General features: G+C 42.3%; 11 protein-coding genes and 3 long non-coding RNA genes across 46 annotated transcripts; 8 read left to right on the top strand and 6 right to left on the bottom strand.

Moving 5' to 3' along the window:
• Window positions 1–15263: 15263 nt before the first annotated feature.
• Window positions 15264–21594, top strand: LOC125332517. Of its 2 annotated transcripts, XR_007206536.1 has the most exons (4): window positions 15264–15579; window positions 15831–15990; window positions 16490–17897; window positions 19076–21594. It is a non-coding gene; the product is annotated as an uncharacterized LOC125332517 (long non-coding RNA). The 2 variants fall into 2 exon arrangements; XR_007206535.1 differs by having other exon boundaries at window positions 15264–15990.
• On the bottom strand, window positions 16812–25384 carry LOC125332518. The gene is made up of 4 exons (XR_007206537.1): window positions 25184–25384; window positions 24411–24514; window positions 17770–17868; window positions 16812–16894 (listed from the first exon to the last, which is right to left on the bottom strand). It is a non-coding gene; the product is annotated as an uncharacterized LOC125332518 (long non-coding RNA).
• MNS1 (meiosis specific nuclear structural 1) lies at window positions 24645–32220 on the top strand. Of its 2 annotated transcripts, XM_048317446.1 has the most exons (10): window positions 24645–24805; window positions 24979–25068; window positions 25270–25397; window positions 25878–25980; window positions 26792–27021; window positions 27746–27962; window positions 28041–28148; window positions 29005–29262; window positions 30161–30286; window positions 31907–32220. In XM_048317446.1, the coding sequence occupies exons 1-10, from the start codon at window positions 24803–24805 to the stop codon at window positions 32003–32005; spliced, it is 1362 nt and encodes a 453-aa protein (XP_048173403.1). In that variant the 5' UTR covers window positions 24645–24802; the 3' UTR covers window positions 32006–32220. The 2 variants fall into 2 exon arrangements, with proteins under 2 accessions (XP_048173403.1, XP_048173402.1); XM_048317445.1 differs by lacking the exon at window positions 24645–24805 and having other exon boundaries at window positions 24984–25068; window positions 25274–25397.
• On the bottom strand, window positions 30138–54976 carry TEX9 (testis expressed 9). 2 transcript variants are annotated; one of them, XM_048317443.1, is made up of 12 exons: window positions 54896–54976; window positions 54723–54808; window positions 53842–53905; window positions 52596–52666; window positions 48784–48832; window positions 47770–47855; window positions 46100–46278; window positions 42253–42335; window positions 39779–39952; window positions 35815–35949; window positions 35192–35326; window positions 30138–33548 (listed from the first exon to the last, which is right to left on the bottom strand). In XM_048317443.1, exons 1-12 carry the CDS (start codon window positions 54938–54940, stop codon window positions 33471–33473), a joined length of 1185 nt encoding a protein of 394 aa, XP_048173400.1. In that variant the 5' UTR covers window positions 54941–54976; the 3' UTR covers window positions 30138–33470. The 2 variants fall into 2 exon arrangements, with proteins under 2 accessions (XP_048173400.1, XP_048173401.1); XM_048317444.1 differs by lacking the exons at window positions 46100–46278; window positions 47770–47855; window positions 48784–48832; window positions 54723–54808; window positions 54896–54976.
• A 13290-nt stretch (window positions 54977–68266) lies between these two features.
• Window positions 68267–81523, bottom strand: LOC125332519. Of its 2 annotated transcripts, none has more exons than XR_007206538.1 (3): window positions 80884–81523; window positions 78300–78435; window positions 68267–68419 (listed from the first exon to the last, which is right to left on the bottom strand). It is a non-coding gene; the product is annotated as an uncharacterized LOC125332519 (long non-coding RNA). The 2 variants fall into 2 exon arrangements; XR_007206539.1 differs by lacking the exon at window positions 68267–68419 and adding an exon at window positions 74263–75748.
• A 257-nt stretch (window positions 81524–81780) lies between these two features.
• On the top strand, window positions 81781–131889 carry RFX7 (regulatory factor X7). Its single transcript, XM_048317727.1, has 9 exons — window positions 81781–82080; window positions 103981–104014; window positions 111149–111231; window positions 112060–112182; window positions 118218–118334; window positions 120135–120219; window positions 120895–121102; window positions 123353–123648; window positions 124556–131889. The coding sequence occupies exons 1-9, from the start codon at window positions 81932–81934 to the stop codon at window positions 127865–127867; spliced, it is 4407 nt and encodes a 1468-aa protein (XP_048173684.1). The 5' UTR covers window positions 81781–81931; the 3' UTR covers window positions 127868–131889.
• A 9564-nt stretch (window positions 131890–141453) lies between these two features.
• Window positions 141454–194958, top strand: NEDD4 (NEDD4 E3 ubiquitin protein ligase). 9 transcript variants are annotated; one of them, XM_048317548.1, is made up of 29 exons: window positions 141454–141528; window positions 151224–151297; window positions 152777–152855; window positions 154001–154039; window positions 154500–154553; window positions 175041–175091; window positions 175899–175960; window positions 176301–176403; window positions 177082–177251; window positions 177808–177925; window positions 178039–178206; window positions 180020–180085; window positions 180676–180795; window positions 181231–181437; window positions 182563–182640; window positions 182826–182880; window positions 182970–183028; window positions 183863–183928; window positions 185197–185426; window positions 185995–186116; window positions 186215–186285; window positions 187821–187916; window positions 188927–189000; window positions 189152–189212; window positions 189791–189850; window positions 189946–190053; window positions 190666–190762; window positions 192991–193063; window positions 193141–194958. In XM_048317548.1, exons 1-29 carry the CDS (start codon window positions 141484–141486, stop codon window positions 193241–193243), a joined length of 2709 nt encoding a protein of 902 aa, XP_048173505.1. In that variant the 5' UTR covers window positions 141454–141483; the 3' UTR covers window positions 193244–194958. The 9 variants fall into 9 exon arrangements, 8 of the variants coding, with proteins under 8 accessions (XP_048173505.1, XP_048173509.1, XP_048173503.1 ...); XM_048317546.1 differs by lacking the exon at window positions 141454–141528 and adding an exon at window positions 141795–141946; XM_048317550.1 differs by lacking the exon at window positions 141454–141528 and adding an exon at window positions 141876–141972.
• A 14095-nt stretch (window positions 194959–209053) lies between these two features.
• On the top strand, window positions 209054–291800 carry PRTG (protogenin). The gene is made up of 20 exons (XM_048317985.1): window positions 209054–209120; window positions 209787–210089; window positions 238785–238929; window positions 239927–240060; window positions 240356–240493; window positions 241601–241759; window positions 242345–242504; window positions 243115–243362; window positions 247270–247434; window positions 248446–248751; window positions 249623–249811; window positions 274371–274466; window positions 274997–275183; window positions 276847–276974; window positions 277730–277900; window positions 281522–281704; window positions 282283–282403; window positions 283369–283534; window positions 284506–284610; window positions 285702–291800. The coding sequence occupies exons 1-20, from the start codon at window positions 209054–209056 to the stop codon at window positions 286089–286091; spliced, it is 3561 nt and encodes a 1186-aa protein (XP_048173942.1). The 3' UTR covers window positions 286092–291800.
• A 3168-nt stretch (window positions 291801–294968) lies between these two features.
• IQGAP1 (IQ motif containing GTPase activating protein 1) lies at window positions 294969–350705 on the bottom strand. 2 transcript variants are annotated; one of them, XM_048317489.1, is made up of 38 exons: window positions 350483–350705; window positions 345780–345879; window positions 333669–333825; window positions 333223–333300; window positions 331555–331631; window positions 330112–330179; window positions 328953–329066; window positions 328380–328558; window positions 327639–327729; window positions 326968–327131; window positions 325811–325895; window positions 324616–324779; window positions 324085–324245; window positions 323445–323569; window positions 320177–320340; window positions 317421–317511; window positions 316329–316490; window positions 315819–315961; window positions 315300–315470; window positions 314115–314198; window positions 313945–314016; window positions 313783–313852; window positions 312871–313079; window positions 311702–311857; window positions 311324–311487; window positions 310330–310554; window positions 308948–309088; window positions 308773–308857; window positions 306359–306591; window positions 305466–305598; window positions 305023–305125; window positions 303454–303589; window positions 302071–302158; window positions 301430–301642; window positions 300182–300348; window positions 298668–298790; window positions 297695–297803; window positions 294969–296149 (listed from the first exon to the last, which is right to left on the bottom strand). In XM_048317489.1, exons 2-38 carry the CDS (start codon window positions 345842–345844, stop codon window positions 296036–296038), a joined length of 4884 nt encoding a protein of 1627 aa, XP_048173446.1. In that variant the 5' UTR covers window positions 345845–345879; window positions 350483–350705; the 3' UTR covers window positions 294969–296035. The 2 variants fall into 2 exon arrangements, with proteins under 2 accessions (XP_048173446.1, XP_048173445.1); XM_048317488.1 differs by lacking the exon at window positions 350483–350705 and adding an exon at window positions 347664–347771.
• A 308-nt stretch (window positions 350706–351013) lies between these two features.
• Window positions 351014–364259, top strand: TUBGCP4 (tubulin gamma complex associated protein 4). Of its 2 annotated transcripts, XM_048317931.1 has the most exons (18): window positions 351014–351124; window positions 351231–351359; window positions 351948–352070; window positions 352459–352512; window positions 352957–353013; window positions 353566–353645; window positions 354316–354517; window positions 356440–356605; window positions 357714–357838; window positions 358464–358514; window positions 358889–358994; window positions 359324–359431; window positions 359663–359801; window positions 360284–360461; window positions 361249–361383; window positions 362426–362542; window positions 362967–363106; window positions 363397–364259. In XM_048317931.1, the coding sequence occupies exons 1-18, from the start codon at window positions 351047–351049 to the stop codon at window positions 363407–363409; spliced, it is 2001 nt and encodes a 666-aa protein (XP_048173888.1). In that variant the 5' UTR covers window positions 351014–351046; the 3' UTR covers window positions 363410–364259. The 2 variants fall into 2 exon arrangements, with proteins under 2 accessions (XP_048173888.1, XP_048173889.1); XM_048317932.1 differs by lacking the exon at window positions 362967–363106.
• Window positions 364260–365465: 1206 nt separating this feature from the next.
• On the bottom strand, window positions 365466–392272 carry TP53BP1 (tumor protein p53 binding protein 1). 5 transcript variants are annotated; one of them, XM_048317697.1, is made up of 28 exons: window positions 392035–392272; window positions 391886–391955; window positions 391729–391816; window positions 391392–391462; window positions 390599–390757; window positions 390049–390130; window positions 389019–389170; window positions 388092–388221; window positions 387668–387759; window positions 386452–386654; window positions 384278–385469; window positions 380319–380438; window positions 379459–379695; window positions 378361–378418; window positions 377058–377150; window positions 375690–375925; window positions 375424–375581; window positions 374298–374450; window positions 372288–372577; window positions 371794–371970; window positions 371119–371540; window positions 370796–370987; window positions 370133–370336; window positions 369373–369585; window positions 368685–368779; window positions 367504–367703; window positions 366546–366691; window positions 365466–365805 (listed from the first exon to the last, which is right to left on the bottom strand). In XM_048317697.1, the coding sequence occupies exons 1-28, from the start codon at window positions 392203–392205 to the stop codon at window positions 365618–365620; spliced, it is 5592 nt and encodes a 1863-aa protein (XP_048173654.1). In that variant the 5' UTR covers window positions 392206–392272; the 3' UTR covers window positions 365466–365617. The 5 variants fall into 5 exon arrangements, with proteins under 5 accessions (XP_048173654.1, XP_048173651.1, XP_048173652.1 ...); XM_048317694.1 differs by having other exon boundaries at window positions 375424–375925; XM_048317695.1 differs by having other exon boundaries at window positions 375424–375925; window positions 386452–386624.
• An 8266-nt stretch (window positions 392273–400538) lies between these two features.
• On the top strand, window positions 400539–457042 carry MAP1A (microtubule associated protein 1A). Of its 3 annotated transcripts, none has more exons than XM_048317494.1 (7): window positions 400539–400689; window positions 405191–405292; window positions 440727–440809; window positions 441197–441337; window positions 443049–451857; window positions 452493–452725; window positions 453636–457042. In XM_048317494.1, exons 1-7 carry the CDS (start codon window positions 400554–400556, stop codon window positions 453789–453791), a joined length of 9660 nt encoding a protein of 3219 aa, XP_048173451.1. In that variant the 5' UTR covers window positions 400539–400553; the 3' UTR covers window positions 453792–457042. The 3 variants fall into 3 exon arrangements, with proteins under 3 accessions (XP_048173451.1, XP_048173452.1, XP_048173453.1); XM_048317495.1 differs by lacking the exon at window positions 400539–400689 and adding an exon at window positions 404951–404996; XM_048317496.1 differs by lacking the exons at window positions 400539–400689; window positions 405191–405292 and adding an exon at window positions 424753–424840.
• Window positions 457043–458973: 1931 nt separating this feature from the next.
• On the bottom strand, window positions 458974–503945 carry PPIP5K1 (diphosphoinositol pentakisphosphate kinase 1). 13 transcript variants are annotated; one of them, XM_048317497.1, is made up of 32 exons: window positions 503845–503945; window positions 502319–502462; window positions 498337–498511; window positions 497640–497835; window positions 497457–497547; window positions 496376–496461; window positions 495988–496142; window positions 494895–494996; window positions 494446–494607; window positions 493282–493403; window positions 492736–492837; window positions 491926–492012; window positions 491417–491492; window positions 490829–490938; window positions 489795–489880; window positions 489274–489402; window positions 487243–487364; window positions 486307–486489; window positions 485290–485431; window positions 484421–484644; window positions 483390–483517; window positions 482791–482905; window positions 481332–481439; window positions 479996–480112; window positions 479553–479717; window positions 478346–478436; window positions 473207–473329; window positions 469384–469446; window positions 466744–466923; window positions 461908–462045; window positions 461380–461493; window positions 458974–460764 (listed from the first exon to the last, which is right to left on the bottom strand). In XM_048317497.1, the coding sequence occupies exons 2-32, from the start codon at window positions 502336–502338 to the stop codon at window positions 460070–460072; spliced, it is 4407 nt and encodes a 1468-aa protein (XP_048173454.1). In that variant the 5' UTR covers window positions 502339–502462; window positions 503845–503945; the 3' UTR covers window positions 458974–460069. The 13 variants fall into 13 exon arrangements, with proteins under 13 accessions (XP_048173454.1, XP_048173456.1, XP_048173457.1 ...); XM_048317499.1 differs by lacking the exon at window positions 502319–502462 and adding an exon at window positions 498781–498948 and having other exon boundaries at window positions 503845–503909; XM_048317500.1 differs by lacking the exon at window positions 503845–503945 and adding an exon at window positions 498781–498948 and having other exon boundaries at window positions 502319–503162.
• Window positions 503946–504565: 620 nt separating this feature from the next.
• Window positions 504566–513700, top strand: CKMT1A (creatine kinase, mitochondrial 1A). The gene is made up of 9 exons (XM_048317511.1): window positions 504566–504806; window positions 509948–510146; window positions 510478–510573; window positions 510665–510886; window positions 511377–511462; window positions 512386–512509; window positions 512657–512791; window positions 513123–513248; window positions 513450–513700. Exons 1-9 carry the CDS (start codon window positions 504658–504660, stop codon window positions 513564–513566), a joined length of 1254 nt encoding a protein of 417 aa, XP_048173468.1. The 5' UTR covers window positions 504566–504657; the 3' UTR covers window positions 513567–513700.
• Window positions 513701–517610: the final 3910 nt, after the last annotated feature.

Below are 517610 nucleotides of genomic sequence, written 5' to 3'. Positions count from 1 at the left end.
GCTCCCTAAATGCTGTAGGAAACTGCACAAGTACAAGGATTAATTTCCATCATGTTATTTGGGAGGTTTCCCTGAGATAAGTTAAATTCACACTTTTGGTAGAAGCTGCTCTGGAGGATCAAGTTTCATTAATGCATTTTCAGTTAATTCAACATAACTTCACATGATTCATTTTGGTGTTTCTGAGTTATTTAAAAGTTGTTTTTCCATCCAGCCATCAGTAGTTCTTACACTCTGTCACCTCTGTTTTGTACTGGGGAAGACATTTCAGTTCCAGTTTTCATTGCCTTACCAAAAAACAGTCACTTAATTCTTGGTGTCCTTAGTAGAATCACCCTTTCCCCTCATCTCAAGAGCTTTATCATACTTGCTTGAATAATCATTGCAGATTCTTTATATAGTGCTTATTTTTAGGGAAGTCGTGTGCCATGTGCATGCTGTCTACATTATTGACATTTAATGGAGAACAGCAGTCATGATCAGTGAATGCTCAGTCACTTGGATCTTCCTCAAGTGCAACCAGTGTCTGTTTACCTTGTGCAGCTTGGGAGAGAAGCTTTGGTTGACCTGTGGTTCAGATTTTGCTAAATGGAATGGCTGAGTAAACACAGGGGAAAAAAAAAAATCCAGTTGTAGCACATACTGAATTCTAAGTATTGAATGATGTATTTTAAACAAGAAAGTTTATAACAATATATGTCTATTTTTCTTTTCCTGGGGCAGAGTGAGAGAGAGAAGAACCCTGCACAATACATGTTAAATCTCATTTCTGTGGTGCTTTACTTCTAGAAGGAATCAGAAACTAAAGGTCAGGGTAAAGAATCTTGAGTAATGCTTGTATTCTGCAAAACCTTAAATAAAAGATCTTAAAGCTTTTCTGCAGGCATTAAGCATTGTTATTTATATGCTGGCATGCAGAAAGCAGTTATTTTTTTATGTTGTTGGGTATACAAATATTCAACTAAAGACTATGACCATAGACTATCACAGCAGAATTTTGTTACAGACCACTTAGAAATTTTTGTGTAGGGCAAATTTATACATAATTGTTCTCTTTTTGTTTTCATTAGTGTTGATTTTTGCAGCTTATGAACTTACTTTGTCTAGTTGCATTCTGTATATTTTGATGTATGCTTCATATGCCCTTAATAAAAAAAGGTAAGTATGTTACAAGATTACATTGAATGATTTTTGCTTTTAATAAAATGTTAATTCCAGTTTCAATGTAGTTCAAAAGGACAGTTCTCAGTTCCTTAATGAAGGCTGGCATGTTATCTCCTTTGAACGTTATGTTTTTATGCAGGATTTTGACTCTAATCTTCCTTATTAATTCCGTGCTGAAAGGGAAAGTATGTTGACTGGTATTTCATACTAGTTTACAGATACTATGCAGAGAGTTCCTTTGAATTTTGGATCACTGTTGTAGCTCTAAGACAACTAATTAAAACTTTATTCAGTCATTTCATTGACCCAAATTAACCTTGTGAAGCTGATATTTCCTTTTTGCACCAGATTAAAGAAAACAAAGTGGAAAATGTTTATCTGTGAAACACTTACTTTGAGGGAGGTGAATGTAGTTGTGCCTTCAAGGTGTTATAAAGCTAATGTGTTTATTGACATAAAAATATGCTGGGTTTGTTGAGGGGCTTTTTACTGTTGAAACCATTATATCAGAGGCGCTGAGTTTTTTCTGACAAACAGAAAGATAACTGTGATGTTACACCTATATCTGCATTTATGTTTGGACAAATTTATCTTCATATTAAGAAAACTGAATGCTCAAATTACATGTGTGGGCTGTAATCTGGCCAAAATAAGATCAAGTCCATGATCAAAGCCAGTAACTTTTCAGGAAGCAATTCTCCATTTTTAAGCAGCATTACTAAGTTGCTTATGTTATGAATCTAATGTAAAGAAACTGCATTTCATACATTAGTTCACTAGAGTCTTAGTGTTAGGCATTTAAGTCAAAAGAGCTGTTTTCCACAAAAACTTTTGTGAATATACTGGTTTCTTTATGAAGGAAGTTGTCTCATACTGACAGTGTGGTAGCCTGGAAAATATAACCTTCATATGTTCTGCTCATAAATAGTGTAATTAAGAATTAATCCTTTTGACTAAAGGAAAAACACATGTGGGTCTGTTCTTACAGCCTCTTGTGAGTTTTTCATATGGATCCGTCATGATATTCTAGCAACAAATTGAAGCCCTTGTTTTCCTCTCTTTTAGTGCTGTAGAATTGGAACATGAATGCTTAATAGTTTTTAAATTGAATGTATTTAAATTACCTGTGTGTTTACTGCCTGAAATGAGGATTGAATTTTGTGTACCAGTTTCTCAGGTTTTCAGATGACACTTGTCTTTCCACCTAATCTTCTTGGAAAGACTTCACTACTTCTTGGGGCTAGCAAGTCGATGGCACATAATATAATTTCCCAGGTTGTTCAATGAAATCCAGTGTATTTGTTAGATATCATTTAAGTGGGACAGACTAGAGGGCGTCAAAATGAATCCCCAGTACTGTGAGTAATTAGGAAGAATTCAGCCTTAAAGGAAAACTTCAGAAACACTGAACTTGATAGAGAAATGGTGGCAGTATAGGAAGTCAGGAGAAGTCTTAGCTACATTGGTCTGTTCCTGCATTGCCGTTACTTTTCTTTGTGTACACACACACAGAGTTGTTTATGTGCAACTATAATGAAAATATAACTTGGTTTTATTTTCCCTGATGTACCTGAACAGAGTAATAAAACACAAAAGCGATCTTGCTTTTTATCACGTTAAAAATGAGGAGAATTCAGCAGCAATCCTGAGGCTGTTTTGAGTATAAAGTTGTCTAAACAGATTGTTCTAAAATTGCCATTATACTTGAATTAGAGCATCTTGCTAATCCAAGCACGCTTCTGACTAGGTGACATACCCAGTGAAGGGAAATGGGATTTCATCTCCACTCTCCACAAAAGCAGGTGAGATGTGCAGTAAGGAAGCAGGGCTCCCTGAGGGCTCTGGGAAGCACTGTTCCTGTCCAGGACCACTGTGCCTCTCAGACTGTTGCTAGGTTTGTGCACTTCCACCAGGATAAAGCTGGCCCTTCGTAGTACAGTTGATTCATGAGTACTGGTATATATGTGAAGGTTTATTCATTGTTGAAATGAAATAAAATTAAAAATAATTCTGCATAGAAGTGGACCCCTTCCTGACTCTCAGCTATCACTGAGTGATTTAAGTGCACTGGGGAACTGGTGTTCAGCAGTGCTATCTTGGAAGCTTTTAACATATTACTGCCTCTTTATTGCCATTTGTATTTTGCTAGTAATAAAAATATATCTGTTGTCCTCTCACATAATTAGTGGCTTATATTAATGTATTCTTTATTTAATGTGTTTACACAGTCCTTACAAATGTGTTGGTTCTTTCCATCAAAAAAAAGTATTGTTTGAGAGAGCTTACAATCTGCTTGCACTGTTACAAGAATTTCTTGGTCACATCTGTTTTATATGTATGTTACCCTGCAAAACATACATGGAACAAGGAGAGGAAACTATGAAAAAAATGTTTAGAAGGTCAGTCTTTTGCTTATCCGTAATTAGAGTGGGTAAAATATATCCACTCTGAACTGACTCCATGCAATAACAGCCACATTCTCTTCCTTATAGGCGATGGTAAAGCTGATAGGAATTCTGAACAGAATCTCCAGAGAAAATGCAAAGCACCTAACAAAGAGTGTCATTGGATTATCAAGATGTCTCATTGCAATAAAAGATCAATAAGAAGCAGCAGCAAATGGGAACTTTACTGTGAGTGGAATATAGAACATGTACAAGCAAAATGCTTCTACTTTTAGTCTTTTATTTAGTGAGAGTTTGGTTAATGAGAGTAGACATATCTATCAAGAAGCATGAGATTCTGAGCAGCATCTGACAAAACTGTTACCAGCCACTTCACAGCACAAAGATTTGACCTGACTGTAAACTGATAGTCTTGAGTATAATGTACACCAATTAGTTAAAGATCAGTAATTGACAAAGGTCACTTGGTCCAAACATAGTTCCTGTCCATCAAGTGAAGTATATATCATTGCAGTGTCTGGCTCAGGGGAGGTGAAAAGCACTTTCTGCACCTCACCTGTGTTATCCACTAGTGTCTCTTATGTTTCATTTACCCTGCTGAACATGCAGAGCAGGAAATGTTCATGCTTGCTGGAAATCCAGAGAAAACCCAACAAATACTTGGGTATAAACGTAAAAAAATTGACTTCCCTACTGTGCCAACAGACAGAATGCTGTGATTGTAGAGGTCATGTCACAGAACCATTGATCAGGCTCTTCCACACAGTGTCTAGTGGAGCTCTAGAGGAAGTTACTGAAGCTGAAAACAGCTACAAAAAAAAGCAGATTCATCTGTTTAGGTTTCACAAGAGTGCCCTTTAAAATTCCAGTGGGTTCTGCGTCAGATGCTTATATTTTTGTTATTCCCATCCATCAGCAAGTTCTGTGTTGCAAATTGTGCATGACTAGAAAAGTCAAAAGGTAAAAGTTGATTTAAAAGAAGTTCACAGTAGAATTCTTTGTTCCACACGTAGTTGTGTGAGTAAACTGAATTGACTGGGAACATGCATACGAAAAGGTTCTCCATACAGGTGCTGAGCTGGAGCAAAGGTATGAGGCAGCCCTTCTACTGCCTGGGAAAGGCTCTGCCTGCAGCTGCTGTGAAGGTGAAGCAGACAAGCTTCTGTGTGTAGAGAGATGGCTGCAGTAGGTGCCTATGAAGCCACAGCTCACTGGTATTTTCACCCTTTTATGGACTGTTGCAGTATGTGGTGGGGTAAATGAATTGCAGGGTTAACCAGTGACAGTTGTGAAATGGAGACATGCTTGACTAGATGTGATATGAGAGATCAGAACTGGAGTCCCTACAGGCAATCCAGACAACAACTTCTATTACTACAGAAGCAAGAGGGTTGTTTAGGGGTTTTTTTTATTGTTTATTTTTTGTTTGTTTTAACAATACAATATAATTTGCAAATTATTAGTGAAAATTTGGGTGAAACTCTCTGAGCTTCAACAAACTCAGTAATGGGCTAAGATAGCTTGGTTTGCAGTAGCTGTAGTGGTGATGGAGTCTGTAACCATTACAAGAGGATATTAGTGAAACTGAAAATAGGAGTAATTGGACCATCATCAGATGTTAAAAAGCTCTTTGCAAAAGGGCAAAGAAAACAACTGTAAAATATTCTGGTCTTCCTAAAATGGAATTTGAGAGTCTTCTTTTCAATGAAACATGATAGGTTTATTAAATATGCTGTAGAATGTATGAGAAAGTTGGTTTTATCTGCTACAGTTTTTCTCCTTAATTTCAGCTGTATGTATGCTACTGCAGCTTCAAAACATCTGGGTACAGTGATTTTTTTCTTTTCTGCACCTGCAAGTGTAAGTACACACATAAACAAAAAAGAAATTAAATCTTTCACAAAGCCAAAGAGAAAGAAAAAACCCAACCAGGCATGAAGCTCAGGGGAGCAGTATGACAAGTGCTGAGCTGTAAACAAGCTTGAGAGGGATTTAATTCTTCTGACAAGTGCCAGTGGTAGCATCTCACATGGACTCAGCATATGCACACATTTCAGAGGGGGAATCACAGAGGACTTAATGCAAATATAAAAAAGCTCAGAGCACATCAGCCTATACCGTCCTAAAAATAGCCTCAAAAATCAGGATGAGCAAGGGTTGTAATTATCTTGATTTTTCGGAATTTTGCCACTTGTAGGAGGGTTTGTGGTTTATGCTCACACTATAATTAGGCTTTGTAACATACAAACTCTTTAGGGCAGGGATTGGTTCATATATTTGTAGGGCAGGTACAGTAAGACTTCATTGGGTGGTATTTTCAGGGTGATAGTACAATACAGCCACTGAGTAATAGCTGCTGTTCTAGGTTTTAAAGAAGCTTATTTTAGGTCATAAGATTTTTGTTGCTGTTTGTTAAGGAAAGAGAAATAAGATGTAATTTGGTATCCAAATTAAATTTTAAAAGCCTCTAGTGCACACTTCTTCCCTAATTACAGTCAGGTCCTTTCTTTTTCAAATAAGCTTGTAATTCCCTCATTTCTCTAGCAACATTCTGAAAAGGACACACTACAAACCATCCCCAGCAGTCTACTTAAGCAGATTTCCCCATGGCAGTTGATGAGTTAGTGCTGCAAGATGTAGCCTGTTTTCACTTAACCTTCAGAAAGCTTTGGGATGAGTAGCACATGCTTCCTGTGCTCCAGCCACCGGATAGGTTTGGCTCATTTAAGAAATTAGACCAGTGCTCTATTCACCTTAGATCTTCAATCCGATGTTTTCTTTTCTGCTTTCCTCAGTCTGCAAAAAATTAATTTAAAGGTTACATTTACTAGCAAAGGGTTAATAATCCCTGGAGATCTGTAGGCTTAGCCAAATACTACTGTGTTGTATTGTAGTTAGCTAAAAACCTGGTTTTAACCATAGTTTAGATTTCATCGCAGAAGGTAGACTCTAGGAAGAGAGCCTCTCTTGGACCCAATCTTTCATGCTCACTTAGACGGCTGACAATTAGAAAAACATGTTCTTTTACGAAAGTTCTATTATGTTTTCAAAATGCTGAACTTTAAATTCCAGATATTTCTGGATTCAAATGTGAGATTTTGTGTGTGTGCAAATTACCTTTCATTTGTATGATGTTTCTTAACCCATTTCTGGATATGTGTTTTGGACATCCCTTTTATTGCAAGTGATTGAAAATGGCCCCGCATTTGCAATAGTTGTGAATAACCTTCAAAATAACAATTAACAGGCTTGACTTTACCAGTGGAGTAGTTTATCACCTTTGGCATGGAAAGTGAAAGCTACTCTTTCCTTCTCTCACAAACACATTAACATCAACTGCTTTAAAATATTTTTTTATTATTATTTTTATTTCTATAATTTTTCTTTTAAGGACAAGTGAGCATAGGAGGGTCTCGTTTTGTTCTGCAGTGAGTATTCTAATGGATTGCAAAACTGTAAATAAGAATTATGTCTTCTTGGACCTGTAATTATTTACTAATTGAAAATTACCTGGGTAGATTAATGAAGAGAAGAAGAACACAATATCAGAATCTTTTTTAGCAAGTGACTAGAAAGAAAATTGTTTGTTACTAGAGCAGACAGAAACTCTGTCTGAACCATCCATTATTTACAGAAGTTTTGAGAATCATGTGTATAGTTTCAAATACTGAATTAAAATCCAAGCATCTATGAATCTTGAAAGCCAAATCCTGCTGTAGTTTGGATCCTGTAGCATTTATTTTCTGTTTGAATATTGAGTATAGTGCTTCATATTGCAGAAAGCCACACAGTAGTTCTTGGCACAAAATGCTGGAACTTTGGAGAGCACTTGTGTGAAGGTAAGAAACGATGTTTCATAGCAGTGGGGATAAACATAAGGCAAATCTTTCTGTAACCAAGACAAATATCTCTTCTTAAGGAGAGTCTCTGGTTGTTTGGGTTTTTTTTGTAATTAACAGAAATTGAGTTCATTGAACATTATTGTATGCTCTATTATTGAAGCTTGCTCACACTTCTAGGGGGGTAACTAAAGCAAGTGAATAGCAAGCTACCAGTAGCTTACAACTTAAATCTTGCTACACTTAAGAGCAAGACAGTACTTTTAGTCCTCTGGTTGCATATATTGGTCTGAGCATTCAGAAGGTTGAAAATGCTAGATTTAGTGGATTTCTCTTGGTAAAAGACAGACATTCATTCTGGGTGGTGAAGATGAGTTTTACCAGAATACAAAATTATCCTAAACCACCGACTGTGTTTAAACCTTGCTCCATTAATTTCAACCCTCTGTGGGTGCATAGGCCAAACATCAGTAACCTGGAAGATTTGTTAAAGGCTTTACTCTTCTAATTCCCACTGGGGTATTTTAATGTTGACAGCTGTTAAAATTCTCAAACTGGAGCTTCACATCACATCAGTATTCTCTTCCTCACAGACACCTGTAATGGGATTCATCTCTTTTCTTTGTTATTCCCTTTGCTCATTTAAATGTAATGTGCATTTCTCATCACACCACTGGATTAGTTCTATATAAATTACTAAAATACACACATACATGAACACACATACGTTTGTCCCAGAAGAACAGAGGATGGTATTTTGGTTTTGATTAAAAAGATGGACAAAGATAAATACAGCACTATAATTCTTGTGCATTTCTTTAAAACAAAAGACTTTTTTTATTATGTGGCCAGTAGGGTGTGGCCTCTTGAGGCTCTTCCTGAGATTTTCATCTTCCCTATCCCTTCATCACTGAGCTATGTTCTAGGAGTGGAGAAATTAATTCCATTTATACTTCTGGTGCTTTACTACCACTCACAGGCTCCTCCCCTGCCCCTTCAGTTTATATTCATTGGAATTGCAGCTTTGCTAGTTTTACTTTCCTGGAGGGTTTAGGCAGATATTGGGCAAGTATTGTATTGCTTTAGGGATTACTAATTCCAGGGCCTTTGTTCTGCAAATTACGTGTAAATGGATGTGCTGATGGGTGTTTTCACCTGATGTCTGATTGAGATTCCTATTGAACCAGTCTTGTCTGCCTTCGTTCATCCACAGAGCAGGCAGCTCAGGATGCCAGCCTTGTATTTGCACGAGTGAACGCAAAATAACTCGGGTCCAGTGACTGGTAAAGCTGAGGGAGGGGTGGCTGAACTGTCTGAGACACAGCTGTGAAGCCATGCAGCATTGTCTATTGCCACAGGCTGGGTTGGCTGGGGCTTTGGGCAGCCTGGGCTAATGGAAGGTGTTCCTGCCCATGTAGGGGGGTTGGAGTGAGATGATCCCTAAGGTTCCTTCCTACCCAAACTATTCTATGATTCCATGATAATATTGGATTTTACAGCCTATATGAGGTTGGCTGCCTTCTCATCAGTCAAGGCTCACTTTTTGTGATAAAGTGGTACTTAATCACTTAGATGTTGACAAAGATGGGGATAGATTTTGGTAGTTTAGTAATTGATTTATGGTCTTGTGAGAAAGTAATGCAAGGAAAAGATGTAAAATACTTCATCTGTACAAAATCACTTCTAGTCTGTCCTGGCTTTTTATTTTAGCTACTGGTAATTACACACTGCTATTTTAACTGTGCAACTTCAGCCTTTTAATCCCAACCCTTACTGTCATTTTTCACTTCACAGCTGCATGCAGAAGCCCAACCCAGTATACATGGTATAAATATGGTATACTTTTCTTATCTAGTTAACAAAAAATCCTGTAAAAAGTTGACAGTGAGAGGTTGGAGAAAAGAAAGGATTTTAATGGATCCAAGTCTGAAATATGGAGAATAAGCAACTTTCTAAAATTAGCCCTCAATGAAAATCAGATTAAGCAGAGAATATATAGTACTTTTTGTAGAAACAAAGTATTTCCTTAATTTCCATTCCAGTGTTTTCATTTACAAGGATGTTCCTGAGCAAATGACCAAGGTGTAATTCTCCAAATACAGGGAGAAGCATCAGTCATATAGAACAGAAGATTTACTTTGGAACAGTACAGACAACTTCAGAGGTATAAAAAAAAAAAATCCCTACAACATATTTTGCATGAATAAAGAAGGTAGGTTTTGAATCTTGTTATTATTTTCGATGGTGTAAAACTCATTTACATATTTGAATAGCAAGATTTTGACATCTCATCTAAAACCTTTTCCTGACATAAAAGCAGAGAGTGCACAGTTTCTAATAATAAAAATCTTTACTCCCTTTTAACATAGGCACATAGTAGTATAAAGATACTACCTGTGCATTAAGCATAAAGAATATGTTGTCTTGTTATAATGTGTCAAAATATTCTTTAATGAAGGAAGGTATCTAAAATGTACAAAGCAGGATAAACCAGCTACTAATACCTTCGTTACTGTCTATCAACAAATGACAGTCCTATCAGTAAATGAATGAGCTAGAAGGGATAAATGGACAGGTTATAGAAATTGCTTTCACGGTGATCTCTGAACACAGAAGATGCAGTTTTAAGCTTTCAAATTTCAATGCAGTCATTTTGGCAATAGGAACATATGAACGTATCAGGTGTCAAAAAATGTCTTACTCTTTATATTCCATAATTAAGCTTTGTAGTATTTTTTAAATTTTAAATACCCATTGTGAAATATCAGTGAGTTCTACCCTTTCAAACTGTGTGGCCGCTAGCATTATTATGGACTGTAGAATTCAACCTGCTAATTAGACTTCTAACAAGTATAGTTGACGGGGAGGGGTTGGCCTTCCAGAATTAATGGACCTCTTTGTCTTGCTTGAGGCATATCAGAGCTTAATGCCATGAACAAAATGCTGATCTGACCTTTGGTTCCAGGATGTGATGCTGGGTCATAATATTTTTGAGGTTCATTCCAATAATAAATTACAGTTTTAATGATGGCTCTGCAAACATATGGCAAACAGAAGACACTTTTCATAGATTAAAACAACATAGCTTCCATTAAACCTCTGGAATAACTAAACCCAGTAACTTGTTAAGCACTGAAGTGTTTGTTTGTTGTACTTTGTTTAGTTATTTAACACCTGCCTCCTTCCTGCTTTTAGGTATAATCAGCATTAGAAATACTATTGCTAATCAGGTTGTCCAATCTTAAAGCATATATACAGTTCCTGCTACTTTGAAACTGTGCTGCTGCTGCTTCTTTAAAGCTCCATGTGATGTTTACCTGCGAAGCAGTGAGACTGTATTTCTCATAAATTAATTTATGAATATTTATATACCAGATGGTTTTTCAAGTGCTAGCCAAAACTGATGGTGTTTAAACCAGAGTAATTGAGAAAGATTGAAGAAACTCATGGAAATATCCATGATGGGGTAGTACATTTGTGACTTCTAACAGCCAAATTATTTATGCATTTGGAAGTACAATCCTTGAGCTTCTCATTCTTGATTGTACATTTGATCCTGTAGTTAGCCTGTGCTTTTAAGAGCATTCTTATTGCTGTATATAGCATAAGATTAGCAAAGGCTGAAGGTATGATGACGCCATTGATATGAGTATCTGTCCACAGTGTCCCTCAGAAGTCAGACCCTGACTGTGCACACTTTGAAAGACAAAGTCCTTGAGATGTGGGCAAAGAGGGAGCAGGGGAAGAGTGATGGTTTACTGTAAAAGGTGCATTCCATCCTCCCTTAAGTTGTGTCTATTTTATGCAGTTTAAATTAGCTACATGTCAGTACATATATTTTGATGTATTTGCCCAAACATTTTGTCAATTCCCAAGTAGCATTTGCTAACAGACTGAATTTTAGTGCCATCATCTGTTGGCCATGTACAATTGCAGCATGGGCAGGTGGGGATCCTGCAATACTTCTTCTATTGCTTGTTTCACATCCAGTTTCATTTCTTGTGCTCACACCTTATGTATTGTGCTTTGAAAAAACAAACACATACAGAAGTCTATACAGTGGAGCAGCCATTGTCTGTTGGGCTGGATGTCATATGTGAATATTGGCACAGACAAAACAGGCTTTTTACAGGGAAATAAACTAGACAGTGTGGACTCTAGAACTGCATCTATAAAGCTGATTTACATAGCCACTTTATGTCAAAAACTTTAGGTGGTCCTGATATTTGGCAGCAACAGTATGTATTGTAGTTTTCTGTTTGGAAACTTTTGCTTTATTTCAGTAAAAAGTTTGACCTGCATGAGCAAAACTGTTTGAAAGTAGTTAATAGGGACTTAATTCTGCTCTAGAAACTAGAGCTAAAACTCCATTTTTTGGGGGGAGTAATGTATCTTGCCAGTATTGTGTGCTCTCTTCAAGACTAGCTTCTGCAGAAAGATGATTAGTTTCTTTGCTTTATCAAAGTGGTGTCTTTACATCCAGCAGCTCATCCACAGACAAGATTTAACATGATTCTTACTTGCTGGTAGTAGATATGTACACTGTAATCGGGCTTTTCTAGCTGTGAGGTGGTGTAGTAGTAATAATCCCTGTCACATTTGAAGCTTGTTATCACTAGGTGAAAAACTCTCTATTTGTAGCTTCAGCCTCCATTTATGAATTTCTATCCAAGTCCAACAAAAGAAAGAAGTTTGAAGATGCTGGAGAGATGTCTGGCGTAAGAGTCACAGTTGTCACAATGAAGAATGAGCCTTGGCTACACCTCAGGGCTAAGAGCCTGATGTTTGTGAATGCAAGTCATTGTCCGAAGGCGTCTGTGTCTGAGTTGATCTTTTTCCATTAACAGCCAGTACAGAGAGCTGACATGACCTCACCCTGAGGTAGATGTTTCTAACTGGCTGGCACACCTGCCTTCTATCCATCTTCAGTAGCAGGATTTCGGGAGATGCTATGGTCTGAACTTTGCTAAGATGGATCCCATACAATACAGCCATGCTGTCACTACATTTCTGTCACAGAGAAAGAAACTCCATCATAAGTATTTACAAAGGATTGTCAACTGAAAATTAATTACTTGGAAAATCCCCAAGCAACGTACTGTAAACTGGCCCAGCTCTGAGCAGAGGGTCAGACCAGAACACTGCCAGAGTCCAGTCCACCCTCAGCTTGTGTTTCTGGGTTTAAAGCAGGTACCCTTTCTCAAGGGTGAGACTCGAGGGGAAAGTTTTCTGTTGTAATGTGTGTGGGATTGCTGTGTTTGATCCTTAGCAACCAAACAGATATATAACATTTATAACTCAGTGACAGATCTGTGCTGCACAGTAAGCTGCCCAGGTGGACTCAAAACTTGTCACTGATTTTTGCACTCTCTTAATCTTCCTGTTTATTCTGTGCTTCATTAAAGTCAATCTCTGCTGGACAGACTGTCACTCAGGCTAGGCCAGTCCTGCTGTCTGCACTCTCTGGGGATCACCCTTCATCCTGATAAATGGTCTATTAGGAGAGCACGTGTCAGAGAGAAACCCTTCGTGAAGCTAAATAGATTAGAGCCTCTTCCCTCTGAAAGGTCTCAGTGGAATGGGGTAGGCGTGATCGTTAAAGCGGATTTAGAATGAGAAGACACTATTCCTCAGGATAGAAATTACTCTGAGTTTACAAAGGTATGGAGTAGTTCTAGTAAATATATAGAATGAAAACCCTCAACGTTAGCACTTGCCACCAGAACAGATGCAGTGTGATGATCTGGAAGTTGCTGAACTTTCTCATGGTACCCCACTGGGAATTGAATAGATCCAGCCTTTCTCTGTGCTTTTGTAATACCTTTCTTACCTAGTGCAATTGCCAGCATGAAGCAGCTATACAAATTTAATATTCTTGCAATGCAGTTTAGCAGCTGCAGGTACATTAGGACTGGTATAATGACCAGCAAAGGGAGGGGATTTCTGGTTCTTACAGACATCTTATCCCCCAGCTATGCCATTGTGTGAGTCATTGCTGCTCTGTCCTTGACCCTCTAAACACATCATGGTAACAGCAAGGCCAAAAAATCCCTTGCAAAAGCAAAACCTGCCTTTGAAATAATCTGTTTACGAGCGTGACTTATGTGGCATCACACACCCAAATGCCTCTGGTCCATCTTCTGGTGCTGCCTTTACCTGGTACAGGTTTCCTCAGGGTGGGACATGGGGAGAGGAGAAAGGGGCTCAGGTTGCTCCTCTTTGTTTCTCTGTGGAGTTTGGGTAGTGGTAGGGGCAGGAGGATGAGCTCAGTTAATGCTCTGAGATTAGTAGATGTTTAGCAGAGGTTGCATCTGTTTTGCCGACCCTCAGAAGCAGCTTCAAGCTCTCAAAGCTGCTCTTGTTTTAAATTGCTTTTTAAATAATTTTTTTCTCCCCCACTTTCATCTTCCCTTTTTCTGCATTACTGAGTGAGGGTGAAGGGAAAATGGATTCAGAGCTTTTCCACACAGCTTTCTGTGTCCTGAGCAGCCATTTCCATTGGCAGCACAAGTCTCCATATCTCTGGTCTTGAGCTTATTCACTGCTCTGTAGATGTTTGGTGTTGCAGGGATGCCTGTGGGAAAGGAAAAGCTTGTGCAAAGAGTAGGCAGGTGAGATCTTGATGCTTCTTTTTTGTTGCTTGAAGGAACATGCAGAAGCTCTGATTTTCACCCTTGTTGGAGCCAGTCCAACAGAAACGTCTCAGTTCTCTTGGCACCAAAGAGAGTGGCAGGTCCTCACCGGTGGCATTTGCACCAAAAATGGGGAGGGAGTGCTGCCAGAAGACTCTCTTGTGTGAAGAGTGGCTATCACTCAGGAAGAGGATAGAAAAATATTATGCTGAGGAAGTTAATTTTAAATGAATTAAAGGAAGATAAGTTCACATTTTCCAGATGAGCATCTTTCAGGAAAAAGAAATCAAGTAAAATAACAAAAAAGTTATAAACGGCAAATTCAACATTAGTTTCAATGAAAGATTAAGCAAATATTGTAGACATTTTAATAATAGCAATAAAAACCTAACCTAAGTATCATAACAATATGCATGTTGTAAACTCATGTAATCACATGCAGTTATTGTTCCTAAATTGCATCTTGCTTTTTGCAACAGTAAATACAGAATATATTCTCTGTCTGCCTGGGAAGATTTGGTAGACAATGGCTGCAATGATGGTACAAAAGTTGAAGGAGGTAATGTGGGGGAGTTCTGGAAGGCTCTTTTCAGCTCTCTCTTTTGTTGTCATTTATTTAAATGCAAATCTTTCAGGGAAAAAAAAGTCCAAAATCTGATAAATATTCAATAGCCTTGGTGCATTCATGAATGTGAGGCTGAATTTATGGAAATGGTGAGTCATACAGAAACTTGTCCAGGGAAACAAGGCATTTCTGTTAAAGGAAGAGCAGGGTACGGCAAAACTCTTAAATTAAGCCAAGGCCTAGAGTGTATTTTCATGTCTTCTAATTGGGAATTTTAAAGATATACTATGTAGGAAAACTGTCACTTTGGTCATCTTCAGGCAGACATAGGCAACACTGCATTCAGACAGCTGTAATCAGTGCAGCTTCTGCTCTCAGGTCCAAGAAGGACAAGTGCCTGTGATAGCCCATGATGTTACTGTGAGAAAAGCAGGTGGTTACAAAGCCTGGGACCAGGTCATCACACACAACTGGAGTCACAATTGAGGGTGTAGAGGGTGGTGTCCAGGAATGTGGTTCTGCTGTGCTGTTTCAGGTTCTGGTTTGTGCCAATAGAAGAGCCTTCCCCTGTGGAGATACAGCTAGAAAGCAGAAGTGAGAGCACTGCTAAACTCATGTCAGAAGTGGACGCGCTAACGCTGCTGGGCCGCAAACCATGGCAGGCAGTACGGCCTACCAGGAAATAGCTAGTATAAGGGAATGGCATGCTTGGTATGTACCTGTGCCGGTTAGTGCTAGCTTGTCGTTTTGCAATGTTATTAAGAAACATAGATATGGTTGTTATAGTGATTGCTGCGTATAGAAGAATCTATTTTTAGCTACTGCTCAAAAGGTATAAATACTTAGCTCTGTATCAATAAAATCGGCTTCTTGCATCCAAGCAATCTGCCCCGTCTCTTCCATTGCCGACCGTCACACGACACTCCCCAGGCCAGGATCCTCTCCCAGGGCTGGACACAGTCTGATGCAAATAGGTGCCAAAGCTCATTTTCCCTTTCTTTTCCTTGCTAAATCAGTGTTTGTACTGTGACTTTCACTCCCTGGGCAATATGCACCAAAAATGTGGCCTGAGGAGACCTTCTTTTCCTCTGTCAGTCCTGAAGAGGAATATGAGAGACAGCTCCTCCACCTGAAGAACGTTATGGAATGCTATAAATATGTTAATTCTCTAATTTATTAAGGTTAAAACTTACTTGACCCATTTAAAAAATGTCACTGTTTCCAGGGTATCAACAAATAAAAGGATACCTGAAAGAGACCTACAGAAAAGCTTGGGTGTATGTCATGAATGTCATGTTATTTCATGGCTTTACATTTAAGCATCTCAGTTACTGCATCTCCTTACTCTTAGAAGATTACCAACTAGAACAGGTTCAAAACTTTGTGTAAGTGAAATCTGCAGAGCGTAAAAAGAATTCACAGTAAACATCTTTTCCTTGTAGGTAGACATGACACAAAAATGTGGGGTTTGGTATTTGTTCTGTACTGATATTGTTATTCTTGTCTATTCGTTATGTTTCTGCCATAGTTCATTTTGAGTTCATTACAGAGCTTTGCCTTACAGTATGACATGACTAAGCTTATGCTTAGCATTATTATTATATCATTTGCTTGTAAGCTCTGCCTGTTTTATTGCTGAATTATCCATTTTTAGCAATATTATTTAGAAAATAACTGTCCGCAAATGTCTAGGATTTTTTTCAGGTTTTACTCAGATCAGTTTAAACTGTTCAAATCTTAGATAAAATAAAATACAGCTTAGTAGAGCCTATAGATATAACCTTAACATTTGTTTATCACTGACTAGGACTGGCCAGAAAATTACTATTTAGGGAGAGTTTCCATACATTTTGGGATGAAAATCATCTTAATTTTTTTTCACAGCTTCTTGAGGAAAATGGGACAAATTCTCTATCTGATGCAGTTGAGGGCATGGAAGATGGATCTTCTACATCCAAAACTACTGGCTATTTAGTATTATCTATTATTTAAGATACGTCTCACTTTATAGTCTACATTTCCACATACCACTTTGAAGGCACAATTTGATTATTATTGGTTGGTTGTTTTCTTGCTTTCAGTTGAGGACAAGCTGCTACAAGGACTCAGGCTTCTGTCCTCAAGCTCAAGGTGTCCAGAGAAGGATTTGTGCAGGGGGACTTCCTTCTACACCTTAGGTCTAGTCTGGCTGGACACCTTTCCCATCCTAGGTTGTGTGCAGAGTAACAGGATGCTTTGCCATGACTTGCTAAGCCACCTTGGGAGCCAGGCAAGGTGGGTATTTGCTGCCTGGAAGGCAAAGAGAGTAAGTTTTTCAAATACTGAATAGCAAAATATTGAACTTCAGAAGAAGAAAGCCCCCCCCCCCCCACTGGAAATAAAATAAAAACATATAGTCCTTCAGGAAACTAGCCCATTGCATAACAAGCAGATAAGAATGAATTGTTCCTTTCAAGTCAGTTTTTAAAAGAGGAAAATATTTAGAAAGTAAATCTTGCAGTCTAGGTAAAAGCAATTTTGTTTTATGCAGCTGCCAGTGAAGAGTCCTGGTGCAGTGGTACTTGTAAGTCGTAATCAATAAACATGAATTATTTAGAAGACACAAGATAAAAATGAATGAGTATTAAACCAGAATTAATCCACCATATAAACACTAAGCAATATGTATGTGTTCCTAGCAAATTGGTAGTGACATCCATTTGGAATCTCAGTTTACATGCATGAAAAAGGTATAAGTGAATGTTTCATCATCTAATTGTAAATAAATTTTAGCTAAAATGCATGAACTAACTGTTAAGGATCAAGTATCTTAAATTAGAATGTCTACAGTATATAAAAGCAGACATTCTGGCCAGATGGTGTGAGACTAAGAAGTGACTGCACTTCAAATAAATAACCAGAAATCATGTGCAATGGGGTTCACTTGAGCACCACACATTAAAACAACCTGCAAAGAAGAGATGAGGCAGTTTAGGAGAAAAGTTTTTGTGTTGGAGGGGCAATGAAAAATCTCATTTAACATAGATACTGTGTTAGTCCCACTTTTTGCTTCTTCTGTCTGCAGAAATGAGGTCTCAACAGAGCTTTTGGATCCTGAAGAAACATGATGAGAGATATCATTCCCAACCCACTGACAGAGAAGGAAGAGGAGTAATAGTACTCACATGTAAATGAAGTGAGGCAAGGCCTGAAAAATGCTTCATGACAAGAGGAAAAATTGAGGAATTAGGAGTGTCCAAAAGAGTACTTTGTAGTACAAAGACCTGTGGGATGGGAAGAAAATATTAAACAGGTAATGGAGATGACAGAGGGTAGAGATAATTCCTCCAAAAATACTAAAATGATGTACTTGAACTACAGTTGTATCTCTCTAATATACATCTGAATAGATATGGAGTCAGGAAATGGTTATTTATAAGCTAAAGCAAAAAGTCCATTGGTATTGCTTTCAAACATAGATACTATCTAGAAGGCAAGCCCATGTAAAATGTTTTCCAAATGAACTTGGTTAAAATTTCAGAAGTATGGGTGGTTGGGAATGAGAATTTCCAGCATATCTGATAGCAGAGGAAAAGTAGAAACTGCTCATCTTAACATATCCTGTAAAATTCTGTAGGTCACCCAGGTTCAGGTTGTGTGCCCTTATTAAAGCTCCAAGAATGTTTCTGGACTAATTACAGTAAAAGTGAAGTTGTTCAACAGTGGTGTTTATCTGTTACGACAGCATAGTGATCACTGATTCTTGCATGAGTGACAGAAAGGTTAAGTTAGAGATCTTCTGAAGGAGGACTTTTTTAGCCATAGGGGACAAAAGCAGAGGAAAAAAGGACTGACAAAGGTTGTATACAAAGAAGCCTTTAATGCAGATTTGCCATAAGGCAAGATAATAGTGCTTGAGTGTTATGAACTGCAAAAACTGCATGAGCACATTATATTTTAAACACTTAATCTGTTTTACAAACTATGTACATTCTTCTGCTAAATAAGATGAATTGGGATTCAAGAAGCAGCACATCCTGACAAATCTCCTAAAGGCATCCATTAATATAAATCAACAGTAGCAATTTTGTTTGATCATTTATTTGCAAGAATCATTAAGGTTTATTAGCATAATTATTCCCTGTGGGACTTCATGTCACATAAATGAAAAATGGCATTATCAATATTTAAAAGATAAGTACGTAATGTTCAGAGTACTTAAACAGTACTCTGCAGGTGGTGTCCAGCTGTAGCAAATTAGATTAGGTTTGATTTTTAAATTCTAGAGATATAACTTGAGACAAAACTAGGTTCCTTATTGTGCAAGGCATAAGCACAACACTGAACTCTGTAGTTACTCATTACTCATGTGTGTAACACTGTTATCTAATTTCAAGGAAGCAACTTGTCCTAGGATACCAAAGGGGAAGAGAATATTGCTTACTGGTGGAAATCCTTCTATAATATCACTGCTTTTCTTACTTTTAACAGTTCTATATGATGACCTGAAATTTTCCCAGTGAAACGAGACAACTTTTTCCCTCATCTCAGTGGAGACATGGAGAAGGGCCTTGCTTTCCTGCAGGAGCTCTGAAACCAAAATCAGCTGGTTTCTCTGTAGTAACACTGTGATCATCTCAGTACTACCCATGAGGCTTGGCTTACAGGAGCACTTTTTGAAACAGACACAGGGACTGATGCATAGCAAAGCCTGTGGGTAACACTGTGGCGGGGACATTTCATGGACAGAGATCTGTGGGCTTTGTCTGGCCCACAGCAATGCAGAGCCAATTCACCGCTTCCATGAGGAATTTTTGTTGGAGCACAAAATTGCTGTTTTGTCAGCAGCAAAATGTATCGGTAACCACTGTGTACTCTTCTCCTCTCTAAAAGCTCTTGAATAAAACATCAATGATTTTACTAAACATGCCCCAGGACTCCTCCAGACATATCCCTGTGTGGAGCAGGGAAGCAGAGCCTGCACCAGCCTGGGGCTCATCACAAGGCTCTGCCAAGGCTGCTGGGCAGGAGGAAGAGCCAGTGTAAGAGATGGATGCAGGCAGCAGAATGACTTTCACCTTGCTCTCTGACCTTTTGGGACTGATGTTTGTTTTCTGTTACTGCCCTTCAGTTGCCCTCTCCATTGGTTGGCTTGAGGTTATGGCTACGGATTAGTTTGTTTAATACTCTGTTGTTTGCAAATGACATCTTTTTTCTTAGTATTCTGCTCTTTGCTAAGCTCCCCTTTGGAGCTCCTCAGTTTTTTAATTATTCACAAAAGCGAACTGAACTCTTTGGAATTAATTGTGTTTGGTGGTATCTTGCAGGAATGAAAGGGGTTCTGCTTTCTTCTAAGTACATTTCTTGGTGCTTTCAAGTCTGCACTCAAGTTAGAACACATGCCAACACCTGGACTTGGTGCTTCCCAGGAAATAGGCAGTCCCCAGGAAGAATATGCCATCTCACCCTTTTGCTTGGTGTGTACTTTTTTATGGGTGCTGCTATAGGAAGAGTAGTAAAGCTTAGTACTTAACAGTTTATTTCTCAATATGTCATTCACCTTTGGAAATTATAAATCTTCCTTCCAGAGGTGTATGTTCTGATGGCATTGCATACAAAATACTGAAAAGGAAACTGTGATCTGCTCAGTGCTTAATGACAGCCAAAATCTGCTGGGGGGATGATGATCACTGCGTGGAGGCCATGTCTGGTTTTAGTTTTCCCCCTGCCCATTCAGTTGGGCACTTTAGCAGACAAGCTTGCAGGCTGGTTACTCAAATGCCTCCTCTGCACCCCGCACAGAAAAGAAGGATAGACTAGAATAGAAAAAAATCTAATCTTTCTTTCAAACTAAAAGCTACAAATGAAGCTTGTTGTCTTGAAGGACACTTCTGACAAACACTTGTATCAGAGGTCCCACGTCAAAGTCTCAGTAAATATATACCTTTTAAAAACCTTTTACAAACAGTACTTTCATGCTCATAAACATCCAGGTTCTCTACTAAAAATCTTCTCCATTCACTTTCCTAAGTAAGGACTCAGTCCTGTTGCTTGAATTTACGATCTCTGTTCTCTTTCATTGGTTATGATAGGTAAGTGGATAAAGGTCTTGCTGCAAAAAACCAGAAGTGTCATTATAGCAATGTTTTACAACATTCTTTATAGAAGAACTATATTGCTGTACCTAGACCAGGTGTTTAAAAAAAATTCGTAGAGGTGAAGCAGAAAGCCTGGTATTCTCAGCAGAAAGCACTTGCGTGCTCCCCAGTGTTTGCTAGTTGAATTAAAAGAAGCACGGTAGATATGGCTCTCTAATTGGGTTCAAATCACTGAATGCTGGCAAAGTGGTGCCAAACTCACAGGAAAAGAAAACTGAGTTCTACAACTAAATACTTACTAAACCCACATTTGTCACATCAGAAACAGATGTATTTTTGTTGAACACATTAGAAGCACTGAGTATTTTTGTTCCTTGTAATATTTTTGTTTATTGTCCTTAATGTCATGAGTAAAAGATTGCTTCTGCCTACTGCTGCTATGGGACGTGTTTTCCCTACTACTGCAGTATAATTAAAAAAAAAAAAAAATTAGTACTAAGACTTTGTTGACAGTGATAGCCCCTTAGCTCCTAAATCTGCTATCCCATCCATCACTAATCTCAAACAATGCAAGCATTAGTTTCTCTGTGACTTATCTGGGTCCTTAGTAGATCAATAGCACAGCTCAGATGTTTCAGACTCTTCCCTGTTAATTTGCATTTATCTTTTCATCCAAAGAAGGTAAACTACCTCACAGAGAAGCTGTGTTATCCCCAATAGTGGTTTATAATGTTGCCAAGTCAGCATGACCCACATATCTCAGCTGGAATGCATTTGTCACTGTCTCATGTTATGATTATCTGGTAAAATGCCCTAGAAAAGAGGTAAACTTGCAAAATGGCTTCACCGTTTTCATTTAATGACCTTTTCTGCTGTGTGTTCCTCCATCACCTTCAACTGAAACTGCTAAATAAAGGGAACTTACTTTTTCCCTTTAATGCTCCATTTCATCATTTTTGCCATTAGCTTTCCTCAGCAGTCTTCACTTCTGCTGTCAGGAGTTCATCAGTGGGTGCTGATACTGAATTTAAGAACTGACTCATTTATTAAGATGCTGTGTCAACCCTGAGATAGGACTGCTGAGTTTAACTCTACATTTGTACAATTGGCTGCTGATTACCTAAAGCTTTTCAGGCTCTAGGAGGTTTTAATGCTCTTAGGACAAAGGAATGAGAATCAGGTCACTGACCTGTAGCTGTAACCAGGCTGCTGCAAGAAGAAATGCTCTATGGAACAAGAGTTTGATTGCAATTATGCAGCAGGGACTCATTCCTTTCCATATTATAGGAAGGTAGATATTTCATTTATCTGGTTTTCTAAAAACTTCATAAGCTATGTAATGAAAGAAAACTGAAATATAAACACACTGGATTTCTAAGAAGTCTGACCCAGCTGGTTGCTAAAACAGTGCGTTTTTATTCTTCTTCAGAAGAGCAGAGCAACTCTGCCTGGACTGAACTCTGCTCTGTATGTGTGAAATTTGTAGGTCTTTAACTGAGAAATTAATCAGTGCTATCAAGGAGCTCTGCTTTTGACATGAGGAGAAGGTAGGTCTGTTTTCACCACAGTGCTTGATTTCTTCCCAAATAGGAAGGTACGAGGGAGGCCCCTCCAGGGAGGGGGGTCACTTGCTGTGACTGCACAGCTGGGAAGAGGAGCAGCAAAAACAGGTGCTTGCCTCTCAGGTGGAGGAGGAGCACCCAACTGAGATGACCTTGATGAGGAGAACGGGATGTGCTAAGAGGGCCTGGCACAGAAATGCTTGGCCAGGTGCAGGTGTGTGGAGAGCCAACAGGGAGATGCAGCCAGTGCCGGAGAGCAGCAATGGTTGCAAACTGAAAAAGGGGAACTTCTGGTTGGATGTAAGGGAGGGAACAAAAAAAAAAAAAATTAAGATGCCCAAGCTTTAGGACCAGGAGTCTGCAGTTCCTGGGGGTGCTCTCAAGAAGAGATGAAACGAGTAGTTGCATCTAAATTGAGGGAAACAATTGTTTTCCATCTCTTATGTATTCCATTTAATGGAAGAACAAGACAAGGGCGTATTGGGTATTTCTGTGGAGTTTATGGGTTATTTCCCCCTCCTGGTTCTCTATGTGGGGTGACTGTGTGCTGAAAGGTTACTTACCTTCTTTTGGAAATCTGCAGGCACAGAACGTTTACTGAGCTGTCCCTGTGGCTTAACTTATGTTGGGGAAAACAATCAGGGCATTAAAGGTAAGAGTTTCTGAGCACAAACTGCCATAAGGTATTGAGGATAAAGGAATTCTCTGGTTGCATTTTTTTTCTTCTTTGTATTTTAAGCACACTTTAGCAGATGTGAAATGTATAGGAAATAAAAGAATAGTGAGGTTCCAAGGACTGGAAACCTCAAAATATTTTCCCATTGGGAATCTTTCAGGATATTAGTCCTGTGGTCTGTCTCTTCTGTGAAAGATACGCTGCTAGCAAATAGTTTACATGCAAATATAAGCCACCTCTTAATTTTAAAAATAACTTTGTGAACTGACTCGTTGGTCTCTGATATGTATTTTGTTCAAGCATTTTTACTCCCACTTTTCTGAGTACCTTGCTGTCCTGGAGACTGACTCAAGGTGCTCTCCTTTTAGAGGGTTGCTGTTCCAAAATGAGGGTGTCATGTGAGCAAAGATGACATTTTACATCTCAAGGTTATTTGCTCTTATTTCCTAAAATGAAGGGCAGGGACTTGATTTTGTTCTTTTGTTTGGTAAGAAAGAAAATTCCATTTATTTCCAGTGAGGCTCATATCTGTTTACTGAGGAGAAGGAGCAGCAAAAGTACCTTTTGCACCTTTATCCCCCCCAGCCCTGCCACCTCCAAACCTTGAGCACTAAAAGTCACTGCTGTGCCAGAGTAGTTAAAAGATTCCTTCTTTCTAAGTCAATGCTTTAGAATCATTGGACGACTGGGGAATGGGGGGTGGGGTGGGGGTGGTGTTGACATTTATTTGTTTCCTTGCCTAATGGTGAAGAAAGTGATTTTTTTAATGTTTGGGGTGTTTCGGTTTTTTGTTTTTTGTTTTGTTTTTGTTTTTTGGTTTTGGTTTTTTTTTTTTGGTTTTTTTGTTTTTTTGGTTTTTTGTAAGAGAAGTATAGTGGTAGCACCACTTGCAAAGAACTAGGAAAAGTTTATGATCTTTTTCTGTCTCATCTCTTTCTGCTTGTATCCTTTTAAAGACATGGTCTCCTGTAGTTTATTCCTCCCTTCCCCAAGCATTGTGGGAAAACACTTTTCTTATTAAGAGGACAGAGAATAACCAAAGCTCCAGAAAGAATTCCACCATTGTGAGAAAATTTCTAAAAGATTTAAAATAGTGTTTTCATCCCAAAAATATATAGATATAGACACATCTAGCACTGCATCAGTAGAAACAAGCAGACTTCTAACCTAATTCTTTACCTTCTCTTAAGCTTTATTAATTTTAATTAATTTTATAAAGTAGGCGACATTAATGAGTTTGAAATACTGCTTTAAATAAGCTTAAATGTCTTTAGTTTTACTTAACTGTGTCGGAAGGAACATAAAGGTGAGGAAAGTGGGTAGGCTTGAGTTTGGGGAGTTGGGTGCCCCAAGGTTGATTTCCTTCCTGGAGCAGAGTCAATCCGGCCAAACTCTGGAGGGAGCAGTTGTGGTCTGTGTAAGGTCTCTTTCTGGAATATTAAAGGCTGGGTTTTCTTGAATAAAGCATACTCTGTACCAAGTACCCTTACCAGAATCATGTAGAGTCATCTGTTTTGGTGATGTTCATGTTCTGTCTGTTGTGTTCTGCCCTGTGCCTGTATCTCCCACACCTGTGGGGGATCCATCGTCATAGCTATGAAGGAGAGAAATTCTTAATTAAACGCTGCCACCTGGGGTTTGTGTTTAGAGGTGAATCAAGTGCATTAATTCAAAGTCACTACTCAAGAAATGCTTTTAAATAGCAACTTTCAAAGGTGCCCCTCGCCATGACGTCACGCGGCCCTGGCCCCGCCTGCTCCGGGGGTCACGTGCCAGGGTCGGGTCGCCATCTCGGCCAATCAGCGGGGGCAATTCCCCCGGAAGCGAAATCGCGCCCTGCAGGCCGGCGGCGCCACGCGTTGCCACGGCAACGGCCGGCAGGATGGTGAGGGGGAGCGGGATCGGGGGCGGCATGGGGAGCGGGACCGTGAGGGGAGCGGGATCGGGGGCGGCATGGGGAGCGGGACCGTGAGGGGAGCGGGATCGGGGACGGCATGGGGAGCGGGGGCGGGTCCCTGCGGCTGTCCTGCGCCACCGCTTTTCCCTTGTCGCCCGCAGGCGTCCGAGGAGCGGGACTGGGGCAGACGGGCGGCCCGGCTGCGGGCCGAACTGGAGCGGGAGCGGCGGCTGGATGAGGCGCTGCGGGCGGTAAGAGCTGCTGGGGCGGCCGCGCTCGAGGGGGGTGGGAAGGCCAAGGAGAGGTGTTCGCCTGGCTTTACCTTTGCCCGTCAAAACCTTTCCCCAGTAACAATCATTTACTAACTTGTATAGTCTTGCTGACTGCACAGTCTCCTTGCCTTCTTCCAAATGTGCGTGTGCGAGAGTTGGTAAGGAAATTGTTCTGATCAGGCAGAAGAGAACAGAAAGCAGAGAGCACTGCAGCTGGAGCGAGAGCAAAAGCTGGCGGCTGAGCTGGCGAGGCGGGACCTCGAGAAAATGAAAGATGAGAAGATAAGGCAACAAGTCAGAGCAAACAGGTAATTCAGACATTTCCCAGCTATATCAAATTGGCTGCTTGTTATCATGATTTGGGAAAGTTGTAGAAGGAGTGGAGAGGACTCAGACCTGGAAGGAAAAGTTAGTTTGAGGTCCAGGTATAATAAAAAGTTAGTTTTAAGCAAATTTTGTCTATAAAAGATGTTGATCCACAAAATTTTCATTTTGAGGATATGTATATGTACATTTAGGCATATCCATGAGCATACATGTGTATGTATGTGTACCTGTGCTTATATAGTTAGAAGTCAAGGATGCAGAACTGTTGATAGCACATGTAGGAATATAGGAAACTCTTGGTTTTAAGTGGATTTTTTTTCTTTTTTTGCCCTTTAGCTAGAGCAGTACTTTTCATCAGGGTTGCCCCGATGAAAATATTCTGTTTAAATAGTGATGGAAACTTAATTTTTTCCCCTAGATACCTACCCCCTTGTAATAGGATAATTTTTTTCCCCCTCCAGTCTTGAACTTCGAGAGTTAGAAAGAAAGCTGAAATCTGCTTATATGAATAAAGAACGAGCTGCACAGATTGCTGAAAAAAAAGCTATATACGATGAGAAAATGGTAATTAGTGCTTCCCAGCTCCTGAGTCCTGTAACTCTTTGTGTGGATTGTGCAGAAGATTTTTCCTTTGACATTTTTCATCTAAAATATTGTTCAGGCATTCGGTGTTATTGAAAATATATTTTGTGTTATGAAGGATTAATTAACCAGTAATAACTAGATGTAGAAAAAGGTTTACTTTGCCATTGCAATTGAAGGAGTAATGAATTAGCTGTATGACTGGTTATAGTTGTTATTTTACTGGTTTTGTAACATTTATCTGAGTAAAAACTATGATACCCTTCGTACAGTAAGTTTTTACAGTGGTGAATCCGTACCTCAGAGTCTGGTTGTTGAAAACAATGTTACTATTGTTAAACAGTGATCTGGATAACTTCAGAAAGACTTGCAAATTTGTATTTATGTATAGAATAATATTGGTGATCAGGCAGATGCTTCTGATTATGTTAATGCTCTATACAGAGTTCAATGCAGGCAGCTCATTGAGGTTCAATGCAATGTGCTCATTGAGCGTGTTCTCTGTAGCCCAGCTTCATTCCAGTCACTGTGCTGATGTAAGTCCCACCTGTGCTCAATGCTTTGTCCCTTAAGTACTTTTAGTGCTCCTCAAGTTGGTTAAAAGTGCCCTTCAAGGGTTCTACTGACTAGATTAAGCTATTAAGCGTGTTAAGGCTCTATATTTATAGACTGAGGTGGAAGACATTCCTTTCTGGTAATGCAGCATAATTCCTTTTCATACTGTGCATTTTTTCATTACAAGTTGTAGTACAGGGAATGAAAAGAAATCTTGTGTTGCCTTTTTCCCCCCTAGAAATGGGAGGATGAAGTAGCCCAAGAGATGAAGGAAGAGTACAACAGGTTTCTGAAAGAAGAAGTGTCTGCAGAACTGAGGCGAAACCAGGAGAAGAAAATGTACCATCAAGAACTGGACAAGCAGGTTGAGGAACAGGAGAAGAAGAAGCAAGAGGCTTATGAAGAGTTTCTAAGAGAGAAACTCATGATTGATGAAATTGTAAAAAAGATCTATGAAGAAGACCAAATGTTAGTTACTTTGAATTTTTATTATTTATTAATTTAAAACATAACAACTCATACAATTCTGCACAGAAAGCTGATTTGTATGCACCTATTCCATATAGAGTAAGGCCCATTTTAGTTCTCCTTGGTCACATTTTACTAATAAGAGACTGACTTGCATGAATTTTCCTGTTGAAACATCAGAATGTCCCAGTCAGTCTTGTGTCCTTGTTCCTCAAATATGAAATCCAGCTTTATTTGCAGGAGGGCTTCCAGTGGGCCCATCATGCTGGACACGACAGCATATTACATATTTCTGCCTTGCCTTGTGTCCCTGCCTTGCCACCAGATGCTGTGTTTGCATGTCTTAGGAACAGGGAAGGAGGTTTCTCAGGGCAGGGTATTGGCGGGGGGGGGGAGAGTTTTGTGTAAATAAAAAGTTTAGGAGTTGTGGTGCCATTTGGCTTTCTTTTCTTCTCTTTGATGGGGCATAAAATGCAGCAGCAGCGAGTAATTTTGTGTACAGTCTGTCCTCTGGAAAGGTGTTAGATATGAGATTCCCTTCTTCAGGCAATTCATTACTAACTATTTTCAATTTAGCTATCTAGTTTTTAGCCAAATGGTTAAGGAAAGTAATTTAAATGTTAGTTTCTGGAATATATTGTTAATGGCGAGCATCTGGTTGATTTAACGTTACTCTGCAGTATGTTAAATGACTATTTGAACTCTTTTTTTCCATCTTCTACAGGGAAAAACAACGGAAGTTAGATAAAATAAAAGAAACTCAGACATATATTGAAGAGTTTATAAAAGAACAAGCTATCTGGAGGAAAAGGAAACAGGAAGAGATGGAAGAAGAAAATAGGAAAATTATGGAGTTTGCCAACATGCAACAACAAAGAGAAGATGATTGGATGGCTAAAGTTCGAGACACTGAGGAGAAAAAACAGAGAGTTCAAAACATGGTATCAAAAATTGAAATTGTAGAAAAAATTGTTGTATGTTTTTGTCTTTCATTTAGAAACCTTTCCTTTTTGTTATAGGTTGCCAAGACTATGGAAAGAGAAGAACAGAGGCGTAAAGAACAGGAACAAATCCGCCAAGATCTGTATCTGGAAAAACAAGAAGAGATTGAAAGGAAGAAGGAGATGGTAAGTGCTGGCAGGTACATGAAGGGTTTTTTTTACACCCTTTGGATATCTAAGTCTGCAGTGTTTTTTGTGACTTTGGGATGTGTTTGAGGGACGCCTTGAGCCCTTTTTGGACTGTGAGCTATCTCAAAGCAAAAGGCTTAATTCTGATACGGTTTTAAGAGTCTTAAATGAATTTGAATTGTTCCCAATTCTATTCTAGCACAAAGTATTTATTTTCAACTCTACTTCCTGAATGTTCTCAGTCAGACAGGCAGTTTGTACATTAGCTTAGGTTTTGGAGGGAAAAATTTGTACTTTGAGTTTCCTTTTCCATTCCTAATGTATTTGTTTTAATTTCAACCAGGAAGACAAGTGAAGGTTTTGAATACCCTTATGGCCCCATTTATACATTTACTTATCGTGTGAAGGAGAATACCAGTAACTTGGAAGTTTAGGTTTTAGCAAAGTAGTATAATTATCTGCTTTTCTTCTGCATTTCCATTTCCTATGTGCCTGGCCACACTCTGTCTTACCTTGCTGTGGGTGAAAAACAAAACGTAACATAGGTTGAGATACCAAACACTGCTATTTTTAGAGTGTTGTTCAGGATGACTGTCTTGTTGATTCCCTTCATCATAGCGGGGGAAAAAAAATCTCCTTTTGTTTTGGACTTAATTTTCAGAATCATGTGATATTTGCCAAGCTGATTAATACTGGAGAGCACTGTCAGATATGGAATGTTTGCTCCAGTTAGTTATGCTAGAAGTTAAGAACTACAGTAAATTTATTCCAAGATAAATGGAGTAGATTGGCTGCTGCTGCTCAGAATTTTTCAATGTTCAGTAATACTGCATTTTACTAAATTCCTTTATAGGCAGAAATTGAAAAGAGAATAAGGCAGCGCCTAGACTTAAGGCAAACATATGAAGAGCAAGTTGCTCTGAAGGCAGCAGCACAACAAGCTATGAGAGAAGAGGAGGAAGCCCTCCGGCAGCAGATTTTGGCCAAGTTTGCCGAGGACGATCGCATTGAGCAGCTGAACGCGCAGAAACAGAGAATGAAACAGCTTGAACACAAAATGGCCGTGGAGAAAATTCTCGAGGACCGTCGCAAACAGCATATAGCAGAAAAAGTAAGAGTTTCGTATGCACCTTTGGTTTGAGCAGAGTGTTTAATATGGGAATACTTGTGCTATCCTAAGGGACAATGCTGGTGTTGCTAGGGAAAGGTGATGGGAATTGCAGGGGGGGAAGCAGGACTTTGTTTTGGTTTCTGACAAGAGAAAAGTATTTTTAGAGCTAATTGTTTCTTGTTGCTCAAGAGGCTGGGGTCAACACCATCCCTGGCCCACCGTGTAGCTGATGTGCTGTGCAAATACCTCTTCAGGAGCCATGAGATCAGCAACACAACTGCTGTCCAGTTCCACATCCCTGGTCAGCTGCACTGATAATGATGTCTGAGGAGTCTTTAGGTTAAGTCTCTTGAATTGAGATCTGAGGAAGAAAAGGTGTAAGCTGAAAGCAAGACACAGAATCCCATACTGCTGTTTTCATAACTGTTTATAGGGTATAAATCACCTGTGTAATGTGAATTACAATTTCCAGTCATCAATGTGAGAATTCATACCTACTGCACCTTTTCCTGGATTAGAGCAGTAGGACAGGAACAGACTAACTTGTCTGAGAGCCAAAAAGCCACCAGAACTGAACATTGCCTGCCTTCAAAATGGCTTCTGACACCAAACACTTGGACAGCAGACTCATCCCATGACTTGCCATTCAGTTTTCTGATTTATCTAGATGAGATTGTTTTCCAGTTGCCAAACAGGTATTGTTTAAACAGTGCTTTGTGGGGTTTTTTTACATACACTTTCCATTCTTTTCAAGAGAATTTCCTGTGACCAGGAATTAGTAAGTGGAAGTTCAAAATTTACTCCACTAAAATTTTTGTCTTTATGCTGTGGTGGATAGTGGTGGAAACAAATGTTCACAAGAGCTGAAACAGAACTTGGGAAAACTTGTTTATTGTAGGAGCGTGAACTTGAAGAAAGAGAGTTAGAGAAGAGGAGACAAGCAAGTATCCGTGCAATTATTGAAGAAGAGAGACAGAAACTCTTGAAAGAGCATGCATGGAAACTGCTGGGTTATCTTCCTCGAGTAAGTGAATTGTATTTTAAACACCTTTAATATCTGTCCTGTAAATTGATATTCTCTTGGATAGTTCAAGGTGAAGTTGCAAAACTGTGCAAGTTCCTGGAGTCAGTGGATGTCCTTATTGTGTTAGCTCACTTGCACTCACCTCTTCCTTTTTCTTTTGAGGTGGGACGCATTTACAGTACTGCTCTTTCTGCTGAGGGGCGTTGGGCTCTCTGGCACTATTGATGCCTTGTACAGAACTTGCTGAAAGCTTCCACAGCATTTTGCACATCCAGTGTTTGAAATATGGAATGTGAGTTCTACAGCAGGGCTTCTCTAGCCAGAAAGGGGTCCACCACATCTTAAAACCTGTTTCCACCAAATTTCTCAGCTGGGGTTTTGGCAGCAATTTCTTGCAACTCTGGCTTGTCTGCCAAATATTCCATAACTATGGATTCTGCAGTAGTGCAACGAACTGCAGCATTTACAGAAGCATTTCCAAGCTTGCTCTGTTTGTCCCTGTATTTTTAAAAGTTAAAAAGATGGAAGCAGTTATTGCAATAGGAATAAACTACAATTTCTTTCGTATTGTGCTTCATAATTGGGAAGATCTCCTAATAGTACACAAATAAACAGAGAGCTGCCTTAGGGATGTAAAAAGGCATTTACAGTAGGGAGGGAGCTATCCAGCTGGTTAAAGAAATTCTGCAATCTGGAAAACATTAAGTAGAGCAGAGTTTCATTTTTATTCAAATATTAATACAATTATTGGTGCAGGAATTTGTAACACTTGGAGTGAGTTGTTATCTAATATAGATTTCATTAAAGGATAACTCAGAGTGACAACATTTTGTATACTTCTCTGGTTTGAATTTGCTGCTGTAGGAAGCCTTGGCAATTTCAATGTCCAAGGCTCACATATGTGCCATGTATGATGTTCTACTTTTCTGTTCTCTGCTTCAACACTGTGTCTGAGTTGGGTGCTCCTACATCACATTACTTCACTGAAAATGGTTAAATAGCAAAGTGCTACCAAATCCAAAACTTTCCAATATAAATGCAGTTTGTAACTTTTTCCTCTTTTTTAAATGCTGCAAGGTATGTTCTGTGGGTCATACATATTTTTAGCTGTAAAATTACTTTAGAAATTTAGATTTCCAGGTGCCCCACTTCTCTTCTCAAAAACATAGTTTTTGATTAAGTTGTCCTGCATTACTTGATTTCCCAAGTTATTTCTTTGTATGAGCTAATACCAACACAGGTAAAGGTGGAGACAGAACCCCAGCCCAGCCAGGGCCTCTTTTCACTGCAGTTGCGTGATTTTACTAAACCTGCTCCTGTGCTGTACTGACTGCAGTCACTCAGTGAGCAGTCACTCCTGTGAGCAAGAGAACGCAGCTAAATGTTGTCTTTTGGCAAAACAAAAAGGGTCTCTGGGTTAGCACCAATTTGTAACTCATCTGCTCAGGTTTTGTGATGGTTTTCAGGCTTGATTTTCAGGTTTGTTTTGAAGGTAACATAACAGTATTATGGATACCATTATGGATGCAGTATTTGCTTCCATGGAAGATTTCAGAGATCCATAGTAATCTCTCTACTTTGTTTTACCTTCTGATGTGTGTTTCTTTCCTATTAATGCAGGGAATACTCAAAGACGAAAATGACATTAACATGCTTGGAGAAGATTTCAGGTTGGCGTACCAACAGAGAAGAGGTAATGAACTTCCAGAAGAGAGCTGAACCTTCCCCCAGCTCAGCTCCTGCTTTTACCACTAGGTGTCAGCTGCTTCCCAGTGAAAACTTCTATTTGCTGTTAACAGTGAGGAATTCCTCTTTAGCAGCATTAAAAGCCTTGCTTTTAAAACCGAAGTTCTAAACTGTGATGAGCAGTTAGTTTTACATAAGTGTGTGCTCCACTTGCATTTTTCACAAATAAACTGTTCTGGAGTTCTCAATTATTCTCAGTTAGCCATGTAGCAATGTTAGAAATGTTTTCTTCAGCAACACAGCAGAAACCTAAGCTCGCGTGTGTATTCCAGTCTGGACTAAAGGATTCTCCTAACGCACGACTTCTGGGAACATGTGGCTGTCCTGACATTACACTACTACAATCCTCATCCAAATGTAGTGTCTTATCTCCATGAGGTAGGTCTGAGGTCCTTCACTGGAAGGTTCTAAGCAGAGATGTTGTTCCATTCTGAGGTCAGAACCACTGTTTATACCTTTCTTTCAGTGCATAAACTGACTAATTTTTATCCCATGTTCTTTTTCACTTACTCTGAGGCAGGACTCCATTGCAATAGCTGAGGTCTGGCAGAAGTTCCTGCAAGCAGCACAGGCTTGTATTGCTCCTGTTCATTAATGTATGCACAACAGGCTCAGCTCATCTACCCTGAATCTGTTTTCTAGTTATTGATTACAATGATGACTAATGAAGTTGTTAAGGATGTAATGCTTGTAGAGCACCTGTGAATGTGGAGTCATCGCTCCTGCCTGTATCCCAAAGCAGCAGCTGATGGCCAGGGAAAGGTTTAATATTTTCACCTTGACTGAAGGAACACTTTTACACAATACAGCTCTATGGGACTGTGGAGGCAAGTCTCATGTATAGTTATGCCAGCCAGGGGCTAAGATGTAATGGCTAAAACAAGTTATGGTCGTTTCTATAAAAGAGCTCTTGGTGCTTAAATTAGATGCCAGACCAGCTAGCTTTGAGGGGAGATCTGTTACAGAGAACAGACAAGGCCAATTTTCCAACCATGTGTTTTAAAAAGGACATGACATTTTCTTCTCAACTGGATCACTGGTTAATTTATTTCTGTTGCAACAAGGAATTTTCTGAGACTAAATCCTGACTTCCTTGGATTGAATATTACCATAGGTAAGGTACAGTTTTAAATGCTAAAACAGAGCAAACTGATAACCAAGTTCACTTGTTGGACTATTCCTTGCATGGTCTGAGCTTCTCTGCTCCTTACAGAATGGGCAGTTTGGCCTGGCAATGAAGTAGAAATTTGTATTTCATATGACATTACAACACAAGCTGTCAGGCTTACAAAAGTTAAACAATTTAAACGTAAGTAAAATCAACAAAATCAATTCAGTGGGATATACAGTTATTAACTATTAACAAGGACTCATATACAATCTCAAAATAATGTACTGTCTGACTCCTCTTTCGAACAGGAGTTGCTATTTAATGGGATCAATAATTTCCCCATTCAAGAGCTTTCATGAATTCCTCTTCGGTAAAAGAAAGCATCTTGGCAGCTTCAATGTGCATCTGGAAAAAAAAAAAGAGCAGAAGGTAAAATAGTGTGAATGACCAATACAAAATCCTGGATAACTGGGATATTTTATGTGTTTTAATGAAGCACAGAAATTCCTGAAAATCTGACAACTCTTGTCACTTCTAAAGAACACGTGTAAGAAAACTGGTCGACGTTCTTTCAAGCTGATCAATATACAATTTAACATTAAAGCTATTACAAAGCAAATCATCCTACTCCTGATATTTAATGTCTTTAGGGAATTTTTTCCCTCTATCATTCTTCAGGCTCTGTCTGCTCTGTGCATCTGAACCTGCCACACAAATACTACACAAATAGCCAAATAAGGTTTTTCTAATTCATTCAACAAAAGGCCTGTCTGAAGCAGACTTGAAGTCCTTCCACTGATTGTGAGTATCGATCACATGTGAGCTTCAGCTGCCCTTCCCCAGCGCCTTTGGCCAGAAGCTGCAAGGCACAGGGTTAGCCCCAGTCTCATCCACGTTCCTCCAGTCAGTCTCTTCAGAAAGGACAATTCACAGCATCCTTCATCTGTGAGTAACACTTTTTGTAAGAAAAGTTAAGTGGCTTTCTTTCCTATCTGCAGTTCTGATACAGCATTTGTAATTGTTTAAAAATGTATTTAATGCAGTTTGTGACACTTGTCTGAGACGATGGGTTTGGTTCCCAGTCAGAACAGAACAGAAATGCTGCTCTGTGACACCCATTTCAGTGAATTCACGTTCCAGAGGACAATGAGCTACCTCATCTATAAGAACGTATTTTGAGTGAATGCTGTGTAGCTTTAATTCTCAAAATAAACTTGCAGAGCTAGAAGGGCCAGCCAAAGGCTGAGCTAGTACTGCTGCTGTTAGATGAATCCCCAGGATCTACTCTGCATCCTGTTACTGCCAGAAAAATTCTCTTGCACTGGAAATGCACAAGCAGCCCTGGTTCTTTTTATTCCATGTACCTGTCCTCCTTTGCCCTGTGTTGGGGAAGTATTCTAGATTCAAGGGTGTAGTTTCATATTGCAATTCCCAGTTCTTAGGATAAATGTGTGTATTTCGCTCCCTGAAGTTGCCACTTCATACAGAACTATTCTTCCTCTAGGGGCTCAACAGCTTCGAAAGTGTTTACTAAATGTCTGGTGATCACTGAGTACTCAAAGGGTAAATAAAATGTTCTACTTTCTTATCTCCAAGGCTGGCCTTTCTTAAAGGGGGTTCTGTTTAACAAGCCACCATACATTGCTTGCTTTAGCTGTCTTACAGCTTTGGTTTGAGAGTGTAAGAAATGCACTGACTCCATCACAAAATGAATCCCATGAGATTCAGCAGAGTAAGAAATTGGAGGTGACCCAGTCTGTTAAGGTCCTGTCCAGACAGCTATGCAGCCCATAGCTCTCCATGTCTCATGCAGCCTCAGAATGAAAACTGATAGAAATGGCTGCACACATCCCAAGTTTTTAAGTGAAAGCTGTGATGGAACTAGTAAGTGGAAAATTGTTCAATTTGGGCAACATCTCTTAGTATACTTTCCTCTCATTTTAATTTCCTTCCATGTAAACTCACAGTTTTCAATATTACTTTATTGGACAACAGACACATTTAGCTAGAGGTTGTTAACTGAAATACACCCCTACTCTGCTCCTTACCTTTTGTCTCTTCAAAATATCAATTAACTTTAACTGCTTTTTAAAACCTGTAATTAGCTCTCCTTTTTGTTTCTGCAGTTTCTTGTTTTCTGATTTTAAGTCTTCAATCGTTTTGAGTTCTTGGTTAACTACATCCTACCAAGGGAAGAAAAGGAGAAATGTATTAATTATGAAAGTGGTGCTTTAATCAATGAAACCTGGCATTACATAAGAAAATGACAAACAGTAGCCACACATGACACTTCTGAAAAGAAATGGGATTAATCAAAATACTCCCACATCAAAGCTTAAAAAAGAAAAGAAAATCTTGGCAGTAAGAGCTGTGGTTTGCCTTTGTATGTATTAGGTATGTATGTGTACTTCTCTTTCTAAACGTGTCTCATTTTCACACAAATGAGGAAAATCAGAAAGGCTTTAACTTCATTCTGTACATTTCCTCCTCCTGCAGAGGTTGCAGTAGTGTCAGCTAAGATAACTTATTGGGCCTTTTGTGATTTGTTCCGAGTTAATTTTGGGGCTGCCTATAAGAGATATGATGCTTCCAAAGCCCATCAAGCTTTTTGTCTCATTCTAGCATTACTGAGTGATTACAGACTGGAATTTCTTTTCCTAAGCCACAGTACCTTGTTGCTTTGCTTCAGTTTATTAAGCTCCACTTTATACTTCTCCACTTCTTCCAAGGCCCTGTTTAAACGAACCTCTGTTGCACTCTGAGTGGCTGCAGCCTGCTTTTGGGCACGCTTTAGATTCTCCAATTCCTATTTAAGAAAGGACAAACCCAATAAAAACATCATGATATTAATGGTGTTTTAATGAATCCTGTATCAACAACACACTTACAAAAAGGCTCACCCTTGAAAGCTGAAGTATGTGAACTTCTTTGGCCTGCAGATAGAATCTGTCTCAAAGACAATTCTACTGTTAAAACATCCCCTTCTCCTTTGAAATCTTGAAAAAGGACCTTTCTCATCTTTTTTTTTTTTAAGCTTCTCTTGGAATAATTGTGAAGCTGATCATGTAAGACCACAGGACTGACTGAAAAACCTTGTATGATCAGTCAGAAAAAGAGAAAAAAAATCACTGTGTCCACTCTGGGGCAGATTTTGGAATGGTGGCTCATGTTCCCAGCTGCTTCTTCCCACCTGTTCCTTTAACCTCTTTGCCCCAGAGATTACTACATGCAATTACCACCAAGAAGTTAAAGCAGCCTACTGAAGATGGCTGAGGGTAGTAACTATTTCATCTGGCAGAAAATAGTTCATCAAGTCTTATGGCACCCATCAAAACAGTTGTCTCTTGACTCTGCTGACAGTATTTCATAGTGCTGTAAGTGGGGAAATGAGAGAAAGAGACCAAGTTGAGGAACAGAATAATGAGACTAAAGATCAGGGAATATAGATAACAGACAAAGTAAAAGAAATAAACAATTCTGGCAGAAAGAGCACATCCTGTGTTTTATGAAAAAGAAATAAGACTTTCTCTTTAAACTATCAAACTTATAGTAATGGGCACAGAAAGCTTCTTTTAACCAACTCAAGGTAGAGAGGGGGCTTCCTGATAATGAGGCAGCCCTCAGACTGCCTCATTTCTGAGTAATTCTTCTATTTTCTCAATTCTATACCTGCTCTGTGGTGGTTACTTAAGACTTCGACATCATTTATCCAAGAAATACATACTAATTGACCTCTTTGTCTTGTATCAAGATGATGGAGCTGTGAATTAAGTCAACTGAATCTTTTGTGCTATGTATTTTATTCTGCATTAATATGAAAAGCTTTGGAATATAGTCTTTAAAGCATTAAATGACCAAAAAAAAATAGTCTATATGCAATGCAAATTACTTATCCACTAATCAGATCATTTAATGAAAGAATTCTAAGAATTCTTTTAGGGATTTTTGTCATTTACTGTCATACGTAACACCTTATCAAGGACTTTTCTGCAGGTCATCCAGTGAAGGTATCTTGTTAAATATAGTCAACTCCAAGTTTTTAATCTTAAAAATGCCTGAAATAAGTGTCTTATTTTGTAACTAGGCAAGGTTTCTGCCTAAGTCAAAGCTGGATTAGTTTTCTCACATAATGTTTCTCTAAGAGGGGAGAGAATAAACTACTTTGTTTTAAATTTGTATCCCATTTCAGTTGCTGGATTTTCCCCACTGTTCTGACAGGGCTGAGGCACATCATGGGACATCAGCAGGGGCTGTGATAGCCTATGAGTAACCCTCACCAGGCCATCCATCCTCCCAGCAGCAGTGCAGGCAGCACTGCTACCTTTAGGAAGTTCTCCAACACCTCCCCAAAAAACAGTTGAGAGAGAACATGTACTTAACATCAAGCCTTTCTTCAAGGCAAGTGATAAACCCCTGCACAAAGGCCTAAAAAGAGTAAGAGAACAACTTTGGTGTTCCCCTGACTGCTATCTAATGTTAGAGCTGAGCTGAACACACAAAGGAAGGAATGTTCTTGTAGACCAGTGGTGAAAAAGAGATGGGAGAGGTGATAGCATTTATTAGATCAACTAGATAGAAAAAAATTTGAATGCTGGAAAGAAATGGATGAAAGTTTCTGGGAGCATCAGAATTCAGCTGCTGCCTTAGGTGAGTGCTGCAGCAGAAATGTTTACAGAGACCAAACACCAAAAAAATGAGATGTAAAAATAACAAAGTAGTTACCATGTTTCAGGTAAATTGTGAAAAGCAGGTGAGAATCTTTGCTTAGGCACATACAAAAAGTACCTGGGGCATTAATGAAGTTACAAAAACTTGATAATCTAGGGAGTATGGGGACGTATGTATCACAATGTAGGTCTACTATCATCTACATTGCAACAACAGAAAAAGCAATAAAAGCCCCAAAATCAGAGGTTACATTTGTGCTCTCTCAGCTATACAGAAAACTTTCTTTAGACCGCAAGTAAGATTTGTGAGAGTTTAGCAGCACAGTAGCACCATTTCAAGCCTGTGTTCACAGGAAATTGCTTTTAAATGTCTAGAATTGAACTACACTACATTAATTAAGTAGGGTTGAATAATACTTCATATCTAAAAAATAGAGCAGTTTTCAGACTCCTAAGTCCACAAGAGATAAAAGCAGTTACTGCAAAATTATTTTTACATGCATGGTCTTTGCAGTTAGGTAATTTATTATAGCAGAAAAACTATGTAAAATAACTTCTGAATTAGAGAACCTTTCATTACATCCATTTGCTTTTTTTGCTGTCTTAGTATTTTAAAGAATTACCACTATTTTTCATGATCATGACTGATGGGTAACTTTGGTGAATTCTAGAAAACACAACCTATGAGGAATAATTGAAGCAACTGAGGATGGTAAATCCAAAGCAAAGACCAGTGAGGGAAGTGACCATATTCTGGATATGGTACCAGTACACTGGAAGTGAATAAACTTTTCATCCCATTTCCTAAATACTTTGTGACTGTGTGCAAGGAAATGGTTGAAATTGCCATTCCAGAAGGCTTTAAGTACAGGTTAAACAATCTTATGTCCAGGATGGTTTGAATATAATTTGTTCTGTCTTGCTTTAAGATAAGGGACTAAATGACTGTAAATCTCTAGGCCCTATTTGCTGTGAGCTGATGAGTAGGATAAATACTGGTACTGAATATTTTTTCTGACAGAATCACAATCAGTGTAAGGGAACTTAAAATCTCCAAGTATCTGCACAAAAAGAACACGAAGACCATGTTAGTGTTAAAATGCCAGAACTAAGGAACAGTAAGATACAAGCATACCCACACAAATCCATAATATGATTTAATGGAAGTATGAGACTTTGATGGGCTGAGTTGAGTTCTATTTCCCCCAAATTTTTAACTGAAACATTCTCCTGGTTCTATTACATGTACTACACAACATTATGTATATTACGTGGTTTTGAAGTCAACCCGTCTAGCTCTGAGGAATTAAAGAAAAATATGTGCTGCCCTTAAGATTAAGTTCCAAACAAACAAAGCTGTGTATGCAGCCATCTGCTGTGCCAGGCACGGGCACCACTGTGCGTGTGTGGGACAGCAGCAGCCACGCTCACTTGGCCTCAGCCACTCTGGAGTGTCTGCTTGTCCAACAGTCCATTTGCAACAACAAAGACATCCCTTCCTTTACCTGCAGAAGATACTATTATAAGCTGCAGGTGCTTTTTAAGAAAATGTTCATTAGGTTCTACAGCTTACAATGGAACTTACAGAAGCAATTTTTAAAAAATTATAATTAAAACCCGAAAAATGGAATATCCTTGCACTTTTCAGGATTCCTTTTTATATTTGACAGCAGTTTCTGAAAAGGTAGTTTTGTCTCTTGTGGGTCTTTTACACAGGAATTTAATTTTAAAACAAAGAAATATATGATGGTAGAAGCAGAAGATGAGCAGTTAGCAAAATATATTATTTCTTCCTTTTAAAAAAAATTATTAGGCCATTTAAAAATACAATTTATAAAGCTATTAACAGACATTGAGACGCTAATCAGGTCATTGGATACAGCTCTTACCAATCCATCAGGGAACAGAGGGTAATTTGATGTGGGTTTTTCCCTTATTTGAGATAAATGAGACTAATATCTACAATACCTTTTCTAGTGCAGTGACCTCTTGTTGTAACCCTTCATTTTTTTTGTTTGCTTCTTGTGACAACATTTTGTACTTCTCAGTCTGAGACTGCTGCAGGCTGATTGTTCGTTGCAGTCTTGTGTTTTCTTCTTCAGTATCTTTAAGCCGAGTTTCTAAATTCTGATTTTCATCATCCTGTATGGCAGTAATTAGCAAAAAAACCCAGCTAAATTATTGCAAGGAAGCAGAAGGGTAATGCAGTAATAATGTCTTGTAAATAAAAGGTAGTAAGAATATATATGCTGTAGATCTAGAAATAGCAACAAGTAAGACTAAGGAAACAAAACACTGTTGTACCAAGCTAATACTTTAAAAACCAGTAACACTTGTCTCATTTAATTTTCTGCAGTCTTTTACTTGAAAGTGTCTTGTAGCACTATGTAAAACATTTCTCATAGGCCCAAAGGTTTTGCAAATAATCAAAATGTTATAGAGTAATATGAATAACAGTGGCACATAGGTATTTTGTGGCAATTTCATGAGAATAGCTAAATGCACACATTAGGAAAAATTATGGGAAAAGGAAGAGAATGTAATTACTGATAAACCAATCCATTATGTTTTAGGATATTATCTGGTTTTGACTTAAAAGCAAGCTAATGATCCAGGCTACATCAAGTATTCAAATTTAAGATTCTCTTAACATGAAGTGAATCCCGTACTAGATTCATGACCTACTGGCAATTACATCCCACATTAAGCATTATAATTCAAGGCATTTTTCTTTTATAACTTTTCAAACTTTATAAGTGAATACTAATTTAGATTATTTCAGAGACACATTATGCCCTGCTTTTCTTTAAGAAAAAGAAACCAGGCACGTACAGAAATGGAACTTATGTGAAAAAAGTCTCTGCTGTTCTCTCAGCCCCTTGGAATACAAGCTTCCCACCTGGGAAATCTGTGCTTTATCCTAAGCTTCTCATGACTTCATGCACCTCAGAAACTCCCACCTCTTTATATTTAAACAGAATTACTGCTTCCTTATAACAACTGGACTGTGAATTGGAACCAAACTCAGAATCTATCTCAAGGCTTTGTCAAAATGAAGTTTTTGGGACCTTCTATGTAATAAAGTTACTTTCACACCAGAGAAACTAGAACCCAAAATGATACATTTACATACAAAGTGCTAAGGGAGCAGGACAAGAATAAGTACAAGGTTGTCTGTCATCTGCTACAGTAACTGAATTCTGTAGTGGTTTTGGCATGGAATGATGAAGTTCAATAGCTACTGACAAAATTATACTTGATTTGAAAATGAAGATGTCTTTAAAATCTAATGTAACAACTTTCTTCCGATCACAGCATAAAAGTATTGAAATGCAGAAGCACCTGTGTTGATAAAAATAAAGTACAGATATAAAATATCAAAATCTAATTACTTCTGAAGATCTTCTTCATGTACTTATCTCAAAAAACTCATTTAATATCATCCTGCTCCTTAATGCTAAATTAAAAGCTTGTAAGAAAACATATAGGTGTTTTGCCATATGTTCTTAATGTCATAATCACATTTGGGCCTGGGGAATAGGTGGAAAAAAACATTCTGAAGTTAAGAGACCACAACTAAAAATAATCCAGTTATGTAAAATGGAAAGTTTGTTCAAAAACCTTGCTTGATTACAAATACATGAATAAGAAGTGATCTCTCTGGCAGACACATATGAACTACTTAAGGTTTTACAGCTCAAGAGCTGTTTGAGCATCACTTTAAAATATATTGCCAGACAGTGCAGATCATAAAACTCACTTGTACATTCTAACTGTGAAATATCAGTGTAGCTTCACAATGCCTTAAGTTCAGTCTAATCTGCCCAAATATGTAATTCCAAATATTGTCCTCTGCATCAACTGTACTACTCTTGAGAACAGAGACTCATCTCTTGATTACAATACTCCACTTAAAATGGAAGCTCTTTCCACGCTTGATCCACTGAATACACTGAAAGCACCCAACTGTATTTTTCAAGCTTTTGTATTTCTCAAGCTGTTCTATTTCTCATTCTACCCTAAACATCCATCTCATCCCAGCGGCTGGCTCTGGGCACCACTCTCTTTCTCTCTGCATACCACACTCTGCATTTCACTGCTACTGTTTCTTCCTTCTTTTTCTCAGGCTCTGCTCTCCTTCCCAGCAGTGATGGTTTAGGACTTTGCAGCACCATACTGGCCCTACAGCTGGGGCATATCTTCATTCCCAGTGGTTCTTTCTGGCCCCAAATTATTTTCCATTAAGTGCCTTTTGCAAGCTTTTAGCCCAAGATCACATACAGAAACTACCACCCCTGACCCTAAATTCATAGGGTATTTAAAAAAAAATAGAACTTTTAACTCTTAATATTTGAAAAGGAAAGGTTGAGAGAATTCTGTTTTGTGTTTATTTGTTAAAGAGGAACCTATTCCATTTCTACATTAAAAAATTCATCTCTTACCTTTTTTCTGCATTCAAACACTACACTTGCCAGGTCTTCCTGTGTCACACGTAACTTTGCCTTAAGAAATCTGATTTGGGCTTCTGTGAACATAAAAAGTTACATTTAATATATTTATACAAGTACTCATTATTCAATGCAGAAAAGAACCAAAACTGATGCAAGAACTCACTTTCATCTTGTATTTAAAAACACAATACATTGTTTATAATTATTGAAGAGAAATAGACAAAAACTCAGATTTCTAAAAAGGTGTTGTGGGTTTCTCACTCTTAGGCAGAGCTTTGTACAGATTTTTTTCTTTTAATGACTGAATTTGACATCTTTAAAAGACTCATAATTCTCAAAATTGAAACTTGCATCGTACCATGCTGTACATGACAGAACTTACTGAGTTTGAAGTCAACAAAACTATATTGTAGGGCATGCCTACCTTGCAATCCAGCTGGAGCTGCAACTTCTGTAGTTACAACCAAAGTAATTTTAAACTCTGCACAACAAGGAACTCGATGTAGACTGCAAACCCCTCTTAACAGGTAAAGATCCCTCCCACACAGTAGTCTATGCTTTTTTAAAGTACACTGCTAACATTCTTCAACTAATAGTTTAAAATTAAATCCATTTAATCAGATGGCTTTTTCAAATGAAATACTTTCTTGCTCCTGGACAGCTAAGAAATGGACTGGCATGATGAAACAAGCTGTATGTGAACAGTCTGTTCTCATACTTCCTATTCCCCAGATCATTCACAAGGAACTTCCACAGGCATAAAGCATGGAAACAGTCTGAGGATCAAGTTGACTAACACAGGAATAACCATTATTCACAGTAGCTACAAGGGGAAAAGAATAAAGTGGAGGAGGAATATCTGGATCTAAGAGTGGAGAAATGGATGGGTACATGTGTTCATTTGCTGTAACAGGAATTCATTTACTTTCCCTCACCTTCCCTCATCAATTGCAGCTTAAGCTCTAACTCTGCAGAGGCCAGTAGTAAGTACAATTTAGGAAAACACCATGAAAAAATACGATACAGACTGACTTTTGTTCCTCCCATTGTATCCTTGCTAGCTTCTGGTAACTAGTGGCTATCAAGATGGAGACTATAATGAAGCCTTCATGTTCCCACAATCTCCTTTCACGAACTTCTATACAATTGTTTGATTTACTTCATAAAACATACTGTAGTTTGGCATTTACCATATCCTTTGGCAATGAGCTGGCTAATTTAATTATGCATTATGTGAAACACTTAGTATAGCTCCCTTTAAATCCAATTTAATGTGGCATTTACTAGTGTTTGCACTAGAGAAAGACAGCTTTCCCTTTACCATTACTGTTTTCGTTACAGATCTTTCATATTGCCTTTAATTGTTTTGTTTTCAAACTAAAGATTCAAATTCAAGCTGTTCTACACTTCTAATTGCACTGTACACTCTGAACTGTATCTTTGCTAGTTCTACATCCTGGATTTGAGATGGGGTGTGCAGAACTCTGTGCCATTCTCAAGATGGGGTAGCATCAATTATATAATAGCATAATGGTAACAGTACAATATTGTTTTCTGTTATCTTCTGAAGGACTTCTAAAACTTAATTTGCCTTTTCCACTGGGAACAGGCAATAAGTTTATGCTTTTGGAGATTGTTTAGTTATCACTAATTAAGGTAAATCCACTCAGTAGTAGGTGTAACTGGAGCTGTGTAGTAGGTGGGATTGGATAGCTGTGTTTTCTGTCAGTGTTACTCAGCACTCTTTAATACAGAATACAAACTTGTACTCCACCACCTCACTCAGTACCATGAGATTCTTTTGCAATACTTCAGCATCAGTTTTAACTACCCTAAAATCATTGTTTCACAGACAAATTTCTTTACCAGCTCTCAATGTAAGCTCCATGACAGATTCCTCTAGGGCTATACCACTACCTGTAAAAACTGGTTGTTTTTCACCATTTTGTTTCCTCTTTTACTCAGCTATTAGTCCACAGAAAACTTCTGTCTTATCCAGCTGTGTGTCATTAAGAGCACTTCGTAGTAAAACTTGTGAAAATTCAAGGGCACAACTAGAACCAGATCACTCTTGGGAGGTGCCTATAATCCAGATAATTTGAATTCTGACAAGGGGTAAAGATAATTAAACAATTAGCTTCCTAACTGGTCAATTTTAATCACCTATGAGGCTGATAAGGGGGAGTATCACTTCATAGGATGGTCTTAGGTTATAAAGTAACCAATGATTTAGGGACTGGTAAAGAAGAAAAGGACATCTGAGAGACTCTGATACCCTACAAAAAAGAATCGCTGTCTTGAATTCTTGAGATAAGCTGAAGATTAACATGAAGTGCAACAATTCAGATAGTTATTCATATGTGTTTTATCATTAGATAAAAATAGACTTTCATGTTTCAGCCTTCTTTATGTCTGTGTGCTTCTATCATTGCTGGTTACTGCAGACTTGAATTATAACCCACAAAAACAGTCCCAGACTAAAATGATGTCTGAGCTACTGTGTTGGCAGAAAAATGGCTGCACTGTGCTAACCTGTGATCATGAAATACAGGGAACCCAATTCTAGGAGGAGTGCTGCAAGAAACTCAGGGAAAGGACAGTGCTATGAAATCTTATCAGCACGTTGGGCTAAATAGATGGGCACAGGCACACAGGCCTAAGGAATCCATTATGGATTATCCCTCTCTGTAACAGGGCCTGGTTAATACCTGTGTCTGCTTCCTTGTGAACACTCTAACTGTTCGAGGAGTCTGGCACTGCTGGAATGCTCTGTAATAGCTTATTCATCACATTAAGGAGGCATTCAGAGTGTTCTAAACAGTCAATATCAAATTCAAAATGCAAAAATTAATCCAGAGGATTTTTATTTAATCATTAAAGTTACAGAAACAATCCTCAATACTCCAATACATACCCTTGGTCCCTGATTACAAGGCACTAGCAATAACTCTTCTTGAGTTGCCTTGAATTAATTTGGTTTAAGTTTCCAATGCAAGACAAAACGATTGTTTTTTGGTTCAGGAAGAGAACGATAAAAAAGTTATCTGAGGGTATGGTTAGGGAGACTTGGTAACAGAAGATATACACAGAATTATATGAGGTTAGAAACCAAGCTACCTCTGTGTTGGCATGCTTGTTGACATCAAGCTGTTAGATTAAAAGGAGAGGGCTCGGGCACTTCGTGCTACTGCAGTGAGTCTCTGACTTCATGCTCACTTTAGCATTGTAAGGAACTACACAAACTCACTTTTATCACACCGGAGCCACAAAGACAGATGTGTGTCATGCCTTCAGCCTTGCTGGCAAATGCTGCAATCCCTTCCCTGCTCTGTTTCTAGGACAGACATTAACACACCATTGGGAGTGAGAAAATATCTGGAGGATTCGAATTCAAGCACTGTAGCTGAAACATTACCTCGTTTCAGCCACTTGCTAAGATCCACAGCACTGGTCTGAGGAAAGGCTTTTGCCTCTAAAGGCAGTCTGTGCAGAGACTGAAGCTCATCTTTTTGGAAATACAAGCTTAGCATCATGTACTTCTGTTTCCCCAGTGAAACGAATCAAATGCTATGCATTTATTCAACATACATAACCATCCAAACACCCCCCTACAAAGGTGAAAAGGAAGATAATAATTCACTTTTCTACATAATCATTCATATGTGACCTGATCTTCCTCTAGGACTATGTAAAGAGGAAAAACCTTCTTTCCCTTTAAGTTAAGGGCTTTAGAATTTCTGTAATTTTTACAGAAACTCCTTTTGTCTCTCCCCAGGAAAACCCATTTCTAACAGTCACGAAGCAAGAATAAAGGTAGTAACCATGGAAGGAAACTTACCCATTCCCATTTCATTTCCAACCCTTGGAATAATATCATCATCTTGACAGTCTGGTAAGACTCCTTTCTTTAGTTTTTCTTCAACTTTGCTTATTGTTTTTGTTAAAGAAAAACCTATGCAGTCTTCCAGTACTGCAACACCATCAGCACTTTGTACTTCCATGTTTCTTATTTTTGAACTAAAAAATGAAAAATCTAGATTTTAAATTTATAATACATTATATTTTTGTAATTTTTTTTGTATTTGCTATTTTTAAGAGTGTAAAGTTATTTACATAGTGCAATTTCATTACCTGCATTCATATGAAAGATGCATCAATGGCAATTTCTCATTTTCTTTCTGTAAGATACCTTTACCATATTCCACATAAATAATTATAGGATTCTTACATACTGTAATGTAGAAGACACAGAAACCACTACCATTTTCAACTGAGAAGATTGTGGCATGGTCTTCTCATCTCAACAAATCTGTAACTAAATCACAGTAAAGCAAAGAAACAGAGGAATGTTCTATTGGCTTTGGATACTATCCTCTGTTTTAATTTCTGCTCTTTCCACCCCCCACCACATAATCTTGTAGAACTCTGTTGCCCCTGGATGTACTCCTACCCTACCACAATTTCTGCATCATTATGCCCAGCCTAGGAAACTTCACTGATCCTAGAGGTTGCATATCAATATTTTCATAAAACCAGAACACAGGGTAACACATCACCTACACAGGGTATCTCCTCTGCTTTCTCCTATAGAAAGGTAATCTTAGTTCTCACAGGATCTGAAGCTCCTAACTTCTTATTCCAACATATGCTCATTCCAGTGCAGCCTCCAAACTCCTTCTAGCTCCTAACTTTCTCCCACAAATTTGGGGTTGCCCCACAGGCTCTTCATCTGCACAATTCCACTTCTAAATCTCATGATGGGGGGTGCCAGCATGACAGCCTCCCCTGAACTGCCCAAAGGAGGTCTGAAGGGCCTCCAGGGATTTCCAACTCCTGTAAGACAGTCTCGGCCTCTGTCAATTCCATGTCCTGCCACCTTGAAGACAATTTTCATCCTATTTTGGTATTATGCCATATCCCATGGGAGTTTTAATTTGCTCCCAGGATCTTATGGATTTTGACTCTTCTCTCTTTGTCCAGATCTCCATTTTTTGGTTTTACAACCTTGAATTTGCTACCTACAGAGCTGAAGCTTCTCAGCTTGGAGCCCCTGACAGCTGTGTTGTATTACTGAGCCTCTTGTCCTGTGAGCCCAAGATTCACTACAATAGAGGAGGCCCTTCAAGGCCTCATGTTTCCCAGCACCAGTCTGATCACAAATCAGGCTGTAGCACCCAAGTGTGCTCTCCCAGGTTGCCTCAGGTGCTCTATTTTTGCTCGTTGGACTTCCTTTCATTGAAGGAGTTTACAGAATTTAGCTGTCAGCCTTGAGAAGTGCTAAAGCAGAAAGCAACAGTTTCATTGGTGTATTATTAATCACATACGTTCACTGATAATTTTTGGTGCAAGTAAACAAAGATAGCCACATGGTGGAGCTGACTGAGGAGGACCAAAAGTTTGATACATTTATTTGTATAAATATAAAAGCATACATGTATAAAATAACTTGATAGACAAAAATAGCAACTACAAGATTTCATGACAAACCAAATGAGATGTTTGGTATACCTTGAAGTTGTTCTTTTTCCCTTACTTGCAGACCATGGTCTGTTCTGAGCTGTGGGCGCAGAAGGAAATTTCTTCTTGTTTTCTACCTAAAAGTTTTTTCAGAAATGAGTGGGGCATTATTATTACTGAAATACTTTTTTCTAGGGTTTTTTTTCCTTCTTCATATATCCATACTCAAGAATAGTTTTCCAAGTATGCTTTTCAAACTTTCAAAATGACGTCTCAGTTTTATTTGCACTCATCTTTAGCTTGCAACTTCTATGTCTCTATGCCCTAAATGTAGTATACCCAATAGTCATTGGCTTGTGAGAGTTTTTCCACACATACTCATAATAAATCTATGCACAAGCAAGGCTCTGAGCTTTTATCAAGGTATTAATTACTGGACGTCATTATACCTTCAAAAATATGGTATTTTATGAATTATTTTAATCTTATAATGTCCCCATTGAAGGAAGACTTAACAATATTTCTGTTACTTTCACCCAAATATTCTTAAGAAATAAAAGGGTTTTCTACTGTATTCTGATAAATAACTGCAGACGGTATTTTAGAAGCTTCAGCTCACCTCATGAAAGCTTCAATATAGTTGTAGTTAGAGACTATTGAGATTGTTCCTAATCTCATTTTTCCATTATATTTTCTAAATTCAGTTACTCTGACTGTTTATTATTACATCTAGAAGACACTGGTACTGCCGTTAGTAGTATACAAGTGAGGGAGGAAAGAAAGCAAGAAATTAATTATATTCGAATATTTTGCACTTGGAATTCTTAATCTGATGTTCAAAACACAGTATTTCTCTCTCAGCTGAAGAGACAACAAAATATAAACATTAAGCATGATGTAAGTTCCCTTGACCACCAGTGGCAGTGAGGAGCCCTGGTAACATTGTCCCTGCATCACTTCCCTTTGTCTTGCCACCCACATAAGCCCCAGTGTAGCCTCAAAATCACTAGTTATTATATATTGAAATTATGCTAGAAAATAAATTAACCAGGATAGTTTTGGTACCTTGGCAAGTGAGTGTGTAAGAGATGAAACTGTGGGACAGAGTGGATCTCTGCATTAAAAAAAAAAATAAATTAATTCACTGAACATCTATAATACTGTAAAAACACTTTGCAGTTAAAATACAACCCCCCCTCTCAGAATCAGGAGAATAACATTTTATATGTCTAGAATAAACAATATAGCTAAGGTAGGAACATACTGAGGTCAAGCATAAATTCAGTCTCATTCGCTGTCTGCCCAGTCTACCTCATCTGCGACCCAAGTCACCTGGTGAGTCTATGGTATCTAATACAACAGTACTTATGTACCAGAATCCTGATCTTGTCTCTTGGAATTCAGGCTACTGGCTTGTTAGATCAATGATTCCCTGTACCAGGGAGTACTCAGCCAGGAAGCAGAGAGTTACAGCTTCCCCAGGACAATCCAGTACCAAAAATTGCCAGCAGCTCACTGAGTAACACCTACCTGACACACAAACCCCTAAACTCATACAAACGAAGTGAAGATAAACCAGCATCCTCTACATCCTGTGAGCAGGTAGCTCCACCTGTCCTAGCAGGGTCAGACTGACTGTTGTCAGGTCAATTGACAGGGACTGTCAAAGGAATATGAGGTGGAGCAATTTATAAATAAAGCCTCACAGAATTTTCTCTGAAATAAGTATTATAAATATGGTATGCATTTTACAGGCATGGAATAAAACCAGGAATAAAAAAAGCAGCTTTCTTATCTGCTTATTTGGCTGAAAACTGTGCTTCTTAGTAACTGAATTTCAGGTTAAATTATTATTTTTCAAGTCTATTGAAATTAAGTAGAAAGATTGAGCATGCTGTCTACTAGTCAGGTCAAATACCTTGTCAGATATAGATATAGATATATATATATATATATATGTAGATAAATACATTAAATTTTGCTTTCAAAATGAGTTACGTGAATGTATATTATTGCAATGAAAGGCTATTTTTTAACTACCCTTTATAAATTTTTTACTTCAATGAAAATGCTGGCTTATAAAAGATTTTGAATAAAATTTTAATTTCTGGCTCATCAAATCACCTAATTTTTTTGCCAGGCTGATTTGAGCAAATGTTTAGATCTTGCCTTTAAAAATTTCACAGACATTCATCAACAAGAATTATCTGCACAAAGCTCCATATTTTATTAATCCAAAAAAAAAAAAAAAATCCCCAAAAACCAACCCCTCTCCCCCCGAAAAAAAAAAACCTGGAGAAATCATCTGTGTGTAGCTGGCAACAGACTTCAAGAATAGGATGATTAGTTTTTCTCTATTTACCCTATTTTCCTCATGCTTCCTCCCTATTGGTTAGCTCTAGGAGCATGCAGAAGGTGAGGATTTGCTGCCACAGAAATAGCAGTTATATGTTATTCTGAAAAAACCTGAAAATACAACATGCTCTATACTCAAGAAAACAAGTATGTTCTTTCCCCCAATAGACTAATTTTTTCATACTGTATCTGTTGTCTTAGGGTCGCCTCAAAAAATACAAAATAGAAAAAACCCAAACACGAACAAAGCAAAACAAAAAACCCAGCCTCACTGTATCTCTCAAATCCTCTAGCTTGTTTAACCCTAATGGTTTCTTTCCTGTTCCTCATTCCTGACAGCCCATTTTGAAAGCCTGCTTTCCAGCTGTGTGGCTGTACGGTCGGTGAAATGACTGTGTAAATCCCACAGAGGCACACAGACAAGCAGCCCGGGCTGTGTAAATCCCGCAGAAGCGCACAGATGAGCAGCCCGAGGCCGTGGCAGCCGGGGTCACGCACGGCTGCTGCCGCTCCATCCCGATCCAGCCCTTTCCGCCGCCTGCTCCCGGCCCGCCCCAGCCCCCAGCCCGGGCCGTGGCTGCCCATGCGCGGCCCGGCCCAGCGCCCGCCGGGCGATGGCTGGAGAGGGAAAGTGTAAACAAAAGCTCGTTGTAGTGCGCTCTCACCGGCGCTGCTGTGTTGCTACGTAAATCAAATTTCCCTGCAAAAAATATCCTGTAAGAACTCCAGAACAACTTCATTTAAAATACATGCTGACTTGGAGAGTGACTCAAGTATTTGTTGTCTTTTTTTCTACTTCGCTTACTCATTTGTTTTTTCCTTTCAACCTGTCATTTTTTTCCCCTCGATACCACCTCTTTCTTTGCTTCAGTTCCTCCCTTTCTTTCCAGTTGCTTTAGTGTTCATTCTCCTTAAAGGAATCAATAGAAATTTCAAGGAGATATTTCAAAAATACCTCAAGTGCTTCCTTTAGATTTAAGGCCCATCTGCTTGCACACTTTAGAAAGAAAAGAATTTTTAATTAAATATTAAATGCTTGGAACTAATCTAATTGAATGGCCTCAGTGTTCACTCATGGATAATCAGTGTGCCTAATTCCTAGCACACATTTCCAGTTTTTTTCACAACAGCATGCGATTTCCAATCTTCTCTCATGTAAATGTTTACCAGAACACTATGTTTACCAGACTGTGGTTGTTTTAAGGTGTTTTAATTTAAGTTCGTAATTGGTAGGCCAGTTGATACTCTGACATGCTAATTGCCCTTCTTGTTTCTTTTTTTAAATTCTTCCAACACTTTAATTTCTAATGTGTACCATCAAAGCTAGTAATTCCCTTTGTGCGGCTGAATCTTCCAATCACATTACTTAATAAAGCAGCCCTAAAACTCAACTCCAGTTTGAAGTTCTTAAAAATTCTCCGTCTAATGTTCAAAATCTATCTAACAGAACATAAAGTGAGATCCAGAATTTGTTTAAAGAGCATGATTATACTGATGGATAACACATTAAGTTTCTTGCCCATCACTCCCTCAGCTATGGCTTTAAAATAGGTCAGGAATAATTTTAATTGTAGTAACAAACTTTTGCTGGTAGTCAGGCTTCTATCATAGAAGCTGACTTGCTGTCACACCTTTTTGTGTACGGAAAACTCCTTTTACTTTCAGAAAAAATGTCTTTGCTTTTATTCTACACAAAAGTAACTATTTGATCATCTTTATCAGACTTTCAGATACACTATTTGAAAAGTTTCCCAACTGCAGCTTAACATTTGAAGCATTTTGTAGTCTGTTCCTGTATCCTTCTTATCCCGATTAGTGGCATCATAAATTTAGGAACCTACAGATCAGATCCTTGATAAACTGTGTATTAATCTATCTTAAGTTCACCCATTTCCCACACTACCAATATACAAACCCTTGAACAACTAAGAAATAATAATGCCCCTGAATGACTAAGAGAATACAGCCATGTCCCCACTCCTGAGCTGAGGGGTTTGAACACTCAGGTTGTGATGATCCAGGCCAAAGGCATGCGGGCCCCAGCACTGTAATGGTATCCACATTCCAGAGGGTGGCAGCTCAATGTTTTCGGGTCTTAGGGTTTTGTGTTTGTATTCATCAGGCATTTCCTGTCCCAGGAACACTTAGGCCAAGTTAAATGTGAACCAGGATCTATTCCTTCACTTTGTCAGCTGAATTGTTAAAAACCATCCACTGCCAAGTGCCTACTGTTTGGTACTGCAGTGAAACCTGTTACCTTACCTTGCTCTTTTACAAGTAGTAAGTATCTTAGTATCTTAGATAGAACATTCCAGCAAAATTAAGCCTTCCATGAAATAACAAGGAACAACACTTGCTTAGGATCACTTTTTTTTAAATAATAGGAAAAAATTTAAGACTTCACCAATGCAGTATGCAGCAAAGACAGATAAAACAGGAGCATGATTAGGACACAATTTAGGGTGTGCAGAATCAGTGTGAGGTTCCTCACCAATTATGCACAGCAGTTGTAAAGCACATACCTTTGTCTGTCATCTTCAGGTGACTTACTCTGTACTGAAACTGGCTGGGATAGTATCTTCTGTTGGCCTTTCTTCATTAAGAAAAGAAAAAAATCTGGTTGATTTTGGGGGAATATAATCTATTAAAGATGAATTACCTATTTGTAAATCACAAATCACAGTAACTACAGTCTACTATGGAAAAGAATGGAAGCTATAGTCTACTGTGGAAAAGAACTTTTGAAACACAGGAAAAGATGTCTAAAAATGAAAATGTTGTTGCTATTTTGTTGTTAAATGTATATATGTGCAATCTGGCAGTGCCATGTGGTATATTAAGTGTCCTAAGAATATTTCATCTTCTGCTATATTTAGAGAAGAAAAAACCAGTGGTTTTGTTGTTGCTGTTTTCTAAAGGAAAGAGACTAGATGCTATTTTGGCTGTTTCATCCGCTCCTGTACAAATGCCAAGCATTTAGGCTCAGCTTGTCACTGCTCAAGAGAAGAATATGTTTTCACAGGCCATAAAATTGAAGTTTCAACAGTAGGAGAAGTACATACAAGTACAGCTTTCCAGAATACTTACTAATTTGCTTTTTAAGCCTTGTTTATTTGAATGAATGTACTTACAATGAATATTTCTAATATGCAGAACACCTTCTCCAAACTGTTTTGGGTATAAACCGTAACTTCCCCGTTCCCTTTTTATTCATTTTTCCAACTTTCATATAAAGTCTTGACTCTCTCTGGTACACAGCCACACCAATGTTAAACGATAATACTGATAATAAACAGGAACTTTTTCTGTTTTGAGAAAGTTTCCTTCTTACAAAGTTCATGTTACCTATTTATGTTGCTTATTCTTTGTATCTCTTTCAGCTTGAACAATGTAGATCCTATTTCACTAGGAGGTTACTGTAACAGTATCTGGTTTTCAAATACTAATTTTTAGTATTTAAGGCATAAAACCACCTACAGATACTTTTCTTAAGCAACTAAACAAGTTTTTTATGAGGTTTTATGTATGTATCTGCACAAATGCTGTAGGCAGCTGTGTGAATACCTACCTGATGAAATTATATAGAAACTATTTTTGAATGTGTTTTCAATAGAAGTTTACAACTTTGAAAAGAAATAAAGTAAAGCTTACCTTGCATTTGAAAGCAACATGCTTTTAGTAGTCATGGTCTAAATTTCTTTTGAAGCTCAGCCCTGTGTGCATGCGAATCCAGACTAAATTATGTAACAGTCTGCATAATCTACTCACCATTAGTTCTTCAGCCTGACGCACCAGTTTTTCTGTTTTGGCTTCTAATTCTGCATTCAGTCGCCTGAAAGAGTAAGAATGTTTGTCACTAAGTTTTTGAAAGATTTAAAAGGAATAAATATGAGCATGACCGTATTTTTGCCTGAACTAAGTGAAATTTTAATGATTCCTACAAAGGAATGCCGAAATACACTTCAGGGTATTAGCGAAGTTATGTTTCAACAATTTCCTGTGTTTCAGCCAAATCAGTAGTAATAAAACATATACCCATTAAACAGCAAGGTTTAGACTATAATTGTGGGGGGTGAAGGATGTCTTTGGTTTTGGACATGCCATTTCTTAATACACATTGTATGTCTTTATTTCCTAAAGGTTTTCCGCGTTTAACACAATCCTTCCCTTCAGTATACCCAGCAGCAGGGGTTGGGGAAGGATTCATGTATGACATTGCTTATCATGTAATTAAAGAGGTGTTGCTATATGGATGTACAGATTACAGTAGTGTGGTGTTCCTGCATGTTCACACACAGCCCCTGGTGCTGTGACTGCCAGAGTTTGAGACGTAGCTCTCTGTACACCCTCACCATTCACAGGGGCTGAGCACTAACAGGTAACAGGGCCAGAGCCTCCATGCTTTTAAGCTGTTTTTAACAGGCTTAAGCTTTTATATAGTCATAATTTAGAACTCAAGTCAGTGTTCAAAGTGCAGAAGAACCTCATGTCCAGGCCTAGAGCCTGCCTGGGGCGGCGGTGTCCAGCGGCGCTGGGCGCTGTGCCGCGGCCCCGGGCAGTGCCATCCGCCCTCTGCGGGACCCGAGCCGCGGCACCCGGGTACAGGGGACCGACTGTGCGCTGGTCCCAGCGGGGCAGGGCCTCCTTACTTGTACTGCTCCTCCTTGGCCAGCCATGCTCCGCTCAGCGCGCCGGGCCCCGCGAACGCCGGGGGGCTGCCGGCCGCTCTCCGCACCTGCGGGGAGGATGCGATAGTGAGCGGGGCGGGCTGGGCACGGCGCCGCTGCCCCGAGTCCGAGCCCAGCCCGAGCTGCCGCCTTACCCCGGGGAAGTCCCCGCCCCGCCGGGCCGCGCCGACCGCCGACATTTTGTCCGCGCTGAAGCCGCTATGGCGTCGCCTTCTCCCGGGCAACCGGCGGCCGCCCTCCCCCGCTCCTTCCCTCCTTCTTTCACTCTCTCCTCCCTTCCCTCCGTATCAGGGTCCCAGCGACAGCCGCGGGGACAGGATCGTGCGCAGGGACCGGCTGGCACCCGGCATGGTGCTGGGCTGCCACGGATTCAGGTGAGGGGCAGGTGAAAAGGGCTGAGGGGCCATTACAATTGTTAGTGTAATAAATATTTATTACAGCCCTTCTGGACTTGCTAGACGTTGTCCTGCCAGCGTCCCCTCATTTCAGTGCATTAAACTCCTGTTTGCGGCATGACGGCAACTGTGCCACCCTCTCTATAGCTCTACGGTGCTGTCATGCCTCTGCATTTCCTGTACCCACTTTTCTGTGATTGTCGCCTGGTTTTAGTCTCGTCCTCCACCACTGGTTTGAATCCCTCCATTATTTTTGTCCCTCACCCCCACAGAGCTTGATTGTGCTACATTTCTCCTCCAATCACCCATGAGCCTGTTTCCACTCTGGTCTGTCACAAAGTCTGAGAGACACAGAACAGGTCAGGTTGGAAGGGACCACAGTGGGGTCATCCCTGAGCGCGTGGCACAGGATTGAGTCCAGATGGTTCTGGAATATCTCCAGTGAGGGAGACTCCACGCCCTCTGTGGGCAGCCTGTTCCAGTGCTCTCTCACTGCGCAGCGGAGAAGTTCTTCCTCAGTTCAGCTGGAACTTTCTGTGTGTCAGTTTCTGCCCGTTGCCTCGTGTCCCATTGCTCAGCACCACGAAGGAGGTTGCAGGTTACTTGCCCACTCATCTGCTCATTCACTCCCATGTCCTTTCCCAAGTTCCTAGCGGATTGTGCTACTCCATGTGACAGCAGGCCAACTGTCCTGCACGAGATATCTATAGAGCAAGAATAACATAGTTCAATACTGAGTTACGTGGGCTGTATATGATTTTAATTAAGAGATTTGCACAAGGGAAATCAGAAGGGCTTAGCTGGCTGGAAATAAAAGGTCTGTGCTGAAGGATTTCTGCAGAAGTATTACTTGCGAGACAGAAGAAATACTTGGAGATTTTGAGCATTGAGACAGGCAATGTTATGGGATAAATAAGGTGAAATGAAAGGACAAATGTGATTAGTGGAAGGCAAAAAATAGAAATACCAATATAGAAAATGAAAGTGTTTAACACTAATGTTGAATCAAAAGTATTGACACATGGGGAAAACAGTGAGCCTATGAAAAATGTTATGGGGATTTTGAAAAAAGTGATCTATCAAGAAGTCAGTCCATTTCCATAATTTTTGTGTTTTTACTAAAAAGAATAGCAAGAGGTTAATGGTGGCATTTAAAAAAAAAAAAAACAAAACAAAAAACCAAAAAAACCAAACCAGAATTAAACTCCATAATTTGTGCTTTTGGTTTGGAAAAACAAAAAGGATGAGGTCAATAGTAGAGATTTAACCTCCACAGGGAAAAGACAGATTTTGTTAAGAAATAAATTGTAGATTCTATGAGACATTAACACATCATAACCAAAGCCACATTTTAGAAACCTCTCTAGTGACATCCTGGGGGATTTTAAGAGAAACAGGGGAACTAGAGAAGGAAACAAAGGTTGGCAGGATGAAAGCTAAGAGGAGAAATATGCTCTTTCCAAACAGGAACTTTTTTTCCCCAAAAGTACTATTTCTTTTTGCAGAACTAAAATATTGTCTTATTAATGTCTTTACTGGTTTTAAAGTTCTTGTACAAAATAGCTACAAAAGCATGACACCTTAAAATGCCAAAAGTATTAGCTAGAAGATCTCTGCTAGTTAGATACTGAGGAAACAAAATCACTGGTTGAGATTAGAGAGATTAGAGCAACAGGTTTTCTAGCCAGCTTTTAGCTAAGTCTTAATAAACAAAAGAGGGGTAATTTATTATATCATAAATTATTAAATATGTTAACAAACACAGCAAACAAGGTTCTTCTTGTTTAAAACCCCCTGGGATTAATAACATATGTACATTTTAGGATTGCAGATTTGCACAATATTTCTAAGATCCACAGCATTATTTATTTAATATGATTTATTTTTGGAAATATTACATCAATTGGATTTAAAATTCAACTACCTATATTTGAAATAATATTATAAGATCAGTATATTTGGATATGTATTTCTTAGTGAACTTTGAAGCATTTCTCCAGAGATGTAGAAAACAAAATTAGAAAAAATAAGAGATTTCGTTACATTCTTGATCCCTTACTCCATTAAGGTTTTATCACTTTAAAGTTGACCTGATGTGACCTTAACAGTTGTGGTTAATTCTCTAATACATAGTTGGTAACTGGGTAGAGAATAGGCTTATATTAGAGACCCCAACCAATAGGAAGATACATACGGAGATAGGAAAATTTATCTCAGTATTTATTTGGAGGGAAAAAAAAAAGGCATTTGAAAGCATAGCATTGGTAAATGGTATTAGATTTAGCCAACAATATTTGTTAGCAAATTCCCATTTTCCATTTAATCATTTTTAAGGGTTGACTCAAACATAGTGACTGTAAAATGAAAATGTTTTTGTCATTTTGAGGTGAAGTGTACAGCAGGTTAGAGACAGGTTTTGACCAGAGTGATATTTGTGATCATAACGAGCTGTACTTGGGACCTCTTTCTAGGGACCTCGTGATTACAGTAGTGATTAGAGTAGTACATCATAGAGTAGTACATCATCATTCCGTATTTTTCAAGTGTTTCAATTTTTATTTTCTGAGGATTATAAAATCCCAGAATTAAATTACTCCAACAGAAACGTTAGATTCAAAATGAAGTTGTTCACTATGTTGCCTTTGTTTTTCTTCCAGCAAAGGAAGAGATAGGATAGAGAACAGAAGAAAAGTAAAGCTGCTAGGAGTGGTTTGGGACAGAAGGGTATGTGTAGCTGCTGGGATGTTAGAATAGTTTACTGCAGAGGACTGCTGAGGATCAATATACAGTGTTTACTTTTGATTAAACCACAGCACATGCATTATTTAGTTGTTACCCATGGCCCTCTTCCTTCCACAGGCACACTTTTTGTGATCTCTCTTTCCTCCTTCAACAAAAATACAAAGGCATGAAATTTTTATATGAGCCTATTATCTTCATGCTTTTAGACACAATTTTTCTTCATAATATCTTCTTATTGGCTTAGAGATTCATTACACAGAATTTTCCTTTCTTTTCATAAAAGTTGTGATACTTAGTAGAGACCTAGAAAACTATCAATGGGGAGGGACAATGACAGGATTTCACTGTATATCACCTTACTTGTCAGAAACAGAGGAACAGCAGTGGTTTGGCACAGTGTTTTCTTCCATAAAAATCGTTGCAAATGTATCAGGCCAAAGAGATAACAGCTGATACCCTGGCGCAAGCTCTTTGGTTTTGTGGTTTTTTTTTCATTTTAAGGCCTGTTGTAAACAAATAAATAGCACATATAGATAGATGCTACAAATGCATACTATTTTTAGACCACGAATCACATTAAGGGCTATATATTGTCTTTGGTATGTGGTAGAGCTAAATTTGATTAACCTTCTGTTACTACAGGCCTCTCTCATTTGTACAACTGTTGATTCCACTTCTAGAAGAAAAAGTCTTTCATAGGACTTGCTGCTGCCTGCTGTACCTCCATCCTAGGGAAGAGGGATGCTTCACCGAGGCAGTATGACTCAAAATGTTCCATGCTTCCTTGTCAGCAAGTTTGTTTGCCCAGGACCGTTTTTACTGCTTAGATTACCCTGCTCCGGGCCAGGCAGCCCCAGAAGGACTGTTTCCCACACCATATTTCCTCTCTCAGGCCCGAGCACTGGTGCTTCCCTCAGTGAGCAGCCCTGTTTCCAGGCACGGGGCTCCAGAGCAGAGCGCTGAGCCCTCGCAGAGGTGTGTGTTGCCACGGGGCTGCTCCATTGCATCGCTGCCACGTCTCTGGTCGGCGTGACGTGAGCTGCTCTTCACAGCATCCTCCTCCAAGAAGGGCATGCACAGGGAGCTTCACACTGCACAAACCCCACAGCCTGTGCAGGCTCAGCCCAGCCACAAGGAAGGAAACCAGAGACAGGCTGACTACAGCGCTCGCACATGAAGGCAAATAATGTCAAGCTAGCAGGCAGTTGTTTGTTTACTTATTTATTCTGAATGTGCAACAGAGGATGTCAAATCCAAAGCATATCACTGTAACCTAAGCAACTGTAACCATTACAGCCACTTTACCCTTGAATAGTTTCCCTACCTTAAATTTCTCCTTCATTTTTCTAGTTCCAATTTCCGGGAGGGGAGAGAGGGAAGAGCAGAATTTTGGAATGAATTGTAAGTGGAATTTAATACTTAGCAGATTTCTGGAAACCTGGATGGGTTTTGGTTGGTTTGGTTTGGTTTGCGGTTGGTTTTTTGTTTGTTTGTTTTGCTTTTTGATTTTTTTTTTCTTGTTAGCTTTAAATACTTATCTTGGTTTTTACTTTAAAAGATAAAATTGCTATTTCATATTTCTGTTGTGTGGAGTGTATAATAACTAATCTCGAATTCACCTAAAAATCAGACTAAAATACATTATTATTGTGCAATCATAGGGGAAAAAACCCAAAAACTTGTGTACAGTATTTTCAAGCATTAGTGGAATGGTAGGATCTAGACAATATATAGCTATTAAATCAATAATCCAGATGTCGAGGGAATTCCCCAGACAGCTGTTGGATATTTCCCCCTAATCAGTAATAATAATCCAATGGTGTTTGAAATGGCGTGATTATATATTGGAACATATTTTTGTGCTGATATTTTCTCATGCGTCTCTAATGGCTCCCTAAAATATGAAGAAGACCAAGTATTATTCATAGCCATGGATCTCCTGTAAAAAAGCTGCTGTTTGAATACATGAAGTCCGTGCAAGTTTTTTAGCCCTTACTTACAGACACTAAGCTGGTTTAGCACCACTATACCCTGGTATCTTTTGTTTCCTGGCAGGATAACCCTGACGGATGTCAGTCGTGTATGCCAAGTTTTGTGTGGCAGAAGTCAGGGAGGTATGTGGGAACCAGGTACACAGATTTTGAGGGACAACAGAGCTGGGGGATGGGCAGGCTGACCTATTAAGTCTCTTCCATCTCCAGTGTCTCCAGTTTTGCTTTCATATAGATTTCAGTGCCATGGAAATGTTTGGGGTTTTTTTTTCTATTTCTAGTACTTGTGTAGACATATACAATACCTAGTTTCTAGGCTGGTCTAATGTTTTGGTTTTTTTTTTATATAACTATAACCAGCATACTTGTGCTATCCAGATTCCTATTTAAAAATATAAACATTTTTCTTTGTTCTTCTCTGCTTCACTGCACTATGGGGGCTTACTTATTTCAGTGTCATCCTTCCTAACCTAATCCAAACAATAACCTTGGCTCAACAATTTAAACATATTGAATCCCCAACCAGAGTAGTTTTCCCTAGTAATACTCTGATTACAGCAGCTTTTATGTCTGAACAGGAAAGGACCTTAAACACTAAATCTCATCAGTACTGTAAAAAATAAGTGGTGAGCATCAGTCACATTTTCTTGAAATACCACAAGTCTTTCTTGAGGCCTAATCCTTTAATCTCTGGATTTTGGGCACTTCTGTTCTGATTACTAGGGATCAAAAGGTTTGGCAAATACTCTTCAGACCACTCTTCAAAGTGGCCACTGTAATATTATCAGGTTGTTGTGACAATTGTATGATTTTTTTGTTGTTGTGGTAGCTGGTATTTTTGGAAAAAAAAAAAGTTAGTTTATCAATGCGATGGTCTGCCACGTGGAAAATTTTTAAAAAAGCAGATGGTCCTCCAGTATAGAGGTTCAGAGGATTTGAGAACATGGCAATGTCAAAGTAAAGGAGAAATACCTTTTACTGATGATGGAAATTCCTCCTACTGTGTAAGAGGCAACCTTTCTAATGGAGGGTACCCTTAGAGGGCTGCTGCAACATATGCTAAGGCTTTTCCAAGCTTGTTCCCAAAGCTACAGAGTGACCTTTCATTTCACTGCAAATGGAAATCTTATGCCATTTCCTGCCTGAAACACTGTCATGTGTGAAGTTACATAGAAAAAAGGAAAGAATTTTGTATGTCACTCATGGACCAAAATCTACTTCTTAGACCCTTCTACTAGATAGTTTTGTTAGATGTTCATTGGTCTGCTCTGGAAGTATACAGTTTTTCCCTAAATGAGATCATTTCCTCATCCTGTTTTAAACAAAGGCAACATGAGTTGAAACAGATCAGTGACTCCTCCACAAATTTAATTTTACTTATTGCAAACTAGAAACAAACTGAATTTTTCCCACTATATTTGATCACTGAAATTCCAAAAGACTGTCACTTTACATCTTAGATCTCTGTCTAAGGAAGACAACCCCTCCTGACTTAAAGAGAGCTACCAAGGTGCTTTTAAGAAATCACTGATTTTCAACAGAGAGGCTTTCAATTAACAGGGTAGATTTGGAAAAAGAAACAATCTTGTCACCTAGATGCAGGGCCCTGCAGTTATAACAGTAGCAAGTGCAAATCTCTCCATGCTATTCCTGTTCATTACAGCGTTCATTGCTGGGCTGCATTTATTGTTTCTGTCCCTGCTGTTGTCAGTAAGAAACCCAACTGAGTATTTAGAACCAAAACCCCAGAGACTGAAAGAGCCAAATACTCTTGTGCTCATTATGAATATTTTATCTGCATAGGTGTGTCATCACCTGCATCCAGTTCCTCTCCACTTGGAAGATTATGTTCTGCTACACAGCGTAAATTCATTTGGAAAAAGCATTTTATACTGTTGCTTTCATGGGATTTGCCACGTTATATATTTGAGTATGTATATCAAGGGTGAATGCAGGTGAGGGCTTTCAAAGTTACTTTGCTGTGTTGACAACACCACAACAGATCTGGCCTTTACTATCAAATTGCATGTTTTTATTAATTTTTCGTTCAGTGAAATATTCTGAAATATTCAGTGACTATAGTGGGCTATGGCCAAGCAAATTAATATTATGTATCAAGTACAAACAAGTTCTAACATTTTCAATGTGCCAATGTTAGCATCCAATGTTAGCCTTAAACTAGAATCACACATGTTTTTGTGCATACTGTGTTGCTTGATAAAAGAAGTGCTCGTTGAGTCTGTAGTGCCAGTTCAGGCCTTGGCGTCCCTGATAATGCCTGCTCTCTGTGAGAAAACTTGTGCCAGTATAAGAAAAGGAATTAAAAGTCAAGCACTGTGCCCCTGTGTAAACCCCCAGTATGCATACACATGACTTGTTTGTGTATTAAACTGCACTGAAAAGTTTTTTGGCTTATGGGAGGTAGGAACTTTTTTGCTAGCTGGAGGAAAAGATGTGCAGCTCCCTGTCAGCTTGGGGGAGAAGGCTGGTTTGTTATCTTTTGCCTGTTTTCATAAACAAATGCCGACAGCAATTGTTGTTTTTGCAGAGCCAGCAGAAATTCATAGGAGGTTTCTTTTTGTTGTACTGCCACACTAAAAAGAGATGTTATTTTAACAACAGAATGTTTGATAGCTTTTAAAAATACAAGGCCTAGTTTTTAGGCATGCTGAGCCCCATAATTTCTATTGAAGTCAGCTCTTGCTGCAGATGCCCCAGAGCACTCTAAGAAGTCCCTCAGATTCAAGATCCAAGTACAGCATTAGGGAACATCTGTGATGTGAGCACAGTCACCAGGAAAAGCACAGAGGCTTTGTTTTCTATACATGAACACAAATTGGACTGAGTCTTTTGGGAGATGCATATATTGAATGTGTTCATTAAACTTGCCGGGTTATCATCTCAGCAGTCAGCCTTAGTAGTAAGGTGCAAGTTAGCTTACACTAGAGCAGAATTTCTCTAATGGGAATTGCTTTGTGGGATGGAATGCAGAGGTAAGATTGCAGTATAACCACTATGGGACACTCAGGCACAAGGAAACATCTGTCCTATGAAGAAACTATCTATGGCAAAAATAACCCCAGACTGAACATTGAGCTCAATTCCGAGGCTAGACCTATCTGACAGAGCTTTAAAGATTTCTGTTGTGTGGTCAAAATGGTTTTTTTCCCTTATTGCAACTCAGGTTTTCCCAGGATTTGTGCCTCATGAGGTAACAGTTGGTGGAGAAAGTCTTCTGTGAAAAAAAACCAAACAAAACCAAAGTATTTAAGATTTCAAATCTGTAACAAAAACAAGTACATAAATACAAAATGTATTAGTTGCATATGCAAATAAAATGGGAAAATTCCCTTGCTTCCATCCCATCACTCCTTACTGTTTTCTTTCTCAAACAAAGATTAATCCCTGCTTAATTTAGGTGTTGTATATTCATTGAGTGTTTTAGGACAGATATACAAACATTGTAGTAACAGATAAATGACTCTTCAATCCTTTAAAATTTGTTGTCAAGTGGTTTATTAGCATTATTAAGTGAATGTCTGTGTTCAAGTGTTCTGAACCTTTAGATAAGAAGGTAGGAGAGAATAAAACACTGGCTGAAGTTAATTTTGAATGAATTCAACTCTTACACCTTTTGCTGTCCTGACTAAAAAGAGCACTCCAAAGGTGTTGAAGTTCAAAGACTAGGTGGTGGGTTCTTTTCCCTAAAACCTGATGAAAATAAAAAGATCCATTGGAACAGCTATTTTGTTTACTTAGATTTGGACATTCTTCTTCAGTGTTGGCAGCTCAGATTTTGCAAGATCATGCCATTGCATAAGAAGCAGCAAGGGGAATGTAGAGATAAAAGCAAATGTTTGCAATAAAAGAAAAGTTGAATTCTTACTGTAAAGAGATAGCTTGAAGAGTGAAAATATTAATTGCAAAATTATTGCTGGTATCAATAAATTGAAAATTTGACACTTGGCATTAAGTGTAAAGTTGCATTTAATAATTTTTAATGCTTATTGAACAGCTCTGGTTATAAGCATAATTCTGTAGTACATATTTTCATTGTAAAATGAATCTTAAAAGATACTTAAGTAGAATTAAAACTTAAAATTATAAATTCTGGACTGAGATTGTCATAAACTGATACCTCCAGAATGACGATTTCACTTCTGTGAGGATCACCTGCCTATCATTTCTTAACCAGGCTGAACTAACAGCTGTATAGCAGAAGATAGCCTTAATGCAAAATTAGTCCAAAAGTGCACTAAAAACCCCCACAGCTGATACTGTGAAGCATGAAAAGCTACTGTACTCACTGTAAATGCACTGTTTATAGAGGAAGTCATTATCTCTGACATGAATTTTAATGCATTCAGTGGCAACAAACATCAAGACTTTTCCTAGGAACTATCTAGTTAAAAGTAATGTGTTAAAAGTGTGATGCTGGTCATGGAAAGTTGCTGAAGTCTATTAATTAGTCTTTCTCCTCTTTTTAAATATTAGAAGATTAGTAGTTCAAGTAGAAGTGGAGTAGTTTTAAACTAAAATCAGGTTAAGGAGATACTGAATACAATAAAATCATCGTATTATTTTGTACAACCCAGTCTAGCAGAGGAGTTTCTGAGACAGTATCAGACTCTCAGGGGCTTGCTCACAGTGTGCCTGGTTTCTGTTCTCTTGCTGTCTAACAACTCTGCAGCAGGCCTGAGTTACTCCTGTGTTCTTCTGCTCCATTCACTGGCCTGAGGCACCGTACAATACTGTCTGTCCCATGTGCAGAGGAAATCAGAGAACGAACTTTCTCTGGCTGATTTGGGAGATGATGCTAGAGATCACACGAACTGAGCAAAAGGAAAACAGATCCCCAGAAAGGGTTGTCAGAGCTCATTTAGCCTTGGTGAATGATCTAAAGAAAGGGTCTCCAAAGCCAGGCTGGGACAGCAAAGAGAGAGCTGTTAAGAGTTGAGCACCCAAGTTGTGAGTAGCAATGAGCAGAGTTAGTGGAAGTTTGCTTGATGACTCTTTCAAATCAAGCACATGAAGAGAAGAAATCACTTAACCAGCACACAGTGGAAAATTAAGGCCTTCAAAAATCTTTGTAACGTATTGCTTGTGAAAGAAGAAAAAAGCAGGTAATGGCAGTAAAAAATAAGTTCATTTTTCCTTTTTATTTTTGAAGTCAGTACAGCATTAACAGCAATCATGCATCCTTTCTCTGTGCTCCTCTAGCACCATGAGCAAGTGCTGGCCTGTAGGAGAGAAACCACCTCCACTAAGGCTGTAGTTTAATTTCCAGCCTTTCCGACTGTGTTGACATTAACCATGAAGCTGCATGTAATGTTATTCCATGCTATGTATAATTATGTTTTTCTTTATGTGGTCAGCTGTCCAACAGGAAATGAAAATTAACTTCCTCTTTTCTGGGCTGTGTTGAACAACTTTTTGATAAGTGCCGGCCGCTTGTGTGTCTGAGCATTCAGTGTTTCACAGAGCAGCGCCCAGGTTTATGTCAGCAGAGTTTTACAAAGCTACCCGAGTGACAAGGGCATTTGTCCACCTGAAGGGGCTATGCTGAAGAAAGAAATACTTGTGTAAACCTGAAAATATAGTTTTCCCAACTTGCATAATATTTTTTAGATTTCATCTAACAAAGATTTGAGTTTTGTTGGAGATTCATTCTAATGTTGGAACTCTGTTTCAGGAAAGTGGTTAAGCTCCTATATAGTAATAAGCATGTGAGCTGTTACCTAACTAGGTTGCTGAATCAGATTTGTTTCATTTCTTTTTGACTGGAAATTGATCCATCTTCTGAAATACTGCTCACGCTAATCAAAATATATTTATTTTTCCAGAAAGCCATGCTAGTTGAGTTAATATTTGCCTTTAAAGTTTGGTTTCTCCTGGCAGAGGGAATAGTTTAAATTGTGTCTGGGCTACAGTAGAACAAATTTCGTAATGAATATGTAAGAGATCTGAGAAGCATATCTAGTTCCTGCAAGTAATATGAGGCACCCTATTTTATTGTTTTAACTACGGCTATGCTGTACTGTTTGAAATTAAAAAATATTTCTTATTTTGCTTTAAATCTGTTTGTAATGTTTCAGTTTGTCAAATTATTTATCCTTTGAGTTAGTAACATGGTATGAAACAGTACTGTCTCTTTCCAAGTTCTTTTAGAATTTACTTTTTTACATGAGTTTAGCTCAATTTGTAAAAAAGTGTTTATGTTAACTGTTTTCTACCTGCATTCCTTCACTTTCCTTATCTATTTGTCAAGTTTTTCTATTCTGTATGTAATTTTTGTGGCGGAGGCTAAGATGCAGAGACCCACTTTGGGACTGGTGCTGTGTGATCTGGAGTCTTTGCAATGCATATTGCAGTCATTGAGACAGGGTAGACCTGAGCTCATTAACTCAGCTTTGCAGTCATGCTGTGATATTTGTGTCTAGGTGACTTTAAGCTTTTACTCTTAAAATATCTCATTGTTGCCACCGCTGGTTCAGCTTCATGAGAGCTTTAGTCCACAGACAGTTCATGTAACAACCAAACTTTTGTGTTGTAGGTCAGCTGGTTTTCAGACATTCATCACTAAAGCAGACAAAATAGTGGCAGAAATAGTGAGAAATTGCTCCTTTGGTAGAGGGAGAAAAACTGAAGAATGGAACAGGCGTTTCATTATCTCAAACACCAGAGTGCTGACACTGCGATGTGTTGGCACATGCGCATGGTTTGACAATAACAGCTATCATGCCCAAATTTCCATGGCATTTATTCATAATAATCCCTCTTTCTCAGTAAAAAAGCGAGGTTTTGGTGACTTAACAGAATTTGTTTTCTGCCAAAAACTATGTATCTTAAAATCTGGATTCAACTGAACTCCCTGGCTAAGACTGATCTGTTTGTTTGTTCGTACTTTGACCAAAGGATTATATTGATGGTTTCCCAGGATCCAAAATTACATTTAATCTGTTTACAGAGCTACAAATATTATTTGAATGAGAAAGAGGGAAATGAAAGTGGCCATATCTACATCAGCTGGTAGCTGTTCACAGGAAGCAGCAATTACTGTCTAGCCTTCTTCCCCAGGAAAGGCCTCCTGACTGCTTCCCGTACCACGGAGCTGCACCGTGCATTGGCACACAGCATGGCCACACAAAATAGCAAATAAAGCACCACAGAGCAAGAAAAACTACTACATTGGGATAGATTAATAAGGATGACAATAATTCCCGCATGAACAGGACTGAAGCTAATTTCACTTGCAGTTGTCAAACCGAGCTAAACTGGCAAGGGAAGGAATGTGTGTTTGTAATCAGTAGCTGTGCGCTTGCAGTGGAGGAGGGAATTGGGCATGGCACACTTGGACAGTCTCACCTCTTCCAAATTTGCTCAGCCTGTACAGTACCCTGCCTTTTTCCTCTTTGCTTTTTTTGGTCCCAGCTCACATATGTGTGAATCATCCGGGGGAAAGTTTGAGAGATGCTGTGTGTCAGGTCAGTCCAGGTTCATTCACCGTTTATCCTTAGAAAGCCAGAAACACTGGTGTGTAAACAAGGGGGGAGGGGAAAGGAAGGTTTAATAAGACAATCAGGGTTAATCTTTTCTTTCAATATTGCATATAATTTGGTTTTCTGATTATACACTAAACAGCCGTTGTATTTTCTTTAATTCAGTTATACAAACACAGCCAATTAATATTCTTGCTCTCTCTATGTTGTGAAGGGTGCACAGAGAAAACCTTTGTTATTTTTCTAGTGCTAAAGCTGTTCCTGTTAAACCATATTCCTCTACACAGCAACAGCAAAGTAAATGACAGCGTTAATTCAATCCAGAATGCTTGATAAATTGAGAGGAGTTGTTTACCTAGTGTATTAAAAAGTCCCGTGGGGATGGGTTTTATTGCGATCTGCATAGTCATCCATATTCCTATACTGTCTGTGCTCATGTTTGTGAGTTAAACATATACAGTAATTTAGCATTCAGATAATCCCATGGCTATAATCCAGACAGATTTAGCTCAAATTTCTCTGGGATTTCTATTATCTAGATTTAGCAGTGTGGTGTTGACTGGATATTTTAAATTGCTGCAAATGCTTTTTTTCTGCAATAAACAACATATTTTGATGTTCTCATAATTGAAGCTGTAGATTCTTTCTGGCATTAACCACACGTAAAAAATGCATCTTTTTGAGGACAGTGATTGCACAGCTGGAGCATGCTTTTAATGGATTCCAGCTATTTGACTACATACTACATAAGATCATACAGTGTTTATATGAAAACCAGTATAGTGTATGTGAAAATAGTAATGAGAATAATCTGAAGAACGTTTATCTCCACACATTATCCATTTGAAAATGAACTCAACTGTTTCAGTTTTAATGATGTTTTATTACAATATATTGGACAGTATAATAATATAGAGCCTGGCTCTCTTACAGCACTTTTCCTAAGTAGACCATAGCTTTTATTGTTTTCAGTTTCCTCAGACAGAACTTCCAGTCTTTCTCGCTCAGCAGTTTTGAGGAAAAGAGAGAATCTGGGGGGAAGAAAGAGCATCATTATCCACATGAAATGAGGGGATATTAAGTCCAAGTGCACTGGGTACCTTTCACAGCAGACCACCCTTTGTCATACGTTGCTCTGATTACGTGCAAATGTATTCAAGGGAGCAGAGCAGACACTATAGAGGGTCCAAATGTTCATGTACCAAAAGTGCCAGCCCTCCCACAGGCACCAGCATTGATGGGGCTGCAGGAGTAAGAATGCTTGTGTGGGAGATTTTTAGGAGGGAAGTGTACTGTGGGAAAAATTGTAAAGCTGCTTCTTCTACCCGAGTAGCTCAAGTTGAGAGTGTCTGAATTGAGGCAAACTGCAGAGCAGGGCAATGCGTGCTCTGTCCTCTGCCTTGTAATTGTGTTGCAAATGCACCAAACACATTATTCACCCCCGGGCCAGATCTTCTGGGAAGAGGCTTGTGCGCACTTGGCAATAATTTGATGCTAAGATTGTGTCATCCATAAGTGTCTCAGAAATTCAAAATAAGCAAACCACTTGGAAATATTTGGAAAACAAACTATTTGGAACCATTTATGGGATCTTTGAAGCTGTGTGTCATATTTTTGTTCCCTGAACTGGAGGATTCAGACACCAGTTCAGTAAGTGAATTCAGGTATGCTGTCCCTGAAAGCACCCCCATCATGCTGTGTTCCAGAGCCTTCTCTGACTGTGAATTATTGCCAGCCCCAGTAACTGTAAAAATCTTTAGAAGTATTTTCAATGTGAAGAAAGAAAGAGGATGTTCATTTAATCAGTTGTGATAAAACTGTTCCATGTATAAAATTTATTTGCTTAGTCTCCAAGCAGCAGGTTTGCAAGAATGATGGAAAAAAAAACCCCAACCAAAACCAAAAAGCATGAATGAGAAAGACTTTTATAGCTAACAACCATACTTCTGGGTAAAAACCTTCTGAAAGAAATATGCCGTGTCTGTGTGGCAGTACTTTTGGTTTCATACTTGCTCTGAGTTATTCTTTGCAATACTACAGCAGCTGGGTTTCAGAAGCAGCAGCAGCACTCAGGTACTTGCCACGAAAAAGAGTCTGAGCGTTCACTCGCCTTGCTTCAGTGCCCTGCTAAAGCAGTGGGCCCGCTCCTATCACACTGAAAGCCCCCACTTCTGGTCTGAGAAGTCATATTTATGCTCAAATAGCTATCAATATCTGTGTTTGATCCCTAATAAGTCAGAACTATGAAGCTGTAATGCCGGTGAGATGGAAAAGCCATCTGATAGCTCTTAAACTGCTCTTCTTCCAGACAATGCCTGTGGCACCAGCTGTTGTAGCTGGGAGTTTTCAAGGTCCAATCCTTTTCTTTCTCAGGAGAATTTCTTTAGGCCCCTAAAGAGTGATACCAAAACCCCAGATGAGCAGAGGAGTTTTAAATGGACCTGACATAGCTATGTATTAGCTGCATCTTTTTTGAAAAGAAGTATAAATCAATTTAAAGTTTTACAGTCAGTATCTGAGGAAGTTGCCAGTGCACCCACAGACCTTCTCATTGTTGCACATAGCAGCTCAACTCACCAGACTCACCAGTTGGATTCTGGCTGCCTGCTTTATTTTCCTTTGCATTTTTTTTTCATCCTATTATATCCTGACCTCTCATTCAGCAATTATTTTGAATCATGCTGAGGACACTTCTCCTTACTCCCTTTGGATTTTCTCTTGCTGATGCAAATGCATCTCAAAATACCATCTTCCCAAGTTATTAGATCCAGGGCTTGGTGATGCATGCTGGGCTTAGCTGAAGTATCAAACCAGCAAAGAAAGACCAAGAAATGAAAGAGCACCATGTAAATATTGACAGATTGTTTTTATGACTAAGCTATGATTATCCTTCATTAATTTGTCTATGCTTTCAGAAAGAGAGGAGATTGCTGAAAAGCAGAATAATATTTTTTTGCAACAGACAACTGTGTGCTGTGATTGTTGAAATTTCTATTCAAGAAATCCCTCAAAATGAACACAAAATCAGAAAAAAAACCTACTCTCTTACAGAGATGCAGGTCTGCAATGTTTAAAAGTAACACCAGTGTGTTCTATATCTACATCTATAATTTGAGATTAAATACACTGTGGATAAGGTTAAAACCACAATCTTTTCTAACCACCTACCAGGCATTTATGCAGTATATTGTTTCCTTTTTGACAGTTAAATTACTAGTAATAAAGCTCTGTAACTGTGCCATGACAGTGTTTGTCCTCTAACATGGCTGTGCAACTGCATCACCTCCTCTAAGCTGCACCAGCGGTGAGGGCAGAATCTAGGCCTGTAACGTTTAGTTAATCAAACTATGTGCCATTAGGAGAGCTGATACCTTTCTACCCCCTCCCTTACCTTGGTGCTGGAGGAATAAAGCAACTCAAACTAGTCAATTGTGCAAATCTGAAAACAGATTTTCTGTGCACAAACTTGCCATCTGCACAATCATCCTTTTCCTCTTCAAGCAGCAAACAGCCAGAAGGTATCAAGCCGTCTCTCTGTGTTGCAGAGGGAAGAATCCCAGACATGGCTTTGGTAGCTGAGACCTGCTGGTTTTTTTAACCCATTGAAGTATTTTCTAAAGATCTTCTTTCCATGTGCTTGGCTGGTGTTATGGTGACCATGAGTGAACGTATCAAGTTACTGGTATGGGAGTAGCCCTGCCAGGAAGCCAGAGGGCACGGTTAGTGCAAACTGTTTTTAGACGCCTGAACAGGCACAGCTCTAAGTTGGGTGCCTGCTAAGTTAATAAAAGGACTAAACAGTATTTTTCCTACATCCTGCATGTGGACAGAACACAGCCTGTATCTGAGACAAGCCTTACTTCTGGGCTGATGTCACACTTGGCTAATTGGCCCTTACAACATTGTGTAAATAGCAATATTCTAAAACTGTGGTTGAAATTTTTGAGCTTGGGTTCTGCTAGAATTTGAGGAGAGGACTTTTGAAAAACTGAAAGGGGAAAATATAAGAAAAGAAGTGAACAAAGAAATGCCCCAACATGAGAAATTTTTATGAACAAAATGTGATCAATTCATTCTCAAAGTTAAAGCAAGTGAGCAGAGGGAAAGCTGCCCCTACATCCTTTCTTCTTAATGCTGAAAGAGATTTGTTCCTTGCTTCATGAAGGAAAGAAAATTATTTGTGTCAGGAAAATCAAGTTAAAGGTGACCTACCAATTTATTTATTTTACTCTTTGCATGGTGGTATAAAAGATCCAGCTGCAAAGTGTACTGGTTTGTAAACTGGGCCACTCCACTAGAAATTGTTCAGATTAGAAATGCTGAAGAACCCGGAGCACCATCCCAAATAGTAAAGTCCAGTATTTTATTAATTATAAGCTACACACTTTCCTCCTATCCCCAGATCATATAAGTTGTAAAGTGGCAGCTTTTTATGTAAATTTCCATAATTTCACACATATTTCTTAAAAAGTTATTTAAATACATGAGTCATCCCTTAGGTTCACTTAAAAACAGCAGAGGACATGAAGTGCTTCTTGTATTGAAATTTATACCTTTTTTTCTTTCTTCTTTTGAATTGTTAGGGCAATGTTAGAAACCTGATAGTGTGGGAGCAGCTTCTTTCTTGGCTGTATGCGGTATTGATTTGTAAGAGTAGTGATACAGAACTGTTCCACTAATTAAGACATTGATAAAGCATCTTGATAAAGGATGCCATTCTCTTACCTGAACTGATTTGATACTGGGTTTCTTGCTGGGTTGAGCATCCAACCCAAACACAGTTAAGACCACAGGTACTGAGAAGACCATAACCACCACTGCTGACTCATTCACTGCCATGCTCATCTGACATGGGAGCTGCTCCCCAGCCTTTTCCTGTCACCCTGTTCACATGTTCTTATCTGCCCAGGGACCGGGTTCTCTCAACAGCTTTCTGGCTTCATCCCCATCTGACTGGTACCTCTCTTGATAGTCTAATTTTGGCTCTGAACTACATCTAGTGCTTAGATAGGATAAGATTTCAGCCAGATGGATTATGAACAACATTTTCTTTTCAACGTTCTTGGCTCCAACCCCACAGATGATTGCTTTAGCCCAACAGAATAAAGTCCCATCCTTCAGAGAGCTGAGCCAGTTCCCTCACTTTAGCATGCAGTGTAATTATTCTGCATGTTCCACAGAACAGGCATTCCACTCACAGCTTCTGTTTTGCACCTGGAATCTGAATGTGCCGCTGACATCAGGACCCCACAGTGCTTTATGAGGGCAGATGAAGGCATGAAAAATCTGGACCTTTGTACAGTATCCTAAATAAACCATCTTTCATTTCTTATATTTCACCCTGATAAGAGAGTATAATGTCTCTGCTCCACTGAGCTCTATGCTGGTGAGTAAAACTCTGTGTGAAGCTTATAAATTCATGCAAATAAATAATATGACTTTTCCCCACCTTGATCCAGATTATAAATTAATGAGATTTAGTCCACCACTCCTTACTGAGTAATTCTGCTGTCACATATTCATGCTGAGGAAAACTTTTCAGTGAGATTCTTTTCAAGATAAGTCTTTGCCAGCTATTGGAAGTGCAATCATTGCAGAGCCACTAACATTTTCCTGCTCTATATCAAGTGCATCACAAATCTGCCCAGCATCTTTGTCAATCATTTAAAGTGTAGCAGACAAAAATAATATTCTTAGAATTATTATTGGAAGAATTTATGCTTTCTTATGAAGTGAAAGTGATTTTGATATATGAACAGCATTGGGAGGAACTGCCAGTGTGAAAACTCAAACCAAACCTGTGTGTGTAATATTCTTGTCTCACAGGAAGTAGTGGGAGTAGTATGTGAAAAAAAGTTGTTCACAAGTCAGAATCCTTAGGAGCTCTCTAGATGACTTTTCCTGCATTTTGTGATATTCTGCTAAGAGAAAGTTCCTCTTTCTCCTTCTTGAGCCTTTTTATGTCACAAACTGTGCACACAAAGGCATGTGTGTAACAGCTCATACTGGTTGCTCAGCAAAGGATGTAGAGTAGGATCAGGTACAAAACAAAGGTTCCACTCATGATGGTGGTTACAACTACAAATCTCTGTGCAAAATAATGATAATCATTAAAAGAAAGGTATTCTTAAAACTGTCTCCATTATTAAAGGTTGATTTATCTTTCCACACTATAGTGAGATGAATACCAGAGAAGCCTTTGCATTGCCTTCACTCACAGCTTAACTGGAATCGCAAACAGTTTTCATAATGAAGTATACAGCCTGCAAAAATTTTGTATTCCAAGTGTGTGCACAGGCCCTGTTGTTCCAGACTGTACTTCTTTCCCAAAGTGTGCATTGACAAGCTCTTCAGTGTGTTTATTACTGTACAACACTGTAAGCCAACTGATGTTTACTATTGGCTGTGCAGTAGGTCAATCCAGAGTTTCACCACAACAAGGTACATTCTAAATGGCTGTGCCTGAACGGCACTATCCCTTATGGATCAGCTTAGTGGGGAGAAAAATGTGCATCTTAGTAGGGATGTACTGAGCACCCGTCTCAGCCTCAGGGGAGAGCAGGTAAAGTGACAAGTCCTGTCCTTGTAGTCTCCAAACACAACCACTCTTGATTTGTATCTGGCCTTTTTTCAGGTCTCTGTGGTGGAGGAGATCCTCCTCATGTCCTGCCTCACTCCATATAGCTGCACTAAGGCCACCTGCAATTACTGGTATGTGTATTATGTGGAATAATTAAGTCTATGTAACATAATAAATACATATGTATTATACCTGTTATGTTCATAGAGCAAAGACGCAGCCATTAAAATACACACCAGACTGCTCTGTACAAAGAAGACAGATGGTATTTATTCCATATTAATTAATATTGCTTGCAGAATTTCCTCCCTCTTTAAATATCTTGAACATCCTTTTTCAGAATTTAAATGTACACATACAGATTCTTTTTGTTTTGACAGCTGACTGTTGTATTTTATCTCCATTCAACATAGGTGGCCTTGGTTTGTTCTTACAAGTGCTATCTTGTGTATCTTCAGTCTGCCTGTCATTATTATAGTTCTCCGTTCTGCTTAAATCAAGTTAATCAATTGATTTAATCAATTTAAAGATGGAAAGCAAACAACAGTGCAAACCCTCCTGAAATTTGGAGGGTTAATAGATTAGGTTTGACAGGATTTGTGTCTGCAGGTTTTGGCTTCACTGGCCATGATCTTATTTAACAGTTTGTTTTTTCTCAGTCGCTTGTTTCAGAATAACATTACCCATAAGGATGAAATGCAGCCACTGCTGAGATTTTATTGTTCAGTGTAACTTGTTCACAAATACTCCTGGAGATATGTGGTCTTTGCCGTCAGAGTTTTACACTGGAACATTTCTGTGTTACAACTAGACCCACACACAGACATGGCTAAAAACAAAAAAAGCAATGGCACTGTCATGGATATTCCAACCCCATTGCTTTAAGGGATGCTCTAAAGGAAACTAGGCCAAAAACTTGACCTATTTTAAAAGACATGGCAATCTGTTCTTTTAAAAAATCTTTCACACTTCATTGAGTCCTCCTCTCTCTCCTATACCATGAAAAATATTGTACAGTAGCAAGATTCAGAACTCTTCTCTCTGTACTGTTACCCATACAAATATTTCAAGCTGAAATCTCCAGTTTAACAAATTTATTTTTCTCCATCGCTGATCTTGAGAAAGAAATCATCTTAAAAATTACCAAATGCATAAATTGAACTAATTAGGTGTAACTAACTAAAATTGCTACATCACTGCACTTTCTCCGTAGTGTTAGCTGCAATGGATCCATTTGGCAACCAGGAGGTCTTAGGATCCATAAAGGATTTTTGCTTCTAGGGACTTCAGTGTTTTGAATTTGAAAACCAGAAGCAGTGAGCCATATTTCTCAGTTATTTTGCTGTTTGAAATCTGGCTGTGAAACTCTGTTTACTTTGTGTTGGACTCCCGCCAGAGGAGGCCGGGTTTTAGCAGATGGTCGTGGAGAGGAGGCCAGACGTTTCCTGCTGAGTCCTGACGAGGCACTGATAGCACCGCTCCCAGGCACAGCACTGATGCCTTCAGCAGCCATCGAGGCTGGAGAGCAGTCGCTGCTGACAGAAAAGTTGTGAAGAGTCCATGAAGCAGCCCCTGGGGCAAAAGCATTTGTGGAAAAGAGGGTCCTGAAGTGGTGCTCAGAAGTGGTGGAGCTGTCAGCCAGAAGATGAGCAGGGGAAGGACTGGACTTTTGACCAAGAGGAACTGAAGTGTTAAAACGAGATGGGCATAAACCAGTAGTGAAGAGATGTGATTGCTTTGATCTTTGACAGGGCACGCCACTGTCTTGTCAGGGAGAGAGCTGAAAGAAGAAGGTCCGAATGGAAGGCTTTACTGTGGTGTGGGTTTACCCGTCTGCTCTGTAGTCACAATATGCAGGGAGCATTTTCCTTTCCCCCATTTCTGGGGGCAACTTCTCTCAGAACAAATATCCTTAATATGTCCTCAGGCTGGGTTTGATCTTTCAAGATGCTACCTGCTCTCAGGATGGGGAATCAAAGGGCAACGCCATAATCGCAAGCACTTGAGTATTGCTGGATTGCTGCCTTGGCAATTTGCATACAGGAGAAAATGCAAACAAGTTTCTCAGGAGGCTGTATAACTTGGAAATCTTCCAGAAATCCTTCAGGCGTCTAAGATTGAGGACATCCATAGTTTATCTGGGGATTCAAATACTGAACCAATGTAGCTAAAATTCATGGTTCCCATGCCATGTGGCTCTGTGTTTGGGGATTTGGTGCTCTCCCATTTCCTGCCATCAGATACCTGGAGCCACTGCTTTACTGTGTCAGGCTAATTTGGGTGATGATTTTGTGCAGGTGGCAAGGCCCCTGTGAACTGTAGCTGACCCCTTCCTTGCACTCCAGCTGTTCTGCAGGTAGGCAATGTTGGATTTTTTTTTTTTTTTTTTTTGCTTGTACCTCTCCAGTTTACTACTGGATCTCAAAAGGAAAGAAATCCCAGGAAGACTGAAGTGTTGGTTGCTTTGTTACATGTCACTTGCATATATTTCTCCCTCCTTGGCCATTATTCAGTCAAAATCTCCCCAGAACTGAGTCTCTGGGTCAGCACAAGAGACAACTTACAAGATCAGGCATCTACATAGGGGTCTGACTGAAAATATTTTTCCCTGAGCTTCTACCTGCAGAACATTAACATTCAACAACCCCAAAAATGGGGGGAAAAAAAAAAAAAAGTTTAAAACCTCATTCAGCCTAGTACCAAACTTCGGTATTTCTTTCTGTGACAGCCCTTCCTTTCTACTTAACAGTCTTGTACAGGACAGTCTGAATCACCACTTTCCTGACCCACTGCCCTCTTTGATGTAGTTTTCTTAGGCTATAGTAGTTGGTGCCTTTTTCTACCTTACTGACTTCCAGCTTGAAGACAAGAATGCAGTGTCTAGGAACACCACACTCCATTTTTAACAGCTCGGCAGCTGAGCCCATTTGACATTACACTGACACAAAGATTTATTGTACTGTACAGAGAAGACAGTCTACAGAAATGAAATTTCAAACTATCTGTATCACCAAAGAACATGGATAGACCTTGAGAATTTAATCTGGTCATCATAACTTACGGAATGCAAGTGATCTGTGTCTTACCCCAGCAAAATGCCACACCCTCATCTGACCAGCCATGGCAAGCCATAGCCAGGCTGGGAGCCTGGGCCTCGCTGTCTTGCGCCTTGTGATCGTCCACATCCGCACAGAGGAAGTGCTCTTTTAGGCACTAGTGAAAGGGATATAATGAATATCCCTTTCACTAGTGCCCTAAAGTTGCCCTGCAGAGGTCTAAAGCCCATTTCCATCACTAGGCAGAGGGGTGGTCAATGCTCATCCTTTGCTGGAGATGGACTCATGATCACGGGGCCTATCTCAGACTTCCCTGGCACATTTTTAACATTTCTGTTTGCCAAGTGGCCATACTGTGCACCACACAACTCTCCTTCCCACTCCAAACAGATGCTGCAAGACCCAGCAAAGCTTAGAAAATTTCTGGTCAAGCAGGCTTTCATTGTAATTAAAGGAGCCCTCTTTTCACTGCCCAGTTTGAACACAGACCAGTTTCTTCTGTCAGCTGGGATGATGTGAGTTTGAAGCTGGGAAAACTGGCTTTTTTTTTTTTTTTTTTATAATTGAAACCATAAAAGCTAGAGTTTTCGTTAAAATTTGTTAGGTGAATTACTAGTTATTGCACTTTGATTTTACAGATACTACACATGAATGGAGGTAACAAAACAAACAGAACCAGAGCTAAATGTCTTGGGCATAGCTCAGGATACACAGAGACAGATCCCTAGGGAAGGAGAGTTGCAAAAAGGCATCAAAATGGAGTTCACTGAACTGGTGTTTAAAGCTTTTGGGAAGTGTCTCTTTTTCGCAAGCCTTTAAAGTCAATTATCCTCACAGAATGTGCTTCATGTTTGTCTTGAGGATAAAGATAGTGAGATTTCATAATTTATCTGGCTCATACCTCAGGTTAGCCTCTGAGCATGCAGGTCCCTGGCTCTGTGCTAGACAAGAGGCGGCAGATCCCTCTCTACTGACAGGGAAAAGCGCCTTCCCCTCTGTGCTGGCTGTGAGCTGGAGAAAGGGCAGCGAGGCATTCCTCCCTGAAAGTGAGAGATGCTGTATTCCCCAACTGTCAGACACAATTCATAATGGAAAAAAAACAAAACAAAGCCACGCTAAAGTGCAGTAGAGAAAATCCTGGGAAATCGCGTAGACAATACTTAAGCACAACTTTTCTCCACAGAGAGGGCTTGTGTTAGATCCCAAGCTCCAGAAATGGAAGGGAAATAAACAGAGCTTTTGGAATTAACCTGGCAAAATGGAGTTGGTTCTCACCTGTCACAGGACTGCACAGTGGAGATTGTCCTCATGCAGACAGCCAGCTCTTTCTTTCTCCGAAATGGCTCTTTCATTTTCTTTTGAAGATCATCCTTGAATGAATATGTCTGTCCCGCACAGGACACTTCCAGTGCTTTTGAGTTAGAAAAGACAGGAATTTTTAGTACTAGTACAGCAACAACAGTTTCTAGACAAGTAAAATCTGTCTGCAGAAGGAGAGAGGAAGCCCCCACCTACTCAACAGTTCAGCTGCTGTGCTCTTCAGTAAGGGCAGATATTTGGAAAATGGGAAAGAACAGGAAAGATCCTGGTCGTGCCAACACTAGTCTGATTTCTGACATGCTTAAACTTTCACACATGTCTTTCTTTACAGTAATGGGTCTTTAAATTAACTCTTTCGTATTACTTTTGGTGTGTTTCTTATACAGTGCTGACCAGGAGCTAAATCTCTGCATCAATGAAGATTTTCAGAGCCATTAGGTACAAGAACTCCAGCAGGTGGTTTTAGTGGTCCTTGGTGGATAATCCCTGGAGATGTCCAGTCAGTCTGCATCATAGCTGTTTATCTCATAGCTGTTAAATAATTCCCTTCAGTATCTTCAAGTTAACTCTGTCAGCATGAGCTCTTTGTCGCCACAGTAATTTGGGATCTATTTGTTCTTTGCTGCAGTTATGGCCATGTAAACTGTGTATGAGTTACCACCATTTTTGCCCATTTTGCACAGGTGCAGGGACGGTACCAAACACAAGGCAAGTTGAGCTGGTTGTGTGGGAGGCAGCCAGAATGGCCCCCATTTATGAGCCCACTGCTGTGTAAAGGGCAAGACTCTCTGCTCAGTGTGGAAACAGGCGTGTAACAAACCTGTGCCAATGCCAGGAAAACACTGAGGGAGAATTACTCCTAACAGGAAAAGGCTCGTGGAAAGCAGAGTGTGAGCTTCTCTGCTGTACTTATACACAACACAGCCCCATTTCTTCCAAGTATCACACTGTGAAAAAATGTTGAATTCTTTTTTATTGCTAGGACTACACAAAATAGTACCTCGATCTCATTTTGGGCCTTTGTGGAGTCTTATTTTGGGCCTGATGCTCAAACCCAGCAATAACAGGCTTACAGCTGAAAGGCTTCACACCAAAGGGCACAGAAAAAAAAGAGGTTTTCTTTATAGAACAGTTGATTGATGGTGAGATATGGGAGCATAAACATAGCTATTGAAGCCCATGGACCATTTTGACCACAGAAATGCAACCTGGGAATCTGGCTCACTTGTTTAATCTCTCTGCCAGTTTAATCCCGGTCTCCCCTAAAACACCTGGTGTGATTTCAGGGTGGCACTGGTGGCCCTTGGGTGCCAGCCTGGCATGGCATTGCAGATTTTGCAGAAGAGAAGTGACTCATTAATATTCTTTTTGTCATATGATGCCCATACAGCTGTAAATAAACATGCTTACAAGGACGTATCTGGGAACTAAATTCATGAGGAACTAAATAATAAACTTGTCTTCAAGCTGCTGGTTTAGACTGAAAGCAACACTGAAATAATGTGTATTTTTTACAATTTATTGTAATAGTCTCTGATCCTACAAACATTATGCACATCCGTCGAACTTTATTCTGAGATGTAGGACCATCAATTTCAATCTGGGGCTAATAGATAGGCATTGGCCAGAATGATTTTATGGCTTGGATCCCTGTGGCTTAAGTTCTGACCAGGCAGATGTGACAGAGTCCAACAAAAGATCTCAACAGAAGCAACCCTGGCTGTGTTGATACAGTTGCTATTAAGTGGAAATTGCCACAAAACTAGAAAATATCACCAAGGACATTCACCCTTGTCTTCCTGTGCCAGTTTACCTGCACAGTGATGCAGTTTTCTTGCAAAAAGCCTAGCAGTTAGGGATTTAAAATTGATTACTTTTCTGTTTACTTCTGATTACAATTTTACTTGTATTTTTTTTTTCTTCTTTATTTTTTGGATGACCTTCAGAAATTTTCAATTAACATTAAAAAATGTTTTTAATAAGAGGCAAGAACAAGAGAGCTTAGGTTTTTTTCTGATGAGAGGTTTTGTAAGGGTAAGATCATCATTGTCATAGCCATCAATGTTCTGATTTTGGAGCAGTGGAGACGTAAGCAAATATTTATTTTTGAAAGGCCTTTGCTTTGGTTGATGACAAAATACTCATCTCCTAAATTTAGCAATGCTGTGTCTCCATGTGTATATTTATATTATTAGTCACCTTTAAGCCCACATTTTCTGTGATCTGCACAGGCTGGGGAGTCACTCCATCCTTGTGTCAGAGGGGGGTACCTGCATGTCCATGCCCCTGCCAAATGGGCTGAGTGTCCAGGTTGTGAATTCCAGTGGGAACAGACCAGAACTGGAGTGGCTGGGAAAATAGGGGCAACAGGGGGGGCAGCTTGAGCAGTCTTTGTTTCCATAACCCTAGTAGGAAGAGAAACAATAACCATGGAATACCCAGAGTTGGAAGGGACCCATATGGGTCAGCGAGTCCAACTCCTAATAATTACTTTAATAATGGTCACCTTGTATCAGAGTCCCTGAATTTAGGTATTTACCTGTCCACTATCCCAGGCTGTGCAGTTCCTCTGGCTTTTTACATGGAAAGCCACGATCCCGAGGAGCAGAAATATGGTTTGTGCCCGTCGTTCAGAGAAAGCAGTTGTGCTAGCTGCACAACTTACATTTTGGGAAAACGTTGTTAACAAAAAGGTTGTGAGTAAAGGCAGCCCAGCCCCACTTATGTTTAGGGGACACACAGGGAGCCCGAGGACAAGCGATGGCCCGGCCTACCGCCGCCCGTGCCGGTGTCTGGCTTCCTCAGGGCCATGTGAGCACGGAGCCACTTGTTATTTTGTTACGAGCCGCGGCGGAGGGGTGGGCCGGGCGCGGGGGCTGCGGGGCGCACCCGGCCACGGTGCCGCAGCTGATGTAATGCTGCTGCCGCCGCAGCGCCTTCACGTGTCTGCGGCGCGCCCGGACAGCGGGGCAGCGGCGTGTGCCGCACGGCTGTGTGCGCTGTGACACACGGGGACACGCACACACACACACACACACACACACAGGCAGGCAGGCAGGCAGGCACGCACACACGCACACACACACACACGTGTGTTATTTGCGCCGCTCCGGGCGCAGTCCACCCCCTCCCCACCGCGGCCGGGGTCCCGGGGCTGGCGGAGGGGCCGCCCCCCCGCTCTGGCTGCACTCGCCGCCCCCGACTCCAGTCGTGGTCCCGGACCCGGCCCCAGCCCCCTCCCCAGCGGCAGCGGCGGCGGCGCGGGGCGGCCCGAGTGTCGGGCACGCCGAGCCTGCGCACTCGGCGGCCGGGCGGGCACGGCGTTCCGCGGGGCGAGGAGCAGCGCGGGGCGGGCCGGGGCGGGCCGGGCCAGGCCAGGTGCTGCTGCGGGGCGGGGGAGCGCGGAGCGACCCTGCGCGGGGGCGGCGGGGGCCGGGCGCCATGCGCCGAGCCGCGGGCCGGGCTCGCCATCCTGCGGCGTAGCGGCGGGACGGGTTCCGCCCGTGATGTCCCCCGGGCAGCGGGGGAAGGCGACTCACTCGAGCGCTGCGGCAGAGGCCTAGTGCGGCCAGCGCCGCTTACGTCCCATGGCCGAGGAGCAGCAGCCGGAGGGAGGGCAGCCGCCGCGGCGGCTCGCCGGCACCCCCGCCCCCGGCGGGGCCCTGCCGGCCCTGGTGCCGGGGCTGCAGGGTGGCGAGGCCAGCGCGCTGCAGCACAAGATCCGCAGCTCCATCTGGTAAGGGCCGGGCCGGGGGAGCGGGGCAAGGGCCGGGGGGCTGCGTGGGTGCGGGTGGGGGGGGGCGCGGCCCCTTTGTGCGGGCAGCGCGGAGCACACGCGTGTTCGCGGGCGGGGGTCGCGGCCGAGCCGTGCCCGCGGGTGATGCCACCCGGGCAGGACCAGCCCCGTGTGCGGGCGGTCGGCGGCGCTGCCCGGCTGTGGTGGGGCGGTGGGCACGGGTCACCTGCCGCGGGCGCTGGAGCCGGGCGCATCTTCCGCGGCCCTCCCGGCCGTGTTTGTAGCGCGCACATGAGCCCCCACCGCGGCGCTGGTGCAGCGGGGGTTGCGGAGCCGGGCAGGAAGGGTGCGATTGTCCAGCCTTCTGTAAACCTCTGCTCTTCTGAAGTCCCAGTCAGGCAGTTCAAATGCAGTTTCGGCTGGAGCTTACGATGGTTTTCAAGTTTCTGCATAGGAAGCCAGGTTATTTTTTGTTGATTTTTTCCCCTAAAATTTCAAATTCCTAGTAAAATCAGCATTTTAATTAAGAATTTTATTTTACGTATATTGAGGGAACGAGGTGAATCGAGTTTAGCTTGCTGCACATAAAGCACTTTATCGTTTTTTGTTGTTTTTTTCTTAAATACCTGTAAGAGGCTGTCACCTGCAGCATTTGTATTTTATGTATGTTTTTAAAAGCTGCTTTTGGCTGAGGGCACTGATAAAGAGTAGTGAAAGTTAGGAGTTGTGAATACAGGTTACTCATATAATGTTTTCCTTTATATACACACACACCATGTGTATTTTATACATATACTCATCCCAAGAAAAACATACTGATCTGTCTTGCATATTACGTCATATTACAGTTAGATTGTATGGTTTGAAGGGATGTCACTAGCAAATAAAGAGAATCTAAATATAATTTTACCTTCAGATTCTTTTATTGTATGGCATACTGAAATTGCATTTATTATTGGGATGGTAGTTGTTTTATTTTTATTTATTTAAACGGTAAATAATAGTTCATTCTCCTTAATCCACACTTGCTACCTTTTGTTTTGGTTTTCTCTGCAATGTGACCTAGAGAAGGAATATGAACTGCAGAATTTTCTGTCTTTCTAGATCATGAAATCTTCACACCCTCCTAATATATTATGGTATTTAATGGTGGCCTTTTCATGTTTTCTTCTCTTTGCATGAACATGCTGTTTGGAAATGAGCCTCGGAGAGCATGTTTACATTGCATTCAGATTAGGTATCATGTCCAAGTTGAAGACAAAATGGCTACTAAGTAAAACCTCTGCTTTTATTGTGGGTTTTCTTTTCAAGGAAAAAGAGCACATATGTTAGCTTCTGAAATGAAAGCTGCTTGTTTGATTCAGGTGAACTTGTTGAATAGCCCAAGCCCACATTTGCTACGAAGGAATGTAGCGTTTTTCCCGGGGTGAGTGGCTTGCCTGGTGCCAAGTGCCTGTGACCAGCAGAGGTTTTGCCAGCACCTTGCAGCCCTGTCTCCTGGTACTTTCACAGGCGTTCCTCACCTTCACAGAGTGTTCCTCCTGGCTACCTGCTTCCTGCACCGGGCTTCAACTTCCCTGCTGCTCTCAGGCAGCATCCATTCCCTGCAGGCTGTGCTGTTGAAATGCAGTATTTGAAGATAAGGTTATTTTTTTATAAGAAAAGCTTTTCTTTTGATGTCTTCAAATCTTATGTTTCTCTGTTGTGATTAAGCAGTCTTCATTTGAGGTTGGAGTTTAACGTTAATTTGCGTCTTCCTGGAGATGCGGTGGTTGTTCTGGAGCACCCAGGATGAAGAGCACTGCTGGAGCCGTTGTGCACACTGCGCCCCAGTAAACAGTGAAAAGTCTCCTGTTCTGGCAGTCTGGGGTCTGCTCTCTGTTCAGTGGGTGCTGGTGATGGATAAACAGCGGGAGGGATTGTGGAAGGCTGGTTGTGAAAATGGCAATACGCTGCTGTTAACAGAACGAGCTGTAATGTGTGGAGCAGAGCTGCCTCTTTTCTCCTTCCCTCCTCTTCCTCCCCTCTTCCCTTGCCGTGCCGGTTTCATATGCTGGCAGGTTGGTGCATTCAGTTTCCCCTTTGCTTTCCAGTGGGTTTAACACATCCAGATCAGTACTCTGTTTTCCCCCAACCTCCTTTTTTCCTACACGTGTTTGTGCATAGTGGATGGAGGGTTTTAGTTGGTTGTTGTTTGTTACAGGGTTGTTTTGTTTGGTTGGTTTTTTAAAAGGATTCAGTTTTCAAATTGTATTGTCAATGAAAATAGTAGTATAGCAAAATATAGCAGCTACTGAAATACTGGACTTGAGGATCACAAACAAGTCTGTGCTTGTCCCTCTACTTTACAGACAAATGTAAATATAGAGAGTGATGCAGGCCGCGAGTGGGACAATGAGCTATTCATTATCTCAACTCATACTTAGTTTATTCTGTTTATTAAATTAAAATGTAGGTTGACAAAAACATATTAAGTAATTGTGTACATCTGGAGTGCCTTGTATGAAACAACAGGTTATGTCCTGCTGGTTGCATTTGCAGACGTGGTGAGTGAAGACTTAAAAATGTGCAATTTAGGTGTCCAGTCTGTTGGGTTTGGTGGTTTGTTTTTTGGGTTTTTTTGGTTTTTTTTTTTTTTTGGTCGGGGTGTTTTTTAGCATATAAAGTGACCACTAGTTTGAGCTAAGGAGGGGAAGATAAAGGAGTGACCTAGCTGTGCTTAAGAACAAATCAGGAAGTATTTATTTGCATTGCAGCATCCCATACAGGTATTTAACTGCTATTTGGTTACAGTAATTGAAGCTCATCACTGTCTATCTGTATTTGTGTCCTGCCTGCCCCACTGGAACACATGCAGCAAAGTGGTGTCTGGTTTTGTTTTGTGCTGTGCATGTGAGTTGCTGAGGCGGTTGGATGTGTTCTTACGGTGTGGGTGAAGCAGGCAGAAATAATACTGGATGTCTTTTCCCATTGACGGATTAGAAGTCTAGACAGAGAGAACACGTCTTTGGGAGCCCAGCCTGGCTGATTAGTGTCGGCATAGGTGGGTTTGTAAATTGCCCTGGTCCTCGCTGGACACTGGGCCTTAATCTGTCTGTTTTTATTTCTCTTTAGATTCATTAAACCTTTCATATTTATTAATAGCTTTTTGTCCAGACGTTAGAGCCCGAGGCAGGAAAACCTCCCTAGTCAGCTGTCTGAGCATATAGACTAATGGGGTTTCAATTATTTCTTCGGGTGAGGGTGCTGTATTACCAAATGTGTGTTATTTGTATATGATGTTTCTGTACCCAAACATATGGTGGTGAAGACACAGTCTACTCAGTATCACATTGACTTGCCAAGGAATATCTTACAGCTGAAGACAGCCAGCAAAGTATGGATGTAAAAGCAGCGTGGCATGAGGATTGAAATGCAGAGATGGCCCAGGGAGGGTGGTGTCAGCTGAGGGTCTGTCATCACTGGCATAAAAGAAAAAGACCAACAGTTTTAGGCAATTTAATCCCTCCACTCACCGTATTAATCCAAAATCCAGTAGCTGTGAACATTGAAGGAACAGACAGGTTTGTTTTCTTGTTCACTGTTGCGAATAACTGGTGATGATTCTGCAATGAGCACTTGTTTACTGTTGTAAATAGTAATCTGGTGCTTGCATCTGTGCATGGATTGGCCCCAGCTTCTTTCACCTTGCCTGCATCTCAGCTCTTTTTGTCCTAAAAGCATCTGTTAGGATTTGAATATAGCAATTCTGCTTGAGAGATTAATTTCTGTCCTTCCCCGCCCCAGTGTCTCATGTGTAAACCAAGCTGAGGACCAGGCAGTGTGGAGTGGCAAACACAAAGCATTGCATTTGCAGCCATTTCAGCTGGACGTGGGTGTGGGTTTCTGACCAATAATTTTTGTCCTCAAATCACTCTTCTAGCTAGAAGTTGTATTGGAAAACCACGAGCGAGTCCAGGCAGTGCCGAAATTATGTGTCCTAAGGCCCAGTTTGTCTCATGTTGAAGAAGGAGTAGGAGGTGAATTGTGCCCTTGTTAGTTTTGGGCTCTTGGTATTGTGCTAGAAAACCAGATTAGCTGGTTGTAACACCAGTGTTTTCTAATCTTTGGAAGGCTCCATTCTTTCTTATGACTTAAAACATTCCTGCTCCCTCCTGCAGTTGCATCCATCACTCCTCATTAGGCATTGTCAGCAAACGTGGATTGTCACTTAGCTGTTGGCAGAGCAAATGTTCTGCAACTTGGGAAATGCAGTCAAGGTTTTTCATAATAAGAATTGCTACTTATTTGTATAGTTAGGTCAGCAGAAAAAATTGATATCAGTCTTGATATTTTTGATAAAATGCCTGGCAATGAAGAGGGAAGCTTGAGGGGTATGTGTTTCAGGCTTTTAGCAAATGCAGGTGGATATACCTTTCTGGTAGTTTTTTTCTGCAGTTGAAATTTCTGTATGTATTTTTTTAAAACAAGTATTTCTTGAGTCAAGTTGGATTAACAGGTAAACCAATCCATCTGCATTTTTTCTCGTAGCTTGGGAGTGGGAGACAGGAAATAAAGGGAAAAAACCCCAACGTAACCTTCAGTATTTTGTTAAGTAGCCTGTCAAAATTGAGAGAACTCAAAATTTCCTCTGATTACAGAGTAATTGTGGTTATTCTGTGTCCTCAGCCCAAAATGCAATGGCCGTCATTCCCTTCTTCATCCTGGTTAATTCATTGTTGGAGGTGAGAAACACAGGTTATAATTCTTCAATTACAGATTACTGATTTCTGTGAGGAAAATCAAATCATTATCATTGACTGGTGTACAGGCTGCACTCATTTCACTAAATCTATGCGACATCAGAAGTGTGTTTATCTCCTTTGAAAAAGGACCTTGAGCTCCTCAGCTGAGAGATGATGTGTAAAACTGCAAAGATTTCTTGTCACTAACTCAGTTTTCCCTGGCTTTTTGGTTCCACTGTTTCCAGGTGATGGGGAGGTTTGCCTGTCCTGAATGTATTGCCTGCTATGGTGTATAAGCAGTCAAATACATAGGAAAAAATTGAACTCTGGACCATATTTTAGAGTAGTTCATGGTAATTTCAGGGAAGGACACCCCTCCTTGGGCAAAGCATTTAGGAGCTTGTCGTTCTCCTTCACACTCTGCTTCCCCAAATGGATAGGAACAGAAAGTGGAATTTGTTTCATTTCACTCCACCTTGTTCTGTACAAGTTCCCATGTAGTTATTGTGGAGGAAAAAAAATGCATTTCTGAGGTGAGGGCCAGCTCTTAGGAAAGATGTTTTCATAAAACAATCCATCCCATCACTTCATGTGCCTAATTCTCTGACTGCAAACAAATTTTAAACCAGCGTGTAGCCATCTGTGGTGCAGAACTCATGAATTGGACAGAATAAATCCTACACCATTTGTCACTTTCTCAGCTCGACGACTTCTCCTGAAGATGGCCTCCGTGGGTTGTTTGGAGACCTTCCACTCCTCTGAACAAGGGCCAGGTGCACCCGTTACCTGTTACTACACATTCCTGTGTACAGGAAACTCTTCTTTTAGGGGGAAGCCTTCCAGAAGAATTCCTTCTCAGCAAAGCAGCATTCAGATGCTTTTGCTGTTCCCTGCTGCAGTGCATCCCTGTGCTGTTGGGAAAGCCTCCGAGTGCCAGGAGCGGGCAGGTCAGCGGTGCAGCAGTCGGTGCCAGGGCGGCGTGGGAGGAGAAGCAACTTTCCAAAACGGGGCACGGCCGCCACAGTGGTGGAGTTTCTAGGTCAGCAGGTGTGGAAGCCAATTTGGTCTGCAGGCGTTTTTACAAGGTTAGAAAATAAACCTGAGTAAAATGAATGGTGACCTTTATGTAACCTTTGGAGAATGGAGCTGAGGTTTTATTGAATATCCTGGCTCCAAGTTGGAGGGAATAGCTTTGCAGAAAAAAGGTCTTTATAAACCTGCTTTTAGGAAGAGTGGATTTTTCACTCTTGTTTGTGGGTTTTGTTTGTCTTTGTTTCTTGAAACAATAGAATCTAAAAACTATACGGGGGAAAGCACTATTCAAGTAATAAAAGATTTGGAGAAGTTTTACTGCTGTTCATTTGGAATGCATTGGAGTGCATGGAATTGTTGACTTCACAGCATCAAACATACGCAATTCCTTGTTTCATAAACATTTTACTTTCCACTGCAGGAGTTTCTTCATTGAAGCAAGTTAGATGGTGTGACTTTGTGATTCAGAGCAGCAGTTCTAATGAGTTCTTAATAAGCACAGAATTGCAGGATTGTCATCCCAGGCCTCTGTAACTGGGTTGCTTGCCACTTGGGAGAGTTCTGTGTGATTTACATGTGTCTGTATGCCCTTGCCAAGTAGGAATCCAAATCTCTACCTGAGAAGAACACTTGGAAACCCTCCCTAAAAGTTTCTGGGTACTGTATAAATTAATCAGAAAAAAATTGTATAATTGGGTGAGATGACAGTACTGCTCAGGTTGGGGTAATCAGACTTACACTGAAGCACTGATTAATCTTTTAATTAATTGGAGCTTGGGGTGGTTTTGTTAGTCTTTTTCTCTGTGTGTGTGTGTGTAGTTTTGAGAGCAGGGGTTGAGCTTAATGTTTTTATACAGATCCCATAACTTATGTATGTTGCCTTCTCTTGTTACTCTCCTCAGCCGCTTGCCAAACAGAAGTATTTGGAGAAGGGCCAGAGCTGCAAAATTCAGATCGGAATCCAAATTTGGATTTTTGGTTCAAGCCTTTCTAATATCTAATATTACAAAGCCTCTTATATAAATAAGGAACTCTTTATTTTTAAACTGGCAACGGGGATAGGGAGGAAGCTTCCTGGCTTCCCTCTGGAGCAGTCCAGGTGGAATGCTGGACTGTGTGTTACAAAGCTATCAGCAGGTGATTCAAAAGGTAAATTGAATAGGTGAAAAAGCAGTGAGTGCACTGTCACCCAGAAAGAGCCTGAGCAAAAGGCCAGCACAAATTGGTGCTTTCAAGCCAGCAAGAAGAATCCCCTAAATCTAAAAATTCTGGAAGTGGCGGGATGTTTTATGGTGTTCCATTAGATCTTTGGGAATTTTGAGGGTTTGTTTTGTTTTGTTCCGAATGGAGTTAGCCATATCTCAATTTTAATGCTTTCTTGATTTAATGGAAAAAGGATTATCTTTCATCAAGTAGGATGCTTGTTATCGGCTGCTGTGCCATCAAGAGGCTTTCAGTAAGCTGCCAAGTGTTTTGTGTTGTTGAATGTTTAATCATTAAGACAGTGGAAAAAACTATTCAAAACTTTCCAAATATTTTCCTTGTTGCTTCTTTTTAATTGCTTGTGGTTGCTGTGGTGACACTGTACCTGTCAAAGGGAGGGGAGGCCGGGTGTTGCTGCAGGGCTGAGGATGGGGTGGCTCTAGCTGGTGGGACCTGCACTCAGTGAGGGGCATTGTCTTTATTGTATTTATTGTCTTTATTGCTTGTGTGACGTGAGCTGTTGTCCCTCCCCAGCTGTAACCCACAGACACCCTGCATGGGCAGCACTGGCTGTTCCAGGGCAGGGGGTGTGTCCGTGGGTTTCTGGAGGTGTACCTGTGTTTCTCCGCAGCAATGAGTCCTGCTTAGCTTTTCCCTGGAGCTGGCTGGGACTGCTATCACTTGCCCATTGTCAGGTACTTCAAGTTTGGGAAGAAAATCTTGTTCCTGGGGAGAACTTGTTTATTAAATGAGGCATGTTTGTATCTCCCCCTGAGAGGAAGTTTGTGGTTAAATGTCAGGGTCCATGATCGATGGCTGTCCTTTCTGATGGATGGTCTCACAGGCATGCAGGCAATCTGTATTTCTTTGTCAGAAATTCCTAAGTGCCATTATAAGGTTGTTGGAACACCTGTGCATAAAAAAGTTGGATTGCACTGGACAGTAGGAATTACAGTTCATGACTTTGCCTATAAAGCAGTGAATTATAACCGTTTTTAAAGTGGTCAGCAATACAAACTGTTGGAACTTTTTCTTAGTATGAACGAGGTTGCCTTGTAAGTATCTACCACAAGCATCCTTTGGACAAACAAGAATTAGTTTGTGAGCAAAGTGTGCCCTGTAATAGGATGGGGAGTTTGTTCTCCTGTGTTTGCCTTACTGCCTTCTTGAAAATACCTGGAGTAGTCTTTCTGACTTCCTCTTCAGAGACACTGCTACAGTAGAATACAGACTGGAAAGGCACTTACTCAGTACCACTAGTGGTAACTCTTTCAAGGCCTCTAAACTGAAAAGCTTTAACATTTATTTAATATTTTTTGTGGATGGAATTTTAGTCTTGTTTTTTAATCTGCTCTGAAAAATGGTGACAACTCCTTTTTCCAGAACCACATGTTAGTTTTATTGCTAATTCATTGGAGGAAAGTACTCAAGAGGCTTGGCTGCTTATTAAACCAGGGGGAGAATTCTGGAAGGGGATTCTGGATCCTGTGTGAATTCGGTGTCTGGAGGCAATCTGAAATTGAGACTCAAAGCTTCTACTTCTGGGCTGGACATCCTCTGGCAGAACCAGTTTGTTGCCTGTGCTGAGGGTGTGAAGGCAGTAGTTTCCTGGGAAGAGCACACAGGATGCTCTGCCAAAGAGAGCTGTGCTTGTTGGTGCTTGGCACCATCCACTCAGGGCTCCCATCTCCCACACCCTGCTTGGTTCAGATGCTTTGTGCTTCAGTGCAAGGTCAGTGATTGCTCTGTGGTCCATGCGCTGCTTCTGTGGAAGTTGGTTGCTGTGGGTGAGGCATCTGTGAGGCCAGCCAGCCCTTGGTGAAAGCTGCAGCTCCTTCTGCTGTGATGGGACTGTCTGAAGAAAAGGCCAAAAATAATTTTGAACTAATCTTGTGGGAGTCAGACTGGGCCACAAAAACCTTTTATCCAAGCTCTGACAAAGTGTGACAAAATTCCTTTCATTAAGGGCGTATAAAAAATTGGTCTATTTTCTTTATGGTTTGACTTTTTTAATGTATTAGCATGATAAACGATGAGGGCCTACAGTTGCTGTTAGTGGTCATATAAACTAAATGAATTAGTTGATATTTAAAAGACAGTCGGGTTACTCACTGGCAGTAATTGGAAGCTGCACACCTGGAACCACTGTTTGCTGAAGAGCTAAGCCAGCTTTTGGCTCCAGGAGCCTGCTCTGCATTACCTTCATTATGCTTGATTCCAGTGGTATAGTTCAATCACTGACTCCTAAAAAGTTGAGAAATGAAGTGGCAGCTGAGGGAAAAGTGTATTTTCCTCTTCCATTCAACAAGTGAGCGAAATTGGAATGATAGATATAGTTTTAAAATGCTAGAAATATCCCTGGAAAAGGATATTTTGAACATAATCTATCAAATTTTGGGAGATAGCTTGCTGAATCAAATAAAATATTTGGAAATGCTGGTGGTTTGTGTGTGTTTAATTACACTGGACAAAGGTTTGTCTAAATGCAGTTTATAGTGAATTTTCAGTTAAAAATTAATCTTGAACATCATTTTATCATTCAAAAAAATGCCAAAATGCTGACCCTTAAGATTTGGTAACCTATATAATTAAGTCTGTGTTCCACAAAGATATCCACACACCTATCTCTTATTGATTACTTCTGAGTAGAAGCCAGCTGTCTGATTACCCTGTAGATCCATGCCTGAATGTACTGAGTAGTCAGTTTTCAGTTAATAGCAGCTAAAAAAATGGTAATAGTCCTGAGCTCTAAGGCTAAGAATAAAAATGAAACACAAAATACTTTGTTGTGTTTAGTACCAGTGAGTTTAAGCAGTCCCCATTTAGCTCTCATGGAACATATCTGCATGGACTGCTGCTTTTTCTTGCTAGCTTGGTTCTCTTGGAGGAGTTAGGAATGTGGGTTCATATATCACCATGGTTTGTACAATAAAGTTGGTGAGACTTGTAACTTAATTGAAAACCAAAGTTTAGGTCATGCGTACCATGGTTCACATGTGTGGAAGCCCTTCTGTGAACGCTTAAATCACCCATGTATGCACTGGGGTGCTGTTGGTGAGTAGCTCCAGCTGTTCAGGGTGAAAATACTTGCAGTGGGTAAGTGTTTGCAGTGCAAAACTAATAATTGTTATTTGTCACTTTACAGTGATTCTTGTCACTTTAGTGAAGTTCTTAGTTACTGCTGAGTACTTTAAATAGCAGTAGCTTTGTGGTGAGGTCCAGTGTAGGATCAGGAGATAGCTTGAGTGTGTTGTATTCTGCTGGAATTTGTCAAACTCAGGTGAGCTGCAGTTTTGTCTTGATTAGTTCAGCTGCTGAGCAAAGGAGTGGCAAAGCAGCATATAGTTCACCTTGAAAATTGAAATCAAACTGTGTTAATAATCAGGAAAGGACATTTTCATTCTCTTAATGCGGACATCTGCTCTCCCACTGGAATGTTTACACATGATGTGATTCACAGGAATGAAAATCCAGACTGATTAATTCTGTTGTGCTCTTAAGCAATGTCTCCTTCTGGAAGGACCCCTCAGACAAGTAATTGTGGGTGACATTAGCATGAAACTTTTACAGAAACATAATTCAGTGTATTGTTAGATGCTGAAAACGTGCTGCGGCCTACAGGTGAATGTCAACAGTGTGGCGACCTCAGTTAGTATTGCTTTAGAACTGTCTACATATATCTTAAATATAATTCTCTGGCGTTACGATTTTTGGAAAGTCAGAAGTTTAGTACAGCTTTTCTGAAATCTGATCTAGATTTAATCAAGGACAGCCTTTTCTGGTTTTGACTCTTTTACTAAGTAAGTTGTGGTGTAATTGTGCAGTTCCCTGGGATGTTTGGAGTATAAATGCTATGAATAATGAATCTATGCAAGTGTTCTGTAAGTTGTCTGAATAGGGTGCTAAACTCAGTGGCCTGTGTGGCTGTGGCTTCAGTACTTTGTTCTAGAATGGGTCACATGCCCTCTGCTGCATTTTCAAAAGAAAACCATGACAATATGAAAACTTCTGAAATATATATCAAAATGCTTATGGATGAGGCTGTGCCTGCAAAGCAGGTATGTTACTTGAGAAGAAAATGGCTAAGTTCTGAGGGTTTTGGGTCCTGTCCCCCTGGTTGCCTGTAGAGGCAGCAAACTGGCTGCATGCATTGTTCCCTGTTCTGAGGACTCAGAGAACTGAACGCTAAAGTTGTGGGTATTAAATACTCGTCAGATGCTTGCTGTTTGTAATTTCCATTCGTTAACAGGTTTTAGATGAAGTATTCTGATAGACTCACTTGTTCATTCATCATGGCTGCAGAGGCAGCCTGGCAGGAAAGGAGGCAGTGGGTGGAGTGGATGGTGTTGGCCTGCCCCACGCTGCAGGTTCTGCAGTGCTGCCCTGGAGCTCTGTGCTGCTGCTGTGGAGCTGGGCTGGCCTGATGGTTGCAGCCCCAGAGCTGACAAACATGATCCAGGTGGGAGCAGCCAGTCCTACCTTGCAGGGCTGTGTAAGGTACCTGTTGGACAGTTAATTTGCCACCTAGGAGTGAGTGCAGTTGTGTTTAAACTCAGCTTTGTAGGTGCAAACTGATATGGATGCATGCACATATGAGCTTACAAGGCTTTAGGCTAATTAAATTTTGTGCAGCTTTAATTTTAAGCAAGTGCAGCTTACAGGTTTAGGCAACCTTTAAGTCTGCAAGGAAACTAAAGTTTACCTGGTTTGTAGGCTAGGGGAACTCAAATGTTTCAAAATAAATCCATGAGAATTGGAGTAGCATGTGTTTGTAACTCTTCTGAAGGTACTAGTTTAGGGTTTAAAACCATTTAAAAAGCTGCCACGTGGATTATTTTTTCTATCCCCCAGAAGTAGAGGATGGAAAGCTGATGAGTTACATTGCTTTAGCATTCAGTGAACTGACCTTTGAGATAGGCAAGAGTCTTCTGGCTACAAGCAGAGGTGAGTGAGAAGTGCCTCGGTGCAGGTGCAAGGCTGAAGGATGGATGCCTGTAAGAACCTGTGGGAGGTCGTATGGTCACCATCAGGCAGCAGTGCCATGTTCATCCTGCATATGTTCAGCTTTAAATTTTCAGCTGACGATAAAAGTCAAGGACAGGAGAGGGTTCTGCAATGTACCAGTGAGCAACATGGCACAGGTTGGAGAGGGAAGTTGCCTTTCCTATGGCAGTGAAGCCATGTCCATCTAGCAGGAAAGAAGTGAGTGACCCTTTTAGTAGGCAGGTGCTTGGAGAGTGCATGTAGATACTCAGAGCATTACTCAGCACAGGGAAACCTAAGAGGTTGCAAGAATTGCATTCCGTGGGAGTCAGCAATCGGGTACAGGTTCCTCAAGTGGAAAAAAGGGTGCAGAGGAGCTGTGTGGTGGGCAGCTATGAGAGAAAAGGGAGCAAGGAGAAAGACGAATGCATGTGTCCAGAAATCAGGGCAGAAGCAGGGATAATAGGATGTTGCAAGCAGCATTGGGAGGAGAGGGCTAGATAAAAGCTGGATTTGCTTGCAGAAAGACAGGCTGATGCCTATGGGGGAGCCGTTCAGTGTGGAGGGGAGAGATGGATCTCTGTGGCATGGAGGAGGGACAAAGAGTGTGCCAGGGAAACCCTGTGGGTTAAGCTGGGCCTCCTCAGTGCAGTGTCTGTGAAAGGCCTGGGCAGCCCCGGATTGCTTCTCTGCTTCCCCGTGCGTGCCAGGCCCAGGGAGCATCGAGATGGCAGTGCCTTGTGGAGGCTGGGGCTCCTTTCCAGCCTGACAGTGGGACACCTGCAGCTGCTGACCCTGCAGGTGTTGGAGAGGGGATGGCTGTGTGCGGTGTTTGAGTGCTGGCTTGTCGTGACTTGAGCGGTGTGTGGGCTCGGCGGGGCAGGGGGGTCTTGTCTGCTCCCTCAGGATAAAGCCACAGAAGGGCTTGGAGGGGACTGGGTTGTGGCACTGCAAAACAGATGACACCCCCCTGGGTATCAAATGAATAGGGGAAATAAAAAGGTACAACCAGTAGCAGCAAATCTCTCTGTTAATAGAACATAACTAGGATAGCTGTGGGTCATGAAAATGTTGAAGGAAATAATGTGAAATAAAGAAGAAACACAGTTTTTATCAGCAGGCTTAAATCTGCCATCTGGGCACCTGTGCCAGCATTGGAAAACGTGTGGTAGGAAAGCCTTGCTGCTGCAGAGCTGCTGACACTGGGAGCTGTTCTGCTGTTCTGTTGGATTCCACTGAGCTCTGAGCTATGTACAACAAACACAGCCCTATGCAGACTTGTACATTCATGGGTGTGTATTACGTGTAAACAGTGTAGAACTCTTCCTGTTTTCTCGCATGAGTGTTGTTTTGCTTTGCCATCAGCTGTCTGTAGCCACCATTTCCCAAGGGAAAGGCAGCAGAGGACCAGGTCTGTGCCCCATGGCTGGCTGTGATGCACAGCAAGGTGCTGCCTTCCTCTTCAGCTTGTTGGCTCTGCAGGCATGGAAGGGAAACAATTTTGTGCATGTGTTTTATAGGTACACTTAATTTCCTGTTTGGTTTTCAAGTGCTGCTGAGGAGTGTCACTAGGTTTCACTAGGCATCCTTTTTGGAGCCATGTGGGACAAAGGCTGGAGAAGAATGCCAGTGTCTCATAGTTGGCTTTACAGCACCTCGAGTTCAGACCCTTCAGTAATAATGTGATGGGGCTTCTGCTGACCATGGCTGAAAATAGCACAGCAGATCTCTTAGCTATCTATAGACTGGATTCTGAAGCAACCAAAGGTTGATTTGTTTTTTCATAATTAGTTTTAAACCCAACAGTTTTCATTGTGGAATACGTGAGTTGTTGGAATGGATTATTTGCTGCTTAGCCACAAACCTGCATGTCTAGTGACTGTTTCTGTCTTTCTGCTTTCAGTGGGACATTCCTGAGATAAAATTTCTACTGAAACAATCTTTTTTCATACTGCTTTGTTGAGATCGTAGATTGTTAGTAATAAATATAGGCTGCGGCTCCTCTGAAGTCATATTATCTTCCCACATCCTGTACAGAGGGCACCGCATCCTTGGAACAGAATCTACTGCCTGAATGTAACAATATGTACTGATTTTAATTCAGAGCAGTGCTGAAAGAACCAGGGTGAGAGCGGTGTAAAAGCATTTTCTTTGTCTCTTCTCAGAGTTCATTACAGTAACTTGTGGCTTTTACATTTAAATAAATGTAAAAAAAAACCCCAACTCCAGGAACTTAAATGACTGTCTTGTTGGAATAGAGCACCTGGCAGTGTGTGGTTGTTGCAAGTTCTTCCCAGTTATTTTAAGAACAGTGGAACAAGCCTTTAGCATTGAATACAACTAGATTTCTTCAGAGAGCTGAAAGAGATGTTTATAGACCTACATTTCAGACGCAGGTATTCTGATGTCTGCTGGCTAATTATTTCTTGGCAGTTCATTACAATGGGCTACATTTGAGATTTGGGCATTTCATTAGCAGCCTTATCTTCCTTCTTTGATCAGCTGTTTGTATAGTTGGCATTATTTATAAAATGATCATAGTGTCAGAAATGGTGAAGGGATTAAATTTTTATCCTCTATGAACTATTTTAATTGCATTTATTTTAGTAACAAGTATTGAAGTCACGTGTTTGACACATTTTAACCTGCATTAACTTCAAGGCATGCCTAACCACTACATTTTTCAGCACTGTGATATAGCATTGCTCCTTCCTGTGTCTGATGGAAAACTGGTCTGGCTTATTCTCTCTGGCAAGTGGAAGGAGGTGGATTAGGTTACAGGGAGGATGAAGTAATTGCAGCTCACCCTTCTCGTTGCACTCTTCTATTGGCTTGCTGAGCTTTTGCTTCCTGATTTTGCTGAGGAAGGTGGTTTGCCTGGGATTGAGTAGGAATCTGCCTTCAAACTGAAAGAGACAATATTTACCAGTTGGTGAATACCTGCTTTGTTTATTTTTTGAGGCCTGCGAGTTGGACACTTTTCTACATTTCCAGTGGACACTGCTCTATTTTTATACTTCAGGGAATTAACGATACTTCATCATGATTCTAGGATGCAATTATGGTCCCTGTGGCTTTTATATGGAATAAAAGTATATCTGCATTTGAATCCTGAAAGATCTAATTTGTCCTGTATTAAATGTTTTGCCGCTATTTGCCTGTGCTTGTGCTAGGCTCAAGTGCCTGGTGTCTGGGGCATGACACTGGATTTTCCCGGGGGAGGGAGCAGTGCAGGCAGGGACAGAGCCCCTAGGTGGCATCAGAAGCCACCTGATTTTTGGCTGCTGCACGCCCGAGGGTGAGAGATGTGGATGGGAGGGGAGTCCTGGCCCTGGGGTGCAGGGCCTTGCCTGGCTGGGGTGTGCTTTCCTTTCTCAGTGCCCTGTGCTAAAGCTCTTACACCATTAGCTGAGCAGTATGGATAGTCGTCATTTTGCTAATTCAAACATGTTTCAACCTTGTGCAGCTCTGCTTTCTAAATATTTAATTGAAATGCTTTTACAGCCATTTTACTTCTTTATCACCGTGAGCCAAGCCAGACAATGTAACATGGCATATGTTAAGATGTTAATTGAGTAGCAGCACACATAGGCGGCTGTTTCATAATTTTCTCCTTAGATGATCCTTGGCTCCAGTTTAACATTTCTTTGTGCTTCTGAGTGGAAGGTTATATAAAGATATATTTAGAGCTGTTAGTCTAAGAAAGAGAAGCATTAATTCAGTAAGATTAAGAATTAAGAGCTGATTCCTGCAGGCGCTGCTGGGACACAGTGCTTGTCGTGGTAAGGATGTGATAATAGTACCTTTCTGATAGTACCACTTACTGTAATGGGGTTGGTAATCCTTTTATTGAGTGGTTTCTCACAGCGTGCAGAGTAAATAGAGAGATTTTTTTTTTTTTTTAATGTCACCTGATGTCATCAGAGTTGTGGAATTCAGATTGAATCTTTCCAAAAGGATACGTGGTCAGTTTAATAATGACCCACCCTATTTTAACATGGCTTTTAGAAACATGACTTTGCCGAAACTGTCACTGTTGGTACTTTGTAGTGCAGTCTGACTTGCTTTCCTTGGGGACTTAAGTGGGTTTTTGCAAGAGGCAAGGAGGCAGCAGGACACTGCACAGGAGAAAGAGTTCCCGGGTGTTGTCAACACCCAAATGCCTCCTGTGCCTTGGAGACACGTGCCTGGCAGTGCTGCTCAGGTGCTACTGCTCCCGACAGGAGCAGCCCTTCCAGACTACCTGCAGGCCCTGTTGCTAAGAGGTTTGACAAACAGCCTGTGGGGATGGTTTGGGGGAACAACTGATACAGTGGGAAATGGAGGCTTTTTAGAGGCTTTCCTCAGTAATTTTTGAAAGGCCATGTGGCCAAGACAATCCTCCTTGGCAGACAGCTCTAACTGCTGTCTTGGGTATCCTTTTGTTGTGGAAGGCTTGTTTTCAGGTGTGAGAAAAATACCAGGGCAGCAGTGTCACCATGCACTGTCAGGGTTATGTGCGCTGCATGTGAGCCACTCAGAGGTTTTCTGTGGCCTGAACAGATCCTGGTGGGTTTTTGATTTTGTTTTGGTTTTTCCATTTTTCCAAAGAAAGTTTATTTTATAACTTTGTAAACATTTTCTCTCTCAGATGGCTGAAAGGGTGGTTTGCAGTCTAACGATAACTAGGTAACTGTGCCCACAGTAAGTAACTGCACACTAGGCTTTTCCATTAGTTGCAACTTTTTGCTATAAGTCCTGCATGTTGGGTAATAATGTAACTTAATACACCAGTACTGGAAACTGGAACCCTGCAGAGGGGGAACCCTTGCTGTCTGGTCAGGAGTTATGCCCTGCCTTCCTGATGTATGGCTCAGCTCTCAGCAGTGATGGAAAGTAGTTCCTTTTCATCAATTGTGTTATGGTTTGGCAGAAATAATATTTTCTCTGGGCTGTCCAATGAGTGCCAAGCACATGAAGCACAGCTATCTGGAGGCTGGTTTTGGGAGGATTTTTCAGTTCATGCAAATATTTTCAGTCTTGGGCTGAATGGGATACAGAGTATCTCCGGCAATTTCACTGAATGCACCAAACTTCTAATGATAATATCACTCCAGGCTTCCAACATTTGACCACCCACTCAAACCATTACTAAATTTTGCACAATAAATTGTAGCTCCACTGCTCTTCTGAGTTTGGTTGAACTGGATCTGTTGTTGACATATTCCTCCATTTGAGGAATGAGTCCACTGCCAGTGCCTGAATGGTGAGAGCCAGGTCTTGTGTGACTTTTGGGGTTGGGAGATCTCTCCTGACTGAACAGAACAGTGGTGTCCTGGAGGTGCTGCTGTCCTTCATCAGCCTGTGAGCCCCTTTGGCAGCATCCTGCTCTGCACACGTGTCCCAGGAGAGGAGCTGTGCTGCGGGGTGGGTGTTGAGAGGTGTGTTCACTGTGCTTCCACAGTGTTGGTTATGCTGCTGCCTATCATAGGGGCTGAATGCTCCCAACTAGAAAGCTGCTAAGGGTTACTTTCAGTGCTGTGCAGGCTTTGGGAAGGCTCAGGGTTAGCTAGGCAGTAGCTAATAAACTTGAGGGCTTTCTTTTACTTCTTCCAATGACCTCCCTTCTGCTCTTACAGACATAAGGCTTCTCTTATCCCTTGTGGTTATATGACTTCTAGTATTTGCAACATTAAGGAGGTACTTGGTGTGCTCAGAGGAACTGAATTCTGCCACTTCTGGTAATACAATAGTCCCAAATTGCTCAGTGCAATTCAGCTGCCTATTCCTGAAAGTAAAGTATTGCTTAATTAGAGGAAGGTTGGCAGCATCTGGTTTACGCCGCTTGAAAAAAGAGTTGCATCTCCTTGCCTTATCTTCCTGCTTTTTTCCCCTCTCTCTCCATCAGTTCAAGGTAAACTCAGCAGCTCACCTGGGAAGAGAACACACTCCTCATTCTGCCCATGCCAAGTTAGGGCTGTTCTGAGCAGAAATACATAAATAGGTCAGGGAAAACAGAAATGCATACTTTGGCAGAAGATAGAAGAGGAGTTTGAGGAAATACTTTCATCTGATTTCTCCCCGTCTCATTCTCCCAAAGATAATTTCAGGAGTTTGTCTTCAGCATTTAGAAACTTCAATTGCTACAGCCTTCAAAAGTTACCTTCAAGAATCCTTCAAAGGTCTTGGTCCTAAAAGTCAAAAGCTGAGGCTTTTAAGGTGGGCTGGAGCCTTTCCTGTAAGGCTTTTTCTGCAGACCCAAAGCAGCCAACACATGTTCCCTGGGAAGTTGTAGGTCTGGGGTTCTCCATAAAACTCCGCAGCTTTTGCAGGGAGCTGCCCTGCGTGGCTTTTTCGAGCACAGCCTAAGAAACCTCCTTTCTCTGCTGTTTTACTAATTAGTAGAAGTGGGGTGCATGTTTTTGAGTGGCTGATGGGTCGGTGACTAGAGGTGACCAAAGGTGACCAGATTGATTCACACTGGTGGTGTTTGGAGCAGAATTGACATTTTTTGAGGACCGTTGCTGTAGACAGTACAACAAGGCACACTCAGTGTGCCTTGACTTTGAAACAGTCAATAGGATGGTACCCACTGAAAAAATGTATCATTGTTGTGATAGCATCTCTAATTTTTGGTTGGAGAGGGGCACATACAAGGTTTTGATATAAAATTCTATGCTCCAAGGTTCTTGTGTTGCGTCATTGGGCACAAGTTGGTAAATCCAAGGCAGCTGTAAAAGCAGCCACCTTTGTTACTACTCACAAGAGACAGCTACCCCCAGAATCATAAATCTTGTCCTGGATAAAACTGCATGAGGTAGCCTGAATTAAGTTTTGTATCAAGTAAGTGAACTAGTTTAACTGGAGGGAGACTGTCATCATGAAGAGCTACATAAGAGAGAGTAACACCAGCTGCACTTCTAGATGGGGGTGAATCTCAGTGAGCCCCCAGGAGCAGCTTCAGGAGGAGCAATGCTGGCTGTGGGCTTAAGGTGCAGTTTGTGAGTTTCCAATGGGCTCAGGTTCTGAATAGATTCAAATGGTTATTTTCATTAGAAAAGAACATCATTCCTGCTACTCTCCTGCAGCTACTCCTAGGCTTACAGCAAAGCATGTGGGTAATGGCCTCTAGATGTTAGAAATGGCTCTGTGTAGGGCCTGATTCAGCCTGGTTGTTAGGATTGCTGGTTGCAGGCACTGTAATTGCAGTAGTAATTAGGTAAGGGATGCACTTGACAGAGACAGAAGCAGACTTACTTGTAAATGAAACTTCAGCTTTCAAAGCATGTATGTCCTATTAGTGAAGAAGAAGCAGGGCAAAATAAACAAAGGTGGCAGGTATAATCTGGGATGGCTGTCCCCTTCCCACCTTTATCACTTGTCCTTTTATCTCCTGATGTGATGTCCTGCAGTGTCACCAAATGGAGTGTTTCTGTACAGTGCTCAGGACCATGAGAAGGTCACTGTCCCAGTACCATCCCAGTCAAAGGGCTCATTCCTCAGAGTTGCCACTGCTTGATTTTGATGTGGATCACCTCCGCTGGAAGGGAAATAACAAGCATTTTAATCGTTAGGCACAAGCTTAATAAAATGAAACAATGTTAACCTGTGCTCTGGTTAGGAAGCAAGAAACCTCAGTTTACCACTAATAGATTTTAATTATGTCCTCCCAGTATACTCGAGAGCATGGAGCAGGAGATGAAAAAAATTGCTTTTTAAATAGAGATCACACTTATCCCTGCTGAAGCAGTGGGACCTTTCCCTTTTAAAATGTCACAATATCTGCTTGCAGATTGGAGGACATGAACTTGACTGTCCTTTTCGTGCCACCAGTTGACGAAAAGGAAACATAGCGAAGCTGTACTTACTGGCCCTATTATTGCTCCTCTGCTGCAGCTTCTCAACACTGTTGATCAGTGCTGTAGGAGCAGAGATCACAGCTGGAAGAGCCTGAACTAAATTTGAGAGTTTATATTTCCTGACTCAGACTGATATTTGGAGATAAAAGGACAGCTCTAGGGATCTCCTGTCCAGCTGCCTTCTGGCAACTTGCCTCTTTCTCTTTGCAAGAAGAAAATGTTAATGCAAATAGGCATGCTGATGCTCAGTTTGGCAGAAGGGAAGCTGTGCTGGCTGGAGTGTGCTCTCCTGAAAAGCCCAGTGCATGGTGTTGTCTGCAAGTCTGTAGAGGCTGTATTTGGGCTAAGTTTGCTATGTCTTTACCCTGCATCCCCTTGTCCTTTATGCACTCTTTCTGCATAAGCTGTCATGTGAAGCTGTAGAAGAATGAGTACACAGGCCTGATTCTTGTTGCCTGCTGCTTTGTAGGAGAGGCTGTTGATCTGTAGCAGCATGGGGACTGTGGGACCGTGCTAGGGGTTGGAGGCAGTGAATAGGTGGAGTCTGGGGTGAAGAAGTGCTGCTGGAGCAGCTGTGTCCCCATGAATTTGGTCAGCTTTGGGTCAGACACACCCTGGCAAAGTTCAGCAGCAGCAGGTTTCTGTGCTTGGTGTCCTTTGACTTTTCTGGTAAAACGGTGGTTTTTGATGAGTGAAATGACATTTAGGTTCCCTTCTTCAGTTGCTACAGTATATGTGAGCATCTTTTCCAAGGCAAGGCAAAGCTTCCATTTTACCATCCTTAGTATTCCCTGTTCTTAAAAATCCCCAGCAGCTCTGCTTTACTGTCTCTTTGGTGTTCTGAGTGTCTACCCACCTGATGGCTTCTCCTACACAAAGTCAGCTGGAGGGGATGTCTGCTGACGTATCTACTTCAGTGAACTTGTAAAATATTTTTACCTGTTGAAATATTTTACTGTATTCTGTCACTCTAACATGAGCAGTTCTTGTATGGGAAGGGGCATCACTATTAGCAGCCTCTACAAACCAGATTTTTAGACTGTCTTGTTCCAAAATGGAAGTCATGTAACAAGCAGGACAACCAAACTCCTGCCTCTGAGCATTTAATGCAACAGTAGCTGCTGGTTCCTATCACCACCAGACACTAGAGGCGTTTGTTTTGCTTGTTTCTTACAGTTTTAGTAGATGCATCAGCTGCCTTAGTCTAGCTTTGTATGTGATAGCATCCATACAGAAGTAAAATAACTTCCATGAGATGTTTTGTTGTGTGAGGAGATTGAATTATGTTTTATTTCACTAGGAAACGAATTGCTCTCTGAACTCAAAAAGATGGTTGGTTGATGCTTGTTCAGTGTTCAGGTGTTCAGACTGGGGTTTTCTGTATGGGAAACCTCCTGCTCCCCTTCAGAGCAGTGATAAAATGCCTTCAACTAATGCTGTCAGACCAAGCATGTGAAGTACAGCACCCTTAAGAAGCACAAAAGCTGCTCATGGGTGTGGATATAGGAAGTATAATAAGTTCCATACTGATTGCCCACCTTGGCACATGCACTGAGGTCATTCATGGCACAATTCAATTCAGTCCCCACCCAGTGTCATCTTAAAAAGCCAACTGGGAGGTAGAGAGATTAACTTGGAAAACTCCAAAGTTAACAGTGGAATAATAGTTGTGTGCCTTGTAGCAGCTCTTTGGAAAGCTAGAAATAAATGCCTTGAAGTGGTGGGATTTACTGTAATATGGGGAGAGGGGGATGTTAATTGTGTTTACGGATAAACAAGTCAAATGCATTTGAATTGTGTAAGAGCTACAATAAAAATAGTGATATCCATCCTGGATGCATTGCAACTTGGGATAATAGCTCCCAGTTGCAATGGTATTTCATTAAAAAAATACAGTTCTTATGTAAAAGAACAGAACAGCAAGAATTCTAATAGTTATGTTTGGGTGACATTATATGTAAAAATAGCTGACTGAGTATTATTCTGTAGACTAGCAGGATATTTCAGAGCAAGATATAAAGCCTGTAGTGCAGTGATAGAAATTCTAATATGTAATGGTTTTGTCATTGATTTTAGACTAATTCATTATTTCTTTTCTCTCTTTCTTCCCTCACATCTAGCAAAACTGTACAATCTAAAGTGGACTGCATTTTGGTAAGTACAACTCCAGAATGCTTTTCAATATTTAATGAGCTGCAGGACCAAAATAGATGACTCTGGAGACTGACAGCTATTATGAAATCTTTCCTTAACAGTACTTCAAGGTACTACCACTAAATGTGATCAAAATTAGTTACCATCTCAGGTACCTTCCCAGAAATGTGCAACACTACAGGTCCTGTTAACTCTGCTGTGCTGCTTAGGGCAGAGAGATCGTTTTTTGAAGAGGGGAAAGGCCCTTGGATTGCAAAAACATCATCTTCATTTGTGCATTAAAATAACAGGATCTAGGCAGTGATAAGAGATTATTTTTGGGAAGCACTAGTTCACAAAGAGGTTTTATTTGGTTTTAATAGTGAGCAGGTTGCGAGTTTCTTTAAATCAGAGTCTGGAGTTCATAAATCTTAGGACTGGAAGGGACTGTTTATCCTGACTTTCTGCCTTCAGCACTTCATCCAGAAGTACCAGTGGATAAGATAAAAAAGTGTGATAGACAACCACCTGGATACTATCAAATAGTATGGCTGAGTTAACTAAGAGTACTCCTCAAAGTCACATTATCAAAGGCTAATTCAGACAGTACTGAATTCTCTTGCCTTAAAATGTCTTAATTTATTGTTGTATAAGATTTAAAGCTGTATTGTGTTGCAAACAAACTTTGGACCCCATTTAACCTCTGTTTAAAAGTTCTTGGATGCACCCAATGTAAATAGGGATGCAGAATGTAATTTTTTTCAACTTCATTCCTCATTGACATTTGTGAACACCAAGCAGGTGCCTTAAGATCTTAACTGTTTTGTATGTGAGTCTTCAGTGCATTTGTAAAACTTTTTAACACCAGGTATTTCTGTAGAAAAAAGATGGGAGTTGGTGTAGGTGTTGGAGCATTGGAGAGGCATTGGAGAGGGAGTAAGTAAATAGGAGATTAACCAGTCATCTGCTTTTGTCAGTCTGTTTTAAGAAAATGGAATTACACTAGGACTATTTTTGCATTAAATTATGCAGATTTATGGACTTTATGTACTGAGGTAGGGATTATCAGTTTGTGTGAGGGTACTGGGTAGGTCTCATCCATTGGATTGACAGAGAAGTCTTGGACACAAAGCCATCTCCATGGCTTGACTTGGAACAGAGCAGCAGTGTCCTGATGATCTAATTTTCTGTTCCAGATGCCTCCTTGTCTGTCCTGCTGATGAGTTCAGAGGAGTCGTGTCAACAGTGGAAAAGCCACTCTAGGTTAGCAAAGGTAGATCTAATGCTGTTCAGGTAGTTTAAAAAAGAAAAATCCAAGATCAGAATAGTTTGACGAAATCAAAATTTAGCTGAATTCTAGCAAAATGGTTTCTGTGTTTTTAGGTGCTTTGGAAAGCTGCGAGCTGCAAGACAGAATCTAAAAGCACGTTGAACTGAAAAGCTGTGGCTGTGTAGCTCTGAATCCCTCTTTTGGTAGCACCAGTCACAGCCCCCATGTGCAGAGCCACACACAAATGTTTGTAGGCTGCCAAGTTCAACACAGTTCAGCAAGGAGAGAACTAGGAAGAAACAGAGGTTGGTGGCAACAGTCTGTTGTGGAGGTCGCCCATAGCAGAGGGCTGTGGAAAGCAGCCAGTGCAAGGGCACTGGGACTGCAACTGCTCATACAAGAGTCTAGAGTTACCTGCCTTTCACTTGTTACACTGCACCACTCACATTCCGACATACTGTCAGTTTCTAGGAGATCATAAGAAAATCATTGTATACTGTGCAATCCAAAAAAGATAATTAGCAAGAATTGTGGTGTAAACAGTCATTAAAAATTCATTATAACATCTTTTTAACTGTAGTAAACATGTCTAGCAGTAGATTCTCTTAAGACTTTGCTTGTTATATTTGTAGCCACATACTAAGTGAACTTTTGAACCCGATTTTTAGACTGGGCTGCTCCATATAATCACTCAGCAAGAAGGCCAAGGTTTCTTTCCTTAGTCCTCTGGAAAGAGGTCAGTGCTGGTGTGAGAGTGCTGGATCGATGGCCATGGAAACCAGAGCTGCTGGTGGTGCAGGGTGTGTTGGGTCAGCGTCCATCGGTCCTGTGGCAGCAAAGGTGCCACTTGTCTGTTGGGCCCTACAGGAGACAGGCAGAAGCTCTATGAAGCCTTGGCAGCTATGCTTGGGCACTGTCAGAAGAAAGCTGCCATGTGTTTTTAGGGCTTGTTTGGAATGTTTAGCACCTGAAATATGTTCCTGCTTCTGCTCAGATAAAGCATATCAAATGTATTTGTTATATGCTTTCTAGAATAAAAGGGTGTTTACAGTATTAGTTATTTTCTGTCTTGGTAATATTTCAGACAAGCCATCTGACCTAGAGTAACTTATTTAACCTTTGCTTTTTGTTTCTCTATTCATAGAGTGGGGAGATGATTGCTTGACTACTTCGCTATTTTTAGTTCTAGTTGTTAAATAATAGATGTTTGTTCTGCTGAAGTATGACAAATTTTAGGGCCTTTCCGCCCATAGGTGCAGGTTACATTGCCATTGGCACAGCCTTTTTTACTTTGATTAGAGTGTAACTATAAATACTCAAAATGTGGAAAGAAATAGAGCAGTCCATGCTCTCTAAAACAGTAGTCTTGTGTAAAGCTTGCAGAGTCCCCCTGGCCTTCAGCTCTCCTTACCCAAACTCGAGGACAGAAATAACCTGTAATTCTGCTTTCATTATGGACATTTGAAATAGTTCAAATTTGAATGACATTTGCACTGTGTACATTACAGAAGTTGCAGGTCTTCTGACTGTTCCTTAGTATATTCTTCCTCTATCTTATTTAAAGTTTGGCCTGACTAGGTAAACAATCCAGAAAAAGCACATGCTTATTTTCTTGTCACCATAGGAGTTGTCCTATGGTAATCCCTTTTGACAACTTTAAAATGAAGCTTGACTAATGTTTGTGACCTGACAGTAGATGAGCAGTCAGAGAAAACAAGGAGAGAACCAATCCACCAAGGTCAGGAAACCTGAAAGATATTAGTTGATTTTGGGGACTCATGTTCAAATCTCTAGGTTCTCTGGTTCAAGCAGAAACATGAATAAATTCTGTTTCCTGAAACACAGATGAAGTCCTTAACCTCATTCTACGCTGAATAGGTCTTTGTCTCTTTGTGCTGCGGAAACCTGCAGTGGCAAGTTAGTGTCTCCCAGAATGGAAACAGATATCAAAACCTGGTATTTTCATTAAAAAAACCCCTACCCCACAACATTTTGGTCATCCTGGTTTATTTCACAGGTGTTTATTTAGCTCAATCAAAATGCCTGTTAGAAGGAAAAAGAAAGTTGCATCTGTTTCTATGAAAATCTTGTTCTATGTCAGTCTTAGGCAGCAAAAGGACATTCATTTGGAGCAGATCTGTGTGGCCACTGATTTGTGGTTTAATTTGTTTGCTGCTTATTTTAAGCATTTCTGTAGTTACCTATCTATATTTGGTAACTGTCAAAACAGAAATAGTAGATATTTCTGTTCCTTTATATGTTACTGAAAGTCTTTGCTTAGCTATGACTTGAGGTTTCTAATTCCTTGTTCTTAGTTTTTCTGTCTCAGAATATAAGATCACTGAGATATTTTGAGTACTTGATAGATTTTTGGCTACATTGAAGCCAAGTTGGGAAAATCAGTATGAGCACTGCCTTCTCCCCATCTTCATTGAATCTTCCTTTGTTTTATATGGTTGCAGTTGCAGGAGATAAAGGTAACATGTGAAGAGCAAGAGTACCAGAGGCGATGCTTTGTGCTGGCTTTATACCTCAGTCCTGCAAGCAGTTTAGCATGCTTGTGCATTTTTCTAATGCAACTTCAAGAAATATGATTTATAAGTAGCCTTTGGAGAATTAGACCGTCTTCATCTGATGTGATAGAACCTGTCAATTAAGGTCAGGATACTTCAAGCAGGATTTTTACTTAGATCCTTTTAAGTAGCAGAAAAGGTTTCCCCAGACGTTGCACCGGCTCTGTGGTTTTTAGAACAGTAGCATAAACTTCAACGGGCTGAACAAAGGGGAGTTTGTCCAAGATGGTGCCAGCATCACGTTCTTCCTTTTGATGCTGTGACCCTCTTCCACTCTAATGACCTATTTTTTCCACTCTATTGACCTATTTGGAGATTGGAGAGGGAATTTATAGTATATTTTGTGTTGTTGTTTCTTTTTATTTATTTCCACATGCGTGCAACCTAGCACAAAGAAAAGCTCAGAATGAATGAACCTTTTTCTTGGTCAGTTAGTAGGCCAGCTGAAGTGTTCCTCCAATTTCCCAAATTCTGTGATTCTGATTACATTAAAAAATTGGAAAGTTTTGATGCTTTGAACAATTGCAGTAACAGTAACTGCAGTTACTACTGAATTCACCAGACATTTAGCATTGAGAATTGGTGGATGTCAGCTGAGATTGAAGAAGAAACTGTACTTAACAAGACTAACCAAGTTTTGAGGGTTTCAGAAATGTGTAGAGAAAACAGCCTAAACAAAACAACGTTTAACAAATTTTAACTAAACAAAATGCAGTGTTTCCTGAATGTACTTGCACTGACTGTCACACTCCATCTCCTTGCTGCCACTTCTTCAGTTTTAAGATGATTTTCTCTAAATAGATTCAGTCTCATCTAATAAGCTTAGGTTTATCTAATTATCACCCAGGTAGGATTACCTCTGTGAACTGCCTGTGACTTCTCTTAACTCTCCTGTTCTGAGGAGGTCCTGCCTTCCCAGGGCTTCTCTGCTACTGTTACTGAAAGCTGAAGGACTTGTGCAGAAAGTGCTGCCTAGGGCCAGGCATGGAAAGGAGTGGGGTGTGAGTGCAAACAGTGAGATACCATCACTCTCCAGCTGCCTCTGCTAAAGATGTGAGGAAGCCATAATCCTCAGCCACCTCATCTGTAGGGATGCAGTTTTGCTCATGGGAGAATCACCAGCTCACTCACATCCTTTGAAAAAGGTTCTGCTAACATAATCCCAGTCAAATCTTTCCCTTTTTGTTGGGGGTTTTTGAAGTTTTGTTTTTCTTTAATTAGGGGGGTTGACAGGTGGGACCTGTGTAGTAGAGTGGCTCAGACAGGGCCCTTCACGCAGCCCCTTCCTCCTGCCATGACACAGAAATGGCTTCAACTGCGGTGGGCACTGAGACTACTGCAGTGTATTTTGATAAAAGGTTTAATGTTTCTTCTAAACCCTTGCCTTCTGTGTTGTGCTCGGGCACATTAGATTTGGAAGGGAGAACTTGTCTTCCACTTCAGTGTTGGAGTCATGGGGCGGGGGTGGGGGGGGGAGGGGGGCAGGATTTATTTTGCCTGGGATGCTTTTGTCTCATGGATTAGTGCTTACCATGCAAGGTAATCCTACCCAGAGAGTGCCCTTTGGTGTGCTGCTTGGGCTTTTGCCATTTAAAACAAAAAGAGCCAAGTTCCTTGGACAAGAGAATGTCTAATAATGAAGTAAAAATTTTCTTGTTAAATTTCTGTCTTCTCAAAAATTACTAATTTTCTGTAAATTCTTTCTTTGGAGAACATTGACTTTGCAGTAATGGGCTTGCTAAAGTAACACCCACCAGTTTAAATGCTGTGATTCATACAGGAAAGGAAGAACAGAGAATTTGACAAAATGCACCCATTATTAAGAAATACCTCTCTGGATACTTGGTGGTCTGAGTACCACTGCGGTGTAAGCTGCTGCAGAGCCACACAGAAATTGGTGTCAGCAAATTTCAGGAGTTTGAGGAAAAAACCCCCAACCAAATGGTGTGGTTTGATGCAGCTTATAAAAGCAGCACATCCAGTGTCTGTTACCTGTGTGCTGCTGGAAGTGTTTCTCTTGGCTCTGGGAAGGTCTGTTGCATCGCTGGTGGCCCCATTCTGTGCAGCAGTTCTGCAGTGTGGTTTGCTCGCCGGGATTATTGAGGCCCTGCGCTCTCCCAGCATCCTTCCCTGGATACTGTGTCCCACCAGTCCTTTCCCAGGGTCTGGGGTTAGGGAGGAGGAAGTGGGACCTCCTCTTTCTGGTACTGTTGTCAGTTTTGTCCCAGTAAGGTTGGTCTGGACATGACTGGGTCTGGTAGGGAGCCCCAGTTTAAAGTGAAGTTTATGTTTTTAGTTTCCCCACTCCATTCTGCTGAAGTGAGCCACTACATGTTGGTCCCTCCTCTTTTCTCTTCCTTCTGGAAAATGTTACATTGGCAGTAAGACACCAGTAAAGACAAAGAGAATTAGCAGTAATCCAGAAGCTGCATTCTGACTTAAAAAAGGATCATGTGAGTCTCCAACTCTACTGATGGTGCACCGCCTTGGGCACTGCTTCTGTAGCATCTTCCCGAAGGAAACCCCCTGTGCTCCCTGCTGCATGGCTTTCCTTGCACTGCTGCCAAGCAAGCCCTGAGCATCTTACCTCAACTGATTTTCCTTCTATTTCTAAGTCCATGTAGCTGGTTTCAAATGACCAAAAGCTGGTCTCTGTGTAGCAATCACTGGCTGCGTACACTGGGTAAAACTGCCCCTCATGTCTGATCCTCAGCTGGTGTCCTCTGGAGGACTCTGGCATCACTGAGATGGATGTTAACTGAAGGGCTTGTGTGCACTAACAGTTTCAAATAACTGATTTCCAGAGGAAACAAAGAAATACATGTGTATATAGATAGGTTTTAAAATGACTTCATTAAAGCCTGTGACACTTAACTATTAGTAAATATAGTGGATCACTGTGTCAGGTCTGGTATTCCATGTTGTTACATCATAGCTGGATTCTCAGAGGTGCTTCATGTGTGCTCTGACAAGACCAAGTTTTCATGTTACATGTCTGGTTACAGAAGTGATCCGTTGTTGACATTTTTTCAGATTCTACTTTTATTGCATGTGAATTTTGTAATTGTAACAAGTGCTTTCTGGTGTGTGATGATGTGTAAATAAAATAGGAAATCACATTTCTAGTCACATAGTGCTCACAGTCATGTTCTTTCATGTAAGTAAATATATTCTTGTTTGAAATTACATTATTTAGGAATACACTTGTCAGATAACAGTTTTTAGCTGTCAAGCTCAACTATTCTTATTTGCTTTTTTCTCCCCTGCCTCTCTCCACCTTTTGTTTTTTCCAAACCAAAACACCTTATCTAGCAAGAAGTTGAGAAGTTTACAGATCTAGAGAAACTCTACCTCTACCTTCAGCTGCCTTCGGGTCCCAACAATGGAGACAAAAGGTATGTGTGTGAGTGGAAGGGTGAGCAGCTAGTACTGAAGAGTTGCTTTACTTCCTGTGGCACTTAACTGCTGAGGAGTCATTCACATGACGTTGGTAGCAGAAGCAACCTTTATTAAACATTAAGTACTCTTGTTTTCCTGAAGATCAGGTGTTGGGGTTTTTTTAAAACTTTAGGTTATTTTATTGCATGAAAAGGTGTAATTATAAATCTCCTAAAATGCAAGAGTCATCAGAGAAAGTGTTTCACAGTGTAAGTGTAATTGTTCCTTCACTGTTTATGTATGAAGTCATAAAATAGCAACATAAATGTGATGGTGGGTGAAAGAAAAAACTGATGGTATTTCTGGTAATGCTTGTTTGACTAAAGGAAGTTCTAGAAAACCAACCTGCAGATCAGTGCCACAAAATAAACGTGTTCCTGGTAGGATGGTTATAGGCAGGCAGGTGCCTATAGGAAGCACATTGAATATCTCCTGGGAAAACTGGGTGATTCCAGAGGACAGCTGGCAAACTAAGTGGGCAGAAGCTTAGAGGTGGCCAGTAAGGAATAATAAATTTAAGAGGGGAGGTAGAACTCTTACCTGTCACTGTGTACTGGGAGCTGTGTATCAGTCAAGAAGTGGAGCATGGAGTCTCTTTGTTAAACTGTGGATGAAAGAGGGAGAAGCTGCTGCCCATGGCTCAAGGAATAGGTAAATGCAGGAGGTGCAGGCCCTCTTTGTCTCTGGTGTCTCTCCATCTGTGTGGGCAGACAGTTATTAAGTCTTGTAAGTGAGGAGGAGCTGTAGAGCCATGTCTTCATCAGCACTTCTCGTTCTCTCCCCAGTGATCAGATCTCCATGTCGTCCAGCCGTGCCCAGCAGATGCATGCCTTCTCGTGGATACGCAACACCCTGGAAGAGCACCCTGAGACATCCCTTCCCAAGCAGGAGGTTTATGATGAATACAAGTGAGTGCCATACATAGGACTTTAGCCAGTGCAGCATTGTGTGACGCTGACTCTGCAGGTACCCCACTGGTGTGCGTGGACGCAGCCTGATGGGCCATGCTGCTGTACCTGAGAATACGGTAGCTGCTCTGTGGCAAACTATATTCATTACTACTGCCTCTGGAGATAAGACTGTGGTGTTTAAATTGTGCATTACATGTACAATTGCTGAAGGAAGTACTTCTTAACAAGTAAATACCTGTATGAATATTGGTTTTGTGGGCAGAGTGTCACAGTTAAAAAGCATCGGTTACTATCTTACAATATGTGTTGGTCTGCTTGTTTGCATACGTATATGACTGCCTTAACAAGGGTGAGGGGTTGAATTGTTCCCTATAGATGCAGCTATTTTGCACGTACAATCTTGCCCATCACACCTTTCTTTCCAGAATAATGCATAAATATTGGGCCTTCCTGCAGCAAGCCTGATTTCTACAGAGGCACAATGTATCTGAATATGTATGAAACCAGTAACCAAGGCCACTGTGAGTCTATGTGAGTCTATGTCAAGTCTCAAAGCTACCGTGTAATGAGAAAGCAATTAGAAGCAAGGGAGAGGGAGCTGTCTGATGAAAGCTGGATTTGAATTCATTTACAGAATGTACCCTGTGGGGGAGGGGGAAAGAAATAATCATCCTCAGCCCAGTTGCCTGAAGATGAGTAACAGATTTATGATCTAGTATGAGTATTTCCATAATCTGAACTATTACAGTAATTTGCAGGGAGCTGAATCCCTTCACCTCCTAAGTGCCTACAGGATTCACCCCATAGTAATTGTTATTGCAGGGTTGCCTTCTGCAAATATCTCGTTTTAATTAACTCTCTCTGCTGAAGTGTTTTACTCTGATTGAGCTGAAGCATGATGGCATTGGCTTGCCTGGGGTTGATAAACATGCACACACCTATTTCTGAGCTCCTGCCACGGCCGGGAGCGGTGACGCAGCCTGGCAGTGCAGCCAATGGCACAGACGTGCCGGGGTGGCCAATCCCTGAGCAGCAGCCGCTCGCACAGACACAGCAACAGCGGCAGCTGCTGTGCGGGAGAGAGATGGGAGCCTTATTCTTAAATACATTTCTTATTAAATAATTTATGGCCTGCTTCAGCAACAAATCTGCTTGGCTTCCATGCTGTGCCAAGCTGCAGATGCCCGGAAATATCATCATCTACAGATTGCGGAGTGTGAAATTTGGATGGCTTTGTATGTAGCTGCATCAAGTATTTGTGTATTGTATTTTTTTCCCTAACAAAATAAGGGTGGTAAGCAAATATTCAGGAAAATACCAAATGTTTGGAATCTGTTCTCCTTTGAAAGCTTCTGTTCTGTTTTTAAAACATTCAGTTTCTTTGAATATTTTCATGAGCTATTCTTACACACCAAAGGAGAAGTAGTCTTGGAGTGGGATGTGGGGAACAGGCATATAAATATGTGAGTTAGTTTTGATAAGTCCTTTTTCTTTACCTAAGGGTGCTAAGACCTCTCAAAATTCATTTCTGTTATATTAACCAGTTACCATTTCTCTCTTCTGTGTGCAGAGGTGGATGTTGCATGAGCTCACAGTGAGTAAGCTTATGCACTCTGCATGTGTAAATCAAAAGTGCAAGGCTTCAGAAGAGTGCTGCATCATACCAGCATCTTCATTCCTGCTGTATATTTTGGTCGAAATAAATTTTGCAAAACTACTGGCCTTCTGCATCACCTTTCATATGGTTTGGTTTTTTTTATGAAGAGGGAAAGACAGAAGCTTGCACTCCACACAGGTTCACCTTTGGCAAGTGTTGATAGTATTTTCAGCTCCTCCACATTTCAGTAGCCTCTTCTCACTGGGCTTATTCCGTACAGCAACTCTTCTTTCTGTTTTGTTGCTCTTCAATTTAAGTGTGAATTCATCTCTCTAACTGGATAAAAGTGAGTGGATTCATCTTTCTTTTGAAAGGGATAAAATAACTTAAAAATGCATCACAATATAAGGCAGTAGCACTTGGGAAGGCTGAGAGCTTGCAGCTGAATTTTAGAAAGGGGGTAGATGAGAGCTGGTTCACCTCTTGTTGGTGCTGTGATGCTGCTTGTACTGACAGAATACATTGAGCTGTAAGAAGCTGGGTTTCTGTTGGGTGCTCACAGTTCTGTCAGTTTCCTCTGGGAGTTATGTGGGAATACAGGCTGGAAAGTGTGGGAGCTTAAGGGGAAGTGCCCAGCATGTTATCCAGTCTGCAGTGAATGGGTGCTGCTTCCCATCAGATCCTTTCAATGTTTTCTTGTAAGTCAATTTTACTTGGATATCTTGTCCCTGTTAAAAAACATTCTTCTGCACACAGCCATGTATAGATTTAGCTGAGTTTAGAGAATTATTATTTCAAGTCTAAATGCAGTCCTGCAGTACTTACGCAGCCAAAATCCCCATTTGCCCACAAAACAGTTTGTTGAGCCTTCAGTAAACACTTGAGTCCTCTTATCTTACTTTACTGCCATGACGCAAGGGAAGAAAGTCATTCATATTTAAGTGTGGTGTCCTGAAGATTCACTTGATACGCTTAATATGGATTAGGAGGTCTTTGAGTCATCCTGTATCTCTTTCCTTTAGTCTGTAAATCATTAATCCTTGCTTTACTGGCTGCTGGGCCACTTGGTGCCACCTGATGCATAGATTACATGTACTAAGTGTTAAGAATATTAACCAACAAGTTAGAAGAACATTCAGAAGCTAACACAGAAAAGGGCAGTAGGTATAGGTATACCATGTCTGTTGAACACATAAAGGACACAAGGTACATACTAATCTTGTTGGTTAGTGCTTATCCAGTATTTTTATATAAAATTCCCAGATAGGAATAGGATGGGACCTCTTGTGTTGCAAAGTCTAGTCCCATGTCATAAGCAACTATCCATATATTCCTTTGAAAGCTAATCAAACTCCATCTAAAGCAGTTGTTTCTCACCTCTGCTGCTGTTCTTGGGAGTCCACCTGCAATTTCATTTCTCTTATGGTTTTCAGACATCTGGTTTTCATCCTACCTGATTATTTGGACTGATTTATGTGCCAGCATTGTTTGTCAGTTTAATGAGAGCCTACCTCTTTCTAAGGTTCTTGGCTCTAACCCATTTTTGGAGACCAGTTGTTTTGGGGATTGGATAAACCAAGAACTCTGTTTTGTTTCATTTAATAGGTTCTTAATCATTTGCTATTCATGCTGGTTTTTTCTGCCCAGGAAGCTGTGTAAGCTGGGCTGCATAGCCTGTCTTTATCAGCTTTTTGGTTAATTTTTTTTTTCTTGTGGTTTAATTGAGGTGCATTGCCAGAGTATTTAATGTCTGGAGTACATTCAATTCAAATATCTTACCAAAAATAAAAAAAAAATCATTCTTATCATGTAGGGGAGCTCTATACAAAGGAACAAAGTGTCTGCGTGTCTGTTGTCATTCCTGTCTCTGCTTAGACCTTCCCTCCACCCACCCACCCCCCCCCCCCCCCCCCCCCGCCCCGGTCTGTTTCCCTCCCACCCACCCTTCAAAGAGCAAAACAGCTCCTGGGCTCAGCGATGTGCCAAGAGTGCAAGTAACAGAGAGAAGAGCTTCAGGGGAGAGACTCCTGGTATGTGTTGTCAAGTCAATGAGAGACCACAGATGGACATGGAGGTCCTCGGCTAAGCCAGGAGGGGGAGGGGTGATGTGGGATGATCTGTCTGAAAACTGAAATTCCATTATAATACTGATGGCTCAGAAATTACAAGCTCGCAGGAGCTGCCACTATGGATACAAGGGGACCGTGTAGACTGTATGTTTTTGCTGCTGGCAAGTGATTGTCTTAAACCAGATGTGCTAGACTTGAGGAATGGATAATTTTATTCCCTTTTTATTTATTTATTTTCTCCTAGGGAGGGAATAATTTTAACTTTGAAGTTAATAGATTGGTAGGTCCCTAATCCTGGTGTTTCACTAGCTTGTTCTTTTGGGTTTTTTATTTTGCTGACATTGTTGAGTTTCAAAGATACTGCTGACTGTGGCAGAGAAATTTGGAGAGTCCTCCTTTGAATGGTATTTGAGACTTAAAGTTTTGTAATCAGCATCAGTAAGCAACAGAGACCCACCTTCCAGGAATTTTCAGACCAAAGTTTGAATCCATGGAGGCCTGGCAAGATGCAAGGGACAAAAACCACACAGAGATCTATTTGCATATCTTTACACAGAAAGCAGTGTGATTCCTGTGAGGATACAGTGAAGCAGGAAGAGAATTCCTTTGTAATAACTTCAGAGGGACATATCTAGAATCCAGCTTCTGAGTGACATTCATTGAAATGTGTAGGTATATAAATTGGATATAGAGCTTCTTGATGTTCCACATAAAAACTAGACTGATGCCTGACTAGTGTACCAGGTTGTAGGAAACGTGTCCTGGTTTGGACAGAGTGGCCCCAAGACATGGGGGGAGGCTCTACAGGGGAGTGTCAGAACCAAAGAGCGTTGGTCATCATCAAAATCATTACATCTGTGGTGGCGCTTTCTGAGCGGAGGATACCAACCTACAGCCAGGGTAAAAGCAGCAGATACTTGCTCTGTAGTAACTAGTGTTTTTACTGAGAAAGTAAAGGCAATGGAAGTATCTCAAGAAATATGTACAGCTTTCTACAGAGCTACAGATTGAAGAGAAAACATTTTGACTGGCCTCCTTGGATGCAGGTTGTGACTAGGTGATGCTGGGGATGAAGTATCTGTTTCAGACTGCTGCTTTTTCTTTGCATCTGCCTGAGTTTCCAGGGGTTTGTTTGTGTGTATGTACCTGATTAGAGCAGCAGGCAACTCTGGGGTGTGAAGTCATTGTTTTTCTGCTCTCCTGCTGATAACCACACTGGATCATGTACAGTCACCTTTTCAGAGGCAGGTTGTTTTTGTATATTGCTGGTAGGATTTCTCACAGGAAAGGAGGTCATTGCTATCTGGTGCTGATGCTGTGGCTGTTGGAAATCTCACTGAGAAGGTTTTACTGGTACGTTTTAGGCCACAGCACATCAACGTGAAACAGTGCAGGGAGTTGCTGTCTTTGTGCAGCCTTAAGCACTTCCAGTTCATGTCCTGGTTTTCTCCTTTGCTTTATGTTTCTGATTTTCCAGAACATTCACCTTCTGCAGCAAAATCAACAGTTCTTGTTCTCTGCCTCAAGTATTTTTTAAATGTCTCAGATGCTGAAACAAAATTCTTCCTGCTGCTTTTGAGAACTGAAGACAGAAAACAGTGCCCATTTGACTAGAATAAGTAAAGTTGGCAAAATAATTACTTTTTGTTTCTTTATTCCCCTATATCTTCGGGTTGTATACTGAGTCGCATGATGACGTTCATTTGCAGCAGCAGTTGGAATCTCTGTTAATTTAGGACTGTTAAATAGGGTCCTGTAATCAAGCAGCTCTCATGGTTCAGTAGGGTCACAGTGGTAGGAGGACTGGGTCCTCAGTATGTGCTTATGTTACACCTATAAAGCTGGTTCCCTGGGAAGGCATCTTTTAAGTTTAGTTCTGTTAAGGTCTATTAAATTGAAGTTGTATATGCAAAATCTTTCTCTGGACACTGACACATCTCTTACCTACTGCTTTTCAAATATTCCTGCAGGACTTCAGGCCTTACCACACTCAAGTTGTGCTTCTGGCTAGAACAGGGTCTCTACTTTATCATGTCCTGAAATAAGTGAATTGAAACATATGCTTCAAACTGAATTGTGGAAGTAAATCTTAACTGTGCTCTAGATAATGCCACTACTTGTTATTTCTTCACATGACTTGTCTTTGAACTCAGTAGAGAACAAGGCAAAAACTATGGTATAAATAGCTCTGTTTATACATTTTTAATGCATTCAATTCGTTGTGGATAGCTTCATTAATGTTAAATGTGGTTCTAAATATGGACGGGGATAAGTGTTTTCTTTTGAAAACCTTTGGAGTCTAGCATGTAGACTGGCCTCTTGTATTAACTTCGATTCCATTCACGCTTTCTTTCTCTTTGTTGCAGGAGCTATTGTGACAATCTTGGCTACCACCCATTAAGTGCTGCTGACTTTGGAAAGATCATGAAAAATGTCTTTCCAAATATGAAGGCCCGTCGTCTAGGCACAAGAGGCAAATCAAAATATCCTTTGCTAGAACGCTTCTCAGTAACTTGTTCTGCACTTGCTTGGAGAACATCTGTCGTTATGGCTTAACTACCAGCTAAATGTAGAAGTAATGTTGAATAAAAAATGCCGACACTTTTCCAACGTTCTTTAAAAATTATTAATTGCAGTAGTGTTAGGTTGCAAGATACAACTTTGGAAACGAGTACTTATATTTAGATTCTGACACTCAGTTGTCACAGCAGCGAGGCATCCAGAAAGTTTTATAATTTAGTACAAAGAGATACTGGAATAAAGGAACCAAAATTGTTAGTGATTTTCAAACCATTTTTTTCATTGGCAGCAATTTTTTCTTTTCCAAGCTGAGAATTACACCTTCCCATGAAAACCCTTAGAAGCTGTGGTGAAGTAATGTACTACCTTCTGCATTCCCCAGGACTGGCTCTTGCTGCGTCCTGACATGCTGGGTAGGCAAAGCCACTGCAGTAAGCAGAGAAGGGAGAGCGTGAAGAGGCTAAAAGGCACTGAGGTGTTCGTAGGTTCTAATTAAAAACCACTCAAAAGAAGTAACAGCAATGATACGGGTGTGCTGTAATACTGGTCTTTGCCAGGTCTCACTTGAAGCATGCACTTAAAAAGAGAATTAAATTCTAGCAGGCAGCCCAGAATTGCTTGTCTTCCATTGAGGGGAAAAAAAACCTTCCATGTCATAGTAAATGGAAAAGTTACGTGTCAGTTAAACTGTTTCATAAAATACAGTGTTGGATTATCTAGTAGTGAAATTCAAAACTCAGTACTCATGTTCTGGATAGAGCTAGAGAAATGTTAAGGAAGAAATCATATGATGTAATTGTAGCTTGACCCAGGGGATCTCTTTAAGTTCTATTTCCACTGTTTCTAATTCAGAATGATTGAAGTGTGACCTTGTCTCACACCTACCGTAATTCCCAGGCTCCTTAGATTTCTTTTACTGTAATTATGCTCCATCCAGATTAATGCAAGCAATGTCAAGCTCCATGGCCTAGGACAGAATACAGACATGTTTACAGAATGTGAAAAATTAGTGATCCTGGAAGGGATTTGTGTGTCATGGCAAAAAGACACTGTGTGTCAACTCCCAGAGTAATGTTGTGGAGAGGAAAAAAAAGGCTGATTTGATTTCTAGACCTATAAACAAGTGAGTACGAGTAATAAAGGGAGTATATTTTTGTGTACCAATTTGATTAGATCAGTGTAAGAAAAAGTCTGGGTCTTTATGTCTGTGTTTTTACAGAAAAATTATCATGAGTGAGGAGAGAGTGCCTCAAAAATTGTGTGAAATTGGAGGAAGAAATGTACTCATCAGGCACTTTGTCTTGTCCTGGGAAACTCCAGTTTGAGGAAGTCCTTCAGGAGAAGGAAATAAAGTAGAACCTAAATTCGAGAATGCATTTTTTAGTAGTGATTAACTTTTGGAAATTTTTTCTCCCATTTTGTTTTAGAAAGAGAGTTTAGTCCAAATTTATGTTAATGATTTGAATATTGAGTAGCTAATCGAAATTGCCTGGCATGGTTTAGTGCTTGTTCTAAGTCATCCCATGAAATTCATCATACCTGGCATCTTTGCATAGATGGAGAAGCCCAATGACCTGGCCAAGAATGCAGCCATTGATAGGCTTTTGATTCTGGCTGGCTGTGAGATCATGCTAATGACAGGAATTCTTAGTTCTGTGTTGAGTTTGCTTTTAAAGCTTATGAGGATTATCAGAATAATTACTGCTCTTCTCTCCTATCCCCCAACTAACAAGCAGACAATTTAGACCTTAATTGTTGTTCACATATTGCTACAGTGGACTGAGGAAGAAGGCTTTTGTGCATATGCCAACACTGCCCAACCTTGACTTTCATAAAACTGGAGATGGGGTATGATATATATTTGCTTATTTATATATCTTTCTGCAAGTTAACATTTATTATGCTGTTTTTCTGTCAGAACTTTTCAAAACAAAGTGAAGATCTCTGCAGCTTTTAAGATTTTTCTTTATGATTCTTATATTCTGAATCATTGTTTGATTTTTTTTTTTTCTGTAAAGTTCACAATGAATTGCAATACTCTTGAACTAATTTAGGAAGTGAAGTAGACTTCCACAGTGTTCCCATCCACCATATACATGTTTTTAACTCTGACTCTCTTTTGCTTTTACTGTATTTTTTTAAGTCAATGCTAGGGAAGAGATACCCCAGTGAAAGTAGCAGTTCCTGGGTAACAGTGATTACTGATTTGATAAGACTCTGGATACAGGGAAAATCAATTGTTGGTGGTCCAAATATTAGGATTCTGTCTGTGATTTTCTTCCAGAAATGTCAGTTCCATATAATGCCTTTGGAAACAACCTGTAGATTATTGTCAAGACATTTAATTTTGAAGGATATTGATGTTGTGATCTCATTCTCATAACTTCATGTAAAAAAAACTGTGAACATACTATTCAACCTTTTGTGTGATTCTGATAATAATTTGCTTTCTATTTTTGTTTTCATGCCTTAATGACCCTTATTAATTAAAGTAACCTTTCCTCCTTTGTTTGTTTGGTTTAGTTGGATGGAGCAGAGCCATCTGGGCAGCTGCAAAGTGCTGATGAGGAAGTCGTCTCTGCAGCCTGTCGGCTTGTTTGTGAATGGGCCCAGAAAGTGCTGAGCCAGCCTTTTGATACAGTCTTGGAATTGGCTCGTTTTCTTGTCAAAAGTCACTATATTGGTACCAAGTCAATGGCAGCTTTAACAGTAATGGCAGGGGCACCAGCAGGTAATGAGATAATGCTGGATGTTGAAATGGGGGATCTTCCTACTGAGAGTAGTAACAGCTTGCTTTGAGGAAGCACTTCTCTTCAGGGCAAACTTTAACACTGACTCTGAGCATTGAGCATTCATTTACCTGATTTTAGTCACATTGCTGCAAATTACTGTTCGTGCTGGTAGTCTGGATAAAGATCTGAAAATCAACACTGGTCTCAGGTTTAGTTGATGATCCTCCCATTCCTCTGGTGAGGACCCTGGTCTTCAGGGCATGTGAGTACTTTTGCTGAATTTATATACTTGGCTAGAACAGGAGTTTGGTGCTGCTACAATGCTGGTTTGTAGACAGACTGCTCATGTAGCTGTGTTTCTGTCTGATAACTTGCCCTAATTTGGAAAACATTTTCTGTCAAGAGCAGATTTTTTCTGTGGTTTGTTTCCTTCTGCATGCTCGAAATCAGTCGCTTAATCATTTAAAGTGTGTTTTGGTGACTGTGGATACAAAAACGAAGGATGAGAAGGGAAATGCAGGTGCACAACATGCCCCCAGACTTGCCTCTGAGAAGTTCTGCTTAGGCCTATCAAGCAAAACGAGTTCAGATCAAGGCCAGCCTCTTGAGACTGGCAATTTTAAATGGAGGAGTGGTGTTCAGATGATCCCCTTCTGGATCACATCCTTTCTCCTTCCGGCTCTCTTTCCTTTATTCCAACTTGGACCTGACAGGTGGCAGTGCTGGGTGGTTTTTTTGCTGCCTGTGTGCTCTATTGTGACCTATTGCTTGGCTACACTGGTTCTGCTTGCTGTGCTGCTAGAAGGGACACTCAGTGTATTCACGTAGCTTCTCTCCCTCACTTCCTTCAAGACAAGATGATTTCCTTCAAGGAAAAGGGCACTTACTTCCAGTGCATGCCTCTATGGCTTGGATAGTCATTTTAGAAGACGTTCTTCCTGGCATGGCAAACAAAATATTTCCATTCCTCTTGCAGGGAACTGCAGTGTCTCTGTGCATTAACTGAGGAAAAAGCAAACTTTTACCCTCAAAGAAAAGTTTGAGGTTTTTTTCTTATCAGTATTGCTTGCCCATATAGAAGAATTGTGTGCCAGTAATTGCAATATATTTGGGCATTTCACTGCTCTGTGAAGAAGAAATTGTGAAAGTGGAGATGTGTTGTGACATTCAACCCCTCGTGGTACATGCAGACTGCTCCTGAGAAAGTGGGGTCCCAGACCACAGTTGCTAAGCATGTGCTGGGCATCTAAAACCAAACAATTTGGTTTAGTATTGTAAAATTAGTATTAGTAAAACTAGTAAAGTAGTAAAATGGTGTTGATTCATTTATAATTAGGAGTTACTTTAAAGCTGTGTAACCTCAAAGTGTAAATGAAACAATATTGGAGCATTTCTAAAGGGGTATTTCAGCAAGGTTATTTGGTCTCTAAAGAGCACGCTAATCCTCTTGACTGTTAATAAACAAAAGATCATAAATGTGATGTGATTTTGTAAGGGAAATTATTACTAGCTGCACAGAGGACACTAATTCTGTTTTCTCCCTGAAAGCAGCACTTGCTTGCTATGTGATCAGCGAAGTAATTTCTCAAAAAAAAAATGTTCTTCTGTTCTAATTTGCATTGTTTTTTCAACTTTTTCTTCTTATCTTTTTTCTTTTTTTTTCCTGAACACTTCTCTTACTGCCCTTTTTTCACCATTATCCCTGATAACACAGAGGCTTTGATCCATTCTGATATTAGATGCACCGTATTTAATGCCTTGGCCATTAGATAATGTCATCTGCTCAGAGCTGCTCCTCTGTGACACAGGCCCACAGCTTTCTGGAAACATTTTTCATTTAAAGCTGCCTTAGAAGAGGTAACAAAACAAAACCACGGCAGATGATGGATTTTAAAGGCTCATCTGAAACGTGCCCGCCGCCCTCTGCTGCCAGTTCAGTGAAGTGCACCGGGCTCAGATTGTGCTGACACACGTTGCCATTTGACAGTACTAGAAACAAGAGGCCCATAAAAAGTATTTTAGCAGCTAATGCCCAGCTTGTCTAACAGACAGAGATTTTGCCACAAATGTGGAAATAAACTGAAGCTGAATAGAATTAAGCATGAAGTGGATGGGAGCACCTCATGGAGGAGGTGTTCTCAGAATGGTTTTGGAGATGCCTGCTATGTATTCTCTGTTAGAGACAGAAGTGACACCACAGCGGACAGGGCATGTTTGGTCGTAATTCATTCTCCTTCTTTTGTTTTCAGGAATAAAAGGGATCCCCCAGCCCTCAGCTTTTATACCTACTGCTGAAAGTAATTCCTTTCAACCACAAGTGAAAACTCTGCCATCTCCTGTTGATGCTAAGCAGCAGCTGCAGCGTAAGATCCAGAAGAAGCAGCAAGAACAGAAACTGCAGTCTCCTTTGCCAGGAGAGTCTCCAGTAAAGAAAACAGAAGGCGCTGCAACCAACGGTGTGACCAGTATATCTAATGGAAGTCCTGCCATTCTGTCCCCTCCACCTATTGGCATTGTTGTGGCTGCTGTCCCCAGCCCCATACCGGTAATGCTCTCCAGCAGTTCTCTAGAGAATCCACCCTATGAAATTGCTGTACATTGCCAGTACCTAAGCAGTGATGTCAGTGGGATAGAAGAACAATTTCCATTCAAAGGCTTGGGTGCCTTGACGCTTCTCTGTCTGGGCTGTGTTGTACCACATTAGTTACAGGGTTGATACAGAGGCAGCAGAATTCTGATCACATAACATAGGCCAAGTTCATCTCTGAAGGCATTAAAGTGAGCCTTGAGATGAAGTTTAACCTGATGAGAGAGCTGACACCAGTTGTGTGGGTTACTGAGACCCTAATATGGAATCTAAATTACCTTTTATTGGTCCAGTGCATTTAGTGACAGGTGCAATTTTATTTTGAATGAATTTCTGTAGTACAGAACATTTTTGTCTTTCAGTCATACAAAATTGGGCTGGGGAGCCCAGCAAGGTTATTTGGTTTTAAGATGTTCACTGTGCTGTTCATTTCGATAGGTAAGCCAGTTCTTCTGCCTGATAGTGAGTTTGTATTTAAATCACTTTTGAAACCTTAACAATGAGCAGTATTTTGAACACATCCTCCCCTCTTTAGCCTTCGTATGTCTGTCTTTTTGTCCCAGGTGGTGAAGGATTGTATGAGAACGACCCTTTCATTAGCAGAAGAGCAGACTAGTGTGTAGACCAGTGCCTCACACCTTAAAAATAGGAGGCATGTGTCTGACTGCCAATCCTTAGGCAGAGAAATAGAAATCGTCTTGGACAAGAAGAGGAGCTTATTTTGTTTCAAACTGACATGCACTAGCTTTGGTGTATTGAGCTGTGTTGTCTTTCTCACCTTTGAAATGCTTAGGGCTGAGGTGGTGTGTGGGCTTTGGGGAATTCCTGCTTCATTGCCACACCTTTTCTTTTTCTCTCTCTACAGGTGCCAAGGACCAGGCAATTGGTGACATCTCCAAGTCCTATGGGATCATCTGATAGCAAGGTCCTGCCGCTCAATGTTCAGGTGGTCACTCAGCACATGCAATCAGTCAAGCAGCCACCAAAGACTCCCCAGAACGTTCCTGCCAGCCCTGTTGGTGACCGCTCTGCCCGGCATCGCTACCAGCAGATCTTACCGAAGCCAGCAAACACCAGTGCTCTCACCATCCGCTCTCCCACAACGGTGCTATTTGCCAGTAGCCCAATCAAGACTGTTGTGCCAGCTCCACATGTGAATTCCTTAAATGTGGTGAAAATGACAGCAATATCTCTTGCCCCGAGCAGCAGTAGTGTGCCCGTTAAACAGTCGCCTTCAGTTAGCACTAGTGCAGGAGCAGTGGAAGAAGGGAGGACTGGTCCACAGATCAAAAATGGATCTGTTGTTTCACTTCAGTCTCCAGGATCCAAGCCTAGTACTGTTGTAGCCACACCTGCAGTCAAGATCAAAACGGAACCGGAAGCATTGCTGGATGAGAACTCGGTGCAGGGCCAAGAGAGCTCTGACGTGTCTAAATCCATAAAGGCAACCCCTGACCTGCCTCCTGCACAGCTAATTAATTTTGAGGTTGCAGCCTTGAAGGTTTCAACAGATGATGTCATGGACCTAAAACCAGGTAAGGGCTGTGATCAGGAAGCTGAAGAAGCAGGGACCAAATATAAGACACAGTCTAATGAAATCACGCCAGTTTCTTCAGCAGGCAATAATCAAAGCACTCATAAACTCTCAGTTGCCAGTCAAAACTTGTCCAGCACCAGCATCAGTTCACCTCCTACTGGTGAGTCTATGATTAAAGACAAAACATGCACTAAAAGTCCAAGAAAGCGACAACCTTCCACACTTCAGGATTCCCAGTTACCACCTGTAAAGAAACCACTAGTGGAGCAGTTTTCAACTGGTAATGCTGTGGAGGGTCAAAAAGCTAACAATGTTAAGAAGGCTCTGAAGGTTGGATCATTAGCTAACAGTGACAATACAGCAACACTTGCTCAAATTCCCGGTAAGGTACCTGTGACAGTATCTGTACCTTCTGCAGCTGCTGCAAACTTAGCAACAGACCTTTCTCTGAGCACCAATTTAAATACCTGTGATCCTGCTTTAGAACAGCAGCTTGCATCAGCATCATCTCCAGATATAAAAGTAAAATTGGAAGGAAACTTGTTTATCATAGAAAATGATTCAAAATCTGATGGCAGCTTTAATCCAAATACGTGGCACCATATCACCAAAACCTCTGACTTTGCATCTGTGAATTGTGATCAGCAGCAAGATATCAGTGTTATGGCTATTGCTGGGCACTCTGGCTCTAGTGACTTACAGGAATCGGCATGGGAGCCGGTGCACTGCGAAGGTATACAGCAGGATGTGTACAGCCAGCAGTTACAGAGCCAGATCCAGGACTCCTTGGATCAAATACAAGCACAGTCTTCAAATCAGTTACCTCTGCAGTCTGAGCTGAAAGAGTTTGAGCATACAGTCCCTCAGTCAAATGAAAACTTCTTTTCATTTGATGATGACCTTACCCAGGACAGCATTGTGGAGGAGCTGGTGCTCATGGAGGAGCAAATGTCCATGAATAATTCCAATCCTTATGGTGGTTGTCTAGGAATGGCACTTCAGAGTCAGGCCACAGCTCAAGGAGCTCCTGTGTCATCTCATCCAAGCAGCACGCACTTTTACCATTCGATCCATAACAACAGCACTCCAATTCACACTCCCACCCCCACCCCCACCCCAACTCCCACCCCCACCCCGACTCCAACACCCACCTCCGAAATGATTGCTGGATCTCAGACCATGTCTCGAGAGAGCCCTTGTTCAAGACTGGCTCAGACGACTCCTGTAGACAGTGCCCTAGGAAGCAGCCGGCACACACCCATTGGCACGCCCCATTCCAACTGCAGCAGTAGTGTCCCTCCAAGTCCTGTGGAATGCCGAAACCCATTTGCATTTACTCCCATCAGCTCCAGTATGGCTTACCATGATGCCAGCATCATATCAAGTAGCCCTGTGAAGCCAATGCAGCGGCCTATGGCTACCCATCCCGACAAAACCAAGCTCGAGTGGATGAATAACGGCTACAGTGGGGTTAGTAATTCATCAGTTGCAAACCATGGCATCCTTACGAGCTACCAGGAGCTGGTGGAAGATCGCTTCAGGAAACCTCACGCTTTTGCAGTTCCCGGCCAGTCATACCAGTCTCAGCCGCGCCACCACGACACTCACTTCGGTCGCGTGACTCCTGTTTCACCTGTGCAGCACCAGGCAGCCCCTGTCAGTAGCACTACCAAGCAGGAGGGCTTTGCTGTTCCTGCTCCTTTGGACAGCAAAGGAACTGGTTCATCTCTCAACAACAGTCTGAGATGCCGAAGTGTGAGCCCTGCTGTCCATCGCCAGCGTAATCTCAGTGGAAGCACTGTTTACCCTGTGTCAAATATACCACGCTCTAATCTGACACCTTTTGGAAGTCCAGTGACTCCTGAAGTTCACAATGTATTTGCTAATATCCATGCAGACACCAGTGCCAATAATATAGCACAGAGAAGCCAGTCAGTCCCGTTGACTGTGATGATGCAGACGGCCTTCCCGTCTCTTCAGAAACAAACAAACACTAAAAAAATAACCAATGTGTTGTTAAACAAACTTGATTCTGATAGCGATGATGCAGTGAGAGGTTTGGGAATGAACAACATGCCCTCAAATTACACAGCCAGGATGAATCTCACTCAGATTTTGGAGACATCCACTGCTTTTCCTAGTGCCAACCCACAAAGTATGATCAATTCCAGCACTTCAGTTTATGAATTCCAAACACCAAATTACCTCACAAAAAATAGCAGTACCGATCAGATCAGTTTTTCTTCTGGAGATAACCAAGCACAATCAGACATCGGAGAGCAGCAATTAGATTTTAGCAGCACTGTAAAAGACCTTTTAGGGGAGGACAGTCTGCCAACAAACCAGCAGCTGGTGAATCAGGTGGCATCAGATCTCAATAACGTTGCATCTGTCTTTCCCAGCGACATCAGGTTGTCTTCCGAGCTCTCAGGCAGCATTAACGATCTGAACACTTTAGACACAAATCTACTGTTTGATCCAGGTCGTCAGCAGGGACAAGATGATGATGCTACACTGGAGGAATTAAAAAATGACCCCTTGTTTCAACAAATCTGCAATGAATCCATTAACTCAATGACTGCTTCAGGTTTTGAGTGGATGGAGAGTAAGGATCATCCTGCTGTTGAAATGTTGGGTTAATCTTGTTTTATAATATGTATGTAGCACACTGTATCTAAAAGACAGACGTATTGTATTTGTCTTAATGGAAGTGCCTCCCGCAGCAGAAACACTTGCTATGTATTGTGGCATTTTTGAAAAAAGTTTGCTGTACCTGTTTGCTCATTCTTCAGTAAGGAGAAGGCAGTCTTACCAATTTTAAACAAATCTGAAGCTGATAGGCTATCAAAGAGCCAGTATTAAAATTTGAATTTTGGAGTGTTTCCCATTCAACATTTCTTGTTTTAGCAAATAAAGAAGTGGTTAATGGCAGCCAGTGATTACAGCTCTGGTTGATGCTTTGGGAGGGTTTTAATTCAAGCTCCTTAGTAGGCTTTCCATACTTTGTATTGGTAGTTACTTCTTAGTAGGTGATCTTTACTGACCTTTGTCATCCAGGTTTGCAATGCAGGGTGCCTGCAGGTAGGTAGGTGGTGGGGAGCGGGTACAAGTGGACCAGGTGACGTGCAGATGCCTGATCATTGTGTAGCTGTCTGGAGCACTGCTTCATGGTGAACTTCGGGAAATCTCTGTAGCACTGGTGCCACTGGCATCTCCAGTAAAACACAGAGATGGGAAAAGCTAACAGGAATGATCAAGGAAAAAGATGCACTAAATTTTTTTATTTAAGATAAATAAATCTATGTAGTTATTCATTAATATTCATGACATACTTGATATTTTAGTTCTCATGTCAATGTTTTTATATTAGGTAAAATTAATGCAAAAATATTTTGAGCACTGAGATTTAATCTAGGCATAACACCCTGTTTTAAAGTGATAGGTACTGTTTATCAATGCTAGAGAAGGAACATGATATTTTCCCTCTTTTTTTTTTTTCCTTTTTTTTAATAGAGAGCTGCTGGAGCTCATTAAAATACTGTTTCTAAAGGTTTATTTTTTTTTTAAGTTTGCTCTTTCCTAACCTAGTGGAGGGTGTAGGAAGATGTTATTTTCTCTCTCTTTCAGTAGGTTGAGCCTTTCTGTCTTTCTTGCTAACTCTCTCTCAAACAAAAGATTATTAAAATATTAGAAAATACGGTTAATCTAAAAATATTTCATGTAGAGCCATAATACTGCCAGGCACTTTACAGATACACAGTAAGACGTGTTCTTTCTTTTGGTAAAACTTCTTTTAAAAGAAGTACTTACTGTTTTAGAAGCCTGAATTCCATTTTCAAAAGTGATTTGACAGGGTTGATGAGTCTAATTTTTATTTTTTTAAGATAAAAAACCTGCTGCCCCTCTAGAAAATGAGAATTAGACTTCTGCCTCACTAGTTCACTCAAACCAAAAAGACCTTTTATTTTATCAGCATAGCACACATGGATCTCTCTAATGGTCAAAAAAGAGAGGTATTTAACCAGCCATGGCCCTGATGCTACAAGGAGGACTTGCAAAGGCAGGTTTTTACAAAAGAAGTGGTGCACTGAGTATGCTACAATATCGTCCCTTAAGCCTAGTATAAAATGGATTACTTTTCCTGTAATCAAAGTAGAAAATAGAGCAGGAAAAATTTTCTTCTTTTACATTTCTTTGAATGAGTGGTCATCAGTTTATGAAGGGGGAGATGCAGTGAGCCCCCCCTAGATTTCTTTAAGGGGAAGATGCTCAGATTTTTCATGTGATTGGTGTTTTTAAGTGTCTCAGTGGTCTTCTGTTTCTTCAGTTTTGGCAAATGACTCAAGATCCCAGTACTAGTCAATTTTTTTTGTCAGTGCTGATTCAATTTGTGCTGCTGCATTGGCACTGGAGGTGCTGGTATATCATGGCTTCTCTTGCCCTTGCCCCAATTCATCACCAGTTCATGGCCTCTTCTGCAGGGACAAACAGTTGTGCCAAGCTATAGCACCTTATGGGGGCCTGATTTCACTGTGCTTGCATGAGAAGTTTTGCCACTTCATCAGGAACAAACTTGGAGAGTTCTGATCCCTCCTTGAAGCACAAGGATGTTGCGATAACGTGGTTTGCTTTAAGACCAAGTGACTCTTCCAAGGCAATGGGGAGGAGACTAAAAGCTGCATAGTAACCTTCTGCTTGTTGTCCTGCCAGGTGTCTGTCAGTAAGACTTGAACCATTTTTCTTGTAGACTAAAGTTGCTGAAGGCAGGGCTTGAATCCTGTACTTGCCCATGGCCTTTTGACAGAGATGTGCTGAACATACTCTCACCCTGGTGGGAGGATGGGTCTGAGAGACACTCAGCACCTTTTTGTTTCTGTTTCCCGACCCTGTGTGAAGTGCCAGCACTACTGTGAATAGGTGAAACCTGCTTCGATGAAGGGGGGAGGGTCCCGTCCAACTCGGCTATTGTGTGACTCTGTGACTCAGTGGCAGCGCTGCGGGAGGAGCTGCCCGGGTGCTTCAGCAGCCCGTGTTCCATGGCGGGCTGGCCTCACCTCGGGTCGCTGACACTGACACTGAGGGGGGCTTGGGGGAAGGAAGGTTTAGCCTAACTACTAGTTTTTTTAAGAAGATTTCTCACAAAAGCAAGAGTAGGTTTAATGTTGATGCATTCTAAATTATGCAGCCATCACCAAAGGATTTTAAAAGTGCATTTCAAAGTATCTTTAAATGCAAGCATTACATTGGGCCTAACATGTGACTTAATTAGCAGAAATATTCTATAATCAGTGAGTTTAAAGCAAATATATGTTTAATTTTAAAAGTATTAAATTCGTTAAGAATTGTTTCAAGTAAAATCCAAGGCACAGGCACAGCTTTGTACATTGGTATGTATCATTTTAGAGATGTTTGTGTGTTGGTGTTATAATTAATGTTAGGTCCCTGTACTTAGTGCTAGTTAGTTCTTTATGATACATTGAGACAGAGCACTACTGCACACCAAAGTATGCAATACCCAAAGGAAAATTCTGTGATCCTAACAAATGGAAGCCTGTCTTTGTCAGATACTCCAAAACTATAAATTTGAGACAGTTCTGACCCCTTGTTTACATTATTGGCTTCCTACTAACATAAGAAATAAATTATTTTGATAGCAGTTTTTGAAGTATACAAACTAGTGAATTTGTACCCTGTGTACAGTATTGCAGCAAACACTTTAAATTTGATTGCTTGGTTAGTCCAGCAAACTTTCTGGGTTCATATATTGCACTAAAATTCTGTTGAACCTGTGGCAGGCACATTCCTTAGGATAAATGCAACAAATACGGCCCACAGATTTAAAAAAAAAAAAAAAAAAGGCAAAACAACAAAAAAAACTTTTTAATGTGTTTCATTATTAAAAGGCAAAATGTCATTAAAAGTGACAGGTGAAATTGTCTTATGTAGCAATGTGCATTGATCTCAATGAGATATTTCTATTTTTGATTCTCTTACATGAGAATATTGCAGCAGGAAAAATTAAGTTTAGTTTGCTTCACCATGTTAATACATGATCACAAAACGTGCATGAGTGTTAATGACTTAATCTTGTACAGTACTAGATATATTCCTGTAACCACTTTTATTTTTTTTATTCTTTTGCTGTATTGAAGCTGGTTCAGTGTTAACCAGGTGAGCATAGTTATTCACAAGTTATTTACTTTTTTTATGTTAGCTAATTCAGCTTAGTTATTGTTGAATATGTTCCTTTCTTGGATTATTTTTTATTGTTCTGGTGTTGAAAAACATTTTTGCATCATTTTATCATGATAAGAATTCATGAAGTAAATAATTTGCAAATAATTGCAATAAGCACTGACTTCCGAACTGAAAAGAAGGAAAGCGTTTCTTGTGCAGTGCATCTGAGGATCATATAATAGTCTTGTACTATACTGTGCTTTATTTACTGCACCGTAAGGAAAGAAAAATCCCTGTTCCACATTTTCATTTAGTGCAGGAAATCCAGTTTCTCCCCTCTTCCCCAGTGTTTTGTTGTCTGTTGTACTGCTGAAACTACAGTAGTTGAATATTGCAGTAGCATTTCAGTTATTTTTTTTATTGAAAGTGCTCAAAAATTGTTTTTTAAATGTTTTCAAAAACAATAAAAACATTTTATATTAAAATTATTTCTGGAGTTTTTTCTTTATGTGGAAAATGTGCTTTAGGGCTGACCTAAAATACAAAACTTTCTAGTTTGTGCGATGACAGATGACAGCTGCCCAGTTGAACCGTTCTGCATTTGCTGAGCCCAGTAAAGCTGAGCATGAAGGTAAATCTTCCTCGCTGGGGTGCCTTGGTCAGTCTGTCTTAGCCTAAGTGTTGGTTTCATGCCTGGGTGCTGGCTCTTGCTGTTGTGACATACAACATCCCATTGCTGGTGTTGCCATCCACTGTGTTGGTGCTTGCATGCTTACTCTGCTGGTAAGGCACTCTTACAAGATGGTGTTAGGGTGGCTTGACTTGCTAACATAAAGAGGAGAATGTGTGCTTTGATCTATGGAGTCCTGTATTTGGATTGTAAAATTGCATGTAAACCCATCAGTGTACCCAGCACAGTCTGTGTGAACAGGATGGAAAGGCATTGCCACAGAGCAGGAACTGGCTACAAAATAATGAGGATAAATATTCAGGTTTTCATGCCAAAGAGATGCCACTGGTTGACAGACTACATCCCACACTATAGAGGTGCTGAGATGAGCTGGTGGGCAACAAGATTTGATGGTGGCATAGAATCACTTAGGCTCATCAACAAAGAAAAAGAATTACCAGGGAGACATGAGACAACATACATGAAAGAGAATCAGAAGGAGATGAATTTTAACATGTCATTGGAGGAAATACTGTTAATATATCTCACTGGATTCTAAACATGCTTTACAAAGAGTTCTCAATGAACAATTGACAGACACTCTTTATGTTCCACAGTCATAAAAAATGCAAATTAAAAACCCCCAAAGTGTGAGATGAAATATAATGTAGGAGATAATAGAAGAATACTTTAGAAATGTATAGTTCATCTGAAGTGATAATGGGTTTTAATTGGCACCTCTCAGCTGTAAATTTGAAAGAATATGGCTTAATGGTTAATAAAAAGATCAAAATAACAAACAAATCTGTGAAGGGAAATGTCCTAACAGGAAAGATTTAAGAAGGTAGAAATGTTGGAACTGAAATAATGAGCTTTGTAGGTTTCAAATTATTAGATGCTTACATGCTTAACAAAGATATCCAGAGTAAGTCCTAAACAATTGCTTTGAAATATTTTTACATCTCCAGAAATACAAATCTGTATGTATGAATGCAACTGGTATTCCAGTAAACAGAATTCCACCTCTGGGATTAAGGATTGCTGTGTCACATGAGGCAGTGGTTCGTGTAGTCCATACAGTGTCTCTGCAAATGATACCACCATGTTCTCTAGAGAAGAAGACCTGCATTATTAGGTGGTCACAGAGTAAGTGGCCTCTGTGGAAACTGTTCTAGACTCAAGAGACAGAAGCTCCATCTGAAGACAGTGCATTAGAGCTGGCATTAGGGTGGGGGAATGGGTTAGGAGACCTCTGGAGCTCCCTTACAACCTCACTTTAGCAGCATGTGCATCTAGGCAGGAGGGTTGAGTAAACCTAACTGGATCTGACTGTGCAGCATGGCTGCTCTCAGGTAAAGTTTAAGCATAATATTTGATGACTATCAAATTCATTTGACAGAAAACTTGTAAATATCTGGGCCTCCTCTGATGCATTAAGTCAGAGTTAACCAAGGCTTGGATCTTGCTGCCCTTCTCCCTCTCTTAAAAATGGTACCAGTTAAGCTTGAAAAGAGACAAAATTGAAGAAAGATATATAGTGAGGCTTACAAATTGGAGCAGTACTGGGAAGTTATTCCAAACTTAAGGAAGGAGCAGTGACCTGACTGTATGCTTAAGCTGCTTCTGAGCTGGGGATCCACATAATAGTTAACAATTAACCCGAATGTGCCCAGGCCTGGGCTATGCTGTCCCTGTACTGTGCTGTGTTTGTCCTCTGGCTGCAGGGAAACCTCGCCTAGGTAGCCATAGCAGCAGAGCCTGCAGGCAGCTCCCACTCAGTGCCAGCAGTGATGCCACTTGTGTGTTCTTGCCTCTTATCTTAAAGTGCAGCTAGAAGTTCTCATGTGAATATCCTTTCTGCTTGACCTTTGAAGTAATGAGCAGAGTTGTTTTCTGGTAGCAAAGTCCTGTAAAAGCTCAAATAAGACAGCCCTTCCATGGACAAGATGTGTGTGTGGACTGGAGGCCCATTCCGTGCTGCACAGTTGGGGGATATGAAGGGGTGTAAGGCTGTTTCTACTGTCCTCTCTTTCTTTGTAGTGCTCACCCCAGCAAATGGCATTTTAAGCATTACTTCACAGGATCTGAGCGCCTTTGTTACTGCTGCTGTAACAAACCAACACCTCCTAGTGCATAATTAACATTACCTGATGAAATCACAAATCTTTCAGTCTCTTTTGCTTTTCCTACCCAACTTGTTAAAAAAAAAAAAAAAGAGTGAAATATAAACTCAGGAAAGCCAGATCAATTAAGTTGGAAGTGAACTGAGGACATGGAAAAAATTGTTTAGAAAGCATTTAGTGCTAAAAAGACAGCTGTTTCTTGCAGATTACAGTGTTTAAATACCCCAAATAAAAGACCACCTTGATATAATGCAGAATACATAACTGAATGATTATAGTTCGTGATAGGTCATAACATTTCTGCTATGTGCTTTGGATATGTAGGAAATATCCTACTAGTGATGTAAATACATTAAATGTGTTCGAACATTTGCATATCTATTCTCCAATGGCTTTGTCGTGCCTCCTCCTGAATCTGTTCTTCCTGGGCCTGCCTACCCATTTTCTATATCTGGTAATACCTCAGCTCTGAAATCATTAAAAGGGTCCATTTTTGTCCCTGTGGCTCATCTTTTCTCTGCTGTCAGCTTCCTTTTAAATAAACTGCTTTTATATGGATTATAATAAATTATGTATCATTGGAACTTTGCCTACCCACACTACCTAATTAGATGAGGCCTATTAGAATAAAATTATCAGTGGATCTCAAGCTGCTGGTTCAAGCAATGTTAGCAGTATGCTACTGATCCAAAGCATACGCTGCTGTGTAGGGGGGTTTTGAGTCAAATGTTAAAATTGTACTTGAAAAATTGGCCCAAGGACAGAAATGAGCCTCAGCAGCTTGTTTCATTTTAGCGTACCTAGGCATACAAGGGGCCACTTTTTGATGGAATTATTTTTAAAGTTGTGTATATATTATACCTAATAAGCTGAATGTGCTTTTAAAACATTCATATGTGATAAAGGTAGGAAGAAGAAGGTGCATAGGAAACTGAAAATGCATTTTTATTTCTTCAGGGGTTGATAGCCTTATGTCCACTTATTAACTTGTTGGTAGTGGATTTTTGCGATGACTAAACAGAACAGGGCATACCTGACTGGTGCTGGGGCTGAGTCCATCTGTAGCCTCAAGTTTTCGAAGCACTTTGTGGAGGAGGTGGCTAGTGGGAATCAAGAGAATCTGTCCCTGCAGCCTTCCTCAGGTAGCCAACCTACCTGTTGCTTCAAATCTGTACTTCTCAACATACTTACTTTAGAGAGCTGTTGAGCTCTCTTTTTGACAATATTCTCCTTTTGTTTCTAGTATAGAGGGGAAAACACAGCCCTGTAACTTATACTACATTATAAACTAACTGATAAGGACTTGGTCATTTCCTTTCCCTATCAAGAATACCCTTGAGTGTTCTATTTGCCTGCAGTGTATCAGTACTTCAAAGCAACACTTGTTCCAAGGGCTACGATAATTTCCCAGAGAGATCAAGCCAAATCACTCCTTGCTCAGAGACAAGAAGAGGCATATTGAAATGTGTTGTTTAAAAAGCTGTGTATAAGCAATGATTATTTCTGACTGGAAAAAAATTTTTCCTTGATTCTATTTCAAATTGCTTTGAAAAATTAAAACCATCTCTCCTGCTACATATATAGAGATGAGAAGGATGATGAAGTGCCTGTGTCCAAGAGGCCCTGCTCAAAGATTCTTGGTTCTTGCACCAATGGCATAACTAAAATCTACTCTGACAAGGATTAGTTGTGGACAGCAAAACTAATGCTGGGGCCTAAAATGGCTGTCTCTGCAAAAGCAAAATAGGAGATCTCAGTGCTTACTAATAAGGAATTGCTGGAGACCTGTTATGGTGCACGTAACTTTAAATTACTTTAGTGTTTTAAGAATTATCTGAGGTTACCTTTTTATCAAAAACAGTGGCTGTATAATAACAGGAGGATATTTGCATTTCCCTTTGCTTTTGGCAGAGGTAATACTCTAATAATTAATAAATATCATTTTACAGCATGCACAAAACCCTACATTCTTCTCAGTCATCCTGGTTTTTAGGAGTACCTTCTTGTGGGATTACTTTCTATGCCAGCCAGACCTGAAGATATGTGGACATTTCTTGGATAGTGGGCTATTAAGTGTCGTTTGGCATTATTGGTAATTAATTCCCAGTGACAAAACTTTCAAGGTCGTTGGAAGTCAGTCAGTGGACCAAAGATAACACATTGAAAATCTGTGTAGTCAAAAGTATTTGAACATAAAAAACACCTCAGAACTAATTCTAACCAACTAAAACCAGCCCATTTTCCTAATGAAATAAGAGAGAAACACTGTAAGAAGTGTGAAAATTATGTGAAAATGGGTTGTAGAAAGATGGGAGTGCATTAATGATGCTCAGTCACACACCACATCAGAACATAGCTTCTCCTGGTCTTAGCAATGTTTTAGGCACTGGCAAAGAGCATATAGCACATGTTACTTCATACACATATGGAGAAGGATAATTTCAAGGTATTTAAAGAAGAAAAGCCCAAATATATGATGCCCGGAAAGTTCTTACTTTTCTAACATTGCAATGGGTTGAGCTGTTAGCAAAAATATCCACAATTACTGTGTTAAACATGGGATCACTGGTGGATAATTAATCTGGGAACAGTGTGACAGCAGTTGACTGGAGCTCAGCACCTCCGGGTTTCTGTTCTGGCAGCTCTCCTCCCCCTCAAGCTGAAAATAGGGAGAGAAAGATGACATCTGAGTGGTGGTGATTCAGACAAGTGTTTACCATTTCATTCAAATGCATATGCACAAAATGAGTGTGACTTTCCACCTCCACTACAGTTGCTCTTCTTACTATGCAAGTTTGCTCATCAAGACAGATATTTCCAAAAGAAATTGCTTGTAAACTGTTATACTAGTCACAGAAATTAGGAAAAACATTTTTTATATCTTTCTCTTCTACCCTGTGGGAGGTGGAGATCTCAGCATCTTTCCTGGGAGACAGGGAAGAAGGGAGCTGGCCCAGGGCAGGTGTTGGTGCCTTGGGAACACAGGCCCACGCTTGGAGAGCAGTGTTAAATTTTGTCTGCAGGTTGCCCTGGAAAGGAGCTGTTTGAGCAGAGAATTTCTGGTTCACATCTGGTCTGTCCCTGGGTGATGGTCACACTTTGCTGTCAACCTGCAGGAGCAAGTAGAGCTGCAGGACTTGAGATAGCTGAAGGCAGTGACCTGGCTTCAGGCAACACAGAAAGCAAGGATATCCAAACAAGGATATTTTGCTTTTAAGGGAAAGAAGAAAAGCTAAGGAAAACAGAACCCGTGACTTTGGAGAACTGAGAGTGAAAAGGAGCAGGAAGGGGCTGGTGAAAACCTGAGAATGAGCTAACACCAGCCCAGTTGCAATGCAATGCAGAGACAGCTGCCAGCCTGGAGTGACTATCAGACTGAAGTTCTTGCTAACAAAATTTAAGCCTTCATGTTTGTATCAGTTTTGCATCTTGTTGTCATGGTGTTTGAAATCTAGTACTAATTGCCAGGATCTAGCCCATATTTAACAGTAGAGCCAACAAGAGTGTTAAGTCTTGGGCTCTTAACTACATCTCTACATTAGTCTCTTTACTGAGACATTGCCTTGATAACAAAGAAATTTAGATTAGGATACCAATAGCTGTTTACTTCTCTTAGTCATAGCAATGACTCATGGCCAATACAAATTTTTTCTATTAATTCCCTGTTGTACACAGTTTTCAGTTTACCTGTCACTGTGACATTGTGAGTGGTTCATAACATTTTCTATGGTATGACTCAGTAGAACAAAAGACAATAGGACAAAAATCTGTTTCTGCCATTTGTATCTTTTTTGTTTAGTTGCAGTTAAAATGACTTCTATTCCTTTGGTTTAAAGGAAGACCAGTGAAGATAATATATCCAGTTTGATTTAAAACCCTCTGTAGCAAAAGTGTATCCTATATTTAATAAGTTAAAACATACTTTGATGTTACTTGATGTCCTAGCTTTTGTCACTTAACCATCACTGTAGTTAACATATATTCTTAAATGAAAGACTATTGTGATAATCCTTTGGAATTCTGAAACAAATCTCCTTTATCCACATAATTTTCTCCTTTAAAAAGAAACACTGTTGGATTTTTTTCAAAGTAGTTCAGTATTATGGTGTACAGGTTCTCTTTGGCCTAGAAAAGCACTTGTGATAAGGAAAGACACAAACCATATATCATAAGTGTCTATAAAATTCAAACCACAAACTGGGTCTATCAGGATGAATGCCATCAGCTTAGAAATGGATTTTTTTTTAAACTTTGTAAATTTTTGATCTTTCATGGGACTGAAGATTAATTTAGACGGGAAGAGAAGTCAAATTTGTTACCAGATAAGAAGTCACTATCGGGATGGAGTAATGAGATAAAATATTAACAGATTTTTAATGGTGCGGACATGCAAAGTGCTCCATTGCACTCAGATGATCCAAATTCAGTTTATTCTCTGCAACTGCAAATCAATTATTTGCTTTCAGCAGAGCTCTTTTCCACTAGTAGTTTGTAATAGCATAAGACCATAAAATATTAAATGCTGGAGATATATATCTAACATAAGAACTGAATGTTTGTTAACGAACATATTGTGGTTTATGTTCCCCTGTTTTTAAGTAAAAGAATAATTTGGGTGAAGTGATAGATGTCTTGCTGGAATATTGGAGATAACTATTGATCCCACTGAAAATGCACATAGGCCTTACCTTAATATATGGATGCCTCCGGGTAACAAACCCAGAAACACAAGTTCTGTTTTTCAGAAATGTTCATAGCAGGTCATCTGCTTATGGATTTGGGCATTGACAGTGTTCTAACTCCTATTCTGGACAATCAGTGGTCTTTCCACACAAAAAATTAGTCAGTGCTGTGTTACTCTGCTACTTTAAAAAAGTAATATAACAAAATGACTGTTAATGTCCTGTTGTGAATTTCAAAAGGACATTATTTTAAATTTCAAAGTTATTGAAAAGAGACATTACTTAAAATTAAGTGTTTGAATTTTGATGTCCTACAGAAAAGCCCAGTAAGTAATGTGCTAATAAAATATTCATAATGAAAACCTTTATTAAACAAGAATTTAGGATGATTCTTGTTATAGTCTTTACTGTACAGAAAAGCTGAGACTGCAGAAAGCCAGACAGAGTTCTGGCTAGTGACAGTAATGTGTAGTAAGATATTTATAGGGAGAAATAAAAGAGCATCTTTTGTTATACTAACCAATACAATTCTGAAAAAAAAATTAACAAAAAACCTCAGCTGTGAGCTTTTGGGGCTCTGATGCTCTCTCTCTGACATGGTTTGTACACTCTAGCAGAGTATAAGAGGCAGCACTGCAAAACCCAGTGTTCATGTTTGACAGCCACAAACCCACATGCTTTTTCAAGCAAGCTGTAACAACAGTTTACTAATCATCGTTATACTCAATCCCAAAAAAACTGGACCTGGAAATCATGCCTGCTGTAACTTAGGCAGGTTTTCCTTCCTTGGCTGTCACCCAGAAACTTAAATTTGGACAAACCTCTAAACTTGTGCTGGAAGACTCACGTAGGCAAAGCTGAGAGAAAGGAATTGGAAACTTTGGGTGTCCAGAGGGTCAATCCAGAAACAGAAGAGGGCTGTTTATTTTGAAATACCCAAAAGCTTTTCTGGGTCTTTTTTCCAAACTTTTTTGGTTGGTCTTATAACAGACACTGTTTCCCCAAGTAAATCTACCAATTCATATGAAGCCACTTGCCTGAATGCCACTCTGTCTGTCAGATACTCACCTGAATTTTCGTGGGTAATACACTACATTGATTTTGGGACGTGCACAAACTGATGTTGCTATTGAGATTGCCTTTCCTTGGAGCATCTGGTTCGCTTCTGGAAGGAGAATGTGAGTGTGTGTGATAATGGGCACAGGTTTGCCTGAGCCTTTCTGAGGAGGAGTTACCTGAGAGTTTCTGTGATCTGCTTGCGGCATGGTCCAAAGAGCGGAGCCTGGGTCTGTGTTTGTTTTGGAAAGGGAAGAGTTTCTCATCAGATGATGATGGCAGAAGTAGGGCCATCAGGGCGTGAGGGGCCAGGTTGGATGAGTTGAAAGGCGGCGCAAGACCCTGGTTCCTTGCCAGTACAGGTGCTGCTGTATTTGTTTGTTGTTAGTGACCCGTGATTTTCAACATGTTCATCCTGAGAGGGAGGTATGCTCTTTGCACTCCTAGACTGTGCAGTGCCTGGAGGAGTTTGGCTTAGGCTTGCAGAAAGGCTCATGACTACAAAGCTCAGACTAAATCACTCTACTTTATTTACAGCTTTTTTTTTGCACAGCTCTTGCTGTTGTCCTCTGCCTGCTGGAAAGGCAGGTGGGCATGGAGGGATTCCTGAGGGATTGATTCAAAGGCTTGAATGGGGTGTGGGGGGCAAGCAGATTTTTTTCTCAAGAAAAGTCTTGATAACGTTGTTGTTTTGATTTCAGACACGGCTTTTACAGTTTATTTTTTTCTGTCCCCTGGCATTCTCCCTGCTTGGGTGTTATGTCAGGTCAGCTCCTCACACAGCTGGGACTTCCTTCCTCCTCAGAGCACCCTGAAGGCAGCACTGCCTCATCCTAGTGGGCAAAGTCCTTTTTTCCTCTCGGTTTTCCCCAAATTTTTGCAATTCCAGGTTCCCTGAGTACGAGGGGTTAGGCAAGAGCTCCATAACTTGGGCCTGGCTCTCAGAGGTCCAAAAATAATCTTAAGATGCGGCAGGGGAGGTTTAGGTTGAACATTCCGAAGAATTTGTTCACACAAAGGGTGATTAGATATGGGAACGGGTTGCCCAGGGAGGTGGTAGAGTCACCATCCCTGGAGGTGTTACAAGAAAAAACTGGACACTTGGTGCCATAGTCTAGTTGACACGATGGTATTGTCGTAGGTTGTACCCGATGATCCTAGGGGGTCTTTCTCAACATAATCGACTCGGTGATTCTGTAAAGAAAGACCTCGACAGTGTAAACCACCGGGGAAAATTTTAGAAAGGCGACGTTAGCCCGCCGAGGCCCTGGGTAAGGCTGCCGAGAAGGGGAGGGCGGAGGGGCGGTGGGGCTGAGGGCGGCGGCCGCGCGCCCCCTCAGGCTGCCCGCGCGGCGCGTGTCTCCAGGCGGGGCGTGGAGCAACAGCCAATCGAAAGGCGCCGCCGACACCCGGGTGGGCGGGGTCGAAGCCCGCCGCACCAATCAGACGAGGTGGATGGGAGCGGGGCGGAGCCTGGGGCGGGCGCGGGGCGGGGCCCGGGGCGGGGCGGCGGTAAACACGGCTGCGGGGGGCGCGCGCCGCGCGGCCATGGCGGCGTCTCCTGTGGAGGTGCTCGGGCTGCCGGGCGAGGAGGTGAGCGAGGCCCCGCGCCTCCCGCTGCCCTCTTTGCGGAGGCTGGGCGGCGGCTTCTCCGCGAGACTGAACCCCCTTAGGGAGGGTGTTCCCTGCGGACCCGCTGCGGTGTGGCGCGGGGTGGGGGAGCGGGGTGAGGTGATGAGGGGGGTCGTGGCGGGACCGGCGCCCCAGTGCCGGCTCCTCTGTGCCCCGGCCCGCCGTAAGGTGGCGGCTGCCGTGCCGTCTAGCACCGGCGTTCCTGTCTCCTCCCGTTGGAAGCTGTGGAGCCTCCTCTATGGACGGAGGGATCCGCGTGCGTTCCCAACTTCCTCGTGACGGAGTGAAGCGGGATTGCTTCTCTCCCCCCGCTCTCTCCCCGGTACCGAAGAATCGCGTCTTTGTTCCGGGCTTTGTCACTGGCGGTGTGACAGAAGCGGTGCGTGGATTAGAGCGGTACAAAAGGTAGTGCGGTGCCTGAGCGATGGGGCTCATCCCAGCCTTGCCATTAGCGGGAGTGTGAAATCCTGTCTGCGGTTCAGTGTTTTTTGTAATAAACCCGTGGATGACTGAAAGTGACTCCTGCTGTGGCCTCTGTCCTGAGGTCGTAGTTCCAGAGCACGTGGATCTTTGGAAGGTGGCTTAGACCTGGTGTACCTATTACTGGGTGTAAGTGGTAGACAGGTGGGGTGTCTTTTGCATTGTAACCGAGGCTTGTGCATGGGGCAGAATATTACGGAGTAGTTAACTTTATCAAGAAGAAGGAAAGTCAGGGTTTTTTTAAATTGCAGATAGAGGAAGACTAAAAGCAGTATCTCTCTGAAAGCTGTTTGGTGACCTGTGTGAAATGTCAGTAATGTTGTCTTTGGGCCAACAGGATATTTTACCAAGATTGTCTTTAACCAGCTCTTTTTTGTGTTCAGGCAGCGATGATCTCTGTGTCAGTGCATACTTGTTGCATCCATAATAGGAATTCAGTTTGTTAAAGCTCTAAAATACTATTCATTGTCTGTTAGCATGACTCTCTTTCTCAAGTTGTGCTTTACTTTTGGAGAAGTAACTAAAAAGCTCTTAAATGACTTTTTGCCTTCATCTTAGTATTTGAATCACATAGGATTTCTAATAGAAGATTAGCACTGCATACTGCAAGGGTTGCATAACACTTCCTATTGCAAGATCCTGTTTTCAGTTGCTAGTAACTTTCTGAGGCTATGAAGTTGGACTAAAAGATTCCATGCCTTAGGCTCTCTATTTTAACTTTGTTAAGCTTTGTTCAGTTTAGCTGCTTTGTAGCCTCCATTGCTACAGGGAAAATATTTTGAAATCTGCTTAAAATTGAACAATTCCAATCTTCCCTCTATACTTTTGAGCATAAATATGTTCCTTTGGAACAGCTGGGGGAAGGAGGAGAAAGCATGTAAAAAATCTATTCAGTCCAACTTTTTCTGTAATTCAAAAGCTTAGCCAAACTTTTTGAAGTGACATATGTGAAAAATGCAGTTTGTTTATGCTTAGAGACTTTAATATTCAGTGAGTACATACTGATTCGCATGTGAAGAACTTGCTCAGCTATCTTAATAGTTTTCATGTGAGACTCTGCGTGCACAAGTGACAAAACAAATGATCTTAGGGTTACAGGAAAACTGCTCTGCTAGCTGCTTTTGCCTAGGATACTAGAATGGAAAATAGAGTTCTCCTTCCTTGGCCTTTTACTGTCTTCACAGAGTTTAAGTCGGGAAGATTGTATATGCAGATGAAAAGCATGGTCAGAAACCCAGGTCGTATTGAAAGTGTCATCGAGGACTTTTCTGTCATCCCCCCACGTTGTTTTGCAGTCTTGTCGTAGTTTATCTGCACACTGCTGCTTCCCCAGGACTGCTCTGTGGCCTCTTGTGCAAGATGGATCTGCACAATCTCTTGTTGTAGCTTTTGGATATAATCATATGGTAAATATAATAGTTATAAATAAATTGTTAATAAGGAAGGCAGGTGAGGAGAAGTTGGTGTAATTGTTGAGGCAGCTAAATGCAGTATTAGAGTGTGGATTCTAGCACCACGGCTCAGGTTAGGCATTTATGACAGATTTCTTTGTTAATTGTGTATTAATCACTTGGACTTAATAAAGGATTGCTAATATGATGTTACTGACACAAAAAGAAGCTGGGATAAAAAATGTGTAATTGAGGTTATTGTGTATACAGTGGGTTCTTGTATATGCTGTATGTAGGTGTCTGAGTTGGAGTGCCTGAATCTAGCAGATGCAGTTGTCCTTAATTTCTCTGGTTTCGTTTTCCTTCTGTAAAAGTATCCTGTCACCCACAGGACTTATGGCTTACTTGAGTATTGAAATAATGAGCACTAGTAAAGTCAATGGAGAAAAAACAATAGTTCTATATTCAGAGCAGGGTCTTAGCGGTAGAAAAGTAGGTCTCAAATGGTATGGAAATAAGAAGAACATGTTGTATTTTGTCCTCCTAGTAACTTTTTTTGAAGGGGAAGGGAATGCCATAAAATGTTCTTCCCTCTTCCCAGCCGGTTAGACTCCTCTCAGAACGCTCTTTGCCACAGGCTCTTGGAGCCTTCAGTGGGGAGCATTCCCCACTGCAGACTTTGGCCTGAGCCATGGTGTGGGAGCCCTGCCTTCTCTTGCCGTGGTCAGGATACATCTTCCTTTGGATGTAGGGGCAGGTGTTGGTTCAGGCCCATAGGAGCAGACTGACGCAACTACTGTTGCCTTTGTTTGTCGTTCTTTCTTTCAAAGACTGAAGGAAGAATTGTTGATATCTTAGCTAATGCAGTGTTATTTCTTTGGTTGCAGAAGGAGTAACATTTTTTTCAGTGGTTTGCTGTGTTAAAAATACAATTGCTAGAGACTTGTCTGGTATCTGTTTCTGCTTTCTATTATAATACCTGCTTGCACTGTAGGGCTTTGGAATGGCATTTGATAAAATGACACTGCTTGTCTATATACATGTTTTTCATAGCCACTTTAATTTTAAAATGTCTGTGTGTCGGAGTTCTTACACTCCCAGCCTGAATTAAAGACTTCTTATTTCATTTAGCTGTTTTTATGTTGCCTAAATAACATTCTAAGTTAGATAGATTTTTAGGTCTTTTGTATCTATTATGTTTGGTTGGTTTCAGGGATGAAACTAGAAATAGGAAGTTCTCACAGGCAAAAATACACTTCCTACTTGCATGCATGTGCCATTTCACCTTTCTCAGTCACTTGAGAGCTGTCCTGTGTAGAACAAGTGTTCTTGTTTACTGCAGGTCGCCTAAGATTTCTCATAGGCATATGGTATTTCATTCTGAAAACCTTTAGATATATTGTTATATTCCTTTGGGACCTACTGCTGGAGTAGGTTGTTAAATGGTTATTTAGCTTGTAGTTGGTGAAACTGAATGTCTGGGATACGTGGTTTGTCCTCTCTACTTCTGCACACCTTACCCCACAACCCTTCTGATATTGATGTCTTTTGGAGTGATAGTGATGAGAAATGTTTCAGACATGACTTCAGAGACTGGCATGGGCTAATCTTCCTTTGCCTTGCTTCTGACAAAACCAGTAATGTTGTTTGACTCCTTTGTGCCTGAACTTGAGGCAGCCCAGTGCTTCAGTTCCTGTTCAAAACCAATGGTCTCCCCAGTGCCTCTGTATGAGATGTGTGCTCTGTCTTACTCTGTTCTTATACAGGCACTCAAACAGAAAATATAGATGTTCATGTCTCTGTGCTTCAGAAAGAATCTCAATTTTTTCTAGGCTGTGAAGGACTTTACCATTGCAAGGCATGTCCTAGAATCCCATGTATCTGGATTAGTTGAGACACTTGTAGAAATAGTGATGCTTATGGGCTTGTAGTCTTGAGAGGTTTCCTGATTTTGTTTGGTGTTACTTGGGTTTTTTGAACAGCAGTGTAATTTGTGTAGATCTGGTGGTTTCCAGAAGCTATTTTATGTACCTCTGTTTGTTTTGTGTTGTTTTTTTAAAGCCTTTCTTTTGCACTGAACTAATAAACACTGAATGGGACTGTTAAGGATACTGGGTTGCACATAGTGAAAAATTGTTTGGTGGTTTGGTGGTTTTGGGTTTTTTTTAAATTCTGTTGACAAATTGGTAACTTCATCAGTGGACTTTTGTTGTCTTGAATCTTTTCCTTAATTTGTAGTCAAATGCAGCTGTTAAATACAATCTGTAGCATTTCTTGATGGATGAGACTTTTGTATTTTGTGTGCACAAAATGCTCACATGGTACAATTAAGCTCTTCTAGTGAGTTAGTAAGACTGATATGTAACTGGCAGGAGGAAGTTAATGACTTTGATTATGTTTAAAAGATCAATTAATGTAGTTCTATAATAGGAATCTTTCTGAATCTAAAACTTTGCTTGCTTTGAAATAATTTCTTCAAAGAAAAATGGTTCAGCTCTGTTGGCCACTGTAGAGGGGACAGTGTTCTCTGGGTTGTGAAGCAGTGGTCAAATGGCAAAGTCTTCTTCCCATTTTCCATCTCCTGGTGAGATGAAGTGATGATGCTAAAAAAGACTTGCAATCATTTAGACGTCACCTAACATGTATGGCTGCCTCACTTGCAAGGTCTGATTATTGCAGGAAGTACTTTTCTCCACCTAAGGCTCCCCATTTTGTGGGAAATGCTTTCTTTCAAATGAGAACTTTATGCAGACATGGTATGACTCTTTAAAAAGCCTTAATATATAGTTCCTGATATTGCCAGAATCTTTAAAGTTGATGCTGCTGTACTGTTTTATTGTTGTAACAAGCCTTGGTGCTCTTTTCTTGGCTTTAGTGGTTGTTGATTCTTGACCTATCTAACTGGAACAAAAGAATAACAGGATGTTATTGCCTAGAGGAATTGTTTACTACCAAGTGTTCTCTGTTAGACTATTCAGTCATTTTTATATTGGCTTCCTCAAAAAAAGCTGTCTAGTGGTCCAGTAGATACTACCATTTTATGTTTTACATTAAATTAACCATCCTGGCTTTGGCTATGGTCATCAACATGTCACCATTTCCCAATCTGTGCCTTTTTTCTCACCCTTTCTTCCTGCTTATATTTTTCTTCTGTCTTCTGCTCTCTCTTGGACTTCTATCACTAAGGCAGGACTCATTCTCCCAGTTGTCTTTAGTGTTATTTTCCTACCATGTGAATTTGGAAAGGATAGGGGTGAGAATGAACAGTTTGTTAATACCTGTCCTTTGTAATTATTGACTGCAAACAACTGTAAGCCAGGCAAGACCATTCCATTCTCAAGGTTGTGAACAAGTTTTGAACTCCTTATAAGGTTGAAATTTCTTTCCAAGTGCTGTTTTCTTGTCCTGAATGAACAGTTCAAGAACATCTCATCTCTATATATGTTCGTTGAACACAGGTAGTTTCATAGTGACTATTGTGGAAATGAAACTGTCTTCTTCTGCAAGTGCCACTTTATTAGTTTGACACTAGCTTTGCTGCTATGAGAACACATTTTAAAACTCTTTTATGGCATACATAAAAAGGATTTCTGTTTTATGATCAGTTCTAAGAATCACAAGCTGGAAAGTATTGCCTTTAAAGCTTTAAGTTATTGATTGTCAACATACTAGCTCAGAAACCTTCTATTTCATTCCTTGTTGCACAGTATCTGTTAGTAAATAGATTAATTATTAGAGATTGTGAAAATGGCATGGTTTAGTAGTCCCAGCGATTTTGACTAGCATCTTGAACATGTGTTTTAGAATATACTAATATGATTAACAATAGAATAATGATAAAACCTGGAAGTTGATAATAAGATAACTATCTTGCTGACTCAGCTCTGAAAAGGATGTTTTGTCTGACTTAATCAGACCAAGAAGTTGGATAGTTCAGTCTGTAATATGTCGTAGCCTTACTCCCCTACCCTATAGCTTTAAAATACTATATGACCCCTAAAAACAATTGAAGCTTGAATTTGTTGGGAGCAGACTAACTGATATAAACACTATGTGCAGCCACTCCCTGGCAGATCCAGTAGGTTTAACAATATTTCTTCTTTTTCCATGTGCTGTTTTTACCTGATTCGTATTGGGTTGCTTACATTCTCAGAGGAAACAGCTTAACAGTTCAGTTGTAACATTATTGTATTCTTTTTTTGTTTTGTTTTGCCTCCAGCCTCTGGAATGGCTGGCAGTCAGAAGTTGTCAAAAGAAGCTGAATGTCCTTGTTCCAGCTGTACAAACAGTCCCTGTACAAGTCTGTGCCCAGAGCTGCTGCCTTTGATGGGCTGTTGTGTGCATGTATGTTTTAGAGAGCAGCTGGGTCTGAGGGCACTAAACCTGTAAGACTCCCTGTGTGTGCAGAGCAGCAGAGAATGCTCAGTTTCTTCATCTGGACAGACAGAATAAATTCAGATTGACCCGTTCAAGTTAATGTCAGGACAGCAGAAGCATGGGTAGATGTTTATATCCAGGAAGAGACTCTTGAGATAAATTGGGCTGAGGGAGCAGTCTCTTAGATAAACTGCAGTGCTGCTAGGCATAGCTGGTGTGTTCCTGTTTAGTGGCTAGGTGCCTGTCCCCTCCTCTGCCAGCAGAACCACTGGAAGCACGGCAGTGATGTAAAAAAGTAGCAAGGCAAGCTCGAGAGTGTCTACAGTCAATATGGAAGAGTAAAAGAGGTACAGGCTACAGCCTGTGCAATTTTTGGACCACAAAAACACTCCTGTTGCAGCTGCCTGTGGATCTGCTGGAGTTACTGATCCACAATTTCTTGTATGTGGCTATGAAGGAGGTGAATAAGGATCTCCTGATCAAGGTGAATGAAGAGGATGAGGTTCAAAATTGCCTTTCAAACCATAACATTTTGATTTTGAATCTATTCCCTGTGGGTGCCAGAATCAAGTATCTGTTGCTTTGTCTCCATGCAGAGCTTGCATGGCCTAATTTTTGACTGCATGAAATGAGCTTCAAGTGGTCTCGGAGCTCTTTGGCTGTCCACCGCTTTCTGTGATCAGTGTGTTTGTGGCAGCTTTTTCAAGCTATGGCAGCAGTTCCTCAGCAATTCTGCCTGTCATCAGTGAGTGGGGAGGAAAGGTCGTATGGTCATGGCACAGCCCGGTATCCTGTGGGCAGGCTCTGCCTCTTCAGGATGTGTGGGGTCACAGCATAATGGGTCCTTCCAGTGTCAGGCCCTTCTGACTGTGTTTGGATCGAGCCGTCTGAATTTCCCCTGATGTTCCTTGCAAACCGGTGTGACCAGAGAATGGGGAACCTCATCTGTTGTGATTGTGCATTGCCCTTGCATGTTAGCATGGGTTTTTTCCTAAAGTTTCTAATCTCTATGGCTTGGAAAAGGAAGGAGTGGACCCTTAAGTGTCACCTATCAATTCAAAAAAACCAAAAAGGGATGTGGTGGCTTTTGGCAGTGAGAGTGGTTTGTCGAAAAAGTGAAAGTGAAAAAGGAGATCTGTGGGGAAGATTGTTTTGAACAATTCAGGAATTTTTAAAAACTGTTTCTGTTAATCTAGAAAGGTATTTCTAGGGGCAGTTCATCCGTTCATGGCAGTTTGGTTAGTTGTACTGCTGGGCTAACTAAAATGCTGTAGCTGTCCTAGTTTGGCACTGACCCCAAATAAATAATAACCTTTCTTTCAGCAAGGCATGTTTAAATCAACCTTCAGCATGCCAACGCTGGGTTTGTGGCTTCTAGTTTCCTGAGGCTATGTGCAATGCAATTTGTTTTTCTGTGAAATAGCTTTCATATCTCTATTATGATACAAGTAAACAAACCATGTGATTAAGCCAACTTTAAAATCTCAGGAGCTTGGATCCTGTTTTTGGGATCTCCCCTGTGTGGACTACCTTGATGCACTATTAAGCCTGATTCTGGGATGCCTGTGCCCAAAAGCATCTAATTGTCTTTGCTTTTCTCATGCTTGAATAATGGAGCAAATCTCATGGTCTAAGCAGCTAAATGCAGATACAAGAAAACCTATTTGTCTTTTAGAGCTCTGTGTCCTACATCAGCATCTGCTCTCGGTCTTTTTCTGAGAAGGAAAAGGTGGGGTTGTTTGACGAGCTGATTTCTGTCAGTTGGGTCCCATGGGCTGTGACTGAGGACCATCCTCCTGTCGGGAGGGGGTTGAGGTGCTCTGGATGCAGTGGTGCTCAGGGAGAGGGGAAATGCACACATGGGGACTCTTCAGTTTGAATCATTGCTGGAACTTGCTGATGTTGAATGTCACTGAAGGCAAGTAATTCACAGAAGATAAATTGGACATTGCTTTAGAATGTAAGACAGGTAGATATGTTAGGATATTTATGATATATAAAAACGTTAACAAATAGCTCTTCTTAATTAGATGCCAGTTTTTTACTTATGTTTTCTTAAATCTGCTCAGTTCTGTTGTTGTCATAAAACACATGATAATGTTATGTACCTTAAAAGTCTGATCATGACTAAGAATTTTGAAAGTTTGGGCCACTTACTAGTGGTCAGTGCTGGGAGGGGTTGTTTGTTGGGCTTCCTTTTCTGAACTCTTAGAGTTTCTAGTAGACAATTTTCTTTGAGGTGAAGGCTGAAGATAGACTTGTAACTTGGCAGGAATTGACTTGGACAATTGATTGTTTTGTCAGTGAGTGGACATGGTAGATGTTCATCTCAGTTCCCAGGTAATCACCTCTAACTGTAGAGGGTGGGAGAAACTTGCTTATGTTTTTATTATTATGTTTTTTATTTAGTGGTCTGTTCTCAGTTTTACATTTTTAGCCAGTAGTTCCTGCCTCAGGATTAGCATGCAGTTCTCTCCATTAGCTTTAAGAACCATTCCAGTTGGGATTGGATAGGGAGTTTAGCCCTGTAGAGACCACAAAGACCCATAGGAGGCCAATGACAAAGCATTCTTAGTGCTTCCTAAGAGTCTCCTTTAGAAAGTGCTTCCAATAGTATGTGGAATTCAGGAAGGCGACAGGGAGAGCATCTACTGCTTCACCCACTGCTCTCATATCTGTTTAACTCCTTAATCACCACTGATTTAGATCAGTTTCCCTCACAAGTGTCTCTGGCCTACCATCTCCTACAAACAGCCCTTCATCTGGAAAACTTTTTGCTTTCTGGAGAAGCAATGCTCATTTGTCTTCCTTCTCTGATATGCTCACAGCTGTTGGGATTTTTTTTCCCTCTTCAGTTCAGTACCTTATCAGATGAGCCATGTAGGACTCTGCAGCTGTATTAGTTAACAGGGGAAGTGCAATTACTTACGGCACTCCTGTGAAGCTAATTTGTATAATGTGTAATTGAAATATTTTTTGCTTTCTTAGAAAACTCCTACCCTGCTGGCAGGTCACATCAGAAATCCCGGTATTTTGAGTGTGACTTCTCTGTGCTGCTAACTAAAAATAGATGCAAGAATTCTTTATTCTTGCATTTCTTTTCAGAGTTTTTTACTGCTTTATTTATCTATTTTGAAAAATTTGATACCCTTTTCATTCTGCCCAGGAAATAAGTATTGTCAGAGTCTATTTCCCTCCCTCTGATGAATGCCAAGATACCATTAGGTGAAAACTTGTGTGGTCCATGCACATTTGTCTGAGTGTTACTGATAGAGCTATTTCTGTTAGACAGAGCAACTGCATCGTTTAGTCTATAGTTTTCAGTGTGAATTCAAATTTATGCCCATAATTTCTTTTAGCTTTATTAATTGAAAATAGACCTGAAAAATATGTTACTTTGTTTTTAAGGAGGACACACGAATTGTCAGAGTGAAGGTTATAGCTGGAATTGGCCTGGCCAAGAAGGATATCTTAGGAGCCAGGTAAGAATATGTTGTTAATGTATTAAGGGACAGGTGCTTCTTTATTTTCCTTCTACAGGTTTTAGTTCTTGGTAAATTCTTCTGTGCCTCTTATGAAAAAAAAAAATCAGAACTCTTTCAACTGGTAACTTTAAAAAATTATTAGAGCCTATATAAACATGAAGACATCTGCTTTCTTGTCCAAGAGTCACTTGGACAGATCTTATGTATTGGCAAAACAAAGTATAGGAATGTTTTATTCTCGGTATGGTAAAATAGCTCTTGCCATGGAGGATAGATCCATGTCTGTATTTTACTTCAGGTAGGCTACAGCTAAAATAATTAGAGTTTAGTTTTAGTCAAAATTCTCATCTGTGCTTGAAAGACTTGGAATGAACACAGTACTAAACACTGGTAGCTATAAGACTGTTTCAGCTCAAATTATGTGCAGAGGAACAGCGGCTTAACATTTAGCAAAGGAATGGTCAGACTTGTGAGTTGGTAATTGAAATGCTTTTAGGATCTTGTAGAGTTGGCAAGTGTTGTGCTAAAGCCACTTTTGCTTCTAGCCTTTGTACAGAGGGTCTAGAAAAGTATTGATGGGTTTAGTACAAGTTCTGCTGTCAGCTGCTTTGGCATATGTGCAGGAATGTTGTTATTTTAACAGTACCGAAATTGCTGTGTGTGACATCAGTTTAGCAACAGAAAAATTTCTGTTGTGAAATTCATATTTTCCCTAAAGCCAGACAATCTCTCTTAAATTTTTTGTTCATGTGCAATTTTTTTTACTCCAAGCAAAAATAGATCAGCTTTTCTCATTATAGCTTAAATATGTGAAAACCGTATGCTCTTTTGCTCTATGGCAGACAGTCTTGGTCACCTTTTGTTACTACTCTGAGCAATTGAGTGCTTTGATTGTTCATGAAAAGTAGATATTCATATAATATATTGGGTTTTAATACCATAGAAAGGGAAAAGGCAGTAGGACATTTTAAGCAACAATATTAGGACATCTTCATTAACAGAAAAATTCAGGTTAAACTCAAACTCTGTCAAAATGATAGAACATATAGTAAAACTGTTGTATGTTCAAGGAAGTACCTCAAATTCCAGGTGTTCTAAAGCGTTAAGATACTGAATACTTCAATATTTTTCAGTCGCAACTGATTTTTTTTCATGCATGTCTTGTTGAAATATGAGAGAATTTATTAAATCTGTTCTCCTGAAATAACTGTGAAAGAGGACAGAGAAATCGTACTGATACATAGAATGGCATAGCTAATATGGTCATAATCACTACTAGCGTTTATATTAGCTTTATCTCTAAAACTGTGTAGGAAATGATTGTAATTACAAATGTCTATGTATTCGTAAAGTAATTGTAACCACTAGTTACATAACTGCTATTGATTTAAGCCTTTTAAAATTTGGCTGCTAATAACAGTGACCAAAAAGGGCATAGACCAGCATACTACTTGTTTGCTTGCTTTCCCCTCCCAGTGACCCGTATGTGAAAGTGACATTGTATGATCCAGTGAATGGAGTCCTTACCAGTATTCAGACAAAAACTATTAGAAAGGTCAGTCATCTTATCTGTGTGGGTGTGGTGGGGTTTGTTTGGGGTTTGTGGTATTGTGTTGAGGTTTTTTTAAATCAGACTCCAGAGGAAAAAGTAAAACTGTAGGAAATATGAGAATTCATATATCTTTTGAGTGAATGGACATGTGGAAAGGAATGTTCCATGGTCTGCTCAGCTTCTCTGTTCAGAGCATTATTGTAGTATTTTCTCTTCAAAAATTTTATTGAAAGGTAGAGGAAAAGCTAAGGAATATAAGGTGAGTACTGATTCAAAATGATGTCATTAATGGAAGTACTGGATTGTTGTGATTTTTCTGAGATCTTTAATGATACAAGAATCTTGCTGTACAACTTTTATCTTTTTTTATGTTAAAAACACAAACACAATTTGTTCTGTTTAAACATCAAATTGCACCATCCACTTGAATCATGACACGACTTGTTTTTCTAGAGTACATGCAGGAAAAAGTCAGTACTGCTGACTTAGTTTAACTAAAAATGAAGAACTTTAGTTTAACTAAAAATGAAGAGAGGGAAAGCACTCTTCCAAATTGTTGTTCTCTGATAGTGGCTGTGATTTATGTTATGAGATCACTCATGCATTTTTCCTTCCAGGTTCATAATTGTTACTGTAAACTCTCTTTGTAGCTAAATTATTTCTAGTATTTTTAAAAATAATCACAGTTCAAAGATGAGTTCAGTTGAGTGAGTTATGCTGTGTTTGGTCCATCTGTGCCTGGTCTGTGTAGATTACGTTGCTTAGAGATTTGGCATTTGTTAAGAGTTGTTTGCATGTAAGTAATGCGGGTGTTGAACTGAGAAGAAGGCAGTGATTATTACTGAAGGGACATACCCTAAATTCAGTTTTCAAGTGTCTAATGCACCTTCTCTGCATCCATGGCACAGCCGAAATCTGAGAATACCTGCGTAAGTTGCCTCCATTCTGCACTGCATTAAATAGTACAAGACTCCTTTGATTTCTACCAGCAATATCAAGGTTAAAGTTTTTATAGTTTTTTCCTAAGTGGATTGTTACATGGAATAAAACAAGTAATACATCAAAAATTACATACACTAGTACAGAATTGTCAGTATAAGTAATGCTTTCTTCTTTCTTTTTTTTTTTTTTCCTTCCTCCACACATAGTCCTTAAACCCAAAATGGAATGAAGAACTCTTATTTAGAGTAAGTGATTTTGTTTATAGCCTTATTACCTGTTGGATATTATGCTGACACATTGGGAAAAACTACTCACTACTCTTCCTGCTTCAGAACTCTTCCTAATTCAGAAATAACTCTACAATTAATGTTCTAAAAGGCTGACAAACTGCTTGCCTTAGAAATATGTTCGTTGACCCTGGCACAAAAAAAAAGTTACATTTTCAGTCTTGACGTTGCCTTCTTTTTTCTGTGAATGTTTAAAAGCATGTGCATGGATTTAGAAACAGTTTGGGAGAGTAACAGTTGTGGCTTATTGGTTCTAATAGAAATGCATTGCATCATAGAATGGCAGCAAGGTATAGATTTGCTGTTTAATAGAGACCTTAGGTATTTCTTTCCTCCTGCATAAACATAGAGATTTTGCTGAAGACAAGTGCTGGAATTCAGTATATATGTTAATTATCACTGTACTTCTTTTTCATAGGTTAATCCTCAGAAACACAGACTCCTTTTTGAAGTATTTGATGAAAACCGTTTGGTAGGTCTTTTAATGTTAATTTTGCAGTGTATTAAAGACTTGAAGGAATGCAAGTCCATCAGGATTCAATGTGGTAAAAAACTCACACCAAACAACCTTAACTTCTATAGTAAAACCTAAAGCTAAAGGCAGACCTGATTGATTTATTTATCTGATATTACCACACTCCTGAAGCTCTGAAGCAGTTACATTATTACTCTAAACTTCTAATGTGCTTTAACTCATGAAAGCATCATTCTTTTATAGTGCTATTCACATGATAGGGCCACATTCTTTGGTGATACTGAAAGCTCTGCATTGGATGTTTATTTTTTCCTACAAACAAAGCAGTATTGATATGTGGTGTGAGAAGCTTCATCAGTGTGTGAGGAGTATCATGAAACAAAGCGTGTATGGATTTTCTTTGGAAAGCTCAAGAAATGAACGGTGGATTGTGATCTTGTAGATAGGTGTCACTCTGAATGGCAGGTCATTGGTGAGACAGGGCTAGCTTGTGCTTTTGTTATCTCAGTGAAATCAAAAGTCAAGTCTTCCTCTGACCCAAGCTCTCATTTTGTGTGAAGATGTCTAATTACCTGTATTTCTGTTTGTATGTTTCATTGTGAGTAAGCTTGTAGCAGTACAATCATGACACTTGCATCCATTTCACTGACATTCCTTGTCACTGGAATATATACCTTTCCCTTCTGCAGGAGTTTGGAGCTAATAGGAGGGATTGAGCCCTCTTGCACTCCAAACAGAGTTTCATTCCAATTACAGGATCTCTTTGTGCTCTGTACTTGAGTAGTGTGTTGGCCATGAAAAACATTTTTTCCTTAAGCTTTCTCCATATGTTCAGTAATCCATTGTATCTTTTATTGAGGTGCTTCCCTAAAGTTAGGAAGAGTGAAAATGTGTGTAAATATAAGTCCAAATGGTGTAGAATAAAGAGATTTAAGAAGGAAGAGGCTTGTTTCTTGGTTATGGGCATTATACAGTCCCCAAACCATTTACTACTTAACTGGTGGTATTACCTGTCCCGAGTATTTCAGATATGGTGTCTCTCTGATTTATTTAAGAGCAATGTTAGAGGGAATCACCAGCACTTGTAGCCTACACAGGAGGCTAAATGTTGTTTTCCAGGATGCTCAAATTTTCACCTGGACATAATATTATGGGCTGAGATCAAAGTATTCTGTCCATTGCATGTCTCTTTAGAGCATTGCTGCCACCACCTGGAAGCCATGAGGCATGATTAGAAAGTAGGATTCTTGATTTTTTGAGGGGAGAAAGCCAGTGTTTTTTTTCTTTGTGTTTTCCACCAAGAGAACTCCTTCACATTCTTTCTGTAATCTAGAGTATATAAGTTTTTTGATCTGTTTGCTTATTGGAGAGGAACCAATTAAACATTTTATTGGTATCAACAAGGAAATGTGCTTTGTTTCCCATGTATGATTATATTAGAGATCAAAGTATCATGACCTCATCAGTCACTCTATAGTTCTACAATAAAATCTGTATATTTTTCATTGTTTCCATCTCACTTGGTGAATGGAACAGGCCATCTCCCTATTTCTCTTTAGCTTGCTCTCAGAAAGTGTTTTTATCCCACATATCTTGAGTTGTTTTAAGTAAGACAAATTGTTGCCTTAGCTATGATTGTTGTTTAGCATTGACAAACTCCCCCACTTCTATTAATTCATCCTCACATGTCAAAAATCATAGGTGCCTTGCTAAGTAGCTATGATCAAAAGGTGTTTCATCTTCTGTTATTTTAGTATTTTATTCTGTTATTTTCAGTGTTCTTTCATCTACCTATTGGATGACTGTTTAAAGTCTAAATGTGAGCAAGCTGATAAAACTGAAATATTCTTATATTTGTGAGACTGTCCTCCCAATGGTTCATTTCCTCTTTATAAAGTTTGATCCCAAATACTTTTATTCCCTTTAACTTTTAGGGATAAATGGAAGCAGAAATACCTGCTTGTTTTTAAGAAATGTTGTGTTCTTGAATACCAGCCTCAAAACCTTTCTTTGGGTTCTTGCTGCATTGGTTATATCACCAATAGTCAGAGTTTTGAAATCTTCCCATAATAGCTTTAAAACTTTTCAAAAATCACTTGTTTTGGATTTTGTAAAGGATTGCTAAATCTAGTTTGTTCTTTTGACTTGCAAACCCTTAGTAGAATAAAGGGCAACCATAATTATGGTTGTCTTTAAAAACACACTAGAAAAATATGTCGAGAAGGACATTGAGATCACTTAGGAGATGAATCAGTGAAGGGATCACACCTTTTGCTATCTTTCTATCTTACACAATTTAGCCTACCTTGTCACAATTTAAGTATATTGCAAACGAAGTGCCTAAACCTGTTACTGATACCGAAGAAATCAATAACATTAAGCTTTGAATGGAACTATTGGTATTTTTAAAAAATACTAATTTTTAGTTTATTTTTATGCCAACTCTAATTCAGCAACATCGAATTTAACAATTTGAAAGCCATTTTACGTTGCCTAAGAAAGCTGTAGTTGGCTGGCAATATCTATACAAGTATAGCTAAGCAAGAGAGATGTTGAAAAATTTTGCTGGAGTCTTAAGCCTTGAGTTACCAAATCATGTCAGTTTATTGTTTTCCTAGGATTTTTAGTAAAATTTAAAAAACATTTCAGATCATCTACTGGGGGATGAAAGTAATGCTTTTACTAAAAGAAAGCAGGACCTCCAGTGGTTGCACTTCATGTCACACTAACATGTTACAAACTGTACCACTAATACATTTGTTCTTGGGGAGAGAAGAAGCCTTAAGAAATGCATTTTTTACTTTTCAGTCACGTATCTTACGGTCACTTACTGGTGTTTATTGGTTGGTGTTTGGTTTGCTTGGTTTTATGGGGTTTTTTTTACTGTATTGCTTGAAGTTCAAACGTAACTTTTGGAAACTGACCAGAAGAATCTTTTATGGTATTTTCCTTTCGTCTTCTCTCCCCATCCCAGTTCCCCGCCAACATATAACTTTAGAAGAAGTCCTGTTGGTTAAGCATAATGAAATAAATGAAGTGCTGTATTTGTTGGCTTTTTATGAATAAGCCAGTATTCATTTATTGCTGCATTCTAATAATGGAATTCAGGTAATGGAGGTTAAGTAAGCCCTGGAGTATAATTAGAAAACAAATTTGTTGCTTGCAAACAAGGTACTGTGAATTTGATTCTTGGCTCTTTTTTGGGAAGGAGGTATAAATGTTAATTTTACTGCCTTCTACCTTAAAATACAGTAAAGGTTAAATAAATAGGAAGCAGAAAAAACTCCTAGTAGCATGACCTATAAAAGTATAAATGGCCTAGTGTTCTCTTCTGTTTGTACTCTTTCAGCAGCACTAAGTAATTTCATGTTAGTGCAGTAGTATTCAGTACTGCATCATATATGGCTTATGTATTCAAAAGTACATTCACAGCCAAATGTTGGTGTTTTTCAAAACAAAACCCACAACAAAAAAAGTCCTACTTAATAGCAAGATTCAAGATTGTCTTTTATCAAAAGTCCCACTAGGTGCCAGCAAAGGACCTCTTCAGATTATATGAGCCAGTGAAACATTTTGTAGGAATTCTCAATCCCATTACTCTTGGAAGAATTGACAGTATATTAACTTCTTGACATGCTGATCATTTTATTTTAAAAAATGAAAATTTAAAAAATACTAATTAGTTATGAATGTATGAAGCAGTTTGTATATAATTATACAGAATAGCTTTCTTCTGTGATTGTGTTTGGTAATGCTGTTTATCTCTGTGCATACTTAGTTCAGTGTTCTAAAGTTTTGTGTAGCTGGTCATATACCTGCAAATCACATTGAACTGTAATGAATGTCTCCTTACTCTGGGCTTCCAGCAAACAAAATGAGGTAGTTTAATTTGTAAGAATAATTTTGCTTCTTTCTACCTTTAACAGCTGTAGTTAGAAAAGGTCAAACTAGAAATAAAAATAAATGCCAAATTATTAACCAGAAGAACTTTTTTTGGCTCCTATTCAGTTGCACCTCATGTAAAATTATGAATTAATAAACAGGAGAGGGTTCTACTTTGTGCAAATCTTTAGAGAGTGTGATTACTTAGCAGCGTGTGGATTGCAAGATAATGTCAGATTTCTTTCAAGTTTTATTTAAATAGTGCAGAAAAACATTTTCTTAAGGGAGAGGAGGCTTATTTCACTAGTTTGTGGTTAATTCAGACCTCAGCAGTTTGCTAGCACGGTTACTATTTGGAAATTCAATCCTGGACTTGATACTCAATTATATGGGACTTCATTCCTACCAACTTCCTGTAATTCTAAACCTATGGGTAAAAATATTAGTAGTCATACGCTGCTGGGGAAAGTACGGACACATTGACTCAGCTCGTGCAGCCGCAGCAGGCATTGCTGTTTGAAACTTGGAAGTTCTGGAAGCCTATTATTGTATTCATTTATGCAAATTCCAGAAGGTATAATTGAAACAAGGTCAGTAGTGTTTGTCAGTGTGTCACAGCTGAGGTCCTTGGAACACAAGTGCTTTTTAAATGAAGGCTTTCTGACTGCAAGCAATCAACGACGGTCCAGAAACTACAGTTCAAGGAATGGCTGACTTATTTCAAGAGGTACTTTTTTTTTAAATGCTAGTATCTTGTAGAAGTTAGGACAAAGACTGCAACTTTTATGGGCTTTTACTGTTGTGATGTACCAGCTCTGGGTTCTGTGCAGCTGCCTGTAGCCTTTCTGCTGAAGGATCTTTGTGGGTTTCATTTGCTAACATTCATGGAAATGAGAACAAATGGCACGACGGTTAAGATTGCATTTTGCTACCCCAAGAAGCAATATAGATCCATTATCAGAAACCTCTGAAGATGTTTTGGATAGTAATAATTGTATGTACTTCCAAAAATCGCAGAATTCTGCACCTAGTGTTACACAAGTGAAACTAACTCCTAGACAAGCTGCTTATGCACCTGTAGTGCAGCAAGTAATCAATCAAGAGAAAAGCACAACTATTTCTTCACTGCAAATAAAAAAGAGCAGTTCACTGCACATTTCCCTGCAGTCTAGGAAGCAGAGTGGATGTTCTGGGTTTGGTGATGCTGTGGCTGCCGGTGAAGACACTTCATTCATTGGTATTGGTAGCGAAGGCAGTTGTGGTGCTGGAACTGTGGCTGATCATCGATCTAATGATAGCCTTCTGAGCAATGCTGCTCTGGGCAGAGGCAGCCTCAGCAGCATTGCAGCAAGTGACAGTGGCTCATTCAGCAGTGCTGGCAGTGACTATGGATCATGTGCAAGTACCACAAGTGATGGAGGTTCATATAGTAACAGTGTCATCAGTGACAGTGGCAGTGGCACTCTTTGGACAAATGACAGTACTTTCTGTAGTAGTGTTGCATATGGTGACTCTTCATCTAGAAGCACGGCAAACAAATGTAATCCCTCCAGGAGCAACTCATCTCAGGAAATGCTTTATAGAAGTAATACTACTTTTGACCAAGATGCTTTGTCAGTGAGGAAGAAAACTAAAATTCCATTGCGACGTTGTTCATCACTGGTTATTTTCCCTAGGAGTCCTTCCAGTACTCCTCCAGCTTCTCCAGTAAGCTCAGGTCAACTACCACATAGAGGCACCTATCAAACATCTCATAAATTAATTATTTCTCCTAGTGAGCTGGCACAAAAAGAAGATCAAACCATTTCCAAGGGATTCCTTTCAACAGCAGTCAATGGACTTAGACTGTCTAAAACAGTTTGCTCTTCTGGCGAAGTCAGAGACATACGACCACTTTATTTGAATGCATCATTACAGGACAAAAGTCAAATTTTGAATGGTCCTCAGCAGGCAACTTGTGAAGAAGTACCTGATGGCTTCTCATGTGTTTCAGTTCATCTTACACAAAGATCATTTGCATCAAGCAGTGAAATGGTTAATGGCTCTTGCAGTCCAGAGTTAAATCTGAACTCTGGTGCAAAATACCCTCATTTAAAACTGGAACGTAGCACATCTGCATGTCTGCCCTCAAAAACAGATTCAGAATATCAGATTAATATAAATGAGCTAGGAAGACCGAATGCACAGATGAGCAAAACTCACCATATTTTACAAAGAAGTGTTTCCTTGGAAGGATCACGTCAAAAAGTTTCTTGCTGCTTATCCAGCCTTAAATACAAGTGTCATAGTGCAAGGACGTCTCAGTTGCACATACAGTTCAAAGCTGGGAATGAAGGAAAAACAACTGGTGTTAGGAAAAGAAATGGAACCTCTAAAAGGGAAATGTCTGGCACTTTGTGGAGGCCCCATAAGGTGAGTGTTGTGGTTTATAGAAAAATGCGATGGTATTTTACAGTTGAAATTTAGCTGGAAAATAGTAAAAGTTTGCAACCAAGACTTCAACGCAGTGATTTCAAAGTTTCCTAATGGTGTCAAATTGTCACCATTAGGAAGTTAATTCTTTAATTATCTGTAACATTTGGGTTTTAGATTAGTTTCTTAGAATATGGTACATACAGTAGCATAGGTGAATAGATGTTACAGTGAAATACCTGTATTTAATATATTTTAAACAATAGTTTGCTGTTTACACAAACTCAGAGGGATTTTCTTGTCTAGTTATCTAGACATGGGAGTCATTTAAACTTTAGATTAAATTTTGTAGTTATAAACACTTAACTTTTCAGTAAATTAATAGTAATTACTGAAGTTGTTTGCATATAAAGTGGGTAGAAATGAGTGGTCTTTTAGTTTTATTTCAGATAGGCTTTATTTTACAGAACACTTTGCTGCATGTAGAATTAAAGATAAGTAGTATTTGAGCAGAGAAGCTGTGAATATCATTTGTTTCTGTATACACCCTGAACCACAGGAATTTTCAGAGTTTCCTCTCACTCTTTTTTTCCCTCCTTCCAACTACTGTTTCAGCCGGAGCGGTACAGAGTAACTTAATACCTCTCCCAACAACACTGCTGTTCAAATTATAGTACTTGGGTCTAGAAGGCTTATATTAAATATATATTTTTTTGTAATGAGATTCATGTCCAGCTAAACTGCAGAAGTGTCTACCCTTACTAACTCTTAAGGCAGTTAGTAAAGCATAGGTCACATGAAAGGTGGATTTTAAGACTTGTTTAAATAACATTGTGAGGACTTAAATTATCTGAATATTTTTAGTTATGAGTGCTGATAAAAGCGCAACAATTGAAGGTTACTAAAATTGTTTTTAAGAGCTCATTCTCATTGATTTGGCACTACTACCATGTAACTAACATGCTTGTTTAAGCAAAGGGTGTTTTGCCAAAGATCTTATAATTATGACAGTCCCTTTTTAAACTAGTAAGACAGTTACCTTGGAGGTGTTAGCCTGGAATTTTCAGTCTTTTGTTGCCCTTAGAGTAGTGCCTGATGATTCTACACTTTCTGACTTCTTTAGAGCTGTTTAGATAGAGTGTGAAGAAAAATGCTCTTTCCTTCTTGGGAAACTGTGATTTATGCTTAAACTTCTTTATAAAACTCAGAGTGGATCACAGGTAATCACTATATATATATACATGTATATGTTGTTGTGATTCTTCTTCCCAAAATCACACTGTAAAGTGAGGGGTAAGATCCACAATCAGCACAAACAGATTAGAGCCAGACTACTTAAAATGTGTCAGTTATTTTGAAAGTATATTGTGAAAAATATGTTGAGTCATGCACTTCAAGTACATTTCTCATCAACTTACACTGTTGGCCTTTGTGTTTAATGGCAGCTGATATTCTATATTTTAATCCAAATTTGGGATTAGACTGTTAGATAACATTTCCAGAAAACCTCCTAGGACACTGGACTGGCAATAGTTTGTTTCAGTTCCCAGGAGCAGTGTTTACAATGGATTGACACAAACACCAGGTACAGGAACCTTTCAGTCCTCAAATGGCTCATTTCGGTTTTAATGTAGAACCAGTTAATACTCTATAAAACATGTTATCAAAAAATGTAAAAGCTTCCACCACCAAACCAAGTAAACCCATAGTTGACTTCACAGCAGTTCAGCAATTCACTGGAATAAAATAGATAAATACCATTGTATTTGTTATTAGTCTTTGTGACCAATATCACAGATTCTATGGCAATCATTTAATTACATAGTCCTGTTAATTATTGTGGTATATTGTGACTCATTTAAAAATAAACAACTCCCAAAATATTTCTCTTGACTCCAGTTAGTCTGGCCTAGTATATCGATATGCTGAGTCTGGGTTCAAATTTAACAAGTTGATACTGGAGTAGCATTTAGTAATGTCAGCTATCTGTACAGAGCAGCCATGAAATCAAATCAGTGCTGTGGTCAGAGACTCCAGAGGCTGAAGCAGCAAAAGGTCTATGCATTCTTTTCTTCTGTGCCTTGCTACCAGCCTTCAGCCGCCTCGGATCACATTTCCTGCTTTCCATAATCAACAGCTTGTTAAAGGCTGGCTTTTAAAAAAAAAAAAAAAAAAATCAACACCATTTCTATGACAACTGGCCTTGGATCATTTTTAATTAAGTTACAAAATGGGGAGTGGTGGTGGCCGGTATACCACTGCTGGTCTTTACTGGAAACTTATTAGATAAGTTCTGTAGTAGATATTGGTATTTCATTTATGTGAAGCAGGAGGAAGAGATGGTCCATGGTTACAGCATTGAAGTTTGTCCTTGACTATGTATTTCTGCTTTAATGTTTGGGGGTTTTTTGTTGGTTTTTTGTTTGTTTGTGGTTTTTTTAGTGCATCTGTCTCTGCTTAGGGTAGAAATAAATATGCAACTAAAGCATTTTGACATCCCAGGTGTGGATTGGGAGGGGAGGAGTGAGTAAGGGAACAGGTTACTTGTCATCATACATACATAAACTCCAAGAGGTACAGAGGAAGGCAGAAACAGTGAATACAGTTCCAGTTCTTGTAGAACATAAACAGACTTCTAAAAAAAAAGTTCTGTTAATCTCTTCCACGAGTATGATACCATGTTGATATCCCTGTTGACATTAGCTATGCCTTCCCCATCAGTATCACTCTCTACTGGATAATGTGAATATTGTAAATGTACTTGCAAATCTGTTTCAGCAGCTGTATACCTCTAAAGTAATTTTTATACAATTAAGAGAATCAATTGTGTTATAGTCCTTTTGTTTACAAGTAATTTTGCTCGAGTTTTGTCTCTAGTTGTTGAAATGACATGTTTTGAAGCAAAAAAACCCCCAAACTTCAGAGATGGTGTAAAATAACCACACTGTTTTTCTCCTGTCAGATTCATGTAAGGGAAACCTTTCAGTTGGAACTCTCAAGCTTTTTTCACCAAACTCCGGAACTTTGCCTTCATAAAAGGAGATACTATTTGAATCTTGCTATACTAAATTTAAATTTAGTAAAACAGTAATTTGAGGGGGCTGCGTGTGAGGATTTCTCTCTTGAATAACTTCCCAGCTGATCTGAACATGCTGAGGGGATCAGAACCTGTGTCTGGAAGATTGTGATTCCCTTGATAAGTGCTGCACCACAAGTTAGTGCTGAATAGTCTGAGGTTGTCTTCCCTCTTGCATTTTCCTTAGGCGTAGAGTTTCTGTCACAGCAAAACTCCCTCTCAGAAAGTAGTGATCCAGCCAGGGAGAAGTGCCAAGAGAAGGGAAGGACAGCTGTGGCTTAGCTACAACTTTGCACATGGAGAAAAGGGGCTGCGTGTGTATCAGTGTCCCAAATCTGTGCAAGGAAGTGAGGTGGAAAAAGGGCAGCAAAAGCAGAAGATTATGGGGCCAATACAAGGCAAAGCACAAATTGGCATCACTTTATGTTGCCATGCTATGGTAACCTCATAATCTAATAACTTTTTGTATTGTTCAGTATTGTATATCTTGAAGGATCACGTTACAGGACTGTGTCTGGTGTATTGCTGTGTCATGGTCAGTCAGTTCAGTCTGGGAGAGTTGGAGCTGAAAGGAAGGTGGTGTCTTTCTGAAGAATTGTGGGGATGACTACATTAGACTTAAATCACATAAGAGTGTATGTGTTGTGTCTCAGACAAATTTTGGAAGTTGAAATATACATCAATACATTAAAGGGAAGATAGTGGAAACTGTGTTAATCACAATAATGAACAACTTACAATTAATTGTAGGTAATTTCCTGTTTCTCTCCTTTAAGTGGGAATGATCTGTAGTGCTTTAATAGTTGGTACTAATTTCTTCTATTTATCATGCTTAAATGCAGAGTTTAGTTACACCTTCTTCTCTACCTTTCTTCATGCTTTCACTTTTGATTAGCAATCCTTCTTCAGGGGAAGAAAGAGATGGCACACAAAGGATGGCATAAATCTTACAGCCTGGCTATGAATGGTTGCTATGTGGGTGCATTAGCAAAGGAAGCGATCAAATAATATTATTTGGTAATAGCTCGATCCCTGAAGTTTTTCATTGTCAGGTTTAGCAGGTTGCATTTGGCAGCTATGAACCATATGTAACTTTCAGAATATCATCATACTGTAAGGAAGCAAATACTTGAATATATCAGTATATTAAAGCTCTAGCACTTTGTAGTCCTCAGCAAACATTACATGTACATATTAAGGAGAAGTTTTATTTGATTGTGCTTTGCAGAGATTATGATTAGCCTAATTCTGTTTACAGTCTGCAGCTGAACTGCAGAACTGAAGTGAGTTTGGGCAGGTTTCTCATGCCAGAAAAAAATGGGGAAACTGAAACTGCAAAACCATGCAGAGCAGGCCTCATGTAACAGCTTATGTAAATATGTAATTATCCAGCCTTCAGGGTGATTCATGTCCTTTTAATCTGCCATGAGAGAGTGGGAAGCGTTGGTGCTGTGGCTTCTTTAATGTTGCCACAAGCTATAGTTATTCTGTTTTTTAAGATGTGGTATACCTACAAGAATGTGTTAAAGTAAAACTTGTGCACAGGGCAAGCTAGAGACATAGTTCTTTTACTTCTCAATAGCCAAAGAACTTGCAGGCTTTCAGATATGAGCTCATGATCATTGCTTTAATTTCAATTTTTTTTTTCCAAATAGACAATTTGGAAATCGTTGTTGAAAAATGCCAAGTATTGCACACATGAAAGGCAGCTAATGATGCATGCTTGGTGATAGCCTCCTATACTGGTCAGGAAATGGTTTGTGTCATGGGGAAAGACTCGCTGAAAATGTCAGCTCAGATCTTGTTGACAGTTAAAAGGCAAATAAAAGCTTAGGATTTATTAGGGAAGGAATAAACTAACAAAACTAAAACCACCGTTATGGAATTATACAAATCCACATAGGTGCATGGCATGCATATTTCTGGTCATGCTTTTTCAGGAAGTGTGGATAACAGAACTAAAAAAGAAAGGTTGCAAGATTGGGGTAAGTTTTATGTGAGGAGAAACACCAAGTAGAGCAGAGGGTTTTCAGCTTTGGGTAAAAAAAAAAAAGTAGTATAGAGGGAGTTTTTAAAGCTGTGGTTTAGGGGAGGTGAATATTCCCATTCCACTTTTTAAAAAAAATGTTCTTTTATGTGTTACTGAGCAGATTATCTCAAGATCTGCATATCAAAAGTAGAAATGGATTTTAAGAAGTTACGTAAGTTGAAGAAAGGTCCATCAAAGGGTATTACATTCTCAATATGTATTTTAAGGTCAGGATCAAGAGGTCCATGACTACTTATTCATTAGAAACTGGGGGTTTATATCAAAGGAAGTACCAGTCTTAATTGCCACTATTACTATTCCTTAAGCATCTGCTCTTGGCCATTACATGGAAAGGATACAAGGGTAGGCAGAGTGTTAATCTGACCCCCAGGCTCTCTGGTGCCTGTTCAGCCCTTGCAGCCACAGAGGATCAAGTGGTAGAAATGCTTTCCCCTCACCCTTGGCAGAGGGTGTTCTTCTGTGTTCTAACATGTGTTTTCTCATCTTCCAGAAGTGGATGAATTTCACGGATTGAGCAAGTAAGCAAAACTGAGTGGCCTTTTCAGTCAAGTAATTTGCTTATTACTGACTTTCACCCTTGTCTGAAGGGGACTGCCCTGCATTTCTGTTAAGTGTCTCTGTTTCAAGTGAACTTTTTTCTTACTCCCTGTGACAAACAGAACATGCTGATTTTGGAATGCAGCCAGCAAAATGTTTGTTGCTCATTGCAGTGTTAGTTTATGGATCTATAATAATCTCTGTTTCAGGAGAGTGCATCATTTTTTTTTCTGTCGTGATAGTTTACAATAAACTGAAAAGTCTACAGATAGATGCAGTTATTGAGACCTTGCGCTGCTTTCGGCTGTATCAACTGTAACATAAGCAAACAGAATTTAGGAAGGACATCAGCAAGTTCCTGGCTGAAATTATGTACAAATTTGAATTGGAGTGATTGACGTTAGGGTGTATTAAAATGCAAATGAGACACTCCAGTACAAGGAGTGTGGGAAGAAACAGAATTCTTTCAGACCTCGATGATTTCTCTGGCAATCAGTGACTTTCCTAGCATAAGGGAGATGGCCTGTTCGGTAACGTGAAAGCACAAGGGCTTTTTGAAGGAAAAGGAATTCCAGAATTTATTATAACATTACTTATTTTACAATAGAATTTTTACATTAGCCAGTTATTGTAATAATCATTGTTTCTATTAAGTTTGTTTTGGGACAAATATATAACTTATTAATGAGAAACTTTAAGGGGTTAACATCTGGAAAATGATAGGCTAATAAAGCCATGTCTGAGGTGGGAAGTATAATGTAACTTTAGTAGTGTCATTGAGCTTGTCTGAAATAAATTGTAATACTGTTTTGTTGGAAAAGTAATTGTGGTTGGATTATTTGTGTTGCAGTCACCTTTTGTCGTTAGAGGTTGAGGCATCCAAGGTCAGTTCATACAGACTGGTTTTACACAGATGGGATTTATAGCTTGAGCATAGCAGAGCTTAAGACAAACCAAACCATTGAGTTCTGCTCTAGCCAGGTCATGCTTCTACATTTACACCTGGCAGCAGGAGGTTCAGGTGTGGGGCTGGGAGAGGTCGATAGGTGGGGCTTGAGACTCCTGTTCACCAGTGGTTGAGTGTTGCAGTGGGGATCCTGCAACACGCATATATCAAACCAGGAGTCCCGTGGAAAGGAAATATATATACGGACAGACAGATTCTTGCTAGCTGTTTCAGAGATGTTTATTTCTCCAGCCGCATGGCCGGAGCTCTGCCCAGGAACTCTTCCAGTCACGGGACCAAGGGTCCTTCTCTGCCCGCGCAGGGAACACAAACCAACCAATGGGAACGAGGCTGAGCAGGGGCAGGAAACCCCGTGTCTGTGCCCTCAGGGCCCCTCTCCCAGGGCTACACGGCAGGGGAGGGACCCCAACACCTCACCCGTTTTATTTTAATAAAAGGAGAATGAAAACAACTGGATAAACATAACAAGAACAGTTTCAAAACAAAACAAGCCACCCTCCTGAGTCTTTAAATGTCCAAACAGATTCTGTGGAACATCTTAGGGCTGACAGAAGGGAGACAGAATTCTCTGAGCATGCTTTGTGGGGAAACTGAGGCAGGAGAGGGTTTAACTTCTTCCCTCCCCCTTTTCATCCCCCACTCGGCATTGGAAAGGGATTTTTGGGGAAACAATTGGCAAAAGCATGGTTTTGTGAGGGAAACCATGGATGAAAAAACGGATTGGGAATACACTGGGGGTAATAGGACATAGGGTAAAAGGGAAAGGTGGGATTAGGAAAGGGAAACTGTAGGGGGGGCTTACAATGGAGATACTGTCTAACATGACTACGATTTTTTGCATATATACTGCCTTTTACAGGAACACCATCAGGCCCAGTGACCTGCGATGCTTGTAACCCTTTTCTCCCTAGTACAGTATTAAATTCCACCACCTCTCCATCTCCCAAGCTTGGGATCCATTTTTCAGGGTTATTCTTTTTAATAGCAGTTCTATGCACAAATATGTCTTGCTGGTTGTCACACCTTGTTATAAAACCATAATTTTGCTTAACATTATACCATTTTACTATCCCTAAGGTCTTAGTTGCTATGATCTTTTCCTTTTTCCGAGTGGCTGCTGTTTTCTGTCTCGCTGCGTCTTTGCTCTCTCCTTCGGTCGCTCCCGTGTTGGAATTGTCGGGGCTGCTGGTGCCTGCGCGCTCTTCCCGGGGTCGCGTTCGGGGCCGTGCGGGCCGGGCCGGGCCACGCCGCTCAGTTCTCCGTGCGTCGCCTCCTCTGGTCGCAGCTTCGCTGCCGCTGCCGGGCGCTGCACCCACGTCTCGGCCGGGCCCCCGAGCGACGACTCCCCCGCGCCCTGCTCCAGCGCGCGTCTCGGCTGGGCGCGGCTCCGTTCCACCGCCACCGCCGCCAGCCGCTGCCCGCGTGCCGCCCCTCTCGGTCGGGCGTTCACGGGGCTCGCTCCACCACGCGCTGTGCTGCGCCGTGCGGGTCCCGCCGGGTCCCGCTGCTCCCGCCACGCCTCGCTCCGCCACCGACACTGCGGCTCGCGTGGCTCCGCCCGCACGCGGGAACTGCCTCGCTGCTGCTCTCAGAGCGCTCGGTGCACGTGGCCTGGGCCGCACGGTCCCTGCGCCACGCTTCCCTTCACCAGGACACAGCTGACATTGCTCAACAGTCTCGGTAACTAAATAATATTCACGAAAATATTCTTCCATCGGCATATATTTTGACTCCAATATTAACTGTGTCCAAACGGTTTTCCAAAAGCCCTTGGTAAGAATTAAATCCCAAGAAACATAGAAAAAGTTCTTAAACAACCATGCCAGGAAGTGTTTCAGTTCTTTTTGAGCTTGAATCAAGCTAAAATTCACAAATCGTTGTTCAAGAATCATTTTAAGTTTAAGATAAATGTCCATATGCGGCTCTGAGAGCCAAGAGTCTTCCCACGGTTCCTCCATAGTTTAGATATGGAATAGCAAAGCAAAACCAAGAAGAGGAATCCAAAGTTTCCAGGGTTTACTCACACAAATCAGTCGCTTAGGGATCGGGGATCGTTCTGCTCACAAATCTCCACCATTTGTTGCAGTGGGGATCCTGCAACACGCATATATCAAACCAGGAGTCCCGTGGAAAGGAAATATATATGGACAGACAGATTCTTGATAGCTGTTTCAGAGAGATGTTTATTTCTCCAGCCGCATGGCCGGAGCTCTGCCGAGGAACCGTTCCAGTCACGGGACCAAGGGTCCTTCTGCCCGCGCAGGGGACACAAACCAACCAATGGGCACGAGGCTGAGCAGGGACAGGGTAGCCCCGTGTCTGTGCCCTCAGGGCCCCTCTCCCAGGGCTACACGGCAGGGGAGGGACTCCAACAGTTGAGGACTAATGCTGGGTGTGTAAGAGCATGGAAAACTGTGGTATGGCTGGCAGTGGCCACTAGCTGTGTGCTGGTGCAAAGGCACAGGGAAGGCCTGAGTTAGTGTTGATGCTGCATTTGGATCAACAGTAGACTTAAGAGTGCTTTTGAAAGCTGATGGACTGACTTTGGAGTGGGGTGAGGCCATGCAGTGTGCATTCAGCCCTGCTCTAGGCTCATTCTCTTAGAAGTGGCCAGGTACCTGTACAGCCCTGACCAACTGATTCAATTTAGGGCTGAAGAGCAGCTTCCAGGTGCAACCTGACTTTGTGCCTCTGTGTGATCCTCTCCTGGATGAAGTGAACTTCACAGGAGTGAGACCATGATGCAGACATGCTCCAATTGTCTGTCTCCCTTTTGGAGTAAAGTAGTTTGTCTCTTTTTAAAAATTCTGTTTCTTTGCTCTTGCTCTGAAAAGCAAAAAGCTCACCAGCTGTATCAAGTCCTTCACTGAATGTGTTAATTACCCAGTGTGGTGAACACCTGCAATATCTGGTTTATCTGTCGTTATTTCTGGGAGCAAATTACACATGCAGTTTTAACATTTGATAGAGTTTAATATTTTTGTGTTTTAAGCTTTGTAGTGTTAAATGGTGAAGGTAAAAGTGCACCTGGAATTATTACTACAAGTTTGTGTTTCAAACTTTATTTGAAGTCTTAAGATTTGGCAAAAAAGCTTTCACAAATAGATGCAGAAGTTTTATGTTTTTATACTATTATGAAGATAACTGACTTGATGCCAGGAATGACTTGTTGAAATAATACCTAATTAAACATTTGGTACTGTTTTCTACTTTTTTTGTGGTGAGTATTGGCAGATTTAACACAGGAAGACAAGTCTGGATTGGCTTTTGACTTTTCATAAAATGTAATATCTCTGCTTTTTATATGGTAGCTTGTTTGGCCCATCTGTACATCAAACCAAAGGAACTCAAAGTCCCGATGAATAAAATCAATGCGTTAATAACTTCTGACATATTCTCTGTTCATGTTGTGCTGAAGTATGCTTTGGTTATATTAGACAACTTGCCTTCCTGTGGCCTGTGTAAAAAAAAAAAAAAAAAAAAAAGGCTAACCTAAATTGCATTGTTAATGAACTTTTAAGGACAAGTTCTCAAAGTAGCACACATTGAGTGGACTAATATATGAATGTTGTTGTAGAAGTACTGTAAACTAAGTACGAACTTTTAAGGAAGCTGTAAGATTTTGGTACCATATAAAATGTGTAAGCTATAAATGGAGAAACAGACAATGCTTTTGCTCTCATCTTTAGATAAGCAGTTGCCTGAAAATATCTTTGGAAGTGAGAGAGAATTAGTGAAAATAACCTCGGTGTCATTTCTAAATGCTGTCTCTTAAGCAGATGGTAAAACTGCTGAGGCATGTTGTGCTGACACCTTGCTGTTGAAACAGCCAGCAGGGCTGAAGGTCCTGCAGAAACACATGCTGTGTAATAACCCTTGATCTAACAGTATGTATTCTCCCTATTTTGAAAATGCTGATAGAGTCTTATATCTCTTTATCATAGATGCCAACTCTGAAGAAATGCCTACATGTCATTTAAAAAAAAAAAAATCTCCTCACTATCTACTGGTCCCCCTTAAAAATACAGGAGGCTGGGACTGTAATGAATTCCATGCAACCAAGTATTTATTGCATTGCAAGATAGAGAAAACATTACTTGTGGAATCTGTGAATTTGGTACAATCTTAATGTGATAATTGAATCTTGTTTTTTTGAAACTGTTACTTTCCCATGATGAATAGCATATGCTGGCAGTATTTTATGGAAGAAAGAAAAAAAGCTCACTTTTTTCAATTTAGAGTTTAAGAGAACCAAATAATACACTCAGCACAGCAGGAAAAGAAAAATACTTGAAGTTGCTAGTGTAGCTCAGGAAAGCTTTTTTCATTCTCATCAAGCTTGTAACTAATGTTGATGTTTGGGTGTTTAAGCAAGAAGTATGTTGGTTTTATAATGCATGTATTGAGCTCTTGTTTTCTTAAGCAGCGATAGTCCAGATCACTGTTTGTTTTTTCAATTTGAATTGATACTTATGTTCCCTCCAATAAAAGCTGTATGCTTTCTTGTTTTGCCATACAGCTGTAGATTTCTGTGCAAAGACCAACCTGTGCACAACTAGCTGCCTGTTCAGTTAGAAGAAGACTGGGAATATGCTTGGATTTTAATTCATGCACTAATACCACCAAATTGGTAGAGAAAATACTTGTTATTGCAACACCCTAGTCTTATACAAGAACTGTTTCAAAAGGCTCTGTAGTGAATCCAGCAATTAAGAAAGGCATTAAATAAAGTGACCCATTTTCAAACCTGATAAATTTTGGGTTATGTTCTCAGTACTGCTCTTAAACGTGTGACTCAGATAAGTGTGTCTGTTTAAGATCTACTTCAGTTTCTGATGGGAATTGCAGAAAAAAGTCCAAAGTCTTCACTGTTAGAACTTATTAAGCATATATTCATAAAATAGATGAAAATTAGTTTTGAACAGAATTACTTTCTTTTGGTGCTTTTCTTTGAGTGCTTTGGCATTGCACTGGAGTTCTTTAAATGGATTGTGTACAGGAGCTGTCTGTCCTCACCTGCTTTTAATAACTTTCTATAGACTAAACCAGTGAATCCGTAAAACACAAGGCCTCTCTGTTAGTGCAGTATATCATTAATTGAGGTTTATGCACTTACGGTTTGGCAAGCAGAAAGTTTGAGTTCTCTGGCTGTTAAGAAATTAGAAGTTGACAAGAACAACTGACCCACTTGTGTGTGTTGCCTGCTCTCATGAAACAGAGATCCAAACAGTTTCAGCTCCACTGGCATTTAGTTGTTCATGTGTGCGACGTCTGTTGCGAAGCTGCTTTGGCACCTCTTCGCAGGCAGTTAGTCAGCTTGTCATAGTGGGGCACACTGCTGAAGATCATTCCTGCTATCTGATTTATGTGTTAGTTGTTTGGAGGTCAACAAAAATCTCCACTCAGGGTTTTGCTGTCTATCTGGAGGAGAAAGTACTGTTGAAGAGTTGGTTATCGAGGCTAACTCTGCTAAAAATAGCAGGAGAAACAGCAGAATAATAAAGTGAATAACAGGAGCCCATACTCAAATTATGCTGGTAACAAACACAATGTTCTGAGGGATTCTAAAATAGAGCAAACTTTTGTCCCACATTCCAATAATTTATTTGGAAGGCATGTTCCACTTGAGGATTGCCAAGAACTTTACAAATACTAAGCCTTTTAACATGTCTAAGGTATGTGCTGTGCCATTTTAAAAAAACCTCATAGGCAAAAATGGTAGCTATTTTTTTCCAGAAACCTGTGGTCTATAATAGCACAGAAAGTTTTCCTTCAGCAGTTCAGGGAAGCCTCTGACTCCTCAGGTATGCAACCTGTTGTAGCTTTCTACCTCAAATGAGTTTATGGACTAAAAAGATCAGTGGTTTGTATATATTTTCACTTTTGTCCCCTTCAGATCTGAACATGACATCCACGCTGCGAATGGAATTCGAAGTGACATATCTTAAAATTTCTAGCATTTTTTCACCTATGACAATCTAGTTGTGCTTTTTCCAGGTGTAAAAATTAAAGGCACATGTGAGACACTGATTCTCCAAATATATGTGTGACTTAAAGATTAAATGGATGAACTTAGGACAACAGAGCTAAGGAAAAAGGTACCAGAATTACTAAGGCAAAAAGAACTGCTTCAAGGAATACCTATACTTTAATGTCAGAGGGACCAAAACATGGATAGAATTGGACAGGAGTTTTAATACTGTAAAACATTTGAATTGAAAATTAAAATAAGTTTTTCAGAGGAAAGTTGAAACACATGGTTTTGCCCTGAGGTGAAGGAAATAGATGTCAACAAGCTGCAGAGCTTTGTGGTGAAAAGTTTTATGGACAAACGTTAAAGTTTTGCAGTGATTAGTTTGAATATATGCTTGTGGTGCACCAACAGATTTAGGAAAGAATAAGCACCAAATCTTTTGTTAGCTGGAAAAATCAGGAAGCCTAGAATTTCAGAGGCTGCATGAGCCGCACAGTTGAAAACTTTTACGGCTCCTTACTCAGTCTGTGCAAAAAAGTGTAGTCTTGCTACAGTGTAGAGTTTTTTAAAAAAAGCCGTAAGCTTATACATACTTCCAAAAAATTCCATGTCGACCTGAGTGTATTACACAGGCACTGATACGTCTTCATGTTAAATGACCCTTATAATACATTTTCCTGCTTCTGTGGAGGTTTGCAAAGGTTTTCAAATCACAAATTAATTTGAAGCAACTTAGCACATGCTCCAGTAATCCATCAGGAAGTCAAGTAAATTACTGCTGGTGGTGATTATTGGTGAATACTGAAATTACCTATGAGGATTACTGCAATTGTAATTTATTTGGCGAGCAAAAATCCATGATCAAAAGTAAAGTGTGCAGTGATACTGTGTATTGTCACTCCGTGCCCTGGTCTGACAGCTGCTGTGTTCATAATCTGGTCCTAGTTGGACAGTCCAGATGTCCAAGTCAGGGCAAAATCTTTCAGATAATAGTTGTTAAAACTAAGTTCTGTGGTGCGTGTAGACAGAAGGTATTTTTTCGTAGTTCTAACAGATTTTCATGCCAAGCTTGGGACCACTGGAATTGCTGGAACTTCCAAAGCACTCACCACAGATTAAACTTACTTTTGCTTCATGTTATCTTTGACAGTAGCTGTATTATTTGGAAAAGAAAAAAATGTTTATACATGCCTGTTTTAAACAGCTCCCTAGGTTTATGGAAATTGTTGGGTGCTCCTAGGAGGAGGGTCCTTTAGGACAGTGTTTCTACTGGAGTGCTGACAATCTCAGTCCTGATGCTGAACAACTCTCCTGCTTGATTAACATTAGTCTATATAATTTAGTAAACAGTCTAAATCTCCACCCCCAGCTCCCTCAAATTTTGTTTTGAGGAAGGCAGAACTGTCCAAGGCTCTGAGTGTTGGGTCAATCAGAACTTGTTTTGTATAGAACAAGTTACTGCCTATAATTTAAAATGCCTTCAGGTTCTAAGAAAGCACTGCTGTGCTATCAGGGCATGGGAACAATGTTTTTAAAACACTTTGCAGCTTTCAACTTTCTGTGGTGTTTGTTTTTGTTTTCTGTAGACTCGAGATGATTTTCTTGGACAAGTGGATATTCCTCTTTATCAGTTACCGGTTTGTATTTTTTAAGACTATGAAAGGGAAAAAATATTTCTATATGCACTCCATTAGTTATCTAAGGAAATTAACAATACTGATAATAAAGTGATTACATTTTCCTGCTCTGTGGTTCTTTGTTTTATTTTGTAGATCTGTTAAGGATTTTTTAGTGCTGATATTTAAAAGACAGTGTAGGTTACCGTGTTTTTCAGTACTGGAGTGCTTTTAGCTTTTTCATAGATTTACAGTCTTAGAGATAAGAAGAGATTGTACTTATTGTCATGTCTTAAAATATTTTCTTTCGAGTCTGTAAATTTATTTTTAATGTTCCTTATCTACATAAACAGATACAAAAGAGAGTAAGTGGGAAATAGAGCTAGTGTTGCTTTGGTCAATTTTTTTCTGTTTCTTATATTCCTTTTGCAAAACACATAATTAATTTTGAAGAAATATCATCAAGAATATTGAAATAAATAAGCTTTTTCATTTTCTTTTGAAGTCTCAAAACATTAGGAGATACTAACAGATGTATTAGAAACTGTCTTAAAGACAGGATAGCAACCCTGGCAAGCCCTTTCCAAGAGCAGGTGTTTCATTCTGTAATATACATAGACACTGAAAGGTAATGCTTTTTTCTTGAACAGGATTATTGGTCCTATTGCTAAGATTAAAGCTGGTAGTGCTGTTACTCTACCTGAACCTGTAATTTAAGTTTTAAAGTGTTATAAGGCCTTTAAAGGAATTAATTGTAAATGTCTGATAGTTTTCTTTAATTTCAAGTGCTTGATAAAGATATTTCTTTAAAAAAAATTCTTATTCCAGACAGAAAATCCAAGTATGGAGAGACCATATACATTTAAGGATTTTGTTCTTCATCCAAGAAGGTTAGTAAATAACACGTGGAAATTCTAACTTTCATATCTAAACAATGGTCTTATGTAATTAGTTGCAAATACATAAACATTGTCTAAGTTTTTCTGTTTCCATCAAGAAATTAGAGTAGCCATTTGTAAGATATTGATGTTCCGCTAAAAAGCCAGTATTACTTTAAATACTTATTGTATTCAGAAGTCTGAAGCCTCAATGCCATTACAGAACTTAATTATTGTAGATTATAAGAAGTCAAGTTTGCGTTGAAACCTTAAGAATAATCCTCTAGCTGTGCTTTTTCAGCTATTTTGTTTTACAAGTGCATGGTAAGATAATTTATTTTCTCTTCTGCAGCCATAAATCAAGAGTTAAAGGCCACCTTAGATTAAAAATGACTTACTTACCTAAAACCAGTGGATCCGAAGAAGAAACCACAGAACAGGCTGAAGAATTAGAGGTGGGAAAAAATGTGTTTATTGCTGAAGAATGAATGTTATGAATCACTAAGCTGTAAATAGTGTTTTAGAAACAAACCACTTAAACGTGATTGCTCGTATCTTGCAGACAATTTAAAATGTTTTAAGTTTCTGTTGTTTGTACTGTTCAATGTTGTTTGACCCCAGACAGACACTAACATCTCTCTGGTTTTAGAATTTCAACTCCCTCCAATCCATAGGGATTTTTTGATCTTACCTACCATATATATGTAATCTTTGTAAGCACATCCAATGTAGATTAATGGATTTCTTTTCCAGACTTAACTCTATTCAGCATTACCACCTTTGCTGTAATTAAACTTTGTTACAGAAGGGTGTGTTCATCTACCTCATACATTCGCAGCATATGTGTGAAATGACAATATTTAAACTTTTAATGTATTCTGTGAATGCTGTTTATTTTCCTGCAATTAACAACTTCTGATACTAATATGTTTAAGGAACTTGAGGTAAAAATAAGATTTCTGCATGCGTAATATGCCCTGTCATTTTTTAGAAATAAACACACTAAAACCAGAGTCAAATTTACTGGCTTAAGATGTAATGGAACTGCACCTTAAAAGGGGGAGTAGCTTGATAAATTGAGATGTGTTTTTTCAACTTCTGTAATATTAAGGTAATTATATTATGTCTCTCAGCCTGGGTGGATTATATTGGACCAACCAGAGGCTGCTAGCCAGCCACAACAGCAGCAGCAGGAATCTCCTCCACTGCCTGCAGGCTGGGAAGAAAGACAAGACATCCTTGGCAGGACCTACTATGTCAATCATGAATTCAGAAGAACACAGTGGAAAAGACCAACTGCACAGTATGTCTTTTAGACTGAAAATTCAAGTCTTATATTAGCTAGTGTAGTTCACCCTAGTTACACTGAAAGCAAGGAGAAATAAAAAGTGAACAGCTTGAAAATTAGTAGAGAGCTTTCCTTAGCTTAACTTTGAAGCCCACATGCAGTGGTTACTGGCTGGTGGTCATTTTGACTGTCCTGTGCTCTGGAAGTATGTGTTCAAATAGAAACTGGTTGCAGTTGGAGAGATAACAACTATAGTAATGGAAAGTAAATAATTTTTCAGTTTTCAACCTGGTTTTTCCTTCCCATCAGGGACTTTGTTGAATTGTTTGCCTTATTTTATTCAGTTGGGGTTTTTTTGTCCTGGAATGCTACCTGATTCTTCAGCTTACACTTCACATTGAGATGGATGCTTATTCATTTTAAACAGTTTACATTAATTTATATAGTCCAGACTGTTTCTTTTTTTTCTGCCAAAATGACTGTGATGTATGTTTTTGCTGTTAGCCTGGCTTACAGTTGAAAGATAAACTATGGCTGCTGTTTGCTGACTTGTCTCACCCTGCCCCACCAGGGACAGTGTGGCGGTCGCAGATCTTGGCAGTGTGCAGCTGGAGGCCCAGCACGTGTTCGCTCACCGGCGACAGATATCAGAGGATACAGAAAACGCAGACAACAGGGATTCCCCCGAGGTAAAAAAATAAATCTCAAAATGTTTCTGAAATGCAAGTGATTTTTTAATCTGGCCTGCTCAAAAAGCTTAACTACTTTTTAAAAATGTTTTCCCTTTATTTTCCTTTTAAAGAGCTGGGAAATTATAACTGAAGACGAGGCAACAATGTACAGCAGTCAGAACATTCAAATACCTCTCTCGCAAAGTAGTTGTGATATACAGACTCATCTTGCAGAAGAATTGAGTAACAGACTTACTACCTCTGGAAGTTCAGCTACTGGCCAGTCAACAGCCTACACTGTAAATTATTTTTCTCATTGTTCTAATGTAGAAATATCTACAATATTTTGCACAAAAGTCTTACTACTGATAGAATTAGATCCATAAATACTTTATTTAGGAATTGTATTTTTAATTTCATCTCAAATGCACAGATTTTAAGAATAGTCTTTTTGCTGTAGAATCCCATCTAAGCAAACATTTTATTCCTCTCTGCTTTGCTTATATGGATTTCTGCCTGAGGTTAAAACAGATTTGTGTGAGCTATTTTTCAGTCTGTAAATCTACCTCTTAATCTAGTGTCGTAGAGTGTTGAAAACTACGAATGAAAAAAGCTGTATCCTGAAAGCTTATTTCTAAGGGAGTTGTACTATGTGAGTTACTTCTCCCACTAGAACATGTTTTAAGATAGACCATTTTTCATTGTGAATATTGGAATAAGGTTTTGTGATTGGGTTGAGTAAACCTGCTGCTTCCATAGCAGCAAAAAATGGAGCTTGCTCACCCAGTTCCACAGCCCTTGTGCCAGTTGTGAAACTTGCCTGACCTCTGGGTGAGTCTGTTCAGCTTGCTAACCCAGCACAAAACTACTCTCTTTTCCCCAACTGTGCTTTTTTGCAGTTTGAGCAACTGAAACAGCATGCTAGGTTGTCTGACAAATGATACAGTGGCAAAGGGAAAACAGCAGGAGTATGTAGCCAGGGTGAAACTTGTCTTTTTGGTGCTAGCAAGCAATTAAATGAGCTCAGCTGTCCTGTGAAACCCGAGCTCCACAAACAGCCTTGTAACCTGAGATGTGACATGAGAAATCCACTGTCCATTGAGGAAAGCCTATAGAGGTGACCCAGGCCATCTAGTCTGTTAGATTTTGGTATTGAAATAATAATTAGTTTTTGTGATGTTAAGAATACCCTTCCAAATGTAAATTTGGAATTGAAACAATTAGATAAACAATGTTTATCTAAGTTTGTACAAATGTATCACTAGTGTTGCTGGAAACAGGCAAGTGAGAGTAACAAGACTAAACTTGAGCTCTGCTATTCAGCATCCTGTGGATAGCAAGAAAACTGTTATTTCAGCTTGCTTGGGTGGCCTGAAAGAGGCAGATGTTCAAATTATTTACAAGAGTCAACTAGAATGGCAGTCTTGCCTTCCTTCACCTGCATTGTACCTCTCAGCCCCCCCCCCCCCCAAAAAAAAATTTAAAAGTTAATCATGCTTTCTCTTTGAGGTACTCCAAAAGTATGTGGATAGGGAAAAATCCTTCAAATAGTCCTGGAAATTCTGGAGCAAAATGAAGTACAGTTGCCTAATTGTAGGAAATGAGATCTAAATGTGGCTTTAGGCAGGAAGGTGGATACTTATGCAAAGTCCAGGGATTGAATTGCTCTTCTCAAACTGGATGTCTCAGACTCTCATATCTTTTCATTGTTGACTTAATCTACTCTCTGGAAAGTTGTGTTAGCTCTGTGTTAGTTAGTCTATCACAGACTTTACTGACCACACAAAAAGTTCTGTACTGTAAACTCAATTGTACTGTAACTATTTGTAATTAATGTTTTACATGCCAAAACATCTATTGCTAGAGTTTTCTGAACTTTCAAAAGCCTCTGTCGTCCTAAGATTATAATAGACTCTGTGAACTTGATGTTTCTAGCTGTTAAAACAGGGGTTTGAAAAATACGGTATTAAATCATGTTTCAGAACAAGTACAGCACTTTGTTCAGGATGGAAACTGTAACAGCTTGAAGTATGATAACCATTGTTGACCGTTTGCTGTCATCCTTAAAGCTTCAGTAATAGCTAATGTGTCATTCCTCTCTACTTCTTCAAGAGCCATTCCAGCAGAAGAGGTAGTCTGCAAACATACAGACTTGAAGAGCAGCCTGCACATCCAGTGGTAAGTAATTTTTCAAAATACACAGGCTTTTAGCCGTGCTAGGTGCTGACATTTCAGATGAGATTTGGCCTTCCTTGCCCAGCAGCTGTCCTGACAAAATGGCAATTATGGGTCTAGTTCAGCTGTAAAGCTTTCACGTTTCAGCTTTGTTTAGCATTAGCTTGATGCATAGCCTGTAGAAGGAAGTAGTCTTACCCTGATGATATGAGTTTTGTTTTTCAAATGGTTTGCCTTATAAGTGTTTACTTCTAATTAAAAACTATACCACATTCCGTTATGGTTTCATGGTGACACTGCAAGCTGTGATCTCATAGCCAGAAGTACTAGGCTGCATCAGCCATGCCTAAACTAGATATATAAGTAAATCCTTTAACATGAGGAGTTTGAATTTTGTATAAACAAACAAAAATCTGTTACTTCATACTATTCAGTAAGTACTTACATATTTCTTATCTATTTTATCCAGTTCATAAAAGTCATGAACCTTCTGGGATATAGTTTTGTTGTTTTAATTTGACAGAGGAAAGCCTTTTCACAGTAAGTTTCATAGTTACCTTAATTGTTTTTCATCTGTTATCACTAATATTTAGTTACTGCCTACTTCATCTGGATTACCCCCAGGCTGGGAAGAACGACAAGATGAAAAAGGAAGGTCATATTATATAGATCACAATTCTAGAACCACTACCTGGATAAAACCAGTTGTACAGGTACTATCTGTCTTCAATTTACTGATGTTTGTATTCATTGAACCTTTTAAATATCTCGTGTAATAGAAGTGGAGAGATGGCTTTGAAACAGAACACACAAAAGGCGTAAACTGGTAAAGTACCGCATAAAATAACTGAGAGACTGCACAGAGAGTTAGGAACAGTAACATTTATGGCAAGTCACTCTACTGTGAATGTACCAAGAAAACCTTCTGGAGAGTAGTAACTGACTGGGAAGGCTGGAAGGCTTCTGTAAACCTTTAGCATAATCAGTGATTGTTAGTCAATGTTGTTTTGATATTATGAAATCTGTGTACTGTCAGGCACTTGCTTTATGAAACTGCTTTCGTGAGTCAAAAATATAGGTTAATAGAAAAAACACATTGCTTTACAGGGCTTTGATTTGATAGGATGTTTTTTGGTCGTTTACCATAGACTGCTGTGGAAACAAGTCAGGTGTCAGCTGCACAAAGTATTTCTATGGGAAGACAGCCACAAGCAACATCAAGTGATTCATCACAACAGTCTTCTCATCAGCAGCCTGAAATGGAGCAAGGATTTCTCCCTAAGGGCTGGGAAGTCCGACATGCACCCAATGGGAGACCATTCTTTATTGACCACAATACCAAAACCACAACATGGGTAATGGAAAACTGCTCTCATGAACTGAAATTCTAGTTCCTCTTGAGTCAAAACTTTGCTGCTTTCAGCAAGCTTCTTTATGTTTCTTTAGTGCCAAGATAGCTGTGTCTGTCTGTTCAGGAGCATGGTCAGAGCATGGTGCTAATAAAGCCAAGGTGGGGCGTTCAATCCCTGTACAGGCCATGCTCTTAAGAGTTGGACTCCATGATCCTTGTGGGTCCCTTCCAACCCAAAATATTCTCTGTGAGTCTGAGTGATATGTAGTAAAAATGCCTGTCATAATACCTGTCATGAGTAGAAGATCATCAATTATACTTATTGTATTGGTACTTGAAAGTTTAGCTTGGAAGAAGGAAAACGGGAATCTGCTTTGCAGATGTGAAGCACCTCCTAAATGACATTGCGGCACTGTGATAGCTTATAGGAGCTGTTAATAGAAATGAGTTTTGTAAACATACCTTCAACAGGAAGTCCATTGCCTTGAAGTTATCACAGGGCACAACACAAATTTCTGTAAATGCTTAGAAAAGCAGACCAGGTGCAAGTACCGTATGGATGAGGGAGCTGTACAGCTGCAGTTCCACAGAGGGGCACTGCACACCACTTGGCAGTGCTATTAGATGGGTTTAAGCATCTCAAGAGTAAGTCAGTGTTACTGTCAGATGAAAGAGAAGGAGAAATGCATTAAGTTGATTCAAAAGGGGTATTCTTTTTTCCAGGTATATGAAAAGAACTCATTTAACACAAACACCTTCATCCTATCTCCCACAAAAAACCCCAACCTATCAACCAAGCAACAAAAAACCCCACCAAACCCAAAAAGCATAAGGTGTGTCAGAAACTGTGTGGAAAGAGTAATTTGACTCAAATACACACAAAGTGAGTTGAATGAGGGATTTATATTTATATATATGTAAATAAAATAAAGTGAGATGTCACAAGATGATGATTGTAAATTACTGGAGGACTGAGAATCCACAAGGATTCCTCTGGCTGCAGAATATGCAACCATTACTAAGTTGGTACTAGGCATATTCTTTACAAAATCATTAATAACAAAAAAAAATTAAAAGCAAAACAAAACAGCAAAAGCATTTTAACATGCTGCTTGTTTCCTTTTCAAAGGAAGATCCAAGACTGAAAGTTTCTGCTCATCCGAAGAGAAAGACTTCCCTAGACCCAGTAGACCTGGGCCCATTACCAGTAAGTAAACCATTCTGTACTTGTTTTGCAGGTGAAACAATTTAACTATTTAAATTGGCATTATTGAAATTTGCACATGAGAAAATGCAGCCTGCTTTTTTCCTACAAAAAATACTCTGTTTTGAATTTCACACTGTATGATCAGAAATTTATAATAAAAATTTAATTTAAATGTCTTTTTACAGCCAGGGTGGGAAGAGAGAACTCATACAGACGGAAGAATATTCTTCATAAACCACAGTATGTACAATGTAGTATTTTCCCCTACTCATCATTTTATTTGTGAACATTATTTACATGAATGGAACTAATTAAGAAATGTCTTGCAGATACAAAGAGAACACAGTGGGAGGATCCTCGACTGCAGAATGTGGCAATAACTGGTCCAGTAAGCTCTCCTGATGTAGTTCTTTGTATTTTTCAGAAATGTTATATGTTAATAGAATCCAAACAAAATCTTGTTATTTATCAGTTAGTTGGTCTAGAAAGTGAAACTTCCCAGGTATTTAAACAAAGCAGTTTTATTTCTTTTTAAAGACCGTTTCTGGGGAAATGGTCTTTAAATGCCAGAGAGAAAAACCAGTTCCCATGGTAGTAAGAAAGTTTCCTTATAGACTGGGGAGAGGGCTTTGAAGTGGGTAAGAGAGTCTATTTCTTTTTTGTCCACACTAGCTCAATTCATGAAGTAAACTTGAGGAAAAAGAAAAAGGGTTAAAAAGGAATTAAATTAATTTTCAACTGAAAAATAATTATCCTGCCTTGGTACTTAATCTAAAGTGCAAAATTACCAGAACTAATTGCAAAGATGGTTTGCATTATAATTATAGATGGGTTTTAGTGTTCAGCTGATATTTGTGTTTATTAATAGCCTGCATATGTAAACAACCTTCCCTGTCCGTGGAAAATAGAGGTGTTTGTAGCCCGGTCTCGCATGATACAGCAGGGAAAGGCTACGCATTATGGACGTCACCAAAGGCATTTTGGTCACTTTGATCTGGGCCACTCGGGGATCTCAGGCAGTTACATCAGCTAGTGGTGAAGTACAGGATGAATTCTGTGGATCCAATCTGAACAGAGAAGTGCTTTTTGTTCCAGGGGTTTATAAACTGGAAGTCTGCCCTGGCACTCAGTAAAACATTTATTCCTGTTATCTCCGAATTTAAATGGGTTATCTGTGTTTCACAAGACACACCAAGCTTTTTTCCTTTTTTCCTCCCCAAAGGCTGTGCCTTACTCCAGGGACTATAAGCGGAAGTATGAATTCTTCAGAAAGAAATTGAAGAAACAGGTTAGTAATCAGTAGGAATCCAGCAGGAGGTTATGAAATTTAGGCCCCTAAACAAGGGAAAGCTTAGGTTACAGGGAAGGTAGACTTACTGTCTGATCACAAATACATTTGTGAAGCAGCAACTTGGTAACAATTAGCAATAACAGTTCAATCTAACAGCAGGGTTTGTGACTTTATGCACTGATGAGACTGCAGGCAATCTAATTGAAAAAGTAGAAATGCTCAAAGATTAAACAGTTGTGAACCTGAAAGTAAGACTGGCAACAGAAAAGTTTGGAAATCACTGATCAAGCATAAAATAGTTTTTGAAACTCAGAATATGGAAAGTTCTCAGAACAGATTTTAGTCTATGTAGAAATCTCTACTGTTACCATGGTCAGGCTGGATGACTACAATGAATTGTTACAGCCTTAAAATCTGAAGTTTATGACTCTTGTTTCCATACTCTAGTTTGAAGTGGCAGTGCCAGGTATATTTATAACACGTAGCATAAAAGACTGTAAATAGCATCTGGACAGCCAGATAACAATGAGTCTCTGCACTGCTTCAATCAAATTGTACATCCTTGGGAGGTATTTTACATATATAATAATAACCTTTGAGTTTAGATCCATGCTTCACCTTTTACCTGCCAAGTCTGCCTATGTATTTTGAGCTGACATGTAAATTGCACACAGTTATATGCACCTCATTTTTTGTGTTCCTAATCAAACAAGATTGGCATTCATTCAAATGTCAGTATCTTAATATGAGAAGTGATAGAGAGCTCAGCCACACAATACAGTTGTGGTAGTTTAAGAATTAAATACAACTGTAGATTTTGTCTTAAGTAAGAGAATGGGACACCTAGGCTCATAGAATATTGAACTAGAAGGTGAAATAAGTCAGGTAAAATGGTTCTAGATAATTTTATGTGTCAACTAATCAAGTGTGTAATATGATAAATGTTCAGTGTGAGAAGAGACTCCATGCCTTGCTGCATGCAGAACAACTGCCCATATGCTGTTACTAGTAAGAACTTACTTTAGCTGTATTTTTGTAGCATGAAACAGAAGTTAGTATCTGAAATTCTCTCTATTTTGGTATATTTTGTTAGTTGAATTGTAGGCAAATAGAGAGCCTCTTTTCAATCATATTGTGTTATGTTTTTATGTAAGGAAAGGATTTCTATGCCCTCTTTGTCTATTTTCAGAATTTGCATATTCTGCAAAACTTTAAGATGCTGGGTTTTGTTTTATTATTCTGTGTTTTCATATTCTCTCTTTTAGAGTGATATTCCAAATAGGTTTGAAATGAAAATTCATCGCACAACTATCCTTGAAGATTCTTATAGAAGAATTATAGCTGTAAAGAGAGCAGATTTCCTTAAAGCAAGACTTTGGATTGAATTTGATGGTGAAAAAGGTTTAGACTATGGAGGAGTGGCCAGGGAATGGTTCTTCCTTCTCTCCAAAGAAATGTTTAATCCTTATTATGGATTGTTTGAATATTCAGCTACGTAAGTAATACTAGTCTGGAAGATGTGAAAACTTAGGAAAAGCAGATCAGTTGTATTTCTCATACCTTCTCTAAAAATGGGATTCCTGCCCCCCCTGCAGTCTATGGGAGGGTTTAGTTGATAATAACTGTAATAATCTGCACCTAGTTGTTTGACAGAAGAGTAATGTGGAGACAGTACTTGTGGGGTTTTTTTACAGCAGTCTAACGTAAGCCATGTCATTTTTGCATGGACAAACCTGCTTGTAACCATCTCCTGCATACAGAAGAGGCAGTATTTAACCAATAATGCAGAGAATGTTATTCTGACTACTTCAAAATTAATGGGAGTTAATCCCTTTTCTTTGGTATATCTCTAATTTACTAAAGTAGTTCATGGTAGTTGTTTCTGATATACTAGTAGTCTTCTATTGAATATTGTAGCATATTCAATAGAAGATAGCTATCATCATGAAAAGCAGTAACTGATTTAACTAGTGATGTCTTTCAGATCTTCAAATGTGAGACTGTTCCAATAGTACAACATTTTGTTTTTCTTTCTCTTCCCTGCTCCCTTCCTTCAACTTCAGAGATAACTATACTCTGCAGATCAATCCAAACTCTGGACTTTGCAATGAGGATCATCTCTCTTATTTCAAGTTTATAGGTCGTGTGGCTGGAATGGCTGTTTACCATGGCAAACTTTTGGATGGTTAGTATTTTTCTTATGTAATGTGATATTCAGATTAATATTGTGCCTGTTTTGAATCCTAAGTTCCATCTGTTCAATTTGTTTCTTCTTCTTTAAAGCCTTTTTTATTCGTCCTTTTTACAAGATGATGCTCCAAAAACCAATAACACTACATGATATGGAGTCTGTGGTATGTAATTTGCTTTATCATGTTGATAAATTTCATGTTAAATTATAATTTTTATGTATAAGAACTATAATATTAACTATTTTATATATATAATGATATATAATATTATTAATATTATATATTGTGTATATATCTTCAATGGCATTTTGAAGGTTGAAAATGCATGATTCAAAGATATTTTATGCCACATCTGTAAGTTGCGTAGGAATTAAAACTTCCAATGAAAATCGAAGACCTAGACTCAGATTTAAGTCAGTTAAGCTGTATTGGAAACTTGAATCTAAACTTTCTGTGATTTTTCTTTAAATGTTTTAGACACTGAGGTTAAAATTGAATATAAATACCTTTAGGATCCTATCTTAACCTGCTTTTTTAATTAGTTTGTCTTTGATTATTAAAATTAATAATTTCAGGAGTGAAAATATTTGAGTGATACAATGTAACATTTTTTAGAGGAAAACATGTCCCTTAGACTTTTCTTGTTTGGTTGGTTCCCTGATAATGACTCTTACCTAGAATACTCATGGACAAAGTGATTTTTATTCTATCTTTTTAATCTGTTACTGGTTTTGCTGCTCATCAAGATTACAGAATATAGGTCCTATCTGTTTCTGAGTAATAGATTTATAGATGTGTCCTGATTTTTTTTTTTTTTGGTTTGGTTTGGTTTTTGTTCTGTACTCTAGAATGATGGAATGGTTTGGGTCGCAAGGCAGGGACACCTTTCACTATCCCAGGTTGCTCCAAGCCCTGTCTAACCTGGCCTTGAACACTTCCAGGGATGGGGCAGCCTCAGCTTCTCTGGGCAACTTGTGCCAGTGTCTCACCATACTCATAGTGAAGAATTTCTTAATATCCAAGCTAAATCTACCCTCCTTCAGTTTAAAATCATTATCCCTCATCCTGTCACTACACTTCCTGATAAAAGGTCCCTCACCATCTGTTCTGTAGGCGCTGTATTGGTACTGGAAGGTGCTGTAAGGTCTCCCTGGAGCCTTCTCCAGGCTGAACACGCTCAGCTCTCCCAGCCTGTCTCCAGAGCAGAGGTGCTCCAGCCCTTGTAGCACCTTGGTGGCCTCCTCTGGAGATGCTGTAGCAGCTCTGTATTCTTATGCTGGGTGCCCCAGAGCTGGGCACAGCTGACTAGGGAGACAAAATCACTTCCCTCAACCTTCCGGTCACACTGCTTTGGATGGAGCCCAGGATGTGGTTGGCTTTATCTTAATTTTCATTTCCTAAGGCTCTTTGTAGTAATGTCTGACAATAAAAGGAAAATAAATACAGGATGAGAGACAAGAGAAGAGTCCAAAAGATGTTACTTATATCTTACCACCATTTTGGTATGTGAGACATTTACATAGATTGCTGAGCCTTTGGGTTTCAAAGGTCTTCAGAGCTTTGTACAACTGCAGTGTCTCTGTATCCAGTACAGGATTACCCTAGGTAGCAGTGTTCACTGGGCTGTCATGGAACCTCTTGCAGTTTGTAAGGTGGCTACTCTATTTTGTGTTTACTGTTTTGTAATTCTTTCTTAGGATAGTGAATATTACAATTCTCTGAGATGGATTCTTGAAAATGATCCAACAGAACTGGACCTCAGATTCATTGTTGATGAAGAACTTTTTGGTCAGGTTAGTAGGTTCATGTCAAGTAGTATAGACAAAACATGAACAAAAATGTTTGACCTGTGAAATTAGGGGATTTTATTTGTATGGTGTTAAGAAAACCCCTTCGCTCTCTCAACTGCTTTTCAGTCATGCAGTGCTTTCAGCCTGGCTGTGATAAAGGACTTGGAAATAAGCAGAGCTTTAAAAAATTGCTTGTGCTTTTTTGTTAAATACTACTTGCATTGAAATGTAGCTGTTGCTGTGAAGGCAACCAAGACTAAGACATCCATAGTCCCATTACTTGATCTGGAGTAGAGGCTGGGTTTATATGATTGGCTGGAAAGGATGAGCTCTTTCGAAAATTGCTGGAATCGCTGGGAGATTTCTCTTAAGATGTACTAGAAACCTATAGAATAAACAAGTTTGTTATTGCTTACAAAGCTATTTAAGGTAAGTCATGTTAGAAATACCACAGGTCTTGAATAAAACTTCAAAATTACAGGTGCCAGCTAGATGTAAGGATAATAACCTTTGTGGTCTTGTGTAACACCAGTGATCCTAAGAAGCAGCAATGAAACTGTATATCCATGATAACTGAAAATGAGATATTTGTCTCCTGAGGTTCTAGTAATATAAGTCACTTTGTAAGAGAGATGCACATTGATTCACTTACTGGGATCATTGCTGAAATAGTTTCTGTAATTGTTTTTCCTTGATATTTGGAAGGGAGGCTGGGTCATATGCAGTTAGTGAAGTCTGCCTGACTCTGAACTTGTGTGCAGTCTTGGGTGGTGTGTTGTAGCAGGTCAGAAAAAATTGAGGTTTCCCATTGCAGTCTAGCACCCTTCAACATTACATCTTTTTAAAAAAAATGTACCACATTCTATTTGTTAGGTGACCTGTGGGACTTGATCTGTTTCTCGTAGTTCTCAGATGCTGCAGTCTTCAAGAGTTGCGTGAATTACCTAATATTAACATATGAATTCTGTTACATACTCACCTTGTTTAAGACCTATTCTGTGCATTGCATTTAGACCCATCAACATGAACTGAAAAGTGGTGGATCAGAAATAGTTGTCACCAACAAGAACAAGAGAGACTACATTCAGTGAGTAGTGGCTGCTGTGTGCAATGTATCTCACTAGACTGGCCTCTAGTGCAGGCACTCTATTAGCTTTATTTACAAAAAGTAGTTGTTGCTTTATATATAAATCACTTTTATTTTAAATGTGGTTTTGTTTGGTTTTTCTTTTTTACAGTCTTGTAATTCAGTGGAGATTTGTGAGCAGAGTACAGAAACAAATGACAGCCTTTAAAGAGGTATAATTTTAATTACATAATAAGTTCTTCTAAGCGTTTTTTGCATCTGATACTAATTTTCTTTTGACATCCTGAAGATGCACAGATAATTTTGTTAAAGATATAAAAAAAGGCAGTGATACTGTTTGTAGTGTCATCTTTGAATTATTTCACAGTTAAAAATATTTTGGTATATTTTTACTGAGGTGTTCAATTCATATTGAAAAATTTGCTTATTTCTCAATTCTGACTGGCAGCTTTAGCTGTGGAGCAAACTATTTAATGACCTCTGGAGAAATTAAACTTAATTAAATTATATTAGTTTGATTTAAGCTAGGTCATTTACCCTTACTTGTATAAATTGTATTACGTATATGATATTCAGACTTCCATACTCATCACTCAGTGTTGCACAATAAAGATGTGAGTAGTCAGTTAAAAGCAGTGTAAGGAAACTGGGGACTACTGGTGTCCAAACATCTGTATTTGATATATGGCTTTGGCTCTCTTTACCAAAGCCTCTAAATATTCTTCTCCATGACTAAAAATGCTTAAATAATGTTGACTTGATTTTTACAAACTTTCCTCATCTTTTATAGGGCTTTTTTGAACTAATACCACAGGATCTGATTAAAATTTTTGATGAAAATGAGCTAGAGGTAAGTGTATCATGGAAAAGAAAACAAATTGTGTTGAAACTTAAGTTTACTGACTTAAACTTTGGTGTTGTTTGTTTGTTTGTTTATCTGTGTAGTTATTAATGTGTGGATTGGGAGATGTGGACGTGGCTGATTGGAAACTACACACAAAATACAAAAACGGCTACAACATAAACCACCAAGTAATACAATGGTTCTGGAAGGTATAATGAAGTTCTAATATTTTCTTATTGAAAACGTTTTTCAAAAGCTGCTGCCTTTCTGCTATACTAGTTTATAGTTTGATTCATTAAAAGGTTAGGTAAATATTATTTGACCATTAAAATTCCTGAGAAAGTAAGAAAGCTAAAGGTGAGTTGCATGGTAAGAATGTATATTCAATACTGAGGCTTGCTTTTTCAAAAACGTCCATGTCTGACTGGGGTTAAAAATATTTGTGTAGGTTTTCCTGGCATGGTTGCACTAAAGAGGTGTTAAACTCTTCTGTTTAATAAATTACAGGAATTTGGCTTCTAGTTCATAACATCAAGAAACTTCAAAGAAAGTGGGGGGCCAGGTCTTCAAGGGAGGCACTTTAACAGCCTGCTAGGCTGTAACCATACTCCTGTTACAGTGCCATTAAAAATTGTTGACTTCATAGCTTTAAGCAATAGGCAGAGAAGTAGACTGTGTGTCACTAAAAAAATGCATATGTATATCAAAGATAATGATTTAGAGGTAGATACTGTGTTGCTTACTATGTGGCTATGTTGTCTACTAGCTTAAAACCTTAATTTTAAAATAAATCTTTAATTGTAATCATTATCATACCATAGGCAGTCTTAATGATGGACTCTGAAAAGAGAATAAGATTACTTCAGTTTGTTACTGGCACATCACGTGTTCCCATGAATGGGTTTGCTGAGCTGTATGGTGAGTACTTAAGATTATCTTCACAATTAAGTAACAAAGAACCGGATACCAACATTGTCCTGATGTTTGACTTCAGACATTGGCAAATTATTTTTCAAATTTTGTTTTAAAATTTAATATGTACTGGCAGTTATAAGAAACAAAGTTAGAGAAGAGTCACTTATATCACGTTTCCCATGGTCTGTAAATGCTTTGTTTTAATTCTGGTTTTGGAAGTTTTCAAATGGATAGGACTTCTCAAATGAATGTGGATTTTTAAAGTTCTCAAGAGCTGCAAAAATCCCTGTTTAACACATGATTGAGCTTGAAGAAAATTCTCAGTTATCCAAGATCTGATTACAAAGACATGCTGGCATCAGCAGTTAACTTCAGTTCCCCGACTGCTTTTATCTGCTCACAAGCCACAGTTGTACAGATGCAGTTGTTTGTAAGGATATACTCCAAAGGGGACCACTGAAATGACACGAGTTAAACATAAAGCCAGAAGAAAAGTAGTGAACCTACAGTGCTGAGGCTGAAACAAGCAGATGACAGCAGGGAGCGTATTTCAATAGCAAAGCCAGAAAAGCCACTGTGGGCAGACTGCAGGCAAGCAGATAGAGCAGCCCACAAAGGGTGGGGTTGCTTGGCTTAGGGGGGAAGTCTGTTCTCAGCTGCCATCAGCTATTAAGTTTTCTGCTAGATTACTTTATTAAGGCTAAAAGTGCTTGGGATGCTGTGCAAATGACTGAATAGCCTAACTTGCCTCTTTGATTAAACATTTCCTTTCTTATAAACAAGACATTAATTTGTTTATAAAACAAAAGGATTGTGAACAAAACCACCCATCATGTGTTCCCATTTACCCATGTCTTCATTTTTATCTTAAATACTTGGGGTTTTTTTTTCTGTTCCATCAGTAAATGAGTTGTGAGTTCCAGTGGGAAGGACAGTGTCTTCAGCAGGCTTGAGCCGTGTGTCTGCTGCTGCGCCTGAACCTTGGCATTGTTTTTGTTGCAGCACATGCTCATCGCAGGGGAACCCAGTCAGAGTTCTGCTGCCTCAGGAGTTCTGCTTATTTGTCTAAGAACACTACTAGAGACAGAACTAAGAAGTGATACCGGGAAGAAACTGCTGAAGTTCTTGGCTTCCTTCTGCCCAGGGATTAGAATACTTGGGCAGTCTTCTGTAGTTGTATTCACTCACTCGTTAATGAAAAATTCAACTAGCAGTTGTCTTGCACAGTGCAAGTTTTTTTCTCTTACAGTTATTTCTGCTTTACTGTGGCCAGCATGGCATCCTTACAGAACCCCAGTAACAATTATATTTCCTGTACCTTGTCTTGAAAGAGCTGTAGGTGGTTTTTCAGTGTTTTGTGCTGGTCCGTGGCGCTTTGCTGCTGCCGGGCTGTTTTCTTCCCACGCCCGGTCTGCGGCCCTGGAGCCGCTTCCTAGCGGAGATCTCCCTCTCGTGGCACAGACAGGCATTTCTGCTCCTCAAACGCGAGTGCTCCGAGGCCGGGAGCAAACCCACCCGCGCTGGAGAACTAGGACACTGAACAGTCTCTGAAAATTAGTGACTTTTTTGTCTTTGTTTTTTTTAACTGTACAGTCTTCTCCCAGTTTAAGGAAACGGTTACAAAATGCCCTTTGCATCTACTTGCTGAGAATTGAGAAGTCCAAGAAACTTTGAGATATGACATGCTGTAAGGCAGTTGTTGAAGGACAGAGGGAGCTGGGGCTGCCCTTGCTAGCCAAAAAGTGTTCTCTCGGGTGCATAAGAACATACTGGAGTACACATATGATTGCCGTGTTTCCAGAAGTTCTCAGTTACTCTACTTTGTTGTTGTGTAGGTAAAGCTGGACATTGAAGACTTTCTACCTAGTTATATAACTTGGCATGTGGTGATAAACATGTATCCGTTTTTACATGCAAAATTTATAACAGTATAAAATGGTCTTGTCCAGAAAATTTTCAATGCCAGTTGCTACACATATGCATTTAGGTCTTAGGCTTCTGAGTTTAAGGTGTAAAAGTCTCTTGAAATTGAGGTATAGCAAGAAATAATTAAAATACAAGTGAATTGGGATTATTGGCTATTACTGACAATAGTCTGTATTTTATTCATATAGATAGCTCCTTCTAATGTCAGAACTGGATTGCAAAACCCCCAAATATGTCGTAATTTTAATTTCTGATTCTAAAAGGATCTTATAATAGGTTGAAAATGGGTGTGTTCTTTTCTGCAGGTTCAAATGGACCACAGTTGTTCACAGTTGAGCAGTGGGGTACCCCTGAAAAACTGCCAAGAGCTCATACCTGGTGAGTATTTAATTCAGATAAATTATGACCTCTAGTAAGAGTGATAAAATGCTTAAGAGTTTTCATCTGTTTTTCAGCTTTAATCGCTTGGATTTGCCTCCATATGACTCGTTTGAAGATTTATGGGATAAACTTCTTCTAGCGATTGAAAACACTCAGGGTTTTGATGGGGTTGATTAAGACACAGACATAAATTATATTGGTCCAGTGCTGCAATTTCATTTTAAAGGTTTACAAACAAATCTGAATTTTCCAGGGACTACCATTGTATTTAGTCACATGGCAATTGAATCTTCATAGTATCACATGTAAAATAACTAAGTATTAAAAATCACTAACTTTTGAAAATGTAATTTGTCATTTCCCTAGTTTTGTGTACTTTGCTAATACATGCAATATACACATTGGATCAGCCAGTGCCAAGTAAGTCAAAACCTAAAATATTTTATCAGTTGCCTCCTGTACAATATTTGAGACTGTCCTGCAGTAAACTACTGAAGTAAAGCTGTGAAGAAATCTTTGCAGAGGATTTAAATTTGATTTGCTGCTTTAAGAACAACAACTGAAATTGTTAAACTGTTTTAGAAAAATCCCCAGCCAAACAAAAAAAAAAGCAACAAACCTAACAAACTTCATGTATTACAATATCATAATCTGTGCTGCTTCAGGCTCTTTGCAACAGATCTGCCCAAAGCACCTTATAACTCAGCACATTAGATAAAACATTGGAAAACATTTGTTTGCAGAACACTGACTTGCTGACATGGTTGTTAGACTTCTGTTTCTTCTGACTTGCTTTTGCTAAAACAATGTAACAAACCCAAGATTTTTATACAAAACAGATAAGAAGCATAATTCTGAGTTTTAATGAGAAATTATATCCATTTTTTGTCTGAATTTGTATACCGATGTTGGTTTATTGAGTGTTCATCACTTTTTTTGATAAATTTGTAGCTGAACGATAATATTTTCAATTCAGCCTTTTGCAACAAATCAATCTTAAAGTGAAATTTGTATGGATATCACTCAGTATTTAGTTACTGATAGTTAGAGGCCTTTATTATCCATTCTTGCAGTATTGCACTACATAACAATTAAGAACATGTTTACAGGGTTTTCTGGGCCAAATTCAGCAGTCTGTTATGTGCAAGCTCCTCTAAACTGCATGGAGGTTTTGCACATGTGATCAGGTGCAGAATTTGGTTCTGTGATATGTTTACAGGTTGCTAGTTTCTACAGCTGCATTTTTATATTTTTTTTTCTCCAGTGTTAGTCTAGAAACCAAATTTGTTAATACAATATAACCAAAGTCATAACCAACAACATGCAATTTATCATAGATAAACTTGTCATATATAAATATTAGTTTGATTTCTTTTGTAAATGTGGGTATTTTTTGTATTAATGTTAAGACTGTTTTTGAGCAAGTGCTGGTTAAAATGATTAGCAAAGTTGGTTCTGAAAGAAAAAAATTGGTTTGTATACCTGGCTTGCTCAAATTTTAACATTTTATTACCAATATGATCAGAGGAAATGACAGTACCCAGCTTTGGCCAGCAAATTTCTGTTTAGTCACAGTCTTTATAAATATGCAAGAAGGAAGTGTAGCACATCTCTCTCTGAAGATATGTAAATTATGTAACAAATGTTAATGGGTCTTAAGGGATATTTAAAATCCCACTTTGTTTTATCCTTTGACTAGGTCATTAGGACTGAGAGTATTACATGTAAATAAAGGTAACTTATACAAATTTCCCAAATCTATAAGCAGTTTTGTACAACGTGAATGATACATCAGTAAATCTGTATAGATTTGAATGTAGCAGGTTTTGTTGCATACTTCAAAGTATAAAATAAGGATCCTGAGAGCAGTAAATAAAAGTTTATTCTAATAAGTTGTGATTCAGTTCTTTGAAGTGCAAATGAGTAATCTTGAAATAGCAAGAATTTAGTAGTTTTTATACTCCTAGGTAGGCCACGGCAGTAATTCCACCACAACATGCTGCTACTTTTGCAGAGCTGTGAAGATGCAGCAGTGCTGTTTCTTGGTGTTCTGCTTCTGAGACATGCAGCCTCGGAAAAATGCACACTGTGTTTTTATAGAAGCTCTAGGTCTCTGTCAGCCTTCAGTGCATGGCCGGCCTAGAGATGCTGAGGGGAGGCCCCTCAGCAACACTGCTGACCAGGTGAGGCAGGGCCAGGCTCCTCCTTGCTCTAGGAACCTTCCCAGCAGATGCACAGCTGGATGGGGAGTGGAAGAGGGGCCCTGAAACCCTGCACCTGCAGCAGGGAGTGCCCAGCAACACATCCTTTCTCTGGGCTTTAAACTAGGTTTGTGGGGGAGTGGTGGGTGATAGCAGCTTGTGCTTAAGTAAAGGAGAGGTTGGTGGTGCTGAGTACCATAGAATGGCCTGGGCGGGAAGGGGACCTTGAAGATCATCCAGTTCCAACCCCCCTCCCATTGGTAGGGACATCTTCCACTAGACCAGGTTGCCGAAAGCCCCATCCAACCTGGCCTTGAACATCTCCAGGGATAGGGCAGTCACAGCTGCTTTGGGCAACGTGTTCCAGTGCCTCACCATCCTCACAGTAAAGCTTTTCCTAATATCTAGTCTCAACCTACTCTCTTTCAACTTGAGCCCATTCCCCCTTGTTCTGTCACTACATGCCTTGCCCCATCTATCCTGTAAGTTCCCTTTTGGTATTGGAAGGCCACAGTTAGGTCACCCTGAAGCCTTGTCTTTTCCAGAACAATCCCAATTCTCTCAGCCTTTCCTTAGAGTAGAGGTGCTCCAACCCTCTGGTCAGCTGGGGCAGGGTGATAAGAATGAGGCAGCCTTTGTGGAGGATGCCACAGGCTGAAGGGGGCCTGCCTTGTGTGCCTGAACACAGAGGCAGACAGGGAAAAGCCAGGAGGAGTAAAAGACATGGCTTGTATGGCTGGATGCAGGGAGGACTGTGGAGGGGGCAACGGGCTGGTGCAGGCCCTTGTGGGAACATCCTGGTCAGGACTTGCCCTAGGCTGCTGTTTGTCATGAGGAGGGGGGCAGGGTGTTTTTTGTAGCTTCTCAGGAAATTCTAGAATTTTAAACCCTGGCTCTTAGGGGAGACAAAATTCCCTCACATCTGTGGGCAGGGCAGTGCAAAGGGGAGCAACCTGGGAGGCTTCTGTAGGGGGCCATGAACAGCCAAACAATGGTGCAGTCTTGGGCAACCAGGGAGGTGCTCTTTGGGATCTGCTGCATGTCCCTTTGTACTTGTATTTTCTGCACATCAACCTCTGTGTTCCCTGAAGCACATACACAGAGAGAGGGGGAAACTCCAGAGACGCTCCTATGAACACCAATTTTTTTCACCAGAAACACAGTTCTGCATGTCAACTGCAGGCTTCTTACTGTGGCGTTGCAGAGGAGAGGTTAACAGCTGCTTCCTTGTGAGCCGGCAACCAGCTCTGTCACACTGATTTCATTGCTCTTAACACCGAGCAGTGCCAGGTGAGGGGTAAGGAAGAAAAGCTTCTCACGCAGGTAAGAGCTAATATGCTGGGAAGAAAAGAGGATATAGGATTGTTTGGTAAGAGATTTTGTGCAGATCTGGTTAAGAAGCATTGATCTGTGAAGAGACTCTCTGAGAGCTCATGAGAAAGATCTTGAGAAAGATGTACATTCTAAGGCAGAGGCTGGATCACAATGGGAGGGAGAGCATGACTGCAACAGGAATAGTTTTGCTTTCCTCAGCTTTGAAAACACCGCACTGAAAATTCAGGGGAGTTTGTGCTTGCAGTTTTCTGGGCTGCTCCAAGCTGGAGAGAGCTGCAAGCAAAACAGTTCCCTGCATTGGTTGTGGCTTCTGCAGCTCAGTACTGATTCCAGGCATCTTGTATAGAACATGGAGACTCCAGTGGAGGCTCTGCCCAGGATTTGGACTCTTGGCTGGGCTGGGAGTAGCTGCGGGGCCTCCCTGGGCACTGGAGATGGCTGGGCCAGGCCTCCCCGGGGGTTCACCCTGGCCCGCTGGGGTCACTGGGTGACAGGGCAGCACAGGGACATGAGCTGCTGGCACAGCAGGATGTGAGCTGCTGGCATGGGGGTTAGATGTGTTGGGATGGTGTGAAACCTCCGGGAAACTTCTCAGGAGCTGAACTTTCCTGGGAACTTAAACCATTCCTGTTGCATGTTTAATAAGGATGATGGTGTTTATTTGTGTGTTAATTATTACAGTTATATAGTAAAGGGTGTTTCTAAATAGATATTTATGATGCTTTTGAAGAAGTGAATTTATTTAGCCTAAAAAAGGTAAGTATATAGATTAACTAAGTATATAAATGCACCTCAACAAAGACTTGCAGTGTAAACTGTTCCTAATTCAAAGGTCTGCTTAGGCTGCTGTGGGTGAGGCTTTCTTAGATTTTTCAGTCCATGTCACTAATTTGATTTGTGTTAACTTACAGGGTTTTGGTAAGAAATCATCTTTCTCTAAAATTTCTCCTTTACTCTGAAGGTAATTATGTCTGTGTAATTGCTGTGCAGTCTGGTGGTAGGGAAATGAGACTTTAGGCATGAACAAGACACATTCAACACTCACTTGGAGGTTAGGGGTGGTGGGGGCTGTGGGTTTTTCCCTTCAAAATTAATTTCTCTCAACAGGTTTTTAGGCTGAGTGGTACTTGTATCAAGTCTCTCACTTCTCAAGGTGGTGCAGGTGATTCTTCAGCGTTCTGGCTGCATCATGAGGTAGAGCTCCAGGTTAAGAGGAAGTTAACAATTTCTATAGAAAGTGCCACTGAGTCTTCACTTATGCAGTTTGAAGGACACATGACTTAAATTCTTTTTAATTACTATTAAAAATCACATCTGTGGCATATCAAACAAGTTTTTTTTTTTAATTAGAGACTAGGTTGGGTACTAATGCATCAAACCTAGGCAAAATACATGAGTGTAAACTACTGATTTTCCTTCTTTATCCTAACTTTCTCTCTCTAACCTCACTATTTCATACATACACTTACTTTGTAAGCTATCCTAGTGCCTTGACATTTCATTTGTTTTGTAAATTCATAGCACAGTTTGGTGCTATTTCACTAATTGATGACATCTTTACAAAAATCTGCACGTGTCCTTTAAATCCACGGCTGCCTCTGGCATACTGTCAATGTGGGGCACGTCCTGGATCAGCAGAGACTTCCTTTTTTTTTTTTTTTTGTGTACTCTTTTCAGTGCAATTTCAGCATTACTTACCAAATACATGATACTCATCAATTCCCTAGGGTGGGAATTGCATCGTGGCAATGATAACATGCTAAAACATATGAAATACTCAAAAAATACTCAAAACCGAGTATGTGTACTTCTAAATATTGTCTTCATTTTACTCATTTCTTGTGTGGTCAAAAATGATGTCAGTTGTTAGGAGACCAACTCTTCTGTCATTTTTCATGCTGTCTGTGTTTTCCTTTCTGTTTCTCATTAATTAGTTTGTTGTAGTACTTGAGTTCTTCAGATAGGGTCTTACAATATTATTTTTGTATGAGATTCTGCATTTTATCAGGCAGTTTGTTTATTTTAATATCTCCTGGTTTTACTCAACTATTAAAAGACTCACTGTGCAATTCTTATGATGTGAACTGAGAGGAACCCATTTATCTGCAGTCTATCACCAAGGATCCATACCTCTGGTGTCATAGAAGCATGTTTTTGAAATGTCTATACATTTAAAAGGCAACCAACACCTACCATCTTCCATGGTTATAAATGGGAATTAAGTATTTAACAGCTGCCATTTTGCTCTGCAGCATCACAGAATCAGTAGGAGATGCAAGCACAAGCTTTGGTGCTCTTAATACTAAATCATTTTTCTTTGGAGACAATTGCTTTTTCTCTGAGGAACATATATCATTAGCACGCTAATCAGAATACAAACAATTCACAAAGGGGATAATGAGGGAGAACTTCCATGTAATGCTTGCTTTATGTCCATGTGATTCTGTAGAAAAATGTTTTGTTTTGCTGAGCTGTCCTTAATTTGAGGTTTCTTGCTTAATGAGACTTCAAACAAATTTTGCATTGTAGGTTTCAGGTTCTCATCCCAGAGAGAGGCTTGGGATTTTGGGGAGGGGGAGGAGGCCAAGCGGCTTGGAAAACCTAAACAGACATTAAGTAAGTGAGCCTGCCTCTTGAGCAAAGACAGATAAGGGCAGCCTTCCCAAATGTGACAGAATGTAAAACTTCCCATTGAAATACACCACAGTCTAAAAACATACATTACAATTTGTTTTTCTTAACCCATTTTGAGTTTAATGGCACGTTTCCATAATTTTCCGTTAGCTTTTCTGATGCTTTCTACAAGCTGAAATATTTCTGATTGGGGTTTTGTTTTGAGGGCTGGGAAGTATGACCTTTTAGAGGCTGTTAATACACCTCCTTCTATGCGCTGCTGCTTGGGAGTATGCAAAATGCTAAAGATTTAAATCAAACTGCCCCGAGGACTGCTTACTGACCTTTTCAATGCAGAGCTGTCAAAACCTTCAACTAGACATTAGCTAGAGAAGAACACTTTAGGCAGATCAATGCAAATAGAAAACAATGTGGTTTTGACTTTTGGTAATTCCTAGTTAGTGAAAAACAGTTCCTGTGCTGCAAGAGCTGCTGGAAGCAAACCCACACTGTCAGGGATTTGCTGTGAGTAACGTGTAATAGTTATTTTTCAGGGAAAATCTTCTGTAATCTACTTAAGAAATTAGAAGTTTTCATTAATTGCTAAATCCTGATATAGTTATCCGAGCAGGATGCTTCATTGACTTCAAAGGGATTTTTGTCTACTTAAGGAATGCAGGGTCAGGCCCTTAACTAGTGATAACTTTCTTCAGTGGGTTGTCAGATATGACAAACTATGCCACTTCAGTAGAAGTTACCCTGGCCAGGCCATGCCATCCCTTTGTCTGAAAAATCTGCTTTCTTCCTTTGCCCAAGTAAGGGAATTTCTCTATAGAATATATTAGAAATTATTCTCTAGCTGAAGCTGTGGTTTATGTGAATATATTTTATTTTCTTTTAATAGCTACAACACATTATTTTTTAGTTATGATAATTATGTAATAAATTCCGTTTCAGAAAGTGTTTGATGGAGTTATGAGCCTTCCCATTCTATGTACTGCTGCCCAGCAATTAGTTGTCCGTCCTTAACAGATTTATTCCTAATTAGTTGCTCATGCACTATTGCTTGCTGTAATGTAGAATTTTAAATAAATGCCTGCGTTTTTATGTAGACCCACAGAAATTACCCAAAACCAGGGGACTGAGAAGCTATTCATTCCTATTTTGGGTCTCAGTCCAGTAGTTATAGGCATCCTGTGCTGAAGACTCACAGAATAATTATTTCACAGGTTAGTAAAAAGTCATTCTGTGTGCTTTATCAGAATGTTAGAAGTGCTTTTCTTAGTATAATTAAAGGTTAGCTATCAGAATGTGAGGTGCTGCTTTATCCAATGTAATACGATTGAGCTCTATTAACAGATAGCTAAAAATTATTATTTTGCAAATTAATTCATTTTGCTATTTTCTATGCTGAGAATTCGGAGTCTTAACTGTAAGCCTTTCTAAGATCACATTTTCATTTGTATAAATGTCTACAATTTTGTAAAGATAAGAGGTGAAGTGGTGAAGTTGAAATTTTGCATGCTTAGATAGACCTGCGTTGGAAAAATGAACAACATTTTGGTCACGAAAATACTTTTCTGTACTGGAAAAGGTCCAGCTATTTGACTCTTAAGGTGCAAACAAACTGGATCAGTTGATCTCTCACTGGAGAAAGAAATGAATCCTGATCACGCTGTATCTAATTGAAGCAGCTCAATCAGTTGGTGTGGGGCTGCAGCTGCTTCAGGGCTGGGCTGTGGTGGGGAGTGGCCTGCAGGATATGACTGGTGGTGTCCTGCACTGGAGGTGTTAACAGGGCAGGCTCCCTCTGAAGCCAGCAGGACTTTGAACACCCGGCAGGATTTGGAGGGCTGCTGTCTATATGTTGAAGGTTTGCTCTAGTTAGGCATCATGCTTTGGGTGCAGCAGCTTGCTGAGGCTGGGTGGGATGGCCCCAGCCTCTCCAGACAGGATTTCCACACAGTGACTTGCAGTGGCCTGCTCCTCAACTGAGCACATTAGGCCAATTTAACTCCCTAACTTGTCATAACTGCCCCCCACATGGCACGCTTACTTTTCCCCCCTAGTTACTTAGCATGAACATTTTGGTATGTGTTCCATATGTTTATTGTTTTAAACAATACAAGTTCTGTCATGTGCCAGCATCTGGCCACTGTGATCTTACAGAGTTATCTGAACATAAATGATAGCAAAATGTTATTTAGCACTTAACAAACGTAATCCTGAGCTAACGATCAGCAGCAGATAGCTGGATAGCAGCACAGTTATACTATGAGCAGCTTTAACTTCTGGTTGCTCTCCCTATGTATTCTGCAGGCATACCTGGGTATGCCACACACTAAACTGAACCAGGGAATTAATTCCAGCAAAACAACAAAAAAAGTTGTAACTTGTCCCCCAAGTTATTTCCATCAGGATTAGTTCTCTTGATTCTTTGCTTGGCCACACAACCTCTTTGCAACTGGCAGTGCTTATGCTGGTTGGCAAGTGCTAAATGGCATTAAACTGAGGGCACCTGGGGATGTGCTTCCAGCAGAGCTTCTGATCTCCTCCTGCTCTGCTGTGCCTGGGCAGGAACCAGGTGGAGACCTAAGCCAGGTTAGCAGCAATGCAGGGGAAGGAGGAATCGGGGTGGGCTGCTTTGTTTCCCCACCGTCCCTTGGGACATGCAGGGCACTGTGATCCAGCTGCCTTCATATCCTGTCCAGCCCTGGGCAGACAGTTCTTCCAGAGCCTTTAAATAGGGGAGAACCCCACAGGCCCCCAAGTGACTCCTGCAGCCCAGCTGAGATAAAATCCCAGCAACTGCAGCTGATGGAGGCAGCAATTTGGGCATCAAAAGAAATCACCCCTGCAATGCCCGGCTTTTGGCTCCCCTCGGTTCCCCCCCCCCCCCCCCCCCCCCCCTTAGCTCACTCCTTGCACCGGGGTGTTGCCTTTAGCGGGTCAGCCCGAATTCTTGCTAAAGCCGTTTGGGTGCAAGTCACAGCTTCGTGTGGACCTTCAAACATCTCGGTCTCCATCCCCAAAGCTGTGTTGTGCACAGGGGCATTTGCAGGTCGAGCCTCTGTGTGCATGTGAGGGGGAGGAGGTGCTGGGAACATGCCTTGAAGGCTTCAAATCTGTTTATCTTCACACTCCTGAGAGGCGATCGCTCTCCCGTGACAGGGCAGTGCACTGGAGGGAGCAGCCCTGGCAGCACCGAGATAAACCGATGGGGCACAGCCTGCTTTGGCCAAGTGGCCTCTCCCTGACCAGCAATTCCTTATGTCTCTGTGAGATGAAATGGGACAAGAGCAGCAGGAAGCCTCCTCCAATCCTTCTTTTTAATAGTTCCTTGGAATAAATTGTAGATAAGAGAGACCACTTTGTTAACATGCTGAGAATGCAAAGACAAAGGAAGAGCAATCTTTCACAGCAAAAATAAATAGGTCTCTGTAGCAGGGTATATTCAGCAGTATGTCCAAATTCTAGCTAGCCTCTGACTTGCCTTGTTTTTAATTTATTTTATTTCCAATATTTGTTTTGTCATTGCAAACATATAAAGGAAAAGAGGAAGAAATTATTTGCCTTTTTCCTGTTGTAACCGCAAAGTGAAGGTAACATATAGGGATGAAAGGAGACCATATTTCATGCCTGTTGCTAAACAAATAACTGCAGAACAGTGCGTTATCATGATAAGCATGACAGACTAACAAAAAACTGCCTCTGGGAGATTCCTTTGTAGATTCAAGCACAGAAAAGCGTAACCTAGGAGATACTTTCTTTCTGCTTAGTTATTCTTGGTCTGATACTTATTGTATCGACCCAGTGCCTAAACACTTTGATTTATGGAAGATAACATCAGAGTACAGTACTGCAGCATTTCCAGGATTTTGTTTGTTTCCATATTGGGGAAAGGGTTGAGAGAGAGGACTGTACCGAGCCAATTAAAAAATATATACATTGCAAATGCATTTTATGGGACTGCTCTTCTCCTCTTGCTGGCCATTCCTGTGCCTTGCAATTTCTACATATGCATAAACCCTTTATGAAAATATTCTATGTGTTTCAGTGTGCAGATTCCAGCTGCTGCTGCCAGTCTGCTGGCACTTTGGTCCCACGCCAGCTACGTGCTGAGGACTTTCCTCCCAGGAGTGCTGAGCACTCCTGAGCTCAGAGGAAGTAAATGGTGCTCAGCTCCTTGTTTGAGAGCCCAAGGTGGCATGGCAGAAGTGTGCAGGCTGCCTGGCGTGGGAGATGTTCATGGTGGTTTCGCTGATCCAAGCTGCTGTCCCATGCTATTGCCACACCTTCTGCTCCATGTTGCAACCCTTGGTGTTTCTACACCTAAGAACCAGGCTAGGGAGATAAACCAGGAGAAAAACTCTACTGAAAAACAGAAAGGATTTTCTGGCAGGTTATGTGTTCAGAGAAGTTCACTGAAGCAGAGGAGCATCAGCTGTGGCATGAAGGCCAGAAGAGAGAGCTTGGAGCTGCAGTAAATCCAAACTCCACACCATGAAGTCTTTACACTGTATGTGAGGACAGGAGCACATCTGGGATCAGATATGCCCCTTTCTCTGTAGCTGTGTGGTTTGTTTGAAGTACCAAGATCTGGTGGCTCGCATCTAGGAAACAGCAGGCTGACAGACCAAAAATACTTAGGTATTTTTCACGCCTTCCAGTAGCAGCAAATGGGCATGGAAGAGCAAGGGATTGCACTTCTCCAGATCCCTGTGAGGTTGCTCTTCCAAACTGCATGTGGTTACCTCTGGCAGCAGGGAGGAGGATGTTGGGGTGTCATCCATCTCCTGCTGAAATTCATGGCAGGGTTCCTCTTCATTCTGGTGTGATGAGCCTTAGACAGTGGGGGTAAACATCTGGAGACTGCCTCTGGGGCACTGTGAAACAACCTGGCAAAGGTGCACCACTGATTTGGGCCAGTGAAGCACCAGAAGGTGGCTGGAAGGGGAAACAAATGCTAATATAGCAAATAATTGTATTGCTTTCACTTTGGAGTTGTTGTTTTATGATGAGGTGAGATCTGTGTTCAAATCCCTTTGTCAGGGTGTGCTTTTCCTGTACAGGAAGGCTCCCTGGAGAGAAAGTTCATTAGCATTCCAAGGGCTCAGCCCAAAGTGTGCTTGCCCTTCTGCTCATCGAAAGAGTGAATCTCCTTTGAGAAGGCAATGGAGATGGTAACTGTATACAGGTTTAGAATGAAACATGAATCTACTAAGTGACCAAATGTACCAAAAGTAAACATTTTTATGGTGGGTCTTAATAGAGTTAGTGTAACATACTTAAAATCTGGGAATACAGTTGTAACTGGGTCAGGAGTTCGGCATGAGAAACAAGAAAGTGTCTAAACATGCTTACAGTGACACCAGATGGAAAACACTCAGAGCAAGAACTATAAGGACAAAACGAACTTCCCTGAAAAGAAGAGCTGATTACACCCTGCCAGGAGTGCAGCATCATGGCAGCCCCTTAGCTGGGCTTTGGGTACTCTGAAGGCAGAGCTGGCTGGTGCAATTTGCAGTAATTCCCCTGTAGTTAATAGCTTTCTGACAATTACCACTGCTCCCAGACTGCCCTGGGCTGCAGCTCCAGTACTGCTACAGCCACACTCAGCTGCCTGTGCTGCCAGTACCCTGCAGTGCCTGTAGCTCCAGCTTCCTCCACACCAGCAGTGACACTCAGCAGCTCCTACTAGCAGGGCTGGAGGATGAACTGGGACCTGGCACTGGTAGCAGGGAAGGGCTGAGCCTGTGGGGGACCATGATAATGATTATATGTCTGTTTGAAAATGGATTTGGGCTCCAGGACCCTACTACCATATCTTACAGGCTACAGCTAATTGAAGATAGTGTTGTGATTGCACATATTCCAATGGGGACTCTTTAAACTGCTGTAAATAACTCTCTCTCCACCTCTCCTGTTTCCCACCCAGAGGTGCTTGTTCCTCTCCTTTTCTGTTCCGTGACGTTATGGTGTTAGAGCACAGCCATGTGAAGCCAAAACAGGAGAAGAGACCATGTGAGCAAAACCACTTTCCCATTTCTGAGCTTGTTAGATCAGGTGGGATGCAGCAGCATGTGGGAACCCAGCTCAGGCCATTTGTGGCCATGCCAAACACCATCCATGTTGCTGTGACAGCTTTTTCCAGGCCACAGGGATGAAAGAGCTAACATGATGCTATTCATTTTCCCAGACAAGGGTGAAATGCTCAGTGCAAAACTGACCACAGAGCAAACAGGTCTGTTTCTGGTTTAAGCTGAAGGAGAGGTAAATGTTCTAACACCAGAAAAATCTTATTCTAATGTGGGAAGAAACTGCATTCTCCATCCTAGGTTTGTGACTGCAGTGATCTCATAAATACAGAGTTCACCTTGGGAAGGTCCAGTTACAGCAAATTTTCAGCTTCTTTCCTTTTCCTGAGGCTGCTCATTCCATCCCAGAGAAGACTCCTGCCTATCAGTTGTCTTTCTAGAGATGTTGGTAATAAGTTAGACAAAGCGTGTAAACACCATGATCATGAGATTTCATTAACGTTTGGAAAATCCCTCTCTTTGGTTCATAATAGTACCAAAATTCTGGATTTTACAGCCCTAGCTCAGTTTAGCAGTCCTGGATGCATTGCCAGCTGCCTATGGAGCAAACTCTTGAGTCAGATCTGTTCATATCAATCTGATATTTAAAATCTTTCCTTCCAGGAAACATATAGATTTGTCTGGCCAGGGCTGAGGCTGAAATGCAGCATAAAAATCAGGTTATTTACAGACAGTAACCTAGACAGCATGTTGTTGTTCCAGCCATGGATAGCACTTCAAAGAGAGCTCTTACTACTGACTTGTGTTTTAAGACATTGAAGAGCTGACTGCTCAAATATTACAAGTTATTATTTCTTTGAAAGATGTGTGCAGCTTGTTTGCAGACCCAAAAATCTAAGAGAAAACATAGAAAAGGGTTTATATGGGTTTGAAAAGAACCACAAAAGCTGGGGAAATCTGGATAGCCAAAAATACAGCTTGAGTCAAGGAAAAAAAGTCTGTGTTGGTGACAGAAGAAAAATTGCTGCCTTGCAGCAAAGTACGCATAGCTTTGTTTATGTTGGTTGGCAACCTCTTGTACTCCTGGACTGCCTTTCTGTCTTTCTCAAGATAGTGCTTCTGAAATGGTTGGCCAAGTAGATAATTGGGTTCATTGGCTGCATATTTACAAATATGGTGTATTTGACAAAGTTACAACTGGCAGTGCCTTTAAACTGTGGTTCAGTGAGTTTATCAGTTATATATGAATTTAGATATGTTATCGCAAGTCTGCACTATCTCTAACCCAATTAATTACTGGGAAATGTGTTAAAATAATGAATCCTGACAAATTAAAGAGGGAGAGTTTTTACTTATCTAGCTATTGAACTGCTTAGTTCTAGTAAGAATTGTATTACTTATTTTGTTAAATAGAAATGTCAAAATTAAAATATTGGCATTTGTAGCTGCCCAGACACAGGCACAAGAAGCATTCCAGAGGGAAGCACTTTCTTTTTAAGCCATTTAATACAAATATTGCATTTGATCTCATGAGTCAAAATCTCCTGCTGGCACAGTGTAGTCCAGGGAGATGGTAAAGCAGTTTCGCCATCACAGCAGAATACAGCAGTGAGCACAGACAACACAGCTGAGGCAAACCAGCCCACAAATAGGACAGGACTACAATTTCCTCTCTCTGTGTTGGCTTTTTTTTGTCCCCTGGTCAACTCAGACCAACCCCTCCTTCAAAAAAGGTTAGTGAGTTGGGCAAGGTGTTCCCCTGGGGCAGGTGGGGTAGTGTCCAGTGCTGGACAGTACAGCTCAGCCATCCGCTCATGCCTGCAGGAAGCAGTGCCAAGGTCTGCCGGAAAATGACCTTACATCTCCCAGGGACAGCTCCAGCCACTCCACCAACTGACCAAGGCACCTGGCATAGAAATGTTACTGGATACTGCATTCCCTATTGTATTTTTCTTCTAGGTGTGCTGAGCTCCTCAAGGAAATCTCAAATTCAGGTCATGCTGATGAACCGGAGTTTAGCAGGAGAGAATACAGTACCAACATGAGGTGCAGATGAAAGCAGTGAGTTTACCATGAGAAAGAATGAATATTTAGTCATTAATGCTCAAAAATAATGTAAGCAAAACTGCTTGTGATTTTTTTCATAGTTCACACTTTTCTGATTAGATAAATTAAAACACTGAGGAAAATTGAAAAATACTGGATCAAGTGGATCCTGTTGCTCTATTTAGTCCTATTTGGACACCAAAACAGTGCATTTGCAGTTCTGCTCTGTAAAGTGACTGAAACTGTCTGGATGCCTTTTGGGTAAGTGATTTGCATGTAAAGCAAATATTTCCTAATTACCCTACCTGAAAACTCTGCTTGTATGTTTTTGACAAGTGGAGAAGATGATGTAGGTCAAACTATGGCTTTACATCACATTTTAGTAGTTCTGATTTTCTCCCAAAGACTTTCAGAAGAGTCACTGACTCGGACTGTAGCCAGTCCTGGTGATGATGCAGCAGAAGGGACTGGTTTGGCTGCCAGCTCTCAGCTCTGTGAGCTTTGCAGTGCTGGCAGGAACAAAAAGCAGTAAAAACTTGCCTGTCAGTGAAGTCAGCAGCTCTCACAATGAATGCAAACGTAAGGTAAATCTGCTGAGTAAGAAGATGCCTTCCTACACAGTAACTTTAGAAACTAGAAATCTGAACAGACAAAAAAAGAGATTAAAAATTTGCTTGCTGCAAGCATGGGGTAAAATTAGGGGTGGAACGGAAAGCTTAAGTGATAGCGGCAGCATTTGATGGTATCTCCCATACGCATTATCCAGAGGGTGGTGACAGCATGATTCTCAAGCCATGTTTGCAGTTTAGGTTGCATTTTGGCAAGCTAGTTCGCGGCAGATGTAAGCGTAAGGCTGTTTTCTGAGGATGCAAGTGAAGGGCAGCTCATCCTCGACAGCACAGTGCTGTTCCATGTGGCCATCTGGAAGTGGTTTTATTGGTGCTGTAGGATGGGCTCAGTGAGAATCAATAACAAAATTGGCTTTTTTTTTTTTTCTGGTCAATGCCCATCCTCAAGTCAAACATTTGTCTGCATGTACGGGAAGGCCAGTTTTATCTGGGTGTGAGGTGCTCTGGCACACCTGGACAGTGCTGCACCTGCGCCGGGCAGTGCAGGGTCTACTGCTCAGCACCTCCCCTGGTTCGGTGCTCTGGGCGGACAGCTCTGGGTTTGGCACAGCCCTTCGGTAACGCCGCGCCGGGTCCAGCGCACGTGTTGCCGATGCTCGCCATGCCGGTGAGCCGTGAGATGTCCCGGGGGAGCCCGGTGTCCCGGGGGAAGGCATGGCCGGCAGCTCCTGCCGCGGCTGGAGGGCTCAGCCCGCCCGCCAAATACCGCAGCCGGCAGCGCCTGCCCGGCTCAGGGGTCGGCGGAGCTGCCGTCGGGTCCCGGTGCTGTCCGGGAGGGGCCGCCTCTGCGGGGCCGTGCTCGGCCCAGATGGCGCCGGAGCCCGCGGCCCCTCGTGCGCGGGGCTGGCCGGCCCTGCCGCCCCCCGGCCCCGGCGCATTGTCCGCCGCGACCCCCCGCCCTGCGGCCCGCCCCGTCCAGCGGCGTCCCTCCCTCCCTCCTCCGGCCGGTCCTGCCCCGCCCCGCCCCTCGCCCCTCTTCTCCCCAAAGGCCAATGGAGACGAGATGCAGAGAGTAGGGCCGGGACGGGCGCGCCGGGGCCGCTCCGTCCGTCCCCAGTCTCCTCCCCTCGCCCGCTGACCGGTCTGTAGAGCGGCCGGCGGGGCATGCCAGCCGCGTCCCGCTGAATGGCGCCGCTCCGCCGCCGGCCGCTGCTGCGGGCGCTGCTGCCGCCGCTGCTGCTCTCGCTGCCAGGTGAGTCCGGCCGGCCCGCGCCCCATTGTCCGCCCGCGCCCCGGCCCCGCTGCGGCCGCCGCACGTGGCTTTATTTATCCGGCATCGGCGGGACCAGCCGGGAGGGACGGGAACCGGCGGCGGCTCCGCGCTTTGTTCGCGCCGCGACGGGGCCGTGAGGGGTGCGGGCGGTGCGCGGCCCCTCCGCGCTCTGGTGAGGGGTTTTCGCTAACGATTCCTTGTAAAATCAGCCTTTTTACGACGCGCCCCGCTCCGGCTGCTTTGGCAGGCTTGTAAAATTAGCGAGTGGGCCGGGCGGAGCCGTCGCACCTGTGTGGCCGCCCCGGCGCTGCGCGCCCCGCGGCCCCCGGGATCACCGCGCACCCCGCCCGTGCTGTGGCGGTGCCCGAGCCGGTGTGGAAGGCGCTGGCTCTCTGGCTCCTTGGCTTTTTGCAGCCTGAGGGCTTCGCGCCGCTTGGAGTCAGTACCAAGTTTCCCCAGAGTTGTCCGAGTTCGGAGCGCTCGGAGCGTGTGATAGCGACAGCTTCACCTCGTGCTGTGGGTTCCGCGGCATGACTCGCGGCTCACAGTGCTTGGTAACTTGCACGTCTCTGCTTACGTGTCTGTCCTTACAGGCAAAATGTTTTGTTGTTTGTTGTTTTTTTTTTTTTTTTCCTTCTCTCTTAGGAGTGTGGTGCTTTAGTGAACTGTTTTTTGTGAAAGAGCCTCAGGACGTTACTGTCTCAAGGAAGGATCCGGTGGTTTTAGACTGCCAAGCCCGTGGTGAAGCTCCTGTAACTATTACATGGCTGAAAAATGGAGGCAAAGTGTCTGAAAATGAACGGATCTACACTTTATCCAATGGCTCGTTGTATATCAGTGAGGTGGAAGGAAAGAAGGGAGAACTGTCTGATGAAGGATTTTACCAGTGCTTAGCTCTGAACAAATATGGGGCCATTCTCAGTCAAAAAAGCCACCTTACACTAGCAAGTAAGTCCCAGCTCCTGTTTATTAACCTGCTCGTGAGTTTGTGACAGCAGTTCCCTGAACAGCACACAACAACCTATCATTTTGATTGTGTACCTGAAAAGTTAAAATGCAAAATTATGGAGTAATTCTAGAGAACCTTTATTTCTTTTTAAATGTTTAAAGATTATGAGAAAAACTTATGGTGGTCCCTTTTTGAGTCTCTGCTGTGGCAGAAGTGGTGCAGGCGCCTGTGAGACCTCTTGGGCAGTGGTGCCTTGTGTGGGTGGCTTATGTGTGTCACCAGTCTCTGGAGCAGGTGGTGATGCAGAGTAATGCTGGCTACAGAAGTCCTGGGTCTTGTTTCCCAAGTGCTGTTCTAGCAGCCTGACAAGGGTTATCTACAGAATTGATTAAAAAAACCAAAAAAATTCCTTGTTTGGTAGCTTGATGTTGTGTTGTGCCGTCTTGGGGCAGGCGGAATGATTAATATAGATGTTTATCTCTGGAGAGGAAAGAGGGGAAAGGTTTTCTGGCCAACTGTAAGGCCTTGCTTTTCTGACATGTGTTCAGCCAAGCAGGTGTGGATGCTATTCCTTTTGGGACTCCTCTGGAACCTCCCACAAGGGCCTGTTATGTGTTTCCACTAGGAAGCGAGAGTCGCGTTTCTGGAGTGACTCCCTGCTGCTGGATGAATGGTGAAGGAAATAGTTGTGTCTAAGTGCTTTTATGGCTTTAACAGACTGACCCCGGGTGTTTGTTGCCCTCTATTTTCCTATCATCTTTAAACATTGAGCAAGAGATGTGTGTGAGGAACGGAATGCTGTGCCTTTTTCCATGGCAGTGCAGAGCTTTGCCACTAGACTACTTCTACAACATGATCTCCTTTTGCTTCCCAAAAGTACATAGGAATGTACTTTTCAAACAAAAGTAAATTTTGGCAAAGTAAAGAAAGCTTTCGTTTCAAAGAACGTATAACACAGAGAGTACACAGTTTATGTAGTCTTCTCATGTTCCCTCTATAATAGGACTTAACTGATGAATTTAATCTAATAGGAAAAGACTTCCTTTGACCTCTTCGACCCTGTTTTTAGTAGCAAGTTGCATAAAACTGGTGCTGGTACCTCTGTGAAAACTTGACATTAGTTCTAAGTTGCAGCTTTTACTAAATTCAACATGACAATAGTTATTGAAATTGGTACATTAGCTTACATTAAAAGATGTGTGAATGTTAACATTTGTTAGGTTTTTTTCTGTGTCCTTCTGACCTGATTGTAAAAACTGTCCACAAGATCCCCCAGGAAGGTGAGAAAAGCCTTGTTCAGTGAGCCAGAGCATTGGGTGGTTCAAAACCATTCTGGAAGCAGGTGGCTCCAAGTGAATGCTGAGTTTTCACATGCTGTAAGAATGTGAAACTCTGGACTGTTCATTTCAAAAACCTGCCTATGTATTACTTTTTATCTTGCTCATGTACAGGATTAATAGACTAAGTAATTCTTGGGTGCTTTTGGTAAAATGGTGAAAAATGAAGTATTACAATTTTTGACATTTAAATTCACCTCACTCAGAGTGTCAGCATGATTAAAAATTAGACAAGAAAACCCTTCTAAAGAGGATAGAATTTTTTGTTGTTGTTGTTAACCAACATAAAGCTAAGCAGCCAAGTGGCTGATGCATTCTGTGTGTAGGTCTGGAAAATTCAGGGCCACTTTAAACTGGAAGCATTGCAGGATGAGCTCTATGCTTAATACCGGAGAACTTCCGGAATAGTACAGAGCATTATAGTAGAATAGCATGGTAATGCAATTGTAGTATTTGGATTTATTCAGACAATACTGGGCTTCTGTAAATGTTTGCTTCTAGCATACACATTGTTTCATCAGAAAGGTGGTTTAATTTTGCTGATTTTCACCAAGAAAGACTTGTGAACCAATAGATTGCATGCTGTGGAATGAGATTCTTGTTTTGCAGCCCTTTTCTTTTTCCTTCCCCCCTTCTCTGTGGACTGTGACAAAAGGTTTCTTTTTCTTCTTTGAATACTTGAAAGGCTTTCTATGGCTGTTGGAGAAAACTGGAAGAGATAGCGGATCCATAATGATCACAGTAGGTGTTGTTGACTTAGTGATTAAGTGGTTAACTAGTGGCCAAACATGAAGTTATCCTATGTAGCAGTCTCTTCTCTTTAGTCATGCGCCAATATGACTCGTTTCAGATTGTCATCTTTACTGTAAAGCTGTGAAATGTGGCAGCAATTTGTATTGTGATAATTTGGAGCCCATAAAACGTGCAAAATTAGTTTTCTCTCTCATTTTCATTGTTTCTGCCTGCTCTCACGAACTGATTGAACTTTGCAGACGTTTTAAGTGAAATAAATGAAAGTCTTGTCGGGGGATTTTGTAGCCTTAAAATTTTTCTTTTTAGAAGCAGTTGTCGGTTGCTGCAAAGGCAAATTACCTTGTGGTCAGGGTACAGAAGGAACTATACATATTAAACAGGTGGAGAATAGGCATTAAATGGGCATTCTTTCTTTGGAGGAAAAAAGCAAATGCTCTCTTCAGTTACTGGTAGCAGCAGGGTGTGAGGATGTTCTTTTACTTTGCCTGGTCAGAGGTTTTTCCAATAAGCTTATCTTTTGCTTCAGAATTGTAATGTTTAGTGTTGCATTTGGAAATCAAAAACTTTAATCTGTCCAAGAGTTTAAGACCTGAACACACAAGGAGATCAGGTCTTGGTTTCTAAACTTAGAAACTGGAAGCTGAAGGTTGCACTCTTGGCAAGAATTCCATTATTCATGTGCAAATTAAGAATTCACAGGGTTAAAAGGTTAGAAACTGGCCAGGATGAGGTTTACCCTTGTGATAAAGAGCAGATGACCCTCATTCATTGGCCAAAGCTTTCATGTAGCTCCTCTGCAAAGTTAGTGATTGCCATGAATTGTTCTTGAGGAATGCAGAAATTCAAATGTGAGCAGGCCTTTCCTTAAGTGTCACTATGGAGCCTTATCTCCCGAGCACATCAGAGTAGGTCTGCAGGGACAGGGTTCCTCCCCAGAGGCCCCAAGGCTTTGCTTTCCTGTTGTTCATCCATGCACAAAAGAATTCGACTAATTTAGGGCTCTTTTTTTTTTTGTGAGATCCTCCTACTTTTTTAGAAGGAAGCTCTGGTGCTGAGGTGGTGCTTAAGTAAAACTAAATATTAGTTTCAGTACATGCTTGTAGTTACTTCCAAAGCTGGCTGATTGATGTGGGAGCAGAGGAGGAGGTCCTATCTGCTTCTTTGTGAGGCAACATGGGGGGGGAAATGGTACTACTTAAGAGCATGACTTACTCAAAATTCAACTTTTGTCACTGCTACTGAGAGAGATCCCTTTTAACTGAATATAAAGGGAATGGAGACTCCAGCGAAAGTCCTTTTGGTACAACTTGGAATCAGCCAAAAGTAAACAAGCAGAGATTTTTGTTTTCCTGCATTTTAAAATTTAGATTTAACCAAAGTTAACCAAGATTTTGTCTAAAAATAAAGCTCGACTTCCAATAAGATATTATTCAGGAGAAATGGAGAAGGTGGATCATGTTCTGAAGCTGGTAACATGGGCACTGGGCAGTGATTGGATAGGTTGCTCACTGTTTATTTCCTTTTCACAAAAAGTGGAAATGGAATTCTTGAGATGGATGGTATATAAACAGCATTCCTAGATAGCCCTTTCTCCTCTTGTAACTTGGCTGAACTGATTTTAATGTTTGTGAATTACAAGAAATGTAAGCCTAATTCTTCTTGTACAGGTTTCTACATTGCACAAGAGGGAAAGGTTATGCAAGCAGAAGGTTTCTGGGAACATGTTCCTGGAGGGAAACTCTGTGTGTGCCCACTGCACTGCAGTTTGTGGAATGCTGGGCCCTTTACACATAGCAGGCTATACTTTGTGGAAAGTTCGTAATTTTGCTTACCTGCTGAGGCAGTGATTTGACTTCTGGTCCTGCCAATAATTGGCTGTATTTATGTTTTTATAGCCTAATAGCATCTTTTGCTCTGCTTTTAAATATTTGCACTGAAGAGTGCATCCAGCTGAGCCTCTTTCTGTACTGTGACAATCATGTTTCCTTAGCTGTTCCAGCTGTTCGTTCCCACTTTGGCATTGTGCTGTACCTTGTGTGGGCACAGCTGCATGTGTAGCTAACTGAGCATGGACTAGTCTGGGTTAAAATAATAGAATTAAAACAAAAGATGGTGTTTAACCCAGATGAGTTCCCTAATATGGTTTGTCTTGGAGCCACTCACAGTGATTGCACTGGTGTAACTGAGAGGACTGGTGTGGAGGTTGGAAGACTTAGTGGGGACAGGGGAAGGCTAAGGAAACTTAGACTCATTAAACTACAGTCTTTGTGAAACATGTAAGCAAAAATTTTGCCCTTCTGCTACTGATTTTTTTAAAAATAATTTAGTATCTTGCCTTAAAATAACAGGATTAATAGCTGTGGTCTAACAATATAGTTTTCATTTTCTATGGAATCTGTCATTTCAGGTGTCTTTCAAATGCGTATAAAACTCAAAGGTATGTTTAATTATTTTAAATAGTAATGGAGAGAGGTACAAATTGTGAGAAAGAAAGGTGGTGTTAGAGGGCAGAAGTGGTTTTGGACTGTGGTGGAAGTGAAATGGCAAATGGCAGCTGTAGCCAATAGTCTTGTATTGAAAGAGATCCAAAGTCTTAATGCTGTAGAACTGGTGTGGTTACACACAGCTTGAGGAACCTGGTGATCTAGGTTTTGACAAGTGCTGCCCTACTGCTGTTGCTTTGATTGGTTGATTTGAATATCCTGAGAGAAAAATTTATTTCTAAGCTGAGAGTGAACATGGCTGATCCTTAGTGCATTTAAATTCCAGTATTTTTAGGCAGGAGGATGAGGTTCCAATGTCTTAGTCAGCCATGTCAGTTGATAACAATGAAGAAGAACTGTAAGATTTTTGTTCTTTAACTGAGATATCCTTGAGAAATAAGAAAACTGAGAAATATTATCTTTCTTAACCCTTTTTATTGTAGTATTTTCCTCTACAACTCTCCAAGTGTATTTTGACCTGAAGTCCTGCAGCACATTGACAGAAGACAATTATCCTTTTAAGACACAACCATACTTTTTTTTTTGATGGTGGTGGTACTAGGGAATTCCCTCCTTTTTCAGCAATGACTGGGCTGCACTTGTAAGAGTCTTCCACAGAATAAGGAATGTGCTTCTATGTTGTTACCAAGATAAAAAAAACCCCCAAAAACTTAGTGCACATGAACAGTGTTCATTTCCACTACCATGTTACTTGAGAAGTGAGCTTTTTATGGATTTTCTCAACACCTCAGTTTCAAATTTGTGTCAAGACTAATGCCAGACTGAGGCCTTCCATGCCCTTGCTTTTCTTCCTAGCTAGTAACACCAAAGCTGTTAGGGTTTATTTACTAGTTTTTATCAGTGTAACTTTACAATGTATAAAGTTTTTACTAGTGTCCCTTTTAAAAGACTGTTCAATCTTTTTGTCAGTGTATTCTGTAGCTAAAGCTAATAAAAACTTCACCTACATGAGAAGTACTGAAGGAAAACATGGTGCTGTGCTACATGTTGTTCAGAGCTGTGACCAAAAGCACTCACTTCTTACCTGGTGCAAATTCTGTGTGTGCTATGTGCACTAGCCTATGGAGATTCCTTTCCTACTTGCAAGCAATGTATGGCAGCAAAAGATGCTGTTCTGTTCCTGCAGTGTGGTGCTCCCCCCCACTGCTCCCTTTCTTCCCCCTCCCTTTTTCTCTGCATTTCTTGGTGTAGAAATTGTTGAAAGGGCATTCAGTAAGGCCCCCTTTTGTCAGCCAGCTCTGATTATCCTGAAGAAAAGGATCTCACTCTGAGCAGTTGTTTGCCTAGAGACTTGTTGTCACGTCTTCACAATTTAACAGCTGTGGCTATTGATGGTGTGCAGAACAATTTAAGACAATGGCAAAAGAGAATCTTGGAGGAAGAATTTAAAAGTTACTGAGCGTTTTCCTACAGAAATATGGTCATGCCCATTGTTGGACAAATTTGTGCTTAGTATTTGTTTGTTTTCCTCAGGATTTTGTATTTTCTCCACACTTTATCTCCAAAATTGTGGACATAATCTTTATTTAGTTTTGCTTTTTTGTTTTGTTTTGTTTCTGTTTCATCAATAGGCCCAGCTGTTAAATTGGGATTGATTACTTCCAGTCTTTATAACTGGTAATCACCACCTAAGTGAAAAAGTAATCAACAATGTCAAGACTCCACATTTTGTTGAGTAAGTGTGGGTTGTATGGTCAACATTAGTTACTAGGGTCAACCTCTAGGTAGCTTTTAAGCAACAGCATTTTAAGCAGTGTCTACATTTAAATGTTGATTGTCTCAGCAGCTGAGTTAAAGGTGGAAAAAAAATTGCACTAGATCACTTGTGTTGGGAGGTAGAAATCCATTTGGCAGCCTTCCAAAACCTGCATCTGTAGTGGAAACAATTTTTGGTTGTATAGATTAAATTGTTACTTTTTAAAGACATAAACAGCAGACTTAGGGAAGAGATGGCTGTGAAACCACCTGAGTATGGACAGTTTGACTAAGACTTAGTGTATGGAATTATTGTAACCTCCTCCTCTGTTTTTTCTGTATGTAAAAACTTTGGAGGGAGATGGCCTTCCTAATTTATTAGAGGAAAATAAGAATAAGCATTACTAGACAGATTTTTTTCCCTGCTTCTTTTACTTTGTTTCCTACCTCTCAATAATAAGTCTATTGGTTTTGCTGTTTTGTTTGGGGTTTTTTTGTTGTTTTTTTTTTTTTTCCAATTAAATCAAATTTTGTCTTAGGTGAGTGGAAGTTTTTATTTGTTTTTAACAACATAAATGCCCTCAAAGACAAAATAAACTAAGTGGCATCTGGATAATATGGTTAGCATCTCAAGGCCCTTTTCAAAGTGCTTGTTTCTCAAGTGCCCATCTCTTGTACTTCTGGTAGAGATTTCTGACACAGCAGTGCATCTGCAGCTTAGGGAAATAGAATCTAGGTATCATTTCCCCCAGAGGCAGACAGGTTTGCTCCTGAAGTTCACTTAGATTCTTATTATCAAAACCCAAAAATGACAGAATGTGTAATCTTTGTATTTTATGGGGTAAAAATTTCAGGGTTCCTGAGTCTTTCTGTGCCAGTATTACACATTAAACAACTTTTAAAACTCCCACTGTGGTCAGGGTCTGACTTCTCTGACTTCGGCTAATGAGAAAACTGTAAATTTTTCAGTAGTTAAGCTTGAGCAAGTTATGTTTGCTTCTAGCCTGCACACTGTAGCAATAGTATTCTGTAAGTACCTGCTTGTTTACAGGATGTCAGAGCAGTAGAATGCAATGTGAGAAATGAAATACTGAAAATGAACTTGTTGTAAAAGACATAGGAATGCTGACAACAAGCTTTATATCCAAAGCTTTTATCAGGATTATATCATTTGAGGCAAAAGTTGCAATGTACCAAGACACTTCTTCACCATCTCTGGCAGGGTTACTGGGGAGAAAGAAAGTCCACAGAGAGTGCAGTTATTTAACCTTCTGTAGTCATGATTCTTGCATTTATACCTGTTTTAACTGACTTCCTCTTCTGATTAAAATAATGAGAATATACCCGTATTCCCATAAATTATTTGAAAGGGGTTTTTTGACGTTGTTTCTGCATGTAGGCAAAGCTTTGGGGAAAGGAATGACTCCTGGAACACAAATGTCTCTTCTTCTCAAGACCTCACAGCTGCATTTTTACTTGTATTTTACCAATTTTTTCAATGGTAGAATAGTGCTAAGCAAATGACACCTCCAGCCTTGGAGAAGAACTGTGTTTGAAAACAGCATCTGCCATCAGAATCCTGGTACAATTCTCCTGGACAGTGGGGAGTAAGATGATTGCTGTTTCAGGATGGTGGCAGAAATGTATTGTGAAAAGCATGAAGCCAGCTGCAGAGGGGGTCTTTGATTTATTTTCCCATCTACAGAATCTTAGGAAGAAAACTTCCTGTGTACTGACTGATACCAAGGGACTGGTGGTCGGATGGGTTTGGTCTCAAAACATTGCAATTCACTGTATCTGTATTCTGGTGTGGAACATCTTTGCCAAGCACATGTTTTAGGTGGATGGTGGCATGGGTGACAAATTCCATATGTGCAAGATTTTTGGAATTGCAGCTTCAGGTGGGACAAACACAGTGTTTTAGATAGAAGAAAAGTCTGTCTTTAGCTGCAAGCTACTCTGAGTGTATTGATGACAAAGCAGCAAAACTTACCTTGTCCTAGTCCTCTAGCCTCAGAAGGTGTTAAAATTATGATTTAGAATTTAATAATAGCAATAATTTACCTTGGCCTAGAATTGTGTTAGAAATTTGCTCTTCAACTCTGAGGTGCAATAGTTTAATTCTGAAATTATTTGCTTATGAGAGAGAGTTTTAAAAGAAATAGTTATCTGATTGACCAGGCGTAAGAGGTACTTTATTACAAGAGGTAGTAAGAGGTAAGTTATTACAAGAGTTAAGCATGTCATCTGGTGTTCTTTTCATACATAGCTGGGGGGAAGTTAAACTAAGTCTTTACAGCTTGTGGTGTGCATCCTGTATAGAGTGATGAATGAATGTTGGAAACTGGAGAGGATTCTTTGAACAGAAGCAATTTTATATTTTCAAATTTGATTTTTAGCATCTTCAGATAATAATCTTGATCACATTGATTGAGTACATTGTTTATTCTCATTTCAGTAGATCAGAATTTCTAGTGTAAAACCTGGTTTCTGGGGTTTTCTTGGCTCTATTTTGAGGTATTTCAGATTAAAGTCTAAACAAGATAAAATAAGTTTAGAAAACCAGCTTACATCTCAGCCTTTGCAGCATGAGTTTCTCATATGAACAGCAAGGCTCCATCTTCTCCCTCTAAAATCGTAAAAGTTATCTATCAGCATATTTTACAAAGTGGGTTTGCCAGCTCTTTTAAGCTGTATTGAGAGACACTTTACACCTTAAAATGGAAAGGAAAACATATCAAATAGAAAAGCTCTTCATTTATTTGCTGATCTGTTCTAACATTGAAATTTTTCTCATAATTTGTGTCCTCTCCCATGTTCCCACTCTTTCTTCTTTCTCATGTCAGGTGCAGGCTGATTTTGCTGCATTTAGTTTTTGTTTTTTCATTTTCTCTTATAAATGTCACATACGTGCTATATCATTGTTTTGGATCTGCAAAACTGCTTCTGGTGACCCCTCCTTCCTTATTCCTGTCTGATGACTGGAAGGAGGTGCTGTTTTCCAGTGGAGCTTATTTTCACAGCTGTGGCAGAGGAGGGAAGTGTCATAAGATACTTTGAGGTCAGTTTTGACCCCAAATTTAGATGAGGTAAAAATGATTCCACAGAACTATAATATCTTGTCTCAGGTGGTCTGTCTTTCACTTAAAATCAGACAATAATTATGATTAAGAAAAAGCTATTTTAATAACCATTGCAATAATGTACAATAAAACCAGTTCAGTGTTACACAGTATTGTTTTTTGCTTTACAACTTGTTACAGCTGGAAGTTTGCAAATAACCTGTTATCTTTTAAAAGAAACCTTAAAGTCTTTGAACATGCAGAAGAATTTTAAATGCTTACTCCTGCTTGTACAATCTTGAACATATTAATAAATTGCTTAGATGACTTATCAGCAAATTAACTAGTGTAAATTATTAAATTACCATTTCCCTGTCCACATCAAGATCTCTAGTAAACCTCTAATAACTGTAACATGTGCCTCAGGCAGAGCTGTGCATTATGTATGTTCTTTGTAGCGAGAATTCGTTGACTTTATGAAGCCATTGACAGACATTTATCATTTTGTTCATTAAACTTGTCTGTGACATCCGGTAAATTGATGTTAACTGGAAATATTCTCTGGGAGTTCTGGCACGACTCTGTCATTTTGCCTGAGGAGAAACTTTGTACATAGCATGTCCCAAATTACAAGGGTGAAACTTCCTTCCCCCACCTCCTCTCCCAAAGCCTAAGTGAGCATATGACCAGCTCTTTTTTCCCCTCTTGCTTTCAATGCTTATTTATGCAAACAGCCCTGTAGCCTTGCAGTTTGCAAGCAGATTTATCATTGATCTTCAATAGAGGTTGAAAGTGGATCTTGCTTTTATTAGTTCAGCCAGTCTGTGCCAGGAAGGCAGCTCAATTTTATCCCACAGCATATAAGAAATTAACTGCGGAATTCTTGGTAGCATTGATGGGAGTTTTGTGACATTCCCAGCACGGGGCAGTTAGTACTTGTTTTTAATGGTCATAATCTTTACCCAGTGTTGCTTGTTGCTGAGTCTCATAGTGTTTCGTAAGTGACCAAATGCATTGCTGAAAGCCTTTTAATAGTGTAGAGCAGTGCTTTGTTTGGTCTTCTGAAATTACTTTGTTTGGAATGATGAACAATTTTTTCTGCTTTTGACCACCCAGTATAGAAAAAAATACACACTTTTAACACCTGCCAGTGTTTGATTCCTGTGGGATAGCTATCTCTGGTAATGGTAGAGGCTGTTAATAGGATATCTGCCTGCCTTCTAGTGTTCCTGTTGTGCTACCTGGATCCAGCTGTATCAGGGATCTTTCAAACAGATATGAATGGACTAACAAATTGTGCCATAACTAACCAAAATATTTATTAAAGGGTCTAAGATACCATCAAAAAATTGAATACCCAAAAAATCCATTACATAAAATTTTTGTCTTTTGAGAGAAAGAGTAGAACAGTTGGCTCTTGAAAATATATTGTGTCTCACTACATAATAGTTCACTGGATTAAATGAATTTATTGATTTCTGCTTCTTTACTGACACACATTTATGAGCAGTTTCTTTGGCACCATGGCCACATGTCAAAGGTCATAACTTTCCTTCACTGTGGAAGAATAAAAGCTTTCAGATGGTGAATCCCTGAAATCTAAACAGGGCTTTATCCTCCCTTCCCCCCTCTATGTAATTACTGGTTTTGCATGGATTTATTTAAGATAAATACACAATAATAATAAAAACTATACATATTAAAGGAACTCCTATATTATCTATCATAAAATGACTGCAGGAAACTCTATACATAAAAGGCAACATATCTAACCTGCTAATAGGTATTATTATGGAGCACATGGTAGTATATTAGACTCCTTTATGGTCAGAAATTTAATTGAAAATGGTCAGTTTTGAGAACACAATAAATATTTTTCATGAAGAATTTTATTACACTTCAGTTTAAAAACAGTATTTCTTTCCTTTTAGGGTTGTGTATACTTGATATGCCAGAGGAGATCCTGAGAGCAGATCCTGCTGAGAGAATGAAGCACATTCAAAATCTGTGCTTTGTGTTTAGATGAATGTTTATAATGTTGACATTTTCTTTAATGACCTTCATTAGTAGTAAGTAGGCCGTGGAGCTTTTCATCTGTACTAGATATGAAAGTCCTCTCATGACGTAAACATGAAGTTACTAAAAAAAGAAATTGCAGTGAAACATAAAGAAGTTTAATCAGTCCACTAGTTTGCTAGAGGTAAGTAGGCAGGAGTAGTGGGGCTTTGGGACTCTCTAGGAAGAGCTTGTCTTCTGTTTCTGGCAGCTACTAACTGGTAGATTAGCTCTGACCCTCTCAAGACATAGCAGTTGAAGGTAACCTCAGCAGGGTGTTACTTTGATTTAAAATAATTAAAATATTTGTGCTAGGTAAGGTGCCATAGGTTTGAATTGTTAGCATGGCTGGCTATAGTCCTCTTAGCAAGGATGTTTCTGAATAGCAGAGCCTAGAGTTCTATCAATGGGAAGAACACCCCATGATTTTCTAAGAAGGCATAAAAAGTCCCCCCATCGCCTGCCCCAAGAAAGAATCAGCTGCCAGCCTTTATTTTTGCATAGTAGAGATGAAGCCTATTAATCTTCTAATCATGATTTTTAAAAAAGCTTTTAATCATGATTCTTGCAAAAAAACTATCGTGGTAGACTTTTCTTCTACTCTGTTATTTTTGTGTGTGTGTGCAAATGATGATCTTATTCTAAGGGAGCTAGTGGCACTCTGCTCTTAAATTTACCAAATATTTATATTGTAGAACTGTTGTTGCTAATTTTCTGACATGTTAACCTTTTGGATAGAAATTTGTCATGCAAGCATCCATCTCTTTACTTTTAAATTTTTCTAATACAGTATTTTTAATCAGGGCTGTTTATCCTGTTGCCTTGAGCAAATCTAAGATGAAACTGTTTTCTGTGTTTTCTCTTTTTTTCACCAGGACAGCATGGGGATGTCTGCTTAGGGAACAGAGACATGGAACTTGTTGGGGAAGTGGTCTTTGTGTCTGGAAGTAGCTTTTGTTGTTGCTATGACTAGAATTGGTTGTCCTGTAAGTTCTGAGGAAAAATCTCAAACTTTTTTGGTTTTTTGGCAAATGTTCACACAACCTTACTCAGCTTGACTAGCTAGAGACACAGAAGGTGCTGCTTGTGCTGAGCATGTTGCTTGTGAACACCAAGTTGGGCTTTCCCTCTAAGCAGTCCCGGACAGATGTAGACTTGCTTTTTTTTCCTGTCCTGCATTAATGAGGAGCTGAAGTGTGATCTAACACTGCCTGGAGAAACCAGCTGGCTTCGAAAGCTGGAAACAATGCTCTAATTACCTGGAGAGGAAGTTTGGGAGGGGAAGGGGGTGAGGTGGAGGTGTGAGTGGTATCATGTGTCTAGAGGTCAGGAAGGGTATTGGTGGGAAGAGGCGAGTGCTGAGGAGAATCTTGTGGAGTGAGGGGACCTGGGCTTGGCTCAGTTTGGAGACTGCCATGGGTACAAGATTGGAGTGGAAGAGGACCGGGAATCTGCCAAAGACTGACTCAAGAGAGTGTGCCCATCTGAGCAGCTGATCTTTCAGGACGTGGAAAGTGTACCCAGGAGGCCTGAACTTCCCTTGGGAACTTCAGAAAGACAAAAAATAATCTAGTCAGGGGATCTTTAGAGTATTAAAAATGCATTGCTGCTTCAGCCAGAAGCTTCTGCAATATGTGACATGAGCCCACGTGTCCCTACTTTTCATGGGAAGTCTTTGATTATGTGTTTCTTATGGCCTTGATATTTGATACGAGATTCTGAGGTTTGATCAGTTGGAGCTGCAACAAGTTGGGGGAGCTGTCCATGATTGCAACACGTGGAGTGCTGTGAAGGATCAGTGTCATGTCTTGGACGTCTAAATTTAGTGAATATTTCAGTCCGCATCCAAATGTTTGTCCATACCCAACAGTAAAATTAAATTAATAATGGAACGTAATCTCAAGGTGTTGTGAAAGTGGATGCAGTAACATTTGTGAAGAACTGTAGTGCACAGCCCAGCAGGAAAGGCCATAGGGAAGTTGGTAACTCTGTTCAGGGCGATGCTTAACAGAGTGTAATAAACAAGGAATGAGGCCACACACTGAACAGAGAGGAGAAAACAAAATATTGAATAGATGCTCATTATGTGAGCACCATTCATTTGGTGCTGTGAATAGTGGGGGAAGTGGATTGTGCAGTTGTATTGTTTCCTAAAGCATGTATATAAACAGAGCAAATCAGTTACATAAACAGCTTCATTTCTTCAGTTTCCCAACTTCTGAGCATTTGGGCTTGAAAATTTTCGTTGTGTGTGTATACACACATGTGAGAGACAGGTATATTGAATGTGTGAGTGGGAAAATTTAGGGATTGGCTTCATTTATCTAATGATGTATGTAACACAAAAAAAAGAAATAAATATGCTTGAAAGTATTAGAGTTTTATATGGACAGGATGTCATGAAAAAAAGATTTGTAACAGAGGTGTGGCAACTTCTTAAACAAATAGATTTGTCAGAACTTTCTGATTCAACCAAAATGTGGTATCTGAGCATGTATTAGCAATAACTTTAACTTGATAATAATAATGCTCAAGTAGTATTTTATATATATATATATATATACACATATGCTCATCTATACACTCTCTGGTGTTTGTCAGTACAAACTTTACTCTGCCATCTGACTGAGATGAAAACTGGGTTTATTGCTGGAGCAGAGAAGAAGAGCTATTTTGAGGTGCCAGGCAGGACTGTGTGCTCCAGTGCTGTGGAGGAGTTGGCACCTGTGGGTTTCACCTCCTCTTTTATCTGCTCTGTCTCTTCTCTGAAGTATTTACTCCCCCACATAGCCTGGACTACCACCTTCTTGTTAGGCTACAGGTCTTATGTTGAGCCATAGGACAGATTTTTGGAAATACAGCTGTGCAGTCATGACTAGAGAAAAGCTCCAGTGCTTGGGGTGGTGTGGTGTTGTTGTTTTTCCTTTCTTTTTATTTTTGTTGTTTCTCCTGATACATTTATATAAAGAATCTCAAAAGCAGTGAAGTATTCAAGACCACGTGCCTTCAGTGCAGCATGTACACCTGGATCCTCTTGGGGATCTGTACCTTTGGGTGCAGGGACCTTCTTTCTCTGAGGATGTTTTTCACAGGCCTGTTCAGAAGCTGGAATTATGGGGAAGTGTAAAGCATTATTTTTATGTATTTTAATTGTTCCTTTTCTCACTATTTAGTTTCTGCAATGTTCACCATTGTCTTCTGTTTATCTAAATAATGGTTGCCCGGCCTTTCACAAACTTGTGATGGGGAAAGATGGTGACCACCTGAAACAATATCATCTGTGGCAGAATAGCCTGAGAACTTTAAATAACCAAAGGGGACCGTTTCCAAGGCAGCTAAGTGACCTTTGTATCCCAGGAGCAGACTATTCATAGAGGCAAAGCCTTTGTCCTGCTTTGACCAGTGGTCAGTGAACTCTGGCAGGCCCCTCGGTTCACCATCTTGGCCCTAGACTAGCAGCTGGTGATTGATTCATTTAACTGTCCAGATTCACATTCTTCTGTCAAGGACTTGTCAAGGAAGAAAAAGGTTCTATGGAGGGCTATTCATTTTACTAAAAGGAAGGGGATGCATTATATGATTGAGTGGATTACTTTTGGGTCAGAAGAGTTCCTGCATTGCTCCGTTTTAATTCGGCCTTCAATCAAAGAGAGATTTAGTTTATCAGTGCAGTGTGGTGCTCAGGTAGAGGGACAGATAATTTCAATTCCATCAGTGCAATAGGGTTGTTTTGTTTTGTTTGTTTTTTGTTGTTTCCCCCTGTCCTTTCTGTGACTTGTCCACCCCACTATGTTTCTGCCCAAAAATTCATAGATTTTTGTGATTTGCTGATATGTCAGAGTTAAGAATATTAATTATTATTAATCCCACTCTTAGATTTAATATGTGTGATATATGAGTATTAATGTTTCTACCTCTTGTATATGGTTTTAAGCAATCCAGGGAAGCCTCAAATAAGTAAAAGATTAGTGTGTTACCTCTGTTTTGGATGAAGGGAAAAGTGAGAAGAGAGTAAATTCTACAGGACCAAACTAATAAATTACTTTCCTCCAGACAACACAGGCAATGGTAAAGCTGAGGTTAGACCCTAGTATTATCTATCTAGTCCCTGTTTTCACCTCTAACAATTGTTTCTTGCGCAAACTCAGCATTTTCTAAATGCTCAGGAGAGCTGTTTTCTTCTGCTGGTTTAGAATGCCTTTTCTTGTAAAACAAGGAAGCTGTTTCCATACATTATGAAACCTGAATCATGTTTTCAGTTTTATAACTAATACGTACAAAAAACCAACTTGGATTTGCACTAGGGAGGTGTGTTTCAGCTTTGGTGTGTTGCCAGGCTCCTCTGTCCATTTGACCTCCAGCTGGGTTGTGTTTCCAAGAAAATTAGGATTTTCTTGCTGGTCCTCTTCACGAAGTACTGAGCAAAGCACGTCCTTGCTTAGCTCCTTCCACTGGAAATAACAGGCATTAGAGAGCAGATCCGGCCAGTTAACCTCCTGCCTCTGTTTGAATGAGCATGATGAGCTGCAGCAGATGAAATACGACCTTCAAGTTTCTTTTCCCCACTCTCATAAGCTATGAATTGTTTTGATTTGGCTTATTGAACGTATTATGAGGGATTTCTGATTGGCTTCAGGCCAAGGTGTTTTACTTCTGCTGATGGAAGTACAAGTGCATAATTTAGAAGAAAATACAGTAAAGCTTGATCTGTTGTATTCTTTTCTCTCCCTCTTTTTTTGGGGAAAAGGGAGAATTTTGTATTTGTCAAGATAAATGAATGGCTTAACTATCTTAAGAACACGAAGGAAGATGGAAATCTGAGATAATCTAACCTTGCTAACGCTTCTCTGTTATACACCTCTACATATGTGTCAGAAATCTGGGAAAAGTAAAACACCTGTTGAATTGGCAGCCTTCTTTCATGGAGGCCTGGTGGTATTCCTTTCCTGCCAGCAGCTGTGTTTCCCAGGGATCAGTCCCCTTGCTTGAGACTTACTTGTTTCAGGCTGGAGTAGGATGTCTGAGATGGTGATAACAGCTTCTCTGGGCTCCAGATAACACTTCCCTCAGTGCTTCCCTGGTGGCTTTGATTCATGGCCTTGAGTCAGAGACAAATAATGAGCTTTTAAAAATCATGGAAAGGAAAAATGGGTTGTCATTGTGTATTGGGAAAAAAAAGTATTCTAATAACTAGATGTATTACCTACTTAGTAGAACATGGCTGTTTAGTTGTGCTGTGACTGGGCAAACTGGAAATCCAAGAGTCCAACAATTGCCTCCCACCCAAGCAGTCAATAGCCATAGCAAGGTGACTTCCTCTAAAGACATTGAAGGCAATATAATTTTTATCTGGTTGCACTTCTACTTTGTTTCATGTGAAAATTGCAAGAGTTGTAAATACTTCCCCCTCCCCTACCCCCAGAATTTTTCAGGTAAGTGTCTAATTAGAGGATTTAAGTTGCTTCAATAAATAGGTAGTACTGACAGTGTCTTTTGTTACTTGGTTTTTTGTGTGAAGTTTGTTTCTGATTTTCTTTCTGCTACCCTCTGTTGAAAGACTGTTGTTGGGTCAGATCTCTGGGCTGTGTAACGCAGTAGTGGAGCATTTGGTGACAGGGAAATGAGCTGCAGGCATTTGGCCCTTGAAAGTGGAGGCATTTCTTCTTTCCTTTCCCTGTGGGAATGACGAAATGTTGACATTTGGAGAGGGGGCTGAAGGGCTTGAATTCCCAGCACCCCTGCTCAGCATTTTGCAGTGAAATTGTCTTTCATCCTGGGTTGCTGATCCTGAAACACTGTAAGCAAAAAATGGAGAGTGCTCCTATCTCTCAGGAATATCATTTCTGACAGTCTGGAGACTTAACAGCACCACCATATCAACTTACACTCATTCATATGGGGATGGTGTCAGTTTGCCACTGTATGAAATGAAACCCCTTTCTCTGCCTTCCCCCAGATGTGAGGGAAGGCGCAGTGGTGGGCGGTGCAGCAGAGGAATGTGTGGGGCCCTGCTCCTGGCCTGGGTTGTGCTCTGTGGTGCTTCCTCTGATTGATGAGCTAGGCAGGGTGAGGTGAAGAGTGGGTTTTGCACTCTACTTTGGGTCTAGTTTTATTTTAGCCAGGAATAGCATTTATTCATTTTTAGAGATACAAGACTGATAAATAGAGGTTTTACCCTTCTGCTGGCATCTGCAGTGAAAGTCATTGGTCAGAATGGTGCAGATTTATGCTTGCAGTGCTGCAGACTCTTGTTGCAAAGTGCTGAAATTGTCTTTTCTGTGTTGCACTGAGCGATTATTAAATTTTTCTTGTTCTTTGAGGAACTTTAGAACCATAGCAGTCAATCTTTAAATCTTTAATGTTCTATTTTTGTTTCATTATTTTTGTTTTGTGGGTTTTTTTTTTTTTTTTTTTGGTTTTTCTTTTTGGATGCCAGATTAGGTTAGTTGTGAAGGGGCATGTCTTTTGTTGCAAAATCCTGCTTGTGTTCTGATCCTTGTCTTCATGTTGTAAAGTGCAAAACTGTGCTGGATGCTCCCCATGCAACAGTTGGGCTATTAAGCAGAACTAATTCTTCACAGAATGGCAGCAACTCCAAAGAAAGGCATCTGTGGGATTAAGCATAGATACTAGAAGGCAATCACTAGGCAAACTGCTGAAGGAAATCAGTCCTTGCAAGGGAGAAAGTGCTGTGTTCTTTCTACTGAATGCATGCAGCCACACAAGTAGAACAGCTTTGAAGCTGGTTAATGTGGCTTACTGTGTGCCTTTTCTCTCCTATTTCCTATGCTTCTTGTCTGCAGAAGAGCAGAGGGGAATTCCTTGATAAGTGCATTAGCATTTATTGTGCCTTCTGTGGCCACACACTGTCGCCTGGATGATAGATAGACTGAGAAGGGAAAACCCCAGCTGGGATGCCTTCAAAAGTGGAAAGATCAAATCTCTCATGCTTGTTTACATGGCTCGGTAAGGAATGTCAGTCACACCATCAATAAACTGTTGAATATATAGAGGCACATATTTCAAAGCCTCAAGATTTTAATTCCTTTAAAACAGTGCTAGTGATAACTCCTGAGGTGATATGTTTGTCTGCTTTTATTGGTATGGGTGGTAGTGGTATATTTTTTCCCTCCTATCAAATTATTCAGATGTAGTAAGGCAATATGTGTAGTCATGTGAGTAGCTTGCATGTAGCTGCAAGAGTGGCATTGTTGCAGTATCAGTAGCTGCTTCTACCAAAGTAAAATAGAAAGACCTAGGTGTATTATCCTGTACTTTCTTCCTTCACAGATTGGGAATTCTGATGCATGGCCTTGCATTGCAGTTGTGGATTCTCATCTCAGTGCTGCTCTAAGAGCACCTGATGGGCAGGAGAACAAACTGTAAAATAAGGTGTTCATGGGTTGGTAGTTTGTAAGTGAGGATCCTTCTGTTATTTTCTCTAGTGCATTGCTGCTGCCCAGGATCTCATTTATTGTCACAATTATGTTATTATGTCATGGATAACAACCTCTGTGTCTGTTCCAGGAATTTGAAGAAGTGAGGAGGGAACAGTCACCTTGTCAAATTGTACCTTTCTGTTCCTGCATGTGTGCTTCTGCATTGAAGAGAACTTTTTGATGGGTGATTATCCACTTCTGAGGAGCCAGTTTTCTTCAACTGTTTTGAGATTTTTTTTTTTTCCATAACATACAGAGTGGACATGCTGATTATGAACTCTTTCTGTTGCTAAGGTTAACACTTTCCAAAATTTAGTGCTGCCTGTTCAGCAAAAGAAAAGAGCATCTTTCTTAAAGTACAGTATGTCCTGAGAAGAAATAATTGCTTTTATCCTTGAAAAAATTGATCAATATCAGAGAGATTCCTGATGTATTGTGATGGTGTTGAGGTATTTTTTCTTAACTTTTTGAGGTTTTTCTCCTTTCCTGTCTTCAACATGCATGCATTTGAGTCCTCTTCTCTTGATTTTCTGCACTGGAATAGATCAGAAACTTGCTCACAAAACTTCCATTCTCTATGTGGATGTCATGGTTTTAAGCTGAAACCAGGACAGTGGAGAAGACAATATATTTTCCTACTTTCTAGGGATATCGTTAGAATGAAGGAATAAGGATATAGTGTAGGAAAGAAAGGATAAATGAGTACATTTCCCTAAAAACCTAGTCCGGAATAGCCTAGTTGACTTCCAGGTTTTCAGGAAGAGAAAATACTATATATGAAACTGCAGACTGGTCTTAACTTTGAGAAGCTGGTGGCGAAAACTGCCTGTGTGTGGCCATAAGCACTTTTATAGAATCTAGTCCCAGCCCAAATGATGGAGAGCTTAGTGATCTTCAGTGGACAAATTCAGACTTGGTTATTCCTGTACAGGGATTTTTAAAATGATCATTCGTCAGCCACTGAATTAAGAGCTTTAAAGAAAGGAGCAGAGGGACCTGAAAGTGTTAGAGGAAACAAATGAGATTGCAGCTGACATCTCCAAGGGAACTTTTGTTCAAGGGTGCTCAGGCTGTTGACCTCTTTGCTTCTCCATTTCACTGCCTTTGGATTATAGCATTCTTCAGTACCAGAAAAGTAGTGGGTAATTTCTGAATGGGCAGGTTTTAATTTTTTTTTTTTAAGCAGAAACATTGGGCATTGCTGTACAGAGATTTTAATGCACAAAGAAACAGTTTTCTTTGTATTTTATAAGTATGGGTTTTGTATACGAGGCTAATTATTTCTTTTCTCCCTTCTTATTGGAGATTGGCGAGTAATGCCTGGTGATCTGCATCTTAGTTTGGAAACCATTGTCTAAACATTTCACTTCTTAGATACCTGCCAGCAAGTTGGCAAGAATATGAGAGAGGAAATGACAAATTAGACCATACCATTGTTTCCTCCTTTTTTACACTACTTTCTCTATTGCTTTTCTCTCTCATTGTTTAGTTTAGTGTGGAAGTAAGTATGTGGTAGGCTTGGAGTAAAAGTTTTTGCAATAAGGTGACCATAAGTTTTAGCAGAGCAGTTTCCCAAACTGGCTGGCAGTATGTTGAAGGCAAACTGCAGTAAGCTGTGCAAAGGAGCTCAGCCTTTAGCTGAGCAGTCAGGGCCTTGGAGAAGATTTGTCCAGAGCAGAAGTAATGAATTGAGAGTAGCAGAAAGGGCAGATGGCCCAAATCCTCACTCATCACCTCATCCGGGATCTTCTTGGTGTTTACCAGTGAAAGCTTTCTGTAATTACCCCTATGTGCAGAGCATTTTCTGGTCCTTCCAAATTCAGAATGTGATTTTGAAAGGGTTTTGCAGGCTAATGCTCCAGAAAAATTTGCTCCTCAGATACAACAGTACTATTCTGTGAACTGAAACATGAGGAGCACATGGTGTGAAGGATCAGTTTTGTCTAAAGGGAATGTCAATTTTCATGGCCAAACCTGGCTCATACTCTGTGCTTGTGTCTTTCATGCTGTAGAAATGGGGTTTTTAATCTTGTTAGCTTTTTGCAATATTTGGATGTTTTTATTTCTTTTTAAAAAATTATTATTATTTAGGTTTGTGTTTTCAGGAACCCAAGTTGTAGTATTAAGATAGAAGCTCATAAAAATGCAGTTCTGTAATTTCCCACTCTTCAGGGTTTTCCAAAGCATCGGAACAATTAGTGTAGAATATCATTGTGTTCTGTACTGACGGTAATTCTGGTCCACGTTCTCTGAAGTGTTAAAATGACTGCTAGGAAATACTAAATGGCAAATGGGTAAAAAAATCTGTGGGGTAGAGAGATTAATAGGTGTCCCATATCAATTATTGATCGTGTCAAATCAATGTGGCAGTTTCGGTCTCATTTAACTTCCCTATTATTTAATTTTAAGGTAATAGTTTGAGTCTGGACTCCTTTTTCAATGCAATTCTGAACTATCGTCTTTAAAACTGCTGCTACAGTGTTCATACTAAAGGGAAGGATTTTCTTCCTTGGATTTGATATTAGTAATTCAAGGCTGCTGTTTGATTTGATCTCTTGTTTTTCTTTCTTCCTTCAAATATTTCTCTTCTGCTACATAATATCTGAATTGGGTGTCATTTCCTCCTGCCCCTCCCCCCACTTTTTATGTGCAACCTTTAGATTTTCCAGGAAAGTTATTTTCCTTTTCATATTGAGAAATTACATGTCGCAGTCATGGCAAACCAATGTGTATCTGTCATGTAGTCTTAGGTCTGTCTATCCTGCCTTTTTTCTAAGAGTAAGTTTGTAGTAACCAGCTTGATAGAACAAAGGAAAGGTAGGAATTAAAGCTAAAATAGGAAGCTGGGAAACAGATAAAATTAATGCCCTTTAGCAAGATGACCACGCTGCCAGGCAACTCGAGCGAATACTGATTTTAAAGTCATGTCTAACAGTTTAGTGTTAGTACCTAAAATCCAGGGATTAATAGCAGCAATCTCCTTGTTGCACATTAAAAGGATTTAGTTTAGTTTGGGATTAGAATGTACAAGGTGCCATTCTAGCACAGCTTTTCCTAAGGTATCAGTGAGGTGAAGTGAGATAGCTTAAAGACTGGTTTTTCTATCTGTTGCAGTTATGCTATATATGCACACACACACGTATGGATTTTAAAACTGTGGTGAACTGGTTCATTAATCCTTTAAAATTTATGCTGCCTTTAGAAGTGAAATTGTCTGGAAAAGCTTGTTTGAAAGGCTGTTGGAGTTATAGGTCTTTCTGGGACTGAAGATGTGGTTGGGCCTGGGTTAGTTCAAGGACATTAAAATCTGTGGGTACTGGTGTTGGAGCTTCAACCTGTAATCAGGACTTCCTTGTGCACTGGATAAGGATAACGTGCAGTATTCTGCTCTTCTCTCCTGCAGCTACACAGGGGGTGGAACAGGATGGGTCATTATTCTCCTCCCATTTTCCCTCCTACAGGTGTTTCTCAGCATGCAAGTGAGAAGAACAACCACCTTGAGAGCCTTGAGTTATATGAGAAAAGGCATATGAACTGCAGTCCCCTCCCTGGTTTTATTTTTCTGGGGAGAAGGAGAGAAGAGTTGTTTAGTTGTTTTACTGCTATCAGTTACTTTTTGTTAGGTTAGCACAACTCATTAACATGTCAATGTGAGATAGCATTACTGCCAGGGATTATTGATACAGAGAAGGAAATATACAGTTTTTAAATTCTAGCGTAGTAAGTTAAGCACCAGATACAGCATTCTCCAGAATTTTCATTGAGTTCCTAACATGTGGGCAGTGATGTCAGCAGCCTGGATGATTTATCTGATTATTTATTTATTTAGTGGTGCATCTGAATTTTTTTTTTTTTTTGGAAAAAAAGCAATTAATTTTGTTCCAATTGAGTTTAAGTATCAGGCTTCAGCCTGGTTTGGTTATTAATTAAAACTAAGTATATTAAACTGAAGTTTTAGCCAATAGTAGTACAAAAACATGCAATTTCAGAATATCTCTTTAAAATGCAGGGTTATAGAAAAAGTGTATTTTTCTAACCATTCTGGCCGAAATTAAAAATAACAGCTGACTTTAGTGAAAAAGTCACACTTGCAGTTTATCAGAGGACTTAAATCTCTGGTAATTTATAGGAATGCCATCATGTTGTTTGAATTACAGTCTTTTATAACAGTCAGAATGAACTGACACTTTTCCTTTGTGCCTGAAAGGGCCAAATGTGTTCTGGATGATATCACTTCCTCTTACAGATGGAACTCCGTTCCTAAATAATAGCCATTAGAAGAAGGAAGATGCCTGTGCAGACAGAGTGAGATCGTCTTTGCAGATGCAGTTGCTTCCCTTATTTGCCTGCTCCGTACCAGTACATTTCCATTCAGCAACCTCACCTGAGCTCCCCATGCTGGAACTAAAACCTCTTCTTGCTTTTTCTGTTCTTACAAATATACAAAGAAGTATTAGGGAGAACAGGGAGCAATGACTCTCATTAATCGGTAAGACTATCACTTCTCTCTTGAGTTTCCTTTCCCAGAGCTAATCAGATCCTGGCTCTTTTCATCTTTCCTTACAGGTCAGGTTCTTTTTCTCCTGAAATCTCTCATTTTTATGCATCACATTGTAAAAATACTAATTCTAGGTCAAACAACACTTGGTTAAAGTTTTAAGAGTGAGTGTAAGGAATCACTGTGCAGTAGCACATACAGGATGCCCTTTCACAGTAATCCCCTTTCACTTACAGTTATGAAAATCTTTACCCATATTGCTGTATTGTGAACTGTATCTGAACTGTGTATTGTAAGCAGAACTTCGGCTCCAAAACACTTAATTTTTACTAGCATCTCTTGGGAAACTCAGGAGAGATTCACCAATTATATCACTTGATGACAGCCCCAGCACTGTGTACTCCAAATGCCTGTTCAGAAATGAGGAGAAGAGCTCAGTCTGCAGTCTTGCCGTGTGTCTGGATCTGTCAGTATATACTCATACGAAGTTTATTCCAAATCCAGATCCAGACCAAAGTGTGTAATTTGAGCAGCAAATCATTGGAAATGTGTGTCTATATAGCCAAAAGGCATGGCAGAACTCCTTTTATAATCTCTTTTTAAGCCTTGTTCCTACAAGAACTGAGAAACTGCATAAACTCCAAGAAAATATGTGCAAATTTGCTTTGGTGTTAAAATGTAATACACATGTATATTTGTTGGATTTTTCAACAGTGTTTCAGAGAGAGTACATCACAAAAACTAGATCAAGAAGAGAAGAGTTGTCATGTGCTCTCCTGAAATCTATTTCTTTGGAAAAAGCCACAGCTTCTCTTTAACATAAATAAACTTTAACAAGTTTATTTTTCTCAAATGAAACCTCTTCACCAGAGAGTTTAAAGAAATTGGAAGATCTTGGCTTCACTTGAAGGGGTAGGGCTGTTGTGAAATTCTCAATAGCATTAACACATGCCTTGTACAAATGGCATTATGCACTTTTGTTCTTTCCACCTTAGCAGTTCATCTCTCTGAGTGGCCATTATCTCTTGAGAAACACTTGAGCATCACTATCATGTTCTCAATATTTGGTGCATTCTGGTTATTTGAAAACTGTCCTACTCTTTCAATTCTGGGTTTATCTTTCATTCTTACAGGTTTTTTATTTTACAGTTGTAGTCCAGTCTTGGGCTAGAGTCAGCTGTGATGAAACAGTAACCAACATGTAAGTTTCTGGAATTTCTTTTGCCTTTAAGAAGGCTCATTCAGAAAATCACATAATGACGTGAAGTGTGTTAAGTAGAAAGTGCAGCATGTAAGGAGCAGGTTACTGGATTTGTGTTGCAGCAAGCTTCAGGACTTCAGGAGGGAATGAAGTGGGTGTGTGTTGTGCTTTTTTTTTTTGCTTGTTTGTTTGGTCTTTTTCTTTTCATAATTAAAGTCAGTGATGGACGGCTGCTGCATTTAAACAAACAAAAGGTGTGAGGCATGAGCTTCTTAAGTTTTACTTTTTCTTACCTTAATAGTTAAATCTGTGTAAACCTGCTTAGGTACACAGAAGGTTTTTACATGATTCAGGATAGTATTCAATCCATGTGCATCAGCAGTGGTTTTCTCATACTGCATCAGTGTGTCACAGCAAGTAATGATTTGGGTTTTGAACCTGTGGATATTTGCCTCAATGGTAAATGAAGGAACTCATACCAGAGCTGAAGTCTGATTTCTCTCTGCATAGATAACATTGATAGCATAAATCACACAGTTCTGTCCAGTAAAGATCTTCACACTCAGAAGTAACTATACAAACACATGCACCTATCACATAAATTTCAGGAATTTATACAAGTAAATACAGTTTCTAGTAATTGTCTTCTGCTTCTGTAAGCAACGTTTGGTATCTTGCAAGTTAAAAAGGGTGGGAGCATCAGCTTCTCAGAGTAGCATTAATCATTTTCCTTTGGCTATAAATCTGGGAACAAAATGATTAAATAGACTGGAGAAGAGGGAGTGAAAACTCAAATAAAAAGGCACTTACATTTATTGTGTTGCAAGGTTGTTTTTGGGAGCAGGGTATGTCTCTTGAGACTTTGTTTCTTATCCATTTTATAGAGCTCTGGCGTCTTAACAGCACTGCTTTAATGACTTGTTCTTGGGGTTCTGAGCTGGAATCAGCGTTTGCCAGGAAAATAAGCCTGTTACAAAGAGGTCAGGTTTCATGAGACAGCAATAGACTTGTAAAAACAGATTTTACTGGAACAAATAAAGTCAGAATTAGGAAGATACCAGAAATGTGCGTAAAGAAAGATACAGAAGAAGCAAGTATTGAGCTAAACTGATAAACAATAGTAAATTTAAATGAGAGATAAGCAGGGATTTTTTGTTTCTAAAACTGCACTTAGTGACATCAATAAGTTTTTCTGAAGATTTTGTGCAGTTCTTCATAGTTGTGACTTTTGCTGTCTTTAAAGATGAATTTTCAGGGAAAATACATTGTTCCTGATCAGGTGGAAAAATGTTCTTTATATATCAGCTTCAATTAACAACTTGCACTGGACTTTCTGTACAGTGTACCTGAACCTGTTCTTGCTTGCTATTGTGATGGAATTTTGTGTTCTGTGAAATACTAATTGCCCTCAGTTTGCTTTGTAGTTCTTGAGAGTCTCGCCTCTGTCTTTCATCTTCAGCTGTAATGTACCAAGCGCATGGAAGTAAATCATTCTTGCTATATATGTAAATGAAAACCTAATATTATGTTTCTGTTGTCTCACTGTGTCCCTTTAAATAATTGTACCAATATAAGAAAATTCTGGATGCAATTTTATAGTTCCAATGGAGATGAAACTCCTAAAGCTGTGAAAGTGCTTTCCTTCAATAAGACTGTATGATTATCTTCTTGCCTTGTTGCAATGATCCTTTTTCATGCTGCTGACTGTGCTGCAGCTGTGTTACAGGATGGCTCTGAAACTCGCATCACATTGCATTGGTTTGGGTTGTTCTTATCATTTATGCCTTTATTATATTCCTAGAAATTTTATTTTGAAATGTGAGCCAACTTGTCTAGTTTGCTGCATCATACTTTCAGTAAATAAATGAAGAATGCAAAGCGCTGTATTTTCTGTTAGAAAGTCTGTTAAGAACGGCTCTAGGGAAGTATTATTCTGACTCCAGGTGAACACACGTTTGCGTAGGGAGAAATTAGAATGAAGAAGAAGGGAAGGAAGTAGGACAATCTCGATGCCTTTTTTTCCTGTTTCTTTTTCCCCTCCTCTCTCTTTTGTGGTGGAAGACTACAGGAGAGCTGGGTTGCATCAAATCCAGCACAAAGCAAATCCGGACAGTTTGGAGTTATGGGAACAACCTGCTGTATGTGCAGGTTATTTGCCTTTTACTGAGTCTGTTTTGTGCAGCTGAGCTTTTGTAGATAGCCAAAAAACTATAGTGTCTCTTTTTTTACTTCTGATGATTCCTTTGTAATCAAAAGAAAATCGGTTTAAGGCAAGAACTGTTTTTGTGTCTCCCCCAACAGGCTTTAAATGTGAGAGTTCTGTGGTAACACCTTTATGCATGTTGTGGGGGTTTTTGTGTTCTTGAACCTGGTACTGCTAAAAAGTGAAAGAAAGAGCAAAAATTGGAACCTAGTTCTGTTGGTGAGAGGACAGTTCTGTCTGCAGTGAGGGTGGGGAGGGAACAGACTCAAGAGTCTTTGGGGCTGTGTAAACCTGCTGCCAAAAGCACAGGTTGGGCTGTAAAAATGGGTACCAGGAGCATCTCTGCTTCCTGTGTCCTGGGTGTCTGAGCCACATTTGAGGTGCCAGACCTAGTTTACAATGGCCATGGTGTTTGCATCATGTGTTTCCAACAGCTTTCAAGTGGTTTTGCTGTACAAGGTGGTTCTGTTGTCTTGCTATCCACAGTCTCTGGGTGGTCTGTTCACGAAGCTACACACTCTCACTGCTGATATGATTAGGGACACTCATTCCTGTAGTGCTGATGCAGCTACAGGAATGCAGTGCAAAAAAAAGTGGATTTATTCACACCTGGGAAGTGAAATAGGGATATGAGTAATAGGAATCTTTAAGTTGTGTAGTTAGGCCTGTGCTAGGAATTAATTTGTGCAGGGAAGGGAACTCAGGTGAGTTCACATTTCCTTCACACTCCAGTATTAATCTCTTAATGCTGTGCTGTACCATTAAAATGACAGGAAGGGGGAGCACTCAGTAGAATGCCTGGTGTGCATCAGTACTGCCTGTGTCCTCCATGCAGAATGGCATTTTTGAAATATGTTGGAGTAAATAGGATGAAAAGCTATTGCCATTAATAAACAAGTAAAATAAAGAAATTATTTAAACACAAAGCTTGAATATTCAAGAGATGGGTAACTTTTTGCTGTTGGGTTATCTATTGCAACCATGTTTCTGTATCGTTTATAAAGGAGTAGAAATTTAATTGGAATCTGATTTTTAAAAAAAAAAAAAAGTACCATTGAGTTTACAGAGACTGTTCCCTCTGCAGTTACTGGGGGTGGAAACGTGTGTGAAATTATTTGTGTTGAGTTATCCAAAAGGAGTTGCTTCGGAAGAATTGTTCTGTTAGTTGTAAGTAGCAGTAAATAAGCAATTAATTAGCAGGTTTTGTATTACTTTCCCTTATTTTTTGAGCAAGGAAATCCAACAACTGATCAATTTCTTAGCTGTCTATTAGCTGCAGGGTATCTATTGATCTCCCACTTCAGTTGGCTCAATATTGTGAACTCCTCAAGTTGTAGATGCTCAAAATGACATTGATGCTCTGCACATCAGGAGTCAGTTTGGTGACTGCTCAGACTGTTGGGATAAAAGTGTTCTCACCTGCTTCAACTTATTTTGAGATTTTTAAAAAAAAATTTTTGATTTCTTTTTCTTACCACACATGAACTTGTACAACTCTGCAAATGCTTTATTTTATTAAAGTGAGTCAGGAACCAAATGGTGTTTTGGAAATTTCCTATTGTAGTCAAAATTTTTAATGCCAGTCCCAAACTAGTTGAATTGACTTGAACTTTGTTAGTCTAATAATTGATATGGTTACCAGCTGCATGCCAGTCAATTTGTATTCTTAATTCTATTTGAGCATGTCATATTTATTTTCATTGAAACATTTTTTACTGAATTAGGTTAAAGCAAAGTTATTTTAAGTAAACCTTCAACCAGTGAAAACATGCTATTGAGCTAAGGTGACAAGGCAGTTAGAGCCATCTTTCTTTGCATACAGAAATAAAAGGACTATTTGAAGTATTTCTGGGTGTTTTTACAAGTTGATCTATGAACTAGAGTTTGATTTAACCAGGAATTTTTTCTCACTTTAGTCCGTTAAAATTGATGTTCTCTTATTTTTAGCCATTTCTGCATTTGAAGTCCAGCCACTTTCAACTGAAGTCCAAGAAGGTGGAGTAGCTCGATTTGCCTGTAAAATAACAGCAAACCCTCCTGCCACTGTGACATGGGAAGTGAATAGAACAACTTTACCTTTAATCATGGACAGGTATGTAGAGTTACACATCTTAGAATGTATTTTATTCTTTGCTATCATTTTGATCCTGCTACAAGAAGAAAATCAGAATACTTGCAATGCCATTACATTAAAAAAGTTCCATGACAACTATTGAAATAGCTAGTCAGAGGTATGTTGCTAATGAATTTTAAATACGTGTTGTGAGTGCAGACCAGAGTCACCCACTATTGTCTGCACAGTAATCACTGATCTTTGAACTCTTATTGGTGAATTTTGTATGCAAGTCATCCTCAGGAACAGGAACTGCAGTGGGGAACGGAATGGGTGAACTTTGGCTCTGGGAGTGGTCTGAACTAGTGGGGTTGCTTTCACTGAAGAATTGATGCTGAACTTGTTTTTCATTAGAGGGACAATAAAGAATTATATATACAGAAAATTGGATTAAAACACTTGATACCAGGGAAATTCTATGCAAGGGGTTGTCTCATGAACTGATTAACTTGAAGAATAGAGTCTGCTGTCTGCTAGATTCTTTCCATGTCCAGTTTGTGTTCATTGAAGTGACTCCTGTCCTTTTTGACCTGTAACTCCATTTGAACGTGTCTAAGATACCCAGCATGCAAAGGAAGGAAAAAAGAGAAACTAAAAATTGAAACCATAGGTGGGTTTCTGGGAACTGTACACCAGTTTGCCCATATATCAGAAACTGCTGTAAAAATCATCCAACCTGAATAGTATGAATGTACTAGAAGGCTAAAGAAGGTTGGGATAGTTGATTCTGAGGCTGAGAAAGATCTGCTTGTTGAAAGTAAATTCCTCTGCTCTCATGGTGGGGCTGGGGGGAATTCTGCCTGTAGTTCAGAAAGGCAGGAAGGTGAGTCATGTATCGGGAATGTTTTTGAGTCTCCAGCCTGCTGTTCCCAGGTCAGTGTAGCAATGGCTGTTTGTAAATCAAGGAGTTAATTCCACAGTGGTGTTCACTGGCTGAATGTTTACCTACATTTCTTTTTTTTTGTTTCTGTGGCAGGATAACTGCTCTGCCTACAGGAGTGCTTCAGATCTATGGTGTTGAGCAGAAGGATGCTGGGAATTACCGATGTGTTGCCACGACTGCAGCCAATAGACGTAAAAGCACCGAGGCAGTGCTGAGTGTTATTCCAGGTATTTACCATGTGAGAGTTTTTCAATGGCATCATATTCTTTCTTACAGTATAGCAAAAACACCTAGATGCCTTGACGAGATGTAGGTGTCCCTGAACCACTTGTCCGAATAATTTTGCTTGCTTGTATCTTGTGCCTAGAATATTGTTCAATGTAAGTTTCCACAATTACTGAAATAAGGCTTTTGTGTAAATGTAACTTTCAGCATCCTTTAAAAAAGTAGTTTTATTTCATATTAATTGAGGTTTTGTTCAGCTGTGCTCACTTTTTATCATTTTTGTTTATCTCTGCAAAGCCTCAGAATTGAAGCCTTTTCACAAACCATCTATAATAGCTGGTCCTCAAAACATTACAGCATCTCTTCATCAAACTGTCATACTGGAGTGTGTAGCCACAGGGAATCCAAAGCCAATCATCTCATGGAGCCGATTAGGTAGGTCTTGAAATTACAGCATGTGACCTTCAGCCTGTGGAGAGGAAGTAAAACTGGAAAGAAAGGATTTGAGCAATTAGGTTTCTGTTCTGAAGCTTTGTGTAGTAGGTAACAATTAGTAGGTTAAGGTAGGATGAGTGAAACACTTTCAGTTCCATGCTACAGTACTGCTGTTAAGAAGTCCCGAGTTTTTTTGGAAGCTCTGGACTCCTTGATTCTGCTGTCAATCTTGCACTGCCCCCGGCACAGGGTGGGAACAGGGACAGGCAGGGTGCTGACCTCCAGGGATCCCTGACTGGAGCAGAATCAGTGGTGTGGGCAGGTTGTGGTGGCTGCATCCATGAAACAGACCTTTAAGTGTTTCTCCTCCTCTTCTTCTTAGAAGCCCTATGAGAATTGAATTGCACCCAATCAAATGGGCCATTTGGGCTATAAATAGGTATAGACAAAACCAGGGTAGTCAGCTTGGGAGGAATGCAGTAAGAATATTAACATTGAGCAGAGCATCACATTTTTTTCATGAAAACAACTTACGTTTTCATTCTAACATGTTCAGAAATGTGCAAGTCAGGACTGCACATGTAGAAGCAAACCATGAAAAACTTTCCTACATTTCTCTTTCTAATGTAAGAAATAAACACATCTTTCCTGACTGATTCAGTGGTTCTTACAGAAAAACAAGTAAGAAAAATGTTCACCTAATAGTCATAGAGCATTTGCTGCGAAAATAGGAGAAAATACATGGTAATCAAATATACTAATTTTATCTGCAGCATAATTCAGGAGATGGATGATCACTGTAAAGATGGTGTGTATGTTGGTAGTGATGAACTGAATCATGGTGCCAGGCAGCTGGGGAGGTTAACTTCTAGCTGAGGTGGTGAATTTCAGATATAAACCACTTGAGTAGGTGAAGCCCAACCATCTGAATGGTCTGGAATTAGTGAAGAGCAAATTAAATGCAAAACGGAAACCTCGACTCCGATTTCCTTTGCACCTTTTGACTTTTTTACTCTAATCTAAGCCATTACTGCATACGCAACCTAATTTAGATAAGTTATTGAAATGATCAGCCTTGTTACCCGCTTCTGCTGCTCTCTCAAACAGACCATAAGTCCATTGATGTCTTCAACACCCGAGTCCTCGGGAATGGGAACCTGATGATCTCTGATGTGAAGGTGCAGCATGCAGGTGTCTACATCTGCCGGGCCACTATTCCTGGCACCCGGAACTTCACAGTGGCAATGGCAACTCTCACTGTGCTGGGTAAGCCCGCTTCCATTTTCAGTGTGTTTGAACACCTTGTGTCTGTCTTTCTGAGCTCTGCTGTGTACTGGGCTGACATTTTATCTCAAACATCGTGCATCAAGGACTGTAGGAAAACTGCAGAGATTGAACAGATCACAGAACTGTGGCTGCCTTCTTCTGTCTGTTGACTTAGATGAGAAGTGTCAGATACCCAAGATTTGAGTTGTGAACTAGCACTTGGAGATACCCAGGTGCAATGTTTGCTCTGGGAAGACAGGCTTTCAACACAGGAAAGGACCTTGTAACCAAGTAGAGATATGTAACGTGTATCTATAAGAGAACAGTATGTCACAGTCTGGAGTTTGATTTGTTTGTATTCATAAGTGCATGAACAAAAATACTTTCAGTGCAGATAGTGTATCTTTAAACACATGTGCTTTGTTTACAAGGAACGTTCTTTCTGCACGTGTAGATGTGTATTTGGGTGGCTTGAGGAGAGAGGTTTTAATTTGGAAAATTTAGTAGTAGTAGTAGGACTACTGTCCTTGCATTTGTAGGGGCTTGGTTTATTAATTATTTTTTCCTCTTGTAACTTATCTGTAGCTCCACCTTCATTTGTGGAATGGCCAGAAAGCTTAACAAGGCCTAGAGCTGGTACTGCTCGTTTTGCTTGTCAAGCAGAAGGAAATCCTGCCCCCAAAATTTCATGGTTAAAAAATGGAAGGAGAATACACTCCAATGGTAGAATAAAAATGTACAACAGGTAAGACTGCAATTGCTGTAGGAGAGCTGTGCTAGTGATGTGCTACCAAAAGATGACATTCCAATAGCTAAATATAGCCAGTCAAGATATAACTCAAGTAAACCTGAAATTGGACATTAAATGTAGTGATGGATGCACATTAATCAATACCTAAAATAAGTAAAGCTTATGTGATAATTGCCTTACCTGGCAGGGAGGGTTGTGGGCAGGACTGGACTAAAGACTTTCACCACAGAGTTGCTTTAGATTTACACAGTAGCAGAATCTTGCCACTACTTCTGTTGAGTGAGCAGCTTATATTAAAGACTTGGTTCAGGAATTACAAGCTGAAGGTTCTGCTTTTTGCAGGGAGGGAATAGATGTGCAGCTTTGTTTTCACTGTGCCTGGCTTTGGAGGCACGAACAGAAACATGGTGGGTTTTGCAGAACACTTCAAGGTGCTAAATTTCACTGCTGTGCATCCATTGCTAATAGAAGAATTTGTGGCATGTAAGTAAATGATGCTAAATTTAGGAAGCAGAGGCAAACATAACTGTTGTTGCATTATGTGGAGCTAAGTTTATCCAAGATGTGAGCTTCTTTTCCACCTTTTTCTTCCTTTTGGATCCAGTAAATTGGTAATTAACCAGATCATTCCTGAAGACGATGCCATTTATCAGTGCATGGCTGAGAACAGCCAGGGCTCCATTCTCTCCAGGGCCAGACTCACTGTGGTTATGTCAGAAGACAGGCCCAGTGCACCTTACAACGTCCATGCTGAAACCATGTCGAGCTCAGCAATCCTGCTGGCCTGGGAGAGGCCACTGTATAATTCAGACAAAGTGATTGCATACTCTGTGCATTACATGAAAGCAGAAGGTAAGCAGTTTGATTTAAATGCCATCTAATGATTTGTATGTGATAAGGACTTGAATGTCCTTGCAAAGACTGTCAGATTTGAATGGTTCACATTCAGGGCTGCATCAGAGCATTCCAGCATATAAATGCATACTGTAATCAACAGGCAAGCTTGGGGAAAAACGCTTTTGCCACGTCCTCTCATTTGTGGGACTGTGTTCTTCCGACATACCTGTGTCTGATGGCTCCAGTGAGCAGATTCTGAAGTTAGGAGTGCACTTTGGAACCTGGGGCCTCCATAGTGCTCTCTGGACTTCCCTCTATCCTCAACAGCAGCTTCTGCCTATTCTCTTGTGTGTGTGCTTGGCAGGGAAGAACAGAGCATACAACAGACTCCTGGAGGCTTACAGAGTTGAACTTCTCAACACAGACTGCTCTTTTGTTTAGATCTCCAAATTTTTGTGACTTTGCTGGCTTTGATATATTTGGAGTAGAATAGTTGATACTTTGTCTTAACTACCTTCTCTTAAAAGAAATATTGGCCAGCTGGTAAAATCTACTCTTCTTTTACCCCTTGATGTCCTGTAATGAGAAAAATCTACTCAAACACAAGTGCTGAATTTCCATGAATGGCTTATCCCAGTCTCTGGAATGGTATACAAGTTCCTGTATAGAAGGGAATGGATAGTTGGAATAAAAATGAGCAACTAGGCATTTTAAAATCCCTTAATATTGTGTAATGCTTAGCTTTGAGTTAAGGTAATATAAGGTGGTAAGAAACAGCCACTTTTCGAAAGCAGGAGCTGGTGTCTCACTGATTTGGAAAATTCTTAGATGCATGGCTTCAAGTAAGCTGCATTGCAGCTCTGTTTTCTAGGAGTGATTTCAGTTTCCATTGCTATTCAGTAAGTGGTTTATTCAAGGACAGGACTGCAGATGCTCAGCTCTGTGTGGAATACCAGCCTGCCATCTGCTAAGCAGAGGACAGGAAGGACAGCTTAATTAATCTAATACTGATGCAGGAATAGCCACGTTTGCTTTTGCAAGTGGGATATTTCAGGACACAGGAGAATTTTGTCTGAAGGACGGAAGGAAGGAAAGAGTTTTAAAAGAGAATGAGAACAAGAGGTGTGGGAAATTACCCCCTACTCTTTCAGTCACTGAGGTATTGTGCTCACAATCCCCTCTTAAAGCTAATATGAATAAAGTCACATTGGATAAGTTATCTGGATAATTGTAGGGAGCAGAGACCATACAACTTCAAAGAAAACTGGGAAACTGTCCTTAGAGAAGTGTGTATTTGTGCAGGAAATACTCTTGCACAGTAGTGAAAGGAGTTATCTTCTGGAATATGCTTTTTGCAAAAATCATTTTGCAGTCCCTACCTTATTTGCTTGCTTATCCAAAGGTTATACTTTATGAAATGAGATTGCAGCTTGTCTTGGTTTAAAAAACAAAACAAACTTCAAACAAAAGCAAGCAACCAAACAGAAACCTCTGATTTATTTGAACTTTCTCAGATACCCATTTTTTTAAATCTTTTCTGACTGCCTTGTGATATTTATCTTATTTAATGTAATGTTGTTGTACATCCTTTCACATTAGTGAAAAAACCCACATAAGGAGAGTGGAGAGAGCTGTGTAAAGAGGAGTAATTATAGTGGTGGGATTCAAAATGTAGGTGATCTGCATGCATTTTAAATTTTGTAACATGATTGCGTAGTATCAGAAGTTTGCATCAAAACATAAACCCCACTTTTGTTTTATAGAAAAATGTTGAGCTTCAAGGGCTAGTGGACTGCACTTCTGTAAAAAGAATAGCTTTCTAAGTGATAGAATGATAGCCTGTAAACCTTTCAGGAGATGTTGCACTCCCACAGAGGCATTATTGAAAGTCTAGGAAATGCCTTTGTGAATAATTATCGCATCAGCAATCTCTCTAATGTAAATTCAGAAACATTTAAAGAAGTGCAAATTAAATATTAAGGAAAATCTTTTGCTGACATTCACACCATATCGGGTCATAGAAGTGCTAACATAGACTGTTGACATAGTCAACATCTTATTTACTGTCTAAGAATTCTAGATAATTACATATTAGTGTAAATGTTTTGTATTAATGTATTGCTTTCATTATTCCTTTCAGCTTATCTTTCCCCATTCTACCCTCACACCCTGTTTCTGACCCTAATGTAGGTTAAAAATTATCTCAGATATATCTGACTTTACTAGATTTTATCTTTGCTTGAAGCTTCTTATGAACATAAAGGTATAAACAAAAAAGTTACAGACATATTTCTCTCTTTAGTTAGGAACCTCATTTGCAAGTGTGAGTAAAGAACATAGTATTGCCAAAAGAAAACAGTGCTTGCCAAGTCTCCAAAGTTGTACTGATGTTTATGATTCCATAAACATTAAATAGAAAGCAGAACTGGATAATGCATCCATCATATGCAGTTTTAAAGAGTTTTTTTGTAGACATCACAATGTGGTAGGTGTTTTGAATACAAAAGATACCATCACTTATTGTTACATTTCACAACTCAAATACTCTGATGTTTCACTGTAAAAACAAGTTCAGGTTCTCTTCTCTATATAAAAAAAAAGTTAGTGTTTTAATCAAGCTAGTTGAAGAAACTAACAGGTGTGGGTTTTGTGTGTTTGTTTTTTGTTTCTTTTAGCAGAATATTTTACATTCAAATCGGGGTCATAGTAGCAAGAAGAATAAGGGTCTGATGAGCGTGCATGTTGGAGTGTGTTAATTCCTTGTTAGTGATTTAGAAAAGGCACAAAGGGAACACTGATTGTGGTGGAAGGCAAGCCTTGTTCTCTATTGTGGCTGTTTCATTAGGGCCTCTGCATGAGGCCTAGCAATCCATTCAATGAGAGAACAAGTCCTTTTAATTTGAGCTCAAGGATCTTGTTTAGCAGGTCAGAAATCGTGCCTTGCAATTCCTAATTAACAAGCCATTAACTAGTCTGTTGTGAGATGCTTGTAATCTTGTCTAATTAAAATGCTATCAAGTTAATTCATAAATGTGGGAAAACTTAATGGTGGAATTTGCCTTTCGTTTTGTTTATAAATTCCGTTGTGAAGAGGAGGAGCTGGCTCTTACAGAGTTTTGATTAAGTTGACGTGCACTTGGTGTGAATTGTTCGTTAGCACAGCAGCTTTCACCACACTTGGTCCACTTTATAGCTTTCCTCTATAGGAATAAAGCCCAACAAAGACAAGGACTGCTGCATGCATTGCTATGCATATTTTCGTGTGAATTGCTGGCAATTTTTTTTTTTTTCTTTTTTTTCTTTTTTAACAGCTTGCTAAGGAGCCAAACATTTTTGAAGCTTATTCTGGTCTGTTCTTATTGGCCTTTTTCCAAATTAAAATAAAAAACGTGTCAATCAAATGTAATAGAAGTTGCATGGCTAAAATGAGATCCTTTTGCTGAATAAATTCTTTCTGTTTGTTTCTTTTGGGGGGCAGGAGGGTGTTTGTTTTGTTTTTGATGGAGTGGAGCCCTCACATTCCTCACAGTCTGCTATAGAAAGGCTCTGTAAATAGGTTTTGAAAAAAAATCCTCACTCTAAACAAATAGATTTAGAAGCTGGGTATGAATGATAAGGCTATTAGAGCTTGTCTGTTGTGTTACTGTACATTGGGCACAGTTTGTTGTGACTAATGCTAAATAGGGTTTAGAGTTGCATTCAGCATCCCTTATTGAGGAAAATCCTGAAACACCACAACCTGTACTACAGCAAGACACAGTTACTCCTGTGCATAAAAGAGCTTTTGCTTAATAGGTTTGAAAAAATAGAGGCAGGCTGGGGAAGCACATGAAATTAACTTTGTAAGATCTTGAAGCCAAAATACTGTGATGTTTGAGGCTTTTCAGGAATTTTTGTTTGTGTAACCTTTGTTTTATACCAGGTTTAAATAATGAAGAGTACCAAGTGGTCATTGGAAATGATACAACCCATTACATTATTGATGACTTGGAGCCAGCCAGCAACTACACCTTCTATATTGTAGCTTATATGCCTTTGGGAGCCAGTCAGATGTCAGACCATGTGACTCAGCACACCCTCGAAGATGGTAAGAAATTATTTTGGTGAATGTTTTTATGTGCACTGAGTCGAATTGTGCAGTGGTAACAGTTCTTGAGGGTCTCAAATTTCTGTTGATACCAGTGAGACTTCTGGGTACCACAGTACAAGACAGCCAGCTCATGAGAGGAATGAGAATAAAATAACATTCTGACAGGGCAACAATGTGTATTACACAGAGTCTCTTTCTCTGTTGAAAGACATTTCATTAAATCACGTTAATAACTATTCTAGGTCTTTAAGCACTTCCTTGATGATGAGAATTTGACAGTAGCCTACGGTTGGTCTCTGATGCTCTCTTGGGTATCTGAAATGTGGATCAAACTGCACACCTACTACATCTTTTGCAAATTTTGTAGGGAAATTTGAAATAAAAATTTGCTGTACAGAAAAGAATTTAACCTTTTGTTTTAGTTTGGGGTTTTTTTGTGTCTATGTGCCTTTTTTAGTAGAATCAGAATTTTGTGAAAGACCCTGCTGAATTATTTCTGTGCAATGATTTAATTAATCTGAACATCATGGCAGCAACAAACTGTTTAGTGTAGATCATTAGAACTGATTAATAAATTCTGACAGGGTTAAGCTTTGGCAGCATGGAACATTGCCATTTCTTGCTGTCTGCCTGTCTCTTTGTCAGAACCCTCCTTACATGGGTGGTGGAAGAAAACATGCACCAAGTGTTCGCCAGTGCAGGTTGTTGTCTGGGCTCTCGGTTGGAGCTGCTGCATCTAACCTTGACAGGCAGTGTGTCAGACCAGTCAGGTGCTGATTGCCTTTGATTACTGCTGGCAGCAATAAGAAGAAAATGTTGAGGGCCTTGCAGAAAAATGTTTGCTTAAGCTGTGCCGCATGCAGCAGGTGAGAAGTGTCAAGTTATTCTTAAACAACAATCTACAGAACTTGTTGGCTTATTTAGTTTTACATTACTGACACGTCATTGTAGGCTGAGGTATCAGACAAGCATTTTCTGTCATTTACCTCTTTATCTTTGCCTTTTTAGTTCCCTTGAGAGCTCCTGAAATCAGTTTGACGAGCAGGAGTCCTACAGATATTCTCATATCTTGGCTGCCAATTCCTGCAAAATACAGGAGAGGCCAGGTTGTCCTGTACCGTCTGTCATTCCGCCTCAGCACAGAGACCAAAATCCAAGTGCTGGAGCTTCCAGGCACTTCAGATGAGTATCTCCTTGAAGGCCTGAGGCCTGACAGTGTGTACTTGGTTCGTATCACTGCTGCAACGAGGATTGGCTGGGGAGAGGCGTCTTTGTGGACCTCACACCGAACTCCCAAAGTTACAAGTGTGAAAGGTAATTCTTAACATACTTTGCACTGAACAACAACGCCTTTTGGGGTGGTTGGATTTTTAAATTTTCTTTTTAATTCCAATTATACAGAACAGAAGAAAATGAGTCTAGAAGCTAAAACATTTGAGCAGCTCACAAACATGAACTAGACTTTCCTGTACCATTTTGTCCAAAGTGAAATACATTTCTGCAAACTAGGACACTACAGATTAGCACTGTAATGTGCTAATAAAGGATCTGAGTTGATGCATGTATGTCTGTATTATAAAAAAATGCACGTATGTTTTGAATATGCAAATTAATATTTGAAGTCAAATTTGTTATAATTGAGCTTTGAATTTCATTATTTTTTAGTAATGTCATGCAGCAGTACATTCAACTTTGCACAAATAGATTGAAAACTATGCAGATTTGAATTTTTAACTCTATTTCTTAGCTGTAATCCACACCCTTCTGCTTTGGATTTGACTGAGTTTTGATTACTATAGTGAATTATTAACACTTGATGAAGTGCGATGGTGTTGTTGATCATATTTGCTCTGGCTTGCTTTAAAACAGGAAATAACTTTGTAATTATCTTTGAAATGTTTTCAGTTTTGCTTAAAAATAACTACCTCATAAATTTATTTATTTATTTGAGAAGATGAAGAATTAAAAACTGTTTCTATTATGTTGTATTCTAAATTAAGTTGTTCAGTTTAGGTTCTAGGGAGTCAGACATCATAAGAAAGAAATAATTACGTGAATACACAGGTGAGTTAGAATAAAAGTCTGGAGTGAAGTTTGGACTGATGGACATACAGATTTTTGCATGAAAAATAGCTGTTTCTGCCATATAAGACTATGATATATATATGTATTTATCTGAAACCAGCACCAAAGTCTCCTGAGCTGCGTTTGGAGCCCATGAACTGCACAACCATCACAGTGCAGTGGCAGCAGGACTCTGAGGACACTGCAGCTGTCCAAGGGTACAAACTGTACTACAAGGAAGAGGGGCAGCAGGAGAATGGACCGATTCTGTTGGATGCCAGTGACCTGGAATATACTGTCAGTGGTTTGGGTGAGTGTATAAAATATTTCTCAACTGTTTTGGAAGACAATGACACCTTAGAGAGCTTAAATCATTAGACCTGTAAGGCAACAGAGTTAGGTTTGGCCACATATTTTCCCAGCAATAAGCTCTGCAAGCTTGAGTTAGGCTGCTGAGGGAATAATCCTCTCACAAAATACGTGTTGCACAACACTTAGATAACCAGATCTTGTAAGTCTTGTGTAAGTTGGAAGGACACCCAACTACTTATCACAAGCTACAGAACTTAGTTAGTAAATGACATGTCTTTTTAATATTCACTTAATTATGGAGGTTTTTTCTTTTTTGGTTTTCGTGGTCTAGGAACACGTGGTCTAGGAAAGATTAATATGAAACACCGAAGATTTTTCTCTGCTATTTTTAGCTTATTTCTCTCTTGTAGCCTTTGTCACAACTGTACTGCATGACAAGCACTACTTGTTCAACATAGAAGCAAGTGGCTCTTGTGCATGTTATAATCCTGTTAATATTTTTAAGGAGTACTGGTAAATATTTGCAGGACTGAGCACAAAGATTAGGGCACAGAGCTTGCTGAGTCCCACTGGAGTCTTTCTATTGATCACCTGACTCTGTTTCCTCCTGTAGCTCTTGCAATGTGTATTAGTACAGAGGTGTTGGGATCATCCCTAGGTAGAAGGTACTTGGTTTATGTACAGAACTGAGAATTTCTTTCATCAAAAGATGTGATCTATCACGTAATCAGCAAAAGTAATATAGGACTTGAGACTTGCTTTTTGAAATGTGTTGAGATAATTAGCTTAGCGATATTGTGGGGAATTAATCTTGACTAAGTTATCAAAGTTGACCTGCAGTCTTAACTAGGTGAAATGGCTTCTTGACCATGCTCAGATATTCTCATCTGCTGCATACAGTTGAGATACAATTTCAGGGGAGATTTGAGAAGAGCATTCTGGTCTGTTAACTGGACAACTGACCATCTGTGACCATTTCTAGCCAGAGCATCTGGCAGTGGCTGACTGTTTAACAGAGTTGCAAGACAAAAGAGCACTTTTGAGAGCACAGAAAGGATGTAGTGTCTGTGTGTCCTAGGACAGAAATGCATAAATCTTTTTCTTTTCTTATTATGCAATACAAAGCTGTAATTTCAAACGCGCAAACTTATTAACAATGTGAGCTACATGATGTGGATTTTCTCAGAACACTAATACTCCTCAGATGAAAATACTGTTTTACAGAATTATATTAGAATGTGTACTATCTGTGTGGTTTTGTTGGTTTTTCTTTCCAGTGACCATGTAGACAGGTGAGAAAACGAAAGAAAAGTGAGCTTGGGAAATTACAACTTTCACATGGTCACAGTTAACTGAATTGCAAGAAGGAATAATTCATGTGCTTGAGTTAACCATTCAGTCATGGTGCACATGATGTGTTGAGTGTTTACTCTTTATCGTAATTCTCAGTATCTAAATATGGTGACCAAAACATGATACATTCCATATAATCTGATTGCTGTAATTTATATTTTTCACATCTACATCACTTGTGCTGCTGTAGGCTAGTTTCACTGAAGAGTAGTTTTTTTAATAACTTCAGTAGAAGTCATCTCTCTTTTTTTAAATGGGATTTATTGAGTTATTTGAAGTGTATATCAAATACGAGTTTTCGTATGTAAGTTTCTTTGCTGGTTTCTTTTTTGTTTGTTTGTTTTATAGCATTTACAGTAAAAGGCATTCATCACTACAGCTACAAAAGACTCAGCTCAGGAAAATTGATTAGGTCATGATTTTCCACTGCTAAAATGATTACTTACACTGCAGCTTGGAAAGTTCGCACAGACTTCTCATAGCAATAGTACCTGTCTGACTACTGTGTTTGCCCATTGCCAAGCTGCCTGTTGGAAATACTTGTGCATGCCAAATTATTTCTTAGAAGACAGTGCACAATCAATCTACTGCCTCTGGCAGCTGCACGTGTGGAGAATGTAGCAGGTAGAATTGTAGGCAATACATAAACCCACAAAGACTGTAGCAACATCCATACATTAAGAAGGGATAGGTTTGTTCATCTTTTTATTTCTTGTTAACAATCTAAGTAATTTGGAGCAGTACATTTATTTACTTAGGCATTTAAAAGTTTAAAATATTAGTTATTAGGAAATGGTCCTCCCTGGTACAATTTGAGGTGAAACAAGGCAAGCCACCATGCTGGGTTTTGTGACTATAGTAAACTGATTATGAACTGGACAGAGGCTTTGAGGACTGATATTCTGTCATCCATTTGCCTCTCCTGAGGATACTAAACTACTGATTTATTGACAGAGTCTTTAAAATAAATGTCTTCATTATGAGCTCCAGGAATTAGTAGAATACTGCAAGTGTGAAACTTGAAGAGGAAAGGTGTGTGTTAAGACTTTTGGTGTCATATAAGTCAGATAATATGGTCAAAAGGAAAGGTTATTCCTAATTTGAAGGAGTACGCTCACAGTCCTAGGTGCTTCCCAGTGGCAAAGAGGTTTCATAACGCAGTTTCTCAGGCATTGTGTGTTGCCACTGAATTTATATGGATTCCAAACACTCCCTCGTCATATCTTTGTCATGACCTACAGCTGCCCTACTATTCCCTGTTCTTTTGCATGGTTAATAAAATGCAGATATACCTGTAGTGACATTTAGAGCATGTCAATACATCCATGGAACATTATGCAGATGTTGGTACAAATGCCAGTTGTGCAAGATCTGTGTATTTAAAAGAAGACATTTCACTTACCCTGTGGCAATTGAAGTGCATCACAAAACGAGAAGTCATGATAGTCTCTAATCAAAGAGAACATTAGCATTGTTATTACAAGCACTGTTGATTGCTTTGTTGTTGATAGCTTTGATAACTACTGTAAATGACTGCAAATATCTACAGGACTCTTGATGGATAATTATGATAGATAAAGCAGAATCAGCAATGCTAGTGTGAAATAGATTACAATTATTGAACATGAAATGTAGCAATATGAATATTATGCTTCATGTTTTTAGTCTTTTGTTGGTTCCTACCTTGTTTTCTGAGAAGTGACCTCTCTTTCTCCAGTGTAGGTCTACCCAATTACTTCTGTGTATTTTTATACTGGATTATTTAGCATGATAGTCACCACATAAATAGAATTAAATGAGCTGATCATTTATTGTTAAAATAAATATCCACAGTTTCACATAGACGTTTGTTTGTGTTAAAGGTCTTTGCATTTATTTTTCAATAGCAGGCTGTTTCCTAGTCCAGTGTAAAATTCTATTACTTGAATTTGCCACAGGAGCAGACCCTTGGGTGCATACCATGCATTTTTACCTCAATTTTTAATTCCTCCATTGCTTCCTCCTGATCTAGAAATTTTTCCCTCCCAGAAAGTCTTTCATTGTGAGACTTGATAAGTCTGCTGGTACAGGTTCTGTTTCTGTATTGGTTCAGAATGTGTGTTCAGAAGTTGAAGTGAGTTTTGCTGGTGGAAGAGTTGGTTGGGGAACCTTCTCACTGTGCAACAGGAGAGGGATTGGCAAAACTTGAAAGTTAAAACAAACAGAGTGTCCAGATAAGCTCATCTCCCCCTTTAAATGTGTTCAGATTTTTTTTTTCAAAGAGTATTTTCAGCATATGTGTATGCATCCGTGATGTTGGTATCACTCCTGTGCTAAGTGGAGTGTTTGCCTGTCAGATCTCACTGTATTTGCAGCTGTATCATTGGTAGGAAAGTGGAGCCTATACAGGGATGGCAATGACTTAGAAGAACCCATCTGAAGCTGATCTGGGAGGATAAAATCAAACTGAACTCCTTGGTTAGCAAAAGCAAGAAAGCGTGATCAGTTCTGATGCTGTAACACAAGAACTGTTTTTCAGGCTGCCTGGAAATCTTCATCTCTGAACTTCATTGTTCAGTTCTTATCATGCTGGTAATTAATTAAATGAATGCCACTGGTGATGGGGGGTTGCAACGTGTTCGTGTGCCTTTAGCCTCCAAGCCTTCTATGCTTGGAGGAAGGGACAAAAGCAAGAATTCACTCTGCTAGTTCATTCTTCCATGGCTGCTGTGTGGGAGCTGTACCACCCTTGGCACTGGCAGTTACAGTGAGGGTTTCAGGAAGTTGCACTTTGGTGACAAGGCAGACATAGGGTCTCAGTAAATGCACCCGAAACCCTGAGGCCAGGAGGTACTGGCAGAGATGTGTTCATGTTCTGTAGGTGCTCTTTTGTTTTTGCTGCACGATGATATCAGAGTAACTTCTTTCACTCAGACACCTTAGGGGATGGAAAAACGAGTCTGTTTGCTTTGGTGAAAATGCCTTGAGCATGGGAGCCCACCTTCCTTGGCCTTTCCCTGGAGAAGGCCCCTCCCCAGGACAGCCTGTGGAGTGAAGTGTCCTGTGCTGGGAGCACTGCTGGCTCCCCAGACCTGGGGCTGCAGGGGCGCTTGGCAGAAGCTGCCAAGTGATTGGATGGCCATGAAATGGAGTGTATCTGCATAAAAGAAACCATTAAACTAATAAATTGGTTGGTGATTCCTGAGAGGCTTGGAGACACTCCAGGCTTTCTCGCTGGGAAAGCTTCTCCTGTGCTGGTGGGGTCATCTAAGCTGTTTAACATAAGGTGCATCATGACCCTGGTACTTCTCCTGTTACCCCAGTTTTACATTACCCATTGGCATTTTTCCCTGCCCCAATCTAGTACTTTTGGAAAAATAATTTAATTCTGTCAGACTCATGCCTGTGATATACTCCAAAAGGTCTGGTCTTAATCAGAAAAGCTTCTCTGTCTGAAAACTCTTCTGTGTTCTGCCTCTTCCCAGTTACAGAGAGCAGAAATAAAGAAAAGTGCATTTCCCTGTGTTCCTTGACTTGGACAATATTTCCAAGTGAAGAATTTGTCAAAGTCTAAATGACACAAAGGCACATTTTGTGACCCTGCATGGCACTCCCCTTTGGAAAGGGAGCTTCTACTGAAGAATTAGCCAGCTACTTACTACACTTAGGATTCCCCCAGAGACTTGGCCTTCAGTTGTTTAATTTCCCTGGGATCTATTTATATTGTGTTACAGCCATGACTGTAGCTAAGCTTTAGTCCAGGGCAGCAAAAATGACAAGGTCATTCAACAGTCTATAGAAATTGAATAAGGGTGTGTAAGACGAGTCAGTGCAAAGAATTCCTCCAATTAAGCTGCCTGATGCACATCACCCAAGCATCTCTTGTAATGATTCTGTAAAAGTGCTTTAAAGTTTTGTAAAGCAGTTGATAGGATGGTCAGATAGGACACAGTGGTTTCATTTGCACCATACTGCAAATGAATGTGCTGAAAAATGTATGTTTTAAAAACTTAATGGCATCTCTGACAGTGTTGATGCTGTCTTTCTTAAGAACTGCAAATGCTGAAGTACTGAGAAGGAACACTGTAACTGCATTTCATGTGTTAATGTAGTTATTTCTGAAAGCTGGGGCTATAATTTCAGTTTTATCCCGTGCTTTATTGATGTCAAAATGTAGTCTCACATACTTGTATCTGACAGTTCTGGAATACTGAAAATTGCATGTGTGGGAATTGATATTGCTTTTTGTTTGTAAGTTACTATGGAAATTTAGCTTGGAATTCCCATACAAATTCAAGCAGCCAGGCATTCCTACAGTTTCATGAAGTGATGTGAAAGAAACACAGGTCTTTCTCGAGAAACACTGTTTAAAAAAAATTTCATTGTTAAATGTTTTCAAATGGCATTAAAGTAAATATAATTTAGTATAACAGATATACTTTTTTCTGCTTGTGGTATTGTACATCAGTTCAGACATCCACAGTTAATGAAATGCTGATTTGAACAAAAGACAGCTCTGTTAAAAAATAATTGGAAATTGCTTTAGTTCTTAATAAAGATGAACTAAAAGCTCAGTTTTCTTCTTTGGAGAACCAGATGATTGCACTGTCTGCTGTATATATTGTAGTCATTATATTTACATTGTTACATAGTGGAAAGTGTGTAATAGCTCAGTAGGTGACCAGGACAAATATTATCATTTATTTCCACTGTTTACAGCTGGGTCAGTCTAGTGTTTACTCATGCTGATTACATCCTTAAACTAAACCTCTTATCTGTCAATTCTCCTGATTGTGTGTAACAGCCTTGCTACTACTACTTATCAGCTAAAACATAAGGGATTTGCAGAGAGAGGGAAGGAAGAATCAGACAAATTGAACAGGAATAAAACAAAAAGCCCTAGAAGTAAACTGGGTATGTTTAAAATCAACCTTTTCCTCAGCTGTGACCCCATTTTCTTTCCCAGACATGGCAGATTATGTATATTTCTGGTTAAACCCAAGCTCTTGCCTAGTCCTGCTATGATAGTGCTTCTATGGCACATCAATAAACAAGAGACACACATTCCTTGCTCCATAATCATGAAAGACAGACCTGTCACCACTCTTAAATGAGTCTGTCTTCCAAATGCAGACGTGGCATATCAGCATATCATTTTTTCCTGTTTTTTTTCTCTCAGGTTTTGAAAGAGAGGTTATAGATTAGAAGAGAGAATGGAGGGGGCTTTATTACCCTGTAACTTTTTTACCTGTGAGATATCAAAGCAAATGGTGCTTTGATAAGCTTTTACCTCTTTTATATAAGGAACCATATTGCGTTCTACAGGCTGTAAATGTAAACAGAGATCAAACTGGGTTTTCTGTTTTGTTGTGACTTACAAACGGTTGCATCATGTTTTTTCCAGTGCATGTCAGTGCTAGTAGTTTCTCTAGGTCTGTTTTTAGCAGAGAGCCCCCTTTAGGCTCAGATTTACCTGTCTCTGCTTGTGGAAGACCAGACTGAGTGGCAGAGGCAGGGAAGGCATCAAACCTCTCTCCTGTGCAGCATTTCTGCTCATGTACTTGTTGGTCCGTGTGCAGCTGGGTTGTCCTGGGGAAATATGGGAGGCTGCACAGTGCAAATACACTGGCATGAGATGACCAGACACTGATTCCACACTCACCCTCTTCGTTCATGCCTTCCTTATGGAAGGAAAATACTGCACTGCTCTGTTTGGGTGAAAAATTGATTCACTAAGGTTGTAAATTGAATTCTTACTGGGCAAAACTGGAGCCGATGTTGAACTCTGTGGCCCTTTGCTGGAGCTTGTTGGCCTGGCATCCATTACAGCTACTGAGTCTTGGGCAAAGCTGTATTTAAGCACTCTTGCACACGACTGAGTGGGAATCCCAGATAAGTATCAGCCTGTTCTGAGCAGATTTGCTGGGGAGCAGCCAACTAACTGTCAGCTGCTAATGCTGCATACCTTTTATGCAGTTCAAGTGACACATCTGTAAAAAACTGTAATGCCTTACTTCCTGTGTGGTTCTGCCAGTATTTGTTTTGCATTGTGCAATATTGCAGATTTGTATCATTACTGTGTATTTTCACTTTAATTTTTGTTCTTAAAAAAAGACTGCTTTGTCATACATGTTTTCTGTCAGAATTTAAATTTACCTCTATTAAAGAAATGGGATTTACAATTTTTTAAAAATCACATCACAGTTACTTCTGCCCACGTTTTTTGTGTTTTGAAAGTAAATCTTACTTTCATACAGTTCATTTCTAGTGAAAAGCTTTAATTAATGTTTAATGTATTTGCGAATTTTAAATTACACCATCAAGGCTCTCTAGGTTACCAATTTAGCCAGTAATCAACTTCAGCAGGCACTGGAATGCTGCTATTTGTAATATCTGCATTAGCAGCATAACTGGTTTTGGTGTTAATTAAAATGTTATGTATGACAGACCCTTACGAAAAGGATCTCTAGGCTTTCTTTGAATTAACTGCAGAGTCATGGAATGGCTCTAAAACTCATGGAAATTTATTGATTTGTCAGCATGATAAGCACTTCATCTTGGGTCAGAAAACGCATTCTTTCTCTTTTAGTTAAGGTCTTTCATAAACAGGTAGATTGTGTTTTGGAAGGATTGTCTAATACATTTTTATGTAACCTTCTGAAACATGCTCTGGTCCAGCTTGAACTCAGTTATCTGGGAAAATAGTTCTGACATCCTCATTTAAACATGTCTTGACTTTTAACTTCCTGAGCTAGTGGCTCTTTAAAGGGGAAGGACATGGTGAGGGAGTAGATCCTCAGCTCAGAATGAAGATTGAGTGTACTGTACTTCAAAAAATCAAAATAGAGTGCTAAGACAAGTTAAGCCCTGCTCTAAAGAGATACTGGGAGCTGTCAGGATGAGGGAAGCGTCATTGTTTGGGCAATGCCTTGTAGCAATGTTAAAGGTAGTAATGTAAAGATATGGCTTTGCTAAGGCAACAGGAGAGATTATGTTCCATGGGCCCACTCCAGTAGCATGGAGGGGTTGTGCTTATTCTTGAGAGACTTTTGTCTCTTTATCAACTGTCCCCATAACTGAGCTGGATGCATGTTTTTCTCAGGGGATCAGATTAATTGTGTCACAACTCAAAAAACTGGAATCAAGGGTGCTTCAAAGCTTTCAAAGTAGGAGGAGATTTTTTGCACTCTGGCAAGATAACTTGTCAGCCTGTCGTGAAGCAAAATGTGTTGTCTTCAGAGTATTTAAAGGTAAACTTTTCGATGGTGGGAAAGCGATTAGAATCTTGCAGGAAATGCTCTCTGCTGCTCTGCGTTCCTGGGGTAGAAATTCCATTTAGAGCTAAACCTGTGTGGGAATTCAGTTGGGAGATTGTGTCATGTTGTTTGAGTAACAGTTAGGATGCACACAAATAGTGTTGCATTGTTCATTTGCCAGAGCTGAAGGTTAAAATTTGCTCCATGAAAAGGACATACTGATCACTCCTTACAACAAGAACAGAGTAAATAACTTTAAATGAAAAACCTCAGAAATGTTTGTAAGTATTACAATGAATATGTAATAGATACGTTTTGATAGCTGTAAAGTAAAAGTGACCACTAAATAAAGACTTAATTTCTTGAAACTGGAAATTAAGTTAAAAGTATACCCCCCTGTTTAAAGCTAAAAATGACCAAGAAGATAATGATTGCAGGAGTGACCAGAAGTGATAAAGTTTCTTAAACAAAACAACAAAATAAACCAAACCAAAGAACCCTGGAAAACTGAACTACTGTGTACATTCCTGCTATGCAAGCTTTTTTAGATTTAAACAGAACTTTAAATACAGTGGGTGGTTTGTTGTTTTTTTTTTTTTTTTTCCTTTTTTTCCCTGGAATGAGAGGATTTGTCTCTGGGAGACAGCATTATTTAATTTGCTATTTATTGGACTTCATTAGTAAAATACTTAAGTCCTGAATTGCAAAGAAACTGCTCCTTGGAGAAAGCTTAGAGAAAACTCCTGTTATAGGAAATTAAATCAACATTGTCCATTAATCATACTGCATGTCAACCCCCAGACCTCTCTTGATTGTTCTTGGTGAATGTGAGGAACCATTAGATGTGTGAGGTCCTTAAAGGTCTGAGTAAGTCAAAGGGGAAGAGTTTAAAAAAATGCCACCATTAGCACATGAAAGAGACTTCAGAGTGGACAGAAGAAAACATTTGCTGTACAGGGCTAGTTACATTGCTTAATTTTTTGCCCCTTTTTATTTATTTTCTTCTGTTGTTAAACAACAATCCAGATGTTGTGATCAAAATGTGAATTTAATTCATCCTGAAGTTTTTTATCATTAACTTTTTTTGGGTCATGTTACCAGTTGTAGTTGTATGGGAAAGATAGTAATAGGGGATCTTAGTAATTTCTGTGTTAGTGATAAGTAAATGCACTTCTAAAGCTAAGCTAATGTTTTCTGGTAGCTTCCCTGCCTTCAGTAACACCTTGGTTATATATTTGCCATGAAGGCATTGTTGCTAGCAGCAGCATTTTTTCGAATTTGGGAAAAGATGCAATTGTGAAAAAGCGCGTGTTTGTTTTTTTCAGGCTTCCTGGAGTCACACTTCTGTGGCAAATTAAGGGGGGGGGGAAGCAGGAAGTGGGTGAAAAAAACAATCTTGCATTGGAAGAAGCCACTCTTGCTGTAAAACTTTTCTTCCAAACCTGGATTTTAACTTTTTTTTTTTCTTGCATCTAGGAAAAGCGCTTAGTATAAATAAGATTTGCATAAAAAGTGTATTTCAACATTTATACTCACTTTCACAGTGTTTTTTTTACTTTATTATAGCTGAATATTTTACCCCTGCTCAAGCTGGTTATCATTACAGAACAAAACCACTTGTTACTGCATGTGCTTGTAGAAGCCAGGACAGGGAAATCATTCTGATCCTGTTTGGTACATCTGTGAAAGACTTGAGTTTTCTGCCTCTTGGGGCATCCAGTTGTGCACACTGGGGGTTTTTGTACAACTGGCACATTTGTATACTCAGACGAAGGAGTAGACATAAAATCCTGTATGCAAATACACCTTGAAAATGTGGATTTTTTTAAGTGGTAGGTAGGATAGTGTATGTGGGGGAAGAGAGGCAGATGGGTGGTTGTTGCACTACTGTGCCTTCTGTCCATTTACCAACTTTCTCCCTTGTATATTTGAGGTGCAGGGAGGGCTGTGCTCACAGCCTGTTGCCCAGCTCAGTATGTGTGTGTCTGTATTTGCAAGTGTTTATAGACACTGTTGGGAGAAAAATAGGATATCTTCTTGATCCTCTTTGTCTTAGTCTAGCCCAGCACTTCTCCACCACAAGCATACCTCTTACTATATTAGTCCTTTTTATAAATTTTTATTTTCATGATAATGGCTAATGGCCTAATTTGAATTTTTTTCTCTCTTCATTTCTTGGCTGCCTTCTTATGGCTTCTCACCTGCCTTTATTTAATTTCCCAGTTTCCCATCAGCCCTTGTTGCCTTGGTGACAATCACTCGCCTTGGAGATCTCTATCTGTAGCACTCCCTACCAGTTGTTTGTGCTGGAAAACTTTTCTCAGAAGTGGCTTGGATGTATTAAATCTGTGTTATCCAGGCAGAGTAGACAGGCACACATGGGCTGTGATTGGTATCACTGTCATATAGGCAGTGATATTCATCCTTCTCCTTCAGAACTGACAGCCAGATCTTGCTTCCAGCCAGCCCAATAAAATACCTGAAGAAAAGCACCAAAGCACAGTCAAGCTGTAGGACAGAGAAGTGAACTGCTCCGTGTGATTCAGATTGCAAGCACGAGTCCAGGGTACTCCAGCTGACCCAGCAGTGCCTACACCTCCCTCTTTTCCTTGAGCCTCCCTGTTGGAAGATATGTCTCTCAAGGGTCATCTTCTGCCTTGCTGGAGGCTGCAGGAGTCTGCTGGTGGGACCTCAGAGCCTATGTTGCCTCTTGTGCTCCTGTGCAGGGCAGCTGAAACACTCTGCCTGGAGCAGTGTGGCAAACATCCACTTTAGGCAGTTATTCTTATTTCCACTTTGCTAATAACACATGTTCATCTGTCTGTGCTAAGAACATGTGCTGTGCTCTTCCAGCAGTCTATAAGCATTCCCATGAAATTCACAGGTGAATGAGTGTTCACTGTCCCATGTTACACACTGGGTACCTGAAACACAAGGAACATAAGGGCCATTTTCATGGACTGCTCAGGTATTGATGGTTTAAACTGAGTGTGATGGGGATATTCCTGCAGTCAGTGACAGAACTGAGCTGTAAATGTCCAGCTTTCCAGCTTTGGATTCAGTCTATTAGATAACAGCTCCCCCTTGAGGGAAATGTCTTTTGTTAATAAACTCATAACAGCTCTGGGGTCAGTGAAGTTTTCTGGGTAGGTTTGAGGGTTACAGTTTCACCAGGCTGTATAAAACAAAGTTGACTCGTGGTGGCTGTGCTGTGTCCTGACCAGCTGCCAGGGCTCCCTCTGCTGCCTTGGGATGTTGTTTAGCTCTCAGAATTCATCCAAGTGCAACTCACAGCACAATAAAGTAGCAAAAGCTGGCACTTCCGGAAGAAAACACCCCACATTCCTGTGTACCTGTCTCTGCTAATTTGTGCTGCTGCTCTCTGTGCTTGCACACTTCTGACATTTGTGTTGGGGCACAGGGACGTGGTGGGAGGTGGCACGGGAAGGCAGTGGCAGGCGTGAGTGGCTGAAGGGTGAGGGGAGCAGGCTGGCTTCTTTCAGCAGCAGCACAGCTAATGCTGCTTTAAAGTGCTCATCAAACTGCAGGCTCAACAGAGCATTTGTAAAACTGAATTAATGGTGGGAGACCCTTTTAATTGTACAGAGGGAGATAGCTAGCTAAGAGTTAAGTAGCTGTGTGTTTATTTTACTTAAGCAATCAATCAGTCAGACTGCTTTCCACTTTCTAAGTGTTGTATAAACTTCATATGCAGAGGGATTGCATCAAGATAATTTTCTTCTCCTTTTTTTCAATCAAGATATTGATATAGGTTGAATTTAAATCTTGAATGCATTAGGAAAGTTAACAAAAATAACCTTGATTATGAATTGTATCTTAGTCTTTTGCTCTGTACGTTTCAGCTTGTTAATATAATGTTTGACATGTATTAAATGCTTGTTCTTCCCAAAACTATTAAAAAATACAGTAGGTAAGACAGAAGATTTAAATTACAACTTGTCTGTGGTCAAACATTTGGACAAAAGTAGCATTGCTTCCTATGAAAAGTGATTTTGCTTATTAAAAAAAGTTAAACATTTTGAAGGAAAAATTTAAGCCAGAACAAATTCCCATGCATATAAATTACAGAAAGTACTTTACACATACAGGGAACATTCTTGAAGAAAAGAACACAAACAGTAAAATTCTACTGCAGTTTCTACAGAGGTGTATTTTCCTTTCCATGTTGTTATTGTTATTCTGAGCATCCTTTAAAGTACATTAGTTTTTACCTGTAATAAATACAATCTACATTAAAAACATGTAATGTTGTAGTGCAATTCCATGTTGGGAAAGATACATTTTTTGTCTTTACGAAATACCACAAAGTATAAAATAAATAGTAGGTGCTGTATTGTCAGCCAGAAGAGCTAAAGATTTTTGAAAGTTTGAGGAAGCCTGAAATATTCCAGGTTACTCTTCTTGTTTAGATGCTTCTTTGTTTGGACATTAAACATCTTTGCAGAAGGGTACTCAGGCCACAGTTCAGAGAATTACTCTGAGTAAAGGATTTGAGCTCCTGAGAATATTAGGTCCAAATTCAGATTACTCATATTGACCTCTTTTATACCACCTGCAAGATTTGTCTATGGTGCTTTCAAGAGCTGGTGTTTCAGAAATTTGGTCTTGATTAAATGGTCTTCAAATAAACCATTAACATCTATTTAACTAAAAGCAACAACATCATTAACTTGCACAGCTGCTGCCACTAATATAGACTGAGTAATCCTCCTGATAAATTATCTTAGACAAGCAGAGTCTTGGCCTGGAAAGAGATGAACACAAGATGTCATTGAAATATTGTTTTGGGAGGAATCAATGTGGAGATGAAAAGTTACTGTAATTTTTACAGAGAAGCAGGTTGTCCTGGCCTTCTAGATGGGTATTTTCAGCAAATTTCAGCATACTGAAAGCACTCAAAAAGGAGTGTAAGTATGTAGTATATCAGGCTTCATTGCCTGGTGACAAGCTGTCACTTACTGTGTTCTTTTAATAAATGTTTCTGTGCAAATTCATATCATAAAACTCATTATGGATAGCTCCTGCCAGTGTGCCATTGGATATAACTGTGGTGAATATTAGAGCCAAGGATGTTGTAGGGTCCTGGATATTTCTATTGTCATAACAAATGGAAATTTTATTTAGGGCATGTTTTAGAAGTTAGGAATGTGCTGTATGAAAACGTAAAGGCTAAAAATAACACTGCTGTGCCAAACCATCAGGGACGTGGTTCAGCATAATCTAAATGTAATTAAAATGAATACCCTTGCTAAATGTCAAAGATATGCAACCAGTCAGAGACACTGAAGGGACTGAGGCTTCTAAGAAGATAGTGAGGGAAAAGTAACAGACATGTTCACGTATGGGACAGATCCTGCATGCATTTCACAGCTGAGGAAACACAGCCCTGTGTCCTTGTGCCATCACACTTCAGGTGAAATTACCTGCTGAGACAAGGCATTTGAGATGAGCTCTTTACAAATGCTATTAGCTGCTTCCTGGTTTATTAATGCGTGTAATTGGAAAATATTTAGCATTATATGATGGATTTTCAATGAATAATTTATATTAAAAATAGTGTAGAAAAGGAAGCTCAATGCCAGCCCTTTTGTTTGGCTTTTTTTTTTTAATGAATCTGAATTTAACTCAGCAAATGAAGTATGAGAGTTGTAATATTAGCAGTAAATGTATCAGACTAGCTGGCAGCTCATGACAAATAGGTCAGTTTAGCAAATTCACTGTAAAATTTGTCAGCAGTCTAGGTTAGCTTGTCCCCCTACCCTGTATCCAACAAATGAGTGCTGAATTTTGAGCTTCATTAAGAGGCTGCTTTGTTTACACCTGCAGAGGGTCTGTATGATAATAGTTCAGTGCCCACACAACCATGCATGCTCCCAAGCCCGTGGACACAAGTACAGGTGGGTGTCTGTCTGTCCCCTTGGCTGCCTGGTGTCCCAGCAGTGAGAGGGAGCCCTGTGTGAGCAGGAGAACACGGCCCTTGACACCTGCAATAACAGAACATCCCACTGAAGTTAGGGCCCTAATTATAGATGCAGCTGGATAGAGCCCATGCACCCAATATTTGCCTTAAGAAAAATATAGTGGTGGTTTCCCCTTGCATGTATTTAGTTTGTTTTCCTGTCATGATTGATTTGTTTTATGCCTAGCAAGTTGAATGTGTTTTAGTGCAGTTCCTTGTTACCCTCTGAAGAAGGAAAGAGCAAGACTGAATTTTAGTTGCCCTGCCTGAAACTTTTGCATCTTGCAGTCATGCTTGCAACAGCACAACTCTGAAAGCTTGAGATCTGAGTCATCAGACCACAGATGTTTTTGCAATGAAACCATGCACCTCCTACAAAGTCACTGTGGTGCAAGTAATGATAGATAGTGTTTTCATTTTGTTGCACAGAAGGGTCAAAATGGCACGGGGAGTCCATGACAGACCAGCAGAAAATGTTGGTTCTGAAAGAAAATTTATATCATAGCTCCAGGGGAAAGTTTGGGTGCCGTGAACAGATTGCCTTTGTCATTGTGTGCAAATGTGTTATTTGTAAGGTGATGCTAGATGTCAGGCAGTCGGTGGATATGTATGGTAGAGCTTGGTACCTAAACAGATGTTAAACCAAATTTGCTAGAGTGCTTATTATATTGTGTTTAGGTGCATCCTCTGGAAGCATTTCTCTTAGACAATTTGCCTGGCCTTCATGCTAAACTTTCTTCTTATCTGCAACGCAGAAATGTTGGTCTCCACTGGGGAGATCATCTTTTCAGTCTCTTGTGTCTTACAGAAAATAACCTTTTATAGCATGCTCCCATTTTGAGGCGTATTTGTAGCAGCATTTCTGTGTGGGTTGTTTCTTTCCCTTTTTCCTGACCCACTATTGTAATGTTTGATTCACTAACAATTCTGTGTCTTGTGCATAGCTCTGCTGTATGTAAGGGAACCTGTTGTGTGGGGTGGCACATCCTGTTTGGACCACTGCATGAATTCTCAGGGGACAAGTGTGTGTTAGTAACTGGGGTAATAGCTCTGCTGGCTTCTTTGGACACTCTCTCCCTCCCCCCTCGCCCTCCCTTTCTTCCTCCAGAGATGGCCTCTCTACATAATTCCATTAAAGTGATTGTGCTCAGAGAGGTGGACTGAGGGGCAGTGCTCTCATCTTTCAAAGCAGGACCAATGAGCTATGTGCTTTCCACTGGGCAGCAACAAAAGAAAAGGTCTCTCAGAAGAAAAGACGAGCACAAAAGATCAAAATTAGGTGTTTGTCCAGGCCTCTGGTATTGCTTTCAAGTTAGCTTTTGAGGGCTCACTTTGAAAACGGTGAGCCAGGCTAGTTAACATAAGGGTGTCTGCTGGTTTAGAGAGCGTTGTTAGAATAATATTGGAAGAGAGCTTTTTGCTTGTGCAATTTAACAGTTCTCTAAAACGCAGGAGAAGCACAGGGGCTGATGGCAGACCTTACAGGCATGGAGGGAATGTCCCACACCTGTGAGGAAATCAAGCAAACTTAAAATCCTTGAGATTTGCTCCACTTATTTTAAAAGGATTAGAGACCTTTAGATAGTTCTTGTTTCCGTGGGCTCCAAAAAGCTGAAATGCTGTGCTGGGAATTCATCCTGCCCCGCCAGCCCTCCCCCAGCACTTTTTTGTATGAAGCTGCCATTGCTGATGGTGGGCAGTACGAGAGGTGATGTTTTTACTGCAAAGGGGTGTGAGATGTTGTTTGTCCTGGGGCCCTCTAAGGGGATAGTGCAAAGCTACAAAAGGGATACAGACCCTTTTCAGATTTAGACAAATAAGCGAGAGCCATCCAAAGCCATGGAAAGCCAGACTGTTTAGCTGGATCAATTCACATGTGTCATATGTTCCAGTTTCTACCAAAATAAACTTTTACAATGTTGTACAAAGAACAAATTGCCTAGTTTCTGCTTCAGTTATTTGGTTTGCAAAGGAAAACATGAGTATCACAGACAGTCTTTGTTCCATCTAAATGTTTAAAGTTACCTTTAAATTGAAAAAGAAACCATGTGATGTAAAATATTGGTGATTTTTAACTACTCGAACTATTTTAATGGGATATTAAAAGGTCGTTATTTAAAATGTGATCAATTGTGCAACCAATTGAAATTCCAACTCCTTTAAAAATAAAATAAATTAAATATTACTTGAAGCTAATAATAATGCTTAGCAATTGCACATTCAGAACATCAACAAGATTTTAAAAACTGTAATAGAACCGGGTTGCTTAACTGTGTTTAATTGCTCAATTATATGTATAAGCAAGGTAAAAAGACATTTTTCAGAAAAATGAAATAAAATCCAGTACTGACAATCTGAGAGGGAATACCGGCTTTAGAGAGGAACAGACCTGAGTCTGTGTCATCCTCCTGCCTCCCAGCTTTATGTTTCTGTTTGGCTTGATGCACTTCTCTCTGTCCTTTTCCTCTGGTACATTTGAAATGTATTTGCTTATTTTCCTAATAAGTTTCTGCTGTATTTACATTACTTTGCTTCAAGAGTACATTTTTAAGGATAGTATTTCTCAGTGCTCTTCCTTTCCCACCCTTCCCCCTAAATAATTCCCCTGGACCTCTGTTGCTTGGAGCAGACTTTGGCTAGCCCCAGATTTGATGTCAAAGGCCGTGACCCGATGTCAGAGCAGCCCATGCTGCTGGCCTCTTCTTTGAATAATTATCTGGAGTTTATTGTGTTGAAGGGATGGGCTTGGGGGCAGCACAGTCACCCTGGCAAACCAGACCAATGAGCTATCCAGCCAGACCACTACCCAACAATGGACCTGTAGGTTACACAAAAAATCTAGCAGCACAAAAGATTAAATTAAAAATGGACATTTGGGCACAGAAGCTTTGTCCTTAGAAAAACTATTTTTTCAGCCTTCTTAATGTACTGTGATTTTGATATTTTTAACTGAAAGGAATAAAGTATGATTTTAAATTTTGTATGCAAGCTAGAATAAAGCTGAAATATTTTTCTTATCTCCTTCCCCAACTGTTAGAATTTCCATACTAGCTGTAGCTTAAGAAGTTATTTCTAGGGTTTTAGTCACTGAACGTGGCTCAAAACATCAAGACACCAAACCTTTTTTTTTTCCCCCTCTAGAAATTCAGCGCTGTACCAATTATTTTAGAAACAAGAACAAAGCCCCCAGCAATTTCATTTCTATCAATAATTTCCTTTTAAGTTGCTGAGGGACGTTCAGAGCAGGTATGAAAATGTGTTCCAATAGTAAATGATAGTAAAATGTCCATTTTCTTTCGCCTTCCTTATCTTTTCCTCCCCCCAAAGAGGACTTAAAGTGTTTGAAATCCAGATTGTGGGGTGCTGTCTCTTCTTATCAGGACTGAATGAAAGGCTGCTGGAGGTGGACTCACTGTTCTGGAGGGGTGGAAAAAAAAAAGAAGTTCTTTCATGGTCTGACCTCGGATTCTTTCTTAATTTTATCTAGCCCTGACCTGTTGGCTCTGCTCTGGCTCCTTTCAAGGCCTTCAGAGCTTCACAAACATGCAGCAGCTGAAAGAAACAATGACAGGGCTTTTAGGGGTTGCAATCTTACACTCTCTTGTAACCTTGGCTAAGTAGCCTGTAAACAGATGCTTTCTCTGAAGCTTTTGCCAGAAAGCCAAAATTTTGGTTGTGTTGATGTCGGCAAACACTTTGTAACACGTGGATTTAGGATTACTCATTTTGTATTCAGTATAAGCTTCAGCTGAATGAGCAGTTACCCAGAGTGTATCTCGTGTGTAAATGTATAAAACCTGCTGTTACAGGTTTTATACTTTCCTTTAGTGCTGTAAATTTACCTGGAACAGAAGAATTGCATGAAGACAAATTATCAAAATCTGAATGGGATAAACTGATTTGAAGATAGTGTTAATATGTAATCAGGACATTTGCATTTCTCTGTATTCTTTTGAGAAGGTAGGGTGGAATTATACATGGATTAGGATTTTTCATTGGCTGTGTTGTTAGTGTCATGCTGCTTTAGTCTTAGAGGGTTTTAATTATGTAATGCAATATTGAAAATGGAATTTTTGTTCCTGTGAATGTAGAAGTGGCTTTATTGTTCTTAGTAACTTTTTCTAAAAGTTTGGTCTGTGCAATATTGGTAATTTAAGAATGAGGTAGTTGCATTATAAAGTGCTTCACCAGCTGCAAAGTGATTAGAAGCACGTTTCTGGTTTTAGTTGTTCAACTGCGAATACAGGCATTTAATCTTTGATGCCTCCAGTTTTTCCAGCTGTGTCCATTGGAAGTGCTTGAGGACACCACCTGGCTGCCATGAGGTATAACTCTACCAGATGGAATGAGCCTGCCCTGGTTGGAGATGTTCCTTCCTCTCCCCATGCCACCTTTATCACTTGGGAAATGGCTTCAAAGCAGAGGACCTGGAGTTGCTTCTGCCTACCACTGTGTATATATTTCCTAGACCACTTATATTATCCCAGGCTTTGAAAACTGGCCTCCGAATGTTTAATCTGTGTTTAACTAATAAATAGATGTGATTTCAACGTATTAAAATCCTAAGTGTTGGAAAAGAAAATGGGAATATCTGACTATGAATATTTCTGACTGACAGCTGTTTTGTAGTTGCAAGTTTTCCCCTTCAAGTTTTCCTGAAAGAGAAATGGAAGATTTACATAGAAGCAAGGCTGATAGCAGGAGTAAAGAATACTGAATAATTTCAAGCTGGTGCAATAAAATATAGATGTTCCAATGAGGTGTAGAGCTACAGAACTGCTAATAAGTCAAGTCTCAATTCTTTGTGATATTTTTGCCGTTTCTCTGTTTCTCACATCCAGACAGATAAACAGCTGTGGTTCTCCCTGCATGCTGGGAAATGAAATGTCCCAAAACCAGGGTTGGAACATCTGAGTGCACTGCAGTATTTTTCTTGAAGAGTCTGTTTGTATCTTCTGTGAGCTTCCTGTCTTCTTTTTGACAAGCTAAATATAATCTCTAAGATTATATCTCAGGGATGTAGTAAAACAGCAAAATACACCAGTAAATCATTGTCATCTGAATTCTTACTGAAATATAGCTACTGTAATGTTTTATGTTTTTCCAAGTTACAATCCATGTTTGAAATTATAGCTCAACTTATTTTTTTTGCTCATATTTGTAGTATTTAACTTTGCTCTAGTTTTACTCTGAGGTGTAGAACCCATTCATAGACTCTGAAAACAAAGACAAGGCTTCCCCATGTGTTCTCTGATGAAAGACCTACCAGGGTTGGATCTGCAGGACTCACTACAAATTTTTATAGGAGAGCGAATGACAGGATATGAGATTCCAGAGGAATATCACCAGGGAGCCGTGAGCTACCTACAAAAACTGCCATAGGAAGATGAGGCTGATCCAACATAAATTGTCACCAGTGATATTTGGGACAGTATCTGTTTTGATATTTGAAGTTGATCAATATAAGGCATAAACAGAAGACATAAGATACTTTTTCCTACGCTTATTTTATAGGAGTATTGTTACCAGAGGCAAATTTTGTGCCTCTGATGGAACTATTATTCATGTGTTCTTAATCCTGATAAGTTTTGGTTACACAAAAAAGGTGTGTGCAGCAGATTCACTGAACTGTATGAAGCTACTCCAGCTTACCACATCCAGCCTGTGATGTCTTTTAAGACAATCTCTGTGTGCTCCAGAGGCACTCTTGTAATAAGATCTATGAATTAGCTTTAGCATGTTACTATCAGCATCTGTGCCAATCCCCTGAATTGCAGAATCAGTGTAGATTTTTTTCCTTTCCACCAGCTGATTTAAGTAATAACAATAAAAATGCCTATTAAAGACCTTTAGGTGCTGTGATAATTTTAAAGCCATCTAATACCAACAGCACAAAACCTCGCAAATGATATTTAACAGAAACAAATTAACTTTAAAAAGAATTCTGCCAGTTGGTAAATAGGCTACAAAATTGTTCCTGTTCACCTTAAGATTGGGAACAAGCCTTCAACCTCTACACAAATGCTGGCAATTGCAAGAGAATTAATTGAAACAATTCAGTGTTACCAGTGATTCAGAGAAATTTTGAAAATGCAGAGGTGAAATATTGATGTGAAGTTTTTTACTTAAGTTGAATTTATGTTGAATGGACTGAGTAAATCACTGCACCTGCTTTGTTTCTGAAGAGCAGTGATTTTCTGTAGAGAGATGTGGTACTCCTGGGTCTGTTGTGAGCACAACTGTTTCCTCCAAGCCTTCTGTGCATGGATGGTACACACTGTCCTTCCATGGAACAATGAATTCTCAAGAATTTGAGACTGTCAGTCCCCAGGTGGCCATGCTATCCCCAATCTTTTAGCAATGATTTATGTGTAAACTACTCAAGATACCTGTGCTGGTTAAAGATAAGAAAGCTCCTGAAGTTTGTTTTCTCTCTACGGATATGTCTGGCTTTGAGTGTTTGATCCAGCTGATGAACTGCGAGATGAAAGTGTTTGTGCCAGGTGTGTACTGGGATTGCCATTGAGGAGTAAATCATATCATAAGCCTGTAAATGAAATGTAAAATTGTAAAAAATATTCTAAACAAAGGCTACTTCAGACAAAAAGTATTTCCCACCACCTCATAAATAGCGAGCAAGTACTGTTGGAACTGAGGCAGGTCTTTGGCAGATCTTTGGTTACTGTGTTTGGCACATGGTGAAAAAATGATCAGCATGGATCTGCATCTTGGTGGTGTTTTTGAATTGGTCTTTGCTCATGTTATGTGTGTAATCTGTGAAGCAAGTTTCACATCAATTTCTATTGCTGCTCAGTACACTGTCTTTAATTCTTTTCTATCATCCTTTTTAGATGACTGTAACATTGAGGCTTTCCTAGAGAAGTACATAACGTACTCCTCCCTCCTCAGCTGCCATTTCAATTACAGAAACCTGCAGATGGGTTTAACCATAGAAGCCCTAATGTGTGACAGCTTAAAATTTCTGACATCACTTTTGGCTTGAACTGGTCCTGCCACCAATTAAACCATGATATCATGAAGTGAAAATAACCTTGTTTTTCAGACGGTAGGGACTAGTCCAGATACTTTACTTTTAAACAGGTTTTTCTCTAAAAAGATAATTCTGCTTGAAACTTCTTGTGTTATACAGGAGTAAGAAGAATGGCATTCAACACTGTGTTTCTTCTACATGTAAAGTATTAAGGATACTTTAAAAGTAAGGTTTTAAAAATGTGTTTTTCTCAAAGACATTTGTATTTTTTTGTGGGAGTTAGATTTTTTTTGCCTTTCTTCCACATCCCATTATTCTTCCTTTTCTCCTCAATCAAGTGTTAATGAGGAATTCAGTTAAAAAAAAAAAAAAGAAATGCAATGAGGATAAACAGACCTCACAGGCTCCTCATTCAGCTCAGCAGGGCACTAGAGCTCAGCTATCCTTCATTTCACAGCGAAGATGATCAGTTCTGGGTGAGCACTTTCAAAGGGCAGGGAGTTTTTGAAGGTGCTCGGCAGGATGATGGATGGCCGTGCCTGTCATCCTGTGTCCTGCGGAAATGCCGCGGAGGTCTGCGCTGGGGGCTTGTGGAGAGAGGGGAGGGACACGCGGCCAGCGGGGCACTGCCGGCTGCGCCTCCAGGGCTGCTCAACAGTGCTCCAGCTCGAGCCTTCTCCAAGAATGGCTGGGACAAGTGATGTTTTAGTAACAACCTCCAAAACATAGTCCTAGAGAGATCTTAAAGATGTCTTGATGACCTCTGTTTTAAATTTGGGCTTTGTTTTGGAATGCTTTGGTTGCATGCTAACGTGTGTATTCCTACCACAGGTTAAGAGGCCTGGGAATGTGTTTGCTTCTCTGAGATGCACGCTATGATATTCCTCAACAAGGCACTGTGACTTGATTTTGGTGTATTCAAATCACTTGGGACTCCTGAAAGATTTTTATCATTTATCCTCTTGGTTTGGCCCAGTGTTTTTAAATGTCCTTTGGTTTTTTTACAATTTTTAATGTAATTTTGTGAAATTTTACAACTTCATATGTAATTTTTACATATAACATCTTACTGTTTTTCTGAATTTTCAATATTAGAATTTCATATTTTCTTTTATCATGTGCTTAAGATTATTCTGTGTGTTTGTATCAGTCTTCTTTTTTCTGATTTGTAATTTGTTGCCTAGGAACAACTGATGTCGTCTGTTGTAAAAGTGCTATTGTAAAGTGGAAAAAACCTTCAAAGCAAATGAGAATTTTGCTCTAGTTTAAAAAAGCATGCCTTTTTCCTTTTGTAAAAGATCTATATTCATTATTTACATTGTCTGCTTGTGATGTTAAGTCTTCAAAAAATGGGAATGGCCTCCTCTTGCCTATTCTACTATTAAGGTCAAACACACCAAAGAAATACTTCAAATATAATAATCCAAATAGATGAGCATTTTTGCTTTTGCATCTATATTTAGATTTTGATAAAATAACCTTTCAAAAATAGACATAGAATACATAGAGATGTTAACTCTACCTAGTGATATCTCATTTACAGCTGATATGGGTAACTACAGCACAAAAAGATTGACTATTTAAAAATAAGTAGGAAAAGATTTTATAAAGGGCGTTATTAGGAAATTACTCTGCCACCTTTACAGAAACATCTGATCGTTTTGTTCAGATGGTGTTGCTGGTGCAGGGACTGCAGAGGGAGCCAACGATCTGACGGAAACAACACTCCTATTCCTGGTCAAGAAATGTCAGGAATTTGTGTTCCTGTTTATTTCATGAGAAGCCACCTCAAATCTCAGCTAAATGGAGAAAGGGAAGAGCTTGTTTTGAGAAGGGATAATATTATGGTATCTTAGGGCAAGGAAAAAAGACATGAACAAGATCAGCACTGTTATATAACATCTGAAAATGTTAATTAAAAGAAATAGGTTCATGTCAATAGAAGAGGAGAATGTCCCAGTACCTGTCTCAGTACTGGGGTGAAGTTTAGCTCATGTGAATTGATGGCAAACGCTGCCACCTTGCAAATCATTGCTGTGTGCAAGGGGTTGGTTGCAAATGCAGTTGCAGGGGAGTAGCTGCAGGAAGCAGAGCAGCTGTCCTGGTGCCTGCACTCTGGCCTCCTGTGGGTGCCCCACGCCATCACCACTTACAGAGAGCTCCAGGCCCCTTCCTAACTCATTTCTCTGTAGCAATTTTTCACTTGGATCAAGGCCAGCATATCATCAACAGAACAGAGAAGCAGCAAACTGCAATGTGGCCACCCAAAGGCACGGGCAGAGAAAAGGAATGTGGAGATCCTTCCAGCTGGTAATGGTGACCCTTTAGGAGTGCCAGAACCAGCTTGCAAGAAAACACATGGAGGCAGAATTTGCTAGTCAAAGCATTATTAACAATCCCTGTTGTTTCACAGTTTATCTCCTTCGAAGCCTGGAAGCAAATAATTTCCCATTTCTTTGCTGGGTCCTGTCTTGCCATTGCTTTGACTGCCCTGCTTCCTTACAGCTTGTGTATCCAGAAACAAATGTTGTTTTCTGTGGACCTCCTGCTGTTTGTTTTAAAAAATATTTATTAAAGGTCTGAAAACACTTCCAATATGCTGAATCATACTATTAAATCTAGCTCTGTAGCTGTGAAGGTGTGACTTTGTTACAGATAAAAATGTGGTATTTGTCCTACTCCCACTGATTCTGTTACAAACCTTTGCTTTAGGTTATTGTGAGTGAGACTGGGAGATTACTGACTGTTTCTGGGTAAAGATTCAGGGGAATTCACAGGGCTGGAGAGAATACAGGCTTCCAGGCATCCAGCCTGTCCATCAGGGCTACTGATGGTAGCAAACAAGTTTTGAAACAAACTTGCAGGAGCATCAATTTGTCTCACTATCTGTAGAGGCAAGAATATCCTTTTTATGACTTTTTTTTTTTTTTTTTTTTTTTTTTTTTTTTTTTTTTTTTTTTTTTGCTTGAGCCTAATTATTCCTTTGTTTTTTCTGCAGATCCTAGAAGAAAGTATCATGTAAGGTTGCTGGCATATAACAGTATGGAAGAAGGTTATCAGGCTGACCAAACAGTCAGCACTCCAGGATGTGTCTGTAAGTGTTGTAGATGCATGAAGAATTTTTTGAGAGCTGAGCTGTTTCAAGGTCCTATCAGCTCTGTGTTTTTAACTTGTAAATAATCAATTAATACAGTGTAAAACAGAGAACAAGAAAGATCATATCAATGACAAATACTGCCTTAGTCATCCTGCAACTGAGACAGTGTCCTGTGCTCATTAAGTGCAGTTGAAGAAACAAGATAGCCCAAACACATTTCCCTCCCTTGTTGAACTACCTGCTTCATCTAACATGATGTATCCTGTATCTTACGAGAGATTTATCTCTTTTTCTTGTCTCTGCTGATAGTTTTGACTTTGTTTTTGAATAAACAAGTGGGATTGCAGAAATAATATGTGACATGTATTGGTTAGGAGGGATGTCTAATAGCTTTAACCAGATTCTGGGGTCCAAATACCAGGGTAAGGGCAGATTTGAATTTAAACTGTGGGCTCAGACCTCTTAATGTAACCAGTATCTGTATACAGTGCAATAAATAATTCCTATTCCTATTCTGTTTTAAACAGCTGTCCGTGATCGCATGGTGCCACCCCCACCACCTCCTCACCACCTCTATGCCAAAGCTAACACCTCATCTTCCATCTACCTTCACTGGGGAAAGCCTGCCTTCACCTCTGCTCAGGTCATCAACTACACTGTGCGCTGCAACCCCGTGGGGCTGCAGAACGCTTCACTGGTTCTCTACCTCCAAACGTGAGTGCAGCACTGCTGAGGACTCTTGGTTTGCCAGTTCCAGATCCTTCCCACTCAGTTTCTACTCTTCCTGCTCTCTTTTAATTGTCTTTTACTTGCAACAACTTTTATTTCCCTTGGAGGACTGTGTGTTTTGCCCATTGGCTGCTAGTTCAGTTTCTCTGTTTTTTAAAGATATATTCCTAGAACAGCTTAATTCTCTGCCAGTGATCCTTGTGTCGTATCATTGGGCAATTTTTAATGTCTTTTTCGCTGTCTAGGTTGAATTTAATTTTAAGCTCTCCTTCAACTATACAAAAGAGAATACCTGTTTTATAGGTAGCTTGTCTGGGCAAAGATGGGACTCAGTCCAGTGTCTGATTTTAAGACTGAAAATGAGAATTTTTGAGGGTTTGAGCATTTCATTGTGGGAATGTCATGTACCTGAGTGTGTGGCACCCTGCCTGGGGAAAGCTGGGTAGGATTGCTTGCTTTGCAGAGAAGCAATGTGTGAGGCACAGAATGGCTGAACAGGGAAGGGAGTGTGCCTTGGGTTGCCGTTCAGCCTCTGCCCAGGTGGTGTGGGAGCAGAACACTTTGCTCCATGCTGGGGGCCGTGGGGCCGTTGAGGGAATCCATGTGTGCAGCTCCCTCAAAACTTCAGTTTACTCAAGCCTCTAAATAAGAAAAATGCTGTCTTAAAGGATAAATAGTTTCCATCCTAATATTCATGGTTTTCTCTTCCAAGAACACATCTGCTGCTGTATAACTCCCGGCTTAATGATTAGACACAGTATAATCACCATGCAAATTTCTTGGTGTGCAATGTGGAGCATAGCAAGGACTGCTGCTTTTTGTGATAGGATGAGGCTATTGCAGATACTGGTGACTGCCTCTGCAACAAAAAAGATGAAAATACTAAATGAGATTTTGTAAAGCAGTATCTGTAAAGTAAGAGCATTTTAAATTGAGATTTAATCTTGATTGGGGTGTTAACACCCAGAATTAAGCCTGGCATATATGAAAGATTTCCCTCTGCCCCCAGAATCAAAGTAAAGCGAAATGTCTACAATTGACTTTGTGATCAAATAGTAAACTGCAATATTATAATTAAGAGAATCAAGTTTGCAATGAATGTATTACTAAATATTACTACCAGATGAGTAAGGAGCATTCATATTCATCCCCTAAACATGAGGTGCGGAGGCCATGAGTGAAAGGGGATGTTGCCCACACAGCCTTTGTGTGTCTGTGAGCTGGGAAGCAGATCTAAGAGGCAATACCACGTGCCTTGTCAGCTGTGACACTGGTGGCAGTTTGTTACTCCAGCTTGAAGCACAGTGTCCTATGTACAAGTGTGGAAAGAGCCGAGTTTGGGATACCTGCCGGTGAGCCAGCCAATAATATTGCTTGTGCATCAGCTGTTCAAACAAGCTTTATAAAAACTTGAGCTCAAGTCAACTGACAGCAGACATAACATCCTCTTGAGAGCTCCAGGGCTGGTACAATTACATTTCCAGGTAGGCAGCACAGATGTGCCACGTGTCTGGACTTGAACTGGTTTGTCCTGTGTTGAACTGACAGTGAGAATCTACTCATGTGACTGAGATATCTGATCATCTGAGTTTAGGATGTTCAAGATAACTGCTGCTGTTTAATGTATTTTATTCCTTCATCTGTCCAGGTCAGAGACTCATATGTTAGTTCAAGGTCTTGAGCCAAAAACCATGTATGAATTTGCAGTTCGACTGCACGTGGACCAGCTCTCCAGTCCTTGGAGTCCTGTAGTCTACCATACTACCCTCCCAGAAGGTAAGGAACCAGGAGAGGACCCTATGGTTCTCAAAAGAATGTTCTGTAAACCAAATGGCCTGAAAAATTGCTTATTAATTTTAAGATGTGTGTAGAAGAGGGAAATCCTTTCCTCTGAGATACAGATAGTGCTCTTCTTGGTGAGAGAGAGAAAAGTGCTAGCAGGGAAATCCATGTTTTGGAACTGTGAAATTCTTTTTCAAAATCCACCCTAAATCAGCATTGATTTTATATAAAGTGTGATGCTTTCACTATTAGCAGCCACTGAATAGAAACAACTCGAATAAAAACTTTAAAATATATATTGGATAAGTGTGGCTGATTCATAGGCATTATGAAAACATATTTTATACCCCAGAAGTTTTGGAAACTGTAAGATTACACATCTACTGCCTTAGCTGCTGGTTTGCTTTACTGTCAGCTTGGTAGGGGAAAATCCAAGCCTGCAGTTTCATGTTCTCACCATTGCAGTGTTTGGGAGGTACCTGTTTAGAGGGTAATGAAGTGGGGGTTTGTCAGTGACTGTTTCTTTTTGGAGTTGAAGGAAAAATATGAGATTTGTTTTTACACAATCTAAGCTATTGACCAGCTCAGAGTTAACAGGAGAGTGTCTCTGAGGAGCAGTATGTGTTTGTTTCAATGTGGTTTGTGGGATGTAGCAGTAGCCATTAGGTCTGCACATGAGTTTCTTTCTGAGCAATTTAATTGCATGTTAATTGGGTTAGCCTAATAGCATTGTGTTACTGTTCTCACAGCACCATCTGGCCCTCCAGTAGGAGTGAAGGTGACTTTGATAGAGGATAATACTGCTTTGGTTTCCTGGAAGCCACCTGATGGTCCTGAAACAGTTGTTACATGTTACACTATCCTCTATGCATCCAGGAAATCTTGGATTGCTGGGGAATGGCAAGTGTTGCACAGAGAAGGTAAACTAAAATCACAAACCCATGAACTGGACAAACAGTGATGCTACTTATAAGACACTCTGTTACTTTCAGCAACCTTGGATTACAATAAGAAATAAATTCATATAAATGTTCTCATGAACGTTCTAACTAGTTTAGAATTATTGCCGTGGGAAGATGTGTTAAAAAAAAAGTTCATATTCAGAAGGTGAGGGAAGAAGGGGGCTCTCTGTGTTGCTTTGGAGCTCAGTGTGTGCCTATAAACCAAAATGTCTTGTAAATCCAATTACATCCATCTTAGTTCCATTGTAACCATGATTGTGATGGTTTCATTTTGTAAATGCACTCTTTCAAATCTGAAGTCTCTGAGATGCCTTTCTCTGCAGAAAGAAATGTTTAAATGTGGCTGTGTGGGTTTTTATGTTTCTGTCCATCACTGCCAATCCAGTTAGGTCAGTTTGCTTAATGAACGTTCTCCTACTCCCAGTAAATCACTGCAAATTCAATTTAACTCTCTGGCTCTATTCTACTGCTGAGCCCCAGCTAATCTAATGGTACCTCGGATATGCTGACATGAACCACAGTCACACCTCTGTGATTAAATGTAGAGATAGTATAAATTTTTGTAGGCACTTTAGTGAATAATACTAGGATTTGAAAGAGCTGAATCAAGAATGGATTTCTACTGTAGCCAGAAAAAAAGGAAAAGGCATTTATTGTTCCACTGATACTCAAAATAGACAGAGGCAGTTCAGAATAGATAATGTTCTAATAATATCTTAAACCAGAGAGGAAAGTTCAGTGTTACAGAGTAAAGTCATGTGCTTGAGTAGCCTGTGTAAGGGGATTGCCCTGGAAGAGTTACTGTTTTGTTGTTCTGTGTTGTTACCTGGCTGAAAGCTGAAAGTTGTCAGCAGAGAGTAAGGCTGTATTTTCTGCGGAGATAATTCCAGAAACATAAGGAGTATGCTCTCAGAGAGGATAATTCATTTCACCATCATGGAGAGTGAGCTGTTCTAGCTCAGAGCTGTTGTCCTTCGTGCTTCTCCTGAAGAGAGGATGAAAGACCAACAGCCCTTCTGAAAGGCAGCAGTGCCACTTTGTCTGCTGCAGCATGATGGTGTTTGTCAGGCTGGCCTCAAATAGAGTGGGCAGCTGTGAAGAGTAAAATGAAAATGACTATTAAACAAAATTTGTGAAAAATAACTAGTGTCTGTAATATCAATCGGGTCTAACTACAGGGGAAGATTGAGCCCATGGGTTTTCACTATTAAAATTGTTCAATGAAGCAGTAATTTAAGTAAAGCTGTCCAACTAAATTGTTGGAAGAAATAGTGATATAAAGTTGTCATATTAAAGGACAAATTTACTATTAATTTTTACTCAATAAAAAGCCCAGCAGATTTAAATTCATGGAGAGCTTATATTTGAAGAATAAATCCTGTCATTCTGGTGATGATACACTGTATTTGCTGCATGCAGCGAAGTGGCTGAATTGCTTTCAGATACAGGCATGACTGAGCTGAAAGATGTGACACTGAACAGCATCTCTGATAGTATTTCACCAGAGATTTTGGATGACAGGATGGTAATAACAGTAAACATTTTCATGTGTTCTCATACTGGAAGTGTTGGAGGCAATGAGCAAATGGAGAGCTATAAATCCCAGTGTATTACTGCATCCATCAATGTTAGAGCCACAAATTTTGTATTTTGACAGATATATTAGGGTTTGAGGCATGGTGTGGAATTCAGGCATCTTGACACACTAGGACAATCTGTTATGCTCTTAGTTAAAGTATAGATGAAAAAGTCTGTGAAAGGAAATTAGTATGTAGAGATAAAATTGGGCAAATACCATGATCAGTTCTGTGATAGTCCTTTCATAGGTAATTTGAGGTAGAAGCAGGGTTTGGGGTTTTTAATGCGTTTATTCTGATTAGATCAGTTAACCCTATTCAAAAAACAGCATTATTTTGTCTTGATGCTAAACTTGTTCTGCAGAAGATTTGTGAAATCTTGACCCTATTCCATTCTCATACCTCCAGAGAAATCCCCTAAAATAAAAAAAAATATATTTAAAAAGACACCAAACCAAACAAAAGACTCACCACAAACCAACCCTGCAACCTATAAAAGTCCTTGCATGGGCTTTAGTTTATGCAGGAAATCTCCCAATCCAGCCTGTAATTTGAATGAGCTTGTGTTAAGCCTGGCAAAACCAGAAAATTATAACTGCATTTTGATGCTGATTCGTGGTGTGAGTTATCTTCCAGCCACCTCCCTCTTTTTCCCTAGTTCTCTTCAAGTGGATTAGAAGTTACAGCCCTTGCACACTTGGTGTGCAGTAAATCAGTACCAAGTGCTCACTTGCTTTAGCAATGCAGCAGATTGCAAAGGAGCTGGTGGGAAGAAGCCTGTGATATTGAAATGTGACCTTTCACCCTTGCTGGTGCTAAATATTACAGCTCCTTTGGTTACAGATACCTCACATTTTACTTCAAATGCTTTCAGCTAATGGGTTTTTTTATGGAAGAACTGAAATAGCTTTTGAAGTAGCTTCCTTTTTGCCAAAGATATAATCTTTTCTGTCAACAGAACAACCTTATATTTTATAGGCTCCTATGATACTATAAATTCTGACTTCTCAAACTGATTTAAAACGTTAAAATTTTGACTTAAGTCTGAGAAAGTGAACTGAATACGTGAAAGAGAACAAGAGATAGATTTAGTGCTGTAACTGCCACTATTTAGGGAAATAAAAGCAGTATATTTTTATGGTAGCAAGAAACACAGGCATTTTAGAAATGAATTGGAATTCTAAGCAGTAGTTGAAGTCCCTGGGCAGGCAAAGCTCTCATTGACTTTTACAGGAGTTTTGCCTGTCTGAGGACAATGCTGGTGAATCCTATATATGTTCTTAATCTTTTTTCCGGCCTTCAGGGACTTCAGGAAATGAATCCCTAGCATATGAAAAAGACATTTTCTGTAATATTCTTAGTAGCACAGCTTAGATGCACAGTAATCAAGGAAGCCTACACAGGTCTAAATAGGGTTTAATTTTATTTTAAAATTGTGGCATAATGTACTCTTACAAAGCTGTCCTGTTCATTTAACCAACTAGACCTGACATTTGATAAACTGAACATGGATTCTTTTGTTATATCAATTTTCATTCACGTTGAAGGTACAGGGGGTGGAGGAGAGGCACATATGTTCTATATGAGAGGGGTTTAACATTCTGGTTTTGCTACCTGAGAGTCTGGTTAACGCTGGGTGCATCTCCTCACAGATGTGATCACAACATAAAGGCTGTCACACTGAAATGCAGATGGTGCTAGATTTAGGGTTAGTGTGCTGTGTGTCGTAGCCAATACTTGAATCCTGTTTTTTAACTATACTGGCACTTCACAGTGTCCTATGTTCAAATAGAATGGAGAGAAAGGAAACAATGGATGAGAAGGCAAGCCCAGTGTTCATTCTGTAGTTTTTATGTGCAGGGTAGAATATATCAAAGTGATCACAATCCTCAAGCAAAATTTAGAGGTAGTACTGGGAAAAAAGTGTATGTCCCAATGTCTAAATCTGAGTCTGCTCCCAAAATTTTGTCTAACTGAAACTGTCTATCATATCTTTTCATAGGAGCGATTACCATGGCTTTGCTGGAAAACCTTGTAGCAGGAAACATCTACTTGGTTAAAATAGCAGCCTCCAATGAAGTGGGAGAAGGACCCTTCTCAAATGCAGTGGAATTTGCTGTCCTGCCAAAGGAGACATCAGAGTCTAACCAGAGACCTAAACGCTTGGATTCTGGAGATTCCACGAGTCAGTGGCAATGTTTTGATTACTCTGTCACAAGTATTGGGAAGAAAAGATCCCTGTTTGTTTTAGCTGTAACCACTTTCTGGGTAAACCATTCTATTTTATGTGAGGCAGTCCTAACAGTATAGCATTTTCTTATTCTAAATGAAACAACTTTGGAATTTTTATCTCAGTTCAACTCAGAGCTGGTCTAATTCTCCTGCTCAGAAATGGAAAGTTTGCCTTTCAAATGAGAATATATAACTGGTTTGAATTTTACATCAGTAACTTTGCAGACACTCTTCTAAGGCATTTCCTTTAAGTCCTTTATCTGGCTTGAGATAACAGTAGCACTGGGTCTGTCCCAGGAGGCACTCCCTTCCTCCCCTCCCACACCAGGGCTGCACTGACCAGACACTCCTCTGGTCTACAAGTTTTATTTTCAAAAGCATAAAAATGTGTGACAGAGAAGGCCTGGAAATCTCATTAGAAGGAAGCATTTGTCTCTGTGGTTGTAACTGTAACCCTATTAATTTCCTGACAGGGAGCAGGGGTTAACTCTTCTTATTTACTGAGCCTTTCTATGTTCCTTTTTGTTATAGCTTATTCTGACTATTACCATCTGGACCAGAAATCAATGACTGGCATTGTTGTTGGGGTTTGCATAGCCTTGACCTGCATCCTTATCTGCATCCTGATCTTAATTTATCGCAGTAAAGCCAGGTATGTTTTTGTTCTTGAAGATTGAGCTCTTTTTCAATGCACTCATTCTCGGGATGTGCCTTCTCCTCCAAGAGTGCTAAGTTCTCTGAAGTACTCTGTCTCTTCACCTGTTTCTACCAGCGCTGGAAACAAAGCACTTTGTTGGCTCTTCCTACTCTACCTGAGCCCCTTCTCCAATGAAAAGGAGGAAGAACCCACAGAGTGAGTCAGTGGTGGTACTTTGACAATGAAGTATGAGGCATGTTTCCAGCTGAACCCCCACTTTGAGTCAGATAAGCATGCTGCTGTAAATCATCTGCTCTTCCTGCTTAACCCTCCAGCCTGCCCACACCTGGCTTGCAAGGCTTTAACCCCCTGGGTGTTGCTGGACAAGAGGAACTCTGACTCTTTCTGAAGAAAGGAGTTCCATGATGCAGATTTTAAAGCAGATCCATGATGCAGTTTCTTTGCAGTGGTAATTAATGCAAGCCACCACCTGTCTGTCATCACCTGCTAGAGGGTATAAACTGGCCCAGTGACTCTGCCCAAAACTTTGGGATCAGAACAAATATAAGTCACTTGAAATAATAAATTAAAAAACTCTCTGAAAGTGCTTTTCAGTATCAAGGGCTTTTTAGCATACGTGCAGGAAAAAATACGGATTGGGAGACGGTCTCTGTGTAGTATGGTAGAAAGGTCTTAATGTCATTAGGGGTTACTTCCTCCAAGTAATATTACTAATCATGACAATTCCTGTCTGTGCATAAGCTTGTAGCCTACCGTGTATGATTAACTGGAAGCAGATGTTATTTTTATCAGAAGCAATAACATTTAAATTCCATGTGAGTTAGGAGTATCATATAACAAAATGTAAATGCCAAGAATATACCAGGATTACTTGTTAATAATAGCTTTGAAGTTTATCCTTGATTTTTTTTGTATTGTATTCCTGTGGGTCAATTTTATTCCTACTTAACATTGTGTAGGAAGGCATCTGCTCCTAAGCCTGTGCAGCAAAGCGCTGACCAGCTGTCACGTACCAGCATCTCATTAGCCAGTCCTAATGAGGTGGAGAAGAATATTGAAGGAATTGCAGAGAATGAAGAATCCTTATTGCCAATGATAGTGGGAAACAGCTTCATCGATGCTAAGGTACAGTGAATTTTACTAACTCCCAGATCAGAAATCTTTCTTTAGAATTCATTGCTATAACATCAGACTCCTTATAAAAGTAAAATATGTACACTACAAACCTCCAGGAGTTTGTTTTTTTTTTAATGGGAGAAGCACAAGCTTGGCAATCCAGGCTCAAATTTTCAAGATTTATCTGAAAGTTCAGCTGGAGATATGGTTCAGTACATTTGTCTTTGACTGTACTCCGCAGCTTGCAGAGTTTGGCTCTGGCATCAAAGCATAAAGGCTCTGTAGACTCGGGGCTGCTCGGTGGCCTGTGCTGGTCCAAGCAGCACAGAGCGAGTCCCTGTCAGCACCGAGCTCAGTAAGTGCCTGTGCACAGTCTAGTCAATTCTGGCACTAAGCAGGTGTTAAGAAAAATATTATTTTTCTGTATATTTACTGGTAAGACAATGTTGTAGTTTATAAACTCATACTTGGTCAAATTATAAATTAGCCTAGATGGCAGGATGTACCAGTGGAAGAGTAGAATCTTCAGTCCAGCAGTCCAGTGTGACAACACCACAGTGGCCTTCCTTTCACATGCAGACATACTGAGTTAAGGCTTGTTCTGTTCACACTGCAGGCTCGAGTGCAGCTGCTCCCTGAGGATATGTGTGAGAGTTGGGAAACGGAAATGGACCCAGTAGAGGCACAGACACTGCCTATGAATGGCCATATTCTAAGTCCTAGAGCAAGAGCAGTAGCTGGAATATTTTGCTGTGTGTCTGCAGTATTGCAGCTTTGGGTCTGGACAGAAAGCTTGCCAGATATAGTGGGTCTGTTCTTGACTTGTGCAGATGGGTACCAGACCACAAAAATGTGACTCACCACTGAGGCTTCCTTTTTCTTCATTTTCAGTATGGAACCAATAGGTAGGAATAGAATAAATATTTTCAAGTATCTTAGAAATTTATTAAAATAAATGTCTGCATCTTCCTCTGTTGTAGGGAGGGTCTGATCTGATTATTAACAGCTATGGGCCTGTCACAAAGACTAATGGCAAGAAAAGGTGGCTGTTCTTCCAAGATGCTAAGAAGGTGAAGACTGAGGAGGTAATTGCTCTAACAGGCAGAAATGCACAATCTTTACTGTCATACCCTCTTTGCAAAGGAACATAGGTAGTTTTCTATTTATGGAAAAACATGTTTCATGGTCTTAGTATTAATTGGATAGTTTCACTTGTGTAAAGTTGATGGTGTTCTATCTCACCATAGTAAAATCTTACAGAAATTTCATTTTCTGAAAGATGTTGTTAGGACACTGTGACTCTTTACAGTTGGCAGACACTGTAACTCTACAGTTAACTGATTACTTACTTGCCTTTGCTTTTGCATCTGTGAGCAGATGGAATTCTGTGTACTTTGCATCAGATGAACTACTTCTGCAGAGACTCTGTATAAATATAATTACAATTTAAATATTTAGTTAGAAATGAAAATAATATTTAAATAGAAAGAATCCTCTCCTACCCTGGCAGCTAAAATTCTTGTTGGCTGAAGAGAAACAAAAGAGGGAAACTAAATGATATACCCAAAGTACTGAGAAAATTGAGAACTTGAATAGAACTGTCTGGCTTCTGGAATTGTTGGTCTGGACACATTTGCTATTTGGCTGAAAAAAAGAACAGTTTAAAACTGAAGTGTTAAACCAAATCTGGGACATTATTATGCAAATTCACACCTACGGAGCATGTAACTATTCTTTATTGCATTTCAACTTGTGTTGTGCTCTTGTGTGTTTAAGAATTAGAAAGTTCTGATATCCATGTCGTAAATTTGTATTGAAAAAAATTTCCACAAGCAGATGTGTATTTCTTATGCCTCTATATGAAAAATATTTGCTACCACCCAAGGAGTAATGCTTAAAGAATATGCATGAGGGGATGGGAGGGAGCTCTACCAAGTGTGTTTTTAAAATACTCTTCAGGTCTCTCCAGTGAAAGAATTTTTGATTAGCCATGCTTATCTAGAAGGATTATTTCATCTACTGTGGAAAAGTATGAGCAAGACTTGAGATTATTTTAAAATTCCTGTAGGAAAGCCCTGAGAGAAGCATTCAGGTGGAATAGTAGGCAGGAAATGCAGTAAAAATTCAAATTATGGCTCAGCTTTTCAGAGGCTCTTTTCTCTGTGCATTTCCACAGCCGCAGAGGAGGTTTGTGCAGGCTGTGTGTCTGTACCAGCCAAGCCCCACGGTGCTGCTCAGCCAGGATGGCTCCCCCGGCTCCCCCGGCCAGCAGTCCAGCTTCCAGGTGCCCTTCAGTGTGGTGGCTGACACCGAGCATTCGGCCAACAGCGAAGGGAGCCATGAGACTGGAGACTCCGGGAGGTTTTCTCACGAGTCCAACGATGAGATCCACCTCTCATCCGTGCCAAGTGCCACCCCTCCTGGCAGCAGCCCTTTGGCCAGCAGTGACTCGGTGGTGGGCGCGGGGAGCCGGGCCATGAGCAGCTGTGCAGAGGTGCCGCTGCTGTTTGCTGCTGGCCACGCTCCCACCTCCCCTCTGCAGATCCACCCAGCGGTGCCCAACTGACACCCCGGGGCCACGCCGGACGTTCTGTGTGTGTCTGTTCGAAGGACAATGAACAGGGAGCCAAAGTTTGATTGTGGAAAGCCTGACTAACCTAGCAGGTGATCTGCAGTTCTGGTGAATGTTCGGGTTTTTTTCCTATATTTTGGTTTGTTTTTTTGAAGCTCACTCATTTTGAATGTTCAGTGGTCAAAAAATGTGAAAGGAGTGAAGACTTCTGACTAATGTTAAAAATATGTCACTGGAGCAAAGGGAAGGCTGTTGGCCCTTTTGCTGACTATCTACCTCAGTTTACCGAGAGGTGAACTCTGAATGACGACTGCTTTACCTCATTTGTGTTCTAGTTGGTCTCAGCTGATGGAACTGAAGATACTTCCTAGTAGTGTTGTTTCATTTTGGGTTTTTTTATTCCCCCCCCCCCCCCCACCCTTGCCCCAGTTGTGTGTAGAGTGTGTGTGTGTGTGTGCATGTGTGTGTGCTCAGTGATCAGGGAGTTGTATAGGTTGGTGGACAAGATTGTTTAGCTGAAGCTCTGTCTTTAAAAAGAAGGAAACCCCAGAGTATAAAATGTTATGATTTAATGTGGTTGACACAGAGTATGTTAAAAACTGGGAGAACTGGAACTTCCATGTATACAACCACATGAAATCTTTTGTACCTCTTGATTTCTTAGATGCTCAGTAAGCCTAGGACAGTGCCTTTCCCTCAGAAACCTGTACCAGCAGCTGCTGGCAGCATGTATGCTATATCCTTGGGGCTCTGAGACATGGTGGATTCCCTCCACTGTGGCAAATATTGCCCCTGTGTTCACAGTTAAGGCTAAAAATCATGGTAAAATGAAGAAGTACTCAGCATTTTCAAACAGCTTGGCTTTGCCTGGGAATTATGGAATAGATAATAATATTTATATTGTTATGAGTATTCCAGTATCACAGTACTTCTTAGCAGTGGTGCCTTGCATTATATATTATGAAATTACTGATTTGCCTTATTCCTTTTTAGTATTCATAAACTTCCTTTGGAGTACAGAAAGATGCCTTAAATGCTTCTTAGGTGTTTTAAGTAAACTGTAACATGAATTTATAGTTCATTTTTACCCATCTTTGAGTGCTGATAAGCAGTACTAGCATTGTAGTATGTCTCAGAACTGTTAGGATGCAAACCTGCTCCTTGCCTTCACCTAGTGTGCTATTAGCCAGGAATTTTAGCTCAGGGAGTGACTTTACCTATATGCCAATCTAAAACTCTGATTAGGGATGAGAAATAAAAAAGCCAGAGCTTTAGTTGAAGAGTCTGTTGAAAGAGGTGAGTACTGCTACTGCCTCGAACCCATGCAATTCCTGTTTTATACTACCTCCTTTGAAAATGATTCTAGTGTTTTTTTGGATTTTGTTGTTGTTGTTTTTTCCTGTACTCAGGGAACAGTTGTTACTTTTAAGCTGCCTCACGGAAACGTGGAGCAAACGGACAGGGTATCGTTTTGTTTTTTAATAGGAGAGAGCGAGAGACAGGGAGGAGGCTGGAATCATCCAATGTCATAAACTTGCCTGTATCTATATCCAGTCCTCTTCTCACTCCTCCTCTTTCTCTGTTCTACTTAAAAAGAAAGAAAGAAAAGGAAAAAAAATTAGGCATATGTTTTTACTTAAAGAAATTGTTTAAAATGTAATGTAAGAAATCAACCATAGGAACTCCTGGCTCTATTTAAGTCTGTCAGAACTCCCACTGACTTTACTGGGGCTGAGATGTCACCTCCATGTGTGCCAGGCTGACTCCTGTGTTGCTCCTCAGTATCAGTAGGTGGTCAGAAGTTGTGGGTAAGCCCTACTCTTGTGATTGGATTGTGCTGAGGAACCGAGCTCTGGTTCCTGGAGTTCTTTCCCTTGGAACTGTTGCCAGTCCTGAAGCACACAGTACACATTCACCTCTCCCTAACAGTGTTGATTCAAATGCTTGAAGAATGATCTTGTACCAAAGACTTTTCTGTAGAAGAGAAGGAAGCCACATCCAAAAGGAATTGAACTAGTTAAAAAGCTGTAGGTTTGAAGAGCTGAAGACATTTTATTGTATAAGTAGTTACTAACAAAAACCAATAGGGCTTCTTGATTGTAGTAGCCGATTGCATAGGTGAGTTGTATGCTTCAACAATTTAAACTACCTTGTTGTTACAAGAGCCTTTAAAGAAAGTTATAATGCCAGCAGATATCTCCAAAGAATTTCGAGTGTAATTTTTTTTCTCCAGCAGGTAGTTGATGAACAGTACAGTATTAAGAAAAGTATTTTTTAACAGTTTTTTATCTACTTGCTGAAGAAAATGAAAACCTTTTCACCAAAGATTTATTTTTGGTCTTGTCAGGCAGAATGTGTAGTGTACAGCAGAGTACTGTTTTTAGTTAGGTAAAGTGTGAATTAATCAAAACTAGAGTAAGAATGTGTAACTGTAGCATGAAGTTTCACACTTCATCTTTCAGAGTAGCCCCTTGTGTTAGTTGCCTTCAGAAAGAGCTGATATGCAGATGGTAACTGCTTCTCCAAAGACTTGTTTGCTGTAAGTACTGGTAATGGGATATAATTTTATGATCCTTGTTACAGGTAAATACTATAAATCCTAAACTCTTCCTTCTAAAGATCCATTCTATAGTTTAACCTATGGATAATCTGAGAGAAACAGACTTCATATAAAATCTGCCAATCTTATATAGATGCTTTAAGTTCAATAGCCAAAGAGTTGAAAATGCCCAGTGTGTAAGAGAGCAGTGCATCCAGAACTGGATCCATCACTTATTGTTTTATTGAGGTACTTCTTAGCAGCAAATAAAGAAAACCAAAGATATTTAAGGTTACCTCAGCATATAGGCAAGCTTAGTTAGGCATTAATTATTCTGTCTTTATTTTTATGTTAACCAAATATTAAACATTTCTCCAGAACCTAGTCTACATTCATGTGCTTCCCTTTGACACAGTCATGATTTCTATAGAACAAAAATCCTCTCCTCAAAATTCATGGCCTAGTACTAATATATCACAAGATTTTATGAGAGAAATTTGTCTCATGATGGAAAACTCCAACAGGTAAGCAAAGGAAAAAAAAAAGAAAAATTGTAGAAATTTATAATATCTCTATTGAACTTAACAACAGAATCAATCCTTCATGATTGGAACAGAGCAAAATTTAAAAGTTTAAATGCTTCATATCCTTGCAGTCAATGCATGTAATTTTAAATACAATATTACAGATGGTAATTTTTTTGAAGCTATACCTGTGGCTGTCTAAGAGAATGAGTTTTTCACTTTGTTCATTCCATTTGCCTAGAAAGAGCTGGCAGAACAGACCAGGCAGACCTGTTTCAGGTTTTCCAGGTTTTTCTTCTAGTTTATGTCTGTAGAAACTGGGTCCTGGAGAAAAAAAATATAATTTCTTAATTATGAATTTTGCTAAATATGTTCTGGAAGATGAACATAAATGTGGAATTTAGTGTTACACTGTGTGAATTGATTTTGTTTAAGTGTAGTAAGAACTAAGGAGCCATGGCTGGTGTAATGAGTGTATGTGCAACCCTTGTGTTTTAAAAAAAAAGCAAAAATGTTACCATTGATGTGACTTGAAAAGCATCAAAACTTACAGAGGAAACCTTGAAACTGACTTGCCATGGTGATGGTGTTTGTAAGAGAGGATCTGCCCTTCAGCTGCCACAGCAAGGCCTGTTCTGCAAGACCTGGAGCCAAAACTGAATGCTCAATCTGCCCACAGCTACACTTGTGTACTTTCTCCATATTTAACAAATGCAAAGCACTGTCATCTTTCAGTAGTTATCCAGAATTGGGAATGTGTGTGCTGTGCAGAACAGGGCATATCAGTTGGTTACTTTTTAATAGCTCTGCTATTGTAAGAGAAATCTGAAAATTCTACATATCACTTTCAGTAATTTCCTATATTAGCTCTCCATTTTTTGTATAACTGATGCTATTTTTAACAGAAAAGAATATGAAGAGATTGTTTTGCCTGTTTTTAATTATTCTTATAGTTCATTCCCTCTCTGGGTTTAATCCCATACTTTAGATGTGAACTTCATCTTGTTTGCCTTATTAGAATCAGGGTCCTCATCCTGTTTCTTTTTAAGCCAATGGGAGAATTAATTTGTATTTCAGTTTGCATAGTCTGGACAGACAAAATAAGCTTTTGTTTGTTTGTTTTTTAAACCTTCACAGTACTATTATTTTAAAAGGACAGAAGACTTAGATGGTTAAAACTCCCACTGGCAAATGGATTTTTGTAAGAAAAGTCACCATGCATAGGAGGTCCTCTGTAACTCTCCATGAAAACTCTCCATACTACAGTATTAGCCTGTAGTAAACACTGAGTATTTCAAGTCAGTTTACCTCTTTTTCATTGCAAATCAAGTTAACTTGAATGACTTCTCATTTGCTGCAGCCTGGGTGTACACAAGCAGAGTTACTGTTGGCTCTCAGTAAAATGTTACTCTGAGCTAGCTCTGAGCTCTTGTTCATTTTATCCATTACAGAATGAAGTTCATGCAGGGAAAAGTCCATCTCCTAGCACAGGGAACATTGGTAGGTTTTGTAGGGCACTCCATGTTTAGCCAAAACTCCCATTCATGGCAACCAAAAAGAGCTGCCCAGGTGTAATGCTGGTGGTATTTCACAGAAACCATTTTACTGACATTATTCTCAGAAAACAGAAAGCAGAATTACACTTAGTAATTGCTAAAGTGGTAGTTCTTAGGTTGAACAATTGTTACACACTTACCAGTTGCTGCAAATGCTGCTCTGGTAATGGTAGGCAATCTCTAAAGCAGAGGGATTCCTGTCTGCAGGAAATACTGAGCACCTTTCTGTAATAACACTATGTAGTATTTTGGAACATGTGTTTCAAAAACCACTGTTCTTCAATACAAGTCCAAACCCAAATCACTTACTATTAACAGAGAAAAGAACACAAATTCAGTTTAGCTTAAATGCGAGTACATTTATTTCTTTGGAATCCCTCTGGATTCATACTGAGCCTGGTCCTCCTGGCTGACTCAAAAGGGATGTAAAAACATGCTTAAGGCTTTGCTGTGTTGGGCCCTCTGATTCCATAGGGTTCCTTCAAAAAAAAATCCAGCTTTTCATGGTTGCATATACTCACATTGCATCTGCCTGGTGTGTTTTCAGTGAAGACTGACTGTATATGAAAAATGGACTTACACAAATGTTGCTTTTTGATTGTTTGGCTTCTTTTTTTTTTTTTTTTTTTTAAGTTGTGAATGACTTGCCAGTGTAGGAGCCAGGTGTGTATCTCACATTTTGGTGTTCTGGATCCTTTCACTCCGTGTGCCATTTTCTTCTAAGGGCAGCAATGGCTGACTGGCTAATGGAGGATGGAGCTGAATTGTATTAATTTTATATTTGTCTCAGGGGATCAGCTCCATGAATTCCATTGCATGAGGGAAGCTAATGTTTGCCCTGATTTGAATGTAACTTTTTAATGTCTTTTAAAAACTATTTTGTTTAATAATGTGGACTTGTTTTTCTTTTTCTAGCATTCTAGTAAATATTACCTAGTGTGTTGGTTAATTTCTCCCCTCCAGGGTTGTTTATATACTACCCCAAGGTCATGCCAAAAAATAATAGAAGTTTAAATGCCAAATGTTTATGAAACTGCTGTCTAAATACTGATTGATTGCACAGTTGAAATAAAAGTTTTCCTTAGTAAAAGTGCTACTTGATACTTTATTTTCAGTGTCTCTGAGGAGTGGCCCAAAACAAGGAAGATAAAAACTGCAGCACCTCATTTTGGGCTGAGCAGATAGGGAAATTGTTGGCATATGAAGTCATAAAAAGAGGTAGGCAGTACACTGGAAATACAGTTATTGAGAGGTAATTGAGAAAATTAGACCAATGCTGAAAATATGATCCAGTATTTTAAGAGAGTATTTGTAAAAAATGAATAAATCCTAAATAGAGTAGATAACTTACATTTAAAAAGGCAACAGTTTCAAATAGCTAGGGAACAGTCAGTCTTGGATTGTGCAGTGATACAAAAGCTCTACCAGTGCAATCCACCAGGGCTGCTGCTCTTTCTCTAGGTGAGAACAGGAACCAACTGCAATTCCCAGTTACATTACTGCTGGTTAGTACTTGTTCATTTTACGGTCCAGAATTCTTATTCTCAGTAGCAATAATTAAACAGTAAAGCTCCATCTTTCAAGGAGCTAGTATTGCAAAAGAAAGCTTAGAAACAGCCCTGGTTTGGGATCTGATGCTGTGCTACCTGTCTGCAGTCTGCCACCAACCTGAATGTCTGAGCTACAGCCAGGTGAGTGCTGTGGGCCACTTACACTGCATGGCCACATTCACTGAGATGACAGCATTGCTATTTCTTTGTTAGGTTTACCAGGGACAACAATCTACAGTCTTAGCTTATCTGTTTTTTGGATAAAAGATCAATACCTTGGAATATGAAGGCCAGCTGGTCTAAAAATCTCCTTTGCACCTAAAGCCAGACTTCATATCCTGTTACATATGAAAAAAGACCTCTGCTCTCCTTTCATTTATTCTTGAAGTTACTTCTGTGAATATTTACAAGTAAATCCAGTTGGGTTTTCTGTTTGGGGATGCACAAACATTTGTTACCAGTAGGATTAAACTATGCCATATCTTATTTCTAATACAGGTTGGCACTGTGCAGCCCAGCCTGTTTTCCCTTCTTCCTTCATTTGCAGTCATGGCTCAGCATTGGTCGCTGGACAGTAAAGTATGTCCTCTACCAGGAGAGAAGCTATAGGTGTTAAAGTTGCTGTTGTCTATGCTGCAGGGTCCAACTCTTTCTATAACTGATGTATTAAGACCTGGCTTCACCTTTTTCTCCTCACACAGCAAAGAAGATGGAATTCGAACCCCTCTCTTCACATACTTGCATGTAAGAGCCTCAGATAAATGCATTCAGATTTGACAAAGAGAGATCAAATTGTTTCTACCTGAAAGAGGAGTGTAAACTTTATTTAAATCCCATAATTTAAATCCTATTTACACAGGAATGCACCATTAAGACATACAGAAAATGTAAATAATTCAGGATCTAGCTGTGCCTCAGTGACAGAGATGCTTGTTATGAATAGATGTGGGGGGTTTAGATAAGTCCCTGCCTTGTTTTATTGAGGTGGCCAGCACCCCAAAACCCACTCTTGTTCACAAGCTCTTTAATAATGGCTGATTCAGTCTGGTATAGAATGAATTATTTATCTAATAGACACAAAACTAACAGACATAAGACTTAAAACAGACTACATACTACACAGGAAAGCACAAAAGAAACTATTAACAGCTAAATATACAGTGCATGATAGGGTACCATTTTTTAATACAGCTAGTGAAGAAATCCTAGATTAGGATTCAATGTATGTTGCCATCCAGTTGTTGACGGGGCACACATTGAAATCCTTTCCCTCAATTTACGGAAAAGTAACAACAAAGATGCGTTCAAGCTTCAGCAGAAGTCGTCTCACACATTCTCTGGGAGTGCGTAAGAGACTTCTGCCTCTGTGATAATTCATGCGTCTTTTATAGATTGTAAAACAGTGACTCTCAGCCAAGAATATTTATTTTTCTTTTATCTCTTCCCACATTTGCTCTCCAGAATAAGATGTTGATTCTTAGCTGGGGGCTTGAGCATTTTTGGTGCCAGAGATGACCCCATGCTGGGCCTCTGCCCTGCCTGGGTTATCTCTTCCATGTGCAACAACTATCTGTGCTAGAGAGGGGGGACACATCCTGCCACATGGTTGCAATCCACAACTCACCTATTGGACGACTTGATTTCGGATGGCATCTTTGACACAGGGTAGGTGCCTTTAGTGGCACGATGAATGTGCTGAAAAAATTTGAAGTTTCATACTCAACACAATCTGGAAGTTACAATGCTCCCAAAAAAACCAAAAACTGAAATTACAAAAGCACCTTACCACCTCTGAATACTCAATCCAAAATCATGAACTTAAATATTCCCTGTGTTTAATGCTATCTTTTTCATGGTGTCTTCAAAGCCTCTTGCTTTAGAGGCCAAAAGCAGCTGCTGAAAAAAAAGCTGAGATAAGCTGAAAGATCCCCTTCATTGAAATAAGAGAAGTGCTCTTATCCCAGTTAGTCTCAGAAAGGCAATGAAGCCCTTTGGCAAATGCTAGGGTTAATATACCCCTGGCAGGGCCCGCCTCTCGTTCCCACTATGCCCATGAAAAGGGAGGAGGTCATTACCACATGGTATAAAAGCTCTCAAAGGAGCTGTAGTTCCTTGGCTTCTCTGACTTAAATTCAAGGTGAGTAAAGGGCTGGATACAGAAGAAAACTCTTTAGGGAAATGATGATACCTTCTTTTTTACTACAACTACATCCAAAACCAAAAACCAACCAACCAACAAGGTCCCCCACCCCCCCCCCCCCCCCCAAAAAAAAAAACCACCCCAAGGCAAGCCCTTTATTCCATTTCAAACCTCTTACAGTGGAAATCCCGTTCTGACCTATCCCTGTTTCAGATGATCTTTCTCAGACTTGGTAAGCCACTTTTGTTATCGTGTTGGACCACACATGCACTGACACGAGAGTACGACTAAATACCAGCACCTTTACACATTTCCTTCTAAGAGAACTGCAGAAAAGTTATAGTCAGTGACACAGCCATTCCAAATACTATGAGTGCCTTCCATGAGAAAAAAAATCTAAGCTGAAAGAACTGCCTCAGTGTAGATCAAACAGTTCATTTAAACTCTGAACAGTAACCTGAACAAGCAGGCCAACTTGACTTTTGCAGGCAATATGTTCCTTTAAAAAAAAGTTAAGAAAAAACTGGGGAGACAGCTGAAGCAAATGAATTTAAAGGCCAGATTATATTTTTTAAGAGTCTCTGCCTTTTTATTGGATATAGCGGAACAGCCAGCACCACCACCACTGTGAAAAAGCACAGACAAAACTCCCATGACATAATAAAAGAAACAGGAGTATAGCTAGAAAAAAATTAACTTTTTAAAAGCTAACCTATTTGACATACTTTTCTTCCTTGGACAAGTCTGTAGGTAGAGCCTAACATTTATTGCATCAGACACAGATACAAAGAACATTGCTCTAAAAAGTTAATTTTACATTTCAAATGCTTTGCAAGCAACATTAAAAATTAACATGTCTCAAGACATTTTTTCCCTTCCACAAAATCTTTTATCTCTAAGCATTAGTAAATACATTCCATGGTCCCTCCATTTAAGAGGGTACCTGTAAATTACTACAGTGTGATAAACAGAAGCAAATCAAGAACAGTGAGACACTAAAGCTGTTATATGTGGCTGTAGTACATAATCACAAATAGTCCAGTAACTGTTTATGATGCTTACTGATTACCCTGACCGCAGCAGTTCTAATCTTGGCAACTGCCTGCTGCCACCTCTACCAATGCAAGCTTGCAAACAAAAGGGTAACCTGGACCTTGACCGTGTTTTATATTGGTCATTGCTGCTTGAGAGTAACTGGAGTCCAAATACAGCCTGCAACCCCTTTTTGGCTATCAGGAAGAGGCTAACAGACCTCTATACAGCTTTCTCTTTGCACAGGCAACAAGAATTCAAGCCTCACAAAGCACACAATTAGGCAAATTAAGCATTCAGATGGTCTAAGTATACTCTAATATTAGTTTAATTCCCAAACCCATGTAAAAATACATTCTAAAATAACCTCTTTAAAGGGGATCTTCAAAGCTGAAGATTATAAATAAACAAGAAACCAACTCCCTGAAGACGCAATCAGGGCTGTCAATTCCCAAGAGGTTCTCAGTCCTCCTTCATGATACATTTGATACAATTAGCACAGGGTGGGAATATACTGATACATCACTACATTATTGAAAGTTGCATGTGCAGGTTTCTACCCATCTCCCCTTTCACAGACTTGCTGGCAGAGGTCAGTTACTTCCCATAAAATTTCTTATTCAGAAGAAAGATCAGAAGATTGACATTCACTTTTGCTCTGTCGAATAACTTCATGACAGCAACACCTTCATACTGCAGCTGCAGGAGATCCTGCCAAAGAGAATATCTTAATGAGTAAGGAACCCTCAACAGCTCACAGAGAATAAAAAAAGACCCTACAGAACAGTAGGATCTTAAGGAATATCAATGAAAAAGTACACAGCGTAAGATAGAAAAGCAGGAGACTAATTAAAGATCCACTCTTACTGTGTAAGAAATAGTCATTCTAAGGCATTTAAGATCTTAATTATTTTAAGCAGTGGGTTAAAAAAAAAATTACAAAAGAGAGCAGAAATAGAAGACCATTCTAAGAAAGCCAAATTTCAGATCTAGCCATCTCTATCCTTCTTATTCACACAGTAGCCATAAAGCTGCTTTAACATTTAGAAAGGGTTTCCTATGTGCCTAATTCTATCATGTACCCATGAAACATGACAGCATTCCACAGTATCCCTTTCTGAAAGCTTTAGTTGCCACAGATCTCAGGGAAGTGGCTTATAGCACTTTAATCTAGGGCACAAAAAGAAATGGCATCTCAGTCACTATGCATACGATGCTGATTCAATCTCTGAGGTGTTTATGTAAGGCAGTATTTCTAGTTATACGTTGCTTTGTCAGCAATGCACCTGCACTGATTTTATCTCACTGATTAAATTCTTGAAGCAATCCCACTCTTGCAGGTGACAGGGTGGGTAGGTGTGGGCATGTGGGTGGGCGTGTGTGATGTTGCATCCCTTGCTGCTGTCCTCTGACAGCATCTACTTTATCTGCAAAGCCCTGCTACAAAGGCATAGTGGTATAGTAAACCATGTGCCTGAGAAGCGAGTAGCCCCATGAACCAAGAAGTTCATGACCAGCTCTGATGGACTAGGACCAGAACAAACTAGGGGAGTCCTCAACACAAATGACAGGTGTGAGGCAGCTGTCCATCCCAGCAGCCAGTTAGGTGGCATGAACTAACTGCAATGCAAGGTCTTCCTGCACACAATCTGTTTTGAGAGGCCTGAGGCTTCCACAACTAACAAACCTAATGAAGACCAAGATGGACGGGGGTGGGCAAAGAAGTGGAAGAACGGGACAGAGACACCACATGTAACATTACTGGCATGAGAAAAAGAACAGGGAGCCATTTGGGAAAAGGTCAGTCAGCATGCCTGTTCTGGTGGCCTAAGTAAAGGTTGACACCTAAGGACGACACCTAAGAACGGGAAAGAAACGGGCAAGTATAGGGTAGCAGAAAGAATACCAATACATAATGACTGGCTGAAGCCATCACACACAAGCCCAGGTGACTGCTGCCACAGACTCCCAAGCTCTCTGCTGTAGCAGGAAATTGTTGAAAATGCAAATGCTTGTTTTGTGTGCATATGTATAAATGTAATTAAGAACACAGACTGACATCAGGCTTTCATTAGTGAAGAAACAAAAAGGAGTTTGGATCCCCCTTTATGTGTTGCATCTGTATCACCTGCAACAAATGGGTTATTTTTGAGAGCATGTTTCAGACTGTTTAGGCAAAAACCATGTCATTGCTATTTTGATGAAGAGTCTGGCAAGGGGAACTTACATGACACTATTAAATAGGACAGTTCTTACCTGATAATGCAACATAAAGGTTTCCATCTGTACCCCCATGAATTTTGCTTTAACCTCAAAATCTCCTACTTCTTCTGTTGGACTGATTTCAAAAATCACGTTTTTAAACCTGTGAAATTTGAGAAATGAAAAATCACAGGGAGGCAATATATGAGATAAGACAAAGATAAATTTCTAAGAATTTTGTTTGTAACTCTTTATTCTATTATCCCCACTGGGAATGAGCCTGTAAAAGCCAACCAGACTCAATACAACAATGAACAGAAGCCTAACAGATTCTGTGGCAGGTAGATCACATCTTCACATAAGCACAGCAGGAAACAGGGTAATTTAAGTTAGCTTGTACAATCTAAACAGTCTACTTTAGTGCTGCACATTCATGCCTCATTTAGTGCACAAAGTATGATTCAGGGTTGAAAAAATTCTAGTAACAGGCAGCTCCTCTATATTCCACACAAGATATGCCAGCTTCTCAAGGCTAGCAAACTACAGCTGGAGAAACTCAAGCTAGCATTAAGCTGATTTTTTAACAATGAAAGCTATTAACCATAATAACAATTCACCCAAGGAGGTACCCTTCCATAACTGTGGGGGGGACAGAGAAGGGTTTGGGGAAAAGAGGATGTCATGTTTAAATCACATTACACTTCTCAATCAAAGAATTTATTTGCTTCAACCAGAAAAAGAGAACTGAAGAGTGATCACTATGCAAGGTTTCTTGGCCCTAGTGATGCCAGCCTAGGCATCAAAACAAATTTTTCAGCTTTAATAGCTAAGTCTACCAACAATACTAAAATTCCAAGAACAAAATTGCAAGACAGTGCAACACAATCTCAAACAGATCTCAGAATTTCTGGTCCTCAACTATCAACATCTAGACTAGTTCTAAGAAAAAGACAAGAATTCAGCATACCTATTTCCTTTTCCTCCAAAAAGGTTATTTAGCTCTAAAGAGCTTTAAAGAGATACTCACTGGCTACCTTGCAGGTCCTCAATCTCTAAAAGCACTCCCTTCTCATGAAGTCGAGCTGCTGTGTATTTCAGAGAAATCTTTTTACTGTTTTTGCCTTTCATCTCTCGAGGTTTCTTGGAGACTCTGGGGAAAAAAGACAAACCAAACAAATTAGAAGGTCACTCAAACAAGTAAAGACATTTTGAGCAGTAAATATTCAATCCTATTTGGCAGAGGGGATAGAATCAGTATAGCTAATGAACTATGACTAATGATAGATAATGATGTACTTCTACTAGTGAGTTTACCTACAAAGCACTTGTAGCCCAGATCAGATGAAAAGGGTTCACATTCTCTCATCTCACTGGAGAAGACAACAATTTTTTTCCCTCCCAGAAAATCTGAATTGTCTAGCACTAAAACAAGCTGACTTGTTCTGGCATAAAAAAGGGGACAACTTGTGATCAAGGGTTTCCTTGTAGGTAACTATGTTATTTTCATTCTCTGTTCCTAAGAAGGATGACAGGAAAGACTGACTGAGCAGCAAGTGCATATGTGGGCAACAAGCTTCATAGCACTGGACTCTCTGCACTCCCTTCTCCCAAAGGGACCAAAAAGTCTTTCAAGTTTGTCTTTTTGACCCCATTCATGACCAGGATGTCTCCCTGTATTTTCCTATTGCTGCTGAGACCCTTTCGCTAGAACTATCGCTGTGAGAAAGAGCTTGGACGAGGAGCTTGGAGTAGGTGGCATTATGGTTCTTCTTAGCAACACATGCTTCTTGTTAAGAAGCACTTCTAGGGCCATGGAACCACCTGCTGTAGGTCATGAGGTTTGAGACCATCTAAGCAACCTGAAGGGGTGCAAGTCTGTGGGCCCTGATGAGATGTGCCTGTGGGTACTCAGCGAACTGGTGGAAGAAGTGGCTAAGTCACTATCTATCATATTTGAGAAAATGTGGCAGTCCAGTGAAGCTCCTACCAACTGGAAAAGGGAAATAAGGAAGACGCAGTTTGTCTCACCTCCATGACTGGCAAGATCCTCCTGGAAACCATGCTAAGATACATGGAAAACAAGGAGGTAATTGGTGACAGCCAAAATACCTTCACTCACATGCCTGGCCAATTTGGTGACCTGCTACAAAGGGGTTAATATAGAATTCCTGGATGAGGGAAAAGCAACTGACATCATCTACCTGTATTTGTGAAAAGCATTCAACAACATTTCACACAACATCCTTGTATCTAAATTGAAGAGACATGGATTTGATAGATGGACCACTTGATGGATAAGGACTCAATCGGATGGTCGCACTCAAAGAACTGCAGCCAACAGCTTCCCTGCGAGGGTGGTAAGGCCCCAGGACAAGTTGCCCCGGGAAGCTGTGGCTGCCCCACCCCAGATCTGTTCAAGCCCAGGCTGGATGGGGCTTGGAGCAACCTGGTCTAGTGGAAGGTGTCCCTGCCCACGGCTGGTCTTTAAAGGTCCCCTCAAACCCAAACCGCTCTATGGTTCTACGGTTCCAAGATACTTACTTGCCCTTGCTGGCCAAGTTATCCAAGCAGGTCTTTATGTAACTTTTGTAATAATCTACTTGTTCTCCATAAAAAGTAGCTTTGGAGTTCAAGGCACTGTATGTCTGCTGCAGCTTCACTAGCTCCGCCTTTCTTCTCTGACGGTATCTACGCTGATTTCTGATATCCTACACCGAAGAGAAAGACAGGCAGAGACTTAACAGTCATTTGAGCTCTCCAGGTGCTCAGTCCCAGAGCCACTGAGTACTTGAAACATACCATTTGATTTTGTTTAGTACTGCTTCATGCTACAGGCTTGAGCACTCAGTTGCACTTGCCCCAGTTTAAGTGTCACAGTTTCTTCTCTGTGACAACTGTTTGCAGAACTAACCAACTCTACACAGCAGTACACTTGCACCTTTTGTGGCTTTCTCGAACTTCAGTTCCGTCTTAGTTGCAAAGACTAGAGTGGGCACTGACAGCACATCATACAAAAGCAGCAATTTTGCCACCACTGTGTAGGGAAAGTATCTTACAAATCAAGCACTGTAACCATAGCAGCACACAGTCTTCGTTATTTTTCTTTGTTAGTCAGCCCTTAAGCATCACTTGCCTTAACACCTCAACAAAAACCCACTACATTCATTGACTGCTACTTTAATATGTGACACATATTATCTATAGTACAATTAAATCTTATCAGATCCCTAAAGGCAATTATTTAGTTGGTTTACTTACATAACATTTCCCAAATAGTTTTTCAGTAAACATTGTGATATAAAATACATTGTCACTATAGCAATGTACAACAGTACTGGATCTCTTTTGTAAGTTTTTCACAGCCACCCCCTTATCGTTTAGGTATTCTTTAACAGGCACATTTAAATAAAAATAACAGTTAGGACATCTTAAAGTTATGGGCAAAACTTCCTTGTGTGAATAAGCTTGTAGAGGCACTACTTAAATCAGTGAAATGGAGCAGAAAAACACATGACACACCAGGACTTCCCCTCCAAGCTATTAAGTTTTTTCTTGAAGTACCTGAGAACTTGGCAACGCAGTCATTTGAGAGAACAGAAACGTTGTATAAAAATAAAGGACTTCCCACATGCCAAGAGGTGGAAATGCTGCAACAAAAGGTATGATTTTTGTCTATAAATGAGCTACTAAAAACCTTACTCTCCTTCTGAAAACTCATGCCAGTTTCACAATGCTGCAAACTGTGGGAAAACTCCACTATGATTACTAGGGAACAACCAAATGTTATACCTTCGCAATGTCATTGATTAGTTCTTGGTATTTATTTTTGGCATCCACTGTCCCCAGTTCTGTCAACTTCTTCAGGCCTGCCTTGATTTTTTCTTTTTTTTCTTGAAGGTTCAAGTTGCCATCTTCCTTTGCAGAGACAGATTTTTTCATCTTATCAGGAGTTTTAGCATCACGAATGGCCCGTTTCTGCATAGCTCTATGATGCTCTGCTTCCTAGAAAAAGAAAACAAAAAACTGCAAGTTCATAAGCAGATCAATTTTAAGGTGACAAAAAGAAGCAGGAACAGGTTGTCTGATCTCTGGCATAACACAGGATAAAGAGTTTTGCCTGGCGATTCCTGTACTGACTCAAATGAACACATTTTGATGAACACATTCTACATATGGGAACCAGCAGAAGCCTACCTACCATCTAAAACGGTCTTCTACATAAGCAGTTTCTAGCAACTACTGCAGGAGTAAGGTTCACACACACAATTTACTTCCATTGTACACCCTCCTGATTATCATTACATCCTGCTCCATCATCGGTGGACAGCTTCACTGCAATACAGAAATGGAGAGTCCCACGTATACCCACATATATCTAGATAGATGATAATTTCCTACTCTAAAACCAGCAGAGATAAACAACATCGTACTTGCTCTGAGGTAGCTGAAGTTTCCAAAATTTCAGTCAGTGTCTCCCCTGGCTGGAAGCGGATTACATCAACAATTAAACGTTTTGTGCTGCAAAGAAATTGGGGAGAATAGCAGAAAAAAATTTAAACAGAAAGACCTTTAATACTCTTCTGTTCTGCAACAATACCAATGTTACTGATTTATCCAAAGTCAGATTATTACTGGACAAGTACTTAGGTAGTCACAGGCTAGACCAGACCAGATCCCTGAGAAGCACTTTACTTTTTGGACAGTGCATTATTGGAAACCAGTTCCCCGTGAGGTTCCTCTCTGTAATATGCACAATTTGCTCCCCAAAACTCCCTTGAAGAGCAAGGATGCTACCCCATATATTACAAGGTAGCCCCTGTACTGCCATGTGGACCACAGAAGCTGCATTCAAGGTGAAAGATAAAGCAGCCGCAGCCAATTTGTGCAACCAGAAAAGCCCTATAATATTATCCATCCATAAGTGTGCTTCAATGAGCTATAACAGGTATCTAAAAACTCCAAAGGATTATTTTCTTATGTGCATGGGAGACAAGGCAGATCTCAACTCCAGTCTGCTGACAGACAGGGTCATTCCTTGATGTGAGCTGAGATTTAATCACAGTCAGTGTCCACTCTGAAGCACTTCTGCCCTTAAGCCACACAATGAAAATAGCATCTTTGCAGTCAGGCTGGAATTATTTCTGGAATCACACAAACTGCATCACATAGGCACCTTCCTCATCATTCACAACTTAGATGACTGCCAGTGCAGCTGGGAAATCTTTACTTTTGAAATCAATGCTACCTTCTTCTGGTGGACAGGAAAATAGTGATGTACCTTTTAAGAAGTCCAGTTAAAGTAATTTTTGGAGACAAAATTTTCTTCTGGGAGATCACTTGTCTACCTAGACTGAACATTTTTCATGCTGATCGAAGATTTTTCAATTAAACTATCTACTATCAGAGCAGGAATGCACCAGAGGAAGTAAACATGCATCTGAATGTTAGGTCACTGCTCTATATATCTCAGCAATAGGGATTTGCTTAAAACTAGCCAAGAATCAATATCAGTAAAAAGTTTTCCAGAATAAAGATTCTGGCAATAACAAAATCCCTGACAGTCCATTGCCCTCTTTCCATTAGGGTAGTAAGACCTATGCTGCTCAAAAAGGGTTATTAGTCTTCATCTATTAAAAGTCATGCCACAGCATTGAAAAGGACATGACTACAATCTCAGTGTATTTGGAGTAACAGTCCCCCCACATTGCTTTAAATTATGCCTCAGTTCTCTTATTTTCACATGCAGATTAACTGTTGAAGCTCCAGTTGTTCCTTCTTTTGAGTAACATACCAAGTAGTTACCCCCTACTTACTTCAACAGAATTGTCCTTGCATCCATCTCTGCATTCTCATCACCAGGAACGTCAAATTTATTAGTGAGTGTGAGAGAAACCTCAGTCTTTGCTAGCATTTCCCTGTTGGGGTCATTAACATTGCCAGAACCTTCCCCTGGCAAGAAGAAAGAGTTTAGAGATTAAATCACATTCTTTACCTTCTTGATTGTCAAGACTTCGTAATTTTTCCCTACATAACAGATCACAGAAAAACTTAACGGCTTTCTATACTGTCAAAGGGACACTTCAAAAATCAAACCAACTTTTAAAGACATCATCTTGAATATATTACAGACTTTTTCGTAGCAAATCTAAGAGAATGCACTGGCCAGAAAATCACCACTTCATATGCCTTAAAGACTTCTGTGTATTCCACACTGTATCTCAGGATCTCACTGAGAAGAGTGGCTGAACTGCCAAAAGTATTTTAGAAACAAAAATATGATGATGCCCATATGTTCATGTCCTCATTAGAATAAATGTTTCAAGATAAGAGCAAAGCCCTTGTTAGCAAGCAAGCTTGTCATCTTCTCTTAAACAAAGCTATCCCATCAAAAAGAAATTTTCTTGCTCCAATTGCATATGAACTTTCACCAGAACAGTTGTTGGAATCTTCCCCCCCCCATTTTTTAAAGGGCTGCAGAAAGATTTACCTCTGACATATTAGCCACAGTGACACAATGCACACAGGAAAAATGAAATGGGGAAGGAGGGCAAGTTCTAGCTAAACCCATGGTCTATGTTTGTTCAGTCAACAGTTCTTACATTCTGTTCTTTGCTAGTGCATGGAAGAAAATGTGCAAGCAATCACTCCTTTAGAAGGTTCCAACCATTGTCATCAAGCAACTTCAAGGTAATTGTTTGCTGTCAGAGCATCCTCTCCAAAAACTGTGCCTGGTTTGCTTCCCTCCCCACTACTAGACTAGAAACTTCAAATACTGCAACACAGAAACCAAGGAAGGAGAAAAACTTGTGCATCTTTCCAGTATATTTTATATCCTGAAGCAGTAAACTATGGCTCAGGTTTTCAGAAGAGTTTCACAGATTAGTAGTGTTAGTCCCTTCTTCCCCCAACCAGAAGAGGATAAAATTCTATTTTTCTTATGGAAAAAAAAACTCTAAAGGAGTCCACCTGCCAAAGACTCCTAAAGAAACACATGCTATTTAACACATTTATTACCACACTCTGAAAGGAACACCTACAGATCTCCAGAAAGGACGGATCTTTGCAAACAAGCTGGAACAGGGACACAAGCACAGAGAAATGGCTCCAGCATAATGGAACAAAGAAAATATGTCAATATCCATCTGTCTTCCAGAAATTTCTAGAGTGGGATGAGGTGAGGTGGGTGGGGAGAAAGGAAAGAACCTATGTTTTTTTCTGGGCAAAAAACTTCTGCAGAGGAAATATACTGCAATGAATCTGCTGCTGCTTTTTAGCGCACATCCTCCCAAACGACCCGTCATGATTTCTTATTGTTTCTTTACTGCACTTTAAGTCATTTAAGGTAATATCACATATTACTTTAGCTGAACAAACTAGACTACCTATTAAGGACTCAATTGTAGGAACCTCTCCGAGATCATCCAGCAGTTCGTGAATTGGGTCATTGTGCTCAGGAGCAATTGCATCTTGATGGTCTAAGAGCAACTAGATGAACAGAAAAAACAATTATGTTTTAACAGTACATCTCCTTCTAGATAGTAAAATTTCATTACTTTAGGCTGGCATCTTTTAGAAAAAAATCACTGAACTCCAAGCAGCAATATCAACATTCAGAGCTGTGCCAGTATCACACATTCAAATGCTTTCAAAGAAACTTAGTGAAGCCATAACTAAATTACTTGATTCTATAAATCAACAAGCTCTCACAAACTACAATCATGACAACTTTCAGCCTTGGATTCAGCACCTTAGTGTTTCAGACAGAAGCAGCATTTTCTTTGCAAACACTGCTTATAAGGAGCAACTATGACTAGTGTATACTTACAGTGTGTGTATTGATGATTTCACCAATAGAAATATAAATTACTGGTTTAGTGAGAGTCACCAAGTCAGAATATTCATCAATATTAAATTTATCCTGCAATTCAGGAACCTCACAGGCAGCCTGAAAAAAACGTCTTCAGAACAAAGAAGGAGAGAACAGTCAGTATGACTCTGAGAGTCATGTGATATATCAAGAGTATTACCTCCCCATGACAATCTCAAGCATAGTCTCTCCTCTTTAAACTATGGTACATTATGGCACACTACAGTTTGTCAGCTTTATTTTAACACATCAGAAGCAACCTACTAAATTCAATCATTGATACTGGCCGTGCTGACATTCGCTCATTTTCAGAATTGACAAGACCTAGCTTCAGTGACCTCATTCTCCTGACCCCACTGCATTATCGTCCTTTTCCAACCCCTGGTTACCTTTTTTCCAAAACACAGGAGATGCAAGATGACAATTCTTGAACAAAAGCTTACTTCAACTACGTGAATAGCTAAATGCCAACCTGCTTTATTCCTGATCATCACTAGATTTTCATGTGGAACCAGGGTTCACACAGGACAGAAGAATGTATGTCCATTCTGGTTGTCCATGTCCAAAGTACCGTAATAAGTAAGTGCAAAAGCAACCTTTATTCTGGACACTCAAAACTCTTGGCTTTGCAATCTCATTAACATTCAATGTATTGTTCATAAATTCCAGGTATACATTTTATCTGCCATTGTCAGTGATGCTTGTGGCAGTCTGGAGCGAAATCTATTTTTAACAGATTGCATATTTGACAGAGAGAGAATTTTCCGTATTCAGAATTTATTATTTTCCCTTTTTACTTGCAATGTTACCCTCCGCCAAACTTCCCAGCTTAATTAGCTACGGTCTTCTACCTGAATTTCTGGTATGACTGCAATAGGTATTCATTAATGATGCTTAGATGAGCATTGTCTCCCATGAACATCTTATTGGATGCAGCATGCTGTAACATCTTTGCAATGGAACCGAGGTTTCTGCGTTGATCTGTCGTCAGCTGACCTCCAGCTGAAAGGTCGATGATGTCAAAGGCATCTGGTGCGACAATGGCTGGATTCATGTAGCGATAATAGAGCAAGTTGCCAACAATCTGGGAAAGTAGAGAAGAAACGCATCAATAAACAACAGTACAGGACCCAACTGAATTTTATTGAAACTACTCTGTGTTTTGATAAATTATTTTCTTGTAAGCCTCTTTCCAAGACAAAGGTTCTGCTGTATAGAAGCACATACCATCCCAAAAAGTGTAAAAAAAAAAAAAAGCAAAAATCATAAAGATGCAATAAGCAGTCAACACAGAGGAAAGCCTGAGCACTACCAGTCACAGGACAATACAGCAGCAGATATTCCTATGCATAAAGGTTTAGAACTCCAACTTACAAAATGTATGGAGAGGAGATACTACAAGTTACTAATGAACTACTGATATGAGCGTGAGACAGTCTGTCAGGAGAATTAAATGTAATTGAGTTAGCCTAACAGAGGGCAGAATGACCACAGTATAGAGGAATCTGATAATGAAGTTTCAATATAGAACAAGAGCCAATTTTTAAAGAAGTATGCAGCATTGGCTGCCATCTCTGACAAAGCAAAAACAGGGAGAAAGAATGGCACACCAAGAAGTTAAACTGAGGAAATTACTTTCCATTCCTTGTCCAAAGCCCTTTTCTCTTCCAGAGTAATTCTTCTGTGGGCCAGCAACATATTTGGGCACAGACCCCTAGTTAGTGAGACTGAGAAACCATTTAATCCAGAAGAAAGAAAATCAGAAGTACAGAAGACGAATGGCATTTGATGCTTCAAAAATCCAATTTACCTAGTCAAATGTGAGCAGCAATATATATTTCAAAGAACTACAAGTAGAGATTATCACGTTATCCATATGCTCACAGTATTCTTCTATCCTGTATTGGATATTTTGCCAAAAGTAATTCTAGCAATGAAAAGGTATTAACCCACCATGCTGATTTAAAGCAAAAGCTCTCTCACCACGTGCTCATTTGCAGAAGGCCAGGTCACTGAATCTTGGCTTCACCTGCTTGCCATGTGACTTAAATGCATGGAAGAGACTGGGGTCTGAACAAACAGTTGAAAACACAGAGAAAAAACCTAGCCATTGCTAAGCAGTCCCAGAAATTAACAACTGCTTTCAGTGAGGTCATGTTTTGACAAGTGTTTTATGCAAGCCTCTGCTGTACTCTTGCAAATTATGCCATGGGATGTTAACAGTCTGTTGACTGTTAAGAGTCAAACTGTTTACTACCAGTAAAAAGAATAAAACAACCATGAAGGAAACTGAATTAATAACTTTTGAACTTGTGGGGCAAGAAGAACAGTATATTATATGGGTATCTTCAGCTGCTAAAAAAAAATAAAAATCTACAAGTAGTTATTGCATGCAACTGCAGTTTTGACTTTCATGTGGATAGTTACATTGTTTCCATGAGGATTAACAAAAACTGCAGTTTTCCACCTAAATTTACAGATGGAAGAAATTAATTCACCTGCATAGAAAGAATCGATGTCTCAGAATGGGAAAGCACAGAACTAGAAGAGAGAAGAAAACAGCATTCAGATTGGTAATTATTTTGTAATGAAGTAGAGGCAGAAAAGCTTAAAGAGACGTTGTCAAGTATTCTAATAACCAAACTATGTTGTATTAAAAACTAAAGCATTCATGGGCATAAATTCGCAATTTACCAAAAGCCACGAAACCAAAGAAATTTCAATGAAAACCCCAACACTGTACTCATCTAAGAGCAACTAATATTAGGATCCTTTTAGATCTCCAAACCAACTGAAACGCAAAATTCAAAACTGACTAGGCATCATGGGAAGTTACTCTACATATTGCTGTCAAAATATCCTAGTGGGTTCCAGATGGGGCATTAGGAATTTTGCATACAGACATTTTAACTTGTTTCTTTAAGAAAGGAGCACTGGGCTGTGATCATACTAGTTAACCAGAAGTTTACTTTCTAGGAGCAACAGTAACCCCAAGTCAAGAAACCTGAAGGACCAAATGCCCACGATACTAAAAGCAAAACAGAAGCAACAGGGTACCTCCTTCTAAACAACACATTACATCTCAAGTGATGCGTATGAAGCTAACATCAGTAGCCTGATGTGAAATATTTTTCTATCCGTAGAGGTAAATAAATAGGTTTACATGCGCTCCTCTCCACACATACACCTAACGAGAGAAGGATGAGATGTGCTTGCCACAGCCAATTTGGCTGACAATTATTCACAAAGGTGTACAGATCCTCACCTTCAGAAGCTCATCCTCGCCAGCATCAGGAAACTTCTCATGCAGGGAGTCTTTTAGGACCTTGGCAATGAAACGCATTCCGTAACTTTGAGAGAAAGAAAAGGTCAAATAAGACTGCTGCAAGCATGAAGACACCAGCAACTTCTCAGGGATAACATTGGTGCATCAGACTCACGGGATTTTGTCCACTGAGCTAATAATGGCAGACAGGAACTTGTCTGTCACTGTCCTCATGTTTCTGATTGAGGCATCCAGGCGCGTCCTCACCTCTTCATGACTTAGGGCTTGCTCAGGCGTAACATCATATGGCAGTTTGCTATTTGAAAAAGTCAAACATATAAAGGAGAATATTACTCAAGCTAGTACATTTCAAGAATGTATAGCCTGACACAGAAACAAGTTTATATTCACTTCACTGCCAAAAGCTATGCATTGCCTTTAATTAACCTGTTTGGTACCATCAGAGCTGAAATTCTTTTGCTTTTACTTCCTTTACTTTCCCTTGCAATGGCCACTGCAAGAAAGACCCAGCTAACTCAAAACCTAATTTTTTTTACAGCATACACACTAGGCAAAAAAAAGCACCATCCATAACATATAGTGGTACTTCAGACTGCAAATTGGTGAAAAAGAAAGCTATGCATTTGGGTATTAAGATGATGAAAACTTGGATACAAGCAGAAGCTAGAGCAGCGTCCATAAAACCAAAAAACATGCTGCTGGTGGGAAACAGTGCCAAATGAATAGGTGTCTTTTTTCAATCAGCTGAAACTATGGCACAGTATTCCAGTGAACACAGATGAAGCTGGTAATTCATAAAGGCATATCCTAAATCTTACGTACAGAGAAGAATCTAAACACACATCTTAGCTTGCATTTTTAATGTCCAGAATTTTGCATGAAGTGTGCTAAGGTGTATGACTGCAGATTGCTCTAAATATGGAGGAACTCATTCATCCATATGGCTTTTGCTTTTTTTTTAAAAGTATGTTAAAAAAACCCCAATAACACAATAGAATCTTCAAGTTCTAGCAAATCACAACCTCTGAAGACAAAGAAACCAGAATGACACAAAATCACATAGCTCAATACAATTGTTAACAGTGGCTAATACTAATTAGAAAGATGTTAGGACCAAGAAAACTGCAATGCGATGCTTTCTACCAGCAAGAGCAGCTTTGTGTGCTTGCAAATAGTACCTGTTTGCACAGGCTATGTATGACATGAACATGGACTGACATGGAAGTGATTCCCAAATACTTTTTCCTACAATGCATTCTTTTAGGTTAGAGGGCGTCTCATAGCTAACTATCAAGTTAACATAAGAAAACAACAAAGAGCATTTCTTCCATCACCTAATGACATTCCTGTTTAATACTCTCAGCACCATCACCAGAATATGAACTTTAGAACTCTCAGATGAAAGCTGTCTTGACGAGACGATCACTTGGACAGATGCATGCAGTGGAGCCAAGGATGGTTTTCTGAATGATTAACTGAGCAATGCAAAGCAGCTAAGCAATGTTTAGAAAAATACAGTATTAACAGGTCCCATACCTGGCCTCTCCCGTTTGAGATTCCATCTGGTTAACCCAAGACTTGTAAATATCCACAGGATCAGTTTTGATATTAAGTGACTTGTCATCAATGATTTCCTTCACAACTGGTGCAAGGATCTGCCTCAGGGCATTCTGACCACGGGCACCACGATTGAAACTTACCACCATTTTAATAACAGTAGGATTCCCAGTCACAATTTCATGTATCTGGTCTACTTTTGATCTGAAGAAGAAAGAATCTGTATGAAATTTGAGGTATGCATAACTCACCGCCTACACTTCCCTGGACTACTGTTGCAAGCATGACTTTGGGGGGGAGGGGGGTGTGAAGAAAATATTTTTTAGAAGTTATTTGTTTCAGGCCATATACCATCTTCATGCCTAAAAAGCATTCCCAAAAATGCTTAAGGGTAGTTCCTCAAAAACTTCATTGAATATTCTTTCTCACAGCAAATTGTGCCACTCTGCATTGTAAAGAACTGAAGTCATGTAACACTGAGCTCCTAAGGCCTAACCAATCCAACAAAACATGTCTGAGGACAGCCAGAGTTTCTACCACTGACAAGAAAAAGAAATGCCAAACAACAGAGATTTCAGACTCCTCATTAGCTTTTTGGAAATCCAGAGAGCTTAGATTTAGCTCTGTTCCTGGCTTGTAAAGCCTGAATTTGCAGTTTGTTAGACATATTTATAATCAGACACTGGAGAATTGAGATTAGACTGAATTTTAGCATGACTTTGCATCATGTAAAAGTAGCTGCCATGTTGAGCAGTGAAATCTTGATTGAAGTGAAAAGCCCTCATCTTCAATGGACATACTTGATTCTTCTTTTATAGACTACATTAACAGATATGAAATGGGAAGAGGACAACGAAGGGACAGATTAGCATTATCTGCATATATGCACTAGACTTAACATGAAAATGGCCTCAATTTCAGGAACTGCCAAAACTGATTCGACAGCAAGAATGTGCCTTATGCTACCACATACTTGATCTCTTCCTGCAGTGCTGTTTGGAAAAGTCGCAACAACAGGTATTCCTCTCTTTGATTGGATGCATAGTTATACAGCGTGAAGATGACAGAATCCATGAATTTTGTGGATTTGTTTTGAGGCATCTGAAAAATCAGCTTGGCCAAGTAGGTTGGGTTAGTCTACAACAACAAGAAAAATTACTTAGTGTGCATGTCCCTGCTGATGTCGCTAAAAACTAAGGTGGCTCAAAACAGTTGCTGGTTGGACTTGATCTTAAAGGTCTTTTCCAACCTTACTGCTTGTATGACAACTACACTGCATAAGCAAAGACTGTGCTAAGACATATAAGCTTCTATGACAAAAGGTTACCGAGCAGTGTAAGAAGTTGCTTACCTGAAGTAGGTAGAACAAATGCTGATAAGCTTCCAGCTTTTCTCTCTTTTCTTTGCTCAGTGCTTTCAAACCTCCCCTTTGTTTGTTCAGCATCATCATGTCAGAGAGCTGCTCCTTATTCTTCTTGGTAAGTTTTTTGCTATGAGAAACAACATCCTGGAAAGAAAGAATAGGTATAGATTTCACTCTCAGCAATTTCTAACAGGCAATACTGGAAAACAGTCGCATCTGAGAGCCACTTCTCTTGGATGCGGAAACGCAGGGTCAAGGAATGCCTGGGGCTATTAAAGTGAAGCATTATTTGGTATGGCAGCAGTTTCTCCAACTGAAGTACATGTTCTGCTTTGTTCCTGACTTTGTGAATTTGTCTGAAATCCCAGAAGGGTTAGTCACTCTTGGCAGCAATTACTATCAGAGCTGGTCACATTCTGAAGATGCTTGGAAATGTTTACCTTTTTTAAACTGGGCTTACAACTTAAAAATACTGTTCCATATTCAGCTAGCGCACTACCTCCACATACTCTGACAGCAATGGCACTTTTCACTGCAAGCATCAGCCCAACCACTACAGCTTCCTTCTAAGATAAATTTCACTACACCAACTGAGATTTTGCACTCAGAGAATCCTAATGTAATGAATCCAGGACCACATGAAAAGCTGACCAGTACTTCAGCTTGAAGAAAAGACTGTATCAGCAAGAAACCTTTTTTTTTTTTTTGTGAAATTAATCACACCAGCCAAGCTTAGATTGGGGGGGCTTCCTTTAACCAACAAGCATCCAAGCGGCACAAGCATGTCTCCTGCCTCCAAAATCACCCCCTTGCTCCAAGCTTGAGGCATGTGACTTGTTTAACCACAAAGGAGCAACAAAAAAAGAGTTCTCAAAGTCTTTAAATACAAAACCTGTTGCATTCGTTAGATCAAGATAGTCTCATTGCCTTTTTTAGCTTTGGGACTTGCTTCTTCTCCTCCTACAGTTTCCTCTCTAGGGATACATACTAAATTAGTGGAAAGGACTAAGAACGTATTGGGAGTAAAAACTGTAAGTCTGGGGAAATGTTTTCCACTGGGCCTGAGCAACTGACATCTGAGGTCAGGAGCTCTCCATGCCAACTACCATTGGGCTCAATTCAATGTGTAGCTGGTCTCCCAATGACATATTGCTTACCTGCAATGTAATTTTGTTTTTCACTAGCAAACCAATTTTGATGTCCATGAGATTGAGGTCATTTTCCAGTTGCTGATTGGATCGGATCAAGGTTACAACTTCTTCACGCAGTTTCATTAGCTCAAGCTCCTCCTGAAAATCTTGGTCACTCTGATCGAGCAAGTGGACAAATTTCCGAACCACAGCCATAGGTGGGTTTTCAGCATTAACTAAAAATAGGCAAGAAAATAGACAACACCAGGAGATGGCAGACAGAAGTAAATATATGCCTTATCTATGTTTAAACAAGGAGCACCCAGAGTTATATTAGTACCATCATGTCTAAACAGCTTCTGACATTTTGATTTTCCTGTTTTGAGAAAACTGTAAGAGAAGTAAATCAAGAACGAAGTCAGTATTAGCATAGGGTAGTCCACACCGTCAAAGCTAACTGCAAAGCTATAGTTCTATTTTTCAGCAGGGAAAAAAAAAAAAAAAAAGACAGCTAGAATCAAGTTCAATCAAGTTCTCCTTCAGCCTCAAGAACCACGTACTCCCTGCACTGCCCTATCAACATCATCCCCCTGACATGACCCAGCAATGTACACTTGCAGCACAGAAAGCCAACTGCATCCTGGGCTGCATCAAAAGCAGTGTGGTCAGGAGGTCAAGACAGGTGATTCTTCTCCTCTACTCCACTCTCATGGGACCCCACCTGGAGTACTGTGTTTAGCTCTGGGGCTCCAACATAATAAGAAGGATGTGGAACTGCAGGAGCAAGTTCAGAGAAGGGCTACAAAGATGATCAGGAGACTGGAGCATCTCTCCTATGGAGACAGGCAGGGAGAGTAAGGGAATCTCTTCTATGAATCTATGATCCCTCACAAACAGAGATTCGAGGCCCATCAGTTTTATCCTCTTGGCAATACCTACTGAGGGTTTTGTAGTCTTCTCGTGCTTTGTTTGCTCGGATAAAGGCTTGAATTTTTACAACATCATTTATCTAGGATTTAAAAAACAAAAAAGCACTTGACATCATTCTGGAAAGAATACCAAAGTCAGGAACAGAATACATTTAACAAGATAGCCTCTTACGTGGTTTCTGAAATACTGCAGACGATCTCTGTAACGTCTTCTGGCTTGATACATCCTGGTCATCGATTGAATCTATTGAAGGGTAACCAAAACATTCAGATAGAAACCTTACCTACGAAGTTCACTACCTCAAAGGTTTACCAAAAAGGTCAGCAGGGAAGCTTCACTACCTTTACTACTTGGTCCTTTTGTGCACGTAAGTAATCCAAACGGATTTGATATGCCTTCCTTTGCTTGTAGCCACGCCATTGAGACTGAAAACAAAATAAGCACACTCACTTTACTTTTCTAATTAAACAGAAGTAATTACAAATCTGAGCTTCTTTGTGTTCCTCAGCTTTCAACTGCCCTTTTGGCTAAATGAAACATGAAGGAGACATGCTTGTCCAAGAGGAACACTGTGTGAAGCATTAACTGTTTTCCAACTGTAATCATGAGAGACTCAAAATTACCCCATGAAGAGCCTGGGCCTTCTGAAGCACAGTTAGGGGTCAAGGATATAGCAAAAGAGTCAAGTTGACAGAAACTGTTCTACATGAGGATCATGTGGTAGCTGCTGCTGCTGGTGAGAACAATGATGTAACATTTTAAGCCTTCAGAGCAGACTCACTGTCATTGACACTTGGGAAGAGAAGTCAGGCAAGGGGCTGGACTACACTTAAAGGGAGGGAGTGTTATTTTAATGAGCTGGGAGTGGGTGTGGAGGTTTTGTTAAATACACATGCAGAGTATGTGCTACTTAGGCAGAAACAGACATACTGTTGAAATAATAAAATGGTGATAGGGTACAAAGCAACTATTTCATTTGCACGCATTTCAGTTACAACACCACAGAAAGAATTTTTTTGTTGCTGTCCTGTAAATGCACCCAATTTCATGCTGAATTATCCTACCATCTCTTTCAGGTCCTCAATCCTCCAAATCCCTGGACAAATTTGAAGGGAAGAATTTTACTTAAGAATACTGAAAAACATGTTGTTTTCTTGAACTCATGACCAATCACAGCAACAATGCATCTCATGGTATTATCACCATCAACACATACAACACACTTGATATTACCCTATCCCCAAAACACTGAAATGTGTAAAAAAAAAAATTGGTAAAGCTTCCTCAAGTAAGTTCTTCTCTCTCCAATTCTATGTGATTATTGGATTGATTATACATGACACCTAAAAGCAAATAATATACCAAAACTCACTGGGAGAAGGAAATATTTGTAAATAATTTACAATATGAGGCAAAGACAACTGTGTGCTGTAGCTACTTGAATTGAACAAAAACTGTCAATAAGCTTGTGTACAGAAAACAACTGCAGAGGACAACTTTCAAATAGAATTAAAGGGTATCACTACCTGAATGCAAGTGATTGCTGGGACTTGCTTCTTCAAAAAATTCATTCTTGAGTTGAACTCCTGGCGAACAAGATACCCTCGACAGCAAGCCTGAAGTTTCATAATCAGGTTCTCATTTGCAAGCCACAGCTGTTCTCGGTTGTAGGCCGCTGTGACTCCGGATATGGTGCTCTGAATTCATGTTATGACAGGAAGAGGAGCCAGAAAAAGAAAATGGAAGGACAAGAAAAAGGATGTTACATCAGCTTTCCACACTGTGCTTACAAGAAATGCCAAAGCTGTCTTTCAAAAAACAGTGACATCATGGTCCTGTACTCTTCTAGGGACAGGATAAATTTTTCTGAAATAGGACAAGGAGTTGTGACACACACAATCTGATGATGCCTAGCAAATCAAATGAGTTACTAAGCTTGTTAACATGACTATGGCACTGAAGTATTCTATCTTAGAGCTGCATTAAGGGTGGGAATGATAGGGACATCAACTTTTCAGAGAAAGAGCATGTGTTATCTACTCTACCTGTATCTCCTCCCGTGACAGCTGTGTGTCATTTTGCACAAATTCTGCTGGTTCATCCCATCCTCCCTCTTTGGTCCGCAGGTTATGATAATAATGATAGCCTCCTCTCACCCAGTGTTTCACCCATTCACTGCCATTGCCCCCTAAGAGCAGAAACCACAGTTAGAAGTCTGAAAATCTGACAAGTGTTTTACCTTTCATGCACACAGATGTTACAAGCAGCAAATCTACTTTACAGACTTTTCTTCCTCCAAGCAAGGAAAGGAATGTTTCTGACTCCCTAATGACCTCATATGAGAACTACCTAAACACAATACATTCTACAAGTGAAGAACATTACACTATTCACACACTTTTTTTGAAAAAAACCTCCTTATTTCACAAAAAATCCACAGCTGCCACCTACAACACAAGATTTCTTCCCAGGGGCTTTTTTTACCTCTGGTTCCAATTCCACGTACAATAATCTTGCATTTATTTCACTTAAACAGTTAGCTACTTAAGGTGTACCTGCTGCCCTTTTCTTGACTTCTGACAGTTCTTGCTGGTACGTCTCAGCACATTCTGGAGTGACTCCATATAGCCCAACATCAGGTGAACGCAAGGCACTCAAGGTCTGGCTAACATCACCACGATCTACTGCTTCATTAATGGCCAGAATTCCTAAGGAGACTTGGATAACACGAGGAAGCAGGTTAGTGCAGGGGCTCAGTAACTCACAGCAAGCACAGAACAGCAGACAGAGCAAGGCAACATGAACACACCCTTTCAGCTGGGGTGTATGTAAGATACACAAACATGAAATAAAAATAAAAAAAACAACCAGACAACTTGCAGTATAGAGGCTTCCTCAGTACAGAGTGTCCAACCATGTGTAGAACTGCACCTGACAGCATGTAATTTGTGTGCCTGAAGTCCCAGATTGGTGCTGATTTACCACCAGAACTTTTCAACACACAAAGTTACAGCTCTCCTCTGACATCTGTTTCAGTTAACACAGATTATTCTGGCAGAGCCAGCCACAACTCAAAAGAGGTCTTTTCAGCAACTAGAGTAGTAATTAGTTGTTTCTGCAGACATTGTTATAAAGACTGGGATGCAACTATGGGTCCACCTGCAACCTGCGTTAAGGATCAAAGGTGAGTATCATTGATGTGTATCTGTGTATCTGAAAAACATGCAAGTGTTTGTCTGGTAATACCTAAGAGAACCAAGACAACAGTACGTCATGCAAATAAAAGGTAATGCTCACCAGAAAACACCACTTCAATCGTGCATGTGAACATTCTCACTTTTAACTAACCACCCACAGTCACACACAATTAGTTGCAAATGACAAACAATTTGTCAGAGATTTGTCCAATGATGTAACATGGTCTAATGGTCAAATGCAAAACTGGAAAGAAATGTGTATTCCCCCACAATAGAAGAAATTTAGTATTTGAAGAATCTGACATTCACTCCTCAAAAAAACACACCTGTAGGTTCATTTGGTTTCCTTTGCCACATTTACATGACATTTCTAGCTCCCAACTTTTCCTTAAATAACTGGTATTTGGCTGGTAGTGGGGATTAACTGCAATACTGTGTGATAATACTTACATCTCTGGGACTCCTCTGTGTCCTTGTTAGCCTTATGAATCCCATCCTGAATTTCATCTAGCCAAAGTACAGCTGTTTCATCCTGTGTGTCCTGAAGAGAATACAACAAGAAAAATGTACAATATCAGGAGAAAAGTATCACTATTTTTACAAAGTTCAATAGCCTATATTCAGAAATAGCGAATATAGTAATTTTCCATATCAGAGTGAATAAGAAGTATTCCAGTCTTCCTAGCTGACTCCAGCACAAGGATGTCATGTGTATTTGTGACTGGCAGAACTACTATAGCATTACCAAACTCAATACTTTCTCCCAGTCAAAAAATCTTTTCAGGAAACAGAACAAGGAAGAAATTCTGTCAGTGGGAATCACTCTAATAAGCAGAGAGAACACAAGGCCAGGGATGCAGTACCAGTTAGTCCTAAAGCCACACTAGCTAAGAAGATATGACTTCCCAGGAAGTTAGTCCTTCAACAGAAGGTGACTACACAGAGCTGATAATACACATCTGTGTGCAGAAACTAATAAAACTTTGGGTAATTGATGTCGCATCAGGCTGCTCATTTCCATGCCCACAAAACTTTGCAAAACCTGTACAAATTAGCAAAGCAAAAAGCACTGTATGCATTGTGAATGGGTGCACACACACAGCAGTTAAAGCCATGTTTTAAGTCTTTATTTTAACAGATTGCTTGTCAAGGAGCAGTGATCACATAGTATCCTGTATTTTGGCTGGGAAATCCACCCAAATGAGCATGCAGAAATTTGAGAGGAGGAAAGAGACAAGTGTTTTGCAAATCCCAAAATATACATAAAGAACAATGACCCAGCAGTTGCCAGGCATAAGCTTCTCCCCACCCACTGGAGCTTCCTGTAGGTAACTACCGAAATAAATGCTATGATGCAACTGCCATCCCTCTGAAAACTCTCCTCATACAAACAGAACACAGGAAACATTTAGTTATGGAATGGAATAATCATCACACTGCACAAAAGAACTACTATTTGCAACATTCAAGAGCTTTAAGGCCAGACTTAAAATGAACATTTCCTTATATGCTTTCCATATTTTTCCCACTGTTTTGGCAGATCTGAAACTGACTGGCTAAATGATACTTCATTCAAGAGCTTAACATGACCTCCACAGGCAGATTTCATCTGAAAGCCAGACAGTCCCACAAAAGTACCAGCAACAGCAAAATTCCTGTCCAGAATGTGGAGGAGAATAATCACTGTAACTGTAATGCACTATCTACCCACAAAAGTCAAACCGAAGACTACCAAAACCATCTCGTGCTTTTCTACAGTTTTACTGCTGCAAGGCTTTCTGCAAGGTACACACAGTGCAACACACTACAGTCTACTGGCTTTTTCTGTCTCACATCATCACACCAGAAACACGCATGATACAGCACTCCCCATTCAAGTAAGCAACTGAACAACGTCTTCACCTTAGTCTAGGTGAACTACAATCCCTCTTAGCCCTAAGGCACAGAAATCACTAGTCCATAACAGCTGACTTCAGATTGTGCTTATTTTCCCCACATTTTCACTTAATAATATGATCTTTCTATTTCCAGAACTACTCCCATGCTGCTGGGAGAAGCCCTTTACTTATGCCTAAATAAGGTAATTTCATACCAACTGAGAAGTTACCAGCACAGTCTGGCACAAGTTTAAGCACAGGATAAAAAGATTTCATTGTTTCATTCTGACTCAGCGGGAGGAAATGTTTCAGCACAAAATGGATCCTGAGGAACATTAACCCTGTCAAGGCCCTTGGGAAAGCTGCTTAATGATTTTAATCAGAAATGCATACAGTTTTCAGCTATTGTCATCATCCCAATCGACCTTTAGTCAAAAAACAAAGGGTTCAACACAATCTAGACCATAGCCACTATACAAAATTGTGCATTGCTATTAGAGCAATGAGCTCCACAGCAGAAAAAAGAAAACAAAACACTCTTAAGTCATTGAAAGCAGACATCTGCTACTTCTCTGTAAATATATGAGGGGAAAAAAAAAACCAACCAGTGTCCTATCCATACTACCCCAAAATGAATTGCGTACACACACATGCACTCATCATCCTTTCTTCCACCTTGCTCTTTCTCTCTTCACCTTTCAGTTAGTGAAAGCTGCAACTACGTACAAGTACGTCGAAGTCCTTGGCTAATGACAACTTCTGCTCAAAAAAGTCATAAGCTATGGAAGTGTCACCAGGTGAACAACAGCATATATTTTGCTGGTAGCATGTATGTTGCTTCACATCTTTTTTCTAATTTATCACTTTACAGATTTTTTCCACTTTCAGAAACTTTCTTTTTGCCATGTATAACTATGCCTATAACGACATTTAACAAACAGCATTAGAAAAAAATACTTAAGATTGCAGAAAACTTGCATTCAGAAGTTCAGTACTCCTGGAATAAACATGGTCTCCTTGCAAAAACAGATGATGCATATTACTTTTCCACAAAAAAGATCCGTATTTCACTTGGGACCAGAGAGTAGCTGTAGTAAGTCACCACATGCACTTAATATCCTTACACCCATCTCCAGAGTTCATGAATACTCACGCTGTTAGCTGAAATCTCTTTCTCTAGTACAGAAAGATCCAAACTGACTGGTTAAGATCAGTTGAAGGTATGCCCACCTCTCCACTGCCAATTTTGATTCCTGACTTTCAAGACCAGCAAGAATCCAGTAACACTAACGCAAAGGTCTTCCAAGAGGTGCATTTAACTGCACTCACCTGTGCTTTCTCTCTCTTGGCTCGAAGTAGTGTATCCTGGTAATGCTGTGCTACCTTTGGGGTTACACCCTCCAATTTTGCTGCAGGAGTCTGTAAGGCTTGAAGAGTCTTCTTGGTGTCCCCTTCATCCAGAGCTTCATTAATAAGACCAATTGCCAAAATCCCTAGGGAGGAACGCAAAGGGGTAGAAAGACAAAGTTCCATTTTTGGTCAACAATAATCGCAAGCATCGCTTCAGAAGAAAAGTGCAGTTAGCCCTTCCTAAATCAAGTAACAGCTGAGAACCGTAATATTTTTAACAGAAAACATTATTTACTAGTAAGGAAACCAAGACTATTTCTCCACCCTAAAGTAGTGATAATTCCTGAGCATTGCAATGAAAAAAAAAGTTTAAAAAAAAAAAACAAAAATCACTCAGGGAGACCACATACAGGGACAAAACTGCATCCTCAGACACCCAGCTCAGAGCTTCTAGAAGAGAATTATCTAAGCCCAAATGGCCAGAGTTCACAATATTCCAAGGTTCTGGTTCTCCAGAAAGAAATCTTCACATGAAACGAAAGACTTGCATGGAATACCATTTAAAAATACAGTATCTCCATATTTTAGGAAACTGTTTCATTAAGGACATGTAGTATCAGCTGTATCATCAGAGAAGTGGATGCTATTCAAGTTCAGTAAAATTTACCATTCAGCAAAATACAAACCTTACAGTTAGCTAAATACAGAGTCTACATCATGCATGTCCCATCTATAGCAACCATCTCCTGAAAATGACAAAATAACTCAGGTTGAGATGAATCCCAGAGTCCATTTGATTCAATTCCCTGCTTAAAGAAGGATCCAATCATGGTTTGACCAGTGCAGAACAGAAAAGCCTTTTAGATAAAAGAAAGGAGCTCAATGTGGGGATCTCCAACATTGGTTATTGTATTCAAATATTGTGACTCTTTAATGCAAGACTCACAAAAACAGAAGTTCATACGAAAAATAGAACATCTTGGGGAAGAGATTGTATTTGGATGGAGTAGAGATCAGGGAAAAATATATGTTGAGGACATTGCAAGAACTGCATCACTGAAATGATGGCATGATTTTTATCAAAAATCAGATATGATAACTTAGGAAATGGCACAGGAAAAAAAATACATATATAGCCATATAGCTTGAGGACCTTCTCTGACTAATTTAACTTATTCATAGAGAGAAGATAAAACATATCTTTGCATAAGGGCATATAGAAAGCAGACCAAAGAATTAAGAAATTCCCCAGGAGAACAATTTTTCTCATTACAGGATTTTCTGCACCTTTTCTTACATGATATGGAGCATTAAAAGAAACAGGATGTTGTGACTACACACACTTTTAGAATTCCACTGTGACCTCTTACACAGAAAAGATACTAAGAAACTAGTGCGGGTGTGCACACCCCAACTGTGCCTTGTTTGTGTGGTTTAAACAAATCTACTCATGTGACCCAAACAGGAAACACAGTGTCTATTTGCAGGTGCAGAAAACAAGTTAACCAAGAGAGAGAGATTTTAATTTAAGTTAACCCTCTCTCCAGTATAAGCTTTTCAAGGTGAAACACAACACACCAACTACACAAACAAGGAGTGGCAGAAGACCTGCTTGTCTCTGCGTACCACATAAATTTTAGCATCACCTCCACACTTGTGACAAATCTCTCCCACTTATAATGCAAGGCTTTGAGCCTTGCTGAGATATTAAATATTACAAAATTATAAATATTACAAAGGTGGCTTGAAAGTTGGTGTCAAACACAGGAGGTTTTCAGTATTGGTCATAAACAAAAATTAAGAACCCTTAACGAAAATGAGAGAAAAAAAAAAGAAAATTAAACCATCTGAAACAGAATGGTCCAAGGGTCTACTGAAGAATAAGTTTGTTTAATTGTACTATTTTCAAGGATTCCTCTATCTCCACTCTGGATTTTAAGTCAACTAATACTGTCTTAGCACAAGAAGAATTATTCCAATTTTCTGTTTTGATGAAGTTTTCATAATTACACTCAGGCCCAGTCTTTTACCACTGCGAAAAGATAGTTAACATAAATACTACTAAGAAATAGAAAGGAAAAACATGCAGGGGTAGAAGCATAGAAATTAGGTTAATACTCATTCACAATTTTCAGCTTGCATCAGTAATTTTTTTCCTTCGTGAGTATTTAATTTTCAGTACTCACACTTGCTGCCTAGAGTGGTTTGGGTTGGAAGGGACATTAAAGTTCACCCAGTTCCAAGCCCCTCTGCCACAGGCAAGGAACACCTTCCACTAGACCAAGAACACAACAGACCAGGCTGCTCCAGTGCCATTGAACCTGGCACTGTATATGTGTGTATATACTGTACCTCTTCCAGTTCTCAGTATAGGACTACTGACCAAATGCCTGTGAGTGCATTAGTGGTGATTCCTTGACCACACCTTTTATTTAACTGCAAAGAAACAGGTTTCCATGCCCCAGGTCAGTAAGCCCTGTAGGGAAACCCTGAGCAGTGTGATTGCAGGACACAACACACACAGTACAGTTGAAGGATTAACTGCAGAAGCATGGTCATGATGAGAGCTCAAATATCAGTGTCCCCACACCCAGAGAGCTGGAGTCTCATCAGTGATCTGTGTTAAACACTTGTAAACTCCAGAGGGTTTTTGCACATCTTCCCATTAGGGAACTAAATACCGGGAACTAAACTGGGGAATGGAAGGTAAAAAGACCAATGCAGATTCAAGGAAAAGGAATAAAAGGAAGAAGAGGAAAACCTGAACAGGGAAAAATTTGCAGTCAAAGAAGGATAAGACTTCCAAGAATAGTATCTTCTACTGAACAGAGCAAATTAGGAAGGAGGATGGAGCACTCCAAGACAAGGCCACAACTAAATGAGAGATTTTGGTAATACTAGCTTTCATTCAATTTGGGGAATTGAAGCAAAATGAGAAGATTCTAGACTAATCCTAGACACTGACACCAGACAACACATACTCAATCCAAAAAGGGTTGAAATTTACACAGGAAGGATTAACGAACAGTTTTGAAATCCTGACATCAATACCACAAACACACCTGATCTCTCCATCAACAAACAGTCCTGCAATCAAGACTTTCATATTGCAGATCACCCAGCCTTGTCCACAACTAAGATGTTGTGACAACTACAAGTCAATAACTTTTTGTATTGACACACACCTAATTTTAGCACTCCTTATAAGCTACGATCAGTCTAGTATGAGTTGAACAGAAAAACTCACTTTCATGTTCTTCATGCACAACTTTATTCACATGATCAACACACGACTGGATATCATTCCATGTGATAAATTCATTTCCTTCTGCACTTGTTTGAGCTTTCAGCTTCACCAAATCGTCAATGTATCTGTCAGAAAACAAAACCCAAACCCAGTAAACATCACATTGCAACAAGCTGGTCAGGGAGCACAAAATCCAGCATTGAGAACTCTACAAAAGTGGGAGAGGTAACAGGAGGGTTGAAAGTGAAAATGGGGAGAAAGAGAAATGCTGTGTGGAGGATGGTCAGCGCAAATGTGAAGTAGGTTCAAATAGACAAAACTGCCAAACAGAGAAAAGCACTGAAACACTGAATGAGGGCAAAGAAAATGTTGGGTGAGCTGGCTTAAGTACTAGCGACAACCTAATGGTATTCCAGCATGGCTTTAATGTGAAGCCCATGAGAAAGCATTGAGAGACAGCACGGGAACCAGACCAGTAAGAAATAGTAATTGCAAAAACAAGATGCAAGAGGCAGCAGAGATTAAATCAATACTGTAACAAATAATGTAGAAATAATGTAAAATTAAAGAGAAGGAAAATTCATGAAGTCACAGAATATAAGCAACATCAAGAACAGGTATGATTCCTTGAATTATTCACCTCTGTGAGTTCTCATCCTCAATGTTTGTAAGGCCTGTGACAGGACTGCTCAATTGTTTCCACACTGTATTCGTATCTCCTGAATCCAAAGCCCTGTTAATCAGGGCCACAGAAGACAGCATCTCTACAGCAACAGATAGCTCTGGATGGGTGAGGTGACCCTGCGTACACAGAGGACAACAAATTAATTCTATTTGCTCCATACAAACTACTGCTGCACATAGAAAACAACAGAGTAGCTGTCAGAACAGACATGTAACAAGGCAAAGGGACAACCTTCACAACAACAAAATAGAAAGATGAGTATCATAAACAAAGCTAGAGCACCAAGTAAGAGATTGAAGAACAGTCTTATAGGGCCAATTAGATCAAGATTTAAGGATTAAACCACATCAGAACAGACTGAACACCAAAGCAGTTCTATGAAGACTCAAGACAGGTTTGCTCCAAAGAATGCATTTAAGAAAACAGACAAGGTAGACCAAGTGACCCATGCCAACTTCCAGAAATAACAGAGAAGGTGATACTTACTTCAGGGCTCTGTTGCTGTAAGGTGGCCAGCTCCCTTTGGTAAAGATCTGCAGCAAATGCATAAACCTCTGGTAACTGGGCCTCTGGATTCATCATTTCTGCCACAGTCTTCTCAGCATCACCCACTCGAATTGCTGAATTAATTTTGGCTACTGCTGCCAGTCCTAGAAATTCAAAGAGCATAAAGAATAAGGAAGGGAGACAGTTGATAACAGCACTTTTATTTTACTCGAATACTTAACTAGAAAAAGAATAATACCCTAACTGCAGGGAAAGAGCCAAACTCTCAGATCCATACATCCTCAGTTAGTTAGTCTTCCATTACTGAAGACAATTAAAATGCATAATGCTCATATTTAATACTTGTTCACCTTTTTGTCTGGTTATCAAATGACTGTTTTACCATTTCAATAATCCAGTACTAAGAAGCCTCACTGCAAATTTTTGGATGGGTGAATCATACCAATTTTCTCTTCCTTTCTGCCTCTGTCCTGTTCAAGGCAGTAACACAGGCACTCCATAGTGGGTACACACTGGCTAACTTAAAACACCGCAAGTAGGTAAACAAATGTGGACATCCATGCCTAGCAAATAAGGTACTCTGAAGGTAGCTGCCTACTTAATTCAGCATTCACTATTTCCTCTTGTATTCTAAATCCTCTCTCCTCAAATCTCTGGTAATCTCCTTTCTACCTATCACAAAGTGAATTGCTCCAGCACAGTCAGAGCTCTGTGTGGTCTCAGAAGCATCTACCAAAAATCAATCAGCAAATGATCTGCATTTTATTTGCTACCTGATATTCAGGAACCGTAAAAGGTTCTGTAGCTCAGTGTGAATGATCAGCAGATAAACCTATCTTTCACATCTCCTGGAGCAATCCAGATTTTCTTCACAGATCCACAGCACAAAAATTCATACAAGTGTTCTATAAAAAGAAGTTATTTAAGGTGGATGCAAAAATTCTATGTTTCTCAATTCAAATTATATGCTGTTATCTCCAGCCACATTGTAAAAGCTGGATAAAAGACACTACAATAATTAAGGCAACCATCTCTCTTTAATGTTCTTAGCAGCTGTAAAGTACTTAAAGAACATTCATAATGACCATTCATAATAGACCCAAATACTGTGCTGCGTCATTTTTTCGATCACATCCATGGTGACTTTGCTGCAATAATTTCTGCTGATCCTTACTTTGCTGGTACTGTTGTGCTGCCCTGTTAGCAGCATCTACTCCCAGCTGCAACTCTTCCTTCTGCAGAGGACCTGTAAGGCCAGCCTAAAGAAAAAACAGAAACTGTGAGGGTGAAACAATGTTACATTACTCATTTCAATTACCTCAACAAAAATACTCCACTTTAACTTAAAACACTCTAATACTATATAGCTTCTGCAAATGAAGAATGCCATATACACAAGGAAATCAGAAATTACTTACCAGATTCTCAGTTCAGGTGCTGAAAGACCATGTATCTGTACAACCTGATCTTGTTTATATCAGAAGTGCAGTCCCGTGAACATAGCAATTAAAGGCAAGACTGCTTCCAAAATGATAAAATATTTAAGACAAAAGGCACAGTTTTGTGGGAAAAAACTCCCTGTACATGAGCTGCATGCTGGAGTGAGATTAGCCATTGCGCAGTTTGCCATGAAACAATCCATTAGGTAATGTTGCAGTTTTACTCTGAGCAACTAAAGAGTTAGCAGAACATCAAAATGGACAACACGCACCTTTGGCTTATACAGACACACTTCTTGGACTATATGATACTACACAAATACAAATGGAGACTGAGTATAACTAGGAGGGCAGGAGGGCTTGAGTAACTTGGGTAGAATCACAGAATCACTGAAGCTGAGAAAGACCCTTAGGACCATTGAGCCCAACCATACACCTAATACTGCCAAGCCCACCACTAAACCATGTCCCTAAGCACCGTGCCTGCAAGTGGTGTATGATGGTACTCCCCACAGTGAAAAGGAGTTCATGCTTATCTCATAGGCATTTATAAAACACATATATCCACATTATTTGGGCACTGACAACAGTGAAACAAGGGAGGACATACCTTAATTTTAATAGTTCTATCCACATACAAGTTAGTAGTTTAAGGTTTGGTGAATTTTATGTGCACATACATACAAACATTATACTGGCATTTCACATGCAAGATAAAACCTAAATAATAGACAGGCTTACTGAATGCTTCAATCTCTTAACACTGACTTTTTCCAGCCAACACTAAACTGTAATGCAGGTATATATCAAGTGATTAGTACACAGTTGTATGGTGAAAGGCAGGAACAGGGGAAAAACCTCACAAATCAGGGTAATCTACACTTTTCCATACCTCTTGTTTCTGTTGCCTATCACTCAAAAACTGCTTGAAATACCAGTCACAATTTTCTCGTAGCAATCCTCGGAGTCCCAGGGCTGGTGTTGCCAAAGCTTCATACAGTGCTAATGCATCTCCTTGTTCCAAAGCCAGGTCAATCCTTGATATGGCTGCATGTGCTATCAAGAGTAAAACAGAGTTTTGACGAAGTCCCATGGTTTACATAACCTACTGCACAGAAAGAAATACTCTTAGACCTGATAGACAGCATGTTAGGTATGTAATCCAAAAGGAAGACTTCCAGAGTCGATTATGAAGCAGTACTTGAAAAACAGGCTAATGGTTGGAAATGGCATGCACGATTCAAGATGAAGAACTGAAGGGCCCAGCAACATGGACAATCCATTTCCAAAAGGAAGGGTAACAGAAGTCAGAGAGAATTAAGCTTACAGCTATGTAGTAATAATGACTAAAAAACAAAACCAAAACCAACTAACAAGACCAAAACCAACTAACAAAACCAAAACCACACAGCTGAAAAAAACCAAAACATCCCACCAGTAAAACAACCCACAAAAACAGGGGAGTTGCTTTTCAATTTTGTCAGCATTACAGAAAAAGAGGAACACAGGTTTCATTTTGAAGTACTCTTCCAAGTAAGACTATTAATATAATATGATACCTACTGTTCACTTTGTTGATGTTTCCCTGAATCTCAGCTTGAGTCAGAAGCTCTTCATACACATCTCTCTCACTATCTGAAGTTTCTGAGGCAATCTGAAGACAAAAACTAATCAGGGTTTCTACTGATTCCTTCTCCCTTACAGACCTTCTAACTGAAAAGGTCAGGATGGGTAACTATTTACCCATATAGAGCTGCGATAGGCCACAGATACACTACCTCTACACATGCAAAAAGAAGCCCTAGACATAAATACATTTAAAGTAACTATAGTCAAGCTCTGATACAGACAGCTTAGAAATATATTATTTCTAAGAGCTGTCTTTTCTAGAGCTCCAGAACATAGAAAGCAGTACACAGAGCTAGGCATGCATTATACAGTGCTCTAAAGCAACATGGACCAATTCCAGCAACAGTCAGTTTTGCTCATCACTTCATTGTTAGAAAAACATATCTACAGTGTATGAAAATAGAAGAATGCGCTCCCAACATAAAAATGCTGACAGGAGTTCTGCATCTATGCAACCCGTATTTCAGACAGCTAAACAGACTAACACAGCTAACTCTTGCCTGTTTTCTACAGTAAGATAGGTTACTGGGGAACATAATAGAAAGCCACAAGGAGTAAATCCACCTAAGACTATACATACAGGACTTAAACACACATTCGGTGAATTCCCCACAGTTTACACTGCAATACAAAATAGCAATGCATGCAAATAGTTTGAAAGAAGAACTGAGCTACCCTATTTTTAGCATTCTCCATCTTGTCTTGCTTTGCTCTGTAGAGTGTGGCTTGGTAAGTGGATTCCAGTCGATCATCAAGATTTATTAGCATGGCATTAGGGTTCTTCATTGCTGTAAGAGTGTCAGCTGGAACCTGATGGTCAATTGCTTCATTAATGGCAATGACAGCAGCATGCACTGGAAAACAAGCCACAGTCTGCCAGTTAGTCCCAGACAAAACAGCACTGTTACAAATCAAGAAATCAAGAATCCCTTATTTGAAAAAGCAGAAAAATTATCTGGAAATTAACGGGAAAGCAAAAGAATTATCAAAGTATCTCTCATTCCATCATGGCTTTGAGCTGTTGAAAAAAATAGCAGCCTACTTTCTAGTTACAATACTTTAAGTAGTCGAATCATCGTGCTCCAGAAAAAAAAAAAATACACACGGGAAAAGAATAAAAACATCTTCCCAGTCTTCCAAAAGGCCAATCAGAAAGACCGTACTAGACTTAAAAACAGGCAGCATTAAAACCAACACTTAACTGATCTGCTGATTTGAATAATCAAACAAAATGCCATTTTTCCTTACATGCAGCTTCATCCACAGAAAGTTCATTTGCAAGAATTCCCCCAATCTTGCTGAAGGCAGGCATCTGAATACCATACTTCTCCAGTTCGAGCCTCATATTACTGATTTCCTCCTCTGAAACATACATTAAAACAGTGCTCCATGGGTTTGAACTCATTAGCACTGCTATACTAACTGCTGCTAAAAAAAAAATTAGGATAGCTACAAGAGATGACAATTATCATTTAAATAATACTTTGAATATAACTCAGTAAGTAAAACACAAGAAATGAAGATGCTAAGACATTTTGCACACTTTCCTAAAATCTACATTTCTCCCAGAAACTCGTATGGGAGTATTCCATAGTTTTTCTTACTAGAAAACAACACAAGAACGCTCATGAGGAGCTGGAAACAAACTCCATTCTGAGGTACTTCAACTGTGGTTGCCAAGAAAATGCCAGGTCAGGAAAATGTACAGGCAGTACAATTTAAGATTTTCTTTTTCCCCACAGTCAGACTACACTGAGAGAAGCGAATGGAGTGCCTCAAGACAAGTGGTTGCTAAGTATCATACAACTCTAAAAGACAGTTAATAGTTTAGCATTTTATAGGTATAATCAACAGCCAATTTGCAGGGAAATAAAGTTTATACACCTTTTAACTCAGATGTGTGCCCTCAGGCAAGAGCCTCACTAATGCAAAACACAGAATTTGACACTTTAGCAAAATCAAGGAAGTGAAACTTTGAGGAGGCATGTGGACACACTACTTTGTGCTAGCATCTCCTGCAGCAGATCAGCTGGCAAACACTTCTTCAGCTGATGGCACCTCTGAACTGTCACAGGAGGTCAGAACCACGTACCAAGTTCCAAACTGAAAACTCTCCCAAGGAGATGGATGCAAGGCTTAAGCATCTTACAACAGTGACAAAAGAGTTAAGACACTGTTACTTGTGAAAGTAAATGATTAGTGAACTGATGACTGACTGGCTCAGAAGCTGGCAAATGAAACCTCCTCTTAAATTACTAAAACTCCTCACAGCCATTAATTTATAATTTTATTTGCATATGGGATATTAACAGTAACAATCCTTTAATTGACCTAAACAAGGGTTCAACAACTGATCTAGCAGAGTATGAGATAAAGGCAGCATACATGAGTGTTGGGGTTTTTTTACCTGTGAAGTCTACCTTGCCATATAAATCCTGAATCTGGGGGGCAAGACCCAGTTTAAAAAGGTACAGGCTAGAAAAGAAAACAAGCAAATAATTAAAACTAGTCATATTTTGTTGTGGTTCTGACAAGGATACAATTTTAGGAGATATAGATTCAGGGACAGGTAAGCCAATATAACAGCCGATAATCACCGAGAGTGAGCTGACTCCTCTCTTCCCCCCTCAACTGAACGTAACTGGCCCACCACTATGAAGCCTTCACAGAATTACAGAATGGTTGAGGCTAGAAGGACACTTTCAAGTTTGTCTTGTTCAAGCTCCCTTTTCAAACCAGGTCACAAAGGATCAAGTTCCCCAGGATCATGTCCAGATGGCTCTTGAGGATCACCAACAGTGCAGACCCCACATTTCAGAGCAACCTGTGCCACTCCTTGGTCACTATCACACCAAATGAAGAATTTCCTGATGTTAAGAGGGACCCTTCTGTGGTTCAGATTATGCCATTTACCTCTTGTCACATCACAGGACATCACTGAAAAGAGCCTGGCTTCACATCTCCTTTGCATCCTCCCTTCAGAGAGTTGCACACATTGTTGACATTCCCAGAGCACTATATGTTATCTAGGCTGAATAGTCCCAACTGCCTCGGCCCATCCTGATAGGAGAGATCCTCTAGTCCATTAATCATCTTATTGACCCTTCCTTCAACTCTCTCCAGCATGTTTGTGTCTCTCTTATGCTGGAGACCCCAGAACTGGACATAGGACTGCAGGTGCGGCATCACCAACTGTGAAGTATTCACTAGGCTGATTTGGCTTACTAAAATGGGGTTAACGTATTCACCTGCAGCCTGATGAGAAACGGAACTGCTACAAAGGAGGGATGAACCCATACAGCTGAGTACAGATGGGACTAGAAAAAGAAAAGCAACTCCTCTACATTTTGCCTGTCATGCTAGCTCAACAGAGATCACAGAATCACAGAAAGGCTTGGGTTGGAAGGGACCTTAAAGATCACATAGTTCCAACTCACCCGCTGCCACAGGCAGAGACACCTTCCACTATCCCAAGCTGCTCCAAGCCCTGTCCAACCTGGCCTTGAACACTTCCAGGGATGGGACAGCCAAAGCTTCTCTGAGCAATCTGTGCCAGTGCCTTACTATTTTCTTGGTTAAAGAATGTCCCTCAGACAGCAGAGAGGGCAGGAATTGGAATGAAAAGGTAGTAATCGCAATATACTTGAGCTGTTCTTTTTCCTTCAGAATCTGATCTGGCCACTGCCCAAGGCAAAATATTGGCTTCATGGATCTTTGCTCTGATCTGATGAGTTTGTTGTGCTAGAAAATTTGCCCTCATCTAGCCTTCAGTTCAGCTCTCTCTCCTGATGTCTTTCAGCTTCGCAGAAAGATTTCAGAAGCAATCAGATTTCTGTCCAGTATTCCTTACCTGAGTGCATGAATACAATAGATACAGCGTGGCATGTTCTTGCGATCATAGATATCTGTTGTTTCTGGGTAGAATATCTAAAGATAAAACAAAGTAGCAGTCTGAATTATACTCACTCTATACAGCTAAATCAGCCCAATTCTTCCACACTGCACTAGAGAAACAGCTCACAGAACAAAACTCTTCAAGCTTCTCTGCCCTGGACCAATGTTTCTCCTGCTTGAAATGTCAATCCTTCCTTTTGTTTCTAATATCCAAACCAGAGCTCCCATTTTCCTGCCAAGTTCCACATACATGAATGGGTAGAACCTTTCTTTTGTGTGTGCACCACGATACTGGGTCATGAGGTATTAGCGAGGACTTTGGTGAAAGCCAAAGGATGAAGAAAAGACTTACAGAAGAAGAGAGAAAAGAGAATTTTGTTTGGATTAAATGCAGTTGAGAAACAAGAGAAGAGACAGTTTCAAATGGAAACCCAAACCAGCACTGAGGTGCTCTGCATACTATATTTTCAGTTAGCTGGACCCAAGAGCTTTCAGTCTCAAACACAAAGCTCTTCGAAGTTTGACAAAAGAGGTTGATACTGAAGTTTCAATTATTTCAGAAGTACTGACAAAGGATGTTATTTTCCAGTTATTTGAAGGTTCCTCGCTGTTGCCTATGAGCACAAAACAGGATTGCTCTTTCTGTAAAGGCAAGAGCAACTGAACAACCCTCAATTCCCCCAGGATCAGTTCCCTGGCTGTTCTGCATGGGAAAATACTTAAAGCACCAGTATCTCTTGTAAATGTACTGAACCCCAGCCCAGTTTCTTTAACATCTTCTCACACATTTACTTCCACCCAAACTCTACTTACATCTGAAAATCTTACCTCATACCTGGCACTTCACATCTCTCTGTCTAAATCCTTCCTCGTTTCTTTTCACCTAACCACCCTAACAGCAGATTTCAGTATTTCTTAATCCCAAATGTGTTTCTGTAAGATCATCATAGATCCCAGCTTTTCCAAAACTGAATTCAATTTGCAAGCTCATGTGCAAAGAAAACCTACATCAGATTAAACTACACAATGCCAGTTTTGGTAAGACTATGCATAACACAGCTACAAAAAAACTTGACTATCAGCCCAACACTACCACAGTTACATATATTTTCAGGCATGAAATTAGCCCAGAGAAGTTTATCAGGCCATTTCTCTGGTCAAGTCAATAATTTATATTTGATTAAGCTACACCAGGAACATTTCAAGTCGACGTGAAAATTTCATAGGAAAATCTGAAGAAACGGAGAACACAGTATTTTCTGTTGTGCTGCTACTTTTAGCATTGATTTCTAAAAAAACTTCCACAATCGAACTGTAGCCCGGATACTGCTCAAAAGAATGCATGGCAAGAATGATGTAATGCAGATATTATGCAAGATAATTAATATTAGGGATATATGGTACAAAAGGATAAATTATTTTTCTCTTGGTCATTCTCACATGTGTAGCAAAATGAAATCTTTCAGTAAGTTTTAGGAGAGAGTTTCTATAGGTACACAAATCTAGAAATCTAAGAATTAACTAGAGTAACTGCGCTCATTTTTTTATAACAGCAAATGCTTCCACGGAACGCAAAGCTTTTCTGAGATTATTTATTTATTTGGATGCACAAGACAGAAGTTACCTTGGGGAGACCAATCTCAGACATGGCATTCAGCCACTGGATTACATTATCTGTGTGTCGGAAGTGGAGACCAGTTGCCTGAAACAAAAATTGGCAGAAACAAGAGGGAGGGCAGTAAGAAACAAAATACCACAGCTGTCAAGAACAGCAGGGAGGTTCATTAACACAGAGAGTGAAAACAGCACTTCTGCAGGAAAGAAGTCAGAAGTCTTCTATATATGCTTATATTGACTGTTTATGACAAATTATTTCACCTAAGTGCAAGCCTAGATATAAAGCTAAGAGTCCACCCACCCTCTCATTTAACCATTGTTCTAGAGTGAAGGCAGAGTTTCTCAGGTTAATATGAATTAACCTTCTGCTTATTTTCTCACAGTACCTCCATGTGTACATATTCCCATTTTAGATGTCTATCTAAAGAAGTATCCATGGTCAACAGCACTCACCTTATACCTAGTCTGTTCCCTATCATAGATTTTCTTCACAGAAACCACTTTAGGGGAGAAAAAGTTTCCAAGTTTCGCCAGGTAGACTCCATTTCTCAATCCTTCTTCCAGCTCTGTTGTAGCAGGCAGCTCCTCATTCAAACAGGCCTCCATCCATCTGGAAGTGCAAGAACAATGGTCACATGAGTGTATTTCCAATTTGTGAACACAACCCCATGCCAAACAAGTCTCATGCTGCTGCTGCTGTCATACTCAAGCATAGTATTCACTTAGCACTAGAGGCTGAAAACAGACATAACACTACCACAGAGTCTGCATCATTAAAATGCTAGTTGGCAACACTTCTGACAAAATATTAAGGAGAAGTACATAGTTCACCAGCCAGAGTTTCAAAAGTAATTAAGACACTGTCTCATTCATGTTTCTCCTTCAGCCCATGACTTAGCTTGTACCGGTCTAGACATAGCGGCCATCCTGTCCTTTTAACTAAAGTCTTCCCCTTGTACAGGTTTATCTCACAAGCATTTCTTTACTCTCCTTAAGTATTTGCTAGTTATTTCATGACTTTGTGCTGCTTACCAAGCTCTTTTAAATGATCTCACAGAGAGCCCTTACAATGTTCACAGAATCATAGAATGGTTTGGGTCAGAGAGGACCTCAAAGCCTATCTCATTCCAACCCTCTGCCATGAGCAGGGACACCTTCCACTAGAGCAGGTTGCTCAGAACTCCATCCAAGCCTGTTCCCAAACACTTACAGGGATAGGACAAGCCACAGTTTCTCTGGGCAACCTGTTCCAGTGCCTCAACACACACAGAGTGAAGAATTTTTTCCTAATATCTAATCTAACCCTACCCTCTTTCAGTTGGTGATGTTGTTCTCAAGTCTATCTTCCTATATATCTTCTCCCACCCTACTATACATTTCAAGAACAGGAGAAAAAACATGGAACAGGCATTCCTCTCCTCATAACTCATCTTCCCTTGTTGCCTTCCATCTCATTTAATGGTATCATGGACCTCATGACAAAAATAAAGACTACAGCAAAACATTTTGAAAAATCACTGTTCTCAAAACAGAGGTACACCTCGATATTTCTTCTGTACAAGCTACTGGAGGCTGTAAACTGCAAGCTCAGCTACAATTTCTCCTAAAGATGACATGCTACCTGGCTGTTCTGGGCTCTAAAAAAGGGACCTGCACAACCACAGGCCACTTTCTAACGCGTCTTACTCAGATCATGCCTTACTTGCAGCTTAACTCTAAAGCTCTTACAGGACAGATGAGCCTTGGATGAATTAAGATCACAGAAAGGTGGCTTTCAAGACAATAGGGGCCCAGAATAGCATCAGTCCATACTATAAAACAGAGCTGACAGTGTAACGTAAACAAGTCTCGTAATTTGGCTCACAGGGAGGATAAGCCCACATTACTGGCACTGATCTGAAACATAAGCAAGTAGATGATCCTGCTTCAACCCAGTGCACTTTAAATCCCAAATGAGACACCAGTGCACTGTGGACTGCAGCCTGAACCCAAGAAAAGGAAGGGGGCGGGGGGGGGGGAGAGGGCGCGGCTTGCAGCCCAAAGCGGGACCTGGAAAAGCAATAAGGAGTAGTGTTTACCAGGAAGAAAATGTTTCTGGGAACACCTGGCCAACATCTGTACATAAGCTACAAAAAGAAACTCAGTTCTTCTTAAAACTACTGTTTTCCCAGATTTTGCTGCTTTCCTCTCAAAAACCTTAGTCGCTCTTGAATATTGAGCTCTAGAAAAATGCACACCCTAACTGAATACGTAATAAACACGACGTAAGTTCAAAAAGATACCCTTGCATGCCCAACCAAAGATTCCTGAAAGGACACGGAGCTACTCAGACACTGGAAGAGTCCAAATCACAGCAACAGTTTGCACAATACCTTCCCAACTACCTTACTGGGAAAACAAAAAAAACCCAAAAACACCCACTTCCTTCAGACTAGAAGACCTAAAATGGAAGTAGAAGGGAAATGTGACCAAACTATTTAATTAGTACCTTATGGAAGGACACAGAGGCAGTGAGCTGTCTATCTCCATACAGAAAGATAAATGGCCCATAATTAGAACATAAGCCATTTCAATGTACTCATACCTGTTTCAACAGGTCCTAAGTGGGTGTTAATGTAACTACAAAGCTAGAGCAATTTACATACAGTAATGTTCCCCCTTGGTGTGGCATTGCTTAACCATTTGCTAAGCCAGAGGACAAAGCTGTGTTTTCAGAAAACATCATCCAGTACCTTTTATATTTAAAAGCTCACATACTTGTATTAAAATTAACACCTGTCATCCTTAAAAGACAGAAGTAAATGTGGACTTTCCAGATGAACAAGATGAATGCATTTCTCAATGAACAGGGAACCTGGCTGATGGGCAACAACCTCTACTCCTTTTAGACATTAGGCATTAGAACAATATGCCATCAATAAGCTTTTCACAGGAACTTTCAATTCTTTTCTGCTACTTCGGTTGTTTCCACTATGCTCCCTCCCCCTCACCAGTACAGAAAAAAATTGTTTAACCCAGAATTATTTTTTCAATCAAGTTTCATCACATGACTGCATAGATAACATTGGACTTAAAATTTTACTGAAGCTAACTCTAATTAAAGTAGTAATGGCACCTTTCCAATCAGTTAGTCATGCTGTTACAAAATCCCCCTCCTAAGAAAAGGTTCTTGAATACCTACATGCAGCTACTACCATCACCTGCAATTTAGAGCCAGGCCTTCCTGACAAGACATGACAATAAAAATGTAGCATCAGGTACCGCTGGGCAGCCCCAGTCTCTCAAGTAATGTTGTCTTCAAGCTTTCAAAGCAAACACTGCTCCACTACCAAGGACTGGAAAAACTTAACATCAGTCATCTCAACTGTCAACTTATTTATTCTCCCACAATACAGAATTATTGAGGATTGTGACAAGTTACACAAATGTGTCCTATGTTTGAAAAGTATCATAGGCATATTTCAACCAGAACTGGAGTTTAGACACAGCAAAAATTTAACACTGATCATATGGCATACCTGTTGCTCTTTCACTTGTGAAAATGTTGAGTCTGGCTAACCCTGAGACAATGGAAATAGTGTGGAAAAGAAATTAAGTCACTCTTTTCCTCTCAGACTGATTATAGACAAGCCTGAAGAAGTAGAACTAGCAATCCGTCTCTCCAGAAACTGTTGCAAGAATATCCAATTGAATAAACAAAAATATTAGAGCAGAAAATTTAAAAAATGGACAAAGCCTCTAAGAAAGGCTGCTCATTTCATGACAGGACTACCGTGCAGCATGTTCCAGCACAAAAAAACCCCAGAGCACGGCACACAAAATACAGAAGGCATCAATAGTTGGAAAAAAAGTGATTTTATCCACCAATAAGGAAAGCTCACTTTTTGGTCATCATTAAGTAGAAGTAATTTCCAGGCAAAACAAATTATTTGCAGGGGCCAGAAATATAAATAACATTTTCTAGCCTTCAACTGTCCTACAGTTCCAATACAATGGCCTTTCCTTTTTCACACAGACCTAGCCAGTGACATTTTTCAACTCCAAGGCGACACAGTGGCCCAACACACCATCTGAGTCTGCACCTGGTGGTCACTTCCACTAAACTATGGAACCTTGATACATCATGCTGAAGAATAACTGGTACCATTAGTATCAGAGTCTGGTACCAACACCGTTGGCTGAAGCTCAGTTGTCCACAGGACCACATCACATTCTGCTTACTGCACACCTCACCAGTTTCATTAGCAAGAAAGCTGCAAACAGAACTTCCATGTAAATTTCTGAGCTGCTAGTTTAAGAGCACTGGCCACAGAGTTCTTGATCATCAGACAGAATCATGCAAGTCTTCTCTTTGCAAGCATGTCAGTGCCACAGCACTCCTTCCTTGCTTCTAGCATTCCCCTACCAACTACATTGCAGAAGGTTGCCATCTCCTTCTTCAAGGAGCGTATGCTCTGTTTCCTCCTGAATGAGGTCTGGAGGGGCATAGAGTTTAACGCTCTTTCCAGGTGCACAGGACTGTTAGTCTCCAGTCTTTGTAACACCGTATACCATTTTCTTTTAATTAGAAAAACGAGCCTGCCTAAACCTGTGCTTTACCAACAGACCTAGATTGCCTTAAACATCTCACAGTCATGAAATAAGCAGGCTGTTTGCCCAAAATTACATTCTTCAAACACATCTTCAACATGGGATTTCCATATGCGTGCTCACGCCGTGGTTACAAATTCTTGAAACTAGGTCATTTTTGTGCACTTTTAAAGTGCCTAGAGCATCAAGAAAATCAACACTGGATACCTTTGTGGTCTAACTCTGTCAAACATCACAGTGCTGACGCAAAAGTTCCTAAAGTTGTCCAGTCCAGGCTCAAAAAAAAAAAACAAACAAAAAAACCAAACAACAAACAAACAAAAAACCAACCCAAAACATATAATAGTTTTGCCCACAAGAAAATAAATGGAAAATTTGCTCTTGATCTGCCAAAGTCAATATGAAAACCTGCAGCAGTAAAGACGCAAAAATATTCACATGCTTCAGTTTTTGGTAGTTAATTAGCTGGTTTCACAATTCCAGGACAACTACATTTTGAACAAGAAGGACCTGTAAAGTGATCAGCCTCTCCCTGTGTTGAAAACTACGTTGATTTAGGTGGCAAGTAGCTTGTTTCACAGGATTTCTGACATACAGTAAATAATATAAACCTCCTTAAGTAATAGTTTGTGATAGCATCTTATTCATGTGGCTGCCGTAGCAGGAGAATTTGGCAAGAATCTTGCAGATGGCAGAAAACATACAAGAGGTCAAAACTCTCTGCCAAACAGAGTTTCAGTGATCACAGTATACCCATCAGTCAGAAGCTGGAAATGAGACAGTGAACAATGCTAGCCTGCTACACAATGCTTCCTACTACAAAAATGACAAATTATGTCACAGAATGACTTTCAGAATATCAAGTGTTCCACTCAGAACAACAAAACCTCAAGAAAGAAAAACTGTCTCCCTTTCCCTAACTCCCCAATGGATTTGCTCACCCTCAGGGTCCATATTTGCATAACACATCAATGTTTTTGGCCCATCTTGTCTAGCACCTGGCACTGACACAATTTCAAACATTATCATCTTTTGCCTGAGAACTCATCCTACAGAAACAAGGGTCACAAAAGAAGACTAAGGGACACCAGCACATTCCAGACAGCAGGTGTCCAATCTAAAGGAAGGTACCAACAATACTTATTTAGAATTCCACTCTTCAAAGATCATAATCACATGTCAGGGAAGGGTGGGAGGAAGAGAAGCACAGGAATGCTTTCACAGTAGTGTAACAGTCAACATCCTGGGAAACATGATCATCATCAAGAGATACAATGTTCAAGATCACTCGCTTTAAGTCTTCCAAAGCAGGTAAATCTGAAATCACACTTGTTAATATTCAGCACTTTGTTCATATCAGTATGACACATTGCCAGGTATCTTTACAACCACTAAAATTGCACCAGTAACCACCATAAAACTATCAGGATTGTAATTTGAATTATTCTACTGAGCAAGATGTGTTTACTAAAACACATTTTGACTGCTCTTTGGTCTATAATCCTCTATTTCTCTACCAAAAGCTTCATTCTTAATTTCACTTTCAACTCAGATAGCTTTGAAAAATCTAACAAGCTGAAATAGAAATTTAAATCTTTGTCACTTGCCCCAGAAAAGAAAAAGCTCTTGCCTTCAACCTTGGTCTAAAGCCAGTATCTATTGAACCTATATGTGGTAGACAGACAGGAAATGTAGTTACACTCATGTTCCAACACCACAGCAAAATCTGCCAGACCTTGTCAAAGGGGGAAGCTGATTTGTATTTGGACATAAAAACTGAAACACCCACCCCAAGGTTTCACTCGACCTTATACTCACAAGCATCAGAAAGTAACTGGTGCCCAAGAAGTCTGTCCTGCAATCAATCAAGCAGGAAAAGGACATTCAAGCTGTCCACCCAGGAGTGGGCCATTACACTTGTTGCCCTGACATGGTGGGTGACCAGTCATCCAGTTCTCCTCACATCTCCTGGGCACTTTCTCAGTTGGCAACCACACGCAGAATTTACTTGTTACAGATAAGGATAAGCCTTTTCCCACCCTCTGATTGTGAACAGCAATGACTCACTCTGTCTGGTACCACCTCCATGATTCACCAGCATTTGTTCACTGTGCTCTGCCTTCAAAGGGGGGTCAGGTGAAACCGAATGCAAACTTGCTGGGATCTGGATGACTAGCAGCTAATCCAGGCATTTTTAAAGACAAGTCATTCCAACTGCTGCATGTGGTGCCTTCACACCTAGATGCTTCTGTTCATGATCATTTAGCCCTTCTAGTGCAATTCCCCACAGGTGTACCAAGGAAAAGATGCATAGCCACTGCAGCAGGCCAGCACAGGAAAAAGTGGTCAGAGCAAAAGGGCAGCACCTTTTTTTACCCCCCAACAGTGTCTGCATAAGCCATCTGAAAGAATGTACGAAACTATGGCTTAAAGGCTTTTTCACTGCTCCTTTCTGCCAACACCACAGGTATGGCAGTCTTTGGACTAACCATACTATTAATTTTATTGAAAGATGAGGATTCTCATACTCCAGCAGATCATTTGTATGTAGAAGCAATCTCAAATATTTTTAGTGCAGGAACAAATGTAGACTTGGCAAGCATTCTCACAGATGGTTAAGGAGAGAAAACTTGGAAGACCACCTCAGCTCTTCATCCAGTTCACCTGAACAAGGGCATTAGACAGCCATGGAAAAAAAACCAACAAAAACGTCTCTTTAAAATAACTCGTTCTACCAACTCTAAACAAATCAAGGAATCACCTCAGAAGATGAAAGATCTCTCCGAGAGGTAACAACAGCAAAGTAAAATAAATTTATCACATCAGGTGTGCTCTCCTCTAGAAAATTAGGTGGATATTTAAATGCCTTTCAGTAAGGTTTGTACAGGAAGAGACACAGCCTCTCAGGTGGAGAGCTAGGAAAACAAGTACTGCCTACTGCTAAAAGGTTCCAGAACATTCTCATTATCCACACAGACATGTTCAGTTCAAAGATACAAAAGAGCAAAAAATTAGTTGAGTAACACAGGCCAGATTTTTCCAGTGATTGATGTACTCCTCCTGGCAACATGCAGACGAACCAAAGAGGATACTGATACTTTGGCATTTAAATCTTTCCCTCCACCACTCCCCGCCTCCTTAAAAGTAAATATGAGGTTCCTCTTTGCTCCCTTGCAAACACTGCCAACAACCTGTAAAATTCCCTTAGCTGCTCTTGCTGATGAGGATACTACTGCATTTGCCATGTTTGCCAAAAAGATTTGCCATTTGTCCTGGAGAGCTCTCAGATGAGTACCAAGCCCACAGTCAAGGGGAACTTAATTATCAAACACACAGAAATCTTTTTCAAGCTAATTGCTTCAATCACTTAGCATTAGAAACTAAATAGGCCTAAATGCTTGGAAGCTACAAAACCACTGACATTATTATACCTCAAGACCAACCTCATTTCTTGTAAATAAGGGTTATTAAGAAGCACTCCACAGTATGCAATAGCCAAGAACCGCTAGTGACATCTATTTGCTTTGGTTATTTTGGGTTGCTCTCTCCTTACACTACACACAGTACTCCTTCAGAAAGCACCATCCAAAAAGAAAAATCCTGGTCTCTGAACAAACAGTTGTTTCTTTCTTCCTGGCCTGCCTTTCATTACTATTTCCAGTGAGTCATAAAAAAAGTATCCAAAGTGAGGCAAAGATGGTGGTACTCCACCACTGTCCTTTCTGTACCTCTCTCCACCCACTTTTCAGAAAAATACAGCTCTGAATGTGCATTCCAAGATACTTCCAGTCCAGACAGCCACTCCCTGCCAACTGCATGAGATCATCAACGAAACAGTACAGGATCTGTAGAGAAATACCTCAAGTCCAAACAGGAGCTGATAAAAGCCCAAATAAAGTGGTAAGAGCTAAGCAGAAGTTACTTCAACTTACAACTAGTGATAATAAAATATCTATGAATACTCCTGGATTACAATCTAACACGGGACTTGCATTGTATCTGAGAGAAGCAGAAAGCAAAAAAAACCACCACAAAACAACACACACGAAAAACCAATCCAAACAACCAACCCAAAACCAGTACCTGACCCAATCTACAACTGGAAACACCGACGAAGAATATTATAGTAAAACACCCTGACTTCTAGATAAGGACAACAAAATTTAGGTCTCTCGGGCTGGTTCTATTTGAGATAAATATACCCTTACCCTTCTGTGAGCATGAGCTGACAACAGAACAGAGTATACTCTTACAGTTTTATCTGCACTGCCACAGCTTTTCTATTAAACTACTGTGATTTGGAGACAAGGGAAAAAAAAAAAGCAAAGCAATCCAAACAAATGAAATAAAAGAGAACACGAAAAAGAAAACTTGAAGTATTAAACAACACTTATTAGTAAAGCCATTTTTATTCAAGAATGAGGCATCTGGCCCACACATAGTAGAGTAATCCCTCTACTCACAATCTTCATTTTAACTCCAAATTTCATTTCAGTCTTTCACAATCTTGAGCAACTTAGTTACACTTTGCCTCCCTTTCTCCAACTAGCAAGAATTAATTCCTGTTTCACAAGACTGTTGCACATTATTAACTGAAATAAAAAACTACTAAATAACAATAGAACAACAGTGACAGTGAAAAAAAACCAACCAAACAACGTGCTGGAATACCATTAAATAAGTACAAATGATTCCTCTGATAATGTTTCTGATGTATGCTCATTGGTAGACAGGTCCTGCAAACAGTTATAAATTGCCATAAATTGAGTATGGAAATACTAAAAGTTACTGCACATCGGCTGTCACATTAGACAGTTCAGAAATTCAAACTTTTCTAAATTTTTTATTTCAGTACAAAGTTAGGTGCTAGCCAATTTTCATCTTACCTTCTTCTAATATTTTAAAAAAACCCACTTTGCTTCTAGATTCCATATCTGTTGCTCGGTTAAAGGGATAGCAAGCCTCTGACAGTGCTGATGCAATGCAAATCAGCATGTTGTTAATCACATGATTTTAGGTGCCTTTATGTTATAGGAAAAAAAAATTAATATAAACTACAGTGTTTGAATGCAATATTGTACTGTAATAATATAACATGATTATGGGAAAGAGGAAGGGAGTCACTTAGTGTTGTTCTTCAGCTGCCTCCCACCCTGCCTTGGCTACCATCAACTTTACAACGTTCACCTTTTCAGCTTCTGAGTGTGATATGGGGTGCACCAGCTACCTTCCTCTGCTCTTAGGTCCTCCTCCTTAGAGATGTAACTTCCAATCTGACATTCTCTCACTGTGAAGAAAGATTATTAGCCCTCCCACAGCTCAGAGGGACTGTAATCAATAGCACAAGCAAAATACCACACTATCTAATTCAGATGCTATACCTTAGTTACACTACTGGCAAAGATGTCAAATACAGAAAATCTCAGATCAAGGGCATTAATTTCAAACACACTGATCTCTTATAGTTCTTGTTTAATTGATCCTGTTAAATAAACTCCTTACCAACAATGCACCCAAGAGCCTTCTTCTAGACTGCACCAGTAGTAATAAATAAAACTCAAAGGGCAATTTACAAAATAACTTCTCAGTAAGGAAAAAAAATTCCTGGAGCAGACAATGAACTCGAGCCTTTGCTTTCCCTGGTGTATCTTAATTATTAAACTAAGAAGTCTGCTCCCCTCCTGGCCATTTAATCTTTAACTCTTATGTTAAGTGATACAGCCTTAGGAATCAGGAACTCCCACTCACATATACATGAATAGCCTGTAAACCACTAAGCAAACATGGTTATGGGGTGGATAGGGTTGAGGCTCTCCAAGCAGACCTTCCACTTGAAAACTGCTCCAACTGCCAAGGTGGATACAGCGAAGGCTGTACACCACTGCTTGCATTTTGAGCAACACAGCTGTTGCTTCATTCTTTACAAAACTTACTGGTAACCACTGGGCATTGTTTGAAACATCTCAAGGCTCACCCGGAGACAAGAGTGAAAACTTCCTTTTTTTCTGACAAGGTGTGGCAAAAATCAAATGCCCAGCTGCTCAACCTCATCAATATCAAGACAACACTCAGAAGAAGAGACAACATCACTAAGAACTTCAGAGTCAAAGCTGATTTATTTAAAGAATAAGTCCCCATGATTAAGCAAGAGCTTAATGAAAATACTAAAGCTGTAACTGTGGAACGTATTTTTGCCTGAGTTTTTTTTTTGCAAATCTAGGTATGGAATTCAAGAGAGAATCAGCACCTCCTCAAGCATTTACTCCAAGGCCGATGACAGGAGGAGTCCACAAGTGAAGGATGCGGGACTCCATCAAGCTTGGACAGTTACTACAGTGCAACTCATCTCTCCCTGTTTGCCCAGCATTTGCTGCTAAAGACTTTGGATTCAAAGGGCAAGAGTTACTTTGAAACACAGTCAGATCTTACTGACTACTTCAAATTTCATTCAAGTCCGCATGAAAGGAAAATTATCTACTAGTAACTAAGCAGTCTTTGTGAACTTATAATAGTGATCATCCTCATAAAGCACCTAAAGGACTACAGTATAAACTGAGTGCTCCCCGCCCCTTCAAAAATAAATATAATAATTCTTGATAAAATTAAAGTCCTGGAAATAAATCCTTTATATTCTGCAGTGGTAAACTTGTACAAACTCAGTACTTTCTTCTCAGTAAAGTCACTACAGCTGAACATGTCTGTCTTGCTAAGGAAGAATTACACAGATTTATACAAAATTCACCACCCAGCCAGGGAAAATTTTCTGGCTCTTAACCTATATCATCTTTTGAAGGACAAAGGGAGACTTAAGTATTCAGTGAGCCATGACAAAACACGCTCTCGCCTATGCTGAACATGTATTTATGTATGTCTCATTCCTATGCTTCATGTACAGCATATAGGATTTAATCTTTGCCAAGTATTTTTAAAATAGCAAAAATAAGACTTCATGTATTAATTTTTAATGCCAGTCCTTTTTCCTTCAACAGCAGATATACAGCATCTACCATGTTCTGATCATACTTTCAATTAATTGTCTGAATGAAGATATACGGTATGTTTATATGCTTATTAAACATGGAGATAACACAAAAGCTACACACATGCTGGAAGACAATAAGATAAAAGTTATTTTAATATTTCAAACAAAAATCAGGAAAATCTAATTCAGCAGGATCAAGTGAAAAGTAACACACTTGGGAAAACACAACAGACCATGCAAACACAAGATGAGAAACAAATTTCAGCAGCACAACTTCGAAGTGACAACTCAGCAAAACTCTACTATATCATAACATCATGAAAAAGCAGATACCATGCAAAAATGTACGATACTATCAAATTCATTGGGGTATAGAAAATAATCCTCGCGCTCTTTACAAGTAGGCACACTAACACCCTGTTGGAAAAGTTCTCTCTGTTCTGGCAGAGGACTTCCAGAAAGACACTGAGTGCCTGGAGAGATGTCAGAGCAACCCAGGGAAGAGTAGTACAGATCTATTAAATAGATGGATGCAGGGAGAAATACGCAAGAATTGAGTTCTCACTCTAAGTGAGGATAAGTGCAAGGGATATACACTGCTACAACTTAAATTTGTAAAAGGTTTCAGTTAAGAGGAAGGGAATAACTGTTTTTCACATGCACTGCTAAGCCAGGAGGCAATACTGCACCAGACATATACAAGTCAGACAACAGGGAGAACCCATCCAGTGCTAGGAATACCGGAGCAATACAGCTACAGAGTCCTTGCCACGAAGTCTCTGAGAACGTTACACATGCACATCAGAGGTCGGTTGGTTTTTCTGGGGAGGAAGGGAATTCCTTTGTTTTTTTTGGTTGCTTGCTTTTTCTAGTGAAACTATATAGCCACTAAGAAACTGAGACAAGACGTAAGATGTATCCAAATTATTCCCCATACCAAATGTCACATCTTCTTTTAAAGTACCAGCAGTTTCAAAATCACTTATTCTCACCTCTTTGCTTCCTCCAGATGACAAAGGTATTCATAGGCTACATTCTGGCGTCGCCTTTCATCCATTTCCTCTGCTGTTAATCTCTCATTATCCAAGACAGCTGAAAATAAACAAAACATGGTCCTCAGATGGTTGAAGATTGAATATAACCAAACAGAGACATCAAAAATCAGATCCAACCTCTCCCAAAGAAACTCACTACAGTTTTTTTTTATTCAGAAAATTAAGGATCTGATGACTTGTTCTTTACTAGCAACAGAAGATGCCCTGTTTCCTCATCCTTGTCACATAAATTTGCCAGCTTCCTTCTTCCTGATTTCTCAATTTGACTGCATCCCTCTAACTATTTTTTAGAAATAATCCTTTATTTTTTTTATTTTCTTCTAGCTTTGCCTTTGTCTTCCTCAAAAGCACATCAGTGACCACTTGGCCCCTCATTTATCCTCTGATTTTGATAGAAAAGATCAAGGAACAACACAAATACATATTCGCATTATATAATCCCTTCTGTATCTCTATAGATCACCTCTAAAACAAGGCAGAAACACTAGTCACACTCCTTATCTGGAAGGGAATCATTCAGATTCACAGCCTGCATGTCATCTTCAGATCAAGCTGAAGACCTACATAGGGGTAATATGCCTAAATCTTCCAGATTCTGTGTATTTAAAGCCTCAGTGAAAAAGTCTTCTCTTCCCATACTTTCAGCTAAATACATCTCATATCAAAAAAAAAAAAAAAAAAAAAAAGAAAAACACTGAAGTTTTTTAGGTTTTGTGGATCAATTTGACGAATAGGAAATATCTCATACCGTTACTAATCAAAGGTTAGCTTATACCTAAAATGCCTTCAACTACAATCTACTGTGCGCTTTTGAGACCCCAGCAGGAACACTGCATCCAAGTCTGGCGCCCTCAGCACAAAACCTGTTAGAGCAGGTCCAGAGGAGGGCAACAAAATGCTCCGGGGGCTGGAACACCTCTCCCACAAAGGCAGGCTGAGACAGCTAGGGTTCAGCCTGGAGAAGAGAAGGCTCCAGGGATACTTCATTGCGGCCTTTCAGTACCTAAAAGGGGGCTTATAAAAAGTAGATGGAGATACTGATGGGACAAGGGGGACAGTTTTAAACTAGAAGTGGAGAGATTTAGATCAGATGATAAAGATAAATTCTTGAACCGAGAAGATAGTGAGGCATTGGCACGGGTTGCCCAGAGAAGCTGTGGCGACCCCATCCCTGCAAGTGTTAGAGGCCAGGTCGGACCGACTGCCGCTTACAACATCGCCCCTTCACAGCACCACGTTTTCCTCCGCCGCTGATAACTTCAGACGCGGTATCAGAGCACAGGCCAGCCCGCGTGTCGGACGCCAAGACCCAAAGCCTCCCTCTCCACAGGAAGCCTCTGCCAAGGCGGTGAAGGGGTCCGACGGCAGCGGAGCTCGCCCGGCACATCGGGTGTGGTCGCCAGAATCGGCGGGAAGGCGGAAGGCAGGGCCGCCCCCGCCCCGCCCGCGGCGGACATCTTGGGCGAGGCGCGGGGCCCGCCCGCGGCAGACGACGGCGGCACAGCCGCGGGACGCCCCGTCGCTGCCCATCCGCTGCCTCCTGCCAGCGCTCGTCTCCAGCACTCAGGAGGGCCGTCGAGCTTCGACGAGCTCCCGTGCGGCACGGCGCCCACTCCCCGAGAGGCGCGGCTCCCCGTAGACCCGGCGGGGCGCACCGCGCCCGCGGGGCAGTCCCGGAGCCCGGACCCCGCGGCTCCCCCCATGCCTGCGGCAGCCCAGCCTCCCCTCCCAGCGCTAGACCCGGGCAGGCACGGACAGCTCGGGCTGGGCATCGCTTGGCGGCCACGCGGATTCCCGGACCTCGGGCACTCCGGTACTCACAGCCATAGTGGGGCCGGGACACGGCCAGCCCGTCCACGTCCTCCGCCGCCATGGCGCTGCGCTGGGCCGGGGCTGGCGGGAGCTGGGCGCGGCTGTTCCTCTTCCTGCCGCACCGGGTGTGGCGGGGGCGGAGCCGCTCCTCCGCGCTCTCTCTGCCTTTCCCCACCCTGGCCGCCCCCGCCACCTTCAGCCGCCGCGGAAGAGAAGTGACGAGTTGCGCAGTCCCCCTCCGGCCGGACTCAGCCCTCAGCCTAGCTCAGCCCGTCCCCGGCTTGGCCGCCCTGTCTCTCCCCGGGGTCCTCTTACAGGGCCAGCGCCCTGGCCTGAACCTTCCTGTTAGCCTCATTCGTAACACCCAGCTAAGCTCTGACCTAAACTCTGCCAGCATACTGTGCGGGACACAGCCCAGGTCAACCTACTCATGACCCACATCTTACCTTCTCAGCCCTCCCAGCCCCACTGTGTGCAGTGCAGCCTCATCAGCTCAGCCTCCACAGCCCGGCTGCCTCCCCCGTGCTGCTGGGCCAGGCTTGCCTAGGCCCTCTTGTCCTGCCAGGTTCCCCAGCTGCATTGCCCTTCACAGTATCAACACCTGGCGTTTCTGGATGCAGCTGTGCCGTTCCACCTAAACGGCTCTGCTGACCAAACTGTGGTAACTCACCTGAAATGTCAGCCGTAAGTTGAAGCACGGTGCTCCAAAACAACAGCAACATCCAGCAGCACTGCCACTTCAGAATGATGCCCTGAAAGTTTCCTTCCCTTCAATACACATTACTGTTGTTTTGCCTATTTCTTGTTCAAGGGTCAGAGCACTGACGATGACAGCCACCATGTGTCCATTTTAATTAGTTCCATGAATTTCACTGCCAGGGCATAAATTTACTACCTAAGCACAAATTAAGTAATTTGGAAGACCAATAGCCTCTGTTAGGAAAAGCATCAGCAGCAGGTAAGGGAGTTGATCATTCCCATCTTCCCAGCAGTGGATTCAGTTTCAGCTTCCCCAGTACAAGGAAGACATGGGCATAATGGAACAAGTACATTAAGGGCTTGGAGCATCTGACATGAGGAGAGCATGAGAGAACATGACAAGAAGCAATGGACTGAAAAACATAGAAGTCCCACTTCAACAAAATAAAGAAATATTTGTATTCTGAAGGTGATCAAACTCTAGAACAAGTTACCTTGGAGAAGTTGTGGAGTCTCGGCCCTTGGAGATACTTCAAACTTAACTAGGCATAGTCCTGGACAAACCCACTCGAGTTCACTCGGCATTGAGGAAACAAGGTTGGACTAGAGACTTCCAGAGGTCACTTCCAAACTCAATGATTCAATGAGCCCATCAAAAAGTACATTTAATTACTATATATACATAGGCAACATGCAATAGGACAAGAAGACATAGTCTGAAGATGTGCCAGGACAGGTTTAGGTTGGACATTAGGAAGAATTTCTTCACAGAAAGGGTGATTAGATATTGGAATGGGCTGCCCAGGAACATGGTGGAGACATCATCCCTGGAAGCGTTTAAGGAAAGACTGGATGTGGCACTTAGTGCTTTGGTCTAGTTGACAAGGTGGTGTTTGGTCATTGGTTGGACTCAACAATCTTAGAGAACCTAATTAATTATGTGATTGTTAAAGAGTCTGTATGAAAGGGAGACATAATTCAATGGTTACAGAAGTAACTACATCGGGGAATGCCAGACATAAATTACAAACCAAAAGGTTTTATAATGCATTATTATTATTAACATTTGCATTACTTAACATGTGGCCACTTGGAAGTCATGTAATGAGAAGACATTTAAAATAATGTTTATATATAGACTGTGGAGTGCAGAACTCATTTTGTCCTGCTAAAAATCTCGTAACATTTTTTGCACAGTGCCACAATCCTCCCTCAAAAAAATCTCATTCTGGTAAGAACAATACAACACGATTATTGCATATCATCAAAGAACCTAGCTGAACCTCTTCAAGGTTGTATTCAATGGTACCTGTAACAGCTCCCCTGATTTAAGATTTCTGGTGATTGTTATTGACTCTGCAAAATGTTTTTCTGTTAGGATTTGTGTATCTATGTGTCTAATTTATTGCCTTTCCTGTTTCTTGTCTTTTTTTTCCCTTAATGTTGAATGAGCACTAGTCAGATAACCTTGCAAATAATATAGAGATACCTATTTTTCTCTAGTTTCAAAATTTGGGCAATCAATTCTGAAAAAAAAAAAAATCTTTAAGTTTTTTGCCTTAATGACTAATCACTAGGCTTCCTAGAGAAAATAAGCACCAATATCCTTTAAATAAACTACTGTTATCTGTTCTCTTGCAGGGGTTTCCAGATCAATTGTATACTGTGATATTTATGCCAAGGATGCATAAAAAATACCTAGCTAAACTCCTCAGCCTTTATTATGACGCTAGAAGTTTTGTCAATAGAAAGAGAATCGTTTTGTTATACTCATACGTGATCAACAATAATGTTGGGCTTCCCAAGTTACACATAAAGCTGTATAGCTACAGATAGTACACACCCATATTCTTCCTACATTTCAGACCATATTGTGGCAAGCTGAACTAAATATGTATTAGATAACCCTTAACACTAAACACTAATTTCTTCTAAATGAAGAAGAGTAAAAATGCACATAGAAAAAGACACTGCCAAAAATGAAGGGGGAGACGGGGATGAAAACAGGCTGCTAAAAACCACTTTATTAAATAACTTCACAGTTTTCAAACTGGCACTGCTAAAACACTGACAGATAACATGAGAAACCGATAAAGAAGCCTAGTGAGGCACATCAAAACCCAGTCTACCTTGCAGGCTGCGCCTATGCTGTTGTCCTGGATGGAACCTCCCGAGCCGGCACCTGCCATCACAGCCACCCACGTTACGGCACGGTTCTCCTGCAGCGAGCCAAGGCCAACGCGCCTCCGGAGCGCCCGGGACGCGGGCGGGGTCCAGAGAGCCCCTCACGCCGCGCTCCGCGAGGCCGCTCCCGCTGCCTCTTCCGGCGTGCCCGCCTTCGCGCGGCCTCCGCCGCCGCCCGTTCCCCCGCCGCCGGTCACTCCCGCCGCCGCCGCCGCCCGTTCCCCCGCTGCCGGTCACTCCCGCCGCTGCCGGTCACTCCGGCCGCTGCCGGTCACTCCGGCCGCCGCCCGCTCCCCCGCCGCCAGTCACTCCGGCCGCTGCCGGTCATTCCGGCCGCCGCCCGCTCCCCCGCCGCCGGTCACTCCGGCCGCTGCCGGTCACTCCGGCCGCCGCCCGCTCCCCCGCCGCCGGTCACTCCGGCCGCCGCCCGCTCCCCCGCCGCCGCCGCCGCCCGCCCCTCCCGGCGGCCCCCGCGCGCCTCCCGGCAGCCCGCGCGGCCCCGCGGCAGGATGATCCACGAGCTGCTGCTGGCGCTGAGCGGGTACCCGGGGGCGGCCTTCACCTGGAGCAAGCGCGGCGGCCTCCAGGTGTGGCACGGTCCCGGCCGAAGCCCACCCGGCCCCCGCCCCGCCCGGCCCCCGCCCTGCGCGGCCCGCCCGTCCTTCCGTCCGTCATCGCTGTTTCCCACTCCAGGTGTCTCAGGAGCTGCCGTTTCTGCATCCCAGCGAGACCAGCGTCCTGAACCGGCTCTGCCGCCTCGGCACCGACTACATCCGCTTCGCCGAATTCGTGGAGCAGTACACGGGACACGTACAGCAGCAGGTGGGGCCGCCGGGCCGTGGTATTTCCCGGGAAGAGCGCGGCAGGTGCCAGTAAGGCCAAGCTGCCCAGGACACAGGAGTGTCCCGCGGCCCGTGGCCCTACCCGCGCTCGCACCGAGCAGAGCTCCAGAAAGCTCTCTGCGATGCGTGTAAGGAAGGGTAGAGAGCAGTGAAAGATGAACCGAATGCAACATCTTGTTCTTGGGGAAGTCTTGTAATAATTTCTGACCACAGCAGACTGGCCAGAGTTTGTGAACTGAGTGGGATGCTCATGACTGTCTTGTAGTCCTTCTCAAGATTTGCGAAGCGCCTTGAGATCCAAGAGGCACACTTAAGGGAAAAGAAGCACTGGTACCAGTGGCTCCCAGCACTTCTATAGGCCCACAAAAGAGCTAAATATAAATCTGCTCAAGTAACTCTTCTTGTGACAAGATTGTATTTGTTTTTCTGATCACTTATGGTGAGCTAAGGTGCATTTCAGCCTGTTTGGAGCCGTGACTACTGCCTGTTTGCAGCCATGACTGCACAGATATTAGGTTACTCTTCAGACTTGCACTAGGATACTGATGCAGATTTTGTTTTGTTTCAGGATCACCATCCATCTCAGCAAAACCAGAGTGGATTACATGGCATTTATTTGCGAGCCTTCTGCACAGGTCTTGATTCAGTGCTGCAGCCTTATCGACAGGCACTACTTGACCTAGAACAAGAGGTAAAGGAGAGAGATACGGAACAAGAGGCTGTAGTGCTGCTGACAGATTGTGGAAACTTGTCATTTCTGCAATAGACATGCTAGTAGTAGTTTCTAAGATGAAACAAGGTATTTTCCTTTCCATATTAGGGATGCCTTCCAAATTATTCCTGTGACATGCCACTGTAAATTACTTTTCATCCTAATAAGTGTTGTCCCCTCTTCCTTCAGTTCAGTAAGTGCTCCATCTGTGTCAGAGCCCACTGCTGTCTCAGACTATTTTGGCTTCTGTTTTCAGTTTTAGAGGTTTTGATTAATCTCTGCTAGACTAGTAGCTGACGTAGCTTGGGTAGTGTTACCATCCAGTGGTTGTGATAATTAATCTTCATTAATTGCTTTATCTTTATAGTTTCTGGCTGACCCACATCTTTCCATCTCACATGTTAATTACTCCTTGGACCAGGTATGTCATATTAATAAAGAGGTAGTGTTCTTTGGTTGTTCTTGTCACTCATTGAGTGGGTGGGATAAACAAGGCTTGCTCTGTCATGTCATACCATTTCTATCTAATGCCTCTATATCTGTAGTCCCTTAATCATGCTCAGAGGATCACCTGCACTTCAACACAAAGCTAAGGTCCTCCTCCTTGACCCTCACACATTCCTCACTGTCTGTGTTTAGCCTGAACTACTGCTGGAATATAGTAACTTCGTGCAGCTTGGTCCAGTGGAGGGAGGACATACCTCCTAGAGACTTGCATGTCATGTTTCTAATTTGTGGGGAAAGACAGATGAATAGTTTTATTAAATTATTGTGTTCAGCTGCTATCCACAGTTACTCGAGTATAGTTTTTTTCTCTCTTCCTTACATAACAACCTGGATCAATATTTCACTCCTTGTTCTGCAGTTTCAGTTACTCTTCCCCTCCGTGATGGTCATGGTGGAACAGATCAAAACTCAGAAGGTACAGTAAAATTGCAGCAAGTTTCTCTTAACAGGTTTACTCTTTAACTGATAAAGTTATTTCTGCCCTCATCCCAGACTTCTAATACTAGAAAAGAGTGTAGTTTCAGTAATGGATGCCCTATTACTAGTTCTGCTGTAAGTATTGAGATTATATAATTCATTTACACTGGATTTGACTTTTTCCCTTATACGATAATCTTTGATGACTTGAATTTTATAGGACAGGATGCTGGTGGTTGGAATTTTTTCTTTTCTGAGTATGTTTTCTCCAACTGTTCCCTGAAATAAAAAAGGCAAAGGCTGATGTTTTCAGAATCCAGAGATGCTTACATTTTTTTTTAATAGAAAGTATTGAGAGAAGCTTGGGTGTAGAGCCACACATAGAAGGCGTTTTTCATCACAACACAGAGCATGTTACATCTCTCTTTCTGTAAGACTTGTTCAGCTTATTAAGGCATTTTCTTGTGAGCTGAAAGTGTAGTGTTTAAATGTATAAAAAGGTCAGTACAGATCCAAATAACAGACCTAGTCTAACATTTTCTTTCTGCAGATTCATGGATGCCAGATATTGGAGACAGTCCACAAACATAGCTGTGGGGGGTTGCCTCCTGTTCGCAGTGCTCTTGAGAAGTACGTAGATACAATAAAACTATTACTTCATTCTTCTGGAGTTAGTGTCAAAGTGTTTCTTACTTGTTGAAACAGTACATGCAAAACAGCCTTACATGCTATAAAAGTAGGAGTACCATGCAGGGAAAACCGTCACAATCCCCATTATTTATCTAAAGCAGGCTTGTGGTGGGAATGAAGGCTTTCTTCATACTTTGGATTAAGGGCTCAGAAAGCTTCAGACCCAGGTTTTTTTTCTTCATTTGAAGTCTACATGAATTGTTTTGCATATGGTAGACCTGTTACTGATTTTTGATCCTTCAAAATGATAAATGTGATTGTGTGAGTGTTGTGATGTTTGTGTGTCCTTGTGGAGAAAGTCAGACTCCTTAAAATGTCATTTAAGTAGAAACAGCAGCCACTGCAGACTTACACCTCTGGTCTACTAGCAGATTTCTATGGAGAAGCCACATATTCAGAGGATATGTTAGCTTAGTTTTGCACCTTTTAGTTTCATCCACCCTTCTCTGTTAAAAAAAAAAAAAAAAAAAAAAAGATATAAAATACCACATTAGCCATTTAGTACTTGCCATACTGCCTGGCTGACTAACTGGACCTCCATACAATGACATACAATGAGGTTTTGATTACTGTGTGCAAAGGCCTGACTGACTGTTTCTCTTGACCTCAGGATTCTGGCTGTGTGTCATGGAGTCATGTATAAGCAGCTCTCTGCCTGGATGCTGCATGGATTGCTACTAGACCAACATGAAGAGTTCTTTATCAAACAGGGCCCCTCTTCTGGAAATGTCCCTAGCCAACCTGAAGAAGATGACGATGACTTAGGAATTGGGGGACTTACAGGAAAACAGTTACGAGAACTTCAGGACCTGGTGAGATCTACAAGTCATAACTTGGCATCTTTGGTCTTAGGGAACCAAAGAAGAAGTGTATTGCATTCTGCTTCAGTGCGAGCTATGCTACACTAGACATATATTGAAACCTGCTAGGATGGTAAATCAAGAGAATATTGTAATACGTTGCTGCTAGGCATAAGGGACAGAGACCTATTGTTTGGCCCAGTTGGATAACCCCAGGGCAGAAAGCCCTTTGGATGGAATCTGTAGATGCTGATGTCAGGTAATGGGAACTGCTGCATGCCCACTGCTCTTGACTGACTGGTTTCTCATTCCTTATGGTCAACACTGTGATCTAACACAGGCACTGGTGGTAGTGTGAGGAATTGCAAGGGAGGGGGTGTGGGGAACTTGGCTGTTGACTTGATTTGCACACTTTCTATGGGCAGCTGGGTCAGGTGCCTTTCTTGTACAACCATTAGTTGTGTGAATGTTACCTAACAGGTTAATGCTACTGACATTACTGGTAGAAAATGTGCTATGTTAGAGTCAAGAGACTGCTAAGCAAGGGAGCAACCTGCCAGCACACTGGTGAAATGTGGTAACTCTTCCTGTAGATGCTATACCATTAGAGTGCCCTTTTGCAAAGCAGCTTTCTCAGTGGAGTAGTCTTCCACACTATGAGCATTTGAATAGTGTCTGAATAGAGAACAGTGTGGAGCAAGTTCAACTCTAAATTCACACTCTAGTTTGTGGTGAGAAAACATTTCATGGGCATCTATGGAGTTAGTGTGGTGCTTGCAGCTTGGCTGTGACCAGACAGAAACTATGTGTTGCATACTAATTAAGTGCCCTGTGCCAACAGTCTCTGCTGAAAACAGACTACACCCAGAGAAAAACAGGGGAAAACTTTAAAAGGCAGTTAGTGGAAAAATCTGTTATTTCACTATATCAGATAAAGAAAGAATGTGAAAATTGTTGAGTCTTCTGGGTCCATGATGGAAACTGTAGACTAAGAAACTTCTTTCTTCAGTGTTATCGACTAACAGTGTTGGCAATTCTTCAGTCAAAGAGTAAAATAAGAAATCTTGAGTGTTAGTGTGATAGACTGATAAAATACTTGGGTATTGCTCATCTAAAAGTGTCACTAGAATCTCAGGAAAATAATTGCCAACCTGTTAACATCAGTATACAAAGTTGTACTGAACTTTTCTATTGAAATGAAGAATTTTGTAGATGGCAAATGTTCTCAAAAATTTGTTTGGGTGATTATTTCTGGATTATGGACCACTGAAACTAATTCTCCAGTAACAAGAAAGCCAGATGAAATAATCAATATTGTGTTCCTGAAGGAAGATCTTGCCTCCGTACTTGGAATTATTTATTAACATTCAGAGAAGAATTTAGTAACTTGCTGTGTTCTAAAACAGCTTTCACAGGAACTGAGATAATTGCCTTATCTTTGCTAGCAAGACTTTGGATTTTTGTCCTATTTGCTCACTAGTGGAGGCGTTCATATTTGGCCTGTATCACAAGTGTTCTAAGAGTGTTAAAACATAGGAATGGGTGTAGGAGAGGATTATTTTTGGTAATGCTAGTTAACATGGTTATGGCAGCAAAAGACTGATGTAATGCATTTGCAATAAAAACTCCTTTTGCTGATGTAACATTATCCTTTGGTACAGCCAGTTTGTTGCTGTTCCACAGAGGTTTAGCTTCTTTTCCCCTTCTGCTCCACTCTGATGGAAGCAGTATCTCTAGGGAGATCTGCTAGCATACCAGAAGCATAAGGAAGTTTACTGGCCTACTTAAAGGATATAAATCAGTTTTGCTACCTTTCTGCTTACTTTAAATGTTCTTGGATGCCCCCTCACACACACCCCCCTTTATACACCTTTTCTATCTGGCTTTCTCACAGTGTTTTCCATGTGATTTCTTTTTCCTGGTGTCTCTGGCAGCGCTTGATTGAGGAGGAGAACATGTTAGCTCCGTCTCTAAAGCAGTTTTCTTTGAGAGTAGAAATGCTGCCTTCATACATTCCTGTACGGGTTGCTGAGAAAATCCTCTTTGTGGGAGAATCTGTACAGATGTTTGAGAATCAGAATGTTAACCTGACCAGAAAAGGTAAGGAATATCTTTCTTGCTCAGTTACGAGTGACTGACACGTAGTTTCCAAAATGCCGCATTAACGAATTCCTCAACAGTCACCGACTATTGGCTGTTATTCTTCAGACTATATGGATAGTTGTGCCAGGACAGAGCTGTAGTCCCAGTGTTCTGCTTCTGATTGATTCCAAGGGAGAGGTGTAAATACAGGATGAGTAAATAACACTTTCCAAACACAGTCTCCAAGTTTCCAGCAGCAAGTCACCATGTGATTTGTTCTGGATAAAGCGATTGCAAAGGCCTTGTTTTCTTTTCAGTTTGCATCCCTCTCCCTAAAGGCTGCAGACAAAGGCACATCTTGCTCTGAGTGTATATGTTACAGAATGGTGTCATGGCATTAACTTGCATCCACAGACAGGAGAGATTCACTTGCAAGGTGGTCCCAAAAGTTGCTATGAAAGACAAATTATATGGAGTCTTAAAGACAGCAAGGGAGAGATGATTCTAGCTGATGGTTCTCTCTGAGAGCTTGAAAAGTTTACACTGGGGGTGGTTTGGGAAATATATTCCTACACCAATGGGGGAGGACTGCTGTGATGGCTCTACCTTGAGCATGTCTATGCAAAAGTACTTAAATTACTTGAGCAACATTACAGAGAACAAAGGACCAATTCTGTTGGACTGTTTTCTTGCATTAGCAGAAGCAAGGGGAAAAGAAATTGGTCTTCTAGCTCAGTTGGTTAAAAAAAAAAAGTCCCCAAGTTCAAGCAGTAGGATAGATTTGAAAGGGGCAGGGGTATGGGGAGAACCAAACCAAGTGGTTAATGCGGAGGAAAAGTTTGTGGGTTCAAAGATCTAGCTCAGTCCTAGAAAAAGGGCTGTTAGCAGCAACCATTTAGGTAGAAAACATTTGGGGGTTTTACTGATAGCACAGCACTGCCATGGCAAGTGTCTATCCTGTAACTGTACTTGCAATAGTAATCTTATACCTTGGTACTTGTACTTTGAGGCCTCCACGGTCCTTGCCAGACCTGAGACAGTGCTGCCTGGACAGCCTTTCTGTTCCACTGTGCTGGAGTGGCTCTGCATCCTTTTTTACTCTCCGAAACTTCTCATTGCTGCACAGGCTCCATCCTAAAAAACCAGGAGGACACTTTTGCAGCAGAGCTACATCGACTCAAGCAGCAACCACTCTTTAGTTTGGTGGACTTTGAATCAGTGGTTGACTGGATACGGAGCACTGTTGCTGAGGTGAGCATCCTAGGAAGGGTATCTACTGTGCAGGCTGAAAAACTTTTAAGTTTTGTGAAGGACTGGAAGAAGGGGGCTCTCTAACTGGTCTCAGAGCTTCATGTAAACCCAACTTCTAATGACAAAATGACATTAACAAATACTATGCTCTTTCATGAGGGAAAGAAAGGAATTTTTGTATATTTTTGTATTTCACTTGAAATTACTTCAGAACTTTTCATTTGCTTTCAGCATAATGGCATCTGACTGAGCACATGCTTTGGCAATTTTTAATCTTTTTTTCACTTGGAGCAGGGAGGAGAACCTAAGAAAATGGGGAGATTAGAGAAACAAGAACAAAGCTGGGCTAGAACTGATTTCATAGGAATTTGCTGGTTTTTTTGTCACAGGTCTTCATGTTTCTTAGACAGAGTTTTCTGCTGGTATATACCAAGAATTTTAACTGCTAGCATGAGCTGCTACACAGGACTCTTAGTGTGCTCTTGTACTTTATATAGCATTTTGTATAGGTGCTTTTTTTGTATGCATCACAAGTATTGTAAGACAGCAGCTACTCTTCTCTCTGAATGGGTGAGGTAATTCTGAGGGGAAGTTTCTGTTGTTTTCATTTTTGTTTCTTCACTAGCATCTTTGGAAACTGATGGTGGAGGAATCAGATCTACTAGGACAGCTGAAGGTAATGCAAGTGCTAGTTTGTTTTTGCTAAAGCAGCTCTTTCTTCCCTTCTTTCTTTCTATTAAATACTTTACTGCCTTACACTCTGGCCTCTCTTCATTTATGTAAAGCTGTTTTCATTTTCCAGTCTCAAGAATGAGCATACACTGATAGAACTTGGTCAGAGGCAGAGATAGAGGGGTATGTGTATGTGCTTTTGTAGCTTACATCTTGAAGCAATGTAGACTTTTTGGTCAGTGAATAAAATTCAGAGCTCTCCAACTGTGTTTTGGAACAGCAGTTGTCCAAATAATAAAAATGGGTGCTATCAGCTAGGATGCTTAAAATTTCTGCTCAGTTTTTGGTATGTTAGGTACAAAAAATTTATCTCCACAGATTATAAAAGACTTTTACCTTTTGGGAAGAGGTGAGCTGTTTCAGGCCTTCATTGACACTGCACAGCATATGTTAAAGACACCACCTACAGCTGTAACTGAACATGGTGAGTGTTGCTTATGTGCTTATCAAACTGTCCTCACTATGGTATAGCAGGAAAGTGGAAAGCCATGTCCAGTACAGAAGAGCTCTATCTTAACCCTCTACACTATGTCATTAGTTTTGAAACTATAGCACCTGTGAATTAGAATGTCTCACAGAGTGAGTGAAAACAAACTCTCTGAAACCTTCTGACGGCAGGTATTTGAAACTGGAATTAAAAGAGTGTCAATAGTGCATAAGTGTTGTCTTTTAGGACCAAGAATAAATAATTAATGGGTGCAAAATTAGCACTAGCTGCTGATTTTGAGCTGATATGTGTTCTCTTGTTGTCAGATGTCAACATTGCATTTCAGCAGTCTGCTCATAAGGTGCTGTTAGATGATGACAACCTTCTTCCTCTTCTTCACTTAACCATTGAGTATCATGGAAAGGAACATAAAGGTATCTACTTGATTTTTAGCCATAAATTAAGAGGGGAGATGATGACCTTATTTTCAAATCCTATTACCTACCTTTCTCTCAAGTTAAAGAAATACTAATTTTGTTCCCTTTACTGCCCTATGTGAGGGCCTAGACTGCACTGGCTCAATTCTGTTCTTTCCCTTTTCTTTCTTGCCATGGTTGTACTGACTGAGAAGATAATTCATAATTCAGCACCTTACTTGTTTTTAGATGCTTCTCAGACTCGTGAAGGGCCTTCCCGGGAATTATCTCCACGTGAAGCCCCCACATCTGGATGGGCAGCTCTGGGCCTTTCTTACAAAGTTCAATGGCCACTGCACATTCTTTTTACTCCTGCTGTTCTCGAGAAGTAAGTACTAGGTATGGTCTTTCTACATTAATCTGTATGTTCCCTGATCTGAGGCATTCACTAATGTGTTGGGCTTTTTTTTCTCTCTATGGAGAGAAAGGTAAAGCTATTGCTCCCTGAACCTTAAAATGGCTCATTCCACGTACTCATAGTGAAAGTACTTGTAATGACAGTAAGACCTGCAAGATGCTGACAGATCTGCACTGATTTACAAACAGTGCTACTTTAACAAACAGTGTTTTCATTGACAGCTCCCCTCCTTACACTGAAACTGGCTTTGTATTTTTTAGGTCAGTAATCAATACAAGCAGAAATCTTACTCTGCAAGGTGTGCCACGGGGCACATGGGCCATGACCTGATGGGCCCTAACTATTGGCAGTCACCTCCTGTTTCTTCTTCCGGTCTTGCATTGTTACCTTCTCCAGTACCTGCAGCGGAGGAAGATTTTAGTCTTAAACCACTTTGTATTTTTTGATTGTAGGTACAATGTTGTGTTCAAATACCTGCTGAGTGTGCGACGAGTCCAGGCTGAGCTACAGCACTGCTGGGCTCTCCAGATGCAACGCAAACACCTGAAATCTAACAGAACAGATGCCATCAAGTGGCGTCTGAGGGATCACATGGCTTTCCTTGTGGACAATCTTCAGTATTATCTGCAGGTCAGTATTACAGAGAAAGATAAACTGTGTCACTTAATCAGAAACTGGCAGAAATGCATGGAGGCAGCACTGAAGACCTATCTCAGGTTTCTGATTTCTTGTACCTGAAGGAAATCAGGACTTCCTTCACAAGTCTAGAGCTTCCTCCAAGTTCCCAAACTACTGCTACAATTACAAAGTTTTTGGACTTGTGAATCAGTGAAATGGAGGAGTTCTTTAGTAACTCCCTAGTGCTACTAAATGTTTGTGACAAACCAGTCATCTCTGAAGGACCATCATTAAGATACCATCCTGGTTCCTTCTCTTGCCTCTTTAAGTGAACTCTACTTTGAGTTAAGTTTTGGGTTTTTTTATTTGGTTGGTTTGGTTTTCAAAGAATTGAGAGGGGGCCTGGCTTTCTAAATTCTCCACAGTAATCTGGCTGAGCTTTTGTACTGCAGCCTTTGCCCTAAGATTCCAAATAGTATCTCCCAGTATAACTTCAGAAATTACTACAATCAAATCCCTTTGTTTACATGCTAGCTATATACTTTTTTCATAGTTAAAGAAAGTGACCATTTTCCTTTCTACTTAGATATTACTTAGGCATCAAAAATTGTTGTGTACTCCACATTACGCACTGCTCTTGTATATAATTCCTCATTCATCAGCCAGAGAGGAGGGGATCCTCAACCTCTAACATAAGAGTAGCAATAAGGAAAGTAAGTTTCTTATTCAAAACTTCTGGCTGGTCTCAAGCACTCCCAATTCCTAAATCACTAATGAGATATGTTCACATATCCGTCAGGTGGATGTACTGGAGTCTCAGTTCTCACAGCTTCTGCAGCAGATAAACGCCACAAGAGATTTTGAGAGTATACGACTGGCTCACGATCATTTCTTAAGTAATTTGTTGGCTCAGTCTTTCATCCTCCTAAAACCTGTAAGTAGGTCTTGTTTTCACCTTTTTCTACCAATTCTCCAAGTGCCCTAAGAAACACACCTTTTTGAACAGATATGACAAATCATGTACTTTAAAACAGATCAGTGATAATCTTCTGCAGATCGCAGAGTACAATTCTCAGAGTAAGGCAGGTATAAACTATAATTGATAATTCAATTTAGATCATCTAATTTACAGTCGGTGTGTGTGAATGCTGCATTCCTGGCAATTTTAAGTCAAGCTTATTTCAGTGTTCAGTTAACCTTAGTAACTTGTATTTTATCACTATATTTTTATCACAGGCTATTTCATTAAAGAAGTACTAATAAGCAGAGTGCTGGGAACTGAAGTCCTGAGGGACTCATACTGATATGCATTAGAGTAGGAAAAATTCCCTCTTCTACTTAACAGAATAAAAATAGTTGAGATATTTCCGAGTGGACTTAGGGTCTTTTTAATTTTGTTAATTTAAAAAAAAAAAAAAAGTTAGAAGTATTTTTATAAACAGCCCCACAAAAATATTTGCAAAGAAGGTTAGTTTCAATGAAACAGTGTCTCTGTGCTCATCTATGAGGTTATTGTAGAATAAAGGTGGCAGAATAGTAATTAACGCAGTCAGATCAACTGATACAAAAGAAATTCGTAGTTTAGTGAACAGTGAAAGCAAAGCCTTGAACCATATCTCTTGTTGGTCGTTATCCTGCCTTCCTAATCCCAAAGCTGCAGTGATGACCTCCTGGTTGGATAGAGAAACCAGTGTGCAGCTCCTGTGCCTATCTGGATGGTTCATGCCAATTGCTGTTTTCCCAGAAATGTCTGCAAAAGGTTGTGGGAGGGGTAGAGGGGAGATGCACCATAACATTTAAATCCTTTTTCCATAGAAAACCTTACAAAAATGCTACGTTAATATCTTCCTTCCTGACTAAAAAATACAGTATCAGCAACATCTTTGTTACGAATATTACAACTTTTCAGGTACTTGCTTTCTCTTTGTGTTTGAACTCTGTTTCAACTACTAATTTGTACTTTTTACTCCATATAGGTTTTCCACTGCTTAAATGAAATTCTGGATCTTTGTCATAGTTTTTGTTCTCTGGTCAGTCAGAATCTGGGCCCATTAGATGAACGAGGAGCTGCACAACTCAGTATTTTGGTGAAGGTGAATCTATGTTTCTGTGGATCTGTTCTTCTCCCATGCAAACATTTGCCTAAGCAGCTACCTTGGCTTTAACAGCTGTAGAGAAAGAGTGCGTGTAAGCAGAGGCCTTCTATGTAAATGCTTGTAATTATTTTAACTAATCAACTCTTCCTGGCTTGGAAATTCTATGTGCACAGAGAGGAGGAAGGGGGGCAGATACTGGAATAGAAAGGAGGCAGAGGTTGGTACCCCTCTTTTTGGATAACTAACATCTAGGAATTCTTGTGGCTCACACCTTACCTTATCCTAGACCACAAGCATCACATCTCTTGCAGTGATTCTTTTCTTCAGGCTGTTAAAGGACTAGCTAGGCAGAAACAGAGATGAGATGCTTGCTTTCCTTCTCTTCTGAGAGGGCCCAGAACTGACATCTTCCAATTTGTAGGGATTCAGTCGTCAGTCATCACTTCTCTTCAAGATTCTCTCTAGTGTTCGCAATCATCAGATAAACTCTGACTTAGCTCAATTGCTACTACGCTTGGATTATAACAAATACTACACCCAGGCTGGAGGAACCTTGGGCAGGTAGGAATATCTTGTGGGTTGCTTGTAGCATTATCCTGAGGTACTTGAAGTACAAAGCCATTTTTATTGATCGCTTCTAATTATTTTGGCTTACACTAAGTGTTGATAAATACTATGACAGAAAAGTAACAAATCAGCATTTTTGGGTTTCATATGCTTTCTCCCCTTTGAGTTCCTTTTGGTAGAAAGTTGAACAAGCTGCTAGCTCATACTGGCTGAAAAATGCTGGTGTGGGTTGGTAAAGGGAGTTACTTTCAACGTGTAGTTAATGCTGTACCTTTCTCTTGCAGTTTTGGCGTCTAAGCACTAAAGGCCTTTCCTTCAGGCTATGACTAGTGATGCATCAGGTGCTTTGAGACTGGTGCTCTTGGACAGCTGGAGAGTTTGCACTCAACTGAATTTTCATTTGTACCTGGCTTTTGCCTGGTGATCTACTGTTTCAGAAGGAATTGGCAAGAAGTGCCACTTATGTGAGGCTGCCCAGCGATTACAGAAAGCTACTCCATTTCTTCTGAACTAGTAAAAATATGCTTTCTGAAGCCCTGCATATACTTGTAAATGCTTCTAGGGAGGCAATCTGAACCTCTTCAGAAAGTGAAAAAAACCAGAATTATGATGTCTGGACTCTTCAGCTGGACTATGCTGTCTTTTCAGCTGGACTATGCTCCACGTCAAGTTCGGGGATGGAGGAAGGAATCTTGTTCTTGACTACAAATGAAGTTGTGTCTGTATTCAGAAGTTCCACTTGTGTAGTAAGCTGATTTACAGTACACAGTGTATGCTAATCGAATACCACCAGGTAGATGAAACAGCAGTAGCAATTTTCAATTCAGGTGAAGGGGGAGGGAAGAAGTAGATTTTTAAAAATCTCTTCTCATCCAGTGCACTAGTCTAGGATATGTGTATAGGTCATGGAGACACTGGTGATATCACATGCTTTCTCTATACAATTTAATACAGTTTATGTGCTAAAATTACACTTGCCAAGACTGGAGCTTTGCCCTATTTGAGTACAAAGCACCCTCTGCCGGCAGCAAAATGGTAAGGAGATGCTTACCTGGGATGTTCACCTGTGCTGTTCTCATTCCAGACTATTTAGAATGCTACTAGTGACTACCCTACTGAACCAAAATAAAAACACCTTGTCATGCAATTATATGGAGTATTGTCAATGTCTGCAGCCCAGTGCAAAGGGAACAGCGTGGCCCAGCCTTGTCTGTCATAGAAAAGCAGTATCTGGCAGGAACTTCTTGCCTGTTACTAAGATTTCCTAGCCTTGCCATAATGTACAGACTGTCTTGATGCAATTCCATTTGAATGACTGGCAAAAGAGAACCCTTCAGTCCATCACTGGGGTGTTGTATCAGGTTTCCCAATTTGAACACAAACACTGCCAGGAAACCAGCCTCCCCCTCAAAGGGTTGGTACTTGCACACAGCTCATACTGGAGTTACATGTCCTTGGGGGAAGAAAATCCTCTCTGCTCACTCAGAAAGACACAGTAACAACAGCCAGCAAGAGTAAGACCTGGCACCTTCCATGCATTACAGCTGTTTATGGTAGGACTACACCTGATGCAAAGTTTAAAATCCCTGGAAAAAGCTAGAAAGCTGGAGAAAGTGGTGTAGTTTGGATGTGAGATTTACAGACCAACAAGGTCAAATGTCTGAGCCATGAAATGATAGAGGGAAAAAATACACATTGAGAAAAACTTTACACTTTTGAAGCAGGGGACTAAAGATTGTATGAGGATGGAGAGAGGCCGTCAGCCTATAGCACTGTTAAGAGTGAAGAGCTTTTGCCTTTATGCCACCTGACCACTAAGATGTGAATGCAGAAGCTCAAAAGCAGATGATTTATCCCATTAGCATTTAAAGATACACAGCACTTACATACTCTTTGTACCTCAGTCTCCCAGCAGTTTAGTTGTCCAAGGTTCTTGTGTCTATCTCAACTTAGGTAGGGCCAGTCTCCACTATGACAGGTTAATACCTATACAGTCTGACAGGGGAAAAAAAAGAGGTAGCCAAACCAAAATGATACTTTGTCCAAGAAATTCTTAGTACTCACTTCAGCAGCACCTTAATGAAATTAATGGAAAATAACAGCAAAGTGGAGGAACACACAACATGGTATTCTTCCAACAAACAGAAGTGCCACTGCCCTGAACTTCTGCCAATGGAAAACACCCCTTTCCCCTTTTTCTGTAGTTGACTTTGTGTTGAGCTCAGGCTTTACTCAAAGCAGAATATTAGTGCTATTCAGCTCAGAGAAATGTAAGTATTTCTTTTTTCTCTGCACTCCTTTCCTGAAGGCATTGCCCTGAAATAAGTTTAGATAAATGAGGAGTACCAGCAGATACCACAAGAGATCAAACATTTATTTAATCATAAAAGTCCAGCAGATAAAACTATATACAATAATCCATGCATACTGCCCAATTCACAAACATTTAAAACCTGTTTAAAACACAGTCTGCACGACAGTTGGGAGAGCAGGGCAGAGTTTTATTCAGTGAGGGACATAGTCATGTTTATATTTTGGATGCTGCTTGTAGCCTACTCTCTCCCCAGCAATAAGGCTCTGGATCACCCACTCTTGCGAGACAACAGGCAGCCGTAAAGCTTCTGCACACTTCAAGACACCAGCTGGGCAGGAAAAATCAGTCACCACCACATCGTAAACACCCAAAGCAATATCTGTACAGGAGAAAAGACAGGCATCTGTCAGGTGAAGAAAGAAGATTCTGCTCTGCAGCAGAAGATCATGGAAGCATGGAATGCTAAATTACTTGGTTTGAGAGGGACCTTAAAGCTCATCTCATTCCACCCCATGCCATGAACAGGGACACCTTCCACTGGACCAGGTTGCTTCAAGCCCCATCCAACCTGGCAGATCAGTGTGTTTCACCACCCTGAGTCATTCTTCTATGTCTTCTCATTCACAGGCAGTGAATTCTCTTTGTAAAAGTTAAGACACACCTACAGCAACCCTGCACCTTGCAAGAAAATATTCCTTTTAGTCCAGATAAAAATTTAAGAGAAAACCAGTAGCCAACAGTATAGGCATGACCCTGAGTCCTGACCTCAGGCTGTGAGTGCTAGAGCCTACATCCCATATGGAGAGGGAGAGACAGCCGAGTTCAGAAGAACAAGGGAAGCACAATTTGAGAGGCCAACAGAAGGCCCAGGAGCAACTCTTGCCTATTTCCCCCTTTCAACACAGGCTGGAAGCTGATGGCTTGTGTTCTGAATTGCTGCAGCATCTCCTCTGCGAGACAGGTCTCCTGGATGTAATCTATATACAGATTACATTCAAGTGTCTGCCCTTTGCCTTCCCTTCTGCGTACAGACAACCTTGTAAACCATCCTACATGGTTTTAAACCATACTAGAGACCACAGTGGCATAGGATTCCCTGAGAAACTGGCCAATGAGTACCTTTGTTGTGAGCATTTGAGTAATGCTGTTTAACAGATGCTGCTCCCCCCGTCATGAGAATTTCAGACCACAGATCCAGGAAGTTCTCTTGCTGGTCTGACACCAGGAGAACCTTCAGGTTATGGAACAGGTTTTCTCGTGGGTGCCTGTAGAGTAAAGAGAAATGCAGACTGGTAAGAATATCCAGTAGTCTAGTCACCTGATTTGCTCCCATATGTGTTTTTTGAATATCTTGCATACAATGACCCACTCTCTTACCACCCTTCCTGAACTACTTGGAGTGACTATCCTTTGTTTATAGAGAGTAAAACAGAGCTAGACAGTGTTGGTGGGGTGTGTGCACAGCAGCCTATATCCAAAGTTAGGCTGAACTCTTCCCTAATCCTGAACCACCTTTTTTGTGCACATCCAAAATGCTTCCAATTTTGACAGGGCTGATCAGGAAGACATCAGTCTCCTGCCCAAAAGCCTACAGCTATCTACAAATTTATGTCTGCCCCTCAGCTTGCCTAAAAAGTCTGATCTCCCTTGTCATCTCAGAACAGACTTACTGGAAAAGACTCCATAGAAAATGCAGAAGCTAGCTTCAAAACATACCAAGGGAAAAGGAAATTAACATAGTATTGCTCTCCTTTATCCATTTCCAAGCAATTACAGAAGTTAGCCAAGGGTGTGGGAAGCCTTGTCTGAATTCTGCCTTCCTCATGAGAAGACTGACACCTTCCTTACTTCCAAGGAGACTCTGTTTTTTGTGTATATGGCACCCAAATGTAGCTTGGCATTAGAGGTCACTGCAAATCCAAGGAAAGAGATGGAAGTGCTGTTCCTACATGGAAGGGAAAGTGTAAGGAGCAGTACTAGGGTCACCTTCAGTATTTGTAGCTATTTAAGAGCCTCCCAAGTGTAACAGGTCTCTCCAAGAGTCTGTGGACTCCGTTCATAGTTGTTTGGCACTCACCATTCTAGCAATTTTTGCTCCTGGAGGCTATATCCAGCTGGCAAAAGGTAATTCCGATAATTTTGAAGCTGGTTAGCATGGCAGCTATCATGGACCCAGATATGAGACACACAAGGGATCCCTCTGGCAAGGCACAGCAAGTATTTCCGCGTTCGACAGTGCTGGTCCGCAATTAAAAGACACTGGTACGCCGCATTACACTTCAGGGGAGAGAAGAAGGCACGTAAGCAGAAGACAATGCTTGCAAAAAAGCTCCCGAAATTATCCTACTGCTAAACAGTTTAAAGAAGAAAACAACTGAAACCTTGATTTTCACAGCTGTATTATGTGAAAGATGAATTAGATAAAGGCACTACTGATTCCAGAATACGTTTAATAATATCCTATTCCAGGCTCTGCCATTCACAGGCAAAAACTCTGCCTAGATTTTGTATCATAGCCCTCTTCCAGTTCAGACAAAGGAGATGATTTGCCTTTTAGTCTGACACTCAGTAAGTCACTAGACAAGACTGCTTCCTCAGGCAAGATGTTCCATGAACAATTTACCCTCTTTATTAAAAAAAAAAAGTAAGTAAATTTAAGTAAAAGCCACATTAAATTACATTAGTTGTCCAAGTAGATCTGGTAAGTGAAGAGCTCTACCTCTAAGTGTCCAAGGCACACACCTGTGGTGAGACCACATCTGGAGTACTTCATCCACTCCCAGGTTCTGCAGTATACCAAAAACACCAGACATGCTGGAGCAGGTCCAGCCAAGGACCACTAAAAGGCCTGGGCATTGGAGCACCTGACATACCAGAAAAGGCTGAGAGAGCTGAGCGTGTTAATGATCAAAAAGGGAAGGCCTGGGTGGTTTTTTTAATGCATATTCATGACTGATATGAGGGTGTACAAAAGATGGAGCCAGACTCTTCTCAGTGTTATCCACTCAAAAGACAAGAAGCAACAGTTAAAAATCGAAATACAGGAATTTCTTTCTTTTTAATTGGATCAAGCTGCCCAGAGAGGCTCTGGTGTTTCCATCCTTGAGGATACTCAAAACACAACTGGACAAGGACCTAAGCAATCTGCTCTATTTGATCCCACTTTCAGCAGAGCGTTGGACAAGATAGGCTATAGAAATTCCTTCCAATCTCAACTATTCTGTGACTGTTGTTCTAGATTAGTAAGTGAACCCTTACCTGGGTCTCATTGAAGTCTTCCAGGATATAGCCAGCTCCTGCTCGCAGCTGTTTTTCTATGTAGTGTTTATCATATGGAGTCATCTCTAAAAAATCTACAGCAGAAAGTTCAATTTTTGACTATAATCTATCTGCTCATGTTCCTACACCTCAGTCCACAGAGCCCTCATCCACTTCAATAAGGGAACCCAGCCCTTCTCCCAAGAATATCTAAAGAAAACCATTGATAAAGTTAAAAAAAAAAAAAAAAAAAAAAGAGGCAGCAGGAAGGGCAGCACACCACTAGCCAGGTGAGCACCTTGTTACTTCCTTGGCTGCATGAAACATGACACCAGCAAAAGCTAACTGGAGCAATCCATACGTGCTTTCAAGTTCTGTGTTTGCCTGCATTGTCCCTTATCTCTCAAAACCTTCTTTCTTACATTATACTATTCTGACACTGCTGATCTCACTAATTTTCACACCCTTCTTAACTTGCAGAACAGGCCTATGATCATCACTGAGGTTTGTCACATCTTAGGATGCAAGTTGGCTAAATCAGAGACTGAGTCTTAGGTCCTTTCTGCAAAGGATTAAAGAGCAAAAGGGTAAACGAGTACTCACACAAATGTCTGATCAGACAGTATCCAACATTTTTCCTAAGGACACAGCATTCACTTGAAAATGCAATGGGTAAGATTTGCCTCACCTTCTTCCTCCTCGCTGCTCCCAGTGGGACCATCTGATGGCTTCTGGTGATTGACCAATTTGTCACTTGGTGTTGCCATGGTGAGAAGAAAGGCATAGCCCAAAAAGAGGGTTTTATTGTGGGGCAAGGGTCCATGGTCACCCTCCAGTACTGGAGGATCTGCAGCATCTACACCTTCACAGGTGCTTACAAACTCTCCAGCTCTCACAGCCCCTGTAGAGAGACAGAAGCACCATAAGTCTTCGAAGATACGTCTTACCTGGGGGATGTGTTCAACTCAGATAGTTTACTGCAGGAGACACAGAGAGGCAGGATTGGGCTAGGATTACACTAGGGTAGGTAGGGATCTTTTATCCTTCTGGTTGCAAAGAATCTTCAAATCAAAACACGAAGGACTTATGGGACAAGTTTGCAAGTCATATCAACATCCTGAAACAACACTGACTGCTGTGAGGGGTTCCTTTAGCAGCTTTCAGGACTGACTAAAGAGATAAGAAAGGAGAGAGACAAATCACAACATTAAAGTCAGAACATTTCTAAAAGGCAGAACTGAAAAGATTGCAGGTAAATACTCAGACTATGCTAAAAATATCTCTGGCTGCTGAATGCATCCAGGGAGAATCAGTCTCAAACCCTGCAAAACAAAAAAAGCAATCTCATCTACTTTTCAGTTATGGAAAGCAGAAAGATCAATTACAGAAAAACCAGGTAGGAAAAAACTAGATGAATGCAAGATAAGAGCAGAAAATAAGGTTCTAACCAGGCTTTATCATTGCTGACTTGCGGCCACGTTTAGCTGGGGATCGCTCATCTTCAGGAGCAATAAGTTTCCTTTTCCCAGACAGTGAGACTGGTGGGACACGTGGACTCTCCTGCCCTTTACGAGTGGGAGTTGTGCTGCTGCTGGAAGTGCTGGGAGAACCAAGGTTACTACGTCGCTTCCTCTTCCCCTCCACCAGATTATCTGCAATATAGTATGCAGGGATTAGTCATGGGCTGTCACCAAACTCCACAAGCTTTCACCCTACCTATCTGTACAGAAGTGGCTGAACTCAATAGTACCTAGAAGATACATGCCACCACTCTCTGACAGAGGAAAGCAAGAAAAAATATACCTTTCTTCTCAAGCCCTGTACCCTGCTTGTCTCTTTTCCTCCCAGTACTGCTGGGACTTTATATCAAAGCAGCCATCCACCAAGTGCATATAAGTACGGCAAGCATCACTGTCCCAGAAGCAGACCCCTTTTCACAAGCCAGTCAGTACCACTAAGTCTCTGATGCCATACAATAAAAGGATCTCAAAGATCTCACTATAAAGTACCAAAAGCATCACTGAATACCCAGAAACATTCAGGTACTAGAATTACCTCAAAGGCACAAGACACAGAACAGCAGTCAGCAGCTCAACAGCACCTTTCCTTACCAAGACTGATGTCAGCTGCCTTGGTCAGCGGGGTGACAGGTTCATAAGGACCTAGCCCAAACTGCTCCCGGAGCTTATTTCCTTGTTCCAGAGACAGGATAATAGCCATTCGTTTATACCACTTCCTCTGGCCTTCCTTTTCAATGCAGTAGTATAGTTCTCCAGATTCCTTCCGGTGTCCCTTCACAACACCTGACAAGACAGCAAATAACACCTGTTAGCCAACCATACCCAGGCTTCTCATCCTCCTGGAACAAGCACCCATTTCCCACTACATTCAGCAACTCAGAAAACCAAGGATAAAACTCAAGCACTGCTCTTACCTGCACTGAAGTACTCGTCCTCAGAGAGTGCAGTCACCTCTGTCTCCAGTGGGATAGGATCACAGAGCAAAATATCTTTTCCTAGCACATCACATTCATATCCGTCATCAAAGAGCAGCTTGTACTTTCCAGCTCCAACATCTCGGGTAATCATCCCAGAATAAAAGTACCCATTTGAGGACCACTTTGCTACAACCCTGAGGCCCACAAAGCTGCTCCCAGAGGGTGAGTCTGCACGGTCCAAAGGACCAGTCACCACTTGTAATGGGATTTCTGGAGAGTCACTTCGACGTAAGGCACAGAAGCCAGAAGTGTCAGATTTCTCTCCTCCATCTGGCAGGTGAACTGAACGAGTAAATGATTTCTCCTCAGGTGATGCTGTAGTTGAGAGATCCTCCATACCTGGCAGTCCAGCTAAATCTCTGTAGAAAAAAGCAGTCCCAGATAGGGGAGAAAAAAAAAAAAAAAGACAAAAAGCATTCCCACAAGGATCTGGAAAAACTATTACTAAGTATAAAATACTTGAGTGAGGGGCTTGCAGCTGCTACATGATATCACTAAAAACTAACTTCTGAAATACTCAGTACTCCTTTTCCTCTAGCACATTAAAACAGAAATTCCCCATTCTCTTTCTTGGCAATAAATTAAAGTTCCAGTCTCCTTTTTCCAGGGTACCTTGTTCCTGTTGTTCGAGATGGTGGGCGTCCTCTTCTTCCTCGTCCGCGAAGTGTCACAGGTGTTCTGCCAGCCTGACGAGTGCCAGGCATAGAGTCCTCCTCTTCCTCACAAGGCAGTGCTCCTGTCTGGCTAACTCTGACTGGAGATGCAGGCTGCCCAGCTCCTTTCCTAGGGCTAGAGAATTTACGAGTTAACTGTTTTGAGAAGAGAAGCCAGCTCACTAGGATCCTCCCATTTTCTTGATCATCTTGCAACACATCCAAAAGTTTGCCTCTTTGCTGCTAAACTGCAAGGCAATGCCTCACAAGGAAACAAGCTACTCCTTTAGGAAGAACAGATGGGAAAGCAAATACTACCTCCTTATTCCTGTTCATCAACCCAGATCTTTCCCAGAAAACCTTTGACTTAGGTCTACCCTGTTTCACACTCACAAGCCAGATGCTCGTTTCTGCAAAACATCTCTTCTTCTTTTCCCAAGACTCTGCACTTACCTCAGTTTTCCTAAGACGCCTCTGCCAACGGGTAAAGCAAATTCTCCAGTTTCTGTCCCACACACTTTCCCTCTGACAGCTCCAGTTCCTCGCCCTGAGCTGCTGCTGCTGTGCATGGCAGAGTGGCCACTGCTTCCTCCACTGGACGTACGGTGGAGACTTGAGGCCTTAGATGAGAAGGAGCTGACATCACCAAGATCCCCTGAGGTCAGCGACGAGCCCCCTGCAGTTCTAGAGGAGGATGTGTCAGTCTCACATTCCTGGCACTCCACTACAGGCTCCTCAGTTTCCTTAAAAGAAACAGAAAGAGGTTTGTCTGAGGCGATTCAAGTGCTAGATGGAAGCTTTACAATCACCAGTCCAAAGTGTAGACAAGCTGAGACCACATTCAGGAAGCTAATGACAGCCACACAGACTTCAGACTGGGCTAATCCATGGTAGACAGTGCATCTCTCACTACAGGCCTGCAGCTGCTCTGTACCAAGAAGTCACATTAAGAACTCAGTCAGCAGTGTTGAGGAACACATTCAGTGCAGGTAGCACAGGGCTGCAAGCGTGAGCTGCAGGTTGAGCTCTGGGGGGCGAGGGCCCCAGGCAAAATGCCATGGAACCTGGGCACTTGGAGGCACAGCAGGAACAGAAGACTCCCAGAGCTTCCCACACTTTTCCATCTTAGACTGTGAGGCTATAAAAGCCCAGGGTGCCTGCCCTTTGTTCGAGGTCTCTCCTTGGAAGCACCAGCTCAAGCTGTTGTTATTTAGTTATTGCAACAAGATTATTTTAAGGATCCAGATGTCTGAGACTCTGCCATGGGAAACATGGGCTCCAGTCAGTGAGGAAATCTGATCTGTGTGAGTGTGGGGTGTGCATGGAGTCAAGCAGGGCACAGAGCTATCCCAGCTCAGGTGGTGCAGTTGTGACTGGCAGAGTGGCTCCTGGATGGTCAGACAGGGAAGTTTCCTTAACAACAGGGCAGAGCTTGGCTTGGTATCCTGTTAGTCTGGCTTTGAGTAATTCCCACCCTTCTAGAGTGTGAGACTGCAACAAATACATGAGACACTAGGAGCCTTTGGTTGCTCATAATCCAAGATCAGTTTCAGACAGCTTGTCATCTGGAGTTATTAAAGCTTTATGGATATAAAAACATGTATCTACAAAATAGTGATATCAAGTGTTGGTAGATAAAGCAGAAATGGTTATATGATTGTGATTACACAAACTATGTAAGGATATTTCAGGACACTTAATTCTCCATTTTTATGTTACAATAAGGAGTTTCATGTGTAATGTCAGTTGTAAAAGTATTGAACTGGTTTATCCTTTTGTGTCATTACTCACTGTGACTACACAGAAGACTCTCATGTTATTTACCTTTATAGAATAGCAGTGACATTTTACTGCTAGCAGGCTGATGTGATTACACGAAATCAGCATTTCTCAGCTATCTTTTGTGATACCCTATAGACTTTCCAATTAACAAATGTACATACTACAACACAAATGTACTAATATAAGGCTGTTTATGCCTTAGTTTTAAGTTGATTTTTGTAGACCTCTTACAGAATCTGGTACACAGGACTCAGAAGACTGTGGTTAAAAATGATGTTGAACTGCGAAACAGGCTAAACTATCTTACATAGTTCAATTTTACAGGAAGAAGTGATTTTTGCTTACTAACAGAATTTCTGCTCATTCTGAATTATCTTTATTCCGGCAAAACTCCAAGACTTTTACAATGTTTGGATGCACATCGTTAAGTCTTTTGTTGAGTTCTTTGGGACTTGAGCGTGTCTCCAGAACACATGGCATGAAATATACTAGCATCAAAAACACAGCTTTTGCCATTCACTAAATGGCCTGCAAGCTTCCTCATGAAGAAATCCTCGTCATTGCAACACACAGACTTGTTCATTCAACTTGTTTTCTGCAGCCATAACATACTCTCATTCTAACCACCTCTATTTCTCAGCCAATATCTCATTCCATTTAACCACGAAAACGGGAACTTACCTCAACTACCTTTCGTTCCACCTCTGCACCATTGATGTAGTAAACATCTGTTATAACGCGCGTGACAACCGTGCGCACTTCTCGAATGGTTCGCACATGGCGACGCTGAACTCGGCCTTTGGGTGGGTGAAGAAGGTTAAACTCTTCCTCTCCCTGTAATAAAGAGGATACAGTAAAAACAAAACAGACCACAACAAAAAGCAAACTATTTCTGAGTAGTGCTACCTCAGCAGTACAGCTTCTTCATACCATGTTAAAGTACAGGAGTAGGGAACCTTTAAGCATCTTGTTACAAATTAGATGCAACAACACAAGAGACCCTAAACACAGAAGAACTGAACACATTTTGCTGATGAGTAGAGGAAGGGAAATCATAGCAGCCCAAGGAGGAAAGAGCAAACTTGTTTAGTGTGGCTTCCAATACACTTTGATTGAGTAGACTCTCAGACATATCACATCAATCTTGCACTTTTTACGGCCCTGTTAATCTCCTATTTCCCACAGGACACATTAGTCTTAACACAGGCTTAGTAAAAAGTCATTTTTCTAGTCTTTCTGTTGATAAAAAAACATACAAACTGTTAACAGCCAAGCAGTGGGGGTTTTTGAGTCTCCAGTACTTTCTGAAATACTAATTTGAAGTTATTCATCTTGTTAGAATGTTTCTCTGGAGGAGCTCCCCATTCATATGTTTACCCATTGACATCAGATGGAATGAGAGAACAAACCATCAGAAGTTGGTTGATACAAACCAGAAAGCATCAAACCCTTCACTCAAAATTTCTTGCAACTCCTATCTCCAGCCAACAAAAAGTGAAAAAAATTTTACAGTGTTAACTATATCTGCACCCAAAAAAACCTAACCCCAAACAAAAACAATCAACCAACCAAGCAAAACTTGTCACATTTTTCCAGAAAACATATATGGAGACATTTGCTTCCCAAATTTATGCTGCCCAGTGAGTACTGCTGCTTTAGCAGTCAATTCAGGACAGCTTGTGACCATTAACATTTTAAAGTGGTTCTTTGCCTTTTTTCAACAGAGAACCAACTGTTAGTGAATTTACTGGCTGAAGGGATACTTTACTGTCCTAAAGCAGTTAAATACAGGCAGCCCTCATCCCACCTGACTGTGCAAAGAGTCTGTGTCATCTCCAGAGGCATTGACAAGCTTTTCTCCACTCTCGTCGGTTTGAATGTTCACATCTTGTCTCCCAGGTCTTTGCCCAGACATACTGGTTCCCATTTCCACCTGTCTACAGATCTCTTCTGATGTCTGTGTTGCTGTTGTAACAGTTGTTGGGGTAAAAAGATAGTCTGCTGTAGTCTGGATCCCTTTATTCTTGGTGTTTTCCCACCTCTCTTGATTTTGATCAACTTTAACAGCCTTACTTTGTTTTCTCTGCATTCTTCTCCCATCTTCTGCCTGAGTGCTTACAACATCAGTCTCCATAGACTCTCCATCCTCTGCACCAGAAGGTTGTTGATGGCAGTCCTGCTGCATCCTCTGAGGAATTAGGATCTGTCTACCACTGCCATCTGCCTTGTGTTGCTGGCACTGCCAATCACTGGAATTTGTATGTAATTCAGCATCTTCTTGTGTGCCAGGAAAAATGAACAGATCCCCCCTGCAAACCAGTTACACACAGATCAAAGCTATGGATTAAGGAAACAAGACAACCAATATGCTGCCACTCAAGTGAAAGCAATATTAAAAAACCCTCACCCTGACAGTCACTCAATTTCTTCTTACGATTGCACAGAACTCAGAATTCAAATAACACAAAAACTTTCCAACACTTCTCAAGTGATACTCAGAGTAGTAAAACATATGGCTGACACTGTACAGAACTAGTTGCTATTTGAAATACAAAATTTCTTGCTACACTCCACACATTAGGCACCAACTATGCAACTTGCTTCCAGAAGCATGTCATCTTGAAGTTACTTCAGGCTGCTCCAGTGCTTGATTGGTTTGAAACTGATAATCCAAGAAGAGCCAGCAGCATACACACAAATGCTGCCTAATGTTCTCATTAGAATTTGTCTGCTCTGCCAAAGTACTGCCTCTGTCAGGTACTGTATGAGACACTATACTGAGCCCTACTATATATATTGGCTTCCCTCGGGTACTTAAGGATTTTGAGGAGTGACTGTCTTCCCTTCTGGCTGTGCCTCATCCAGCATTGGAACTCCCTATTTGTTATGGTCTTTAATATAAATGTTGAAACTTAGGTTACTCTTTTTACATAGACCAAGACCTCACTGTCTCATCAAAAGATAGAACAGAAAACACTGAGGAAGCAGATTTTTACTTCTAGTTCTCCAGGCAGCACCCTCCTCACCATAACATATGCAGCTGTACAGTCCTTTTCAAAGCAACCAGAGACAGCAAAAACTGATGGATGTGGAAGGGGGACAATAGCAGCAGCAACAACAAACAAACAAAACTGGTCAGAAGATCTTAGAAGAGGAGACAGAAAAGGCATTTAAACAGCCTTAAATATGATCTCAATTTCCTCAAACCCAAGACTTCACTGAAGCATATCAGTCTTCTGGAATCACATGGCTGCTCAGTTGAAAGGTAAGCCTGATTACCATGTGAGACACAAACATACAGATTCAGTATACTTACCCCATTGTCCCCAACCTTCTAAGTCACCCAAAGAAAATGGCTTAGTGCAATTTCTTTGATGTAGAAAACGCACATGTGGATATAAATCCAACCAGGACTGGCAGGCAAAGATTGTGAGGAGTTACCTAAACGGAGAAGTGGAAAGACCATGACCTCTGGCCTCATCCTCTCGACGAACTTCACAGACACGACTAAACACAGATGATGCTTTCTGGGAGCTAGCAGTGCAGATTTAAAACAAACAAACAAACAAACAAAAATGCATCAGGAAGTGAGAAAAACCCTTATACAGCAAAACAAGAATTCTCTAGTCCCTTGTGAAAGCAACAAAGAGTATTGAGTTTATTGACCTACACAGACACAGAATGAGTGAGATGATCTGTCTCAAAGATCAAGAAAGAAGCTGCAACTGCACAAGCATTTCTGTCATTTCTGCCGACACCCTAACAGCCAAGAGCAATGGAACAACTCTGGAAAACATTGGTGAGAAACTGCAGCACCATCAGGAGTTTCAGCATCTACTACCTCTGGTACCCACCCAAAGACACAGTTAGACCCTTTATGGCTTATTTCTCAGGAATTTCATGACACCGCAAAAATACTGGGAATGACAGTCATGAAGCAAACCCTGAGAGTTCATCTTCATCCCATACCTACAAAGGCAACCCATCCTCAACCAGTGAGAAATTACTATCACTCATCCTCAGCAGTGAGGCATGATTACCACCTAGCATGCAATCCTGTAACAAGAGATACTGAGTTTATTCCTAAATTTTCTCACTACTTCAAACCACTATGCTTCACTCGGATGACTACAGGTCACTGTCTTCCTACTCAGATTCCTATTAATACTTACAAACATTACTTCCTGCAAGCTAAAATCAAGCAAACATTAAACATGAGGTAAGATAGATACATACAAATCAAAAGACCAAGGGAATAACTCAGTGTTTTGGTCAACATGTTAACCTGTGATTTCATAGCCATGAACTGATTATGTTTCTATCAGCTTTATACCAAAAAGATTATTCTCTTTCAGAACTTCTCAGAGATTCTTTGCAGAAAGTTGCACCATGCAAGAAAGCAGAAACTCGTATATTTGAAATTTAAGAGATGGATAAGGCAGACTTGCATTCCGGACTACACAAGACACGAATCTCTGGCTTTAACTACAATCAGATGGAGCAAAATGCTGGCATTAGTAGGAACCACAGAGCCCATAATGAACAAACAAGTGGGGTTCCCACTTTGCCTATGTAATTAAAACCTGCTGCAAGAGCTAAAGAGTTAATGTCATGTCTACTGCTAAAAATGTTCTTTGCTTCTGTGTCTCCTTCTAATTTTTTTTTCCCCTGTGGCTGATAACGTGTGGAAAAAGAATCTACCCAGACCTTTGTATTAAGTCTGCCCAGCAAGAAGCCCAGTTACCTGGCAGCAGCCTCAGCACCAGCAGAGGATCCATCTTCTCTGTCACTGGCTGCCGGCTCTGAAACAAGAAGGAAGGGAAGGATGATTTTGCCATCATCCAAAAAGACTCTTCTGACCTTTCCCAGCTCCATACACTCAGTGAAGAGAGGCTGAGTAACACTGTACAAAGGGTTCCCAGGCTTCCCTGTCCCACTTCTCAGAATAGACCTAAGTTTCTACAAGTTTTAGACTATTAGACGGAATGTCACTGTTCTGATTAAAATCCTGTCAAACTTCTTTTTGTCCAGGTTACAGACAGGTCCAGAGGAAGCAACAAAGATGATGAGAGGACTGGAGCATCCCTCCTACAGAGACAGGAGAAAGCTGGGCTTGTTCAGCCTGGAGAAGAGAAGGCTCCAGGGCCACCTCATTGCGGCCTTTCAGTACTTAAAAGGGGGCTTATTAAAAAAAAAGGGAGAGTTTTTCTGTGGGCGGATAGCGACAAGACAAGGGGAAACAGTTTTAAATTAGAAGACAAGAGATTTAGGTTAGGTATTAGGAAGACATTCTTCCCTATAAGGGTGGTGATACACTTTCACATGCTGCCTGGGGAAGCTGTGGCTGCCCCAACTCTGGAAGTGTTCAAGGCCAGGCTGGATGGGGCTTGGAGCAACCTGGCCTACTGGAAGGTGTCTCTGCCTATGGCAGGGGGAGTTGGGACTAGATGATCTCTAAGGTCCCTTCCAACCCAAACCATTCTATGATTATACTTTCTTTTATATATCTATATATATATATTTTTTTTTAATATTTATATATATAAATCTTTTCCCTCCCAACACAATTAAACTTCACTTCGTGTCCTGTGTACCACTGCCACTACACATTGCATTTTTAGTCTGCTGGAAATACCTTTCCTCACAACAGAGGCCTCTCCTCTCACTCCATCCTTGCTTAGAGCATTGCAGAAACAGAGAAACAAATTTAAGTGACACTGCCCAAAAAGAAAAATGAGAAAAATTACAAGGACTCAGAGACTGTCTTGGGGAATGCCACAGAGGTTTTGAGTTAGGGCTGAGATCAAGTAGGGCCTATACATTTCAGGTTTCATCCTCTTACTTTCCAAGCTGAATGGCAAGGACTCCTCACTCCCATCATTCGCAGGGGTAACAGGGTTCATTCGCAGAGAAAGTTTTGCATCTGACTCAGGAACCACACCAGACTCTCCTTTCTCACACACTTCTGACACATCTGCTGATACCACTGCACTTTCCACAGTGACATTGTTGGTCCCCATTGTGCCCTCTGTTGTAACGTCACTGGTTGTTATAGTGCTGTCTGGGCAAGTATCATCCACTGAAAACAGAAAAACAAAAACAAGAAGCAAGAAGTAGCTACTGTTATTCACATTGCCAGGGCTGAGGTCCTAGTTTTGGTTTGAAGACACTTCACTGCATGCACTAGTAATGCTGCAGTAGTGGAAGCTCCTTGCTAGAGATCTGAAGCATGAAAATTCTGTAGCATAGGTATTAATCCTTAGTTTGAGACAGAATAATTTACTACTACCCAAGTAGAACAGACTTCCTTTCATCTAGCACTTGCAGGGTGCTATTTTGTGAACCTAGCAGAGAAAGTCCTGATAAAAGATGATGAATACTGGAAGCAATCTTCTTGTAGTCTAAGCTCTTTTGCTACTCAGAAGGCTCTTTTACATTCTTTAATGGAGTGGTACAGGACCACAGTGAGCGCAAGGAAGACGTGCGCCATACCATCCTGTACTCAGGGAGCAAACACCTTCACTAGAGACTGAGAAAATATGACAAGGAAACTGTGGGGAAGGGATCAGCCCTGCCCATAGAATGGGAATGTAGCAATGTTTTTTGCCAAGGTAGGTTTGAGTTATCCTATTAGATCCTGCACCAAGAATCAAGAGCTTCCAGGCTTTCATTGCAGAACAGAGCCATTTGGGTCAAACTCACCAATTGGTGTGCTGTGTCTCCTGGGTCCCATTTTGAGATGGCCAGTAAGAGGTGGTGTTATGCTAGTTAAGGACTGAATGACATCACCCTCCTTAGGCAAAGTAAAATGGAACGGGGTTCCTAAGAGACACAGAGCACAAGAATTAGTAATTTCAAGGGGCTACTTTAGTTCAAATATCAAAACCAGAAATAGGTGGAAATAGGAATAGGGAAAAGCATAACACTGGTGCTGTACAAAACCACCCTGAACAGCTGCTCTAACTGATATTCCTCACATTTTATGGGGAAAATCTCTCAGTGAAAATCTGGACTGTGGTCAACTTGATGCAGGTGTTCCCAGGTGCTAGATAAAAGGGAGACTAAATATCCTGACATGAACAGGACTTTTACAGAATGCAGCTTTGCTTCAGAGATGCTCAGGATTTTCCACAGAAAAGGGAGATGAGGTCAAAAACAGAAATTAAGGTTAGGACAGAAATGAATTGGCAGAGCTACATGTTGCCTGAATTGATAACCTAAAACTTACACAGAATGATGGCTGAGGTGGCCTATCCCATCAGGGAAACCATGCCTTCATGGATTTACGATGTGCAGATCTTGCAGGATTTAACAAATACAATAAATCAAAAACCTAGTAAAATGCTCTTTCCTTTTGCCTCATCCCATGCATTTATTTGCAAACTTTCAACGTCACAGGGAATTAATTTGCATAATCCTCTCATAGAAAAATACCCAAGCAGCAAACAGTTATGTATCATCTGTTTGAAAGCTCTGAAAACCATCACCTCTCCAAGCTATCACAAGCTTTAAAGACATGGTTGAGCAACTGCAATATCCTGAAGACCATCCCAAGAACTTCAGTGTATTTTTGCAGTGGGTAGGTAACTTCTAGCACAATGGTACTCACATTGCAAGGCCCAACCACCCCTCCTCATGAACAGCTTATCAATGAATGCCTGTTGTATCATGGCCTAGAGCATATCTCCATTTAAAAAGTGTTTTATTTAAAAACTGAAGCAATTCCACTGAATATTGATTGATTTAGCTACCACAATCCCTTCTAACCTATAAATTCACATTTGGCAGGCTAGTAACAAATGATCAAAAGAATTTATTAAATGATCACCAGCACAGGTGATGACCAACTGCATAATCTAATTACTATACCAAGGGATATCATGGGAGAGAATACAAACAAACTTTCACAAGACCTGAAAAAATGTGAATGCCTCAAAGTTTAAATGCTTTCACATTACTGCTTCAACTGTTCTATCAATGAAAACAGTTAATTAAAAGTAATAAACTTTTCTTATGACCATCAACCTGTAACAGATTTAGGTCCATTTGGAATTGAATCTGGCAAGGGATGTCAAAGACAAGAAGGGTTTCTTCAAGAACATCAGTAGCAAAAGGAAACCTAAGAAAAATGTGGGTCTGCTGCTGAATGTGGTGGGTGCCGTGGTGATGAAGAATAAAGAGGAGGTGGAGCTACTGAATACCTGCTTTGCTTCGGTCTTTGCTACTAAGGCCAGTGCCCTGGAAACCCAGATCGTGGAGGCAAGAAAGAAAGTATAGAGAAAGGAAGGCTTTCCCTCGGTCGAGGAGGATCAAGTTAGAGATCATTTAAACAAACCTGACACCCACAAATATATGGGCCCTGATAGGATGCACCCATGAGTGCTAAGGGAGCTGGCAGATGTTACTGCTAAGCCACACCCCCTCATCTTTGAAAGGTCATGGAGAACAGGAGAGGTGCCTGAGGACTGAAAGAAAGCCAGGGTCACTCCACTCTTCAAAAAGGGCAAGAAGGAGGACCCAGTGAACTACAAGCCACCATTACACCTCCGTCCATGGAAAGATGATGGAACAACTCATCCTGGGTGTCATCATTAAGCACATGGAGAAGGTTATCAGGAGCAGTCAGCACGGACTGACCAACAGCAATCACGCTTGACCAATCAGATTGCCTTTGGTGATGGGCAGATGAGAAGAGAGCAGTGCACTGAAGTCTACACCGACTTCAGCAAGATTTTTGACATTGTCTCCTGAAACATTCTCATAGATAAGCCCAGAAAGTGTGGTTTGGATGAATGGACAGCAAGGTGGATTGAGCACCTGCTGAATGGCAGAGCTCAGAGGGCTGTGATCAGTTGTGCAGAATTTAGTTGGAGGCCTGTAGCTAGTGGTCCCCAGGGCTCGCTGCAGGGTCCAGCCTCAACTCATTTGTCAGTGGCCTGGATGAAGGGACAGAGTGTACCCCTGGCAAGCCCTCACCCAAAGTTTGTGCTCACAGATTTATGCTTCATAATTTGTTGATAAGGGATTATACTCCTAAAATATTTATTAGGAAAAAAATTATTATGATAACAAAGCTGCTTTAAGGGTAGAGGGATGCTCTACAGCTCTTCATACCTTAAGGACTGAGTGATGGTGGGAGAGCAAATATCACTCTACATACTTTTCCACCATGCTTTACGAGTCTGAAGGCAATTAGGTAGAATATCTCAAAAGCCTGAACTTCTTCCTAACACTGATCAGCCCTTCAGTGTAATAAAAACGCATAAAACACAAGCAAGCATTAATTTTTGAATTCATTTTCTTTAAACAATGGCTTATAGTTCTCTTTCAAAAGTAAGCCCAGCCAACTGTGATGTGTTTAAATTGCATTTATATTTGTCTAAAAAAACCCCCAACATTTCAAGTACAATATGAGAGGGGTAATATTATCTGAAGTCATACACAATTTTGTTCACACTCTCTTAAAAGGAAGTTTTGGATTGTGAATATTGTGAAAGACCATACTGAACTGGAACCTGACATTTAACTTTGTTATGTAACTGCAGCTATTTATCTTTATCATTGTTTCAGCAGTGTACTCCCAAACTTATTGCTGTATTTAATAAAACCCATACTGCTCTTAAATTTGAAGACCAGTACTGTTCTCCTGACTATGCCGAATTGTCTTAAAAAACATGCAGTCCCAAAGGCCGTGGGCTTGTTCACAGGAAAGTTCATCTTAGATCACAAAATGCAATGGAGTCAGAATACCTTGAACTTCTTAACTGATATTTTGACTAGATCTCCTCAAAGCATTATTTTCTACATAGTGGAGCTACTTTTTCTTCTTTCAGTTAAAGGAAATTAAGAATATTGTAGCAAAAACTTCATAATTCAACAAAACATTAAATAACATTTGGGGTCCTACAGTCTTTCCCTTTTCCTAACAGACTTCATAGAGGGGAAATACATTTTCTGGCACTAAAATCAAGTTCCTTTATTCATTCTCATTTAAGGACGAGAGAACTGTGTTTTGAAATGAAGTCAGCTAAGAGGCAAAAGCTCCACAAAACACAGGTGTAGTACCCCACATCTTGTATAATGACATACAGCATGTTAAATGATTTCAATGAGTCATAACAGTATCTGCTGAGCCACAGCTTGCGTGCAAGTGAAAAGCCATTCTACTTTAAAATAATCTCAAGAAAAAATTTGCTATATTAGTTTCTAGCTCTAAGTTGCTCTTTACACCCCCACAAAGAAAATTCTCCTCTGAGAACGAAAAAAAGGAGAAAGAAAATAAGGAGACCTACAAGAGGGAAAGTACTGACTCCCACACACCCTATTCCTTTCAAGGACCCTGCTGTTGTTTTTTGAGTGGGGGAGAAGTCACAAAAATCCCTGAATGTTGCCAAGGTCACAATATTTTAAGTTCTTCAAGCTGCCCTGCGTTTCTACCATAACGTAGCGAGAGCCAGGAGCAAGAATTACACCACAGGGGAAAATAGCAAAGCCATGTTCTACATATTACACAGTAAGGTGTAGTGCTGCTCTTAAGAGAGACTGCTCAACTTGCATCTAATATCAGCGCTCCCTGAAAACACTAAGGATTGTTTGTATACCGCTCTCTCTGACATTATTCAAAATATACACCGGTGAACTACTAACCTAAATTCACTTACCACTGGAAGGACTGGGGGATTTAGGAGTTGCCTTCTCCTGTGGCTGCATCTGCTCTTCTTGCTCCAGATTCCTTGTCATAACAGTGTCCTCCGTATTCTTTGGCACCTGATTCTCGTGCTGAATCACTTGTGTTTCAACCCCTCTCTCTTCAAGTGATGGCTGATTGCTTATTACCATTACCTGTCCCAATTCTGGCTGTTTTTTGGCACACAATGCCACTTCTGATTGAACATCACTCTTTAACTTTGGAAATAAATTGCAGTGCTGCTCCAGTAACTCCCCTACAGAAGGTTTAGCTAAAACTTCATTGAGCTTTGCCATGTTTTCTGCAACAGCCTTAACGGACAGTTTATCCATGGGCTTTGCCTCCCCAGTGGCAAAAGTACAACCTTTCAAAGCTTCTTTTCCCTGACATTCTGGTCCAATCTTTTCTAATTCCTGGGCTACATTGTTGCTAGTTTTACAAGAATCAGCAGATTTCACTTCCGTATCTTCATGACACTGTCCTTCCCTTTCAAGAAAAAACCTGTGAGAAAGTGTTATATTGACAAGAGACCTATCTTCCTTAATTTGCTTCTCTTTTACTTGCAGTTCTTGTTCTTCACACTGAGTCTCAGGAACTGCCTCTGGTTTAGAAGTCTCTTCAGCATAGGACAAAATCTCAGGCAGACCAGACTGATCTGCAGCAGCCTGACTTCCAGAAACACACTCGATCTCCCGATGAACTGTAAGGGCAAATGGCCCATCTCCTGCAACACCTGCACTAACAAACTGTCCTACAGGCATTTCTGTAGTCTCTACAGCCTCTTTTTTTGCTTTTTCACAGTTTTCAGAGGGGGCTTGATCACCTGCATTCGCTTTCAGTTTTATTTTGTCATTCTTCACAGAACACAGTCTTGAGTCTGAGGCCTCACATTCAGAAATCCTCTCTACTTGTGTGGTCTCACTGTCTTGGCCTGTGTTCAGAGAGTCTGAACTGACGTCCGTATTTGTGGGCTGGCTACATGCACTTGCAGAAAGTATCAGTTTACAGGACTCAGGAGGCTGTGACACAGAGTCATCTGCAGACATCTTCGACAAAGCATCTGTGGATCCAGAGAGATCTCCCGGTAAGCATAAAGGGGTTAAAGCAGCAGTTTTTTCTTCTCCTTCATGCTTCTTCTCTGGACTCTGAGTTGGAACAAAGATATCCTAAAATGAAAAAAGTGGGAAGTATTAGGGCATCCCAAGTAGGACTGTTTGTTTATTACTCCTAAAACATTACACTGGATTATGGAGCAGAGTAAGTTTAGGACAAAACTACAGATTAAAAAAACAACTAATGAAAACAAAACCAAACAAACATCCAAAACTTTTTTCCACACATTTATATGAGCCATGATTGACCTGTTTTTGCTGAGAAAAATTATCACCACGTGTTACTATTTAGTACATCTGTGGCAAAGTCAGACACAATCCTTGGTACCTTTCACTACCAAATCACAAAATACAGGGCAAATATGGCAAATTAGTAGCTATTTTTACTCGAACAACCAAGGGTTCTGGAAAGATTCTCTGTGATATCTATTATACTAACACAAATGCTGCTTTCAGCTAAGGAAAAGCACTGCTTCAACTAGTGAAGTTTCTAGTAAGTTCATGAAATTAATAATATTAAGGTATAAACCCACAAACTGTCTCTTAAATCCTTTTGAACAGTTATAATTTCCAGAATCAAAATGCACAAAGGAAACAACAGGTAGCAAGAATAAGCAACTTGAAAAATGCAGTAAATAAATTCTAGCCTTGCAGGAGAATATAAATGCTTTATTATGGAACAGCTTCCCTTTCTCCATGACAAATGGTGCTAAGGTCTTGCCTGATAAAAGACTAATTTATGATGCAGTTTGAGATGCAGGATGCCCAGTTCAGCATAAGAAGGCAGCACAGTCTAAGACAACAGCTTCTATGTTCTGTAACTCACTATGCCCTCTTAAGCTGTTCTGCATTTTCTCTGCAGGAAGAGCTGCCACACAGTATGACTAATATGGAACTGTGACTGGTGGGAACAGGGAGGTTCATGAGAACCAGCTTAGTAGGCAAGCTCAACACAAAAGAACAGAGGTTGACTCAAATACATCTTCTGCATCAGCTATATAAAAACCTCAAAAAAGATATATACGTGGACCCTTACATGAGAGAACTCTGGTTGTGATGGTATAGGTAAAGATCCAGGAAAGAAGGCTGGGGCACTCTGGGACACCGGAGTTGAAGCCTGTGGCTGGACAAGAGGTCTTGGAGGGATACAAGGGAGGGCCATCTCCACCAGCACATCTCCTCTCTGCTTTTGCACCAGTTCTCTTCCTTCTGCAGGGATAGATATATCCATCTGTTCATCTGGTTTGAAAGAGCAGAAAAGATATTAGTACTAAATTCTTGTGTTGTACCTAAATTTCCAACATTCCATTAAAAGATTTGTCTTCAGCGGTGTACTCAACTTTGTAAAATCTTGTCTCTAGGGGCATTCTTTTTGTAGGGAAAAAAGAAATCAAAAACATCCACATTCTTATTTTCAAAGGGGGAAGCAAGTGTTTTGTTACAAATTCATATGACTATTTTGCTACAGGTCTAGAACTTCCACAATTAGAAAAAAGTGCCTGAAATTTATAAAAAAGCATTTTTCTGAGGTATTTCTTTTGCTATCTTCATTAAAATGCAACTAAATTCAGACCCCAGCTAACAAAATATCTGTTCTAACAGTATTTCACATTCTGTGACAGGAATCTCACAGAAAGGAATAGTTTATTTTGTATCATACTAAAAGTCTGTACTGATGGATATCTTATCCCTGATGGTAAATGGGTGCTTAGAGAAAATATTTAACAACAAAGGTATCATATCGAATCACTTCTCTTTAGGTATGGCATTCTAGGATACACACTGATAGCATATGAAAGGTTTTACAAATATTGTGCAAGTTGTCTATATTAAGGTAAAATAACTTATATGATGTAATTGTTACCTCTCCTCCCTATTGCCCTAACAGTATAGGCTTAATACAGGTATCTGCCTGTAGCAAGAATGGCTTGTCCCTAAAGAAGGAAGATAATTGCTAGCAGCAATCTGTATGCCATACAAAGCATTTCCCATCTTGCAAGTGAAGGGGGACTAGTCAACAATACTAATTTTATTATGACAGCTATGCAAGAAATACCAATAGCAAATAGAAAATATAGAGAATTATAAACAACAGAGTCACAAATAGAGATCTCCCTTCATCTACCCCTCCACTGTTCTCAGTCCTGCTTTACTCTTTAAATATAATTTTAACAGGTTTTGAAAAGGCTGCAAGCTCTGACTAAATTAGCACAGAGAAACATGACCACAGACAGTATGCAGAAAACTGTTACCTTTTGCTTGCTCCTGCTCAGTAGGACTGCTGGGGACAAGGGCATTGGGTCCAAAGGAAACAGGAGGAGGAATAACTAGGCCTGAAGAGACACTGCAGACCAAAAGGAAAGATGGAAATGAAAACCATACCTCACTAAAAAATGCATTAAGTTCTCCCCCTATTAAGCTCCAGCTTATCACAATACAACTCCTCTATGAAAGGCAAGTGTCAGGTGTTCACCAGTAAGAGACGAGCCACAGTCACGGATCACATGGCCACCATTAGTTCATTTTATTGCAAAATAAGGCCATGCTCCTCTCATAGTGCAAAATTAAAACACTGATTGCTTAAAATCAAGCACAAGTCCTTGAATAATGAAGAGAATAAGGGGAATGCACTACTGCAATGAAGTGCTTGAAATAGTTTGGGGATTTTTTGCTTACGTGGAATGATCCTCCTGTACAACGAATGCCTGTCCAGAGAGCTGCAGGACTTGCAGACTGCGGGCAGGGGTGCACGCCAGAGAACTTCCTTCTTCCACCCTGGTTACTGGACAGCCACTCCCTGCAGTGGCTTTGAACAGAAGGAAATAAAGATAGAAATACGGTCAATAACCAGCTGATCAGAAAATTCGGAGCAGTTAAACTCATGCTATTGCACAGCTCCTTCTCAGACAGGCAACAACAAGCTGATTTTCAGAGCTGGTGAAGGACTGCACATGAAAGTTCAGTATGTGAAATGTGAGCACAAAATAGTTCAGATGAAAAAGAAAAATCTGAACAGATTTTAGACTGTGTAAGTCTTCCTAACTGGGAATTTTAAAAAAAATCCCCAAAGGCTCCAATATCAGCACATCTGATCCAGCACTAGAATGCAAATATAGGCAAGGTTCTTGTAAGAAAAGACACCTTGCACTGGCCACTGACTGGCTGTGAGAAGGTTGGTACTGAATCTTCTGGACACAGAAGGTTCATTCACAAGATCAGACCGGTATAGACACCACTGAGCACAAGCTTGCCTACACTACTTATCCACACTTTACATGGTGTGTCACTACAAAGGGTGAGCATTATTAGTTTCAGAAAAGGGTTAAAGTTGGGTTTTGGATTTGCTCTTCAGGCGGCACAGAAAGAAAGGAAATTAGATGTATTTAACAAGCCAGTAACTGTTCTAACAGGAAGTGACATTTAGACAATTTTCCATACTATAGTGAATAAGGCTGTGGCCTTTTATTTCCATAGTGTTCTCAATTTTAGCAGAAATTACATGAAAAATACTCACGGCACTCTACACCCTAAAACACTACATATCTATAAAGATCAAGTAGGTATGATGTTTATCTCTGAGATGGACATTCTGGCTCTACTTATTGTTACCTGTTGCATGATTCTCAGGAAACATCTCTTCCTGAGTTGACAAGATATCTGACTCCTCATGACCAGAACTAAGGGATTCCTCAATTTCACTGGGGTCACTGACAGGCGTTTTCTTTCTGGTACGCTCTTCTGCTTCCTGCAAAGTTCTGGAAATGCAAAACACAGTCATTGGCCTGAGAAATTCAAAACATGAAGTAAGATTACAATATTGTTAAGAAAATCTATCAGTAACAGATGGAAAGTATTCACTCATGTATAACACAGGAAAAAAAAGAGAGAAGGAAGACCACTTCTCTTGACAAAGTAACATTTTCACTCTTGATAAGTTGCACTTTCAGAATTGTTTTTTACATTTTCTTCCAATCTAAGTGATGCTTAAATGGAATGCAGATTGTTCTACTGACTTCTACTCAATGCAGATTCTAGGAATTTCATTTCACCCCTTTAACGTTATTTTGTGGCAGAATATGATAATACAAGATGAGGTAAATATTATATAAATTTTATGCCAGATAGAATAAATACTATTCAACAAACTGAAGTTAAATTAAAACAATTAAAACCATAAAGCTTACAGTAGTAAATACTCAAAAGCATCCTGGAATACCCAACACTTAGCCTCCAGATTCCTCCTGTGCAGCCAAAGCCCATGCTACAGTGATTAAGTTATTTCAAGATAATTTCTGTGACTTAAAATGAATTATCACTTTTAGTATATTCCAGTCATATCGCTTTAAGAAAATTATTGGCATATTTTATTATGCAGTGAACTCACCCTTAAAAACAAACCTATTGATATCTTTGTGTTTAGGAGTTTGACATCACATCTTTTCTCACCAAGGAATGCTGAGAGCACTCCTTAGTCAGCACTGCTGCAAAAAGGCCTCGGCAGTACTTCATCTTTCCCTTTACCTTTCTCTTTTGCCTTAAATCCTCTCCCATGTCTAAAAATCCAGTTAAAAAAGACACAAATCAGCTTACAGAATGTCCACAAGAGACCTATAAAGAAGACAGACTGTTTTACCTTCCAGACTTCTCTGCCTGGCTTTCCAAAGCAGTATGTGCTTCTGTGCTGGAGTCAGTTTCTGTGTTGTCCCCATGCAGTTCTAGGAAGAGACAGATAAAAGAAAAGTATTTGTTACTCATGTCACCTGGATGAATATACAAATAAGAAAGTGTAGTTCTATAATTTACACAAATACCAAGGCAAGGCTCATATGAAAAAAAATTAACCTTGAACTATCTATGAAAACAAGAAAAAAAACCAAAAGAAACAATGAAGTATTTACCAGGGAGTGAATTTAGTATCAAATTGTCTAAATATTCTGGAAACAAATTAGGAAAGAGAAGTGAAAGAATCAACGACAGCACTTGGACAGGTACACGGAAACAAATGTACTAGCCCAAAGGAAAGAGGGGCCAAAATTCTTTGCAACTACCACTGAGCTGTGAACTCAGTTTTGAAAACTACTAACACTGTATTTCCTGTCACACAAACATAAAATTTAAAATTTAAAGAAACCAGATAGAATCTACAGGATAGGAAAAGGACACCTATGATCATTTTCACTTACCATCTTTTGACTCATTCTTCACAAGCCTGGAAGAAAGGACAGCAGGTCCAGAGTGAAGCTGATGCCTAGCATCTCCCTCATTGGGCACGAAGTCGGTCTCAAAGTCCTGGCTCTGTGAGAGCTCTAGAACTCCAAACTGCAGCTGTGACATGCCTGTATCTAACACCAGACATCCATTACAAATATATATATCAAAAAAAAATTTCAAGAGCCACCTATTACTTTTACAAGGGCAAAAGATATACCCTCTAACATGCAAAGCATTTAGGTTATTGCTGAAACTCTGAATAAACTAACAGACTCTGATCTCAGCTGTACTAATTAAAATACAGTACCAGAAAAGGGACAGTGGCCATTAACTCAGAAATCAGTATTAATCAGCAAGGGCTTATATAATGCCATTAGGAACTGCAGCAGACTTTCATTCCATGATGAGAAAATAATCTTGATAATACACAGCCTGTGTCTGAAAATCCTCTGATGACAACGACCATTATGCCAGTTCATAATAAGGCTCCATTTCCTAAAGATCACAATTCATCCCCGCCTCTTCTAAACCACCTTCAGTCTTGAAGATCCATTCTAACAATAATAATAAAACAACCTTTTTTTTTTTTTTTCCCCAAACACCAAAGCATACAAATCAACTTCCAGAAAAGGATGCCAATTTCTGACTTATTACTACCAGCACAATTACCCCTGGTGAGACAAGTGAGCCAGCTCAACTGAAAAACTGCACAGACGGTGCGTCTGATTCAAAACCCAAAAAACCGACCTGAAATGGAGAAGTTACCTTCTACACACGGCGAAGAAGCACAGTCCTCAACATCACCTTCACTTCGCTCCCCGGCCTTTCCAAGGGCACTGCAACAGAGAGACTCGCTAACGCCGCGCAGGGGTTCCTGCAGGCCGCCTTCCCGCGGCTCATGCTGCGAGGGGTCACTTGGCACCGACCGGGCGCCCCAAGCCCACCGCACCGCACGTCCCGGCCAGGGCCGAGCGCGGCCGCTACAGCACCGAGCCCGCCTTCTCGGCCTGTCCTCAGCACGAGAGAGATTTCAGCAGGCCGGAGAGGCGGCGGCCGAGAGCCTCCGGATGGCGGCTCCCGCGGCCCGGTCCACCCCACGTACCTGCTCTCCCCGTCGGGCGGTGGAGCCTCCTCCGCGCCGCAGCCCCGCGGTCCAGAGGCGCTCGGGCGGGCCGGGCTCTCCATGGGCCCTGCAAGCACAGCGCCGTCAGCGCGACCGCGGCACCCTGACCTGCCGTGACCCCGCGCCCCGCCCTTACCTGCGAGTCGCTCCCGGGGCGCCCCGCCACCCGCGGCCGCCCGGCTGCCGGCAGGACCGCAGACGATGTCCTGCAAGACAGAGGCAGGGGCCGCGTCAGAGCCGGGCCGGGCAAGGCCGGGCGGTGCTGCCACCACGCCGGGCGCTCACCAGCACGGGGCTCGGGCTCTGCCGGGCCGGCAGCCGGCGGGCCAGCACGCCGAGCCAAACCCGCTCCGCGTCCGCCTCCGCGCCCTGGGGCTGCGAGTCCTCCACGATGAGGAGGGGCGTGTCCTGCTGCGAGAAACCAGGGTCCAGCTGGCTGCTCCCGCCGCGCTCCATGCAGGACGCCACAGGCTGCGCAGCCCGAGAGCCCGGCCCAGCCCGGCCCTACGCCGCCCGCCCGCCGCCCAACCCAGCCGCACTTCCCGCCGCCGCCATCTTGCCGCGCGCCGATTGGCGCGCGCGACCCTTCCGCCCCGCGCTGTTACCGGGGGGACGCGGCGGGGGGTGCGGGGTGGGTGTGGGCACCGGCACCGGAACCAGGCAGGATGGGGACCGAGACCACCCCCGGAGCGGGAACGGCGCCGGGCTCGGAGCTGCGCCGCCCGCTCGGCGTCTCCGCGAGAGCCCAGGAGAGACAAAGAGCCTCGTGTCTTCCGTCCCGGCGGAGCTCGCTCGAGGGCGAATGCAGCGACCTCCCACCTGGCGCACATGGCGGGCCAGGGCGACGTAGGTTCGGGCCGGGCGCCGGGTTCGGGCCGGGAGGTGTCCGCGCGGTGCCCTCCCGATCCCCTTTTCATCAGAGGTACAAAACAGCCCCGTGCTCGGGCTCCGTCACGGACCGAGCACCGCGCACCCCGGACAGCCACTGTCGGGTCCGTCCTTTCTTGGGTATCACGGAAGAGTGAAATCCGAGTCATTTCCCTGTGTATATATGACTAAACAGTTATCGAAGAAGCCTTGCGCATAATTGTGACAGTATCGTTGTCTTTCCAGCATTCACCTTCTTGCCTAAATATAGTGAGTTTGAATAGCCTAATATAAATCTACTTTTGCAACTTCTCTTTTTTATTTCTGCACCTCTCTGTGTTTTTTAGATGAGAATTCTGTATATTTTATTTAAAAATATGTTGTAGAACCAAAACCACAGAATCCGAAAAAAATGGTACCTGGCCTGGAAGAAACTCTTATTATGCAATGTTATAGATAAAGTGTGTACATAGTGAAACGCTGTATATATGAGTACGTTACAAATTTTGTGTGTAATGTGAAATCCAAGTTTGCACATGCCTGTTAAGATCATTAAACAGGCTACAAATATTTGCAAATTGCTACACAGGAGGGATGCTTTAGTGGGTGGTTGTTTAAATCCCAGAAGATGCTCCTTTGGTATATATTAAGCTGTATTACGGAAATGTTTTCTTAGAAGTGTTAACAGTTACCTTACAAAATTCACAGAGGACAATGAAGACTAGAAATGGCAAACGTGCCAGTCACTCTTTCTCAAAATTGCCCTCAAATTCTTGAAAACTTTGATAACAAATCCTCAGACAAGTTGGGTTTGTATCCAGAAGACAACAAGGAGAGGATTTAACAGCCAACATTGATCTCTAAATACAAGGTGCATAACATCGATCTGATACCTTATGTCAGAGCAACAGGACAGAAGTGGCAGCATAACAACTTTATTATAGTAAGACTTTTAGCAGTATCTATATGGGTTTCTCATAAGCAAACTAGGGAAGCATAGCTGTGATGAAGTTTCAATAAGATAAGTAAAAAACTTGTTTGGTATTTCTCCTCGGGAAGTAGTAATCGTCAGTTCAAAACAAGTACGTTTGAGTGAGGGTTCAAACATCAGTGTGCTACTCCTAGTCCACCGTTTTCTTTAATCACTTTGGTCACAAAATAAGTACACTTATTAATCCACAAGCAATCTGAAATTGAAAGGGACTAGAAGTAGTAGAAGAAAGTTCTTTTTTAAATGGTCTGAAAAATGGACAAAGTACAATGCAGGTAAGAACAATATTATAAAAAATTAAATAACTGGCTGCACAAATTCAGGAGGGGGCTGCTGGGATGCTGGCTGCTGTATGGTATTTCTGCAAAATAAAGCAATAGTGCCTCACAAACTCAGTCGGCGTCATGCTGCTGCCACAGAAAAAGGGGCAAACAGCGTTATACTTGTGTATAGTATGCATACCTTAGATGCATGAAGTAATTCTTGTACTCTACACTGGCACAGCCTAAGGTAAGCCCTGCATCTAGTGAGAAGATGGCAAAGGATTTGTGTTGAGCTTGGATGGGTTACCCGTCCTTCTCAGACCAGGGTAAGGGAGCAGAGGAGGCTGCTGTTCTGCTAAGTTCTTTATTTCATCATCTCATAGCTTTCTTGAAGGCAGCGTTCGAAGGGGGTTACATGATAAAGACAAGCAGCAACAGCAAACAGCAGGCAGAAAACAGCTTCTTCTTCTATATGGTCTATATTTTTTCTTACAGAACTGTGGATTATATTTTCTAATTAACCAGTAAGATTAACACACGATTCTAATTTTTCTTTTCTTAACCTATCCTGGTCTAATTCTAACAGTCGTAAGTCTTACACAAGTGTTACATAGGTATTACACAAATTTGCGTATATAGTTTCTATCAGTTCTTATTGTTTATGTGAACACTGTATCTAAAAAATGTGAACAGTATAGTTCTATCTATATTTTGTCTAAAGTAAAGACTTCTGTGAAAAGGTAACTCTGCTGCAGTAAGAACTGTGTTTAAGGTCCCTGCTGCAGCTTTTTAATGTTTAAGGCACTTTTTAAGGCACTTAGCATATATTTCTACTAAAAGTTTAAAAATCTATATTTCTATTTCACTTTGGTGTGACTTCATGTATCTCATCTTGTCTAAAGGTTTTAATTCAACCCCTGTGCTTTGGCTTCCCTCTGGGCCTGAGTCCAGAGGAGCTTTCACTCCAACAGATTTGGCTATCATAATATTCTCCAGATAGAAAAAAAGTTGATGGCAAATAATTTGTTTCTCAATAATATTCACAGTTTAGATGACAACTGAATTTGTTTTCATGAACTGCAAGTAGCTGTAAATTAAAGACAAAGCAGAAATAAGCAAAAATATTTTAAAAGTAGGGCTAAAGAAGTCCTAGAAATTATGCCATTTCTAACATTTAAAAAAAAATTTTAAGTGGTAACAAATGTGTATAGTTGATCTTGGTTTGAAATAGGAAGTTGGACTAGATTATCTCCAGAATTTTCCAGTCTTGTTTTTTTTGCAATTCAATTCTTTCGCATGAACCAGAATAGGACAAAATTGAAAGCTCAGTCCAGGTGGTCAAATTTGTAAATGCCAAATCTGTGTGTGTTTTAAAGGTGACTGCCCATTTTTTGTGTTAGTGTAATCTCACTTTCCCCAGCTTTTTTATGCTATGAAAAGAAACACCCTGCTTTCTTTATAATATACATGTCTTCATTTAAGTATTTCTTCTCAGCTGGCAGATTGCCTTTTTTCTGAATCTAATCATAAACTATGAACAGGGCATGGCTACCTTTGTCTAAGAAAGAATAAAAGAGCAAAATCTGTCTTTGCTTCCTTTTGCTTCAAACAAAACATGTCCAACACCAGACTTTCAATGAATGAAGGTATGGTAGCTCTCTGACTTTTCGTATTTGGAGGATTTTTCCAAATTTCTTGCATCTTACAGAGTTTGCAATAGTGAGCTGACGCTATAGTTGATTTTCGTCCAAATACTCCTTTCCAATGCAGACCATGAACTAGGGAAACAGAAACAGGACTGCTATTCCTGATTCTCATTTCTTGCACTCTGAATCTTTCTTGCACTCCATGTCTCAGTGCAGCTCCAAGCCCCATCTTCAAAACTGGACAGTATTCCTAGAAAAAGGACCAAATTCCAGATCCTGATTTCAAATGGGAATTAATTACAACAAACTAAGATACCCAACAAGATAGCTAAGCTTACTAAGAGAGTAAGGATGCCACTTGTCTTTGGAAAACTGGGTTTAGGTTTTGTACTGTGTATTACACTTATTATGATGCAGACGCATCTAAAAACTATCTGGCCAATTTCCGTATGCACTGTCCTCTGCGCCATGGCTTTGGGAACAAATAGTGCCTGGCATTCACCGCTCTCGGTGGCCGTGAGTCCAGAGGCCCGGCGTGCTACCGACGGCGAGTCACCACGAGCTGCCGGTACAACACCCAAGTCCCCGGGGGGAGCTGAAGCGACCGCTGCCCTCCGCACTCGCTCCCGGACTGCGCCGGTCACGGCGTGGAGCTCCTCTGAACGTCCCGTCCCGCTCCGCCGGGGCGCCCCGAGCGGCCGTGGCCCCGCCGTCCCCCGAGTGGCCGCAGCCAGGGCTGCCCAGACGGGGCCTGCGGCGCCCCAGCGCTGCCGGGCCCCGCCGCGGGGCTGCCCCGCTCTCCCTGCGGCACTCCGCGGAGAAAGCGAACGCGGGCGATGAAGACGGCGGCGGCCCGGCCCGGCCCGCTCGCTTTAGCTGGTCCGCGCCGGCGAGCAAGACCGAGCCTACCCCGCTGACACCCGGAGGACGCCGCCGGCGGGACCCGCCCGGCCTCCGCACCGTCCCTGGCTGCTCCTGCTCCCTCAGGCAAAGGCTCTTACCGGTAACGCAAGGCGTGTACGTCCTTAATTTGTCGAAGAGTGACCACACGAAAATGTTCACCGTATGAATGCCACAACGAGAAAGGTCACATATTCGATCATGCCGGACGGGGCTGTGATTGCCACACCAAATTAACTTCTCAAGCGTTCACTTTACTTACTTGCATATCACTTTCTCTGAACACTAGCAAGCTATTCAATCACACAAAATGCACCACGAAATACCGGAATTAAGCTACTTCACTACAAGCTGGGATCATGTCCTTTTTCTGAAGGAATGTTGAAATCACTGCTTGACTTTACTGAGCAGGAGAAGTTGAGAAAGACATATGCACAATTATGGTGGAAAGGGTGGCATTATCATTTCTTTGCACTGCTCAGTAAGGCTGCTGGCAACCTACACAGTTTAGTCTGCAAAAAAATCTCAGTAATGTTCGATTTTTTATGTTGGTACTTTGCCTGACCATTTCAGCTGTATTATTTTGACTGGTTTTAGCTATGCGGAAAGATGAAACAAAGAGGTATAGATTCTGGACAGTTTGTATTTAATATTTAAATGATTAAAAATCACCTCAGCTTAAAAGAAGGACTGCCATAAAAGTATGAATTAGCACCTTTCAAAGTCTGATAAACATGTCTTTTAATTCCAAAGCTCTGCATCACTTGACACAATGAATATACCTGCTAATTTCATCAGCCCTTGATCAGAGCTTTGTTCCAAATTGCACAGGAGACAGTATCTTGCCACACCTTCTGTAAGCCAAAAATGAGAGGAATAGGAGTACTACTCTGATAAATCACCTATGGAGTTAAACAGAAGCAAAAATGTGGTTTGGTCAAACTGAAAGGCTTAGCCTTCTCTCTCTTTATCTTACAATACATCCTGGAAGTGTCAGTATAAACAACCATAAGACTCCATCTGTACATAAAAGCATTATCAATGCTGGCTTCTTCTGCTCCACGTAAGAATGGCTGTGTTCACCACAGGACAGATCAAGGCCTGAACAAAGTCCCTTTAGGCAGTCACCTATTTTTCTCTGCTTCTTAGAAATGTCACAGCCAAAATGAAACCATATTTCACCACTGTTAAAGGCATTATTCTCACCTGGGTACTGTCACAGGTCTCTGAATCCCTGAAGTACTTTTATTCATTTGGAAATTTTTAGCTGGGAAGGACAGGAAGTAATCATTCCAGGCTAAAGGACCAAGGAATTGAAATAGTATAGATTGTTCTCCTAATGATATTATGAAAATCCTTTTTACACTATTTTGATCCTACTGTCTAAATCCATTTTTGTAAAGGTCATTTACCTGTGACTCGTTGTCCTTCAGTATGAGGTAATCCTTTAGTCTGCTTTTGCCACTCTCCTTCTGTGATGTTTGTCAGGACCTCTAATATCTGCATTCAGCCCAGTCAGCTTTTGATTTTCATGGGGGTGCTGCAGTGCATGAAAGCATAAGCTTACACCATAATTGCTATACAGGTCTGTTCTATGGTTCTGGAGTGTGAACATACAGGGAAAAGGAGGAATTTAGTAATCTGGAAATCCCTCATTTCACTGTCTCATGCAGTGTACACTCACTAGGACTCAAGCCTTTTCTACTGCAATTCTACTGTGACCACAGACATCTCCAATTCACATTAGAAAGCAACAGAAATACCATCATTCTATGAACTGATGGTACAGTAGAAGAATGCAAATGGATCACACAACCAGAATTAGTGTTTTAATTGTAAAGTCTTCCCCAGAACTTCTAGTCTCTGTGTTTGGATATTCTTTTTAAGCTTTCACTCCAGTTTGCATGTCTCCTGTTTCATTTCTCCTTGGCAGAAAGCCAGTTGGAAGAGCATCTCTGCACTGCAGTGAAAAGCTGCAGCTCTGGAAAGCTACCATGTTAAAAATAAGCAGCAAGTACTAAGACTGAATCACCTGAAAACAGAAGGTACTTCTGTCAGCTGGTATGAAAATATCTGAAAATCTTTCATCTTCGTGTTTTGTTGTCATGTTTTCCCTCCATGATCTACAATCCTACTTTCATGATAGAATTTAAAGTACACTGGCATTTATTTGCAGGTTTACTGCTTTATTTACATATTTACGTCTTCAGTGCAATCCTCTAAAACCAAATGATTGCTGCTATGCAGGTTACAACACAGAGAAATAAACCCTTTTGATACACTAATTCTCCCTGTTTACAAGATTTAGTTCATAAAGCTCATAGCCAGTGGTGTTGTCACCACAGTCTAATGTGAAAAAGACCTATTGCATCATCTCCTAATTTATCTGTTGAGAGCTAGACCACCTTTTGATTTAAGATCTTAATTTGAGAAAACTCCATAAGCTAGTAACATCAGCTGTAGCCTGCAGAGATAATTATTTTATATTTTTCTTCCTTTCTGTGGTTGTTTTATTTCCTGACTGTCTTTTGTCAGAGTCCTGTGACACTATAGATTCACATACGCTTGCTAAAATGCCGACTCTCTGGACCTTCTGAAGTTTCAACTGCAGTCTTGGTGGGTACAAAAGAACAAAAGAGGGCAGGATGCTGACTTATCTGCCCATCAAGTTCCTAAACTATAGCTCACCTGTGGAAATCCTGCAGACTGCAGGGGCAGAACCTGACAGTTTTAGGAAATGCTGCACATTGTTGCTGACTTGTGTAATTTTATAATAGCTGTGTTGCTTTCCCACCCAACTGCATCGGCACAGTGTGGTCCTTCCTTTTCTGTCAGAAAAGACATGGATTTTTCTACCTGAAACTACTTTTTGGTGGCTCTCCCTTGTTCAGCCTGCAGAAGTTTCATACTTCGGGGTTGCTCAGCTTTTGCACATAGAATCATAGGATCACCAAGGTTGGAAGACACCTTCAAGATCATCCAGTCCAACCATCCACCCAGCACTACCACTGTAACCTCTAAACCACATCACTCAGAACCAGATCCAGACGCCTCTTGAACACCTCTGGGGGTGGTGACTCCACCACTTCCCTGGGCAACCTGTTCCAATGCCTGCCCACTCTGACAGTGAAAACAATTTTTCTAATATCTAATCTGGATCTCTTCTGTCTCAGCTTAAGGCCATCTGCATTGAACTGCTTTGGAGCTGTGGCTGGCCAGAACTGTGAGCAACAAGGACTTGTGCCCAAAGTTAGGGCCTCTCTGGTCACCCCAGACAGTAAGAACTCCTGCATACACCATGGCCTGCCAGTACAGCCATGAACAGCTCACATCAGCTTTGCACTGGAAGCTAGCAAAGTTCAGATTGTTCTCGTATCTCATGTATCTGGAATCCAGGAAATCCCATGACTTATTGCTGGAGACCATCACTTTATTGCTGGAGACCTGCTTTTAACTGAACAGAAGGAAGAACCACCAGGAAGGGATCTGCTCAGTGCCAAGCGACAGAGGAGAGATAAGGAAGGCGAATGACACTGCCAAGCCTTGGAGTCTTTAGAACTGCTGTCTTCCATGGCTTTATTATGGGTATCGCAACAACTCAACACCAAGCATTTAAAAATCTCCATGGATTTCTGTATTTAAGTAACTAAATTCTAAACTAAACTATAAACCAACACCTCTTTGCCCCCTGATTGTTCTTTCAAAGGTCTGAGCCCCGCTCACGGTTTTGAGCATCCGAGCTGGTCGCTGTACCGCTCTGCCCACCTTGACGGAAGGAACTCAGACCCCGCGCCCCAGCGCCGGCGGGAACTCCCCGGCAGCCGCCGTGCCGGCACAACCTGCCTCGAGCCGGCAGCCCGAGTGCGGCGGGTCCGGACCGAGAGGCTCTCCGCAGCCGGCGCCGTGCGGGGGCCCGGGGCGGGGCGGGACAGCCTGAGGGTGGGGCGGGCTCGGGGGGCGGGCCCGTGGGCGCTGAGGGGCGCGGAGTCCGCGGGCGGGGCCCGGGGCCGCAGGCCGCGCCCTCTCCCCGCAGCAGCGCAGGACCACGTGCCCGCTCGGCCAATCAGGGGGGGACTCGGGGCCCTTTAAGACCGCGCGCCAGTGACCGCGCGCTGCAGCAGCGGCCGCGGCGTTGCCATGGAGACGGCGGCTGGGCCGGTCGCTATGGACACGGCGGCGCCGCCGGGCGGTCGGCGGCACGCGCTGCTCGCCGTGATCGGGGAGATCGGGACGGAGCCGGAGCGGGGCGCGCTGCGCGGCGCCCTGGAGCGCGGTGAGGAGCGGGGTCGCGGCGGAGCATCCCGGGCGAGACGGACGCGATCCCTGCCCCTGAGCGCCGTGGGGCTGCGCGCCTGGCGCGTCCTCCCTGCCGCCGCCTGGGACGAGGCGGAGCTGCCGGTGCCCTCCCCGCCCTGCGGCACCGCGGTCTCGCCGCAGGGCTTCATCCCACTCGTCCCTGAGGGGCGGCGGCGGAGGCCCGCGGGCGGTGGCTGCGGGGAGGGTCGAGACGCTGTCGGGCCCGCGGGGTGGAGGGCGAGGCCCCGCGGGGCCGGGCGGGGCTCGAGTCGCCGGCGCAGTGCGGGGCCGCTCTCTGCGGCGTCGGGCGGCATCCGGATTTTTTTCTCCTCTATCATTGCTTTATGTGCATTTGTGACGTGCAGTTAACGCAGTTTTCGAACGTCTTAAAGCTTGAAGATATTTCATGGTTCTCTTTCCCCTCAGTCTTTATTTTATTAGTGGGTTGGTAGATTACATCGTATTTCCATCTTACCCCAAAATTCTGTCTTGTTGGAGGAATTGTCTTGCTGGACTGTTCATTGTGGTCCTAGGGATGGCTGTGAACAGGGGGCTGCTGTGGTATGGCCTCTCCCTGTCTATAGAGCAACTGCGTGGACCAGAGTGAGAGAGGACAAGCTGCACAGTGAACTGCTTCAGGAATGGCACAATGTAGGATAGGCCTGCCATAACATTTTTCTCCTCTGTTACCTGTATTTTAGTAACACCCAGAGGCCTTGGCAATGAATTAGTCTTTGTATATTAGATGCAGTGTGGTTTAGAAGTAAGGGGAAAGGAGGTGGTGAGATGATAGTTCTTCCTTTGTGGCAGTTTCTGATAGTTTATGACAAAAAGGCAAAGGAGGGCTGATTAACTACATCAGGACCTTAAAGGGAATCCCTCTTCTAATAAGCAGTTGGTACACCTTTGACAAATAAAGTAACAGCCTTCTGACTCTGCATTCACTCCTCCCCTCAGCCCCCCATTTCCAAGGCACATTGATTTGAAATATGCCAGGGATAACAGTCATAACTATTGGCCAAACTGTATTATTCAGAGATAATTCTGTGACTGTTTTCTTCTCAAGCATCAGCAGTACTGAAGAACAGAAGGACAGTGCAATTTAAGAAGGGGTGAGTGTAAAAATGTCAAATATTGTCCAATTTCTTCTCTTCAGCATCTTTTCCAGCTTCCTCTGTTGGCAGGTCACTTATCAGCTTCTTCATGAGGAGTGTTTCATTCCCTTTTCCAAGGGATGGCTTTAGTCAGGAGTGGTAGATCTGATTATGACCATCTGGCCTCTGTAAGACCTTCTTTGAAGGGGCCACTTCTGCTTCCTGCACAGCAGGGTGCTCATCTTCACTTGGCACTTCACTGAACTAATGTGCCAACCTACATCCTTATCCATTCTCTGAATCTTTGAAATGGTGACAGATCAGACTGTGAACAAATGGATTTCACTCTGGTTCTGCAGTCATATGCCAGTAACCTGAGAATTCCCACTGCAGAGGAAAAACATGTTGTTTGTAACAAATTTTAACTGCCACAGTAGAAATAAGTTCTACAGTTGGCCTTCTCTGACTAGAAACCAGCTGAAATTCTGCCAAATCTAAACACTTCTTTCATTTGCATGAGGGGGAGCCATTTCAGTGGTATTAGTGAGTTACTGACAGTAGAAGTGAATCATTCAGGGAGTTGGAAACCTGGATTTCGGTCTTTCCTCTGTCACTTACATGGAGTAGGACCTCCAGGAAGTTAGTTTTCCCCACTATGAAATGGGAGAATGACCTCTTCTTAAAATGGACCAATACTTGCAAATTGAAAGATAGATAGGAAAAATGAGAATAGTTAAAATGACAGCAATCTTGAGACCTGTCAATAGTCAGCATATTATGATGTTGTAGACAGTTGTACTCTTGATTCAGGGAGTTCAGGAAATGTGGAAATTATGATTCCCACTTAAGCGTTAGCTGCTGAAGAGGGCTCACGTGAGGGTAGAACAGGCTGCTGAGCAGTGAATACAGAGGATGAAAGCTGGGGTTTGTTTTGTATCTGTTCTGTTGGCTGTGGCACCCTGTCTACACAAAAAAAAAAAAGCAAAGAACAAAATCAACAAAAAAACCCAACAAAAAACCCCAACCAACCAACCAAAAAACAACCAAAGATATTTTTTTCAGTTGATAAATCTCTTGCCCTGACTGATATAAGAAGTATGTTTTCCCAGACTTCTTTCTAAACCTTGGTTCAGGAGAACGCAATAGTGGCTACACGACATTCTAGAAACATGCTCATTTCCAGGTGTAGAGCTTTGTAGGCTGTGACATTGGGAATCTGTGGGATATCTGAACAACACTTTTCCAAAATACTGTCTAATAAATGCTAGTCTTATTTTTCTGTTCCTGTGTTACTTTTGTCCAATTTTGAAACAATATCCGGAAGCCTAGGTCTGGTATTGGAGAGAAATGCCAAATCTTTTAAGCCAATTACCTCAGCAGGAAATAAAACATTCACAAGGGCATAAAGAATGAGATGGAAAACTGATGAGTCACATGGCTAGGCTTTGCATGTGCAAAGAGCTTGAATGTTTAGAAACCCTAATTGTGGTATAGTCTGCACTCTCATGGTAGAGGATTCTAATCAGCAAGGACAATGTTCTGGCTCATGTGCCATGGAGTGATAAATTGGAATTGGGGCAAATTGAGAGAGATTTTGAGTAAACTCAGACTATCTGTAGGGAAAAAAAAGTTGAATAAATTGTTGCAAGTATGAGAACAAGTAAGATAATTTCACTCTTCCCTTTCCTTACTCTGAAAGAGCATCTATTCTTTCTGCATCCTAGAGGATGTAGCAGTACCTCAAATAGCACTTATTGCTGCAGTAGGACACGATGACCATGACACAGCAGCTAGTCAGCAGGATTTGCCCTGCAGAGTGCCACCTTGTTCCTGTCCAGGTCAGAATGCTCATAAGTACTGCATTAAGATTCTCTTATATTGGACATTTGTTTAAACAATTATGCTCTCTTGGAGTATAGCACAGGAAAACATTTTGTCCACCTTCTTGTTCCATGTCTTTTTATTATGTATTTAGTTTGTTCATATCCCATGTCCAAATTGAAAGGCACTGTGCTGGTAAGTAGTTTGGTTTTCTGTGTTCTTTTTCCTTTTCTTTTCTTTTTTCCCTTAAGTTCAGGTGATTTACTGAGGGTTTTTTGTGCAGTCTGTAGTGCAGACTGTCAGCTGATAAATAAGCTTTATTACTCTACTGTGTCAGCTGTCACCAGAAAAAGAAACTAAGCACAAAGGTTTTTTTAGCTGCTGTAGATTCTACAGGCCTTGAGACCACTGACCTGTGTGATGCAATGATTACTGTGTCTTGGTATGTGTAGAAGGCTGGAGCATGTGTCCTTGAGGATCCTCTCCCACCAGTGGTCAGCAAAAGCTGTTGCACAACATGGAGAACTAGAACTGCAGTAAATGGGAATGATATCTCCATGGAAAATTAACATGGTTCCCTTGAAAGAAAGCAGATAATAGAGGCAATAAAACTTTGTATTTTATGCAAGAGAGATGGTGAAAGAACTCTCAGTGAGGACTCGATCAAGAAATACCGGAGCTGAAATTCTTGTTTCAGTTAACTTTAGAAGTCTGTAGCATTGGCCTTCAACGTCCGAACATCAGCTGGCATCAGCACCAGATGCTGGAGTAGGGATTTAGTGATATCCTGCTTTTGCTCATTGTGGCACAGTCTACAGTCACACCATCTAGGAAAGGCTGCTCCCTACTGGGAACTGAAGATCTGTGGTCTGTAGTGTTAGGTGTCCTCCAGAATGTACACCTGCTCACATTGAGGTCTGAAGGTGACTTCCCCAGTATGGCTTGGTGCCACTTGCTCTGGGAGCAGAAGCAGCTTCCTGCTGTGATATGAAGGCAATTAGCTGGCAAAGATTATATAGATTAAAGAACAGACTCAAAGGGTCTTAGTGGGATCAGCGTCTTTGAAGGAGTGATTAGGCAGACCAAGTTGGAGGGGTGGGGGGCTTTTGTGACTTGGAGGGTGCACGGGCTATAGGAGCAAAGAAGCTGATGTCTCGGAGCTTTTCAGTAGCATAGCCACAAAGTAGTCCATCTCTACTGGTGACCAGTGCTGGAGAGTGCAGATGTAAAACTAACATAATGTATTTGTTGGTTAGGAGGTAGTGTAGTTCATTTGGCCTCATCTCTTGTTGGTTTCCCTTTCATGAAGTCCAAGTCAAATGGAGACTTGCTCACTGCATGTCCTTCAGGAAGAAATATTTTATGGAAGGTAAGCATCTTGTGGTCCTCTGCTTCTGAAGACTTTCTCCATCCTAAGTATGCTCATCTAGTAGAGCATCCCTGGTCCTTGTGTGTCCTGCTCATTTCTCTTTTTCCACTTCTGTTTCTGGAGTAGATATAATGACAATGACAGCTCACTTTTTTTCTTTCTTTTTTTTTTTTTTTTCTTTTGTTTTTGGACAGGAATTCGTTCCTGGAACATCGATACTCTGTACTGTGATCTGAATCATCAACTGCGGCTCTTTGTAACCCGACATCTGGCTCAGTTTTCTTCTGAAGTTAAAGGTCAGCTTTTTGGTTAATATATATTAACTTTTAACTCTTTTTTTGGGTCTGGAAAAAAACCCCAGACCAACAACAAAGAATAAAACTGATTGTGATTCAATTAGTGACTTGTTTGCCCAGGATTCTGCAGAGCTGAATGCTAAAGAAAAACAATCTTAACAGTATGATGGATGCAATGAATTTACCTTAAAATTACAGATCTTACTACTGAGAATAGAGTTGAATAGAAATATGTGCTGGTTTAAAGCCTATTAAATGAGTTAGAAGTTAGAATTCATCTATCTTCTGTATCTTATTCAGGTGGCACAAAATTGTTTACTTTGTAAGCTATTTATTGTCAATCTCTTCCTGTTGGGTTTTAGAATATGTTTTCGTATGCACAAAAGATGTTGCAAGTAGTGTGTAAGAGTAGCCAAATGACATTTTGGATTCCTCTTTTTGAAGGCCTAGCTCCCTTTCCTGAGAACAATGAATAAGAGCATATAGGAATAACATTAACCATTAGAAATTGTGCTTGCTTAGCTTGTGAAAAGCTTGAACTCTGATTATAATACTTTTATGTAACATATGTTAAGTTACTATAATAAGCACAGATGACACTTGCAAAACCTGGTTTATGTAAGACCATCTTATAGCTCACTGTATGTTTTGCACTCTAGTCAGAGCTTCTGAATTTTTCCAGTTGGGGAAGCTGTTCTCCTAATGGACAGCTGTGAAAGAAAGTACCTGGACTCTTCTCAAATGTGCCACTGACTGAGAGGTCTCACCTTCTCTGTGACATTTTAACATGGGGATGGAAATTCTCCCTCCTTGCATGATGGTGTGTGCGTGTGTATACACTTATGGGATTAAAATAATGTGTATGATACATATAATTTGAAACACTCAGCAGATCAGTCTCAATTAGAAGCAGCTGTAACAGGGCCTATAGTACAAATAAACTAGAGCACTGAAAAGTTGCCATGAGTACAGCATTTGCCCAAGAATTCTTCTAAGTCAGAGTTGAAATATCTGGATTAATGTTAGCAAAATGTATCCCACTCACTTCCCTAGTGTGGTCCTTGAGGAGCAAAGGGTGATGAATGTGTTGGGAGTCTATGAAGAGGTTTCTGTGATGGAATTGCAAGTCTGTTAACCATCTATTAAGAGGTTTCTGTGATGGATCTGGGGAAATGCAAGTCTGTTAACCGACTATCAGGCCTATTGAGCAAAACAGCAGCAACTACAATAAAAGGCAGGATTAGTGTCTATCTGGGAAGAGTCACCATTGGTGCTGCAAAGGGAAGTTCTGCTTTTCAAATATCTTGTAGCTCTTCAAAGAGATCAGCAAGCATATAGATGAGTGACTTAGTCTACCAAGCAAAAATCTTTGGGGAATCTGAGGCTATGAAGTCTGTTTAAGGAAGCCTATTGGCCACAGAATTAGGGGCCAGACTTTGGTATGCAGAAGTTACTGACAGAAGGATGGGTAAACAGAAGTTCTGATATAAACTGTGTGTAGAGACTTGGTCCTGAACTGGAGGTGTGCAGCTTAACCTGGTATTAGTCCTGCTGCCACTCTTCTTTAGAGCCATCATTACACACCTGCAGAGTTTCCCGTGGGACTATACATTCCAGCTAGCTCAGCACAGTATCTCTTTGCTCTAGTACATTTTTTGGGAAAGGAAAAGCATAGCTGCCTCTCAGCAGCTCCTGCTTCTGATGTGCTTAGCAGTAAAGATGTGAGAGGTTCTGGCCTGGGGATCTAGCAGACATGGATTGGTCTTTGGACCAGAGGCGTTACTGTAGGGGCTACTTGGTTTGTGGCAAGTGTGTACAGCTGGCACACATAATTTCTCTAATAAATCTCCCTGGCAGCACTTAAGGCCGGAACAGGCAGGCAGAGAAAGGCTTTTGGGATTATGGGGGTCTAGAGAGCAGCTTTGCCTCAAATTAGATACTTGCACATTTCCTTGTCTGGATTCATGTTTATTCAGTAAGCATGGATCCTGAAATGCAGCAAGATGATCTGTCAGAGGCAAAAGGAGTGTGTGTGGGAATAATGGCTACAATTTAAAATGTGTTAAGCAGCTGTATGGGACTGTGGAAAATAATGACAGTCTGTACAGGAAGATTGTGCAGGGGACTGTATCTTGAATGCTGAAAGGCTTAAATTGAGGAGTTATGCTATAATCCCAGGATTTACTTGATGGTGGTAGATCTTGCATGCAGACAGGTTTCTCTCAGTGACAACAGTAAACTATGGTTATGGCATGGTTTGTGGGGAGGAAGCGGGAAAGACTGCTACAAGAGAAATTTCAGGTCACGACTGAGAATACAATCTAGAAGAATCTCTAACTGTAAACTGGGAACAATCTTGTCTGCATTCCATATGTACCATCAGATAAAACCCTCTGGAATATAGCTGCAGTTTTAAACGCTCTTTTAGCTTTGCAGTTTCTGCTTGAGCAGCTATTCTTTACTGATTGCTTTGATGGTAAAGAATCTCTTTTTTTTTTTTTTTTTTTTAGCTTTTGCTGCAACTTGCTGCAAATTCATTGCTGTATATCCTGTAACAGCCCTGTGAAGGTGTTGTTCATCACTATTCTCCAAATGAACAGACATAAAACTAGAACTTTTTTATTGTTGCTCAGCTCTACACTTTACTTACACTCTTGTTCCTACCGTGGGCAAAGAGAAGAGTGCCTGCAACTGATTTTCCTCTTAGCATTCATAGCTTGGTGCTAGCTTCTCTGAGCAGAGGGCTGTACTAGAGCTCTCCTGAAATCCCTTCCAGCTAATGTTGTTTTGATTCCATACTGCTTGAAAGATCCCAGTCTGGCTTGTGTGGGGGACATGTGCCTCCACACTGGTATGCTGAGTAGGATATCTGAAGGATAAAACTATTCTTTTCAGAGGTGCGTGAATCGGACAATATCATTCCCTTAAAAGCTGATGTTTGCAGTCTGTGATTAGGGAGAAGCCAGCTGGAGCACAGCAGTTACTGTAAAGCCAGAGTAGTTCTTTGACCTTCTGTTTTCTCACTCGACAGACTTGTAGCAACCAGTAAACATTCGACACCACTGGCAAGAAACAAAAGATGGAGACTGGTAATACAATTTGGCTAAGTAAAGCAGTCTCCTACCAGAATATTCCAAGACTTTCTTCTTTGCAATTTCTCACTCGGTTACAATAGTTATTTTCAAACTGTATTTGTAGGATGTTAATGCATAGTGTTTGCAGCTGAAATTAAAATGTAACTGCAGTGTTCTGTGGGAACAGAGATGGCACAGTTATCCCTCAGACAAGCTTTTAGTCTGCTTAAAGATGATGAGGAGAAAATGAGCCTCAAATTCAAACCAAGAAGAAAAAAGCTGAGGGCAGAGCTTGTAATAGTAAAGTGAGACTAAGTGCACCTTATGGAAGTTGATTTGTAATTGGGGTTTTGAGTTTCTTTTTTCCCACACTGACTTGCTGGCTGTCCTCTGAGTACCACAGACGACATGACCCATGCTGTAAGGGTAACTTCACAGCATAGTTCACAGGCTTTGGAGGGGAGGCACAGCAAGAAATCAAGTGTGGATGTATTCGGGGAATCTGGAACCTAGTAACTTGTCTGAAGGAAGGAAGGAAAGGGTGATGTGAGGAGAAAAAAATGAATGGAAGTGTGCCCTCCTGTATGCTAAGGGCAGCCCCAGGTGCATTTCTGCACAACTCTGAGTTGCCACTGGCTGCCAGAGTAGTGTAAGATCATGGGCAGTGTCTCCTTGCACTGGATGTTAAGAGTTCTTTAAAACCAGGAGGGAATGTCTCTTTCAAATAAAAAGTGACATGGTGTGAGGTGAAATGCTCAAAATAATTCTTTCTCAGCACAAGGGAAATATGCTTTCTGATATCTGTTGATTTTGATGTTCAGAGAAAACCACTTTTTCTGAAAGCAGTTAACTCCATGAATATTAGCAGCTGCTTTCAGTGTGACTAGAGGGGGTTTTAAATACCTCAACAACCACCCCAGTGGTCTTTTCTCTCAAGTTGTACTTTGTGTTGGCCTTCAAAAAACTTTTTAAAAATAACTAAAGACATAATTGAAAATCAAGCTATTAAAAACACCATGCAGGTTGAATTTGATGGAACAAATTCTTGAAATAACGAAACATTGATTATATACTTTTCTTGCATCTGTAAAAGGATTATGAGAAATATTAAGCATTTTCAAGTATTAGCTTGCATTTTCCTTTGCAAACATAATGTTTTATACTGAAAGTCATCAGTAACAGCTGAATAACTGGCTGCCTTGTCAGCAGATGGCCTTCAGGCTCTGAAGCCTTTCATATTCAGCTTAACACTCATACTTCACATCCTACTGATGCCTTTGTTTTACACTTTGTGCCAGTTGAGGATACAGATGTATCTGCCACAGCTCCCTGAGAATGTGGCAAAGTTACGTTGCAGTTCCTGAAGGCATCTGTCTTTTGGATGAGCACTCCTAGAAGGCTTTTAACTCGGACTAGGAGAAGAATTCGGTGTTACTGCCTTTCTGGAACATACAGGCAGCTACAAAGAGGATGAAGGCTTTACCTTCACAAGGGTCCATGAGTGCAAGTTGCATTGGGAGAGTGTTCAAGTCAGGTAAGAATTTTTTTTTTTTTAACTGTGAGAAAAATCAGTGACAGGGAAAAACCTCCCAGGGACATGGGAGAGTCCCATCACTGAAGGTTTTCAAGATGTAATTGGACAGGATGCTAGATGTATAATCTATGTTTCATTTCCCATGAAGTTGAACCAGATGATCTTTTGAGGCGCCTTCAAACCTTGGCTGTTCTGTGCTTCTATGTATTCAGCTTTGCAACAGTGAAAGGACAGGGACTTTTAGTCCTGGCACAAACCAGGTTGTATTAAGTTAAAAATCTGATAAGAAGAAAAGGCAAATGCACAAGCCCACCATGCACATCTTTCTCTCAAAGTCTGCATTTGATCCTCCTTTTACACTAACAAATATCCCATAGGTCAATGTTTTCACTTGTACAAGTGATTCAACTTCTTCGTGGAACTTGGAATGTCTTGGAACGTCAGCTTGTGCCGAATGCTTTTTCCTACTGCACTGTTTAGTTAGTCTTCAGTGGTGAGTCTTAAGTGCATGACAGTAAAAACAGCTGCCTTGTTTATTCAAATTATAGCTTCTAGATAGTAAAGATGATAAGTTTGTGTGTTCAAGCAAAAGCTGTTCTAGACAGGACGAAAAAGACCAATTGCTTGTGAAAATTAGATTACAGTGAAAGTGTATGTTCCCCACAGCTGTGGCCTCTTGCTAGCGAGATTTCTGTAACATAGATCATTGAGTGATGGATTTTGTTCAGCTCTTTAATAAAAGTACTACTATATTCTAAATTTGCATGTTCAGGTAGAAAAAAAGTCAGTGGCTAACACTATTTTTTTTTTCCCCCACAGATGCAACAATGATTCTTTGGACTTTTGCAATTTCTAGTCCTTGAGCAATTAATTGTCCTGTACCGTTTGTCTGCCAACATACTTTTGACCAGAGAAATACAGCAAAAGCAAGCACTTGTCAGCTTCTGTGCTTCTTCCTTGTGTGCTTGAGGGCTGTATTTACTCTCATAGTAACCACACTGAGCATGACCTCAAAGATCCCATGAATTGCAGTCTACTAAAATAGCTTCCCAGGCTGTAAGCACAGCCCATGTTTCTTGTTGGTACATGTGGCTGCAATAATCCCAAGCATTGCTCTCTCCAGCTGATTCCTGTCACAAACATCTTTAGATTTTTCTCCCAAATAACTGGTAAAGAATATCTCTGTGGGACTTGCAAGCACCTCCAGGATCTACCAGTTAGACACACTTTAATCAGTTACTTGTGTGTTCTGTAAGAATATATCTTCTCTAAGGCTGCTGTATGTTAGGGTGGGTAGTTGTACTGGCTCAAGCCACAGGTACAGCCAGCACAGTGACAAAAAAATGGATGCGTGGGCAGGAGTGTAAGATGAGTGCATAAAATACTTTTTCCTTGTACTGTCCTGGCTAATATTTCTTTCCTGCTCATGTTTTCTATCTGTTTAGTAACATCACTTTTCAACTTCCACAAAGTTTTTCAGTTTTTCCCTAAGAGTAGAGGAAGCAAGGAATAGAACAGTTCATTGACCTCTCATAGGAAGAAACCTGCAACCACATCTTATTTGCTTGGATTCTTATTCCTGTCTGGTCTCATTTTGATATACCTCCCTATATTGGGCAATTCTGTCCAATCTGGTTGTGTTACAGGTCTGGCATATTTCCCTTCACATGATTTCTCCAGATTGCAGAGGCCAGACTTACCTAATGGTTTCTTATATGGAAACTATTCCAGACCTTTCATTTTATATTTTTTATTAATGCCTTCCAGATCTACCTCTTTGGGATGCTGGGAACAGAAGTGTGCAGTGTTCAAAGTGGGGTAGAGCTATGCATTTACACAGTGGCACAAGATTTTTTTTTTCTTCTTTTGCAGATTTCTGACATATCTATTGCTTTCTGACTGCTGCTGAGCAGTGAGCTGACTCCTGAATAGAACCAAGGTTATCATAACCTCAAGATACCCCAGTGGTAACAGTTAGCTCTGGTTAGCAATAGTTAGTGTAATTTTGTGTGAATTATACTGATAAATAAAAGGGCAAATGAAACTCAGCATTGTGAAGCTTCCCTGGCGGTTCATCTGCAGCCATACTTGGTACCATCCATAAACTTTGCCACCAGTCTCCTTTCCTCCTTTTCCTGTAGTCTATGAATACAGTGAGCAGCACGAGTCATGGTGTAGGCTTATATGACGTGACTTATGAAATAATGATTGCACTATATCAAGACAACCTTTGAGATTTTGACAAGCTTATTTGGTTTTTATTAAGAAGGAAGGTCATCTTTTCTGTAAAGCCATGCTGATTGACATTAATTTAGTATTCTGTTTGAATCTTTACTGCTGATGGGTTTTCCAGTCTCCTAGGACTTAAATGCCAGAGTAGTGAAGCTCAGATTGGAAGCTGAGAGCTTAGTCAATCTTAGATCTTGTACAGAAATTATCTTTTGCATAGGCTTGGTCTAAATGCTGCAATCTCCCACCACTGTTGCTATGAAAATTTCATTGTCTCTAAAATATATTTCAATTTCTTTCAACTACAGAACAGAAATATTTACTGAATGTTTCTGGCTCTATTTGACCTGCAGAACTTAGTTTTAAAACGAGATAGCATTAAAGCATCTGCTCAAGTTGGTAAAAGAAGCATTTTTATATATGGTCTTACATGTTTCTGTTTTTGTGCTAAGAGAGCTTGTCTGGACATTACACATCCTCAGAGTTCTCTTTGCTTGTAAGAAGCTGAACAGAATTTTCCCCTCAATATTCAGCAGAGGAGCTTAACAGAACCAGAGCAGCTGTGAAAAATGGATTCTTTCATAGGAATGATGCTTCCCATGCATAGATGGGAAGATGGGCTGCATTTCATGTGTCTGATGCCAGCATACTGACGCTGCTTTGGCAGGCCAGGGAGTTGTCAGTCTTCATCTCTGTTTGCCTGTTGTATTTCAAATGGTTCCTTTGATCCTGCCATGTGTTTTGAGGTTCTCACTGTGACACCCAAAAGGCTACGGTGTGAAAATAAGAAACCAAAGCCCCAGTGAACTATTTTGAACTTCAGCTCAGCAGAGGCTCAGCAAACATCAGTTTCTTACTCTTGTGCTGTTCTGCCCAAACATTGTAACTGACTGAAAGGGCCCTAAAATTAATGTAAGTTTTAAATTCACCCTCTGCAACTCACATTTTTATACACACTTGTTGTACATTTGAAATTGCTGAGGCTTCAATAAATCATACAGGATATACTCATGGAAAGCATCATTCCTATAAAAGAACCATTTTTTCTCAGCTGCTCTCCTTCTGTTAAGCTCCTTTGCTGAGAACTATGGGGAAGATTCTGTTAAGCTTTTAAAAAGCAAGTAAGATCAAAGGAAATGACTTACTAGTTCAGATCAGTGGTCTATCAAGCCAAATTGATTGTCCTTTCCCCCTTACAGGTCCCTCCCTATCTATGTTGGTTTTTTTAAAAATAAGAACGGTTCAAAAGTACTGAGTGAACCAGTTAAGGAAAAAGAAGCAGGGGGAGGGGTGGGAAGAGGATGTGCTTCCACCGAATAGCAGCAGAAAACCAGCAAAGGCTGTTGAAGACACCATTTTCTCCATCTTACAATGTTAGCAGCTGTTAGTCATTGGATAACATTTTATGGATGATCTGTGTGATGCAGAACAGTTCTTCAAACTGTGCTCTGGCAGCTATTTCATGTTGTCCATCCCAGTAGCTGCACACAGAATATTGTGGGGGGAAGGAGGGTTGCTGGTATTTGTGGGTTTGGTTTTATATTTTTTGTGTTGCAGTGACATTTCTTTAGTTTGACAAAGGCAGCATTCTCTTGGTGGCCATGTGCATTGTAAGCATGGCAACTGCAGCAACAGAGTAGAGACCTAAATAAGAGAAGTTCTAATACATGCTGCTTTTGAAGTCTTCACATTATTCCATGTTTAGCAGAGGTGTTGGAACTAGAGATACTTAGTACAAGTTAATACAAGCTTTTGGTGATTTTTTTTTTTTTTTTTTTTTAATGTTGCTGGAATTCTGGTATCAGTCACGTCTAGATTTTGGAAGGAAAGCCTTATAAATATGATGTGTATCATTATTTATTATTTCACTCTGGTTCTGTCCACTTTTCTCTAGTGTGCCCAGGAGCAGTGGCTTAGAGTAGGCTTTTCTTCTCCTAGTCAACTGGACCTTGCTAAGATAAATATGATGAGCAAAGGGGAAGCAGGATTAAGCAGGAAAATAATCTTTAACATGTGAGTTTCAGCGGCTGTGTATAATTTTCTGACAGATTTCTTGGTCTGTTTCCCTCTACCATGTTGTGAGTGCAGCTCCCTTTCCTTTGCTTTTAAAGAATCACTGGTATTGGTGTGGGCTCAAGGAGTGAGTCTCTGACCAGCTGCTCTCAGTTCCTGTTTACGCAGGTGTTGCACTCAGGTAAGTGGTTTTGGGTGCACCAGTGGTGGCATCCTTTGTAGGCTGAGGACCAGGGCTGAGCCTTTACTGTATGTGACGTCATGGTTTGGCCATCAGGTTCTGCTGCACTTCCCACGGTGGCTTTGTGGGGTGGAAAGCCACTCACAGCCAGCAAATGTGCCCTATCTTACTGTTCCAGCACAGAGTAATGGGTGGCATTTGTGGGCCAGGTGCCAGAGAAACAGGCCATGCAATCAGCACTAGGTGCTTGTATACCCTGGTGATTGTGGCAGGCCCTTGGCCAAGGAGGACAAGGCTGCTGCTCTGCTTCACCTGTGCAGGCAATGGGTCCAAACAGAACTGCAGTGATCTCATCTAGAATCTGAGCTGCTATTTTGGGAAATAAATTCTTCCACTAGGTCCAGATTCTGAAAAGTAGAAAAACAGTGTGGATGGAACATGTTAATCCTACTTTGCCCCAAGATTAATTGTTGTCATGTGCTATTGTAATTTTAATGCCATAATTTCTACCTTCTTAGAAAACAGATGTCCCTCAGTCTGACTGGCTCAGTTACAGGATTTTGCCTTGCTCTGTTAACTATGGCATTGCTGGAACATACACCTCTCTCCTCCCTCTGTAAGAACTTAAGTTGCGGACTTGAGGCATCGTTTTCCCTTCCTGATCTGATGTTGTTTCTTTCTTGGATAATCTGAGATGACATGCTTTTTGTTTGATATTAAGAAATCATAGTAGTCTTTGTGCTAGAAAATCAGGAATTCTGAAGTGGAGTTAATGGGGATCGTTAATGGCTCAGGTCTAGAGGAATCTTTCTTCTGAAGTACCAACTTGTTTTCATTCTGTTCTGTATAGTGGAATGCCTTGCCAGTTGATTTGGAAGCTTTGGGGGATTGTGTAGACAGGCAATCAGCTTTTCCTGGTTTCTTGCCAGGACATGTGTTACTGCAGAGGACCCATACCAGTTCCCTAATCCACCTGTAATTTCTTTTTACTTTTTGCTTTATCCTGCTGGTCTATATGAAGCAGTAGTGGAACAAATGGGTCAGTTCCTGAGTTTGAGCTTTGGAATACTACGAACACTGCAAAGAAAATGAAGTCACTGCCTGAAGATAGTTCCTATTTTCATTTTAAACCAAATGCGTGTTTTAGCTATTGCTTGTGGGTTTTTTGGGGAGGTGCTAGGATTTTTGTGTTATGTAGACTTTTTTAGGTAAGGTGGTTTTTTTATGTGAACATATGACGGGTCTGTTATAAACCGTAGGTAATTATCATAGAATCATAGAATATCCTGAGTTGGAATGGACCTACAAAGATCATCAAGTCCAACCTGTGGCCCTGCACAGGGCACCCCAAAATCCCACCATATGCTTGAGATTGTTGTCTAAACACTCCTTGAGCTGTGGCAGTGTTGGGACTGTGACCACTGCCCTGGGGAGCCTGTTCCAGTGCCTGACCACCCTCTGTGGGAAGCACCTTTTGCTAGTACCCAGCCTAAACCTCCACTGACACAGCTCCAGCCCATCCCTCAGGTCCTGTCACGGAGAGCAGCGATTGGTGCTGCCCTTCATGAGGAAGCTGCAGACCCTGGTGAGGTTTGACCTCAGGATGGCTTCTCACCTAGACTTTTCACCATCTCTGTTGCTCTCCTTTGGATGCTCTCTAATAGCTCCAGATCATTCTTGTATTGTGACACCCTAAACTGCCTCCAGGACTTGAGGTGAGGCCGCAGCAGTGCAGAGCAGAGCAGGACAATCACGTCCCTCACCCAGCCGGCGATGCTGTGCCTCATGCCCCCCCGGATGCTGTTGGCCATCCTGGCTGCCAGGGCACTGCTGACATATTCAACTTGCCATCAACCAGGACTCGCAGGTCCCTTCTCACAATGCTGCTCTCCAGCCTCTCATTCCCCAGTCTGTCCATACATCCAGGGTCGCCCCATTCCAGGTTTAGAATCCAACACCTGTCCTCAAACTTCATACGGTTGGTGATTCCCCAACTCTCTGAATTGTCAAGGCCTCTCTGTAAGACTTGTCTGCCTTCTGCCTTTGAGGGAGGCAATAGCTGCTCTTAATGTAGTATAACTGGCAAACTTACTTGGTATCTCTTTGAGTCATATGTCCAAGTCATTTATGAAGAGAACTGGGCCTAAACAGAGGCACATGTGTTCGTTAAGGGAAAGTAGTCAGCCCAGCCAAGAATTCCTTCTGTCATGGTGGTAAATAGTGGAGAATGCGTTATCTGCCATAGGTGTTGTGTGTGGGGCTCCTCTGCTGCAGGGGTGGTGGTGGGACACTGCTGGAAAGCCAAGCCAGTACAGGTCACTGCTGTGATCCACCTGCTTTTTCTCCTGTCATCGCTTAGGTCTGGTGTGTGTGGGAGCTGCTAGCAAAGCTGTCAGTAACATGCTAGTGGGGGAACTCCTGATGCAGGCATGCTTATTTGAGAGTAAGTCTTCACAAACCAGACTGTTCTGATATAATTATTCAACTAGAAATAAACCAATATAGTTATTTTCTACTCAGAATTAGTCCTTATACAAAACAGAGCAAAAAATAATGTTTGGTGAGGTTTTTCCTGTGTTTTTTTGCATTTGCTTTCCACAGATAATTAACTTGGCAATTTTGCGAGTTTCTTAGCTCAAAACTCCTAGAGTTGAAATCACCCCAGTTGTGAATTCACCGGTTGCATTTCTAAAGTTAGAACTTGCCTTACTAAATTGTTACTCTTGCTTCTAAAACCAGATGCTGTGATTAAATGTTGCTGGCAGTTAATGGAATTCAAAATCTTGAAGTGTATATGGAGGCAAAGAATAACTGGGTTTATCCTGGAATAATCTTTCTTATCCTTCAAGGACAGAGGAGGGAGTGCATTGAGCTGAACCAGTCCTGCTGTACTGTCTGTCATATAGAATATTCAAGGGGTCAAGATCTGTTTGAATGGACCTTGAAGGAAGATTTACCCTTGAATTTGATAGAAAAGGAAAATAATGATAAGATCATTGGGGAATGGTTGGACCTTTCTTCAGGACACAATGTAAACCAAGAATATTTTGTTTTGTTTTCTTTAGTACTTTGTGTCCTTGTAGGTGTGAATGATTTTTTTTTTTCTTTGTTACCTTTTTAAAAAGAAATACTAAGTCTGGGCTGTCCTTAAGGTAGTAGCTTGGGAATAACTCAGTGATTTTGATTTCTCAGGCCTTTGTTAAATTGCCTTGATGGAATACATTTTGAATTGATTTTAAACAGTGGGGTTTGCTCCAGTGATGCTGGTCCTTATCTGTGGAACTTTTTAGGATGGTTGAGTTAGATGAGACTTAAATTTCTGATGCTTTTAAAAAAAAAGGAAAAAGATTTCTGAACAACACAATAGGACAAGGACATATATTTCTTTCAGATGACCTGATCTCAGTGTTTTATTCATTTTTGTACACCGAGGCCTATTCTGGATTTTGTCTGCCTTCACTTTGACAGTAGCTGTTGCAGAAATTTGCAATGATTATTTACAATGTTATGTGCCTTCAGGTAAGTGAATGGTTTGGGTTTGACCTAATCCTACTTTGCCTCTGAAATTTTTGTGAGTACTAATGATTCTGTAGAAAAAACCTGCAGTAGACAGACTTCTATAAAGAAAATTCTCCTGGGATCACTGTTCTAAAGATGGCATTTGCTTGCATTCTTATTCCTATTTCATGGGGATGAATAATTCAAAGTGATTATTGATTTCCCTTCCTCCTCTCACCACACCCCCACCCCTTTTTTGTTTTCCCTCTCTTGTTTCATCTGAGCAAGATCTTTGCAGGAAAGCATGTGCTGCAGTGCTGGTCTTATCATACAGGAGAGCATAAACCCGGGAGGGAATAGTGCCTGAAATGGATGTCCTGTTTGATCCATGTCTAAAGAACATTTGCATATTTCTCTTACTTTTTCTTTTTCTTGACTAAGCAGATCTTATAAGCAGAAAGTGTCTAGAAACCATGACATCCCAAATATGCACACAATTTACTAGAACTAGTTTGCAGGGACTAATGTTTTATCTCTTTAAATTTAAAATATGCCTGAAAGAGCAATTTCTGTTCTGTAATCATAGCGTATGGTTATTTCTGTGGTATCTTTGCATGTAGTAGTAACTAGATCATGTCACTGTTAGTTTTTCCTATAATTTTTAGCTTGTCTTCAAACCTGGATCCATTGTGAGAGAAGCCTCCAAACAATGCCTGTTAAATCTGCCTGAACCTGACAGGTAATGGGTTCTGCAGCCTCACAAAATGTGGCAGAACTGTTTTGCATTGCTTACATAAAAGTGTCTGCATGTCAACATCTCGGTTTCCAATTCTATATGTTACACAAAAAAACGAAGCACTTCTGATGGTTTCATTAACCCCTGGTATGGGTTAATAAAAATGTACCTCTTTTTAAGCAAGTCATCTCCAGTCAATGTTACAGCCATATAAACATGGAAGTATATCCAGAGTGTTGTCAACCTTCTCAACTGTATGTTGTCTTGGCAATTTTACTTGTGCCACTGCCAGTTCTAAATTCTATTCTATCCTCTCTCCAACCTTCCTTTTGGTTTCTCTGCCAGGCTTAGCTCCTGCCTGCCATTTGCAACATGCTCATTTTTGCCACTGATGCCTGTTGTCTCTCTCTTAGGATCCTGCTGTGATTTTTGTCAGAGCTGTCCTACCAGCTCCCTGTCTGTAGAGCATCATGGCATTTGCTACCTGAATAACAGGCAGGGTACCTGCTGAATTGGTGCCTCTGGACTGATGCTGTTCTCCATAAGGGTGTTAGCAGCCTTTGTGCCCCTGTCCAGGCCTTGGAAACAGTTAAAAGAGCCGGTTCCCAGGAATCCATTTTTGGGGCAGCTGGTACCTTTTACAACAGGTTACTGTCTGGTTCAGAGCAAGAATGTGATCTGAGGCAGTTTGGAAGGAAAAAATCCCCTCTGCACGAAGAGGGATCTTGCACCAGGATTTGGCTCATGTAGCTTCTCTCACATTGCCTTGGTTGCATTTCTTCCTTACTTTCAGTGACGGATCTGGCTTGTCCCTTCTCCTTTGCTCTCTTGTCTGATGGGAAATGTGGGAAGTTTTGCTGTGTCTATGGGTGCCTTCATGTGCTGGTGCTGGCCCAGCTGGCTGCTGAGAAGTACAGCCAACTCCAACACTGGCAGAAGGCATGGTAGATGTATCCTGCTTCTTGGAAATGCTTTTGGAGAAGTCTATCCTTGAACTCAGAATAATTAGGAAAACACTAGGGTTTTGTCCCACTGTCACTAAGAAATCACTGGGATTTGATCCTGGTCCCCCTCCCTCTCTGCCATCCTTCTGGGTGCTAAGGAGCCGTGCTGCACTCATACAGGAACACACTGCTGTTCTCACTGTGCTCCGGTATTTGCCTCAGTCCCTCTTTTCACATTCCTTCTGGCCTTTTAGTACTGCTTGTGTTTGCTCCAGTTTTACAGCCTTGATTTATAAACCTCTTTATCCTTTCCACCGAGAGTTCTAGACAGGTCATCTTCCATCGTTTTCCCTAAAGGTTTGCAGTTGCTGAGTTAAATTAGGATCACCATTTTTAAAACCTTCTTTTCTGGGGCAAGAAGGACCGGAATGTTGCTACTGAAAACTCACAGGGTTCATGAATTTGTTTAAAGTAGGAATTGGAAAAGAGGCTGGTAGCAGGTGCTGACAGTCTCTCTGGGCCTGCACTAGGGATGCTATTACCACAAAAGTAAAACCTTACTTGGAGAAGAAAATGATATAAAACTAAGCGGAATGGATGACTTGGGCTCTCCACCTTTAAACTTGTAAAAATTCCACATTAGGGCCGCTAATTCTCAATAGCTCAGATAATAATTACTCCTTAGGCCCAGAAGCATCAGAAAGGTGAAAACATCATTTTCAAATTAAGGAAGAGAAGCCTAAATATGTAACTGTATTGTTATAGATAACAATAATAATAATAATATATAACTGTGCCTGCAAAATTACATGAAAGAATTAAATACTTTAGGGATCAAAGGTTCCTTTAAATAGAACTATACCAACAACCAAAGAGTTGTCACTGCATTTCAGAAATGGTTATTTAAAAATAAGAAAACTTGAAAAAAGTGAGAAATACCTCTTTGGTCAGAATTTAAGCAACCATACAGATTAAAGAGATATAAATACCTGTAAATAAGAAAGGAGATAGGAAGACTCATTAAACAGTTGCAGAGAAAGATGCAGTATTCAGCAAAAATGAGTATCCTTTAAATACATCCTAGTAAAGCCCATAGAAAAGAGTAAAAATTGCTGTACCTAGACAGAAATGAAGATAGTTAAGAGGATTTTAGAAGTGATTTGCCAAAGACTTGAAAAAGTCATCAGTTTGTTTGTTTGAAAGCAGATAGCCTGCCAAAGTCAGTAACTGGATAGTCAAAGCAAAGAAATCTTCCAAGAGGGCAAATGCAAACAAATCCTTGTGCTTCTTGGCAGTTTTTTTCTGTCCACTGTGCTGTGGGGAGAGTTTAATGCCTCTGCTCTTGCACATGCTGTGATAGCCTTGTGCAGTGAGAGCTTGGAAGCTGGGATGCAGAGCTAATGGAGAGGTCAGAGTTCTGTGCACTCAGAACTCTGCTTTTCACACAGAGGTGTGGGGAAATAAATATATTTTACTCAAATTAATAACTGGGCTGTGTCTGGGTCAGGCCATGGTTATTCTTTGTCCCAAGGCTTTCAGAAAATAGTATATTCTTCATTAGAATCTCTTTTCTTATAAAGCCTTTGGCCTAGAGTTTTTAAGACAACCAGATGTTTTTGAGCTTAAGATGGTAGGCAGTTTGGAGTGTTTGTTCAGAGAAGCATGACCTTTAGACTCATTGTAAGTCTTATGCTTTAGCTGTAGTTTTTGAGATGTCATACTTCATAAAAACACACAGCCTTCACTTATATAAAACTGTTTTAAACACCATAGTAGAGAAAAAAAATGGAGATGTGACCCTGGATCCACCCTAACATTTGAAAATAACAGGAAAACATTTTAAGAACTGACTTCTTATATTTATGCTGGCCTAGAGGAAGACTCTGTCTATAGCTTTTTACTATTTACGATCCAGAACATTCCTGTCAGTGTGATACTGGCTCAGGTGTGTAGTGATGAAATAAGTGTTCACATTTTTAACAGTTTAATTCCATGTTTAATTCCATATCCGAGTCAGAAAGGAATTACGCCTAACATCCCAGGAGGCTTTGTGGCCTTTTCAAAGCCCTGTGGACAGGGAATAGCCCAAAGACAGGATCTTTGTTTCAAATCATAGTTGTCAGTTTGACAAAATGGAAAAAAGTGGTTTGAGGTTTTTTTAGCGTAAGTAGGGAAAAGTTCCCTGTCTCTTTTCTAATTCAATACCTGAAATAAATCTATCCTTGCATCAGAGAATAATAGTGTTTTTAAACTTTCATGTTTGAGTGGTCCTTGGAATTGAACCTCAATGAGCCTCATCTCAGTACCGGTCCTGGTGCCTGGTCTGTGAGGTCCCGTAACTGTCAGATGAATCTCCTGAAGGACTGAAGAAATGGAAATATTCTTGATCATAGGTCTAGGTCTTCCTGGTAGAAGCTCAGTGCCTTTTTTTAGGAACTGGAAGTGCCTTGAAGATCAGTGAGTGCTTTCCTTACTAGTTGCCTTTTGCTTTTGTCAACTATTTTTAGGCTTTGCTAAGTGTTATTTTCTTTAAAAGCTAAAAAGAAAAGATTATCTGCAACTGTTACCTGATCACATGAAGGCAGGAGGGCTGCCTCAAAGAAGATGCATGCAGGAGGCTTCTTAGGCCACTTAAATAACAGGTGCATGGTAAAGGCAGCAGCTGCTTTAAGAACCTCTTCAGTTTTGAGAAGTGTCTTGCTGGTCAAGCAGTACACATATTCCAAGAACTGTGCTTTGTGAAAAGCGCCATACCTCATAAATGACTTTTGCTTTGTAAAAAACCACTTGCAAAGTATAAAAATATGCATTCCAGTTTGCTGGGGTGTGAACACATAACTAAGAGCAGAAAGTGAGAGGGAAACTAGAGACAGTAGATACACCAACCGTCAGACATTAATTTCATAGAGATAGCTATTTCTGATGTAAATTTTCAATAGCAGTTGGAAGATGCTGAATTTTTGTGACTTATAAAGAAGTATTCTGAGGCGAAAGAAAAGAGCATGATGTTGTTGAAACAATATTGTTTCCTTATAAAATAAGATCATGAATGGAAGATAACAAATTAGTCTGTTTATATATTTAAAAGATTTTAATGCACTTAAGGACATCTGGCTAGTTCATGCTTTAAAATGTACTTGCATGACTGTTAATAGGAAGGGATTTTGAAACAATTACTAATCAGGATATGTCCTGATTAGACAGAAAAATCTAATTTTGCTGCTTGAAATAGAATATATCAATATTAAAAAAATCAATACAGAAGGAGATCTTGCTGCTCTGAATATCCTGCTAGGGGCTAAATTTGATCACTGTTGTAGTGGGTGTAGAAAAGGAAAAGGCTTGCAGAGTTGTGTGTCCCCGTGTAAAATGGCCTGGGGTGTATGCCCTTCCTGTGTCTGCAGTCAGAGCTGCCGTTCTGGAGTGCTCTGAAAAATCGACTAATGGCAGTGCAATTTCCAGCGTGGGTCAGTTCTAGACTCAGATTATGTAACCCCTCCCTTCCCTCCTGCACCATTGGCACTGCTCTCTGAAGTGCCAGACATGTCTCAGTGTTGTGGGTTTATTAGGAAAGACCTGAAGAACTGCCCAAGGGATGAAATTGTCCCTGGGCTACCCAGCTGGGCAGTTCTTACAGTGGATGATCTTAACTTAAATATTAAGAAGCCTAGTTTACGTGAAGCAGTAATAGCAAATACATCCTCCTGCTTTGTCATCAGCACTGCTGCAGAACAGCGCCTTTAAGGTGGTATCCTTTGCTCACCTTGTGCATCTTTAAGCTGTAAAAGTGGACTGCACGTTTGGTTTGCAGTCATCTGCATCCCCACCTGCTTACTTGGCTCTTTACTTCTAACTCCTTAGTCATGTTGACTATGCAAAACTCTCCAGCTTGTGTTTTATTGGTAATAGTGGGATGATAAGTATAATGGGTAGTGATAATGACCCCCTCTGTTTCAAAGAATGTCCACTGTGGTGCACAGGGGACTCATAGCATGGAGCTATTTTTTCCATACTTTGTCCTTTGAGAATGTTTTAACCTTTGGTCTTTTAAAATAGGATGTTAAGATGTGTCTATGTTACCTGTCCAAAACATACAGAAATCTAAGATGTTTGATCTAGTGCATTGATTTTTTTTTCTCAGGTTCACAGATATTTGCCAATGATTGACATCATCTGAAAGCTACAGAAGAGAAGGTTCTGGTTTAGGTTTTTTTTAACTTCTAAAACTTAAAATTCTGTGATATTTTTATTTCTGAGCATTCCATTGTGTCAGACAGTCCTAAAATCACTGAGAGGGAGACCTGCTGTGGGGCAGGCAGGACATCTCCAGCTTTCACAGTTAATTCTGGAATCTAGAAGTAAGCCAGCATCATGTGTAAGGCAAACAGGGCAGTGAGAGTGGTTTCAGTTCTTGCTGTGGGAGGAAAAAAACCACTGCTTCCAACTAGCACACCATGGAGTAATCTCTGTATCCCAGTGCTGGACTGGGATGCTTGAGCCCAGCAGAGCAGAAACAAGGAGGCACAATTCTTTGCAAGTGCCTTGGAGCAGGTGCTGATTATGAGACAAGTTGCAAGGTTCTCAGAAAACAATGTTAACATTTATCTGAAAAATGCTGGAAATAGGTCTCCAGAGGTCGAATACCTGCCATTCTTGCGTCACTCATTCGCGTCCACTGTCTGTCCAGTGTGGTCCGAGCTCACCGCTGACCCATCTCTGTGCGTGAGCAGCCGGGCGCTGGTGTGTGGTGCCAGGCACATCTGTCCCCGACTGGGTAGCTGGAGCTGGGTGGAGTGGTTCGTGTCGCTTGTCTTTAACTGGAGGAGCTGCTCTGCAGCTGGAGTCCGACGTGAGGTTTCAGTTTGAGACGCATAAGGCGAAGGCGCCCACGGTGGGATGGGGAGCACTCCTCGGGAGCCCGTGAGGAGTGGCCTGAGAGTGCTGGGAAAAGTGTTCAGCCAGCACCGGTACCCGTGCTGGCTGAGGTTTGACCTGTGTCAGGCATTTCGGAGCGCGGGCCGCGGTTTACCCGTGTCGGGTATTTCGCAGCGCGGGACAGGATCTCGGTGCTCGCCGTTGCCCGGAGATCGAGAGCCAGAGCCGCACCGGGCTGGCCGCGGAGCACCGGAGCAGGCAAAGCCGCCCGTGGGGATGCCCGGGGCCGCCGCCGCGGGCGCTGCGCGGTCCGCAGAGGGTTAAAGCGCCCTGCGCACGGGGGTGGGGGCGCGGCGGCTCCTCCCCGCCACCGTGACACGGCAGCCGCTCGCCGCAGCCCGGGCCGTGCCGGCGCATCCTCCGCGCTCCGGGCAGCCGGTCGGCGTCGCTCCCCGGCCAGGATGGTAGGTGCATCTTCCTTCCCCACCGGCTTGGGGCGAGCAGCGAAGGGTGCCAGGGCGGTCGGGAGTGAGGAGCCCCGGTATCGTGGAGGTTGCGGGATGGAGGCGGCGGCGCTTTGTTCGCGCTCGGATGCTGTTCATTGCTTTGGAAGACGTTGGTCGGCCGGGGAGGAAGGGCCCTTCTGGGGAGGTAACGGGGGATATCGGTGACGGCAAGCGGACCTGTCCGGGCTCTGCGCTCCTGTGCGCGGGCCCGGTGAGTTGCTGGGGCTGCGCAGCCCTGGCAGGGGCGCAGGTGAGGAAACGCACCTGCTCGCAGCGGTCATAGCGGGTGCGGGTTTATTTCCTTGGAATTTCGGGGGGTTGAGGAGGATTAGTAACAAGAGGGGAAGGTGGCTGCGGATGGAGCTTGGGGTTTTTATGATCTGCGGACCTCGCCCCTCCTCAGCTGTTTGTGTTCGAGTATAGGAACAAAACCCAAATTCCCCAGCTGCTCAGCTGTTTGCTGCACTTGTGTCCTTAGCTCAAACACAGAGAAGGATGTATGAAGATGGGTCTAGAGAAGAATCTGGAGAAAGTATTCCGCCTGACAGGAGTTTAAGGAGTCCTGCAGCATTATGTTTTATCCCAGTATGGTCTTCCCTGAAGATGGTGTGCTGCTGGAGAAGGGAGGAGGTGGTACGAGGCATCTCACAGATGCTGCCTTTGGGCAAGGCTTGGCGAAAGACAGTATTAGTGTCTGTATCATCGTTCAGCTCCGTGCCGATGGTGGAATCAGGCTAATGCTAGGCAGGAGGGGGGAGGGTTGTTAAGGTGGACTGTCATGCTATTGATTTGATGGAAGAGAGATAGAGGGCCAGTCTTCTTTTGCAATTTCTCTCTCCTTTGGTGCTGCACACTCGCATATGAGTAGTCTTGAAGTAGCTGAAGTCTGACTTCAAGCTTCACAACACTACATTCTTCCACTACAGGAAACCAAAAAGCATCCAAATGCATCCAGCGAGTGGGGGAGTAAAAAGGGAAGGTTCCTGTAAAATGTGCATGATGCAGCCTTTCTGTGGCAGCAGAGAGAGGAGACGTGGCCAAGCTTGGAGCTGATTTTCATCCATGTAGGCTATAATTAGGGACTTTGTGCTTAAGAAATGAGAATAACAAAATGCTTTCTTTTTCCTAGCAGTAGTCCTTTGTCATCCCTGACCTTGCTGTATTGCCCCTGTAACATGGAGGGATAAGGGGCCAGCTGTCTCTTTATCATTAGCTCTCCTGCATTGCCAGTGGTACTGTGTGATGATGACACTTTTGCAGTCACAGACACATGGGGTTCTATTTTAATAGGGTATCTCTGGTATTTGTTAGTGTTACCACCAGCAAGCTTCTTGTTAAAAGTGTTAAATTATCTGTATGCTAGAGCTGAAATGTGTTGAAGTATTTCAAAATATGGCCTTTTATCTCCAGGGTTCGGAGCTAGAGGAGCAAGAGCATGGTTTAGCACTTTGCACAGACCTGGGTATGTGACCATGAATATCTGTCAGACACTGTTGTTTTGGCTAAGAGGGAAAAAGAGAAGAAGCAAAACCCCATTGACCAGGGAGGGAGCAATGAAAAGAAGTCATTAGTGATGACTAATGATGACCAACAAAAGCTTTCTTAATATTAGAAGAGAGGGGCTGAGAGTGATCAGACTGGGACTGTCAGTGATGTAGGGAGGGGAAAAAGGAGGGAGCTGTAATCAATGTGTCATTGATCACACAGTGAGCTTGGAGGGGAGGAGCATGGCTGCTGCACACTCACACACGCAGAAACACACGCACGCACACACACACTGCGGCAAATTCTGCAGCTGGTGCCTGCTGGCTTGTGACTGCAGAAAAAACAAGCTCCGGTTTAAACTCTCTGATCTCAGAGACGAGGCTGTTTCTATTCCAAGTCGCTCTGGTTCCGCTGTGAAAAGCCCTGCAGGCTGGGCACTGTTCCAGAATGACAGGGATTCCTCTTTCTTCTGATGGGGTAGAGGCCCTTTTGCTGTGTAAGGTCAGTACTCTCTCTGTCTCCTTGATGGCTCCATACTGGTTGGCTGCATCCAGCCCCCGTGTCTGTCCTTACAATTTCTCCAGCAAGTAGTTATTGAATTGGGACACATTTTTTCCTCCCCTCCTTTCCTTTCCTGTGATCTGGCAAGGCCAGGCTGTTAGATCTTCTGCCTTACTCCCATTCTGCAGACAGATAGATGTGTAGCTTTGCAGTAGTTTCTTTCCTGACAAAACAATCCACCTCCTGTCATGTCTTTTTGCCACTCTTCCTCTTGTCTATCGTGCTGGCATACCTTAGTCACATCCTCAGCAGGTGTGGTGGTAAATGGATGATACACTGGATCGCAGGAGCATGGTGAGCAATTGCCAGCGCTTTGGTGAAAGCAGGGAAGCCACGTGTGTGAACAAGAGGTGCAACGTGTCTCAGTCAAAGGGGCATGGCTGGACACCAGGGTAAGGGCAGAAGAGTGGTTCCTCAGCATGAGTTTCTATGGGATGTGGCTTGTGCTCTTTGGACATGTTCAGACACAGACCTTCCTAGGTAACGCCTGGGATGCATCTTGCAAAGAAAGAAGAAACTCCGAAGCAGATAAGGATGCAGTAATACATCCTTGTGATAGGTGTCTGAGTATAGAGATCTTAGTGGGTGCTGCTTCTAGCACAGCCCAGGGTGCTTGCTACAGGCATTATCACAGACTTTCCACTGCTCCTTGATGGGCAGAAGAGAGAGACCTCCAGGTCCTTTAGAGGAGATGAAATGGGAGCCCAAAGCAGTTGAGATAGTCTGGTTAGCACACAGAGACCTGACAGTAGCAGCTACTTTAAAACACAGGGAGTATCTTCCAGCCTTTGTAGTGTTAGTTAGGCAAAAGTACCTGGGGAAGAAAGGGAGGTGATAGAAGCTCTCCATCAACCCAGCAACTGTGTATGGGAGGAAAGAGAGCAAGCTATGTGTAAATGAATGCCTAAAAATTATTCTGGGGAGAATGTACTGAGATGGAAAAACAGGATTTATTTTTCTTTCCCCCCAAAAAGTCATGAACTTTCTGGATTCCAACACCAGCCTAGTAGCTGTTGACAGGAAAGATTGGAGACAGTATTGAGCTAGTTTGGTTCTAACTTCTTAGTTTGTATTACTTTTTCTCCATCCCCTTAGAGGTACTTGGGTGCACAGTATGAATTCCTCTTACAAATAAACCTTCTGTGTTTGCAGTAAATACTTTCCTTCTACTAAAGCATTGAAATTAACAAGCTTCTACCAGTTTTGTGAAAGGTGGTTGAGCAGGCAAGTGATCAGTCAGTGCCCTCATGGGAACAGTGCACATCTGTTTGTCCTGCACTCCCGGCTCGCACACCAGCTGTCAGCACGTGGCTGTGTCTGAGCATGCTGCCACTTGTACAGTTGGTAGTTTTGGCTCACAAGTGGAGCTGAGAGTATGGCAGTGGACAGCAGGGAATATGGAGGAAGCTGGCATTACAGTGGTGGAACAGAGCAGAGTGGACACACAAAAAGCAGTCTTCATTAGTTCATGCCTTGCTGTGCCTAATCTCTATGGCTTGTTTTTACCTTGCTTCACATTAAGAAATGGAGATAAATTTCTACATGTGGTGGCTTTAGTTCAGTGTCCTCTCACAGCTTCCTCTCCAGGATCTCAAAAGTTAGCACTAATGGCACAATTAGTTATGTAACCAGCTTTTCAGGAAATTTCTGTCCTTCTGATGCTTTATTCACAGATGAACATGAGCACTAATCTCCTTGGCTGGCAGATTCTTAGCTCTCCTGAGATCTTGAAGTCTTGCTGGATCGAGCTCTCAAATGTATCGAATAGTACTGGGTTGGCTTTTTTTTTTTTTTTTTTTAATGGGGAGTACAATTTTGATTCATTTCTGCCTTTCTGAAAAGCAGTATTATCCCAGTGTCAGTGTTTGGAAAGAAATTAGTGAGCCCTTTCTTTGCTTTTGAAAGTAAAGGCTTGAGTATTTCCTCCAAGAAGTTGAAGGCTGAGAATCGCCAACCAAAGGAGGCTTGCAAGTCACAGAGGGGCAGGACTCAATATGCATGTCTGTTATCAATACGTGTGTCTCTTTGCACGTGGTACTGTCATTCATGCACCTTCTTGTGAAGCACTGAAGTCTTTGGCAATTTGCTAGAACCTACCTCAGGGCTGTAAAAGTTTAGTGCTGTGTTCCACAACATGCTGTAGCTACAAACAGACTGTGTTTAAAAAGCATGGCAGCATAACTGGCTTCCTCTATTGACTTTCACGTTGAGAAATTCAGTTAATTGCTTTTGCACTTTGCTAACCTTTTGTTTCACTGAGATCTCATCTGTCCATTCTCTATTAAGCTCTAGTGTCAAATTTTTAAGTATTTTAGGAAAAAAAATAGCGGGAAGAAGCCATTAAAAAACCTCCCTTTTGAAAGTTATCTGAGGAATATGGGTCTGTCATCAGGCACTCCAGATGCTCTTAGAAGAGAAATGGGAAGGAGCCAGTGATTTACCTTCTGGGTGACTAGATATATGTTCTGAAAGGCTTGCTAAAAATGGATAAGGGTAAGTTAAGTTGTAGTTCTTAGACAGAAATGCAGACACTACCCAAGCCATGTAAGAAGTCAATGGCCTCAATCAAAAATAACTCCTTTGCACAACAGTAAAGCATTGCACAGGGTGGCTTTCTGTGCCTTTGACCCATGTGGCATCTTTCTGAAGAACCAGCTTGCAGGCTGATAGATATGAGCATAATGTGTGTTTTGGCCCAGTTCTTGGTTGCTAGATTTGCATGGGAGTTTTATTTGTTATGGCTTTTCCTTCTTGCTGTTGGTCCATATTCAAAGGCAAAGACCATTGTTAAGGAAGAGGGAGGCATGGGAGCATGGAAGGGTCCTGTGCCTGCGTGGCTCCAAGGGAACTGAACAAGTGAGAGGCCCTGAGAGAAGTGTTTGAGGTGACAGAGGCCTCTCCTGCTCCTTTTTGTTCTCCCTGGTCAGTAAGTTCAGTCCCTGATTCCACCGTGTAATCTGCAATCTGAAAGGGACCTGACTAGATGGGGTGGCATTGGGAAGCAGGGGCTCCTGTGATGAAATAAGACTTGAGTGAGCTTGTTTCAAGCAGACTGATGGGAGGCAGTGGCTGAGTGGACATGTCACCAGTACCACGAGAGGAAGATGTCCCGGACTATTCTGCTAGAAACCTCCTTGGCTGCTTCCAAACCCCTCTCTCTTCAGTGCTAAAGGGACAGGCCCTGTGTTTGCTGGAAGAAGGGACAGGAGGCCTTGAAGTTTTCACTTTGAAATAACTTTTTGTATCACATTCATTATTGCTGTATTCCAGATTGTAAATCAAATCCCAGGAACCTAGACCTGGGTTCTATCAAGGATCAACTAGATCCAAGAGTGCAAAGTCAAGATGCAACAAAGAAAGTTGTTGGCAGAGGAGAGCTGCTTTTTCTCAAGGGCTGGCAGAATACAGTCCTGTGCTTCACCAACCACCTCAGCCACTTGGAGTTCACAGCTGGTTTAATATCTGTATCTTCATGAAGGCTGACATTCAGCAGGTCATCCTCAAAACAAGCAAGGGAGAGAAGAAAAGCTGCTTGGAATGAGACTGTTAACAGTATGGAATAGGAACAAGGTTTGAAGAGTCCAAACAGTTGCTATCAATCAGAGGCAGGACCCTCTTGCCAGAAATTTGGCATCTCGATAGGCAAACAGGAGGAAATCTCAAGAGTTAATTCCCTGTGTGTGCAGCCATCCTCTCTTTTATACAATTAAGTTCTCCCTGCCTCAGGCAGTTTATTTGTCATATTGATCAGTTGAGAAAGGAAACAAAAAAAAAAAAAAAAGAGAGAGAGAAATGGAACAGATCATTAGCTGTACCTCCAAGTCAGTTAGAGTCAGCATTACCCAGATGCTCCTAAACTAGGAGAAACACGCAGTTTTCTTCAGTCTATGCTATGTTCTGGTTGTAAGAGTATGTGTTCTGGGATGCATATTCTTATTAAAATTAAGAGATAATAAGCTGTCCAACTTTGACTTACAGGAGTCTTCATCTCTGGAGCCTGAAACAGGGTATCTGCCTCAGTGCCAATGGGAGTGGTTTTGTGGAACCTCTGTTTCAGGGACTGGCAGCAACTCCCAGCTGAAGTCCAACTGACACAGAAAGGGGAAACATTAATTTGGTTTCCAAAGGGACCTGCTGTAATGAGTCTGCCAGGGGTTGGTGGAGTGAGGACACCAGATAAGAGGGTGTCTTAAGGTGTGTTTAGGTTTTCTTTCATGGATTTAGCTGGAGACATTTAAGAAGTCACAGCTTCAGCTCCTCACAGCTGGAGGCCATGTCTCTGTGCAGGGCTGCATTCCTGATTCATGCGCATGGCGCACACTGTTCCTCAGCAGAATGATGCAAGGCCAGCATGAGTCAGCAAAGCTGCTGCAGGGAACAGAACATTTTTTTGTGGCCAATCTAGCACCTGGCCAGCTTGGTAGAAGTGGTCACCTTATCCATTATCTCAGTGGTGGTATAACTTCCAGTTGAGGGGCAGTAACTTCTGGAAATACATAAAACTGTTTCCAAAGTGAATATCTGCATCTTCAATTAGTGGTTCTAAAATGGCTGAGCTATCAAATTGCTCCTTAGCATAAAAGTGAGACAGTATGTGCAATTAGGGAGCAATGAGATGGTTGCTATGGTTGACATGATATAGAAATAGAGGTTGCCTGGGAGAGGAGCTGTAGATGGCATGAAAATATCACAGGGAGGAGGGAAGATGGCAAGAACAGGCAAGTGGTTAGCAGGAATATCTCTTGGGATGTGGCAGGTGCCCACAGCCTCCCACACCTTAAGGAATATTTCATCTCCTTCTCTTGCCCTGCTGCTGGTTCGCCTTTGTAGTAAATCCCCAGGAGGCAGTCAGTCATTTTGCAGAGCCTGCTCTTACCTTAAAGCATGATCAGTTCTCCTGGCATGCAGTAACAGTATGGTACGGTGAGTTATGAAATATGTCCAGCATTATACATAAAAGCTCTGCTCTGGCTCCCCTGATGCTCTTGCATACGCTGTGTGCTTCTCTGCTCAGTCCTCTGTGTGCCACACTGCCAAGCTCCCTGTCAGGGCTGGGTGTAATCTGTCACCCTTTTCCTCAGGTACAGAGCCGCACAGCAGGAGACTGTTAGCGCATGTGTGGTCGTATTCTGGAGAGGCTGCTCTTCTACCTTCTTCAATATAACTGGAATATGAGCAATAATGGTCAATATACCATGTGTACCCCAAATTCCCCTCAGTCTGCAACTGGGCTATTAGCTAAAATCAAAGCCAGTATCTGGAGATTTGCCCTTTTTAACAGGCAGAAGTTGGTGTGGGTGTGCTTTCAGTCCGTATAGAATGCTTTGCTTCATAAAGACGTTTGAATTATCTTCCCTCTCTCGGCACACTGCTTTGTGCTTTCCTGTGCTTTGTTTATTCAGTTCCTCCAGATAAGGCACATCTCCTGTTGCACATCCACAGGACTTTATTTCAGTAGTGCTGTGTTTTTAACTGTGTGACTCTGTATCTCAATATGAAAAATCATCAAACACTATTTTGAAATTTTCATAAAAAATAAAAACTGAAAACTCATACATGTAATATTTTCCTGCTCAAACACCATTTACTTCCCCTTTTTTTTCTAGGTGCAGTTTAAAATCCCTCATTTTATGCCTTGGTGCATCTGTGACCTGTTGGGTGATGGTTTCCACTGCTCCACAGGCAGCACACAGCTCTGCCCTGGCCCTCACTGACAGGGGCTCAGCACTTTGCTGCAGTTTCTTGCCTCTCGATTTTCAGATGATTTTCATATTTCCATTAAAAGTGTGTTTCCCTTTACTGGAACACAATGAGTTTCTCTGAGAAAATCACTAAAGATCCTCTTAAAGGGGATAGATTTTTTGATTTAGCCATTGACAAATAAATATTTGTCTACTTCTTCAGAGTGTTTGAAGACCTAAAAATAGAAAATGTATGAAATAAATCTTTACAGTAGACTTTTTCAGACCATGAGAGGCAGAACACTTGCTGCTGGACCACAAAGCACTGTCTGAAGCCAGTTCCTCATCATTCTCAGCTACTGAATCACACTAGCAAGCTAAAACTACAGCACTTTCCCAATAATCTTATGAAAATAAGTAGTTACTGCAGACATCACATGTTGTGTGAGGAGGGAAGGAGACTGTGGGACGGCCCTTTTCCTGTGATCCCCAGTGATCTGGCTAAGCCCTTTGCTCTGCTCATCTCTGGAAAAGCAACGAAGAGCTGGATGTGCCCAGAATTTCTGGGACCTGCTGCATTTCCTTGGGCTCTGGAAGGCAGTGGTTAGGCACCAGTGTGCATGGCAGCCACCCACCTAGGACTCAGAATCTCTCTTAGCCTTTTCTGGGGGATTTATGCCTGTACTCCTCACCTGGTGTCTCTCTACTTACCTTGCCTGAGAGTCTCCTCTCATCTGGCACGACGCTGCCATTAGATGGTAAGGAGGAACAGAGTGGGACTTGTCCTGTCATTGTGATAAACACATCCAGGTGCATCCCTGGGGTGCGAGAAATCGTGTTTGAGTTCCTGAGCTGGAATCACCACGAGGACCTGAGTGGTGAATCCACAGTTGTTGGCTGTGTACTGGCTGCCAAAGCAATCTCTGTGTTTATTTGTTAACTCCTGAGCCTACCTGACTAGCTGCCAGAGCTTCCAGGTCTCCATCAGCCAGAGCTGGTCCCATCTGCCAGCTGTACACTGTTCAGGTTGCCTGCTGGAGAAAGGAGCTGTGCGCTCTTCAGGTGCTGGGAGTGTGACATTGCTTCCAACAAGGGCACATTCACTCCTTTCCCTCATTGCTGGACAACATGGGGTAGCCCTGGTCTGGCAGAGCAGTGGGTCCATAGTGTGGTTGGACACGGGACTGTGTATCTGCACAGACAGGATGAGAGGCAGGACCCTGCTCAGAGTTCAGTGCAGAACCTTTTCTCCTTTTCCTCTGGTCTTTACAATCTCCCTCCCAAGGAGCTGTGGCTTGCTGTACTTGGTACGGTCCTGGAGTGTTTGTGAATGACTGTGTTGTTTCATTCTCTGAATGGACACCATTTGGGCCTGGATCCTTTTTCTCCCATTGGCACTGAAGAAGCTGCAGTTGGAGACTTCACAGCCCCAGAATGAGAGAGTCAGTTACTATCTCAGTGTTGTTATGTAATTTCAGAGTGAAGGAAATGGCAGTCTTTCAGATTGCACTAGCTCATGTTAGTTATGCGAATATATGCACTCTAAGAACCCTATGCATGGTTTGACTGTCCTCAGAGGTAGACTTTGTTCAATAAATATCAGGAAGACCATGTGACCCCAGGCCCAGCTCTTTGCTGAAGTCTAGCAAAAGGTACTGAGCCATAGTGATATCTAGGATCTTCTTGTTAGAGTCTTTTTAACAGTGTCCCCTTGAAGAGAGATGTTCATAATGTCAGGTAAGACAGCCAGAAGTGAGGAAGAGTGGGTTTTTAATCAGCATGGCTTGTGTGCCTTGATAACATTTTCAGACTCTGAAACTTCTGTATTTTTTATCAATGTACTATTGGTGTTCACTTTACAGGTAGAACCTGGCCTGGTAAGCCTAAATAATTTTAGGGACCAAGGAGGGGAAGGGTGTGGGAAGGCCTAAGGGAGGTAATGAGGGATAAAGAATGCACTCTGGGTGGGAAAGGGCTGATTTCTATGTGGTCAGACAAGCAGTCTCCATCCTCTGGATGGCAAAGTCATGGGAGCTCTGCAGCCCAGATTTGCACCTGCCATCAGACAGGTACACAGACTGGTGAGTGAGATCCCTGCCCTGAGTTTTCTCTTTTACTGGCTAAACAGTCCCACCTGACTTCTCCTCTCATCAAGATGTGCCAGTCCTTTAGTCATCTTTTGGCCCTTACCTTCATTCTGATTTGTTGTACCAGTCAGAGCATCATGACTGATTTCAGCACAGTCACTTGAAAGATAACCCAGTGCTCTGGCCTAAGGCATCATTTCACAAAGGTGAGAAACTGGGTCCCGCTGCCCTGACACTTGGTCTCTGATTTCAGCATGCCAAGCTGTAACTGTGGTTCTTCCAGTCCTGATTAACAGAATAAGACCTCTGAGATTTGATGGCCTAAAAGGTTAAAGAAAATAACAAGCAGCATCTTGTGTAGCTATCCTTGACAGCTCTTCAGACTAGCTCAGAATTTATTCTGCAGCTACAGGAGCTTTAGGTGCTTCCATTTAAAGTAGCAGAACACAGGGATCTGTGCTGTCAGCATGACCTCCTTTTCTGCCTCTACAGCCATCTGTCTGTTTGTAGGATCATCTCTCTCTCTCAGGCATCCTGTTTGTCACAGTTACCCCAGTGCACTGTCCTTTCTTTCAGCCTAGCCTGACCTCCACAGAAGAGCCCTCTCTACCTGATTGCTGAGCACTGAGCCCACAGCATCTGCTCCTCTGTTCTCTCTCCCTCTGTCTCTTTGCAGGTGCAGCCCTGAATGATTAGTTCATACCCACTCCAGAATCGGTGTGGCTTTGCTCTTCACTTGCTATCCTCTACCATAACCAAAGTAATTCTACACTCAAGGGGCCACACAATCACAGAATATGTTAATTGGAAGGAACCTGTAGGGATCACCAAGTCCAACTCCCTGCTCCTCACAGGTCTAGCTAAAATTAAACCATATGACTAAAAGTACCATCCAAATACTCCTTGAACTCTGACGGGCTTGGTGCAATTCCCCAGGGAGCCTGTTCCTAAGGCTGCCCACCCTCTTGGTGAAGAACCCTTTCTAATGTCCAATCTGAATTCTGATTCTGTCCAATCTGATGCAGTTTCATTCTATTTCCTCATATCCTAGTGCTGGTCACCAGAGAAAGGAGATCAGCAACTTCTCCTCCGCTGCCCTTCTTGAAAATGCTGTGAACAGCAAAGAGGGTACCCTCAGCCCTTCTAGTATGTGAGCTATACATACTCTTAAAAAAAAAAAAATCTGACTTTTCCTCCCATCCCACTAGTTCAGGAGTGCAGCTGCACATCCTGAAATGCCACTTCAATATTAGTAATGGAAATCTATCCTCTAGGCCAGAGTACCTGTTGCTCACCACCTCTGGGATGTTTTGTGTAGTGCCTCCATGGTCAGGAGGAGGCACCTATGGGTGGCTGCCCTGTAGGAAGGAGCTGTATGTGTCTTCTGCGGGCCTTTGGGGTGAGGGTGCTGATACTTCTATACAATGGTAAGTAATGTGATCTGTGTGCAGAAGACGAATGCCATGTCTCTTTTCTGAAACCTTACTGTGGTTGTGAATGAGGTGTGTTTGTGTATTAAATCTTTCCATATGTTTAAATGTTTCAATATGTTATGCAGCAGGCACTTTGTGTGGGTAAAAGGCAAGTAATGCCACGAGTCAAAACTACTTAAAAGACAGAAAACAAGTTAGCAAACAAATACATGGTTTGTGCAGCATCCAGAGGTAAAGTACAAGGGCTTCATGATTTCCTACTAAATACGAAGTTGATCAGTACAGTAACGATGAAGGAACATGGAGGTGGCTAAATTTATAGATGACTCAGTTACTGAGATCTAGAAATGTCTGTGAGGAACTTCAGCAACAAAATTGCACAGTCATGATGTCCATTAAATTCATTGTCACAAAAAGCAAAATCAAGCACACTAGAGAAATTAAACCTTCTAGACTCCCTGTAAGACCAAAGCAAAATCAAGCACACTAGAGAAATTAAACCTTCTAGACTACCTGTAAGACCTTAATAGCTGGCAGGGTCAAATTTGGATGTCACTAGGTACCCTAACTGAAAATCTTTATTTGGTGCAAAGCTAATCTTAGGTTATATTATAATGCATAAAAAGATAGGGTGGAGAATAATACAGAAAAGACAATAATCTTCTGTACTTCTGTGAATCTTCTGTACTCCTCCTTGTATACTTCTTGCTCATCCCAGTGGGCACAGGGAGAGATGGCAGCAGTTCCAAGGGACTAAAGAAACTCTCCTCTGAAGGAACAAGTGGTAAAGACATGGGGCTTTCTGCCTTGGTTGGGGACATGACAGATGGGAATGTTCCCTGGAAGTGCACATGCACAGGGATGATTGCAGAAATCAGAATGTTCCTGAACACACAGAGTGAGGATTCATACAAAATGAGAACTGCAGTGCTACTGAAGAGAGGAGATTTATTTAATGTAGCAGCTTCTGAGAATAGTTGGAGAGGGCTGCACAGAGACAGGGATCTGTGTTCAGAATGCACCTGGAGATGAGCTGTGTCCAGGTATTTGTTCCAGGTAAGTTGAAGACTGCAGTTTTCAGGAGCCTGAGAAGGATATTCCTTATACTGGTCAATGGAACTGAGGGATTTTTTCATTTGCAATGCTATTTCCAGGAATGCATTTCAATGTGATAGAGCTCTAGTAAGGAGAAATACCTGGAAGTGACCTGAACAGCATGCTTCCAGTCACCGTGTCTGCAATGTCAGTCACCCTGCTACGCGTTTCTGGTGCACATGGTTTTTGTTAGTGAGAGGAATGATGTGCCAGGCTGTGTGTTTAAATCTTCTGTCTGTGCAGCTGCTACTGCAGGCTATACAGAGAAAGTGGCCAGCAAAGGACTTCTCAGCCTCACGAGCGCTTGGATTCACAGAGGCTTTGGGCAGGTGTGTTCCCTTAGCTGGGCACGGGGTGCTACTGCACTGGGCTGGGAAGGTCGCTGCCCCAACTTGGGGTGAATAGGGGCTGGGGCATGGGCCGTGTTAGGGCACTGTGTTGCTGCCTCACTCACAGTTCACAGTTCAGTCTGGAGTTCATGTGCTATTCTGCTTTATCTCTGAATTTCATTAAAAAACTGCTTGGGGTGTTGGTGTGCATGGGTGTGTGCAGTGAGTCCATGTTTCTGGAAATGGCCTAGCTGTACAGCTCTGCTCCTGTATCCTCCTGAGAATCAACTGCTGCAACTGAAGAGAGGGAATCTGCCCCACAGCACATCAGGAGCAAAGCTATGGAGGGCTGCAGTGCTTCACGTGGTCACAGAATTGGCAAACTGTAGGCTGGAAGGGACCTCTTGAAATTGTGTAGTCTAATCACACTTGTTCAAGAATGGTAAGCAAAAGCAGGTTTCCCAGGCCTGTATCCAGTTGTGTTTTTGAATATCTCTAAGGATGGATGCTCCACAACCTCTTTGTACAACCTATTCCAGTATTTGACCACCCTCACACTTAAAACAGTGTTTTCTTGTGTTCAGATGAAATTGCCTGCATCTTAATTTGTGCCTCACATCCTGTCACTGAGCACCTACTGACAGTGTCTGTCTGACTTCCTCTTCTTCATTCCCTCCCATCAGGTATTTATTTATACATATTGAAAATATCCTTCCCCCACACTCAGCCTCACCTTGTATGAAAACAATTTAGTCCCTTAATCATCCTCACAGCCCTTCACAAGACTCAGTCCTTCCCCATTCATCCCTCCCATCTGCCAGCAGCTGCTGGCCCTGCAGCTTGAGCCTTCTCTTTCTTCCCCATGGGCAGGGGACATTCCCTGCGGGGTGAGGGGCTGCCAGCAGAATGCTAACAGCCAGGCTTTGTTCACAGCCTCAGCGGGGACAGCTCAGCTGCCTGGGCTCAGACTGCGGGATGGCAGCGAGAAGCAGTGTTTTCATGCCTGTTAGTGCTGCAGACGGGCCCCTTCCCTCTGCAGCTGGCACTGTCACCAGTGCTGCCCGGCCGGCAACCCGCAGGCTGGCATTGCCCCTGCAGTGCCCGGGCACTTGGTGCCTGGAGAGATGCCCACAGACCGCACTGTGCCCCAGAGCCCTCCCTGTCGCGTGGCATAAGGACGAGGCTGCTGGTGTTGGTGCTGTGCACCAGGCGGTGTTCCCCAAGTGATGTGGGTAACCACTGCTAAAATGATGTCTGGGGTGTGCAGGCACCAAGGTGGCAGAGGCTGAAGCCTGGAGAATGGTGTGAGTGTCGCTTTGTCCCAGTAGCAATGTTGTTCTGGATGCCCCAAGCAACAAGACTGGAGGTCCTGGTGTGGGGGAGCTGTGTGAATGCTGCACAATGGATCGGTGAGGAACAGGGTGCTCCTTGTGAGCACTTCTGGGACCTCAGCAATACCAAGGCATCAGCAGTGCCTTCACAATTACCATTGCCTCGAGGATGAGTGGGGTTTTGTTTCTTCTGGCTGCACAGAATGCCCCAGAACACCTCCTGGGCCCTCCTCACCTGTGCCTCCTCCCACCCTCCCATGCTGCTCCCCATGGCTCACTTGCAGCATCCCTTCTGTGCACATGGACTTGCTTCCCAGGGTCTCCAGCCATATACCTGTTCCATTTTGCACAGTGATGGTTTGGTTTTAGTCTGGAGGGACCCTTTTTTAGCCAAACTGAAAGAAGACAAGTTCAGGAAGCAGCTAGAGATGCCAAGTACAAATAGTTCTGCTGAGAGCTTAGAGCCACTCTCACTTTGGGCTGAAAGCTACCTTCTGGGCTTATCTGTCTGGTTAATTGCTAACAGCTGAGTAAAACATTCCAGTAAAGTGGGTTTGATTTAAAGCCTGCCTTCCTTCCTTCCTTCCTTCCTTCCTTCCGAATTCCTTCCGAATTCCTTCCTTCCTTCCGAATTCCTTCCTTCCTTCCTTCCGATAGAGCTATTTTAGAAGGACTGAAATCTGCCTAGAAAGAGCCAGTGGGAGGTTGTGGAAGGTGGAAAGAACAACATTGTCAGAGAGCAACAGTTGTCTGAAAGATGTGAAATTAAAATAGGTGTTCATTTTCAGGGAAGATATATGGACCTCCAATCTATATGAGGGATTAAAACCTATGATAGTCTTAAACCCTATAAATTATATATTCCAACAATTAAGTTCTAAGTGCCTGGCTTGTTGAGTGGATGTAATGTCCAGAGGTAGGTATTTTCAAAGACTGTAATCAAAAAAGGTTCTGTGCTGTCTGCAGTGACCAGGGAAGTGCTGCAGGAAGGTGCCGTACGTTGTCCTGCATCCCAGAGCCGTCTGATGTGGGCATACAGCAGTGGCTCTGCTCCTGGCTGTCAGCATGGCAGACACTCACTATCCTTCTTTCTAATAAATTAATAGGGCCCCGGAATTATGGTAGCATTTTGCCAAATACCTGTACAATGCCCATGCCAAGGTGAGCACACAAACTGCTTTTTTCCACTCCCAGCATCTTGCTTGCTCTTTGGCTTCTCCTTTTTTTCCCTAAATATATAGAGAGAGCAGAGTCCTGTCTTGGTTCCTATTTGTGCCTCTGACAGAAGAATGAGAATTCTTGTTGTCTAGGTATTTCCCATAGCAGCGTCTTAGGAGTGCACATTTGGATTAAAGAAAAATGCTTTGTTAAAGAAAAAAACTGCTATGAATGAGTGCAGACTTGTTACCAGTGCTGCACCACTCCAGTGAAAGCTGAGTTGGCACCCACTGACTGGCTCACAGAGCCTGAGGTGCCTGGGGTGTGGACAATGCCAGAGACACCTCTCTGTGGTAGCTGCGATGAGGCAAGGCACTTCTGTCTGGAAGGGGATAATTTGTCTGCACCAGTGTTTACAAACACAGCCATCTGGCACAGCTCAAAGCGCCTGGCTCTGTGGACTTCAGAATATGCTGGAGATGAGCGTGCTGATCCAGAAGAAGGATTTCCTTCCTTGTTGTTGAAAAGAATTTGCTTTGTTCTATGAGACTTGGGTCTTGAATGCAAATTGAAGCCTTGCAATCAAACCCATGCTGAAGTGGAATTCTTGAGGCTAAAACATCAGTAGCTGGATGCTGTCTCATCATCTGCTCTCATCCTGTCTAATCCCTTTTCTTTCCCCAGGCCAAAGAACTCTCCATCACCAGAGTGACACCTTGGATACGGTGATCCTGGTGAATCCTAATGTGGACAGCATTGTGTCTGAGGTAAGGACCAGATGTGCCATCAAGTTCTCTCCACATCAGCTCTCCTGCCCTTGCTTGACATGGAGGTCATGATCATCACAATTTGCACCTTTTGGAGAGCGCAAACCTGCTGCCAGTCTGCTGCAAGGTGTGGTGAAAAGGCCAGGTGTTCTGGTCTTGCCAGTAACCAGGATATACACAGTAACTCTGATGTGACATGGAGCTGTGTCGGGCAGACAGTAGCAGTGTCTTCCCTCTTCAATAAGCAACTTTCTTGTATGTAGAAAACCTAGGCTGGCTATTTGTGAATAACATGTGAGTTATCACCTGTCCAGGGGATTGGGATCCTGGGTGCTGGTGTGGAGTACAGGTAACTTCTAACTGCAGCCCTCTGTCTCATGGGAACAGGTCCGCTCACTTGTGTGTGATTCATCAGCTCACAAACTACTGATCCTCTGTGGTCAGAGCTCAGATCAGGAGGGAGACTTGATCCTGCAGACCGGGACCTTCACTTACCAGAAGTTTGCTGAGATACTTTCAGACCCGGAGGTGAGTGTGAGCTGTAATCCAGTAACATCCCCTCCTGTTCAGAGTGCACGGTAGAGCAAAGCAGCCTGTGCCCTCCTTCAGGTGGCAGATTTGCAGACAGATGGGTTTGAAATCCAGCAAAAATCTGCATACCATAAATGATTCATGTTAATGTCTTGGGAATCTTGCTTTAACTCTCTGTCTTAAGTTTTCCAAGACCGAGGCATGGGTGATTCCTTTAAGTGTTCAGCTTGAAATAACCTTCCAGACTGGCTCTGCAGGGGACAAACACTCAAAATTTCTTAAAGCAGGTCTTAACATAACTGTGGGCAGCTAAGAGAGGCCATCATCACCCTAGAAAATATGAGTATTTCTCTTCATGTCACAGTCAGTCCACCAAGCAAGTTCACAAGGTTCAGAATGTTCATTAGATGATGAGGGATTGAATAAATGCTGATTAAGTAACTACATGATGATGACATAACTACAAATGTTGCTATTTAATTGCAGAATTGTTGCATCATTCAGTTTGGAAGGGCACATGAGAGGTCTGTAATCCAGCGTCATGCACAGAGCAGAGTAAGCACTGAATTTAGACAAGTTTGTTCAGGGATTTGTCCAGCAAGGCCTGGAAAACCTTATAGGGTATCTCTGAACCTCTGCTCCAATGCTGATCATCTCAGGTAGATATATGATAGCTTTTCTGACAGACTTTACATTGTTGGCACTTGTTGCCAGTACAGATATGCTACTCTGGTTTTTGAGAAGCTCTATTTCCACTGATTGTGTTGTTTAGAATGTCTCCATCTGATTGAATATATAGTTGCTGCAGGAATGGCTGGATGATACTTCAACAGTTGATATTATTATTGCTGTAATTACATCAGCAAATATGCTTGCCTTCATTTATTTAAAGCTGATTGTTCTGATTTATCTCTGGTATTCATTTAAATGGACAGAAACGAATCAGTTAAGGGCTGTCTAAGCAAAAGAATACAGTGTAAAGACGTATGCAAATCTCATTTTGGATACTTAGGAAGTTGAGGTGTAATACTTCTTTGGTCAATATATGTTCAGCATAGCTGTAAGGCACCTCGGAAATTATATTGACCTTATTCTACTTACTAATCACATAGCATGTCCCCAACCCTGTATGTGTAGCAAAGATGGAGTCATGACTTTCAAAATAGGTCCCAGGAAAGAAAATTATTCTAAATAAAAAAGAAAATCCAGCGTCACTAGAACTGCACAAAGTACTCTGTGGTGGTTGACTAGCCAGCGAGCGAGGCTAAGTTCAGACAATGATGCTTAGCATTGAAAAGGTTTTCTCAGGGTTAGAATTCACAAATCACAAAAAAAACCCCCAACCTGCTACTTTTGAGCCCAAGCCAGGGACTGATATCCCAGATTTAACAAGAAGTAAGGAAAGAAAACACAGTGGTTCCTGTTTTTATTTTCTTTCCTGAGATCTTGTCACAATACACGCCCAGCAGTCAGAAGCCGTAGCAACCCCTCAACATTAAGAATTTCAAAACAGAGCATGGCTCTATGCATTGATTTTCCATGGGCTTTCAAACTATTTCATCTACCCCTTATGTTTCCTGTTGGTAAAGTGCTCATGTTGTCTTCAGTATGTCTGCATTAACTACCTTGCTTTTTTTTTTTCCCCCCAAGTGCTATATAGGTCTCAGAGCTGTATTTGACCTTTATTTGTCTGTGCTTATCTCATTAGGTCACCCAGATTCTCAGCAACACTGATTCAGATACCAAGGCCTCTCTTACCGTGTCGTGCCTGGGAGAAGGAGCCTGGAGCAACCTTGGGCATCCGAGATTTCAGGACATTATTAATCTGAAACTGAATCCTGATCCAGTTCTGCCAGAAATGGATGGGGTGTCTGAATTTGCAGAATATGTCTCTGAGACAGTTGACGTGCCGTCTCCATTTGATCTCCTTGAGCCACCCACCTCAGGGGGTTTTCTGAAGCTTTCTAAGCCCTGCTGCTACATATTCCCTGGGGGACGAGGTGATTCTGCTCTCTTTGCTGTCAATGGGTTTAACATCCTTGTGGATGGTGGCTCTGAGAGGAAATCCTGCTTCTGGAAGCTGGTCAGGCACCTGGATAGGATTGACTCAATCCTGCTCACCCACATTGGTGCAGACAACCTGCCCGGCATCAATGGGCTGCTGCAGAGGAAAGTTGCTGAGCAAGAGGAGGAACAATCCCAGGGCTCTACCAACTACAGTGACTGGATGAAGAACCTAATTTCTCCTGAGCTAGGGGTGGTTTTTTTTAATGTTCCTGAGAAGCTGAAGATGCCTGAAGCCTCCATGAAAGTAAAGAGGAGCATTGAAGAAGCGTGTATGACACTGCAGTATCTCAACAGACTGGGCATTAAATCAGAGCCTCTCTACAGGGTGGTGAGCAGCACCATCGAGCCCATCACGCTCTTCCACAAAATGGGAGTGGGTAAACTGGACATGTATATACTAAACCCTGTCAAAGACAGTAAAGAAATGCAGTTTCTAATGCAGAAGTGGGCTGGTAATAGTAAAGCAAAGACTGGCATCATTCTTGCAAGTGGGAAAGAAGGTGAAATTTCTGTTCCCTATCTCACATCCATCACAGCCCTAGTGGTATGGCTTCCAGCCAGCCCAACAGAGAAAATTGTAAGGGTTTTGTTTCCTGGAAATGCTCCTCAAAATAAGATACTGGAAGGTCTTGAGAAGCTCAAGCACCTGGATTTTCTGAGGTATCCAGTGGCTACTCAGAAAGATATCACTTCTGGAATACCTCCACCTGTGCTGAAGCAGACCAAAATTAAACAAAGAACTGACAGTAAAGAGAGTCTTAAATCTTCCCCCAAGCCATCTGTGACAAAGCAAGTCAAGAAAGAAGAAGCAGTTGAGGAGGGGATTAAAGAAGTAAAACCAGAAGTTGTAAAGGATGCTAAAATTGAGAAAAAGGTTAAAGAACACACAGAGAAAGTTCCTGAGAAACCTGTCAAACCTGAAAAGATAAAGACAGAAACAAGTGATGCTCTCAAAGCTGAGAAAAGAAAATTGGCAAAAGACAAGGTTGGAAAAAAGCATCTCAAAGAGAAAGTGTCCAAATTAGAGGAGAAGAAAGACAAAGAAAAGAAAGAGATTAAGAAGGAGAAAAAGGACTTAAAAAAAGATGATGGAAAGAAAGAAGAGAAAAAAGATTCAAAGAAAGATGATAAAAAGAAAGAAAACAAACCAGAGCTCAAAAAAATTTCTAAACCAGACTTGAAACCATTTACCCCAGAAGTAAGAAAAACATTGTACAAGGCAAAACTTCCAGGCAGACTCAAAACTGAGAAGATCAAATTAAAACCTGAAAAAGAACCTGAAAAGGTACCTGCTGACCTGAAGACATTACCAATGGAGAAGGCACCTGTAGAAGTGGATCCAGGAGAGACATCCATAGTGGAACAGAGGTTAGTCCTGTCTTCACCAGAAGATCTTACAAAGGACTTTGAGGAACTGAAGCATGAGGAGAAAGGGGCCTTGCAGTTGACTCAAGAACTGTCTGATATGGAGGCTAGTGATAAGGTTATGAGAGCACCTGAAGCAGAGATAAAAGACTCTATTGATATGACTGGTCAGAGTTGCCTCGAAGTGGATCTGATTTTAAAAAGAAAGACTCCTGAGCAGAGAGTAACTACTACTGATATGGAAAAAGAACCATCAGCAGAGGAAACGGCAGTCCCTCAGCTGGAGCTGAGGGAAGGTCATGCTGAAAAAATAGAGGATGAAAGAAAAACAATCGATGAAAACCGTGACATAAGATACTGGGAGGGAGAAGCTGAGCAGGGCAAGGACATTCAGCTATTTCCTGACAAAGAACACCTGCCATCACATACAGACCTCTTGGCAAAGGGTGCTCAGCCACCAGCATTCAGAGAGGAAGAAAAGGAGGAAGAGGAGAAAATCTCTTTGGACAGAAAACAGAGAGAAGCAGAAACTTGTGGAAAGTATATTGAGGGGACTGAGGCACAGGAAGAGGATGAGAAGGAAAAGAGAGAAGATGTGATAGAAAAGGCAGAACTGGAAGAAAAGGAAGAACAGCAAATGAAAGCAGAGGAGAAAGTGGAGAAGAGTAGAGACTTCTATGGGCTGAATCAGGATGATAGGGAGGACAAACTGTTTACCATTACAGAGAAGGAAAGAGAATTTAGTTTCATGGATGAGAAAACCAAGTTACCTGGAAAGGACATAACAAAGGAAGAGTCATATCTGAGCAGCCTGCCAGTCCCACCAGGAGCAACAGCAGAACATGTTTCCTATATCCAAGATGAAACTATCCCTGGCTATTCAGAAACGGAGCAGACCATTTCTGATGAAGAAATACATGATGAACAGGAAGAAAGGATCCCACATTTGAAGTATGATGTCAGTGCCTATAACATTTCTGTTCCTGACCATCCTGGCTCTTTTGAAGCAGTACATGGAATACAGGCCGTGCCTCCTGCTGACCTTTCAGCCAAGGGCTATGCTGGCCAGGAGTCTGAAATCCTGGCGTATCCTACAAACATTGTGGCAGCACCTCTAGCTGAGGAGGAACACATATCTTCTGCTACCTCCATTACTGAATGTGACAAGCTTTCATCTTTTGCAACATCAGTAGCAGAGGATCAATCTGTTGCATCCATAACAGCACCACAAACAGAAGAGACTGGGAAAAGCTCTTTACTTCTGGACACAGGAAACAGTATGCCCTCCTCTCGGACTGAAGCGACCCAAGGTCTTGACTACGTTCCCTCTGCTGGCACAATTTCTCCCACGTCATCCTTGGAGGAAGACAAATGCTTTAAATCTCCACCCCCTGAAGATTTCCATGCATTAACAGAAGGAGAGAGGAAACTGGAAACTCAAAAAAAGGATCCTCATGAGGAGGCTGAAGATGAAGAAGATGAAGAAGATGGGACTCCAAATATTGAGATGCCTGAGAAACTCAGAGGGCATTACCCCCATGCCCCCATGTTTGCTCCTCAAGGATGCCCTGATAATGTGATAATCAGTGTTCCCACACAAGTGGTGCCTTTATCTACTGAAGAAGCACCATTTTCCCAGGCTGACTCTGCAGAGGCTGAAGAACGATGCATGAGTCCTGATGACAGCACAGTCAAAATGGCCTCTCCCACTCCATCTGGCCCCACCAGTGCAGGGCACACACCCTTCCACCAGTCTCCAGTGGAGGAAAAGCTGGAAACGGTAGATTCAGATCTGTTTGAAAAACAAACAGATGCTGCTGCCAAGAAACTGGAAGGCCAAACTTCTGTTGTGGTGAAGGGAGCCAAGGGTGAACCTCTCAGAGAAGACGAGGCATCTGTGGCTAAATCCAGACACAAAGGAGAAGTGCCTGGACCTGTGCAGCACGAACTGGTTTTGAGCAGTGATGTTCCAGTGTCTCCTGAGGAGGAGGTACAGGAAGAACCAGTGAGGAGGGAGGAGCTGCCCTGGCTTTCTTACCACAAGCAAGACACGGTCGTGATTGGGGAGGACGAGGAGCATCCCGAGATGCCCCGTGCCAGCACAAAACCAGAAAAAGAGCCAGGAACTAAAACCATGGCAGAAAGCTTAACAGGATTTTCAAAACACTTGTCCTTTGAGCCATTTGCAACCACAGGAACTTCTCTAGGAAATGTGGATGTTCCACAGTTCACAAGCCAAAGCGAATCTAAAAATGACAGATCTTGGCAATTTTCACCAGATGGCATCAAATCACCTTCTTTTACAGAAGAAAGTATTGGTAAAGAAAAATCCTCAGATATTTCTAAAGGAGTTACTGCTGAAGAAGGGAAACTGCTGTATTTCACAGGAGACACCTCAGAAGAAGAGAAATCTTCTCATGTTTCAGTTGAAGACATTTCCCCAGAAGAGATCAAATCCATTTCTCTCACTGAGAGTTCCAGCAGGAAAATCTCTTCAGATGTTTTTATTAAAGGAATTTCCCCAGAAGACATCAAAGCTCTTAGTTTCACAGAAGAGATATCTGCAAAAGAAAAAACTATGTCCAAATGCACTGACAAATTCCCTTCAGAAGCTGTGAAATCCATAGGTTTCACAGACCAGAGCCCAGCTACATATGAAAAATCACTGGAAATTTCTGCCAAAGAACTGAAAGAAGCATCAAAATCTTTTCCTTGCCCAGAAAGTAGTTCAGTTAAAGACATGTCACCCAGAGATTCTTCAACTGAAGAAATGTCTCCAGATGACAGCAGTTTATTTTCTGCATCAGAAAAGGGCCTGTTGAGGGGAAGAACTGTAGGCTTGGACTCTCAAGAAGCATCCCCAGATGCAAAGGGCTTCCATTTTACAGAGTCTAGCCGAAGTGAAGATAAAATATCTTTACACATTTCTACTGAAGATATAAAATCTTGCGGGTTCAAGGAAACTCAAGAAAAAAAATCTCCGGAAATGGATAAGTTTTGCCTGAAAGATTTAAGTTCTGAGAAGAAAGTGTGGTTTCCAGAAGAGGTAGAAGAGGTCCCTGTTCAGGGAAGGAGGCAGATATATGACAAAGAGAGGGAGAGTACATTCTTGGATGAGGTACCAGAATTTGAAACAAAATCCCTTCCTAAAATGGGAAAGGAGGAGAACCTGTCTCCTGCAGTGCCTGGAAGCCACACCTGGAGAGGAGCAGAAAAGGAAGCATGGGGTTCTGCATTTGGGTATCTTCAGGAAGGGAGAGACAGTGGGAGAGGAGGGCAATTACCCAATGAGGAAGAAGAGGAGCTTCACCATGCTGAAGACAAACCCATGCTACTGCAAGCAGAAACTGAATGTTTAAAGATGGAGTCATTTGATTACAAAGAAGACACACAGAAGAGTGCCAAACCTACGTCAGAAACAAAGAAAGTGGATGTGGTTCCTGCTGACATCACTGTCCCAGAAAGAACACAAAGGGAAGATTCTCCTCTATCTCCTCAGTATGTCTCTGGTGAGGAAAATCAGGACAAAGCTTTAACTGGAAACAAAAAAGGGCAAGAATTGTTGTTGACCTCTAAACAAGATTTCTCCTGCTTAGATGATGAGAAAGCTGTCCTAGATAGCTATGCAAAGTCACTAGACCAAGTTCTGACGACATCTCCCCTGCCTGCAGCAGGAAAGGAGATTGAGGCACCACCAGGAGCAGAGAGACCTTGCAAGTTAGATCAGTGCAAGCCACCTTTGTGGGAGGATGTCCCATCAAAGACAGCTGAGAAGAAATTGGACATCAGTGATTTGTATCAGGAGATAGATTACAAATACAAGTCAGATAGCAGGCAAGAGGATGACTGCAAATCCACTGAGGGTCTGTATGACTCAATGGGAATAAATGAGCAGACAGCAGCAGCATCTACTCTGTTGCAATCTACAAGACCAGCAGAATATATTGCAGAGTCCACAGAAGAGAGTGCTGAGGTGTCAGGTGCACACTCCCCTTCAGGACAAGGCCCATGTCAAAAAAGCAGTGATGCTGTGGACTGTGCTGGAGCTGTGGGTGCTACCATCCAAGAGGTGTATCCTCCAGAGACCTATTCCAGGAGCTCCCCTAAGCCTTATTCCTATGAGGAAGGGATCTGCACACAGAGAGATGATGACAGTTCCACAAGACAAGAGCCAGAAGAAAGAGAACCAACTCCGTACCCTGATGAAAGAAGTTTCAAGTATGCTGACATCTATGAGAAGATAATTGTGTCTGGAGTGGGACCCTCCCCCTTCACAGCCATGAGTGCACACAGCCCAGGTCACACTGACAAGGTGCCAGTGACAGCACTGAACTCTCAAAAAGGTCAAAATTTTCATGTGTCTGCAAAGGAAGAAGAGTCCTGCCTTTATACCTCTGCTGAGAAGGAGTTGTCATCTCCAGCATCCCCTAAAGATAAAGCAGATTCAGTCTTTGACTACAGAGACATCCATGAAAGATATTTGCCCTTGTCTGAAACAGGGAAGCCTAAGACATCAGAAGGACAGGAAAAACTGAATGTGTCTTCTGCTTTGCCAGGAGAACTGGACTCTGCACTGCACCCGTCATCTGCAAGTGCAGCATTTGCCTCTCCCACAGTCACAACTGACACCTTTTATCAAGGGAAATCATCCACCTATATGGATGCTGGTTGTCCAGATGAGAACATAATTTTGTCTAGCCAGGAGCAGGTATCTTTGTCCCTGAAATCTGAAATCCCAAATCCCAAAGATACATACTATGAGAAAGCAGGTCGAGGGGAAGAAAGTGCAAGTGACTCAGAGCTAGAAAAAGGTGCTAAGGAGAAGTCTGAAAAGGAGTCTAAACTGCACAGCCCTGCTGAAGCTGCAGGCACCATCTATGCACACATCTCAGCCATCAGCAAGTTCCCTGTCTCAGACCCCTTCCTGCAGAGCAAGTGTCAGGAGTCCCTTTCACCCAGCTCTACTGCTTCTTCTCCCTCTGGTCCAGGCTGGCAAGAGGAATATGGAAGTAGGACAACTGCATCAGCTGCTGTTGTGGAGACATATGTTGCTGGTTACAGTGACGTGCCAGACATGGACAGAGATGAGCAAGCTTCAAGAATGTGCCATGTAAGACAAGATTCTTCACAAAAGAGAGAGGTTGATGAAAAATCCACAAAGGAATCCCATTTCTGGGTAGCAGATTATCCAAGTGCAGCAGTGTCCTCTGAGTGCCAAGAGCAAGCCCTATACCTGAAATCTGCTTCCAGCAAACAAACAGAGGAATATGAACAGGGCCCAAGGGTAGAGAGCAGAGGGATGGATAGCTCTTCTGAATTTGAAAGCCCTCTGCTAGGAAAGAGTGAAACAGCCAGCATATTCAGACATAAGCAAACCTCAGCAAGCCATTTAGGGGATATTTCTCTTTCTTTAGAGTCTCCTTGTGCTTTGCTCTCAGACCAGGGAAACAAAGATGAGTACTTGGAGGTTTCTGAGAAAATCAGCAGCCTTGAGTCATCTTTTCCTAAATTCTCACCGCTGAGTCCATATGAAGAAGACAAGGTGTTCTCCAAAGGTGTGGAGAAAGAGTCTGTGCCCCAGCAACAGCTGAAAGATGACTCTTCCAGCCTGTCAGAGGAACCTTCCTCTGAAGCCACCACTCCTGTGATACTGACTACAGCAGAAAGTTTCTATTCCCATATGCTTTCCACACACACAGGTGCAGGAGTGGAAGCAGGTACCAGGAGTGCTTGGGATGTGTCTCCACAGGTTCCAGATAACGCTGTGAAAATACATACAGCTGAAACCAAAGACTTCATCTTTGCTGAAGAACGTGGTTCTCCATTTCCCTGTGGCACGGGTGACCACACCTTGCCACGCAGAAAAGAGTGCCAGGGCTCAGAGCCCACACCATTCTCTGCAGAGCAAGAGCAGCAGCCCTATGGTAGCAGCCCAGAGCAGAAGGCACCATTTGCAGAACAGCTGTTGCCACTGACATCTCTCCCTGATGTGTTGACATCATTTTCTCATCGTCAGCATGAAGATGAAACCACAGCCAATGGTCCAACAGAGGTGAGCACCAGTCTGCAAGCTTTCCAAAGCACATACCATGCAGCAGAGGCAAAAGATGAAAAAACATGTCCTGATTCTGACAGCAGTTTTTCTCCATGCGCAGGCAAAGAGGAAACAGAGAGGCAAAGCCGCCCTTCCTCTCTGATGTCCCCTGAAAACAGTTTCCAGCCCTTTTTCCCAGATGTGCAAAGGGGTGAAAAAACAGAGGACTGTGGAGATGCTTCCCATGACATGGAGACCCATTTAGGAGGCAGTTCTGATTGTGGACAGAAATTTTCCTCATGTGAATACAAGCAGAGAAAGGGAGAACTCTCTCCCTCATTCATCAACCCGAGCCCCCATGAGCTCTCTGAAGACAGTGACCTGTCACAGGAGGAGGGTCACCCTTCAGTGCAGGGGAGACCACCCCACACTGGGAGCAGTCCCATGCAAAGTGCCACACTGGACGAAACCCCTCCAACATCAGTGAGTGATTCTGGAACCTCCCAGTCAGACTCAGATGTCCCACCTGAGACTGAAGAATGTCCATCCATCACAGCAGATGCCAACATGGACTCGGATGAAGATGCTGATTTCCTCCCAGTGGACAAAGCTGTGGGGAATGCTCATCATACCAGTTCTAGGTCCAGCCATGATCCTCAGCCTGTTCCAATGGTAGATCCCCATCCCCACCCTCCTCACCCTGATGTCTGCATGGTAGACCCTGATATGTTGGTAAATGAGCAAAGCATGAACAGAACTGATAAAATTTCCAAGAAAGACATAAAAGAAAAGAACAAAGGTGTGAGGAAGCCTTTGAGCAAACCCAAATCTTCCTCACCTGCCCGGAAATTAGATGCAAAAGGGAAACGATCACCCACTCCTGTGAAACAGTCATCAGACAAATCTCCAAAATCTGTCACTGCCAAAAAAGAAAGAGATGGAGGAGAAAAGCCCAAGCCACGCAGTGTGCTGATGCCAGAGGATGAGTTATCCCGGAGTAGTCACAGCAACCCTGGCAAGAGCCTTGTTAATGGCATCAAAACAAATCCCGGTAAGAAATCCTTCCTGAAACATGCATTGTCTATAGGTCCACCACAGAGAAAAGCACTGGGTTAAACACAGCAGAACAGAGAACAGGACTTCCCAGTCAGGCATAAAAGGTTATAAGCACTGATAAGGTTGAGATGTATAAAAGGTTGATAGGAAAGAGCAATAGAGTCCTAGGGGTAACAGTGATTCACAGGGATGGCAGGAAGCCGGGATGGACCTTCCAGAAAGACTACTGTTAATACCCTAGGATAGCATACAAAGGCCATCAGAATGGGGGGGGTGGGGGTGGTATTTTTAAGCAAATGTAGGTTATTAACAAAAATTAGGACTAAATATTAATTGGGATGACAGCTCTGCAAAAGGTAATAACGGAGATTTTTGATTCCCTTCCCCAGAAAAAGCTTCTGAGCCTAAAGCCTTCCAATCCTTCCCCAAAGAATAGCAGAACTCCCTTTCCCTCCCAAAACCTGTGACAGCACTGGCCCAGAAATGCAGCCAGCAGCGGAGCTTGGATAAGTCTCAACTTCATTGCTGCAATGGAAAAGTCTTTCTGGAATCCAAGTCCTTCTGTGTTAATGTGAGTGTTTGTCCCTTGCAGAAGGGTTTTAATAACCTCTCGTTTCCTTTTTTCCAAAGCTTCCAATAGTCCTAAGAGCAGTTTGTCTGTGCCTTTGGGTCCACCCGTCTACGTGGACTTGGCCTACATCCCCAACCACTGCAGTGGGAAGAACACAGATCCAGAGTTCTTCAAGCGGGTTCGAGCATCTTATTATGTTGTGAGTGGGAATGATGCAGCCAACGGAGAGCCAAGCCGTGCAGTGCTGGATGCACTTCTGGAAGGGAAGTCTCAGTGGGGAGAGAACCTGCAGGTAGGTCATGGAAATGCAAAGGGGTGTGTCATGCTCTTGATGTCACAAGTGCTCAGAAGAATGTGGGTATCACAAACATACCTGTGGGAGTACACTGAGAGGAAGCAAATGGTACTGGGCATATCCTGTTTTGCAGTCTCAGCAGAGTAATTGCTTGTACTGAGGAGGAGGAGGACACCTGCAAAATGGTATGGATGGAAGAAGATACCTCCTCTTTTCCACATCCTCCTGAGGGGAGGAAGCATTGAGAAATCATAGACTCCTCCTTAGCCACTGCAGGATGAGCCTATCCTCAAGCAAAATCAAGCTGAATTTTCATCAGCATCCCACACCCAGTGGCATCTGTTGCTAGCCTGGCTTGCTGAAGATTTTTCTGACAGCAACTTACTAACAGAGCTTTTAAACAACAATGTTCTATAACACAGTTCTTGCTTGGCCGGGCTTGCAGGACACCCCAGGTGGGCACTCCTGAATGCATGTACACAAAGGTGTATATGTTCTTCCAGAAGAAGCAGCCTCATATTTCCAGGTCCCTGAGTTGCACACTGGGTCAATGGGCACAGTGTCCATTAACAGTGACACTGCCAGCATTGTTCCTTTTCACACTGAAGGATCTTTCTGAGGCTGTTTCTGGAGCTCCAAAGCACGATGTTCTCCCCTGCACTGCAGCCATTCTCATCATTATGGTGTCAGTGCTGCCAGTTTGCAGCCAGTGCAGAGCCCCATTGAGCTGGTACTGTATAAAATAAAGCTCTGCCTCAGAACCTGACATCTGAAAGACATTAAATAGAACAAGCAGTACCAAGGGCACAGTGTTCCAAAATTAACAAGAAATTTTAACCTCAGCTCCTATGGGCATTGTTTGTCACTGCAGTTGTTCTCAATCATCCCTGCTGCTTTCTTTTCCCAGGTGACATTGATCCCAACACACGATACTGAGGTAACACGAGAATGGTATCAACAGACCCATGAGAAACAGCAGGAGCTAAACATCATGGTACTGGCAAGCAGCAGCACTGTTGTGATGCAGGACGAATCTTTTCCAGCCTGTAAGATTGAATTCTAAATCTCCCACACTTTGTGTTCATCCATTGACTCTTCAATCACCGATGCAACATGAGAGACACCATCTAATCACAGTCCAGTTCTTCTCTGGTTTAGTCCTCTACATGGTTCCCATTTGTCAGGCAATCGGGTATCCATCTTGCTCAGCACTGGATGCCATGAGGAAGAAGTGCAGGGCTCTGTAATTTTCTGGACTGAGCTAAGAGTTTGTGCAAGAGCAGTTGCAGGCCAGGGGCACTTTCACCTTCCCTGCTTTATTCTGCTGCCTGTACAGTTTCTGTAGACTATCTTGGCTGCCTTGCTGCTGTGAGAGCTTGTTCTACTCTCTTCCTGGCTGCCTTGCCATTTAACCTGTAGCACCATGAACCTCACCTTTCTGGTGAGGGCTGAAGTGCTGCTGCTGCATGCAGAGAGTGCATGGGAGGCAGGGGGCAGAGGCGAAATCTAACTTGCAAAGAAGTTGCACCAGGGAGATGAGGGAAGACAAAACCCTCTGTAATGTGACAGTGAAGGTCATTCTTCCATCTCCCCTCCTGAGCATACAGGAGATGTTCTGAGCAAGGGGACCTGTGCTCCAACTAGGCACGACCACCACATGCCAGCTTGGCAGATTTCTGTCCCAAGTGGTTTGCCTGTGGCATCCTGCAGCACCTGTTTGTTGTGCTCAGGGAGCTGGGATGAAGGACATGGCAGTGGGAGGGGAGGGTTCAGCACATTCCTAACCTGCTAACTTGAGCTTCGCACACACAGCAGCCAAGTGACTCCTGCACACCAACTGTGTGGCAGGAGGAAGCACAGAGAGGCTGTGGCCTGAACAGTTACACAAAAAGAGCATCCAAACGCACAACTACAGCCCCCTCAACAGCAGAAGGGCTGAACAAACCTTGGCCACTGTTGGCCCAAAATGTACAAGAAACCTCCCTGTCCCTAAACCAAAGGCTCTGGAGGACTGTGGTGAGGCAGCTGAGGAGCACACAGGCCATGCTGGGGGAGGCTGGTGCCCGGCTAGTGTCGCTGCGGTGTGCCAGGTCTGCACGCAGCAGCCATCTCCTTGCTGCCTGTGTGCCGAGGTCCAAGCCTTACAGTTGTGTTCAAGCTTTCTGTTGTCGCCCCAAGTGTCCAGGATGTGGGGAATAGAGCTTGTGGTGTGAGGAAAGAGAAAGCCCTTCCCAAAATACTCGGGAAAAAGTAGTCTAGCAAGTGTAGTCATTCTCAGTTCCTCCACACTGTGGCAGGGGTGTGGTGACAGTGCAGGTGAGGTGCTGCTCATCCACGTGGTGCCACCTTGCAGCTTGTTCCCTGGCCTACGCATCGCTGTGGGCATCTGTCCTTGCTCTCTGGATGTCCTGGCAGAAACACAGTTGTGTGCCATGAGTGCATTGTGGCTACTGAACAGCCACCCAGAACCTCCTTGGCACACAGATCTGTTTCAGCGTGGGAGACCCATTCTCCCAGCATGAGTGTGGGTGTTCAGGTGCACTAAGCCTGCAGCATCCATGAGCCTTTGCCACGTCCAAGAGAACTGGCAGAGGGTCTTACCACAAAGACAGATTTTTGTAAGACAAAGAGAGGCAGCAGGCTGTGCTCTGGGGAAGAAGGAATGGGATGGAAAGCTGTGCTGCAATGGTTGACAGCACAAAGTATTTCCATCTGCTGTGACACCCACTGTGCTTGGCCATGAGCGGAGGGCTGACTCCACCATGAGCATCCTCGGACCCTGTGTTGCACTTGCCTGGGACACTTCAGTCTCAGTGCTGGTTTTCTGGCAGGTGACATGAAGAAAATGCTGCTTAGAAACCTGCTCCTAGCACTAAAATGGAGTTTCTAGGGAAATGGTTTATTTTGCATTTTAATTTATATATTTATTTTTTTTAATGTTAAGCTGCTTTTTGTGTTAATACTTTAATTTATACATGTAACATGATACCATGTGCTTTTAGTGTCAGTTCAGAGGTTTCTCAGTAAAAATATTAACATGCTGCAATTTAAACAATATGAAAAGACCACAGAGAACTTGCGGGCAGCAAAAACGTCTCTGAAGGCTGAGTCTAAAACCCAGCAGCTGTAGGACAAGGCCTGAGGCCAGCAGCCTCCCCAAGGCACAGCCAGCCCTTTAGATATGGCCCTTGTTAGGAGCATGTGAGCTTACTCAGGGCTTTAGCAAATCCCTGCCCTGTGCTGTGTTCATTTTAACCATGGAATCACACTGTGTCTGCCAGCATAAAAAATGTCATTCTCTGTACCCCGATGGGGTCAGCATTCATGAATGTTGGTTCTGGCAATTGCAGGCACTAAAACAGCTGCCCCTACCCCTCCCCGGAATGCGGGGGGGCTTTGCCTCCAGTGCTTTTGGGAGACCCTGGCTCACCCACCATGGTGGCAGCTGCAGGATGCCAGACACCAGAGGCACAAGCGTGGCCCTCTCTGGTTCCCGGGATCCCTCTGCGTAGCTAGATGTAAAAGCTAATGCACTAACTTTAGATAGACCCACACATGAATGTTTTCTCAATTTTAAACTTGAAGCAATTCTGACTAAGCAGCAGTAATAGTGAGGCTTTGTGAGGTGCCTGCATCCTCCAGGCAGGAGTGTGGCCACTGGCGGATTCCAGGAGGAACGCTGCCCTCTGCGCTCTGCTCCTGCCCTCTGCAGCTCTGCTGCTTGGCTACCTTTATCCTACACCAATTTGCTTCCCTGTCCTCAAGGCTCCACATTTTTTTTTCAGTCTTTTGTCACAGTCTGTTCTGCCTTGAGCTTCTCTCACTCCCTATCTCCCTCTCTCCTCCACTCCCTTCCATCTTAAAAAAACTACGGGGAAAAAGACTTATGAAAAAGCTGATTATTGTAGAGTCTGACCCTGCTCAGGCCACAGGAGCCAGCAGGACCCACCCAGAGCCAGAGGTAATACAACACTATAGAGAGAAACAGTTAAACTCTGCTTTTGCTTGTTTCTGCATGTGGGCAACAACGCGTAATCTTCCTGTATGTAATAGGTAAAAAATACTATTTTAAACCTATAATTAAAAAAGTGAACGTCTTAACTGTATTGAAATGGCATCTTGTGCTCCTAGCTTCTTCTATGCTAAATGTTTTAAGAACAGAGCCCTTATTCTTTTCTTCAGCATCACATTTCTATTTGAATTTAGTTCCTTGAGTTCTGTCCTTTTGCCCATTTCCACGTGAAACACTCTGTAACTAACTGCTGTCAAGAGAGGAGCCCAACACATTAATAATAAAGCCACATTAACTGCGAACGAGAACATCTCCAGTGGTTTCAAACTGTTTTTTCAGTGAGCCCACACTGTAGACAGGAGCACATGGACATGGCTGCCATGCCACCCTCCCATGCCTCCCAGCTTAGGCGAGCCCCAGCTTTGCCACCAACACCCCACCTTCACCAGCAGCTGCTAAACCTTCCCTCAGGAAAAGGACATGCACGTAAGGCCACAGAGCCTGCCTGGGACAGCCAACCCCCACCCCTGGCCCCAGCAGGGTGACTAGTGGGTCCCTCCTGGGGAACAGCTGGGGCTCTTGCACAGCTGGCTAAGGGCTGTAGGGGGGAAAGCAGCTCCTGATAACCCAGTGAGGAGCCTGGCGTGGCCTGTCTGTCATGCAACAGCATCACTACTCACAGTCCCCAAATCATGTATTCCATTGCAGCCCTCTGCCTCTCCCTGCACTTCTTGGGAATGGCAACTCTGCCCAGCGCTGCTGGCACTCTGAGCTGGAAGGGTCTCTGGCCCTGTGGCAGGCAGCACACCTGCTGGCTTGGGACCTGGGCCCAAGCACAGCAGGGATTCCATGCTGCCTGACCCCATTGCAGCAGTTGGGCTTTTGCACCTCTGCAGAACTCTGGCATGACCTCCAACAAGGGAACTCTCTTTCAGCTCTTCCAGCTACTCATCAGAAAACTGGGACAGCTGCTGCTCTGCCTGTGCTGGAACAGAGTCAGGAGAGGCTGATGCCCAGTTAGTTCTGTTCCTGCCTGCCTGTCGTCAGAAGGAAACAACAGCACAGGTGGATGCCAGGGAAAAGAAAGCAGGTTCTGTGCTACAGTCCTCAGGAGAGAGGCCATTGTTGCCACAGAGCACACCCCAGCTTGTGCAGTGCCTGATGGAGAGCTCAGGGCAGCTGCCAAGCCTGGTGCTGATGGGAGGAACCACAAACTGTTACCATAAACCAGGAACTATTTCCACACACAGCTACTTTTCAGGTAAATGAGCATTGTCTCTGGCCATACTCCAGCTAACCAAGGTCCCACGACTGCAATGCATTTCCCAAAGGTGTGCAGAGAAAGCATCAGGCTCTGTGGGGGTCAGCACCTGAGAGCCACTCCCCCACCCCACAGGGCCCTGCTCCATGCCCCTCTTGGCAATGACACCCTGCAGCAGGTGCTCTTGGGTCCATCGTGGCAACCCTGCCCAGGCACTGTCCCCTGACAGAAACACGCAGGTCTGGGCAGGAGATGTGGCTGGTGCTCAGCAGGGACCTGGCTACCGGAGCAGTGCTGGCAGCAGCAGGTGCCACAGGCCAGTGGCCGTGCGAGGGTTCAGGGCAAGGGCCATGAGCAGTGCCTGAGGGGAAATCTCATGCTGCTCAGTCACCTGTGGTCCTTCAGCCAGTGCTGGGGCCAGGGCTGGCTGCAACCCCACGGCCAAGGTCTCTGTTTGTGCAGATCTGTAATGCAGGGAGAGCAGAGCGCAGGGCAGGTACAGCCTGACTGGAGGGGGGCTGGGGTGCCCCCCACCCAGTGCTGCACTCTGGGCAGCTGCATGACTGCTCCATTTCCAGTGCAAGCAAATGTGACCTTTCTTATATGCCCAAACTGGCAGCTCTGGATTATTGGGCATGAGGAGAAGGACATGACACCCAGGATGTGCTTGAAGTGACGGGAAGGTGTGGACCAAGTGAAAGGAGCTGAACACACCATCCCAGGATCTTCATTCTACCACAAACCACCCTCGCACCTGGGAAGCCAGGAGCTCTTCCCCAGTATGACCATTTCTCCCATGTAGGAAAAAAGAGGGTTTTTCCTGGCCTTGAGCCTGTACACTTACTCCAGGTCTGACTCCAGCCACAGTTGCTCTTGCAGGACAACAGAGTGTGACCAGGGCTTACTGTTCCAGGCACGTGCAAGCTCTGGCACATACACACTGCTGCCAAGTCAGCATCAGAGACAGAGAGACACTGGACCCACAGCATAGATTTACTGTGAACACACATCATCACAACACAGCATAGAGATCTTTGGGCACAGCTTCACAGAAACACAGATCCTAGCTACAGACAGACACGCAGACTTGTCCATAAATACAAGAGGAGTAGGAAGCACAGCCCTGGCCGGCACTCAGGATGCGGCAGGGACACCCGTATCAATCTTGCCCTCAGGCTTGTGCTCACAAGGCATTTACATAAATATGCATTAAATACTTTTCATTTTATATATAATAAAGATTTCTCCTTATTGGTTTCTAATAGTCCTGAATTGTTAAAATAGCAGTTTCTTTTACTCCCTGTCACCAAGACTTCAGAGCTGTACCCTGCCTGACCCTTGGGGATGAGAAAAAAAAAAACTGTGTGTTCTCCCTGCACACCTCTCTCAGGCTGGATCCCCAGGCTCCTGCCTGCCCCAGCCCAGCAGGGAAACATCCAAGGCCATGCCAAAGGGATGTTTCCTTGCAAGTGGCAGTCAAACCTGATGCCCTCACTACCCTTCTTTTCCACACTCATTCAGAATACTTTCTGCTTCTGCTAGTCTTCCTGCCATGGACTCTCTGGACCTGATTTTGGTGGCCAGCAGTGGGAATTGAGAGAGGAACAAGGAAGGAACAGAGAGGAGGTTGGTGGTTGTGATGGATCTGATTAATTTGGGCCCAGAATGCCTTTCTCTGAAGGCTGTGGGACAAAAAGTCACAAGGGAGCATCCGTCCCCTTCGGACTTACCACCCTAAAAGCCTTGGCTGTACCACTCCTCTAATGCTGCTGTCCCAGTGAGCACAAAGCCCTTGAGACACCAGTGCAGCACCATGTCCCCCCTCCATGGAGGTGCCATGCCAGTACCAAGACTGCATTGTTGTTCATTTAACAAGGCAAACATTCTTGCTGAATGGCAAAGAGCTGGCTTGTGGAGGAACAAAGCAGTCTCTTCCACACCACAGAGTCCTGTGGCCCTGGGACGTGGCTTCTTCTTTGCTACAGACTGCCAGCTGTGTGAGGTGCCATGCAGGAAGTTGGGCTGCGTTCAGGCTAGAAGTGCTTGCAGTGTGCTGTCCAGTGAGCCACTAATTTTGCTGATCCTTCTGACACAGAAGCTGCAGTTCCTCCATATTTTTCTCAGGAGGCAGTGGCTGCACCTGGCACACGTGACCAGAGAGAAGCTGGTCTGACAGAGCAGTGTCCCCCAACAGCTCCTTGCCTGTATGCTCTGGGTCCAACACCTCTCCCAGCAGCTCCTCTTCACAGGACACCAGGATCTCCTCGGACAGCCCAGACTGATCCACGCCAGTCATTACCCTGATACACCCCTCACCTGGCTTTGCTCTCTCCCCAACCAACCTCAGGTCAAACCCTTCACCACACTTTGGGTTTCCTGTGTTACTTGGCTCTAACATTTCCCCAGATGATTGTTCTTCATCCAGCTCCCCCATGCTCTCCTCTTCAGGGTTAGCATCCTCCCCTGCCAGCTCCTTCTTGCACAGCTCCAGGATCCTGCCTGGCTCTGGGCCCTTATTCCAGATCAGGGTCTCTGGGGCACTTGGCTCTGCTACTGACAGCCCAGACATGCCCCCCTCCACGTCAAGCCCTCTGCCTGGAGGCTGACTCTCTTCCGGCTCAGGGGACCGGCTAGTGAGTTGCTCTTCACTTTTTGGGGGGCTGATGGAAAGTTTCTCAGTGAAGCTGAAACGAGCACAGTTGTCCACAGAAGTTGGGGAGGACGGGCCTGCACTGGAGACGGTACTGGAGGGGCCACTGCTGTCTGCAAAGAAGAGTAAAAGTCTTAAAGCATGTAGCTGGTATTTCCCCACCTGAACTGTCACAGTCTACAGTGCAGTTCTACAACCGAGAGGTGAGAGCTGTCTACATGCCATGTGACCTGTCAGGGGCTTGCAGCTGGTCTTGGGCATTTTTGGCAGTTCAGCTGATGAAAACCCAAGCACACAGAGCACAATTCCATCCTGTAATCCAGTGCTATGTTGGCATACAGCCAAGAGCAGATTCTGTTGTCACAGTGCAAAATGTGGAGTATGATGTTTGGCTTCAACATGAAAACCAATTTCTTTCATTCCCTTACTATTATGTAACAATCCAAGCTTCAGTTTGCTCCTCCTAGTTCCTGACACACACAATCCCTGAGTGTTGAGTGAGAGTCAACACTAGAGAAAGAAATACTGATTGTCTACTAACGCTTATTCTTGCCTTATATTGCACAATGAGCAAAACTAGAGGACAGATCTAGATTGTATCTAATCCAATAAAGGAGGAGAATTAAACAACTGTTTTCAGCCAGACTGGTTTCCTGACCTTGCTGACTTCACAAACTTCCCTACCTCCCCACCACATTCGCCCCCGACTGAGAAGGGAGCACACTCACACCAAGGAGGCTTATCTGAACGCTGGCGCAACGGCAGGGCGGATGATGACAGGATTCGCTGGGACATAAAGGGGTCTCCTGGTATCTGGCTGCCAATCATTGAATCAAACAAAGCTTCAAGAAAAAAAATACACAGATCAGTAATATTCCAACAGACATAAAGGAATGGCTCGTAGCCCAGCAGTCATGAGCAGGCGCTCTGGGAAGAGCTGAAGACCAGTGCCAATTCAGAGCCATGCCTGCCCATCAGCTCCTGGCAACCTGAGGCTAAGATTTCTGAAGCTGGAGTTTGTATCCACATCACCGTACTCATCAGCTACAGTCAGACCTGACTGATTACTTGTCAAGTGAATGGCCTAGGATGGCTCTGAGCAGGGTCCCATGGCTCAGGGTCCTGGGCTAGAACACTCTGGGACAGGCTTCAGGGACTGTACTTATCTCCAGTCCTGTCAGGCTGATCTGTCCCGAGAATGTAAAAGACCAGGAGTGCTCCTTGCCTCGTCAGAGACAAGCCCACCTGACCGGTACCTGCGGTGGACTGGACGTGTGATTCGCTGCAACTCCTGCACACAGCTGTCAGGAACTCGTTGACCTGCCGCAAAGAGAGGGAGTTGTGCAGGGTCTCCAGGGGATAAATGGTGGGAACCATGGAACAGCCTTCAAAACCTGGAAAGAGACCCAATCAGAAAATGAATAGAGGAAACAGCAGGATAAATCCATGCAGGAGCACTCATGGCTGAAGGAGCTGGGCACTCTGGGAATCAAACAACAGGCACACTCAGGCCTCAGGTCATCTCTTCTAGCCCAAGAAAATCACCACGAAGCAATTCCATGCAAAAACAGATCTGAAAGCAAGCACCTGGGTACACATGGAGGGGAGAGGAGGAAAAGTATCTGGCAGCTGCCGTTTTTGCTGCTGAGCCTGGGACACTTAAAATACATAGCCATGACGGAGAGCTTGGCACAGTGCCCCCACTTATGGAAGCCAAACAGAATCGAAGTGGTGCCAACAGAATTTCCATCAAAGAGGTCCCACCGCTGGTGACACCCTGCCTGGCACAGCCCCCTCTCCCCACAGCAGGGAGTACACACTGCAGCAGCCACAAGGAGCCACAGAACCTCCCTGTCACAGCAGCCCCCCTGTGCACCCCTGACAGGCTGTGCCCAAAGGAAGGGCTGGGTAATGATTTGAATTATTTGTCCCCTTAACTAGACTTCACTGCCAGCAAACCCAGAATGAGCAGAAATAGGCATCTCAGCACGTAACAGACACTTGCTCAGAGCTAAGCTGCATCACAACCATTCAGAATAAATCCTTTGCTGCTCAAGCCAGCAGAGTGTCATAGCAAAGTATCTTCCTCTTCATCCCAGCTTCCTGGAAATGCCTTGTGGAACCAAGCCAACCTGAACTGTCTGAGGAGCAAGGAAGAAACAGATGAGTCCCTGGGTATATGGAAGGAGGCTGCCTCCTGCTCTGCACCTCTCAAGTTTAAAGGCCTCTCAACTCCTCAAGGTTCAGCTTCCCATTCTGTGACCCCCCAGTCTCCTCCAAAGACCTCAAAAAGACTCCGGAAAGGAACTGGGTTTGTTTCTACAGAGAAGGAAAAATACTCTGAAATGCAAAAAGTAAGAGAGCTCTTGATGCAATCTGTGGTGGGATGCCTGCCCAGCACACTGACAGGATAATACTGACCCCTGCAGCTTGGCAGCACCTCAGGAAAAGCCCTAGAGCACCTGTTTGTGAAGTGCAGACAGTTGTTCCAGTCACCTCCAGGACAGGCTCTGCTCCAATACCCCCACCTAACCCAGTTCTGCAAGAGGCAAGGAGCATGGGCCAGCAAAGGTGTTCACTACAGTAAGTAACAGCTGCTGGGGATAAAGAATCCTCCAGAGAGTTCACAAGGTTACCTATGCCACAAAGGGCCTACAAACATAATTCAAGACAGGAAGGATAACAAATCCTTGGCTAGGATGAAGAAATGTAAGCACAGGAAAAAGAACACATTCTTCTGTCCATTGCTGAGAAGTCCTGAGAGTGGAAGTGCTGAGTAAGGAAGAATGTACGTTCTTTATTTTCTCAGAGGCCTCCTGGGAGACAGAGCTAAAGGAAAAGGGTGAGGGCAAAGCTTAAAACAGTCATGGGAGATGGTTGTGGAGCAGCCCAGTATGAGGCTAATGTAATTTCACAACAGAATCTGGTTTGAGAAGGGCCAAAGTTGGCTTAGGTATTGGAGTCTCCAAAGAAAAAAATAAGTTTAAATATAAGATAGGGCAAAGCAATTTTGTTACAAGATACACTGGGGGCACCAATGGGGATCTGAGTGCTTGGGCTCCCCTCTAGTAAGATGAGGAAATCAAAGGTCCAGCATTAAAAGAAACATTAGACACTGACACACAGTCACACTGTTGTGAAATTATATACCTGTATCCCCACAGTGCCAGGTGCCTGCTCATTCAACTCTGCTCAGCACTGTGGCTCTGCACCACTCTCAAGCAAGCAGAGTAAAATGGCCAAAGTTTCCTCTTTCAAGGTGTAGGAGTACTGTGTTCAAGGTATCCCTCTCATTTGTGCATGGGACCCCACTTCCCTGCATACCTCCCTAGACCTGCTGAGCTGCTGGGGAGAGGCCAACAGAGGCTTCATTCCACCACAGCACAGCCAAGGCAGCAGCTACCACTACGGATCACAATCCCTACCTGTCTCCAGTGAAGGCTCCAACCACTGCTGCACCACACACAGTTAACAAAGAACCAACACCTTTGGGAAGGGGCAAGAAAAATAAAATGTGAGAGCAAGCCACAGGAACCGTCCCAGACTGACAGTCACCCTGTGCTGACTGTGCAGCTACTGCTGATGCTCCCCCAAACTCTCTCCTGGGGCCTGAAGGGCAGGAGTCTGTGATGCAGACAATGGCACAAGAAACTGGACAGAATTCCATCCATTTTGTACCAACATCCAACAGTAGCCCACAGAGGAAGGTCTGTGTGCCAGAGGTCTGTATGCCAGCTCTTCTGGAGTGAAGAAGCACATGTCCAGTCTCAGCACAAACAAAAGCACTCACCAGGCTCCTCTCTGAGATGCATGATCAGTCCACCCCTATTTTTTTGGACAAACTCCAACATGCCACATGTATATTGTATATGAAGGGTTACAAGTCTAGAGAGCACATGTGACTGTCTAGTCATGTGCCCCAAACATCAGGGACCCACAGCCCAGAATTGCTCTGGACATCGTGTGTCTCCTCCATATTCTCGTCTCCCCTTGAACTCAGTTAAGCTCCCAGCATCCCCAGGTACTGTGGTACGGAGCTTGGAAAAAAGACCACTTCTGTCCAAAGTGTCTCAGCTCACTCCATTAGAAACCTTCTCACTCCTGGAACTACACAGAACTGTGGATCCCCACCACTCCCCTCAGGCCACTCAGACCGCTATTACAAACATCCTTCCCAGATTTCTAATTTTTTTCTACCTTTTCCACATTGTCCCAAGTGGTGATGGTCAGATCAGAGCCCACTATATATAAGAGTTTGGGGCTGTTTCCCTTTGTCATTTAAATTTATTTACACTGGACATCACCTACTACTTTCCTGCTCACCATCACAGGGCCGCTCGCTCTCTGTTTCTCCACAGCTGACCTTTGGCTTCAGTACCAGTGTGAATCATTACCAACATGAACTTACTTCACACTATTCTTTTTCCCAGCTATGACCACACAGGTTCCCAGACATTCCTTCAGGGCTGCACTGTTGATCTTTCCAACTAAGGATGCCAACTGCATACTTTTGACTCACTGATGCTATCTTCTAATTCATGTTTCCTTTGTGTGGATAGAAGTACAGTGGAAAGCCAAGAGAAGACAGAAGAATGCAGTTTTCACAAGGAAGAAACCTGGGCTGTCAACTACATCTGCTCTGAGAAGAGCCTCAGCAGGAATCCCAAACACGTCAGTGAACTGTGGGCTTGCTGATGGACTGGGAAAACAGCATGAACTTGATGGCGGGGATTTGATTTCCAGCCAGGAGGGCTGCTGCACTGGTAAGGAGTTAGGTAAGGAGTACCTAACTCCTGTGTTCAGCTGTGTTAGGGCAGGATACACCTCCCAGCAGCCTGCTGCTGTCCAACGCACTGAGCTCATTTTCTCTCCCCACCTGAGCTCATGCACAAGGCCAAGACCTGCAGCAGGGAAAGCTCAGCCCTGGCTCTGGAGCAGTCTGCTGTGATCCAGCATCTCTTCCCTTGAAGCAATTCTGCTCCTCTTTAGCATTTGTTGCAAGGAGACCAAGGAATTGTCCTAATTACATGTGAAAAGCAACTGCTGTCTCCAAATTGCCTGCCTGACAGAAAGGGCCTTGTCAAGGAAAAACAGACCATGTAAGAAAAATTCTCATCTTCCAGGCTCTGAAAATGTTCGGTCCTGCTGCTTCACTACACAGAAGGCTGTACTGTCTGTGCCCCTTCCACCTGTGGGTCAGAATGGAAAAGGGGGTCCATGCATCACACCACACAGCTCAGCAAGCCACATGCTCGAGCAGCTTCTATGGTGCAGGTAAACCTCAGCAGCCAGCCCCAGCTCGCTGCCTCGTTCAGGGAGCAGCAATCTTTCCGCCTGTGTGCAAAGCACCAAGGCTTCCATGCACCAGACCTCCTGTCCGTGGCAGAGGCTGAAAAACACCAGAGAAACAGCAGCAAGCCTTGATTTGTAACATCTGGATTCAATGCTGAACTCGCCTACCTCTTCCCACCAGAGACAGGACACGCTGAGAGGCCCTATCAGGCAGGACAGATGCCATGCAGTGCAGCCACACACAAGCTCAGCTCTACCCTGTCTTAACTCAGTCTCTCTAGATATAACACACCCACAAGCACTCACTTCCTCAAAATTTCCACAGCAAGTTCACTCAGCTTGTGACCAGCTGCAGCACCTCCTTAACCTCTTCTTCCCATACTCTCACTACTCACTTTGGTTCCTCCACTGCTAAGGGGACACCCTGTGGCAGCTCACCAAGACCTGCACAGGGCATCCTGCCAGCAGGACACCCCATTGATAGGAGCTCAGGCCCTACCCTGAAGGGATCTTAAGGGCTTACCCTGGCTAAAGGAAAGAGGCAACAAACAATTGCCAAAGATGGAAAGAGCAGTTACAGCCACATGGGGAGCACAGGCTCCGTGTGGCCTAAGGCTCCAAAACTGCTGGTACAACAGCCCCCACAGCTTGCTGCAGCAGCAGCCCAGAGACCTTGGGGATTCGGTGACGGAAACACTTTCCTTTTTTTAGAAGCAAAGCATACTTTGCACTCTCAAGCAGACAGTGGTCTCTGCTCAGCTACAAGAGCACGGGACAGAGGCAGCTGCAGCGTGCAGTACCGTAAAGACACTCCAAGTCATCCTGCCCTGAGATCAGCCAGCTCCTGAAGAGGCGCAGGTGGTAGGAGCAGTGATGCAGGTGATGGGCTAGGGTGGCATCCAAGGAGATGGTCCGGCTCGTGGCACAGTCAGAGGAAAAACGGCGTAGCAACTGGGCAACGTGCTGGTGCTCCAACACATCTGGAGGAAAGTGGCCATAGAGAGTGAGAGGAGAGGGGCAGGTACAGCTGGGGACAGAGAAACTGTGGAGATGTGGGGATGGAGCTGCCAGCACCAGGGCCGCTGGGTGAGAAGGACCCACACCACACACTAAGCCAAATCCCTCCCACAGCGAGCAGGTCAGGAATGCCCTTAAGGGTTACGTCCCCGCAGTGACACCAGGGCAGACCAGACTCCCACCCAGCCCAGGCACTGCCCAGCTCCAGCACAGGGCAGTACCTGAGCAGCGAGGGTTCATCTTTGCAAGTGAAAGTCTGAAAAGTGAATAAATTTTAGGACACATTCCAAGTCCAATGCAGTTCGGGTTTGGCTAGATAAGAAAGATCAGGCTCGGGGCCAGACTCGCCCTCCCACAGCAGAGACGAGAAATCCAGACTGCCAACAGTGTGTTCTAGTCCTGCATCCAAGCACAGCCAGGCACATCAGCACGTAAAGAGAGCAAATGGCCCAGCATCAAACGAGCAGAGGCTGTGCAAGGGACCTGAGGGACAGCAGGGTCTGACTGAGAGCCGAGTGATGAGAGTGCAGAAGAACAGAGTGAGCACAGAAGCACTGACCTTCCCTCTCTTTGAGAACAGCCCCATGCAATCTTCTGTGATATCCTTGCATGGCAGACAAGACACCAGCATACAGGCATATATTCTCCCTATACACAGCCTCAGGACTCATGTCACCCAAGACCTGCGTGACCAGGGCATCTGGCCTGATGCTGTGCTTGACCACTACCCTGGTTCACCCATTCCATTTCACCACACAGAGGCAGCTCTCCAGAAACAAAATGCACTCAGAGCTGGGAACAGTTTTTGCATTCAATTTTTTGTAAGTGGTTCATGGGGTAAACATCCCTCCTGCTCAAAGCAGTGCCAATCCTAGACCAAATATCCCTGACTTTTGAGCTCTCACCTGCTGGACCCCTGTCTTTGTTTTCTTGATTAAGAAGCACTTTGCCATTAGAAATATTGATCGGACTTTTGGGAGAAACATGATGCCCAGTTTCACCCTGTCATATCTGGAGCAGGGGCAACTGCTTTACAGCATGTCTTAGGAAAGGCTGGAACTTGGTACAACCTTTGCAGGCAAGATAGAACAACACACCCTGCTGACATACACCATGTGAGCTCAGATGGTGTCCAGACATACAGACAAACCAAGCAGCTGGCCAATCTGAGAAAAGCAAAACCAAGCAAACACAGAGAATAGGTTCCCTCTAGTTATTTGAAATAGTAAAGCCACAGTGAGCTGCCCTTTTCCATTTCATCCGTCCTAAAACTTTGATTTTCAGAACAGTCTTCTGAATTCCATTCATCTTCCAGATTACACCAAGCAGGACGTCTTCATATTCACAAGTTGCCTTGATCACGTAAGGCAGAAATATTTGGTAGTGTTCAGTGATCTCCTTTGGTTCCAACTTGTCTCAGCAGCAGGAGCCATGCAAGAGGAGGGGTACTGTGAAACCTTTTTAAAAGTATCTGTGCAAGAGTTGGAGAGTAAACACTGGTTCAAGGCACCTGCTACAACAGAGCTAGTGGCCTATAACCTCACAGACTCACACTTTGGTTGTCAGGTTAGTAGCAACATGGAGCAGAGATAGTGAGTTAGCAGAAGCTCTGTCAGTTATCTGTCACCAAGCCTTTCCAGAGCTACAGGCAGGATGAGGTGAAGCAGGTGATGCCACCCCAGGTAGCGCAATGCCCATCCCCTCCCCCCCAAGCCAGCACCGTCCACCAACAGCAGACGAGCGAGAGCTCTGGAGAGACACAACTCACAGGGTAACATCTGCAGAAAAGGTGAGCCTACCTGTGCCAACGTCACCACGCTTGGAGGAACCAGAGGACCAGCCTAACAGACAGGTTTGACAACAGGAGGCCATAAGGCTACCAGTACTCCTGACATGAAACACCATGTGCACTTCCTTCTTTCCTACCGTACACTAGGCCCTCCTAGGTGACACACAGCTGTCCTAGGGCTATTCTTGTTTTCATTCTGCAAATCTGCAGTGTAGAAACTGAGGACCTAAGCTGCTGATGCTTTATGATATGGAATGGGTGTCAGCCCCCAATCCAGTGGTATTCTCCCCCTGATCCCCACCCTCCCAAAAGGGAGCATGACAGAAGGCCTTAATGCCACAGTGGAGTTAAAGGCTGCTTTAGCAGCGCACTCACAGAGCCATGGCTTTTACCTTTTCACCTGGGACAAAAACACCTCAGGGGAAAGCAGAGGCACCACTGAGCAGTAACAGGGTATGTGTGAGCACATTAGTCAAAAGGAGACAATGGAGGAAGGTGAAGCATGTTTGGACACCAGATACACAAACACAAAAAAACCACAAGAAGGCTGAGAGGAGAACATGTGCAAAGGAAACTGAACGTGAGCATAGGGTTAGAAGTGTGAAGGAACATCAAATCAAGAAAGCAAACATACCATTAGTCGGATGCTTTGCAAACGACACAGAAAATCGTTTTACGGCTGGCATAGACAAGAGCTCTGAGGAAATAAAAACAGATCATCTCAGTTAACAGCCTGCTTCAAAGGATCCCCCGACCTTCATACACTTGGTTACCCTTTCAGGTTCACCTTCCTGACCCCCACAACGGCTGCTCCCACGGGCACTGCTGTAGCACCCGACACTCTGCCTGTGGGTCTGACTGAACCATTCTGCATCTCCCCAGCCCTTGCACCGCCCTGCCAGGGTCTCCCCGACACTACACACTCAGCCACACTCTCCATCACTCCCAGTCAGCAGCTCACACCTTCCCACCACACCAGGCTCACTCCAGTGCAGAATGCAGCCAGGCCATGCTCGCAGCCACCAGAGCACACGGCCCAGCAAGTAGCAGCACCACAGGAAGATTGTTCTCAGGATTCACCTCTGCCCAAGGAAAACAAACACTGTTCTGCAGAGGGACTACAGAGTTCCAGCACAGGTACAGCTCAAAACAACCTCTTAATGCAAGCTCTACAGAGCTATTTATGAATTTTAAGGTAAATCACCTGAGTAGGGAAGAAGCAAAAGACCCATGAAGACATGCCTCTACAGTTCTTTGCTCAAAACATTTCAGTACAGGGCAAGGATACGCCTGTCAGAGTGGTCCTCAGGCTTCTCCTGGCCATGCCCCAGGCCAGGCCAAGCTCTCCCATACAAATCACACATCCGAAAGACAGTGCAAGGACAGACACTGTGCATCTCATGGGGTGCAAACAGATAGGCTTTAAAGGACATAGATTAAGCTCTGTATGCACACACACACACACACCAAAAAAAAAAAAAAAAAAGCTGGAAACTTTTTTTCCCCACACACTGGAAATTCCTCAGCTATCATGAAAAACAATGGCCTGGATCAGACCATCTATATGTGGGATTTTATGTGAGATTCCAGCCAATCATACCTTTTGCTGCTATTTGGGATCTTTCAGGAAATAGTAGAAAACTCTTTCATTTCTCTTTCATGTTTCATGCATCCATTCTCCCTAGCCCACAGAGTCTGTACACCTATTCCTCTCATCAGTGCACCAATGCACGCTCCACACCCCCAATGTGCTCCTATAGCTACATGCAGTGGCTTGGCCAAATAATGTATCTAAACCATCTCTCATTGAAATTTCCTCCACTAGTGTACCAGCCCTAAAAATTGTTTTTCTTTATTTAAACTCAACAAGCAGCACGACAATCTTCCCTACATCCCTTAGAAGTGTCTAAGCCCTGGAGCTGCAGTCAGTTGGTGACCATCTCCATCCCACCCACACCTCCCCCTGCCCTGAGGGCACATCAACTGAAATGGCACTGACCCAGTTTACTGGATCCCTGGTTTCAGGTAAGCCAACTTGAAATCACAACCATCCATGGACTTTCCCTCAGCTTGAGGTTGAGAAAACTTTCTGCTGAAGTGTTCCTTAGCCCTCCTCCAGCTCCAAGCAAAAAGACTTCAGAAATAAGGGCCCTTGAAACTTCCCTGGAACAAGGCAAGTTAACATTGCTGAAGTGCTATATGCCACACACTGCACCTTGAAGCATCACAGCCATGAAAAACTATTGAAGAGTACATGCAAAAATATGCTGCTTTTCAACAGCAGTTATTAGTTTAAAGAGTGTGAAAAAGGTTGTTCTCCAAGAGTCTGCTGTAGCTGCAGTGCCACTGACTGCAACCACTGTAGTGATGTTTGGTTTAAATTCCATTGCTCAGCATTTCAATAGTACTCATTTAAGCAGAAACATGGGCTCATTTCACATTCCAAACTACCTTCCCCAGAAGCTAAATGTCCTTCTGCCTGCTTGTTTTCCCAAGCCCCTGACTCCTTCCCCCCAGCAGCCCTTATTGCAGCACGGTGCTGACAGCAGAGGGTGTCAGGGCATGCCAAGGAACATGAAAACAGAGGTATAACATCAAGATTTATAATTCTGAGCTGTGTTGGACACATGCTAGTCAACCAAGTCTGCATTTTAGGTACTCGAGGGTACAACTGCATCTCAGCACACAGAGACCTTGTCAGTGAATTCAGGCTTATGCAGCAGGAGTCCATGAGCTCAAATGCCTGTAGCCAGCTGCAGGCATGTCCTGCTACACAGCCTACAGAGACAGGCAGCCCAGCACCAGGACCGAGCAGATCTTTTCCATGCCCAGCTGGGCACAGAGCAGTCTCTGATGCTTTTCCCTGAGAATCAGTGCTGTCTTGTGCTCCCACTCCTTGCAGAGTCAGGAAAGAACAGCAGTCAGGGCCCTTGCTGGCCTTTTCAGCGGCTCCACTGTGACTCACACCCTGGTCTTGCGCCAAACATCGTGAGCTTATTCTGCAACCTGTGAGTAGCCAGTACTTGCTGCCTGGGGCAGCTCAGACTGGTACAGCGGGGTTGAGAACACGCCCACCTCACCCTCCCTGTCACTGTCATTCACAGCCCACTGTGTGCTAGCGAGTGCCCTGAGGTGAGAACCAGCTCAGTTTTCTCTTACACAAGAAAAGCAGCACAGGCAGCCAGTGTACATAATGGCACTTACAGGGTTCCAACAGGGCTGAGAACTGGTACAACGTCTTTCCATCCTGATTTGCTAGGCCATTTTCCTTACTTCAAAATTGGACAAAAATCCAAATGAACCAACCTCCTGTCTTCCCCAGATTACTGCCTTAATCCTCTTCCCACCTAGAAATCCAGCAGTGTTAGTGTTCCTTGTGATCCCAATAAGAAAGGCACTCAGATTCTGTATTGATTAAAATACCAAAAAGATAAGACATCCAAGACAGACAATCTGACATCTATCCACTCAAATGCTGGGAAACCTTAGGTGGATTTCCAACCTCGTCAGAGTATGCTGTGCAGACCCTGTCTATGGAGCTCCTCAAATCAGTGCCCCAACAAATGGTATGTGAATCAGTACCTAAGCAGTCTGAGTGAGTGTCTTTCCTATTGGGACCACAATGGACACTTGCATTTATGCATTACACCCTCCAGCTGTTCCAGGACGGCTCAGTCTGTCCCTGTGCCCCAACTTCTTTGCAAATAACAACCCTCTGCTGTTCCCTGCACATGGCACCAAGTGCTGCTGGCAGGTCAGGGTGCAGCTGCAGCACCTGCACCCATGGGCATAGAGCAACGTTTGTAACCATGGCCCCAATGCCTTCACCAGATTGTCTTGCTGACCCTCCTGGCAGTTTTTGCACAGAAACCAGACTTTTCAGTCCTTCTGCAGTACTTCATCCAAGCAACTCACTTATCTCAAGCCTTTCAGGCATATTGCCCTTGCTTCCTGAGAGCTACCTCAGACTCTGCTGCGTGCTCAGCCTTGCTCTAGTGCCCATTTTATCCACACCCAAGCATATCATTCTGCCTTTGGGATGGCTTCACCTTCCATAGGGTACTGTCCCAAAAAGAGCTTCATTTAGCATCAGCAAGATCACCAAGGTAAGCAAGATGATGTGATCTGCTGTGTTTCCATACCAGGACAAACCTATTTAATATCTGGACCAAAAAAATCCTCCTTCACAACAGCAAGTAGTATTAAAACATCAGACTAAAATCAGACCACAGCAATACCACACATCAGCCTAAAACTCCTCTCACAATGCCAGCTCCAACACACTGTCCTAGCAAGGATCACGATTTCTTGGGATATGGCAAAATTTATCATTGTAGACGCGGTGAATACACACATTCAACTGTCACCGTTTTCAGCAGTGCCAGTCTGTGCTGCAGGCGCATCTTGAGACACCAATGTCCACAAAGTACCACCCTGCTGCCAGGGAACACACATACCGTCTTTGTACGTCAGGCTGCTGGCAAACTTTTTGCCATGGCTGCGTGCGTAGTCCTGGAGGTTGGGGGCACTGGAGGAGCCTCCCAGCACAGTGGTGCTAAACAGCCCGGTGCACTGTGACCCTGGAAAGGCAGGGAAGGTGTTAGTAACACATACCCACTGCATGCAACTACAGAAAAGCAGGGTTAGTGAAAGGATGAAGAATGAACTGGCCACTTCACAAGCAATCTCAGGAAAAAACATGATGCCTGGAAGCACAGGGAGGCCATGTTCTCCATTCTAAATTCCAGTGCCAAATGCAGAGCAGATAGCCCAAACCTGAGCACCAGGAAAGTTCCTAAAACTCCATCCATGGGTTTACTTCCGTTGACTTCCTTGCCCTGACCTGGGAGAAACACCTTCACCCCCTTCAGGCAGCAAAGCTACACACTCATGTCAGAACAGTCAGGATGCCAAACCACCCATGTTCATGTCACAGAGCTTCATTGCTCTGCTCTTCTGCCCTTTCTCTTTGGAAAGCTCCTTTTTGTGTAGGACACTGAGGAGAGTAAAGAACTGTCTGATCTATGGATCAGACAGTGTGGATTCATCTCCTGTCAAACAAGCAGGAAAAGTACTGTCACCAGAGGGCTTACGTTCACAAGCTTGTACTTCACAGACATGCTTTACTCAGTCATGTCTCACTGCTCCAGCATAGGAGCAACTGGTCCATGAATGAGCCTTGCAAAGCACCAGATGTGCACACAGCATGGAACTTTGCCTACCCACTGTCCAGGAACATGGCATGCAAAGTGGAAGGCAACCTCATTCCTGGGGCTTTGGCTTTGCTTCTCCAAGGTACAATGCTCTGAAGACTGACTTGACTTTGTGCGATATTTAGGGAACACCAGGCATTTGAAAGAGGATTCTTTCCACTGACTGAGGAAAGCAATTGTGAGTCAAGACAAAACCTTATTATGGGCCAGACACAGCCACTGATTGGCTGTAAATTCTCTGCTAAACTGTCTTGCTGCTGCATTCTGTGCCGAGAATACAGACTGCTCGACCCAACATTACTCCCACGTACAAAAGGCTTCCAGAAACAAGCAGGTTGATCTGGCTCCACCTTGTCTGCCAAAAAGCCTGCAACACTGTATAATAGTATTTATCTGGAACAGTGCAACTGTTACTGCTGTGAAAGAGAGACTGCCTACATTGGAAGCAGCTCTTGATTCTACAATACTGCATCACAGCATGATTTAGGTTGGAAGGAGCCTGAAGCTTCTTTCCCAACACCCCAGCAGGACCAACTCGAATCAGCTTGCTAGGGTTTGTCAAGTTGTCAATACCTCCAAGAAAGGAAATTTCACAACCTCTCTGGGCCCCTGCTCTAACATCTGGCACATTCACGGTGGGTGAAAAATTTGTTCCTCCCAGCTAATTGGAATTTCTTATGCTGCAACTTGTGTTTGTTGGTTCTCAACCAACCAGCACAGGGCTTTGAGGACAATCTGTCTCCGTCCTCTCTGCAACCTCCCATTTAGATGGGGAAAGAGCATTAAGGTCTCCAGTCCCCACAAGTTCTAATCTGAACAAGCATGGCTCTCAGTTTCTCCTCCAACGTCATGTGCTCCAGGCTTCCAATCTATTTCCACTGCCCCCCAGTAGGCTCACAATCCTGATACACACACCCTCCATGCCCCAGCGAGCCCAGGGCAGGACAGCAGAGCTCAGGCACTCACAAGAGGTGAAGAGACGGAAAGAGCCAAACCCCTCAGCGGGACAGCTGTACTGCAGCTGATGCAGCCTAGCACACCGTCAGCCTTCCCTGGTGTGAGGACACATTGCTGCCTCACATCCACTCGTTGCTCTTTGGGACACCAGCTCTGTGTCTGCAAAGATCCTTAAGCCAGAGCTTCTTTGGAGAAAACACAGAGATCCTGAGCATTGAACTGTTCATGTGTAAGCCCAGGCTGAGCTGAGGACATCTGCTCCTGGGGTGACCAAAAGGGTTCTTGCGGCACCGAACTGCAGTTGCTCCTGCACTGCAACACTGCTGGTGGCTTTCCACAGCACAGACTAGCACATACGTGCCCTTGGACATAAAAGAAGTCTTACCTGCAGGGTCACTGATACACAAGCCTTAGAAAATTTCCTCCTAATGCCTTAAATTGATGCTAAGTACAGACTCAGCATGAATTGGAATCTGTCAGAATACAAATGAAATTTTGTCATGCATCAGACAGGATGATGCTCCTACTTGCACTTCCATGGTTTAAAAACAAACAACAAAAACCACCCAACAGATTCATTTACTGGCAGATAAAAATGGAACATCAGAGTTTTAGGACTGTATATTTTGAGCAACCTTGTGCCGTTAATCACTAAGCTAAGGATACCCCAGTGTTTCTGCTGTCCTGCTGCAGACAGAGGCATTTTGCTAGTGCCCTTAAGCCAGAAGAGAATTTACAAAGACGACTCCATGGACAACAGCAATCATTTACAGTGAACTCCAGGAGACGGCTGTACCCAAAGTAACCACACACACACACACACACACATATCCTAAAGAACACAATGGCCATTTGGATTTAAATGTAGCAACACGTGCTAGAAATTCACTGTATGTGCTGGATATTTTCTGTGCATTTAATTTTCATATGTTCATTCAATGTGTCAGATGTTTAAAAATAGTCATTCTTGGTTTCTGTCTGGGAATCTCAGCACAAGGCTTCATGCCACAGGCAGTGCACCACCTCTACTGCTCGAACAGCCAGCAGTGATTTTACTCCGTTTTGAAGGGTTCTTGTAAGCAAAGAAAGGTACTGAAACTTCTCTCGGCTTTTCAAGCTAGAAGCACACACACTATGGCAAACAATTCACAGCAATGCACTTGATGCTGCCCAGAAAAATGTGTCACACTCCAAAGCACAGACAAAGCAAGCTGCAGCCACCTATTTTCAAAATTACAGTGGAGGCACTGTTCTGGAATGTATGGCAGCAGGGCAGGGCTACTGCAGGAGCTCTCTCCTGCTCCCTGCTCCTGCATGCCTACACATATGAGGTTACACCTGGACAGACCTTCCATTTTCCAAAGATAATGACAACCAGGCACTGACTGACAAGGTCAGGCAACAGGGGGTATGCTCAGCTTCAGAAAACTAAGAAACAGCAGGTAGTGCCTGAATGAACCCCATCATAACACAGCTGCTGAGACAAGCATTAAAGCCAAAGTTCAAGCTTCCATGAGTTCTGTATTATCTCTTAGAGAGAGAACACGTTTCAACTCCTAAACAGGCAAGATTTTAGATTTCTATAAAACAATCAGGAAAGGAATCAGGAAGATTCCTTGAAGAGCTTGACTTGTACAGGTAAAGAGGCATTGTTCTTCATAGCAGGCCACAGGTGAAAAAAACCTCACAGAAACACAGATATTCTAATCACCAACTGTTGTGCAAGCTGGTGTGGTACAAGAGGTCTCTCCTGCTCAATCCTTCCACGCCTGCAAGACTCTACAGAGGAGAACGATGGCTCGGCTGGTGGTCTATGTCACAGATCAGATCTATCAGTTCCTACTCAAGGTTTTGTCTCTTCAGAGCTTCACAGCCGGGACAGTAACCAGCACAGGCTTCCCAGCAAGGCACATGAAGCAAGAGTCTGAAATTAAACCTGTCAGGATCATATTTCAGATTTTGTTGTCGAGGAAAAGTAGTACTGAACAAAGGTGCAGAAAAGCAGTGGTCTTCTCTATTGCCAAAACAGACATTCCTCAAAAACTTGGAAAAGGCTGTAGTCCAAGGGCTGTAATATCTGCTTTCCAGGGCACAGGCCTTCTGGTAGTTGCACATCCAAACAGTAAAACCAGTCTGCAGTACCATTTGATGTATTCAGTAATTCTCCAAGCAGAAGCACCTCCTTGACTATGTGCCATTTCAGAAATTCCCATATTCATCCATATGGACTCACAAAATACCCACAAGTTTCTTCAAGCCTAAGCACAGCAGTTTGTCACAGCTCACTGAATCTTGCAGTGGCACTGGGAAAGGCAGAGATAAGTAAAATAACACATTCAAAAATTACCACGGCCAAGGCTACTGTCCCTTTATGAAAATAATATACATCAGACATTCCTATTTAGATTTTTCCAGCTGGCTGGAAGCATAGCTGGCAGACTCCAAGGATACTTTCAAACCACTCAGAAGAAAATTCCCTTTCCTTTGTAAGAATTAGGTTCCAAAGAAGCCGCTCATTCAAAAGTGGCAAACAAATGATCAGGCCTTTCAGAAGTCTCTTGGCTGCAGGTTGTCCATATAGAGCAGAGTGATGAGTCAGAACTGCTGCAAGTCTGCAGCCATGCCACAATCCTAAGATGGTTTTAAAGAAAAAGAAAGCGAGCATGACTTGGGCATTATCACCTCCTCTCTGCAAGACACAGGTTGCACAGCCATCTCTTAACCTTGTGACAGCAAAGACAGCTTTTCCAGTTTCAAAATAGATCTTGCTTTAGCAAAAATATTTCAGGAAGAATTTCAACTGTTCAGACATAGTTTAGGTTAGGATAATGTGGAATGGAACAATCAAGGACAGAGAATATCAAGTGCCCTGAATATTGTCTTCCACTGGCTACCATAAGAAGAATGGCTGACCAGAGACTTCAGCTCAATTAGAGAGCTATCAAACACTCCGTATGTAACACATTCGTTCCATACAACAGATCTTTATGAAGCAAAGGTAGAAACAGAGTAGTCTCACATGAAGAACAGCTTTGCATATAAATTGTTGTTTTGCAGAACAGAAAGCACACTAGTTCTCACCTAAAATCATCTCTTCCTACTAAGTTCAGAAATGGTGTAACAAGTGAGAGCAACAGAGAAGCAGAAGGCCAGCCTGCAGGTAGGCAGTTTGCCCTGTTGCTCCTGTACTGGAAAGAAAGAAAAGTGCATCTTCTGTTGCTAGCAGCTGAAGGAGAAGTTCGTTCACAAGAGGTACCGACTGAGACAGTCTCTACAGTGGTCTCAACAGTAACACTGAGAGAAGACACAAAACACATAGAGACATACAAGGAACCCAAGCCGGATCTGCATGTGGAGACACAGACAGATGCCCATGGAAATAGAGAGGTACAAGTGAGTAGGCTGGTTACAGGTCAGGTACAGTACCTAATCCACTTTGCTTCATCTCGGAAGACTGCCTGGAATAAGTGCTGAAGAGGCGATAACCTCCTGATTTAGAAGAAGATTCAGACAGCACCTGCAAAGACAGACAGTGTAATTAATCAGCAGCATGCTCCAAGACACCCACTGCTCTCAAAAGCCTTTATACATCAATTGAAGGTAAAGAAAGGTACATCTCTTCCTTAAAATCACCGTTTCCAAGATGCATAAAGGTAGTCATATGCTAAGACTGTGACAGTGAATGCTCAATTTTAATTTCAATATTTTCATGGATTGTGGAACAGTGGAAATTTGAAAAGTGTGACGGGACTCATGTAATGAGCATCTTGTCTCCCAAGACTCTTGCTGAGATCACTGGGACACAGACTTCCTTCTTTAGAAGCAGGAAATCATATCCCCTTTAACTTAGTATGTGCCTATCACAAGGAGCCTCCGAGTGCTGCATGCAAAGGTGACCTTGTGAGTAACACACAGCAATGGAAGACAGCTAACAAATACCTCAAACCTTAACTCTGCTGTTTTCTGGTTCAAAAAACTGATGTCAAAAATGCCTGTGAAATCCCTCTGAAAGGAGGGACAATTCCAGAGTACTTTAAAGGTAACAGTCACCTGCTGACTGTGACACTGGCCTTGTGACACAGAACAGCCTGGAAGGAAAGAGGTTAGAACAGTAAAATCAATTTTGTTACTTCACCAGATCAGTGAATGGGACAGTTCTAAACCCTGACAGTTTAAACATCCTGGATGAATCCATCAGTTAGCAGGGACCCCCAATCAGCATGAGATCTTAGATGGGATGGAGGAATGAGAAACATGGAGCTGCCTTTATGAAAGGGAAAGGCTGGAGCCTAACAGAAGGCAAAGATGACACCATAGCTAGGTGGTGAGGTTGCATGTAATCTCATAGCTGGCAACACCAGTACCTCTCCAGAGCACGTAATCCAAATAATGCTTGTATTCCTCAAGCATTTCATTACTTGCTCTTCCTCATCAGTTCCTCTGGCCTGTGTTCCTGTCTTTCCTCAACGAGGAAGAGTTTCGGAGGTCTGCCTTCCACAACATCCTCTTTACCTTCTGCAGATCCTTCCCCAGAATCAACTCAGACTCTGGCACGTTAAAAGAAATGCCAGGAAACCAAAACCAAGCAAAAGGCCTTTGCAAGAACAAGGAAGGGCACCAATAGCATGGTTACCTCCATGGATCCTGTCTTCCGATTCCTGATCAGTGGTGACCTTCGCTGAATGCTGACCGGCTCAGAGGGCTGTGGGGACTTCTGCCGAGCACGGTCTGGCTCATCGCTGCCCTTCTCATTCGAGAGGTCCTCTAGGCTGCCTTGGTCTGCCTTCTTGTCCTCGTTCTGCCGTAAGGAAACACTTCACTCATGTCTACAGGCACATGGCCTTTGCCCATGCTGCCCCACATCAGCTCCAGGCTCAGATCTCCTGCTCTGCCAAGCTCAGGAGGCACCCACAGTCCCAGCAGCCACCCTGATGAACCCAGATGGGACAAGGACGCAACCTGCCAGCTCCCTGCAGGCACCACCAGTGAGGAAGCTTCTGCAGCAGGGCCAGACAGCGCAGGACAGTGCCCAAGTGTCCCCTGGGGCTGGCAGCTCCTGTCCCGGTGTCTGCTTACCTCTGCTGAGGCCGGCCGAAAGCCAAACCCCGTGGGTATGTTCCTGTCCTCCTCGCAGCCTTTGACACCAGGGCTGAAATGCAGCTCCACGTGGAAGCGCTCCTCTGAGGAGGGGTCCTGTGAACACATGTCACAGGCAATAGGTACAGAACCAAACACCAGCATAGGCCAAGGTCCCACCCCACCAGCATAGGCCAAGGCACGCGTCCCAGGCACATTCTTCAGAGGGAAAGCAGGAGCAACAAGCATGAACAGAATGGCTCCAGGTTTGTCCCATCCAAAAGGACAGCCCTGATCAGCACACAGCTGAGGCATTCTGACTGCTGTTATTTTGGGACAACAGCCACAGAAGAGTATAACAGAATCAGGTTCTATGTGTATATATATATACACACACACCCCTAAACCCCAGCCCCTTCTCACCCACTCTTGCTGCAAACCCAGCATATGCCAGGACAGGGGAAGACTGGGTCCCTCCTGGACCTTCACTCAGGCTATTCCAAGATTTAAGTAACTGTCTCTAGTAGTAATTTTTCATTAAGCTTTTTTTAAGGAAGCCAGAGCTTTTACAGTATCTGGCACTAATTATATACATCCATATAAAACCATCTTGACTGACTGACACATCCACACCACTCATGAGAGTTCTAGTCAGATGTTTTTTGACAAACATCACTCCTGCCATTAGAAGCTCACACCAACTCTGTGAATACAAGGCTCTAACTCTATAAGGTGTGGGGTAAGGGGCTGCTCCCCTCACCACTACAACCTCCTGCAGCACAGACCCAAGTCACAAGGTCTGATGATCAAGACATGCAGTTTGGTGCCAAGCCGACTTACAGTCATCACCCTCAGCTCCCACATTCCAGCTGTTAACCCTAACCCTAACCCTTTACTTCCTGAAGATACCAGTATACACTTCTATAACTATATCAGCACACTTTCAGAATAAAAAATAGTTTATGGATGTGGAATTTCTGGATATTTTCTAGATATATTTCAAAAATACAGCCAAATATCACTCAGCTTTATTTATTTTTTTCCTACTGTTCACTTGCAATTAATACTTAAAAACAGCAAATAATTTTGCACTAGGAAATGCTTTAAAATAGTCAATATTAATTACGTAAGTTTGGTATTACTGCTCAGGTAACAAGCATTAACTGGGTCACTGCCTCCCACATAAACCAAAAATTAGCATTTGTGGTAATGATCCAAACGTCTTTGTTCACAAGCAGTGAGAGCTCAGGTTACAGACTTCCAACTGAACTCATCCCTGAGGACTGTGCCTTGCAACAGGGCAGGAAGCATGGTATCCTACTGCTCTATCCCTCACCTTGTTGTTGTCCTCGTAGAGCATGATAACAATCTGGGTCATGTAGTTCAGCTCTGAGATAGCACTCAAATAGTCCATGGCTCTCTTCCACTGCTGGTCTTTGTTTTCCTGATATATACACATAAACAGTCGCATGGGATAAGCAACAGCAGACACTTTGCAGCATTCAGTGAAATGGGACTGAGAGAGTTCCTCTCTCCACAAGGTAACATTGTCAGGACAAAAACACCTTGCTTAACTTGCATGAAGAAATGACCTAGCAATGTGGTGGGGTGCCTGCAGTGAGGAGTAGCTGCACAGAGGGGATGCTACAGCTGCCCACCCACCCATGTGCAGATCTGAGCTGCAAGCTGCTGTGCCATGCTGACTGGAGACAAGCAGAGCCCACAGCAGGTTCCCAAACACAGCCATTCTCAAACTACAGAATGGAGCACAAGGGATGAACCTGTGCTAAATAAGGGACCAAGTGAAATGCTTTTACCTGATGCTGAATGAAAAATCTGGAGACATACTGAACCCTTGGGCTCTGCACAGCAGGGCAGCCCACCCTTCACTGCCTCCCAGCACTGCCAGGAAATGGTCACACCTGAAGTGCCACTCATGATGCCATGGAGTGTATCACCACATTGAGGGACATGAACAGAGCCCTCCATTACAAAGAACCCAGATGGAGCCCAATATCCCTGTGCTGGTAACATGGCATCCTTGGGCACTTAAGTCAGGGAATAGGGGAGCATCTTATTCAGTGAGTGATTTAGAGGTAGTTTTCTGATCACTGTCTGTAGATAGGCTAAGCTGCCACAGACACCAGAAATCATGCCTGGTAAGCAAGCCCAAACTCTCAAGGCATTTTAGACCATGCTTAAAAATGGGAAGATAAATCAGAGAGCCTCTTGAGAAGAGTAAAGCAGAGCTTTTCTCAGGGTCTGCATGCCAATTCACTCAGGAAGCAGGTGAAGAGAGAGCAAGTGAAGGGTGAGTTGGATTAATTAATCCCCTAAAAATGTGTCATCTGCCTCTCTGGTAGAGAGCATGTCCTGTGCATTTGCAACCTCAAGTCACTTCCTCTGTAAGAGAACTGATTTTATTGACTTAGAATTAATGTAAGGACTATAAATACAGGACCAAGCTCTTTAAATAAATGGCTGGAGGAAGCAGGAAGTAAGAAATTCACTCATCCCCATTGCCTCATACTGCTATTCTCCTAGACAGGTATGTGGTCTGCTCACCTGAAACTAGCAGGGCAGATCTTGGAGAAAACATGTCTCTGTGCAAGCAAGGCAGGAAGCTGCAGCATGCAAACATAGCAGAGATGGAGCTGGCCAGAGACCACTGATGCACAGCATTAGTGGGAGAGCTGGCTCAAAGGGCAACCTACAAACATACACTGTCCACCTTGGAAAAGACTACTGGAAAAACGTAGGGAAGCTTACTCTGTGAGCATTGCTGGGACACTTACATCCAGTAACCCCCCATAGCGGAAGATACTGAGCAGGGAGTGCACATGGCTCTCACTGGTGAAGTACAGCCGCGTTCGAACATGGCGACCTGGTGACAGAACTCCTCTTGAGTACCTAAACCAAAATCAGCCCACAGTTACTTGTCTGCCAATGGATTGCCATCTATCACACATTAGTATCTCCGTACACTTACTGGAATGACATAACCCCACACTGGGAAATGCCAAAGGCAGCAGGACAGAACAAACAATGAGAGCACTCGGCACAGGAACAACAAATTTCGTGGAATCCTAATAGAGACACATAGTAGGTGGCTCATCACTCTACACTGGCCCTGTGCAGGGAAAGGGATGAGGCACCACCACTCACTACGACAGGTACAAGTCTTTGTGGCCCTGTGCTTCTGGTCAGCAATCTCAATGTGCCTTCTCCATTTGCTTTCTAGTTCTACGAGCACCAACACACCTTCCTCCTGGAGGGTCCTTCAGTGTATGCTCAGTACCTCCTTTCACAACAGTACACTCTTCTGGCATGGGAACCACCCACTGCTCCATAGCTGCCCTCCCCACCGCCAGCAGCATGCAGCACAAAGCCTTACAACGGATGTAGTTTGTTGACAGACTCATCTTCATGAGTTCTCTGTAGGTCCAGCTGGATCTTTTTAATGAGAGGAAGACAAAAGCCAATAGCAATCTCCAGTTTCTCCTCCTTATTAATCCCATATTCCTGCAAGAACAAAACAACAGATACCCTGAGCCCTGGCTCTTTGCCACATCCTCACATGAAAGGCCACTTGACTTCAACAGCCCAGTCTGCAGCACCACTGGTTAAGCAAGGACAGGAAGGGAAATGTCACTCAACACTTTCCACTTTTTTTTCCCCACGTATTGCAGAGGGTAACAGAGGACTGAGACTCTTCCAAGAACCTCAGTTATGTCTGGACGTGACTGTCAGTATCCTTCCAACAGCTGAGAGGTGCAAGTACCACGAATGAATCTCCGATCTCATGACATGCAAACTTATACCCTGACCTAGCATGACCATTAAAGCAACAACTGCTATTGGCAAAGACAAAAACTGAAGTGCTATGCTGAAAACAGCCAGACTGCATCTCACCAGCAACACTGAAAACGTTTAGACCACTTCTGCTCTACAGGGGCAGCTGACCTTGCTGGTAGAAGCTCATCCCATACAAATGAAACTTTGCCAGAAGCAACTCAACACTGCAAACTGAACAAGTGCTAGTTTGACAACAATAACAAACTTGTCAGAACTTTAACACAGAAATCCCCCTTCACTTTCACAACACTCCATGTAGAGGAGGATAGAACGTTGCTGTAGCACACACATGCAGCTTGGAGCTGTGCTGTGATGCACTACAATGAACATGGAAAAGCTGCTGCATCAGCTGCTTATTACGCTGACCCTGCCAGAATCCTCAACAAGGAGCCCGGCCCTGCCACATTTTAAGTCATAAATGGTTTTGGCCTTATACAAACACTAAGACAGATCTGAGAAACACCTACTGTGATATGCTGCCTTGGGAGTTAATGTGCGAGAGAATCGAGACAAAACACAAAGGCAAAGGGTCAGAAATTGGTGCTGCAGGCACTGTCATACAGGCTATACCTGGGGTATGATCACATCTGCCAGGGCTTTGGAGAGCTTGAAGAGTTCAGTTGTGCCTTCCAGTTTCAGTGCACAGTTGTGCTGTACATCGTATTTGATGCAGTCATATATGTCAGGGATCTTGCTGATGTCGTAGCGCCCATTCTTCATGCGGAAATCTCGCTCCAGCTTACTCCAGCGTTGCAGCATCAGTTCCAGAGTCTCACTGTGGTACAGCTGCAGGTCTAAACAGCAGAGAACACCAAACCACATTCACATTCTAGAACCACAGAATCACAGAACCCTGGTTATTGCTGCAGAGATTTCAAGTGACAGCTACGACTGACTTCTCCCAGCACGAAAGGGCTCCAATTCTTGTGTCACCCACAGGAATCCTAGTCCAGAAAAGCCAGTGGACCTGTTGCAGGAGTTTTAACCTGCAGCAACAGGCTACTTCTGAAATGCTTGAGAAAAGTGAAACCGTTTGCCTGCTTGCTTAGGTCTGCCATAAATCCCATGGCGGGTTCCCAAGATGCCTTTGTAAAACCTCTGCACTGTTATTAGGAAAGTCGAGATGAGCAAATTGTGACTGAAAAACTTGCTGCTTACAGTCTCCAGAAAAGGCCTCAAAAACTACAGGCATACCCCTCCAGGCTATACTGCTGCTGTTTACATTTACTCTAAACCAAGATGCACGTATAATTTCCTTTATATTACAGCTCTCTTTAACAGTAGTTGAAAGTAGAGCCTTCCACATCAATAGCACATACAAAATTACACTTTACAATTTCTTTGCTGCAGACAAACATAAGCCCTAGTGGTGTTTGGGAGCTCTGGAGATGTAACATTAAATTAATCTCTTCCAGACCGTTTTCAGCTCTGTTGCTCACCTGCAGATTTTGGATCTTCCAGACGTTTTCGTATCTGGGAGGTGAGATTCTCAATCAGGGTGAACACCTGGTTACAGACCTCAACTGGGTTCTGGATAAAGGTCATGGAGTTGAGCAGAGAAGCACTGCCTGTAGGTGCTAGCTGAAAGAAGATCCCAGCAGAGATTAGTTAGTCTTCACAAACTGGGAACGCAAAATGTCTGCCTTTTGCAGCTGTACTTCTTTCTGACTCGGGACAAAAGCTGTGCTCCCAGCTGAGTACAATAAGCTGGCCTATTCCTAGGAGTAGTCAGGCATGTCTTAAAAACTTCCTCAGGATCAAACTCAGAGGGAGCAAACAACTGCTCCTATCAGATCAGACCTCCCTCCACCTACAGTATCCATTCCTGTCTCATTTTGCTTCTGTGTTTGAGTAGAAGGGCTTCATTTTAAGAAGTTCTTTGAGATGATAAATATGTTCCTTAAAGGATTTCAATCCAGTAATCACATTTCAGAGCCTGGGAAAAGCCCTATTTTGGAGACTTGCTGCAGAAGCAGCAGTAGTGCTTTCACTGGTTGCTGTGCTGGATGCAGCCCATGCTCTCTACTCTGCAGCTATCAGACCCCGACAGGACACACAAGGATTTGTAACCAAAAGGTCTGTTCACATGCACACAGAGCACAGATTTAGAATCCAGTGAGGCAGACTCCCTGCCCACAGCAGCTGGGATTGATCTGAGCAGCATGCAGGAGCTCTTTTAGCGTATTCACAAGAACAAAATGCACTGGGAATTCTGAAGGGAGAGGAAGGCACCATGTCTTGAAGAGGACAGCAGAGCAACACTGAGGACTGCCACTCGAAGAAGGGCAAGGGCTATTAACCTGCACACTTCCATACATATCCTGTCATTTTGGACAGAACTGATCTCAAAGTAACCAAACAACTGTTCACATACCACACACTTCACATCAAACCACTGTAGCAATGCTATTCTCCATCCAGATACAGGGAGCAATGAAGCTCCACTGGTGTTTTACCTTTTCATAATCCTCTTCACAGAACTCAGCATCCTTCTGCATGATTTCATGCAGTCGCGCCTTCACTCTGTGCTGACAGCTGCTAAGGGAATCACTGTCACTGTCCAGCAGACCATTCATGTTGGCACTTTTCACCATCTGCACCAGGATGGGGGTCAGCTCTCCTTCCAGGGCCAGCAGACCCTAAAGCCACACCACAGAAGGCAAGATTTCAAGTCTGTGCAAGCCAAGCAACAAAAAATTCTGGTAGTTTCATGGCCAGAACTCAGCCAATTTAAGTGAAATCTCAACTGTCCTTGAAGGGCAGTTTTACAGCAACATCCCCTCCAGTCAGAGATGACTCCAGCATGCTTCTAGAGCTATTCAAGCAAAGCACAGCTCTGCCTGCAGCAGCCCCAGATTTGTCCAGGCAACTGTTGAGCAGGCAACTCAGTTTGCTTGAAAATGTTGATACAGAGAAGACTCCAAAGACCAGCTAAGGCCACCACAGGATTCCCCTTGGCTTTAGCTGCAAATGAACCTGTCTTCTCCCCAGTCCCCACTCCACACTGCACCAAATGCACCACATTTCACTCCCCTTTTAAATCCAGCAGGCAAGGAATAACCCCTCTAGCTGGGCAGCCATCCCAGAAACATTCATTCTATAGGCAATTAATACTTAGCAGCACATTTGGTGTGCTCTAACATCAAGCACCTTCTCCAGTCAGAGTCCTGTCCTGGACAGGACACTAAAGGTGACAGATGTGTGCAGATACACCAGATGTTCAGTACTTCACCATACACCTGCTATTAGCACAGTGTACCCCAGTTCATCCAACAGAGAGGGGGAAGATCCTAGGAAAACTCCTTCCTCATCACCAGAGGTTTTCCTTTAGAACTGGCATATTTTAAGACTAATGCAGCAGAACAAACGGATGCCCAAAAGAGAAAAAGGACCTTTGCAAAAGCTGCTGCTGTCATCTGAACTCTCCCCTCATCTGAGGCGTAGATCTTGAGATCATGGCGATAAGTGCTGTGCAGCCTGAGCAAGCCACAGCCAGGGAAACCAGCATAATCACCTGAAACAGAGGACAACTCAACATTCATATTCTCACGCCTGAAAAATTATCAGCTCAATATACGGGTTTAGACAAACAAACTTTATTGTAGTAACAAAGTTATGTAGAGAATTAATCACTTGCATAGGCAGCATTTATGCTGCTCCAAAATAGATAGTTCTAGCTATATGCAGGGACTAGAAACGCAACAAAGGCTTTGCCTAACTTGGGAAAGTTCATTTTGAGGAAAAAAGTGAGCATTCACCAGTCAAGTCTGACACTGCCCAAATTCTGCAGCAAACTCCACTGAACAGCCTGTAGTAGTTCTGCTAGTCTGAATATCCTTGTGCAGAATGAAGACACACAAAAATACCACTTCATTCTGCTTGTTTTCTGCATGAGAGCAGCTCCTGCAGCCCTCAGAAGTGCAGGGAGGGCTGTTCAGGGCACAAATTGCCAGTTTCTCATGGCTGAGTCAATCACAGGAGTCAGATCAGTAATGGAGGAAAGTAACTCATGCAGCTCTCAAGTCTGACTGCCAAAGACAGTGCAGTGGTCACTATTTGCTGCTACATGGAATCCCAGGGCAATTCTGCACAGCACCAGTCACACTGCATGACAAGACAGGAACAGTACTCCCAGCTCTGAGCTCACAACTCACAGAAACACCCTGACAGATAAGGACAGGCACCAGCCAGAAGTCAGATGTATGTCTTGGGAAAGCTGACAGGCACCAAATGCTGCCCCACCCAGGAACACAGCACTTCCCTGCAAAACAAGATCTCTCCCTCTCCATGAATGACCATATAGAGCAGAAGACTACAAAGCTGTTGTTCAGAATGACTCTCATCTAAGCACGGCAGTCAATTCCCTGTAGGAGGTTATCAGGTTGGTTAAGTATGACTTCTCTTTGTGAATCCATGCTGACTACTCACAGTCACCTGCCTATCCTTCATGCACCAGGAATGCTCTCCAGGATTAGCTGCTCCGTCACTGTCTCAGGGACTGTTCTGAGGCTGACCTGGCTGCAGTTCCCTAGGCCCTCCTTCTTGTCAGTTTTGAATCCAGGAGCGACACTTCCTCTCCTCCAGTCCTCAGGCACCTCGCCCAATCCCCAGAGCCTTTCAAAGAGAATCTGCAGTGGCCTTGCAGGGACACCTGCCTGCTCCCCTGGCACTGTGGATGCAGCCCATCAGGGCCCTTGGGTTCACATATGTCCAGCTTGCTTAAGTGTCCCCTGACCCGATCCTCTTCCACCAAAGGTGAAGGAAATCTTCTCCAATCCAATTTAAATTTGCTTAGTTAATTTGAAATGTAATTAATTAAACTGAATTAATTAAACATACAAGTCAAAGACAAGCATATCCAATACTGGGCTCACTGGATCAATCCAGTGTATTACTCCTGACTCAAAGGCAATCTCAGCCTTTTTTTTTTTCCCCTTTCGGCTGATTTGTGTGCATATGAGATGCTTTTCAGCATCACAGAATTATGGTGGAGAAAAAAAGAGAAGTTACCTTCCTATTCTCCTGTCTTAGGACAGAATTACCTGTGTTCCAAGACAGATCTCCTCTGTTCTCTACATTTGACCTAAATTCCTTGTTAAACATCCATAAATTTTGTATTTGCTGCATCAGAATGTATCTTATTAGAACCACCTGTCTTTTTTGAATCCTGGCACACTATGTGTAGAAAGCTGTTGTGCTCCAAGACACACTGAAGTTTAACAACTGCAGCAGACCTCTCTGGTCAGCTTAGGGATTTTTGGGTGCAAAACTCACCTGAATTATTTATCCCTACCATGCGAACTCAAAAGAACAAAAACTAATCCCAGAGGACGTATATAGTCACAGATGCCTGAGCAAGTCTCAGCTGGGCTGGGCAGCCTGGCAGCCATGGGGCAGGACTGGAGGTACCTGGACAAACTCACCTTGGCCTCCAGGATACATGCAGCGAAAAGCTCGCCCCAGCTCCTCAGCCTGGACTCTTCCTGCTGGGGTCAGCTCTCCACCCCACTTAAGCACCAGGAGAAGGGAGGGGGAGGACTCTCGACGAGCTTCTAGGAGACAAACAGGTATTCACTACATCAGCTCTCATATCTGAGCTTGCAGAGAGAGAGGAGGGGTGGAAGAAGAGATTGTCATCAGCACCTTGCAGAGTGTTCTCAATACAAGCCTGACCCAAAATCCTCAGAAAGCAAACCAGCAAGGAGGAAATTCAGAGCCACTAGTTTTTGAAGGTATAGGCTGACATTCACAAAATTGGAAGTGCAAGCCCTGTAGGGCCAACCAGGGTGTGCTGGCATCACTCCAACCCTTCTATGATGTGAGCAAAGATAAGATATGGGTCATCAATTCTGCTTGCACGTCCAGAGGCCTATACAGGTAGGGTAGCTGCACTCACACCTGAACTCTGGGCTTAAAGATCAGGGTAGAAATCAGGTTTCTTTACCTTCATCTTCACTTGCAGCTTTTGGATGTCCATGAGGCAGATAGGTCAACTGAACCTTACGGTTAATGCCAGAAAAATGTCCATACCTGTAACAAGGGAGGGAAAAAAAAACCCTGAAACAAACCAACTCCACCCAGCCTTTGCCCAGAGGCCCCCAGGCAGTACACAGCAAAAGTAGAGCACAGCCAAAAGACTTTCTGCCACAACCCCCATAGCCACGAAACATTATTTTTGTCATCTCCCTGTGACCCAGCATACACCCCCACAAAAAACCAAACAGCGCCCTCAAACAAAATTCAAAGATCCATTCCCTTGCTCTTCCACCAAGAGCACTCTGTGCTGTCATTCCTCACTAGGGCTTTAAACTCTATCTACATCTTTAACAAGTGAATGAATGAGATCACAGAAAAAACACTCTGACAGATGCTTTGAGGATAACCATGTTTCCAATGAGCAGAAAGAGCAGAGGAGGGAATCACAGCAAAAAGTCCTCCTCTGTGCTCCAGAGACACGACCTGAACATGGCTGCTGGTTGTGTGTGCCACAGCGAGCTGCAGTCCTGAGAGGAACCCTGGTTTTGTTTCAAAGATGTCAATACCACCATATTTTTATTTTGACTATACAAAACCTGAGAGGACACAAACATCTCTTCATGTTTGCCAAGCTCCTTTTTGCTAAACTTTTGGCACCAGGACAACCTTATTTAAAACAAGTTTTGTTCCAAATACATCAAAATGCTTCATATCAACGTGGTCCCTCCAGGACCCCAGTTCCTCTCCTGCAGCAAAGAACGCTCAGCGTTGTCGCAAGTTGTTTAGCCAAACACCAGACACACTTGGGACAAGGATCAGCATGGTTTTGATGTCAAGGAGAAAAGGTTAGGAGCATGGTGCTTTTCATGTACAGTTACTAACAGAGGACAGAGGAGACCCCAATCTCCAGGCACCAGCTGGCCAGGACACCAGCAGCACAGCTTGTTTCCGCAGCACATGCTCTGAGGCAAACCCACAGTGCCCCAAGATAGGAATGCTTACATCTCCAAGACACTCTTCAGCTGTTCCAGTTTGGATTTCCTCTCCTCGATTTCACAATCACTGTGGGTTCCCAGCTCCACCACAAGCTGCCGTGCAATGTCCAGCACTTCCTGTTGGAGAGCAGAGAGCAATTCTGCCTCAGACTCACCAGTGTACTCCTGCAAGGCCTCCTGGACAGCGTCACCCAGCATCAGGTCCATGCAGACACTCCTCAGAAGCATGTCATTTCGTAAGACACAGCTCAGGCAGGACAAACTTTCACACCGCAGTTTGCTTCATCCCCATGCTGTGCTACAGCCCTGTTGAGAATCAAGCAGGTACCTCCAATTTCCCCACTCCCTAGCATGGACCCATCTGTCACCAGAGGCAACCACAGCTGGTGGGCAAGCTGCATCAGGTCATCTCCATCCTACAGTGTGCGCATCAGCCAGCAGATGTTTCTGTTCTGCTCTCCTGCTGTCACCCAGCTGAGTGTGCACAAAGACTGTTGCTTTTTTGGAGGTTTTCACCCTCCCAAAGAATTGCCTTGCAGCAAGATCTGTATTACCTGCATATCCCACACAGTAATCCCAAAATGTACTTACTCACCTGTAGCTGCTCTGGTTTCTTCAGCTTCAACTTCCCTGTCTTGTAACCATCATATTTCTCAAATAATTCAAAGAACCTGAACAGACAACAAAGAATGCTGATCCATTTTCTGCTGTTTCAGTAATACAAGGAGGGTCATGAGCATTCAGACTCTGTTCTTCAGGGTGAACCAGCAGGCTGCTGGCTCCTCCCTGTGCTTCAGAGATTCTGAAAAAACAAGTGTCTTTCTGTATACAACCAGGAAGCAGATACTAGCTTCCCAATTAGTGGGGCACTTCCCTTTTCAGCACCTAGCACACCTTCACTCTCCCTTCCAGAATTCACACAGAAGGTGTCAGGATCCTTGCAGGGAAAGGGGGATCTCTCAACCAGTCAGAAAGCATTTGCTTGGATGGGCCAGGAAAAAGTACTGCCTCCTATGCACTCAGCCCTCTGCTCCTGCTCCTGGTTTAGAGAAAAGGCCCTTGTCCCTTCCCAGCAGCACAGCACCTTCTTCCCTTGGCTCTTACCGGGGATGTTTCACTTCCATCTTCATCTTCTGCTTTGGGGTGCGATCTCCATGACGGATGACTGCAATAACACAGCGAAGCTCCATCCTGGGGAAACACAAGATAAGGATGACAAATGTGCCCCTACACTCCAGAACTGCCACCAGGAAGAAGCTTCCCATTGGTCCTTCAGTTCCATTCTTCTGACAGCTGCTTTCCTCAGCAGGGGTAGAATTTCTCCCAGACTAAACCAGGCACGAGTGCCACAGCTGCAGAGAGAGTCAAAGCTCTGCAGACACTACCAAGTTGTCTGGTTTCATACCAGTGTACAAAGTATGCTGAAGATCACAAAGAAACTTTTGCCTTTGGTCTTTTAACCTTATGTGGTAGAAAACTAGCAAGGCCAAAGGTATCAAATGCGGGGCTGCCAAGCATATGGGTAATATGAATATTTCAGCTAAGTGTTTCCACCCATTTCACTGGTAACTCAACAAGCACTTTCTCCATGCAACAGCCAGCTACAGCATCTGTCCTGATCTGTTTCCTGTCCTGACGAAGAATTTGGATCCTCTGAAAGCCATGTGAGCAGTTTCTGTAATTTCTTCAGTTACTGGTCATCTGCATTCATCAAACCTACAACTAATCTCCAACCTGTCAGGACTTCCATGTGCATAGCTAAGCATTTCCACAAACATTTAAGGGTTGCAAGCAGGACAGCAGCTGGAGGATGTCATGCTGCTTGTGGTATCAAGCCCTTGGACAGGGTTGCTCACACTTTGTCCCTCATGTAGCCATCACTGGCATCCTTTAGAGAAGACAGCAGGTACTCACATGGTGCCTGAAGTTGTGGGGACAATGGGGATGTCTTCTGCCTCTGTTGGGATGGACCAGGGGATATGAAACTGGGGAGCCAATTCCCGCATTATTATATTTCTGAAAGAAATCAAAATATAACACTCACAAGAAAATCCATTCCCTTGGTTCTCCACCTCCTCCATAGCAGTCCTGCTGAAAGATGTGAGGAGAGCCACAGAATTTCCCCTCACTTTTATTGCAGAGACACCTATCACACTGTGGGCTAGTTAGGGCACCCCAAAGGGGTACCAGTTTCCCTCACATCACCAATACCACAACTGGGCTTAGCATGAAATGAAAAGTCCTAGAAGATACATTTAGCTGTAGACAAAGACAGCTAATGCCAATGCAGGCAGGAGCTCCGGGGGTTGAAAATAATCCATACCTCCAAGAGCTAAGCTGAACAAATGACTCCCATGAACCACCTGCAGACTCCTCTGACATACTGACCGGGACTCCACATTCCATTTTACTTTGCCGTGAGTTATCTTACCACCTTACCAAAACTCGGATTGTTCATACCCAAGGATTTTGGCACAGTCATCATAATACTTCATGGAGTTCTTCACAAAGCTGAAGCCATTCACATCACAAACAAAAGAGTGGCCATTGGCCCGCAGAAGGTCGAACCCGCACACAGTTTGCTGCAGGAGGAAGCAGAGGATATGGGACTTGGACACACAGTAAGGAGGCATGGGGGACAGCAGCCACCCTGCCAGCAGGGCATACACAGAGCCAGCCAACGCTGCTCAGCTCAGCCCCACTGATGCTACAGCCATCCTCCACTCCATGCCCACCTCACAAGCCTTGAACAAGTGTGAACACATGCCATTAGTCAGACCTTTACACTTTCACTGCTGTACCAAAGGCCATACCCACAAGCCCCCAGATGAAGCCATCAGGGCCAACCTCCAACTTCCTAGAGCTCTAAAGGCCTAAAACAGAGCAGCTCCTGGATATCCTGCTCTTCCTTTCAAATCCAATCATTTTAAACCAGACTGACAAGCACGGACAAGAAGTGCTGCAGGCAAAGACACCCATTACTAAACGGAAAAAGCTACAAGGCAGAAAAGAGATCAAATCTGCATCAGCCCAACTGCATGGGGTGCCAGTTGCAGCAGGGCAGGAACAAGGAGCCCAGTGCTTCTTGCACTGACACTGCTGAGCATGCCATGAAACTATACCTAGACTCATACTCGCTCTACCCATCTGTAAAATAAAACATCAATTTGCACCAGAGCCATATTAAAACCAACCAACCAACCAAACCAAAACCAACCAAACAGAAAGCCCAAACAAACAAAAAAACCAAACACAAGTACCAAAATGCAAAAAGAAAAACAAGAAAATAAGACCAAATCTTCCACATAAACAAACACAGGAAACAGTCAAAACAGGATAAGCACAGATCAGATGGAGAGCAGCAGGCTCAGGACCCAGTATTAAATGCTCAGATGTATGTGGGACACCAGGCACCTGCCAGCACAGAGGGCAGTTGCTGCAGGCCCTCCTGCCTTCCCAGTCACCTCTGCCCAGCAAACTGCCACAGCCAGCAGGACCAACAACTGGCATCAGGCATGGAGGATTGCCACGCCTGAGACATGCCAGGATGACAAGTTTTAACACCAACCCTGACATGGATCAGACATTTGTGGAGTCCTGCTTGCACAGGAAGAAAATACAGACCTTAAAGGCTACACAGACTTTACGGGCAACAAGTTTCTCCATCGCAGTCAGCATGACTGGGTAACGAATTTCTTTCCCTTCGCTGTCCCGTTCCACCTTCCCATCCAAAGCAGGGGATTTGCGAGCCTCTGCATGGGCATAGTCCGGCCCAACAGTGTACACCTGGAAATACAGTGAGTTACACCTGACATAGCCACCAAGACTAACTGCAGCTTCCAGAAGGTACTTCTGCTGCAGACACAGAAAAGGAGATGACATGGTCTCACGCATTCCTCCTGCTGTGATCTACAGAGCATCCACTCCCTGCTTTGGGGCTGAAACTGCACAGTCAGCACCACAAAGCTTAAACACACATTCCAGGCCCTAAGTAGGACTAAGCAGAACCGCTGAACCTTCAGCTCCTCCCCCAGGCCTGGCAAAGGAAGGCACCATTCCAGGCTTTTCCTTACCTTTACATCAGTACCATCCGTAGGCATGAATTCCTCATAAATGTAGGAGCCTGTCTTCCTCACACTGCTCTCTGGGGAGTACACACTGCTCCGGCTGCCAATCTGAGAGCACAGAATAAACACCTCAGGGAAGAGCATGGGGATCCTTTTCTTAGATGGAAGCAGAAAAGCAGAAGTTTCATCCCATATGTAGAGAATTTAGCAGACTTAGTGGATTGGCATCTTAGGCCCCCCAGCTGTTACAGCACACGTATTTATGGAGGACAAAAGAAACTGTAAAATGCAGGCAGCAGGTATGTAATTTTCCAGGCTTTGAAGAGGAGAAAAGTTGTTATAGACCATTAATTTGTCTCAAATCACTTCAAGGGTATGGAACAAAAAAAAGTGAACGGAGACCTACAAAGTTAGGAGCCTAACTAATATGCAAATGAAAATTAATTACGACAGGTGATAATCCAACCAATTTAACTTCCTTCTAGGACCATGACTGATCTTATCAACATCGAGGATGATGTTGTTTTCATTTCTAGTGAGGCTTTGGATACATGCCTGTATCTTACCTAAAGGAACAATCATTTTAGGATTATTAATGGCAGATGTGTAACTGATTGGAAAAAAGATGCATCACAGCTATAACTGTTCACTGGCAAAGTGGGGGAAGTGAGTAAGGGCAGATTTCCTGTGGAATCTAGGAATAAATACTGCCTTTATCACATGTGCAGGCTACTCTAAGATGGGAAGGGCAAGAATGATGTTAAAGGACAGGAACATAGGTTTTTTGAAAAATTCATCTTGATAAACCCAGGAAATGATCTGGAAAAAGCAGCATGCAATTCAGAAAGGGACACAGTGCTCCATAACTACAGGATACAGGTAACCAAGAGGATGGGGAAGGTGAAGCCAGCACTACCACTGAAATATGTCCTCCTGTGGTTCCCAGGTAGATGGGGTTGAACTAAAAGTTCTGAGAAGGTCTAAACTTCCCCAAGACAAAACCTTCCCTTCCCCTTCACCTGCTGCAACACTCCTTCCTGAAGCCACATGGGTCTCAGATCTGTTGGTTCCAACACCAGCTCTGGAGACCCCTCCTCACCTTACGGAAGAGCCGCTGGCTGCCCCCACCTGCTGACGTCGGGTAGTAAATATACACATTGTGGTCTTCAGCACTGACTGGCTTCTCTACAAATGGCTTTGGGAAAACAGCTCCGTTTACCTCCACATGGTCCTCTCCTTCCACCAAGTTGCACTCTGAAGACAGAGCACAGCAGCAGCACATCAGGAAAGGTGAGGCAGTCCTAGTGCAGCCACAGCCCCTTCCAGGCCCATCAGATGGTTTTGCCCTTGGGACCTTTGCCCACAAAAAAACCCAACAGACTTATGAGTCAGGCCTCTTCGAGGTGACTGCCAGTATCTGTTCTCTGCAGACTATCTTAAATAGCAGAGCCTGAGGAAATGGATTTCAGCAGAGCTTGGACACCGACCTTCTGGTCTGTCAGGATCTCGATTGAGCACAGCATAGCGGGGCAGGTCTATTCCTTCTTCTTGAAGGATCCGATACACTTCACGCCTGTAGAGGACAGAAGCAGTGTGAGAAGAGTCTAGAAGGTCCTCAGTACACGTCAAGGGAAACACTTCACTCCCACTGATGAAGAACAGAGTCAAATGAACACAAAAAAGCATCAAGACAGACTGCAGGTACTTCTCAGCATATGCTCTCTGGACAAGTCCTACAGGCTATGGGATTTGCCTCAGTTCTGCTCCAGACACAAAAGCCCCAGAGTAAATCTCTACCTGGCCTAAACATGGACACTCAATTACTAGCACGTGCCCAGAGCACAGCAGCACACCCAGTACACACCACCTGCCCAGATCTGCCCTCTTGTCGAGCGCCCTGTCATGCCAAGCTATCCAGTGCTCAGGCCAGGCAGAAGCAGCAGAGCCTTTTTTCATTTCGTGTCAAGGGACAAACCCCAGTTCTTTCACTACTTATACCTTGGGATGCCTGCCAGCACCCACATAACACTACTCACCACCCCAAAGACAGGGCAGGAGGTTTAGGATCTGTTAGGAGCCCTACTCACACACAGCCAAAGCAGCCTGGGCGTAAGAGCTGAAGTACGTGGCTGTTGGTGGCCTCTACCAACAGATGACTGAGAAACCTCACATGTCTGACCAACACACATTCCACAGATTCTGACCCAGCCTTGCTCCCAGTTTCTGACCCAGAGCCCCAGCTCACCACTTGGCTCTCCTGCTTAGAGACTAGTCTTTTTGCTTTAGTCATGGCGGCCTTGTTCTGTGAGAGCTCTTCCACTACCTACATCCCAGCCACTCCTTACAAGACATTTACACCAGAAAACAAAACATGGTTTTACATAATCTCAATGGTTTTACCCTCAAAGCCATTCCCCTCCATGCTTTGGGGAAACCCCAAAAAGCCACTGCTAAGGTCCCCTTCCTCCTCATCTCACTTGTTTGTGACCAGAAAAATGAAGTTTGCACAGCACGCTGAGAAGAATCAGAGGAAGAGGGAAGGGTCTTTAGTGGCTCACAGACACCCACCTGTCCTGGATGTAATACTGCATATCAAGGTCGTTGATCAGAAATGGCTTGCACAGCTTGGCATAAGCAACTGCCTTATCCAGGGGGAATCCTGAAATACAGGGTGAGGACAGAGGGGAAGGCTGAAAGGAAACTCCCTTGCCCACAGCTTAAGCAGGCTAAGGCCTGCTACAGATGCGTTACCTTTGGAGTGGAAGGATATCAGGCAGTCACAAGAGGGCCAGTTCTCCACCGGTTCATTCAGAATAACATCTTCCCCCATGATCACCACTGTGATGTACTCGAACTTGCACAGACGTTCCAGAATCTGTGTCATGGGCTTTGACTTGGACTTTTTGGTCATGGCACAGATTCCCACCACGATCTGCCGTTCTGGTAGCTGACAGAGGGGAAGACAGAGATCACTTTAGTAGCATTTAATATAACACTGAATAGGGGCCAAAAGCAGCCAGGAGCTGGAGATCATTTTTTCTGCATACTGTTTCTGGAGGTTACAGAAAAAATTAATGTTTTCTTTCTGCAGAGACACCTTTGCCCTTTTCACAGGTGCCAGAGTTTTCCTCAAAAATCTCCCTGGTGAAACAGAAAGGTTTACAGGAGTGTCAGGTTAAGTTTCTAGAACAAAGAAATCCACTAGTTTTCCCAAATCAGGTCTGCAAGCAAAAACGCTGGATTTCCTGAAGCAGTGAGCACAGCAGCATGACGTAATGTGTCCTATCATAAATGCCACTGCCGTGTCCCGCAGCTGTGCCACACAGCCAGGTGCTGTGTCCCCTGCAGTCCCAACTACCTGCAGCCTCAGCAGTAACCATGCAAAACCTGGCTGAGACACAGGGATTCTGCACAGGTGCTCCAGCCCAGAATGCTGGGACCTCCTTACCGACTCCTCCTCTTCATCATCTTCAAAGAAATCAGTTTCGTCTGTCTTCATGTTTGATCCCAGAAATTCTGTCTCATCATCTCTGGAACCGACAACAAACCTGGGAGTGGAGTTCTCTCCCTCACTGGAGGTCGTCGGGGACGACATTGCAGCTTCGGTGGCCAACCATCCCGCTCTGGAATTACAGTGTGCAAAAGGGGTCAGATGCAGGGCAATCCCCAGGGCCAGCTGCGTGATGGAAGCAAGTGATGGTGGGGAGGGCAGGGACTGATCTGGCATGAGGGATGGTGCTGCCCAGCACAAAAGGAGGAAATAGGAAGACACTCTCAGGGTGGGAGGGGATCTGGAATTCTGGAACATTTTAGATAAGCAGCTCCATTTTCCAATTAACCCCCTTGCACTGGGACAGTGTCATCACCAGCACTGAAATAGTGTAACCCTTACAGTGATGCATGTCCAGCTGCTGCCTAAATCATGGACAGGCACAGGGGACACTCTTGCAGACTCATATGCCCAACAACATCAACTGGGACTCCAGAAGTCAGGATAAAGCTCAGGTCAGTGACAGTGACTTTCCAATTGCCAATTTTCATCCTTTCAGCTCAAGAAGACCTACAGTAACAGAGAGAACAGTTTGAGGGGTGCAGGAGTTTGCAGGGAGGAGGGAAAACAAGTGAAAACTCTGGCAGGAAAAGAGAACACAGGGAGCATCAGCAACAGTTTGGGTTGCAGCTCAGAGTGTCTGGGTTTGCAAGCTGGCATAGAAACACAGAAGGGATCCATCAAGATTGAGTCCAGCTCCTGGCCCTGTACAGACATCCCAAGAATCCCACCATGTGCCTGAGAGCATTGTCCATAGGCTTTTTGAACTTAGATAGGCTTAGTGCTGTGACCACTTCCCTGGGGAGCCTGTTCCAGTGCCCAACCATCCTCTGGGGAAAAATCCCTTTTCCTGATACCCAACTTAAACCTCCCCCAACTCAGCACCAGCTGTTTCCTCAGGTCCTGCCACCAGTCACAAAGAGCAGAGATCGGAGCTGCTCCTTGGCTGCCTCTCGGGAGGATGTTGAAGATTGCAATGAGGTCTCCCCTCAGTCTCCTCCAGGCTGAGTGCCCTCAGCCACTCCTCATAAGGCCTCTCCAGACCCTTTCCCATCCTCATGGCCCTCCTTTGGAAGCTCTCTAATGCTTAATGTGTTTTTTATATTGCAGTAACCAAAACTGCCCCAGAACTCAAGGTGAGGCTGCACCAGTGCAGAGTAGAGCGGAACAATCACTTCCTTTGACCAGCTGCTGAATATATGCTGTGAGTTAAAAATTCCAGGAAAGGAGCATGTCCTCCACTGTCACCTACAAGAGCAGCACTGCCTGCCCCAGAAGGGACAGAGTCTGAACACACCATTCAACTGACCTGTACATGCCAAGGACACAGCTGTTCACTGTTGACCTAAGCCGCACCCACACAAGTGTCAAGCAGGTGTCTTTCACTGTGCTTTTCCTAATTATAAAGTGGCCAAAAGCATTCCTCCTGTGTAAGTGAGGGCAACGTTGAGGAGAGGACATTGTGAACACCTCATGTTATTAAATACTTCCTAAAACTGGACATGAGACACTCTCTGCTGTTGCTTCTCACATTCTCACATGATTTCCAGCATTCCCTAGATTAAGCGTTACTGAATTTCCTCGTCTTTAGTGATGCCTTCCCTTACAGCCAGGACGCAGCACGAGACTGCACTGCCACATACAGCTGTCAGTTCCCAGTCCTCCAGCAGCAATAGGAGGCACACCCCAAAGTCATCAGCCTGCTGTCAGCACGGCATCAGGGCACTCAAGAACCCCCTCACTGGGAACAACAACAGAAGATTGCCTCAATTCATCTGAGCAGGGTGGGAAATGCAAAAGACACAGAGCAATCCAGCTGCTTGTGAAATCCCCTTGGAAATAAGAGTAGAATAATGCAGGCCTCCAGGCAGAAAGGCAGCGCGGTCCCAGAAAGGGCAGGAAATGTAACAGGTAAGTGTTCAGACAAAATGCTGGAGCAGAAGTGCATCAGACAAGGACCCGCAGCCACAGTACCCGGCACTGGTTGTACACAAGCCCATCAGCTGTCACGCTGGATCTGCTGGGGGAGCGGACACCAACCCAACAGAAACCACACAGGGGACACAGCAAGCCTGGACTTCTTACATACCACACCAAGGATGATCTCCTCCATCTTACTCCCATGCACCAAGCCCAGTGCTGCTGCTCCCACAAAATCTTCAAAGCACAGCACACAACTGGCACTGAAATGTCTCGATCAGCAACAGTCAGAGCTGTAACTCGCCATCAGTGCTCACTGCTAGTGGGAGGAACAGCGTTGGCAGACCAGGCTATAGAGGTATTCACTGTGCACTCCACATAGCCCTGCTACCTCCAGAGGAGGACAAGAGTAGGATTCCCAAGATACTCAGGAACCATTTTCATGCCTGTGTCCTCTGCCTCAGCACACCAGTGCAGAATGAGCCCTTAGCAGGTACACTATCAGCTTGATGGCTGATGATTTAATGAAGTGAAGCAAACCATGCAAAAGGAGGAGGAGGGTTATTTTCTCCAATCCCTTACTCTCCCCTCCCTCCTGTAAAAAAAAGATCAAGCAGCAGGAAAACCTTTGCCCTAAGAACTCAGAAAGCACCAACTTCTCTACATTCCTGCTCCTATCCCAGAGAAAAATTCTCTTCCCTGCTCTATAGCTCTGTCTCAAGGCCATGATACCATACTCAAATCAGGTAAAAACTCAGAGCCTCACTGAAGCTGACAGCCGCTGATAGATCAGGCATAAATTCAGTGTTGAGTTTATGCTGCTGACTGTGTCATCCAAGGGAGACAAGAGCATTAATGCAGCTCCGGCACATGCACACAAAAGGTAAAGATGATTCTGGCTCTGATGTCAGCAAGGAAAGCCTCATGATTTCAGGTGTGGGGAGAGCATTAACCAGAACCTTCTTCTAGTTTTTCTTAAAAGCAGATTCCTTACCGTAGACTTACACCAAGCAACTACAAGCTCTTAATGAAACAAAAGTTTCAGCTACAGGCATAACTAAGGCATCAAAAACTCAGACTGTTGCTCTTAAATGGACACAGGCAAGTGGAGCTCTATTCTGGTATCTAAGGACAGTGACAGGAGGTTTACCCACCACACCTGAGCCAGCTCTAGTGCTGAACTGTCACAGGGCTCATATGCCAGGAGGGTGGCAATTGCCATTATGGAACCCTTACAGGTTCCTGCACGGAACACAGCTCGAACCTTTTCACACCAACCACAGCATGACGATGGTTCTGTCCCTGTTGACATGAGCTAACTGCTCATGGAAGCCACAGATTTTGCTCAGTTCCCAGTTGCTGAGAGTGCTATGGGCCTCACCTCTCACTAATCATAGCAAGAAAATTCAGTGTTGAGTTTATGCTGCTGACTGTGTCATCCAAGGGAGACAAGAGCATTAATGCAGCTCCGGCACATGCACACAAAAGGTAAAGATGATTCTGGCTTTGAGTCAGAATATTCAGGCTTGGTAGTCCTGTCACAGACACAGGAGGAAGCACATGCCAGCCGCTGCAGCTAAAGACTTCCCTGCTGCACTTCCAAGAAGGGCAGCTGTGATCTGCTGCACAGTCATACCAAAGGTTACCATAATCACCCAATCAGCAATCCAAACCTGCTGACACACAACCCTAAATGGAGCCATAGACCTTGCCTCCAATGTCCTTGGACTGATTCAGCTCTCTAGATTGCCCTGTATTAGTGATAAGAAATGAGACAGTAAATTGTTTTCCAGTTCCCCAGCAGGTCATTCAGGTGCTGTTCAGATAAAGGTGCCCACAAAGTAAAGAGATTCTTTGTGCCCTGCCTCTGAGGTACCAGACATTTAAGAGAGAAGGTATGATTAGGTCTTGTACTAAGTTTGTGCTCAGTGGGCATTAACCAACCAAAGAGTGGGTTTACCTGTCAGGGTTTTGTTTCATTTTGGTTTTTAAACAAAAGGTGCAGATGCAGGTGCAGTCTCTGTAGTGCCAGGCTGACGGACAGGAACACGGCTCATCATATTGCCGGTGGCAGGAATTTGGGTTACCCCAGCAGCCAGAAAGTCTGCAAGGATGATCCAGCTTAGAGACTCACAGCCTAGCCAAGCCAGGTCAGGTACATGTAGGATCATGACTTCTAAGAATACATGTAGCTGGCATTTTAAAACACTAATGCTGGCAATGTTTTGTAGATCTACCTGAAACTACTGACATCCCTACAACCAACCAACCAGTCCAAAAAACCCAACTCTGAAAGGTTAGGCCCTGAGCAGCAAAGCAACTTTGCATGACCAGTGATAGACAGAGAGTTACTGTCACAAGGGCTTTTGCATTAAGGTTAATTCCATACTTAAAAATGGTGAAAGCTGTACTCTTATCATGGGCACTCAATTGCTTCAGAACAGGAAGAACACCTATTCTAGGGTTAATAATTAAAACTATTTTAACACGGTGTATCAGAGAAATCCCTCTGTTCGGTAACACAGGCGTTCAAGGTGTTCACAGCCAAGAAGCTGAAGTCAAGTTCAGTCTATTCAAGCAGCACTTTCAGTGAGGCCGGATACAACAGCTGCAAACACGGCGAGCGGAGCAGAGGGGAACACTGAGTATTGCGGGGCACTGCACAGCTCCTGCTCACCTCCTCCTCATGATCTGCTGCAGAATCTTGGTTTATCCCGCACACTGAGCAGTGCTGTACCGCGCATAGCGGCGAGACCCGTCCGTGTCTTACACTGTTCATAACTAAATATTTAATGCGTTTCCTGAGTCTGTAAAGCGTGAAACTCCTCAGCAGCGGAATTCCCCCGACACGGTCACTGTCACTGAGGGTTTATTGCAGGCGGGGCCGCTGCCGCTCTACCCCGCGCACACCGTGAGGGCTTCACAAACGCCAGCCCGCCAGGCTCGGGGGAGAGAGCGGCCCCGGAGAGCGGGGCAGGGGCCGGGGCGGGGACCGGGACCGGGACCGTGTCGGGAGAGCGGCGCGACCGCAAGCAGCCACGGATACGGCGAGCCGCCGCTGCTCCGAGAGCGGGCAGGCACCAGCACCACGCCGGCACGTACAGGCCGAGCGCGGCGGCCCCGAGCGGCCTGGAGGAGCCGCGCCCGCCGCTGCGCCCGCGTCGGGCGGAGCTCCCTCGCCGTGGGGGGCCGGACCCCGGGCCCGGCAGGCACAGGCGAGTGGCGGCGGCGGGCCGCGGGGGCGGCAGGGGACCGGGCCGCGCCTCCCCGTGGCTCCGCCGCTGCCGCCCACCCGGCGCTCCCCGACAGCCGCCGACAGACAGGGCCCAGCAGCGGCGCCACCCACCGCCGTACCCCTCCCCGCCTTTCGCTTCGCTTCGCTTCCCGCCCCGGCCCCGGCCCTGTCCCCGGCCCCTAGGCCGCCCCTGCCCCCGCCGGCGGCAGCAGGGGGCGCCACGCCGGGCGCCGCCATTTCCCTCCGCTCACCTGCGGCCTCCGAGCGCACCCTGCGCTGCGGGCGCTGCCGCCAGCCAATCACCGCCTGCTGACGGCCGCAGGCAGCCAATCGGCGCGGAGCAGGCGGGCCGGCCGGGACGCGAGCGGGCACAGCGTGGCGGCCCCTGGCGGCGGCGGCGGGAGCTGCAGCAAGGCCGGGCGCGCCGCGCGCACGTGGGCGCGAGCCCCGCGCCGGGTCCGTGCTGCAACGGCGAGCGCGCGGCTGCACCGGGCGGGACGCGCGGCCGTAGCGGCCGTACCGGGCTGGGCGCGCGGTTCTACCGGGCGGCCGCTTCCCGTGTGCCGGAGCAGCCCAGCGGTGCGCCAGCAGCTCCCGTCCCGCGGGGGTCTGCGGGTGTGGCGGGCACGGAGCACTGCAGGAGGGCTGGTGACCGCCGAGAACCGGCCCCCGACCCCGCGACCCATCACGGGTCGTATTCCGTCGAGGAGCCGCGGTCGCCGCTCCCGGCTTCAGGTGGACGAACTTTGACTCGGCCGCTCCCCCTCGCCCCGGGGCGCGGCGAGGGGCTCCGAGGCGTGGGTCCCGGTGCGGAGCCGGCCCGTCTCGGCACAGCCGCCCCTCCGGCGCTGTCCGGCGAGCGGTGCTGAAAGCGGCGGCGGCCTCGGTGGGGCGGGGCGTGGCGGGGCGGGGCAGCCAAGCAGGTGGCGGTGCCGCCAGGCCCCCCCCGTGCCCCGCCGGCTCCCCGCCCCCCGCGCGCCCCGCCGCCGTTCCCGTTCCCATTCCCGTTCCCATTCCCCTCACGTCCGCTGCCCGCCCCGGCGCGCTTGCTCCGCCGCTCCGCCATGGCCAGCACCTTCGCCCGCGCTCTCTCCGCTCGCCGCTCCGCCGGCCTCCTGGCCATGGTGGGCGCCGGCTCTCTCGCCGCCGGCTTCCTACTCGCCCGGGACTCGGTCAGCGCGGGCGACCGTCAGCGTCGGCGATACCCGCCCAGGTAATGTGCGCGGGCGGCGGGGGCGCACGGGCGGGGGGCGGCGGGCGGGGAACGATCCATGCGGCACCGGCACCGGGGGAGGGCGCGGGGGCCGCCCCCGGCTCGAGCCTGGGCGGCGGGTCCCGGAGCGGCTTATGGGGGCGGCGCGATGGACGCTGCTCGTCCATGGCGGGAAGGACCGGGAGGCCCGTGAACCAAGCCCCGTCGGCCCCGGGGCCCCGGGCGACGAGGAGGACGGGGCGGCCGCAGGGGCTCAGCCGTGTTGGCCTCGGGCTGCTGGTCACCGGCTGCGTGGGCCCCGCCGTCCCCGCGCACAAGGACACCGGCACAGCCGCGCCCCGGGCGCGGTCCCGCGGGGACCAGAGAGCGCGGGTCCCGGCATTCCGGGGTTCGGCGGGGTTGCCGCGGGCCCCCTTCACGGGACCCGCGTTGACAGGGACTGTGAGGGCTGCGGGGGCCGCCCCGGGCACATTCCCGTGTCCGGGGGTTGGCTCTGGGTGCTGCGGTCCAGGCAGGGCGCCCCAGAGCTGCCAGCTGCCCCGGGTGGTCCCAGAGTACCAGGACAAGCCGCTGTAGCCGGGGGCATGCGAGAGCGGGAGGATACAAATGCTTAGCAGTTGGACTGGGGTCCCGGGGGACTTCCCGGGATGACCAGGAAGGGCAGAGATGGGGGTTGTTTGGGAGACGGGCCAGCCTGGGAGGCAGCAGTGCTGGGACCCCCTGTGCCAGTGGGGACATACCCCAGGCTCGGCCCAACAGAAGCCAGGGAGACTTTGCCAATGTCCTGGTAGGAACAGGATGGAGCAAAGGGTCCATTTTGTCCTGCTGGCAGAACACCCAGGATCTCTGACTGTGGGAGCTGGTGTCAGAGCAGCCCCTGGCCCGACCTCATCTGGCTGTACCAGCCTTCCCACGCGCCTGCCTTTGGGACAGGGACTCCTCTATTGAAAAGAAAAGCTTTGCTGGCAGGTCCTGGCTCTTCCCTCTCTGGGCCAGTTTTTAAAGGGAGAACTGGAGGGACCCGTGGGTGCTGAGCAAGCAGCCCCATGGGTAGATTTTGGACAACAATGAGATGTGCAATCAGGACTTCTGGGAGGTAGGCACAGAGTTGAGCTGGGCCAAGTGGACGCATACATGGCCACAGTCTGGCTTAGGAGTGCTTTTGAGGTAATGCTGGCTCTGAAAGAGCCCTGGCCCTATTTGCACACCCGGTGCCTGATCCCTTAAGCCAGATAAGTGTCACAGCTGCAGCACAATGCTAAGGTTCAAGATCTAGACCAGAAGCTCACACGTCACTCCCCTCCAAACTGCTCTTTGCTGTCCCTGGGAGCCCAGCCGGGCTGGGAGGGCCAGGTGCCTCACATTCCCATAGTTCTGCTCACCATCGCTTGCCATGGCAAGTGTGGCTGGAGGAGACGGAGGCTGGTCCTGCCCAGTGTTTGTGCTGCCAGCCCTGAGGAGCATAGAGGGGCACGGCACCAAACAGGACTGGACGCAGTAACTGCCTGTGTCTCACGAGGCCTAGGCAGAGTAGGAATGGTGCCAGGGCCAGAAGGGGAGAGGGACATGGTGGCCACCAGCCAGTCCTTATGCTGGCAACAGCTGCTTGGCTTACCACAGCCTAGAGGCGGGCCAGGAAAATGAGGACTGAGTTTTCCTGCCCATCCCAATGCCAGCAGAGACTGTGCACAGGGGAGGAGCAGGGTGGGAAGGAGGCAGCACGTTGCTGCTCCGAACACCGGCAGCTGCTGCCATCTCTGCACCAAATGCCGACAGTCAGAGCAGTGTGTTGTGGTGCTGCATTGCAGGCTGGGAGCCCTGTGCATGTGGAGGGCTGGCAAGGAGCTGGCATTGGCGCTCTGGCAAGCTGCGTTGGACTACAGAAAGCTGGGGACAGAAACTGAGTGATTTCATAGAATGACAAAGGCCGGATGGTATTGATTATTTACCTCCCAAGAGGTGGGATGTTTTCCAGCTTTCTGAACAACTGCAGAGATACAGACATCAGATCAGGAGGGGATGAAATCAAGGTGGGGCTGTGGTAAAATGAGCCTCCTGGGGGGTTCTGTTCAGATGGGAATGTTTTTGTGACAGTGCTGACACTTGAAAAGAACCTAAACAGAGCCCTAGGGGTGAGCTGCAATCCCTCAGTCTGCAGCCGACTTGCTTGAGGATTCTGCCCCTCTAGTCTTTAAGTTAAAAAATGAGAGACATTGACAGCAGCCCTGAGGGTTCTGAGCAACACTACGCAGCCTCCTGTCAGAAGTACTGTAGTATAAATGGCCATGCTGGGAGGACACAGGCATTCCCACCTCAAGGAGAAATGGGCCCCGTGTGCCTTCTGCCAGGTGGGTTCTACGACAGGCATGGCACTGCATTTGGGCCACCACATTGGGGCTCCCTGCCAAAGCATCTCCAGACAAAGCCCAAGTCCCCTCCTCCCTGCATAAGCAAGCCTCATGCTTGGCTGCCTGCAGCAACCTGCCAGCTCCCAGTTCCATGCTGCCACACAGGGTCTGCTGCTCACCCCACACACCCCCATGCCTCTCCAGAGGCATGTGCAGCTGGGACTGCCTGGGCACCGCAAGCCAGTGGTGCCAGGAAGGGCACTGGAGGCTACCAGATTAGAGGTGAAGAGCTGTGGGGAGGTGCAGGTGGCTGTCACTTCCAGAGAAGCTGCCTAGTCAATAGACGGCGGGCTAATAATCCCTCCTGGCTGCTGAGCAGGTCTGCTCTGGGGTGAGGCACCTGCTTGCACAAGGGCAGAGAGGGCAGCTGCTGCAGGCAGCTGCACCCCGAGGTCATGGGCAGGACAGCAGGCTGAGGTGAGCACAGGACAGTGTAGGCGGCAGTGCTGAGTTGCACTCCTGGCAGACATCCATTCTGCCAGCCTCTGCAGCCAGGCAGGAGCCCACAATACCACAGAACTGTGGAATCATGGAATCATTGAGGCTGGAAAAGACCTTTAAGATATCAGTCAGTGCTGTGGCACAAAACAAAAATTTTGTTTGTGGGAACAAAATATATGGTGCTGAAAGGGTCATAATTTTAAAACCAGCCTTGGGGACCAAAACCAAGGGGTCAAAGTAGCCCAAGTGCAGCATCATCTTGACATTATGACAGAAGACCCCTGGACACCCTGAGCACATGGCAGGAGTGTGGTGCCATTGCCAGAGCCCTCCAGTCCCAGCCTGGACACAGCCTCCCTCACTGGCTCTGTGGCACCTCGGTGAGCACAGCGCCAGGTGCTCAGGACCTTCACCCCGGCATTACCCTGGTGGTCCTGGCAACATCCAGCTGAGTTCAGGTGCTCTAGAAACGCTGAAGAGATTTGCCCTGATTTGCTGGCTGTGGTCTGGGGCTGTTCAGGGAAGGGTGCATTCCAGCCAGTGTGGTCAGGACTGCAGCAGGCACAGCACCTGCAGGCAGAGCCTGGAGTCTCAGGGTTTGGATGCTGAACACCTCAGGAAAGGTGTAGACAGCTGTGGCAGACAGCATGCTTCAACCCATAGCAGTCTCCTGCCTGCTGGGAATAAGCTGGCTTTCCTTAGGAACCTCTACTGCTCCAGGGCATCCTCTGTCATGTAGAAAGCACAGCAAGTGGTCCTGGCATGCCCAGCAGCATGACCCATGGTGGAGCAGTGGAGCAACCTATCCAAGTGTCCCATTCTGATCAGCAAATGCTTTTTACAAGTGTGTCACCCTGGGGAGAGAGTGGCCAGCAGATGACAGGGGCAGAAGCAGTGAGGGAGGCCAGGACAGGCTGCATCCCATGCATGCCACATCAGCCTCTTAGCTGGATCATCTCATCAGGGCACAGGTCTGTGTGTGGGTTGGGAGAAGCCCTCAGCCCTGGGACAAGTGCTTGTCTGGAGCAAATGCCTCCTTGTGCTGGTCCGGGCAGGAGCTGCTAGTGCTTCCCCACATGATGCAATGGCAGCCCTACCTCCCTTTGTTTCTGCACAGTACAGGAAGCCATGAGCAGTAGCCAAGCTGTGGGCGAAGGGCCACATTCCTTGGCCTGCAGACACAGGGGAGGAGGCAGTGGCAGCCACAGGGCTCTGCACTGCAGCACAGGATTGGTGCTGGCAGCCATACCAATGCCCAGCGTGAGCACTCAGCCCAAGAGCAGGAACTGAGCACAGGCAGGCGCCAGGACTTGCTGCTAGTGCTGATGTCCAACTGTTGCTCCCAACAGCCAGACCTGCGCTAGTCCAGGCACTTTTTCTCCCACATGGATCCCCCCCAAGCTATGTCACCCCCAAAGCAGGCCTTTCTCAGAAGGGGAGACAGGTGTCCCCAGGGATGCAGAACCCCCTCCAGCCACCAGCCAGGTCTCCTGGGCTGACAAGGGCCAGTCCTGTCCCACTAAGGTGAGTGGAGGCACCCTCGAGAGAGATTTGGCCAAGGCAAGCGCTGGCAGGGTCCTGCCCTGCCAATCTCCTGGTAAGCACAGAACAAGTACAAAGCCTGTCTAAAGTGGGAATGAGGTCAAGGGACAGCCTCCCACTAAGCTGATTAGAGGAAAGCATCCCCCTAATACAATAAACTGCACTGGGACTGTGTGGTTCCCACTGGCTGCAGATCAGGGTCAGCCAATCTCCTGCCCCACAGCATTCGGGGGGGCAGAGGCACGGGGGTCCAGGGGTCAAGCAAGCCTGACTACATGCCCTGCCTCCCCTACCCAGTGCATCAGCAGACAGGGAGCAGCCCCCTTCCATTTGAGCTGGCATCAGGGCAGCCCCAGGGAGGATAAGGGGAGTGGGACCCCCCCTCTGCAGCCCAGCTGCCCTGGCAGCTCAGTGTGGCAGTGGGCTCACATGGCCCCACTGCTCGCCTGGCAGGTTCTCCCGCACTGGGGCCCTGCTGTGTGTCTGATAAGGAGCCACTCCCTAAGGACTGGTCCAGATTTGCTTGTGGACTCTTGTCTTGGTTCAGTGCCAGCCCTTGGGGCTGCTCCCTGCCCTTGCCCTGCAACACCTGTAACTGCCTCCCTGCTCCCAGCTGTTGTGGATAAGCAGAGAATTTGACCCTTCCCTGAGTTCCCCTGCCCATACCTGCACCAAGAGTCTCTGTGGAGCACAGGTACAAGTGCTAGGGTCCCCTGGCCCTAAAGGACTCATTGGTGTCCCCTCCCACAGCGCTGAGTACCCCGACCTGCGGAAGCACAACAACTGCATGGCCAGCAACCTGACGCCAGGCATCTACGCCAGGCTCTGTGACAAGGCAACCCCAAATGGCTGGACCTTGGACCAGTGCATTCAGACTGGCGTTGACAACCCTGGCCACCCCTTCATCAAGACTGTGGGCATCGTAGCTGGTGATGAAGAGACCTATGAGGTGAGTGGCAGCCAGAGCCTTGTCTGCAGCAGCCAGAGGAGTCCCAGTACCCATGGTACAACCAGCAGCCTGGGGCATTACTCCCCACCTCCTCTTGCCCTGAGCAGCTGGAGAGGCCCCTGGAAAGTCTCCATGTGCTCCTGCAGGACACAGGGCTCCTTTGGAGAAGCTCTTCCTGGAGTCCTGCAGCCTCCTGCTCCACTTGCCCTGTGGATTGCTGTTGCACTGCAGGACACACTGTCCCCAACGCTGGCAGTGTGGCCCTGCCGGGCTTGTGGCACGGGCTTCATGAAGCACTGGGTCTGCTGTACATTCTCCCACTTGCTTTCAGGTGTTTGCCGACCTGTTTGACCCTGTGATTCAGGAGCGGCACAATGGATACAACCCCCGCACCATGAAGCACTCCACAGACCTGGATGCCACAAAGGTGCAGAAGCTGGGCAGTGGGGCCTTTGGGGTAGGGCCCTGCCAGCACCAGAGCCACCCCATAAACCCCCTGTGGATCCTGTCTGTTCCAGATAAAGTTTGGCCAGTTTGATGAGCGCTATGTGCTCTCGTCCCGGGTCCGGACTGGGCGCAGCATCCGTGGCCTGAGCCTGCCGCCAGCCTGCACCCGCGCCGAGCGACGAGAGGTGGAGAAAGTGACTGTGGAAGCATTGAGCGGGCTCACCGGGGACCTGGCGGGCCGGTACTACCGTCTCAGTGAGATGACTGAGAAGGAGCAACAGCAGCTCATTGATGTGAGTCAGTGCAGCTCCTGGCCAGCCCTCCTCCCCGGGTGCATGCAGAGCAGGACCCCTTCCTGGCACTGCCTCTCTGGGAGGTTGTATCGTCCTTTTGCTGTCTTGTGCAACCAGGACCCCTGGCCTAGCAAGGCAGCCCAACAGCACGGTGCTGCTCAGTCCTCATGAGCCAGGAGCTCTCTGAAGTCAGCCCCAGCAGCTCATGGCCACCCCTGACTCTTGCCCCCATGTCCCTGCCCATGCCCAGAGGAAGGTGGGCTTGTGGCACTCAGCTCGTGCCCCACCAGCCCCTGGCACAGGGTGGGCTGTGCACCAGCAACCTTCTGCCTCCCAGGCCAGGAAGGCAAGGGCTCCTGCCTGGGAGAGCTGTGGTGAATCTCCTGCATGGCAGGTGGGACCAGTGAGACAGGGAGTACTGGAACCAGTGAGGGTGCCCTGGCTCCAGCCATGCAGCCCGGGTCAGCCCATGAACTCTATCTCCCTCCAGGACCACTTCCTCTTTGACAAGCCGGTGTCCCCGCTCCTGACAGCAGCAGGAATGGCTCGGGACTGGCCTGACGCCCGAGGGATCTGGTGAGGATCTGCCCTGGCACCAGGCAGCAGGGCAGAGATGGGGGATGATGCTACTGCTCCATCCATCTCACCCTTGCCACCCACATTTCCCATGTTTGCCACACCACAGACCCTGGCACGTGGCACCAGTGTCCCTGGGCTGTGCTCACCATGGGTTCTGTGGCCTCATCTGGGAGTTCCTTGTGCACCACTGTCAGCAATCTACTGTTCCCTACACAAACCACAGCATGGTACTGGGAAGGGGGACTGTGGAGCCAGTCCCAGCTGTCAATCCTGCCTGCTCTCCCCATCCTGCAGCACCTTGCACTCTAAGGCTGCCAAAAACCTGCAATTGCCTTCTGCTCCCTGGGTAATCCCCAGCACTCCTGGCTTCTGCACACTCTGTGTGACACCAAACCTACCCTGCCACGGTCACATCTTACTGCTCCTCCCCAGCATCTTTGCAAAGCCATGCAACATCCCACACTCCCCCAGAGCAACAGCCGGCACACGTGTCCGCCCATGCCACCCTCGCTGACACTGTGCCTTTATATGGAAAACACCTCCAGAGCACACACGGTCCCCAGCTCCAGCTGCACCTAATCCAGCCCTCCAGCACACACCCCATGCCTCACAGCCCCTTCCCGCTGCCTGCATGGTGCAGGAGCCATGCTGCTGTCCCCAGTCCAGGCTGGGTCACCACCACGCTGGCGCCCGCCTGTGCCCAAGGCACTGGAGACAGCTCCCATTGCCAGCAGTGATGCATGTGGATGGGCACTGGCCCATCTCCAAGAGCATCTCCTCGCTGCCCACCCTGGTGCAGTCAGCACACTGGAACCAAGGGCAGCACTGGCACCATGGTGGCAGGGGCACAAGGGGCACAGTTGAGAGGGCACGGGGTCTCTGCAAGCTGCCAGCACAGCCAAACACTGCCCTGTCCCTAGGCACAACCACCAGAAGACCTTCTTGATCTGGATCAATGAGGAGGACCACACACGTGTCATCTCCATGGAGAAGGGGGGCAACATGAAGCGTGTTTTTGAGCGGTTCTGCCGGGGCCTAAAGGAGGTGAGTGTCCAACAGCTTCTGCTGTGCCAGCCCCATGAACAGGCAGAGAGGGGCAGGCAGGGCTCCTGTGGTGCTGGCCCTCTGCACACAGCCAGGGCTGGGTGCTCCATGGCCAGGGCCGAACGACTGCTTGTGCCTCTAATTCAGGTGGAGCGGCTAATCCAGGAGCGAGGCTGGGAGTTCATGTGGAATGAGCGGCTGGGTTACATCCTGACCTGCCCCTCTAACCTGGGCACAGGGCTGCGAGCAGGTGTCCACATCAAGCTGCCACTGCTCAGCAAGGTATTACCATGGCTAGTTTTGGGGTGAGCCAGGCAAGGACTGTGGGGAGCTCAGCCACGAAGGTGCAGGACAGCATGGGACCCAGCCCTGGACCACGCTCAGGTTCCCCCAGGAGGAATAAGGTCCAGCCCTGCCTGCATTCCTGGCTGGAGAGGCCTGGGTCCCAAGCATCAGCCTGGCTCTGCTTAGGGCAGGACTTTGGGTGGGGTTGGTGACCCACTGACAGGATCTTGTGAGCAGCAGGTTGCTGCCCCAGGGAGCGTCCAGCTGCAGAGCCCTGACTCCCTTGTTGCTGGTCCTGCTGAGCACTGACACTTTCTCTGGGCACCAGGACAGCCGCTTCCCTAAGATCCTAGAGAACCTCCGGCTACAGAAGCGTGGGACGGGTGGCGTGGACACTGCAGCCAAAGGTAGCATCTTTGACATCTCCAACCTGGACCGTCTGGGGAAGTCAGAGGTGGGTGCCAGACAGAGCTGGGGAGGGAGGTTCTGGAATGTGTCTGCATGACAGGCCCATGCAGACACATGGGCCTGGGGCCAGCATGTGGGTGCTGGGAGTGGCAGTGCCTACCCTGCATGCAGCAGGACTGGCCAAATGCCTTACTGGGGTGGCTCCCAGGACAGTCCCTCAATCACCACATCTGTGCTCCTGATGCAGGTGGAATTGGTGCAGCTGGTGATAGATGGTGTGAACTACCTGATCGACTGTGAGCGGCGGCTGGAGAAGGGGCAGGATATCCGCATCCCCTCGCCGCTGCCACAGTTCCGGCACTGAGTGGGACTGTGGCAGCGGCAGCGCTGTGGGACCCAGGTCCCCCTGTAGCTTGTGCAATCTCTGTGCCCAGCATGTTGCTGCATCCTGTTACCCACAATGCGTCAGGTCAGACCCCATAAACATGCGCTGCTGTAGCCATGGCTCAGGCTTCTTCTTACCCCAGAACTCACCACCCCACTGACCTCCCAGCGCCCTGTCCCCCTCCAGAGGCACCACTCGGATTTCCCCCCAATCACAAGGCTTCACAACCACCACACATGGGCTCTGCACCCCCTGCCCCATCCCAATCACCCTGGCCACCTCCCCGTGCAGCTGGTACCAGGAGCGGTGCAGCAGGGCCAGGAAGTGCTGCATGGCTTCAGGTCCCACACTGAGCAGTAGACCCTGGAAGGTCTCTGGCATCTGAAGGTGCTCCTGTGGGAAATGTGTCTGAGCACCCAGGCAGTGGGAGAGCAGGAGCCAGTGGGCCCCATGCTCCTCAGGATCCTGGATGGGTTGTAGCCAGCCTATCTAGGATGGGCAGTGCCTGCACCAAGATCTCGAAGGCAGGAGCATCCTCACTGTCCTGGAGCAGGTCCCAGAGCACAGGCTGCAGGAGAGAGCAAGATTGCACTGCCTGTGCAATCCACACCTTCCCTCAGAGCTCCTGGCTCAGTGTCCCACAGTGAGTCTGTGGCAGCCTTGCTACAAGGATAAAGATGCAGGGACAAAGGGGAGTCTTCACCCTGAGCCAGAGGTCTGACCCCCAGCCTGGGGCTGGCTGCTCCCAACCGCTGGTGGCTGAGCAGAGCATATGCACCGTCCAGCTCCCACCATGGCTGCCAGTGCACAAGAACTGTGGCCTGCACCCTGGCCCAAGCCTGCAGCCAGTAGGAGGGCTCCCTGGGTCTGTCACCCCAACTGCTGTCCTGCACCCAGGGAGACCCTTGCTTGCTGCCCCAGCACTGCCCCACTCAATGGGGGGAGCTCAGCAGCTCCCTCTTGGTCAAGGCCCTGTGCTCCCATCCTAGGTACCAGCCCACAGCTCACCAGATGCCTGTGGATGAGCAGCAAGTCCCACAAGGAGATGTTATCCAGGAGGCTGGAGAGGAGGATGGCCTTGCTCAGCTGCTCCCCGGCCACCTGTTGAGCCTCCTCTTGTTTAGACAGGACCAGGCTGCGGTCAAGCAGGCACAGGAGGTACCTTGGGTTGGGGGGGATCAGCCTAGAGCCCTCCCTCTGGCACCGTGAGAACTGCGGGGACAGCCCCAGCAGGTAGGCAGCCAGGGCTGGCCAGAGCTCCAGTGTCCAGCCTGAGGGACAAAGGCAGGATGCTGCAGCAGGCAGCATCTCCCAGGCAGGGCACCCTGGGAATGTGCCCTGGTCACGGGCTGAGGGTATCCCAGCAGCTGGAGGAGGGAGGCGTTGGTGCACACCAGCTCCTGGAAGCAGCTGGGACACACAGTCCTGCACGGCTGCCAGAAATCAGCGTTCCCCCACACCCACAGGCTCCAGCCCTCAGAGGAGCAGGGCTCTGCTCCCAAGCTCTAATGCACTGGGCGTCTGCGCCCGGGACTGGGGACCGCCACACAGCTGAGAGTGCCACACCCGGAGGTTTGTGAGCAGAATCTCACGGCTTCCACTGCCCCGGAGTTGGATGCCCCCAGAGCACGCGGCTTCCCAGGAAGCAGCTCCAGGCGCCCTCCAGCATGTACCCAGTGGGGAGGTGCTCGGCCCCTAGCAGACCCCGAGCCGAGTGGGCAAAGAGCCGCTCCAGTATGGCTTGCTGGGGCCCGGCGTTCTCCCTCAGGGAGGTGTTGCTGCAGACCGTGGCACTGAACTGGGCAGGGTCGCGCTCCCGGCAGACCCACGCCGAGCGCCCGTCACCCGCAGATAGGTACCAGGCTGCGTTGACGCAGGCGGCCCCCGGGTCCCCCGGGCGCTGGCCGAAGTCCCGGAAGCTGCTGAAGAGGTTGCAGGAGAGGTAGACGATGAAGCTGGAGATGCCCGGCAGCCCGGGGACGCTATCGTTGCACACAGCCTCCAGTGCAGGCGGCAGGAGCGAGGTCTGGCCCCAGGGCACAGCCGCTGCTTCCCGGGGAACGGGGCTGGAGGCAGCCGGGGAAAGGCGGCGAGGCAGGGAGCACCCCAGCCGCGAAACCCGGGCGTCCCAGCTGCGATTGTGGCGGAAGCTCCTGAAAGACAGCACCTGGCCAACAGCCAGCGATCAGGATCAGCGATCCGGTGCGGCCCAGAGGAGCCGGTGTCTGCGGACCAGGGCCCGCTGCCCATGGCCGGGGCATCCGGCATGGGTCATTGCCTGTCCCGTCCTGACAGGGAACCCAGCAGGGCTCACGTCCGATCCCAATCCGCCTCCGGGAGCGGCCGCTTCCTCCGCGCTGCCGGAGCCGCCCCGCCGCAGCAGCTCCGCGCTCACCAGGCTCCCGGTGAACGACGTGGTCGTGCGGCGGTCCGACTCACCAGAGCAGCAGCCGTGGCAGCGTCCCTGCGGGAAGAGCGCGGCCGTCAGGCCGCACTGGACACCGGGAGCGAGCGCGGGGCCCGTCGCTAGCGGGGCGTGGGGCCCCCAGTGCCAGCGCCGCCGTCCGCAGCAGGGCCTCCCGCAGCCCCGGGACGCCGCCCCGAGGGGACCCGCATGGTCCGGGTCCGGGACTCGTGTCCCGCATCCCAGCCTGCCCAGCTCGAAGCTCCCGGTGCGACCGGGGCGCCGGGTGAGACCGCCCGTGGGAGAAGCCGAGGAATGGGACCGGCAGCCGCACCGGGCCCGCTGTTCGTTCGCCGGCCCCTAACTGGGCGAAGGGCCGGGAAAGCTGTTCCGCTGCCCCCCGTGCGGCCCTCGAAGTCAAGGCAGCCCTCCTTGCCGGCGGGCCCCCCGCAGGATCCAGCTCCTTAGGCGGCCTATGCCTGGGGGCCGGGGGTCCACCGCATCGTTGGGCCCGGGCCTATGTCACAGCCGGAACGTCGCTGCTCAGTAGCGGTCAGGCTTGGGACGCGGGGACGGGCGCGAGGTGTCGGAGTGCAGCAGCGGTCTGTCCCGAGTCAATTCCTGCGGGAAGAGCCCAGCTTATCGGGAGTGCAGAGCAACCCCCCCCCGGGAGCGGGTGTCTGCCCTGGGAGCCGTTCCCTGGGCCCGCGCAGTAGAGGGGAACGGCTCTAGAGTCGGCAAGGGATGAGGGAGCAGAACCGGCCCTCGAGCACGCATCTATCCACGGTGTCTGCGCTCCCGGAGGGCCGTTCTCACTCGCCGGGGTTGGGTCCTGCAGCACCAGCAGGAGCAGCATCCCCAGGTTGGGAAGGGAAGAAGCTATTTCTGCGTCCTGCGGGCAGCAGGAGCGAGCCACAGGGAGACAGACGAGGTCCCGCAGGTCCCGGAGCCCGGCTCCAGCCCCCGCCGCTCCCGCATTCGCTACGGCTCCCAGCCTTTCTCCGACACTGGTAGCCCCAGAGACCCCTGTCCCACAGACCGCCGAGACGTACTTGTGAAACACCTGATACTTCCCCCGGCATGGGACCCTGCCCGGTCCCTGCCTGCTCACGCCGCTCCTGCCGCTGGCCGCCCAGGGCGCGACGGAGCTGACTCCCGCTGGCCAGCCCCACCACTGCAAACGGTGCCGCGCTTGTGCATTATTGATTACGGGAACCCGGCAGGGGCGGAGGCAGCCGGGCGGCAGGGCACTGCCCAGGGCTGTGGACACTGCCCGGCCCGGGGGCCCTGCCTGCCCCGCGCTGGCCGGGAAGGAACGGCTCGGCCCGGCCCGGCCCGGCCCCGGCAGCGCTGGCGGGGCGGTGGGCAGCGCCCCCTGCCGGCCCCGGGGCGCGCAGCATCGGGGCGAGTGGCGAGGGGACCCCGGGCCGGCAGGGCCTGTTTGACGGGAGTCGGCGGCCGCACGGCGCTTCCCGGGAGGCGGTCCCGGTCCAGGGCTCTTTGCCGCAATGGCGACGATGAAGTCAGAGACGTCGCACGAGTTCTTCCCGCAGCCCTGGGGCCGACCGCCTGGTCGGCTGGCGCAGCTCAATATTGGTGACAAAAATACCAGAAACAGC

Source organism: Corvus hawaiiensis, chromosome 13 (genome assembly GCF_020740725.1).
Source record: "Corvus hawaiiensis isolate bCorHaw1 chromosome 13, bCorHaw1.pri.cur, whole genome shotgun sequence".
NCBI classification, from domain to species: Eukaryota; Metazoa; Chordata; class Aves; order Passeriformes; family Corvidae; genus Corvus; species Corvus hawaiiensis.
This window is presented reverse-complemented; position numbering and strand designations above follow the sequence as displayed.

What these genes read in the sequence shown, in the direction of transcription:
- RFX7 (XM_048317727.1), top strand. Translation starts at nt 81,932, where the DNA reads ATGGCCGAGGAGCAGCAGCCGGAGGGAGGGCAGCCGCCGCGGCGGCTC. An exon ending in GAGGTTTATGATGAATACAA is followed by an intron (nt 112,183 to 118,217) that starts GTGAGTGCCATA and finishes TCTTTGTTGCAG; the next exon opens with GAGCTATTGTGACAATCTTG. An exon ending in AATGGCAGGGGCACCAGCAG is followed by an intron (nt 121,103 to 123,352) that starts GTAATGAGATAA and finishes TTTTGTTTTCAG; the next exon opens with GAATAAAAGGGATCCCCCAG.
- MAP1A (XM_048317494.1), top strand. Translation starts at nt 400,554, where the DNA reads ATGGAGACGGCGGCTGGGCCGGTCGCTATGGACACGGCGGCGCCGCCG. An exon ending in AGATACTTTCAGACCCGGAG is followed by an intron (nt 441,338 to 443,048) that starts GTGAGTGTGAGC and finishes TTATCTCATTAG; the next exon opens with GTCACCCAGATTCTCAGCAA. An exon ending in TGGCATCAAAACAAATCCCG is followed by an intron (nt 451,858 to 452,492) that starts GTAAGAAATCCT and finishes TTTTTTCCAAAG; the next exon opens with CTTCCAATAGTCCTAAGAGC.
- PPIP5K1 (XM_048317497.1), bottom strand. Translation starts at nt 502,338, where the DNA reads ATGAAACAAAACCCTGACAG. An exon ending in ATGATGAAGAGGAGGAGTCG is followed by an intron (nt 497,836 to 498,336) that starts GTAAGGAGGTCC and finishes CCCCTCTGTCAG; the next exon opens with CTACCAGAACGGCAGATCGT. An exon ending in TGCAAAGCATCCGACTAATG is followed by an intron (nt 466,924 to 469,383) that starts GTATGTTTGCTT and finishes ACTTTCCTCCAG; the next exon opens with ATGTGTTGGAGCACCAGCAC.
- CKMT1A (XM_048317511.1), top strand. Translation starts at nt 504,658, where the DNA reads ATGGCCAGCACCTTCGCCCGCGCTCTCTCCGCTCGCCGCTCCGCCGGC. An exon ending in AGCAACAGCAGCTCATTGAT is followed by an intron (nt 510,887 to 511,376) that starts GTGAGTCAGTGC and finishes ATCTCCCTCCAG; the next exon opens with GACCACTTCCTCTTTGACAA. An exon ending in AGCTGCCACTGCTCAGCAAG is followed by an intron (nt 512,792 to 513,122) that starts GTATTACCATGG and finishes TCTGGGCACCAG; the next exon opens with GACAGCCGCTTCCCTAAGAT.
- NEDD4 (XM_048317545.1), top strand. Translation starts at nt 159,339, where the DNA reads ATGGCACGACGGTTAAGATTGCATTTTGCTACCCCAAGAAGCAATATA. An exon ending in ATACCAAAACCACAACATGG is followed by an intron (nt 181,438 to 182,562) that starts GTAATGGAAAAC and finishes TCCTTTTCAAAG; the next exon opens with GAAGATCCAAGACTGAAAGT. An exon ending in ATGAAGAACTTTTTGGTCAG is followed by an intron (nt 187,917 to 188,926) that starts GTTAGTAGGTTC and finishes CATTGCATTTAG; the next exon opens with ACCCATCAACATGAACTGAA.
- IQGAP1 (XM_048317488.1), bottom strand. Translation starts at nt 347,715, where the DNA reads ATGGCGGCGGAGGACGTGGACGGGCTGGCCGTGTCCCGGCCCCACTAT. An exon ending in AGAAGACTACAAAACCCTCA is followed by an intron (nt 313,080 to 313,782) that starts GTAGGTATTGCC and finishes GCCTATTTTTAG; the next exon opens with TTAATGCTGAAAACCCACCT. An exon ending in AGCTCAGTGGACAAAATCCC is followed by an intron (nt 308,858 to 308,947) that starts GTGAGTCTGATG and finishes TTTCTCTCAAAG; the next exon opens with TTACGGAATGCGTTTCATTG.
- PRTG (XM_048317985.1), top strand. Translation starts at nt 209,054, where the DNA reads ATGGCGCCGCTCCGCCGCCGGCCGCTGCTGCGGGCGCTGCTGCCGCCG. An exon ending in GCAAGTGTTGCACAGAGAAG is followed by an intron (nt 277,901 to 281,521) that starts GTAAACTAAAAT and finishes ATCTTTTCATAG; the next exon opens with GAGCGATTACCATGGCTTTG. An exon ending in ATTTATCGCAGTAAAGCCAG is followed by an intron (nt 282,404 to 283,368) that starts GTATGTTTTTGT and finishes AACATTGTGTAG; the next exon opens with GAAGGCATCTGCTCCTAAGC.
- MNS1 (XM_048317446.1), top strand. An exon ending in CAACAAGTCAGAGCAAACAG is followed by an intron (nt 25,398 to 25,877) that starts GTAATTCAGACA and finishes TTCCCCCTCCAG; the next exon opens with TCTTGAACTTCGAGAGTTAG. An exon ending in TTGAAAGGAAGAAGGAGATG is followed by an intron (nt 28,149 to 29,004) that starts GTAAGTGCTGGC and finishes ATTCCTTTATAG; the next exon opens with GCAGAAATTGAAAAGAGAAT.
- TP53BP1 (XM_048317693.1), bottom strand. Translation starts at nt 392,205, where the DNA reads ATGGAGCGCGGCGGGAGCAGCCAGCTGGACCCTGGTTTCTCGCAGCAG. An exon ending in TGAGCAGGAGCAAGCAAAAG is followed by an intron (nt 386,655 to 387,667) that starts GTAACAGTTTTC and finishes CTTTCAAACCAG; the next exon opens with ATGAACAGATGGATATATCT. An exon ending in GGCGTCTTAGGAAAACTGAG is followed by an intron (nt 371,971 to 372,287) that starts GTAAGTGCAGAG and finishes TAAATTCTCTAG; the next exon opens with CCCTAGGAAAGGAGCTGGGC.
- TUBGCP4 (XM_048317931.1), top strand. Translation starts at nt 351,047, where the DNA reads ATGATCCACGAGCTGCTGCTGGCGCTGAGCGGGTACCCGGGGGCGGCC. An exon ending in GCAAGCGCGGCGGCCTCCAG is followed by an intron (nt 351,125 to 351,230) that starts GTGTGGCACGGT and finishes TTCCCACTCCAG; the next exon opens with GTGTCTCAGGAGCTGCCGTT. An exon ending in AACTCAGTATTTTGGTGAAG is followed by an intron (nt 362,543 to 362,966) that starts GTGAATCTATGT and finishes TCCAATTTGTAG; the next exon opens with GGATTCAGTCGTCAGTCATC.
- TEX9 (XM_048317443.1), bottom strand. Translation starts at nt 54,940, where the DNA reads ATGTCGGCGGTCGGCGCGGCCCGGCGGGGCGGGGACTTCCCCGGG. An exon ending in TGGAAATGAAATGGGAATGG is followed by an intron (nt 42,336 to 46,099) that starts GTAAGTTTCCTT and finishes TTATGTTCACAG; the next exon opens with AAGCCCAAATCAGATTTCTT. An exon ending in TGTTTGAATGCAGAAAAAAG is followed by an intron (nt 39,953 to 42,252) that starts GTAAGAGATGAA and finishes ACTGCCATACAG; the next exon opens with GATGATGAAAATCAGAATTT.